Raw genomic sequence first — 428,343 nt, 5'->3', positions numbered from 1 at the left:
TACATTACAGAAAAATAATAATAATAAAAAAAGAAGACAAATAATACAGACATTAAATACACAATGGAGGCGCCCTAAATAAAAAAAAAAAAAATACACACTAGGCGTATTGTCGCAGACACAGATCTATTCTGTTATCTGCAGGGTCTGCATGACAACCGGTTGCCGTGCCGCAACGCGCAAAAGCTGTTCATTACATTTATCCAACGGGCGAGTCGAACTCGACTGTCCGAAATTACTGTTGAATATTTGATTTCTAACCAGCCAACTCGGATTCATGCAAAGTTCAATGTACTATTTTTATAATTATCGGAGAAATTAATATTATATTCGTATCTGTCGCGACTTCAATGAATTGCATTGTGACTTTGGTGTATGTTGTACCAGCAGTACTACAGCCAACAAATGCTTGCAAAACCTTTCTTTCTTTGTCAATAATTTATTTAGTTCTATGGTCAATTCGTAATCTATAAGTATGTGGAATTTTTATTAGAATTGTTTAATTTTATTGTTGAAATAGGCTTCCTGTATTTGACTGTTACTCTTCCAAATGAAAAAATATCTTTTTCGTTGTGGACTGGACATATCTAATGGTACTACTCATCAGCACCAGCAGACAACGTTCAGCTATATTACGTATTTACGTCCTAAAATGCAGATTATACCTTACCAGCCCATTTGTATTTACTAGCAGTTGAGTTACTTACCTACTGTTGGAGTGGTGTAGATTACAGGAAGGTCGGGAGCAGATGGAGACACCACGGCGCGTGGCGTCCTGCGGCTACCAGACTGCGCTCACTGTGCTGCTGGACACAGCCCCTGATGACTACTACAGCGCCTCTGTCGCTTCCCAGGGTGCAGTGGTAAGCAAACACTCTAACGTCAACTGGCTTCCTTTACGATACAGCCCGATAATGAGATTTTAAAGCTTGGAACCTCCTTCCTACATTAAAAAATATAAAACCTCTCAACAGGATCTCATACACGATAATTTTATTGAAATAGGTTCTCACCTATACATTTTGTAATTTTTTTTCACGTGACTTATTGTAGATTTGCCGCAAATGGCATTAAATACTTTTAATGAGTGACATATTCTTTTTGAACTCATCCCAGTGCTACGGGAAAGCCTTCCTTATCTAATATACCCATATATTATATATTATATAAATAATTACAATTATATACTTATATAATTTAATATCCCTAAGCGATCGCCGAGCCTAGAATAGGGGCCTTAATATCTTATAATATTTCCTTTCTAAGATCTATAATGTATCGTGTAGGTATATGACTCGCTTTTATTTCCTTTCGCTGCTTTATTGTTAAATAAACAACATCGTGTTGATGCGTATTAGTTATGATAGATTAAAATTAATATTTTGTTATCTATAAAGTAGGTTATTGTATTTATTGTACCTATATGTATATTGTACCTATTTGATATATTTTCACTACATTACGTAGGTATATATAATAATAAACAGGGGTGTAGTCATCCATAATGATGATGTTGATGATTAAGTATCATCTACCTAGGTAGGTACCTGTGTAGGTACACAGAAAAAAAAATTAGCAAAACTTTGATCATTGTTTACAAAACACAGTGACTACTATATATACTCGTAACTAAGTACCATAACTGTTATGTAAGTTTTTTATCAAACTTTATTATTTGTAAACTAAATAGTTTATTAAGTACCTAAATAAAATGTGTACCTAGTCACATTTTTTTATCAATTATTTTTTCCGTGTACCTACTAAAAATATAATTAATTATTCCTTGAAATGAAATTCGTTTTAGAAACGATTTCGTGGAATTGTTTCTCTACTGAAAATTTTCCTTACGTGTCAAACACTCTTGTACACTCGTGTGTACCCCAATACTCGTGCCATGTACCTACCTACGCTCTATTCACCTAAAACCCTGCTTCACCCTACACAACTGGGTAGTTGGCAACACATACATAAACTCACGCCTATTTCCCACCGGTAAACAGAGACTATGGAATTCGAATTGCTTCGATCTTGACACACTTCTCTTGCTTCCTCCACATTCATCAATCGTTTCATACACGCACGCTGGTTCGGTTTTTCGTTGTTAAATAGACATAAATTGTTAGTCAAATATGAAAACGTAGTCGTTGAATAAATTCGTTGAATAATGAAATAGTTAAGGCCATCCGAAATCAGGAGTTAGAAATGGCCATAGGAAATCAGGAACTCGTGACGTTAGGTATATTTATGTTCCTAGTTCCTAGCGCCATACAACCTGCAATCAGCTAAGTATATACGTAAGTACAAATACCGTTTTGCTAGAACAGGATGGAGCATTTTCCTATCATTGACTTTAACTATTAATATCTCCGGCGGTAAACAAAATATTTAAAAACAGAATTCATATTGATCTTCAACACGTTCATGCGAGTAGGTAAATTGATGAAGAAAAAACAGGCTATTGCCCTATTAAACTGGCCTTCATATTTAATATTCCGGGAGCAAGTAACGGTCTATGGCAGGTATTGTAAGGCGCAGGCCAATTGGTTGCGGGTATATCAAAATTCTATTTATCTGAAGTGTTACTTTGGGTCACGTGTTTTTTGTGCATATTAAAATTAAATTTGTGCACTTATCAACTGTACAAAGATTATGTTCGTTAATCCTACCTTTATCACGCCCGTGTACCTACTCGTAATTGGTAAGCGTATCTATAGGTATTATGTTTATATAACTAACTTCCTATGCAACAGTAGTCTTGCAAACAAACAAATCCTACGCTTTTCGATTAATAATCCAATACTTATATGACTATATATAATCACTTCATATAAGTATCTAATCGTTTTACGGGTAAGCAAACGGATGTGTGAATTTTAAATAAGTACGTCAAGTGGCCGAAGTACATATTGTAGATGGGGTATTTTTATAGATCGCGTGTAGCTGTGAGCTACCTCCACAAAAAGACAATGATTAATCTTACACTTACCGAAATTGCACCACGTTGCCTATTACCTACTCACAAGAGGACATCAACGCTAATGAAAAATGCTGTCCTCTTGGTAAACATACATGCATAAGAAGCTAACCAGCCACCAAGGCTGATGAGATCGGTCATCGATCTGGTAACCCACCCAATTTAATTATGTATGTATTGGAAAGTACTTACCTACATGTACAATTATTAGCTAAGAAGAAATAATTTAGATATAAAATAACAGGTTACGTATCTACTTAATAGCTTTCCGCCTCCGACGAACTTCGGGCATCTCAATAAAACCGTTATATTATGACATCGGAGTATTTTGTTTTTATTGATTTTTTATTTACGGATATTCTTAGGTGTTCATAGACAACGCGTATAACATAGCCGACGTGGACTCGCCGGTGCGGCTGGTGAACCCGGCCACGGAGGTGCTGATCGCGCTGTCTCCGGAGCGCACGTACACCACGCCCGGCATCCGCGCCTTCAAGCCGCAAGACCGCCAGTGCTACTACAACGACGAGGTGAGCTCCTTTCATAGAAATACCTACTTGTCCCTGTCTGTCTGTGTCTGTGGTGTCCGGAAGTAATAAATATTTCATTCTTTCTTTTTTTCTTTCTTTCTTTCATTCATTCATTCTTTATTCTTTCTTTCTTTACATAGCTTCTTCTGACTTTATTGTGTCCGTCATCTGATCAATCCTATAGGGTTATTTTATAGCCTCCATAGGCCCCTGACACACTAATGCAAATAGTAGCCCAGAACCCTTCATTTTATTTATTAATGAAGCTTATAATGTCCTTTTCAAACAAATCAGTTTCACATAGCTATTTCGATAATATTCTGCAATCGAACCCGGTCCGTCCGAAGCGCTAAACCAACGAGGCTATTTATGATGTGTGCCGATCACACCCTTATCAAAGAGACTACACTGCACTCCATATTTGTTCAGACGAGTAGTGAGTGAACATCCTCCGAGACAAAGCTCACGACATGACTCACTCCGCAACCTCCACGATAATATTTCTGCTCTGACGTAGGTCATTGTTATATTAACCAATAAATGAGCATGTTGGACGTCTTGATTACATTATGAACGTCACTCTTTGTTCGGGCGTGCTTACGCCATCTGCCATAAAATATAACTTTTTTACCTTAGTAGATAGGTCATGTTTCCTGAAGTTTTGAGAAATATGCAAGTCAAATTCGCTGTCTGTAAAGATATTTTGTAAAATAGGTCGAGAGTTGATATTTTTTGGATACTTACATAATTACAAAGAATTTCTGTTCAAACTTGTCACTTTCAATTACCGCTGAGGAATTTGGGTCATTGTTGTGCATTTTTCGAACTTTAATATTAGGTAAGTACCTACACTGATAGATTTAAAAAAAGAAAAACAGTATATAGGTAATATAGGTACTTAACGTCCCAAGAGCGTTTCTGTTCCAATGCTGTTTCTAAACTTCAGAATGGATTTCTTCGCGTTTCATCCGCTTGAACAAATTACAATGAATGAAACTTATCTTCTTCGATAGAGCTGTTAGAAGTGCCGGTACAAAAATACTGTAGTCAAAGTGAAAGTGAAATCTTACCCCAGTGTAATAAAGGATAGTAGGACACTTATCTAACAAAAAAATTAAATATCAACTTTATAATAACAACATGAAAGTTGTTGAATATTCGCCTACAATTTAATATTTCTGAAAATAGTGTAAATATTTTCTCAACGAAGCATAGGTATTGGTCAATGGTTCACTTTTGTACACAAATATTGTGTTTAATTCTGTAATGACACAAACATGTAGGTATTGTTCTTTATATAAGGTACTTATTACTTTCTTGATACTTATCTTCAACCATAGAATAAGGAATGATACTACGTACAAGATGACAACTATTTGCTCTCCATTAGTGGCTGAGCTAGTTTTACCTCACCCTTCTCGGTCTTACTTTAGTCTTCAATCGTTTGGGCGTTAGACACACTCAGATGCGTGTGTACGATAATGTCAATGTAAAACGAGATGTTTTGTATGAAGTATCCAGGGTGTGCTCCATCTCCAAGATACAGGGAGAGAATCACATGGATATACCTGGTACCTACTCGTAACTGATTCATTCATTCGTGACATTCTGAGACCCATCTTAATATGAAAACTTGTGGGTACTCCTCAGAGGACAAGTTATATTTAAGATTGTCATTCGTTAGGTACATATAACCATGTACCTGTTAATTGGCAAAGTTTAATTAGAAGTTACCTGGTCGTTGAAAACAACCATAGATGTTAAAGACGACATTATAAACGGTCAAATTTTATCCCATGCATACCTATAAAATATGACGGTTCAAAGTTGTAATAGGTAATAGGGTAGGCAAGTCTTTTCTGGGAACTATTATTTGCTTAAAACAATTTATTAAATGAATCAACCAATCTAAAATCTAAATGCCTACTATAAATTAATTCTATCTCACAGAGCTTAATTTAGTCTGGATAAGTTTACTTAACTAAGTAAGTGAGGTTACCACAAGACCCACAAGTTGGAAATTACCACATAACCCGAACCGCGCGGTTGTGGTTGACTGCGTGTTATTTTTGTGGGCTAAAATAAGTAGAATTTTAGATTAGAAAACGGTACATTTGAAATTAATAACTAAGTTTTAATTAGGATAAAGAGAGTCATTTAATAAAGTTGAAAGCCTATTAATTCTCAAACATATCTCCTTAGAACAAATTAGCTTTTAGGTTTATTACTACTAAATGGTGCATTAATTTCAATTTACTTATCTTCCGCTCCATCCTCTAACTTGACTTAGTTATTTACAAAGTAAGTAAGTAATCAGCACGGAAGTTTTCTAATTTTTCGTCTTCAATTAGACGTAAAATGCGAGACAATTTATAATGGGTTTTACATCAAATTAGACGTTTAAGTGTTCTGAGTGTGACCTGGTCCAAACGAACCGATTACACTAGCGGCATTGTACAGTCACTGATAGGCGTTAGACCAAGTAAGATCCAGACCTAGGGTCACTCCCTCTGATTTTGAGCCCCAATCTTCTCCTATCGTGTGGATTGTGAGGTGAATTACCAACTCCATCAACCCTGTTGTCAGGGCCACAATGACCTGCAGTCTAAAAAGCCACGGGCACAAACACGTATGCGGCTTTCAAATCCGCGTACTTGGCATGCTTATGCTTGTCCGTCGGCTCAGCCGCCGAACCTTCCACTTGCGAGCCGTGCAGGTAGGCAGGGCGGAGTCCCCGCCCCACCGCGTAGACGCAGGTGGCATCCCAGATAAGAAGGCATCGCTCTTGCACCACGGGACCATAGTAAGCCCATCCGGTCTCTGACCATTCGACCTGCTGAGGCCGGGAGGCTCTAAGACGCTGGGGACCTTAGCGGCAGCAAGTGTTCTGCGAATTACATCGTTGAGAGCGTGAGACGTTATTAAACTACTTAAATACTGCGGCCGCAGATTTTTAGCAATGATTACCTGACCTTAAACAGATTTATAACAGGGCAAATCATTGAATTTGAACCTTAAAAAAGTCGTTAATAATTTGATTGTATATTTCCTAAAAATCGTTTCACTTTTGTGTCATTTAAAAGTTGATCCTAATTCTTTATATTTTTAAACCACATTGATTTTTTAATTTTTAAGGTTACGAAGATTCACGTTAGTTATATCAGTGTCCATTTGATTACGTACGTTGCGGGTAAAATTAGTTGCTGACGGCCCCAATTGGGAAATAGTTGTGAGCTTCACTTATTTCATTTGTATATAGTTCGCGTACATTGAAAAAAGAAATCACTAAACGAAACCAAATACCTAATAATAAGGGACTATCCAATCCAGACTGCATTCCCTAAAAAAAATATAGATGGCGCTGAAAAAAAATATATAAATTGCCTTGATTTAACCTTCTAATTTCATGGATAACAGATATATGCATCTTTTATATTTGTGTTTGGGTATAAATGTGACCCTTGTTATTCACCTAGGCACAATACATCTTACACCCTTTATTATTCTGATGAAAATAATCAGAAGCAATATAGCTAGCAACAAAGTATCTGATCCAAATATATGTATACCTGGTTTGGCCAAATATTATAAATTCCAAAGCTGTAAAAAGAAACAAAAAAATATAATGCTCTTAAATCTAGTTAATAGGCAGTGGCTATTCCCATCCCTTTCGCACGTATGTGCGCATCTATTACCTGTCTCGCTCCTTACCCCTTTCTCACCGGAAGGCCGGAAGCGAAGAAAACAAAACCAGTTGCTAATTGACCGCGTCCGCGCACGTTTCGAGTTCCCCAAAAATATCGGGAAAACTACATAATTTCAGTGAATAAAGAGCTACAGTGAAGTGATATTTGGTGTGTGGTGTTAGTGGAATAGGACTTCCACCTTTATTCCACGGGAGGCCTCCCCAATTTGGATTTTGTCGTATACACGAGGTGAGTCCTTTGAATCCTTTCCCCTTTCTGCCACTGCCTAATTATTTAGTAAAAATAAAACCAATTTCTATTAATAATTATACAAAACTCCAGCGCCTTAACATAATTGGTCCATCCGACCCGGATTCTATAAGATTAATTTAGATTTCGGTGATAGTGTTTCCGCCACATTGTTCCAAAATGCCGGACGAGGCGAAAATTTCCGATCTCCGCTTACAAAAAATACAAAATAAATTAAGCGCGATCTATGGCCGAATACAAACCATTCACGATTCAATGGCACATATTGGCCAAGATGAGGTTAAAATAGATAATTTCTTAGCCGATTCCTTCACTGTAGATTTACTTCGGACTGACTTTAATAACGCGATTGAAGAACGTAATCAAATGCAAATATCATTGCCGGACGGTCCTGTACCGAACTATAGTTCATTAATTGCGTTTGAACAGTTATACACGCGGATTAAATACAAAATTCATCAATTATCGCAAATGACTCAAAGTACGAGCCGCGTCGATGAGAGTAAATCCGTAGTGAAAAAACCTTCACGCAGATTACCTACAATAGAATTATGTTCGTTTGACGGGAATAGCGACTCGTGGCCGATTTATTATGAAACTTTTAAAGTGTTAATACACGAAAACCCGGATCTTTCCGATGGGGAGAAAATTCACTATTTAATGGGGACTTTGAAGGGCAAGGCTTTAGGTATTTGTGAAGGTGCTTTGCCTACCGCCGATAATTACCCTATAATATGGAAAGCATTGGTCGCTAAATACAATGACAAGCGCGTACTGGCCGCTTCGTACTTGGATAAGTTATTTAATTTACCTAACTTGAAGGAATACACGCCCGCGCACATTGAGGAGTTCATAGATAAATTCTCATCTATATATTCCGCATTGAAACAATTAAAACTCGATAATTTGGAGGATTTCTTGTTTATTTATATTGCGTGCAAAAAAGTCGGATTGGAAGTGGTAAAGGAATATGAACTTAAATGTCATACTAATAAGACCGCTCCAACGTGTACCGATTTCATTGTTTTTGTTCGGGAACACTCGCGTATCATGCAGCGCGCGCATTCAGTTACATTTTCTTCTTCAAGTACGAAAGCGGGCAGTACTCAGGTACGTAGACCCCCCACACAGTCATCGGCAGGATCCGCTACCCGTTCGAATAGCGTTAAGACATTTGTTAATGTGTCTGAGCAATCTAAGTGCCCGTCATGTGGACGGAGTGATCATTCTGATTTGACAAAATGTCAAAAGTTTCTTTTGATGACTCCTAATGAGCGATACAAAATAGTAAAGGCTAATAAATCATGTGTAAATTGCTTGAGTCACCTTCACACGATTTTAAAATGTGATAATTCATGTCGTTGCTCTGAATGTGGCAAAAGTCACCACAGTTTACTTCATTTTAATAAAACATCTATTATTGCTAACGTAACGGAAACGACCCACACAACTCCGGCTCCCGAGTTCGGCCCTGTGACGATGTGTGCACTCGACGCGTGCGAGCTTGACCGAAGCGATACCCGCCCCCGCGACCGCCCGCACCCCCGGAATAGTGAGAATACATCCTGCGTCCTTCTCGGTACTATTCAATGTTCCGTAAGAAATGACGACGGAAGATTGTTTACGTTACGCGCGCTATTAGATAGTGGTTCGCAACGCGATTTGATTACAACTGAATGTTGTAAGCGTTTGAATTTAAAATTGTATGAACCGCAGACTAAATATATCTCGGGTGTAGGTGACATACCTAATCTTATTGAAGGTGTTACCTGTCTAGATATTCAATCTCGCTTTGATGAGTCGGTCAGGTTAAATATTAAGCCGTTAGTGGTAGATTGTATCACGAGCGAATTACCAACCGCTAAGATAGACGTCGCGCGCTTAAATTACTTAAATAATCTTGATCTCGCGGACAGTGACTATTTCACTCCCGCTAAAATAGACCTGATTCTAGGCTCGGTTGTATTCTCCCGTATTCTGGGGCAAAATAGGGTCTCCCGCGCCGATGATGAGCCCGTCGCGATTGAAACCTCATTAGGTTACGTAATAATTGGTCGGGCCCCCACTGAAGAAATCGTTCAAAATGCCGCTCGCGCGCTTTGTTGTACTGTGGATGAGCCATTCGAAACTCGCATGAATCGTTTTTTCGAATTAGAGGAAGTGCCTAATGCACCTAATATACTCACGATGGAAGAGCAAAAATGCGAAAATTATTATTGCGATACTACACGCCGCGATAGTAACGGGCGTTATATTGTTTCGCTGCCTTTCCGTGAAGACCCGTCTGTCCTTGGTATCTCGATGCCGACAGCTGAGCGTAGGTATTTGGCATTAGAACGGAAGTTATCATTAAATAATACTGTTAAACAGGAATATGATAACGTATTTGTGGAATACTTACAGAAAAATTATATCCAACCGGTTGGTACTGTCGCGGAGGTTAATTCCGGTAATAATCAGTACGTTATACCCCACCACGGCGTAGTGCGCACAGATAAGAGTACTACCAAATTACGAGTAGTGCTAAATGCTAGTAATCCTACTACGTCAGGAAAGTCGTTAAATGACGTTTTATATACGGGCCCTAACCTGCAAAACGATTTATTTCAGATATTACTTAAATTTCGCTTGCACGCCATCGCGTTAAGTGCCGATATCCGTCAAATGTATTTGCGCATTTTAGTCGACAACGACGACAGGCGCTTCCAGCGTTTATTATATCGGTTTGATCCCAATGAGCCCATTACCGTGTTCGAAATGACACGTGTTCCCTTCGGGTTATGCTGTAGTCCTTATTTGGCAATACGCACAGTGCGTCGACTCGCCGAGGATGAACTTGAGCGCTTCCCCGCGGCTGCAGCTGTCGCTAAGGCGGACATTTATATGGACGACTTAGCCACTAGCTGTTCCTCAGTGGCTGAGGGCGTTGAACTCTCGAATCAGCTGATCGACTTGTTTGCGGCTGGAGGGTTCGACTTGGTCAAGTTTTCGAGTAACTCACCCGAGGTACTAGAGAGCATCCCGGTCTCGCATCGCGTCTCGGAGGCGGTCGAGTTCAGTCCGGAGAGTCAGCTCAAAATTCTAGGACTCCATTGGGTACCGGCAGATGACGTCTTCACGTTCAGTGTTAATACGGAGCCGCGCGTGTGCACCAAGCGCAATATTCTATCCACTATTGCTCGATTATGGGACTTGGTAGGATTGGTGGCGCCGGTTATACTGCTCGCTAAATTAATTTTAAAATCACTGTGGCAAGCCAATGTCGATTGGGATGAGACTCCACCCCCGAAGATTATGTCTTTGTGGCAACAGTTTGAAGCCGAATTACCGTTTCTCGAGTCTGTTAGATTACCGCGGCACGTAGGTGTTAATGATGGTGCCATAGTATCCGTGCTAGGTTTTGCTGACGCCTCGGAAAATGCCTACGGAGGCGTAGTGTACTTACATGTCTATTTCCCGGATACGAATCGTACAGCAGTTAATCTAGTGTGCGCGAAATCCAAGGTGGCACCGTCTAAAACTGTCATTACCCTCGCGAGGATGGAGTTGTGTGCGAACGTCATATTGGCAAAATTAATGCGTGTAGTCATTGATACTTACTCTTCACGCTGTAAGATTGATAATATATTTGCGTTTACTGATAGTACCGTGGCGCTCGCTTGGATTCACTCGTCCCCCACGCGTTGGCATACTTTCGTGGCGAATAGAGTAGCACAAATTCACGACAAGTTAGATCCCTGTTGCTTTCATCACATACCGGGGAAAGATAACCCCGCTGATTGCCTGTCGAGTGGTTTAACCCCTGCGCAATTGGTCGTGCATCCATTGTGGGTCGCAGGGCCGCAGTTTTGTTATTCATCACTCACTGAATGGCCGGTTCACCCCTTCGATCCCGCGTCTGTCGATGAAGCACCGGAAATGAAACCTAATGTATTAGTCACTACCGCCCCATTAGACTGTCACACGTCGCCTCGTGTCTTCGGCGAACTCGCAGCACGCGTCTCTTCATGGCCCAAGTTACTGCGGATTGTGGTGTATGTTCTCCGCTTCGTTAAGAAGTTGCCGAATAAGTTTGAAGTATCTCATTTAGAGCAAGCTGAATTGACAGTGTTAAGAGACCTTCAATCGGCACACTTTCGCAATGACATAGTTAGTGCTCAGTCGGGAGACAAAATGACACCTGCGCTTATGAAGCTTAATGCTTTCCTTGAAGATAGAGTATTGCGTGTCGGCGGGAGACTTACTAATGCGGATCTGAACTATAATAGTCAGCATCCAATAATGCTCCCTCGCAAAGATCGCATTGTTGATCTTATCATTGATCATTATCACCGGAAATACTTGCACGCTGGTCCCCAGTTGCTTATGTCTTTATTAAGGCAAAAATACTGGATTCTAGCTGCGCGAAATATAGTGCGTAAACGTGTGCAACAGTGTAATGTCTGTTTCAAAGTGAAACCGCGAAACGATCACCCCTTGATGGCAAGTTTGCCGGCCTGTAGGGTACAGGAAGCGAAAGCATTCTGTCACACCGGAGTGGATTACGCCGGACCATTGCAGGTTTTGCCGTTTCGTCGTCGTGGTGTGCGCAGCCAGAAGGCTTATATTTGCTTATTTATATGCCTTGTTACTAAGGCAGTACATATTGAATTGTCTCCTGACCTGAGCACTGACTGCTTCATGAATGCGTTTAAACGTTTTTTGTCTCGCCGTGGCCCGGTCTCGGTAATGTATTCAGATTGTGGCACCAATTTTATTGGCGCGAAAACACACCTTAATGAAGTTTTTTCATTGCTCGAATCGGAGGAATATAAGGATAAATTTGCCAATGAGTTGCGCGAACATCGCATTGAATGGAAGTTTAATCCAGCGTCGGCACCTCACTTCGGAGGGCTATGGGAGAGTAATGTCAAAAGCGTTAAATCTCACTTAGCCAGAGTAGTTGGCAATCAGTTGCTTACCTTCGAGGAAATGACGACTTTACTCGTCCAAATCGAAGCGATTCTAAACTCTCGTCCTCTAACCGTGTTAAGTAGTGATCCTGCCGAACCGTTGGCTTTAACTCCATCACATTTTTTGGTAATGACTCCATTAAAGTCACTCCCGGTGGAAGACTTGTCAAATCAGAAGGTCACTCTGCTCCAAAGGAAACGTATAGTTGACTGTATGGTTCAATCCTTTTGGAAAAGGTGGAAGATTGAATATCTTAACACCTTACAAGTTCGTAATAAATGGTTGAAACCTGGAAAACCTATTCAAACGGGTACCGTAGTGCTTCTTAAGTCTGACAATAGTGCTCCGTTGGATTGGCCTCTAGGCGTTATTAAACAAACGTTTCCCGGAAAAGATGGCATAGTCAGAGTTGTGGATGTCCAGACTAAATCTGGAATCTATCGTCGACCAACTGTGAAGGTTTTTCCACTCCCTAATCAATAATTTTATACAGTCCGCTTAATTATTCTTAGAAGTAAATAAAATAATATTATCTTCATTAGTATCAATAAACTCTAATTATACATCTTTGATAAAAATAAAATAAATTTAACTAATATAAACTGTAAAGTAAACAATAGTTCAATACCTAACTTAAAACCCGTATTAAAGACAACAAGTTCATTTTATAAATTATGAATAAACAATAAAATAAATAATTGTTAAATTAGGACAAAATATAATTTAAATTAAACTACTTCAAATAGCTTAATAAGTAATAACTCACTAAAAAATAAACTTGCAAATTAGGTAATTTTGGGGGTTTTATTGAAGGACTTTGTCCTGTCAACCCGGGGGGCATGGTTTGGCCAAATATTATAAATTCCAAAGCTGTAAAAAGAAACAAAAAAATATAATGCTCTTAAATCTAGTTAATAGGCAGTGGCTATTCCCATCCCTTTCGCACGTATGTGCGCATCTATTACCTGTCTCGCTCCTTACCCCTTTCTCACCGGAAGGCCGGAAGCGAAGAAAACAAAACCAGTTGCTAATTGACCGCGTCCGCGCACGTTTCGAGTTCCCCAAAAATATCGGGAAAACTACATAATTTCAGTGAATAAAGAGCTACAGTGAAGTGATATTTGGTGTGTGGTGTTAGTGGAATAGGACTTCCACCTTTATTCCACGGGAGGCCTCCCCAATTTGGATTTTGTCGTATACACGAGGTGAGTCCTTTGAATCCTTTCCCCTTTCTGCCACTGCCTAATTATTTAGTAAAAATAAAACCAATTTCTATTAATAATTATACAAAACTCCAGCGCCTTAACAATACCTATTGGTCTGATTTATATTATATTTTTGGATAATTACCTGAATAATGAGAAAATAGGTAATTATAACGTTAAATTTGAACAACGCCATTTATATTGTATTTTGGGGAACGTAGAAAAGGAAAGTCCCTATTGTTTACCAAGTGTGTAAAATATTTTTTCTGACGAACTTAATTATTTTTGTGGGTACCTATACTTATTTAAAATTATGATATAAGTACGTTTGCTTTAAACGAAATCATACCTAATTACTAGAAATACCAAAGGACGTTACTTGCCAGCTTTACGTGCGAAGGAAGTCGAAAAATATTTGAATTCTTGTCAAATAATGGTAGCAATCCAGGTTTTAAATGTTATTCTTTTATATGGTATTTTTTATACAATTATCCTGCACTTTTTATATTGGCTTTAATTTGAGTCTTGTCAGGGGCCTTTGGCGGTTCAATAATAACCATGACAACAGGGTTGATGATGTTGGTCATCTACCTCACAACCCACACGATATAAGAACATCGGATTTAATTTTTTGTTATGCTATGTTGCTCATTTCTGACCAGGGAATTTGATTTAAGATTGACTGAAAATACACTAGGTATGTTAAGGAATTGCATACTTACTCACGATCAATTCACGTGTCCCGATGTTACGCGATAATATGGTAGTGATATACGATAGAGTTGCCATTGACGCCAAGCGAATAAGACGTCAATGTAAATCAAAAATCGACATCTACATCGACTTATTGATGCGTTATCGTCAGCTCTGCGTTCAATATATCACAAGGGCTAATTTCCAATCACATTAAAAAAAAATAAGTTTAAAACTAAACCCGGATTACAGAAAAATCGCGCTCTAAGAAGTAGATATGAAAAATGAACGATTTTTAGGAATGAATGATTGAATAGAATATTTTTACGAAATGAATGATTTTTCTGTCTTACACCCATAAATACATAACAGTCAACCACATAACTCTCCTTTTTGCTTTGCCGTAGTAGGGTAAAAACGAGGGCACTCGTTCATTATGTGAGATATGGTTTGATCCGGGTGACCACATTCACAGTATGGCGACCAATAGATAAAGTAGGTACTTAATTCAAGGGTGAAGACGTTTTTCTCGATTATGCTCCGCACCACCCAAATCCCCTGGTAGTTGCGGCTTCCGAATACATCCCGCTTAGGGACGGAACTGAAAATTATCGGCGCCTGGAGGACGTAATAATATACGATCCTGACGACCCGATTTCTCAAGACATAGAGGCGGCCAATCAGCTAGCGACAATAAACACTTCAGAACCCCGATATTAACCCTACTGGCATGGTCGACGTTTTCCTTCATTCAGCGCTTATCACTATCGACCCACTAGGGTCGATTAATTCTCAGACGACGCTCTGAGCCAAAAACAGTAGATAATTAGGTACCTAATTATCACGTTAAATCTGTATAACGTACAATTGCCTAAAAACAATTAAGGTCACCTAATAACAATAGAAAACAGTCAAGAAAGATCAATAGTCCGTACTAATATTATAAATGTGCAAGTGTGTGTCTGTTTGTTCGTCTGTCTTTCACGGCAAAACGGAGTGGCGATTTGACGTGATTTTTTAAGTTGAGGTATGTGAAGATACGGAGAGTGACACATGCTACATTTTGTCTTTTTCTAACCCCCATTTACCTAAAATGGGGGGTGAAAGTTTGTATGGAGCATTTAAGTTGATCCACATTAATTGTCTGCTTTTGATTTTGGCTATTCGTGATTAGCTTTGCGTTAGTGTTGCCGAATAATCGATTATTTATCGATTATGGACCCCCTAAATTATTTAAATGTCGATATGCCTATCGTATAGAAAATTCTACAATTATATCTCTTATATCGATACTACTATTGGTTAAAATAGTATTTTAGCATAATCTGGGTGAAAAATGCTAAATAATAATAAACAGTCTATATATGTCCATCTGCTGGGCACAGGCTTCCCCTCAATCAACCGGAGGGGGTATGGGGCAAACTCGGTTTCGGATTCGGTTTTTTTTGGATTGGATTAATTCATTTAGTTTAGATTTGTAATATTCCTGGACTTTTCAAGAATAAGACAATCGGTTTGATTTTGGATTTCGATTCTGTTCCGAGTTCCCTTCTGTGTTCTAAATCAGGAAAGGGGAACCGTGTTAATCCGAATTTAACGCGAGTAAAGCCGCGGGCAAAAGCTAGTAGGTTATATTTCACGAAGCGACTTTGTTACTGTAGTCATGCGTATTTTACAAACGATTTTCTGTTTACAATTTATTTACCTATCTTTTTACTTTTTACATTACTTACATTCATATGCCATTTGATGTAAGAGGATCGTTTTAAGATAAACATTTGTTTCAGGTTAAGATCGACAATTTCCGGCAATATTCGTTCCACAATTGCGTGGCTTACCAAAGAGTTGAATATATTAAGATCGCTTGCGACTGTGTTCCGTTCTACTTTCCCTTAAAAGGTTTGTGAATATTACTTTTGGTTATAAGTATTTACGATTGGTTGTTGAATAAATCGTCTATAAAGGATTTTGTCTCGAGTTAACCCACAAGTTTTGAAGTGGAAGGGCCATAGGTTAGAGGCCCGTTCTCAAACGTAAGCACCGGGATTAACCTATTAATTAAAGTCAGCTGCACGATGCTTTGTAAATCGGTATCATTCCTTTAATCCCCTTACAAATAAGGTATAATTAAACATCGTGCAATAAGTTATATTTTATCACCACGGCATTCCGGTTAGCTAGCAGCCGTTTTTAAATCAAATAGCGAAATTAATAGTTGGTATACCTACTCAATTCATGAACAAATATTTCTATGGAGTTTCTTGCGCCACTTCATGTTATGGATGGTGGTAATTTTATATATTTTTAATTTTATAAAATACTTAATATTTTTTTTATTTGAGTTTTTTTTCCACTTATTGCTGTATTTTGTTTTTTTTTTATTATTTTAGTTGTATTTATTTATTTTGTCTGGTATTTGTCAACCTATAGTATAATTATTACCAGCATTTTAAAGATTTGTCGTCTAAACAAAGAACGTTATTAGGTACGTATATAACTTTAAAAAAAAAATACGACTGTAGAGATACTGATGCCAAAAGATATCTTTGGCATCCCTTACGTGGAAATCTAAGAAGCTATTTAGATTATGTTACTTCCTAATTACAAAATCATAAAAAGCAATGAGTAATTATAAACACTCTGTGTTAGTTATTATTTTAATCTTTGCGGCAGATGTATTAATGATTTTTATCAAAAAACGATATTGTTTTAATCTATATTCATATATCTAATTAAAGCCAACCTGCGTAAGCACTTATCTAGTTTACAATTTCAGATTATCATCGAACGTGTAATTTCAATGACTTGGACTGCTTGAAGTATTCTACAAGTGAGTTGGAAGTTTCTGATCTTGTATTGTAAATGATGCGTGTTGGAGTACTTTGGTACGAACACATTAGGTACATTTTGAAGTAATCGCGAGTTCTTAAGGTGCACTGATCATCGCAGCATCGTTTTCTAGTCTATGCCTCTTCACACCTCAGACATTACAGCAGGACAAGACAAAGTAACACATTGAGTTTATCGTAGAGTATGTATAGCTATTAAACTTTTACCAACTAGACATTTTTATGGCAGACGATAGAGGTATTAAAATTATCAATTGAAACAATATTATTTACGTTATTTTATTCTCTCTCTCTCTATTTAAGAGCTGCGCTCTTGTCGGTGGAGTATTTTATTCTAAGACAGTTAAAAATGTTTTGTGAAGGTCGCAAGCGCAACTGGACTACAGACACGAGCGATGGTATGTTTCACTGTCTACCGGAGTGCGAACATTATGACTACCCTCTGGAGGTGGCGCTAGGCAAGCTCGCTAACAACGTGCGCCTTGACGGGCTGCCTTTCTTGTATGTATTTATTTAATTCATCTACTTAATTCCAACGTGTAATGTAATATTTTATTAATGTCCCGAATGCTAATCTCGATGTCCATCAATTATAAGATGAATCGTGCACCTATCAGAATTTTAACTTCAGATCTAAATAGGTATGTTTTGTTCACGCGGAAATCAAAACAAAACAACAATAAAGTAAGAACTTACATGATCACTTGGTACATGCATGACAGGAACGGTTCAAAGAATGTCGAAAGGTCTTGATGTCCAGTTAGATCTCATTTCATTTTATGTTACGAACTTGGCCTTCTTTCTCATTTTGTGTTTTGGGTAAATTATAAGTAAGTAATATTAAATATAAATGTGTAACGTACTATTTTGAACACATTTTGGTTTCTTTGTAGGTTTCCCTTTGAAAGCTGATAACAATAACGAGACGTTCAAGTTCTATATTAACATAATTCATATTTCAACAATATAATTAAAACTAACATATGACCTCATTCTAGCAAAACATAGTACTTATTTAACCTACTTACATAGTACTTACTGTACCTATTAATGATTATTTACTTTCAATTACTTTTAATTTAGTCTTTTTCTATTTGAGTTTTATCATAAAAAAATCCTACATTATTCGTCATACCAAAGTGTATATCTACAACTAATCCAATGCTTGTTTTTGCTTTGAAAGCGTCCAGGATATATAAATTTGAATTTAATTAGACGATAACTTCCTTTTGTTGCTGAGTGTTGGAAATAAGTAATAAAGTAAAAAAGTGTTTGTTTTATTTACAGTAACGACGTAAGTTTAGAGAACCGATCGCTGGTGAACGTGTTCTTTAACGATTTAGTTTCAACCAGATACAGGCGGGATGTTTATTTGAACTGGCAAAATCTCTTAGGTGAGTTTGTACTTTGATAGAACGACAGATTTATGACCCAACTCTTCAACATCACTGCCAATTTTCTAAAAATGAGATATTCCTACCTACATAGATTATATAGGAAACTAATGGTTAAGTAAACTTTGTACAACGCGAAAGAAAAATATTTATTATACTTATCCTTAATATACTCGTCAAAAGGAAGTAAAGTACTTTTAATATTTTATTTCTTAAAACGTTTTAGATTGTGTGTTGTTTGCAAAACAAACTAAATTTTGACTCAACGTTTGTTTGTACTCATAATTCGATTGAGAGTATTTTTCTTCGGGTGTTTCCTGTATAAATGTTGCGTTCTTAGAAATTCTACATATCTTACTCATGAGGAAATTTCAATAGATAAAACGGTTTATTCAAATCTACTTAATATAACCGGCCTATTTTTTTGTTCCAGCTTCATTTGGTGGTCTCCTGAGTTTGATGCTTGGCTTTACTTTAATTTCCGGATTTGATCTTCTACTTTTCTTCACGTTTGGCCTCGCTTACGGTTCTCTTACCTCCAGGTCCAACAACAACGAATTCGACCAAAAGTCTCACATTAAAAAGCTCTATAAAGGCAATAGAGTACATGTGCAGGAGTTCAACAAAAAAATGGATAACTTTTCTAAGAGAAAACCTAGCGGAAAGGAAGTAAGAAAATTGACAGCTGAAATACAATATGGAGCTAATCATTTTAGATATTAAATACCTAGCAGTAAACATAAACTGCCTATATACGTCCCACTGCTGGGCACAGGCCTCCCCTCAATCAACCGGAGGGGGTATAGAGCATACTCCACCACGCTGCTCCACTGCGAAATATAAATACCTAGCAGTACTTCAAGTTTATTGCAAATAATTACATATTTTTTTGACTTTGTTTTATATTGTACTGTACCAACATAACGTAGGTACTTATTTTGCCTAAATACTTACGTAAATACCTGTTTTATATAAAAAAAAAATATGATAAATCAAGTAAAATGTTTGTTATCTAAAGCACGCAATTAGTAATTGTATATCTTAGCTTACTGTAATCTGTGTACTTACCTATCGTAGAATTTAAATTCAGTTTGCGGCTAAAAAGACCAACACACGTGTGTGATTATTAGTCTTTCTACTGAGTCAACAATAGTTCTTCTCCGAACTTGTGGCTTATCTGAGTTTGAAGAATAATATAACGACTGTTATTATTACAATTGTATCGATTTTAACTTAAAACGATCGAGGACCTGTCCCTCGGTAATCGTCCGATCTGCACATCTATCCCGCGAACAACCCAGTACCAACCTAGGTACTCCCACAGCCCCTCTCGCGCCTCTTAGTCAAAAGGTTTTTTTTAATGATGACCGGAATTCTCCAACGCGCGGCCAATACCTTGGTCAAACAAGTGGTTTCGCAAATGAAGAATCGAGTTAAACCCGGAGAAAAGTGCAGCGGTATACTTTTCAAAGGGCTATACACGCCACGGTCACGCCGTCAACTTAAAGTCATCAAGATGTTCAGTATCGACTTACTGGGAGGAGCAAGTCAAATATCTCGACGTAGTCTTAGACAGATGTCTAACTTTCAAGGCCCATATCAAAAGTGTTAGTGATCGCGCCGCGTTTGTAATGGCCCTTCTTCATTATCTCATTAACAAGCATAATAAATCATTAAAGGTGAAAATCTAAACGACCTGCATACGTCCGATCATGACCTATGCAGGGGTAGTTTTCGCTCAGGCGAGTTTGTCTCAAATCCATCGTCTCCAAGTGATATAAAATCGTTTCTTGCATAAAACCACGGGGGCCCCGTGGTTCCGTTGTAATGAAAATCTGCACATTGACCTAGGTCTGCCAACCTTTGCCCAATGGCTCAAATTAGCTTCAAAACGTTTTTTGATTCTGCTCCGCCCCAACCAAATCCCCTGGTCCTTGCGGCTTCCGAATACATCCAGCTCAGGGAGAACACTGAAAAGTATCAGCGCCAAAAGACATTATATGCGATCCTGATGACCTGATTACTCTAGCTATAGAGGCGGCCAATCAGCTCGCGACAACAAACATTTCAGGACCCGATACCGACCCCGCCGGCGCACTATGGATCGAAAAATGGCTTTCATAGACATAGGGATTTAAAATTTTAAGTGGCGGTTTTTTTGCTGGATATAGCTTCTGTTACCTATTACTATATAGGAAAATGATACCCGAGTTGATTCTGTGCAAAAGCGGATGAATTATAATTTTTTTACGAAAAATTTGTATGGAGCTACTATGAAAAATCCGATTATCTCGAAAACGGCAAAAAAAACCGTAATATCCTGACAGATGGTTATCGTACTAATTATTTATGATTTTTTGACATAACTCATATAACGGTTTGAGATGCCGTTTTTTTTTAAAAAATCGTCAAAATAAAAAATATTTATTTTTTGTTTAGAAACGGTTTCTTTCAAGTAAGACAGGTATTTAACAACATTATAAGACATAATGGCATCACGCCTGTATTCCTGATGGAGTAGGCAGCGGTTAAGTATACCCAAGTAAGTATAAAAATGGCTTTCATAGACATAGGGATTTCAAATTTTAAGTGGCGGTTTTTTTTTGCTGGATATAGCTTCTATTACCTATTACTATATAGGAAAATGATACCCGAGTTGACTCTGTGCAAAAGCGGATGAAGCGGATGAAGCTTGGGTATACTTAACCGCTGCCTACTCCATCAGGAATACAGGCGTGATGCCATTATGTCTTATAATATTGTTAAATACCTGTGTTACTTGAAAGAAACCGTTTTTAATCAAAAAAATTAATATTTTTTATGTTGACGATTTAAAAAAAAAATGGCATCTCAAATCGTTTTATGAGTTATGTCAAAAAATCATAAATAATTAGTACGATAACTAGCTGTCAGGATATTACGGTTTCTTTTGCCGTTTTCGAGATAATCGGATTTTTCATAGTAGCTCCATACAAATTTTTCGTAAAAAAATTATAATTCATTCGCTTTTGCACAGAATCAACTCGGGTATCATTTTCCTATATAGTAATAGGTAATAGAAGCTATATCCAGCAACAAAAACCGCCACTTAAAATTTGAAATCCCCATGTCTATGAAAGCCATTTTTATACTTACTTGGGTATACTTAACCCCTGCCTACTCCATCAGGAATACAGGCGTGATGCCATTATGTCTTATAATGTTGTTAAATACCTGTGTTACTTGAAAGAAACCGTTTCTAAACAAAAAATAAATATTTTTTATTTTGACGATTTTTAAAAAAAAAACGGCATCTCAAACCGTTATATGAGTTATGTCAAAAAATCATAAATAATTAGTACAATAACCATCTGTCAGGATATTACGGTTTTGTTTGCCGTTTTCGAGATAATCGGATTTTTCATAGTAGCTCCATACAAATTTTTCATAAAAAAATTATAATTCATCCGCTTTTGCACAGAATCAACTCGGGTATCATTTTCCTATATAGTAATAGGCAATAGAAGCTATATCCAGCAAAAAAACCACCACTTAAAATTTTAAATCCCTATGTCTATGAAAGCCATTTTTCGATCCATAGTGCGGCGTTGTCGACGATTTCCCATATTTGACGCGTACCGCTAGGGTCGATTAATTCTTTCAAATATGATCCACTCAGACGACGTCCTGAGCAGAGGTTTGCGCCCATCTGGGCACTCTCAGGCCTGTCGTCTTAAATTTTGCACCGGGTGAGAGCCCTCAGCACTCCCCATTTGTCTGGCCAAGTAGTTAATGCCATCTGGGCATATCTACAATAAGTCACGTCAAAAAAAGTCTTGCGTATGTTTATGGTAAACATTAGATGATATCTAAATATCTGCATCCAATACAGCCGTGCTACTCAAGTACCTACGTCTTAAACAAGCAATTCTAATGAGGACAATATCGACTTGTTTGGATCAAGATTTTTCCAAGATGTTTCCTTTTTTTATGAAACAGTTTCTATTACGATGTTGGTATGTGTGTACATAAGATTATCACCATTACGATTATGATCTCCGAGTTTCCTTGCACAAATACACAGACTATTGAGCCTTGAATAATGACGATTTTATCCAGTGCTATATCAAGTGATAGAGACGGCACGATTTGTTCATAACCTAGTTTTTAAGATTTGTCATAAATAACACTAGTTTTGAACTAGTTCAAAATAAAAAAATGTAAGTACTTAACATAAATGTTGTTTTTTTTGGAAGTCCGGCAAAGTAGTTACATGCCAAATCAACAATAAGTAACGTCAAAAAGAGAGATTAAGTACCTGTCAGTCAGTCAGAGGTACATAAGTACATACCCACGCTTCACTGGGTATTATTTTATATAATACGGTGTACCTACCTATTTCCACAAACCAAGATTATAAATATAAAGCTTTTCGATCTGGGTATGAAATATTCAAGTAACGTTCTCCAAATTTCTTAAATTGTCTCAAGCGGAGTAGGTAGGTACGTAAAAGGAATCTTATTATTTTAATGGCGCCTTAATGTAATGTTTTGTAGAAAAAGTCTAAGCACTCTGAGCAATATCGTGTACCCACTTGAGAACCCTGTTGCACTATCATATTTGACATTTAATAAGAATTACGGTTTGATTTGTCAAAGTTAATGTGACATGGTTTCATCAGTGTTTACATATTAGTAAGTACTTGTATCCGTACACCAGGTAGATGTGAAAACGGCGAAGATATCGTTAGAATAATGAGTGAACACATGATATAAGAAAACCCAAGAGTGAACAGACAAAATGTTGCCATAGAGTATAAAGTGTTTAAGAGAATTACTAATTACATAATCCGATAATACCTACGTCCCACTGCAGCGCACAGGCCTCGCGTCCATCAGCCGGAGGAGATATGGAACATACTCCACCACGCTGCTCTACTGCGGTTTCGTGGAGGTGTCTTTATGTGGGTACCTAAGTGCATTTTTCATTAAGTGCAATCATTCTTTCTTTATTTCAAATATCTAGATAATCTGTCGTAATTTTTTGATGTCTGTGTTTCTTATATAGTACCGTATAATCCGTCGAGATAATCCTGTAATTGAGTCAAGCTGGCGACCCGAATTTTCCGCCAAAACAACTAAAACTGCTTAATCTATGAATCACATTTGCTTAAGTCTGCTGAGACAGAAATGAATGTACTTAAGTAAGTAGTTTGAGTCTTCTATGATCAGACAGAATTCTGTCTAAAGACAGAACATACCCGCTTAGGTTCTAAAGTATGTGGGTTTCCATGATTGTAACAACTTATTAAAGTAAGTGGGTTGTTAGAATAATTATGAACGCAGTGGGTATTACACTCATAGGTTTCCTAACGGTATTTGTCTAGTTACACCTGCATTTGATTAAGGACAAAATAGTAAGAATCTTTTAGGAAACTTGAGAACGGTAAGTACCGGGCAGGTGTGAATCACAGTCTGTGGTTGCATCTGAAGGACAGCTGGGTTTCTATCGCATTTCCAATTATTATACAATAACTATCAAGAAATATCATTATCTGATTACATTGTGTAGGCATGAGGAAAATCTAAGCGTGCAAGTATATTCATTGCGAATATTTGCGAGACACCAAGGTCGTTGACCGCAGTTGAGTTTTCTGGGAAAACTGTTGTTGTAGGTCAATTTTACATTAGAAGTGATAAATTGATTTTGATTTTTGGTACAATTTATTTTATTTACAAGTTGACAATTATTCTTAAACATGGTATTCAACAATACTTAGAGCTTATTATTATTTATTTTTAGTACACTTTCTATATTACAAAGTAGTTGTACTAGGAGGCGAAGGGTAAGACCGTTTAGTTAGGTGAATTGTATGTCTTGATTAAGTACCATGAATGTGTGTCATTCATAACTCTATGAATACCTACCTACACGAAATTGACAAGCATGTTAGAATACTTACTCAAGTATTCTAACATGCTTGTCAATTTCGTGTAGGTACTGCCTATCAATGTTTTTATTTCAGACATCCACGCATCATATAATATGACAACATTTAAAACGAACAAATGAAGTAAGTATTAGGCTGCTTTTCCACCAGAGTGAGCGAGGTAGCTAAGCGGTGTGCGAAGCAAAAATCCACCAATAGAATCACTTCATTTTCCTAGCCTCGCTCAGCTCAGCTCTGGTGGAAAAGGGTTTAGCGAAGCGAGGTCATTCTACATACAAAACAAGCGAGAAATGTGTGCGAAGGATCGTACATTTGCGCATTTTGACAGCTCCGCTACGAGACATTTACCTCGCACAGCTCTGGTGGAAACCCCTACACATTTCCACAGCACGGCTACACCTGCTCGTACGACACATTTTACTCGCACAGCTCTGGTGGAAAAGCAGTCTAACCATCGTTCGAAGAGAGAATATTGTAAATCCTTCCAGTCAACCTTAGGATGTTGTTATTGTCAAAAACGTAGCTGTTCATTTCCAATATTTACTCGTGTAGATTGCTTTAGGTATTTTTAGATTATTGATAATGCAATTGATAGAGTAACAATGAATCATCGCGTTAAGGAAATACCGGTAGGTATATACATACCATAAATAGATAACTAACTTAGCATATCGTATTAATTGAGACAGAAACTAGTGACAGATACGCCCAAAGTCCAACCCAAAACAAGTCTAGTTATTACTGGTAGGAATGCTCTGTAAAAAAGGTGACATTTTAATAACTAGTACTGACTATATATATATGTATAGAATTCCTCGCCATAGGGGCGGCCAATCAGCTCGCGACAAACACTTCAGCAACACATCAGAATTCCTTCTGTCCATAGATTATATACGACGATCATGATTGTGAAGCATTTACATTGGTAAGCTGTTTAAATCTGTACCGCAAGTTAACTAAATATTGCTCAATGACTACAAAAATAAAATAATTATGATTACTTCATGATTGTTATTAATAGCAGCTTCCATGTTCCAACTGTTGAGGCTTAGTTGGGCTTACGATCCGGTGGATTCGACAACCGGTAGGGACGATTCTAATAAAAAATCACTTTGTGAATGAAATCACACCTGATTGCGCGAAAAATAAGATGATTCCGTCGCTTCGGACGGCACGTGAAGTAGTCGGCCCCGGGTAATATTTACTTAAGTAAGAATGTAGTCGTTACTTGAGCCATGTCAGTGACCTTTGGCGGCTCAATAGTAACACTGAACCAAGGTTGATGGGGTCGGTCGTAGGGGGTCGGTCATTGCTCTCACAACCCGTACGAGAGAAGAGAAGATTATTTTTAATCTAGAATCTCTGATACCTTCAATATGTTTTAGTATCTACCCATATTACACATATATTAATATACATGTTATTATAAGTAGATAATAAAAAGGTATGTAAGTCGTTTTTATCTGTGTAATGAAAGCTGTTCTTAAATAAAGTGATTGATTGCCAATAACACACTAACCGGAACTGGCAATATATTATTGAAACATTAATTATACCTATAAACGTTATAAAATAATAAATTAAGGTTTATTTTTAGAGGTGAGGATAGGAACACGTCGAAGTGCGATACAGACGAGCTATATAATAATTAAATCAAGTAATCGCGCTGAAGAAGTCTTATCAATTAAGATTATCTACTTAAAAGCCCTGACATCCATATGTTTGTTTCAGTGTCGTGAATCAGATCCATGACGACTAGTGTCACAGCTGTACAGATATTATTATATTGTTGCAATTAATCGAAATGAATTAGTTCTGCTCAAATACAAAGTTGTTATAAAGTTGAATATAAAAGTAAGTATTCTAAAACAGTAAACAACGTCTTTTTTCTTTCATTTAACGTCTGTCCGCACTTAATTGGGTCTAAGATCATAACTTATGATACCAAAATAACTGTTATATAAATAATATATAAAAAATATTTCATATTTTTCTATTAATTTTGGGATTTTGGTTATTTAAAAAAAAACATTTACGTATTCCATCATTACGCGTCGTTGAGAAATATTATTAAGTAAAGAATATTAATGCCCTGTATTGCCTTGTAAGTAATATAGTAGGAAATTCCTAATAGAGGATATTTTGTAAGAAAATCCCGTATACGCATCTTCGTCATATAATAATGTTTGCATTTTCCTTTCAAGAGCACGTTATAAGGATTGGAGTAAATAGGTTATCGACATTTCATTGCTGTAATGCGGCGCGCGATTGTGCGACTTATCACATTTCTGTTTGTCTATTGTCTTATAATATTAATTAAGAGTGTATCGCATTAGAAAGTGTAACTTGAATAAGTAGTTTTTATAAGTTCGCACTTACCAAATTCAAAATTGTGTATAATTCTTTGGCCGTGTAATTAATTTCAGTGATTAAGGTGATTAGTTTGATATAATTATTTATGATTCTAGTGTATAAGGCAGTGAAGAACTAAAGATGGTGATATTTATCTTATGTACTTAAAAATAAGTGAATTTCAGTCATGGTTATTTTCGAAGTGTCATAGTAAAGATTCTTCGTAGCCAGTAGGTATCAGTTGTAATGCAAAGTGATAACGTCCAACTCCAGCCAAGCATGAAGGCTGCTGTGATAGTACGTGTTTACTCTCAAAGTGAAAGTGAAGTAAAATCCTAGTGGATAACATCAATTATTGTTATCGGATTACTGTGGAGTTACTTGCTTTATTATAAATTTTATCTTTCTATGTGATACAGTCACTTAAATTCAATCAACATAGATAAACAAATCGAATTATTTCGTAGATAGATTACCTACCTCAGTAAAGACGAAATGGACGAAGATCTTATGACAGTTTATTCGGATCACTGCGTTTTAAACAATTAAGTACTACTTACTTCCCATTTCCGCAGATATCGCATCATCACAAATAAGACCATTTTAACTTTTTTCTGGGAATATTACGTTAATGGCGTCCAGTTTGTAAGGTATCTACTGTTTCGATGACGTGCATTTAATTTCCAGTGCAGATTATATTTATTATTGCTTGTTAATTCGCCATTGCCATTGTATAGAGGTACATTGTTAAGCCATATTGGTAAAGCCAGAATATTATAATTATTTACATCGTGACGTACTGGTACGGAAAATACAGTTAATGTACGCATTTGTTAGTACTTGTGTTTCCTCATGGTGGCTCATTGTGAAGAGATCACGAGGAAACAGATCTCACGAGGGAAGACCATTTGCACAAAGTGTTTTGTGCCTGTTGGTTCTCTTGTCCTGTGAATTTAATTATAATTTAATTCACAATTAGTTTATAAACTATAATTTAAGTACTGATAACATTGTGTTAGTCAACAATTTGTACAGAAAGCACGGGCCGTTCCTTAATTGTAACAAATACTAACTAATTGTTACAGAAACGTGTATCACCAGTGGAAACTGTAATTTGAATCAAAATGACTCGCAAAGGAGAGATCATACTGTTCACCTCGTTGGTTCTGTGTTCATTCGCTTCAGCCTTTGATTTTGACATTTACAGTAAGTAAAAATATTTATTATCAATAAAACTTTATTATAAGCATAAATTGCGCCGCGCAGTAAATCGTTACGAGATCAAACAGCACAAATTAAATGTAAATTATGTTTTGAAAAGGTTAGTGACCACCTAAGTTTGAAATTCGCTTCACATTTCCAATTGGAAGTTTTAAATTGGAGGACATTCAAAGTGTTTATTTCATCTCCAAAGGTTGTTTTTACCGAAGAACTGTTATGTACTTTTTTTGACGTGACTTATTGTAGTTTAGCCTCAGATGGCATTAAATACTTGGCTAGACAAATGGGGAGCGCTGAGGGCTCTTACCTGGTACAAAATTTAAGACAACGTGCCTGAGGGTGCCTTGTTGGGCGCGAACCTCGGCTCAGGACGTCGTCTGAAACGGTTATATTTGAAATATTTTTTTAACCTTAGTGGGTGAATTAGGGAAAACGGTATCGGGGTCCTAAAGTATTCGTTGTCGCCAGCTGATTGGGCGCCTCAATAGCTAGAGTAATCGAGTCGTCAGGGTCGTATATACGACACCTGCAATATGATCGGAGGGAACTGTTAAGTAAGCTATGAAGTGCTTTTTCTATCTTCTTAGCTCTTATTTTTCTACAACATTATTGTATGTATGATTCCTAGAACACATCTAAAAGAATATATACCTACTTACTTAAATGTGTCGTGTAGGTATTGAAATGGTCAATAAGTAAACCGTCAGTATGTTAACACGACGCTGAATTAAGTGGACAAGATCGATTAGGTTTAATATTACAATTGTTATCACTGTGTGTCATTGACCATTGTGTATACAATGATTATTCATTTCAAAATCGATCCCCTATGAAACGGCTGAACTTTTTGTGTCCTTAGCTGAATAAGTATTTTGTTTTAATAAGTACGCACTTTATTCGTACAACTTTCTCTTCCAGAAAAAAGAACATTAGAAAGTATAAAGCAATAAAATAACAATGTATGTTTGGCAAAAAATATGAACTGGTTTCGATTCTCAATGTCATCTCTCTCAAAATCTTTGGCGGTGAATTGTGCACCTTGGTTTAATGTTCAGCTAACACAGCCTAAACTTACTAATGTGTTTTATTTACAGATGTGACAAAAGCAGAGAGACCAGGATACGTAATAGTGACCAACAAAAATGGTGATACAGTATATATGTCTGAGGAGCTGATGAGGAAACTAAACGATGAGTTGGAGACGTGGCACTGGACGCCCTGGCTGAGGACCAGGACTGCGGTGCAGAACAACCAGGTTCAGGAAGAGTGTGCCGCCGAGAACTCTGTCGACAGCTTCCCAGAATCTATATTTACTGGTTAGTACGCCAGTAAATTGTTTCATTTAATTACAACAAAATTATACTAACAAGCAAAAAATAATACCTATTACTTATATTGTATCTATACGGCTGGTGAGACTGCTATTGGAATTTACATTCGAATACGAGTATGAAAGGGTTTTACCGATTCATTGTATAGACTTACTGAGTACACAACGATTTGTACAAATTATTCAGTTGCATGCATACATATTTACTTCTACGAAACTTTTGTTTCACTATGACTTCATTAAGCTAAGCATCTACGTTAATAGCAGGTACCTATAGTAATTATTTATAGTATTTAGAATGACGTGGTCATAAGCTCGCGAATAATATGTATTTACTACATTTAGTTAAATAATAATAAATAAATATAATGATTTATATCATTTCATTACTAAAAAATAACTACTGGTGCATTTTTTAAATTAAATCTTATTTAAACTGTGATTAAGTTCTTTATTTGGTTTCAGATGATCAGTTACGGCAAGGCGCGTTTCTTCTGTACGTACTTTTTGGTATCTACGCTTTCACGTTGCTAGCCATTGTCTGCAACGACTACTTCATCCCTTGCGTGGAATTCATTTGCGAGGATCTGAAAATACCGCAGGTGAGTTCTTTGATTACTACACTGACTCCAACTTCATCACGGGCAACAAATCTCATTTCCTCGATTTCCGCTTGACATAAAAATACAGGATTATTTACAAGGTCGGACAATTAATACATAGAACACACTATTTATGAGTCGATTGTTTTCATAGAACGTGGCTGCAGCCACATTCATGTCGGTGGCGACATCATGTCCCGAGTTCTTCGTGAATGTGATCTCCACCTTTATCACCGAGTCGGACATGGGCATTGGAACGATCGTCGGCTCGGCTATATTCAATGCACTCGGTGTTGCTGCCATCGGGGGGCTCGCTGCTATCGCGGTAAGATTCATATCTAGTGTTTATTCACTAATAAGAAGGATCTTCACCTATGGATACAATAGATAACAAATTCCTCAAGTACTCAGTCCTTTCTATACGATTTGTGTCAATGATATCTCTCTCTTTGAATTATTATAATGAATTAAGATTACGTCATGATTATAAACAAATTCTTTTAGATTAGGTATTGATGCCACTTCATAAATTACCTATTTGTTTTTTTGTAAGATTCTCCAAGAATCTAGAGCTGAAGTAATGGGAAACCACAGTGTGGTAAATGAATACAGAATGAACACGTGTTGAGTATATTGTGTCAGAAGGAAAATATAATGTGTGAAGTACTTTCAGCATTGTGGTTTCCCATTACTTCAACTTTTTCATCGAATCATCACTTAAAAGTATGTTTGTTCTTCCTATTAAGATGTTTTTAATTTATACTTACCTGGCGAAATAGATACTTATTGAGAAATTACTTTAATAGATAACTTATTATTGTTGTAATGTTTCACTGATTAGGACCAGTTTTTCAACATAATATTGTAGATCGTGTAGTGCAAACACTTGCCAGTGAACCTACTTGTAAAATAATTTTTGAAGTGTTTCACAAATAAACTGTAGTCCTTTCTACCTACTACATTGTCCATTAAAGTACCGACGTTCCGGAATTTAGTACACACACAAAATTATATTGAATTGTTTTCGATTAAAATGCCCCTTTCTTGTTTACAGCCAATTAAAATTGATGCTGCCCCTGTAACGAGAGATGTGATCATCTATATGATCAACGTGGGCGTGTTGGTCGCTATCGTGTGGGACGGGCAGGTAGACTGGTACGAGGCTGTGGCGTTGGGTGTCCTCTACATACTATACTTCGTTGTCATGTTCAACAGCATGCGTCTTTTCCGCTTGATGGACAAAATAATTGCGAAATGTTGCAGAAGTAACAGCGCGGACAGTAAGCTATTTCTCATTTTGTTCTTCTTCTTGTCTACTTCTATTAGGTACTTTCCTTATAAAAATAGTAGGAAATCCAACGTGTAAAGAAGAATTCATTATTCATATTCTGAAATTAATTCTTGATTCCATTGTATTTTAAAATAACTGTCGGTTCTTAGTTACGATGTGTAGGTACGTAGCTACCTACTTTTATCTACCGTTGAGTACCTACACGTTTCGCTCTTAAATATGACGTAGTTAGGTATACGATGTTCGTTAATTTATTCATATAATTAATTCTAACAAAATTATATTAGTTTCAGAAACTGCTGTGGTTGCTAATGAAATCAATAAATCCGTAGAAGAAGGCATTGATAACAAGGCATTTGAACACGGAAGCATTGCGAACGGAATCAATTTGGAAAAACCAATGGTCGTTGATGGTAAAGGTAAGAACATATATCTACCTACTTACCTATTAAGCGCTACCGTAGGTAACGTTCAAGGTAAAATTACCTACGATCAAAACGCAAAATTACGCTCGGGTTACTTACTAACAATTACTCACATCACACTAGAACGGAATGTGACGGAATAATTTTATCTTCGTAAAGTGAGTCAGTAATCGATGGGTACCTACTCGGAAAATAACCTATTTAAGTACGTGTCAAGTTCTATAGGTTTTATAATGATCGTATTCAAAACAAGGTAGGTACTCAATATACCACGCAATTATCCTGTTTCTTTACTTTATGTTATTAAGCAATTGTAAAACTTATTCATGTTTATAGTAAGTACTTTAAAACTATTATCTTACTGATTGCAGAGGATTCCGTTATTGAAAAACCGCCGAAATCAGTATGGAGGTTCCCGATGCAAAATTCATTGGTGTATAGGATATGGTGGGTGTATACCTGGCCGTTAAAGTTCTTATTGACAATGACGATCCCGTCTCCGATAACCTGCAGAAGATTTTACCCCCTCGCATTCTTCATGTGCATTGTCTGGATCGGAGTGAACTCGTACTTTGTCTCTTGGAGCATGACTGTTATAGGTCAGTATGAGCTTTTTTGAATATTGACATATAAAAAAACATTCAATTTATCTATAATCTGTATTTCTGATTGGAAATTAATTACTGTTTCCAGGGAATACTTTCTTCATTCCGGAGTCTGTGATGGGAATGACGTTTTTGGCATTTGGAGGCTGCTTACCTGAGGCTTGCTCAATATTCATCATGTCTAGAAGAGGTGTGTTTTATTTAGCTCTATTAAACCTATCTTTGCGTAATATTTGTCGCAATATTGTTTAAGGCAAGGATTTGCGGAAGATATATTTATAATACTATTCATAACATTTTGTATCACCTTTATGTTAATTTATGTACGGACGACCTACATGATTTTTATTCATGCAAATGTAAATACTGCCGAGCGAATTGATTTCCAAGGAGCAATATTGTGTAAATGTTATTTATCTTCACAATTAATTATTTTATTATCAGCTTTGCGCTAATTATGTTGATCCATTCGTTTTTACATATTTTTATCATAATTTGAGATTTTTCAAAGCGATAGTAGTAACTATTCTTATCATTGCTTTTTGAATTGCGTACACATTATCCTTGAAATTAAAGATATTTGTCGATAATAACCCTACAAAACATAATCTCTTAATACTTTAATTCTTACTAAAGGTACGAATATATTGTAGTTGCATAGTTGCATGATAACTGAACGAACCAAGCATCCCTACTTAAATATATCATAATGTCATAGATAGGTAGCTAATAGTACTTAAGTAGCACCCATTCTTTAAGAAATATGAATTAGACGTTTAAGTACTTACATTAAAGTCAAAGTTAAGTACAGTAAATATCTTTGGTTTCCTAAGATCTCACTTGCTAAAATTACCTAGCTACCCGAATGAACATTTTCCGATTGCGGTAAGTTTTATAACCCTCCGTAATGTTTCAGGTGAAGGAGGTATTGGTGTTTCGAACGCCCTGGGGGCGAATTCTTTAGCAATCCTGTTCGCTCTGGGCGTTCCATGGCTGATCAGGACAGTCGCGCTCGAGGTGCAGGGTGCCGAGCAGACGGCAGTGCTCATCAACTCTAGCGGTATCGACTTCGTGGTCGGCTCCCTCCTCGTCGTCGCCTGCTGCTTGTGGATCACGCTGTTCATCGGAAAGTTCACGCTCAGAAAAAGCATTGGTGGCGTCTTCACCTTACTCTACCTCTTCTTCATCACGTTCGCCATCCTCGTCGAGATGGGCATTATACTGGACCGCGAGGACGCCTTCTGTTGAAAATTTATTTAAAAATATTTGAGGCTAGTTCACAAAGTGAGATTATGAAATTTGAGCATTTCTTTTACGCAGTTCCTGTGATGTTTATTATTTATATTTTACAAATCAAGTAATTTGTTCTGTTATTGTTATTTGAGTCAGTACTTACCTGTAGTATTAGTACAGATAACAAGTTAGCTGTGTTGGAGAGGAATGAAAGAATTGTTGGAAATTAGATTAGATCTGATTATTTTACAATCGCTTTGTATAGTCAGGCATAAAGTACCGTGCGTATTGACATTTTTAAGTTTGCGCTCAATGCGCAATGCGCAAACACAAACAAGTATAACTTAATGAGGTGCATTAGACGAAAGATTATTATGACAGGCAAAATGCATTTTGTTAAATAACGACAAGGAAAAGTTGTATATTGTTGTTATAAGTAGTAAGTAATTATAAATGTTAAATAGTTTAGTAAGTACTTACATAACAGATAGTATCCTATTAGTGCGTTGCTAATTATCTTAATTAATTCGATCATAATGTAGCAGATAAACACATTGCTTTTCTTAAACACCAGATTTATCTGTAAATACATCAAATGTCAATTACTACTTAATGTTTGGATACAACACAAGACATTCCGTTATAGTAGTACTAAACAGTCTGTACTAAAAGATAATTAAAATATAAAACTGAGTTCCAAAAATATCATCTACTTACGTATTAATGTTAAGACTAAGACAAGTAGATTAGAAATTAAAAGAAGACCAAATAAAGTACTTAATATTTACGTACGTATATTGTTTTATACAACATTGTCTCTCGTGTTCACTAAACTCTCTCCCCCTGTAATACCTGTAACATACGAGATTGTATATACAACTGGTGCCCCGGAAATCTAACTTGAAAAAAGCAAGTGGCCTCGGAGTTTCCGAGATGAGCAAGCCTAGTTACAACTATCTTACAAACAAAAGTAAAAATAGTCTCAGATATTCTTTACTCTTATTTGATATGACAGTTTTCCACGAAGTTTTCTATTTAATGTATTATATATAGAAGTATTACGGAACATATTACATAAACATTCTACGAATAATCCGTGCATGTGATCTGGTTTATTACACATCTTACATTTATTTTTAAACAAGATCTACTGCTACCCTAACGAATTACACACTTTTACCAAATTATGGCGTCTCCGAAACACAGGGAGTTGACAGGGAGTCTCCGAAAGTCGATTCCCTCTACGGGGAATCTCTCAAGGAACAAAATGTCACTCAAATAAAATTTACTGCTTACATTATACTTTTTATGTCTCACCTACGATATATCGTAAGTATCAGAAGTTATTTTTTTTATACTTAAGTGTTTATTATCAGCAGTTAAATACAATGTGCTATTTTATCTAGTTAGGGAATAGGTGTAATTATTTATGATATATCAACAATTTCGAGTGAAGACGACACGATCACCTTATCTTTACATGCCTATCTAAGCGATTCTTAAAAATATTTATAATAAGTAGTTATACTTTAGAAAAATACTCAGTACAGTTTTAGTCAAGTCGGAAAATCCATAAAAGAGGTTTGTCACATTTTTTTTTTAGATATAAATGTCGATAATATAAATGTTTTAAAAACATCTAAGTACCTACTTAATTGGTCGTAAGGAAAATACGTTACAGTAAAGTTTTATGAACACTGGCATACTAAGGTAAGGTGGTATTGGTTACAGCTACCTACACATACACGTGTAAGTATGTATTTAAAGTGTACTTACAAAAGTGTTTGTGTTTTGTATGGATCGTTAAGGCTTACGTAGTCAAGTAGGAATCCTTACAATTTCAGCAATTCTCATTGTTTTTCGACTCCCCGCCATACAATGAAAAAGGAACTCACATATTTTTAAAAGCTGTGCCTACCTTGAGACCTTTAATGTTCATAGTGTCGACATATACACGGTCAGTCGTTTTAGAGCGCCCGATTCAAACTTTTCATCTTAACTGTTCTGTTAAAAAAATAATCTTTTCCATGAACTGTTGGGCTAAGTAGACATTTTTCTCAAAACTTATTTCCTAGATTTTTCATGGTTCTAACAAATTGTTGACATGCTTACAAATTAAATTCAACCTACAACTTGTTTGATTTTCGTTTTTTATAGATAGAGTAAATTCCCTAAATATGGACTAGGCACATAATATGGACTACTGTAATAATTCGAAAGATGGCGCTATAATCGCGGCAACATAGCTAGTATTCGATGCTCCTGCCCCGCGCCACCCCGCCATTCGAAAACAGCGAAGCTACCAGTGCGCGTGTGTCAGTGGCAGCCATTTTGTGATTTTAGCATCATTCGATGTAATTTTTCGGTGAGTTTTGTAAAAGTTTTACTGTTTTCGATATTGGTATATCACGCTTTTTATCTATATTTTAGATGCGTAATTACGTTTTCTATGATTCTATCTGTAACGCATATTTCCATCTAGTAATAATATTTTCTTAGCAAGTGAAATATTTGACAGGTAGGTAGGATTTGAATATGGACCTATGACAAGGTTCTAAATATGGTCCAGTGGTCCATATTATGATCACGTGGTCCATTTAATAAACCTTAAGAATTTTGTTTCAGAAATGGCATCGACAGAAAAAAAAGGCAAAAGGAAAAATTGGGATAAAGATGCGATGACTATGGCATTGTTAGCAATTCACGAGAAAAGAATGGGGTATTTAAAGGCATCAAAAATCTTCGGTGTGCCAAAAACGACGCTTATACGATTATCAAAAAATGAATCTAAGCCTTTACATGAAGTAACAAATATGAAACTTGGGAGAAAAGCGACACTTCCTGACGAATTAGAGTCTGATCTAGCAGATTATGTATTGCAGATGGAGGAATCTGGGTTTGGTTTAACTCGGCGTGATATTAAATCACTAGCCTACCAATTAGCCGAAAAGAATAACCTGGCGCATAATTTTTCTAAGGAAAAGCAGTCAGCAGGTAAAACATGGCTACGTTTGTTTTTGAAACGCCACCAAAACCTGTCCTTCCGACAACCCACAGGCACATCTATTGCGAGACTAAAGGGATTTAGTAAAGAAAACGTTTACAAATTTTATGATTTATTGGAAGAAGGCATGGATAAGCACCATTATTCTGCAAACAACATTTACAACGTAGATGAAACGGGCATATCAGTCGTACCCGCGAAAATGCCGGAAATATTAGCCAAGAAAGGCAAAAGACAAATAGCGGCTACAACATCAGCTGAAAGGGGTTCAACAGTTACTTGTGTCATGTGTATGAGTGCAAGTGGTTCATTTGTCCCTCCAATGATGATCTTTCCTCGGAAAAGAGACAATCCCCTTTTAATGAAAGGAGCGCCACCTGGAGCAATCCACGCATGCCATCCTTCAGGTTGGATTCAGACAGATCTTTTTACGAAATGGTTTAAGCACTTTTTAAATTACGCAAAGCCTTCTGTTGATTCTCCTGTCCTTCTGATATTAGATGGTCATGCTAGTCACACACGTAATATTGAACTCATTGATTTGGCACGTGCCAACCATGTTCAGCTTTTATCGTTACCCCGTTACCGTTATCGTTACACACGAGTCATAAAATGCAACCACTAGATCGCACATTCATGGGTCCTCTAAAAAAATATTTTATCGAAGAAACTCGCCAGTGGGTTCGTAACAACGCAAAAGCTGCTACTCACTTTGAAATAGCTGAGTTATTTGGCCGTGCCTATATAAAGTCACAACGTGCTGAGCTTGCTATTAATGGTTTTCGTGTAACCGGAATTTGCCCAGTGGATAGAACGGTTTTCCAAGATCATGATTATATTGACCATACGTTAATTGCTAATTCTGACATGCAACAACAAACACAGGACACTGTTCAGTCGTCATCAGTGCTACATAATAATGATGAAGATGAAGATCACGATTCAGATCGCACTTATGTAGATGAATCTGACTCCTTAGTGGATTTATCTAATTTCAGAATGGATAATACTATTGATGAAGGTCGAGAATCATTAATAAATGAATCAGTACCAATTGTAGTTAACCAAGTACAGACTTTAAAGAGTTTAGCACTAGAAGCAGTTTTGCAGTTTAGTGAACAGCTGATGTCCAATAAATCCCCAAAACAACTAAACAGTGGCACTGTTGTTATTCAAGAGATCCATTCACCTAAAACAATTGATTCCATGAACTTACCTGCTCCCTCCACATCTGCGTCTTATTTATCGCCCAAGCAATTGTTTCCTGTACCACGTTTAAATACTAAAACTAGTAGTAGAGGAAGAAAAGCTACTAAATCCACCTTCTTAACTTCATCACCATATAAACTTGATTTGAGCACATCTATTAGAAAAAAACAGGAAGCAGAATCGTTGAAGAAGAAGAGAAATTTTACAGAAGAGTTGGGAAATACAAAGAAAAAACTAGGCACTAAGAAAACATCTGCACCTAAAAGAAAATTAGAAGGGAGAAAAAATAAAAACGACAGAGAGAAGAAATCTAAATTAAAGAAAAAGATAGAACTTAAAAAACAACCAACAAAATATACAACTCAAAAGAAAAGGAAACTGACGAGAACAACAATAACTTCTTCTAGTTCTGATGCTAGCGATTACTCTGTGAACGACGAAACCGACGAAAGTCCAGACAGAAGCCAAAGTAATGCCAAATGTCTATATTGTAATGGTCTCTTTTCTGAAGACATTCGTGGAGAACAGTGGATACAATGTCCTGCTTGTAGCCAATGGGCTCATGATGAATGTGCTGGTGTAGAGGGTGTAGAATTTCTTTGCGAGTTTTGTTCGAGTAAATAATCTTACTCCTACCTACTTAGTCCAAACTAACTTTAAGTTCCTATTTGATTCTTAAGACATTATGTTAAATATTAAAGACAATTTGTTAATCATTGGATAGGTAATATTATCTAGTTTCAGGTGATACTAATAAATCAATAACACCTAAGTGGTAACTTTTCTCAGATACAGGCACATATGATATGGTCCATATTGAATACCCTTGGTCCATATTAAAATCGCTGTGGTCCAAATTGAACACCCATTTTTGAAATGTTAAGTTTTGCATATCTTTATAAAAAATAATAATTGTTAAACAAGTTCGTTTCTTTATATGATTTCATTTAAGTTTATGATAACAAATAAGTTTCTTGACTGATTAAAATTAAAAAGACTGATTTAGCTACAACTCTTTGAGTTTTATTTAAAGAAAACCTTATGGTAGTCCATATTTAGGGAACTTACTCTATACCCACTTAAATTGATTTTATTAGACTTAAGTAGTCAAATTAAAAGACTCCATAAATGATCACTTCCCTTTTTAATTGGCACGAAAAATTAAGAAAAAAGGGCCCTTCATCGTAATAATTCACTTGATAAGTACAGTGCCAACTTTTTCTCATTTTTTAAAATGTGAATTCCATTTAACTGGTTTTGTTATGTTAATTTTATTATGTTAGAGTACATTGGACGAAAATAAGAGTAAGTAAGTAAGTATTATAAATATATCCCGGATCATAGAGCAACACGGACCTCGTGTAATTCATATTGAAAACGTTTGACATTATTTAATACTCTAATAGACAGCTGGGTCAGCGAAGCTTACAAATTCGTAATAAGAAATTTCGTCCAAATCCATAAAGTTGGTTCTTAACACGGAATAGATCTATTCCGTGGTCCTTAAAGTAGATAAGAGCGAGGGAAAATAAATCAACGAACTTTATTTAACCTTTCTTCTCAATCGAAGTGTTTCTATTAGATAGTTAATTTCCTTCCGCTCTCTACTCGTCTTTCAATCACTCTAATATTGGCCCAATTCAAACCTACTCTGCTAATTTAAACTACACAATGGAATGTTTTCAGGGCGGAAACCGGAGTAGCATGATAAGTGGTTCACCAAGATAAATCTTGAATACGACTAACTTGTTTATGTGCAATGGTTTTGTAGACTTTTATACCTAAGGATTATCTTTAATGATTAATAAATCATGTTTGTCACAATGCAAACGTACTAAGGAGACAATGTTAAGCTCAGGTCTGGTTTTTCACACAGGGTCCAGCTGTAAGATGCCAATGTTCTATTTAGTTAGTGACCAGACCAGTAGGTGCGGCACGTTGTCGTCAGAGAAAAATTCCGGACATACCGGTCATGGCAATGGCGTCGTTGGTGCGGAACATCCTCGAGAGCTGTGTCTTCGTCGCCGTCATCACGTCGTGGTTGGTGAAGCAGAACAACACAGCCACGCACAGGCCCTGTGGGGAACACAACATGCATTTTAGACACCAATATAATTGTAATATATTACTTTACAATTACAAATTTTCATGATAGTGTTAATAGGTAAAGTACGATGGTATGGTACGGTTAAGTTTGAATGACCCCTTCACGGATACAAACTTCATGCCATGTTATGTTATTTATAAGATTATCCAAAAAATCAGAAGTCTAGTAGGCAAATAACTTCATCAAACTAAAATAGAAAAATTTACAGGCGACTGATTTGCATCTCTAGGTACTAAATCGTTTCAGCACAAAACTATCTTTAGCCTCGTTACAGCTGGAATTTCTTGGTTTCCTTTCCTGTTCCAGTCCGCGATTTTAATGACATTATAAAAAAAATACTCGGCTATAAAAGTTAAAAAACAAATAAAAATATACTTAAAAAAAATATGATTCGAAGTGTAAGGTATGTTTAGTGTTACCAAATGCATAAAGATGTTTTTGAATTTAAGTTTGTAATTAGAATTTTCCAAGTTTTATCAAAAATTAGGTAGTTTGTGAGAAAATATTTTATTTATTATTAAAAACAGTCTTAGTCAATTTTACATGTAATAAAATTATTTATTAGATAGTTAGTTGTATAATCCTTTTAAAACCTTTGTAGCCCGAGGCTTGATAAAACGCCGTTAATTAACAGGGGTTGGGTTATGCTGATTTGGAACGCGTTGACTCTACCCTCATTTAGCTAACCTAGCAGCTTGGTGTGACGACTTCTACTTATTCTGCGGTTATCCTCATCTAAAGCGAGAAGGCGCGGGATTTTCTATTTCATTTGCATATTACCTTTTTCTGAGTTACCACAAGTTTTCCCATTTGGCCCTTTTGGTTGCCTTTGATTTCATGTTTGCAGAGGTCATGAGAGACAGTTAAATGGACGTGCTATGAATTTTAATATGGAATTATCGCAGACTGGGATTAGTGGTGACTATGTTCTAAACAGATTAATTTACTCAACATATAATTCAATAAGTATTGAAGACGGCATTTTACTAACCCTTATGAGAAAAAATATGAAGATACTTAATAAGTACATCGTAAAAGAAGACGTGTGTTTTATATTTCCAATATAGAACCTCAGTAGAACTACCTTCGAATTTGAGTTCTAATCTATAACTGTATGGATGGTAATTGATGACAATAAAGGTACTTTAACGATACTTAAGGGTGAAATTAAAGCCACTGACAATGCCGTAAGCGTGGCTAATTATTGGTCAGCAAAAACTTAGTATCGATCGCCATCGAGTCGCAAAGAAGAAAGAGTGAAATTGCTAACTACTTACTTATAAAATTCACCATCTACTGTGTGAGCTGTGTAGCCAGTAGTTAATAAAGATAGAGTCTGTTGTCTAAGTACTCACTTGTAAGCTGGTTAGTAGAGCCGAAACAATCTGGTAGAGTTTCTCTACCGGTGAATCTTGGGTGGGACGCAACGGAATCAGAACGAAGTGAAGTCCGAATAATGGAATCTGCAGGAATAACGTGCCTAATGAAACAGCTGGAATACGAAAATGTGTTACGAATAAACATATTACCACATTGTTCGTGTTATCGTCATTATATCGTGATTGTGTTTAGTTAAAGAAATAAATAATTCATGGTGTCAGACGTCAGACAATAGCAATCTGTTCAATCTAACTATGTATGTATTTTATTTGCGCCACATTACTCAAACGGTATAGTAACATAACAATATGGCCGTCTCAGTTATTATCTCCGTCGAAGGAAAACAAAACAGTAAGATACGAAGTTGTTCCAGTGGGAAAGCAGAGAGACCGTTAAGAAAATTGCTTACCCTAATCTAAATGGATGCTTTGTAAGTGTATTAATAGCAGGACGACAGTGAAATCTTAATAACCAGGGCAACGAGATACTAATTACAATAAAGGCTCCATCGTCGCAAAAATATTTAACGTTACCTACCGCATTAATGTACCTACCACAAATGATCTTTGTGACTTAAGTGTCGACACTGCGTTTATAAATAAATGTTGCAGTTCCTACCATAAAAATATGAACATTATATTCCATATTATTATTGTATAGATGCAGACTGGTAGTATTGAAGGACAAAATGTAACCATGAAGGCCGGGGGGCGTAGACCAAGGCACACATTTCGTATGGATAAAGGTGCCCTTTGATCCAACTTCTAAGTAAAAATTAAAGAAATATCGTTATCATATAATTTAAAATAGATTACTGTGTTTACATGTGAATTTGTTCGATTCGCTTTGTGATAAGATAATGTGGGTATCTTTGGCAGTGCGAGAAAAATATAAATGTTATCAGTAAGTAACGAACGTTTGTTGATTACTCCACCGACAAGAGCGCAGCTCTTAAATAGAGAGAGAGAGAGAGAGAGAGAGAGATATCAGTAAGTAAGTACCTACATTTAATATAACATACAACAAGGATTCAAGAGTCTTGCGTACAGAATGGCTGTGGCTTCTAGTTAGTGCGGCGATATTACAAGTACGGCTAAATCGGCTTTACTACTTACCTAAGACTTATTACACCATCGTAAACCTAATGAACCCTTGACTTTTAAAGAATAGCTTTACCAGGATAAGAGCAGCTCTGGCAGCTTTCTTGGCCGCCAACGACGCGTGCTGGTTGGGAGCAGGATGTAGTTTGGTGAGCAGAACCCGTACCACGTTCACCAGGAATACTGCAGGGTAAAACATTGTACAAATGGAGGTTTTAGACAATAAGACACAATTGTGAGGGAATATCAAACGGTCAGTAGAGGGTAGCTCCTATTTCGTAGCTGATTTGATTACACCGCTTTTGCCTAGAAACCCAACCAAATAATATCAGCTTGTCCATAACCTATAACCGTAAAGGATTTGATTTGGCTAGGTTTCAAATGAGCGCAGAGAGAGAATGTCCACTATTAAGTTTCTAACAAACAAAACAGCCTTTGGCTAAACGAATTTGTTCGACGGTCGTTCTGGTGTTTTCATAAACATTGAAAATAGTTTGCCCTACTACTATAAAAACCTTAAAAAATATATGATACCTAGTTAAGGAATTTTTTTTTGGTGGCTACTAAGGACCTAGTAGGTGTAGGAATAATAAGTCTTTCAAAAAATAAACAAACAGACTATGACTTTCAGGACACTCCGCTAACTATAACTTGACACCAATTAAGAAGAGGTCGGGTAAAATACAGGCCTTTCATTAAAAGGCAAATAGTATTCGTAATAGCAGCTACCTAAGCCGGTATTCCGGTATCCGATGTCACGGAGTTTTCTCTACCTACGTCTTAAGGTTTGCGAACGGTGGTGAAATAATTGGGGTCTATTAGGCTGGTGTTACATTTTACAAATTTTATATATCTTTGAGTATGTGTGTGTGTGTGTTTAATTGCAATACTGAACATTGTGAGATGAAAAATGCAACGGGATGTCATAATAACAGAGGCATACACTCGTAAAATTTATAGAATTACGAGAACTGTTAGTTCTGGAAATGTCCTCTCTGGGGAGAATACCTACCGTGATTGTGGACGAAACTGGTCGGGTCGCCCTAATTTTAGTTTCAGGTGTCTCCATAATTTCACCTTCTTATCTTCTCGTCTACAAATTGCGAATACGAGTATTTTCTTTACTAATTCAGTCCGTATGTTAGCAAATTGTTAGTAATTAGATTGTTAGGAATTGTACTTGGATAATTTAGGTTAGGTTAGCTTCTTGACTGTTTCTGTTGCCTGTTATGCGTAGCGTAGGTACTTACTATTGGAATACAATCGGTAGATCCAAATGGGATGTGCTATTTCCATATCTCGTGCATTGATATATTAACTGCAAAGGCTTCACTGAAAATAATTAATACTTACCTAAACTTTCAAGTGAAATTGGTCTAAATTGATTGGTTAATTGAATAAAAAGCTAAATGAGCCACGTCCGCGTCCTTTAGCGGCTCAATAGTAGCCCTGACACCAGGGTTGTTGGTGTTGGTAATCCACCTCACAACCCATACGATAGAAGAAAAGATAAATCGTTAAGCACTTATAAGATTTGGTGTCGTCAAATAGCGATAGGTAGGTAGGTAACCTTACATATTTTAGGTATGTGGGTAAGTACCTAACTCTTTCGTTTTCACGGCGCGATTTGAGTTTTTTATAACCCCCTACTGAATTATTTAAGATAAGTTTCATACTTACTATGACATTTATTTCCATTACTTTTACCAATAATTATTGATATATAAGTATATGCAGTATTACTAGTATGGATTATAATTTATATAATACCTTAAAAAACCTTACCTACCTTTTTTATACCTATAAACCTACCTACCTATACCTTTTTTAAAGTATATATATTCTATGGACTTACCTAGTTCCAGGAATCTAAGATGAACGAAAGACAAATCCGTCTAGACTTTGATTTTGTCTTTCCATGATAACATACCAATAAGCTTTCTAATGATGCAATATCGAAATCCAATTAACAATTTATAACTTTATATTCCTTACAGTATCGATCGCCAATTATAAAGGCATTTCAAGAAGTAACCCGAACATCTCCATAATATAACAGCAGCCTAATGTAACAGCAGAATTTTATATCGTTTATATTTTTTATAGTACCTATTAGTACAGTTTCTTTGTTTTTTGTACCAACTAGTGCAATAAAGGAAAGGCAAAAACACTGGAAAAGCAAAATTACATACGTGTCAAATTATCCTAAAATAGCAGTCCATTTTATAATAAGCATACTTACTGATAGACAAAGAAAATTAAAAACAATGTAATTTTACGTTTACGTCACCTAAATTGAACAAATTGGTAAAAAAATATGATAAAAAGAAACTATGGGCTTTTTATGGCGCTTACGTAATTTTGCCTTTTCAGTGACGATAATAATTACTGTTATACTTACTTAAATAGTGAGATTTTAGCTGCTGAGAAGTTAGTCTCAACAGACTTCTTAGATGTTGTTTTTCTATGATGAATGTTGTGTTCACTTGTAATTAGCTTACACATTAGTACTGTTTAACTTTGTTTAATTATGTCTTAACTAAATGTTATAATGTGCATAGCTGATCCATTAAATAAATAAATAAATATTTTTTAAACCTGTAAGTACCTACTAGGTACTTAGTTATTAAATTATTGACGTCTTATACTTAAGTACTTAATTTCAAACTTACCGAAAGACGCGAACAACGAAAGCACGACGGGCACGATGATTATCCAGAAAGTGTCGCTATGCTCCATCCAGCACCTTGGAAAAATATGAAGTATTATCTATATTACACATAAACTTTATATTTTATTTAATTAATGTGCTGACACACTCAATTAAACAATAAATATGTGCCTTAAATAACGAAATGGTTGCATTGTAACTACCTAAGTATTTAGAAAACTGTGGTTGTACGAAAAGTAATTATGTTAATGTAACCTTTATGGCTAGCCATTTTGTAATGCGGCGGGTCAACAATTAGCCGAATTGTCGTTGCAACACGTCCTATAATATCTCACATTTAGCAGCATTGTACTTATTTAACAATGTAGGGTAATTTAGGTGACCATCCTTTTAAAGAAAAAGGTACTTAAGTACATACTAGAAATATACTATGTTTAGTGATACACTTTCTGTATTCGACGCTATTGTTGTAATTAGTATGCGTATGTCAGACAGCGCCGTAAATGTCAAAAATGGAAACTGAAAACTGCCAAAGAGGCAGCTTGCTATTACGGCTAGCCTTGTTGAAATACGACACATTGTGGCAGACTTTCATTCAATCGTAGAATTCGCCTAATTGTTGAACCACCGCTGGTTTTTGAAAACGGCTAGCCGTAATATAATAAAGCGGATTATACTATCCAGCTGTGGCATATTATAAAAGGCAGGATCTTCAAATAACAAAGGGGCACCCTAGCTCCGCGGGGGTTAACGAAAATGTCATCCAATAAAATACACTATTCATTATAACTTACCTACGGTTTTGAGAATGACAAAACCTTCTACATAACTTTACTCGAGTTGAATTCGTTTTGTACTTTATATACCTATGCACATATTGTATTTATAATTCAGGTTGGTACCTACTTCTACCTAAGTATCTATAAGAAGGCAAACAGTGCGAAATGTCGCTGTGTCTTGTCTCGTACTTGTATTAGAGTGCCTCGAGTGGGTACAAAACAAAAACTAATGCCGACTAATGTAAATACCGTTATAAAACTAAATAAAAACATGAATAAAATAAAAATTACACTCGCGCCCAGGCAGTCAAATATGTGTATTGTATTATAGGCAGGTTATTGAAAGGTATATTACTTCGCTTAGCATAGCAAAGACTCTAACAAATTTAAATAATTACGTTATGCTACTTAGATATATTAATAATAATTTTTATATACTTACGCAAGCAATGTACCTAATTATAATTATTATTTATACTAGCTTTTGCCCGCGGCTTCGCTCGCATTAAATTTGAGTAACACGGTTCCTCTTTTCTGATTTTGAACAGAGAAGAGAATTCGTTTAGCGTGAATGCGTTTAGAATTTGTTTAGTTTCCTGTCTTGAAAACTGAGAAAAGACTAATATAGAAGTTCATCTCTTTGCAGGGGGGTTATATAGGCCACATTGAAGCAATTCATCTAAAAAAACAATATTGCAATTTGAAATTCGCGCTTAAAGTAAACTATGTCAAATAGAGAGGTTGGTGGCAAACCCAGAGGTTAGGAAAATAAAATAAAAAATGATGTACGATTTTTTGTTAGTTCAAATAGTCCGTAAAACAATTTTTAACTTTCTACATAGAAAATTGCGGAATGCTCTATACCAACATTTTCCCCTCATACACCCCCCATTTTAGGGAAGTGGGGCTTAAACAGAGACAGAAAGTAGTCTAAATCTGTCTTCACCTCTTCATCTACCTCCAATTAAAAAAAAAAACACGTCAATTCGTCACTCCGTTTTGCCGTGAAAGTCGGACAAACAAAGACATACATATTCACTTTCCCATTAATCAAATTAGTATGGATTGTTTAAAACGGCACAATATATCTGATCTACTAACACCATAAGGTACTTAACATAGGAATAATAATAAGAAACCCTCGCATTGCTTTATATTATATACATAGATACGTAGGCTCTAGATACAATAAGTAGTACAATTTACATAATGTACTTTATATGTAATATTTTATTACACTATTGAAATATTATGATTATTAAATTGAATAAAAATACTAACTTAAGTATCTTAAAAGCTTTTTGTTTTTAGAAATCAAACGTGAATACAATTCGCCTTAAACTTGAATAGACGAGTAAGTAGATAAAGTTTGCGAATAACTGACTTCGCTCTTGAAATACCCCCTTGGGTACTAAGTACAATAGATTAAACAGAAACATTTTTTTTTAAAGTGACTTATTGTACTTAGATTTGTCGCAGATGGCATTAACTACTTGGCCGGAGAAATGGGGAGCGCTGAGGGCTCTCACCCGGTACAAAATTTATGACAACAGGCCTGAGGGTGCCCAGTTGAACCTCGTCTCAGGGCGTCGTCTGAGAGGAAGAATATTTAAAAGAATTAATCGACTCTAGTGGGTCGATATCGATAAGCGCTGAATGAGGGAAATCGTGGACCACGCCGGCGGGGTCGGAATAGAAACGAGATTGCTCTACCAGTATTATTCCTTATTCTATGACTTTGCAAAGCATTGCAGCAACCTATAATACTTTTTTTTTACCTATTACCCTATAGTACTAACCTGTCTGTGGCGCCAGGGGTGTGGTAGCGGACCACGGAGTAAGCAGTCACGATCAGCAACGACCCGCCCCAGCCGAGCGCCACGAACCATCGCATCGCTACGTCATCCTTCACGAACACCTGTTCAATCAACAACCCTACTAAACATTCACAAAAGAACCATTGTGTGTCCTACATTGATGAATTACTACACAGTGACTCTCTTTTTCACACTTTCTTTGTCGAAAATACTTCAATAGCAACATAATATGACCAGCCTATTAAACGTGCCACCGCACCATTGTATTTTAATCAGTAGAATAATTTAAATTCTCGGCTCAGTTTCACTGGTGGGTTTTTAATTATTTATTTTTCTTTTAGGAACTTACCTATCTACTTATATTGATTTTTCAAATCTGTCGTAGGTACCAGTAGGTACCTATACCTATCTTTACATTTAGTTTTGTAGATTTCAGAAAATAATTTACAACGTGAAATTTTTTTAACAGTTATTTTTTATTGATTATATGAAAAATATACGTAAAACACTACACGTGTATTTTTATTTTCCATAATTTTAAACTAAGTATTTTAATTTTCAAAATGTGTTCATTCTAAGTATACCTCTAGGATGTATGATGTCAATTTCCATAGCCTAGGTACATGGAAAAAAAATCTTGTACTTAATAATAGAATGGACCGGCTTTTTGGCGGGAAACGGGAACGGGACAATTGCTTTCTTCATTGAATAATCTAAATAATTAATACGAAGTGGTGCTTTGTGGTTAATGATAGCATTAAGTTAGTCGGAAGACGTTCGCGAGTGTTATTATATCGGAGTATTCAATACACAAAGTGTATCTGCCTATTTTCGCTTCGTGTCAAGAAGCCGCTTCATAACTCGAAAGTTTATGCGGACTTTTGAGTTAATTCGTTTGGGGTTCGGAGTAGGAGTCTACTCCGAGGGTGGGGGCTTAGGTTTCATCATCATCACCCTTCATCATTTCATCAATCATCAAGAAAAAAAAAATACTTAAGACATGGCTGTATGGGCATAGTTCCCTTTGCCTTACCCTTCGGGGAAAACCAAAACAAAAAAAATAAAAAATAGAATGGACCGTCTACTGGGACTTTTTGGTGGGAACGGGAGCGCAGAACGGGTCGGTTGTTTTCTTCATTGAATAATCTGAATAAAGTGGTGTTTTGTGGGTAATAGTCGCATTAAGTCAGTCGGAAAACGTTCGCGATAGTGTTATTATATCGGAATATTCAATAAACAAAGTGTAGGAAAGCATCTGTATATTCATAACTCGAAAGTTTATGCGGACTTTTGAGTTAATTCGTTTGGGGTTCGGATTAGGAGTCTGCTCTGAGGGTGGGCGCTTATCATTATCATCATCATCTTTCATTAATCATCACCAAGAAAATAATATGGCTTTATGGGTAGTTCCCTTTGCCTAGTCCTTCAGTGAAACTCGACTAAAAAAAGGACCGTCTACTGTCACGGACTTTTTGGCGGGAACGGGAACGGGGCGGTTGCTTTCTTCATTGAATAATCTAAATAATTAATACGAAGTGGTGTTTTGTGGTTAATTATCGCATTAAGTTAGGTGGAAAACATTCGCGATTTTATTATTATATTGGAATATTCAATAAACAAAGTGCACCTATACCTATCTATTTTCGCTTCGTGCCGACAAGTCACTTCATAACTCGAAAGTTTAAAATGCGGACTTTTGAGTTAATTCGTTTGGGGGTCGAAGTACCTAAGTCTGCATCGAGGGTGGCGGCTTCAGTTTCATCATTTCATTAATCATCATCAAGATTTTTTTTTCATAAGACATGGCTGTATAGGCATAATTCTCTTTGCCTTGCCCTTCGGGGAAAACCAAGCCAAAAAAAAAAAAGGCTTTTCGGCGGGAAACGGGAACGGGACAGTTGCTTTCTTCGTTGAGTAATCTAAATAATTAATACGAAGTGGTGTTTTGTGGTTAATGATCGTATTAAGTTAGTCAGAAGACATTCGCGAGTGTTATTATATTGGGGTATTCAATGAACAAAGTGTATCTGCCTATTTTCGCTTCGTGCTGGGAAGCCGCTTCATAACTCAAAAGTTTATGCGGACTTTTGAGTTAATTCGTTTGGGGTTCGGAGTAGGAGTCTACTCCGAGGGTGGGGGCTTAGGTTTCATCATCATCATCTTTCATCATTTCATCAATCATCAAGAAAAAAAATACGAAAGACATGGCTGTATGGGCATAGTTCCCTTTGCCTTACCCTTCGGGGAAAACCAAAACAAAAAAAAAAAAAACCAAGCCAAAAAAAAACGTCTACCTTCTGTCAAATTATTTGGGGTTCGTTGTTCGTTTCGTTAGTTATTATCCTTTTGCTTGTTAGTTCTCGATTTTTCTGGTAAATCATCAAGTTTGATCGAGGATATTTTGTGATGTTATTGCAACTCTTGCGAGAAAATGACAATATGACATTGCACAAAATGAAGAGACGATTATAGAAGCCACACAATTACAATATAATATTAAATGTGACGATAACACAGCGGATGTAAACATACGAGACCTATGTGTTCTGATGTGGTTGATAAAATAAACAGAAGAGCCGCCAATAACTCGCCGTCGTTCATTTTAAATGCTTATGCTTAAATTATAATATATGCCAATTCTCTAAAACAATTAATATGTGGCAGATGGAAAAGGCAACATAAAACAATATTCAATTCGGAGAGAAAAAAACTACCTACTTATGTGGCACTTGAAAATAGCAGTTGTTGATCAAGTAACCAAGCAAAACAAGTCACACTGCCGTGTTCGATAATGACGGACAGTGAAAATTACTATGAGATATCCGATGGATGCAGTGCGCAAGCTCACATACAAATAGTACTTCTGCTCTTCGGATTCGTCATTCTCGGACAAGAATCGGATTCGAATCGGACGCAATGTGAAATTAGCGCCTTAAATTTCAAAACACATTATCTAAAGAAATAAAAATCATATTTTTTTTACTGTTTATTCTTGTATCATTGGTTACTATAATAAACTTTCATTGAGGTTTAATATAAATACTTTCTTAGTTTTATGCAAAATGATGCGGGTAGTCATTGTCATTGTTGTCATGGTTTGTTGACATTTAAAAAAAAACTTTCAGGAATATGTATTGATTTTATCGAAAAAAAAACCTGTAATTATGTAAATAGGTAATGTTTTTCATATTAACTTTAGTTTTAATATTATTTTTAGTTTTTATAAATATTTAAGTATAGTTTTTATTTTTGTAATTATATCGAATATAACAATATACACTTGTCAAGATAGCGTGCAAAAAATTACGTATTACACCCTTTGTTACATTGGTATGGTTTGTTGTGTCGGTATGGTTTGTTACATCGGTATGGTTTGTCGTGTCTGTATGGTTTGTTGCGTCGGTATGGTTTGTTCCGGCGGTACGGTTTCGTGCTTGGGTCTCTCTTTGTCTCGGGGTAGAGTCTTGTTCGAGTTTGTCAAAAAGCCGTAAACCTCAGTTATAGGACCTTGTACAGTTCACCCTAATTTTGTATTTATTGCGGTCAAGTTATTCTCTAGTTGAACCACGTCACCTGTATAAAGTAACTCAGAGAAATCCGCACCAATCAATAAACTTACCTCGCCGCGAGAGTCAGTAGTCGAGTCATTTAATATAATAGGTACCGTTTTGACGCAGTTGTTCAATTACTGCACATGGTCTTATTTTAGGTAAACAGTGAGTTGGTCAAACGCTAGTTAAATCGTATGTTAGTTATCTTTTAACTGTATATCTTTATTTATATAAATGTTGTCAATTGAAAAAAACACGTCGTCTATCATTATTCGTTGTTTTCTATTATTATTTTTTCAAAATGTCTGATTATAATCTTTGGAGCGTGATAAGATGGTGGTGAGCTGGTAAGAACTAGGTATGCTTGTGCCTTTTTATCTTTTTATGACGCGTAGTTTTAGAGTACAGTGTGAACATATTTAATTGTGACATGCGTAGGTACTTGTACTTATGTACTTTAAATTTGCTTGTATGACCCAAATGTTTACCCTGTTTCTAAACCCTTTGAGAATTGGCATACGTGACTATCACGAGCAAAACTTTGAACTTTAGTTTCACTGTTTATTGAAAGTGATATTAAACGACCTCGAGTAAATTTATACCCTCATCCCGATTAGTTATCTCTATATAGGTAATCATACTGTCACAAATACATTTTTGAAAAAAGTATTAATTATAAAGTACCTACTTAGTCTAAACAATTTGTGTTTAATTGTGTTGGTATTCTTATACAACTAAGCTGTACAAGTAGATATATAACATAAAAATATGTGGGAAAAAATATGAATTGAAAAGATGACAATACAAAATAAAAATACTTACGACCACAAGCGCAATGTGTAGGTGTAGTCCTTCGCAGAACATCCAGATGTAGCTTGACACCATGAAATAGTGTGTGATGACGTGCAGCACTTGACACCAATCCTGTCGTTAGTCGATAATATATTTATTTTTGTCTGTGATAACATAATATCATTCACCTTTTTCCATAAGAGCTCTTTTTAACTGGTAAAAGTTAAATACTTAATTTAATTTGTGTCAAGCGCCTACGAGTCTTTTCAGACTTTGAATTGAACATTTGAGTTTGAAAAGAAAAGAAAATGGAAATAACTTTTGGTAATTCCACATAAGTAATGGCTTCGGTAGAAAAGAGAGAGTTTCAGCGACATGTTGATATAAGTTTAGTGAAAGTGTAACTTTACTTCCTTTGTATTAAGTTTGCACAAGTAAAGGGATCATAATATTGACTACGCCATTATGAACGCAAGCAAGTTTACGAGTAGTGAGTAGCAGGTGCGACGTGTATTGTATGGGAATTTCCAATACAGACTCATGGGTCCTGTTTAATATCCATGACAATTGTATTGTTTTTCTTTTTGACGTGACTTATGCTATTGTGACTATGTCTCAGACCGGGCCAACTGGTACTCATTTAATTGTGAAAGCCCTTAGGTTTTTAGCGTATGAGTAGTTTGATCAAACATTTTTCATATCTCCATAAAAGTAATGCAATCAACACCAAATAAATATACATATAATACATACACGATATTAGAATTTCTCATAAAATACAGTCCTGCAGATACAATTTGCATTCATCATAATTACGCAAATAATGCGTCAAAATCTCTGTCAGTGAGTTATTTGTACAAAGCAAAAATAATAATAATATCAAAAGTTTAGAAAGGTAAGAGATCTCTGATAAATATCATATACCTACAGGCAAGTAAATAAGAAATACCATTAAACTTATTTAAGTATATCTTTCGCGTCGAGAATCCAAATTATTCCGCATGCATACCTACAGGTTTGATCACAATATTATGTGGCATGATAAAACATATTTCTTAATCTGAGGAACGGAATATTCTCGTTCTATTTTATTTTACCTGTCAGTCTAATTTAGCCATGCCGTTTATAGATGTGTTTCACTGGCTTCTGGTACCTACCTACACTGATTAGCTATTAGGTGTGAGATTGTCTGGACATATGAAATTACATGATGGTACCTACATTTGTATTTAACCTGCATTTTTCCACTGAAATGGCAATATTAAGACTTAAGCACACAGTTTCTTATTATACTGCTCGTAAGATTATTTAGTTTGTTTGTTTTTTAGATCTATCTGATAGATCTAGCTTTTGATTTTGTAAATTATAATTTATTATGGAATAAATTGGAAAAGTCATCAATCTAAAGTAGTAATAAATATGTTTAGATTTTGTTACTTATAGTAATCAGAAAATACAGTTAGGTGGTCTGATTCTTTTTATGATATTTACAAATTGGAATGTGGGGTTAGGCAAGGCAGAATAAGTGCTCCTAGTCTCTTGTATTCTTATAACATTCCAGTGATCTGTTTTCTTATGGTCATTTACGAAAACTCAGTACTGGGCTCCAAAGACATACTTTGCTAATAGCTCCCATGTCTTCATACTTTGCTAATAAACTGTAAAGGTAAGTAAATACATTTACCCCTTCTTCCACGTGGTCAAACTGGGTAGTCAAACTAATTTGTCCAACAGGAATAATTTCTCCCGATTGGCAAACTTTTTCAGATAATTAAAAATACAGTCCAGCACAAAATTAATTTATATTATAAAACAGAACTTAAAATATTGTAAAAACCGTTATACGTTGAATTTCGAAAATACTTGTCTGAACCATCGTCCAAATCAAATGGCTAAAAATTATTTTTAACTAAAAAATCTGTACCTATTTAAAGTTATATACCAAGTGAAATAATAAAAATGGCGTCTACAACATCTATCAACCATGGTTTAAAACCAAATGCACTATGTGTCTGGCATTTTTAAATTAAATACTAAAAATAAAAGGCTACGTAGGCTACGGAAAGCTATGATAGGCTATGTACCATATACCTATTTACAACTGTATAACGTAATTTTTCAAGAAAATTACCAATACTTATTTCGTTATGAATTAGCAGTAACTGGCAGTTCATTATAAATTGGTCTCTGCTCATATACACGTTTCGGCGTGGAGAAGGTTCTGTGTCATTTACCTCCATTTTCAGTAAATAATGCGCTATGGTTATCGGACGCTGTTTTTTCATGTGTTTGTTCAATTGTGCGTGCCAACTTTCGACTGCATTATTGGTACGATGCCTTTCGCTGTATACCGACATTTTTAAAACGTTTTTCATTTTTTAAACTGTTTCACTTTTTGACTCTCTATGGGGATCTCTGATTTAATGTACTCCCAGCCAGCGTCAATCGTATCTGCGGATAATAAAAGGAGAGCTGAACATAGCCCCATGAAAGTATTCTACCCGTTTTCATTTCATATTCCGCTAAAAGAAAAAAACTGGTATTGATCAGGAATAGTGACATCTGTCACATCAGTGAAGCAAGTTTTGCTTCTTTTGTTGTATAAGTAAAGTAGAATAATGGTGGTATGGTATGACCTTTAGGCCCTTATCTTTCAAAGTTTCCTTTGCTTCTCGATATAAGTCAGGAATAGGAACCTCAGTTGTCATTAAGTACCTTAAGTTTTAGCTCGTGTGCCGCTATGCCTATTTCATTTTTGTGGAAATCGCTAAGACATAAATGATCGGCACATTTAACAATTTGTCCACTCTAAAACAAACAAAACTAATCTATAAATGCGATCGAGATTCTATTGATGTCGTACAGTAGTGATTAGAAGTGCCTACCAGGTGCCTGAGTGAAGGTAATATGTACTTAATGGTATATAATATCTACAGTTATGGAGCCACGATACTTTTCCCTTTTTAAGCGCCTGCATGTCCAAAAGGTTTTTCCATTTTTATATGTTCTTAATTTGTAATACTGCCGCCCTTCGTGAAATAATACTGTACCTCCTTTTGGATTGATATACTATTATATCCATGTTATAATAATTTATAATAAGATTTCAGGAGATGTAAAATAATATTAATAAAATTTCACATTCAATACAATCAAAACAGGAAACTTTGATAATAAAATACAATTGGCAATCAAAATATTTAATCATCACTGTACTTAATTGCAGATGACAACTATAAAAGAGTCCATTATCCGAAAAGTTTGACCATCGGGAGAAATTATTCCTGTTGGACAAATTAGTTTGACCATGTGGAAGAAGGGTTAATACCAATAACAACGAATGATTATTATTTAATTTAATGACTACAGAAAAATATATTCAAGATAATAAGAATCTTAAGCTTATAACTCGGGAAATATATAGGTATGTCAAGTTATTTTTTTGATTAACCAGAGTAGTTTCATTCGGCTATGCATTGCGCTAGTATTAAAGCGGTTGCATTTTGGCTAAACGCCCTCGGTCGCATTACCGCACAGAGTATAGAAAAATATTTATATATCGACGCCTATTAATTTCCATGCTTTGCTTAGAGTTCCTCTTCTAAGCTGTCGACAAGAAACACGCGGGCAATTATTTTCTCACTCAAGAAACGTACCTACGATGTTGCATAATTATATTTGTGAGAACCTTTAATTGGTTCTGATGTTGTTATTCCAGTCTTTAACTTGTTTTTGATAACTGTTGGTTCTCCTAGAATTAAAAAATAAAAAAAATAAAATTATATTATGTAGGGACACTAACTACTAAGCGTACGTACCCAAGCACAGTGTTAGGTATTATAGCGCATTTAGAACGTTTAGTAACGAACCATTAAAAATAAAAACTTGTTCAGTGTTCGTCGTCTCATTACGTGCATACTCGTTACTCGCCGAAAGACAAAGAGTGTTTATTCTATGTACTTATATTTAGACAGTAAACAACGTACCCTGTTTTCCTGCACCACATCCGGCTGATTGACCACGGCGCGGTACCACAATATCCAGAGGACGTTGTTTAGTGCGAACGAAGTGAACAAATGCATGTGGATGCGGATTCGAGTACACTGTAGCGATCTGCGTACAAAAGAAGGATATTTAAGTAAATACTTAGCTATATTTTACGTTAAATATATCTATTTACTTACTCGTAAAAAGAATAATGTGTCTCGGTCGCTGGAACTTACCTACACTTTCCGCGGCACATAGTAAGAATGAGATTTAGGTATATGAAGTGCCCGAGTTGTGCCAGCGTTTAAGACGCCTACTTACGAGTATTCCAAAGTCACTGTCCATTCGTAAATTTTTAACGGGCTATGTAATCGTGTAAACAATGTATTCCATCCAATAAAATTTGAGAGTTTCATTAATTTCCGGATCAAACTTCAGTGAAGCAGTAGAAAACCTAAATAGTTTCGATACGATTCAATAATTAGAATAGGTTTATCTATTGTTTTTTATTAGCATGTTCTGAGGCAATCATTTTAGATATTAATGGTGTTTTTGTTACCATCGCTGTTTTCCTTTTTGGCGAAGAAAATAGAAAAGTTGTTTGTTGGTTTGTTTTGTTGTTTTTTGATGACGATGACGTCGTTCCGAAGGACTAATCTGAATCGAGTTCACAAGTCTAACCTAACCCAATCTCGTTTTTTGCCCATGGTGTTACCACGGTGCTTGGTAGTACTACGGAAAGAAAATTCTACCCGTGGTACTACTGACAAACTTACTTATGTAGTAGAATAAGTGTATATCTAATATATTATTTTTTCAAAACCGTATTTTATCTAATATATAAGTGCTTATTAATACTTTAAAGATTCCGTTCCGCGTCTCTCTATTTTGTAAATAATTTGCAAACTATTTGCGTACTACTCACTTATTTGCGTCTGAGTCAGAGTTAAAATTATCAGTATCAGAGTTATAATCAGTATCTACGTTATTAATCGACTTCCGTCCTTGTAATCTTTTTAATCCAATGTAATCTTACCTACTTATTTTATCTGCCAGTAGACAAATAATAGAATGTAATATAATACCACACTTAAAGAGTTTTGAACAGGAATACTTCACGTTAATTAATATACTTTCTCTAAGTTGTTTGTTTCAGAAGGAACCAGAGCCGCCGCAGGACGTTACAAAATTCGTCTAAATTATGCGCTCGAAGTCGTCTTCGGCTTCGGGTACTTTTTGAATAAAAATCAGTGTCCAAAGATTTAATGATTTCTCTTCGATTCAGCAAAAAAAGCCTTACCATTAGTTTTGGAATTCACGTTACAAGTGCCCGGGCACTTCATACAAACAACCTTGTTTTACACAGACACTACACATTGGCAGACACTACACTACACGTTGCCATACTCGCGCAACTGTGTGTGACGTCTGAGGGCTGCTAATTACAATACTTAGTTTAACCGGCATTACCAAAGAGCAACATGGGAGACATACACTGGCATTCCCCTCTGCGAAACTATATGTACCCAGAGCAGATAGTTTTATAAAACTAGTTGCAGTCGGCCTGCGCGCTGGACTGAATCTAGGTGCGTAGCTGATACGACGTCCTTGAAAATGTCTAATTGTTCGGTATTTTGTAGCTAAGAGGGATCTGGCTAGTCAAATTTATATAAAAGATGGCGTTGGCTACATATTTTAGTAATGTTATATCACATTACTTATTACCATTTAAACGTCGTAAAACTTAAAAATATAAATTATAACCGTCCTGTTGTTTACGGATTAGTTGACCAACATGCTTCATACATTTTTATTTTATTTATTTATTTGGCTCACAAAACAGGTTGGGATTACAACACTAAAAATAGCTACAAAAAAGAATGTTTTGAACTAGATCCCAGCCCAAGACATGTGTGCTCAGCGTAGCCAAATGTTACGAAGCTTGTACGGAATGTTTGTTGCGGCATCTAGTTTTACAAAATACATAAAACGTAAATGTACCAGGTGCATTACCTGTTGCATTACACAAACAATGCATCAATAAAACATATGAACTGAAAACATGAAAAAAATGAAAACAAATGAGGTATATTTCAAAACTTAGGATTCTTAAAGACAAAGCAATAATAACAATAATAATAATAAATTCCAAATACTCACAATATTCAAAAAGCAATAACTGAAAAAGTTACCAAATACACTGAATTAAAGGAAGAAGTTCTCAGAATCTGGAATTTACAAAAAGTATATATTGTACCCCTGGTACTCTCCACCACGGGGGTGATTCCCAAGCACCTACACCACAGTCTGAAAATGCTAGGCCTCCCTACCAACACGTATGTCATCATGCAGAAAGCAGCCATACTTAACACCTGTCGGATAGTACGCAAATTCCTATCCTCCGACATTGACATCATGACTGAACGCACAGATACATAATTACCCTCCTTCCAGTGGCACTTGGTCTGTGACCCGTGTCTCTGGTAAATACCCTCCGAAAGAGGAGATAAACTATAGTTTAAAAGGAAATAATAATAAAAAAAGAAACAAACACAATACTACTGTCTAATGTTAATATTATAAGCGAATAGGATATCCTTAATTGAGTTCGACGACATTATGCGGATTCATCAAACAACTATGAGATATTGCTTTCTAGTTGTCGTGGAAATCATAATAGATAGTTATCGATAGAAATATCACAGACAAAGGAGTCTACACATCGTTGCGTTATAGTTAACTACGAAAGCGCTACTTATTAAAACCATATTCGGATATGATTTTTTTTTTTAATGAAACCTGGCAATAGACAAGTTTGTTTCAATCCAAGTCAATATAATATTTCCTCCACTCCATTTTTGCCAATTTTATAACTATCTATATTATAATATTGTAAACCTGAGCAAATTCCCTGTCCCTAAACAGATTTTTAAATTTATCGGTAGTTCCTTTATCGACATTTTGGTACATGTGACATGTCACGCCTCCCCGTCCCGAAAATCTGCACATTGACCTAGGTCTGCCAACCATTGCCCAATGGCTCAAATTAGCTTCCAAACGTTTTTTCGATTCTGCTCCGCACCACCCAAATCCCCTGGTAGTTGCGGCTTCCGAGTACATTCCGCTTAGGGACGGTACTGAAAAGTATCGGCGTCCGAAGGACGTAATATACGATCCCGACGACCCGATTACTCTAGCCATAGAGGCAGCCAATCAGCTCGCGACACCAAACACTTCAGGTCCCCGATACCGACCCCGCCGGCGTGGTCGACGATTTCCCTCATTCAGCGCTTATCGCTATCGACCCACTAGGGTCGATTAATTCTTTCAAATATTTTTCCTCTCAGACGACGCCCTGAGCCGAGGTTCGCGCCCAACTGGGCACCCTCAGGCCTGTTGTCTTAAACGTTGTACCGGGTGAGAGCCTTCAGCGCTCCCCATTTGTCCGGCCAAGTAGTTAATGCCATCTGCGGCAAATCTACAATAAGTCACGTCAAAAAAAAAAAAAAAAAAAAAAAACCTCCCCGTCCCGCGAAAAGTGGCAGAAAATGTATTGATAACTAACGTCTCCATGTTGCTCTATGGTCCTTACCTACTTAGGTAGGTAGAAGTATTACTTACGAAAGAAGCTTTTATATTTATTTATTGTGGTAAACCACACAAATCACAAACAAAAAAAATTGAACAATTAAGGTTCACGCTATAAATAAATAGGCCTTATGACTTGACTTAAAAATCATTGAACTATCATTCACATTATTTTTACATTAAGCACTTAAAGCCTCAATTTTATTGCAAATTAACAGCATGTTTTGATCAACAATCACCAGTTGAGATAAACCCGGGTCAGGTGAGGAGCGGAGAGTTTCCGTTGTATACGTAGTACTATTCCTTATTAGATGTTCACGTCGTAGGTACGACAAGAGCTGAGTTGGGCGCCTCCCTAGCCTGCTTACGGCGCGGCGGCCCTGAGATAGGACCTTACAACGACCTAAGCCAAAGTAATTCTGTGTAACTGTACGTACACGTGTACCTACATTTTAAACTATGGCTTTTTAGTTAAATTGAACAATGTTGTCATAATACGTGTTAATAGAATGCTATGAGAAGTAAATTGGATTACTTACTTAAGTAGATAGTGCTTACCGAAAGTATATGAAAATGATTAAGGATAGTACCAAAGCAGCCACTGAGATGGAGTATCCGGTTATGTAGATGTTATTTACGGTGTTCCGAAACTGAAACAAAAAAAAACATTTAAGTACTTAGTTTAATTTGTCCAATATATTTCGTCTAATATAGTCAATAATCTTTTTTTAATGTAATGAGTAGGTTATAGACGATGGACAGGGACAGACATAAAGTGTGGACTTCTGGTGAATTTATTGTAAGTATATAGCACTGCCTATCCCGTCTCCCATTACTATATTACAAAACTGTTTATTTTGGCAATGGTTTAGAAACAATAATCTGTTTTGGAGGAAAACACCTGTTTACCGTCAGTAAAATTAGATTTGCCCATCAATCATCAATTTTGGTGAAGAGATTCTATCGATTTCATTTCATGATTTATATTATTGTCGTCTTTCGTTTGAATGGCCGATAAAGTTATGATTCATTGGTCTATTAATGGAGAGCTTCATATATGAAGTCTTTCAGAATATTTCGAGCGGATATACCGAATATTTGCACTCGTTTATACCATCGTTTACTTGGGTTGTCGTCCAGAGTGTATGGGTGATAGTGATAGATGGGTTTCGACGGCGAACAAATACGGGGCGCCTGCAAGTGACACTAACGCGGGCCCTCACGAGTTAACTCGCGTGGGACACAACAATGACATGGTGTATATTCCGTAAACAAACTGTTATGTGACCGAAGCGTCGAATTAAGGTGGTCAACGATCGTCTTTATTTATTGAAAAGAATGCAAATAAGTCCGTGCCCAACGTCGAATACACCTGGAGATATGGCTCACATACTTATAGGTAATTTTATTATAGGCATTTCTTATAAACATATTTAAGAGTGAGTGGTTGATAATTGTACAAGTAGGTATACTTTACCCAAGGTAGGTTAGTTATAACCTACTTACTAACTATTATAGGTACTAAAATATCAATAGAAACCTAGTTACTAGTTATAGTTGGATACCTAACCCAACTTCCGCAGAATCTCGTTAAAATTATAAGACAAACGTGCAGCGGAACCCTGATAATAAAGTTAAGGTTTCATCACAACACATAATTTTCTATAGCTAAGTAAGTACGTTTATTACTAAGGAGCAGTTGAAACCATAAAATGTAATAATAAATCCACTCTGTTATACAAAACACCTACACAAGACAGATCCCGTCATCTGGCCGTCGTTATAAATCTACTAGACGCTACAATAGTCGATCACAGCATAACTGATTCGTTTTAAATTTTGTTTGTACAGGTCTATGTTATTTAAGTTCTATCTTCATCGTTAATTGAAAGACGACGACGCTGTCATAATTTACACTTGATATTAAAATTATGTTTTTATACAAATATTGCCAATGGAAAGTATACGTACCTACCGAGCTTACCTTTGTGTATACTTAGGTACTTACCTACTTATTTATAGAGGGTGGCCAAGAGATTCACGTTCAAAATGAAAAATTAGATCATTGGCTACCAGAAACACCTCCATGTGAGTTCAGCGATTATTTACGGTTTAAGAGATAGGTATGACCAATTTTGTATCATTTTTAAGATTTTCTTATTTACTTCAGAAATCATTATTTTCTCGCTATCTCTTTCTTAATAACTCTTTTATTTTACTTCAAAGCATAGGTACATAATGGGAAAACATTAATAAGCACTACATTCTATCCGAGTTCACAATTATTCAGATAATACACAGATCATTAGCGTGTTTTAAAATTCGAGTTTTAAAGATAACATTTTTATCGTTTTATGTTGTCAAAGTTTTAATAAAAATGAGATGCCATTATCTCAGCGTCATCAAATCTTTCTAATTAGATGTATTAAGCCTGATTAGGTACTTAAGTATCACATTTTATAGATACTAAAACGATTTACTTATATTCTTCTTTCGCATCAATAAAAGAGTAAAGTAAAAATAAAATATACTTGCAACGCATTACACAGTTAAAACTAGCATTTAACAGCGACATTATTGGTACGTCAGTTGAATGAACTCCTCATCCTTTGATTGATTGATTGATCGTTGATAAACTAAAAGTGTAGTAGATCGGTTGAAGCTGAGTACTTGGAACTATTGTTGTAGTTACATTTGCGTGTATTTGATTTGTGTTAATACTGATTTAATAAAATGAAGCCTGAAATGCTTTCTGAAATGTTTCTGTATAGTAGGGCCCGATAGACAATCAAATAAAAAAATATGAACGTGCACACATTTGATTACATACATACATACATAAACTCACGCCTATTTCCCACCGGGGTAAGCAGAGACTATAGAATTCCATTCATTTTTCATTTTTTTTGATTACAAATACAACAAAATCCAAAGTTCATCCATTTAAGACAGGTACAAATAAAATATGTATGTGATCCATTTTGATCCATACCAAGTAACGACGGATCATAGAAACAAGGATCACAAAGTCACAGAACTCTGTGCTTGTCATGAAATACTGTTGGATATTATGCGATAACTGTACTTACATCTAAATCTTCAACGTCGACACAGGTGGTATAATTAGTCCATGGTTTGTTTGCCTCTGGATGCATGAACCAAGTTCCATTGTCAGTGCACCTGAAAATTGCATTCAATTATTACAGGCTCCCTTGTACTGTAATCATGGACTGGAATAACTCGTGCGAATTTACTAGACACTTGCCAATGGGATTGCATACTAACGAGCTGGTGTGTATGCGCCTAGTTAATTCGCAGGAGTTATGGGTTCAACAAGTCAATTTTTTTTATCATTTCGGTGATATTTTTTATTTCAATTACTATTAGACATATTTGATGACAAATAAAAGTTTAACCTACTTTAAAGTACTTATGTGCGTACTCGCGCATCAAATACGAACGAAACTTACTGAAATATTTAAAATTGTTTTTTTATGTATCCACTGAAATGATATAAATGTACACCGAAATGATAATGAGCCCATTGAAATGAATTAAATTCATCGAAATTATATAGTCAAGAAAAAATGTGCTGCTTAGCTAAGGTTCCGTACCGTATGTTATATACATTCTTAGATCTAGTTTTGACTTAGATAAGAGATACAGTTGGTTGTTACTCGTTTCTTTCATAGTGTATGCATACTCTTTTTGTGTCTATTGTCATTGTGTTTTTACTCGAATAAAGTTTGTAAGTCTAAATATTGAATAAGTCTATCGTAAACGCAGACTATAATTAAATATTCTTGTATATTATTATATCATAGAAAGAAAGAAGAGTAGATAGACGAGTTTGATAGAAGGTATTTGACGTTTTCCAATCACCCAATAATGGTTTTGAAAGCTATAAGATCAGCTCAATGTTGACCGAGTTATTTTACTAAAACTTACTGTCCTCTGAAATGATAACTTTTTTCCGGAGAAAATTTGCAAAAGCCTGTCAAATCTATGAGAAGGACGATAAACAAACAGAAATAGCTTCTGTTATCAATTTAAGTCCAAATAATAAAACATAATTGTAGACCATAAATACATTTTATGAGCGAAAATGGGTTACGGACAAGCTACGGAAATGATAAAATAATACTTTAAAAATGTTTTTTCCGTGTTATGAATGTTTTTTGCCAAGGTAGAGGATCCCAGAAAAAATATACAAAATCATTTACTTAGCAGTTTTTTGCACTACTGTTCTCAGTCCCGACGCGATTGTTTTTGGATTTTGCAATTCACCCTTATATTAGAAAACGTAATGTTTTCTCCACTAAGGAAAGTAGGTTAATACCTACTACCTACCACTAAAATTTTGTTTAATTGCATGTATTTGGCGAGAGCAAAATAAAAAGATTCAATCTGATATAAGTATAAGACGAAATTTTAAATAGGTAACTACATCCAAAAGCTGCAAATCACGTACTTCAAGGCATGGCAAGGTGCTAATTTCCGGGCACAGTTTATTACCGGCATGTCGCATCGAGTTCTGTCTGTTTTGGAGCGATTTATTGTGAGTTTCTCGGCCTCGAACAGCAATCAGTAGGTACCTACTTGATGATAAATGGGAAGTGCTGCAGACTCTCACCCGGGCTGAATAATGCCATAAATGAACCAAAAAGTTCTGTGTTTGTGCATATTACATGACTTTAATCAAACTAAGTAAGTAGATTGTATATACACCTACCAACGTAAAAAAATAATGCTGGCTGGCATAGGAAATAAATTGTTCTGAATTCAATGTACTTACATTACTTATTCAGGTTTTAATTCTTAAGGCTATATCTATTTATGTAATCGCCAGGATCAACGAGGTTTAGATAATACTTTGAATTGATCTAAGTGGCCTAAAACAAACGGAACAGACGTAGGGCGAGTACCCGATGGAGACACGGGTACTCGCCCTTCAATATACTTTCATACAAAATGTACAGGAACGTCGCGGCGCAAAGTACCTACCTATATAAGAACTAGCTTTTGCCCGCGACTTCGTCCGCGTGGCGTGTTATGAAATAGAGATATTTGTGTGTGTGGGAGTGCATGTCAAATTTCAAGCATCTAACTTATGCAGTTTTTTTTTTGATACAACATTTTTTCCCGCTGACTCCCAGTTTTCAAAATACAGCCATAACTAAACTTTATATTTACTAAGGTATGCATGCATGCTAGATTGAAAACATCTACTTGTATCTTACGCGGTTTAGATTTTTTCATACAAATGTTTTTTCCCGCTAACTCCCGTTCCCGTGGGGATTTTGTAATATCCTGTTGCAATTAAACTTTAAGTTTACTAAGGTACCTGCATGCCAAATTTCAAGCGTCTAACTTAACTGGTTTAGATTTTTCATACAAAAGGATTTTCCCGCTAATTCCCGTTCCCGTAGGAATTTCGGGAATTCCTTTCTTAGTGCACCTCTACGGTACCTAAGCTACGTCCCTTCCAAATTTCAAGTGCCTACGTTTATCCGTTAAGGCTGTGCGATGATATGCAAGTCAGTAAGTCAGTCTAAGTGTAGAAGTTAAATCACCAAACTACCAACATTTTGCAAGTGAATCTATGCTTGAGATGAAAATTTTATATTAATTAACTGATATTTTAACTTATTCAAGCATTGTACTCCATTATCTCAATTTTATTAGTTTTGAGCAAAACCTTTCTGGCTGGGTCTCAAAGGGCATCCGAGCTCCGCCTCTTCTGGAGGTACCTTTTTTTTGACGTGACTTATTGTAGATTTGCCGCAGATGGCATTAACTACTTGGCCGGACAAATGGGGAGCGCTGAAGGCTCTCACCCGGTACAACGTTTAAGACAACAGGCCTGAGGGTGCCCAGTTGGGCGCGAACCTCGGCTCAGGGCGTCGTCTGAAAGGAAAAATATTTGAAATAATTAATCGACCCTAGTGGGTCGATAGCGATAAGCGCTGAATGAGGGAAATCGTCGACCACGCCGGCGGGGTCGGTATCGGGGACACTGGGGGTACCTGTAACTTATGAAAGGTATTATTTACTTTGTCTTACACCTTTTTAGTAAGTAAGTATATTTTGGGCCTATACCTTTAATGAAAATTATTATCATTCCTTAACTCTTTAGTTTATGTTTAAACTTGCTCAATAGACTTCTGTTTCGATTTTGTATTAAAACGGGACTAAGATGCAACGCAACGAAACTTACAAATTACGAAGACATCAAAAACGCCTTGAGCGATGTCGTTTAAATGGGCCCTTAATGAGGCTACATGATCATTGTTTGAAAATAAATAAATTGAATAGACGTGGAAGTTAAATAAGTACCTACCCTTTATGTCCGCTCGCTTTGCACAACCTACTGACATACCATTGATAAGTTAACTATAGTAGGCACCCTGAAGTCACCAATAATACTTATGCTTACATTACAATAACAAGGAATTTGAAATGAAAATCAATAACCATAAGGTATCGTTTATTCATGTTTACTAAAAAGAAAATATTTTCATGTATTAAAATTGTGTTCTTTAATCTAAATTGAATATTATTTAAATTTCATATTATTAATAGATTTCATTTTACCGAACGGATATGATTCGCCTTTATATAATTTTTTCTTGTTTGTTATTTAATTCATCGCCAGAGTTAACAAATCTACAATATCCTGAGTCATTGAGATTTGCGCTTGTACTTATAAGTTTAATCCATAAAGGCGCTCCGTTGGTTTATGTAATAAAACGCGCATAACTCGGTGATTACGAGTAATTTAAATACATGCAAATCAATTAATAATAGAAGCTTACAGCGAACAAAAATCAGTAAACGGTCAGCTACTTATCTTCCCTGGCATATCGTCAAAAAGGACAGAATAAATTATGCCCTTTTCAATAAGACAGACCATTTTAATAGGCGATGGGTTAATGACCTATCTCTGGCTGATGAGCTATTCTCGGAAATGGAAACTAAGACGTTAACGAGGTTTCCAATTAGGTATTCCAGGAGTCAATGTTTTTAAAATTTAGGAAATAAATCTAAATAAAATAAGTCTGATAGCTGTTCTTCGTAGTAAAATAAAGACCATTATGTTTCCGGCATTATGTTTTACTTATCTGTCCGAGTCAGTTAGAGGTTTTTTTTTAATGCAGTAACATTGTTTTGGGCACTTTTATATCACCCATCTTAAAACTAAAACGAAGACTACCAGGAAGATCATACCACATTGAAAATATATTAATGATTGGTTAGTTAGCGCGGGCGCAGGTGGAAGGAAGAAATTCTTCTAAAAGCAATTGTTGGCATACGCACTTACTTTTATAGGAACTTATGCCCAAATGTGAAATGTTGTCACTAACACCCTGTATAGGTACCATTATAGGTTTACCAATATGCAGCATAATATTATAAAATTTAATTTTCTTATACTGTTAATTAAAATATTTTTATCCAATATTTTGGTAAACCTACAGAATATTTAGATAGGTACTTATCCGGACACAGCTGAGTAAACCTTAAATTGTCTAATTAAACGTCTATTTAGTATGTCATTAAACAAATGTAAAAAAGCAATATTGCTTTTGCTATCCCATACATTTTAGTTGTTTTGCAATTTGGCTAAGATACGCATATCACCCACTGTGCGGTGTCGCACATTATGAGCTTATTTCTTCAAAAAAAAGACCTTATTTATTTGCAATAGTGGCTACAATTCCATACAAAAAAAAGATATGGCGCTGTTAAAAATTGCTTTCGTTTAACCTTCTAATTTCAAGGATATCAGATAGGTATATGCGTCTTTTATCTTTGTATTTGGGTATAAATGATGACCCTTTTTATTACACCTGGGTGTACCACACATCTTCCACCCATTATTGTTCTGATCAAAATAAACAGAACATAACAGGTAACAACATAATTCTTTAGAATACCTATCTGATCCAAATATCAAGCAAGCAACAATTATTTTTATATACTTATGTTTTTACCATTACATTTTTGAGTAATTATGTACCCGAGTACCTAATGCGAAAACAGGTAATTAGTATTACGTTAAATCTGTACAACGCCATCTATAATAGTTTTGGGGAACGTAGCCTGGAAAGTCTCTCAAGGTACAAAAATACACCCCTTGTATTCCTGGCGAGACGTGAGACGTAAACAGAATGCTTAATAAAAAAGCAGACAAGTTACGATCAATTTTAGCGTTTGTTGAGTGGTGAAAAATTTCGAGTAAGTAGGTAAGTAAATAATAAAGTCGGTCTTTATGACGCCTATCGCTGCGAGCGGTAAAAAGGTTTATTACCCGGTAAAATGCGCTCGTAATGCTCTGGTTGTGATTGTGATAAGAGTTTTAGCGCAATTTAGAAGAAAAGTGTGGTACCTATCTAAGTTGCACCGGTTTTTTGAGTATGATTTCCGGAATTGGAAAAAGGCGTAATAAGTACCTACCTTTTAAAAGCGAACCGACGTGGGTCGAAGCCGATGACAAACTCGGGGCAAGGTTGCATGGCGGTTGCCGAGGCTGGTGTCGCGTCCCAACACGCGAACCCGTCGAATGTTCGAGGGCAGAAGGGGCCATCTATCAAAACAAAGAAATAGGTACTTACACATACGGATGAGATAAAAAATATTTTCACACCAAAATCATAGTGAATTTAGACAACAGAAAACAAATAACCGTGGGGGTTAATAAGGTCACATCAAAGCAATCCATCTAAATAAAGTAGGTATTAATTGACATTTGCACATATGAAAGTAGGTGCGCAATGCAAACAAATGTTAAATAGCAATATTGCTTTTTTTAGGTGAATTGCTTGAATGTTGCCTTTTTCCTTGTCCTTTCTCTTATCAATGTATTTTTGTTCACCCGAAGTGAAGTTATCCTAACTTTAAACAGGGATTATATTAATTCAATAATGCATGTATTGTTTTAATTGAATAAGTCAGAAAAAAACGTAGGTACCTATTTTGATGGATGTCTCGTAAGTATTTAATAAAAATAGTTTTGTGATTTAAATATTCATATTTACGTAGGTGATGTAGTTTTGAATCACAAAAACATTCCTGATAAATCACAATAGTTTTATCACAAATCATTTACTTATTTTGGATATGGGACATCAAAAACACACAAAAAATCTTCTGTGGATCGTAGGGAACGGCCAATTTATGTTAGAGCAACAATTTATGTTAACATTATTTGAATCAAAGACAGATTATTTATTTCGATTTTAATTTGTTAATTCTAATAAAAGCAAATAAGTATTTACTTACCATTATTGTATATTTTGTTGGTGGGAAGCACTCTGCTGTGGTTAACATTTTTTAAGTAACACTCTTTTATTAAATTGTCCAACAACTGAAATTTTGGATTGTCAGCTAATTCGATCGTCCGACTTGAATTTTGCATTTCATAGGTAAAATTGATCTCATTTTAATTTGTACGTCGTTGATTGGTTGAGTTGACGCGACAGACGAACATTTCACGTCGGCGCCATCTAAAGCAGACAGATAAAGATATAGCTTGTTATCACGGTGCGTATCTCAAATATCAGTGGGTTTGTAGTGTTACATTTCCGTTGTACAGGCTCCGTGCAAGTTTCAAATTTTCCAATATTTTTCATTTTGACTTCGTTGCTTTTATATTTAAAAAACTAGGTATACATAATGTATTTAAGCAGGTATGTCATATACCTACCTATTATACCTGTATAAACATTAGCAGCTCATTTTTTACTTACATAACTACTACTAAACACTTACTTTGCACTTTCGAAAGTAGGTACGTACCTAAGTCTGATGACAATCATATTAACGTTTCATTTGAATAACCTTGGAGAGATTTGAAGTAGCTTCCAGTATTATACGTAATGATGTCAGCGCTGGTGGCGATGTTAAATAAACATTAGACGCCAAATACGAAACGATAACAAACACTAGAATACTGTTGCCGTTGTACTCGTCAAGTTTGAATTTGAATACTACAGTAGAGTATACACTTATAATAATATATTACCGTCACATCTATGAGGATCAAAATACCTATTATAAAATATGTAAGTCCTTACTACTTACTTATTAGAAACAAAGTGATCCTATAAGGGTTCCGTTTTACTTTTTGAGGTTCAGAACCCTAATAACAGGTTTACTCTTAGCTATTGAGCAAAAAAGACAAACACGCAAAGGAAAACATCAAATTAAGTTATGATTACCTATAAGGTAGGTAAACAAAAAGGGGACAACAGGCGATGTAATAAATAATGTTAATTTCTGTAAGAACTGCAGGTACCTAGTTAGCTACCTTTTCCTAAGGAAGGTGAATGGATGGGCGTGATTTTTCACCTTCTTTCTTGGAATAACACATAAAAAAATATTATTTCATTCTCAAGCATAGGCATTCGACGTAAATAAGAGTATTCATAATTCAAGCAGACGGAGACGTTTGACTCATAGGACTCTCTCTAAAACAGCGCCTTAACTTAAATAACAGGATTTTCCGAACGATTGATTCATCCCAGAGGCAAGAATCTTGGCGAAACAATAAATGAAATCTCTATATATTTTACGTAATCCTCTTGTAACGAAAGTTTTATTAGCCACGAGATTTTATTTAGTCTTCACCGTTTACGTTAAACATTCGTAACAGGTAATTCATTATGGTGAGAAAGGCCACGGCACGGTTAGGTGTTTGGAATAAAGTTATCAAGTGTAAGTGGCTAAGATACGGATAGTAATAATAAAGTATGTATAGTAATAACACCTAATAATAAGTGTGTAGTGTAGAACCTATTCAATTGTAGGTTGGCCACCTCATCACACGGGCCTCCCAGCGTCCATCTGCATTAAAAGATTGAAAATAATATAAGTAAGAACTATTATAGATGTCGTGGGCCGATCGGTAAATTGCCTGGGCAGATCATGATGTGACGGCATTTCATGATATGCCCGCCATATCGTCTAAAGCATAACGTTTGACATATTAGGGCATATCGATTAGGTGCATAATCAGCACCAATATTACGTTGCATAATGGTAAGTATTTGTAAGCCTATACTTATAGTGTTAAATATTTTTTATGAAGAATAAAAAAAAATAATAATAATTAATGGAATATGTAGGTATGTATAGCTTCCGCCCGTGCTATTGCCGTGGCAGCATATTGGGCTGACAAATTATTGTCATCGACACGAAAGAAGAATATGGAATAATGTTATTAAATTATATCGGGTGTATCTTTTTCACTCCACAAAAAAAAAAACCAGAGTAGGAGTATCATTTTCCATTTCCGTAATAGCAAAGTAAATTTTCGATTTTAAGTATTTTGTTCTATGTGATTTTTTCACTTTATTACACTTAAACAGTCATGCTTAGAATATAACATTTGACACGTGAAGACTGGATCGCTGCCGGTTTTGGAGCACCAAAGAAATTTAGTTTTCGTTCCATAGTAAAAAACACATTTGTCATCATATCTCGTTAAATATTAGTTTTTCGGTAAAAGCACAAGTAATTACATGTTGATTGTATTGATTTTTTCTATCGATTGGCATAACAAAATAATGACATTTTGACAAAAAAATCGTAAATTCCTATTTAGGGTTCCGTAGCCAAATAGCAAAAATGGAACCCTTATGGATTCGTCATGTCTGTCTGACCGTCCGTCCATGTGTCCATCCGTATGTCACAGCCACTTTTTTCCGAAACTATAAGAGCTATACTGTTGAAATTTGGTAAGTACTTAGATGTATGCGCAGTAATATTTTCACACAAAAATAGAAAAAAAAAGCTTTTGCGGTTGTCTGTACTTAGAGCTGAAACTCAAAAAAAAATTTTTCATCAATCCCATACGTGTGGGTTATCTTTGGATAGGTCTTCAAATTGATATTGAGGTTTATTTATTTATTTATTTATTTTAGATACACCATCGGTATATACATAAAAATTACATGAATAAAATTCAACGGACAATGACCGTATGTTATACCATTAATACCTATATTTTTTTTCTAAACTTGCGCGAGAGATTCTTCCTAAGTGGTAAATGTGTGTCCTCTCCTTGTAACTTCTAAAAAAAGAGACTAATAAAACTAAAAAAAAATTATGATGTACATTACCATGCCAACTTCCACCGAAAATTGGTTTAAACGAGATTTATTAAGATTTTTTTAATACGTCATATATTGTAGGTAAACCGCAATTTACATTATAGCATCGATCTAAGTTACAACGAACTTTTATGTTAACCCTTCATGGGCGAGACCGACTCGCACTTGGCCGCTTTTTTTTTCAATCCGATCCAGCGAGTAGCGGTTAATGCTATCATTACATTTGCTAATCCATTCTGCCCGATGCCTCAAAGTCACGGGCTCGCGCATCGGGATCAAAAAAAAATCAACGCTATTAGGTACACTGGCGCGACATCGTGGTTACCAAGGTTATGCCCACCAATTTGCTAGTAGACTACACCTATACATGTGATTGATTGGCTAGTATACTTATTAACCGCTTTAAATACGTAAGTAAATACTAGTACCTAGGGTGCCTATTGCACTGGGTCAAAGATAAGTTATAAAATGCTAATCTAGAAATAGAAGCCACTCCAGAAGATGTTCAAAAATCTATCTCATTTTACTTGTCCAATTTTATTTATGAATTAAGTACTTATTGGTGCTAATTCCTGTAAACACCATCTAATTTTATTTTAAGTTATATCTGTCATTTTCTTATCCGCCGAAAAGGAAAGGGACGGGTAATCGACAAGCATAAAATTTATGGAACACACGTCAATTTTAAGCACAAATCTAAAACAACCGTCTAAAAATTCGCCCGGGTTATTCATTTATTTACTCATTCTTCCTAAAATTAAGAGCTGTCAATCATCCGTCCCTTTCCTTTTCGGCGGATAAGAAAATGACAGGTATAACTTAAAGTAAAATTAAGAGATTTCTGCAGGAATCGGGGCCATTATGAGTTAAAATTATGACAGATGACGTTTAACCGCTTTTATTGATGACGGCACAGAACAGAACATTTCCATCGATGTCCATATAAACTAATAAGAAAACTTTCATTTTGACGTTACGTAAAAAGTATCTCATTTGACTAGGTTGAGCTTTTTGGCGGGAACGAGACAGTTGCTTTCTTCATTTAATAATCTAAATAATTAATACGAAGTGGTGTTTTGTGGTTAATGATCGCATTAAGTTAGTCGGAAGAATTCGCGATAGTGTTATTATATCGGAATATTCAATAAACAAAATGTAGGTACCTTACCTATCTATTTTCGCTTTGTGCCAAAAAGCCGCTTTATGACTCGAAAGCTTATGCGGACTATTGAGTTATTTCGTTTGGGGTTCGGAGTAGGAGTCTGCTCCGAGGGTGGGGGCTTAGGTTTCATCATTCATCGTCATCATCTTTCATCATTTCATTAATCATCATCAAGAAAAAAATACTTAAGACATGGCTGTATGGGCATTGTTCTCTTTGCCTTGCTCTTCGGGGAAAACCAAAACAAAAAGAAATGACTGTTGCTCAGGACTGTTGTCAACGCATCATAGATTAGAACAATGATTGGAATTTGGATCTTAAAAAAGAATTTTATAATTTATATTTATTTATCTGTATGTTTTATATGTAATACCAAAAAAAATCTATTCATTTCATAATCTTTTGTATCATGAACATAATTTCTAATTTGTTACATACTTATGAGTATGATTTCTAAATAAATGTAAAAAAAACGTACATCGTTGAACAGCCTAGTTACGCGAGATGTCCGCTAGCGCTAGTGTCTAACGATTGCAAAATGATTGCGAACAACTTAATTTCATTCACTTATTCAATCAATCCCTGCTGCAGGCGTGCGTGCTCGCTCTTTGTCATAATCGGTGATTGATGTTCTACCGTAATTATTATAATTTATTTGTATTTTTTTCTATTTTATCATCAGTTTGGTTTATTATATTTGTGGTTATCGGTAAACTAAAGACGAGCAACGAGACTGGTTTTTAAGAAGAATAATGGAGTATCATCTACCTATCTTCTTTATTATGGTGTGTACAAGAGTTTTCCGTACGTATTTTTATTTTGTTTTCTATGTTCTATCTAATTAATAGGTACTAACTAGGTAGGTACCTATCTATTCTAAATACCTAGTGTAGGTAGTAAAAGTCAAATCTAAGTTTAGAGTTGAAAACCAATTGTGCAGGTTATGCTTTTGTTTTATTTCGCATAACAAACGGCCAGAGAAAAGAATGCTGGTAGCGTAGGACAAAGCATTTTTGAAGCGTTGTTTGTGAGTGACGTTCTTCATTGATCTAGTTAGATAGGCACCTACTATGGGGAACGGATAAAATAAAATGTGAGGCTGACAGCAGACATCACGTAAGCTCACGACGACATTCCATTTGGGGTAGTCAGAGGTAGGTACATCTGTCGCAAGGGAACTAAAGTAATGTCAGCAACTCCTCACCGACACTAGACAACTCGTTTTAGGTACCTAATTACGTTTATTGTAAATGTCTGTCGGTAATTTATAAAGCTTAAAAAGTCTGCATCTAGGTATACCTAATGCAGATTTTTACAGAAGATTTCCTATGCAGAAGGTAATATCTATGTAGGTATTACAGACCTACGTTCTACCTACTTGAGCATAGGTAAACTAAGTGTGTAGGTAGGTAGGTACTTACTTATGTCCACTACTCAGTTCTCAATTGAATGGTCATTCATGATGTAGGTAGGTAGGTAGAATTGCGACGTATAGGTACCTAGGTAGATCTTCGATCATCTAGGTAGGTATTACATTAAATAGTAGCTAATTTATATTATTAAATATTTTTACTTGATGTTAGAATGATTTAGATAGGTAGGTACCTACCTACTTTGACGCCATGCTGATTCGGTGTTCGGTGTGGATTTATATTCTCTGGTGTATCAGGGTGTAGATTCAAAGGTAAAAGACTAAGCCATACAGCCTGGTTTGATTTCCATATTTTCAATGTTTTTGAAAAAGGGGGAAGCCTGCCATTCTCTGCTCTGCAGTCTATTATACCTACCTATGTCTGCCTGTGGTGTCTGTGCGTGAACGCATCGGGCCTGAAGGTTTGCGTAGTGTAATAAGCATTTTACTTCTATACAGATAGGTAACTGACAGTATTACAAATGTAGGTATTCAAAGATGCTTCCAAAGGTAAACTTTGCTTTCAATGCTGCGCGTGCTACCTATCTTCGGGTGTCCCGTAGTTAGTAGGTAATATAATAAATCAGCCGATAATGAAGCGCATTGGATGTTGAAATTGGGTCAGTCAAAGAATAAAATAATTCAGTGTTTGAATACTATTGTCGACGAGGTAAAAAAAAATCAAATTAATAATCGAATTTCGTAATTTTTCATATACATTATTTTCAGAAATCGCAGGTAAGATAATAATCAACAACATGACATAGTTATTTTATCAATTTCGTATCGATATTGTTAGCAATATGAAAGCAAACTTTTTTAGTCCTGTGCAAGGGACTTTAGGTGTCATGTCCGGATATTTTTCAAATACTTTTTTAAATTATTATAATATGTGATTAAATCATACCGATATAGACTGACTTGCTTACGTGATCTTATGATAAAAAAAACTACCGTCTTCATTTTATTTCCTTTTCCTTGTAATGATGATCTAAACTGACACCATGAATTAATTTCTTTCCTGATAATAAAAACCTAATGTACTTCCAGAGGGATTAATCACAAACTACATCATAAAAACTAAAACTCGTTACTTATTTTATATTTAAGTATGTAAGTATATACACATATTTATGACGTACAAATAGGTATGTATGTTAATGAAAAAATACATAACTCTTTATAATAATATTATTTTTCAGATTTTACTTAAAGTAGCGACTTAAACCGGGAGTCCTTCTGGAAGAACTAAAAAGAAACGTATTTTTTTCAAAAATGTCTTCTATTCATCCTTACATAGGTCTCCACTTAATTTGAACCCGATCGGATAACTCTAACACTTTAAAATTTATACTTGAAGTGCTCGGCCTTTACCACTACAAAAATTGGGTCCTTTTCAAGGTACGACCTTCGTTTATTACTTCGAAATCGTAATAATGCTTCGACGTTACGAGGCTATATCTATACGGGAGATGGAATTATAGGTAGACGCACGCATTCGATGAAGGTGGGCGTTAAGCTGAGAATGATCAAATCTGAGCGGCATAGTATTTTGTAGGTACAACTTTCTATACGTACGTCCTACTTTGGGCACAGGCTTCCAGTCAATCGACCGGAGGAATTTAAAAAATAATACCTATAGCGTACCTATATTTACGAGAGCCTTAGCCTTAGGTAGGTATATCGTCGCCTTAATAATGAAAACCACGTAAGTGAAAAATCCCACCCGAATGTGACTTACATTTCTATCGATAAATGAAATACAAACCTAATTTTTGTTGCAGTTTCTTAAACGCATAAGCATAGTTTTCTATCATATATGGTAGATGGACTGTTGCCGCCTAAAAAATGGTACTGTTAAATAGAAGCAAGGTTAAAAAAAAATACCTGCATGTGTTAAGGGCAAAACACAGCCCACCAAAGCTGTCGATCCGCCCACAGAGCACGCTGCGATTTAACGCAGCGGCCTATACATAATAAAAGTAATCTTGTCGGTAATATTATAATATGTATATAAAGTAATAGGTATTTCGGCTACTTGCGTACCGTACATACTCAGTTGCCCAGATACATTCAAGTTTTCCAACTTGCAATGAGAATTGAATCAACTAGCCCATGGACAAAAAGATGGATGGGTTTGATGTGATTGTGCTTTATTTTATGAGTTACCTCTTTATTTTCAAATACCTATTTGAAAAGCGTATAGGTACCTGCTATTATAGTAAGAATAGTTAGGAAAAAACGCAGTAGTAGAGGGGTAAGCAGAGCTTATGGATTTCCATTCGCGTCGGTCTTGATCTTGACACACCTGCCTACGTACTTCTCTTGCTTCCTCTATGTTCAACATGTTAACATAATGTTAACTCATTTCAAAGACTTCTGTTTCCGTTCATGTGGTAGATAATATACCTACCTACCTACTTATTTATATTTTTTTTTATCAATATTTAATTACAAGAATTACTTATTCCTGACAAACGGGTAGTAAAACACGTCGCGTGTCACAATATCACATTGTCATTATCAAAAAGGCATTGTGTCCGTTTTAACATGATGGACATTGGTCCACCCATGTAATAATGGTAAGAGTGGTGCCTTCAAAGTTACTATAACTGCCCTGTGAGTATTTATATTTTCATTACTTCTGTTGCTCTGTTCACCCCTATATGGATTTAAGGCGTGCAACATGCTAATAGCTAGGTTTCAAATTGCACATAAATAAGCATACATATAACCGTAGACCAGATATTGCTGGAAACTGTTTAACTCGCTTCGGGTCGTGTGTGGGTATGAGCAAAATTTTGGTTAAAACATAACAAAAAGCAAGTAAAATCCATGTTGATTGTTTGACTAGTTTAAAAGTAGTATATAGGATTCGTGTTGTATATGATTGCGGTGTTAGGCTTATAATGGTAAATTTTGTATTTTAAAGCATGTCTAACCTCAAAATAAGTAACCTTAAAATTACTCGTGTAGTCTTGATTTGTTTGAATTTTTGGGTGTGGTCATCCATCTCCCCGGGAAGAAAAGGAGAGATGGCCAGCTGCTGTCAATGTATGTGATGGCTAAGAAGTGACGATGTGTGCACTGAATTTGAAGACATGTGCTCTAAATGCAGTCAAGCAAACAAAGACTGATATAGAATAAAAAAACAAAAAGAATAACTATTGGCAAATCTAGAATTAGTAGTAAGTCCCGACGTGTAAACCTTGGAAGAGATGGCTAAATGCGTTATTTTTTAATATTTTTTTGGCATTTCGTGTTAAATATCACAAAGTTAAATAAATATTTTTGCAGTGACGCGTAAGGTTTTTCTTTAATAGGGGCTAAAAAATCTATGGCCAAACCTCCCTGACTTACCCTATACAGATATTTACACTGCGGCAAGGTCGATGACAACGGAGAAGCGGCATGGCGCCGCCGCGGCTTATATTTGTATGTAAACGAAACTGGAAAACGGTGTTTTACAAATCTATGTAGGTATTTGATTTGATTACGCGGCCGTCGCCGCAGCCGCGCCACCCGCCGCTATCGTCGAATGTCGGCCGAACATAAACGCTAGCTAGAGTGTAATGTGTTTGGTGGTCGATGAAAAAAAGTGTAAGTACATTGAATGTTTGAGATTACTTACTGTGAGATGATTGATATGAATTAAATTCATTGAATTATTTTCGTTTCCTATGTAGGTACTATAGGGATACGTACGACACGGCTTCGCCTGTGAATATTTTTTCACTCAAACTAACGTCATTAATAGTCCTAAACATCAAGTTTCCTATTTTTGTTCCTCATGAATTTCTTTCTATACATTTTTCTATTTATAAAATTATTATTTAGATAATTTTCAATATACATAATAATTATAAAAAAAAAACTAGCGACCTCCAAGTATGTCAATGTATAATGCTACAAAATTCAATATCCCTAAGTAAAGCCAGTGGCCCGAGACGTTCATTGTTTGTATTTCATGGATTGAATATTGTTGGAATCACAAGTAACATACTACAGTAATTAAATTATTTATTAAGAACTTAAAAAAGTTCTTATTTCTTATTAATATTAATTTTTAGAAATGACTTTCGTCAACTAGTGGTATAAATGTTATTTACATTTCTTAATAAAGTAGTTAAAAGCAAATATATTTTTAGTCGTTTTAGTTTAAAATGCATTTTCTTATTTTATTCGTACAACGGAATAATTGACCACCTCTACCGCGTGTGTCAATATCTCACAAAATTTATGTGATTTTATAAACAAATAGAGCTCGTCGTAAACCTAAATTTAACCACTTAGATCTATTGAAATCAGTTGCCTCCTATAAAATTCTGCAAGTTTAACGACGAAAGAATATAGCAAATTAAATGCAAGTACTCATACCTACGTATTAATAACCATAAACTTAAAACCAATAAAATAATATTTTTGTAGTAAATTAAAAACACTGCCATGCGTCTATTCGTAATGAGGGCCTTTAATGTTAAAAGTTAATTTATCACGTGTTTATGCGTATCTAGGATATCTTGTTTGTTTTAATCATAATGTATCAAAATTTACATTTCACCCTTTCCGGACCTTTTTCCGGCGTTTTTTGTTTTTACCTTAACACACGTGGCGATGAAGATATGAAAATACCGAAATGTTTTTTTGGATTTTCTTTGCTTATAAAGCGAGTTCTTTCATAAATTTGCGTCCCTTTACAAATCTTAGGCGGATTTGGCACAAAGTTTCCCGTGCGACAGCGAGTAGAGCACTGGCTTTGGTAGGCGGCCGCGTAGCTCGGGCGCTCGAGAACCGACTGACACCCACAAGGGATACACCTACAGCCCTATTCTCGCCGACCTTTCTGAGATCACCAAAATTTCCGGAGTGTACTTCAATAGTTCAGTGGTGTATTTGAGATTCGAAAAATACTAAGTGCAAAGGCAGGTAAATATCGATTTCTATTTAGTTCATAGTTAATAAACTAGTTTTGAAATCGGAGAAAGAAGTTATGATTTTGCCTTCCAAAGTAACTCGACGACAAGGTGGCGTAGCCTAGATAAATTGACTAGATATTGCTTCCAGTCGTTTGAGTTTGTAAAGGAACTTTAATGTGTGTCCCCGGCACAAAATTGGCCTGTTAAACAGTTTCGACACTTTCGTTTTATACGAATTGAATGGTAATGATTCAAGTTTAGTCCTAATTAATGCTATAATTTGCATGGTTCTATAACGCCTAACTACGCAAGTGATTTGTTTTCTTTAGATTCGTTATTGATTTATAGCCCAGTCATATTAGGTAAAAAAAGGGGTCAACCTCGGAATGAGAGATAATAAGCTATAAATTGGTATGGACCTTTGTTTTGTCGTTTTAAATGTTGTCTCAAAAGTCACAAATGATACCCTGTCCGCGTCTTAAGATATTGAAGGTCAAAGGTCATAAAAATTGGTTTTTTGTGAATATCTCGCTTCCTATTGCTTAAATGATATTTTTACCTATAATAAAAGTTGTAGAGTATAAAATTCTCTACAATTTTTGTTTCATGTTTTTTTTGATACGATCAACCGTTTTTGAGGTAGAGCGCGAAGAGTGCGCAGCGCACAGTTATAAATGGTCCAATGCAAGGTCAAGCGTGAGTTACGCTTATCAGTACGTGATATAAAGTCTATTATTTATTAAATTATTATAATTATTAAACAATGGCCATTATTTATATTTTTGTTGATATTTTATTAAAATCAGTTACTTAATTATTTATATTTAACTATTCAACTATAATATATTATTAATTCTGGAATATATATTTTCAGTTAAAAAGGCAATAAGGGGATATATTTTATGTATATCTTTATTTATCATTAAATATGCCATACTATACATTTGTTGAAATGTCAGTTTAAATATCATAAGAATTTTTATTGGTTTTAATTATAATAAAATTGTGAATAGAAGCTAGTTATCTTCATCTTCTTCGTCGTCTTCTTCTTGTTGTCGCTCGAAAACGTTCAAATCATTGTCATCATCCTCATTATCGGTCATATTCATCTCCAAACCCTCCAGAATTTCAGGATCGTATGCGTTTTCTTCATCGGGATTACTTGGATATTGTGCAGCGTTCAGGCAAGCTTGTCCATTGCACTGGCCACAAGCTAAAGAACATAGTAGCCCTGATTTTCGACATCCACAGCGGGAACCACAACCATTTTTGCAAAATTACGAGCAAATCAATATCTTCTCCTATGATGACGGCAGTCTTTTGATGTTCTGATAATGCAATAGCTGTCTCGATGATGAGAAGGTCAATAGAGAAGGTCATAGGGTAGGGACAAGTATATCCAGGTATATAAGCTTTGAAAAATTTACACGTTTTGAAGAAAACGTATGTAATGACGTTTTAACTGAAAATATATATTCCAGAATTAATAATATATTATAGTTGAATAGTTAAATATAAATAATTAAGTTACTGATTTTAATAAAATATCAACAAAAATATAAATAATGGCCATTGTTTAATAATTATAATAATTTAATAAATAATAGACTTTATATCACGTACTGATAAGCGTAACTCACGCTTGACCTTGCATTGGACCATTTATAACTGTGCGCTGCGCACTCTTCGCGCTCTACCTCAAAAACGGTTGATCGTATCAAAAAAAACATGAAACAAAAATTGTAGAGAATTTTATACTCTACAACTTTTATTATAGGTAAAAATATCATTTAAGCAATAGGAAGCGAGATATTCACAAAAAACCAATTTTTATGACCTTTGACCTTCAATATCTTAAGACGCGGACACGGTATCATTTGTGACTTTTGAGATAACATTTAAAACGACAAAACAAAGGTCCATACCAATTTATAGCTTATTATCTCTCATTCCGAGGTGAAACCCCTAAAATGACTGGGCTATTAGCAGTAGGTAACCTTATAAGTGATAATACTGTGCAAGTACTACAGCGATGTAGTAAGTACCTAAGTTACATGAGATGAGTGCATTTATAAAATTCTTGATAATATTCTTGTTGACCAATTTTAAAGCGGTTTTTCACAGATGTTCTTCCAGTGCAGATTACTTAAGCAGTAAATGTTGAACCGATCTTTTAGACATTAGGTCTCTGGATACCGACGTTATTTCATACGGAAAGTCAAAATTTACAATGTCAGTGACATCGTAATGAAAACTTTGATTTTCCCCCTCAGAATTTGTTATTATGACGCTAACACCTTATCTACTTGTACGTACTTGCACAGGGTGTATGTGAAATCGTAACAAATACTGAAGGGGATGATTCAGCTCATTAGTCTGAGTTAATATCAAGCGGAATTTTCCATCGGCAAAGTATAAAATTGAAAACAATGTAAAAAGAACACAAAGATATCACGAATTTTAAGACGGAATATACGACTTGGTATTAATTCATGGTCAGAATTATCCCTCAAAGTTTTCGTTACGATGTCACTAATAAGAAGCTGTATAATAGAAAGCTTTTACTGCGTTATTTAAAAAATAAGAAAGTATTAATATGATAAATACATACCCGTTAAGAATTATGATAATATATTACCTATATACTATGTTGTATGTTATATACTATGTTCGAGGGTAAAATGTGTAGGTATGTGAAAGTTGTACAAAGAATCATCAGCTGTGTAATGTTGCAACGTTAAAATATAATGATAAATTACTATCATGTAAAAACCCACACGACCAACCACCAAGAAAAACGTGAGAATAAAATAATTATGAGATTAAACGAACTTACCTGTAAGTGAAGTTCTATCTCAATTATACGAAAGCTCCTTGTTCGAGAGGTTTTTAACAGTGTAGTCTACGTCTTATGCTCCAGCATCGTCACAATTTTCAAAGCTCATATCCAAAGCTAAAAAAAAAAAGTTAGTTTCCCGCTTCCTGAACGCAGCTGTCAACTAATGTCATTATGTTTAAAGCATGTTTCATGGACAACTCCATCACCTGTGGAAGCTTTAGGGCGGGATATTAAAATTGAAGGGAGGGAGTCCTCTCGAACAAGGAGCTTTCGTATAATTGAGATAGAACTTCACTTACAGGTAAGTTCGTTTAATCTCATAATTATACTCGCTCCTTGTTCGAGAGGTTTTTAACAGTGTAGATGTTCAAAGTTTAGTTGGGAATGAAACATTTAAATTGAAACGAGTACCAATAATATGATTATTCATTAATGAATAAAGTACATACATTGTTATCACAAAAGCTAATTAAGCTGCCCATGACTTTAATCCCAATAAAGGCAGTCAGAGGCACAGCCGTCTCCTGATAAACTCAGCGCGGCGTTCCACCAAACGTTTTGATATTATCATGTAAAAAACAATAAGAATAATAACTGTTCGCTAAACAAGTTTCACCAGTTCTCAAGAATGGAATCGATATTATGTATGTTATATATGGTTATACTATACTGTACTAGAATAGATACATAGTTTAAAAGTATATTAAATACCTATTTCACATTACTATCAATTTCACAACAAAAGAACTACACAAGAACAAATTTCTGATGGAGCTCAACATCAAGATTGGCTATAAGAGCCTCACAGGGACCTCACCATAGAGCACATTTCCGAAGCTCTTGAACAACAACGATAGTTATAGTCGAAAGGACTGTGAGACTTCATCATATAGTATAACACTCATTTTTCATTGGCACACCAAGGGCTACAATAATTATCAAAGTTACACATTATTTGTTTACATACATAAAAGAAGAAGAAATACATAAAGAAGAACGGGTAATGACGAGGGCACCCAGACACAAGATTGATTATAACATCCTGTGCTAAGTTGGCAATTGTTGTCGACATTGAGTAGTTAAATGAATCCTAAGACAACATGTCAAATTGATTAGAGAAAATACAAATATAAGTGCAAGTAAGAATTTCGATACATTTATTCAAATGACCTTTTTCATTAAAATATTCAGAACCACTGAACTAAACTTTCCTCTTTATTATAAGATATTGTTAAATGAGGCTGAAAGTATAAAGAGGGGAAATGCATTTACATTATGTACTTGTGTGATAATTATCTTCGGAATAATTAAGATTTTGTTTTTATTAAAATAGATTACCTGAGCCCACGTTATTGTGTATTACCTAATATCGACCATATGGGCTTGGTAATAACATTTAGTATATTTTTTTATGTGGTAATAATAAATATAACTTGTTGTGGATTTTTTTCCTATTCCTCTATGCAACCTTTCACCCACCAATCAGATGATAGAACAACGTACACACAACACATTAACACACGTAACATTGTTTACGCAGCTATCTCTTTAGTGTAATAATTATTGAATTTGTTTTTAGGACAGTAATAGTAACGTCCTATCATATACTGGAAAAAATAAATAAATGAATAAAACATATTTTACCCTTAGGTATGCAGTTACATAAAATAAATAAATGAATAAAACATATTTTACCCTTAGGTATGCAGTTACATATAAGGATAACATTAATTTATTGATTATCGGTCGTGTAGGTATATTATCATCGTTCGTAAAAATCATCCTTTCCTTTAACCTAACTTAACATGATCCTGTTGTTTGCACAGGGATTCACTTCTCGTACCCATCCTGAAGATTTAATATGTCAGGTTATTTAGTGAAGGGACCTGCCTGATTTACGTTACAACACTAACCGAAAAATAGGATAAACATATATTTATCATGAAAATATTATTGTTACTTCTCCACTGCAGTTTGGTTCCGATTGATTAAGTGGAGGGACATTATTGTTGTAATTTTTATATTAATTGTAAACTGTGTTTTGGGCTGATCAGCAACAACATAATAAATCTACAACAACATAATTTAGAGAAAACGCTAATGGTGATGTAAGTTATATGTTAATAATGAACTATTTTTCCTTCCTTTTCACCTATGAGTTAATAATAAAAAGGGCAACTATTCTATCTAACCGAACTAGGTATCAATATTTTACAATTTCGAATGTAATACTTGAAGGAAATTTTCATTGAAGTTATAATATTATCAGGTAGGTACCTCAATTTATACTGAGATTAGTATTGTTATTCCTGATTAACAAAGACAGGATTTGAATCCCATGTCTTAATGATAATGCTAAAACTTTTAGTGATAGACATTCGGAATTAATTTTACCAAAATTTTGAAAAAGTAAATATCATAAAGGTAGGTATATTTGCTTGTGCAAATTTTCCCATTATAACTTTATAGGGAATTCTTCCTCCTCATGAGGTACTATTCTTAAACGGCCTTGCTGCCTGGGCCACTGTTGATACTAATGGCTGTGAGACTGCTAATACATCTGGTTGTAGCTCTGCTACTACTGCTGGCTGTAGGGCTGCTGGTACTGCTGGTTATGGCACTGCTGATCATGACTGGATGCATCACTGCTTTTATTGCTGGCTGTGGGGCGGCCTGCTGATACTGTTCCTTGTGGGCTTTCTGTTCATGCTATTGGCTGTGGGGCTGCCTGCTGATACTGTTGTCTCTGTTCCACAGATCCTGTTGCTATCTCGTTTACTCACTCTTCGGGCAATGTTATTCATTATTATTTATGTGCTATTTGAATTTTATGATGTTGGTTGACAGAATTTAATAGCAGTATTCTCTAACCATGTCTTGTGTACAGTTATCTCTTTTGAAAGTAATCTCTGACATTACATACTATTAATACTTTGATTTCTAGCACAGTTGAGGTTGATTAATAGAACAGAGGCTTTTAGGTTTTGAATTGTCGGTTATTTCTTCAGAATTTGTACTCTCATTATTTTATAATAATCAATTTGACATAATAGTCTATTGTTTCTCAGCATTAGTCTAATCTTGAGTTTCAACATGGGTAGGTAAGCCCCGACAATTCAATGGTTTATCTTCGATTCCTCAAGTGACAAACCAAACATGGAAATAAAAGTATAAAAAATAGTTGGTCTATGTTCTAGCTATCTACTAGCGTTTAGCAAAAGGCGATACTTGTAGTGGTAGCTTTATGTTATTTGAGTTGATACCATAAAGTCCATTGTCTATCCTCTAAGTGATAGCTCTAAGTATGGAAATGAGAAATAGGTATATAGCGCTTGCCAATGCCGACCATAATCGTGGTAGCTCTTATGTTAATAGGGTTCATACCATCAAGTCCATTGTCTATCCTCTAAGTGATAGCTCTAAGTATGGAAATGAGAAATAGGTATGTTAGCGCTTGTCAATGGCGACTTTCTTAGTGGTAGCTCTTACATTCATTGTGTTGATACCTTCAAGTCCATTGTCTATCCTCTAAGTGATAGCTCTAGGCATGGAAATGATAAATAGGTATATTAGCGCTTGGCAATGGCGACGTTCCTGGTGGTAGATCTTTTGTTAATTAGGTTGATACCATCAAGTCCATTGTCTATCCTCTAAGTGATAGCTCTAAGTATGGAAATGAGAAATAGGTATGTTAGCGCTTGTCAGTGGCGACCTTCCTAGTGGTAGCTCTTATGTTCATTACATTGATACCTTCAAGTATATTGTCTATCCTCTAAGTGATAGCTCTAGGTATGGAAATGACAAATAGGTATATTAGCGCTTATCAATGGCGACCTTTCTAATGGTAGCTCTTATGTGCATTGTGCCTTTAAGTCCATTGTCTATCCTCTAAGTGATAGCTCTAGGTATGGAAATGTAAAATAGGTATATTAGCGCTTAGCAATGGCAAACTTCCTAGTGATAGCTCTTATGTACATTAAGTTGGTACCATCAAGTCCACTGTCCGTCCGCTAAATGATAGCTCTAGGTATTAAAATAAGGCATAGGTATATTTGCGCTTTGCAACAGTCTTAGTGGTTGATTTTTATGTTAATAGGGTTGATACATCAATTCCATTGTCTATCCTCTATTGTGATAGCTCTAAAAGGAAACAAATAGTCTGTCTATTCTCTAGTCAGACAGTTCACTACTAGTGCTTAACTAGGTGACTCTCCAAGTGGTGTTCTCTTGTTGGTTAGGTTGGTACCAATAATCATCACCCATACGTTGGAAGCTTGAATTATAATAAGATTAGAGTAATTTGGAAGAAATTGCTTACTATAATAAGGCTATCTTTGCCTGTACTCTCTTAACACTCTTTCTGTTTTTATTGTTAGGGTACATTATCATCATCTTATATTGTAAGTATCATTCGGAGAAGATAACATTATTAACACCACTTAACAGAGACTGTGAGAAGGGATTATGTACTGTTATAATATATATAATATCATTTTTAAGTATGGTTATCTTGTAGTAAACCAATTATAATTCTCTAAATGTTTTAAGTGTTATCTTGAATAAGTTATGTATCTTGTCTACCAATGGTGTAGATGACCTCTGTGATATCGAGTACTACTGTGTCATGGGTACTTCTTGATGAACAGGGTAAACATGAAGTGCTTGTCATGTAATTATCTGAACTTGTCAAATTATTTCCGAGTTAATTATTTACTTTTCTATGCCATTCTGCGGTTATATTTCACTGGTTCTCTTTGTTTTATAATAAAACTGCTCATTTCATTCGCTGATAGTAAGTTATCAACCGCAACATAAGCCAAGAACACGAATTACAAAAAGAAACAAAAAAAAATATATTTTTTTTTATTTTTTTTTATTTTTTATTTTTTGACAGATGAAAATAAAAACGCGGCAATCAGGGACTGAAGACAAGGCTTAGGCCTATTTTGATCGTGATTTTCGAATATTAAATTACTAAAGTCAAGACTGTATAGTCCTCAGATCTTTGCCTGCCTTATATAAGGCGAATTTAAACAACATCAACATTGGAATAAAGTATAACTTTTAAATCACTGTTATAACACGAACACGATACAATTTTAATATTATTATTATTTCTGTTAATAAAACTAGTTACTTTTATTAGTAATAAATACCAACTTAAGTTACTTCTTCGAATGTTAGGATTATAAAATTATAACCTCAAAAAAAGTAATTTTTTTCGACAATAAAAGGAATTAAATTGAATTGATCATAATTATATATCTTCTCTTGTTTTAGTAAATGGATAATGTTAAGACTTACCAGTTTAATCCACATTTTGTTTTATCAAAAAGAACTTACGCTCGTTGTCATCCACATTTTTTCTTTGGTACTGTTTCTAGCTTTTTTAGAGAAAAAAGCACTTGATTATGTAAGTAACAGATTTTTCGCACTATATCAATCATGTTTTTGTATTAAATATTGGTTTTCAATTAGTTTATTTACGGAGGCGAAGTGACGCGCCGGTGCACAAAAACCGTAATGACATTAGTTGACAGCTGCGTTCAGGAAGCGGGAAACTAACTTTTTTTTTTTAGCTTTGGATATGAGCTTTGAAAATTGTGACGATGCTGGAGCATAAGACGTAGACTACACTGTTAAAAACCTCTCGAACAAGGAGCGAGTATAATATAAAATTTAGAGGACTTCAAAGACACATGATGCCAACATTATTAAATCTTGTACTCGACCGTAATTTTTTAACGTTAACTTAAATACAGAAACAAATATAACATCAATTGTTATGCTCTTGCATTAAGTATGGTTCGTAGGTTTCTCAGGGCATTCGACGTTTTCTTCGTAGAGGGCGAATCCTAGCACGCGTAATGATCCCTCTTACATTGCCATATTTGCCTAAAGTTCTCGTTCCACTTTTTATAAGTGCAGTAATAATCAAAGATGATGACTGTCATTCGTATTCCTCATCAATAGCAATCCATAAATAATATCTAGCTGCATTTCAGACCCTTGAAGTAGCCCTTGTTTTGATAAACTTTGATTCATTGAGGATATAGTTAATTTTGATAATACTTTCATCGACATTTTGCGCTTCTGTGTGACCAATATTTCGCAATATACGTTATTGTCTTGAATGTACCCCTAGAGCAAGCTTAATTTAATATATTCCTAACGGCAATGAATACAAATATTGAGAATTAGCCGTGGAAAGACTGGTTTTTGTTCAGCTGTCATTGATCGATCGTGTTCTCCTTTGTCTCAAATTTTCAGCTTCTACTTGTATTATCCAACTGAACTAAATTTAGCGTCTTGCTTCAAAAATTTGAAGAAAAGCACAATATCAGAATTCAGAAGCTAAATTGTAGAAATCGCATGAAAAGACTGTCATGAGGTGGTGATATTTTTATTTTTTCACTAAATTTCAAATATCCCTGAAAACTTCTTTTTTAACGAAGATCAAGTTTGGTTTTTCTGGTTAGTTACGATAAGTAATGAATCAAATGAAAGAAGGTGATCACAAATGATCTTTTCCTCTTTCTTATGTACTTTAGTGAAGTTTGCCGAGAAATATTTTATTTCTTCATATTTTTCTGGTATCTGCTGCTAAAATGGTGTGATGCTATCCAACACGACCACTGATGATTATCTTAATTCAAATACGGTACATATTCATTAAAAAAGATGTACTTTTATGTAAGCAATTTAAATTATGTACTCTCATACTTTTGCTATTATAACACATATGCCGTGGTCGTGCTAGGTGGAAACTTCCTGGCACGACCACTATAGATTTTAGGTTAATGAAAAATGATGTAGATTTAATTGTACTTTAACGTACTTAACTCCATTCTATTGTAAATTTTAAGCAATATTTAACCCGTTATAAAGCGATTTTGGTTTTATGGAACATCTAGGACAATGTTATCGACGCCATTATTATTTCTACGTAGGTAAAACTGAATAAAATTACATTTTGTGGCTGTACATACGTATGACGATTTATTTTTAAATAAATCCATTTTTAAATTTGCAGCTGCCATTGAACCTGCAATTTGAAAAAAAAGCAAACAAAACATTTGGCTAGAAGCGGGGCCAACGTACCATCCACAATAAAAAAACAATTAAACGGAATTATCGTACTTTTTAAAATTTAAATAAAGGTTACGGCAAGATGGATCATCATCCTATCTGAAAAATTTCCAGTGTCAAAAGATATCTGTATACCTCAGTTTCGGAAAGATAAACATAAGTGAAATGAAATTTCCAGAACTATTTATGGCGCAAGCGAGTGTGGCGGCCGACGATGCGAAGCAAAGTGATGGATTCTAATTGCTTTTGACCACGTGCGGCTATGACTTTTTTCGGTTTTTGTATTCACATCTGTTTCATCTCGTTATATTTTCTGAAAATAAGACTTACGTTGGCCGTGTTAAAAGACGTTGCCCGGTTCAAAAATGTCGCTTCTGGTGTCCTTGGTGAAACTTTTGGATTCCTCTTCATCCTTAACAAAAATTTGCTATAGTGTGTTTTAATTATTAACTGCCAATTTTGGTTATGACTGGTCAGGCAAAAGTCTAATAATACCTCAAATGAGTACAATAATTGGTTGTCTGAGAAATTGTACTTCTCGTATTTAGGCCCTTAATTCCTAGTTAGCTACAACTGTTTCTAAACAATATTCATCTACCCGTTTTTTATCTAATGTATAAGAAATTGATCACCATAATATCATTAATTATATTTTAGCCTATATCGTCCCTAATAATAATAATTAAATGAATTGAAACCTTTTTCCAATGAAGAAAATGCGACGACGGAATTACGAAACATAATTATGACACAGCTTGAGTTTGACATTAGTTGTCTGTCACACGATATTTTACCAATATATAAAATATTATTAAAATATTTTTTTATTTCAAATTGTTTTGTGAATATATAAAAGAAACTACATAATGTCGGCGTCTTTAGATTCATCTTTGGATCCTATGGAAGAGATCCGGTTTCGGAAGAAACATTCTAGAACGTGGATGGAATTGCAGAAAGACACACATTTCACTTTCGATGAACTGGAACGTAGGTACCATTGTTATAATACACTTCTCATCAAAAAAATCGAAACACTTCCGTTTTCATTGTTTCTGTCCGAATTTAACACAAAAAAGAATTCATACGATGAAAAAAAATACATAAATGTATAGCTGGCAGTTTGGCCATTACAGTAATAAGCGAAAATTCTAAATTCAAAATTAGAATTTCATTTGTTTATCTTATAAACGAAATGAATCACTGTTTTGAGACAAATGTGTGTTTAGGGTTGGAGTACATTTAGCGTTTAAAAACTAAAAATTGGCGCCTATCCTTAAACTTTTTGTTTTTTATTTCAATACTGTGACTTTGGGACGTCTGAAAAAAGGTTTTTTTTCTAAAACGTTTGGATACTTCGCCCACAGAAGCCGCCCAAGTTGTGGCATTGCTGGATTCTGGCCTTAGTCAGCGTGTTGTGGCTGCAAGACTGCATCTAAGCCTGTCATCTGTTCATAGAGTCTATAAACGTTATCGGGAGACTGGTTTGTTCACGCGCCGTTCAGGATCTGGCAGGAATCGGGTCACTTCTGAGCGAGATGATCGATTTATTGTAACAACTTCTTTAAGAAATCGACGCCTTAACGCTTTTCAACTGCAGCAGCGGCTTCGTGTTGTACGAAGGGTGGCTGTAAGTGACTCTACAATTAGAAGAAGGTTGAAGGATCGTGGACTGGTACCGCATAAGCCAGCAAATGGGCCGAAATTAACTGCAGACCATCGAAGAGCGCGCCTTAACTTGAGCACCTAAATTGGTCATACCTACAGTGGAGCAAAGTTCTCTTTTCTGATGAGTGTAAAATTATGCTGTATGGTAACGACGGAAGGAACAAGGTCTACAGAAGAGACGGAGAACGCTATGCACAATGCTGCATTGAAGAAAAGGTCAGCTATGGTGGCGGTTCGTGGACGGTTTGGGGAGGAATCAGCGCCGACGGTAAGACAAAGCTTGCTTTCGTGTCTGGGCCACGTCTGCCTGCACTAAACTGTCATCGGTACGTCGAAGAGTGTCTCGAGCCTCATGTGATGCCCTATGCACATTTTATTGGCAACGGCTTCATATTCATGCACGACAATGCTAGGGCTCACACCGCGGACGTCGTACGAGATTATCTTAACGAAGTCGATATCTCTATTATGGAATGGCCAGCAAGAAGCCCGGACATGAATCCCATTGAACATCTGTGGGATGAATTAAAGAGACGAATTCGAGCAAGAGATCCTGCCCCAGAAACACTTAGCCAGCTGCAAGATGCAATCCAAGAGGAATGGGACAATATACCACAGCATGTGATCGTGACTCTCATCCGATCGATGAAGAACCGTATGGAAGCAGTAATTAGAGCTCGGGGAGGGAATACAAGTTATTAAATAAACGTTTTTTAGCTTTTTTTTTCATTTACGTGTGTTGTTTTATCCATTTCCTTTATACTCCATACGGAATAAAAATGACTCATTTAACAAAATACGAAACCTATGAAAAATTCATTTAAATTTAGAACATTAACATTAAGATTTGATAAGCTCATATTACTCACTATTAAACGACATTTAACATTTATTCCTAAATGTACACATTTTTCTGATAATCCTGACAAAACGTAAACTTGCAAGGTGTTTCGATTTTTTTGATGAGAAGTGTAGTAGCTTTATACATTCGTCGTGGGATTATATGGTTTCCAGATTGCACAGTTTCAAATTTGTTTTGATTTTTTTTGGAGAGGTTTCTACTTTTTTGATACTTCCCAAAGTTAAGTCTGATGAAGTATAAATTGGTATTAACTTTTAGATCTGTATTTATTCTGTTCAACAAAACAAAAAACTACTTCTGACGTCCTTACTTCAGCTACAATCAAGCTGCAATGAAACCTCCAGTCAGCGTGATATTTTCCAAAGTTAAGTCTGATGAACTAAAAATTGATATTAACTTTTAGATCTGTATTTATTCTGTTCAACAAAACAAAAAAAAATACTTCTGACGTCCTTACTTCAGCTCAATCAAGCTGCAATGAAACCTCCAGTCAGCGGGATATTTTCCAAAGTTAAGTCTGATGAACTAAAAATTGATATTAACTCTTAGATCTGTATTTATTCTGTTCAACAAAACAAAAAAAATACTTCTGACGTCCTTACTTCAGCTACAATCAAGCTGCAATGAAACCTCCAGTCAGCGGACTTTTTCTCCCAATGACATTCTTTTGTAATAGGTGCCTCCAATATATCTGTCAAAGTGACAGCTATGACGTCATCAACAGAAAAACAGACAAGCGATTGATCAATGAGTGCTCCGTACTGTGATTGTTTTTGTAATTTATAATCTAGACACGCGGTCGCGTGTCAAGCCAAGTTCAAGGAACAGAACTGGCGAGCCGCACCGTGTGTAATATTACACGAACCATTTGGAGCCACTTTTGACCCCCCCATAAATCAAAAACTATTTCACATAAACGTATCAAATTTGGCTTATATATTGAGACTAACGAGATACATCACATCACCAGCCCATTAACGTCCCCACTGCTGGGGCACGGGCCTTCCCTATGGATGGATAGGGAGATCGGGCCTTAAACCACCACGCAGGCCCACTGCGGATTGGTGGTTATTAACGACTGCTAATGCAGCCGGGACCAACGGCTTTACGTGCCTTCCGAAGCACGGAGGAGCTCGAGATGAAAACTTTTTTTTTTGTGGTCACCCATCCTATGACCGACCTTTGCGAAAGTTGCTTAACTTCAACAATCGCAGACCGAGCACGTTTACCGCTGCGCCACCGAGCTCCTCCCTACGAGATACATATGTGTTCTAAATTTCATAAGCTTATCTCAAACGGTTATTTAGATATTAATGTCCAAAAATCCTCATTTTTATCATTGACTGACTGACCTATAGATCAAAATTCTAACCCAGTTCCAGATGACCTAGAGAGTTAAAATTTGGCATGCAGATAGGTAGTTAGATGAATACAAAGGAAAAAATATAAAACTTGACAATTTTTAAATATTTAGATTCTATTATGAACGCTTAACTAAAATACCTAATGAAGAATGTTACTAAGTATGCCAAATCGCTTGAAATGATGTCTCAGTAAAGTCTGTACGTATACAAATACACTGGTTTTTGTTGTAGTCAATAATACTTAGAAATTTTGATTTTATAGGCACTCAAAGTTTCGAAAAATACCGAGTCCCGCTAACAGTCACGTGACCGCTTGTGACGTCACAACGCGCCGCGCGGGCCGCGGCCCGCATAGTAGGTATTAAGTCGGCAGCAGTTATAGTAGTAGCTTGCGCAGTATTTTGTTGTTTTCGTCCTAATAATAGTAAATATTATTCGATTAATAAAATGGATAAAGGATTCGAAAAAGGGCAATCGGATAATCTACCTGAATTACCTATATGGATGAATGGTTGCGCATTATTTGTCAATAAATAGTGATTTTGTTGCCGCCGAAACGCGAGGAATAAAAATGCAATTGTGAGTGAACTTTCCGTGCTACTACTTATGCTTAATAGTTTATTCTAAATTGTTTTACAAAACAAAATAGACACAGACAAGCGCCATCTAGCGCAAACCTATTGTAACAATTTAGTGGCTAGCTGGCTGCGTCCATATATTTTATGATAGGAAATTGTAAAGTAGTAACCAAAAGAACCAACAGATGGCGCTGTTAACCAACGCCAAATAAATAGAGATACAAAATGGAGTAACGACGAAGGACGCATTTTATTTTCCCGCTCCCTAATAATTAGTATATTGAACAAAGTCATACCAAATCTATAATCTATTTCTTCAGTAGGTACCCAACTTATTTCATAATGGAAGAATGTAACTCAAATAGTAGAAGTTAACCTACCATCAATTTTTTACGTTAAAGGCAACAAATATGCACCTATTATAATTTTTTTGCTATTGGTATGTATGTATATATAGGTAGGTACCGCTCTTCTTAGTAAATTTAAGAGCCCTCGCAAACCACAGACTTTCTATCGGCCGATAGTTTGGTCGGGCTTATAATCAGTATGAAGATGTATGCAAGTCTGCATACTACAACGATTTGGTATCGGCCGATAAATAAGTTTGATGGGATACTCAACTGCGTTCAAACTGAACTATCAGCAAACTATCGGCCGACTGCTATATCAGTATGGAGCTTCTTGCAAGCGCGCACACCGACCGATTGTTTAGTCGGCCGATGGTTCACTTCGCTCCGAGTTTTGGAGCCGGAAGGTCGTGCATTCTTTTTATTATGGCACTTTCTAGTAATTTTGAATGCATCGTGTAAAATTTTCCATTTAATAATCTATCACTGTAGATGGGATGCACCCAATACTCTCGGACTCTCTTCTTGATTTTTCTCCTCCGTTGTATGAGAGCAATTATAATATTTCTGGACAATATTTTACTACGAGTAACTTTCATTATGCGACAGCTCTCTTCAACGGTAGCTTAAAAACTGAATATCGTCGGCCGACTGTTGCCTAGCTTAGGCATATCCGTTTTAGTAGGTAGGTAAGTATCTAGGTATACCTACTTACTTATTTACAATTGAGAGTAGGTACTTATACTCGGTTTACATATTATTAACTGGGATTAATTATTATTTTTATATTTAGCGCACATCAAATCAATAGTGTAAAATCATTATCTACTCATAAATAATGATAAAATAATACCTAAAAAAAGTAATGATATCCAATCAAAAACATAAATGTAAAATGACAGCCAAGTTCAATACAATGATAAATGCTTTGGTTGTTGACTTCAACGACAAAAGAAGTGAGATCTAAATGGGTGCCAAGTTCAATGGTCAGTCCTGAATTTATTTATAAGTAACAGTATAACATAAAATATATTCTTATAACATAAGATAATGTATTGTAGCCTAAGCTCTGTCTTGGCTAGTTTTTATAAACCTACCAAAGAATTATTATGTTCGATCGTTAGTTTCTACCAACAATCCGAATTTTCGGAATTATAAAATAAGAACCGACAAATACTTGTAGTTTTAGAACTTGCGAAGGCTATAATTCATATATCAAAACTAGCCAAGACAGACCTTAGGCTACAATACATTATCTTATGTTATAAGAAGATATTTTATGTTATACTGTTACTTATAAATAAATTCAGGACTGACCATTGAACTTGGCACCCATTTAAATCTCACTTCTTTTGTCGTTGAAGTCAACAACCAAAGCATTTATCATTGTATTGAACTTGGCTGTCATTTTACATTTATGTTTTTGATTGGATTAATTATTCGACAACCTCTGTGGTCCAGCGGTTGAGCTCCTCTTTCTAATTTTTCATTTTGAACCTGAACTTCTGGGCCACCCTGTATATTATAATAATAATATAATAATAATAACACATACTACAGATGTAATTCTATGGGTGATGTAAGTGTCATTGAACCCATTTTATTTAAAAAATATATAACTGCATGCAGAAGTGACGATTGACAGAGAATGAATAAATTGGATATGTTAAATAAAATATCAATACCTACCTAGTTCAATTTTTTTTATAATTAAGTACTAAAATATTTCCAAATTATTTATTTATATACATTACAACATAGGGCAAAATTGTATACTATTTGTTGCTTTACCGACTATGTCATCATAACAATGTCAAGAACCTTTTCTTAAACAGTGTGATTTGTAGTGTCCCATTCCGCCAGGGACAGCAGCAGCGGCGGGACAATACTCAATCACCGAAAGTAATCGATATGTTTTGTTTTTCAATAATAAAGTGATGGGTACATCTGTTAATGAAATTTTGCGTATACCTATAATTTCGAAAGTTATAATATCTAATAACTCGTACGAGTTATTTCGCGTGCCTTCACAATCATTCCGACGACAGGCTGTACCTTTTTCAGTTATTCCGTTCAGTGCAGATTCATTCAGAAAAGCAATACCTTTCATTTTTATGATGTTTAAATCAAGTGGTAAAATAGCAATTTTGCGCTCAATAGTTTTGTTACTGCAACTTACTCTGAAATTTTGCACTAGGAAAAGTGTCAATAAGAATTTTTTCGTAAATAAATGTAACATTACATTGACAGTCCATTAAGTTGTCATTAATTGGAAAACTCGTTTCTAGAACAAGTGACCTATTGCCGTAAACGTCAAACATATTAACGCTTTTGACCATAGATTGAATTAATTTCGAAAAATTGTCTTTATTATTTTCAACAGAATTCCTGACAAACACTGATTCGGAATATGCTACGGCAAAACATTATGCAACTGAGTCAAAAGCGCAAGTGTTTACTATTTGAATATTTTGGCTCAAACCACCATTTTGTAAGACAGATATCTTAGTTCTTTTTGTTGAATTACCATCTTTTGACTCCAGTTTTCGCTTTTTTGTTAAACCTCTCCAATTTTCAGTAATTTCGGTGGATTTTAAGAGGTTGTCTGAAAAAACTGACTCTTCGAGAAAATCATCTGTATTCTTTTTTATATTCCTTTTAGGCCGTCGTTTTACCCGGTCGCTATATAAAAAATCTACTTTTTGATTATTTATGGCCATTTTTATTACTCCTTGTAAATAATCATGATGTTTCACTAAGAAATTATCAACTCTCAGATATCTTTCATTGTTTAGTACCAGGGTTTTCAAGGTCTTAAAATTACTTTCTACATTGCTGCTACTTGGAGAGTAGTTTGTGTTATGAAATATAGGGCACATAACATTTGAAAATAATGGTAATCTGGACAAAATTCGTACTACAACATTACACATTTCAGGCAAATATAGTGAATTAATTCGATGACCATTGACGTCAATCAGTGTTAACAAAAGATTTTGTCTGTCAATGAATTTGGTAAGCCAAGCTATTGGTACGTAACCTGTTGCAGAACTAGTGTTGTTAGTTTCAATAAATATGTGTCTGTGATGGATGCCACCAATGGTAAGATTAGTGATATTAGGGATCACAATAGGCTCCTCTGGAAAATTCTTATATCCGTTTAGTAAGTCATATAAACGACTTTTTGACACATTACAGATGGTTTCTGTTATGTTTTAAGTGCATATATCATTTTTATACAGTGATACTACTACCATGTCAACTGTACTAAGAGTGGACGGATAAAAAAGTGGTCATAACAGGAAATGGGCCTCTTACCACCTGGTCACAGCAAAATGTTGTCAAATCCGGAAATAGTCAAATCTAGAAAATGACAAATAAGGAAATGGTCGTTAACTACCTAAAGGGTGCAATCAACTTTATGGTTTCGTAATCTTGACATTGTTTGAAACAGTTGTCTATATACGATTTGGTGGAGTTGAAACCTGTGAATGCTTTTACTGTGGCGCTAATAAGTGCCGCAGAATCGTCTATAATGGCTTCATTTGGCGAAGCCATTGAGTCTTTCCATCGCGATAGCCACTGAGATATAGTGTCAGCTGTTTGCGACTCAGATAACATCTGCGACAGTGGTACACTAGCACCATTCTGCGTATAAGCAACTGCAACATATAATAATATGTGTTTAGAATTACTTGGTCCTAAATAAATATCATCACTTTTGTCACTTCTATCAATATTTTTGCATATTGAGCCGGTTGCATCTATACTGACGCAAATATGTGTTAGCAAACTCTACAATAAAACGTAAATATTAGTAACATACCCAGTTTTAATCAGTAAATGTTAAGTAAGTAGCTCAAATATCACTCTTATTACGGAAACCAAATATTATTACTACAAATTATAATAAGAAATATTAATACAAAAGAATACAACAAAAAGTCTTTCAGTTTTCGCTTCTCTCGACAATAATCGTCTTCACTTGTTTTTCTTTCCTCGAAGTCGCAGACGGAACACCCGCCAAAACGTTTTTCTCTTAAAAAGTGACGTGACGTTCCTTTTTTGAAATTGCCAACACGGCCATTCTGCAAAGCGCATGCCCTCAGGCGCTGCTCAAATAACTGTAACATAAAATCATTCAAAGATTAATTAATTATCATTCCGTTCGGCCAATCGTGACATAATTTTCCGATCATATTTAAGATTCTATCTGATCTACGTCCCTGTAGTTTTAAGCGTCTTTACATTTTCTTCACTCCTTTCTGTTCCTTTTGGCATAGGTAACATTCTGAATGATTGGTTTAGGCAATTTACCTTTAGACTTAGGTAAACCCGTACCAATTATTTTTTGTTTGGTAACCATGAGTGGAGTGTTGGTGTTTGTGTGAGTGTGAGTGTGATATATACAATTCTCTACTCATGCAATACCAAATCAGTCTTGTTCCTTTAGACTTAGGCAACAAACTGATTGATTGGTTTTGGAAATTTACCTTTAGGCTTAGGTAAACCCGTACCAATTTTTGTTTGGTAACCATGAGTGGAGTGTTGGTGTTTGTGTGAGTGTGAGTGTGATATTTACAATTCTCTACTCATGCAATACCAAATCAGTCTTGTTCCTTTAGTCTTAGGCAACATACTGATTGATTGGTTTAGGCAATTTACCTTTAGGCTTAGGTAACCCTGTACCATTCTCCAGTTTGGTAAACATGACTGGAATGTTGGTGTACGTGTGAATGTTAACTCATGCACTACCAAATCAGTCTTGTTCCTTTAGACTTAGGCAACATCCCGATTGATTGGTTTAGGCAATTTACCTTTAGACTTAGGTAACCCTGTACCAATCTCCAGTTTGGTAAACATGAGTGTGTGTGTGTGTGTGTGTGTGTGTGTGAGTGTTAACTCATGCACTACCAAATCAGTTTTGTTCCTTTAGACTTAGGCAACATCCCGATTGATTGGTTTAGGCAATTTACCTTTAGACTTAGGTAACCCTGTACCAATCTCCAGTTTGGTAAACATGAGTGTGTGTGTGTGTGTGTGTGTGTGAGTGTTAACTCATGCACTACCAAATCAGTCTTGTTCCTTTAGACTTAGGCAACATCCCGATTGATTGGTTTAGGCAATTTACCTTTAGACTTAGGTAACCCTGTACCAATCTCCAGTTTGGTAAACATGAGTGTGTGTGTGTGTGTGTGTGTGTGTGTGAGTGTTAACTCATGCACTACCAGATCAGTTTTGTTCCTTTAGACTTAGGCAACATACTGATTGATTGGTTTAGGCAATTTACCTTTAGGCTTAGGTAAACCTGTACCAATCTCGAGTTTGGTAAACATGAGTGTGGATTGCAAACATGTGTATGTGTGTGTGTGTGTGTGTGTGTGTGTGTGTGTGTGTGTGTGTGTGTGCGCGCGCGTGTTTGTGTGTGTGTGTGTGCGCGCGTGTGTTTGTGTGTGTGAGATAGCGAGAGAGAGAGAGAGAGGTGCGTGTGCGTGCGTTAAGGTACATATAAATATATAGATGAATAATAAAATAAATAAATATTATTAGTAAACAATCACCTATAATTATTATTGCCAACATGAGCTTACAATTGACTCCAGTTGTCTAACCAAAACCAGGGCGTCATGTTTTCCACGACAACTGTTCCTGTGTAGCGTTTGTCTGGACGTTCACAAGTATGTGTCATGGCCCAGGACTTGTATACCCTTATAAGGGCCCTTATATGTAGGCAACAAGTTTTACTCCGGCCGTCATTTGATTGATTTATAATTATTACAAGTACCAAATCACCAATTATGTAAAGTAACCGTACTCGTAGACGTACTCACTGGTTCACGTTTCTATTTTCGGCTGCTCTTCAACTTCCTCTTCTTAATGAGTTCATACCTAGCAGGTGAACGCGCTTTCGTTTCGATCGTGATCTGCAATCGATGGTAAACACATCACCATACCTGGTGCTTCCCGCTACCGGCGATTTTCTTCGCGGCAAAGGTAGCGGCGTCCTTGACCTGCTCAGCCCCCTACTTAGAGCGTGAACGGGAAGGCCTCCGCTTCGATCTGGACTTTCGCTCGTCCATTACGGCAATGGATCCGAAACACTTCTGATGTTAGCTAACTCTACAATAAAACGTAAATATTAGTAACATACCCAGTTTTAATCAGTAAATGTTAAGTAAGTAGCTCAAATATCACTCTTATTACGGAAACCAAATATTATTACTACAAATTATAATAAGAAATATTAATACAAAAGAATACAACAAAAAGTCTTTCAGTTTTCGCTTCTCTCGACAATAATCGTCTTCACTTGTTTTTCTTTCCTCGAAGTCGCAGACGGAACACCCGCCAAAACGTTTTTCTCTTAAAAAGTGACGTGACGTTCCTTTTTTGAAATTGCCAACATATGCGTTTGACTTTTTAAACATTTTTTATAATATTCAATTTGTTGTGGCGACCAGTAATATAAATAAAACTAGATGTCGCGTGGTTCGCTCGCAGCAAGCTGCTCGCGTGTCCTGTATTAGTTTGAAGCTTTGTACGGCGGCCATATTGTTTTTATAGAATTTGACCAAGACTTAAATAGGTCTCGTGAAATCAAAAAAGTTCTAGGTGCTATAGTTTTGCGAGGCCGTGGGGTGTCTCCCTGATGCGGAGCAGTTTTCCAAGATGACGTTCCGATCACACCCCTATACATATTTTTTGACCTTGAGGAATTTTCTAGGAAAAAAAATTTGTATGGCGGCCATCTTGTTTTCCCGCCATTTTGTTTTTTTTCACCGGCGATAAAATTTGACCAAGATTTAAATAGGTTTCGTGGAAATAAAAAAGTTCCAGGTGCTATAGTTTCGCCAGGCCGTAGGGTGTCTCCCTGATGCGGAGCAGCTATCGAAAATCCAGACGTATTTCATACTCGACAAAACTTTCCGATCACATTCCTATACATAATTTTTATCCCCGAGGCATTTTCAGGAAAAACGAAAAATTTGTATGGCAGCCATCTTGATTTTCCGCCATTTTGATTTTTTTTCACCGGCGATAAAATTTGACCAAGGTTTAAATATGTCTCGTGAAAACCAAAAAGTTCTAGGTGCTATAGTTTTGCCAGGCCGTAGGTTGTCTCCCTGATGCGGAGCAGTTTTCGAAGATTGAGAACATTTTCCTTACTCGACAAGACACTCCGATTACATTCCCATACACAGTTTTAACCCTAAAAGCATTTTTTGAAAAAACAAAATTTTGTATGGCGGCCATCTTGTTTTTCCGCCATTTTGATTTTTTTTCACCGACGATAAAATTTGACCAAGATTTAAGAAGGTTTTGTAAAAAAAGAATCGTTCCAGGTGTAATAGTTGCGCCACACTGTATGGTGTCTCCCTGATGCGGAGCAGTTTTCCAAGATCTGGAAGTTTTCCCATACTCACCGGAAGATTTGGATCACATCCGCCATACATCATTTTGACCCCCCGATGCTCCTTCTGGGAGAACAACCCTGTCAGTGAGTCAGTGAGTGAGTGAGTCAGTCAGTCAGTGGGTTTGTAGCTATATATAGTATAATGGTCGAGCCGAAATTTGGTGAATGAAAGTAGAAAAAGGTGGCATTGTTGTCATTTTGCTCAAACTTAATAAAGGGTTATTATGAAGCACGTTTTCTTTCTTGCTTTCATCCTTAATGTGGTGCAATTGTTCTAGCTTTGGACGATGTGGAGGCTCGGCAGCTGATAGAATTGAGGTGACATGTGAGATCCTACTGTTCGAATTTTGAACGGGTAAAAGTTCTTTAGCTAATTCATTTCTTACTACAATAGCAGATTTATTTTGAAGTCTTTCTGCAATTTCTCTTCGTTGATATGTTGTCATTCGCAATTTTGCTTTTGAATTGTGTTCTATATTATTATTTTTAAATTTAATAGTGCAGTGGACATCAAGAAAAACATCTGTGTTGGACTTAGGAGTAATATACACTTTTAAATCAGCTTAACACCGATTACAATATCCTATGCATAACACGTCACCGTCTTTGTAACAGAAATGCGATTTCATGCACCACGTGAAGGGTAATTTTGTCTGCTTCCATATTTCTAATGAAAGAATGTAGGTCCATTTGCGCTTAGGTAATTTAAGTTTCTTGGTGAATAATTAAGTTTGGTTTGTTCGACTGATTTCTTTGTGTGTAAAAAAATTGTGGTTCGATATCTTTCCATTTATGGCAGTCAAAAAGTCGTATTGCTTTAACGACGTATCACAATCAGAATCCTCTGTATCCGAAGAACTACTACATTCTGATTCATTATACGATTGTCTGTTCTCATTTGTATCTAAAGGTACATGTTCCGTCAAGAAAAAAAAAAGTATAATTTCGTCTTATTGAGGCATACAATGCTTTTGGAGACATTTTTCTGATCAAGTCTTTTGATATCATAGCATAAACATTATCCTTTGGAGTTGGTAAATGGTCTGTAAGAGAATTAAATTTACATTTACACCAATAAATTAAAGCAAATATAATCTGAACCATAATTGTAATTGGATAGAAACAACAATTAAAAACTGAGGAACAACTGTAAATTGATAAAAAAACCCAAAGTATACGTATATAAGTAGGTAACACATAGTATCTGGGAATCGAACTCGATCAGCGTGCGGGGCATGCATACTCCTTCCATCAAGAAAGTACGTGAGCATTTTTATTACCTACCTGCATCTTCAAAATGGTGGTGGTATTTTTGCAAGACAAATTTTTGTTCATCAATCACATATCACTTTAATTAGTATGGCAAAATTAATTACACATTCCATAAATTTAATAAATGCACATTTATACTATCTATATTATTATCAATCAAGGAAAGCCAAATATTCTTTACGCAAATGTGATTAACACAATATCTGTTAATTTATTTTTTTATTAATTTAGTGTAATTAATGATAGTTGACAGAACATCGTTTTGACAGATTATGAATTTGGCACCTATTTGAATAATGTTATATTTTCAACAACAACTCTTAACCACAGATTACCGCAACCGAACATAATTCCACGTCACCGCCTTTATAAAAAGGCGGGAAAACGTTCCCGTTCGAAAAAGAAGAAATCAAAATAAAAACAAATGAAATAATATGCCAGTTCCAAATCTATACTTATAATTCTGTAGAGAAGTCAATTCTGTACATTAAATATATTTTCAAAATAACTATCAGGGGGTGATTAGTGATCGATACTGATGCCAAAAATGCAATCAGTAAAATTTTTGTCTGTCTGTCTGTCTGTATGTTCCTTATAGAAACAAAAACTACTGGACGGATTTTAATGAAACTTGGTACAATTTTTATTCTTCATACTCCTGGGCAGGTTATAGTATACTTTTCATCACGCTACAATCAATAGGAGCAGAGTAGTGAAGGGAAATTTTGGGAAAACGGGAGAAGTTACTCCATTTTTTAAGCTTCCGTCGCGTGAGCAGCCTTAATGGTTAAAGTTACATAGAAAACATGTATGACGGAAATATCTAAATATATAAAAGGAGAAACTGACTGACTGAATGACTGACATATCAACGCACAGCCTAAACGGCTAAACGTAGGCACTTGAAATTAGGAAGGGACGTAGCTAAGGTACCGTAGAGGTGCACTAAGAAAGGAATTCCCGAAATTCCCACGGGAACAGGAATTAGCGGGAAAACCCTTTTGTATCAAAATTCTAAACCGCTTAAGTTCGACGCTTGAAATTTTGCATGCAGGTACCATAGTTAACTTAAAGCTTAGTTGCAACTGGATATTGCAAAATTCCCACGGGAACGGGAGTTAGCGGGAAAAAATATTTGTATGATAAAATCTAAACCGCGTAAGATAGATGTTTTCAATCTAGCATGCATGCTACGAATAAAAGCATGCATGCATACCTTAGTAAATATAAATTTTAGTTATGTCTGTATTTTGAAAAATGGGAATTGGCGGGTAAAAAAATTGTGTGAAAAAATCTAAACTGCATAAGTTAGCTTGAAATTTGACATGCATATAATGGCCCCGATTCCTGCAGACACCGCCTAATTTTATTTTAGGTTATATCCGTCATTTTCGTATCCGTCGAAAAGGAAAGGGACGGATGATTCACAGCTCTTAATTTTAGGAAGAATGAGTAAATTAATGTGTCGGGTTATTGACTGACGTAAAATTTTTAGACGGTTGGTTTAGATTTGTGCTTAAAATTGACGTGTGTTCCATAAATTTTATGCTTGTCGATTACCCGTCCCTTTTCTTTTCGGCGGATAAGAAAAGGACAGATATAACTTAAAATAAAATTAGATGGTATTTACAGGAATTAGCACCATTATGTACCTTAGTGAATGCAAAGTTAAAAATTTCCCTGGGAACGGGAAGCGAGTTAGAGGCTTGAATAGCTCGCGGTAGTGGCTGTCGTAGCTAGCGAATACCTAAGTATTTCAAACATCTTAATTCCTAAATAAGACATAAACAAAGATTAATTTATTTATTAGTAGATGACTGTTTTATTGATTTAATTTGTTCTATAAATGGGTCTTCTTGTCACGATTTATGTTCCTGCGCCATATTATATTCTATTATTAAATTGGAAAAAGATCAGTGCGAATAGTTGTTGTCTTTGTGGAGAAACTTTTTTACAACCCTCCAATGACCTTATTTGCTGAGTACAGGTACTATCGTCAGCTACAAGTAGATAATCGGGATCGTTACGGTTCTACGTATGGATATGATTTCAGTCAGACATATAACCATAAGCTCTCCACCAATCGGTATGGATGGTACTTGCCCATGCTTGTGAATCAATGGTATTATTATACATCCGACAAACGCATATTGTCTAGTCAAACTTCGCGCTTGAAATTTTCGCTCCCGACTTTCATCATTCCGATAATCTTATATACACTGTTGGGCACAGGTCTAATTTGTATGTAACAAAATATATAAATGAGTAAAAGTAATATTCGTCCACTATTAATTCGTCGGTGCCAACCTTCTAGTGCGTTAGTGGAGCGATGACGTTGACCAGCGCAACTGAACAACGATGGAGACAACTCTGGGAACCATTGCTTCTCAAAATAACGTCGAAAACGATCCTTGTCTTGGCGGGGGCACGGGAGTGCCGTCAGATAATTTTCCGGGGTCCTCCAATTTTCCCTTTATTTTCGGCTTCATGGTCATCTGATCCCACATAAAAATCGTCCCGCGGGCTGAATGACCCCTTTCGATTTTTTGCGTGGGTGAGTGGACTTGACTCAACCCGCGGGCTCAGACGACTACTACATTCAACCAAAGGGTCTACTCGGCCCGCGGGCTCAGACGACTACTACATTCAACCAAAGGGTCTACTCGGCCCACAGATTTATAATAGTTAAAATTGTAAAAATATGAACAATGCCCACTGGGCACTGTTCACTAAACGCAAACTGCCTAAAGGTCAATTACAATGTATGTACGAGGTTATTAAACATTTATTAAAATTAAAAAAATATACATATCTCTTCTTGTAAATTAAATTAGTTTCACTGTGTACACCTACAACGTGTATCAAATAAGTAAAGAAAATAGGAAAGGCTCAAATACCTACATCCTTAACTGTTCAACGCACAACTCTAGATTTATTTTTCGGTTTTCCAAGTTCATTATTATTTCGGTTATTGTATCATTGACTGATACAATAACCGAAATAATAGTTCGGGATTTCGGGATTTCTTTTAGACCACTCATTTGTTCTTATATTGTCAACATCCTTTCTCATCATCTTTTGAAGTACTGCTTTTGGGTTTTGGTTTCAGCAGTTTATTTATTTTAGCATGCCATCCTTCGACGGCATTGTTCGTGCGGTTTAGTTGCTTATAGCAAGTCCATCGGCCAAAATATATAGATTTTGGGTTCATCCACGTCTTGAAAAAATAGTTGTTAAAAACTTTTGTATTTTTTGTTTTCGGTCCTACCTCAAGAGCATACAACCACGCATCTAATAATTCTTCAAACGGTAAATGGGCCAAAGCCGACAACCGCTTGATATGAACTTTGCCCAATTTAGTCTTTTTCAAACCGAATTATTTTGCCTTCCTCCACAAACTTTGCGTGTAGTGGTAAAAACATCCATCTATTTGTGTTCCCGGGCAAGAATTAATTAATGCCGATATCAAAGCTTTCTCAAAGTCCACTTTAATGTGAGCCGGTTTCCAATTAGGAGCTTCATTTTTGATTAGTCGAAATATTGTCTCATAAGTATCTTTTCGCTTGTCAGGTAACAACGCGTACAATAGTGGCACCACTTTGACCTGTTCTCGGTCGCTTCCCAAATCTACATGCAATGTGACTAATTGGTAAAAATTTCGTTGACAAGATTTAAAAGTGCCGTCTATTTAAAAATCTTTATTTTCCGATAGTTTTTTTTTAATTCATGACACGAAAATATCAATATTCGGGTGTTATTTTCAGTGTAGTCGGCAAATAATAAATGCGAAAACTTTTTTGGTATTACAACATCGACGGCTTTTTTAAATGTAATATTTTTTAAACCTAGTGCTCCATAACGTTTCCTGTATAACTTTTTTTTTACGTTTTCAAATTTAAAAATTTTCGACTTTGTCTAAGCCTGCATCTTGAATATTGTTATTTATATGAGAAATAGGTGTCTCTAAGTCATTGACGACTTGTTGCTCTAAGCTGTCCATGTGCTTTTTGATTTCATTCCCAGCAAAGTCTGGGTTGTGGTTATGGGAAGACTCATTAAATAAGACTCTCATCTTCACTCATTTTCACGACTGCATAGCATTTAGCCTGTACACATCTCCACAAAATAGAATTGTCTTTATTTTTCCTTTTAATACGGTAACGGAACCCTGACCGCATCATTACCCGACCGCCGCGTTGCGAGGATACAAATTCTATGGTATCCGAACTGGACGATGCTGCACCCGGTTTGTAGGGGTATGGTTGCATTTTGTTTAAATATCCGTGTAATCCCAAAGAAACTTGAAAGCGAAGAAACCTTCAATGACAAATCAAAGACAGTGACATTACAAGACCGATACGTAGATTAGTGCGAGTCAATAACTAGGAGTTATGCAACCTATTTCTAGATTTATCGGCTATAGGTCGGTCATGTCTAACACAAACGCTAAAACCGCAAACTAACGGCTAATTATGAATTCATAATAATGTATTATTAAAATGACTACCAGTACTGTATCTAAATTTGCAGCATCGAAAGACCTGTACTAACTTTACAGCACTCGAAAAACCGCGTAATTCTCGTACTTTTTGGGTATTCTCAACTTAAGCCCGCGGGCTAAGTAAACCCTTTAGCGGTAGAGAGTGGTCGACTGAACCCGCGGGCTAAGTAAACCCTTTAGCGGTAGAGAGTGGTCAACTGAACCCGCGGGCTAAGTAAACCCTTTAGCGGTAGAGAGTGGTCAACTGAACCCGCGGGCTAAGTAAACCCTTTAGTGGTAGAGAGTGGTCGACTGAACCCGCGGGCTAAGTAAACCCTTTAGCGGTAGAGAGTGGTCAATTGAACCCGCGGGCTCAGTTGTCCAGACAGGTGGAACGACTCACCCACGCAAAAAATCGAAAGGGGTCATTCAGCCTGCGGGACGATTTTTATGTGGGATCAGATGACCATGAAGGGTTATTTTCTTCATTGGCGATCTAGTACAACAGTACTATCCAACTTACTCGACAGTAACTGTATCAGTCGCAAATAGTATTTTTCTTCCGAAAATAATCGCCATGTAGGTTTTGCCCTTTCGTAGGAGAAAAAGGGTGCAAAATAGTAAGTAGTAAAATAAAATACATGTGACAATGTTATAAGTTCTTGAACTACGTGGCTTCACACTTGATAACCGCTATGTCAGGTACTTCTTCAGCATATAAACGTTCTCTTTGTTTTCTTTGTAGTCATCAATGATCGTTAGAACACGATGTACTTTGCAAAGTTCGTTTGCCGCGGTGCTCGCAGTTCGCGAATATTTTAGTAAGATGCCATATTAGGACTTCTTTAAATAAAGATGTTTTGACAAACGGTTCCCTCGTCTCTTTATCTGGAACGCTAGGTTTCGAATTTGAACTCGTCGAAGATTGATCCATCATTAAATACAACTGTAAAAGCATTGTCTAGTTAAAAAATCCAAAGCCGTCGAAAATTTCCAGAAAGAATCCAGAAGTAAGTACGTAGTTTAAGAAACGAGTCAAAAATAAAAGAAGTGGATAATAGTATTTGAGTGCAATGTCCTTCTATGCGTCTTCCTGTTATAAATTCCTAATAAGTCATTTATTTTTGTGATTGTTATACAAAACCAACAACATAAACGGCTTAATATATGGCTTAAGTATACTATCGCTGTAAGTTACCCAAATAAAATAAAATAAAAAATAATATATAAATATATAAAAGGAGAAACTGACTGACTGACATATCAACGCACAGCCTAAACGGCTAAACGTAGGCACTTGAAATTTGGAAGGGACGTAGCTTAGGTACCGTAGAGGTGCACTAAGAAAGGAATTCCCACGGGAACGGGAATTAGCGGGAAAATCCTTTGTATGAAAAATCTAAACCGCTTAAATTAGACGCTTGAAATTTGGCATGCAGGTACCTTAGTTAAATTAAAGCTTAGTTGCAACAGGATATTTCAAAATTCCCACGGAAACGGGAGTTAGCGGGAAGAAACATTTGTATGAAAAAATCGAAACCGCGTAAGAGAAATGTTTCCAATCTAGCATGCATGCATACCTTAGTAAATATAAAGTTTAGTTATGGCTGTATTTTGAAAAATAGGAGTTAGCGGAAAAAAAATGTATGTAGAAATCTAAACTGCATAAGTTAGATGCATGAAATTTGATATGCACTCCCACACACACAAAGATCTCTCTTTTACAACACGCCACGCGGACGAAGTCGCGGGCAAAAGCTAGTATTATATACACTGTTGGGCACAGGCTCAATTTGTTCGTGCTTTGGGGGTCACATTAAGCCGTTGATCTCGGCTAGTAGCCGTAAAAACATCTCCATAATCCGCAGTGGAGCAACGTGGTGGAGTGTGCTCCATACCCCCTCCAGTTGATTGAGTGGAGGCCTGTGCCCAGTAGTGAAACTTATATAGGCAGTTTATATTATGTATGTTAATCGTCATTGGAACACAGTTTATTTTGCAAAGTTTGCTTGCCGCGCTGAGTCCTTGTTTCGCGAATGCGACAGGCTGCTCCCAATTCGCGAATATTATATATTAGAATCTATTCTTAACTGAACGAATGATTATACCTCTCCCTATTTTGTAAATATATCATGTGCTTTGGATGAAAAAAGTGCAACTAGATTAATAATTTCACCAGCAATACAGAACCTATCTTAGATACATTTTTATATTTACAGAAATCATGGTTATATTTTTCAAAATTCAGAAACGTGACGAGAAGCCTGCTCCGTCCGATTTGATTTCCAGGTATGGTATTTATCGTTGTTCTAAGGATTATTTTTTGAGTTAAATGTAATTTTATAACCATTAAATGTGCGATAGGATTCTATAGACCAAATTTAAAAAAAATGTAATGTGGATGTGATTGAAATTTTTTTTCAATAACATCTAATCATTTTCTACATATTCTACTTTACAATAGTTTAGTTTTTGAGATAAAACAAAAAAAAACTAACAACTATTTGCGGTTCTTCATGACTGCTAAACAAGGCTTATATACATTTCAAAATCTATTTAGAATAGGCATATCATACGAAAAATTTAAATATAAAATCGTCCTAAAGCGAATTGTTGATTGGTCAGTGTTAACAGTGTATGGGTACTGGAGCTCTGGTGTTCTTTCGTTATAATATGTTCTACCCATTATTTTGTCGTCATTCCGCTTTTAGTGACGCTTTGAATTAATTTCTTACAGATATCTTCCTCTAAGAATTTCTAGATGTGTGTTTTTATCAGCACAGAACTCTGTTTTTGTCGTCCCGTACTCATTAGCTGTTAGGCAAATTGTTCTTCGTTAGAGCTAATTGCGCACTGACAGCATCTTTCACTTTCAATATTCTTTTTATCAAGTTGAGTCATTAAGTTATAAGCAATTTTATAGGTAGAGTCACATCTGCTGCTGGTGTTAAATTTAATTTGAACGTGTTTCTAGTGCAAATATTTAACGATTTTCTTTATGCGACGGCTTATCTTTTGGTAGAGTTCAAGTCTCTGTATTTTCTGTAAGTACAGTTGTGTGATAAAAGTAATGATAATGTCTTCCCTGTTGCGCGGCTAAATCACCTGCCCTATGTTAAGGTTGTATCATATCCCCCATAGTACCCTATGGGGGATATGATGGTTACGTGTGCTGTTTTATAGATGGCGCTATTTCTGTTGCATGCAATAACCGAAAATTCATCAAAATTACTAATAAGTAGGTACCGTGTTTGAAAATTGTTTTTGAATTCGAAATACGGCGGAAGGGTTTTTCACTTTATTCTCGTACTTTCATAGGTTCTCCAGGCGCACCACAATCCCATGTGACCTTAGAATGACGCCATTCCTCAGTTCTGTGGCGTAGTGACTTAGCAAAAGCAAAACAGTCAATTTTGTAAGGAGTATTTCTACGACTAGCTTTAAAATTGACGATTAACTGGATTGAATGGATTTGAATTTACCTACTCGTCTGTTAAAAAATAGTATTTTCTTCTGAACCTATGCCGATTAAGTCGTTGTTGATATATCAACTTTCAAATTGTTAAAGCGTTTTAGTTAGTGCCATAAATCAAGAATTAAACTCATTTTATCCAGATTTTTGTTTATCGCAATGCCCACTTTTTGTTGTTTCATTTTACGTAAGTCGTCCAAGTTTAACTGGATACTAGATGAACGTATATCTTTTTGAGGGTACGTATTTGAATATCTAAAATTGAAATACTTTACGTAAAAATACCTACATTCAGAATCCCTAAAAGCATTATACCTAATGGTTTTTCTAATTAAATTCAAAATACCGCAAGTTTAAAATGTCAAATGGATTATGCTACCTAAGTTCATAATGCTAAAACTTGAAATATCTACGTTTAAAATCCCTTGAATTGATGTACCTCAAAGTTTATTGACCTAAATTCAAAATACTGTTAGTATGTGAAGATCAAAAGGTATAAGCAAAAAGAAACACGACCTATTACAGTATTAAATTTTAATCAACATAATGGTTATCAAAAATAAAAGTGTAATTTTCTACTTAGTAATACAAAGGTACAGAAATAATACAGTACACTAAAGTACGATAATAACCAACAAAAATTACAACTCCGATGATAATTATACGATAATAAGTCCACCCTCTTTTTTGCTCGCGGCGCCCGAACTACTATTTAAGAAAAACGCTCACGAGTGATGCATCATTTAGGTATTTTGACCACTGGGTATTTTAAACGTTGGTGTTATAACTGTAGATATTTTATTACATTAGACATTTAGTCCATTAGTTTTTTTAAACTTAGGTATTTTATAAGTCGGCGTTATAAGCTAAGGTATTATAAACCATTAGGTATAATGATTTTAGGGATTCTGAACGTAGGTATTTTTACATAAAGTATTTCAATTTTAGATATTCAAATACGTACCCCTTTTTGATTTCGTAATTTCAAATCACCGAAGAAAATGCACATATGTTCGATATCTATAATTTTTTGTTAGTCGATAAAAACATCTTTTGTAGCTAATATTTTTAAAATGGTACTGAGTCAAAATTTTATTTTTCTTGCAGAGCCCATTTTAGAGACGTGCTTCACACAGGTCTGGGTATGACGGATGCTTATATGATGGAACGGGTTATGGTAGCCCTTGACAGAGGCACTTCACCTTACGTTACTATGGCAACTTTCGCCAAAGCTCTGTCCCTCTATTTGCGCGGTGGTCTAGAGGAACGGATTACGTACGCTTTTACGGTACATCCTGGAGTTATTCTTTACTCCTAATTATTTAAGTAAACATAATCTGTTTCATTAATAGAACTGTTCTGTTGCAGTGCTACGACTTATTAAGCGAAGGTTCCTTGAGAAGGGAGACGATGTATCAGCTATTAAAAAAGAGCTTAGCTAAGTCTTCCCGAGATGATGACGTTGAAGAAGCAGTTAAAGTAAAAGCTTTGTATATTAATATGCTCACTTTGTAGAAGGTTTTCTTTCCTTTAATCACAATATGCGAGACATAATATTACGCATGTAATGTGATTACGCATGGCTCTACGAACATAATAATAATACACGTAAGGTATGTTCCTATAATTAAATGGAGGCCTTCCGCCCTAGACGGTTTGGCTTACATTTTTAATAGTCTCACCTAAACTATCTAAACATTTATTTATATCTCTCTTCTTCTTCTTCCTTGCGCTATCCCACTTTAGGTGGGGTCGGCTCTCCTAATTTTGCGGCGCCATGACATTCTGTCTAGGGTTGTCGGGTCGGGTAAATTTTCATTTTTTAATAATCGGGACATGCTGGTCCACCAAGTATAAGGAGGGCGTCCTCTGCCTCTTTTGTTCTCGGGCAGGCAAAGAGCTGTGTGGACTACATGCTGCTGGTCTCTCCGCATTACGTGGCCATACCACCTCAAACGACTTTCTTTCAGCTTATCGGGTATAGGGGCTACTTTGAAGCTTCCGCGAACGTACTCGTTTCTAATTTTGTCTTGCCTAGTCACCCCTCCCGACCATCGAAGCATTTTCATCTCAGTCGTATGAAGTTTTTGTGTGTGCGCCTCTTTAAGCGGCCAGCATTCCGATCCGTACATCAGCGCAGGTCTCACGGCCGTCTTATAAATTTTGCCTTTGATGCGGACTGGCATACGCGGGTCACAAAGCACACCTGTAAGGGTTCGCCATTTTTGCCAACCAACATTGATCCTATGTGCAACATCAGCTTCTACCTCTCCGTTTGCAGCGATAACCGAGCCAAGGCATTTAAATTGTGCTACTCTTGGAACTGGTGTATTGTCGGGGTACAAAATAGTAGATGTGCAGGTACTGTTACTGAATTGACATTCCATGTGCTCAGTTTTGGAGCGACTAACTTTAAGCCCAGCATTCTCCAAAGCGCTAAACCACGAATGTAGTGCTGCTTGTATCTGGGTGGCATCATTAGCAACCAGCGCAATATCATCCGCATACATAAGATTCCAAGGCAATGGAGTTTGGATGTCTTTTGTGATCAGATTCATTACCAAATTAAACAGAAGGGGACTAAGCGCTGAGCCCTGATGAACTCCCACCTTCACTTCAAATTCCTCACTTAATCCCGCCGGACTCTTGACCTTCGTGCGAACATTTCGGTACATATCTTGTATCAGCTGTACGTAAGTTTCCGGTAGATGTTGTGCCCTCAGCGCTTGCCATACAAGTCTTCGCGGCACTCGGTCAAAAGCCTGTTCCAAGTCAATAAATACGTAATGCAGATCCTGCTTATTGAGGCGGTGTTTGTCTGATATTATTCGTACTGCCTGTATTGCATCTGTTGTAGACTTTGAAGGGGTGAATCCAAACTGATTAGGGGTTATTTCGGAGAGAGATTGTATTCGCCTATTTATAATACGTTCCCAGATTTTGAGAGAATGTGATGTCAATTTAATACCTCGATAATTACTGCAATCTGTGATGTCACCTTTGTTTTTGTAAAATGGTACTAAATGACTCAGGCGCCAGGAGTCCGGTAAAGTTGCAGTCTTTAAAATGAGATTAAAAAGTTTCGTGAGCCATTCTGACCCTATGGGTCCTAGGAATTTCCACAACTCTGAGGGTATTTCATCGGGACCAACGGCTTTTCGGTTTTTCATCTTTGAGACCGCAATCCTTACTTCATCTACTCCAATCTCCTGTATCGGTCCTTCGACAGGCTTGATTGCTTCTGAATGTTGACTAGGAAACTCTTCATTCATAAGATCTTTATAGTACTCAAACCATCTGCGGTTTATATCCTCATTGTTGGTTAGAAGTTTTTGATCTGAGCTACGGATAAATTTATTGGTTTTTATGTCTTGAGTTGCTTGGTTTCTAGATTTGGCGAGTTTGAAAATTTCTGCATAGGTCTTTGCGTTATCCAATCTATTGTACAATCCATCCCCTGCTTCAGCTCTAGCTCGCGCTACCATTCTTTTTGTTGTACGCTTTGCTTCCTTGTATTCTGCGTGGTCCTCATCTAGCTCAGACTTTTGCCAGATTTTAAATTTTTCCTTCTTATTCTGCACGGAGACTTTGACATTATCATTCCACCAGGATGGGTCCTTTCCTATGCTTAAGCCACCTTTGGCAATACCCAAAATTTTGCTAGCTCCGTCTCTACATGCTTTTTCAAAATTTGCCCACATAGGTTCTACACATTCATAGATGTTTTTCATATCCTTTGCTAGAAAGTCGCACATATCGGCTAAGAGAGTAGCCCCTTTAGAGCTAGTGAGTTCCTTCCATTTAATTCGCGCGGATCTATCTATTTTTATTTTGATAGGCTTGGGGAGCATGTAAACGCCAACCAAAATGCGATGTTGGGCAGTTAAGGCTTCGCCGGGAATCACTTTGCAATCTTTAAAGTTCCGTTTAAGCTTGCTATCAGCGAGGATGTAATCAATTTGTGATTGTTTACCTCCGCTTTTGTATGTTACAAGGTGTTCAAATTTTTTTTGGAAAGATGTATTAATAATAATTAAGTCATGTCGTGCTGCGAATTCCAATATATCTCTCTAATTTTAAGTAAATAAGAAATTACAAAAATATCAGGCCAGCAAGCAATTGCATTTAAATTACCTACATTTTCATTTTATCAATTTGCCTTCATCTTTCACAGTTGAGCTGCAACAAACTTGTATTATCAGCAGATAAGCTGTAATTCGTATATTATTTTTGTCTGCTGCCGTATGTTCGTTCGTTAACGAGTTTCTCTAAGTATTGCCTTTTTGACAATGAATGAAAGTAATATCCAAAGACCTCTGCTTTGGGGGAAGAATACGGCCTTTGTTATGGGGGTCGTAATGTAATTTCTTATGTGCGTAAATATACTTACGTATCTCAGTATGTGTACGCGTAGACATTTAATGATTCCCATTGCCGGGTCTTTCCTATAAGTAAAATTAAAAATAGGTAGCTATTTTTGGTCATTTTATTGAATCTGCACATTATATCGGATATAATGGTTGATCCCAAAATCTGCGGCGATTCATTCTTCGGCGTATATTAAGATTATAATATAACACAATATAGTTGTCCCCTTCGCTAGATTTACTTGTAATTTTTCAATATGACTTAAAAATCCATACTAATATTATAAATGGGAAAGTGTATGCGTGTCTGTCTATTTGTATGTCCGTCTTTCACAGCAAAACGGAGCGACGAATTGACGTGATTTTTTAAGTGGAGATGGTTGAAGGGTGACATAGGCTACTTTGTATCTCTTTCTAACTCCCACTTCCCTAAAGGGTTTGGGGAGTTTGTATAGAGCATTTCGCAATTTGCAAGGTATACAGCTAAAAATGAGTACCTATGTGGAGTATTTGTGACTAACAAAAAAAAATATTTTTTTTTGAATCTGTCCCCAAACTCTTCAAAGAGGGGTAAAATTTTATATGGGAATTTTTCCAGTTTTCAAAGTAGAAAGCTAGAAACTTTACATTATATCCCCAAATGGAAAGACATGTCGTCTACAGTTTCTTATTAAAATAATATTCTGTTCCGAGTTCTCTTCTGTGTTCTATATCAGGAAAGGAGAACCCCGAATTTAACGTGAGCGAAGCCGCAGGCAAAAGCTAGTGTTAAAATGCATACTTAATACTCTACGCAGATATTTTTATCGATTTCTTTTTAATAAAAACATTATAATCTCTATTCGGTTACTTTTAAATCAGCAAAAAATACCAATTAACCTATTTAATACTTCTCACTAATTATTTCTTACCGCGTTTTTCGATAAAGACTTGGTTAACTGAGCACACAAAGTATTGCTTTTTAAACATAAGTGTTGCGCCCTCTGCTGAAACACAACGAAAGCTAGAAAGTGTTTACGTAGTCACAAAGTAAAGTATTTCAGAAGCTTACGCTCAGAATTCACTGAAATCTCCACCACTGAACCTTGGAGCGAATCATCACAGTACGAAGTTAGAAAGTGCCTGACGAGAGATGGAGCTGTTGATAACATTTCTCTTATGGAATGTCTGTTATGGAATGGTAAATGGAGTTTAAACATTTATGAGAAGTCTATTGTACGTCGTGCTATAGCTGAATACTTCAAGTACTTTCAGCATACAAAAGCGAAGTCATTTCCGTCAATTCCGCTACGTAAGCGGCTAACGATGATTCGACTATGGTTTGTTAACATGAAAGGTACAACGAGTTATTGAACACAATTTAGATTCGAATAAAAAAATGTATATTGTAGATTTGTCTTTGATGGCATTTGAAAAAATTCTATTAGATACTTTTTAAAGCTCCGCAGGAAATCGAATTGAAACAAAATCGTGACAATTTAAAACTTTATTCAAAGTTAATCACATTGCTAAACGTTTTAAACTTTGTAAAATAAATAAAATAAAGCAAACAGTGTATACTTTGTTGCCGAAGAGTTGTGTACAAAATATAGAGAGTTATTTTGGGGAAAATCCGGGCACAAATTGGATTCTGTTCGGCAATCTGCTTCTGCCTTTTTCTCTAACTATCACACGATGTTTTTCGGAGAAGGATAGCAAACTAAGTCAATTATCTACAAACGTAAGAGGAAATTCTTGGGACCTTTTTCTATTTTCCTGACATAATTGGTAATTGATACTTGTTCATCTAGTACCACAACGATACTGACTGTGATTCTTTTCAAGATTTACGAAACGGCGTAGTAAAATTTCCATACGAATTCTACTCTACACGATTAATAACCAAACTAAAAAATTACAAACTGTCAATCTAAAAAGCAAAAAATAAATTTACTTTGCAAAAAGTAATAAGTACGTACATATTTTCAATTAGTTAATACATTTTAAATGAAGTCGGTGCCAAGTAAATGCTACAACAACCCTACTACAATATCAAATTACTATGTACACACAATGTTGTTAAACACCTATATCAAAGCAATTACAAAACAATGTCAAACAAAAATCACAAAACAATCAGTATTTGAAAAATATTATGAATCGGTACCTCGTTGTAGCATTTACTTGGCAACGAGCATAATCAAAACAAAAAGTATAACTCAAGGAGATTCGCCGAATCCGTCAATCTCGTCATATTATGCTTCATGATTGATCCCGAAAAATTAGACGAAATCTCTTGATAATAGCGCTAAAATGAAGTTGTAGGTAAGTACTCCTGTGAAAAGCTGAATAACACGTTGCGACTCTGCTGACACTTGATGACCGGCTTGTACACCACGGACAAGCACTCATTATCTCTTTTGGGAGCTCCTGTCTTTGTGGATAGTGTGCTGAAAGCCTTAGAGGGAAATGCTCATTCTGCCACGCATACAACTGCGCCAGTTTCCGGCCTATGTGGCGTTGATACTTTTTCGCAGCAAAATTCTTTATGAAAACTTCTCCAACGTGGCTTTTTCCTAATGACATTTATTGTCTGATTTAGTTTCACACTAACTCTTGGGGTCGAAAAATGCAGCTTTTCGTCGCGTTTTGCGTGTTTAGGTGATTTTTGTGTGTAAGATTTGATTAGGGTATTAGCGCATTGTGATGATGACGTCGGTCATTGATCTCACAACTCACGCGATAGAAGAGAAAATGTGCTTTTGTGGTCAAGGACTTATTCAGTAAAATCATGGTTAGGTTAGGTTAGGTTCGACAAAAATGAAAGTTCTGGCTGTTGTGCAGAACTTTCATTTTTCTATCTCTGTTATTAGTAGAGATGTATGGACATCCCTACGTTGGCATTGGTCGCCTAGAAAGCTGATTCCCGCTATTCTAGTGAGTGATTTCATCTGTGGTCGGGGCTTTTTATCGTCTATTGCGTTCATCAAAAACCATTAATATCATATGCATAATTACATTTAGGTAATGTGTTATTAGCAAATTGCTCATCATCATTAGTAATTTAAGAGCCACGCTCTTGTCGGAGTAGCGTTCTCCATGCTACTAACAAATTGCAAACTAATAAACTAAAAAACTTAACAAATTGCTAGGTCTTGCAAAATTTGCGAAACAGAAGGGTATCCACACATCCTCAGAAACCTTCATCAATAGGATAGTAAGATTTAATAAGATTAAATTTAAAACATTCCAGGAGCTTGTTGACATTATGTTGAAGCGGATGGATGTAGACTTGGATGGTGTAATAAACTTTAACGATTTCCACGAGTCTGTGACCAAAACTCCTCAGTTGCTGGAGAGTCTTGGCTACTGCCTGCCAGAACGACCTGCTGTATACGCCTTCCTTGCAACTTGGTGTCCAAATTGGGGCAAAATGTAGCTCTGCGCGGTGGCACGGTGGATCTTATTTTGAAATATATTATGAGCCACAATCTATCAACGTCTTATTTCCAAAACAGATTACCGCAATTTATTTTACTTTTTAATGATGTTTAATATAAATACAATTCTGTAAAATCGAAACTAAAAGTGTGTTTTCTTTGTCAATGTCGTGGCTAGTTCTCTAGCAAAGTTAGTAGACGATACCGTGTGCAATTTAGTTCCCAATAAGTTTTAACACATAAAAGTTCTATGTTCTTTACATAGAAATGTCTATGTAAATAAATATCTTTGTAAAAATCAGGTGGAAGGTTTTTGACCAAAGTGGGGTTTAGCGCGTGCGGTAACGTCGCACACGTTAACGTTGCACACGACGTTGCCGTATATATTTTTTTTACGAATTAGGTGGTGTCTACTGGAATCAGCATCAAAGTTACCGTTAGTGAATGACTTATCGAGTGTTGTCTAATCTTTGCAATCTTTGCATTCATTCATTGTTAAATATCGATAAATTTCCGAAATTGCTCCTTGCAGTAGATTTAAGCATAATATGAAATGAAAAATTATAACTTAAAATAAAATTAGATGTCTGCTGGAATCAGCACTATTGTCATTTCGGAGGCTGTACGAAGGATCTTCATAATTGAATTCTCATTTTAACTTTAGGCAGCACTGGCATAATTCAATTTTACATTGTAGATTTTGTATACAGCTACAGAAAGCAATTGCTTGATTCATTATGTATGCAATAACAACTTTGCCGAGTCAATATTAAAATAAGTACGGGACATAGACCTTAAGCATTTTTAGTGATGTGAACCATGAGCGTGATTAGAAGGCGTGCCTCCATTTACAAAGAACTCCGTGTGTACCTCTACACAACCTTTTTAAATTTCTAGGATTAATTTAGAGTTTCCGTTATTTATATACAATTTATTAATCACGATAACAAATTTTCAACACAACTGCTTTCGTAATGTAGATAACCACTCGAACAAAACTGACCAACATAACAAAAAATACCTCTACTTATGATACATGATAATAACTATTAATACTTAACCTGTCTTTTCAATATTGCAATGCAATAATACTCTTTACTTTCTCTCTCTGATATTCAGTTATTAATACTCGTATTTACTTAGGTTCTTCTTTCTTTATTTTTGCTGTACTAACGTTAGTACAGCAAAAACGCACCTCGCTTTTAAATTATGCTTTAAGAGTGGTGTTGGATCGGCAAAGTCACTTTCAAGTCTTCCTAGTACTATGAACTTGCTTCCCTTTGCTCAAATGATAAGCTTTTTAAACCGCTAATAAATAAACATTAATGATATATGCTTGTAAATTATATGATCTGTTACTAAAAGTAGTAATATCGTTTTATAACCTGGATGTAACCGTAGGTAGTAAAATATAATACTGACAATCGACAATATTGACAAAATGTAACTTTGTCGCATTATTGTCGTCCTAACGCTGTTTAATGGAAGTGACAGAACTGACAGATAAGTAAGAAACCGACAGGTAAAATCTTGATATTATATTTTTCCCGTTGTAAATACATTTAATAAAATATTGTCTTGACTTTATCGCGACAATTTTGATGTTGTCGGTTGTGACAATTCGTACTTTACGAAAAAAAAAACATGAGAGTACCAAACAAAAAAGCAATGAATGAATGATCAAATCGAAAATAAACTATTCGCATTCTATTTTCTTTCGCTACAATCAAGAACCTACCTATTAAGAGAAAAGTTAGGATGTTGTCTTTAATAAAGTGAATAAAAATTTTCAAGCAAGTGTGTGTGTGTGTGTGTGTGTGTGTAGAAGCAAAATAAAAATTAAAAACAATTACTTAAGGTAAATAAACAATGATTAACGCGTTACAGTCACAGATTTATAAAGCGATAGTTGACTGATAGTGGCCTGCGAATTTCCGTCAAACATCGGATGCTCTCGGTAATCTTCGGTTTGCCCGTAGAAAGTTATATTAGCAGTCCTCGTGCACTCGCCGAAGCGCACGAGATTTTTTCTTTTACAGAGAAAATGAGTCTTTAATAGTTTAGTAAAGCGCTTAAATCGTTTCGTCATAATTGGAAAGGAGATCATCGGATTTCGGCCCAGAAGTCAAAGTGCCGGCCAAAAAATAATTTTGCTATATTCCGTTAGATCTTATCCGTCTGAGTATTTATTACTATGGCACCAAAGCTGTAGGGTCAATATCTTAGGTTTTATTCGAATTAAAAGAACTGTATTTTTCATACATTTTTGGTGAAAATGTAAAGTGCCGGCTAAGTAACAAAAATGGTATATATCCATCCTTAGAACTTATCCGTCTGAGCATTTATTACTATGGCACCAAAGCTGTAGCGTCAATATTTTCGGTTTTATTCGAATTAAAAAAAAAACTTGTATTTTTCATACATTTTGGTGAAAATGTGAAGTGCCGGCCAAAAAACAATATTGGTATATCCCGTTAAAACTTATCCATTTGACCATTTATTATTATGGCACCAAACGTCTATGACCATTATTTTGGCTTTTATTGGACTTTACGTTTTAGTTTCTATGTGAAAAGTGCCGGTCAGCAACAAACACATGTCAAAACTATCGGGAAGATACCTGTAAACATTATTCACTATGACAATAATCGTGTATGACCATTAGTTTGGCTGTTGTTGGATTTTTTAAATCTCGATTTTTGATTTATTTTGTTATAAAATAAAATATGACAGGCGCGTTATTTAAAGGATCGTCAGAATGTTTATTATTATGACATTAAACGTTTATGCCCACTATTTTGAACTCAATTAGATTTCTCAAAAATCTGGAGTTTTCGTACATACCTACACTTTGGCGAAAAAAGTTTTGTCTGGCGATAATGCAGGTAAAGGCGTAATATCGTGGTCGTCTTTAGACACATTTTTATAAATCAAAAATAGGTTTTTGTTTGACCACTATTTCACCTGATGGTGATACACGCTTTAGAAGCTTATTTTTTTTTTTAAAGAAAAGTGAGGTACTATGCTATATCGGCCGAGTAGCACCAGGACATTGTGATCGGCATACATGCAAAGTACAACTGCCCGACTCCTGTCTTCCCTAACAGCTACTTCAGACGTCATGCCAAAATACGAGTTTCGTCACTAGATGGCAAGCTTATCTTTGGAGGGTGGTCACCATCTACGGTCAAGATGAATCAATACCATAATTCAACCTAAACTTAGGCCGTAACGTTGAGGCGAATGCAAAAACTACAGCCAACGTCGTAACTAAAATCATATAGTATTAATATAGAAGTTCACCTAACAACACACAAAACAAAAACACAAAGTATTTATTTGACTGATAACTAGTCATTGGGAAAGCTCTGCTTATTGTCATTGTTAAAATGTATATAAAAAAAGATTTTTTTAAAAGTCCAATAAACGCCAAAGTCTACATTTGGTAATATAGTAAAAAAATACGTTTCAAGTCGTTTACCAAAAGATTTGACTTATTTTGTTTCGCTGGCTGACATTTTCCCACTTGAACGAAAACGGAAAGAGAGACGAATAAAAGTCATAATAATGGTCAAAAATGTTTCGCGGCAGATTATTAAACGTTCTTAAGGTCCTTTGTAATCCGCTGTACCGCAATTTTTGCCCAAAGCACATTATTTTTAAACAAAATAAATATGAAATCAAGATTTTTAAAATACAATAAGAGGCAAACTAATGGTCATGCACGTTTGGCGCTATATAAAAAAATGTTAACAGGCATCTACTCGATACTCTCAACATGGTATTTTTGCTGGTCGGCACTTTTCACATTTGAACTAAAATTTAAATTCCAGTAAAAGTCAAAATAATGGTCATAGATGTTTGGTGTCATATTAAAAATATTGAGAAGCAACTATTACACAGATTTGACGTATTTTTTTCGATGGCCGGCATTTTAACATATTAACCAAAACGGAAAGTCCAATAAATGTCAAAATAATGGTCATAGAAGTTTGGCGCCATACTAATAAATGTTCTAACGGTTCTTTGTAATACACCTGTATACCTCTTTTTCCCAAGGGACTTAATATTTTTTTTTAGAAAATGTATGAAAAATCGAGATTTTTAAAATCCAATTAAAGTCAAACTAATGGTCATACACGTTTGGTGTCATAGTAAAAAATGTTCAGAGCAATCTACTTGAAAGGTTCGACACATTTTTTTTCTCTGGCCGGCACTTTCAAATTTGGGCCGGCGAAAGTATGGAAAGCCGATGATCTCCTTTCATTTGTTATGTTTCGTATGTTCAATAATAACTAAAAAAGGTATGTTAAATTTTAGAAGTGACATAATTTGACAGCTTATTCAAATATAATGATTTTCTTAAAGGACAAAGAATACAATACTTTATAAATAAGATTTTACAACAGAATTCACCCGTTTTCGAGCTTCATGCTCCGGAAAACCGGAAACAAACAATGAAAATGATAGGAGATCTTAGGTCTACCGTTATGTGTTTTTGAAAGAAAGCAAACCGCTTAGAATAGTCGTGTTTCTAAGGTGATTCAGTCCGGTAGCCACGAAATTTAGTAGATATTTGTGTACCGGTGAGATAAAATATCAGTCATAAAGAGTCCAGTGAAAAGCTTCTTTTTTATGAAAATAACTAAGAGTAACAACAAGAAAAGTAAAGCGTTAAGGCTAGCACTTTGTGGAATACTTAGATACAGCTTAGATAAATCAATAAACAGCAATAAAATAGTAATAATTATAGTAAGCATCTGTTATTTCTCAACTTTTACATTTAATATAGATGCCTAGTTGAAGTGGGTGGGACAGTAGCAGTGTTTTATATCCGAAAAAGTGACATGCTGTGAATTCGGTACCTATTCAATAGTGCATTTAATTACAAACATAAGAGTAAAATTCCCACTAAGCTCACTTTTTTAGTTTCTGAAACACGTTATTAATGAGGAGAAAAGTAAAAAGAGTTCATCCTTTCTGGCGGAGTCCCTCCATCCATGCATCTGGACTGTGTGTGACTGTGCACCGTGGCCCATTCTCTAGATCTCCATCTGGGGTTTGCTTTGGATGGTTGAATCTAACTTAAGAATATCAGAACATTCATCAGGGGGATCAGTTATGAGAAAGAGAACTTCCTATACTCCTAGAAGCCTATCCAACTCTTCCGTAATTGGTGTTACACACTCCAATCTGAAACTGGTACACCCGGTGAAGTCTATTTTTACTTTTATTAATGACATTTGTTCTTTAAAATTAATTTATTGTGTTTCTTCAACATCTTCAACTAAAATCGGAAGTAAAGATGAATTAGGGTCATCGAATATTTCTGAAGTTGAAGAATCCTGATATGCTTTCCTCTTGATACACCATGGATGGGTCGCCGGCGAGAAATTATTCGGAATTCGGTTTTCGACAACAATTTAGTTGCGCAACCTTTGGTAGTGCAACTGTGGTGGCACCGTTGTATCCTAGTTAGTTAGGGTCTTTATGACATCGCCTCCGTCTTAATCGGATGGTATTGCATTTAATCATGTCTTTGAAGAAGAGTTATTAATCATGGGATGGCTTCTCGGTGGATCACTCGTTGCATAAATGTGATGACGTGCTAAGTATCTGTCACTGGTACCTAACTGTATATACTTAAAGATAATAACTGCCTGATATTTGTACTAGCAAGGTTGTCTTAAATTCTATGCAGGATTGACTCACTTATCAAGTTAATTCCCAATCAGTCTTAAGTGTATCGGTTACTTATCCTATGAGTGTGAGTGTGATTCTCTCATTAGCGCCCTCTTACTCTCCTTGGTGGAGGGCCCTCGTCGTCGTCTTCATCTGAGTCGAAGTCCCTTGCTCGTCTTCTAGAGTGAGAACTCACTGGGTAACCCAGTCTCATCAATTTTGTCTTAGCGTCTTCAGATAAATCCCCCAGTTCTGATGTCGCCATTTTTCTTATGTATTTGTCTATCATGACAGTGTGCATGGATGGGTTGAGCACTCGACATCTGGAAATTCTCTCCAATAAGACTTATTTCCTGGTGAAGGGTCCTCTCCGAATCCCATTTCAGAGATAATTCCAAATAAGTACTTTGTTAGGGTATGTTGTTATGAAGACAAATAATTTATCGAAACACATTTTGTATGAGCAAAACGTGAAGCGTGACGGAAAACCTTTATCAGCAATTTAAATGGATTTATTTGGTTATGAACTCTGTTAGGTCCTCGGAATATCATCATCATCATCAGCCGTACGACGCCCACTCGGAACATATCAAGTACAAATTAATTGCTAAAAGTAATACTTTATTGAGAAATAAAACAGTTAGGTACATCAATCATCTGCCTCTCCAGAAAAGCTACTGTTAGAATGCTCAGTGTCCATCATTTCCAGCCTTTGATCATATTTTCCAGCTGTCTTGCGTAAAATAATTATTGATGATTGACGCCCTTCTCCACCTCTGTAAAATGCAATAGAGAAATTATAAAATACCGTTGTTTTCTTTTATCATAAATCATTAACATCATGAGAAATTGAATCAACAATAATTCACATGAGGTAAAAAGTAAACTGATGCCCATTTGGGTGCGGTTTATCTTCTGACCTTCTCCTCTGCACCCCGATGTTAACCACATTTTTTTCTTGAGTGGTTCCATTTTCTCAATGGGAGTTTTCACTGTCTTTGTTTTCTATTTAAAATACACAGGCGGAATCACAAAGAGTCACGACAAGTACTCGAATAATGCGCGCGCCGAGCAATTCATTTCGTTTAACGAACCAAATCAAACATAATTTAACATTTGAAAAAATACATTTAAAAATAGTAATAAAACCATTTTATTAGCTTCGGGAAAGGAAAAGCGTATTGAATCAATGAATGAAATCAATTAATGACGAATTAAACCGCGGACTATCTTCGGACTAAGTTAGTCTTTCGTTGTTCCATGTTTTGTAATAAGAGATTTTTAAAGTTAGTACGGTAACAAACTTGGACTTACTAGTCCGGGTTTAAACCTAGGCCACTTTTTGCACTATCCGTATTATTACAAAAAAATACTTTAGTCTAAGAGTCGTATTAATAAACTAATCTCAGCTGAGACTACCCTCAAAATCATGCTCAAGTCCCTGTTTTTATATAGAAACTGTCACATTGACGTGATCTTGAGAGCAGTCTCGAAGCTGAGATTAATACTACCCTTAGACTTAAGTATTTTTTTGTAATAAGACGGATAGCGCCGAAAGTGGCCGAAAAGAAATTAGAATGTCACTTTTTCGGGTCAAAAATACAAAGTGCTTTCACTTTTTGACTTCTTCTTCTATCGTACCGTACGAACCAATCGTACCGTACCGTATCGTATCGTGTCGTTTTGTATCGTACTTTTTGACTTATTGTAGATTTGCCGCAAATACATTTAGGATGACAGTAAGCATAAGTTTATAAGTTCGTTCCCTCAAAATAAAATGTTATACGGCTGTTAAAAAAAGTGCAATATCGGTTGACAAGAGTCGTTGCATCCCGTCGCTTGTGACAAGATGTGCCACGGACACTTTTTTACAGAAATTGGTTGTCTATTTGTTATACGAGGTCTATTTGCAAATTGCACTACTTTGCTGAAGGCAGTATAGAATTTAAGACATGCCCGAGGATGCCCAGTTGGGCGCGAACCTAGGCTCAGGGCGTCGTGTGAGAGGATTATATTTGAAATAATTATTCAGAAAAATTACGCAATGACGTGGTTCTTGATGAACAATATTGATCAACAGTTACTAAACCATAGCTAACCACGAATCGTGATAACTTATAACTTACCTTTCAAACAAGTAATGGTCGTTAGATGCTTATGTTTCAAAGTTAGTACTTGAAACAGTCATGGGAATGCAAAACTAAATAACTAGCTCTAAACAGTTTGGCGTTCGAAGTTGCAGCTGCAGTTAAAGGGGGATCCGTCTCCAAAGATAATATAGTATATTTGTTAGACCAGCTAAGAATATATCTATAGTAGTGTTTGTTACAATGTTTTAATGAAGGTTAGGTTATATATTTATTAAGTTTAGAATAGGGAAACGCTAATTTACTTAGCGCTAAAGATTCAAGCAAGCATATAAGTAATCCGTGCAGGACTTGGGTAAAAAGATTTTAAACTGTTTAATTCACAGATTTATAACGAGTACCTTTTTTATGGGCTATAAGGTAAGTGAATCCTCTTGAAGACGTTGGAGGCTTTCGGGGGACTTTGAAGATAAAGCTAGGAGGATAAAGGTTGAGTTGCTCGAGGAATAAAAATCAATATTTTTAGAAATGTATTAATGTGGTATATAGGGATAGGAGACGAACTAAGACAATGTGGATTACAGAATGCAAAACTAGCCGAAACCGGGTGTTTTTGGGTTTTACCTAAAACCGGTTTAAAGTCTACTTTTACCTTATCTGATACGCCGTCTTCATCATCACTGTCAAATTCCGGATTAAGATTGTTATTTTCAGAGTTACACGACTGAACTTTATTAAATCAATAGTTTATGTATTATCGGGTATAACGATCGATCAACACAATGTAAAAATCCCTTGAATCACGCGATTTTATTTCTGGCCAACCGTCAGCAAGCGCGGGAGCCATCTTGCTGAAAGCTTTTTCATGCCTAAGATATCGTGCTAAGTATGAAAAAATCGGTCAGTACAATATCATAAACTTTGGTAGCGATAGTGGTCACAATAATCGGCCTTTTTGGGCCATCGATACCTTTAGTGGTGGTACCTTTAGTGCCTTTGTGCGGGACTGGACAAATTCTGGATTGGACAGATTCTGGATTCGGCAGATTCTGAATTCGACAGATTAGTAGATTGGCCAGATTCTTGGATTCACGGCGGCGATTGGCGGCACAACCACATCGTTTAGTGAACTACTTGTTTATTATTCCATAAGATGGAGCAGATTCCCTAAAATGTATTTTTAAATAGTTTTCCGTCATTTTAAATGTTTTACCTTCCCTTTTAAAAATCTGGTTTTATAATTATGAAAAAAAGGTAAGTTATTAAATAAGTGTTGATTTAATCTTAATTTCACTGATCTATAAAACGACTCTAGTAGGTACATTCCTTAAATTCTATAATTCAATTTATATCTAGTAGTGCTCCATACCGTTAATAAAGGTTTTATTCTGGAAACCGCACGATATACCTACAGATAGTATTGGTTCTGATATACCTGCCCGATGTGGTGTCCGGCAATTAATGGTCAAGCCGGAAAGTAATGGTATGGGTTATCACATGCATCCAACACATTTAAAATGTTAAAACCACATATACTGATAATTAAACTGAATCACTGTAGTCAACGCAAGAAGAGGTAGTGATGCGTTTTTACCGACTTCAAAAAAGGAGGAGGTTCTCAATTCGACCGTAATTATTTTTTTTGTTTGTTCGGGGATAACTTCGTCGTGTATAAACCGATTTTGATAATTCTTTTTTTGTTCGAAAGGAGATGTTCCCAAGGTGGTCTCATGTCAAGGAAGTCAGGTCTGATGATGGCAGACCAGAGAAATCGAGCGGAATTTTCAAAAATCGTAGGGGCGACTAGTGCGTTTGTCAAAGTGGCCAAAGTGGTCGGATCGGTGTCTAGGCTCCGGGAAAACTTCCAGACCTTCGAAAACTGGTCAGCATCAGGGAGGCACTCTATGTATGTATTTTCTTTCACGAAACCTGGCAAAACTATGCAACCTGGAGAAATTTTTCTTTTACGAAACGTATTTAAATCTTGATCAAATCTGGGGAAAAAAACAATGGCGCAAAAACAAGATGGCCGCTATACAAAATTTTGTTTTTTTTTTTAGAAGAACCCCTTTGGGTAAAAATAATGTTTGGGCGCTTGCTCAAAACGTCATGTAGAGTACGGAAATACTTTCTGGCCACCAAAAACTGCTCCGAATCAGAGACACCTTACGGCCTGGCAAAATTATCGCACGTGAACCAATTTTCTTTCAGAACACCTATTTAAATCTTGGTCAAATTCCATTGCGGGTGAAAAAAATCAAAATGGCGGAAAAACAAGATGGCCGCCACACAAAATTTTGTTTTTCCAGAAAATGTCTCGGGGGTATAATAAAATATATATCGGGGTTGTGATCAGAACGTCATGTAGAGTAAGGAAATACTTCCCGATTTTCGAAATCTGCTCCGCATCAGGGTGACACCCTACGGCCTGGCGAAACTATCGCACCTGAACCAATTTTTCTTTCACGAAACCTATATAAATCATAAAAATCGTTTTTTTTTTAATCGTGAAAAAACAAAATGACGAAAAAACAAGATTGCCGCCATACAAAAATTTGTTTTTCCAGAAAATGTCTCGGGGGTAAAAATGATGTATAGGGGTGTGATTGGAACGTCATCTTTGAAAACTGTTCCGTATCAGGGAGACATCCTACGGCCTGGCAAACCTATTGCACCTGGAACTTTTTTGTTTCCATGACACCTATTTAAATCTTGGTCAAATTCTATCGCCGGTGAAAAAAAACCAAAATGGCGGAAAAACAAAATGGCCGCCATACGAAGAGGTAGGTGGGGCAGTTTCGAACAAACAGGACACGCGAGCTGCTTAAGCAGCGAGCGAGCCACGCGAACGAAATCTAGTGTATATGTATGTGTGCGTGAGTGTGTATGACAGCAGCTTCCACTGACAACCACACGTGTGTATATACACTGTGTATGTGTGGGTGTGGGTGTGTGTAAACATGTTCATCAATTGTGATCACTACTAATCATATACATATTATTATATATCATTATAAATCTGATAATCTGTCTGATGTCATCAATCTCTGCATCCTTGTTCCGTCTAACCATCACTTAAAATCGTAAAATAAAATATTTATTTTTATACAACGAGGTACCGATTCATATATTTTTCAAATACTGATTGTTTTGTGATTTTTTGTTGGACATTGTTTTGTAATTGCTTTGATATAGGTATTTAACAATATTATGTGTACATAGTAATTTGAAATTGTATGTAGTAGGGTTGGTGTAGCATTTACTTGTCACCGACTTCAGAATTATAAAATTAATTAACTCATTGAAAATACGTACTTATTACTTTGTGCGAAGTAAATTTATTTATTGCTTTTTAGTTTTGCGTTTGAAGTCGGTTTTTTTTCGTTAAAAAAAATATTTTATAATAAAAAAGTAATTTAAAAAACTGACTTAAAAGTCTGCCTAATCAAAAATAATAAATAATATTTTGTTGAATAAAATGTCAAAATCGTAAATTCTGAAGTCGGCGCAACCAGCCTTTCTTATTGCCCTTTCATACATTTAAAGACAAACCACCATAACTAGGCTTTATTTAATTTTGAATTTTGGACATAGTATATAGAGATGACGGTAATGTTTGTATTATGTATTAAAAAAAACTTGTAATAAAAAACTGTGACATCCACTGACAAATTGTTGATGTTAAGTTTGGTGTTTGTTCGTGAAACTGTCCTATTGCTTGTTATTTTTCGACGGATCGCACAAAATGTTCCCCGCGGATCGTATGATTCGATGAGACTAAAAATATGTGATTCCTTTTTCCCATCTGAACAAATGATCCGTTGCAACTGTTTTATCGAATTAAATATTTTCCCAAAGGATCACAGTCGCGTTATACGTTGAGTTCTGCGTTGGGAACCCGAAGGGGGGGCTCAGTAGCTTTTATAGTGAAGTGAAGAGGAACCCGAAAACAAGCTCTTCAGGGTGAGTTTTTTTTCCATTCGAGTGGTGTTGTTCTCCCTGCCCTTGTGGGTGAGGTGGACGCTCTCATGTAACTCTCTAGTGACATAAGTCAATTTTAACTGAAATATAACGAAGGCAAGGAATTTTTATGCTTGAAAGTTTACGTCGACTGGTTTATAACTGTAGGTTTTTTCAAATATCTCTAAAGGAAACTGGTCACGGCCCATACAAAATTAACCCAGGCACGGCGCGAATGAAACTTATCTCATAATTTTCGTAAAATTAGGTAAAGTACTTAAATCTAAAAAGTCCGCATCGCTGAAATATTTGGCGAACATATTGAATTTGCCTGGTGTTTTTGTAAAGGCACAACATTTTATTTTTAGTTTTTTTCGTTTTTTTTGATTTATTTTTTATTGAACAAACATTAAAACCCATTGTTACCAATTAAAACACATACAAATCATTTATTAAGTTATGTTTTAAACGCCAAAGCTCGAAAAAAAGCGAGTGAAATCGCAAAAAGCAGGGGAGGTAAAAATTTAAAAACTTTTTTAGTCTCAATCAATTATAATGACACCAAAGTATCAAAATAATGTAAAAAATATAATTATAAATAAGGTGAATATCATTAAAACAATATTTTCACAAAACAAAAGCATTTTACATTGGATTTTTTTTATTTTGACTTGGCATTTTTTTTAATCATCTGACAGAAAATCCCTCATTGTTTGAAGAGCCAAAGATTATATGTATAAAAGAAAACATTTTGCACTTTTTTCGGACTTTAGCTTTTTTAAACATATCTTTTTTAAATGATTTGTATATTTTTTACTGGTAATAATGGATTTTATTGTTGTCTTACTAAAATAACAAATAAACAAAATAAACATGAAGAAAAAAAAAAGAAATAAGATGTTGCACCGTAACAAGAACATTAAGCAAATTCAGTATGTTCGCCATTTATTTCAGCGATGCACATTATTTACGAACATTATTTTTTCGCGCCGGAACTGGGACTGAAATGACCAGTGGATAATAAAATCTGAAAAAAATCTATATACCATTATTATTATATTACCATAAAAATCTATATACATATTTGTAATGATGTCAATTTAAAGAAAACATAGAAACGTGTGGGTTGTAAGGTGGATGACCAACCTCTGTGACACTGGTTATTGAGAGCCGGCAAAGGCCCCTGACATGTCTCATGTAACGGCTATGTACTGACATCAGTAAGTAGTAACCGGGACCAACGACTTAACGTGCTTTCCGATCAAGGATCACCTTACTTCCGTATAATCGGGTAATAAGCCTTCAAATTATTTACCAAAATAGAGATCTTAAATTAAAATTTAAAATCTGTGTCTACTCGTCATCTTTTTCTTTCTTCTGGATAGTAAATAATCAATCAGTAAGAACAAAAACATTCTAAAGTAAACGTATGCGGCTCCGGCTAATTTCTATAGTACTAAATATTGCTATATAACCAATCTGATGGGATATCAATCATTGATATGTAGTAGCTAAGTTTTGTTTGAGATGAAAACACAGAAATCTTCTTTCATTAAAATTCATCGAATCAAATCATAAAATACTAATAACGAAGAATTCAAATCTGCGTCTATAACACTGTCTATAACAATAAGCAAGTATCAGTCGTTTAAAATTATTATAATAATATTAGCATTGACTGAATTCGATTAGATCGTAAGTCTATGATTGACCAAAATATTTTTTCAACCCTTTTTTGATTTCTTCAGTCACTAACACTCAAATCACTACCGCCGCAGGGCGTCCTGGGCAAGCATCATAGGTATTAGGTGGACGATCTTTCATTTCTAATCACCAAAATGTAATATATTCTAAATGTAAATGTGCCTTGTAAATCTAGAAATATTTGTTCCATATTATATTTTTTCAAGCACTAGTATTTTATTACTAATTTTGGTAGTACGTTTACGACAACGAAATCACAATTTCCCGCCGTGTTAATATTTTCAAGGTAATCTCGAATATCTAGAAAGTATTCGTTGTGATAAATGAAACGAACCCAAACTCTATGGAATTGCAATAAGTAATTTATTTTCCATTTTTTTATTCCCTTTATATTAATGACAGCGGGAAGATGTTTTTTTAATCTGGAATAAATTAATTTATTATTATTTATTTGTTTAATGTAGTATCTAATCATAGAAGTCGAAGTACCTAAGCACAGGTTACAACTTGACTCGAATCTCACCGTCAATTAACTGCATGACTTTAAATGTGCAATATGTTGTCCTCATTTACGTCACTCGCTCGTTCGCGTCATTTTTAATATCGCATGATGTTTTTTTGTTATAAGAAAAGACGGTTAGGTTTTTTACTTTTTGAATTGTTTTGCCGTTGACGCGCGAAATGAAAACTAAATTAACAAAATAGTTACGATACCTTATTCGTAGCTCAACATGCTACGCGACTACGCGTGTAGCAAATAGTTACGAACACCACCCGAAGCTATTTTTAAAAGTGTAATAATTTGTTGCAAATGCCCAGTAACTACCTACGAATTAATTAATTTATTACTTATAGTACTGGCTACATCGCTTTAATTAAGTAAAACATATATATATATAAAAGTCGTTGGGCGGCAATGGTATGCCCAAACTAAAGCTTATCGTGGTGTCATTGGCTAGGCTCATGAAGTGGTGGCAGGCAGGTGGAGCGGCGCGCGGGGGCGGTAAGCAGCGTACAAGTTCACTATCTCTGTGTACGGCCTCAACGGCGGACGGACGCCTTGTCGCCAAAAATCTGCGCTCGCGAACGTACGCGCTCGATGCGCCATGTAGTTTCGCCCAACAGTTAAAAAACAAGCTTCAAACTGATTTCAACTGTCACAAAAGTAGTTAAAAAATATTCGGGTGCTGCGGCTGAAGTTCAACAAGCGGGAACTTCAGGTAAGTAAAGTGTGTAAGATATGTGGCAGTCGTCAGAACCTGCTAGGGGCGCGTAAAAGTTTGAGTACAGCGTGCGAGGAGGGAGCGAGCGGCGCGCGACGCCGCAACAGGTAGGGCGGTTGGTATCGACCGGAGAGTCGCTGAAAGCTTGGCACTTTCTTTTAGTTTTCTATGTCGTAATCTCTGGCCCATCTACCGACCGAAATTTGATGTTGATGTATCCTCTGTTAACCCTATTATCATCGGTAAAGGTCTTCCGCCGCCAAACTCCGAGCGGCGAACGTTCACTCTGCGATCCCAGTAACTGTTGCACGCTCGGCAAGTTTCCTCCCCGTCAGGCGGTCGATAAATCGATTTTTCCTTCCTAAACTTTTATTTACTTTATTTTCATTTGAGATTAATTGTTCTTTTATTACTCCAAATATTTACAATATAAAATTCCAATTCCTTAAAGTTTAAATTTAAAGCGAAATTCGGTTAAATTAAACCCTGATCAAATTATTTACAAAATGTATAATTATGATAATCTTAAGAAATTGTCACAAGAACATCTTTTTAATTTATGATGTAAAATTTTGTAATGATGAGTATGGCATTTATTTTATGTTGGCATTTATAGCAGCATCATTAGTAATTTATATTTTTTATATGTTTTTAGCAGTGCGAATGAATAGTAATATTTTGCTACTTGACATATTTGTGAACCGACTCGAGTTAGCCAGACCTTTAGTCGACTTTTAAATATGTATATAGGTTGTCCTTAAGTAGGGAGACAAACGAAACATGGTGATAGCTGGGGTCATGATTAATCAAAAACGAAACTTGACCTTGTATAAAAAAACATAGTTTCGAGATATTTAGACTTTTGTAAAAAAAAAAAATTAAAAATATCATTTTTTACAAATCGGCCCTAATTTTTGATGTTTCTAGTTAACTAAATGATTGCTCTATCTGCATTGCTTTAATCTAATGCATTAAGCGGATTTTAAAAAAGGTCTTTACATAACTTTAAATTCCTATTAAAACTGACAATCTATGGTGAAAAAAATTATGTACTGTGCTGGATTAGTACACATGCTTAACAAATTGCTTGCGTAATCACATAATAATTCATCATCGGAAAATAATCAGAATCATTCTTTTCAAAATAAAATAAAGGCGTATGTTTCCGTATCAGATTTTTAAGTAAACTGTAAGTAGACCGGTATATATTGACAAAATAAATACTAACAAAATTCAAAATACATAAAAGAATATAAAATAAGTAAAAAGCATCGTAAAAGGGTTACACGGTCGGTGACAGCGTTTAATTTTACATTTCCGTTTTTCCGTCAACTTTAATCAATTTATTGATTTTGCTGTGGTGAATTTAAAAGTTACAATAAAAAATGGAAACTTAGTACTGAACTGAAAGCATAGGTTAACTTGTCCATATGGTAAACTGCTACATTTTTTAAAAGACATACAATTTTCACCTATGAATGCGTTGAAGTCTTTCTCTTTGGTTTCTGAGAGGTCTACTATTGCTGTCGGCATACTTTCAATAGAAAGCAACCATGCTGTAAATCAATTTTGAATATCAAAAATACATTTAAATACGAGGAAGGAAGCATGTTTTGGTAATTTTATTTGTATTTCTAAGGATCAGACCTAATTAGGTCATTGTTCTCGTGTCGTCGCTTTGCGTGTGACCCACTTTTATCTACATGGAAGTCTCCATTTTCATTAGGACATATCAATATGACATTATGTAGGTATGTTAAAAGTAACAGATTGATATTGTCCATGATTTGACCTTAGTCCTGTTATTGTAGAATTTAGTACTCCGCTGTCTTGACAGCTTTTCTATAACGAGAATTGGTTTTGAACTAAGTATACTATCTTACTATTTGGTTACTATTGTCTCCTATCTTTATCTATATAGCTTCGACAGTTTTGAACACACCTTCGTGAAAACGATGCAATAGGTCATGATCGGACGGATATTTTTCTTCAACTATCGATAGTGGACTATCGATCGGCAAGGCTAACATGCACGAATGAGTTATTAATCTTAAATGCAATTTTAACTAACACAGTTGGCTAACTACCATAAAATCGAGACGGTTCAACACGTATCGTGTATTAGGTCTAACAAAAAGCTCAGTGGAGAGTGAGTACTTCGTACGATGTCGGGAGCTTATGTTTTGTGTGTACATGTCAGTTTTTGTAAATTCAACAAAATTAAAGTAAAACGTAGAATTCCTCTACCCAGTAACGCAGACTTACTTACAGGTTGATTGTAATCTGTCTAGTTAGTATTGTACAACTTAAAGTATTCACTTAAAGGTTGACATACTACTGACATTGAGTAAAAAGTATTCTTAGTTTTATAGCTGCTCATATTTCTTTTTATTAAAAATTTTTAGTATTCGGTGTAAGAAAAAGTAACATTGACGTAAGAAATTCAAATTGTTTATACATGTCATCCGGTCGTAGCTGTTGCAGATAGGTAGTACAAGTATAAAGGCGAAAGTGACCTAATAGCAAAGCTTCTTGGTAATTATTGTTCGCTAAATTAGGAGACTGGTTGAATTATTGTTTAATCACAATGCTAAGTGGATCTGAATATGAAGTTAGTGACCGAAGCGACCTACGTAATACCCATACCAAGAGAAAAATAAATGGAAAAAAAAACTGACTCGGACGGGACTTGAACCCACCGGGTCCTTCCCCTGTCCATGTAAAATTCTTACAAATACAAATATACTTTATTGCACCAAAATAAGAAGAAATAATTACAAAAGACTCTTAACCTTATGACTTATTATTTCGTTCTATGTATCGTCATTAAGCCGACTCCGGCGCAATCTGTCTAGAATATTGAGTATTAAAATTACTTAGACCGACAAATCTACAGTAGTCTACGTAACATACTTTTACGATAAATGTTATATTCCGACGCAAGCGGTCGATCGAGGATAATTTATAGGTGTATCGCGGTCGCTAGCGCACGGGCTGTCGCGTCGGAGCCAAGAGAGTTGCAAATATAAACGCTCTTTAAGGTGTAAATAAAACGCAAACTTTCGTCAAAAAATCTTGTTACAAAATATTACTTGTCAGGTCGTCAAGGATTAGAAAATGAACATTGAAATCTTAATGTTCATTCGAAACCTACCTACTTAAGTGTGTTCTTAATGATATTTATTTGTAATATAAAAGCAAGTTTCAAATAAAGCGTTCGGATAGCTAGTGTACCTACTAGAAGTGATACATGCAGGTACAACATTTGTAGGTCGGATAGTAGAACTCCGTGATCAGACGACAGGCGAAAAAATATACATGTTTTAATTTCTATGTTAAGCTCATGCCTTAACTCGTAATGAGGTTGCCAGAAGTCACCAAAAGACAACTTGAAGTTTATGGTGTCCACGCGCCATGTAGTGATAGTTTCATGGGCTATAAAAATAGTCCAACCATGCGGGAAAGGAATCGCCTAGTCGATTTTTACTTGCCGTTACATTCAAAATGATTTTTTTTAAGTCTAACAAAGAAGTTTTGTAAAAAATAAAAGCTTGCATTAGTATTTATTGGTTTCCCTTGTGTACTACGAGGGGAGGTCAAAAAGTTCGCGGAATGGAGGGGTTGGAGGGGGTTGGTTTGCTCGTACAGGTAGCCGCTAGTTGCACACCTCATTAACAGTATATGTACCAAGTTTGAAGCAAATCGGGTCATTAACGTTTGAACTATCGACCAGCAAACAAGTGAATCGGGAAGAACTCAGCGAATATGGAGAAAATTGAACACCGCGCCGTCATTAAGTTCCTCACCAAGCAAGGAAAATCCGCTCAGACGATTTTTCAAGAGCTGTTAGCAGTTTACGCGGACTCTGCCCGTGGTAAAACCATGGTTTACAAGTGGCATAGTCTTTTCAAGCAAGGAAGAGAGTCGATTGAAGATGACCCCCGCTCCGGACGGCCCATTGAGGCCACCACACCGGAAATCATCGAAAAAGTAGAGAAACTTGTATTAGAAGATACCCGCTTGAAGAAGAAGCAGCTTGCAGCAATGGTCGGTGTATCCGAAACAAGTATTTTAAATATCCTACATCAACATCTTGGGATGACTAAGGTCAGCGCAAGATGGGTTCCAAGAATGCTCACGCCACTTCAAAAAAGCGAGCGTGTCGAGTGTTCTCGCCAGTTTTTAGAGCTCTGTGGAGAGAATAAGGAAGAAGTTATGGCCCGGATTGTTACTGGAGATGAAACCTGGGTTCACCACTATGAACCTGAGTCGAAGCAAGAGTCGATGCAGTGGCATAAAAAAGGCACACCTCCTCCAAAGAAGTTTAAGGTGTCACAATCGGCCGGAAAGATCATGGCCACTATTTTTTGGGATACAGAAGGTATTTTGCTGATTGATTATAAAGATCGTGGTGTGACTATAACGGGACATTACTACGCTTCTTTACTGGATAGATTGAAAGAGGCTATCAAGGAAAAAAGAAGAGGAAAGCTGTCAAGAGGTGTGCTCCTTTTGCACGACAACGCACCCGTCCACACGTGCCATGTTGCGACGGCTGCCATTCACCGATGCGGGTTCGAAAAATTAAACCACCCGCCTTACAGTCCAGACTTGGCCCCCAGCGATTATTATTTGTTCCCAAAAATTAAAAAGGAACTGCGTGCACGAAAATTTGGCGATGATGAAGAAGTCAAGTCTGCAATTTCGGCCTATTTTGACAGCAAAGAGGAATCTTTTTTTTATGATGGAATAAACAAATTATTTGATAGATCCGGAAAATGTGTTAAGGTTAAGGGAGAATATATTGAAAAGGAAAAATAGTTTCGTGTTTAATTTCGACCCCCTTCCCCCTCATTCCGCGAACTTTTTGACCTCCCCTCGTAACTCTACATACGTACGAGGAAACGAGGGAATGAAAAGGTTAAAATAACAAACGCGAAACAAAGACTGGCGAGGAAATTCGATACTTAGGAGTTGACTTCAGTTGCAGCAACAAGTAGCTTGTATAATCTTAACGAGTAATTACGGCACCAGAGAGAATGAAATATTTGCTGAAGATTGTCAATTACGTATAATCCACCAACAAAGTGGGCCATGAATCATGAAATACGTCATGACAAAATTAATAAACTGTTTCTCCAAGGAACAGCGGAACCACCTCAAAACCTCTCTCCGTTTTGATGTTGTTTGAAGAGAACGCTCTTAGTTGGCTGCTGATTTAGTTAGTCCTATTTAACTGTCAGCTTTTTAAATTCTTTGATGACCACAAAAAAAAAGTTTTCATCTCGAGCTCCTCCGTGCTTCGGAAGGCACGTTAAGCCGTTGGTCCCGGCTGCATTAGCAGTCGTTAATAACCACCAATCCGCACTGGCCCCCCTGGTGGTTTCAGGCCCGATCTCCCTATCCATCCATAGGGAAGGCCCGTGCCCCAGCAGTGGGGACGTTAATGGGCTGGTGATGATGAGGTATTGTAATAAAATCGCAGATATAAATATGTATATCCGTTAATTGAAATTTAATTTAGTAGTTACAGTTCATTCCAACTGCTTTGTCTGTATTAGGTACCTTATCGGTTTTTATGCCGAAATTAGGTTGGTTATAAAATCACAAGTTTCACTAGTAGTCGTAAATGTGTTAAATAGGGATTGCAACTAAGCGGAAATAATATCTGTTGGTCGCAGTAATATGGTCCACCAAAACGAAGAAACGTGTCGGATAGTAAATAAAATAACTTGCTTTCAAAAGATTACTTTCTTTTGAATTACCCTACCTAATCTATTTTAAGATTTTAAAAATACTACATTTAAGGTTGAAACCTCTTCAGGCTCGTAAGGTCTAAAGTCGCACAATTAGGCATGTATTGATAATGAAAGATCACCTAATATGTGTTCGTCCTAATCAATAGGTACTTAGTGGTGGGATTGAGTTTCTATAGGGCTTAAATCTATATAAATATACAAAACCATAGAATTTTTATGGTTATAAAATTTTTCAAGTACCTAATGTAATCCATATCGCTCGTTTTGTGAAAATTAAATGGGCATCTAGTGTGACATAATGGATTACTATGATTTAATATGTTATTTTTTCTGTTTGTAAATTGCTTCTATGGGAGACTTTAGAAATTTTGCACTTTAAAACAATAATGGGACCTTAAATAGCAAACATATACAATCGATTTCTTCATGATTAATCTTCACCAGAAATAGCAGTATAAGTATTAAAATATGGGCACAATTAATGAAACTTTTTGTGTCAGTGGTGCTGCGATCTATCACCAAAGAATAATGAATATAAAATAAAACTAAGCACGTACTTATGAATAGTATTGTATAAAATAATTATGAAACTATCGAAACCTACGCGCACGCCACAGGTCTGACGATTTAATACTTTCAAAAATCGGTATTCGAGAGAGTAGTTTCGTGGACGGCCACATATCTGTCGCTAATTAAACTCGGAATTTATCCACTGCAAGAAAAGCGAAGAGCGACACAAGGGGTGACAAGAAATTTCGACTTCCTCTATCGTATTGATTTTTGCGATTATCCACAGGATCAACAGGTGGGTAGGCTGGCCCAGCCCGCGGATAATATAACGTAACGTTACCTTTACTCAAACACTTACTAAACGAGACATCTGGTAGTCCCTGGACGCAAATTTTATATTACTCAAGTTTTCCCCGTAGTTCCACCTTGTGTAGGTAGACTTCAGAACTTCCGCTAATATTATAACAGTTCTGTGAGTTATTCAAATGGTTCTTCTAAAAAGTTCAGAAAAAGATTCCCAAAATCTGTCTCGAAAAAGATAATTGTATTGTAATTTTTATTGTTTTTTATAAACTTTTATTATCAACGATTATAAAAATTATAGTTTTTCTCCAAAGCGTATACTTATGAACTTTACAGGATAGCTATAGTTTGGTTTTATGCCCGTAAACTATAAATTACCTTCGCTGTATTTTAAGGTAATGATTTTTCCCTAAAACGTTATATTGGATTTAATGGCCCGAATGAAGCATAGTAGATGCTTACTTACTGTTACTGATTCTAAACAACATTTATGATTTGATGTGTAGAACTTCTACTGCAGTTATTTACTATTTGCATACTAAATCCAAAATATAATAATAAAATACTACCGGGTGAGAGCCTTCAGCGCTCCCCATTTGTCCGGCCAAGTTGTTAATGCCATCTGCGGCAAATCTACAATAAGTCCCGTCAAAAAAATATAAAAGTTAGAAATAATAAGCACTATTAAGCCATCATGCTGTAAACTGTCGATTACGATTGATTACCTATAATATCCTTTGGAGAAAATGAACTGAGTGCGGTAATAAGGTATTTTTCACGCTGATGTCGGAAAGGAAGTGTTGTGGAAATTGTAACCCAATAGCTTAGCCAGCCAATAATATTATTATACCTATTTTATTAGCGACCCACCCCTATTGCATGCTTAACAGAGCACTACTATGCAATTTTATTTTTCTACCCAACTGGAAGTTCTAAAACAACATAACATTGCATCACCCTGTATTCCCGAAGAAGTGGGCAGAGGTGCATAGTATACATCCACTCCTCGTTAAGAAGTTTTAAAAGGGTTTTGATATTCTCCGTCATACATCTCCATTACTTGAAGGGTAATTCTTCGTGCATGGTTCTTTTGAGAGAGATATAAGGTGATTTTGGTGTTGTAGACGGTAGCCAGTGGAGTCTTTGGACCTTTACCATAATTTCATGCATTTCCTAACACTGGTTATACATAAATATAATAAAAGATATAAGTTTAAAAACTAAAATCCGTCTATGGAAAAATTACACTCTTTAAAATTATGAAACAAGAAAATTGGTATATTTTCTGAAATTCTTCCGAAGTGATGTTTAGGAGGTAGCCCTGCTAGATAGAACAGATTGGCATTCGACCACGGCTATCTCCTAAACATCATTTCGGATGAATTTCAAAAATTATACCTATTTTCTTGTTGCATACTTTAGAGAGAGTTATTTTTCCGTAGTCCGGTTTTAGTTTTTAAACTTATATTTATTTATATTATTTTTGGGTCTTATTTATTAAAATAACGTGGCATGTCTGAGTAATTATTAATATTATCATTTCAACATAATTATCGAGTAAATACCGGCAAACCTTTATTTATTTAAAGTTAATAATATGTACACGTATTTGTAATGTGCAAATTAAGTCCTTTCATTTGATAACCAACACAATTCCATTCGAAACAAAAAATATTTTCTTCCTCAGTTTACGTCCTTTAGAGGGCGCCACATTTAATTTGGCGTGACTTCACATAGCCTATAACCACCAATTGGACAATCAAGACGCTTCTAGTGACACTACACTCATTTTTAAATTCTGACAGGTAGATCAGAAGTTAGGTTGGAACAGACGTGCATACGCAGATACATACGTATTACATTCATACACAAACATATATATTTTTTCTCTATTTCAATTTGTCTATTAAAAGTGCATACTTATTTTTAAATGCGAACCATTTTAAATTGTTAGTGTAATCTGCACCACTACTTAATTTTATACACTTCGATTTATGCCTTTCACGCTGGCGGTATGATGCCAGAGGCGAATCCATTTTCACGTTGTTTTTTAGTACTATTTCTGTAATCGATAAAAGTATCTGAATAATAAACACTGTCTGTCTGATCAAAGTTTTTAATGTAAAATGGTACATACAGTTCACTACTAGTTTCATACTTTTATACTAGTCATACATTCGTACAGATTAATGAAGTTCAGATATTCCACTACAAAAAAGAGAATTTTATATTCGAGCTGGTGTTTTGGAGACAAATTAAAACTTTAACAGCAAATAGTGCACGCCGTTGATCACGAACCCTATTCTAGAAAAAATTAACCGATACAAAACATGATATACTTTGTAGCTACAGCATCAAAATAAGAATAGACTAGAAAATATTTTGGCTACCTACCTATATTTCTTTTAATTCTAATCAAAATAGTTTTTGATAATTAGGTGAGTTATCTTCTATTTCCCTTACCAACGGGATACCTTGTATAATAAACGATTCAGTTTCGTGATACATATGACATGTTTTGTTTTAAGCTAAAATTGCGAATTGAACTTAAATCCATGTCAAGGTTGTATAGTATTTCCCCTTGACCTACTTATTCAAATCATGGGGCAACTCGACGTATTTTGCGGTTATAAGGAGAACGGGCATTTTGGTACGCTCACCAATGTCAATCAAAATATGTAAAGTAGCATGCTGCATGCATGTAATAAAGTAATATTACATGCATGCAGCTATCTGACGAAGCCAGTACCTAGTTAATTGTGGCTTCTTGAACATAGGATTCATAACCAGATTCAGTATCGCAAGATATAGATTTGTTTAATTTCTTCCAATACTTATCTATACTTATAATAAATCTGTAGAGAGGTCAATTCTGTTCATTAAATATATTTACAAAATAACTATCAGGGGGTGTCAAAATAACTATTAGTGATCGATACTGATGCCAAAAATGCAATCAGTAAATTTTTTGTCTCTCTGTCTGTCTGTATGTTCCTTATAGAAACAAAAACTACTGGACGGATTTTAATGAAACTTGGTACAATTATTCTTCATACTCCTGGGCAGGTTATAGTATACTTTTCATCACGCTACAATCAATAGGAGCAGAGTAGTGAAGGGAAATTTTGGGAAAACGGGAGAAGTTACTTCATTTTTTAAGCTTCCGTCGCGTGAGCAGCCTTAATGGTTAAAGTTACATAGAAATCATGTATGACGGAAATATCTAAATATATAAAAGGAGAAACTGACTGACTGAATGACTGACATATAAACGCACAGCCTAAACGGCTAAACGTAGGCACTTGAAATTAGGAAGGGACGTAGCTTAGGTACCGTAGAGGTGCACTAAGAAAGGGATTCTCGAAATTCCCACGGGAACAGGAATTAGCGGGAAAACCCTTTTGTATAAAAATTCTAAACCGCTTAAGTTAGACGCTTGAAATTTGGCATGCAGGTACCATAGTTAACTTAAAGCTTAGTTGCAACTGGATATTGCAAAATTCCCACGGGAACGGGAGTTAGCGGGAAAAAACATTTGTATGATAAAATCTAAACCGCGTAAGGCCTCTGCCTCGAATTTTGCGGGCAGCGGGGCGGCGGCGGCGGCGGCGCGGGAGCGGCAGGATCTTATGCGTATCGTGAAATGGACCGGGTCTCGAAAACAGCGGCGCGGGAGCGGCGCGGGGGCGGGCAACGAGCGGTGCACTCCAGTCGAGCGGTGACCGTTGCGCGTCTGCATTGTAGTATAGTGTTGTACTTTTTTTTCGTGACGTAGGTATCAAAAATTCCTCGGACGTGCAAGAGCAAATTATTTCGGCAATCTTTGAGAGGAGACCCATATGGAACAGCAAAGATGTGAACCTCGCCATTTATTTTCCTTGCCCTATAGTAGGGATCCACTTCTTCTTTCGCCCACAATAAATCGAGCGTTAGGAATACATTTGAATCCAAAAGATGTTGTCGCCGATTTTCAGACATTTCGTTTGCGAATGTCGACAACACAACCACGAACACAACACTACACCGCTACAGTGCCGCGCGATCTGCCCGCTGGTTTCGAGAACAGGTATGCGTTGCCCGCCCCTCTCCCGCGCCGCCGCCGCTGCCGCTCCGCTGCCCGCAAAATTCGAGACCGAGGCCTTAGATAGATGTTTTCAATCTAGCATGCATGCTACGAATAAAAGCATGCATGCATACCTTAGTAAATATAAATTTTAGTTATGGCTGTATTTTGAAAAATGGGAATTGGCGGGTAAAAAAAAATTGTATGTAAAATCTAAACTGCATAAGTTAGATGCTTGAAATTTGACATGCATATATTATATACCTTGGTGAATGCAAAGTTAAAAATTTCAGATACCCGAGTGAGCAACCGGAACGTGGCAGACGCGTGAGGGCAGACGTCGTTGATGGTCGTGTCAAATATTGAATTTTGCGGGCGAACTTTTCACTATTCTTGGATGGTTCAAATCTTTCGTAGGTAGTTTTCTGTTGAATTTTCCAGGCGGACGTTTCACGGCGTATTTCTGTTGTAATTTTTAAATTTTGTTTAAATTTTCGAAACTCATCGTATTTTCCTAAAATATCAAACCAAATCATAAACTAATAATCTAGAAATTAATAACAATTCATTATTTAACTGAGCTACTTATACTGTAACCTCATTTAAAAATAATAAAATTAAGCATTTTTTAACTTTTCTCCCACACACACAAAGATCTTTCTTTTATAACACGCCACGCGGGCGGAGTCGCGGGCAAAAGCTAGTTATAAATAAGATTGACCGTAAATGTATTGTATTGTGCATCCTCCAATAGTAATGTAGGGCTATTTCTGGTATTTACCAATTTTACAAAAACCTCGTGTATTTAGGTATAAGCAATTATGGTTATTTATACATATACAAACGCACACGCATACCTGCATATTAGTACACACGCGCCTGCAAATTCGCATAGGTACACACGCAACCACACGATACACAACGCGCGCACACATACATACTTTTTTAGGTTTATTGTTATATTCTTGCCACTTAGTACATAAATCGATGCTGAAAACCATTATTTATAGAGGTGGAAGCCTGGAGTGTTCACATACAGGTCACCCTAATTTATATTCCAACCTCTACAAATTGCATTACCTGTTGATAAACATATATAATAGTGAATAATAGATGAAACAGAAGCGGAAGATAGCTCATTTAATTGACTAAAACTAATTAGATTTTCTCTTTTTAATTTTTAAGATATTTAAATTATATTTTCAGTTTTTTATGCTTTAGTTATAATTGTTGCATAGACGTTTTGAAAATTAGTCTAGAATAGTGTACGCATTTAATACAGTAAATTGTTTACTGTCAAAGTTTTAAATCTGTTTTCAAAACACCAGCTCAAATATAAATTCACTTTTTCCAGTAAAATAGCAGAACTTCAATAAGCTGCATTACGAAAAAAATATGACATAAATTGTAGTTACCAGCATGAAAAAACTGAATAAGCTAGAAACAAAATCATAAGAGGTTTGGCAACCCTAAAGATTTTTAAAGTTATTTATTATCAAATTAGTTTTAGACAATTAGATGTGCTATTTTCTATTTCCATTTAGTCCATTATTTACGGGTCACCCTTGCTATCTACCTAGCACTCAATGGAGGAAATAAAGTTTTTAAATGTATATCAAATTAGATGGTGTTTGCTCGCTGCGTGCCGAAATCAGTAGCAGTACGTAAACCTCCAGAGTAAACTTTCTTATCCACTTAAAGATGACGTATAAACCGACATAAAATAAATTCGTAGCACAAGTTAAGCGGTTTCCATACCAGCGACATGCCTATTTTCTTCATCCGGATACTCGGACTATATTATTCATTCACTCGGTATAAATCATCCGTCCGTTTCCTTTTCGGCAGATAAGAAAATGCCAGGTATAACTCTTAAAATGAATTTAGGAGAAATTTGCTGGTGGAGGTACTTGTAAGACATTATTTTGGTATAATTATTAGTAAGTATCATTAACTGGTCCAGAGTATGAGCCTTGTAATAAGACTCTTGAAAAGGACTCTTAAACGATGTACCCGTGAGGGATTTGTCCAACTGGTTGTACTACGGAGAAGTAAATTACCCATAGTTCAACTCTTTTTTTATATTTATGATTATATGACCCGTGGTACAACGGTGGAATTATGTCCAACTGGTTGAACCACGGGGATAAGATGAACATCTACAAAACAAATGACTATCAAGCGATTGGTGCAATAAAGGTGCAATATACCTAAATACCATGCATAGAATAAGTTTCATTTCATTTATTTACCTTTTGATTTTCTTAATTAACCAAACGCGACTTATTTACTTCAAGAATGTACCCATTTTCAGGAATTCCAATGTTTTTACTTCGTTCTTTATGTATGTCCATGCCTCATTGATTTACCCGGTTGGTATTAAGGGTAATACAGAACACATTCCGACCACTCTTTTCTCAGGTTTGGACTTTATATGTCCCAATATCTTAGCCTTGTTCCAGTAGTTGTTCCATAGATACATTTAAATTTCCCAGTAGTACAACTAGTTGGACCAAGGAAAGAACAACTCACTCCAGTTTAGCCAGTGGTAAAGATGTTTCCCCATAGAACAACCAGTTGAACTATGGGTAACTTTACTTCTCCGTAGTACAACCAGTTGGACATCGCAGTTGTACCACGGGTCGGGAGGGCGTTCAGGGAATAAAAACATCTAAACTCAGTAATGGAATAACGATAAATGGACATACCTAATATAATTAGTATAACATTTTCAGTCGATATTGCGATATTGTCAATAATAAAAAAAGACGTGGAAATCCTACTTAATACAACGAACATAGTTTTTCAAAAATATGACCTTGTACATTTATAAAACCAAAACCCCAAAAACAGGCAGACAAATATTTCAGTTAAATAATATCCCGATTGAAAATGTAAGAACTGTAAATATCTAACAGCAGCATAACAACGAATGACTCAAGATTTACAATTATTGATTACGTCTAAACGTTGAAATTAGAATAGCAATGTTAAAACGAGCATTCCATAACAAGGACTGCATGTTCAAGGCCAAGATAGCCAAAGCAATGAGAAATCAATGCATCAAAACTTTCGTGTGGAGTATAGCCCTCTATGGATGTGAAACTTAGACACTGTCACAGAAAGACAGAGAGAGACTCGAAGCCTTTGAAATGTGGCGTTGGAAGAGGGTGGAAAGAATAAGTTGGACGGAAAGGGTTACTAATGAAGAAGTGCTAGTAAGGGAAAGGATTCTTCCTCTCTACTCTTCCTTTCTAGCAAGAGAGGAAGGGGAAGACCAAGAAGAGCTTACATGGAACAAATTAAAAAAAAGTTACCGACTGTAATTGTTACCGTGAAAATATGTATTTTGCATATACATATAGATACTTATTCCATTCATTAAACCTATAAATACAAACCTATGATAGACGAGCTTTAAGTCTAATGGTGTAGAATTTTTTTGTAAATGTGTGGGATTGACATAAGGTGAAATGTCAATCATTGATGTATTATATCTTACTATAGTAACGTTGCGACTTTTGATTGTCATAGTCATTTGCAACATGGCCGGTTCCAGATCAAATTGCTTTTTCGATTAAATAATGATTATAATTAATCATTATTTTGAGAAACAAGAAACATTTATTGAGAAGCTGTGTAGGTACATACATGCAGGTATCAAACATTATGAAATCATTCATTCAGTCATTTTATCGATTCTGTACCGACATGAAATAGTTCCTAATATAGTGAAAGCCTGTGCAGCACAAATATCAAACGTACAGAGCTTCCTCGTATTACTACTTAAGGAGCCGGAGCCACTGACTGCAAATATTTTGCCTATAAAATTCAAATGCTGCGGAATTACTAGTTTGTTTCTCGGAAAAGAGTCTACTTGTATGTAGCTATCCGATTGCATAATATTTTCCATTCCTGGAACGAAATCTCAGTTACTGCATTTTATATTTATACGGTTCTCTTCTTCTTAATTAGTTACTGCTAAAACTAATCGTTTCTTTCACTAATTTATTATCTGTAGCATGTTTTTTTTTGGTCTCATTCTATTTATTTTAGAAGTACCACTCTCCGGGTTTTTTAAATATTTCTGCAAAGTTGTTTTTTTCATTCACGATACTGAGCAATTCCCTTCTTCAGCGCATCATGATCCGCTGACTGCTTTACTTTTTATTTTTTCCAACTCTTGCGATTGTGGCTATCTCAATGCAATTCATCTGTAATACATTAGGTGACATCGCTTAGCTATCCACAAAAGATTCCAGATCCGATAGAGATTAAAACGAGATATGTATATAATGTTAACAACATTTTTTTGCGCTGTATTGCTGTATTACGTTATCATCAAGCTTTGTTGTAGGTATTTCAATCTAAATGTTCGTTCAGCGATCTAAGCGGCTGATGGTAATTCAGACACAGTAGTTATCGATATCGTAGGTGATTGAATTTTACCTACAGTTTTAGTTTTAGTCGCATTAGCTCTATGTGCAATAATGTTCTTAGCCACACCTCTATCAAATGTTAATTCTTTATTATAACCATGATTTTTATAAATTAGTCTACTCAAGCATATTTTAGGTTATAATCACTGCATAGTTCTAAAGCGAGAAGAGGGAGAAGGCGGTGGAGCGAATACTACACAACAATTGATATGAATAGCTCAACGGTCTGGCAGAATGGCCTCAGGCTTCATACCGGAACACGACGCTGATTGTCGATTAATCTGGTTTACAGCAACCTGGCCAAAAGCGTATATAAGGTTCACGTCGAATAGGGGTGTCCTTAATCTAGAGGATAGTGGACCAAGACTGGTACTCTTTGACCCGAACTTTAGAAAAATAATGTTAAGTAATTTTAAATTAATATATCTAAAATATTATGTAAGTTAGGGGGGTCTTAGTTTATGTACCTATTTAGAAATATCTACTGGTGTGTTTCTTCGATTATTGAAAATGTTTTTCGAAAATTAACAGATCTTAAGTATTTATATATTCCAACAAAGCTCAAAGTGTGGATTTGAGGGATGATGGTTCCAGTGACCTTTCTTTAATATCGGCTCCGACCGTCGAACCATACATATTAGCTCGACAAATTCCTTAAATAACTTAGGAAGTAGGATAACATCGTCATTGTAAAATGGAAGGTAGATTTCTTACTAAATAACTCATAACCATATACTTAGAATGATTCGTAATCGATTCGTGAAATTTAATTTAATGTACGTTAGTCAATCGAATTTACAACTTCTCTTTCATTTCCACGGCTCTTTCAGATGGTATTTCTGGTACAACTATATCCAATCCAAATCATCGCTAATTTTGTTTGGTTTTAGAAAAATAGGAAAGGTAGAATAGATCTTAGTTTTCCTAAATGGATCTTTTTATACCGCGCCCCGGCTGTGTCTAAATTAAGGATGCCTCGAGTCGATCGATTTTGTTCCGCCTACAATAAAATACAATAAAATACCTACGCCATTTTCTACTGGAACAAGTAATCACTCATAATACCCACTGTGAAACGACATTTATAATTAATTCCGATAACTCGTACCTATTTAGTATTTGTTTTGTCTCTAAGTTCTGTATGATTCTTGTGGATTGTCCATACAAAAGAGCCGGTACAAGTCTCATTTTTTGCAGTTTTTGTATTATATCACCCAGATACTATGAATTTAATAGACTGAGAGATCCATCATTTAATCTATGGTGTCAAATGATATATTTCTCGCAGTTGGCAGCCTTAGATGAGTCGAATGCCGCATTGGCATTCTGTGACTTCTCCCAATCGTCGAAAATGTGTCAAAAAAACGTAACACTCGCATCTTTGTGTGATACCGCTCCTAAATAACATTTTCACGAATTTTCGCACCTTTTCGATTCGAATTGAATCCAGTTCCAACTATTGCTTAACAAGATAAATGTTTTAACATAAAATTAAATCAAATCGAGGATATTAAAGCAGTATAAATAGAAATGTCATTAAATGATCAAGTAAAACGAAATAAAATTATGCTAGAGAGATCAAAAAATCTATGCGTATTCGGGACCAGTCAATACGAGAGGTATTATTGTGAAAATAAAAAGGATTTTACTTGTCCGCTCACGTAGGGCGAGCATATTGCTATATGCTGATAGCCTCGCCTCCGGCTGTTGGGGTCTGCCCTGGACCCTGGTGTGCTTAATTAAACACGAGTTACATTGTTTCATTATCTATATAAATACTTTCAGGTGTGTATATGAAAAATGATCATCATTGACCTTAAACGTCTGTTTCAGACGATTTGAAAGAAAGAAAGAAAGAAACGTTTATTATTATTTATGACGTCATTGCCTCGAAGAAATGCACTGCGATGAAAAAATATAATTATGTAATTCAAACATATAGGTTATTAGGTACATAATGTCTTACATATTTTAGGGGCAGTGAGTATATGCACTTTTAACCAAAACTACTCTGATATTCGTACCAAACTAAAGGGGTGAATTCCGTATTGGCGAATGTGCCGCGAATTTGCTCGATTGCGAAAAGCCCCCATTGAAGTGCATTACTTAGTTAGTGCAATCTGTTCGAGAGTCACTCGTGTGCTGCACGCGCGACTTGTAACTTCGAGCGAGAACTGCGCTATTCATTGCGGCCAATTCGATCCACTGACCTAAAGGTATATCCCGGCCGCAGTAAGACCAGGAGTAGATAAGTAGGGACCACGGAATAGAAGAAAGAGGTTGGAAGGGCAGTGGTAGCGCGAAACGCGCGCCATAAGTATGAGCAATTAGTTCATTAGTACTTTAACTTTACACTCCAAACTTTGCCACGCACGGAACTCCGTGAAAATATGTATATTAAAAGGTCGTTTTGTGTATTATAAATTACAAGGCAATAAGTCAAATATCGACTACCATGCAAGGAGATCCCTCCTTATCACAGGAAAGCTAAAAACCTACAATGATCGCCTATTTATCAGAAAAAAAAGTACTTTTGTGTACAGTATCTTACGAGAAGTAATAAAATTGCAGTTTCATCATAACAAGACAGCACCAATTTTCTGCATTCGAATCTCGAAAATGAATAGGCGAAAGTTTTGTTAAGTTAAAGGAAATACTAGTTTATATATGTATTATTTGTTGTTACAAGTAAACTTGGTCCGAAACATGCAATCATTAATTACGTCACGAGTTAAGTCTCTTTTGTTTGTAACTATTTTCTTTTATTTCTATTTTTTCTTTTCTTTTCTTCCACTGTGGGAAATAGGCATGAGTTTATGTACGTATTTTCTTTTATTTTGGTGCAATAAATTATATTTGAATTTTATCATTGGTTCGGTACTGGTATACCCTCGTTCCGTCGTCTACGGTTAGCAAAAGAAAGGTCGAATCGAAGTTCCCTATGGTTAAGCAGGATAGTAAAGTATGGAAAATGAATGGTTGGCGTACCTCCTGTTAAAATGACAGTTTTTGTACAGGTCGGTCGTAGTATGTATGAAGCACATTAATTATAAAAAAAAATCTTGTAAATATATGTTTTGAAAATTATGCGAAGTGAAAGATCACTTGTTCAAAATAACTGTTCTAGCATCACTAATGACATGACTGGGAAATAAGTTGACTGGCGGTTGGGTAGACACATAAGTCGATCTTATTTTTATGTTCTGTGTAATAGCAAAACCTTACAATGATTCTTAGGTATTTTTCTTTTATATAGTAATTTTAGGAAAAAATGGTTCATGTATGAGAAGCTACGCGGTATTGTATGTATTTTTTATTACTTCGCTGTATTATTTACCTCGCTAACATAAGTGCTCTCCATATTAGGTAAGAATTGGTGGTCAAAATAAAATGTTTATAGTCCGTAATCATCTGTATAGACTCTTATAAATATAAATAAGGGGTAAACGACGAGAGGGCGAGTAAAATCGATTGCTTTTGCTTGGGTATTTTATTGGGACCTGCTAATGGTTACGACTTGCGGTAAATTAATACCCATTTGAGATTGATAAAAAAAACGTTCCTTGCACCTAATTTATGGGAGTCTATCAGATTTCAAATACATGTCAAACGTTATAAACAATATTATATTTGATGGCCATAGCAGCACTCCCTCACTAACCCTAGAAAATTCACGTATTGAGAAAGCCTTTCTTTCCTGGTGCTTTTGAAAATCTATTGGCTACTTGTTCTTAAATGGTTCATAGAGAACATGGACCTTTTTCTTGTGTCAAGATGTTTTGTTTTGAAATTAATGTAAACAGTAGGTATTACGGCAAGCCTCGTGCTTTCTTGTCGTCCAAGCCATATGCTAGACACTGTCAGGACAGCAAGACTAACCGCCACAAAATCGATTCGATTTAGATTTCGAAGACCACGCTGCTACTACTCCTGCGACTACGCATACGTAACCACAAGACCATCTTCTCGAGACTTTATCTTCGGCATAGTCCGCATCACTGTATGCTACGAAATAATTTGGTAAATTCTGGCACAACGGCTTGATCTAAAAGCCGTTGTGCCTTTTCGCCGGGTTTACCAGAGAGTCCCATATGTATCATAAGAGGCTTTCTCTCAAATCAAACCTTTCACTACATCGTTAAAGGGATACTACCAACATCGCACCCGATTCATAAAAGGCTTCGGTGTGCGTCAAGCTAGCGGCCTCAAAAAAAAAATGGGCACGAAAAAATAATTTGACCATACCAAAAAATAGTACTCTTATTGAAAAAAATAGTACCTGTTGTAAAAAAATTAGTACCATCACGGTTCTGGAATTATAGCCATGTTTTATTGCACTTGCTAGCTTGACGGTGAGCGAAATTTGGCGAGAGTTAACGACAAGGTCTTTCGCTTTGATTTAAACGCCAAAAAATAGTATCGAAATAGTACTCACCCCCTGCAAAATACCGAAAGTAGTACTTCAACGGTTCCAAAGTTATAAAGGTAGTTCTTTGATCCCGCTAGCTTGACGTTTTGAAAATACCTATTATCTGGGGAATGCTTGCATACTTCAGTTTGTAACTAATGTCAATAAACTCGTATGAAATAGTACTCCCTACCATCATAATTTGGACCTGATTCTCTTTGTAGAAATATGTCAAAAAGTCATTATAACCTATGTCATACATTTATCAAGACGAGTACAGTCGCGAACAAAATTATTACACATGGTCAAGAATGTTGTCAGATTTCAGTATTTTTCCCCATTTTTGGGTAAAAATTGGTGAAGTGCCAGGGTTGTTAGATGAAAGTAATATCATTGTTGAAACTCTTTGAGTTATTCTACAAATACTGCAAATTGTTTATTAACAAACACTTCGATCCGTAACAAATTCAACATGAAGGTATAAATTATAAAATAAAACAGCAGATTAAAAATGTATTATGATGTATTAAAATCACAGATTGTTTTCGATAAGAACTAGACCCATGCAGCCATTTTCTATTAAAATTAGTGCATATGGGTGTATGCAATAGGATTTTTTTGTAATAGCAGCACTGAAGTGCAAAGAAATGGTAGGGTAGACCTCCAAAATGGCAATACTTACGAATAAATTGTGAGGTTATGTAATTGTCTACGTGACTGTATCAACAACAAATGTATGGCATAGGTTATGATGATTTTTTAACATTTCTACAAAGAGAATCGGATCAAAATTAAGATGGTAGGGAGTACTATTTCATACGAGTTTATTGACATTAGTTACATACTGAAGTATGCAAGCGTTCCCCAGATAATAGGTATTTTCAAAACGTCAAGCTAGCGGGATCAAAGAACTGCCTTTATAACTTTGGAACCGTTGAAGTACTACTTTCGGTATTTTGCAGGGGGTGAGTACTATTTCGGTACTATTTTTTGGCATTTAAATCAAAGCGAAAGACCTTGTCGTTAACTCTCGCCAAATTTCGCTCACCGTCAAGCTAGCAAGTGCAATAAAACATGGCTATAAATCCAGAACCGTGATGGTACTAATTTTTTTACAACAGGTACTATTTTTTTTAATAAGAGTACTATTTTTTGGTATGGTCAAATTATTTTTTCGTGCCCATTTTTTTTTGAGGCCGCTAGCTTGACGCACACAGGCTTCGTCCTCTTCCTTTTAATGTTCCGTTTATACTAGTGACATTCCTAAACTGAATTATCGTTGACAATGCCTTGGTCAAGCGGTGTATTTCTTAAAGGGAAATTATAACTCTCCATGAGCACACCGTCAACATGAAGATGTTAGAAGGAGGCGAGTCAAATATCTCGGCGTACTCTTAGATAGACATCTAACGTTTTGTGCCCTTATTTAAACGTGTCCGTGGTCGCACCTCCTTTGTAATGGGCCGTCCTCACTGTCTCTTAAACAAGCGTAGTAAATAATCCTGCAACCGTCCGGCCATGACCTACGCAGGGGCCATCTAAGCAAGTCCCTCTTACAAATCAATTACAGGTAGGTAATACAGTCATAAGCAATATAATGTACCCACTTTAGGACTCTGTCGCACTATCATATTTGACATTTCGTGAGAGTTACAGTTCAATTTGTCAAAAAAGTTAATGTGACATGGTACCAAAGTGTATACGTACATATTATTGCTCGTGACCGTACAAAATGTATAAGAAGGTGGATTACTCATTACACTTAATTTCGACCTACTTGTGTTTAAGACTATCCTCAATCACGCTACGTTCTTCTGCTTAAAATTCGTAATTTATCGAATGTTGGTGGCAGACCATAAACAACCATGATTACAGCATGAGGTAGTTTGCCTCATAAACCGACGACAGCTTATTCCATTTCTATGAATGTTAATCTATCCACACTCGTCGGCTAGGGCGATCAGAATTCATAAATATATTACTTTTCTTCCAATTTTCTCCCCCGCCTGTGTATAGTCATTTATACCTAGAAACACGAAGCATAATATGGCTGAAACGTCTGTTGCACCGAATACATTTAGAAAACGATTAATGAAGATAGCAAATCTACCCACATAATATTTTATTTTGTTGAACCATTTTTACTGCGAAATAGTAAAAGACATATTTGTTCTAATGTGACGTTTTGGAAAACAAGATGCAAGATTTTATTCTTATTCTGAAAATGATTTTAGTTTTACTTGGGGTCTTCTTTTTATCGTGTAGGTTATGAGGTGGAATGAAACTCATCAACCCCAGGGTTGTTAACTCCAGAGTTAGGGTTAATATTGAGCCGCCAAAGGCCCCTGACATGGCTCACGTAACGACTGCTTACTTATCAGTAAGTAGTAACCGGGACCAACGGCTTAACGTGCCTTCCGAAGCACGGATCATCTTACTTTCGGACAATCTGGTAATCAGCCAGTAATGTCCTAACCAAACTAGGGACCACAAAGTAATTTTTGTGATATGTCCCCACCGGGAATCGAAGAACCTCCGGATCGTGAGCCCAACGCGCAATCACTGGACCACGAAAGTCGTTAAGCATAAGTAATGATGATAAATAACAGAAAATATTTTTAATGTTCAAAAGAAAAATGCTCACATTTGAAGCAAACAACTTGCGATAATTGCGCACGCTCGCTCTTACGGTAAAAAAACTTCCCATAGAATTGTACGTACAAAGCGTCCGAATGAAACCTTTTTTAGCTTTTTATTATTTTTTATCGTGCAGATTTTTCCACCCAGTCTGCAGTTATGACTTAGTTATACATGTTTCAAAATGAAGATTTATGAGCTAACTTAGCACCAGATTTTCATCGTTTTATTTTTAATGAAAGATATTTATACAAGTAGCTTTCAGTAATATCACTTTGGGATAATCAGATATGATTTTAAGTATATTCTGCAAGAGTGCAAACACGTGACGGAATTATCTTTTCTTGTTTTTAGCATACTATGCTAATTTATTTTAGACTGGTCATAATTGTGAATGGGAAGGGTGCTCGCTCAAATCCGGGGTACCTTAAGATTAAATTAAATTGAAATAAGTTAAATAGAGAAAATAAAATGTTTTTCGTTACCTAGCTTAAAAATAATAATTAAGTAAGTGACTTCCTTCATACTCGTTTTTTTTTTCAGAAATGTTATTAATTACGTATTTATAAACATTAAAGTTAATGTTTTAATGCCTATAGTTGTTTTCACTCAAATGGACCGATATGAAAACATTACACCGTTTAGTGAAATATTAGGAAAAACGACTTTGCCCAAAGGGAATGCCTAAAGCGGGTGTGCTATTTTACCATAGCTGGTACGTCCGCAGGTAGACAAGATAAAGCTAAAATACACGTATGTGTATTTTCCTGATTCTGAAACAATACAGAAAAATATTTTGTTTTATTTATAAGTACTTATTAGAAAACCAAAATGAACAATATTTTTACCTTTATCATTTGATATGATTCTATGTTAAGTTTTACTTTGATATCCATTTGTGTTATTTAACTGAACGCAGCCTTTATATCTACCCTATCACCTGTTGTTAAAATAATTATTTTTTTAATGTGTTTTATTTACATCGCATTAAGAATAATTATAACTCTTTTTGTAACAAAATCTTAGATCTTGATGTGTTCCATGATCCGCTGAATAGAGAAAAATTCTAGATTATATAAAGCTCGACAGATACGACTTATATTTAGTTATATTTACCTAATAATTTTCTAATTTTTAAGTTTGCTGTGTAATTTTAATTTTACTTTATTTTTAAATTCCCCTTAATTGTATAAGTTATGTACGCCATAATTGTCATATAAATACATATTAGTCACAATGCCGTAACCTTCTAAATGTAAAAATGTTTTAATGTGTGTGATGTGGCTGTACCTACTTTATAAATAAATAAATCGCATTTCAACTTTGATAAGAGAGTAACCCTGGCCTCACCTTCAACTCTGTTGCAATCCTATATGTGCATGTGGCTTTAATCAAGGATTCCAATTTAAACACGCGCACTACTTACCTTTACAAATAACACAACGTGCAATGAAGCTACCACATCATCCGATTTGATTTTGCTTACGTATTAGAACATTTAAACATATATATTTTTAAGTAAATATTTGCAGTAACAAAGAAAGAAAATCTAATAATATTTACATTGTTCATTGAACAAAACCTTTTTCCTAGCTGTATTTTTTCTTTTATAATGTCATCTGTTTTGTTTATAATTGTCGTTCTTTTCTAATGCCAAGATATCAATTACAAAAACTCTACGAATGTTATATTTATTTTCATTATCCTATACGGGATACGATTTCAAGATTTATTTAATCCTACATTAAAAGGAGCGAGCACACATTCGAACATTTTTGGCAAAGGTTTTGTTCAATAAACAAACATCATAGTGCAAAAACTTAGAATGTAGTCCTTCAATTTCTTTAGAAGTAAGTGTTCTGCAAATTACTTGAGTAAAAAGCATTGAAGACCGTTATGTAATATAATCTACCATTGAATTGTACATTGTACCTATATTACGGTATGGGTAAAATGTACGTAGACTGTTTTAATTCCCTAGTTTGCATTGTGTTACGGCAAGTTTTAACTTAATTGGATAGTTTTATATTACGAGGGTTCCGAGGGTGGGAAGGGGGTTGACTTTGCTGTTGTGAAACCAACTGCAAAAAAGTTCGTAAGTAATCGAAAAAAAAAAATAAGTTTTTGTAATTGAAAATCTGTTCGCTCCTTACATGGAAATACTTAGGTCGATTGTTTTACCAGCGTCAAATTAGTTTGTGATTACAAAAACACATGTTTTTTATGACACTACAAATTTACAATTTTTGAATATATATATTCCTTTACTTGAAGAAAGTGAAAATAGTCAGTGTAAATTTTATCTTTTTTATTTTAGCAAATAAAAAGAGTTCTCTCAAGAAGTAATCAATAAAATCCCTCAAAATTTATTCAATTGTATTGATGATTTTGTACATGAATGTTGGTTTTTAGTTATTTTACAGCCCCCAGTCTTCTATTAGAATAATACTGTGGTAAAAAGTCGATAAAAACAAAGTTTTGAATCAGATATTTTTTTAAGTTATAATAGTTTTGCACTTATTTTACAAAATTAAAATAAGTTAGTATTATTATTATAAAGGGTGTTAGTGACATCGTAACGAAAACTTTAAGGCATGATTCAGACCATGATTCTGAGTTGATATCAAGTGGAATTTTCCGTCGCAAAAGTATGAAATTGTAAATAATTAAAAAAAACACTAAATTTTTACATGAATTTTCCGACAGGAAATTCCACTTGATATGAACTCAGAATCATTCGTTACGTACTTATACGACGATTACTGAGAGGATGATTCGGCTCATTATTCTGAATTCATATCAAGTGGTATGCTCCATACAAGCTACCACCCCCCATTTTAGGGAAGTGGAAGGTTAGAAAGAGACTAAAAATAGTCTGTGTCACTTTCCATCCCTTCAAGTAACTTCACTTAAAAAATCACGTCAATTCGTCGCTCCGTTTTGCCGTGAAAGACGGTCAAATAGACAGAGACACACATGTTCTTTCGTATTTATAATATTATAGTATAGTACAGTATGGATATATTAATTTAATTCATATGGTGGCTATTATTTATATCACTATTTGGTTAAACAAATACAGACATTGCGAAGGTCACAGAAAGACATATATTTAATAGGCATTAATTACTTAATTGTAAATTTAAGCAGCATGTAATCCGGATTTTTTGTTACACAGGCGAACCTTCCCGAGCACCTGAACCAGCCCGACCGGAACCTCCCTCCCTGGGTCGGAGGATCGGTCACAGAATGGCTGGAATTATCTCTAAGTTGAAGAGTGGGGTAACGAACAACACCCCTCCACCTCTAGAGAGTAACCCGATCATGCAATATTTCGAAGTTGGCAAGGAAAGCAGTACAGCTGGTCCTGGGCTTGTATGGCGTGTGCATGATGCTTATCGCAAGAGCGATGGAAAGGTATGTGCTATTTAAAATACTCATGAAGTAAAGTTGTTGTCTTTTAAGTTAATATTGTAAGTTCCATGCTAAAGCGAAATTGATTTTATATATTTATTCTTACTATGTACCATAGAATAAGCAATACAAAACCATATTGTAGGTATTTGCTTGAATCTTAGACGAGTATCATGGCAACGTACAGATGCAGATTGAATTGCGAAAGCTACTACTCTCATGATCCTCCGTATCTAATCCTAGCGAAAAATAAATATACTTAGAGACTTACTTGATTTGGCAAGAAATTCTTAAAGTAATTCAAATTAAAGAACTTCTATCTATAATAAATGAAATTCATTCATTTGGGTAGTTTCAAGTGCAGATTTTCGTTCAGCAATTTAATTGCCTTAGTAGGTAACAATGTAATAAACTATTTTGAGTAGTTGTTGTTTAAAGGTTGCACAAGAAGTAGACACGAAAATTGGCGATAAAACTGACCTTATTCAGTAGAGTAGAACATTAAATAAAATCTTATAGTTTGTTCAAATAGAAACTTACTTCTTTGTATGGGTTGTGGGACCAATGTCCTCGACAACCCTGGTATTAGGGTTACTATTGAGCCGCTAAAGGCCTCTCAAATTGTTCATATTCATATAAAATTTGTATGCTCAAGAGAATTGTAGTAATCATATGGTTTATCTTTCATTGGGTTCTTGCAAGGTCTTCCTCTTGCAATTACCCCTGGGGCATATTTCCCTGACACCCTTTGCTGAATAACCATTGGATCACGGAGGCCGTTACGGAGACGAATTGAAATTCAAAAATATCTTTATTCAGTAGGTAACGTAGTTACACTTTGAATCGTCATATTTTACATAACGAATGTCTTACATAATACATAAAAAAAAGTTAAGAGAGGCAATTGTCTCTGCAGCCATTGGAAGCATTTGGAGAATATTTGTTAATGCTGATCTAAGCTTCTCGTAGTATTTGTCTTCCATTACCATCAAAATAGCTCGAGCTAACGCACCTATACTTCTCAATATATCCCTGTTCTGCGTTCCGGAGCCAATGTAATCCCTTAAAGGAGGGTAATGTGTTGATTTGTCAACCCATAATGTGAAAAGCACAAGGCCCTAGACGACGTTCTTAAAAAGAAAAACATAAAATATTGTTATGCAATTTAGTAATTTGGCTGCTTATTATTAGTTCTCAAACAGTTAATCCCATGCATTTCTATCTTCTAGATAATCATTAATCTTATGATAACCTTGAAGTATCTGTTTAATTACTGTCTTAAAACTGTTTAAAGATAAATTCTGAATGTCAGTGAACGTATACTTACATTGTACCTTAAAAGATTTGGTGATCTTATGCAATCGACTGGCGTGTAAAGCAAATTTATTTTTATTCTGGGTATTAATGTGCCGATCACTATTTTTTCCAAACAATCCTATGTTTTTTTTTCATGCCAAAGTGAATACTTAATTTCTTTAAATTTATTTCTACGTGACGTCTTGGGTTCCAATTTGTAAATCGCCCTAATTTTGTGATGAAAAAAAAAACTTTTGCAGAACAAAAATTTAACTGAATCTGTAACATGATCCCTCAGCAAGATACCGTACGAAATTAGGCTGTGAAAGTAGGCAAAATAAAGTAATTCAAATTACTTAAAATATATTTATTTCGGAATAATTACATCCATATTGTGTTAGTAACAATGTGTCTTAGCCTAGTGTTAGTATTAAATTAATCGCGCGGTTCGTACATCAGTTATTAGACGAACTTTTTTGACCGCGAATGATGCTGAACTGAGCCTTTTGGACAACTTATCAATATGAGGACTCCATTGTAGCTTAGCATCCAAAGTAATTCCTAAAAAACAGCAGTATCCGTTAGAACCAGTTCCTTATTTTTTACAATAATAGAATCGAGCGGCCTTCTAACATCAGACAGCATAAAATAAACATATTTTGTTTTATATCCATTCAGTAGCAGATTGTTTACAGTAACCCAATCTACTACCTCTGAAATGGCGCTGTTTACATCTTCAAAGGAATCTTGTCGTATCTTTACTTTAAAGAGTAAGGAGGTATCATCTGCAAATAGCACCACTTCTTATTTTACAAGACTGGGTTTTTAAATAAATGTTTACTTTTGATGGTCTTTAACCGACTTCAAAAAACAGAGGAGGATCTCTATTCGTCGGATCTTTCTTTTTATATTTTTATATATGTTCCCCGATTACTCGAAGATGCCTGGACCGATTTTTTTTTCAAAAGGGTATACGTGGTCCCATTGCCAGCGTGCCATGATCGATGATGGGATCTCAGAGAAATCGCAACCCTCAAGTTTTATAGGCATAGGTGATGTTTTAATGTATTTTTCAAAGCTTTACCAATATTTACGTCTGATCATAAAAAAAAAATATGTAGCTGAGCTGATGATGGAAGGTCAACTCCTAAATTGTTACGAGTTAAAGGTTAATTCTTTCCCTACTGTAGGCATATTCATACTGCTGGTTATATATCAAGTGAGCTGGGAAGGTTGTGACGTGACCCTCAAAAGTCAAGAGTTACGATTTAATTCTTTATTAATTATAGGATAGACCGTGGCGATTTGGTATCGCTAGAGCCTACCTACGTATCTATTTTATATTTATATAAGTAGGAACCACTAAAAAATAAGAAATAAATTAACGATTTTCTTTAACGATTTTTAAAGAAAAAGCGCCTTATAAACATTAACCACAAAACAAACACAAATCAGCGCATAAGAATACACGCAGAAACTAAAAAAGCAAGAAATATTTTACTTTTACATAATATGATACAAAAAAAACACAATTTTTACTTACTTAATTAAATATCTGCAACAATTTTCAGAAGAAAAAAGTCGGTTCCGTAGTAATTGCTGCTGGGCTGGCGCCGAATCCAAAAAATTAGTGAGAAATTAGTTATTAGTGTTTAATTTGGTTCATAAATAAAATACCTTTCTTTTCTGAAAATTGTTGCAGATATTTAATTAAGTTTTTTCTTTTTTTGCTTTTTAGTTTCTTCGTGTTTTAATGCGCTGTTCTGTGTTTGTTTTGTAGGTAGTTAATGATTTTTTGGAAGCCGGTTTCTTATATTTAAAAAGCGTTAATCAATAACAGGAAACTAAATAATAAAAGCTAAACGTGTATGCATTGCATATTGTTAAACGTTAGTAAGTTCATAGACGTTGCAAAGTCCTCTCAAGAATGTGAGTGACTCGATAGATATTTCTTGTACAATATTTGTTTTTGTCGGAAATAACGAACAAAAATATGTACTTCATCGAATGAAATCAAATGGAAATTGAGATGTAAAAATATTGCTTCAAGATTCAGAATATCGGACAGTTCTGTTAACATTCGTGTTCCCATTAGTCCTGTTGATGTAATTTCTATTTGTTTTGTCGAACTTATTCATGGGTGAATGGAAACCGACGTCGACGTGGTTGCGGGCGGAAATAAAAAAGTATCTAAGTATGTAAAAATAATACAAATGGGGTTTCAGGAAGAAGAAAATAAACAGTATACATGGGGAAAACAACCTCTATAAATAGCTAGTAAACTTGCCCTTGAATATCAAAGTCAGGTTAAATATAGGCCGCATCTCCCGGCAAGGCTCGCCGCATCTCGCTGTGGCGCAATTGCGTTATATCTAACAGTGGGTTAGTTTACATGCTTAGGTTAAAAGAGAAATTTAATATTTGGATCATCAAGGCTTCTGCTCAAAATCCTACTTCTTTGGTTAAATAGTGCTTCTCGAAAAATATTAAGCAATGCGCATAGCAATTAGTGTTTCCAGCCCAGTTTTCAATGGCACTTGATATCATTTAATTCACAGCATTCTAATAAATAAAATGGCTCGTTTCTTCATATTTTGATCTATGAAATGTCCTGTGAGAACCAAAAACCCATTTCGTGCGATGTCCACATGTCAGTTGAAAGACAAATTGATAACATTTTTAATCCTAGTAGCTCCTTGACACCAGTCTTGGTAACTTCGTACAGTGACGGTAACATATTGTTTGTAGCTTCTTCTTCTTCTTATCGTGTGGATTGTGAGGTGGAATACCAGCATCAACAACCCTGGTGTCAGGGTTATTATTGAGCCGCCAAAGGCCCCTGACATGGCTTATATTAGTTTTTGTATGTTGTACAAATAAATGAAAACAAGAAGCAATAGTAATGATTTGAATATAAAGAATAATTGCGACTTTAACCGAGAATATCACGAGACGGATACAGTTTAGAATTATTAATTGTTCGTATGAATGCTCTCTATAGCTAGACTAGTTTCGTTCTTGCGCAGCGTTAAAAAGGCATCAAAATCTCTGATCCCAATGCTATTTCATTACGAGTTCATGTTTAGCAACAAAATATTTCTCTCAGTTTTTTCGATATTCACTCCTTAGTATCTTAGCTTTCATGGATAGGGAGATCGGGCCTTAAACCATCACGCGGGCCCAGTGCGGATTGATGATTATTAACGACTGCTAATGCAGCCGGGACCAACGGCTTAACGTGCCTTCCGAAGCACGGAGGAGCTCGAGATGAAAACTTTTTTTTGTGGTCACCCATCCTATGACCGGCCTTTGCGAAAGTTGCTTAACTTCAACAATCGCAGACCGAGCGCGTTTACCGCTGCGCTACCGAGCTCCTCAATCTTAGCTTTACACCGTTCCATTGAATAAATAATAAAACTACTTATAAAACGGTGACTCTCCGCTCCGCACCAATTCGGGCGCCTACCTCAACCTCTCCACGCGGACTGTCTCGCTTGCACTTACGCGTTAGGTGTGTACCCGTAATCCCGACTCCAGATTGGAAATATCAATCCCGCAGATATTACGAAATTTTCAGGATCTCGCCTAGTATATAAAAAAATTAGGATAAAAATAAATTTAGGAAAACTTAGGATGGGTGATAACGACGAAAACTGCTTGTTTGTGATAGTGAGGTTAATTAAAAAAAATATTTTTTGAAAGAAAACAAAAACCTTTATTCTTCAATATTACTAACGAACGAATCAAGTTTTCTTTGGAATCAAAACAAGAAGTATAACTCGCCTCGTCAATTTCCAATGGGATCTCGTCATTATTATGCTTCGGGATTGATCCCGAAACATTTGACGAGATCTCGCGACATCGGGATTGCACTCCCTAGTGTGTACACGTTTTTTAATATCAATGTACAGCCCCAACAGCAAGGTCAAATTAAATGTCTATTTATATCGATGTCAATGATCCGTCCCTTTCCATTTCGACGGATAAGAAAATGACAGGTATAATTTATAATAAAATCAGGACCAATATCAACTTTACTTTCCTTTTCAATAAAAGTAATAATAGTCAGTTTATGGTTCAATCCGGGCTCAGGCTCTAAACTTATTAGAGTTTGAATTTATTTTTGGATCATAGATAATTGATATCACATGGTTTTCAGGACTTTTCCTTGTTAATGACAATAGACTCGTCCCCTATTACATGGGACTTGAATCATAGAGTAAGGAATAATATAGAACGGCAACTCCGCACCCACCAGCTGCTGAGCTAGGTTTACCTCACCACTCTCGATTTTACTTTAGTCTTGAATAATCATAATCATTTATTGCAAGTCACAGTTTTACATAGGTGGTATACAGGATGTGGTAGGTACATTGTGATATATAATAGTGTTGGCTACGCGCGGATCGATGTTTTTAATTTATCGGTATGTTTTACATGTTTGAATTTTGAAATTGGACGACAAAGTTCTTTCGGCTGAATCGAATATTTGATTTGACATTAATTGCCTCCGCCGCCAGGCGCTCGAGCGGCCCCTTTAAATACTTATTTTTTCATGGTCACTTTATCAAAATATTCTAATAATATGCAATAAAATTTAACCTAGGCTGCAATTATAGTTTTCCCTTAAATCCTAGTTTTTACATTGTATTCTTTGAAACCTAGTCAGTATTAAAAAAAGTTGGTGATATTGACTAAGTATAAAAGATTATAATTATCTCTTTCGTAGGTAGTAGTGTAGTACCTACCTAAGTAAGTAATGCCGGTTAAATTAGGTATTTCAGACGGAAACCCTCAAACGTCACTCACACAAATGCGCGTGTACGATAACGTCAATGTGTAGTCTCTGTGTAAAATGAGGTTGCTTATATATGAGGAGTGGGTGTATATTACTATGCACCTCTGCCTACCCTTTTGGGGATACAGGCGTAATGCTATGTTACAAGTCAGATATGAATCGACAAATATTGATTTTTACTTTGCCGGCTGCTGCCGCAACAGTTTAAAGTTCGATTTATTTAGAGGAAGGTTCTTTAAATAATGATGGAATATCTAACATGATTGAGAATTTAATTAACTTTGTCTTCAAATATTTAGATTACATTTCATGAGTAATCACTCTTCTCTCCACATAATCATCAGATAATTTGTGTAAACTAGGTGTATTTAAAATAGGTAAAAGGAAGGTAAACGTTATGGTCTATACCACCAACACCGACGTGCAATATAATATGTAATTTCTTTCGGTCCTTTGATTTAGATTTATTATCTCTATGGTGGCTCTTTTGCACGAGCTGTACTTTATAACCTATTCTGGATTTTGGCTGCCTGGTCTAACCTTGCCTTGGTTTTGGTTTCATACAGACAAGGGACAGAGTCATCTTCTCTGTCTTCCACTGGGGCAATTCCTGTTCGGCGCGTCCTTGCCGTGGGGGTGGGTGCCTCTTACTTGAGTTCTGATAGGAATCCAGACCTGCGGGGTATAACGTAGAACCCTTGCCTAGTGAAGACCTCAACGATTCCAGAGGCGGAGATGTGCCATCGGTAAGGCAATGGAGGACGGAAGGGGCAAGTCACAGGGACTATAACCTGGAACCTGACAGGAGGGCAGCAGTAACAGTCAGTACTATTCAGAAGCGGAGGCCAGGAGTACATAGTACGGCTTAAACTAATCTAGGCGCCATCCCACTCGCGTCAGAGTACTGCGGGGTAAAAGGCAAGAGGGAAACCACTGCTCTATATTTCCCTAAAAAGGAGCATGGAGAGGAATGCTACACCGACAAAAGCGTGGCTTTTAAATTAGTGAGTGAGAGGTCTAGACCACCAACACTGTTGAGCTATATGTCATTTTGAAAGGTCTTTGATTTAAATTAATTGTCTCTATACGGCTCTTTAGGAAGAGCTATACTTTGGAAGACATTCTGACTCATTGTGTTTATTATAAGACTGACTTACGATTCGATTTCAAAAAGACTTGACGTAACGTAAATGAGTATAATATTGGTCATCATGAAATGACATAATCCTAATCTACATAATAATAAATCTTCTTAATTAAGGTTTTCATAACATATTTAACATAACTTTAATTTAATAGATTCTCTTAATATAACATACTTATTTAGAAAATATGTGTAAAAGTAGACGATTTTGGATAAAAATCGGACGTAATCGTATTAGTCAACATTTATTTAATAAAGTCAATATTAACAATCCATATATCAATCTATATAGAATATTTCGTATACTAACAAACAAATGTCTAGCTCGTATTGTTGTTAGTGTCTAAGTAAAAAAAGTATAGTCGAATGTAGGCGAAATATGTATAGGATATAGTCGAGAGCATCAATTCCGGTGAGCTATATTTATGTCATTTGAAAGATATTTTGATGTAAATAAGTACTATCATTTTTAATATGTATGAAAAGTAACCGTTTTATTTGTATAATTATATTTTGTAATTGTTATGACAAGACGCCATACACGACCTTGCCATAGAAACGCTGTAATATAGATCATCTGATGAAGATGCAAAGGCCCATGATGGTAAACTGTTATGAATTAACATCATCTATTCTAATGCGTATTTATTTTATAGTCATTTAAATATTGTTTTGCGTAATTCGATTAATTAATAATCAATTATTTGGAACGTATACTTATATATAAGAAACGTATATTCCTTTTGTTCGTACACGTACAAAATTATGCTTAAAAAATAAATAAAAAGCCAGTCGTTTCATTACACTTTTGTCTTCCATTTGCACATTATTATTCACTTTTTACCGACTTCAAAAAAGGAGGAGGTTCTCAATTCGACCGTATATTTTTTTTTATTTTTTTTTTTTTTTTATGTTTGTTCGGGCATATCTTCGTCGTATATGAACCGATTTTGATAATTCTTTTTTTGTTTGAAAGGAGATATACCCAAGGGGGTCCCATGTCAAGGAAGTCAGGATCTGATGATGGAAGACCAGAGAAATCGAGGGGAATTTTTAAAAATCGTAGGAGCGACTAGTGCGTTTGTAAAGTCATATTGATCGGATCGATCTTTAGGCTTCGGGAAAACTTCCCGGCCTTCGAAAACTGGTCAGCATCAGGGAGATACCCTATGGCCTGGCAAAACTATACAACCTGGAGCAATTTTTCTTTCACGAAACGTATTTAAATCTTGATCAAATCCAATCGCCGGTGCAAAAAAACAAAATGGCGGAAAAAAAAGATGGCCGCCATACAAAATTTTGTCGATTTTGGAAGAAGCCCGTTTGGGTAAAACTAATGTATGGGGCGCTTACTCAAAACGTCATGTAGAGTACGGAAATACTTTCTGATCACCAAAAACTGCTCCGCATCAGAGAGATACTCTACGGCCTGGCAAAACTATCGCACGTGAACCAATATTTCTTTCAGAGCACTTATTTAAATCTTGGTCAAATTCCATAGCGCGTAAAAAAAAACAAAATGGCGGAAAAACAAGATGGCCGCCATACACAATTTTGTTTTTTCAGAAAATGTCTCGGGATATAAAATATATATCGGGGTTGTGGTCGGATCGTCATGTTAAGTATGGAAATACTTCCCGATTTTCGAAAACTGCTCCGCATCAGGGTGACACCCTACGGCCTGGCGAAACTATCACACCTGAACCAATTTTTCTTTCACGAAACCTATTTAAATCTTGGTCGAATTTAATGGCCGGTGAAAAAAATACAAAATGGCGAAAAAACAAGATGGCCGCCATACAAAATTTTGTTTTTCCAGAAAATGTCTTGGGGTAAAAATGATGTATAGGCGTGTGATCGGAACGTCATCTTTGAAAACTGCTCCCAATCAGGGAGACATCCTACGGCCTGGCAAACCTATTGCACCTGGATTTTGTTTGTTTCCACGACACCCATTTTAATCTTGGTCAAATTCTGTCGCCGGTGAAAAAGAACAAAGTGGCGGAAAAACAAGATGGCCGCCATACGAAGAGGGACAGTTTCGAATAAACAGGACACGCGAGCTGCTTTAGCAGCGAGCGAACCACGCGAAATCTACTGTATCTATATGTATGCGTGAGTGTGTATGATAGCAGCTTCCACTGACAACCACATGTGTGTATGTACACATACACATGTGTGTGTGTGTGCGTGTGTGTGCGCGCGTGTGTGTGTGTGTGTGTGTGTGTGTGTGTGTGTGTGTGTGTGTGTGTGTGTGTGCGTGTGTGTGCGCGCGTGTGTGTGTGCGTGTGTGTGCGCGCGTGTGTGTGTGTGTGTGTGCGTGTGTCTGTGTGTGCGTGTGTACGTGCGCGTGTGCTCGTGTGCGTTAGCGCGTGTGTGAGTGTGTGTGTGTGTGTAAACATGTTCATCAATAATAATTGTGATCACTACTAATAATATATTATATTATTATATATGAATATAAATCAGAAAATCTGTCTGTCTGCATCCTTGCTCGGTCTAACCATCACTTAAAATCGTAAAATAAAATAAAATTTTTAACAAAAAAAAACCGACTTCAAACGCAAAACTAAAAAGCAATAAATAAATTTACTTCGCACAAAGTAATTAGTACGTATTTTCAATTAGTTAATTATTTTATAATTCTGAAGTCGGTGCCAAGTAAATGCTACAACAACCCTACTACAATATCAAATTACTATGTACACACAATATTGTTTAATACCTATATCAAAGCAATTACAAAACAATGTCAAACAAAAAATTACAAAACAATCAGTATTGAAAAATATATGAATCGGTACTTCGTTGTAGCATTTCCTTGGCACCGGCTTCAGATTTATAAAATAATTAACTAATTGAAAATACGTACTAATTACTTTGTGCGAAGTAAATTTATTTATTGCTTTTTAGTTTTGCGTTTGAAGTCGGTTTTTTTTTGTTAAAAATTTTATTTTATACAACAGAAAAACAAAAAAAAACAGCGACACCAGCGACACTACCGGTGAATAATGTTACTTGTTTTCGACGTGTTGGCCAACGTTTGGCCATATTATGAAGTAATTGTGCGTTTAGTTGCTCATATCGTCAAACGCTTTGTGTTAATTAATGTGGCTAAATTACGTACATCATGATGAGACTAACGAGTGCTTTTCTACATCATGAAATGATCAATTCATGATGTAGAATCATGAAATGAACGTCATAAAAAAATTTGGCCACGATATATGTTATGATAACTGACTTCCCAAATTACAACGAACGGCCCAATTTTGCTTGGAAATACATGAATTAAAAATAAGCTCTTTCGGTTGGTGGATGTGACAGTATTTTCAGGAATCCCTCCCGTGATCGGATTTGAGAAAGCTTTAAGTAGCTTTCAGATAGGTACGTCACATTAACAGAATTTTGTATAAACAGGTTGATTCACTTGAATTGGAAACGTTAGGAAAAGGGAATAGAAAATTAGGTTGAACATGTTTTTCAGATCGCTTTACCGTTTATAAAGTAACCTTGCGCCAATGAAAACGATCGCACATGTAATATTTTTTTATGGGTTGTTTTATTTTCGCTTATATTGATGGTGATCGTTTTTCTGCCAACAACCTTCCATGGAAGCGGTTATAAAGCCTTTAAAGGAAACGTGAAAAGGGGTGAAACCCCATTTCAATAATTCAGCTACGTACAAAGGCTTGTTCCACTACCGACGTTCAATGGAAATATTCATAATATACACAAAACTGTATTACTGTGCTCCGTCGAACGTGCTACCACCACAAAATATAACTCCGTAACCGTGGCCAACTTTAATAAAATGGAGTGTGAGATGTTTAAAATACTTTTTTTATTAGTTTCAACTTATATAATAGTTCCCTACTGAACTGGGAGCACTTTTGTCATTTAGGTGTTGTTATGTTCTACTAGCTGGTACCCGCGACTTCGCCTGCGTACTTTTAATTCGAATATTAAGGATTATATTAAAGGTGTAGATTTGGGTATAGCATTTGGTTAAAAGAGAGTAGGTATATTTAAAAAAAAAATCTGTTTACAGTAGGTATAAGGTACCTATGTATTAAATCCCATACAAACTTTCAACCTCTTCATCCCTTTTTTTCGCAATAAAAGGTAGCCTATGTCCTTTCTCAGGGTCTAAAGATTTCAAATCAAATCAAATATACTTTATTGCACAGAACTACATTTAAACAATCAGACAACACATGAATGCAGTACAATTTGGGCGGCCTTATTGCTCTAGAGCAATTTCTTCCAGGCAACCACCAAAAGGAAATAAACATTTACAAACTTGAATGCGGGATGGTGCAACAAAAAAATAAATACCTTAAAGTAAAACTAAAGTTAACATAATAAATACTTAATACTATACGTTTGCCAAATTTCATCAAAATCGGTTGAGAGGTTTAAGCGGGAAAGCGTAACAGACAGAGTTACTTTCGCATTTATAATATTAGTAGGGATATACCTCCTTTTGAGGCCTGCGACCTAACCCCAGTAAGTGATTCGGTTATATGAGTTACTTATTTAAATATTCTGCTAAAACTTTACTTTTTAAGCTTGATAACACTAAGGCCTGACGGATGGACCTTTTTATGTTTTGGCTAGTAAAACGCGTAAAAATATTCCGGTTTATTTTTAAGTACCTGCCTATACAATTCTTGATTATATACCGTCGTTAGACCATACACTAACTACTTACTGTTACAAGTAAGCTCGGTGAAGCGTACTTAGTTTATCTAACCATGAATGTACTTCTGACTAGCCCAATTGTTCAACGCTTAAAAATAGTTTTAGAATATGGTTCATTCGAAGTTTTGTATATTTAACGAAAAAATCTATTGAGCTTTGTACTTACTACTTACTCGTACTTTGGATTTCATCAATTTTGTTGCGTAATGTCTCTGTTGAGAGTACACACAGTTAAAAATATCGAGAACGCCAAAACATTGTAAGCTGATTTTATTAGAACCAAAAAACTGACTTTTTAAAAACAACAGAACTTAACGAATATGACAATGTATTTAAAAAAGAACAAAACTTGGGACGACCAAGGAGGCCGTCGTTAACAGTCTCATTGACACTGCAAGCCACACAAGACAACGTCTCAAAGAGATTGTTATGACATTAACATTTATGTTTTATTTTTTTATATCGTGACAGATATAGTTGGTTCGGAAATGGGATTCAATATGAACCATTCACTTGGGTATTGCGATTTCAATTCCCTCACAACGTTTACAGGCTTATTCTCTCCTGACCAGAGGAATGTTTGCAGTGTTCTTAGTATGACTAAATAATGATCTACCAACGTATTGATTATTAGATTATAAGACTAAGGGCCGCAGAGGCGCAGAGATCGTCGTAATGCAAATAAAATATGTGTATACTGATATCAAACGCTCATAGCGATAGGCAATAATCTACAATATAGCTTACTGAAGGCAATAAACCTGTAACATAAATAATTCGTAGTTCAATTGATTGATGTTTCGCTAACACTTTATTGAGGCATGCCGTATGTATGTCTAAAACGCTGTAAAAGGTATAAATGCGGTTTCAGCAAAATTGGTCCTGCAATATTCAGCTTGTACATCAAGTGTTTTCGCCCGACGTCTGCTTACAACAAGCAAAAGGTAACACTTAAGGTTATGTGTTGTTAGCCTTAAGCGTTACGGCCTTACCTATTGGATATGGATATACATATACATATAGGTATCGATATCCTCCAGAGACCGCCATGTCTACGTCATGTTCGCTTTTTAGTAATAATAGTAGCATAGAGTTATACAAAACTATGTTAGATACCCACTGAATAAATATATTTTTGAGTTTGATGATTTATGACATTTAATATTATTGGTAGTAGTATAAATATAGATACGAGTAAATATAATAAATTAGATTTATAAAAAAGTAATGATAATAGAATTATAGAGGAAATCCAGAGAGAATTAAGAATGAAGTCCAACATTGTTATTAGCCACTACGTTAATTTTGTCGATAGGCAAAGGATGTCAATCGCATAGGAAATAAGCGTGATCTTTATTTATGTATGTGTCAATCACATGGACACCTTTACAACCCTAACCTTGGAATATCCTTTTACTTTTATCGAACATCTTGTATTGTTTATAATGTTTGGGTGATGGACAGGTGACGAGTCACCATTACTACACAGAGTCATCATACGGTTTATTATCAGTATCTACCAAGTGTGGCTACAAGTTGACGTCTGATGACTTCTGGTTCCGTCCACTGGCGTGAGTTTTGTCTGCTTGCCTATATTTGGAAATAAGGTATGGCTGTGATACTATGATGTCTATTTGTTATTGTCGGTCATGGTTATTTTCGAGATCGATTGCATATGATTTTATCTGTAATACATTCGCTATTATCTGTAATACATTTTTGATTGGATTGGGGTAACGACTGGAATGTGTGCAAATTGAAATAGGTAGGTACATTTAACCAAATATTCATTAGGAATTTAATGAAGCTCATTTACAATAATGTGCTAGCCATGGCCAGGGTAGGAATGAGCACAAACACTGTAATAATTAAATGGTTCTGCATTTTTGGAGGAATATTACCGGATTTAAGAAAAGTGCAATTACACCAAATATTTATTTTTAAAGGAACTCTAATAACGGAAACGTTTGGCCTTATAAATAAAAACTTACTATTCCATCCTTTTTTCACGGTTATACCAATAGTCAAACCTAGTAAAAGACAAAATACTTTTTTACAAATAAATTCAGCATAACACTGCTGTAACTATGTCAAGGGCACAAGACGGCAACATCGTAATTCATAGACAAAAGGCCCATAAGACTCGATTGCAATGATATAATCAAATCTCTAATATTACCCTTGCCACTCAAAGACATACTGAAGTTACACACCTGCAGCATCATCTTCTCTGGAAGGTGAAGAAGGGTAATGAAAGGTGAGAAACGTTTGGCTTTCAACTAGTAGGTATATAAATATGAAACTGTAGATAAAATTGGTAAATAGGTGGGTATAATATTGGTTCTTACTTGGTTGCAACTCCAATATATCAAAGCTATCAATGTATGGAGAGTAGCAGATAAGCCACCATCACGCGTGTCCATGGCTATACAGCTAGGCTACCAGATAAATGGCCTAAAATCGAACAACTCTTTTAAAAACGCGATATTTGATTCGAAATTCTTTTTCGCAATATAACTCAAATGGACTTTTCCTGTATTTTTTCTTTTGTTACGTTTTCTATAACATGAATGATATTATCCACATGCTGGTCTTCTTCCACTGCTCTTAGAGCCATCGCAAATTATGAAAAAATATCGCCATTTTTGAATAGCGTGATCCAACACATCAAACTTCACATCTGTCAAAGTCAAGTTTTTAGGTTATTCGAAATCTAAACTGGGGTAGGGGTTGGTTTAGCCATAGTGCGAGACATTACACCAAGGTCTAAGTTATTCCGATTTTATTTGTAGAGTATTTTGCCTATTCTTAGTTATTGCCCGGTATAAAAAGTTACACCAGGTTTATTTGTAAGGCTGTAAGTCTTCTTTCTGGTAGTTCCCTCGCTGCTGAGGATCGTAATTATATGTAATCTGGGCTCGGTCCTGTGCCATATGTACAGCTCTTTGTATAGCGCGCCCTGCCACCTGCTTAACCTGGTCCACCCACGTAATCGGTGCTCTTCCTCTAGCCTACTAACCTAACCTCGAAGTCAAGTCATAAAATCGTCTAGAGAATATTATTAATATTTTTTAGGAAACGAACAACTAAAAGGTCTGAGAGAGTGTCAACAACTGTCAGTTACACCCACGATTATTTACGGAGATAATAATATGACCCATTTTCTACTTTAGGTATTTTGTACCTTGCTTTATAAATATTTGCTATGAATGCGATACTATTTCCTACGATGTACTTTACATTGCCTAATGTGTACTATACGGTAAAAGGGCTTATTAGGAAACATCCTTAGTACTTACATACGTGCGTGCCGGTGTCGCCGATGTAGTTTTCTTGATTTGACTTCTATGTATTGTGTATGTTACTCGCACTTATGTAATCAGAACTCTTCGTTCTCAATTCCCTCATTTACTTTCGCATTTGTCTATTTTGATATCAGCACCAACCCACCCCCTCAGAGAGATTTCAGAGCTCAAATGAAGTTTCACCTCATGCATAGACAATACCGATCACTGAATATCCTTCTCGCTTTCTCGTAATTCACAATCCCGCAATAATTTTTAGCTTTATTTATTATTTAGACAAAAATAAGTCCAGCAAAAGTATTTCATTTTCATTTCATCTAAGTAATCCCCGATACATTGTTTTTTATTCTCGATCTTGCGTGTCATTACACCGTGTTAATAAAATAAAAATAGAGGTCTCTTTATAATTATGATTGTAATTTGCAGTGAAATATTTTTACTGGTAGTGAATGGCTACAGTCTCTTTTATTTTGAGGTACGAAAAATATAAAACGAGAGGTATAATAACTAATTTCTTACAAGTAGTTAGAATTGAATTACCTACTGACATACGTTTAATCACTTTGTAACGTATTCTGGATTTTTGCACCACTTAACGCGAAATAAGTTTGTATAATTGATTGATTGTTAACTGTTATTCAATCGATTCTTTCTAATTGCTGTTCATATTACCAATAGGTTGTGAGTGCACGTTCCATAGAGTGCGTGTTGACCAGCCAGATTTTGTTGAAAGTCACCGTTTTTTAAAGTAGATAATTAGAAGTCCAGCTTCTTTAATTGTTGTGCTGATTTTTAAATTTGTATTGCTTATGGTTTTTTAGTTATTTGACAGAAACAGATCTGGCTGGCGTAACGTTACCGCAGCCAGATGTATTATTAATTAAAGGGTTTCTTGAAATACATTTTAGGTAGATAATTAGTATTCTGAACGAGGCAAATGATGCCACAAAATTTGAATTTGTATCGTGTATGGTTTCGGAGATATTCAAAATCCGGCTGGGGTAACGTTTACGTGTTCGCTGTATCTCCGAAATGGCTAAGCGAATATCAATATTTTTTTGTACACACCTTCTGTGAATTTGTTATAATTTGTTTGCTAATAAAGAAAAACAAAATAATGGCCGTTTAGAAGTATTTAATTACAAAAACAAACTCAAAAATGGGTCCTAGCTCTTCAAATAAGAGCTCTAAAGCCTTATTTGAAGAGCTAGGACCCATCAAAAAACATGTCCAGAACCTTGAAAATGAATATTGGGGAAAAAGACATGGGAATGGAAAATGAAATGGAAGATTTTATTATAAAAGTCGGAGATACCAGTGCCGAAGATTCTTTAAGTTTTTGTAGCGATACGTTAGATGATTCAGATGAATAAATATTAACTTAAATGAAAACGTGGTATTATTTTATTCACATTTTGTTACATACATAATAAAAATATATCGATAAGAAAACGTTACGTCACTAGAGAATTGCCATGTCGACCTGTCGTCTACAGTAGATACAATTTAGTTAAATATCTTTTGTTATAGAAACAGATGTAGTGACAGTTGTGCTTTTAATTTTACGTTACACTACCTCCAAGGACGTTTTGTTCCTCTAAGTTCAGGAGGAATACAGTCAGTCAGAATAAGTATTTAAGTTTAAACCTAAGGTTTAAATCACATCAAAACTTAAAAATAGATACAAATAATAATCAGATGTCATCAGATTGCAACGTATAAATAATCGCATGAGGCATTATTTCTGTTTTATTTTTTTGAATTTTGGTGTACATATCGTCATTACATTGAAATGTCCGATTATTTTTCCGAAAGCAATGAGCTTTATATTGACCAATCCCTTCTGAGCTTAGAGGTAGATCAAATTCAATGATAGACAAAATCTCATAGAATCTGTCATTGATCTCAATATTAACAGGAACATCATTGAATAAAATACGGATATCATGAATCTCAAACATTATCAAACTGTTCAAGTTATAGTTAAAACTTACTGTTCCTTTTTTGCAGAAATAACAGAGAGGGGGGGGGGGGGGGGGGGGGTTTATCAATCGTCCTTCATTCCCGATTCCACAGCCTCTTGTAATTTTGTAATACCTTTCCAATTTATTTTATTTAAATTCAGTGGCAAGTATTTACATTTAAAGTGTGTTTTGTTTTCGTGATTAGTACAATTTTCGTTTGAACAAGTTCTTTTGTGTGCAGATTTCTTCCACTATTTTCGTGACGTTACATGCACAGTTTATTACATTGCACCTAGTTTCATCATTGGTTCCAATTTCAGGACAAAAAATACTTGATAAAAGTATATCTCGCTTTTCATAAATTTTTTGATTAAATCTCTTTGCAGTAGCAAGGTCTGCGATGAACTTCATAAAATCATCATCACAATTATTAATCTCTTGCCTGAACACAAGTCTGTCTTTGTAAGCTATGGCAAATGTTTGCGAGACGGCGTCAAGTGCACAAGTATTAGAAAGAATTAGTTTTTTATTTTTAGATATGGCTATGTTTCCATTTTGTAGTATGTATATGGGTCTCAAGTTATAATTTGCTTTGTTGTGAGGAATAGCAAGACCTCTCCAGTTTTCAACTTCTACAGGTTTATCCTGAAATATGGATTCTTATTCGAAATCTATATTGCTCGTTACGTTTTCTATCCGTTTTTGCGACTCCTTCCTTTTAATAAAATCCTTATTACTCTTTTTGTTTTGTACTTTATTTATCTTTTCCTCAGTAGTTTGCGATTCAGTTGTTTGTGAGATACTTAATTTCACAGTTCCATTTATAAAACTGTAGTGATGAATCAAAAATTCATCAAGTCGTATTCGCTCGTCTTTGGTGTTAAAATAAATGGTTTTTAAGTCTTTAAAATGGTTTTCAACATTCGAACTACTAGGAACATCTTTGGCATCGACAAAATAGTTGGTCATGACGTTACCCCACATAGGCAATTTTCGTAACAATCTTTTCAATGTCTCTTTAACATACATACATACATACATAAACTCACGCCCGTAATCCCAAATGGGGTGGGCAGAGCCACAAGTAATCAAAGACAACTTGCAGCCACTGTTGATACGAAGTCCTAAGATGGATATGATGAACCTTATGGTGATAAGGGATCAGCCTATCGCCCATAACATTAGTCCATCATGTTGGAGGACGCAATCCCTCTGTCGGTTTTTACGACATGCCCGGGAAGACAAGCAGCTGAACGTGTTCTATGTTTTTTATTTGCTCCTAGAACAGCATAGAAGCAATGTCTCTTTAACAGCCGGCAAATAATACTCATTTTGTTGTTGATATTTTACAAATAAATAATAATAAATATAACTTTTCAGTCTCTTTAACGTCGTTGTAATATTTGATAAGAGGACAAATATCTCATCATTTTCAGGAAGAATATGATTTTCAGGAAGATTATTTTCTTCTTGAGAATGACTATCTATGTCATCATCAATTTTGATATGGTCGTTTTTAGACATTTTTGCTGACAAACGCTGTAAAGCTTCTTCGTATTTACCAGGGCTAACATATTCGGTTAGTGACACCGTTACAATATCATCAATAATAGTTTTAATTTCTTTGTAACAATGTTGTCCGAAGATTACTTTTATACAATTAATATAAAAATATTTACATTTTTCTGAGCATTTGTCAAAACAACTTTGTTTCGGCAATTTTTTGAAAAAAATGAGATTTGTCTATTCTGACGTAGCAAACTGGTACATGTTCAATCTGCCCTTCCAAAAGTGAAAGACACTGTGCTAAATATTCATTGGTATCTGTTTTAAAGAAAGTACGGCATATTGCTTTTAATAAAGCAGCTGAATCGTCACAGATTATTTCTTTGGGTAAACGTCGATTTACTGCCCATGTACTTAACCAAGTGGCTATACATTCAGTTGTGTGTGACTTAATGCCATATAGCATAAGGGAATGCTAGTACTGGTAGTGTATGCCATAACAACATATAAAAAAGTATGTTTAGCGTCTTTGGTGCATACTCCTGGGGGTGCTATCGTTTGAAAGATCGAACCAGTTGCGTCTAAGGATAAAACAGGATGTGTATTTTTTTAAATCTCATCGTAATACAATTTACTTTGTTCTTTTGTCCAGAAGTAAATAAAAAACGGTACAGAAGTAAATGTATGTATTAAATGGGGAACTCTGAGAATTGTATAAATAGATATGATGGTGTTTTTATCAAATTGTAGTGCCCTTTTAGCCTCATGGCGTATTTTTCTTAAATTATTTAATTTTGGCATAGTTGGGGGTTCCTTTGGATTGTCTTTATCCATGAGTTCGTCTGCCATTAAAGTTCTGACTTTCAACGCCTTGTCATTTATTAACTTCTCAGCAATTTTTCGTTTTCTGTTTAATGTCAGTCTATTTTTAATGTTTTTATCGTGGACATAGTTTTTCTCGAAACGATTTATTTGACAAACCACATTTACAAAATTTTCAGTCAATGGATTTAAGTACATTACAATATTCGCGCCACACTGAGTACATTTTCCCTTACATGCAATGTCGTTCAATTGAAAGTTCGTAGGTACATAAAAATTTTTAAAAGCAAAAGTACAATCAAGTTCTGTTTTTTCCATATTTGGTCTTGAAGCTCATTAGTCCAACTATTCTGTAACAATGTATAGGTTTTGGGGGCGATACGTTTGAATTCATAAATATCCATTTGAAACTTAATTTCCAAATCAGAATAGTTGTCGCAATTATCAGTTTTTTCAAAGTCGATGTTATTATCGAGATCGGTTATGTTGTTTGTCACGTCTGTTGTGTTAATCGTTCGTCCTTCTGAGTTATAATAATCGCGAAGAACAAATTTCTTATTCCGTCTTACTGAAGCTTGTATAGCCATTTTAGACATTTTGTGTTGAAACATTTCGTATAATTCATTCTGTATGCTTTCGTATACATCATGATTAATAGGAGGACAAGTCTTAAAAATAACAAATACGTTACCATATTTCGAAATAACGCGTTTTTGATCTTGTAACGGTATAACGCTTTTTCTACCGGCCATTGTGACAACTGTTATTGTGACATTCACCGGGTAGAGAGAGCCACAGACAAAAAAAGTAAAAAAGGCGCAAATTTACCATAGAGTAATATAACAATTTTAATACTCCTATCAAATTTAAGCCTTCCAGAAATACTTAATTAATTTTTAATAAGTAATTAGTAATTTTTGTTTATTTATTTTAAATATGGGTTCTATGCAGCTTAAAACACAATAGGTATGGGACTGAAATAAATAAAAAAAAATTCTGAAATTTACATGAATTTTGCGACAGGAAATTCCACTTGATATCAACTCAGAATCATGGTCTGAATCATCCCTTAAAGTTTTCGTTACGATGTCACTAACACCCTGTATTATTTTAAAACTGCAACGGGACCGTGTTTGTACCAATTAAATATTTAACGGCAATATTATACATTTAGCGCCTACCTCACAACAGGCAAATTAAAAACATATAATTTAATTCATTTCAAGATATATACTATGCTATAGGCAGAATAGTTTAATTCTGTACGCGACTGTATCGAACATGTAGCATTATTACATTATACATTTTAAAAGGTAAGCATAATGTACTACGCGGCCGCTTTTTTGTAACCATCTATACTTGGTCGGGTTGCCTTGTTCATGCACTTCATAATGTCTTTCTTTTAATTATCTCGGTAATTACAAATCGTATTACGCTGAAATTTTACAGGTAGAAAAAAGAACTAAAATACTAATTAATGATATCATATTCAACTTTTAAATCCACAAGGAACTCAGTAAATCGGAGGCTGAAAATCTCCGGAGCGCATCGTTGCGAGAACTGAATTAAATATCGTTGTAACAAAATAAATACCTACAGGATTCTAATAAAACTTTACAAACATTTGAAGGCAGTTGTAAGCTACAAAATGACGTTTCAAATAAGGCTTTAGAGCTCTTATTTGAAGAGCTAGGACCCATTTTTGAGTTTGTTTTTGTAATTAAATACTTCTAAACGGCCATTATTTTGTTTTTCTTTATTAGCAAACAAATTATAACAAATTCACAGAAGGTGTGTACAAAAAAATATTGATATTCGCTTAGCCATTTCGGAGATACAGCGAACACGTAAACGTTACCCCAGCCGGATTTTGAATATCTCCGAAACCATACACGATACAAATTCAAATTTTGTGGCATCATTTGCCTCGTTCAGAATACTAATTATCTACCTAAAATGTATTTCAAGAAACCCTTTAATTAATAATACATCTGGCTGCGGTAACGTTACGCCAGCCAGATCTGTTTCTGTCAAATAACTAAAAAACCATAAGCAATACAAATTTAAAAATCAACACAACAATTAAAGAAGCTGGACTTCTAATTATCTACTTACTTTGAAAAAACGGTGACTTTCGACAAAATCTGGCTGGCGTAACGCACTCCGTTCCATAATATAATAAAGTACTTAAATAAAACAATAACCTTCCTGAGTTTAATTACTAGTAGTTACTCGTTTGTTTCTACGTTAAAAATCAGTTTAAAAATCCGCCATTAGGTAAAGTTGTTTTATTAAGACATTCATTACACAGTCTAGACGTTTCAAGATTAGGGTTTTATGAAGGCTGGCCACCTGCTAAGTCTTTGTTTTAAGTAAAAGGTTACTACAAAGAGCAAAGAAAAGCATTTTGTGCTGTAAACCGTAGTTGGCGGTTGTATCCAGAGGTTATATTTCACCGCCTCTTTATTTTCACCTAGATGCGGAACATTTATTTTCATTATTCTTCATTACTTGCTACAACACCAAACCCTTGCTCGGCTGAAGAAGCACCAAAAGCAATATTTTATCATCTTTGTTACTTTGCTCACAATATGTTTTACTTTTAAGTTTCTGCTGGGCTGAGAACAAATAAAAAACGAATTCATAAAAACTGACAGGGGTTACATCAGGTAGATGATAAGCTAATTCCAAGTCAGCATACGGTATATCGTATCCAGTGTGTGTATATGTATATACCAAACAATGATTTTTATGAATTTGGTTCTCCACGCTCCTCCAAATCAACTTCTGCGTACAAAGAAGTGTCGCCGGATGTACGCATCCAAACGCTTCTCTCGAGGTCTATTTCCGACGAGGTGTCATTTAACGTTCGGCACGAAAGTACACAACATGATATTCAAAACGTTTCACGGCTTTTACACGTAAATTGAATGTATCTCCAAAATTTCGGACAAGTATGTATGTATGTACTTAGTAGGAAAATCTTCGACGCGACGCGCTGCTGTAACTCTCAATTTTACCGTTACCGTTTACCTAAATACAATTATTTTTGTTTTCACCTACTGCTACTTTTCACATTAAAGTAGTCCTGGAAGAACCCGCGGAAAATGGCGCCAAGGTCTTCATGGTTACCGAATAACGAGATAAAGCTCGCGCAGGCTCTCGAGACTTGTGTAGAAACATGGGGTCCCCATGCTGGGGAAGGCTTTTGCTTAGCAATGGGATCACATGCGCTAATAATAATAATACGCTGTTTTGAAATAGTTTCGGTTAAGTAAAGAATGACCTCCAAGGCAAATTTACTATCTTTTAAAGAACTAGGATCTTATGGGTGTAGCAGTTTTCATCTGACTCTATCCGAAGCCAATTTTTTGTACGAAATGTACTAGCCTAGTAAATCAATTTTATTTAAGAGATAAAAGTCCATCTCACTTTTTTTAAAATCAGTTTTAAAATTTATCGTTCGGAGAATTTTGTGATATTTAAATGGCAGTGAAGAGCTACCTAGGTCCTGAACCTACCTAATGCGATTTACCGGTGCATAGGCAGCGGAATTGAAAATCACAAATATCGAGCAGTTCCAGTTAAAACTAACCTAACGTAATTGCAGAGCGCTGGTCTAACGCCTCATCATATCTCTATTGAAAGGTGTTATTAATATGTGTATTGTGGGCTTTGAAAAGCTTCGTCGGTAAATAAACAAAGAAGTTACAACTAACTTTCAATGGACGTAAACTTTACCTCTAAGCCTGTTAGTGCTCTATCGCTCTGGTGTGTCTGTAAAATAAACTTCTATGTAAGTACAATAAAACGCAATGAATAAATCCGCAAGCGACGGACGAATAAGCAGGTATGAAACTTCGATGTGAATTTATAATTTTTAGAAGCGCACCTATTTTACCGAGGTAATGTACCGACAGTTTGTTGAACTTATAATAACTTTATATTTTATCATTGTTTTAGTGTAACACTTTATTGTCATGTAAATAAAATGTCATCATGGTCAGAATATGAACTGTACATGTAATCAAAACGCAATCACAATAAACGGTGTTATAAAGTGAATGTGGTGTTCCTTACCATCAAAAAGGGTTTTAATTGGCTTTCATGCCACGCAGTGATCATGAGTTCCATTGTGATTAAACAATCAATGTGTGCAATGTGTCAATATGGACTCAACGGAATCAGTCTGCTCACCGACAGAACGGTTTCCGCTCGGAAATAGCCGCCACGGTTGCATACTACCTTAGATAAACTTCTATATTGCACACTACAGGATTTTATATTTAACTATTAGCCTTTTTTGTAACAATTTTATTGTTTCGTGAAGTCTAATAATAATATAATCAATGCCGAATCCGGCCACAGCCACTGCTACATGTTAATTCTTAGGTATTTGTTTTTTTTTAATGGGATTATTATATTATTTACTTACTCTAAAGTTGTAACCGTAAACGTCCGCGAACAATACGCCCACATCAGAGTCCCAGTAACTTCCGATTTGAACTCACTTAACATTCTTGACTGAAACATCGGTTGCACTGGAGCTCTCCTGATTTAATGTTTCTGGTGAAACCATGACTGATAAATAGTTTAGGTGACATTTTCTATCTCCTTTTTTAAATAATAATGTCTTCAAATGAACTGACTGAAACATTTTATTAGTCAGTAGGTGGGGGGTAGGTGGGTTTTAAATAATCAGTAATAGGAAATACATCTTCATTTATGGATGGAAATAATTATTTTTTAAATCTATTAAAACCCTGCTTTTTCATTTTTTTTATGGATCAGTAGCTGCAAATGCCAGTCATAAAGGAGGCGCTAGTTGATGAAACAACAAAAAGTTTTTCAATTATTGAATTAAAGTCTTATTTTCCCAATTCCGAAAACGCCATATTTTTCTCTCATTTGACAAGGATGGACTTTGGGTAATTACCTTATTGTGCGGTGATACCGGGTGCGGCATACCATCGTCCCTCTACGACGGCGCCTTGGTTTTGATACGGCATATCGTGTCAGCAATGTTGGTGAAAAACCTGACGCATTCGAAGGCATCGTAATTTTTATTTTCTACCTTGCGTTGAACGCGAGTAACCTTCGTTCGGTTAAGGACATATTCTAACACGGTTTTCATCGGGACGTGCGATACATTTCGCGTAACGTACATCAAGCAATCATTTGTGGTTCATAATAACTGTACACCTATAAAAATAATAAAACGCTATAAAGATGTGTGGGTAGGCCAGTGGCCAGTGGCACTTTAAGGAGGCCGTACGTCTAATATAATATATTTACTGTGCCGTCGTCTACATTCAGTTTAAACAAAAAAAGCTATCGCGCCACTGATGATTGAAATAATTTAGAATTATTACCAAAGAGGCGGTTAAGGGTTAACACAACCCGACAAAACTTATACCCCGACAGTCTATACAATTTTACGATTATACGACCTTTTGGCAACCTGACAATTTGGAAGTTTTGATTACATTCTTGATAATATTTGTAAGAAAGTTATATTTCAATCTGCTAGTACCTAAGAAATATCTGAAATGAAGTGGCTTACAGTAACCGGTGGCGAATCCAATGCGACAATATAATAGCACACTTAAACCAAATAAATGGAATAATTGTATGTACTACTTTTATCTTTTTATTAATGAGTTCTTTCACCTTTATTCGTTACAACCTCTAGCATCCTTTTTGGGATTTGGTCCATGTTTGTTCAAGTTGCGTTTTTTAATCGATTAACATTTTCGTATTGCTTCCCATTTGCATTACGAATACACTACGGACAGCTCCCCTAACAATTTTCAATAATATTTATGTTGGGCAAACACCGTTTCGGACCCACGATAACCCTGGTGGTATCGTGGGTCTTTTAAAATCAAACGATACCCCCAACTAATAGTGTTGTGACATTAATTAATAATAGCTTTGTCATCTTTATTAAATTTATTGTCATAGTTAAATAGTAAAAGTTTATTTGTCATAATAAAATAACAGAAGTTAAATTAAAATAACGTCAATTGGGCTGTGCTACGTGGCGCTGTCCGCGCAGGTAACCGTTAACGTTAAAAAAAGTGAATTCATTACCAAAAACTACCTACCTTTCCAATTGTTACATTTCCACAACATTTTTTTTTCTTATACGAAGAACACCGCCATAAGAGAGAACCGTCTGCATATGTTTTATGGCGATGATAACGATATTTTCCGTAAAGAAGGGCAGTACCACCATTTATTTTGATAAATTTAATTTCACTGTTGTTCATTGTGGTAGTTTTCAACAATTCAATTGTGCAAATTCAATATTTAGACTTTGAATTGTTTGACGACATTTCGTCATAAATTGTCAAACAATTCATAATAATTTATTTAAAATAAGAGCGCTGTCACTAAAGAGTTTGTATTGCGCAGTATGCCTTTACGGGTTTTTTTATGCGTTATAGTTATAAGTATGTTCGACGTCCACTGAGGTCATGAAACGAGATGTACTTTAGAAATAATAGAACTGCAATATTTGACAAGTGAGTGAGAAAAAAGAGGGAACAAGTGAGTGGGAGGGGAGAAGTGAGTGAGACTTTCCGCATTCCAAACCGCAACACTACAACACTACGGTCATTTTGACAAGGGTGTCGTTTAATTTTAAAAGACCCACGATACCACCAGGGGTATCGTGGGTCCGAAATGGGCAAACAGGACGGCCATTTCAGGGTATTATGTTCGGAAAAGTAACTTTTGACGTATTATCGTGATGAAAAATTTAGTTTTGCCCTCAAATTTGTGTTTCGAATTTAGTCAACTGTTCATCAATCAAATCCATGTACTTTTTACTGTTTAAAGTTGCCGAAATATGTATATTTAATTTCATTTTCTGCCGTTGTATCCGATAGCTGCCCAAGACTTGACACTTTCTCCAGCGTTCTGCCTGCGACTCAAAATCTGTTGGTTTTTTCTTAAATCGTGGTAATAATATTGAAAACCGTCAGAACCTTTCAGATTAAACTTTGATCCTCTGGAAATATTACATGATCCATTTGCATAAAAGTTCGTAAATGAACTTTTACTGCAAAACTACGTTAGCGTATCCTACCTATGTAAAAATCATCGCATCTAAATTACATGTTTCGGTTAGGCGTAACCTGATCTAATTTTCGGGCTTTCGTGTTTGTGATAATAACGTTTGTGTAACTATTCCTCAGTTACGTAATGGGCAAAGGACGGCAACGTCGCAATTCGTAGACTAAATGCTACAAATTAAAAATATTGGAAGGCGATATTTTCTTAGAAATTCTTCACTATATATATCAAGAGATTTTTCCCTTTTTCTGTAACATTTCACTTTTCTCACGTTTTCATCCAAGAGACCTTAAAACTAAATACGAATTAGTCATAACGGCGAAGCGACGTTTTGGAAAAGCGGAGGCGTGCGTACGTACTCAGGGTACTCGACGCTGTAGAAATTAGAATCGAGATTCGATTTGAAAATACAATTGCGTGAAGCACTTGGGACCTCGATGTAATCCTGATGGATATACAGATGATGCATACAGTAGATCACAAGCGATTAAGCGTCAATTGCCTCAGCACTAAGGCTGAGCTATATGTACCTTTCCGATATATGGCCGGCGAGGCGGCGTATTGTTTTAAGCTCAGCATAGAAGCTCTGCTATTAGAGACAAGCTCCCAACACTATGAATACGTAAGGTAAGACCTTGTTTTGTACAATATACCAGATCTAGTTGATTGACGTTGCGTCAGGTATAGGATAAACTCCTTTGTACTACACCCACTCGGAAAGTGTCTTGTCCCTTTTTTTACAGAAAGTATCTACAAAAATTGTATAATAATCCATTCATTTCCTTCCGTTGTTTACTTGTAAGTGCGGACTTTGCCGATTAAAATAAAATGTAAAATGTTTAGTTACAAGTTCAAAACTATTATAAAATAATTATAAAATCTTAAAATCGATGGACCCTCATTTTGTATTTCGATATAACTCAAAGTGGAATGTTAAATTATGAAACATCGACATAACAGGCAGCTGTTGCGAGTAATTTTATATGGCAGGCTGTCATCACGTTTAACGCCGTAATATGGTTAAATAATTCTGCTACGATATTTTAACCAACAAACTCTTAGCAAAGCGCGCTGATTAAAGTAGGTGAGGAAAAACCTTTTTGTCATTTTAGGTCAAAGTATTGTTTGAAATAATGATTATTATTTTAACCGAAGTAACGTTGTTATAGTGTAGGCAATTAGATCTGAGATCGCCCTGGGTGGGCGCTTCTTTTTAACACGTACCATTATGGGAGGTTTTATTTCAAATAATAATTAAAAACATCATCTGTCGTACCTAATATCGGTCCCGCTTCTAATAATGTTCATCTTCTAATGTACTTACTCTTCTTCTTATCGTGTGGGTTGTGAGGTGGAATACCAGCCTCATCACCTCAGCCTGGTGTCAGGGTTATTATTGAGCCGCCAAAGGCCCCTGACATGGCTCATGTAACGACTTCTTATGTACTTTTTCTTTTCTATTTATTTCATTTATTACAAGTATGAAGATTACATGACCCACAGTTTGAATTTAGGTCCGGACTCAATTGAAAGTGCAGGAATACTCTGGTGTATGCCTGGTGCGTTGATTTGTCAAGAGCATTGGATCCCGTTTCTTACGATTAACTACGGGGAAGCTAAAGAGACCAAGCCCGATTGTGCGGAACTCATGAAAGTTATGTAGGGTTCGTGCGAAGTAATGAAAGTTACGCGGATGATATTATGGTGCTGCTGGGGCTATCTGCGGATCCATCAGATACTTGTTCAAAGTAATGTAAGCGATATGCAGATGGACACGGTCTAGTTTATAGTGAAAATAAAAGCGTTTAGTCATTTTCATTGGGCCCCAGGTAAATAGGTATACCTACAACCAGTTTGCCATCGTAATAGTGTGCCGCTTAAAAGATTGACGCAATTGAAATGTCTGGGGCACAATGTTCCTGGGGAAGGTAAAAATCATGTAGATGTTGAGCTGGGGGCGTTGGCTTGTAGGTTTGCCCGTTGCGTTGTAGTAAAGTGATAAATTACGCTTTTCATCGCCTTTTGCCAGACCTTCTGCACGCCTGCGATCCAATTGCTCGCGGAAAGCACTAGACAGCGCTGAGCAGATTTGGGATGCTCTTAAGGTTGCCTCGGTATTGTTGGGTATCTATCATGTTCTCAGAATACTGAATTAACTTTTTTGCTAGAGTGCGGGACAGTCCCAACTGCATCTTAGATGGATGCTGATAGGTATGACTCGCCTACACCGAAATATGTTGTGAGGGTTTTAAATGTGCCGTGCCTGCCTAGGTAATTTTGGAAAAATAAATAATTAAAATTTTACTGGTACCGCCCGCCCCTGCTACTGGTCCTGGTTTTAATGCGCGGTTTATTTTCAGACAAACAGGCTACTGTGACCATTTATGAATCCGGCTTTTATGCTCTGACACGGTGGTGTTGTTTATTAGTTTAGTGTGTTTTCATTACACTTAACTCCCAAGTAACTTCGAGCTACCTAACTCACCTGGCTTGTAAACTAATATTGTTTTAATGTTAATTTACGTGCCAGGAGCAAGAAAATTACCTCTCTCCTTGACTTTCTTATCTATCTTCTGTAATACAACTTTTTCGGGCTGGGCAGTGCCACAATCCATTAATAAGACAACCCGCAGCTATTCATTGTATTCACGGTGATAGGTGATGGCTCAAAAACCCAGACAGTTAATGGTCGTCTTTCAAACAAAGCAGATGAGTTGGATTTAAACTAACTAGAACACGTTTCAACGCGCTACTTCATATAAATTTCTTCTTTATTTAGTCGTGCCCGGAATGGTCTATGATGTGCAACTCATATTTAACTTGAACTTGAACACCATCATTGTATGCAATTAAAGAAAAGATTATCGAAAATATGGTTATAGGGCAATACCTAAGCCAGCCGCAAGAAATCTCGCCGTGTCCACTAGATAAATAATATAATTATATCCGCTATAGCCAACGCGACCTAACCTGTGACTAGAACAATGACAACAAATATAATTATACCTAAACTAAATCTAATTATTGTATACATTTCAGTGCTTCAGTCTCGGCTTGGTTAGAATATTGGCTATTATTATTATCATCATTCTGTTATCGGTATGTACTGAAGTTGAATGCAGTCTTGTGAAAGCGAATCTTGAACATAATGGTGTTTAATATCTATGTGTTTAGTACGTGGGTGATATGTATTCTTGTGTGCCAGTTTTAATGAACTTTGATTGTCTGTTCTGTATGGATGGTGAAGGGACGCAACGTAACTTCATAATTATATGAGAGTTTTGAGGTAAATTGCCTCTTTGCAAGCTTCTGCTAGAGCCATGTACTGGGCCGCTGTAGTAGAAAGCGCAAATGTACGCAGCTTGCGTGCTTCCCATGATACTGGCGCATCACAAATAATAAAGGTAAACGCGATAAATGAACGTTGGTCTATCAGGTTATTACTGAAATCGGACGTAACCGGCTGGGTTTTACTGAGATTTAGACTTATACTGAAGCTTTAGGTCTTTGGTACCCTTTAAATACCGTAAGAATCTTTTAGCAACCCTTCAGTGTAAAACCCTTGTTTGAGCAGAGAAAATAGGCTGTAGTGATAAATACGTATATTAGAAAAGTGTACATTTTTGTTGAATAAAACATAAGTCAATATAAAAAAAGCATTAGTGTTCTTATTGTAAATCCAAGAAAGTTTTAACTTATATCAATTTAAATAGTGTATATTTTGCAATAAATTTATGTTTGGATAGTGCAAAACTGCGTGATAGTGTTACAAAAGTGTTTGTGAACAGATCGGATTCGTGCGAAACGCACAGTGAACCCATTAAAAATTGGGAAGTGATTAGTGTACATTTAAATCTAAATTCATAAAACATCATAATATATTAGTGAACACCATAACTTCATCAGTACTCTCAAGTGATATAGTAACTCCATTATGTTAAAAAACACGTCAAGTTAGATAAAATCATTGAATAATTTTATAACCAGCCGTTACTATATTAAAACGTGATGTAAACAGGACTTGACTGTCAGATTTGATCAGCTGATTCATACCGAAAAGTGCTCACGAACGACACCAGAGGCGCTACATGCCACATATATAAACACGCCATCTATTTTACAAACGTACAATTGTAATTTCCGTCAGAATAATCTAGAGGGCGCTATTTCGCGCCATCTATTGTCAAGAAGTCCAACTATAATTTCTCTAGGAGCAAACTAGAGGGCGCTAAAAAAAAAAAAACGCCATCTATGGACGAGTAGCCGAACCATCGTCGATTATCAATTGGAACTGTGTGACAAATTGTTTGTAAATAAACAGGAATTTTACTACTTATCTCACTATGTCGAATAGATTAAACTGTCATGCTTGCAATAAATACACCCCCATCATGGAACGACTACAATGTCAATCGTGCAAGAAATATTACCACAATGAATGCGTCAACATCACAAATGACATCTTTGTTTCGGAAAGACATAACCTGGATCGCATTTTGGTGTTGTCCAGAATGCACAATAAAAAGTCGTAAACCACGCTGTGATGATACACCTATAAGACAACAGTGTAATGGAACACCAATAAATATTCAGGAATTTGCAGGGGATTTGGACATTGCTGGAGGTACTAATGACGCATCCAACGGAATTTCTACGCCTAAATCGAATTTAGAGACCGCTAAAAGCAAAAGCTCAGACACGTTACATCCCTCAACGCCATTTCCATGTAACTCGACTTCGGATTACGTAATCAAATCAGTTCGTCACAGTCCAAAGACGACTTTACCTAATAATCTCATAGAGAAACCTACTCTTAACAATAGTTCATTAATGAAAAATGTGACGAAAAGGAAGAAACAAGTCAACATTTCCACTTCCAATTCTTTTCAGTCTTTGTCCACATCTGATGAGGAAACTGACTCTAACGGGAAAAATATTGAATCGTCTCCTAAATTTGTACTGACGAACAATAGCTACCGGGAGACAACATTTGATGTTTGCGAAGAACTGGAAAGAACCAAGGAAAAATTATTAGAAGCTGAAGAAAAATTGGTCATATGGGAAAAAGACATTGATATTCTGATATCAGAGAACTATGCTCTGAAAGAAGAAATTAAAAAATATGAAAAGAAAAATGACACTTCTATATCAATCTGCCAATCCCCTTCAGTGGATAAAGTAGAGAATGTGAAGAATGCAAGAGGAAAAAAGAAAAAGACCACAACACCACGCACAACATTTGCTTGTACTTTTGCATATAATAATACCTCGAAAAAACCTGAAATTCAGCAGGTACAACAAAATATCACAAAACTAGAAAATAAAATATATCAACTGAATCAAGACTTGCAGGTTTTAGGAAGATCAATCAGTGCTACTCAGCAAGAAGTTTCATCTTTCATTACGAACTTACAAACAATCAGGAATTCAGAGTCAGACAATTCATCTGTCACACTCTCACCGCAGATTAATAATCATTGCGAAAGTAGTAAAGAATCTTTGTCCATGATAACGAAGAGGAGTACGCGAAAAGATAAAATATACTTCTGTAGTACCAAAAGCGACAATAATATACTATCTGCAATGGAAAGCTCTATGAGGACATTCGAATTTTGTCACTTTTTACTACCAGGCGCTGACATAAAACAACAGCTGCACAACCTTGAAGACAAGCTTAAATACTTCAAGATGAGTGACTATTGCGTTATATTACTAGGTGAAAAAGATTTCAAAAAGTCAAATGATTATAATGAATTAGTTTCATATATGCGGAATGTTTTATCTAAAATAACATTCACAAATGTAATACTATGCTGTCCTACTTTTAACTGTGGTAAATTCTCTAATTTATTTAATGCAAGAATAGAAAAATTTAACGAAATGTTATATAGAGACAACTTTTTATATGAGTATGCATACCTAATTGACTCAAACTTAAATCTTTGTTATGACTCTACAATGTTTAACCCTAGGACAGGCAACATCAATAACTACGGTATAAAAATTATTTTTGATATGATATTAAATTTAGTAAATGATATTCGAATTTGGAATCAAGGAACTTTTCAAGATATTCTAGAAAATAATAGTAAAAATGATAAAACGGTTACACATGAGCCCAATAGTCAAAACAAAGTGCAATCGAAAATAACGTCTTACCTCGTTTCGGGTGACCAAAAAAGTCAGTTTTTTCGCGAATAATTTAAGAATTTTTCACCAAAACATTGCAGGAGCTCTATCAAAACAGGATGAATTGATTTGCGAATTAAATAATTTGTCTACCACAGGCGGACCTGTAGACATTGTTTGCTTGACAGAGACGAATATTAGACAAGGCTGTGAAAATAATCTTAAAATTAAATCATACGTAATGACAGCTTCATTTTTACGTAAAAGAAATAGAGGTGGTGTGGCAATTCTCGTAAAAAATGATTTAGAGTTCAAAGTCATTAATGAATTAAAGTTAATTTCCCAAAACTTCTTGTTCGAATGTTGTGGTATTGAACTGCTTAATCACGGAATCATTGTTGTATGTCTCTATACAAATAAAACTCCAAGTAGCCCAAATTCAGATTTCTTTCACAAACTGCGTGAAACTCTTCAACTAGTATGCAGAAATAAGCGGAAAAAGATAATCTTATGTGGCGATTTTAATATCGATTTATTAGTACAAAATAGAGTCTCTTCAGAATTCATTAGCACTCTCGAAACTTATAACTTAAACCCGCAGATCTATGAACCTACACGTATAAAAAACTCAATTAAAAAAACCTGTATTGACAATATAATAACAAACTTTGATACAGGAACGAGCAAAGTACATGATCTTGGGTTGTCAGACCACACTGCTCAATCACTTGTAATGCCTCTAGACAAGCTAAGAGAACCTCCGATAATCTACTGGTATGAATACCGTAGAAACTACAATCCTGAAAACGTACATAAGTTTCTAAATTTCCTATCTAGCCTTTCATTTCAAGACGTCTACAGTGATGATATCACGCCCCAAGAGTCATTTAATCGATTTTATGATATGTATGCACTTTTGTATACATTGTGTTTCCCTGTGATCAAAATTAAGAAAAGTTCAAAAGACTTCAAAAATTCTTGGATTAGCAAAGGAATAAAAAAAGGAATACACACTAAACGGAAACTTCATATACAGAGCCGTCTTAAGAAAATAACAAAAACTTCATACAAACTTTATTCTAACTTGTTACGCAGATGCATACGTCTCTCACAGAAAATTGACAACACAAATCACATTAAAAATGCTGCCAACAAGTGTAAAGCAGTCTGGGATGTAGTGCAAACACATACAACGGATTATTCGAATACTACGATAACTACTCTTACAAATGAAGGACAAATTACTCATGACCCGCAAAACATTGCCGACATTTTTAATGATTATTTTATGAATAAAAATCAGGACATTAATATCTCTAGTAATAAAAAAAGTGACTTTACAAATGACATTAAAATAAAATCAATTGACGAAACTATATTCTTAGCCGCAGTAGATGTTGATGAGATTGTAAAAACAGTAAAAAGTTTGAAGAACTCGAAAGCAGTAGGATTTGATGAAATTCGTACTGACATTATTAAACAAAGCGTAAACATAATTTCCAGACCTTTGACATATATAATTAACCGGTGTATGCTAGAAGGAGATTTTCCTGATGCCCTTAAACATACTTTAATAAAACCTTTGCATAAAAAAGGCCCTCGTACCTCAAAAGAAAATTATAGACCTGTTTCACTTATCCCAGTTTTTTCTAAAGTATTCGAAAAGGTAATGTACAATCGGATGACTAATTTTCTTGATAAAAAGGGGATAATCGCGGAAGAACAAAATGGTTTTCGAAAAGGTAGAAGTACTTCATTGGCTACATTTAAATTACTAAAAACTATAGGTGAGTGCTTGAACAGTCATATACCCGTTGCCGCATTATTCCTGGACATGAGCAAAGCCTTTGAATTTGTCCACCATGACAGACTTTGCTCAAAACTTTACAGGTATGGTGTTAGAGGGCCAGCTTATGAGTTCTTAAAAAGTTATTTGAGAAATCGAACGCAATGCGTAGAAGTACAAAAATATTGTGTTTTGAATAAAACTGTAGAAAAATACCGATCTTCTACTACGAAAAACGAGCTAGGAGTGCCTCAGGGCAGTGTCTTAGGCCCCCTCCTCTTTCTCTTATATATTAATGAGCTGCCAGATATACTTGAACATGAATGTATATTATTTGCTGATGATACTACAGTAATTGTCAAGGGAGATGTTTCGAAACCAGCAAAATTGCAATCAAATGTTAATGAGGCTCTTAAAAAAGTAATTGAATGGTTATCTAGGAATAATCTCAAAGTGAATATAAATAAAACGAAATGTGTGTCTTTCCACACAAAACAAGGTAGCCAATCCAGGTTGAATGTCAGCTATGAAGGGCGTAAAGTAGAACAAGTCGATAAAATTAAGTTTTTAGGTATGACTATCGACAGTACCTTTGATTGGAACGATCACATCAATGATCTTTGCTCAAAACTAAACAAGTTCACTTATCCGCTCAGGAAAATCAGCCAAACAGTTTCAAAGCAAGCTGCAATCACCGCATATAATGGCTATATAGCATCTGCGCTACGTTATGGTATCATAATATGGGGTAATGCTAAGGACTCTACGCGAACATTCATCATACAAAAGCGATGCATTCGATCCATCTTTAGTTTATGTCAGTCAGATTCTTGCCGACCTTTCTTTAAAAAGTATAAATTATTGACGTTGCCTTGCCTATACATATTGGAAACGTGTTTGTTTGCCCATAAAAATCAATATTTATTTCAAAAAAACTTTGAAATGACCTCAAGAAATCTACGTAGTCAGTACAAACATAAACTTTTTAAATGTGCAAGCAGACTACAATTAGTAGAAAAAAACTCATTCCACATGTGTATCAAAATTTATAACAAATTACCTGATGAATTTAAAATATTGACTCTTTATAAGTTTAGAACCGCATTAATGACGTGGCTAGCCGATAAATGTTTTTATAGTGTAAAGGAATTTATGAATCTTAAAACACACTAAATTTGTTTTTACTGCTGATATTTTGAGTCTATGAATGTTTTGATATTGTCTTGTAATTAATTATTTTTAGTCAAGTTATTTGAAACTAACCTTAGTTTTATTTGATTGACTGCAATAATAATAATAATATTATCTAACATTCTAATCTTGTGTAAAAGCCTGAAAAGGTAGAATTTAGTGAAACTATGATATTGCTACTGTAACTGCAAGTATATTGTACCTAAATTTATACACAATAAAATTATCTTATCTTATCTTATCTTAACAGTATTAGTAGTAATTTCAAATCGTTTTGAAGCATAAGGTCAAAAGAGCGAAATGTCAAGTGGTAGCAAATTGTCAAAAGAGCAGAATGTCAAAAGCGCATATTGTCAAAAGCGCACAATGTCAAAGGCGCAGAATGACAAAAGCGCATAATGTCAAAAATTCTACTTAAACGGATTAACTGCTTAGATATCGATTTTAACTTTTTTTGGTCAGTCTGAGTCATGGCGGGGGAAAAAAATAAAACATGCATATTTTTTGGAATAATATTTATTTTTGTAATCAAAAATAATTATTTTTAAAAATCAACAATAAGTATAATCATCATCAACAACATCACTACTAACGACAATAATACAATTACTGTAATTTTTCAATAACAAAACAAGTCATATTTTTATATCTACTAATTTTTAATTACCATTAAAGTTTCAATAATCAGCAATTGTCATCTATATTTATTGTCGTCATCTATACATACATACGATTGTTTTATTTTTTCAAACGAAGCTGTAGGAAAATAACTTTTTTAAGAAATTGAGGAAGAAATTCACAAACAAGCAGTATCAAATGAATGAATCATTTGTTAGAAAAATCTAGAAGTTTTCTAAAACTACCCTCAAATTTTTTATGTTACTACTATGACATGACGAGATGCGTTTCGTTTCATTTCATGGATTGTACTTATAAATAATTGCAAGTATTTATTTACGACATGAGTATATATATTTTCCTGTTATATCATCATAATAGGAAAATATTGTAAGATTTATGAGGAGTTTAAATCAATATATAGAATCATTTTTTACTAATAGTTTGATATATATGATTGTCGGCATAATATACTAAAATAATCCTACTAATAATTAGAAAAATGTGGGAGGGTGTGTATGTATGTTTGTTACCTTTTTACGCCTAAACGGCTGGAGGGATTTAGTTGAAATCTGGTATGCACGAGGATTTAAATGCGAATTAACAAATAATTTTTGTGAAAATAAAGAGTATTTATTATTTTTTAAAATAATTATTTTTGAACATAAGGTTACTATTCCGATCTGCCTATCTCGAGGTCGTGGGTTCTATTCCATTTTGAACCAAATAAAATTTAAATGTCTCTGTGGCTTATAGTAATAAAAATTAGTAGATATAAAAATATGACTTGTTTTGTTATTGAAAAATTACAGTAATTGTGTTATTGTTGTTAGTAGTGAAGTTGTTGATGATGATTATAGGTAGTTATTGTTGATTTTTAAAAATAATGATAATAATGATATACTTGGACAATTGACACAGAGCCATCTAGCCCCAAACTAAGCTCGAAGCTTGTATTATGGGTACTAGGTAACTGATATACTACTTAAATACTTTTTTTGTAAATAAATACATATTATACATAATATAAACGACCAGACACGAGGCGAATTTTAGTTTTGCTAACATTCGCCCCGGGCGGGATTCGAACCCGCAACCCCCGATTGACGGACCGGTGTTGTTACCATTGCGCCACAGGGGTCGTTTGATTGATTTGATTACAAAAATAAATATTATTCCAAAAAATATGCATGTTTTATTTTTTTCCCCCGCCATGACTCAGTCAGACTGACCAAAAAAAGTTAAAATCGATATCTAAGCAGTTAATCCGTTTAAGTAGAATTTTTGACATTATGCGCTTTTGTCATTCTGCGCCTTTGACATTGTGCGCTTTTGACAATATGCGCATACCCTAAGTAGAAGTGGATAGATTCCTCGACTTGGCACGATCTAAATTAAACATGAGCTTAGTGTGTATCTACGGGATCTAAAGACCCTTTAATTAAATGTTCGCACGTGACGCGTGACTGAGTCTGCGGCATGTCCCGGCTCTGTCGGTGATATTTGCTGGTTCACGAATGGCTTAGGTACTTGCTACTATTTTCATGATAAACCTGTACTTATAATACATAACATAAATAGCCTATATACGTCCCACTGCTGGGCACAGGCCTCCTCTCAATCAACCGGAGAGGGTATGGAGCATACTCCACCACGCTGCTCCACTGCGGGTTGGTGGAGGTGTTTTTACGGCTAATAGCCGGGACCAACGGCTTAACGTGCCCTCCGAAGCACGGAATCAACTTACTTTTTTTGGACAATCAGGTGATTCAAGCCTGAAAAGTCCTTGCCAAACAAAGGACAGTCTCACAAAGTGATTTCGACGATGTCCCCATCGGGAATCGAACCCGGACCTCCAGATCGTGAGCCTAACGCTCTTACCACTAGACTACGGAGGCTGTTACATCCCGATTAATATAATTCAACAAACAAATTCTATTAATTCTGTTACCTTCTTATCTCTTTCTCTTAGAGAAAAAAAATACAAAAGTGACTAAACATATTGTATCTTTGAAGTGACTTGTTGTTTTTAGGAACTCGCCATTAAAATGACTGCTAGATCTGCGAATTTCGGCTTATATAATTTGTTTTGATGAGGATTCTGATTTACAGCAATTTGGCAATTCGGAACCCATAGTGCGCGAGTCGGACTTGCTTTTGACCGGTTTTTTTATATCTAGTAAGTTAGAAAGAAAGAAAGTATTTATTATTAGAGGACACCACAGTAACAATACAAACACACTAGGGAAAAAAAATATTACACAAAATCACAAATATTAACAAAAACGTAAAAGAAACAGAAAAATAATAATAAAATACAAAATATTGGTCGTACAGTCATGTGGCGGTGGTGAACGTCCTCAATAAATGGACCTCGCTCAGCATAAGCCGCGGCGTGAGCCACGACGCTGGTATTCTGCTGGCCCAGACGAGTGAGGCATGGACATCGTGTTCCATACTTATTTATTAATTTTTGTTACATAAGTTCGTACATAAATAACATAAAGAAATAAAAATAATACTTAAATATATTACAAGTGTTCATAAACAAATATACATATCTAGGTACTTAATTATAATTATTTTTGAAAAGTGTCCATAAGTAGGTGGGTGAAATGTTAGTATAATAATGATGATTTTAATAGATATAAATACAATACATTAGTAATATCATACTATACGGCAATACACAGATACGAAATAGGTACTTTAGTTAATGTGTTCAATCCAGTTATGACTCGAAGGATATATATTTCTATAAGTATCTACATCTTTAAAGGATAGACCGCCCCCTTTGAAAACTGCAATAACGGATATCTCGTTTATGGAGCCTTACAAAGAAATCACTAACTACAGATAATCTAAGGTTACAAGAGTTAAGAATATATAAAAGCGACCATAATATCGGTGAAGCAATGAAAGTCGGAATAAATGTTATTAAGTTATTTCATTATTCTTCTCTTTACTTTCAAAGCCACAGGGCAAATGCAATAGTACTATTACACATGACTTATAACCCTGCATTCGCTTTGCATAGATCACTACCTACCTATTTTTATTATTGTACCTACTTATCGGGATGCAGTACAATAAAATGGAACAGCCAATGAAAGGTAATAAAAATTCTCCATTTTGTATTTTTGTAACAAGGGAAAGCGCATAGAATAGGTATTTCTAGGAGTGATCTGAGTTGATTTAGTTCCACTGACACGAAGTTCTCCCAGCAGGGAAGGCGAGGGTTATTTTTGTTGAACTGGCTTCACAGCATATATTAAATTGTCACTTGAGCACAGCTCCTTAAATATACACAGCACACGAATCGTACCGTTGGTATCGTGAACCATAATTAATCATGTAAGGTCACGAATTATCTGAATTCTGAATCACATTCCAAAACTGAAATGTGTCATAGTTATATGAAATACCTATGGGGCAAAATACCCACAAATGGGCAACGTGCCAATAGCTGACTAAATATAGGGTAAAGAACCCACGACGTCAGAATATGGGGTGAAACCCCGAGAATGGCCTCCAACTGCCCCTTACAGCCATCCCTGTCCACCTGATTGCATTGATAAATTCATCTGATTACCTGATAAATCACCACAACGATATTACCTACTGCAATGTTTTACTGTTTGTTTTACTATCCGTTTTACTGTTTACTGTCTGTTGTTCTCTTTATCGATTTGTATCGGATAATACAAATATAGCATAACTGATATCTAAGTAATTAGGAAAATATAGTATAAGTATTATAAGACTTAACTGAATATTCTTCCTGCGCATCGACAGGAAGTCTGATAAAACTGTTGTTGAATGTTATATCTGAAAATACACTGTTGTTTCTCCTCTGATATTAACTGATTTCTGTTCTCTGCTCTAATGCACCTTCTTTTGTTCTCTGAAAATTATTTAGTTTTTTCGTAATGACAGCCCGCCAAAAGCATCAACATTTTTCTGGCCAGTGTTGCTATGACATAAATAACCTACAAATCGATTACTCACTCGAGTAAAAATAAAATCGATATAATGCATTTAAATATTATTATGAATTTGATTATTTAAATTGGAGAACTGATTACTGTTCGAGACAGTTGGTGCTTCTTCGTAGTAAGTAGTATTTCATTGTGGTGAAAGATCTACGTGAGGTATTTTGGCAGATTAGTAGTGGAGTTATTTTTGTACTTCACTCGGAAAGGCTTTTTTCTTGCACCCCATTATATACAAAATATTTATATTATGACTTATTTTGTACACTATATTATATACTAGTGTAATACATTAGTATGTATTACATGAACCTTTGGCGGACCAGAGAAATACAAGACGTGTCAGCAGGAATACGGTGTTTCAAAATAAAATTATATGTCATGTGCGATTTTATGGGTAATTTATTTTCACAAACTTCATAGGTACTTTTAAAAGTCATTATCAAAATCAAAGACAATAAAAAGAATAAACTATATAAAAGTATATAAGGTTATATATTTCATAAAACAATATAATGAAATATATAATACCGCATGTTAAAATATTACATACACCACCCTACATTGACCGTAGGTACACCTCAAACATCCCCGGCTAAACGGCCGAAACCGTCAAGTATCATGTCAGATTCAATTTCAGTATGTAAGTATCAAATAGTTGACTCGAAAGCTGAATTGGCTGGTAAAAATGGAGGTTATTTTCCACAACACTTTATTCACCAGCCTTTTCATTTCTCCAACAAGTAATTTTTTCCCAAATTTGCGCAAAATCCCCAATCTGGTAGGTAACCCTGAAATCGACCAATTTGCTCGGGATTATGATTACCATGGTTACTTGACATCATGTTCTGATCGGCAAACAGACCATGGTAACCACCTGTGACCTTGATCTGCCCGACGGACAGGTAGGTGTAATAACCGCTTTTGACAGAAGAGAACAGGGAAAACTACGAATGGCTACTCCCTTCTGGGTTGCGCGGAAGTCCGTGTTGCTTTAAGAAAAACTATCAACAAAAAGAAGAAGGATTTTCAGTTTAATAGATAACGTAACTTTCTTCTTCTAACCATCTAGGCATTGTCATTGGTGGAATTTTAACTTTGATAAACTTTCTGTAAACTCGCGCATAAAGTTATCACAATTATTACAATACGTTTTATTGCACATAATCACAACATAAAAATATATTTATAGTAATAGTATTTTACCTTTTCCCCTGAGTAAAGTATTTTATACCTACATTTTAGGTAGGTAGTATTATGTTCTTGCTCTTTCAATGTATTGAAAATATTTACCTTTTCCTAGTATTAGAGAGCGTACCTATTCCATCTCATATGCCTGACTCAACTGCATTTTGCGTCGTAGGTTCACCCTACAGCCCATAGTTCAGGGTAAAACCCTCACGTATTTTCTTGTTCTTGCATTGGTAAGCTTGTTAAAATTTAACGCAAAATCACATTTAAATTACTTTATATTTCTACTAGCTACGGTTTGTCGGAGTCAAGCAACAGTTTACAATGTAAATAAAAAGAAATCAAAAATAAATCAAAAAAATCATCTCTCATCGTTTTTGAGGTGCCTAAAACGCTAGCAGCGTTGCCCCGCTGAATAGCCACGGACAGCCAGCCAGCATTGAACTAGCAGCACGGGCGCCAGAAAAGATGTCCAGCGTGGGTCATGCCCTACAGTCGTAAGTGCTTTCCAGGAACCAGAAATCCATTCATGTGGGGTACAGACATTGCAGGCTAGGCGGAGGGCAACATAATCCAGCGCAGCCATAGTGCAGCCACAATCGGAGAAGGATCAGCGCGATATGTGGGGCCGCTAGCAGCGCCCGCTTACCTCTGTCGCCTTCGGGACTCCCAGCTGATAAACAGAAGCTCAACAGCTCGAACTGTATCTTCATCTAGCATTTCAAGGCCCAGTATAATACTCTCGATACGAGGGCGAGGGACATTCGACAGAGCTCTCGCACCGCAAGGGAAGTGTTCATACTTCGCAGTATTCACCTTGAGCCCCATTTTTCACAAACGGGGAAACAACACTAGAATGTCTCTCTCCATAACATCGAGCTTGCCTCCTTTTTGTACCATCATCTAAATACCATATCATATATGGTATTCAGGGTCAGGGGCGACCCGAGCTTTATTGTGACGCTATGGATTACGATGCTGAATGTTCATTCGCGTTCCTAACTCACTTTATTATTCGCCATGGCTCGTTGTAAGCCGATTAACGAATCAAAGCACTCAATCGGATTCCGGGTAATTTCCAAAAGTGCAATGGAACGGCGGAACGGCTAGCTGCGATTAATTTATTGAACTGACATTGAAACTTTGGTAACGAATTTGGCAAATATTTCTAGGAACAACCAACACCTACAGCAGTTGTTGGGTGTATTTCATTTATGTTTTATGATTATTTTCAAAGACTAAAGTAAATATCAACGTATAGTTTGTGAGCTGGTTAAGTTTGTGGGAAACGCCTCACGTTCACGGCCGGGTTGTTCCGACATCATTAGAGAACAAATACTCGGATTTGACGTTCTAATTAAGTTTGGGTCTGTTCCCGAAGTAATCAAGACGGTGCGGTAGCTGTGAACAAAACATATTCGTACCTTTATTTAAACCAACTGCGCTAATGAAATCTGTTATTTGTTAACTCTGCACTGGAACTACTTTCTAAAGTGAAGCAATAATTGGATCTAGGATTATTTGCGCTATTAGTTTACTAATCAATACAACAATGTGGAGTTTAAATATTTGATTCGAAATATCCGAATGACTCATCTTTATTATCATACATAACATAACATAAGCTCATGACTGTAACCCAATTGGGGTAGTCAGAGGTATATCCATCGCAAGATGAACTAAGTACCCACATTTCACCAGGCTTTCTGTTAGACCAACGCGATAGGTAGTGAGTGTCCGTATCGCCTTCTATTGATCGAGCCCACTATGTATTACTCTGCGGAAAAATAGGTAAGTATTATGAATTAACACACAAGAGTACATAATTATTATGAATATCAGTTTCATATTGGAACATTTTAGAAACAGATTAATCAATACCATGTCTAACCTAACCTGCACAAACAAAGTAAAATACCTGTTTTCGGGGTTCATTTAAAATAAAAAAAAAATCCCCTCAGATCTCTCAACTATCCACATCAAAGGATTCCCTGCGCGTCGTAGTTTTATTGTGCAACGAGAATTTTCCTTCCTAACACATTAATTAATTTGGTGGCATAGTCCCTAGGTCCCCACGATAAACAGTTTTAATACTTGCTTTAAGTAATTAAATGTAACAAATGTGTAACAAATATATGTTGAAATGAATCGAACCTACCTACCTAAACGGTGTAAATTTAAGTTTGCACTAGAAGACTGATGACACAGGACCAAATGATACGATAACATTCTTATATTTTGAATTTATCGTTTGATCATGTGGGAAATGTGTAAATGAACCGAGGGACTTTCTAGACTACGTTCCCTAAAACAATATAGATGGCGCTGTTCAGATTTAACGTAATCATTATCTATTTTCTCATTGCTCGGGGTAGATAATTATTCAGAAATATAATGTAATGACATATTGTTGCTTGATATTTGGATCAGATACGTATACAATAATGTTGCTACCTATATTGCATCACTTTATTTTGATCAGAATAATAATGGGTGGAAGATGTGTTGTGCTTGGGTGGAATAACAAGGGTCCTAATTTACACCCAAAAACAAAGATAAAATTTGCTCGTGTCTGTTATCCATGAAATTAGAAGGTTAAACGCAGGAAAATTTAGCAAATCTGTGATAAAATGTATCTTAGAGACTGTGTATTTTGTCTAGTCTTGGTTTGTTTTTCATTTAGCGCAGTAAAAAGTGTCATAATGGTGGTTTTGATATATTATGTATTTGATAATAAAAATTGTCCAAAGAAATGTAAACATGTTTGAACTTTATATCTCAGGAACGGAGTGGCCCAAAAGTTCATTTTGAACGTGAACCTTTGGGCCACTCTGGATAGCAGAGGTGACAGGGGCTCAGTAGCTAAAAACACCCCCTTGTAAATTAAGCGATTATGACCCATTTTGTATCATTTTCAAAGATTTTTCAAACTATTTTGTCGCCATCTCCTTCTTAATAATTCTTTTATTATACTTCATATCTATTCCTTAGGAAGTGAGCCACTAGCTGAAAAAATAAAAACAGCCAAATCAAAGAAAAAAAGTTATTGGAAGTTAAAGTGACAATTTGACCAAGATTGTTACAGTACGAGTCTATACTCTTAGTACCTATACCGTAGGCACTTGAGTGTCATTTTAAACTCTCGTCTTTCGACGTTTTGTCCCGTAACGTCTTTAATTTCTTCGCAAGTATTTCATTCCGTAAGAGGATTTTCTTATTTACCAAGACTTCCTCGAATATAATATCTCATATTTCATGGCTATACAGAGTCTGAATGCGACACAAAATCAATCCGCTCCATTAACTAACAGCGGGTTATCTATTTTCTATCTAGTAGTGTAAGCCGAAGGAAAATCTACCTAGTTACAGTTTTTTCCTTGACGAAGGCTTAGCTATCTCCGGTTTCCCTCATCAAGCGAACGTGTCGAGTGCGCAGTCTACGGAGATCTAACGACACATCCACTTCATTGCTGGCTGATAACTTTCTCACTCAGTGAGCAATTAAATTACATTACATTTGTTCTAATGACCCTTGCTTATTGAAACTAGGACGTGAAACCAAGGTGACCTAATTTTTGAGTACGTAACAATGTTTCATGCTACGCCAGCGTTATTATTTCCAGTATCAACTATGTCGATGCATTATGACCTTATATTATTAAAGAGAGGGTACGTATAATTATTTATTAACTTTAACTTTACTTCTTTTTAAAACATCATAGTTTGATAAGGGAGTGCTGTGGTGTGAAAGAAAACGTAGTGACGGGAATTAATTGAGAAAATAAATGTATGCCATTTAGCCTTAGTCGTTATTGCCTCGAGTATATTGAGATTCTCAAGATATGTACCAAACATTGCATGAAAGACCACCTCAGATGTTTTTAGAGGGTCAGCACTACTCCTCATTTTGAACTTTAGCTTTGTGGTTTTGGAGTATAAAGTTTCAGTGCTACTGACCCAGAAAAGCTCCACTGGTGTGTTCCTATAGACTTCCATATTTGCCGAAACAATATCAAAGGGAAAAACAAAATTTTCCATGGCGGTCATCTTGTTATTCCGCCATTTTGATTTTTTTTCACCCACGATTGAATTTGACTAAGATTTAAATAGGTCTTTTGAAAAAAGAATCGTTCCAGGTGCGATGGTTTTGCCAGACTGTAGGATGTCTCCCTGATGCGGAGCAGTTTTCCAAGATCTGGAAGTTTTTCCATACCCACCGGGAGGTCCCGATCTCATCCCCCATACATTATTTTTACCCCCGACGCTTCTTCTGGGAGAACAACCCTGTCAGTGAGAGAGAGAGAAAATGTTTATTCAACAAGTTGTGACACATTACATACAAAGTGTTACAAACAGAGTAAAAACAACAAAATATCATAAAACAATTTTTAAAACTCAGTACATAATGTAGCACAGCAGTGAATAGGACACGAACTCAGCATTGTGTCTATTTCCGGAGAAACAGACGCTGTTTTTCAGTCGCTCCTTAATTTTCCGTCTGGTGGATCCCGCGAAGCTGACATGACTCATAGCGCAAATAATCAATTTAGGCATCTATCAGATAGAGTTACATATATATAAACCAAATAAATATAAACATATTATACATTACGTATATATAAACATAAATATTAATAGAGAATAGGTAATAACACTGCAACAACACAATTATAACAATAAAGATAATACATAAGGTGAATAATAAAAGTATCAGTACATAATTATAATATTGGGAAACAGGATGTTTTACCACCAGGACACCCGTTGTTTCTCCACAAGCAAACCTTTAAGATGCTTCTTAAAAGTCGATTTACAAACAGAGCGTCTGAGAGGAGGTGGTAAGTCATTCTAACATTTGGACGCCTGATGTCTAAAACGTCCTTCAAAGGCCCTGGTACGATGAAAGGGTGTTTTTAGCAAGAAGCTATCCATTCTCCGCAAAGAGTAACTATAAGTAGCCCACTGTACAAGTACGCGCACAAGTATGAAGGCTTCTTGTATACAACCACAGAATGCACTAGGTTTGAAAAGTTCAGGTCTCTCCTGGATTTCATATTTAAGATGCCCTTCTGATTTAAGCTTGGTGTTATATGCGTTCTAGGGGGAATCTTAAAACAAAACCTAGTGCATGCATTCTGTACTCGTTGTAAACGCTGTTTTCAATCACAGTACTCACATAATATACATACATACATAAACTCACGCCCGTAATCCCTAATGGGGTGGGCAGAGCCACAAGTAATCAAAGACAACTTGCAGCCACTGTTGATACGAAGTCCAAAGATGGATATGATGAACCTTATGGTGATAAGAGATCAGCCTATCGCCCATAACATTAGTCCATCATGTTAGAGGACACAATCCCTCTGTCGGTTTTTACGACATGCCCGGGAAGACAAGCAGCTGAACGTGTTCTATGTTTTTTATATGCTCCCAGAACAGCATAGAAGCACCCACATAATATAGCCTTGATAAAATGAGTGACTCACAAAGCTGCAATCTGACTTCCTCTCTGAGTAAACTTCGAATTTTATAGAGCACTTTTATTCTAAAAAGTCAATTTTGAACAACATCTTCGACATGTTTTTCGAATTTAAGGTTACTGTCGATGAGAATGCCGAGGTTTCTGGCTTCCGTGACACGCTCCACCGATAACCCACGTATGCTAAATCTAGGGTCCAACAATAAAACTTTCGAGACTTTCCGATTACTTCCTATAACCATAAATGTATTTCGGTAGAACAAATACAGAATGAATACTATCTAGTTCATTTGGTATCCTGCAGGAATGGTCATTGGTTAGGTACACCTACATCTAGGTATCTACATAGAGGTTGCAATTATTAGGCATAGTTCAAAAAAACCCTATTAGATGACCATTCGACTTGAGTTGAGAGCATACTATAGTGTAATCTCAAGACATTATCGTGATTTTTAAAATTAACGCTTTTTAAATACTTAACAAAAAGATCCTGACGAATTGAGTACCTCCACCTTTTTTGAAGTCTGTTAAAAACTGTCTCAACTTTACTTGAGTAACCTACCTACTCATTAACGTAACGTTAATAAGTACATACCTTGTAGATAGATAACTTAAAGGAATTTGATTTTTAATGTAAGTAACATTTTGCCCGGTGGGAAATACGCGTGAGTGGACATATGTAACGTAACAACTTGCCATATTACAAAAACAAGGTTATCAATTTTCTGCATCAATAAATAAACCTTTCTATAGATAATAGGCACTTGACGCGATCGTAAGAGTTTTGCTGTCGTGAAAGCTTTGGTGTTATAACGTATTTTTAGGGGCCATTTGACAGATTTAGTAGAATCACTAAGTTGCTCGTTGCGGCTACCAGCCCTCACGGCACGGTAAACGCGACGATAGCGGCGCGAATTATATCGAGGCCGTACGACGTTTATCTACGGTAGATATCACACTCGCTGCGTTGATTGCAAGCCCTCGATATAAATGGTCCCGCGGATGGCATGGTTGCCGTACCTCGAAGGCAGATTGTACAAAGAATAACAGGTCCTACCTACCGGGCGCTTGAAATTGCGTATCCAATTTTGTTCACGTTGTCTTAGGTATAATCTAAGAATGAATTGTGGCTTCGGATAATTTTCAAGGGTTAAACGGCAATAAGTTCTCAGTAACGGCATCGTAATGATAATACTCGACCCGTCCCCTATGCTCTGTTGAGGATAAAATTAAAGGCGCGCGGCGAGCGGCACACATCAATCAGAAGCTACAAGTGTCGTGTCGGCGTGGGGCGCGGCTGAGCCGCGCGCGTCCCTCTCCACCCCGCGCCCTTCTCCGCCAACCTCCGCCGAAATTTAGGGGTCGAGCTTATATACCCCACGTTCAACAGATGTGTTTCGCATAATTTAAAGGTCCCATTCAACTTTTAGCTGCATATTTCCTATATAGGCTTTACGCCGGCATTCTTTTAGTTAACGCCTGGTGTTGTCGCTCGCCTTGATTTATTTACCTATTAGTTTAATATAAGCAAAATTAAAAATTTTGAAAAAAACCCACGACGGTAAAAATATACGGTCGAATTGAGAACCTCCTCCTTTTTTGAAGTCGGTAAAAATAACTCAAAACCCCCGACTTAACCCAATTATTATGTAACGAAATATTATATTAGACTTAAAAATACTTTCTAAAAAAGAGTTCATATCTCGAGACATCGGTAATAGATATACTTAAGTACCTAAACAATGAATATGGATGTTTACAGTTTTTTCCTAACGTATCTGTTTCTCGAAGATATACTTAAATGTAGCGATAATAATTTTACCATAATACATAACCGAGGAATATCCGTCGGGGGCTGCCTTTTCTATATAAAATTTCAACAAAAATTTAATCATACTCATAAGTGTATTTTATGTCGTCGTTAAACATCTACAATTCTTCAATAATTGTATTCACTTCGCTAGAAAAACTTTAGCTGGGTTAATGGCAGCCCCCGACGGATATTCCTCGGTTATGTATTATGGTAAAATTATTATCGCTACATTTAAGTATATCTTCGAGAAACAGACACGTTAGGAAAAAACTGTAAACATCCATATTCATTGTTTAGGTACTTAAGTATATCTATTACCGATGTCTCGAGATATCAACTCTTTTTTAGAAAGTATTTTTAAGTCTAATATAATATTTCGTTACATAATTATTGGGTTAAGTCGGGGGTTTTGAGTTATTTTATTCTTTTTCGATGAGATTCTTACCGTCGTGGATTTTTTTCAAAATTTTTAATTTTGCTTAATTTTATTTCAGACTTTTTAGAGAGCATATACGAATTATAATCTATATAATGTGTAGGTAAGATCTCGCAAAACAATACGTGTGATTCATCCTACCACATAATATTAAGTTCCTTATTAAATATTATACAGTTGCTTTCTGTTTAAAGTTACCTCTACAACACTCATCTGAGAACATGCACCAATCATCCACGAACTCATTCCTGAAATCCGCATTGAAATCAGACAATACGTTTTAATTTTAATATTGCAATGGTGCTAATTCCTGTAAACACCATCTAATTTTATTTTAGGTTATATCTGTCATTTTCTTATCCGCCGAAAAGGAAAGGGACGGGTAATCGACAAGCATAAAATTTATGGAACACACGTCAATTTTAAGCACAAATCTAAATCAACCGTCTAAAAATTCGCCCGGGTTATTCATTTATTTACTCATTCTTCCTAAAATTAAGAGCTGTCAATCATCCGTCCCTTTCCTTTTCGGCGGATAAGAAAATGACAGGTATAACTTAAAGTAAAATTAAGAGATGTCTGCAGGAATCGGGGCCAATATAAACGTTTCACACTAATATAGCAGCGCCCCCTAGTGAGTTAATATCATAAGACTTATCTTAGACCATGCACCATTCAACTACGAACCCATTGCTGAAAACCGCATTGAAATTGGACAATTCGTTTTAATTTTATTGCAATACTATTTTTCACTAATATTGTAGCACCCTCTAGTGAGTTAAAGACGTAATTTTTATTATTTGGGAACATGCATTAAGCTACCACGTACACATTGCTGAAAACAGAATTGTAATCGGACATTTCGTTTTGATTATATTGCAACATTGTTTTGCACTAATATTGTGGCGCCCCCTAGTGAGTTACAGCCATGACACCTGTCTAAGAACATGAACTCATCAAACACAATCCCGTTATTGAAAACCGCCTCAAAATCGGATCATTAGTTTAAAAGATAGGTGGTAACATTACTTTGCACAAACGCACACACAAACATCTCTCACCCTAAACGCATATACCTGCTCCGTTCCGTCGTGGGTAATAAATGTAATTATATAAAATTATACTAACCGTAATTAACAACACTTTACTTTACTTAATACTACCTGATTATTGAGTGATGAGTTCAACTTTATGAATTAAATGAGGATTAATTGGATGAATTTGATTCACTTGACCACACAATCCACGTGCCATTTATAGTCGATCTAGATTTTTCTTCTTTTTAATATTCGCCAATCACTTCGTGTTAATTTATCTACAATTTATTGTTTATGATCTTCTCTGAAATCCGGCTTGAAGGACTATGAATATGCCTGATATGATTTTTTACTGATTTTTAAGGGATTTAGATAGCAAAGAAACAGCACCGTGTTCGACGTAATTACGTGTAATCAATGGAACCGAAAAAAAATCGCCTGTCAAAAACAATTAACTAATAAAAACTATTGCAAATAAATTGCTATTATAAATTGAAGAGGCGTTTCCAATTATATTGATTCTAAACACTAATATTGTGGCGCCCCCTAGTGAGTTACAGACATGACACTTGTCTAATAACATGAACTCATCAAACACAAACCCGTTATTGAAAACCGCATCAAAATCGGATCATTAGTTTAGAAGATAAGTGATAACATTACTTTGCACAAACGCACACACAAACATCTCTCACCCTAAACGCATATACCTGCTCCGTTCCGTCGTGGGTAAAAATATATTGTCAGATCTTATAATAGGTAAGTACATAATTTTCCTTTTAGGATTATCCTGAAATGAATGACTCACATACTACAATAGATTTTGAGTATAGTTGTTTATAAATGCAAGGCTAAATAGAAAGTATGTACGGTCAAGAGAAAACCCACAGACTGATCAAAATATATAGGATTGACATGTTACCCTCTACGATTATCCGACTAACGTCTTTTCTGGATTGTGCTCCTTGCTCCTTCATGACTTATGCTAGGTACTACCTTAGCATTGAATGCTGTTCCACTTATATATTACTCCAATTTCATACTTTGCACTTTTGATCGAAGATTGCCCCTTCGATCTAAAGCCAGCAAAGTTCCTGTGACGTGCACACATGATACCTTGGATTAGCTGTTGTTCAATATGGTAACATTACCACGACAAATAAATAGTTGTGAGTCCCATATCTGATTGCTGTGAAAATCTTTACCAGCTTCCTCCCCAGTTTTTATCATTTGAATATACCTACTAAATGGATTCCTACTTTTGCCGTACTCGAATATATCTAGAAAGTATGAGACTGGTCTCTTCTTCTTCTCATGTGGGTATTGGTGTGAGGGTTATGTAGTAGATAACTAGGACAAACGGCGTAAAGTGCCTTCCGGAACACAGATCATCTTATATCCAGGCAATCGGATGTTCAGCCTGCAATATCCTAACCAAACTAAGGGTCATAAAGTGATTTCTATGATATATCCTCACCGGGATTCAAACCCGGGACCATCGGATCATGAGCCCAACCTCTGGACCACGGAGGCCGTTATGTGACTCTCTCTGGCAAAGACAGTTTCAATCCTGAGGGAGCTATAGCAGGACTTTGGGAATTTATGTAAGTACTAAGAACATGTCTATGCCGGCCACAATCTTCGAATAATTCAGATCATTTTTTTGCCAATCGCTTTGCTGATGTTCCATGTGATTGGCAGATCTGGTTTGGGAAAGTCGTGTGGGAGGGAATGGCCATGTTATAGATTCTCTCGGAAATGTCCGCTAGATACTGCCTCATTGTTCAAGAGTCTTAAAAGTCTTATTATATGGTGAAATAAACTGGTTCGTGTTTCAAAATGATGTTACAGACGACAAAGATAAGACACCAAGGGGCAATTTTCTTCCTCTACTGCAGCAATTTCTACACCATAAGACTGAATTTGTTCTTTGTACTTATGCAAAAAAAAAAAACAGTATCCATATGTCGTTATAAATATCTCCAGTTCGGTCCTATTATCCTCCACATTTATTCAAAAATCAAATTCAAATAAGTATCGATCGTCAAGAATCAGAGTCGACTTTTCTTTTCATTTAATGAAAAAATACTTCAATGAGAATCTCACTTTCATTGATTCCGCGAACATTCATTGTTTCCTTTGAACAAAGTAATGTAATCAAAAGATGAGAAAAAGAGATTAGTCTGAAATTACGTTGAAATGAGCTCGCGAGCAGAACCGAAGCAGTCTTCATAAATGGATTATTGTTCCTCGTCGCAAGTCGCAGCCGGCATTGCACATATTATATTTGCTTTGTACTTACCTGCACATAAAGGCATCACCTAGACTGCATTTTTTTAACTGACCTACTGTATTTTGTCCTCGACGTATACAAGACATCAAGACATTTTGAACACACAAACAACGACAAACGTTAGTACAACAGTTACTTTTGATTCGACGAGAGAGGGCGCGACATAACTTTATAAAAGGCAGGATATTGCAATGCTATTGCATAATCTTAGACATAAAACTATTTAATTAACTTATAATTATTGCCGGCTAATCGAAAACCAAGCGGGATTAAGAGTACCTGTCAGTACATTCCCTTAATCTGAGAACTAGTCTGTAGTCTATCCGACCTAAAGCAGCATTGGTCCAAAAATGGATCCATTCCGCAGACAGTTAACCAATCCAATTACTAGCATTGCTGCAGTTAAAACATCGACAAGAAAAACAATACCTAAAAGAATAACGTATATCCTATCACAATCAAATTTTGTACAAAGAAGACATACGAAAAAGGTTTGTTTGAGGTCATGCCTATAGCTCCTCCTCTATTGTCCGGCCAAGTAGTTAATGCCATCTGCGGCAAATCTACAATAATGCACGTCAAAAAAAAAAAAAAAAAACTCCTCTTTATAAAAATCGTTAAGTACTTGGCTAAAAACTATAACAAATCTATTCTGTGGGACAGCTTAATAGGCTAGTTTCCAACTTGTTAAATCAGTTACTTTTTACTCAAAACGTCAAAACACTTTTTTTGACGTGACTTATTCTAGATTTGCCGCAGATGGCATTTACTACTTGGCCGGACAACGTCCGAAGGACGTAATATACGATCCCGACGACCCGATTACTCTAGCCATAGAGGCAGCCAATCAGCTCGCGACACCAAACACTTCAGGACCCCGATACCGACCCCGCCGGCGTGGTCGACGATTTCCCTCATTCAGCGCTTATCGCTATCGACCCACTAGGGTCGATTAATTCTTTCAAATATTTTTCCTCTCAGACGACGCCCTGAGCCGAGGTTCGCGCCCAACTGGGCACCCTCAGGCCTGTTGTCTTAAACGTTGTACCGGGTGAGAGCCTTCAGCGCTCCCCATTTGTCCGGCCAAGTAGTTATAGCCATCTGCGGCAAATCTACAATAAGTCACGTAAAAAAAAAATTGGCTGGACAAAGGTCAATACACGGAAAAAAATGTGTCGAACCTTTCGAGTACATTGCTCTGAACATTTTTTACTATGATACCAAACGTGTATGACCATTAGTTTGGTTTTAATTGGATTTTAAAAATCACGATTTTTCATACATTTTGTAAAAAAAAATATTATGTCCGTTTGGAAAAAAAGGGATACAGGCGTATTACAAAGGACCGTTAGAACATTTATTAGTATGGCGCCAAACTTCTATGACCATTATTTTGACGTTTATTGGACTTTCCGTTTTGGTTAATATGTTAAAATGCCGGCAATCGAAAAGAATACGTCGAATCTGTCTAATAGTTGCTTCTCAATATTTTTTAATATGACACCAAACAGCTATGACCATTATTTTGACTTTTATTGGAATTTACGTTTTAGTTCAAATGTGAAAAGTGCCGACCAGCAAAAATACCATGTAGAGAGTATAGAATAAATGCCTATTACCATTTTTTTCTATGGCGCCAAACGTGTACGATCATTAGTTTGGCTTTTATTTTATTTTAAAAATCTTCATTTCTTATTTATTTTGTTTAAAAATAAAGTGCTTTGGGCAAAAATTGCGATACAGCGGATTACAAAGGACCTTTAATACAACTTTGAACATTCAATAATCTGGCGCAAAACATTTTTGACCATTATTTTGACTTTGGCTTTTATTGGACTTTTTAAAAATCTTTATTTTTTTTATACATTTTAACAATGAAAACAAGCAGAGCTTTCCCAATGACTAGTTATTAGTCAGATAAATACTTTGTGTTTTTGTTTTGTGTGTTGTTAGGTGAACTTCTATATTAATACTATCTAATCTTAGATATGACGTTGGCTGTAGTTTTTGCATTCCACTCAACGTTACGGCCTAAGTTTAGGTTGAATTATTATGACCGTAGATGGTTACCACCCTCCAAAGATAAGCTAGTGACGAAACTCGTATTTTGGTATGACGTCTGAAGTAGCTGTTAGGGAAGACAGGAGTTGGGCAGTTGTACTTTTCATGTATGCCGATCACAATGTCCTGGTGCTACTCGGCCAATAACGTAGTACCTCTATCACCCCACTGTATTTTCCTTGTATACACACTTTTCTTAAAAAAAGTAGGTTCTAAAGCGTAAACGCAAACCTATTTTTAATTTATAAAAATGTGTCAAAAAGACGACTATATTACGCCTTTAGCAAGATAGTTCCATTATAACCAGATAAAAGTTTTTTTCACCAAAGTGTAGGTATCTACGAAAACACCAGATTTTTGAAAAATTGAATTAAGTTCAAAATAGTGGTCATAGACGTTTAATTCCATTTAAATAACGCGCCTGTTATGTTTTATTTTTTTACAAAATGAATCAAAATTCAAGATTTTTTTAAATCCAACAAAAGCCAAACTAATGGTCATACACGTTTTTGTCATAGTGAATAATGTTTACAGGTATCTTCTCGATAGCTTTGACATGTGTTTTTTGCTGACCGGCACTTTTCACACTGCAATTGCCCTAATAATAAATGGTCAAACGGATAAGTTATAACGGAGCATACCAATATTGTTTCTTGGCCGGCACTTCACATTTTCACCAAAGAAAATTCACGTTTTTGTTAATTCGAATAAAACCGAAGATATTGACCCTACAGCTTTGGTGCCATAGTAATAAATGCTCAGATGGATAAGATCTAACGGAATATAGCAAAATTATTTTTTGGCCGGCACTTTGACTTCTGGGCCGAAATCCGATGATCTCCTTTATCATCTACACTATGGTTGTACCTTATATCATTGTACTTATTAGTCCACTGTCGAGTAGATCAGTATAATCGCTTCCTGGTGCTTCGAGGATAATGATTATAGCGTTATAATTTCATAACAGAAACCAAAGATCATCTTTGGCTTCATCAGTGTTAAGCTTTCTATTTGGTTCTGCTCCATTAACTTCATGACTACTAATATACTATAATAAGTAACTAGTGCCAACTCATATTATTAATTACAAGGGTAACCGACTACGTATAATCGCTTCATATCGCATCAGGAAAACTAATGTTCTTATAACATAATGAATCTTCACGTAGGGTCTAACCGCTTTGACCGGCGGTATGACAAAGCGAAACATTTATAATTAGACAAGTAGATAATAATATACCTCATTTTACTTTATTAAATCGTAGTTAAACAACAACACGTGTGTTAGCATTTTGGTTGTGACATTGGCAGCACTAGTTGCCAATAAAAAAATACTCAAAAAGAAAAAAATAGAGATCGGCGGGATTTTCAACTGTCACGGTGGCTCTTGTATTATTTTCCATCTTGGTTAACATTGTGTAATGCTTTTAGAGCTCTAAATACATGTTTAAAAATAGTAAACAGATACTTCTATTATTTAAAACGCCCCTTCTAGACTTTTAGTTCAGAAGTGGGATTCGAAAAGAAAAACCTACGCCTACTAACTGTACTACCAATAAAGTGTTGTTATCAAATAAAAATAAACTGTGAGTTGTGGTCAACGTGAATTTATAAAATGCCAAGTGAAGGTGGTGGTGATGATTCCGACTATAGCGATGGTAGGAAATCCAGGACAAGAGACAGAAGTTCGACAAGGAGTTCCGTGCGGAAGCGGCGTCGCACTACTAAGTCGCCGGCCGCGCGTCGTTCTCGTGAGTCAATTCGAAAATATTCCGATAAACATTCATCATCTCATCGAAGTTCGAGACGCTCACGATCCTTGTCCGAGCGTTCGCGTTTAATAAAGTTATCACGTCGTCGTCGGAGTTCAAGCGAGTCGGGTGACCTGAGTGGCGAACGTAGACAGAAATCAAGTAGATTTCGATCGCATCGCAGGCGCCGTAGTAGAAGGGAGCATGAAGGTTGGCGTCATAAGGAAGATAGGTCAGCAGCAAGGCAGCGTAGTTCGCGATTGAGAGGAAGTAAGCGACAACAGTCGAGCTCAAGTACCTCGTCTATGGAACATCAAGTAAAACGCAGTCGTAAATTAAGTACGAATAATAGTGATGTGACATTTTCAGCTAATGATATAATTGAAATAATTAAATCATTGCCTACTTCAGTACCACAGAACCAGAATCATTTTTCGATGAATACAAATGCAGTTCCTGATTTCGATCCAGCCAATAAAGAACAAACGGTTGACATATGGATAAAGAAAATAGAGGAATGTTCTGCGTTATATAAATGGACGGAAACTCAACTTTTGCACTATTTTTTACCTAAATTATCGGGTGTAGCAAAGGTTTGGTATCAAGGTTTGCCCTCTGTCAATTTTACATGGCCGGAATGGAAAGAAAAGCTGATAAAAACATTTCCTACTATTCAGAATTACGCTGAGTTACTACATGAAATGTTGGATAGAAAAGTAAAGCCTAACGAGACACTAGAGACGTACTATTATCATAAAATGAATTTACTTAATCGATGTGAGGTATTTGAAAAAAAAGCGGTAGATTGTCTTATTAATGGTCTAGACGATCGTGGGACGCGTCTTGGTGCACAAGCTGCAAACTATTCACAGCCTGAAGATTTATTAACATATTTTAAGACTATAAAATCGGAAGACGTTAAAGATAGGCGACCTATAGGTTTTAAGAGGCGTAACGAGGGGCAAACTGACAATACGCGAACAGGGTCAAGTAATACTACAATAACATATTTTAATTGCAGAGAAGTTGGGCATCCTAGTTTTAAATGCACAAAGCCGTTAGTGTCATGCAATATCTGTAAAAGATTAGGTCACCAGTCAGATAATTGTAGGCGACTACAAAGAAATGCAGAACAAGTCAGTGGCAGATGTTAAGTTGGTAGGATCTTTAGACAGTAAATATGTTTTACCAATTATTGTGAATGGTCAGACAAAGACGTGCTACATTGATCTTGGAAGTCAGTGCACTTTAATGAGATACAGTGACTTTAGGGAACTAGGTATTGAATGTGAGGTAACTCGTACTTCATTGAAAGGATTTGGTAATTCGATGACAGAACCATTAGGCAAGGTAGAAGTTGACATAGAAGTACAAGGTATCTCCGCGAGAGTTGAGGTACTAGTTGTTCCTGACGAATTGTTAAAATACCCTATACTCTTGGGTCATACCTTTACGGAACAAGCCGGAATTATCATTATAAAAACTGATGAACGTGTGATTTTACATAAACATCCTGAGGTTGCGATTGATAATGTAAGCAAAATAAATTTAATAGCGACTGCAGACACGATTGTTGATTCAATGTCAGCAATACCGATTTCAATAGAAAATGAGATAAATTGTAATATCTACGTACGAGGTTCCATAAGGAATTTAAAAGATAGTAAATACTATATACTACCTGGTGTGTACATTATTACAAAAGGGAAAGGTTGTTTGATGATAGTTAATCTAGGATCTGGTGGTGTTAAATTTATGGAAGGACAACTTGTTACTAGGGCACACATATTTGAAGAGGCGGGTTCTCTAGAGGTTAATAAGTTAGAAGTAGAAGAAACTGTACCATGGGTTGATCAGATAAATGTAGAAGACAAATTAAGCGCAGAAAACAAATCAAAATTAGAACACCTTTTAAGCAAGTATCATACTTGCTTCTCGTTTAGTTTGTCGGATTTAGGATTGACAAATTTATCGGAAATGACTATAACCTTAAAAGATAGTATCCCTGTTGTATATACAGGCCTTATCGTTTAGCACACTCAGAAAGAGAGAAAGTTAAGGAGATGATACAAGACATGTTAGATTGTGGCATTATAACAGAGTCAACATCGGCATATGCTAGTCCAATTTTATTAGTTCAAAAGAAAACAGGAGACCAGCGTCTTTGTGTTGATTACAAGGCATTGAATGCAAAAACTGTTAAAGAACATTACCCGCTACCACGAGTAGATGATCAAATTGATGCGTTAAGAGGTCATAAGTACTTCATAACGTTAGATCTGGCATCTGGATATTACCAGATACCAATTGCACCATCTTGCCAGGACAAAACGGCATTTGTTACGCCCGACGGGCAGTATCAGTTTACAAGAATGCCTTTTGGCTTAGCAAATGCTCCTTCCGTATTTCAAAAGACTATTAATACAATGTTGAAAGCCGCTAAAAATAAGGCAATTGCATTTATGGATGACATAATCATTCCTGCAAATTCTATCGAGGAAGGGATGGAGCGATTGGAATCAGTGTTGAAATTAATTCAGGATGCAGGTTTGACATTAAAAGTCTCCAAGTGTAAGTTTTTCTTAACTACTATTGATTATTTAGGATTTGAAGTATCTATAGATGGAGTAAGGCCGGGTGTAAAAAAAAAAACTGAAGCTGTGGAAAAATTCAAAGTTCCTTGTAATCAACATGAAGTACGTCAGTTTATAGGTTTGGCAAGTTTTTTTAGAAAATTTGTGAAAAACTTTGCTATCATAGCTAATCCATTGACTAAATTGCTTAAGAAAGATAAAAAGTGGGAATGGGGAAACGAGCAAATTCAGTCATTTATGAGTTTGAAGACAGAATTAATCAAGAGGCCTATACTGGCCTTATACAGCCCCAAAGCTAAGACTCAAATCCATATTGATGCATGCAAAATGGGTATTGCGGGGATATTGATGCAAGAGGATGAGTTAGGTAGATGGCGAGCCGTAGCTTATTATAGTCGTCAGACTACAGCCGAAGAACAGAAATATCATTCCTTTGAGTTGGAAACTTTGGCGGTAATCGCATCATTGAATAGATTTCGAGTTTATGTGTTGGGTTTGGATTTTACGATTGTTACTGATTGTAACGCGCTCAGGACCACTTTATCAAAACGTGATATGATTCCCAGAATTGGTAGATGGTGGTTACAGCTTCAAGAGTATCACTGCAATATTGAATACAGGCCTGGTTCCCGTATGAATCACGTGGATGCACTTAGCAGAAATGCGATACCAGTGGATAATGAACCTGAGCCTATTTTTGATGTACTTGCTGTGGAATCTGAGGATTGGTTGTCTACAATGCAAAAAGTTGATGACGAAATTTTAAAAATAAAGCAAGTATTGGAAGACCCTGAAACTGCGTCTATCGTCGATATTCATAAAAACTATCGACTGAAAAATGGCAAAGTGTACAGAGTTGTTGATTCTCAATTGAAAAGGTGTTAGATGGCAACTCTTACGGAAAAATCATGATGATCTAGGACACTTCGGAGTAGATAAGACTTTGGATAAATTGAAAACGATGTATTGGTTTCCCAAGATGAGGAAGTTTGTGTCAAAATATGTACAGTCATGTTTGGAGTGTTCTTACCACAAAACTCCTGCTGGTAGAAGACAAGGATTACTTCACCCAATTAATAAAGTAGACCAACCGTTTCACACAGTGCATATGGACCACTTGGGACCATTTGTCAAAAGTAAATCCAAGAACACGTGTATATTGATTTTGATTGATTCTTATTCCAAATATATAAATTTATATGGCGTTAGAAATACTAAAACAAAAACAACGATTAAAGTGCTTAACAATTACTTTAGTCTTTTTGGGGTGCCATGTAGAATTACGGTACTTCTTTTACCAGCAAGAATTTTAAGGATTTTGTTAGTAAATTGGGTATACGCCATGTTTTGAATGCAGTTGCGACTCCTCGGGCTAATGGACAGGTGGAGCGGTACAACCGCACAATACTGGCTTCGTTGGCCGTTAAAAATCACAACTTTCAGGAAAATCAATGGGACAATCATCTTGAAGATATACAGTTAGGCCTGAATACAACGATAAATAAAGGGACTGGAAAATCTCCGTCGGAGATATTCGGCTTGAGAGTTCGTACAAAGGGTGATGGTTTAGTAGCGTCGTTGTTGGACCAAAATGACAACCATGAAAGTAGTCAAACACTTCAAAAAATAAGAGAACAAGTTTCAGAAAAAATGGAAGCGGAGCAGTTACTACAAAAGAAAAGATTTGACAAAACTAGGAAACTGCAAAGAAATTATAAAGTTGGTGACTTAGTTAGGATTGAAAGAGAAATTTCGCATAATAACGGCAAATCAAAAAAATTGTTGCCCAAGGTACAGGGACCTTACAGGATTACAAAAATTCTTGATAAAGATAGATATGTTGTAGAGGATACACCTTTGACGCGGAAACAGAATAGAAAATATGAGGCAGTAATCGCGGTAGATAAGATACATCCCTGGTTGACTTACACATGAGATTATTTGGCTGATTCGAATGAGGAAACGTCTAGTGATGATGAACTTAATATTACCGATACATGTGATTTTGAACATGCGGATTTGGATTGTGATACTGAAGTATGTGATAGAAATGATAATGAAGATGTGGTTTTAGATATAGATACAAAAAAGGAATGAAAAAAAAAATATGATTAGAATAAGGATACTGGTAATTTGAGTTTAGGGTGTTGGATGGAATATAATAATCAACACAAAGGAGGCCGATAAGCCAAATGAGGATGTGTTGATTTTTTCTGTTCTATTTGGTACCTAGATGTCAAGGTTGACACACACAGAAGGCCTATAAGCTAAATGGGGAGTGTGTTACACCTTGAATTGGATTTATGATTGTCAGTTTTTTATGATTTCTTGTAATTTAGATAATAAACACACAGGAGGCCGATAAGCCACATGGAACTGGAGTGTGTTTATGCTTAAAATCAGACTATGTACAGGAGGCCAATAAGCCAAAATGCAGGAGTACATTTGTCTGATCATTATTTGGGAAAATGAAAGGATATGGATTTAGTTAAATTAATGTATTTTCTATTAGATGTGTTTATGTTATTTTCTATCCATTCACAACAATTAGAGGACTAATTTCATGTAGATGGCCGAGGAAGTTTAATAGTTTAAGTAATTAGAAATTTTAATTTTATTTATCGATTAACTGAATACAATTCCGTGTATTCCTTCTAATTTCACATTTTATTTTTTTATATTGATGTCCAAAATGAAATACAGTAATGATTGATAATGTTTTTTTTTACTATTGCACAGTTTCAAGTATTTACTTATATTATTATTTTATTTTTTAAGATTACTGTTTTCTCTTGAGGGAAGTATAAGATATACCTTCTCTAAAATTTTATGTGTAATATTTTATTTTATAATGTTACAGTTCTTTTTTTTATATTCAATACAATAATAATTGTCTGTTGAATTCGTATAGCAATTATATGTTTTAAGCCAAATTTTATGCTAATTAATTATTAATGAGAATAATTGAAATGTGTTAATTATATATAAGTTACTTTTTATTAATGTAAATTTGAGCATTGTATCACTTTGTTATTGACCCACGAGAGGACTCGTGATAGACAGAACGGCCGAGCTGTTAGCATTTTGGTTGTGACATTGGCAGCGTAGTTGCCAATAAAAAAATACTCAAAAAGAAAAAAATAGAGATCGGCGGGATTTTCAACTGTCACGGTGGCTCTTGTATTATTTTCCATCTTGGTTAACATTGTGTAATGCTTTAGAGCTCTAAATACATGTTTAAAAATAGTAAACAGATACTTCTATTATTTAAAACGCCCCTTCTAGACTTTTAGGTGGTTTCTGACCAATAACATAACTAATTCCACATCATCGCACATAAGTATTAAAGGTAAGCTATACGTACTGTTATTTTGTCCGATGAGTTTAAATACATAATAACTAGTTTTATGCACATATATTAATATTGTTAATCTGTAATAAATAATATATCGTCAGTGTTAAGCGCTGCGATTAAGCCTTCGATAGCTAATAATAAAAGAGGGAAAATTTGGGAGAACGAAATGAGCGGCTGACATAGGACATCTAAAAATAAACAAAATACAACACATACATACATACATACATAAACTCACGCCTATTTCCCACCGGGGTAAACAGAGACTATAGAATTCCATTTGCTTCGATCCTGACACACTTCTCTACAAAACACAAAGAACAACAAACAAAATACAAAGAAGTAAAAAAATAATAGACATAAAAAATACATATAAAAAGAGTCTGAAAGAGAAAATACATATAAAAAATATGAGAGAGAAAATACATATAGAAAGAGAGTCATATAACCTGACCAGTTTTTAGGAGGGCCGACAAAAGATGCCACCGTGTGTGGCTACATCCAGCATCCTAACAACACCATCTCCGCCAGGGAATGTCTCCGTGAGGCCATGAGGGCATGTTCCTCGCGGCAGGTTTTCGTCTACTATGAGAACAAGGTCTCCGGTCTTCAAATTATGTTGCCCGTTTTCAGGTCTGACGTGGCTGCATTGTGGGCAGGATCCATCGGCTTTTAGAAGTACGGTATCCAGCACCTCTGGTTTCGGTGCTTTTTTACGCAATGTGGCATTTAACACGATCTTGACCGTCTGGACCAGCCGCTCCCAATAACCGCCAAAGAATGGACCAGCGGGAAGGATGTAACTCCACCTTATTCCTCTGCTAGCAGCGAAGTCAATGACCTCATTTTGGTGAAACTCCCTTAAAATGTGATTAGCGCCGACGAACTGGCCGTTGTCGGAGAATATAGTTTCTATAGTTCCTCTTCTTGCGATAAAACGGCGCAAACTCATTATTGCTGAATCCGCAGAGAGCGAGGGCACCATCTCCAAATGAACCGCTCTGGATGTCATGCAAGTATCTGTCTACGTATTTTTTCTCCTTTCTGCGACCAATCGTGGTGTTTACCCAGTCCAAAATATAATAAAATCCAGTGACAGTAAATGGGCGGCGATGATGCGCAAGCCGCTGTGGAAGAAGGTTTCCAGTCATTGGATTCATTAGTGTTGCGAACTCTTCGCAGATTTTATAATCTTTTTATAATGTTTTTTATATTTCTTCTTTTTTGACGTTTTTGTATCTTGGTTTTGTTTCGTCCTTACGTCTTGTGCTTTTTTGATGAACTTTGGTGAAAATACATTAAAAATCTCTATCAAAGCTAAGTATTTGTTATTCATTTATTTAGTAATACAGTCCACAACACATTCATCATATTCATCAGCTACCACCGTAGCTCACAATCGGCATTTCTTTTCTTATCCGACAAAACAAGCATTTACTAGTGACGCTTCGAACGCTGCTGCATAGGAGAAGCCAGAATTTTATTTTAGCTCATTGACGATCATCTCATTATTCGCGTGCCCAGCCTTGCGATGATAAAACTGTACCAATAGGCGCATCACTGGGTGGCTGGTGGCTGTTTACCATATGGTATGCAATAAATACTTTGACTTTGATGACATCTAATAGAATGGGCGATCTGACTTCGGAACCGCGACGTCCTTCTACCCGGCCTCTATCCGACCGACCATGCGTAGCAGCTTATCTGTTTCTAGCTTGGGTAACAGTTTCGCCAGCCGACTACTCTTAGGCAGCAACTCTCCACATTCAATTCGTTGTATTTCTTCTGCAAATGTTTCTGCTTGCACTATCCGCAGGACGTGCCTTTCCAGTAATTCCGCTGACAGGGGTAACAGAGTGGTGAATGTAGACGCGTTTATACGAAGATGAGCCCGAACACCGAGCGAAATTTGGCCGCAGCCTGCAAAACTCGAGCAGTAGTACGCAATAAACGTAGCCAGTCACTAAAACGACTGAGATCTACCGTAAGTACCAGATGACCAACCACCAGGCCAGGAGTTTGCTTGTGTTCTTCCTGAATCGACGGCTGGCCAGCCGGCTCCGCAGGCCAGTCTTCCGGAGGACTGAGAAGAAATGAGGGGCCAGAGAACCATCGGTGGTTAGGGTTGAGACGAAGTGGCTTAAATCCCGTGGTGACGTTGGCAACATTCGAATCTGTTGGAGCCCACTTCCAGTCTTGAACGTGATAATTTTCGGTAATTTCTCTGACACGATGGGCCACGAAAAGCTTAAACTTCGTAACCATCCCAAAACAGTCCTTGAATCTGTCCAAAAATATGTCCGAACCGAACCGAACACTTTTTGTGTGGGATTATTTTAAACTTTCAGCTAGGCGAGATGCAATCAAAGCACCCTGCAGCTCCAAACGAGGAATTGAAGTGGGCTTCTACGGCGATACCCTCGCCTTGCTGCCAATGAGAGCGAGCTTGACCTTGCTATCTGCGTAAATGAAGCGCCAATATGCGACAGCCGCATAAGCAAGCTCGCTCGCATCTGCAAAAGGATGAGGTTCTCTGTATAATGGTTCACCAATTAGCTTCGCGTATCACCGAGGAATAATATTAACCAGCTCATTAAACCATTCATTCCACCTTAAAAACCTGAAAGGTAAAGTCGCAGTTTGTTCTCCATGCCTCCCGGAGAAGTATACGGCCTTTGACCACTATTGGGTCGTATACTTTCATAAGGTGAGATAAAACTACGCTTAGTAAAGACGCCTTGTAACTGCAGCCCTTCTAAACCGATCCTAAAACAAATAGTGTCAGATGCAGGATCCCAGGACACACCTAAAACAGTTACACTACTAGGCTCACTACCCAGAGACACTTTAGTAGGCTTTGCGGCGCGCAACGCTGCTGGCACAGGACGCAAGTCTTCCTGATCATTAGAAATCCAACCACACATTTCGAAACAGGCGCATCGGGACATCGTCCAGACTATGCATTAAGTCGTCCATATGGGAGTTGTGAATGCTTGCATCAGCTATTATGGGATACACGTTAACAGTAATACGCTCTTCAGGACCTGACAGCCCGATACGAGCAGCCACGTCGGCGCCAATTAGCGTCACCTAGAAAAGTAAAGATCTCGTTACTACCAGTTGGACCACTAACAGTAACTGGAATCTTTTCGAGCATTTCCTGCTCGCGCTTTTTGTGTTGCTCGAACAGTTCCTGCTCGCGCTCCAAATTTCTGCGGCCAACTCGGCCTAAACTTAGCCTCCGAGCTCTTGCGGTCGCTGACGAACACGACGAGCTCGCTTTGTGAGATCTGCAACTAGTGGTATCATCATATTTAACAGCCGCGCCGGTCGTGGATATGGGACACATGCGCGACACGCCTGGTGCTATGGGTGTTTCGGTGGCATCGGTCTTAAAGAGGTCCTGATTTGCGGACCGACCGAGCCCACCCACAGCAGGCGCACATGTCTCCGTGCGTCCCACTAAACTTTTAGCCAGAGAGATGTCAGCCGCTTATTACGCAATCGCGTGTTCATGTTCCCGGTCTGCCGTGTCATACGAATCTCTGCTATCTCAAAAAATGCTGTTTTGAGAAAAACGGCTTTAAAGTTTTTTTCAACTTATCGCCTGTATAGTTCATAATAAGTAAAATATCTGTTTTCAAAAGGTTAGAAAATATTCTATACAGTATTCTGAATAACAGGCACGTTTTTGTTTTATCTTTATTATTATATTTTTTATTTAAATCGCGTTTAAGAGTTGTGCATGAACAGTCTTTCATAGAGATGTGGTCAGGCGTCCTATGCTATTTCAGCTGGTGTGTTATTACAATTTGGATCTAACTATGCTAACTACTAGATGCCAGAGGTGAGCGTGACAAGCTTTCTATGAGGGACTGTTGTTGACGTAGTGGTAAACTATGTGGTATGAGTAGATACAGTTTCAAGGTAAATATTTATAGCTTGGCAAGTAATTAATTGAAATTATGGAATTCCACTCTATTCTTCTATTCTGACATACTTCAGTTGCTTCCTTCACATTCTTTAATCAGCAATCAAGGGCTCAGAATTATGACATTTTATAATTATTAGTAATAATGATAGTAGTAAATAGGTGGATAACAATGAATAGGCTTATTATTAAGACCAAGATGATACAGGTAATAAAACACATGCGTTTAAAATAATGAATGAGTTTTGTTTATTAATTAAAGTTTAAAAAATCAATTCGTGAAACTAGTGAAATTACAATTATGTCAAAATAGGTATTTCTTGATATAAGCACATCTACTTTACTAGACAAAACAAACTTAAAAATATTTCTTTAGACAATCATATTATAATCAAATAAAAATAATTCTTGACATAAACATAAAAAATAATTACGTAAGTTCGTTACGTACTTTCTTCTTCTTCTTCTTCTTCTAGTGCCTGTCCATTACTGGACGTTGGCCGTCAGCTTTGAGAACTCTTCTCTGTCAGAAGCAAGACGAAACAGCTGTTCTACAATTGTAACGCCGGTCCATTCGCGGATGTTCCGCAGCCATGACTTCCTCCTCCTCCCTCGACGTCTTTTCTCTTCAATTTTGCCCATCATAATTAATTGAAGCAGCTGGTATCTTTCATTCCTAAGAATATGCCCCAAATACGCTACTTTCCGTTTTTTGACAGTTTGCATCAATTTCCGGGACATACCGACGCGTTGGAGAACCCTCATATTGGTGACTTTCTGGGTCCAGCTTAGTCGCAGCATGCGACGGTAGCACCACATCTCGAAGGCATCGAGACGCCGTCTGGTGTCTTCCTTAATTGTCCATGCTTCACAACCGTAAAGCACCACGGGCCATATGTAACAGCATAAGATTCGGACACGTAGTTTTATGTTCAGCTGACGACAGCATAGCACCTTTTTCATCTTAGTGAAGGAGGCACGGGCAATTTCAATCCGAGTTTTTATCTCCTGCTCAGAGTCCCATTCTTCATTTACCCAAGCCCCAAGATACTTGTATTGTCGAACACGCTCTATATCCTTTCTGTCCACTGTTATTCTTGGATTCAGATTTGTGTTAGGGGATATTAACATAAACTTTGTCTTCTTAATATTAATGGACAGGCCCGCTTTCGCACTGCTTTCATTGACCCTGTCAACGATCTCTCACGTACTTTGATCCAAACATAAATTATTAATAACATTTTTTATTGAAATAAAAATAAGGAACTCCTTAAAAGCAAAATTAACCTACTACAAATAATTAAAGACTCAAATTCTGTAAAAAAAGAGAATAAGATGATAGAATATCCAGCTAGAAAATTATTTGTTATTAAATTACAAACCCAAATAAAATGAAAATAGCACATCTGCTCCAATTAAAAAAACACAAAATGAATATTAAATAAAAAGAGATCACAATTATGTAGATATACTTAATTATAAACTTTCATGATTAAACAAGAAACAGACAAACATATATTCCAACAATTTTATAAGTAGTCTTAATCATCAATTACAACGTCAAGATCACAAATGTTTTCATTAACACAAAGATCTTGGTAAAAAAACCTGCGAGTATTTGGTATAGAATCGCATAGTTTCAATAGTTCTCGTTTCTTTATTGCACTTATTCCTCGAGGGTGTTCTTCATGGGGAATATTACTGATAAAATCGGTACCGCCTTCAAGAATCAATGAATTTTTTCTCATAATTTTTATCTCCTTAAAATCATTCGCCACATATGAATTTTTGGCAAAAATACTTGTTGAACCTTTCCGAAATTCAACCATCTTCTGGGCTTGTATGTTATATACAGGGTGTTAGTGACATCGTAACGAATACTGAGAGGGATGATTCAGACCATGATTCTGAGTTAATATCAAGTGGAATTTTCCGTCGCAAAATTCATGTTATTTTTTTAGTTTTTTTTAATTATTTTCAATTCTATACTTTTGCGATCGAAAATTCCACTTGATATTAACTCAGAATAATCAGCTGAATCATCCCTCTCAGTATTCGTTACGATGTCACTTACACCCCATACAAGTACATACAGTAGCCATACAAGTAGGTATGGGTGTTAGTGACCCTGTAACGAATACTGAAGGGGATGATTCGGATCATGATTCTGAGTCGATATCAAGTGGAATTTCCTGTCGGAGAAGTCATGAAAATTTTAGAGCTTATTTAAATTATTTTCCGTTCCATACTTTTGCGACGGAAAATTCCACTTGATATCAACTCAGAATTATGGCCTGAATCATCCCTCAAAGTTTTCGTTACGATGTCACTAACACCCTGTATACGCCCTTGGAAACGTTTTTAATATTTCGTCTCGAAACAAAATCATGTTTTGGTGATTAATAGTCTATACTGTCATATTTTTTCTTGACTCATTTATTTTCTCTTTATAATCTGTTAGATCGTACATTTCTTTTACTCTTGAAAATTTGTTCGCTATGCAAGCATGAACTGTGTCAGCCGCCATGTAGGTAAGTGTGCCCTGGTTCAAAATACACGAACCTTATGTTTTCTGTAGCTACAAGTGAAGATGAGTTAATTAATCTGATCATAGCCGAAAAGAGAATTCTATTTTTATTTTGTGCAGTACAGTTGTCACAATATAAAATTAAATTCTTATAGTCGCGAGCATTATTTAACACAAAGTATACATACGCCGACGCTATATTTTCTGCCTGCTTCGCCTTCATGCCACAAAACGCAGTATGCCTGTTCGTCTTTTCCTGGTGAGACAAACGTTTCATTAAATAGAACTAACTTTCTTGAAAAATAATAATCCTTTATGGTTAGTTTAGGCATGCAAATAGCTTTTTGCATATCTACAGTAACAACTTTCGTAGTAGTATTTTCACTTTTTAGGTCGTCTCTAAGCATTTACGGGATTCATTTTTGTTAAGAACATGATTTTGGTATTCCTTGCAACCATCACAATCGCATTCAAGACATATACATATATGACCACCTTGATTGTGATTCTCTTTGTGTTCTTGGCAAACCGTACATTAAATCCCCCGCGGACCCTTGACACTACCCGATGGCACCACCGGTAGTGTCAAGGGTATTATTCCGCGTGCCCATGGCACCACCGGGGTGCAAAAGGTACTATTCTTTTATATCGTGAAACCACCCAAATATAATAGGTTCAATAGAGGGAAAAACAACTGCCAGAAAATATATATTTCAATGAAATAAGAGTGGGCGGAGACTTATCCATATCTTAAAACCTAAGTTTATCTAACGCATGACCTACGCTGATTTCCTTGTTAGTTAACTGTTTGTTTAATCGAGAATGAAAACTTTCGGCAACATTCGTCGTACGATAACGTTCCCCGAAAACGCTGAACACAAGTGGGGAATGCACTTTCATCCAATAATTTTCTATATATTTAATAAATTTTGACAAATTGTCGTCGTCGTTGCCAGCACATTCCGCTTTAATGTATTTTAAACCATGCAGAGTATGCTCTGCCGGAATAAGTGGCAACGCGGCTGTCAAGCCCACAATTCTGTTTCTAGGCTTGGAATTGGTACACTTTAGGGATTTGGCTTTCTTTATAATAGCACGTGTCCAATGATAGTAACAATCTCTCAGCAAGATTTCGGGGAAACACTTCAATACAGCGTTCATCATCCCTGTTTCATAATCGCAATGAAACTTTCTGGGGCTCCATAGTGGTAATTGCGACCTAATTAGATTGAATAGAATGTAATAACTTTCTTCTTTTCGGTTAGACATTAAAGCGTAAATTAATGGCCTCACATTTGCTTTTTCTACTTTTTTTGTGAATAATATACAATTGTGCAAATGGAGCTGGACAACTCATGAATGTACCGTCTCCAAAGTATTCATGAATTGTTGAAATTAAATGCCGTGATTCTTCAAAACTGAAAACTAATATACGTGTGTTTTCGTCTGTAAAATCCGCTAATATAAAATTATGGAATTGTACCGGTACCTCAACTTCATGAATTTCTTTAAAAGTAGTGCGTGATACCCCCGCAGCCTTGTTTCGTGCGCTGTAGAGAAAATGTTTCGATCCATCATATGTCGGCAAATTCATTACTAAATTAAGACCTTTATCTTTTAAAGACTTCATTTGTTTAGAATACAATAGTGGTACAGGATCCGTAGATGTCACGACTTTATCCCGTAAATCACTCATTTCTTTAAGAACATCATTCTTATGTGGGTCTGGTGTACAAATGTGTGTCTTCTCAAGCAAAACTTTTTTGTGCTAAAATAAATTAAAAAAAATTGAAATTAATAGGAATTTGGATAGCGGCCCTACGTGCCCGATGACTGGTCATATCAAGTCGGTGGTGGCGCGAAAAGGTTAAATAGAAGCGCTATAAGCCTATTTTAAGCGCTTACATCCATCTGGCGCGGACTGTAGGTCCCTCTTACGCCACCACAGGCTATTACTAGTGTCAACAATCGTAGATACTTACCTCTGAAATAGTAAAGTTCCAGAACATTTTGTCTTTTTGTAATTTGAACATCGCCATATACTCAAATTGTCTGTATACTTTTTATGTTGGTGGTATCTGTATTTTCTTAAAACCATCACAATTCCTCCATGCCAGGGAATAAATTCCGGTTACTCTTCCGATTGTATCACTTCATCCATTTTACTTACTTAATAAAATTAAAGTAAAAATATTAGTGGTATTTCTATTTGACGCAATACTGACATTGAGAAACAATTTACATAAAAACGAAATTCAAACGACGTACTATTCTAGTACTTACTCTTCGAAGACAAAAGAGATCACAAATGCACTCCGTTATTTACTGCATTTATACGAGGTCATGCTGCCAAAGATCAAGCATTAGATAAACTTGCACAAAGAAGCGAATGCATCACAAGGGATTGCTGATTGAATAAATATCTATATCTATATTTCTCGACATTAAACTTAGGTTTTAAGATATGGATAAGTCTCCGCCCACTCTTATTTCATTAAAATATATATTTTCTGGCAGTTGTTTTTTCCCTCTATTGAACCTATTATATTTGGGTGGTTTCACGATATAAAAGAATAGTACCTTTTGCATCCCGGTGGTGTCATGGGCACGGATAGATTCATTTTCTTAATGAGTGAAAATGGAAATATAATGAATTCAATAATACTAAGTACTTACTTATAAACGTCTATTCCAATTTACCGGTAAATTTATGGATGTAAAACAATTTACTTATTATTATGAATTTATACAATTTGTCACTTAAAATTACGAATAATTAAAACATTTCAAATTATTACACAAACACTAGTCAGTCTAAAAAACCGCCCCCTCTCGTACCCGGTTCAAAGGTGCCCATTATACTGGCCGCGTTACCGCGCACTATTGCCAAGGAAAACTGTTGAACCAAGAACGAGCTGGTGCGGGGGTCACTATCGCGGTCCCTCAAGCACCTCCCCAAAACACGAATAAAATCCTTGGTCGCCGAGCACCACACACCCGAAGTCTCGACGGCAAAAGGGACAAAATCGTGGGTCCGCGTTAAGTCTCCGTATTTCGCCAGCTTTTGGCTAGCGGCCCACTCGGCAGCTGCCCCTGCGGTTCGAGTAGTACGGGGCAAGTGCGTTGCTGCAAACGTGCAAGCACAGGTGGCGTCCCACAATAAAGCGCGCCCCCTCACCCAGGGTATGAGCGTGAGCCCATCGGGTCTCTTACCGTCTGTACGGCTTAGACCCGGCGGTTCCAATTTGCACGGTACGTCGATCGACACCAGTGCACGGTGGATGATATCGATCAGCGCATGATGCCGGGGGTGTTTTCTTAATTACAGCTTGAAAATAACCCCAACTACAAGTTCGAGTATTTTGCTCTTGACAATGGGATAAATAAAGTTTGTACAAATACCTAAATGATATACCACAAAGAAGATATCGTCTGTTGGGCGTATGTTTGAGATTGTAGTGTGATACCGTCGGTTTCACTTTTTCTATAAATTCTTCCACACTTTTTTGATACTCTTCAGGCTTACTATTCCAAGGCTGATGTCTACCTCTTTGTTCAGGAGCTGATTCTTGTGTGTCTACATCCTTGATTCTATATTTAAAGTTTGCTTTTAATACAGTTATTACTGTTTGAGCGTTCAAAAACCCTAATGTATTTAAAAAGAAAGTCTTGTATACCTTAGTATTGCGTAAAGACCACATCAGTGTGTTATGTCGCCGGGAATTTTGTTCCGTAGTTATCCTTTTTGGGTGTTTTCTTACATTTCGGCTTAAAAAGTTTCTTTGACCCTGTTTATTTAGATTTCTGAAATTCAACCATATTTGGTATCTATCTTTTTCAGAAAATCTTTGCTGATATTTTTTATACAACTCTCTTTGCAAGGTGGTCTCATTACGTACTTTTTCTTTTCTATTTCAAGTCGCTTTTTTGCATTTCTTTCTCTTCTCTTTTTACTAGTTTGTGGAGATTTATTTGATTTTTCTGATATATTTTCTTGGCTTAACAACAGACTACTACCACTATTCTCTTTACTTTTTTCTTTAGAATTATATTGATGTGCGGCACTTTCTTGACTTTTTGACAAACTTTTCTTACGAGTACGTTTCTTGTTACACTGGTCTTCTGTTCTTAATTCTTCCCGACTTCTTGATGGCTTAACACTTTTCTTTTGTTTATTATTAGTTTTGCTAGACGATCCAGCTTCTGAAGATTGTTTTTTTGTGAAAAGGAAATTTCATTTGACTCCTTTGTTTTTGAGTTTTCTTTGCTGTTTGACAAGATACCACTATTCTTACGTGTCTTGCTACATTCTTCGACTGTTCTTAACTTTTTCGTGGACTAGCACTCTTTTTTTGTTTCTTGTTATTCTTGCTAGACAATCCAGCTTGTACAGTTTCTTGATTAATTGATAAGCTCTGACTTGAGTTCCCAGTTTTTGAGTTCTCCTTATTGTTTGAATAACTATTACGTTTTTTTTTTCTTTGTATTCTTGTTACTTTCTTCTCCTGTTCTTGAGTTTTCCTTACTTCTTGATAAACTAACATCAATTTCCTCGCCTTCTACACTTTTAGACAAACTTGCGCTATTTTGTTTCCTCTTGCTAGTCCTCGTAGAAGTCATACTTTCATTTCTAGATGACCGCTCATTTGGCTGATCGCTGAGTTGTTGGACTAACTCTTCCAAGCTTTCTTCGAAAGACTTTTCCGTATTAATTGACGATATTTCACCAGCAGTAAGATGACTCCTTAAAGTTGATTTAGGAGTTGATGTATGAGGACCATCATGTCCATGTTCAAAAAATGATATTTTAGTCATTTTTTCAATTTGGTTCGTAATGGCGTTATTTTGAATTGCAGGAATACTGTGAGACATTTGCGCAGCATGCTGACATTCCGGAATGAATGGATTTTGCTTATTAACAGACAAATTCAAAATAATATTGTCGTAAATCGATACCAGACCATTCATATCTATACCTTCACTTAATGGTTCGTCTAAACCGATTAGGTCTCCTTTTTGTAATTCAGGTATTGGCGTCATTACATTTATGGGTACTGGTTGAAGTTCAGCATAAGTTGGTGAAGATAAATCGTGAATAGCAGCAGAACGTACCTCTGATATGTTACGAATGTGGCGGTTTCCGTAATATACTGATGGATTCGGTATTTTGGAGTTCGTAGGTAAAGGTAGAAATTCAGAGTAATTAACTGGTTGATAATAGTTTTCATAATCACACAAGATCACTTCCTCATTTGGAATAGTAATCACACTGTTACATGTTCTTGATTGAGTTTCTTTAACAACATCGGAGTATTTAGTAAGGTTTCCGAGATTTTCAAGCAGTTTGTCTTCACTGGATATTCTCAACATCGGTTTACTTCGTAAAGAACTCATTTTGAAAATACTGAGTCACATTTGAAATCCTTTATCAATAAAATTAGTTTAATTATGCAGAGCGACTAATGAACCGTGTCGAAGATTGCGATCAAATGTCAATATAAACAAACATGGCAGGGCGCCGGGTCGCAAGTACAAAGAATGTCGTGAATCGCTCGTATTACGCTCAACGTGGTCACACCTATCTATTCTAACTTCCAGTTAGATGAGTAAGGCGTGACGGACATACGAAAATTTGAAGTTAACAGACTTTGCCAACCTCATTATCTTAAAAAGTATAAATAATTTTTATAATGTTTTTACTGAACTATGAAGCATAGGATATAAACCCCTTTCGCACTGGTTATTCGTAACTCGACTATTTTAAGATAGCAGACTTGTGCGTGACACGGCAGCGGTGAAAGGACCAAAAATATTAAGTGCTGCGATTAATCGATAGCTAATAATAAAATAGGGAAAATTCGGGAGAACGAAACGAGCGGCTGGCATAGGTAAAAGTATAATGATATTTAAAAATTAAACAAAATACTTACAAAGAAGTAAAAAATAATAAACAAACACTAAATAAGGGCAAGTGCAACGTGCACAGTCAGAAAGTAATATCTAACAATTATGTTGCAAAGATTTAAATATGCTTTCAACCGTTTGTTAAAGTCAAGTAAAATGTTTTGTGATGTTCTTATTGTTCACGACATACAATACTCAGGAATCATTTTTTGATACTTTTATCAACAAATTCTCCACTCTTGTAAGAGTACTTGCTTATGTCAAAAGGTTCTGTAGTAATATTCGACCTAACTCAGTCAAAGTCCAAGAAAATTTCATCACTCATTCAGAATATAGTCATTAAATTTATTAATTAAAAATGAACAACAAAAGTACTTTTCTACTGAAATTTCTCACTTGCAAAACAATAAACAATTAGTAAAATCTAATTTAATGAGTCTTAATCCTTTTATTGATAAGGAAGGCCTCCTAAGAGTGGGTGGGCGACTGCAACATGCTGAGTTGTCATATGCACAAAAACATCAATTAATTTTACCTAATAAATCCATATTAACACGCTTAATTATTGAATTTGAACATGTAAAATTGTTGCATGCAAGTCAAAAGCTCATAATGTATAATTTGAATCAGCGTTACTGGATTGTAAACGGCTTACGTTTAATCAAACATATAATTCACAAATGTACTGTATGTTTCCGTTTCAGGGCTACTACAGCCAAACAATTGATGGGGTCACTACCTGCAGATCGTGTAAATGTCAGCCGACAATTTGCAAAAGTGGGAATGGATTTCGCTGGGCCGATTATGATAAAGCAATCGCGCGCTAGAGGTGTCCTAACTACTAAAGGGTACATAGCTGTATATGTATGCTTTACAACTAAAGCTATACATTTAGAGCTTGTAAGTGATCTTACAACAGACACCTTTTTAGCTAGCTTCAAACGTTTTGTGTCGCGAAGAAATGTCCCTAGCGAGGTCTACTGTGATAATGCTGGCACTTACAGGTCTGCAAGTACCCAATTAACTGAATTGTATAATTTAAATAATTCAAAATGTCATCAGGCTCAAGTGCAGAGTACAGCAGCTCAAATGGGGATCAACTTTCATTTTATTCCTGCATATTCACCGGTGTTCGGCGGTTTATGGGAAACTGCCGTCAAAAGTGTAAAATACCATCTTAAGAGAATACTTGGTAGTCACACATTCACATATGAGCAGCTGTACACTGTCCTGGTGCAAAAAGACCTGGATTTAAACATTCATTCCATTTAGTGGCATCCTCTGTAGCTTGTAAACTGTAACTTTCCATGAAATTTTCCTTGAGGGAGGACATCTGCATTTCATTCATTATCTTTCGCTTTTTCTCTTCACCCCCAATGCTAATTGTACTACCGGGGATCTCTTTAGCTAATCTCAGATGAAATTCTTCAATTATTTTTAAATGCAGCCTGATTGCTACTGAACCAGAAGCTATAGCTCTTCTGTCTTTCTTCCCTCTTTCAGCATGTTTAATGTACGAACAAAAACTTCTAGCATAATCATCAAGCCATCTGTTGCATCTTTCAATTCCTTTTATAGTGGTCTTTGCTATTTTGGTCTTAACTTGTGTTATTCACACTCTCATTGCTAATTTCTTTATAAATCGCTTTTTTGAGACTACTATCCTTTTCTTTGTGTTTACTATAAGGGAAGTTTTGTCATACAACTCATACCAATATATTAATAGTTCTAATAATGTACTTGGTGTTTTCCCTGTATTTTTCTTTATTAGTGTTATGAAGTTCTTAAATGCTTTTACGCAAGTAGTACTTTTTTGAGTTTCTGGATCCCATGTTTGTCTACCCTTGCTTAAGACGTCTGAGTTGCTGATTTTTAAATAGTCAATAATCAATTTTGCATTTTTTGAGATATGATTGAAATTTTCAATAAGGAAGATTTGAGCAGCCATTTTAGCGATGCATGGATTGTAATTCCCAGTAATACCACTTTCAGGAAAATCTTTAATTTCAGGTATACCAGTTTTGACAATATCAAAACCATTAATTGTGTTGTGACTCTCTTCAAATGATAAGTGATTATAACTATTAGCCCTGTTGACAGTAGCAGCCACTAATGGTGCTGGACTCCCATAACCATATGGTGGAGGATTAGTATACATGTATGTTCCACTCATCATTTGTAAACCATTTGTGGACTCCGGATTTATATAAGAATTGTTGATGCATAAATTCCGGATTTCTTTGTCTCCAGGCAGACTTAATGTACATGCAACAAGACTATTTAATTTGTATTTCTCCTCAAAAGCTTTTTTGTATTCTTCCATTGTTTATTATCATTTACTAGTACAGCAGCTCAAATGGGGATCAACTTTCATTTTATTCCTGCATATTCACCGGTGTTCGGCGGTTTATGGGAAACTGCCGTCAAAAGTGTAAAATACCATCTTAAGAGAATACTTGGTAGTCACACATTCACATATGAGCAGCTGTACACTGTCCTGGTGCAAATTGAGGGAGTCTTAAACTCCAGACCACTCATGCCTATGTCTTCTGATGTAAATGACACGTCATATCTTACTCCTGGGCATTTTCTTACCGGAGCATCAATGTCCTCTCTCCCGGAACGAGATATCAGTAATGTACCAGAAAATAGACTTAAATTTTGGTCAAAATGTACTGCTTTAAAGCAGCAATTTTGGAAACAATGGTCAAAACAATATTTAAATGTTTTACAAAATAGACCCAAGTGGAAATCTAGTTATCCTAATGTAAATATAGGTGACCTTGTTATTCTAAAAGAATTAGATCAACCTCCAATGACTTGGCCAATGGCACGAGTAACAAACATATTTCCTGGTGCAGATGGCAAAGTAAGAGCCTTAGAAGTTATAAAAGCCAATGGCAGAAGTCATAGGACGTCGGTCACAAAAATATGTTTATTACCCATACAATAAATTCCTTGTATTAGTTTATACTTTGTTTAAACTATGTCTCAACATAGACATGTTAGTAGGTTAAGCCTATGTTCTTCCTACTCGACACATTGTTTTCGTAGGCCTAGATGCTTCTCAGAATGTGCTGATTCACTTCTGAGAGGATGCCAAGAAACACTTAGATGTTAAGATTCAATTATACTTCGGGTGTCAACCGAAAACGATTACATATTTACTTGCAGCAGTACATGAGCATGTACCATCTTCATCACACATTTAGAGTATAAGCCTAGAAAGAAAACTATGATCTCCCGTCTCGCTCCCGCCTCGCCTAGCGGCCCATGCGTCCCGATCATTACGTGATTTTGTGTCATCAAGTTCACACATAATTCGCTCACCATTATGTTGTTTTTCGCGTTTATCATGCAAAAACGTAAAAGATCTAGGTCAAAAGGTGATGATTATTGTAGTATTCTCAAAGAAATTATTAAATTAAAACGAAAACTTAAGTAAAATCGTCGAAAATGTTTATTATCAGTGCAATCAAAATCAAATAAAATTTATACAGGTAAGAAGTACATTTGTTTACTCGTACTAAATAGAGAAAAATAGAATCGAAACATTCTGACACTAAATATTCTTACTTTGTGATGAATACTTAGAATGCATGAGTGCGGTACGTCACAGTCCCGTGTCTTTGTAAATATTTATATTATAATGTTCTATCGTAATATGTTAGAGTTAATATTTCATAAATTAAGTCGCGTCGTATTTCGTACGAAGTGTATAGTCTTATTTTGGAGTATCAATACGTATCTACCTACAATGAAAATGAAATAAATGAAAATGATTATCTGCACGGGTACCTAGCTTGGACCCCCTATGTACACGGGTAACTATTTTGGACCCTCCTGTGTGTACGAGTACCTACCTTGGACCTCCTATGTGCACGGGTACCTATCTTGGACCCCCCTATGTGCACGGGTACCTATCTTGGACCCCCCTATGTGCATGGGTACCTATCATGGACCCCCCTATATGCACGGGTACCTACCTTGGACCCCCCCTATGTGCATGAGTACCTGCCATGGACCCCCCAACCATAATTGGGTACCTTGCCTGGACCCTTGTACTTATTGGGAATACCGAGTTTGGTATATAAGTAGATATTTCTCGTTTTTTCGGATAATGATATACGTGACCGAGAAATAAACTTGAAGGATGAAATATTATCTGTAACGAGGAGCGCCCCGCGCATCACAAGTCTACGCCTGCCCCGGCTACACCGCCGCCGGCTTCTACCACATCGACGGACGCAGCGGCAGACGAACCAATGTCGCCTAAATTTCAGGAGCCTAATGCAGTGGTCAATCTAGACCCTGGAATTTTAGATACACTAGGACTTCTCCTAGTCTAGGTAGGGGTCTTCACCCATCTAGAAAAAAGAACTATGGGTGTTAATTTACACAAAGATATTGTGCCAAGATGGACATGTATACTCACCAATGGTGCAGCATAAGAGACATCCAGTTGGAACTAGTAAAACAGTATTTGCCGCCTAAGATCTGCACTAATATGTCGGCACCGAAGCTGAATCTATCGGACTTTTATGGTTAGAGAAAGCAAGTCCAAATAGGAAGCACTTGGACAAGTACTAAATTGGGCTTTAACATCTTAACATATTCTTCCGTTAGTCAAAGTCGTTAATCAAAGTTTTAACTACGCAGTGAGGTTTTCCTGTGACAGCTTTCACAGAGAATCCTTATTCCGCAGATATGCGATATTAAACACCCTCAACAAGAACATAAATGATACAATCAAGGACACAAAAATTGTCGAGAACCTTTTTTGGCTCCAATTTGGCCAAGGTAAGTTCGTTTGAGTCCTAATTATAAGTAATATTAATAGTATAAGTCCTGTCATTTTAAAGAAGTTTATTTCTTTGTTTATGCTAAATATAGCATACAATATTTCATTTTTGTTATAAGGCCAACTCTTAAGTACAAATTATAATAATTGTAATTTTATGGCTAAAAATGTATAAAAAGTACCTATAATTAATTCTCTCTTAGACAATACATGTCTAAATGTATGTCATTTGTTTAATACTAAGCAGCTTCACTCACATATTAATTACATAACTACTCAAAAAGAGTCAAAATATTTATCTTAATTTTGTAAAAAATAAATAATCTAAAAATAAGATAGGTGTATCAAAAAGAAACCAAATTCTTAAAAAATAATGTTTTTATTTACAAACTTAATATTAAAATAAATAGTAAGTACCATATACATTAGAATAAATAACAAACAATAGTGAAAGTTAAAAATAATAAAATGTAAAATTTAATTTATAATTTAGTTCAACATTTAACATTGTATATTGTAACAAGTTAATAAGTAACAAATATTTAATTCATACTTACCATACTTACCTATTTCCTTTGTAATATCTGTAACTGTAATATCTGTGCTTTTCAATAGCTAACAAAACAAAATAACAATTGTAAAAAAGAACATAAGAAAAACATAAGTATAAGGTGTGTACATAACTACCATCATGATCAATCCTTTTCAAACACTTTACCAGCATTATTTACCTTAATTATATACAGTCCATTTAATATCTTTGTTTCTTCGTTGTTGGGAGTTATGTTCACGACATACAATTTTATAATCTGTGCAAACTATATACTCTGTACGTTCGTACCATTCATTCTTCCCTTCCAAATAAAGACGCGAACGGAGCTGCAAGTAATTTCAGTTTTTTATTTAATTTCACCGAGAATATAAGTGCTTCCCTGTTCACTTATCCGGCCAAGTAGTTAATGCCATCTGCGGCAAATCTACAATAAGTCACGTCAAAAAAAAAATGTTCACTTATAAATTAAAAACTTTGCATAACAAGTTCCATTGTTACAGAGTTTATAAACCTGGCACTTGTTATAGTTTGCCGAGCAGATTGCGATAAAAATATTTCTTGTTGATGAAACATCTTCATACATGCAGCTTATTTTAAACCAAGAATTAATCGAGATAAATTCTCTTAAGAGAGCTCTTGATATATTAATACTAGCTTTTGCCCGCAGCTTCCCTCGCGTTAAATTCGTGTTAACACGGTTCGCCTTTCCTGATTTAGAACACAAAAGAGAACTCGGAACTAAACTAAACGAATGAATCCAATCCGAAAAACAACAACGTTAAAACCGAATCCAAGAAAATAATACCATATTGCAAAGTAGTGTTGTTGTGTTGCTAATCGATTATTTTCTAAGCCCTTAAATATTCTAAATATCGAGGTATTGGTTAAGATAGCATAATCTGGGTGCACAATGTTATCTCGATATACTCGTTTATTGCCGCTTCGAACGTATATAAAATCGATTTAATCGATGGTATTGCAATTATTTTACTATATACATATATAGCAATGATTGAGCACCATTTCAATTTTAAATTCGCCGTATTACCGGCCATTTTAACGCTCACGTTTAGACGTATTAATTAGTTAATACCATTCACGATATGCCCAACGCAACGTAACTACGACGCCGTGTATTGAACACCATACATTCTATGAAGAGATGTGATGTATGGACAATAAAATCAATTTGATCCGTTTGAGGTGGACGCACAAGGAATAAAGGCTCGGTTTGCTTCCAATCGACGCTTTTCTGCTCAATTCAACGCCAGTCTCGGCATAGAGTGCTTAGATCATCATTGTCTTAATAAATAAACTATCAATTTGAAATAGCATGTTACAGTTTCTTGGAAATAATTGAGAATCGTAATCATTGAAACACAGGCATTTAAATTTATTGCTACGGGTCTGCTTCATTATAAGCCTATGTACCATATTCATTTCAAAATTGCATGATTCATCCTCCATGAAATGTTTCTAACTCTTGAAAATTAACTTACGGTACTAAGCTTTAATTACTTCAACAAAAAACCAGTTTGCGGCCCTTGGCGGCTCAACAACGGAGAAGAGTTTGGGAAATTAAAATTTCCTATCCAAAGTTTTGAATACAAATGCGCTTATTTCCTTTAACTGCGTGACAAAATATGTCATCCATTTTTCAACAACGATAAGATTTTTTTTTAAATTAGTATCCGATATTTATTCAAAAAGTTGCATATGCAGGTAGTATTAGATATTATTGGCAAGTTGTTTATGTGTATTCAGTTGATTATATCGATGCACTTTTCGATCCACATTCATTCGTTCTCATTATTGATAAAATGAGGAATAAGGAATAATACTACGTATAGAACGTCCACTCTCTGCTCCCCACCAGCGTCTGAGCTAGGTTTACCTCACCCCCCTCGAACATAGTCGTGTAGTCGTGAAGGCTGCGCGCGAATCGTTGTTTTTATTTTTTATCAGTTTAGTTTATTTGTTGAATTTTGAAAATGAAGCCGATATTCTTTCATCAGATTCGAATATTTGAACTCGCAATAAAATCCAGCGCTGGCTTGCCTGCGCGGCGCCTATAAATATTGATTTTTAATGTCGATTGTTTATCAAAACATGCTTATAATTTCCAATAAAATTTAACCTAGGCTAAGTGCTTCAAGTAAAAATAATGTGAATGCAATTAATTAGTTCAGTGTATTTTAAGTCAGGTGTTAAAGCCTTTTAGTTACTTACTTTATATTGTGAACCTTCATTGTTCAAAACTTCATGTTTGTGATTTGTGTGGTAAATAAATAATTAACTGATTATTATAAAAGCATCTTTCGTAAGCGTACCTACTTACTACCAACCTAAGTAAGTAATGTCGGTTAAATTAGGTATTGTAATTGGCAGTTCTCAGACGTCACGCACACAGTTACGTGTGTTGATAATGTCAATGTGTAGTGACTGTGTAAAACGAGGTTCTTTGTATGAAGTGGTCGGGGTGTGATAATGAGAAGTTAACATTATGCAAAATTGATATTATAAAACAGATAACATCATGAGCTGAAATGTTATATTTTTAGCAATAATTATGTAAGGAATATTTTAATTAGCGCCCCCTTCGCTCGCTTTTTGTCTACGAACGTTATAAAATATAATACAAAATCAATATTATCTTCTGAAGCTTCAACTCCTGGCTAACATTTCAAAGACGAATCTCGTCCCATAATATTTATGATACTCATGCCTTAATGACTACATAAATCCAAAGCGTTGGGTCAAAGAGTACCCTGAGGTCACTCTGCTACTCATGCTGCTGATGCTACTGAAAGCATCTTTCAATTATTGCACTTCATACAAATAGCACCCATTTGCGGATACAGTTCTGCATTTATTTTAATGTACTGTGTGGAGCCCTGTCTTCTTAGCGTTTACTTACTTGCACCTAGAAATAAATATTATTTTCCTTCTTTCGTACTAAATATTATTTCTCACTATACTATCTGGGTTCCGTTTTGAAGTATTACTTGTGTTTATTGTATCCATTTTGTAAAAGAGGTTGTAAGCTACCCTATGAAATAAAGATAAATAGTTGGAATAGAACAGGGATTTAGTAGTACAAATTTCAATTAATTAAAAATATTAATCTTTTTTCTCAAAATTAGTCTACATTGCCGAGTATAGTAGTAGTGCATTTGCAAATTATGTTTGTATTTCTAGATTCAGTTTTAGTGGATGAAAGATCTCATGCTGTGTTGAAATACGCTTAATACTAGTCTACTGTCGGGTCTAGGATATATTTCTCTGAGTTACTTAACTCAGAAAGTTAACCACCTAAGTTATCTTAAGAACATTGCCCCTTAAGAAATTATTGTTATAGCTGTATCCTTAAGTCATAAAATATAGCTGCGCGATCTATCTTATGTACCCGTAGCACAGCACCAATAAATAACAGGTCTCCAATAAATGAGACAATATTAGACGCAATAAATGAGTCAATAGTAGCTTTTTAGTCTTTAATAGAAATAAATATTATTTCTTTCTTTTTCTAATTAATTTATGGCGTAGACGCGCGCAATATGCAAGTGTATTGCCAAGGCTACCCACTGATCTCCGATTTTGTTTTTGTTGGTACTGCGAATCGTCCACCCTTTGGTGGTATTCATTTTTCGGGCAAAACAGTTTGAAAGTTTAATTAAACCTTTCCTAATTTAATTTTTTCAAATTTTTGTCACTTTTCTCACAGACATTATTGGATGTAAACCCTAAGTGGTTGGTTCATATTCGGCTCGAAGTACCCACAATACAAATGTTAATAAACTTCAAAACGTTACACTTCATTTTTACTTATTAGATTTTCCACCCAACCAAAAAGGAAAGTAATTAAATATTTTACTGGAAAAATGGAAAATTCATTTTAAAGAACACAAATATGAATAAAAACGAAATATTTTTGTTTATATTCTTATAGTAATTTTACTATCAGTACTAATAGTATGTCGAGTAAAAAAGTTATGGGTAAGTTGAGGTGTGTCCGTCATATTAACATATATCTTCTAATCTTCTGATTCCGTACAGCAAAACGACTTTGAAGTAAGTAAACAAGTACAAGATCTGTGAAAAGTAAAATCAATCACTGGAAATATTTGCGCTTGTGTAAATATTGAAAGTAGAAACGAACTTAATTCAATCAAGACCAAGTGCAGCAAGTCGCGTCGTCTCTATTTTAATGGCTCCGCTTCAATAGTCACAGTTAAGTCTCTAAGTATGAACTTGAACATCTTTTCATGCTCGAGTCATTTTTATATTTTTCTTAAGCTTGTTATGAACTACTATTTTTTGTTAACATAATAAAAAAGAAGAATAACATAACGTGATCAAAGAAATGACTGCATATTGATGGTGTTTTTTTTTGAATGGCCGAGTTAACCACGTACTTAAAGGATAAAAGGATATCAGTGTTTGTGGTATATTACAGAAATAACTCGTAATTAGACGGTCTTAAGTTCAACCAGTCTTTTAATCTGTTACTACTTTGCGAGTGTTGAGCGTGCGTACGGTAAAAAATATCACGAAATTAAAAACATTTGTAAACTGATTTATTGCAACCAAAAGAAACACTGACATTGACATTTTAAAAAACAACAGAACGTACAAGTATGACAATATATTATAAGTAATATAAAAGAAATAAAACTAAGGACGACCAAGGAGGCCGTCGTTAACACTCCCCACCCTAGTGCGCTAGCACTCATAAGTAGGGATTTTGGCGATACGTGCCACAGAACACTTTAGCAGCCCAGACCTTGTCGGGTTCTATGACGTTCACTGGCCAGCTACTCTCGTGGGCGTATAAAACGCAGGACCTTTTAACCATTCAGTGAGAAAAGAATCATAATTGAACGAATCTCTTGTAGCAATATCTGCAACGTTCAATCCTGTTGGCACATATCTCCACTCAGAAGCTTTCGTGAGATCATCTATCTCACCCAACCTGTTAGCCTCGAAAGTCTTGTACTGACGCGTATTGTTGTAAATCCAGTGAAGCTCCGTGATTGAATCACACCAAAAGTATCGCCGAGTGACGTGTAACCGATGAGCCTTAACTAAAGTATCGGTGAACCATGCTGCAAGCAGTGCAGCCTGGAGTTGTAACCGTGGTACAGTTTGAGGTTTCACTGTCGATACACGAGACTTGCTGGCAACAAATGCGACACATGTTTTATTGTTACTATCCTTCCAGCGCCAGTATGCGACCGCACACATTGTCTTGAGCGATGCGTCGCTGAACAAATGCAATTCCAAATCCGTATAGCTTTGCTTGGTTACATTGCTGGCGGAAGGGCTACTTGCGTTAGCGAATACCTCATTCACAGACTCATTACGTGATTGGTACCATCTCGGTAAACGAACTTCTCCAACAACTTTTAATAGTTCTAACCAGCTACACCATTTCTTATACAAATCGTCTGGAATAATATCATCCCAATTGATAGGTAGACGCCAAGTGTCCTGAAGCATCATTTTACCTTGCGTGGTGAAAGGTGTCAAGAACCCGAATACGTCAAAAATAGACATTACGACACGCAACATTATTCTTTTCGTTGGTCTCTGTTCGCCTTTAATCACACTCTCAGGCATCCGTTTAAATGACACGTCGAACCCTAATTCATCTTTAGCGGGGTACCAGATTAGACCGAACGTGCGCTCGCCTTCGTCGCGATCATCCAGTCCAAACGTCACAGCCGTAGTACCTAATATATCCTTAGGTATTGTGTCGAGCACAGTAGCGCTATTACAAGTCCAGTTGCGGATTTCGAAACCTCCCGCTAAATGAATATCTCGAATATTCTTTACCATATTGATGGCAGTAGGCTCATCCGGCAGACTATCAATATAATCATCCATGTAGTGTTGGTTTTGAATAGCGGTCACAGCAGCTGGAAACGTCGAAATAAACCTGGTTGCGTTCTTATTTTTAATGTACTGCGCTATAAATGGCGAGCAGTTAGCACCAAAAATTAATGACGTCATCGCGTACGTCTTCACCGGGCCTTTCCTCTCCACAGGAATCTGAGGGCATTCTGATCTTCAGAATTAATTTTAATTCTCAAAAACATATCTTTGATGTCGCCGGTTACTGCTACCCTGTCCTCTCGAAAACGAACCATAATGCCGAACAAAGAAGCGAGCAAATCCGGACCTGGGAGAAGAAAATCGTTTAACGACTTTCCTTCACTCTTAGCAGCTGCGTCATAGACCAAACGTAGCTTCTTCTTGTTGGGATTGTCAACTCTTCTTCTTGTTGTATTCGACGTGGGTGTCGTATCGGCCATTTCTCTAGCGAAATCGTTTTCAAACAAATGATTAACGCGTTCCTCATACCTATCTGCGTAAGCCTTGTTAGCGAGCATCTTCTTTTCTACGCCCTGCAGCCTCTTGTACGCAGTAGGGAAACTGTTGGGCAAGGTATAGTGCGGATCTCTCCACGGCAGCCCCACAGTCCATCTGTCGTTGTCGAGTACAGCAGACGATTCCAACATCTTTAGCGCCTGTACGTCGTTAGCATTCTGTCTAGGCTTACCTGAAATACCTAAAGCGTCGATTTCAAAAGAGCGGCGCACCTCCTCGTGCAGCTTGTGCAGCGCCTGCGCGACATTGTCTTCCTCGGGCACCTCATAAAGGTGGAGCGTTGAATGCGCCGAGCGGGCAGCCTGCGACGTGCGCGCCAACTGGACCGCCCCGTGTACACACCAACCTAGAGGGGTTCGTGTTGCCGACGGCTCATTGGATCGACCTATACATATTTCTAAAGGTACCAACAAGTTATAGTTATCCTGACCTATGAGCAACTCAGGTTTACAATAAGAGTTACTATGGAGCACTGATTTAAGCGCTTTCAAATGATCATATTTATCGCAGTCTACTAATTTTACATTCTGAACTGGTAAATCTATTTTTTTTACACTATGTACAGACAAAGTATGTACGTTACTGTCACTATAACCAGAAATGTTAATAGTCATTACAGTCGAATCACAAATAATCACATTATTGTTCCACGCGCCGCTTACGCGCATGGTTTCACGACGGCCTTGTAGTACGACGCGCGCCGCTAGTCCGTCGCTCAGGAGAGAAACCGACGACCCGTCGTCCAGGAGAGCGGTCGTACTAAACACGCCATTAGGACCGTGAATGTTGACTGGAACCACTTTCAGCAGAACGCGTTTATCATCATGTAAGAAACACGTTGTTCCAGTAGCACTCGCTGTTTGTGCCGACGTCCTCGCTGTTTGTGCCGACGTTGAAGGCTCCGTGACAGGCTCTGGCAGCAGCAGGGCGCTGGCGTTCATGCTATCGTCCGGCCGGCGAGCACTGCCGTCAACCTCATAGTGCAGGAGCTTATGGTGTGCTCCACCACAACCTTCTTTGTCACACGCAGGCGCAGAACAAGACTCACGGTCGTGACGGTGTAACAAACATTTGAAGCAAAGACCGTGCTGTTTAACGTAGCGCCATCTATTCTTGCGCAAGGCGCGTTTAAACTTTTTGCAATCTGGCAGGCCATGATATGGATGTGTATGGCAGAAGAGACACTTTTCCTTTTTATCGTTGTCGCCGCGTTCCTCAGACTGCAATAACACAGGTAGCGCGCGTGTGAAGCTATCATGTTGCTTACTATTTTTGTTCAAGTCAGTGCGAAAACTTTGCAAATGAATATTCGCGGTCGTAGCAATCTTTATGGCTTCATCATTCAGAAAGTCGGACATTATTCGTAGTCTAGACTTTTCTCCAGCTTTGATACGAGGGTAGCTGTAATCCGACCATTTGGATAAGAGAACGGTTGGCAGCTTCGCTATAAGTACAGGCACAATACTTAAGCCCTGTGTAAACTCCTCGCGACCCACAGCTGCTACAGATTCCACAAAATTTCTGGACTTATTAGAAAAGTTGACAATATCTCTCTGATAATCATTCGACATCGGAGGAAGTCTCCTCACGTCCTGGATAAGTCTGCTTATTATGAACTCAGGGTCACCGTGACGTAGTTCCAATGTAGACATGATGCGGTCAGGTGAAGCAGCACTTATAAGTAAGGCAGAGACGATTTCTTTAGCCTGTCCGCGCAGGCACTTGCGTAATCGCCATAGATTTTCTTTAGGACTAAATTTGCACACGTCGGTTGATTCTTCGTACGCCTGCTTGAATTGAAGCCACTCTAGGGGATCGCCCGAGTATTCAGGTAAATCCTTTGGCATACACAAACGATTCAACAAATGAGCATCACAATTGTGGATGGAGGTGACGGGAGCCGCTGACTGGTGCGCCTCGCCCTTTTTTATATCACTCTCGGGGGCGGGCACTTTATCAAACTCGTGCTTGTTGCATTCCATCCAATTGTCGACGATGTCGTGACACGTGGTACTACTATGTATTTTGTACCTTCGAGATCTAATAGGTCAGCTTCTAGCTGCAAGTCGATCAGCATTTTCTGTTTCTTCGCCTCTAGTTCAAGTTTCCTTCTCCGTACCGACGACATGGACGTGCGCGTAGGTGCGGCTGACGGTACGTTACTGTGTGGTGGCAGCGGGTGCGGCACGGCGTCGTCCCTCGACGATGGTGGTGCCACTGTTTTCATATGGCTGCTGCCCGCCACGAACGTCGTGTCGGCTGCGGCATGACGTGTCAATGATGCCGGTGATGACTTGATGGGCGTCGATATGTTCCTCTGCTGCGTCTCGCGTTCAGCGCAAGTCGCGCTACGTGTTTTCACTTTAGTAGGCGTGCGATACATTTCAGTTGTGTACGCGTTGGGGTTCACTTACGATTGTCAACGTCTCGAAGGACCACTTGTTGAGCGTGCGTACGGTAAAAAATATCACGAAAGTAAAAACATTTGTAAACTGATTTATTGCAACCAAAAGAAACACTGACATTGACATTTTAAAAAACAACAGAACGTACAAGTATGACAATATATTATAATATAAAAGAAATAAAACTAAGGACGACCAAGGAGGCCGTCGTTAACAGCGAGAAACTGGATGAACTTTTAAAGCATATTTTCTCGCTCGTCGTATTACAGTTAGTACCTACAAAAATACAACATTTAAATAATTCTACACCATAAAATTCGACGACCTCCGATCGTTTTATCGAACAAATTCGTCATTAACTATGTGGCTTACCGATGGCTGCTCGAAAATATTTCGCCCATAATCCAGCACTGTGTTAAAAATTTTACATTTGCTTTACCACAACACTTTCATCGGTATAGATCACATTCATGGATTCTGACAAGATAGTGTGGAACATGGAGGGCTTCAGTAATTTGCGGGCATAATCATTTAAAAATCTTATTTATTTGGGCAAAGAGGTAAAGTTATTTAATCTTGTTCTTGCACAGACACTACACAGTGTGACGTCTAGGACTACACAAAAACGTACAGGGTGTTAGTGACACCATACCGAAAACTTTGAGAGAATAATAATTTCATTAATTTTGCGACAGAACATTACACATAATATAAGATGAATCATTCCCCTCAGTATCCGGTACGGTGTCACTAACACCCTACATACTCGCGTGAACGAGACTGTAAGTGACTTCGAGTCCCAAACAATAATCGGTACCGCGCGCTCCTTACCAAGCGCCCTTTCTAGAAGTAGTATTATTGTTTATTCTATGGTAATAATATATGTATGTCGTAGCAGTGGTGTGTCAAAAGGGTGGGCGTTAGAAGACAATAATGGCCATCATTAGTATGACAATCATTTTATTTACTTCCACATAGTTTTTTGTATCACGATTAGATAAAGTCACAGCATAAGGTACACACTTACGGCATCGTAACGGTTACACAGTCTCTCGTAATCTAGCGCGTCTAAGGGCGTTAGAGAGACGGGGCCCTCCACCACCTATGGTTCCTATATTCGGACCGAATCATCGGGACACGTGAACGTACTTGCTAGGTGCTCTTTTCCGATCACACTTTCTTGACGTCCCTACAAGTTATAGGTGAGGACTATAGCACTCCACGTTCCGATCGTAATTATTCGACACGTCCGTTCATGACGAAGGTTCACGGTAGACCGCCCGACTAGAACGGCAGTACACGTCCGCTCGACACGACGACTCTGTAGTGACTCCCCGACTTCACCCCGCTCTGCTCGAACGCCACCTGTCGTCGGAGCGTTGCAACTTCATGACGGAAGTGATGTAACTTCCATTTTATTTTCCGATTTGATCAATTTGTCTTCTTAATTCATAACTAACTCCGACATGTACATATAATAATTATACTATGAGCATTTTATTTATATACAATTTTTCTTCAGGAATGCTCCGTGTTCGTGTTCGACAAACGTATTGTGGACAAGTTGTACAAGCCAAAACGTAAGGAGAGCATGCTTGACCGCATCCGCGCCTGCATCACCCAGCTCGAGAAGATGCGCCATCCAAAGATGTTACAGATTATTCATTCACTCGAAGAAGGCCACAATACTATAGCGTTCGCGTCAGAACCTGTGCTCGCTAGCCTTCACAATATCCTTGCTTGGCATGTAAGTACCAAACATCACCAGCAATGACTCAAGTCTAGTGAGATTTTGCTTGTAAAATCGTTTATTTTTAATATAAGTAAGTAGGCTTATTACAGAACTGAATATTGTTTCAATGTTACCTCCCTCAGATTTTTGTAGTCTTCTTTTAGAGTTTTTATTTGTAAAAATATTTTTAAAACTTCATTTGCCTACAGTATACAATCTTCTATGACGACAATAAAAGTTGTATAAACTGGTCGTTTATTTTTTCTGTAGCTTATCCTGTCCCAGGGCTGAGCAAAGGCCTCCCTTCTGTTCTTACACAGTTCTCTTACCACCAACGTGGTGGAAACAAGATATTGAAGAATTAAAACATTTTAACGTCATCGCAGCAGAGGCAAGCCCAAAAGAAGTTGGATGTAGCTACCACATTGTCTTACCACCTTCTTTTGGGCTTGCCTCTGCTGCGACGACGTACGTCTATCTGTAGACACCCATTTCGAGAGCGCTTTGACCTATCAAGCACCCAAATATGTTTTCAACGACCTTTTCTGATGTATATCATTTTCCTGAAAATTCTCTGAAATTTCCTTACCTAGAACTGATACTACCTGCACCTACCTAAGTAAGTAGCAAACTTAGTAGCTAAACTAATTTGTCTATAGCTTTTTTCTCTGGTAGTTTAATCATCTCGAATGACAGAAATCAATACTTCATTTTACGATATATTCAACGCAAATTTTCTAAAAACATACCAATGTTTATTTGTTTTTAGATAAATTGTAATTGATATAGCTTATGAAACGAGACTACTCCTTAGCCATCCAGAGCATTTTCTTCTCTTGATTTCATTCATTGAATTTCCTTCAATAATGTCCACATTAGTTGCGTTATCTAGTGATGTCTCTTTATAATCTCGTTCAACTATCAATGCTAGTTTTCGAACAGCACTACTGGTACGATGGTACGACATCCGCTGCATACTGACCATTGTAATTTGAACGACCATTAGCGATGTGTTCTTGAAATACTTAGTTTATAAGAACTTCTCATTCGTTCTTTAATAATATCCCGTACGATTTTCAATATGTTCCATTATTCTTTGTGAAGCCAAAAAGTTCCACCGATCATGCCAGGTTTCCACTGCAGCTTGGGTGTAAAATTATCCAAACGCTCATTAATTTACCACATCTCGGGAGGATTTTCGTCCTACTGAATTGTTGATTGTACCATTAGTAATATTTTGAAAACCAGTTAATCAATGAAAAGGCTTCTTCCGTAAAATTATTATTTTAGCTACGGGGAATCCCGGCGTTAATTTAAACTTAAAGTCTGTTTGCGCAGGAGTCGTCGCCGATCCCTACCAGCGCTCAGCAGCCAGTGATGCCGCATCCGATCTCGCTGGGACCGCCCAGCTCACAGCAGCAGCAGCTCACCGCACCCACAGCACGCCCGCCCTTTGCCAAGGAATATTTCTTCTTGGATATCGAGCTGCGATACGGTTTGCTGCAGGTTTGTCTTAATACAGGGTATTAGTGACAACGTAACGAAAACTTTGGGGGATGATACGAGTTGATATCAAGTGGAATTTCCCAAAAATTCACCAAAATGCTGGTGTTTTTTTTTTTATTATGTTCAGTCCCATTACCTATATTTTGTTTTAAGCTGCATAGCACTCCAATTTAGGATAAAAAAAGAAAAAATATAAATCATTAAAATCCGCCATCAGCTAATGGCACGGGTCAATGGCCACGCGAACCGCGCGCCGCGCCCATAGCAGGCAATACGAACATATCCTATTTCTTTCTCTGTCTACCACCTATAGCATTAAATGTTTCTCTCTCACTCTGCTCGTCGGCTCAGTAGCGGCGGGTGGCGGCGGCGCCTTCACTTACACTTACACTGCGCTAACGCTGACTAGGTATCAATCAACGTCTTACCAAGCGCGTAGGTAGTGTAGCGATAAAAAAAAGTCGCTAACAAGAAAAGAAATTTAATGCTATGCAAATTTATTGGGAAATACTAAAAAGAATAAAATTGTTATAAATAAAAAAAAATTGTTCTGAATTGAAATTATCATCTACTTCTGTTAATACTTCTGTTGACCAACGAAAGTTTTTGAAATAGAAGGAAAGGTTGCGCCAAAATGAAAACCAAACCAAAACAGTGCCGCGCGGGGCTTTAAGAATTTTGAAGAAGCTATCAATAACGGTGAAATCTAATAACACTAATATAAATTATCTTAGAAAAAACATTCCAAAATATAAAAATCACACGAAACTTGAAGCATAATTATACAGGAACCGCAGAGTCGGAGCGATCGTAGCGATTCGCACATGAAACTTGAACCATAAACAGGATCCGTGGGGACGGAGCGGTTTCGTACACAATGTAGGTCCAGGTTAAAACAAAACCCAGGGTGATTTCCCTTAATCTATAAAGATAAATAATAAAATAGAAAAGTAGAGTGAAAGAAAAAGAAGAAAGAAGGGCAAACCAACATAAACTTACCAAGGAAAATGAAATGCTATAATTGTATCACCAGAAATTACGTTTTATGTTTCACGATTAAATCTACACATTTGAAAACACACACAGATCATTAAATTAGATTTTCCAGCCAAAATTCACAAATATAAACAGTCAGCCACCAAGAATATCTGTCGAATGTCCAGAAACAAACAAACCACAGAGACCAATTCATATTTCAAATTTCAAATATAGCATACGTCCAAATAGCCAGAAAAAAGAATACTTGAAAAGCAAAAATATTGCGCTGCGGAAATATTACGATGCAGAAATTACCTACGTCCCTGGTCTAGCCACTGTTTGCTTTGTTCTCAAAAGCAAAATCTCTAAATCTTAATTCAACATTTGCGACACAAAAATCACCTACTTACCATCGTTTTTAGTACAACCAAGAAGACGTTTTATTATTATTTTTCGTTACGATGTCAGTATTATCCTGTATGTACCTACTTATGCAATAAAAAAGTCTTTCTCCGTCATTTTCATTCAATACAATAGTTATTATCATCTCCACATAACACGCGCTTTTAGCGCGCAAACGGTGAGAAAAACGCAATTTGCTTTCTTGTGAGAAAAAGGTTTTTTTAATTACCTAGGTACTTGTATTTTCCCTTGGAAGAAGGTACTGATAGATAGCTGATCAGCCTAATCTGTGGTGTAAAGCCAGCGGTTACCGAACCACGACGGTTCATTCTAAACCTCGTTTAGGCCTAGCGATTTTGTGTGTCAGCGTGCTTTTTTGACTTGCTACTAAATATAAAAATATATTTTTTCTTTCGCTTGATTTTCATAAGATGAACAATCTCGCATTTCTCTATTTTTTTACTTTCGTCTGCAAAATTTCCCATATTTTACTGATAAAGCCACTTGTTTCAGTATAAAACACGCAACGCTAAGTTTACTGTAAACATAGTCAAGTTGTGCTTCTCGTGTCACACAAAGGCCTTTCCAAATATAATTATGTTAAATGCCAATATAACTGTGTGATGACGCACTGTGGTGTTAAGGAAAGTGACTTAAATTGACAATGACATTCTTAGATGATTTGAACGTCCAGAGAGAGAATAAAAGCAAATCATTTGAAACAGATTTATAATGTGATCCCACTGAGGATAATAATGACAAGTAAGGTCGTAGGACTTTAATAGTAAATGGAGAAAGTGAAAGAGGTGTCAGAGTTGTAACAAGTGAAATCTGTGGTGGTGGTGGTAGAAGTGGTATCTGCCTACCCCCATTATGTACAATGTACGTTTGAAAGCAAACTAGATCTGGGGTGTATTATAGATAGATGATTTGTTTTGATTTTAAAACTACGATCCTTTGAGCGCGCTTCAAAACGCGAGTTCATAATTTTAGGTTTAGATAACAAGAAAAACTATGAATTTATAACAGCTTCCGAGATCTTTTTAATAAAATGCAGTAAATAAACGTTCCGCTGTGAACGAGTTTGTTTGTTGAAGTTGCTAAGGAGGTATGAATCTATCAGCGAATATACTGAAACATAATTGAGCGTGAATTGCTCAAAGTGCAGTAGTATTATTTAATCTTTGAAATATAAATAGTGGCAGAGAAACAGCTAATTTAATAACGCAATTGTTTTAAAATAATCATTTAAGTACACTTCATTCCTAATATCAAGTGCAAATCTCCTTAAGGTTTAATGTTCCCTGAATGATACTACCTATTTGTAACGCGTTACAGGAAATAACATTAAAAAGCTCTTATTACTGTCTACTGCAATTATTATCCAATTAAGAGGCTTGCTTGGGTTTTCTTTGTTCCTCGTACTATTTCATGTACCCTATCATTGGTAAATAATGAATCCGGCCAAATGGTTAATGCCATTAGCGCTAAATCTACTTATAGCCCACCCAATAAAGACCAAATTTGTCTGAGAGGGGAAATCATTCATGTAAAAGCGAATTTGGGAAGAGTTCGAGGGAATGGTGTTTATAACAACATACTAAGAAATGAACTCGTGCAAAGCTTGCAAAGTTGGTAAGGGTCTTCACAATAGATTGGGCCAAGCATGCTGCAACAGGAAAATTAATACGTATACAGGGTGTTAGTGACATCGTAACGAATACTCAGGGGGATGATTCAGACCATGATTCTGAGTTAATATCAAGTGGAATTTTTCGTCGCAAAATTCATGATTTTTTTTAGTTTTTTTTAAATTATTTTCAATTCTATACTTTTACGATGGAAAATTCCACTTGATATGAACTCCGAATAATTAGCTGAATCATCCCCCTCAGTATTCGTTACGATGTCACTTACACCCCACACAAGTACATACGGTAGCCATACAAGTAGGTCCATACCTACTACTAACACCCATGTGTTAGTGACACCGTAACGAATATTGAGGGGGATGGTTCAGACCATGATTCTGAGTTGATATCAAGTGGAATTTTCAGTCTGAATATTCCTGAAAATTTTTGTGTTTTTTTTTAATTATTTTCAATTCCATACTTTTGCGACGGAAAATTCCACTTGTTATCATCTCAGAATCATAGCCTCGATCACCCCTCAAAGTTTTCGTTACGATGTCACTAACACCCTGTATATTTACCAACCTTGCAAGCTTTGCACGAGTTCATTCATATTAATTCCGTGTTGAGTACCTATCCTATGACCATTTATTTGGTCGTCATCAGACGCTGAACACCAACCACCTAGGGCCAGAGTGCTCATCAAGACTCATTAAACTAATCCAAACTCGGAGGACTTGCGTCATTTTACTGTCGAGTTCCTATGACCACCTGATCATCATCACCCTGTATCCTGTAATCATATCTAAGAACCTACATACAATACAGGGTGTTAGTGACATCGTAACGAAAACTTTGAGGGATGTTTGAGCCCATGATTCTGAGTTGATATCAATTGGAATTTTCCGTCGCAAAAGTATGGAACTGAAAATAAATAAAAATAAATCTAAAAAGAAACACGAATTTTGCGACGGAAAATTCCACTTGATATTAACACAGAATCTTGGTCTGAATCATCCCTCTCAATATTCGTTACGATGTCACTGACACCCTGTATAGCAACACAACAAACGCAATACTCATACCGCGTAACATACCTAGCAAGGAGTGGGTGTATAAAACTATACACCTGTGCCTACCCCTTTGGCGATACAGGCATGTTGTTACGTTGTGCATGATGTTATGTTGTTAATAATTTTATAAACGCAAAAATATGTTTTTTGCCATTGGAAAACTGTTGGATTCATATATCGGCTAGGTCCCGTGTAGTTTTCCAACTGCAAACAAGTTTGAAATTGGAAAACATTTTTTTTGCCGTTGTCAAACTGTTAGCTCCATGCATTGACTACATGCGTTTAGTTAACCAACTGCAAATATAAATTTATAAATGCAAAAAACTATCTTTTTGTGATGGAACAATAAATTAACTATTTTCTCCCTTTACTTGTGTTGTAAGACTTTCCTTCTTGCCAAATTTCATGGTTTTAGGTCTATGGAAAGTACCCCGTAGGTTTTTGTTCCACGACAAAATGTATGACGTTTTAAAACTAGTAACTAGATCTCATTCAAACCAATTTTCGGTGGAAGTTTGCAAGCTAATGTACATCATATACAGGATGTTAGCGACATCGTAACGAATACCGAGGGGGATGATTCAGAGCATGATTATGATATTTTTTAGATTTTTTAAATTATTTTTAATTCTATACTTTTGCGATCAAAAAATCGACTTGATATTAACTCAGAATAATGAGCTGAATCATCCCTCTCCCGTCAGCTCGCCAACGTTTTTCATTTAACTTAACTGAAAGCTTCCAAATTGAATAAATTGTACTTGGATTGTAGATCGAATCGGATTTTCGACTTTTTTTCTATTTAAGTACCTCATTAATTAATTAGTACGTATCAGATTCAAAAAATACCTTCTCAAAAAGGAGGAACAATAAAACTAGCTACCTACTTTGTTTAACTTTATCAATATGTTTATACTTTTTTGTATCTTTCTATCACTTGTTTTAGCAGGAAAAATATAGGCTGCGTTGTAAACACATACATTTGGTAGTGACAATCTTTGCTGAGACTAAACAGAAGTACAGACATAAGGCATTATAAAAAACATTGATGTTGTTATTGTAAATTACAACAAAGAGTTTTAACATTATCATCCTTCGGAATCTTGTGGCAACACAACACTGCTTCTTATAATCATATTTCATGATAAACCTCAGTAATAAGTCAATTCTAAACTTTTATCTAAATTTTATATAAAATACCGAACGTATTTCGAAATTATTTTCAAACAAGAGATATTACTTAAAGAAGAGGCAAGTATTGATAGTTATTATTAGAAATGAAAGCATATTTTCCGCTCTTTTAAATCTGCAATATTGGCATCTGATATTTGTAAGGCTTGAAATTGAACTAAAGCTGAAAACTAATTTCAATAAAAATGTTAATACCTATCGCAGCGTACTTATATAAATGAAAAAAATATTGGAGAGAAAAATATTTTCGCTCTAGAGTATCCAATACATTTTGTTTTTTCGAGTTTGATCAAGGCTTAAGGTGATGTGTTTCAGTCAGCTAGGTAACGCTGCGTCAGTAGATGGCGTTACTTCTGCAGTTTTCGTATTTTTTTCCATTTATTCGTTTAGTGTTGAGTTCTGACCCAGTGAAATGTTAGGTGGCGAAATCTTACATACATTATCTTTAAGTTAAGCTACAATTTTGAAGTATTTACTGAAGATATCATATTGAAACATTGCATCAAAAGTTGGTGTCATTTCAATTTGTGTACAAACACGAAGCTGTCACACACACATGCGAACTAGGTTAGCTATTAAAAGAGATGCATAATTTGAAGTCTACTTCTAACTTCTAAATGGCGCATTTGGTAAAGCAGTAGCCGCCATTCTTAAGGTTCACGGTTCAAACCCAACTGCATGTTTTAATTGTTTTTACTTTTTGTATTTTTTTTTACAATTGAATTTGGCGAACCCGTCTATTTGATACGGAATTATCAAAAAGTATCACTTTTACCAATAATATTATAATTAAGTATACAATAATTTACTTTGCACTAAAGTACCTTCCGTAATTTCCGTATTTTTTATTTTGTAAAATTCTAACAGGCATTAATCGCATCAGTGAACATGCGGCTAACTAAAAAACTACTGAACGGATTTTCATACGGTTTTCACCAATGGGTAGAGTGATTCATGGGCGTGCTTTAGGGTTTATAATTTATACAAGTATTTTTTTTGTATAAAATGGTTCAAAAATGATGATGAATGTCAAACATAATTATCGTTACAAATATAGCCGACTTGGAGCTTTCGGCGAAAACGCTGCCTGAGCCCATTGAGATATAACAAAACAACGTATGGTTGAATTGTTCCTTTTTTGTAGGTATACCGAAAAGTCCACAATATGTCATAATAATTATATTGTGTATAAAGAATTGTGTATATGTATTGTATGATTTTACAAATAACGATCACAGTACAGTAATAATAAGGTAGATTTTTCCTAAATTGCGTAGGTTCAAACTTTGTCGCATCGCGTTTGAAAGATGTAATAGCGCTTCAGGACGTCCCGCAAGTACGGCGCTGATGTCGCAGTATCCGCATATAATTATTATGACTTGTCATTTAGTTCCAATAAAATCCGCAGGACTTCATACGTATGTCAGTGACAGCTGGTGATAGCATGCGGGACACTTAGCACCTAATCGAATTCTATGTTGTTTTCGCGCCCAGTCCAGACGACTCACAGCGCATTTCTGGACATATATTTACGCGTGGTGTTTATTGTTAGGTTAGTTAGTTCAGGTTAGGACGTCTTTTTATAACGAGGACGTTAAAAAAAGACGAGGCTGGGACGTATTGAAGTAGTATTTCCATATTATATACGCGGCCTGAAATGGGCTGTTTCGGGGACCTGAACTGGTTGCTGTCGAACTTATTATCACGTTTTCTTGATTAAAATTCATAAATAAGTCAAATAGAAAAAAGAAAAAAGATTTTATTTAGTTTTAGATCTGTCATGATGTCTGTGATGTTTGTTTATTATACATAAGAATTTCAAAATATAATAATATCTTATTTTTTTTCCCAAAGGGCAAGGCAAAGGGAACTATGAACATACAGCCATGTCTTGTGTTTTTTTTTCTTGATGATGATTAATGAAATGATGAAACCTAAGCCCCCACCCTCGGAGCAGACTCCTACTCCGAACCCCAAACGAAGTAAGCGGCTTGTTGGCGCAAAGCGAAAATAGATAGGTACACTTTGTTTATTGAATATTCCGATTTATGTATACTATCGGGAATGTTTTCCGACTAATGTGATCATTAACCACAAAACACCACTTCGTATTGATTATTTAGATTATTCAATGAAGAAAGCAACCTTCCCGTTCCCGGTCCCACCAAAAAGTCCGCGGCAAAGAGAATATAAATAAATCTGTATGTTGGATGGAAAAACAATTAATTATAAATGACTACTATTTAGGCCGGCAAATGCAACAACTTCTTTTTTGATTTGGTTTTCCCCGAAGGGTAAGGCAAAGGGAACTATGCCCATACAGCCATTTCATTTTATGTATTGATTTTTTATTATAATATATGTCCTCTTTTAAAACACGGTATTTACCCATTATTTAAAAAATGTTTAAATAAGATACGTTATTACAAAAATATTTTTCCAATATTCCTTTTCTCAGATTGTAGTATTTTTAGTTTTTTATTTATATTTATTCTCTTCATACAAAATCTCTTTATAAATTGTCACTGACATTCTATTACACTTGTCAAGTAGTCAAAGCCTTTAGAAAAAAAAAAACTATCACGCACACAAACTAACATTGACACCTCTACACGCTCAGCAAATACACTGTAATCTGCACCACTACAAATGTAGAATTGATCAAAATTGAGGGTCTGAAATATGGTACTTCTCGTATTCGGACCCTAAATTTTTGTTAGTTTGCGAAAATAATACACCAAAATATTACTATTTATCGGTTTTATAACAATATTCCTCTATCCGTTTTCCTGTAGCACTGCATCAACTTTTGTATGGAAAACGAATCACCTTAAAGCGGCTTAATAACAAGAGTGACAAATTCATTATTGTTTTCCAGTTTATCAAAATGACATCACATTGATAATCCTCGTTAAAGTTGTAATTTTTTTAAATGCATGCGTAAACAAAGAATAACAATATGGTGCTACTCATATGACTAATAGACTACAGGCAGGTTATTCTCTTGTTCTCAGATAATTGAAGCTCTACACTACCTACACTACACGGCTCGGCAGATTCACCGCAACGTCTGCCCACAAGTGATCATCGTCACCAAGCGCGGGACTTGGAAACTATTCGGGCTTGAATTTATCGGTACGTAACATTTACGTAAATTGGTGACTTACACGTCCAGGACGTTAAAAGGGTGTGCAGTTGAGCAAAATTGCCTGTTGCACGCTCGCATACGCCTTAGGCGTTTAAAGGGCACGCAGTCGACCATTGGCATGCTGACCGCTCGGGTTCTTCATTTAGAGTATTCGGAAAACTGTCTATTTAGCCTATTTTAGCAGTACTTACTAATTTTCTTACTGAGTGGGAAGCGAAAACGTTTGTGAGAGATTCACTTGAAGTAAAGGTAGAGCCACGTGCCCTTATCGTGTCTTCATATGCCTCTTCCATTGTTTGACATTAAGTATTTCGTACGACCGTACGACGTTTAGCGGCGTAGATAGCATACGCTTCGTCTACTGGTCAAAACCTTTGACATGGATTGCGTTGCCGCGCGCGGCGCGGTAGCTGTGCCCTAATCATCTGACAAAAAGAAGTGAAATCCCAACAAAAACATTTTCATGTAAAATGATACCAAGACGAGATCATATCGACCCCAATGTGAAAAAGTTGTCAGATCTCATGTAGAGCCAAGCTTCTAACTCCACACGCCCTAACTATACAAACACTAAATTCACAAACTATGTTAGGCAAAATATGTGACTTACGCTTATAGCGAAACGGTCCGCTATCATCACATGAGCATAAGGTGAAAAAGTGTAAGGCAACAAATTTATTGTGACTTGTTTGTAGTACTCCCCACTTCGATTACGAGATTACGTATATAAGCTGTATTCGTCTGCCTGTTTCCGCTTAGTTGGGTGTGATTGTCTAGCTTCAGGATCTGGCCACGACCCTTTTAATAGCGAAAATAAATTTACGACGACATCACAACAGAATAGCTTGTAAAAGTTTCCTTCTCACAAATTGTCTGAAAGAAAAACTAAATGCGCATTTATACCATGTAGGTACATACTTTGAAGCGAAAATAAGTTGTATTTTGTTAACATTATTTATATGGTAAGAGGATGTCGCAACAGGTTGTATTATAACGTCAGCAAGTTGCGAGTTACCTACACACAGCCGGGCTTGTCGTGACCATGCTACACAATTCTGTCCGACATCAGAACGGATTCAGATCTAGGTTAAATTAAATCTTTTATGCAAGGAACAAAACGGTAAATCAAGAATACCATAATTAAAAAGCTTTATATAATACTAATAACATAAATTATCTATGTCTTATAGATAAATCGAAGACTGACGTCGCGTCATGACATAATAAAAAAAAATTACGGTATGTTTGGCTTAGCCTTATTTATAAAATATTAAATAAATGGGGGCATATTACAGTAATACATTGTTTGAGGTTTACGCAGTTATTATATTAATTAAAACATGTAATACCTCCTCATACCCCTGATTTTAACTCGGGAAGAACCCGGAATTTTAACATAACATTCATATTTTAAAAGTGCTTTAAAAGTTTCACAAACGATCCCACAATCCTCTCACTTTGGAACATGAACGGATCACTAATAGGTTAAAATAAAAGCTGTTAGCAAGTTTGAACTCCCTTACTATTTATTACATGTCTGTTGGATGAAACTTGCGTGAAATATAGCGAAATGCTTTCTGAAAATTGAATGGCATATGAAAAAAATTGTGTGTAAGTAATGGTATTTTGATGTGTTTTGCTAAGAAAGATATTTTAAAATGACTTTGTATTCTGGGCCAAACTGAATATCGCTACTTGTCAAAAATACTATAAGTAATTCATCAATTTTGAGCCGAGGTTCGCACCCAACTGGGCACCCTCAGGTCTGTTGTCTTAAATGTTGTACCGGGTGAGAGCCTACAGACAGCTATTCAAAATACCGTTTTATTTGTCATTCTCGATATAAGCGCGGTACGGTGAACATCTATTTTTTATAGTGCTCCGCCCTTGTATGTTCCTCATGTGATCTAATAAACGTCTACATTAATTCATGTTTCTTGTAATCAAGCCCTGCATGTCCGAACAGATGTTGCTCTTATCAAGGTCGGGGATACAATGCGTCAGCGTAAAATGAAAGTAATTGCGTAATTTAATGAGAATTTCGAAATTTAAAACGATTGACTGTAAAAAGGAAAAACCAGTATGTGCAGAGTTTGTACTGTGCTACACATCCATTATTATTCTGATCAATATAAAGAGAAGCCATAACTAGAAGCCATAAGACTAGCAACATAATTGTATACATACTTAATGTGATCCAAATATCAAGCAACAATTATGTTTACATATGCTTCTGTCATTACATAGTATTTTTGAATAATTATGTGCTCGAGTAAAATATCGTAGGTAATTATCAAGTTAATACTCTCAAGTTTTTTTTTGATGAACGTAGCCGGGTAAGTTCCTCATTATGTATTATAATGTAAATTAATAATGAATTGTTAACAAAAATAAATAATTTCAATGAACGAAATCTTTTAATCATAACAGATTATTTATTCACAAAAATATTTACAATTTCTGCCTTATATTTTCGGATGTAAGTAGTGTACTTTAGCATTACATAAACTGCCTATATACGTCCCACTGCTGGGCACAGGCCTCCCCTCAATCAACCGGAGGGGGTATGGAGCATACTCCACCACGCTGCTCCAGTGCGGGTTGGTGGAGGTGTTTTTACGGCCAATAGCCGGGACCAACGGCTTAACGTGCCCTCCGAAGCACGGAATCATCTTACTTTATCGGACAATCAGGTGACTCAAGCCTGAAAAGTCCTTACCAAACAAAGGACAGTCTCACACAGTGATTTCGACAATGTCCCCATCGGGAATCGAACCCGAACCTCCAGATCGTGAGCGTAACGCTCTAACCACTAGACCACGGAGGCTGTACTTTAGCATTAGTGTGCGATAATGTTATTTCAGCACGTGTGTTCAGTAGTAGTTTATGTACATAAAGTCCGTGTATCGGTGGTACTTTACCAATAAGTGTGTTATAAAATGTATATTTTATAAAACGTTTCACTCAAATATAATGCATAAAATTTATACTTCCTTATCAAAGTAGGTAAATCTTTAATTAGAGTAACATAATATAGCATTACGCTGTTTGTAATAAGAAGCTGTTGGTTATAAATTATTAAATAAACCGAAATAGACCTTTGAAAGAAATATAAACGAAGCGGACATATAACACGTGGCGGTGGATATAACACAAAAAATATGGTTGACAATTGTAGTACAATATCACAACTGGTTCCCCAAGGTTTGTGTTGCTGTTGTGAATTTCAGAGAACACACAGAATCTCAGCAGGTGATAACTAATTTAGCTACAGCAGCACCTTGTATAATTTAACAAGTTAAAGTTGTTATGTTGGCAGCCCTGTCTAGTGTTAGTCATGTCGAAAAGTAACAACCGCCAACTTTAGAACAACGATAGCTAAGTAAAGTTGTTACAGTTGGAAATGTTTACAAAACGTCCCCGAAATAATTTCGCCGCATGTGATGTCGAATATTGCTATCACAGTTGTATTCACAAGTAACATTGTCTGTCAGGGAGCTCGAACACTCTAAACTCAAAGTTATAAAAAGTGTCTCTCATTAACATTTAATTAAAATTTCCAATACAATTATCTTCAGGAAATTCTGAAACGTCTATGGCTTTCAGAACCCGAACACACAAATAAGTAAATAATATTTTCTGCGCATTTCCAATAAGTACTTACTTTTCTCTTGTGACCTCCATTCAAATGTTCACGAACAGCTTTATGGGTTAGATGTTTTTCTATGAAAATATAACTTCGTGCAGGCATTTTTGTGTCGTTTTGCTTTACAACGTAATATTTTGTTTCGTCGTGATGAACATACTAGATAAGTCAAGAAAATTATAGAGCACTAGGTAATTTTATCATACGACGAAACGAAAAAACACAATTTCTCAACAACTTCTAAAGTTGCAATGCGAACTCTACCCGAAACTGGTCTTCTTGCAAGACAGCCTCTTTCCTCCGAAATATCCATTTAACAGTGTCCTTTTGATGACTGAAATAGTGTTCAATCGAGATTACAGTGTATAATGCAAAATATAATCCGATGCCCCATTTGTATATTTCTTATAACAATAGCTTTAATAGTCTCTGCAGATTTATATCGCAAATTGGCCAGGTGATATTCCAAAAATACACTACTTACATCTGTTACATTTTTCTAATTTATGGACAAAATGTGGTTCGTAAAACTAAAGAGCAAACCCGTTAGTGTTGCCCGATAATCGACCCTAAGCCCCCAAATAATCTAAATATCAATATGCCTGTCGACACTATCGATTAAATCGATACTATCGACATTGAAAATTACACAATTATAATCTAATCATTGATATATATTATCGATTATTGCTGTATAATCGATCATATTGAAAAAAGATATAGGCTGTTTATGATATATGATGATGATAAATCGATTATAATCGATATAATTGTAGATTTTCCATTATCGATAGTATCGATTTAATCGATACCCTTATAATGCCCAAAACATATATATAATATGTTTTTATATTAAGGGCCCAGTCTCCGTTTGCAGAATTCAGAATTTGAATATTTTCACCTCTCGGGGAGCACCCCCGCTTACGTCACTATACCTGAATTTGATCTACTTTACTATTCCAAACATTCGGTAAAGAAGCAACTTAATGCTCGCGAAATAGGGTCTGGAATTTAATCTATAGGTAGGTACAATTATCTCTTGCCTTTATGGAATATATTTTGAACAGTATAATTATTTACTATGATAATAAATGAAATGAAACAATGTACCTAAGCAGATTAATATTTTGGAAGTTTGGATATTATCTTTACCTATAAGTTTAGAATACAAGCTCGTATATTATGATTATAATAAAAAAAATGGAAACATTAAAATGCAGGTGACCATTCCTATCAAACATCCGATTACATACTCGAATATTTTTTACTACAATATCAAACTCTATAATCATCTTGGTGTTTGATGGTTGTTTATTGGATTTAAAATATCAATTTATCATACTATAATTATAATTCGTAAATAACAACATGTACAGTTATTCAACGATCTATTGATGACTGCTTGAAAAATAACACTGATGATACTTACTTACTTATAATTAAAACGATTGAAGGGTGGGTATGATAAATCCAGGCTTTTGTCATTCATGGTTATACATGCTGCCACAGCAATAAATGTCCTTTAACACGCATCTAACACTTTTTTGCAAAGTAGCTAATTTTAAATACGACTTATATATTTTGTATATAAAAAAGACGGAAAGTTATGGTCATAAAGTTTTGTTGACATAACAAAAAAATATTCAAAGAGGCAAATTAAGTGAGCGACAGACGGAGAGTGAAGAAGAACTAGAATTACTTAGAATGAAATTATATTTTAAATTTACAGCTAAACCTAACTAACCTAGGTGCGATTGAGTCCGAAGTTAGGACTACACTGAATTTTACTTAAAAACTATTTTACATTATGGCTAAATCGAGGTCACAATTTGGTGGCGTGATTGTCGTCAGTGCATCGCGTTCAGGCGCTGGCTCAGCAGGCTGGCTGTTCCATTAATTATGCGGACTTGAACTCGTGGAACGACGCTGGTCACAGCGTACGGGTGTGAGCAGGCGGGCGAAGGTACCGGTTACGTAACAGGCACCTACTTGGTAGCGTAGGTGTTAGCGTATTTTGCTCACCTGAACGGCACTTTTCTATCCGGGTAAAACGGAGGATATTCATAAAATATTACATGTGGAGTGTGTTGATATGATTGATTTTCTACTTTCACGAAGTCTTTAGACTTCGTACCTAGAGTAGCTGTCACCCACATGTGAGAAATAAGAAGATCACGTGTCTTCGCGTTGTGACTCTGTCCACCCTATTAGAGATTACGAAAGGAAGTCGTCCCTCATTCTGTCTGTCGCTTATCGCTATCGACCCACTATCTATCGATTAATTCTATCAAATAACTGGGCACTCTCAGGCATATTGTCTTAAATTTTGTACCAGGTGCGAGCCCTCATTTGTCCGACCAAGTAGTTAATGCCATCTGCGGGAAAAAAGGAAAGTTCAGGTATCTGTCGCCGACCGATAGAGGTCTGCCTGTGCAGATCATGATGTGCAAGTACATATCAATCATCAAGATTATCAGTCTCAATCTTGATGATAGATACCGATCAAAACAGTTAAGCAAAGTCTGGAGCGGTCTGTAATTTAATGGGTGATAATTTAGTAGCTTTAAAAACACGTAAAATTTTTGGTCTCGGCTTTTCTCATAACGCCAATGGTCGTTTAGCCAAGTTGGAGGCCTGCGGATTAATACCACCCTACATAATCTACAAGTTATTGCATTTGATCATCATCATTCTAAAAATATAGATATATCGTGGCCATATCATAGAATTGGTCATTCCAATTGGTCAAACCATTTCATGAAATGGTCGTATTTCATGAAATAGAACAACATTCGTTGGCCACATCATGATGTGGTTTGGCCAGATCAATGAACACAAAACGTTTAACGATATGACCAACTAAATGCATGATTACTTCATGATATGGCCAAACGTTAGTGATCATATCGTAAAATAGTAACATTATCCACCGGTAGTGGCGCTGGTGTCGCTTTGTTTATGTTTTGCATAATGGCGGCGGACAATAATTATTCTTGTGTGAACTCGAATAATACGAATAATAATGAGCAAATACAAGATAAAAGTGCATTGAAGCAATGTTTTGACACTAAGGTGAAAAGAAAAACTCGTATTAACAGTAGACAGCAACTTTATTTTTAGGTTATATGGCAAATAATGAAGGTCGAGTGACCACGCTACGTAAATCAATGGACTATTATTGGATTTCAAAATATGATATAATTAAAACTGCGAATGAAGAGATATTAATTTTAAAAAAGAAAAATATAGACGATCCTACTGTCCGTAAAGTTTCTTTTTTTGACGTGACTTATTGTAGATATGCCGCAGATGGCATTAACTACTTGAAACAGGATTCTATTAAAACGCATAAATGTTTTTGTCATAATTTAAATTATCATAATCCTTTTTTTATAATTTTTACAAGGCATAACAGTAGGTTAGGGTGCGGCGGGGGTGGCCCTTGGGCCACCCCTACGCCGCCAGTATGTTTATCTTACACACGAAAAGTATACTGAATGATGACCAATGGCATGAAATAGTGTCAAAAAATATGACGACGACTTCAAAGCGAGATGCAGTTACGGCGTATATGTCAACTACATCAACACTCCGTTAATCCAAAATGACTTTTTAATTTTTATTTGACTTTTAAACATTTTTGTACTTTGTACTAGAGACATTATTTCCTACCTTATTTAGCGTTTTTATTACACCACTTATCATGGACACCCTACATTAATGATATGGCCAAACGTGGATGGAAATATCATTAAACGCTGACGTTTAAACGATATGGTCAGTTGAAGTTGGTCATTTCATGAAATACGACCATTTCATGAAATGGTCGATCATTTCATGAAATGGTCAATTCTATGATCTGGCCACGACAGATACACAAAACATAAAAATTTTAACAATTTTTTTTTTACATGTCTTCTGTATGGTTTTGACATATTATTATCAAACAAAAAAATAATTAATGTTTAATGAGTCCGATAAATTAAATAGCTAAATAGCTTTATTATTAAATAGCCCAATATGATAAATATTGAAGTTTAGATAATAATTAATCAGTTTGTCTGATAGGTATAGACATTATTTAATAATACCCGGCATTATTCATAATACCAGTATTAATCGCTTAGTCCATAATGTATAACGCAATTTTTTTCAACGAAAACAGACAATTATAAAATTAAAATCCGTGTTTTCTGTAGAAATTACGTCAAAATAAATATTAAATAAAATCTTTCTATTATTAATTACAAGTATAAATAGTAGTAATAGTATTAATTAGAAGTATATTATATTTGTATATACTTATATATATTATACAAATATATATATATTTATTTGGTTCATCATTATATCTAAGTATATTATATTTGTATATACTTATACTGCGTTATATTTTACAGTATTAAACTATCTTCGTATCGAAGAATTACGAAGAAATGACGAGCAGTAGGTATAGTTCATAAATTAAAAGTGATGTTAATAGTTACAACTAATCTAATTGTCTATGAGTACTTAAACTTCGTAGAATGTTACATGATCCACTCCACTTCATTACACTTGTGATGATTAACAAGACTTACCTACCGTAACATGACCGGCGCATGACAACTATAATGAGATTGAAATTAGAACTATACTTGAGTGCTTGCTACTGACTACTATTAAAGCCTGGAAAAGCAACATAAACATTGGCAATATCCTTACTTGTTATTTTATTTACAGCATTAACGTGTAATAGGTAAATACTAAAGTCATTTTAAAAATAGGTACTCAAGTCAGTTTCAGTGTTCAACTACAGTAAAGCGCTTGTTTATTATTTCAAACGTAGTCTACATTTCTTTGTTCTTATTTCATGCTGAAGCCGGAAATATTGCTAACAATATCCGGCGGGCTTTAATAATTAAAATCTGTTGGGATCCGGGACAAATAAATATTAAATTGCAGTCGCAATATTAAACAACAACCTATAGTGCCACTGAAACATAAATATGCGTATGAAATTGTTACTCGAAATTACGTTATAATAATATCATACTTACTACAACCGTATTTTCATTTTCGAATTCCTTGCTTACTTGCAAACAAGAATACATATTTTAATAGTTTAATACGAATCAGGTTACAAATCATGTTAATATAGCCAATAATATGGTATAATTACCATATTAATCTAGGCCTAAACTACCATATAGCCAGGACGTGCACGACATTAAACGAAATTAATGCCAAATTGCCAGAAATCGCTATGTTTAACCATTCTGTGACGTAAGTTGCTTAGTTACAGATAAACAACTGCTGTTTTTTGAGTGTCATACATACATTTTCTCTCTCCGAATTAAATATTGTTTTACGTTGCACAAACGCCTTTTCATCTGCCATTTTTCTGTGGCGAGCGTTTTAAATTGGACTCATAAACGTACGCAGCGGAAGCGTAAACGTACGCAGTATAGGAGGGAGTTCACTTTCCTCGCGAACAAGACCCTGCGGGCCGTCGAAACAAAGGATAGAGACGCTGGTCAATTGTTTGACCTACTATCAGAGACGACTGCAAATCTGTTTGAAGCTGAAGCAGCAGTAAGGAACTTGTGGTGTAAGGCTGAAGATTTTAATGAAGCTTTATACCAAGCAGACCAAGAAAAGGCCATGGACTACAAAATGAGATGGCATAAGGTAAAATCCATGTTTGCTAAAACAAGTTCGCGCACTAACAGTGCATCCTCACTGCACTCTGCAGAATCCAGCGACAAGCCAAGGTCAGGCATCCACAGGTTTCCTTCTTTACCCAAGCTGAAGCTGATTAAATTCGATGGCAACGTAAAGTCGTGGCTATTATTTTGGGGACAATTCAAGAAGATAGACGAAGATGTTAATATTGACGCAAGCGACAAGTATCAGTACCTTCTACAGTCTATGACACCAAACAGCAGCGTCAAAGCTATAAAACTACAAAAAGGCAGTCGATGCACTAAAGGCAAGATTCGCCAGAGATGACGTTCTCATTGAGACGTAAAGACATTCATCTGGGGTGTATAAGGAACTGTCAATCTTCTCTGGATACTTTCCTTTTGAAGGAAGTCGTCAAATTCACGATTACAATATTCTCCTCCGTTATCCGTTTGTAGATATTTAATCTACTTACTTGTCAAGTTCTCTACGAACCTTTTGTAGATCTTGAAGATAGTAAAAATTTCACTCTTCTTGCTTAACAAGTATACTTCACACCATCTCGTACAGCAGTCAATAAATGTGACAAAGTACTTGGCTCCACCTATCGCTGTATTTTTCATAGGTCCTACCACATCGGAATATACAACCTTGAGTTTTTCATCACACGGTCCGCTAGATTTTGAAAATGGTAAAGCACTCATCTTACCTTTCGCACATATATCAAAGTCATACAATTCAGCAACATCCGATAAGTTTATATTATTACCAGCACTTTTAAGTACTTTGTAAAGATATTGCGCATTCAAATGACCTAACCGCTCATGCCAAGACCAAACTTGCGCGCAGGTCCCCTCGATGCAAAAATAGAATTAAGTTTCAGCCATACCTCTCTGGACGTCTTACAACCTCTGACATGCTTCAGTTCGCTGGGGCTTATCGAGAGAATTAGATCTGCCTTCGTCTTCGCATCAGCAGCTTCCCAATCGTCAGCTTGTTCTGTGGGCTTCAGTTTCTTCCCATTGACATAATCCCATGCATCGTTTTTTATAAGTAAAGCTTCGACTTGAAGACGCCAACTTTCATAGTTTTCATTATTTAGATATTAGGTACGAACGGATCTCATTTTTGTTCACTCTTGTGCCCTCCACGCTCTTTTCTACGTTCACGCACACATTACGTTCCCACTACGTTCGTACACGCTATTCACTTTATTTTCATATCAAAAATATACTCGCATTTCTACTTTTTTTATTTTTATTCGCCCATAACCATTGTTAAGATAGAAACACGATTGATTGACAAGAACTGATTCAAAATTTAAATAAGTACATGACCATAAACTATCTGGCCAGATACAGGTTATAATACACAAAGGTTCAATATTTTCACAGCTTCAAGCTCTGATAAAATAATTTCTGCTACTTTAATTAGTTTACCAATTTCAGCATCTCTACTGTCTGTCTCAGCCATTTCGATTGTAGTTTTTTTAAAATAAAGATATTTTTTTATGACAATATATAGCTTTTTGTGGAATCTAGCAATTCAAAAATTACAGATACTATCAGTTACTGCTGGATTATTATAATTTTTGTAATGGCACTAGTGCTGCTTTGTGCCAATGACAAGTTTTAAAAGATTGGGAAACTAAAAGGAAGGAAAATAAAATTCGGGAACGGAAATTTACACAAAAGTAGAATCAGGTAAATGGGATAAAAAATAAATATGAGAGTGTAATAAAGTATAAATGAATATAATAAATAGGATGTTGTAAGTAGGTAGCTGCTATGGTTTAATATCATTTAACAAAAGAAAGTAGGATTTAAAATTAAGCAGGAAACTGGAGTGGGAAGAGGGACATTGGCGGAACTAAGGGCATTAAGGAATGATGGACGGTCATATTTAGTGCACACAAAGAAGATATGGTCCAAGTCACCAACATCAACACCACACTCACACATGTTACTATCCAGAATGCGCAAGCGTCCAAGGTGTGCAGGCGTGCACACACTCTTAAAACATTTAACCTTAAAAAACCAAGGCTTAGTAGGTATATGAGGTTGTAAACTATGGTAGAGTTTGCCCTTCAGACGGCTACTCTAAACCCAAGACTCATGCCAACTTTCTTTGAGATAGGTTTTAGGTAAACTAAGCAAATCATGGAAGTAGTTCTTATAAGGAAACATGTCACTAAACTGCACAGCTTCTTTAGCCAATTGGTCTACTTTCTCGTTGCCCCAGATACCACAATGACTGGGTATCCAAACAAAGGTTATAGATAGGTCTCTCAACTTACACTGAAGCAACTTTTCTTTAGTTGCAGATATAATTGGAGAATAAGGCTTCATCTTGAATGGGATTTTTTCTAACGTCTGCAGGGCACTTTTAGAATCACAAAAAACAACGACTTTTTCAATTTTGCAATAAGGGTATATTCAAGAGCCCTAAATAAACCAAAACATACTCCAGTAAAGATTGAGATTTCAGGAGGGAGATTATTATTTTGGATAATGTTGTATTAGGGGTGAAAAATGCCTATACCAACACAGCCAGAACTACATTTCGAAGCATCTGTGAAGATATGGTGCCATTCTGGCCAATTCTCACCCACAAATGAATTAAATTTTATGCACGCGCCAACGTCATTTTTATCAAAGTCCAAATAGTATTGAATATCAGGTGATTTCGTATTTGATGCTGTAAAGAGCAAGGTTAGGGGACCGACACAAAGGGAGACTGAAGCGAAAGAAAATTTTATAACTTATTACTAGACATGGAATAGTTTTATGTCGCCAATAAGGAGAATTGTCAACGAGGTGAACTAAATCAAAGAGTTTAGAGTTCAACAAGTGATTTGAAAACTGCATAGATTTAAATAAAAACCGCTCCGATAAGTATTGCCGTCTTAATCGAAGAGGCGCTTCGACACACTCAACCTGCACTGCATTTACAGGGCTAGATCTCATTGCTCCCAATACGATCCTTAAAGCTTTGGATTGAATCTTGTCCAATTTATCCGAACAATCTTTGTTACTTCCCTCTAAAAAAGAAGTCCCATAATCAAGAACACTGCGAATAATTGCATTGTATAATAATTTCAGATTAAAAGGATGTGCACCCCACCAAACACCCGAGAGACATCTCATAACGTTAAGCATTTTTTCACAATTGAGCACGATGTATTTAAAATAAGCAGCTCCGTTAAGATGTCGATCCAGCACTACTCCTAAAAATTTTGCATCCTGCTTAATAGGCAGTGAATTGTGGTTAAATTTTACTATAAGTATTAAGTCCGGTCGAGCGCGAGATCGGGAAAAAACTACTACAGAACTCTTATCAACAGAAAGACTTAGTCCATTGTTGCTTAGCCAGCACTTTAAAAGATTAAGTGAATTAGTCAGCGATTCACAAGCACTATCAATATTTTTATGAACACAGTAAATACGCAAATTGTCAGCATACTGTAACACGTTAGCACTATTAAGCAAGGATGATTCTAGGTCGTACGCATAAATATTATACAGCAATGGACTCAGCCCTGAACCTTGGGGTAGACCCCTGCAAATAGTGCGACTAACATCAAGTCCATTACTGGATATCAAAGTGATGTGCCTGACAGAAAGCATATTAATGATGAAATTTACTAAAATAATAGGCACATTCAGCTTAATCAATTTATCTTTCAAAACAGGAATACGTACGTTATCATATGCTGCCGATATATCTAAAAATGCCTCAAATACAGAATTTATCGTGGAGAAAGCTAACTGAATAATATCAGTAATAAAAACACTAACACTATCAATAGTACATAGACTAACTGACTACGCGTCAATAACTGATTCTTCTCAATATACCATTCCAAACGATTTTTAACAAGATATTCTGCAACCTTTGCCATTACTGATGAGAGCGCTATCGGCCTATAAGAGGTTGCCTCATCAGAAGGCTTGCCTGGCTTTAATATTGGTATAATATCCTGAGAACGCCATGAAGTTGGTACATTTCCAGAAGTCATTACAGAGTTAATAATATTTAGATAATAATTTAGACCAAAATCACTAAGATGAGAGAGAAAGGATTTCCGTCCGGACCAGGTGACGAATCCTTTAAAGTAGAAAGCACTTCCTTTAATTCATATGAAAAGAATGGAGAGTTCTATGAAAAACAATCCTGCAAAGGTCTAGCAGGCGAAGGAGAGGTAGAAAGCAGTTCTTCTTGGGGAACCGTCGGAGGTGCTAGTCTGTCAAGAAAACATTCAGTCAATTGCGGAGATAACATAGAAACTGAAGGGGAATCATTAAACGCTCTCCTGAAATATCTAATGGAGCGCCAAACCTCAGAAGGACATCTTCTTGGAGAAAGAGACGCGCAGAATGCTCTCCAACCTTCCAGATTTTTATCCCTTAAAGTAATCCTTGTTTCCTCAATAGTATTCTTCAAACTGTGCAGATTTTCATCTGACATGTCATCTGCATAAATTCTCTCAGCCTCTTTTCTTCTCCGTACAGTATAAGAGCACTCCGAATCTCACCAAGGGGGCATAGAAATTGAATCACGCACAGTTCTCTTAATCGGAAAAGATTGATCTGCAGCTTCAAGAATGCACAGAGCCAAGGCTCTAGAACATTCATTTTCATTGTCAATTGGGTTCTTTGGTAATTGAGATAATTTGTCATAAATAAGCTGTCCAAATCTATTTCAATCTGCATTACTTAAACGGTACTTCAATCGGGGAATACGCCTCACATTTTTAGCATATCTTACTAAAGTGGAAATTATTAATGGGAAATGGTCACTTCCACAGGTAGACAGAAAAGTAGACCAAGTAAAATTAGATGCTAAGTTAGGCGTACATATGGTTAGATCAACAGCACTTTCTGTCTCGCACAGACGTGGACGTTCGCCAGTGTTTAGAATGCATAAGTTATAAGTGATATAATATCTAGTAATCGCCTACCATTCCACCTGGTCACCGCACAACCCCAAGCTATATGGTGGCAGTTGAAATCACCCATAACTAGAAAATGTCTATGAAGAGAAGAAAAAAGGCTCTCTATCTCCTGAAACGCATGCGCATTTGGATGAGGAACATAAACACACACATAAGTAATATTATCAATATTTATTCCAACTGCATCAATCATAGTAAAATTATTATTAAATGAAACTCGAGAAAACTGTATCCCATCCCTAATTAACATGGCAGCACCGCCATAGCTGTCATCTATGTTATACCTGTCACTGTCATAACGAATACAACAATAACCTGAAATTCTGAAAACATGGTCTGGCTTTAACCTTTTTTCAGTTAAAAATATTGCAGCTAGTTTATATTTATTGATAAGATAAAATAAGTCAGACTTTTTGGGAAGAATGGACCTGCAATTCCATTGAATTATCGTATCCATTGTTGCTTTTTTGGGATAGAGCATTATAAATAACGTCAGCGTTGTACGGTGTTAAGATTTTGTTTTTAAGTCAAGAGCAAACCAATCTTAATTAAAAAAAAAAGTAAAATATTGACAAGATTCATAACCATCTCAATGATTTGTTCTTGGTCTTCCTGATGATGGGTGTCAGAATTTTTTGATTGCAAAGCACACCCATTGCTAGGTGTTGGAAGTTGAAATTCGCGAATTATAGCATTATGAGCCGCACGGTCATATCCCTGAACAGACCGGGGTGGAGCACGAGGCTGTCTGAATACTGTCCTTTTTGTATGAAGACAAAGTGGGAGCATTGTTTGAGTGTGATTGGCTTGACTGGGCATAAGTAAAACGTCGGGGTGAGGTTGCGAGTGCATCTGCATATGATTTCGAGATAGGGGAACGATCTTTGATAGCCTCATTATACAATACGATATACATGAGTGTGCCATAGTATTCTTAATACCTTTTTGCCTTTTCAATTCAGGGCAGGCCTTGCTTGTGGCAAAGTGAAATCCAGGGCAAGCTACACATGAAGCAGCATCCTCCTCAACAGAACGAAATTGACCTTAATGGGTTTGAGCACATTTATAGCACCTAGGTTTGGCTTTAGAGCGGCACTGATCTTGGGAGTGTCCATAGCGGCAACACACGAAATACTGAATTGTTAGGTATTACAACTAACACATAAATATCCTTTTAGAAAGTACCTGCCCTTCGAATGTAATTAATTACAACTGTTTGGGAGGGTTACCAAGATGGAGCTCCATTAACAATCACTTTGAGATTAAGGCGCCTTACCTTTAAGATATTACCGCAGCCAATAGGAGTGGAGATATTCTCTTTAACTTCTTCCAAAGACCAGTCTGATGGGACTCGTCTTACAAAGCCCATGCGTGTGACATTAAACGTTGGGATGAAAGCCTTGAATCTATTTAAAGCGAGCTTTTCACTAGACAAGAATGAGTTAGCGTCAGTATAAGTTGAGAAGCCTACAACGCATTTGTTCCGCCCTATGCGTTTAACGCTCCCAGGTACAATGTTTTGAAAATTATTTTTCTTAAGAAAGTTACCAAATGCAATAGGGTGCAGGATGGTATCACTATCTTCAGCATCAGTTATACGCTGGATATGGAGTATGTATGGAGCAGCATCTGAACGGAGGTACTCTTTTCGACCAATTTGTAAAGAGGGCTGAGAAGGTAGAGGATTTTGTCCTATTGTTGAAGAATGTTGTTCTGAAACATTGTCTATGTTGGGAATACGTGAAGAACTGTTATCAAAGCCTTGGTCATGTTTAAGTGCTTCAGGAGGCGGCATCAAGTGTGATTCGTTGAGATCGTTCCGAGAACAAGAGGAATTATCGCACTCTCCGTGTTGTTTCTTTCGTCATACGCGCTTGTTACACGGACCCTCTTGGGGCTTGGATCTATTAACCCATCCGTTTCCATTCCTGAGCCGTCAAAATCATCATCCACCGAAATAATTACATTGCAGGCAACAGCCGGGGGACTCAAGCCTCCCCTTGAATCCCCCGTCAAAATGGCGTCAGGTTAAAAACTTACCAAGTGCCTGATATAAATATATATACACTAATAATACAACTTATAATACACTAATTACACTATAACACACATATCTGATCCAAAAAATAATTAATAGTTCAAAAAGCAAGAAGAAACACATCCGACATATGCGAAGTTTCTCGCCCCTTTTTCATTAAAAAATCTACTGCTGGATTTGATGACAATGGATTAATAAGGCTGAACACAAAGTTGTCACTAGGAAGTGAAAAATACAATTTCAAGTTCCCTATTGTTCTTCCTGGATCGTCAAGCGTCTAGTATATCGAAGGCATATCGAGCTGAAGCATGCTGGAGCACAGACATTGCTAAATAATTTGCGGCAAAATTATTGGATAATAGGAGCCCGAAAATTAGTACGATACATCGATGCATTATATGCAAAAGATTCAAAGCAAGGCGATGTGAAGCGCCCACTGGAGTTTTGCCAATAGAGCGGATGGAAGCTAGTGTCGCCTACCAGTTTTCAGGTGTTGATCTAACTGGTCCTTTGACATTACGTTCAGGAGACAAGGCTTGGATCGTTCTGTTTACATGCGCCACATACGGTGTTGTACTCCTGGAAGTAGTAGAGACACTACTGCTGTACTCCTGGAAGTAGTGACGAGGACGAGTGGAACAGTTGTTTAGTGACAACGGCACAAACGATAATTAATGCGTTCAGTTCACTAGATTGGGATGAAATACAACGTTTTTCATCAATTACCAGAATAAAATGGACTTTTTTGCCTTCGGCTGCGCCTTGGTGGGGAGGGTTCTATGAGCGGATGATTGGATTTTTAAAACAAATCCTACGAAGAGTTTTAGGAAGAGCTTCTGTCACACTGACAGAACTGCAGACAATACTTTGTGATAGCGAGGCGGTAATTAATAGCAAGCCCCTCACATATTTAAGCGGTCGAAAGGATCTGCAACCGTTGACTCCTTCAATGTTCATCCAGCCTCTTCTGTCCCATCACACAACTGACTTTGATGAAGTTGATAAAAAGGCCTTAAATATCCGGTATCGTTATTGTCAGAATTTACGCGAAGACTTACGGAAAAGGTTTAAGGATGAACATATAAGTGAACTTGTACAAAGACGTGAGCGGGCAAAAGCTGTACCGCTACAAGTTGGCGACATTGTTTCGGTAGAGACTGAAGGCAAGCGCGTGACGTGGCCATTAGCTTTTATAGAGGAATTATATCCTGGTGCTGATGGTGTGATGAGAGTGGTTCGAGTACGGATTTCAACAGGAACTAAGCTAAGACCAATACAACGTGTTTTTCCTCTTGAACTGCATGCGACTGACAGTTCTATATTCAATTCTACCTCCAAAGAAAGAGAGACTGACTCAACAGACCATACCGATGACGACGCAACGAGCCATCCCAAAACTGCTGAGGCCAATAGCACACGGTCAAGGCGAGCCGGGAGGCTGCCGCTGCTCCTGTTCGTTTATACCTTGGATTGAATAGGTGACCTCCCGGTTTTTCCAGCCCTGGCAGTGTGACGTATGTTGCTTAGTTACAGATCAACAACTGCTGCTGTTTTGAGTGTCATACATAAATTTTCTTTCTCCGAATTAAATATTGTTTTACGTTGCACTAATGCCTTTTCATCTGCCATACATTCTCCTGAATGCTACAGTATAAAGTGTAAAATAAAGTACTAAATCATTTTGTAAATCGCTGCTAGTGTCATGAGCACTTTTGGACCAAGTTTGACACGGAGTGGGTTCTAGGTTAAGTAATTTTAAGCTAGCGTTATTTGACGACTTTTTTATAAAAAAGAAAACAAAAATTATTTTGTAAATGTTATATACATTGTGTTTGTATTATTCGTGTTCTTCTTGTATACAGGGTGTTAGTGACATCGTAACGAATACTGAAGGGGGTGATTCAGACCATGATTCCGAGTTAATATCAAATGGATATTTCCGTCGCAAAATTCATGACTTCTTTTTGGTTTTTTTAATTATTTTCACTTCTATACTTTTCCGATTGAAAATTCCACTTGATATTAACTCAGAATAATGAGCTATATCAACCCCCTCAGTATTCGTTACGATGTCACTTACACTCTTACCAGTACATACAGGTAGCCATACAAGTAGGTATGGGTGTTAGTGACACCGTAACGAATACTGAGGGTGATGATTCAGACCATGATTTTGAGTTTATATTAAGTGGAATTTCCTGTCGGAAAATTTATGATTGTTTTATGTTTTTTTTAAATTATTTTCCGTTCCATACTTTTGCGACGGAAAATTCCACTTGATATCAACTCAGAATCATGGCCTGAATCATCCCTCAAAGTTTTCCTTACGATGTCACTAACACCCTGTATAGTTTATTTGTAATTAAAAAGTTTCGTTTATAATTTATATAGTCTACCTTTTATATCATAGTGTATATTGATGTGTGGTAAATGCTGTGTCGCATATAATTGGCAAGCATATAATAAATTCCTATGATAAGAAAAACATACTAATTACTATTTATTTATTTTTTCAAAAAATAATAATTTTTGTGCAGAAAATATCATCGGGCCTGATCCGACGGAAATGATGACCGTGCCGCCGTGGTCCATCAAAATTGCCAAGCTCTCACAACCTAACCTGGACTACTTGGGTAAGTTTGTATCATGAAGTCATTTATTTCATCAGTACCCCGCTGTACGAGTAAATATTCAATCATTGATTACAACTCTGGAGCGACCTCGGATTGATAATTAATTATACACAAATCACAAATAAAAAAGCAAATTTAACACTGTACCTACGACATCATCAGTTTTAATATATAATTATCTTACATAGTAAAGATAATAGTCATAGTTAATAGTAATTGTACAAGAATTGGAATGCTTTTGTTCAATAATTAAAATTTATGCCATAACAAAAGAGCATCATGTATTTTCTGTTTGAAAAAAGTGTTTAAATAAATGTAAATAGACTCGTGCAGCAGCGTTCTCTTATATTTTATTCTTGAAGAAAATAAGTCTACCAGCATGTCAAACAATGAATATTGGTTGAACAGATACGCTCTACCTCGCTATTATCGCGTTAGCCGCCGGCTAAACTAGACAACACTTAGCTACACCAATAATATTAATAAGATCATCTAAGAAATAGGTTGTACCAACATTTAATAAATCATCTTATACAAGGCATAAAATCAAGTCTAACCAACCATTGCTATTTGGGACATTGAAAGCGGATGTTTTTTATGGTGACTGGGCGAAATTGACCAAGAACCGATACCATATATGTTGTATTTTTTACTAACTTTTATTTGGACTCAAAAGTTACTAGTAGCCTGTTACTAGAGCGAGTTGCCCGTAAACCAAAACTATCCATACTAATATTATAAATGCGAAAGTAACTCTGTCTGTCTGTTACTCTTTCATGCCTAAACGGCTCAACGGATTTTGATGAAATTTGGTATGGTGATAGATAATAACCTAGAAATAGTCATAGGCTATAAATAATCACGCCATCGTTCTTACGGGGTAGGCAGTTGGCAGATAACTAAATTGATTTAGTGATTTTTAGTCGTTTTTGTTGGGACTTTTGCTCTTTCACGTCTAAACGGCTGAACGGATTTTAATGAAATTTAGTAAGGTAATAGATGGTTATCTAAAAACGGTTATAAGATCAAAATGATCACGTCATCGTACTTAGGGGGTAGGAAGTAGGCAGAAAACTGAATTGAGTTAGTGATTTTTTTATGGTTTTTGCTGGGAGTTTTGCTCTATCATGCCTAAACGGCTGAACGGATTTTGATGAAATTTAGTTAGGTGATAGACAGTAACCTAGAAAAGGATATGACCTATTAATATTTATGCTATCGTACTTAAGGCGTAGGCAGTAGGCAGAAAACGAATTAAGTTAGTGATTTTTAATCATTTGTTTTAAAAAATTACCTCATTCACGCCTTAACGTCTAAACGGATTTTTATAAGACTATATTATGTGGGCGTCATACGGCTGATGATGATATTAATTAAAAGATAGGATCCTAAGCACGGACACAGGCTACTTTTTACGGCGGGAAAATGCGTCTTTCCCGCGGAAATCTAGCGTGATCGTATCAAGAAGCGCATGACGCCATAGCTACTGGAATGATTTCGATGTTTTTTTTTTAAACTGAGTGTTACTAAGACTTCAAGTTAGTATTTGATCACTTTTCTAACTTAGAGGGTAGGTAGGCGCCATAATTTAGGGAATTTATGATAAAATTTTGATGCAACTGTCTTTATTTAACAGTTATATCTAATTCCTACAGGAACCTACACATAGCTATAGCTACCTATCTACAACATTAAAACTCTTTCTAGAATCACATTACGCCAATTTATTGATCTGATTTGTATACGTTTTTTTATTTAACTGACTGTTACATTACATACAGATAAAATCTAATTACTTACACCTCATAATTAATATAGTACTCCATAACTAGCTACGCTTTAAACTTGAGGAGGTAATTAGATAGACATTTATACGAACTTTAAGCCCAGTAATCAATCATAGTAATAAGTTAATACTCATTTTAGACAAAGAAATATGTATGTAATCAGTTCGTCAACGAAATTATAACACCTACACTTAGTTTGTTTACTATTCAACGAGGGAAAATAATCCTTACTAATATTATAAATGTGAAAGTAACTCTGTCTGTCTGTTTGTTACGCTTTCCCGCTTAAACCTCTCAACCGATTTTGATTAAATTTGGCACAGACAATCTTTGGACCCTGAGAAAGAACATCATAGGCTACCTTTTATTGCGAAAAAAAGGGATGAAGAGATTGAAATAGGGGTTGAAAATTTGTATGGGATAATTCAATTTTAAAATATAAAACCATGAAACTTTATATTTAAGCAGTTGGTAAGAAATAATTAAACATTTATTCTAGCGTTTCTGAAATTTCGACCAGTGAGGGGGTGAAATGAGGGTTGATCGTCATTTTTGGGGATAAAACCACGAAACTTTATATTTAGGAACTTGATAAGAAATAAAAAACAATTTGTTAAAGCTTTTGAAAATTCGATCTGTGAGGGGATGAAATAGAGGTTGAAAGTTTTTATGAAGTTCGTCATTTTTCAAGATAAAAACATTAAATTTTCTATTTAGGCACTAAATAACAAACAAAAAATCGTTTGTTCTAGCATTTTGAAATTTTTACCAGTGTGGGGGTGAAATACGGGTTGAAAGTTTGTATGGGTATTCGTCATTTTTGAAGATAAAACCAGGAAACTTGGTACATAGGTCTCTTAGGATGTGCAGAGTTTTTCAACAAACGGAATTCCCGAAATTCGAACGGAACGGAACGGATTCGGAACGGGAACTACGAAGCCAAACTTTTTGTATACAAAATCTTAACCACTGAACCTAGGCACATGATATTTAGTAGTTTTGGGTGTATCAAGTTAAAAAAAATTGGCTTTTGTAGATAAAGTTCCTTTTAACGAATACTCTGCATCGCCGCCACTGCCGTCGGTCATCGTTCGTCGTCGCGCACATTCGCCGAAGTGTGGTGGCAGTCAACGGCGCTGTCGTGTGGTGGGGGAGCGCACGTGGTGTATACGTGGCCTGCTCGCGAGTGTCGAGTCCAAACAATCACCACATTTTAACAAATAATAACAAAACAGCAAACGTTGTGTACAAAAAAGTTTTAAATTAGGTATATTTTAAAATATTTTTGTACACAACGTGACGCTGACCCCTGTAAGTGTCTATTGGTCATAAGGGACCAATAAATACCAACGGGTACCAGCTAGTATTTTATATACCTATATTATTTGGCCATCCACGTTTCTGCTACTTCACTGAATATATTCATTTCTGTTACTTTTTCAAAGCTAAGAAATAATACTTGTGAAATTTTTATCCATTGCGGATTGCACGTGATGAAAAAAGCTGGTGTGTCGTAATGTTGAACATACGAGTCGCCATCTTAAACGTATTCATGAATACTTATGTCGCGGACTTCCGACATACGTTGCTAAGAGAATCGTCATTCTGACGACATTCTGTGCGCTTCCTTCAGTATCAGTATCCTTCCATCAGTATTGATGGCATCTCAAAGGGTAATATAGAATATAGGCTTCAAGACGCAGTTTTGTCTATTTCAATCTGAAGAACGTGAATCGCTGAGATTTAACATTGACATAGACGAAAGCATTGGACATGCACAGCTATATTTGAAGAAGTATTATTAATAGTCTTCACTATCACAGTTCACTAGTAGAGTCAATGGAGGTTTCACTTCTAACCTGCCAGGGACAGGTCCGACATTGATGATTTTTTTTGCTTTTGTAGGGGTAGTTTATTATATCTTTTAAAATCAGAAACATCTTGAGTGGGGCAAATAAATATTTCAATCACATAAAAAATGTTTGATTTTTTGATGAAAAAATTAAGGGGGCCCCATACATGTAGCTTTTTTTTTCAACGTCTTTTTAGTCTCGCTCTGTAAAAAATACGACAATACATACTCGTACGATTTTTTTATTTGTATTAAGTAATCGGGTGATTACTTCGATTACTCAATACAAATAAAAAATCGCATCAATGCAAGATGCAATCAATGCATCTTTGCCAACGCAGTGGCAGTTTATTGATGCCCTTCTTAAAGAAATCAACTGCACGGGAGGCAACGAATTCTTCAAAGGCATTTGGTACTGCCTCTCGGGTATTGAATGTTTTTCCCGCCAAGAAGTTATCCAAATTCTGGAAAATTCTGTCGCTACAAGGTCTGGTGAGTAGGGCGGATGACGGAGAGCTTCCAACCCCAGTTCTTGCAACTTGGAAACCGTCTGCTGTACAGTATGAGGTCGCGCGTTGTCGTGCAGGAGCAGCCGACACGAGCGATTGACCAATGCTGCTTGGAGATGTGCCAGTTTCTCCATCATTTTGTTCAGTTCTTCACAGTACACATCTGCAGTAACGCTCACCCCATTTGGTAAGAAGCTGTGATATGAATCACACCGGCGCTAGACCACCAAACAGTGACCATCACTTTTCTATTTTTCATCGCAGGTAACAATGCGATTCAAAATTCCTTCATTTATGTGTATGTTGAGCAGTGCAAAGCACGTCTCGACGCGTGCTTCGCGCTGGCGATCGTTGAGTTCGTGGGGCACTCTTTTGTCAAGGTTTTTTACGTTGCCGATTTCACACAAATGGACCAATATTGTTTTGACGCTAACGATGAAAGCTGTTGCTAATTCAGCCGTAGATTGTGTATCTTTAGCTTCCGCAATCGCCTTTAATTCGTCATTATCGACCAAAGTCTTCGAACGACCGCGAGGTTCATTTTTCAGATCGAAATTTCCAGAACAGAAGCGAGCAAATCAATAACAGGTGGTGCGTTGGTTTGTAATGTTAGCACCGTAAATTTCGTTGATACTCATATTCCATAATAAAACCAAAAAAACTACTACTAAACTGGAAATTAAAATAACAACTGGTAAAAAATAAAAAAGTTTAAAAGAGACGGCCCATACAAAATTAACCAAGGCCCGCCGCGAATGAAACTTATCTCATAATTTTCGTAAAATTAGGTAAAGTCCGCATCGCTGAAATATTTGGCGAACATACTGAATTTGCCTAGTGTTTTTGTAAAGGCGCAACATTAATAAAATAAAGGTTTGAAACCTAAAGGTTGCCTGGAAGAGATTGCTACCTTAGCAATAAGGCCGCCTGTTGTACTACCAATTTAATTATAATACTAACGTATTTTTAATGTGATTCAAGTGCAATAAAGAGTTTTTGTATTTGTATTTGTAATATAGCGTAAGGTGGCGATAATAAAATATTTTTATGATTTTACGCTCAAAACTCATAAATAACCGGTCAAATCCACCACTGCTGCCCACAAACACATTTTTTCCACTACACTACGCCCTTAGCCAAAACCACTTTTGGTTCATTTATGCAGTCAAAATCTTACAAATTCAATTATGATCATATTCCCACCGCTAACAAATGAAGGTAAGAGGAGTCATATTAAGACTGGTCATTAGGAATGTTTTGGGCTAGCCTGGCAGCATGGCCTGGAGATAAAGGTGATGTACTTACGTACATTTAAACCAAAATCACACAAACCGGTAAATGTTACTTCTTTCCTGCTGAAACTATTTAAAAGATTGTAACTCATTCCACACTCAAAATCCCTTAAAGTAACATGTATACGAGTATCACGAAGAAAATGAGCAAAACTTGCCCGGCGATCGAAGTGCGCATTTCCACAGAGGTTTTGGTAATTCGAAGTATGGTAGCCCGCAACATTGACAGAACGATAAACGGAGTCGAATCAATGTTGACGATAAGAATAGGTAGTGAAAATGAAGATCATTGGTTCACCTCCAAACTTATAGGTTACACTACACAGGGCTATCCTCAGGGTAGAGTCTTATCATCTTTACCATGGTTTGTAATAGTTGAGCTAAATGAGCTCGTTTCCGCAAAACTCTACACGTAAGCATACGTGGGGGACATTTCGCGTATTCTCGCGTATGGACCACTATTGTGAAGTGGGCAAACGTCCCACTATATGATCATCATCCTCCTGCCCTTATCCCACTCTACGTGGGGTCGGCACAACCTGTATGGGCAAATGTCCCATATGTAATGTTTTTTTAATGGGCTCAGTTTTCCGCATTAACGCAAGTGGTCCATTATGCGTGCTTTTGTTGACTATGTAAGCCAACTAACTCCTTCTAGAAGCTCACAGACTATGTGACCTGGTTTATTTAAGGGGTTGTGCCCGTGGTGCTGCAAATTCTTTCTTCTAATCTAATCGATCATACAAGATCCCACTGCTGGGCAAAGGCCTCCTCTTCCACTTTCCATTTTTTCGCGGTCCTGTGCGTAATTCTCTCTTATGTAATCAAAATACAGAAAAAAATTAAGGGTGGTGCTCAGAGTTCAGAGTAGTAAAGTTCCCTTTATAAAGATGAGGAAGTTCGACAAACTTACACCATTCAACGTGTTTGAGAAACTAGTATTCTTCTCTTGAGAAGATGTGGCAGATCCCGATGCCGCCGATGCCGAGCTGGATCCCAGTGGGACCTTAAACCCAAAAGCATGTACGATCATCTACGGCTGTGTAGGTCCACAAATACCACTTACTTACATCAAAGATCTAACCAGCGTGTATTGAATGGCTTGCATGATAATATTTGGAGCCATTATTTCACGTCTACAACCTCCTTAGCAAAGAAAGCAGCGTTCAATCTGCCACCGCTTAACCAGCATGTAATCAAGAAAACTATGTAGAACAGCTATGCTTCGAGCTAAGGGAAGGAGACCAACGACAGTTATGACAAATCTCAAATACCTCTTGACTAACCCTGCCAATGTGACAACGATGCCATGATCAGGACCCACAACTTTTTGAGATACTATAATTAAGTACTCCAATGTGGTTATAGCAGAAAGAGAAATCACGGTTTGGTCTGGAGTACTAACTTAACCTATACTCATTCGCAATGCGGATCAGATAATGTGTGCTGTGGCTCTAGTCAAAATGGCTTCGCATAGACAAGTTTATGCGGGGGTCACCCTAGGATACATACTGGTGGCGGATGGAATCGAACTTGTAAGTATCATTCATTATACACAACACGTTATTGATATCCAAGATCGTATTTTCTGAAATATTTTGATATACAGGGTGGCCCAGAAGTTCACGTTCAAAATGAAAAATTGGATAGAGAGGCTCATTAGCTACCAGAAACACCCCCATGTATGTTCAGCGATTATTTACGGTTTAGGAGATATGACCCATTTTGCACTTTTTTCTAGATTTTCTACCTTACTTCAAAAATAATAATTTTGTCGCTATCTCTTTCTTAATAATTCTTTTATTTTACTATGCCTAAGGATGTGTACCGCTAGGTAAAAAAAGAAAAAAAGACAAATCAAAGATAAAAATAAAGATATTGGAAGTCAAAGTCCAAAAATGACCAAAAATGTTAAACTTGTTAAAACTTCGCCGAAGAATATAATAAGCACATGAGATTGTCATGGACCCTGAAAGTATTTCTAAAAACTGCTCCATTTAATAGGCTTTTAGTAACATCCAAAAAAAGTAACCTTTTAAAAGTTAAGATGAATTATGTTACATGTGTTATAATAACATCATGAATCCTTCAAAAACTGTACTTATTATCACTAAACACAAAAATTATCTCCGTATTTATAATTACCAGTTAAAACCAGTTAATTAATATTAAGTTATGTTTTAAATGCTAAAGTTCAAAAAAACCGAGTGTAATCGCAAAAAGCAGGGGAAACGTTTCAATTTACGTAAAAAATCTAAAGACTCTCTTTTCTATTCTCAATCATTTATAATGACACGTAACTATCAAAATAATGTAAAAAAATATAATTATGAATAAGGTGAATATCATTAAAACAAAATATTTCACATGTTTTTTATTTTAGAAGTTACAATCTATAATAAGTCTTCAATTATTAAAGTATTATCCATTCCCAGTGCTGGGTGGTGAAACACTAGTTGGTGTCTGGCCCACTCTAAATAATAAATAACTCTGACGACATGAGCGCAACTTCCTAACGTTCTCTTACCTTGAATGCAGGTGCAATAATAGCCCGTTATAGCATTTCTGCCTTCATTAGCAGGTCGGCCGGCCCAATAGTCAAAGTGCCGGCTAGAAAATATTTTTGCGATATTCCGTTAGTCATCTGAACCCTTATTATTAAGTCTCTAATGCTCTACGAATTATACACCGATAAAAGCATGGAAACGCTGAAATAGTCGAACATTCTTCTAAGAGCTAATTGTTGTATACATTTCGCAACAACCGAAAATCTCTTGAATCTGCCGTTGATCACTTCAATCACCCAACGACAGATCGTAATCAATCTAGATTTATGGGCTTGATTCGTTGTCAGTTGAGTCTCATTTAGAAACTTCAATTTCCGGCATTATGATTATTTATTTATTTATCAAAGTAAATGCAACATTACAGTATGGCCCAATGCGCTGTATGACGAGAAAAACAATATACAAACTAATACAATAAAAATAAACATTGAATGAAAAAAGAAACAAAAAGAAAAATAAGACTATAAATAACATGAAAAACACTAAAAGAAATTACAATTTCAAAATTAAAAAGTTAACTATCACACAAAAGTAAAAATAATAATAGAAAAAACAAAACAGTATATCATTAAATCATTTTATCATTAATCAACAGTGGCTGCAAGTTGTCTTTGATTACTTGTGGCTCTGCCCACCCCATTAGGGATTACGGGCGTGAGTTTATGTATGTATGTATGTTTATCATTAATTTATACAATTTGTCACTTAAACTTACGAATAATTAAAACATATCAAATTATTACACAAACACTAGTCAGTCTAAAATACCGCCCCCTCTCGTACCCGGTTCAAAGGTGCCCATTATACTGGCCGCGTTACCGCGCACTATTGCCAAGGAAACCTGTTGAACCAGGAACGAGCTGGCGCGGGGGTCACTACCGCGGTCCCTCAAGCGCCCCCCCAAAACACGAATAAAATCCTCGGCCGCCGAGCACCACACACCCGAAGTCTCGACGGCAAAAGGGACAAAATCGTGGGTCCGCGTTAAGTCTCCGTATTTCGCCAGCTTTAGCGGCCCACTCGGCAGCTGCCCCTGCGGTTCGAGTAGTACGAGGCAGGTGCGTTGCTGCAAACGTGCAAGCACAGGTGGCGTCCCACAATAAAGCGCGCCCCCTCACCCAGGGTATGAGCGTGAGCCCATCGGGCATCTTACCGTCTGTAAGGCTTAGACCCGGCGGCGGTTCCAATTTGCACGGTACGTCGATCGAAACCAGTGCACGGCGGATGACATCATTCAGCGCATGATGCCGGGGGTGTCTTCCCGCGCACTTTAGGCAAGCGAGGCCGTGCCGCCCATCAGAGCCAACCGGCTTACCACAGCGGCATGTATGTGGCTCACACATTCTACACCCCAGCCGAAGGGCAACTCCTATCCTCAAGGTGTTATCGTCCAAGAGCGTGCCCACGTGCGGCGAAGGCAGGGCGTGAAGCCAAGCTCCGGACTCGGGACAGAGGGCCGCACGCAATCTGGCCAAGTCCGCCCCTGACGACAACTCCATAAGGTCCGCAACAGCTGATTTGGCCCAAAGGTCGTCCCAGTTCCTTTGATACTGAGGCTTTTCGGGGGACGTGGTATTAGGACAAAGCGCATTAATCATTAATAAATCACAATCAATCATTAATGATATGTAATCACAAGACTCAAGATTTCTCACTGAAACACGAAAACCGTGGTCTGTAAAACACTCCAGTAAAATGGGCTGTTAACATTATTTAACATACCATTCCTTATATCTGCATCAGATATAACTGCAGCATAAGGTCCAACTACGTCGATGATGTGTCCATCGCAAAAAACCAAAAGAACCGGTTTCAGAAAATTTCTGTATTTGTGATGACTGTAAAAAATGCGTTGAAAAGGTAGTTACCACTTTTTTGCATGTAAACTCACAAATTGTAATTGGGAATGAAAGCTCCTTTCAGGTTCTGGGCTCAATGGGTTCCCAAAGAGATAATCAGGTAGTAAAAGGTTTCTTTGGACCCAAGATTTAAGGGCACAAAGTCTTGTAATAGTGTGTTGCGTCCGACTTCCGGCATCGAATAGAAGATTGATTCGCAACACTTAAAAATTCTAGCTAGGCTCGCGTTTGTCACCTGTTCTTAGCTTTACTACTACAGAAGCCTATATAGTTATTTCTCCTCTTTTAGATGTTAGGCTTGGTAAGCTGTCCAGTAATGCAGTAAACTGGTTTGCAGTGACCCCTGTCCATGTGTGAAATTTATGTAATGGTATATCTTCGTATTGTTCGAAATTTAAGATATTTTCGTGAATACATCTCAAAATCATACCGAATATCGTCAATATCTCAGCACAACTAAATTATTGTAACGTGTTGTTTAGCAGAGGAAGTAAATGTCACATGCTTAGGTCCTTGTGCTTATGGCAGAAACGTGCATTCTCCGGTACAAAATATCTATATCGAGTAAGGGAAATATTATAATTAGGTAAATAAGTGACTATTTCCTATTTATTCAAGTCGCATGTCCGCCTATATTGTTTTATTTGCTAAGACAGATTGACATAGACTCAAGTTCTATTTTTATTTACATTACCGGCCAGTGTATAAATTACTAACAAAAAGTATGCAAGTCGAACACCTCCCCGTAATCTATACACCCTGTATAAAAATTAAAATTATTTGCATCACAACACACTATAAAAACATTACATTACACAGCTCAGATTTGATAAGATTCATCATCATCATCAGCCGTACGACGCCCACTGCTGGGCATAGGCCTCCCCCAAGGAAAGATAAGATTACAATTACCTAAATTCCAAAAATAGAATCCTATCAAAAATAGTAAAATAGATATCCAGAATAAGTATTTAAATTAGTCCTAACTTTGACGTAAATTTACTGTGCCTTAATTTGGTTAACGGTTTAGTCAACACGTCGGCTAATTGATTGTTACTCGGAATATACTTAACATTTATTTCATGATTTGTTAAGGCTTCCCGAATAAAATGATGGCAAATATCTATATGCTTCGTGGGTGCATGATAGGTGCTGTTGAAGTGAACTTGAGTGAGCTTTGGTTGTCCGAATACATGTATATGGGTGATCTATTGCGAAAATTTCCTTGATGAGAGATCTGAGGTAGATGGCTTCTTTACTGGCTTCAGCACGTGCCATATACTCCGCTTCTGTAGACGATAACAGTTCGCTGTTTGCGAGCTTCCTACGATACTGGAGCACCACTAATCAGGAAAGTGTACTCGGTATATGACCTTCGGTCAACTAAATTATTGCCGTAATTGGCGTCGGCATAACTTACAGGTATGAACTGTTCACTCTTTTTCAAGAACGACCTCCGTGGTCCAGTGCCTCTATTCCGGGAGGAAATACCGAGCTTACTGGAGTTATCACCACTGTGCCCGCCGAAATGAGCAACTATCAAGTGTTTAAAGCCTTGGAATCGAGTTCCAAAAAAATTATTTGTGTGAGACGTATACTGAAAAAACAAAAGGATGATGAAGGTTTCAAACTAGAACCAACTCAAACTGTTACCATTACTTTTGCTTCCTCGATTTGCTTGCCTATGTTTTCATCAAAATGTGGAGACTTCCTGTCCTCCCATATATACCACCAGTTAAGCAATGTTTCAATTGCCTCAGATATGGCCAAATTTTGCAAAAATGTTCAACGTTGTTCGATTTGTTCTGACAAACACAGTTTCAGAGAATGCCAAGTTCCTGCAGAAAAGGCAGTGTGTGCTCATTGCCAAGGAAACCACATCTCTATTTCAGGCGAATGTCCTGTCAAAAAACTTAAGATTGCAGAAAACAAAAATAAATATACTAAATCTAAATTCTCAGATCTAATAAATGGTCAAAATTTCCCATCTCTTAATAAGGCTGAACAAACAAAATATTTGCTTGGCTTATTCATGTCTGACAAAACTACACTTCTCATCAAAAAAATCGAAACACTTCCGTTTTCATTGTTTCTGTCCGAATTTAACACAAAAAAGAATTCATACGATGAAAAAAAATACATAAATGTGTAGCTGGCAGTTTGGCCATTACAGTAATAAGCGAAAATTCTAAATTCAAAATTAGAATTTCATTTGTTTATCTTATAAACGAAATGAATCACTGTTTTGAGACAAATGTGTGTTTAGGGTTGGAGTACATTTAGCGTTTAAAAACTAAAAATTGGCGCCTATCCTTAAACTTTTTGTTTTTTATTTCAATACTGTGACTTTGGGACGTCTGAAAAAAGGTTTTTTTTCTAAAACGTATGGATACTTCGCCCACAGAAGCCGCCCAAGTTGTGGCATTGCTGGATTCTGGCCTTAGTCAGCGTGTTGTGGCTGCAAGACTGCATCTAAGCCTGTCATCTGTTCATAGAGTCTATAAACGTTATCGGGAGACTGGTTTGTTCACGCGCCGTTCAGGATCTGGCAGGAATCGGGTCACTTCTGAGCGAGATGATCGATTTATTGTAACAACTTCTTTAAGAAATCGACGCCTTAACGCTTTTCAACTGCAGCAGCGGCTTCGTGTTGTACGAAGGGTGGCTGTAAGTGACTCTACAATTAGAAGAAGGTTGAAGGATCGTGGACTGGTACCGCATAAGCCAGCAAATGGGCCGAAATTAACTGCAGACCATCGAACAGCGCGCCTTAACTTTGCACGTGAGCACCTAAATTGGTCATACCTACAGTGGAGCAAAGTTCTCTTTTCTGATGAGTGTAAAATTATGCTGTATGGTAACGACGGAAGGAACAAGGTCTACAGAAGAGACGGAGAACGCTATGCACAATGCTGCATTGAAGAAAAGGTCAGCTATGGTGGCGGTTCGTGGAGGGTTTGGGGAGGAATCAGCGCCGACGGTAAGACAGAGCTTGCTTTCGTGTCTGGGCCACGTCTGCCTGCACTAAACTGTCATCGGTACGTCGAAGAGTGTCTCAAGCCTCATGTGATGCCCTATGCACATTTTATTGGCAACGGCTTCATATTCATGCACGACAATGCTAGGGCTCACACCGCGGGCGTCGTACGAGATTATCTTAACGAAGTCGATATCTCTATTATGGAATGGCCAGCAAGAAGCCCGGACATGAATCCCATTGAACATCTGTGGGATGAATTAAAGAGACGAATTCGTGCAAGAGATCCTGCCCCAGAAACACTTAGCCAGCTGCAAGATGCAATCCAAGAGGAATGGGACAATATACCACAGCATGTGATCGTGACTCTCATCCGATCGATGAAGAACCGTATGGAAGCAGTAATTAGAGCTCGGGGAGGGAATACAAGTTATTAAATAAACGTTTTTTAGCTTTTTTTTTTCATTTACGTGTGTTGTTTTATCCATTTCCTTTATACTCCATACGGAATAAAAATGACTCATTTAACAAAATACGAAACCTATGAAAAATTCATTTAAATTTAGAACATTAACATTAAGATTTGATAAGCTCATATTACTCACTATTAAACGACATTTAACATTTATTCCTAAATGTACACATTTTTCTGATAATCCTGACAAAACGTAAACTTGCAAGGTGTTTCGATTTTTTTGATGAGAAGTGTATATTGAATCTTATCACAGAAACTATAATTAAAGTTATTCATTTAAATAAAACCCAGAAATGAAATGAAATGAAATTTGTTGTAGTAAATGTGGTCATACATAGTGAAGGAAGTAAATATTATGGTTCAGCACATTCTGAACACCAATATAAATTCAAAAACAATTACAGATACCATAATCACAGATCAAGTCATAAATATTATGCAATGGAATTCACAAAGTTTGCTAAGCAATCAACTAGAGCTGTAAAACTTCCTTTATGAAAATAATATACCTACATACTTATATGTCCAATTTCCGAAACATGCCTTAAGCTACAAATACAATTCTCAATGAGAGGTTATGCTATTGTGAGAAACGATTGTGGTAATGATCACAATGGTGTAGCTATCGTAATTAAAAATACATTGAACTATAAAAAATTTAATCATACATATTTTGATGATTCATTACAAAACATAGTTATTAAAATAAAAATTAATAAAAAGTTCATTTCTTTCGTTAGCTTTTATAGTCCAGGTAGTACACACTTTGACAAAAATAATTTTAACAGTTTGTTAAACAGTATTCCCAAACCTATCTACATTGCTGGTGATTTCAATGCTCATCATTCCATTTGGAGTTGTTCTAGTGTTGATTCTCGGGGCAGAGCTATCGTGGATTCTATAGATGAGAATGATTTGGTTCTTCTGAATGATGGTCAGCCAACTAGTATTGTCGGCAAAGTTTTTCTTGGGGCTTTCCCAATTTTCTACTCCTGTCTGGATTTTCAATACTCTCCCAAAGGTCATTCATGATGAGAATCTTCTCATCTTCATTCAAGAATCTTCTTCATGGTGAAAGTCCATGATGCGTAGTTGAAACTACCTTTGAGCTTCTCGATGTCTGAAATGCCTGTGACTTGGTGGGCAGATGTAGACGACGACGGAGCCCTAGAAACTGGTTCTGTCGCTTCTACGCTCATTTAGTTTTTGAAAACGTGACTAACTCAATTTAAAACAGTTTCCTGGAGAAAGAATAGGCAGGGCACGGGCCCATAACCTATTGTAAACAGGTAGATAAGTGACTATTTCCTATTTATTAAAAGTCGCATGTCCGCCTATATTGTTTTATTTGCTAAGACAGATTGACATAGCATCAAATACTATTTCTATTTACATTACCGACCAGTGTATAAATTACTAACAAAAAGTATGCAAGTCGAACAAATATTCTGTCGAGACGCACTAATTCATTGTTCAAAAAAAAATACAACGACGTTGTCGTGAACTACTTATACATATTCATATACGGTCACGTATTATAATATAATATGAATTTTGAATCTCATTCCAAAACTGAAATGTGTCATAGCTATATGAATACCTAGGGGGTAAAGAAACCCACGATGTAAGAATATAACATGAAACCCGGCGAACATCCTCCAACAGCCCCTCACAGCCATCCCTGTCCACCTGAGTGAATTAATATGTTCATCTGATTGCCTAATAGAATCACCACATCTGTCTATTTTACTGTCTACAGTCTGTTGGTATATTTCGTATATTTCTGCATCGGATCACACAAATACCTATAGCATATCTGATATTTTTTCCTGCGCATGTTGTTGATTGTTATATATCTGAAAACACACTTTTATATTTTCCTAATCTGTTTCTGAATATTGTCTGTATTCTGTTTTCTGATCTGAACACTTTCATTTGTTCTCTGAAACTTTTTTGGTTTTTCGTAATGACAGACCACCATAAGTATCAACTTTTTTCTGACCAGTGTTGTTATTACATAAATAACCTACAAATCGATTACTCACTCGAGTAGAAATAAAATTGATATGATGCATTTTAATATAATTATGAATTGATTATTTAAATTCGAGAACTGATTACAGTTCAAGACAGACATTCCGTGTTTGAAGACCGACGACGCAGACCCGGCAAAGGCATGGAGCGAGGGCACATTTGAGGCTTCGGGCGCTCATCGGCAAACTCTTCTGTGTCATTCACGAAGTCGTCGTTGATACGTTCGCTCGGTTCTATGCCAACATGGTCGGCAAATGTACGCAGTCAGCTCCAATTGGCCATGCTACGATTTTTTTTATGTATTTGTTTTATAATTTGTTTTGAAAATATAGTCCATTTTAAGGAACCAATTTCGATATTTTTGTGTTTTATCAATCCTACTTATCTATTTTTTAGAAACACTTAAAATTTCACCCTTGGTGACGTCACTAAAGCAAGAATTAAAAAATGCCTTTGCCTACAAAAAAAAAGCGTCAATATCAATACTGTCAGTTCAATACTGAACAAAAAAAGGGCGGGAACCTTCGAACAAGTTAGGCGGGATTTTTTAAGCTCTCGATTTTAATTTCAATTTTATTTCCAAATTTTGTAGATATTTGTATAATTTGTACATAATTATTTAGTTTAAGTTATTATATAAATAGTTGTTTCATATCTGAATGTAAATATTTATCGTTTGGTAAGTTTTTATAAAAAACCGTAGCAGAGGCGGTCCGCTAAGGACCCGCGCGGCGGGCAAGATGCCTGGCCAGCCGGCAAAGCGGAAGTATTCGGCAACAAAAGGAGGCAAGCAGCAGCCTCAGTCTCGGGATGAACCAGGTGAGGTTGTTGAGCCCGAGTCTTCTGACTCGGACGTTACCGACCCGCCAAGGATCATGGACACGGAGATTGAAGAAGACAAATATGCTCCATACCGAGTGACTGATTACAGTCGCCGGTATCCAGAAGATAGCGCAGCAGGTTATGAATTTGTTGTATTTATCGAAAGTAGCACTGAACAGCCGATTGGGACACGAGATATGATGAATTTAAGCACTTGTTTCACCAGAGTAGTCAAAGGCATTAAATATCTCAAAAAATAAATAAATTTAAAATTGGCGTAGTCTTTGATCGCCCAAATTTAGCAAATGTTTTTTTGGATAACTCTACATTCTTGAGAGACCAAAATTTAAAAGCGACGATACCTGCTGGTACCACTGAAATGACTGGCGTTATCAACTCAGTGCCTACCAGTATGACAAACAAAAAAATATTTAACGAACTGGGTCTAGGTACAAATTGTAAAAAAGTAATCTGTGTACGACGAATTATGAGAAGGGAGAAAGTTGGTGAGTCGTTCCAACTACAACCCACCCAATCGGTCGCAATTACATTTTCAGCGTCGACTTCTTTGCCAGACTATGTTTTTATTAAAATGTGGAGGTTCCCTGTTTTACCCTACATCCCCCCGGTAAAACAGTGTTTCAGATGTTTAAGATATGGTCATTTGGGAAAATTCTGTAAAAACTCTGAAAGATGTTCAATTTGTGGTGACCAGCACAATTTTAAATCGTGCACCTCTTCATCAGACAAAGCTATCTGTGTCCACTGTCAGGGAAATCACTTGTCTATTTCGGGGCAATGTCCTATAAAGAAACAAAAAATAATTGAAAATAAAAATAAAAAGTTATTACATTAAACAAAGTAAACAACACAAGTATTAGCTCTCAAATGATAACAGACACAATAAAAGAAACTATTCAGCATAAAAATAAAAATCCTTCAAATTCTCAGCCCAAACAATAAATATAATGCAGTGGAACGCACAGAGTTTGTTAAGTAATAGACTTGAATTTGAAAAATTTCTCTTTGATAATAAAATACATATATCTATTATTAGTGAAATTTGGTTTAAATCTTGTACAATTTTTAATATTAAAGGGTACTCCACTGTCCGTAATGATTGCGGCAATGACCACAATGGAGTAGCCATTCTAATTCATAAAAGTCTAGTATTTCGTAAATTAGACACTTTCTTTGATGACTCACTACAAAACGTTGTAGTTCAGGTTCAAATTGATCAAAAATACATATCTATCGCTAGTTTTTACAGTCCAGGTAATTGTAACCCTACCTTTAATAAAGGTAGATTTGACAATTTGATTCGTAGTATTCCAAAACCGTTGATTATAGCAGGCGATTTCAATGCACATCACACCATTTGGGGGTGTGGTAGTATTGATACACGAGGCAGAAGCGTCTTGGACTCCATGGATGAGAATGACTTGGTTCTCTTGAATGACGGACGTGCAACGACAACAGGTACCCTTAGTTGGCGGGCAAATGGCCTTGATTTAACATTGGTTTCCTCATCACTGGCCTTGTCATGTGAATGGCAGGTCATGTCAGATCCCTTAGGTGGTAGCTATCATCTACCCACTTTGACGAAGTATTGTTTTACATCTTCTCCTTCAGTTGCTACAGACTCTTCGGCGAACATCCCGCCTCACGCCAACCTGAAAATGGTAGATTGGGAGCTATATGAGAAACGTGTAAATGAGTTGTTATCCGAATTTCAAATTGATGTTTGTAATTTAATTGAGAGCTATAACAATTTCTGCAATATCATCGTTTCTACTATAAATGAATGTGTAGTATGTTCAGGGTCTGGCAGTACTACCAAAGTTATTTCACCCTCAACTTCTCATAATAATAAACATAGAACTAAAAATCGAATCCCTCTAATCTGGTGGAACGAAAAATGTACTAAAACTGTAAATAATTGTAAACAAGCATATTTAGAATTTAAATTAAATCCTTGTGTCGATACTTTTATCAACTTCAAGCGAGCGCAAGCCCTTAAAAAACGCAAATTAAAGCAGGAACGTAAATCGTCATGGGAAAATTTTTGTATATCTATTTCCAGACTAACACCAATGAAACTAATTTGGTCGAAAACTAGGAAATTTAATAAAACCTTTTCAACACACAGTGAGTTTTCTAGTCAAGCCTGGGTATTTCAGTTTTTGCGCAAGTATACTCCTGACACAGCTGAAAAATTGTCTGACAACAATCACTTTAATATATTATTAAGTTCCACGAATTCTTTTCTGGCAACAGTCTTTTCTATTGAAGAATTAAAATCAGCCTTAAGATCTCGTAAGGATACAGCATGTGGCCTGGATTGGGTGTCATACAAAATGCTTAAATTACTAAATCCATCCAGTATGTTATTATTCTTGAATTTACTAAATTATCTGTGGCAAAACGGCTTAATCCCTGAACAATGGAAGACAGATTGTATAGTGCCTATTTTAAAACCAGGCAAGGATAGTAGCCATGCTGATTCATATCGTCCTATAACACTAAGTTCTTGTGTTGGTAAAATAGCTGAACAACTGATTAAACAGCGTTTGGAATTCTTCATTGAAAGCAATAGTATCTTACCAGCTAATCAATTTGGCTTTCGTCGAGGGCGGTCGGCGCGGGAAAGCCTGAGTCACTTTTGTCTGGACGTCCGTGATGCTCTGTCTCGTGATCAGATTTTGGGTTGTATTTTCTTCGATGTTGTTGGCGCTTTTAATAATGTTAATTTGGATATTTTAACAACTGTTCTGTCTTCATTGCAGCTGCCTGGAAAAATAATTAATTGGATATTTAATTTCTTGCATGGTCGAAAAATCTTTATTAAACATGATAATCAGTTAATTGGTCCTAGAAATTCCTTCAAAGGAGTATCTCAAGGTGGGATTTTAAGCCCATTGTTGTTCATACTGTATATTCATAAATTAAATTTAGTTTTAGGCAGTGAAACTCAAAATTTACAATTTGCTGATGACTTGGCTGTGTATTGTTCTGGTACTGAGTTGCCTGATATTCTAGGGAAACTTAATGCTGCTCTCTTAAACTTGCAGACTTATTTTGAAAGTCTTGGTTTAGAGATCAGCACTGACAAAAGTAAAAAAGTTATCTTTTCTAAAAAAATGGTTTAAACGTCAAGTGTTAAACTTTATTATAATAATAGATTGCTGCCTGTTGATAATACAGTTAAGTTTTTGGGTGTTTTATTTCAGCATAATTTTAAGTTTGAAAAATATGTCGATTGCTTAACAACTCGTGCATCCAAATCCTGTAATATATTAAAATCTTTAACTGGTACCTATTGGGGTGCAGATCCCAAAATTTTATTGATTCTTTATAAATCTATTGTAAGGAGTCATTTTGAATATGCTTTTTTTTGCTTTTCTAGTGTAAATAAATTTGTTGAAAAATTAGAAAAGATTCAGAATCGTTGTTTACGAATTATTCTTGGTGCAATGTGCTCCACCCCCATCATATCGATGCAGGTGGAATGTAATGTACCTCCTTTGTTAAGCAGGTTCAAATATCTCATCTTTAAGTTTCTATTGAAAATTTCTTCTATTAAAAATCATCCTTTGCTTCTGAAGTTGCAGTCTTCTTCCTCAAGAATTAGTAGCTCATATTTTGGTTCCCTTGGGCAGCTTCTGCCTGAAATTATAAATTTACAAAAAGATTTTAATTTGTATTCAAGTTCTTTATGGCCTTGCTATGAGAACTCTTTTGATTCTAAATTCTTTCCAATGAAAATTGATATAAATTCATCTTTGAAATGTAAGGAAGAGGTATATTCTTTTTTGAATGGTTGGTCTGATCATCATCAGGTTTATACTGACGGTGCCAAAAATAGCAAATCTGTTTCTGCTGCAATTTATGATGCCCATGCTAAGGGGGGACATGGGTATAAACTGCCTTCATTTGTCAGTAGCTATACAGCTGAATGTTTGGCTATTCTAATAGCTTTAGATTATATTGAGTCTCAGGATGGCAACAAGTGGCTAATAGTTTCAGATTGTATGAGTGTTCTTCAAGCTCTTAATAATCCCAACCTTACTAGTAATACCAACTACATAATCTATGACATAAGGGAAAAATATAAAAATCTGTCAATAAACAATAAAAATATAATATTGACTTGGACACCGTCACACATTGGTGTGGTTGGTAATGAGCAAGCAGACTTTCTTGCCAGATCCATAACAAATAGTTCCCAGTCTCACCCCATTAAAAATGTTTTAGTTCCTGATTCTGATATCGTAGCTATTGTCAGGACAAAGTTGAAAAATGAATTTAATGAAACATGGCAGGAAATTATTCAAACTAAAGGCAAATGGTATGCCGAAATTAATAATAGTCTATCAACACCATGGTTTACAAAAGGTACTCTGTACCCCGGTAGAAAATTTTATTCAATTATATGTCGTCTTAGACTAGGACATTGCCGTTTTAATGCCCACTTAAATAGAATCAAAATTCTCACATCACCTACTTGTGATTTCTGTAACTCTGCTGATCAGACTTTGCAACATCTTTTCTTTGATTGCAGTAGTTTCACTCTTCCCAGATTGCTTCTCATAGACCGCCTCCTGAACATATATCGTACAGCTGAAGAAATCCCGCTCTCCCTTCAGCAACTTCTCAAAAACAGGGACTGTTATAAGCCCCTCTATGAATTTGTTTTAGCAACTTTTGGAGATATTTGATTGTCTAAACATTCTTTCTTTCTTTTTGATTATTGCTTTGAAATACCTTGAATTTGAATATATTTGTGTTCTTTTTTACGTTTTGACTTTCTTTTCTTTTGTGTATCTTTTGTTTTTGTTTCAATGTTGTGTTGACAGATGTCAACCGACATACGTTTTGTTTTGTTTTAGTGTTTTAGTCTTGGATTTTACCCTTCGCCTTTCTTGATTACTTGTAGTTGTTATTGACTTGTGACTTTGTGACTTGGCTTTGGCCTTAATTTTGATAACAAACTAAGACATGGTTTCGGCCTTAATTTTGAAAACAAACTAAAACTTGGCTTCGGCCTTAATTTTGAAGACAAACTAAGACTTGGCTTCGGCCTTAATTTTGAAAACAATATAAGACTTGGCTTCGGCCTTAATTTTAAAACAATATAAGACTTGGCTTCGGCCTTAATTTTGAAAACAATGAAAGACTTGGCTTCGGCCTTAATTTGAAAACAATATAAGACTTGGCTTCGGTCTTGCTTACATAATTGCTACAAAATGTAAACAATATTACTAGAATAAATAAAAATATAGTTTTTTCAGGTTAAATAATAATAAATAATTAATAATAAAATTAAAATATCCACATAATTTAAAATAAGTAGGTACATATCTAGTTAACATTATCTGTGCCTCCCTGTATATCGGTTCTGAGTACGCGGCGGCTGAGGTGAAGGCGGGAGGGTCCGGCTTAGCAGTGAGCGCAACCATCACCACTGCCGTGTTGCTATGCACATCGGCCAGTAGGCATAAGTTTTATAGGTAAAATTATAACTGTAGTTATCATATCACTTGCTTGCGCTCTGCGATGCGTAGCCGAGACACGAACTGCACAAACTGTTTGTTTACCTTTTGCTTACCCACAAGTTTTTGTTACCTACTTATCTATGTATAATGTAAGACGGACATCGTAGATACCTAGCATCGACACAAACCATGGTTTAACGATGCTAGTTAGTTTAATCACTGTTTGTACTTAATTTTTGAAATAAATAAATAAAAAAAAAAAAAAAAAAATCTTAATTTTGAAAACAAACTAAGACTTGGCTTCGGCCTTAATTTTGTAAACAATATAAGACTTGGCTTCGGCCTTAATTTGAAAATAATATAAGACTTGGCTTCGGCCTTAATTTTTAAAACAAGCTAAGACATGGCTTCGGCCTTAATTCTGAAATCAAACTAAGAATTGGCTTCGGCCTTAATTTTGTAAAAATACGCCAGACTTGGTTTAAACCTTCTATCAATTTTATAACTAAAAATATATAAATAAATATAACACATGACTTGGCTGTATGGGCTATGATCCCTTTGCCTGTCCTACGGACAAAATAACCAAAAAAAAAAAATCAATACTGAACTGTCAGTGAGTGTCAGTCCAATTCAGTCCATCTCGCCAAACTCAGATGAAACTTGTTGAAACGTTACTTTATGTGTACCTAATTACATAATTATTTTTTCAAAATGGGAGGAAGAGAATGCTTTGTTCCATCATGCACGAATAACAGCAGTGATAATCCGAATTTGTTATTCGTACCCATCCTAGAACGTACATAAGAGCTTTCGCTCCTCTGATCTCCGAAATATTGTGCTTGCTGGAATTGGTCATAAACTCTAAAATTATGACGTTGTTCACTCGCGGTAAATTACGAGAGTCGGCTTTTTCGAAATTAGCTGTTCTAGTCGCCATCGCAATAAAGAATACAGACAGAAACAGAATAGCTTGTTGAATAATTTGAATATAACCTCATCAACAACTTGTGTCAACTATCAATACCACTTGTCATAAATGAACTTTTTGTAAGCAGGCAAAGGCATATTTTTATACATCTTGCTACAAAGGTCAAATAAAGGTCAATCGTTTTAATAAAATATCTTCAAAATACTGAAAAATAAAAAAAAGTAAATATAGGGAGTTGTTTCAAATTCATTTATCTCGAAATGGTTTTCAGCTTTCTGTACATTTACAAAAACCGAGCATGGCTAATTTAAAAGTAAATATTGGAGTCGTCAAAAAAGCTGCTACCTTGCCGAAATACTGTACTTTTTCTAACATGAAGTACCATACTAATAGACAAAAGGCTGATTGCCTGTCACCATATCGCGTGGCACAACATTTCGTATTAACAGTGACTTCAAGTTACATTCTGATTATTTGTGTCTCTGCGTACGCCATTAAAGATAAAGATTTAAATATTGTGTATATTTTTTTATAAATAGTTATAAATAAATGTTGCAGTTCTAGTTGCCAATTACGTCTCACTAATTTTTTCCTTTGCAAGCACACATACATTTCACACAGGCAATGAAATAACATTAAATTTACAAGAAACTTAACAATAACTTTTTAATGATCAACAACAATGAAAGTTTTTTTTAAGAATTTATTGTGAGATCATGTTAGTGAAAAAAAAAGAAAACAGAAAACTATTAATTAATATTACGGGCGTGACTTAAATAATGAAAGAAAGCTAAACCCATATAACAATTTAAGGCCGTTGCTAACGTCGTTTTATTTTCAAGCTAAAACTGAACTGTGTCCTTCCCTGTCGAACTATCAATTCCTCTATACAATTTGGGCGATATCGAGACGCTCCATTTTTCGGGAAATCATTCTGTGGATTCTCGACACAAGATATACAGATCGCCCATGGTTCACAGCAATATAATATGAGTTCCGAACAAAAGAAAAATGAAAAATGCTGTATTTGTTTTAAAAATTTTCTTTTATGTTGACATATGTACAGGGATTAGTTAGAAATACTAAGAACATTAAATGCAATTTCCTATGCCATTTATTTTTTTATTATCAGTATTGGTGCCATAGTAATAAATGCTTAGATGAAGAAGTGCTAACGGAATATTGCAATATTATTTCTTGGCCGGCACTTCTTCACATTTTCACCAAAATGTATGAATATACTATTTATTTAACTAAAATATAATGGAAGATATTGATGACAGCTTTGGTTTGTAATAAGTGTTCAGATGGATAAGGTCTAATGGAATTTCACAAAATTATTTTCTTCTTGCACTTTGACTTCTGGGCCGAAATCCTTTGGATTTTACTTCGCGAGCCTACGCATAATAATATCGGGCACTAATAAGGACCACTTGTTGAGAGTGCATACATATGAAATGATCGAGAAAGCAAAAACATTACGTGCTGATTTTTATATTAAACAAAACTGACATTTTAAAACAATAGAACATAATGAAGAAAATGACAAGTATGTATAAAAAAAACTTAGGACGACCAAGGAGGCCGTCGTTAACACTTTTCATCTGGAAGTATTTCAATAATTAATATTGGGCTGGTCACATCAATGAAACAAATAACATTCGTTACTCTTCGTAATTTGTAGCTGCCCCTGAATCTGATAATAATAGTTGAGTTTTTTTAAATTCCTACATGCCATTATTCCGCTTTTCCCTTCTACAATAGATATGATACTGCCTGGACATGCAACCAAAATTTGCTAACCTTTCATTTTTCACCTGGTCCATAGTAAGTACCTGCAGAATGAAATATTTCTAGGTACCGATTTTTTATATGATTTTCACTTTGTCTTGCATATCATACAAATATGGAAGCCGTCAAACAATCTTTTCTATGGAATTTATAGATTTCATTTTCATGCTGTCTTTTCATCTTGGGTCTATCTAACTTTAAATATGGCGCGTCGTTAACATAAAATAAAGAAATATTCTTTTTGGCGTCATGCGATTGTCAGTTATTCCTGTTCTTTTTTTCAACCACCCACACGCTACGAACATATTTGACAACTTGAATATAAAACTATTTGTCTTTTGATATTTTAGTGACGTAAAGTAAAAAAAATAAATGAAAAAAAAAAGAGAAAAGAACCGATTCATGTATTTTTTCTTCTCGCTTGTTTGTATTGTATGACAGTAATTCCTTTATGCCCTTTTCTAGATGCCTGCTTTATTGTACTTTCTGCCCCGTTTTCCAAAAACTGAACTTTCCGACTATATGTAGTAGGTATAATGGTTATTTATATATTAGTGTAAAGTTACTGAACAATGTAGTAATATATTATTATATGAATAGAACAGTAGTAGCGTATACATAAACTCACTCCTGTAATCCCAAATGAGATGGGCAGAGCCGCAAGTAATCATATTACTTAATAAAAGTGACATGAAGTCTTGAGATGCATATGATGGGTTCGATCATAGCAAAACACCATCTCACTTACACAGACTCAAGTTTAGTCCGTCATGTTTTGCCTGTATGGGCACGATCAGGCTGACTTGGAGCATATTGTGATGAGATGTCCTGAACTCATAGATTGATATTGGCAGCAGATTTAGCCCCCTTCTCCGAAGGTGCGCCCATGTGTGGCACCACACGTTGGATGGTTTTTTATAAGACGGTAAATACTTTGTGCCGCTGTACAAATTTATGTTGAACTCTGAATACGAACTGTGATTGTGATGATGGGATTTGTTGTGTGAACTTGGCGTGAAGTGAACGTTACTTTGCCTAATTTTCCATCCATCACGTCACGTAATTTCTTGACAGAGACTACACAATTAACGATATAAAATCCGAATTTGTTTTTGTACAATTGTTTGACCGTACGAGCGTTCCTATACTGATTGCTGTTGCTTCTGATTCTTGTTGCAGCTCCGGAAGTTCAAACCAACGGACAATGTAACATCCTGTCGGACATGTTCTCGCTGGGGCTGGTAATTTGCACTATCTTCAACAACGGCAAGCCACTGCTACAAGCCAACAACAACCCCATGCTGTATATGAAACAAATCGAATTCGTAAGTATAACTTTTTTCTTGCCTCTTGAACTAAATATTGAAGCACATGACCGTGGGGTCAAGATGTCAATTATTGGTCGGTATTTTTAGTACGTTTGGATTTCATATTCATTTAAAAATAGTTTCGTCGGAGATTTTATAAATAAATAAGTAAAAATACTCATTCAATTTGTCGCGGGACTCCCGACACACTCCCGTGTTGTAAACGACATTTTCAACGTTACTACGACTTTATTACCATCAATTTGACCTTTAGAAGTATACTCATTTGTCTAGTTAAAGTCTAAGCAGTCTGAGGATCCAATGTCGTGTAAATGTCAGCCACTAATATTGTCCTCTAGTTTAAGAGTAGCTCGGACAGCAGTAATATTATTGTCATTGGCCGGTTCCGAAGCCAGATCGCGCCTTGCGACGGGTAAAGAAATGGCGTCGTTAAAGCTCACATTCAGGTCATCGTCGTCACTGTCATGATTTATACACGATAACATGAGAAAAAAATTACTGTCCTGGACTTTTGGAAAATAACACAAACATAAATAAGTAAATAGTGAACTAAGAATGCAGAAAACATACGATGACTTATAATATGTCTGGCAGCAAAACATGTTCTAATTGGGCCTTCCGTTTCCTACTTAAAAGCTCCTGGCGAGCTGCAGGAGACAAGATGGCACAGCGTTTTTACGTAAGCTGCCGTTGAGCACTCACCGTCTGAAGCGCCCAGTTTCAATAATATAGTATTTTGTAAACAAACCAATACGCAGAATGTAGGTCTCTATTTTTTTAGTTAAAAATTACCTAATCACGCGCAGAAGTTGAGGCTTCTGGAGCAACATTACCGTCCATCACCTCTTCCCCCTCGTCGTCTTCTTCCTCATCCTCGTCATCTGCATGACTTATTTATTTATAAACGTAAGCAGTCAGAATGAAAGACGGCTAGTATCTGGCGGCTCTTCTGTTCGTTTTATCAACCATATTAAAAAAAACATTTCGTATGTTTAATGATTTACTGCATGATTCATTTGAACAATGGGCGCCTTCTTTATTTCAATTGCACACATTTTATAAACTATAAAGAGTAGACGTGTTATGTATACCAATATAATACCTCTATATTATACATGTCACATCTATTGAACCTCCGTAAGGGGCATATCAGAAAAACATGAGAATAGAATAATGCGTTCGCCAACTGTACTTACATGCCATGAATTGATACGAAGCACTAATTGGATCTAGTGGTTTGCGGTTAAAGTTAGTTATTTACCTATGCAACATAATGAATTTGCTTTCAAAGGTCTTTTTGACATCATACAAAATAAACTTAAAAGGGAATAAAAAATGTAAATACCTACTTAATCCTGGTAAATTGTAACTAATTTATTAACCGCGTTTAAAGATTGGTATCTTAAATATTGTTTCTTATCTGAAAAAAGCATGGATTTAAAAGTTACTTAAAGTTGTACGTTTTTAGTTTTTAGTGAGTACATTTTTTTTTGAATTTCAGAAATAATCCCGGCACTTTTATCGTTTGACATTCAGATGGATCATTCTAGAACGTGATCTCGCATCGCAAACCACGTTTAGTTACAAAACCATTAGACATTCGAACCATTGCAAAGAAAAATGGATAGATATAACCATTAGTAAAACGAGAGACTGTCCTTCACAAAAAAAGCTGCATAAAAAGATGCATGTACATGCATCCAGCGAATGGAGAACAGGTACCTGTTGCGCCTTTATTAAGGGGTGGGCATCAAAACTTCCCTTGAGAATTAACAATACAATAACAATTTTCTGAACGGGTATTTGCTCGGCATGTTTATAAGATGTCTTTGAATGAAAATATCTTTGACATCTTATAAACATGCCGAGCTGTATAAACATGTCTTCGATGTAATTTTTTTATGACTTATTACAATAAGTCTCCTCCCGCCTCAGATGGCAATAATTACTTTGCCGGACAAATGGGGAGCGCTGAGGGCCCTCATCCAGTCTACATCTAACCAAACGTACTTAATTAAAAGAAAACAATTCATGATTTAACTAAAGAACTGCTATTACATATAAAAATAATAAAACGCAACTTATTCCATAAATTTTATCTTATAATCACTTAGATTTTTACTCAAATTCTTCACAATAGTACGTTTAGCGTTTCTGACGCCGTAAGTCAGTTTAAATTACTTACCTTAAAAATAATAAAGAAGATTAAAGAAGTCAAATAGCCCTCCGGCGCAGTGCACTCAGGATACAAGTATACTACATACACTATTGTTTCATATCATTGAAAATGTAACTTTTCTCTCTGTACAATATTTATTATTAATAAGGCTCCTCGCCGCCGCTGCCGTACCTGTTTATATCTCAAGTTAACTGCATGCATAACTCCGTGCGAGACTTGTTAAAGGTGTTCAGCTTCTCGATTCTATTGGTCGTAACATACTAAAAGAAACTTGGAAAATATTTTCCGCGTCCGATGGAACTATTTTATTAAAAAAGTCTCAATCATTTGTGCAGTTTTTTTAGGGAAATAAACAGCAAAATAGCACAAATGTAATAACACTATAAGAAATTAAATGATAACAAAAAGTTTCCACATAATATTCTATGTGTCTACTTAACTAACTACTAAAAACTTTAACCATTTGTTAACCAGTATTTACCAGTTAAAGTTGTACGTTACCTTGTATTGGTGACGTTTTAAAGCTAAGCTACAAGTAACAGCAGGTGAAGACGTAAATAATCTTATTCAAAACGTTACCTGCAGTATCGCAACGTGAGACGTAGCCCGCGGTCACGGTCATGTAACCGCCAGTCCCTGACCGTGAAATGTCAAGCTGAAATGCATTAGGTTGGTACGTACGACCGTGTTTCATTGCACTTGACAAATAACATTCACGTTTCAATGTCACGCGTTTGTGGCTTGGGCATCGGCTTTATCTAGGGGTGACTCTGACATTAAACAATACCTACATTACGAAATCAGGCATGTGCCAAAGTTATAATGTTGATATTAATTAGATAAACGCCATCCTTATCGTACCGCGCGCCGACGCATGACATTATGTACTTTTGAAAGATTCATAGTCTGTAACTCGAAAGTTATAAAATTACAAAAATGATAGATTTGCAGTTTAACAGTAGGAAACTGATCAATCCGCACTGGGCCCGCGTGATTGTTTAAGGCCCGTTCTCCCTATCCATCCATAGGGACGGCACGGGCCTCAGCAGTGGGGACGTTAATGGACTGATGACGATGATGAGTAGAAAACTAATAAAGTTTCCATTTCTAGATAAGCATTTTATAAAATTTGTCGCCAACCCAATCGGCTGCCCCAATGGGTGTGTGAATGGGAGATGAGGTCGATTATTACCTCACAGTCACAATCCACAGGTTAGTTAACGTATATACAAGTCACAAAAAGCTATTAAATTAAGTACGCCCGTAATCCCTAGTGCGGTGGACAGAGCCACACGTAATCAGAAAACAACTTGCAGCGACTTTTGATACGAAGTCCTAATATTACCTATATTTATCATATGATTAATAACAGCGGTCAGACATGTTACGAAAAATACAATTTCTTAGTCGGTTTTACGAATGCCCGCGAAGATAGGCAAGCCGCGTATAGGCCGCTCTTGATCCAGCAGGGTCTGCATGACAGCCGCGCTGCAGATACACGCAGCGCATGCTATCTACATGGATGGACGTCGAACGGGTGTTAGTCGAAGCTATATGTATAATTTGCACCCCGCGCGGCGCGATAACCATGCCACGAGGGCTGCTAAGTAAACATAGATAAATAGTGGAAACCGGTCAAGAGCATCCACTTAACGGCTGTTACGGTTGTCTAACTCAAATAGTGTACGTATTTACGATTAGAGATAACTTAACGTAGTGTTTTTTATTTAAAATCGAGATCTTTAAAGGCATCCGTGCCTTTGAAGATTATTTATTTAATATTGTATTGTCAATGTTACGTTTTTGGAAAAATAAATTATACCCATATAATAGTTTTTAAAATAGTAAGTAACAACCCTACACAAACATACCTGACAGAGAGTGAATGTTCAAGAGCAGACGCGTCGCCTGGAGGTTTATATGCCAACAAACCACCCACGTGTAAATGTCTACTATTTGAACTTACTATAAAATAGAATAGAATAGAAAAAGTTTATTATAAAAGGACGCCACACACAAAAAAAAGTCAACAACATCATATCAAATTTCCACTAAAACAATTACAAAAAAGCAAGACGGATGATCACTGCTTTGACATTTTTTTTGTTTTTGATGAAGTTGCTGCTTCAGCAACAACTCCACCTGTTGTATCTTTATGTGTGATACGTCGTTGTTTTAGTGCTCAATAAAGAGTATTTTGATATTGGATTCAGATTCAGCCTACTGGACGTTTCAAAATATGTTACCGTTATTTGTTGCGTGTAGAGTAACAATAAAAAATCCTATAATAGGTAAGTAATGTAAAGCTCTCGTTGACTTATTTGATAGATCAAGCGCAAAATTAGCTAACGAAAAGACCTAAATTATTCAAATACCTTTTGTTAAACTTCGAAAAATATAGGAACCCACACAATTTCGCTAATTAATTACAAGATTAAAAATGAACAAACTGTGAGTAACTAGGTATTCGGACATGTTTTTGTTTTGTTCTAGAGATACCATTTATAAACGGCCTCGCCGGGTTTCAACTTATTGTAACTCATCAATTAGCAGTAGTACTGCCGTGATCGACGATGAGTTGGGTATAGCGTCCATACAATTCGAGTATATTAATACTTTTCTTTTCTTAAGGACTAGCTATAATTGTTTCGCCGGGCTTTATAGATTCCTTGGCTGTCCCATGTTGTATTTGCGAATTTAATACTAGGACTCCTGTCCTCCATCTCTGAATAGTACTGCCAGTTACTGCTGCCCTCTGTCAGGTTCCAGGTTACAGTCCCTGTGACTTGCCCCTTCCGTCCTGCATTGCCGTACCGATGGCTCCCATCTTCGCCTCTGCAACCGTCGAGGTCTTCACCCGTATCCCTGGGCAAGGGTTCTACGTTATACCCCGTAGGTCTGGGTCCCTATTTGAAATCAGCCACCATCTCACTCCGGCCTACTGAAGTAAGAAACGCCCACCCCCGCGGCAAGGACGCGCCGAACAGGAATTGCCCCAGTGAAGGGCAGAGAAGATGACTCTGTCCCCCCTGGGGCCGGGTTAATGGTCTTGTATGGAACCAAGAGCAAACGCTAATAAAATGGATGCAATACTACCTAATATTAAATAAGCTAAACATGTCCGGTTCCCGAAACAATGCACATGGAGCAACGGGATTGATTTTTAAATCTGTTGCACGTGCCGAATTTTTCGTTTGACTGCGAATAATGATTCGATGTATAACTGACCACAGAACATTTCTATCTAATTGGATGTAATAGATGTACCTACACGAGCAGGTTACCTGTCGATCATCTGTCGACCGCAGGCTGGCCGAGAACTTGATTATTTGGCCGTATGCGAACATGAATAGTATTTCAAACCATTTTCATAATTACTTACTCTAATTTTATGATACTAGAACGAGGTGCTTTTTGAACCACATAAAATTTATATACGTTTTTTGACACAATATTATTATTATAGTTAAAGTGTTGTCGTTAAGCTCTCGATCTGGAGGTTTTGGATTCGATTCCCCATGGGGACATATCACAAAAATAATTTTGTTGTCTAGTTCAGTTAGGACATTGCAGGCTACTTAACCGATTGTCCGAAAGTAAGATGATCGGTGCTTCGAAGGGCACGTTAAGCAGTCGGCCCCGTCTAATATTTACTTAGTATAAATATGAGCCTTGTCAGGGGCATTTGGCAGATCAATAGTATCCACTGACGGTGAGGTCAATTATTAACCTCAAAACCCTCAATAATCTTGGATCTTCTGCATCTAAAATGCATATTCGTGATTTTGACTAAATAGCTCACAGTATTCGATTTCTGGCTCTGTTTCGTATTCGAGCCCTGTTTATTAAACCTCCTCCGAACATTGGAGGTAACTATACCTAGTAGCAGGCATTTCCAGAGCTGAACAACTTTGACATTTCGATATACTTAAGTATTAGCTCTGGAAAATCCCTAAAATTTTGTAAAGTACGCCCCTTGTTAATTCTGTTTTACCAAAAGTGCTAATTATTTTATGACATTTTCATTAAAAATTTACAAATCGTACCTACTTACCTACTTAAACAAGAACTTTGTCTTTTACTTAGATAAAGTTCACAACATAATATTCTGTTATAAAACATAAAAATCTTATTAAAACTCGCCGCTGCGCCGCGCGCCCTTGGTGCCCTATAATTAAATACTTAAGTACCTGGAACGCTGGAAGTGAATAATGCAATATGTCCCAATTGGGGTTAGTCAGAGGTATACCCATCGCAAGATGAACAAACTACCCACGCTTCACCCAGCTTTCTGTTAGATCAACAGGGTCCCTTATAAACATGATCCCAACAAAAACATTTTCATGTAAAATTATTCCAAGCCACATACTTATTTTGCCTAACGTACCTATACAGATTGAGAACTTAAGGTTTGTATAGTTAGAGCGTATAGAATTATAAGCTTGGCTTTAAATGAGATCATTAACTTTTTGACAATGTGATCGATATTATGATTTCTTGGCATAATTTTACATGAAAATGTTTTTGTTGGGATTTCACTTCTTTTTGTTAGATCAATAGATGATAATTATGATATTTACGCAGATAAATGTCGAAGTTTTACTTTATGTCAAAGAATGGAAGAGGCAAGACATCCTCTCGGCATAATATTATGAACCGATTCACAATGTGCAACTATTTCAGTCCATATTCACTCAGTAACATAATTAGTAAGTACTGTTAAAATAGGCTTAATAGACGGTTCCTCGACACCCTAAATCTTAGGAAGAATGCGAGCGGCCCGCACGCTAATTGTCTACTGCGCACCCTCTAATGTGTGTGCGAACGTGCAACAGGCAATTTTTCTAGACTGTGCACCCTCTTAACGTGGGCGTATAAGTCATTAATTTACCAAAAATATGCTCGTTTTGATTATGAAAATGCACGACGACTGCTTCGCTGAACACCCAAAGTGTGCTCCTGGTGGTAGAACGAGTAAATTTTGTATGATCCGTAGTGCTCCTTTGGTGGTTTGGTGGAGCACATCTTATGTCGTTATATTTATGGTTTCACTTTACCCCTACAAAGGATGGAACACATGATGACTATTTTATTTGCACTTGATTCTGAAGAGTACTTCAAATAAGTTATAGTATCTCTACAATAAAATCTACTTAGATAGAACTACTAATTTGCATAGTCTTTGTTATCATCAGTCAATGTCAGTGATATTAATATAATTGTTAATTATCAATTGCTATAAGTATTTCCTTCTTTTATTGAAACATGGATATAAAATACATTAAAAGAAATGGTGGCACAATAAAATGTTCTTTATTCTTTAAATACTTAACATTATACATTTAAAACAAATATTTCAAGTACTTATTTCATTTTAGTAGTCCCTCCAATGTGTTCATAACTTAAAAGGAGCACGACAGGTAACTCAAAAGTTTCCCTTCTGTACCACTAAAGGGGCACAACAGAGCATTAGAATTTACCCGTTCTACCACCAGGAGCACACTTTGGGTGTTCAGCGGAGCAATCGTCAAATGCACCGTCTACTAACGAAGCGCTGTCAACCAAGCCACAGCGCGATATAATGTTATATTTTGTGCAAAATGATAGTAATCTTTTGTGAAACACTTTTTCGAAAACCTTGGATAAAACGGGATTAAGCGTGATAGGCCTATAGTTATCCATATTATGAGGGTCTCCTTTTTTCAACAATGGTTTTACTATAGAAAACTTCAGTGAAGACGGGAAAGTCCCAGTCGCAAATGATAGGTTAGTTCAATATAATTGCTGTACAATATGTTTGAAACTCGACCGCATTATTAAATTTGTATTTGTTTGAGAGGTGAATTTTCCAAGTTTTTGAATTTTCTTGTTGTTTGTGTAGATACTAATACTAGCATAGTAAAAGTTGTTCAGTTTCATGAGTACTTAAGAGGTTTTGCGTTAATTCGTTAACACCTTGTCGATATGATACACAATACATAAAATGCAATAACATAGTCTTATACGTGTGAAATTATTTTTTACTAAAACCCATCGTTTTCCATACAAAATTTTAATTTGGAAAGTTTGTATTTAGTTTCTCTTGAAATGTTGTAATTTGTAACTTAGTTATAACCAGCCAGTACCCCATACCTACATAAAAACTTTATTTTGCATAATTTTGTGAGTGTCCTGGCATAAAACAACGAACTAATTACCAAGACCAATCTATACAGATTATAGTTAGTTGAAATACTCCATTAGTTTTACGATGACCTAATTTAGATAAGCCGGTCCATCGCTTCGGAGTATGTTGGACGCGTACGTATACACCGATGAGTGTATTTTTGAGCCTTCAGCTCGTCCAACTGCCCGGAGAAGTAGTAATAACAAAAGTCAGCGTCAAAAGTCTTAACCGCCAGTATTAATCAAAAGTCGCCAAAAATCTCAATCGTCAGTATTGTCCTGGTTGGTGGTGGAAGTGCGAGGAGGCTTATGATAGACAGATTTACGTCACACTCCTCGCACTTATATGCAGTCCTAGACGGTCGTTTGTTTTTAGTACACAGAAAACAACGTGTGGCAGTGGATCCCGTTTTCATCGGAAAATGGTTCGAGGTCACGTACGGTCGCGTTGTTTGGCGTGCCACCAATTGAGTCGTCTGTCTATGTCGAATTAATTTGGGTTCTGTCGTCAAGTCAATGTTTTTGTGCAACCGTAGCAAGTCTTCAGCCATCGTCCTCCTAAACTGACGGTGAACAAGTTTGTATGTGGGATTACTTTGGTAAATCACAAAGCAGTTAAAGATGCATTGTAAAGGCGCCTAAACAGCTTCTTGTACCACACTTTAGTTTTCTGTCTCTCAAGAGCTTGATTGGTAAGATACTGATCTTTGCGGTCGACACCTCCCATTGATTTGTTGTAGTCAAGGACGACAGCCGGCTTATGTACTTGTGTACGGTTATACATAGTCACTGATCCGATTAGAAGGGGATGGAAAGTGGAGATCATACTAACGAGGTTAGAGTCACGCCACAACATCACCGACAGATCGGAACAGTAAGATGCCACTATTTCACCTTGTCGCATGCCAGTCTTTTTCATAGTCTTTAAACTTTCGGGAACAAATTCTCGCGATAATCTCAGAGTCCCAAATACGTCAGTCTTTTCCTGTTTAAGGCAACGCGCTAATAATGGAGCATTATAAAAATTATCCATTATTAGCGTGTGTCCCCGGTGAAGTAGTGGTCTCATTAAGTCATAAACAATCTGAGAAGTAGCATTTCGCGGACGAAACGTACTGCTCGATTGGTCGTCATGTCGGTCTTGTTGGGTGTCAGGGTCATTAGCTTGGTCCTGCTGGATGACGCAGTCTTCAGGTCGGTGTGGCTGGCTGTCACTGTTGTCAAGTCGCTCTTGCTGTGTGTCCTGGTCCTCAGTCTGTTGCTGGGTGTTGTGGTCGTCAGATTGTTGCATTTCTCTTTTCCTGTTGGGGCCATCTTTTCCAGTATATACCCTGAACTGCCATAGGTAGCCTGATGACGACTCGCATAGCTCATAGGTTTTTACACCTACTTGAGCGGCTTTGGTTGCTATTTTTTGAGAAATACTAAGTCGCCCATGCCATTTTAGCAAGCTCTCGTCAATAGCCACGTTCTGTTTAGGGTAATACAGTGATGAAAATTTGGCATTAAAATAGTCAATGACAGGTCTTATCTTATTAAGTTTCGTCGTGTCCTCAGTCGTGTCGTAACATCGTTTTTAACAGGAAGTATCTGATGTAGGACATTATACGCCCAAAGAAAGGAGTAGTCCCAAAGCCGTCATAAGAGAAGTAAGACTCCTCGGTCACTTTAGAGTATAATCCCTGAAGTATAATCAATGCTAAAAACGCTATCATTTCGTCCCGGTCAGTCGGTGTCCAACGCAAAGTCCGTGTATGTTTTTTCGTTTCTCGGTTTTGTTTTAGTTTTGTCAGTTTTTGTTCACCGTAAAGGTTTGTTTGTCTTATCAGCATGTCAACAAAATCAGTGTCAATCATTTTATAAAAAATATCAGTCGGAGTCATGTCGTTAGTAACCGTGAATGTCGGTCCTGGCGAACCAGTAAAGACTTCTCGCTTACTAGTAAAAGTCCGTCTGTCACACGTCCAATTAAATTCAAAAAAGTCGTTAGTAGGTCACAAGTCTCTCACACATATGTCATCAGCTTCCTCTTGCGCATGAAGTAAAGAAATTTGTTCAGTAGTTAGTCCATCATCGTCTGCTGCGCAGTCAGTGGCTGTACGAGTATTACTTTGTGTCGGGAGTGAGATACCCAAGTCAACGTCATTACTGTCAATATCGAGTAAGTCTTCGTCCTCACTATCAAAAAAAGTCTGTCATCCAGCTAGTCACAGTCTCGGCAAAGTGATGTTCGTTCATAGCTGAAAAAGTATTTATAATATTAGCACAGATTTTTTATCATTTTCAGGGACTAATTGTATAAGGATATAGTCAAATTAAATTAATTAAAAGTGTTTCACCTATTACATTCCTTTTCGACGTACTGGCACTAGTTTGGCGCCGAAAATATAGACGGGCGGAGCTCTGCAAAAGAATATAATTAAATGCGAGTTCAAGTACGCTTACACTCCACAATTTTGTATTAACCTGTAACCAGTGATATCCGAGTCATCGTCGTCAGCGGGTGCTACGACGGGAGCAGGCGCAGCGACAACAGAGGCGGCAGATTCGGGTGCCGCTTCTGTAAACGAAATATGAATAAATGCGGGTTTAATTACGATAACTACACAATTGATTATTAATGAGTTCTTTTACCAATATTAAATTCGTCGGTGGTCTCCACCACTTCTTCGCCAGCGACGTCAATATCTGAGTCGTAGTCACCAGCGGATGCAGCAACGACGGGAGCAGGCGCAGCGACAACAGATGTAGCAGGTTCGGGTGCCGGTACTGTAAACAAAACATTAATAAATGCGGGTTTAAAGACGATAACTACACAATTGATTATTAATGAGTTTTTTACCCATATAAAATTCCCGACCACTTCTCCGCCAGCGACGTCGGTGGCTTCGGGGGCTGGATCACAAACAAAGCAATTAAGTGCGGGTTTAAATCTATTGTGTTTAAACTATACAAGTTAATCTCTTTAAATTACCAATAATAATGAAGTCGTCCGTGGCCACAGGCACGGAGACTACCTGGCCAGCAGGTGCAGAGACATTGGAAGTCGAAATAAATTCTATTGCACCGCGTTCTGGCCGTCTAAAACAAAAGCAAAAATATAGACATGACAATAACATAAATAACAATAACGAAGATTACTTACTGCGTGCGGCGCTTTCGTGGAGGCGCATCAGGCAATAATATGCGATCTAATTGCGCCTGCCGCTTTCTGTCCGTAAACTCCTGTTGGACATCTACTGGCAGTTTAGTCATACGTTTTTTTGTAATTTCTCTCTGTGCCCTGACTTCAGTTATAGCATCTCTGAAAAAAAAACAGTCACTGTTTAGAACAGAAGATAAAAGAACGCTAGTTATAAATTGAATTTGTGTGCAATAATACTTACTCTACATTGTCAACTTCGCTTCCTCTGTGTGCACGCCCACCTCTTCCATGTCCACGTCCTCGACCTCTACCTCTTGGAACACTGAAACGTAAAACAGCATATTATTATGTTATACATACTTTATAATCACAAAACAGAAATAAATAATATTTACCTTTGGCTAGAAGTTGGTGGTTTAGTGGATCTTCCACGGCCACGACTTGCCGACCCGCGACTTGTCGGACTCAAGTCGCGACCTCTTTTGTTTGGTAATCTAAAATAAATACTTAGTAATTAGTATCTATAATTAAAACATTATGCTTGCACAGTATTACAAAAATGTCATACAAGAAAACCGCAAAATTAACCACTATAGATATTTGGATTAGTATGAAAGTTAGTATTGTAGCATTTGATTATTATATTAATTAATAAACCACACAAAAATCATGTCACACAAACACAAAAAAAATGACACCAAAACGTGCTCCAAATAACACCAAACACCAAAGTAACTGTAAGCTCAAACAAAAAATAAGCGCGTTCAAGCAGCCATAGAAAGATAATCGCTCCGTTTGTACGAACCCTTAAACCCAGATAAGTCGATGGTGGGTTTAGTTACCATGATGAAAGTTGACCAAATTTGGTGTACCCTGTAATCTAAATCCTGAGCATCTGCTGAAATAATTGTTTATTTCGGTAAATAATGTGTTTCCACGAGTAACTAATAAGTAACGTGATGTATTTAAAACATTTTAAAATATAATGCGTCGTGTAATAGTATTCTGTAATTTGCCTCCATTTTTGTCTCAGAAGACTTTTTATGATACGATATTTTTCTCTTAATGATTTTGAAACAAAATCATGGCTTAAATGTTCAGGTTTTTGTAGAAAACGGTAGAGGATATATTCAAGATGTATGCTAATCAATAAAAATAATATATTTTATATACTTACGGCATATTTCTTGTCTAAAACACTCACTCGCAAACATAGTAGACTCGACCGCAAAGACCAAGTATAGAATAGACAGATAATATTTTAGAATGACGATGAAACTATCACAGTCTCTTTCTTCCCTATGGCAACATTCTCTGTGAAAAAAAGAAACAAACGTAGACAAACACTACTGTCTAGAACGTCAGTGTTTCCCGTTTTGAGACGTTGTGGTAGCCAGCTGAATACCAAACCTGGTGTTAGTTTTTTGGTGTTTTGGGACGTTATTTTATCTTTTTATATAAAAAAATCTGTGAAATAGTTATTCATTATGAACCAGGGCTTACGTAGCCATTGGTTGTGAGAGTAGAATGGGTATTATAATGGAGAACGATCAAATAATGTCTCACCATGGGTAAGTTATCGACCACATAATACATGTTTGTGTGCAAGAAATACGTTACATGGTCTGATTTTTATAAAGTTTTTTGAGCCCTAAACACGATGCAGATGCATATTTTCAGCAAAGCCGTCACATTTGTACAAATAATTGATTTCACATCTTACGTTAATCAGCTTTGACAGATCATGTACCCAAAGTATTATAAGTAGTGTTGTCCTTTGATGTCGATAACATAATATTATGTTTTAATGTAACATCTACATGTTGTGTTATTCTATTCACGTTTAATTTATTTTTCGACCTGTTTCCGATTTGGATTATCTTTCTTTCTTTCTTTCTAGATATGAGGGTTCAAAAAATCAGCGAAACGTTTCGAGAAAAGGTAGATAGTGCCTGCCCTTGCTCTCCGCTTTACTCGTCTTGGCGGGGGCACTACCTTGCCCCCAGATATCTTTGGGTAGTTCGTAAATTATCTAAAGACGTAATAGATTTCAATATACGACGTTGGCGGCCAATTAGCTCCTAAGAACCCTGCCGGAGGGGTCGAAGTTTTCCCCTTTAGCGATTGTCTGTCAAATTCGGATCGCTTTATCCGTTCCATAAACAGTCAGAGGCGTATCCATAATGCTGCGTTCAACAGTCTCTGTTGCAAAAGTAGCTACATTTACGGTAGTTAATAACATAATAGAAGGAAGTTCGCGTACTAGTCAAACAACATTTCATTGTACTAATGCAGTCGCCGGTAACAAGTTGCGGGTGGGTAATTTAGCTTAATGAGGAGAGCACTGCGTCCGACTGAGTTTAAAATACCCTTTTGATATATATGATAATATTAACAGACTTCTCCGAATACATACTACAACCACTTTAATATTGGCAATATAAGAACAACCGCCTATTATTGTGTATTGTATTATTTAGTAGCTGAATACTTACCGACTTTCTGGAAATTGCTTATTAACTTAATTATCTTGTTTTTTTTTTTATGTGGATCATAAATTGATATCGCGTGCTTTTATGTTAGTAAAGGAAAACTTCGTCTGGAAACCTGCGGCAAAAGCGTATGTAATTAAGCACATGTAAAGTGTATTTCTGCAAAAATATTGATACGTTTGTAAGGAAGAAACGCCAGTCGTCATTTTTAAATATTTCCACAGAAACGAAAAGCTTGCAAGTAATGCAATAAAGGTAATCTGATTGTAGTCATTGCCAGAGTAGATGGCACAGCGATTTTCTTTTATTACTATATCTTAATAAATCAGAATGCCGTTTTACACTAAGTAATATAGTTTCGTGTTTAGACAAAGAAGTTTATGAATCAGTAACCAAGACTCGGTTGTCAAATTAAAATAGTACCTACTATTTTTAATCATGTAATGTTTATTGTCATTTTGACCCCCCCCCCCCCCCCCCCCGAACCCTTGGTGATACATGTTCAAGGGTACCCAAACCCCCCCCCCCCAATCCTATATCACGTGTATTTTTTTAGTACCTACCAAAATAATTGCACGAAACGCCGCTTTTCGGTTCAGTATCGCGCGTTTGCCGAAAAAATAAATACTCGTGATATATTACAAAACCCCTCACCCCCCCTTTTGATATTTCGTGATTTTTTTTCATCGTCCGCTCCCCCCCTCACGAGCCTCGCATGATTAATGGACGGCCCCTAAGTACTTTAATAGCATCCTAAGTCTTGTCCAGTCGTTTGTACATATAGTAGTCTTCTGTTGATCGAAGCCCAAGTATTTGTCGCGTCGTAGAAAAATCATTAATTTTCTTTTCTAAAAATACTTTTGTTTATAGTAAGTAAACATCCATCTGCAAGTGATTTACAGGAAAGATCTTTGCAAATGAATTTCCAAGACCCTTGTTATCTTTTAACAAACAGACATTCGCTCAAGTTTCCATTAGTACCTATACAAAACAATCTTACTACTTATATTTGATATGTATAACTAATAATATTACTAAATCTAATTACTGTGACATAAAACCTCTATCTACCAATACGGGCTACGATTTAGAGTCTAAAAGGAGAAATTAGTAAGTAATTATTTTATCCATGTACCTTTTAATCTGCAAAGATGTCGTCGGAACGAGAACCGAGTGAGATAAACATTTCTTTGCTTACTTTCCATTTTGTGTACAAACGCCACCAACCTGCAACTAATGCAACTATTTACTCGCAGCGCTTATTTATAGTTTGTAATTATTTTTTCCCTAGTTACCACCAGTTTGTAGGTTCTTTGATTCTGCTGACATCGCCAATTACAGCATGGTTAAACAAAGCGTATTGGACACGTTTTGAAGGTCTCCATAACATTCCGATATCTCTGAAAATTAAACTAAAGATCTGAAGTCTGACACCTTCACTATAATAATCAGCCTGTATAAGGTGGCAATACTTTTCAGGCACCTGCAACACTTCAATATTTATCATTTCTATTGCATCTTTACAAAAAGCAACATAGCTGTTGAATTTTAAGCTCCTACAATTAAGGTCAGCCATAAACCGCCTGAATCCTTTAAGATTTGATAACTATGTTAAGATCGCGTTTTAGTGGACCAAGCTACTGAATGATACGAACGTTTTTAAATATTTTTAAATATCTATTTTTAAAGAAATCACTATAATAAAATAATTTTAACAGACAAGACAGGTTACAAACCAACGTGTCTAGGCAACATATTACCAAAAGACAATTCAAAAGAAATATTAAGGTATACTCCTTTACATCCTCCCTTGTTGAATGTTTCATTGGATGCCCAATGTTTGTGTATCGCCTTTGTTAAAATATTGGCACACTGGTGTTCAGTAGGAACATACGTTACACACACTTCATTTTCATTGGTGTGCTTATCATTTTCTTTAACAATCTCTGAGTCGGTTTTAGGTTTTACTGTTATCTTAAATCTCATTTAGAAATCTCTGTTTCTTTGGGATCTGACAAGGCTAAAGACCATCGCCTTTTTTTTTTTGTTTTCCCCGAAGGGTAAGGCAAAGGGAACTATGCCCATACAGCCATGTCTGACGTATTTTTTTTCTTGATGATTAATGAAATGATGAAAGGTGATGATGATGAAACCTAAGCCCCCACCCTCGGAGTAGACTCCTACTACGAATCCCAAACGAATTAACTCAAAAATCCGCATAAACTTTTGAGTTATGAAGCGGCTTCCCGGCACGAAGCGAAAATAGGCAGATACACTTTGTTCATTGAATACTCCAATATAATAACACTCGCGAATGTCTTCCGACTAACTTAATGCGATCATTAACCACAAAACACCACTTCGTATTAATTATTTAGATTACTCAATGATAGAAAGCAACTGTCCCGTTCCCGTTTCCCGCCGAAAAGCCCAGACCATCGTCTACATACACTGCTAGTATTTTTTTTTCTTTTGTCTTTCCCGAACCAGCACCTTTAGGCTGGGATCATTGTCACATTGTTTGAAGCCAATGCATTTAAGGTATTTGACCATGCATCTATTCCAACACCTCGTTGAGTCTTTTTTTGGGTTTTCTTCGCCTAGGGAACCATTAACCTCTCATATGCCGAGATACCAGACACAATAGATTTTACATTGTGTCTGGTCGAGATCCGCGTTCCGGCGTTCGAAAGATTAAGGAAGACGGTTGCGACGTCGAACTGGATCAGATTCGAATCCTCATTCACGGCAATATTTAGAATAAGTCTGGCTGTACCCGTTTTTGCCACCGGGCTGAATGTTTCAAAGTAGTCAATATCTTCTCGTGTGCAACCGCGCGCCACGAGTCTAGCTTTGAATTTGTCAAGGTTACCATCCGCATTCGTTTTAACTTTGTAGACCCATTTAACAGGATATTGGCTTGCGAACCTTTGGTAACTTGCTACCCCACTCTCTTGTAGAGAGCCTTGAAATTTGGTGTTAATATATTCAGTCCCGTTATCAGTTTGTAAGTGCTTGATTTTTTTTCCAGTAAATGTTTCCTTTTAGCGTTTGTAAGTTTTGAAGTGTTTTAGGACTTCGGATTTTTTTTTCATGAAGTATACGCGCCCATATCTGCTGTAATCGTCTATATAGGTGACGAAGTAGCCGTTATTTCCGTTGGAAGGAGTAATAGGGCCGCACACGTCGCTATGAACAATCACTAAACGTTCAGTTGTTCGAGGAGTTGGTCTCTGTGGAGGGCTTGGAATGCGCATCATTTTTTGCTTGGATGCATGCGTCGCAGTCGGACAGTAACTCTGTTTTTTTAAAGTTTAATCCGACCAATGTCTCGTTGTTGAGTGCAAGACGGAGGTCTTTGTCGTTCATATGCCCAAGCTTTTTGTGCCATTCCTGATAGGAGATTTTTTTTCACATTGTTTGAAGTTGTTTCAAACATAGCTGCGTAATTTCGTTCGATGGTTTGCGATTTGACATAGTTGATTCTGCTGTTTTGGCATTTGTCTACAGTCATAACAAAGTCTCTTGTCTTGTTGCATAGGAACGCTTTCTCCTTTTCAAAAGTTACAGAAGCTGTATGTTCTGTCATCTTTGGCACTGAGAGTAGATTTTTGCTAAGTGATGGTACGTACAGAGTGTCTTCGAGATTGATCAAATTCAAATTCAAAAATATCTTTATTCAGTAGGTAACATAGTTACACTTTGAATCGTCAATTTTTACATAACGAACGTCTCATCCGTCCCATCCTAAAACTACTGCAGCATCTCACAACCTGTATAGCCGGGGAAAAGAAGCTGCAAGAAAAACCTCGGAACAAGGCCCTAGACGTTCTTTAAAAAAATAAAAATAAACATAAAATATTGGTATACAATTGAGTAATTTTTTGTAGTTATTCGTTTTGCTTTTAATAAAGGAAAATGCAAGAATAAGGGAGTATTATTTATATTAACAAGAACTATAAGTTAGAACAATTTTTGTAAAAGAATTTGTCAAAGAGTCAAGAAGACGATAGCTATAGCAACCACAAATGTACAGATGGTAATTGGTATGCGATCTCTTCACACCAACTATCGTCTTCATTGCTTGACACAGCATAACTTCATTTGTGTTTTCAGTACACATCAGAAAATTATTCACTTTGCCTTGGACTTTTTGGCGGGAACGGAAACGGGACGGCTGCTTTCTTTATTGAATAATCTATATAATTAATACGAAGTGGTGTTTTGTGGTTAATGATCGCATTAAGTTAGTCGGAAAACATTCGCGATAGTGTTATTATATCGGACTAAACAAAGTGTACCTATCTATATTATTAATTGGTTTGGGGTTCGGAGTAGGAGTCTGCTGTATCGTCATCATCACCTTTCATCATTTCATCAATCATCATTGTGAGCTACGATGGTAGCTGATGTATATGATGTGGACTGTATACTAATAAATAAATAACAAATACTTAGCTTATGAGAGAGTTATTTAATGTATTTTCACCAACAAGAACAAGACGTAAGCAAGAAACAAAATCAAGATACAAAAACATTGTCAAAAAAAAGAAATATAAAAAAACATGTAAAAAGATTATATAATCTGCGAAGAGTTCGCAACAATCATTAAGAAAAAAAATACATAAGGCATGACTGTATGGGCATAATTCCCTTTGCCTTGCCCTTCGAGGAAAACCAAAACAAAAAAAAATCACACTTTGGCTTGAGTGGTTGTGGGCGTGAAAGGTTTTGAGGAGCGAAGCCATTCAAGAAAAAAAAAATGTTTTGGGGGTTTGGCTTCTGATATCCATTTAAGACACTTCTTAACAGTATCGCCTAGTTTACTACAGTAACCACACTTCTTTTTGATAAATTTGTTATTGCTAATTGTTTGTCATTAATGATTGTCACGTGCTCAGCGGTGAAGAAAAACATCTTGAGGAAACCCACATTCCTGAGAAATGCATCTTTGGAGGTATGTGACCTAACTTGTATTGCGCTGGTGTTCCCTTCGCAGGTTGGAAGGTGAGACAGGCAGTCGCTTCTGTAAAAAGGACCGGACCCGTCAAATCTTCAGGTTAGGCAAGCGGACCCTGTGAGAAACGTGATAATGCTAGGGAGATGATGATGATGATGAAATTTGGTGTTGCTATTTTGTGTAGCAAAGTTTAAGTCGACATTGACCCAGTCATATTATTTTGACTTGCAAGAAACTTTTCAAAATTGCATAATTGATTAAGTTGTCAATATTTCAATCTTTTTTCGGAAAAAGTAACCAGCTTGACTTGAAAGGGAAGAATGACTCAGGAAGTGTGTCAAGAATCTTGCAGATGAGTAAAACTTCTGGTAATTCGCACTTTTATTCCTTCATCAAGTCAACAGTCAGGTTGTGCCACATATTATTTATTACAGAAATATGAGAACTCACTTTCCAATTACGTGAGATGGATCTTTGCAATAATAGTAGAAATCCAGGGAGTAGCCGTAGGTTTTGTCATCTGTCGACATATCAAACGGCCGAATCAGTTCATTCCAAACGTTTTTGGAAGCCTGTAGTCAGCCTACCATTCCTACACTCGGCCATCCTGCTCTGAGTCTGTCCTCAGACTGACACATTCTGATATATTTACTTAGTTAATATCAACTTTTATACACAAATACCTACTACTTGACAAACATCTTTTGTTGTAAATAAAATAATAAAATCAATAAATTGTTTGAACAAACTTTACAAATATTATCTGTCAAACTTAACATCACTACTTACACTATCTTTACTTCAAACACACTGTAGAAATAATATGATATCTTAAACTACTCCTTAACATCTTATTATAACACACCTACTAGAAAAATAACAAAATAAGTAACTTAAACACCTGAACATGAAATAAAATTAACTCAATAAAGATACTATCAAATAACACGGTGATGGATCATAGACACTTCGTTTATAGTATATTTCCGAGTACCAACCAGGTCTCCTTCTTCAAACTTCCGTATTTTCTTTCTCTTTCTGTCAAATGCCCTTTAATTTTCTTCTTGTACCTTTCGTAATCCGCTCGTGGATTTTGTCAGACTTTTGTCAGAAATTTCGCAATTTCTTCGGGGGTAGCATTTTTGGTAAGAACGGGCTTATTAAGTTTACCCTCAATAGCATCGAGTTCTCCGACGCTGCTCCAAAGTGAATGCATCACTTTATAACACCAGGTCTTCCAATTCTCTTTACCTTTAAGCGGCCAATGTCAATTTTCAAACCTGTTGACGCTTGCACATTACTTTAAATTCGTTTCGATATTTATTATAAAAAAAAAACTCTCAGTAGTATCGCGCTGCTACCATCTTGAGGTCGCGTTTTTAGTGGACCAATCTTCGGAATGATACGAATGTTTTTAAATATCTATTTATGATGGAATCACAATAATAAAATAATTTTAACAGACAAGGCAGATAAACCTTGTAAATTAACGTATCTAGGCACCATATCACCAATAGACAATTCAAAAGTAATATTAAGGTATATAAACAGAATACTGAAGTAACTGTAACTGTAAAGTGGCTTGGTAATTTAAAAATTTGAATTACTATTCTTTGTGTTAGCCGCTGTTTGGAATTGTTGTCAAACATTTCAATAATTCTAAGGCGTAATATAAATATAAATCATGTAATATTGTTCGTGGGTGTTGCGCAGCTGGACTCGCAAGTGGCGGCAGTGCTACCGCGCGTGCCAGCAGCACTGCAGGAGGCGGTGGGCCGGCTGCTATCCCGCGACCCCCACCCACGACCTACCACGCAGCTTCTGCCTCTCATCAAGTACTTCAAGTAAGGCACTTCATTCTCACTATCAGTTCACTTTTTAATTCATTTAGTTAGCTATAAGGATTTTACCAGTAGGACCAGTGTACCAGCGATGGACAAATTCATAATTATCTCGTAACAGAATATCAAAATAATAACTAATAAAAATAATTAATACTTTATGCTATCATTTAACTTCAGATAATTTGATGAAAGTGAACAAAAATAAGTGGAATTTGTTACAACTATCCCCAGCCTTAGGATTGGTTGTGACAATGTAAATAAGAACAAAGTTACTTTCATAGTCAACATTATTTATGTATAATCATAATCTACCTAGTATCACAATCTTGAATGAAATCGTTCCTCGTCATTCTGTCAATGGCTATTACCAGCGACGGTTCTAAGTCAGTCGAACATTTAAAATTCAAAAATATATTTATCTGTTGATTCTTCTACTTTAGTTAGCTAATCATTTTAATTAGGTTAATCCTAGGTTACCGTATGATTTTACGTTTAATTTCCTCATTAGTGTGAACTGCGAATTATGTTGCGCAAATACACATACTTACGACTTAAAAAATGAAATTACCTCGCTAGTCACTACTTGGTGGATATAACTAGGGATGGTGACGGTGTCATGTTAGAAGAAGAAGTGCGTCGTGCTATGGGAACTTCTTTAATGTCTTTCAGGCATCGAAAAGACTATCTATGTTTTTATGTGCGGAACTAGTTGGTCCGCCACAGAATATGAAAATTCTGAAAGACCGCCTTTCATATAATGGACGAACATTCCGCCCGTGACTCCGCGACGTCTTATCTTAATGTCCCTGGATAGTATCTACCCTGTTTATGTAAAAATGTGAAACATTCAACTTTTATTTCTATTAATTTTACACTCAGACAATGTTTCATTGAAACTTTCATCATCTTTATAGGTGTTAGGCTACGAATTTTCAAAAATCTCTTTATTAATTCTTTTTTGCGTCACTCAAGGAACCATAACTAACTATGCTTTGATCAACCAGTTAGTCAATCATTAGCAGTATGTAATCAATCAACAGTATGTAATAAATCAGCAGTATGTAAGACTAACATTCAGTAGTTTAGTTTTCTTTGTCAACTATCCTTTGCTTTTTTTATTTTTTCTTCAACGTCTTTATTATATTGGTCTACATAACGCTTTCTCTTCGAGGTAGCTTTCCTTTTACTAGAGTCTTTCTTTTTGTGAACCCTGCGTGCCATGGCTGGGGCAGCGTACACAACAGGTGTACCCACGCTCTGTCCACACGGAAAACTCCCCAATGGAGCCGCCGTACCAACTGCGATCGATGCTGCTCCTGCAAAGTCACTACTCGCAACAGTCGCAACCCACTCAGCAGTGTGACTGCTCCTGGCGCTCATCACCTTCTCCGCCTCAAGCGCCACGACTGTCGCCTCGTAGGAGGCTTCCACGGCCTTGCGCTCGTCTACAGCGACTGCGGCTGCGGCGCACATTGGGCTGAAAATGAAGCTTCATAGACTTAAAAAAAAGCCAAGTTCTCTTTCTCAATGCTCGTGATCAAAATCGTCATTAATTTTCAATAATCTTCGTGCGTCCGTTGACGGGATTTTGTATTTCCTGCGAAGTTTATACCTACTTGCTGATATATGAGGGTCAGGAGGACAACATCAAAATGTGTTCATTAGTGGCCTTTCTGTAAAATTTTCGGGCCTGTTGTTGCCGGTAAGTCCTGAAATCTTTATTTCTTGATTCGGAGGCTTCCTCAAATTGGAATTAAACCAAATATATTTATATCTTATCAGAATGTAACAAATGAGGCGTCACTAAAAGGCGTCTTGATTGTCTGGTGCTAGACTATGTGACGTACGCATATTACTTAATATTAGGTATAAGTCAGAAATGTTTATAATGTGAACACACAAAATATTTACAGAATGGGACACAAAATACTATCTAGTGAGATAGGTGGTGTGGTGTTGGTGTCTAGTGGAAGACTAAAATACGCTGTGCTGTGATTAGTTAACAATATCTAGATTGAGGCAAAATCGGCATATGACGGACTTCCCTCTCTTAATGCAGACGGTCTTCCCAATATTATATTTTAAAATTTGAAATTTCATACAGGAATAAATTCAAAATAAAAGCTATATTCCTGAATTATGTTTATCGAATACATAATTTTTTTTTTTTTCTTGGTTTAAACTACAATCAGTCCTCTAGACTATAAGCAGTTTCGTTAAGTGGATAGATGACGTGTCAGGAGCCACAACCAATGTCACAGCCTCCCACTTTATACGACATGGCTTCTCTTCAGTCGTTTCACCACATTTACGAGGTCTATAAGCTCTGATGCGAGGGGATTCGGATGATCGGCTAGCCGCTCTAGATGTTTCTTTTGGTAATTTTTGATCTCTTCAGCGACGGTTGGAATGTTAAGGTATTCGTGTATTTCTTCATTCTTGCTGAACCATGGTGCGTTCGCAATTGAACGTAGGATGGCATTCTGCACTCGTTGCAAACAGAGTAAATTACTTTTACTGGCAACCCCCCAGAGTGGAATGCCGTAGGTCCAGATCGGTTTAAGTATAGCGTTGTAAATTATTAATTTGTTGTCTACTGAAAGCGCAGAGTTTCTCCCTATTAACCAGTTAAGGTTTTTGCACTTGAAGTTGATTTCATCCCTTTTTCGCTTGATATGTGTTTTCCACGTTAAGCGTCTGTCCAAATGGAACCCAAGGTATTTGACACAATCGTTGTGTGGGAGGACATCAGGTCCAAGTGCGACGGGTGGGCAGTCCTCTCGTCTAAGCGTGAATGTAATGTGGTTAGACTTTTGTGCGCTGGCTTTTATATGCCATTTCTGAAGCCACTCTTGAGTTTCATCTAGAACTTGCTGCAGCTTAACACTAGCTTGGGTTGGGTCATCATCACAAGCCAAGTAGGCAATATCATCCGCGTATGTTGCTACCATTACATTTTCAGAGGTAGGGAGATCAGATGTAAATATGTTATAGAGCACCTTGGGGAACCCCAGCCTCTATTTTGTGCAGGGAAGATCTAGCATCGGCCTGCTTCACTTGAAAAACCCTGTCAGATAGGTAAGATGCGACAATAAGGAAGAGACTGTGCGGCAATTTCTCCTTTATTTTGCATAGGAGGCCTTTGTGCCATACGCGGTCGAATGCTTGCTGGACATCCAGAAAGGCTGCAGAACAATACTGCTTCCGTTCAAAGCTCTGTCTGATTGTGTGATATACTCTATGCACTTGTTCAATTGTGGAGTGCGATTTTCGGAAACCAAACTGGTGCGAGGGGATGACATTACATTCCGAAGCGTGTATTTTTAGTCTTGTCAGAAATATTTTTTCCCAAAGTTTAGATAGCAGTGGAGTAAGACTTATGGGTCGATACGATGTAACTTCGTGACCTGGTTTCCCAGGTTTATGTATCATGATGATTTGTGATACCTTCCAGATACGTGGAAAATGAGATGTTCTGTAGGTCGCGTTAATCAAACATGTCAAGAACGTAATGCATTTTCTAGGCAGCTCTTTCAAGAGTTTGGCTGTTATTAGGTCGAATCCTGGGGCCTTACCGGATTTAAAACTGCGAATCTCTCTTACAATCTCTCTGGGTGATGTTGGTCTAAGAGGTAGACATAATTGTAGATCCTGTTCTAGAATAGCGTTGATGTCTTCGTCAGATTGATCGCCACTGTTATCGTTTGGTTTGAACACGTTTGCCAGGTGACTTGCAAAAGCTTCAGCTTTTTCGGCGTCAGATCGAGCCCAGGAAGACAAAGTTGCCTTAATGGCTGGAGAAGTATTTTGCGGCTTGCCGGAAGAATTACAGGCTTTCCAGAGTGAGTATTCGCCATTGCCTGTAGATGATAGGTTTTCCAATTTTCTCCGTAGAGAGTAGTTTTTTGTGTTATCTAGTATAACTTTTAATTCTTTTATAGCTATATTAAGCTTGGTTTTGTCTGCTGGGTGACGAGTTTCGTGCCAGATTCGCCTCAGTCGTCGCTTCTCTAGGATCTTCAACCTAATATCCAGTGGATGAGTCGGAAGAAAAGAAGAATGTTCAAGCTGCGGAGTGTTAAGCCAGGCAGCTACCTGTATAAGATTTGTAATGTATATACAGGCATTCTCCACATCATCTTTAGTCTTCATAGGCATTCTAAGATTAATATTATCACTTATGTGTTCTCTAAAGCCATCCCAATCTGTTTTATGTTTACAGAGTGTTTCTGGTTTCTCAATTTTTATCACACTGGAGCTCAGGTTCAGTATTATTGGTATGTGGTTGGATGACCCATCGAGGCAAGACTCTACGCTTGTATATAGCTGGTTGATTCCCTTGCATATGAAGAAGTCGATCAGATCTGGAAGTTTCTTCGTATCTGTTGGCCAGTGAGTGGCGCTACCTGTAGACAGCGGCTGCAGTCTATTTGCATCCATGCTTTTCTTTAGTTCTCTTCCTCTGGTTAGAGTGATTCTTGAACCCCAGAAGGAGTGTTTTGCGTTCCAATCCCCACCAGCAATAAAGCGCCCACCAAGTGTGACAAAGTAGCTTGTTAATAACGCTTGAGTAAACTTATGTTTAGGAGGGCAGTATACTGCTGATAGCACAATTGGCCCCGCTTGGTCTTCTAGTCTGACCGTAGTGGATTGTATTTGATCTGTGGAGAAAGCATTCATGAGGCAATGTTTCAGGTTAGATTTAATTATCAGAGCGGACCCAGCGTGTGCACCACCATCTGGATGCGGCGTGAAGTAGGTGCAGTAGCCTCTGATATTGAAGGAGCTTCTCGTTGTTGCATGTGATTCGGATATTAGAATAACATCGAATTTGTGTGTTGTTATTAGACTTTCAAGTTCATCTATATGTGTGGAGAGACCATTTATGTTCCAGGCTGCAATACGCAAGCACGTCATTTTGAGTTCGTTTTGGCGATCATTGTAGTCATAAGCCCTATTAAGTTGCTTATTTGTTGAATGAGAATATCAAGTTTGGCGTTTTGTTTTAATAACAAATCTTCCAGAAGTGTAGATTGCTTGTCATTTACAGGCAACACGGTGGGAACTTCCTGTCTACGACCTGCAGCTACATCTGAGTAAAGGTGATTTCTTAGGGGAGGAGCTAAGTAGTCTGACTCATGCTTTGACTTAGCAGTTTCTGGTGGTGGTGCTGGTGCCGTTTGATTGTTTTGCCTTCTGGCAATAGGGTTGGTCTTTGTTCTCCTGGCTAAGATTTCTTTGTAGACTTGACATCCTTTGTAGTTTGCGGGATGGTCACAACTGCAGAGTGCGCATTTAGCAGGCGTGTATCTGTCTTTCTTGGGACAATCAGAGGTTTTATGTCCATCACCACATTTAACGCAGCGGAACGGTCTCATGCAGTTATTCTTGCTATGTCCATATTGTTGGCATCGATGGCATTGAACAATTGTATTTTGTTTGCGAGGGTCTTCTATTTTTACTCTTTGGTGAAATACGTACTCGATCGTTTTCACTTTTTTGTTCATGACCCCAGGTTCGATGTTAACAAAGAAGGTTGAAGTCGGCTTCTTATCTGGACCATAACGAGCATTAATAATTTCTCCCTTCACTTTATTTCCAGTTCGTTCAATTTCTTCTATGATGGCATCATGTGGAGTTGTATGGTGTAGGTTACGAATAACAATACGGTAACATCGTGTTTCTTTTCTGGTGAAGGTATGACCGATGAGTCCCTTTTGCCTAACCAGATCAATCACTTTTTTATAGTTGTCAGCTGAATCAACCATTATCCGAAGTAGATTTTTGTTTACTACTTTGAACTTGTAGTTTGCTGGATCAATCACAGTAATGATGAGTTTATTTAGTTCATCTACATCTTCTATCCCATATAAAATTATAGGAGGCGGTTTGTTAGGTTTGGCGGTGTTTTCGTGATTGCCGTCATCATCCAGTGGTAAGTCTGAGAAGCTATTTCCAGTTTGTATAGTGGGAGAAACGGGGGATGAGTTTTCGCCCATCTTGCGCTTCTTGCCAAGAGGTCGTTGCCACGAAGGAGGCTGTGGTTGTGACGAGGCAGCATTTTCAATTTCATTATCCACTACTTCGTCGTTTGTCACATTTTCTAATGACTGTGTTCTTTTGTCGAGCGAAAAATTCGATTTGTTTTCAAAGAAGCTTTTGTGAAAAACTTGTTGAGTGTACACTTTATCATTCATTTTTTATATTTATATATATTTCGGGAGATTTAAATCTTAAAATGGCAACACTGAGGTAGACTTGTCAAGTGACATCGGTTGTCATCTTGACTGATTGTCAATTCACAAAAAATGCCACAATGATGGGGGTATTTCTAAATTTGTCTGATTTGCACTTTCGTTATTTGGTGTTGTTAAGCGTCTTTCCGCGAGTTTCACTCCGAGATAACACTATCACAGGTGCACTACTATGCGAACTTCACTTTACAAATACATTTACGAAGTATTTTGCAATTCTATCACTAAAATCTGAGTCAAATGCGGAGCGCGATGTTGCGCGGTTGACAGATTTGACAGCTCTCTGATAAAATAATAACCTACGTGATGAGAAAATCTTCTAAAATCCTCCGATTTGCCACTTTTTTTTGATCAAAAATCCGCCACGGGCGAAAAAATGCAGGACCGGTATTGTCCAAACTAATCATACTAGCAGCATCTACGATTTTTAGCTCGGACTATCTCTTTAGGGACTGTTTTATCGACAGAGACGTAAGGCGCTAGTTATTCAAATTTAGAAGGTCTTTTAGCCCAGGTGGTCTTCCCCAGATTGACCTATATTAAAATTTTATGAATGCTTGAAGATCACGAGCCTTACATTGAGAAAGAGAACTTTGCTTTTGTGGATATTAATGTATTTCATGGTTCGGAAAGTGATTCTGACTAAAGCAATTGGTCTCTCTCTCTCACTCTTTTCATCTTTTCTTGCTTATTTTTTCTTTCTTTTGTCTCTTTTTGTCATTTTATCTGACTAAATAATTAGTAAAAAACACTTTACACTACTGACTTAGTTTCACAAAACACTTAGATCATTTGTAATGTTCCAAGTGGGGATACCACTACAAAAAAACGCGCTTAGTTCTCCACCTCATTAGGTGGTGTGGAAGAAAGAACATAAAAAAACAGTTATTAACTATTTTACGAGAATACATGTAAAAAAAAGTATTTATGCTGAAAATGACGATGTTCCAAAGATTTCCGAAGTTCGAGAGTATAGTGATAATTTAGCTTAAATTGTGCACTATACGAATCAGAGTTTTTTTCTTGCTGAAATCTCAAGAACTAGTAATAAAATTCAAAAATCTCTTGGCTCCCATACAAAAAAATTTGAAAACACTAATAACTCATGAAATAATAGCTTTATCAAAAAATGGCAAGTAACAAAATATGCTTCTGTTAGATAAACACGATGACGTGATTCGTTTTTCATAATTTGACACTTGATTTTCATGAGCCGCTAAGTCTATGAAGCTTCATTTTCAGCTCACTGTGCGGCGGTTGCTTCTTTCTTTGCGATGTCCGCGAGCCGTTGCTTGCGAACTGCTTTTTCACCATAATTCGCTTCAGCAGCTTTGACGCGAGCGGCCGTTGAGGCGCTCGACGCGGACGAGTTCGAGTGTGTTTTACTCGCTCTGCTATCCCCCAACACTTTACTAGTTTGCGATGTCGTCATCATTTTTGTAAGAAATTAACGACAAGAAAACATTTTGAAAAGAAACTGGTTTATAATTAAATTGACTCGAAGGACCACGATAATAGTGAGCGAAATCAAAGATGACTCAGTATTAACGTATAATAAAGAGTAATAATTATAATAATGTAAAAAACCTAACTTACACCCCCGTTGCTATGCGCCATACAATCAACAATACCTAGGCAACGGGGGTTGCCAGATCTGACGCCGATTTTGTAAGCGGTAATGTGACATTTAATTTCGACGAATCATGTCTCCCATATAAGACCTTCAGGAGAAGGTTTAGTAGACAAAGGACTTATTCGTAAAACGCCTTACTTACCCCTAAAAGCTCCAAGGAAGTGTGTGTAGGAAATGTTTTCGTCAATGAATAACCCACATGGTTTAATATCAACGTGTGCTTGACTTTTCAGTTGTTCCCAAGCCAGTCCACGCTTAATTGATTGTACATGTGATATAGAACCCTTGTACAATATATCCCTTACAAGATTGGTGTAACTGACATCTTCACGACTCTTAATTACTCTTCCAAAGTTGGAAGCTGTCAAAATAATCCTCGTCAAAATAGTCCTTATCTCCATCCGCTCACTGCACGGAAGTCTGCAGTACAGTTTCCTTTTGAATTTTGTCTTTTTCTTCTTACTCCGATTTAAATTCTGTATAAAAGATTGTTTGTCTTTTTCAAAAATTTCTGGCTGCATGTTCGGGTTTTCACATTTTTCACCATAATTCGCGTCATTTCCTTTCTTTTTGTAAATAGTAATGTTTTTTTTTTTCGAATCTTGTTTCTCACATTTGTTATGATTTGCAAACGTCGTCTTTTCTCTAAAAGTTTTATTTTACCTCTAGCTGTTTTTTTTTTATATTACGAATGGATTTATAGAGAATGGACACAATTTTGTACGAATTAAATGAAATTAAGGTAGCTTGGCATCTGGTTTAGTCTCAGAGGTCTAAATTTTGTTCTTTTTCCACCAACTAGTCGCAGTTGAAGCGCTCTCCTCCTGAGTTACTGTCTACGTCATGAATCAAGCTTGGAGCATGTGAAGCAACAATACACATGATAAAACAAATTCTACTCCAGAGAGTACTTGGAACAAATTTTTGATCAGTAGCTACCGAATGCTGGTCTGATTTAATTTTCATAGTACAAGAACTTGTTTAGCAGTGATTGTGGTCACCAAAAGCGTGTAAATGAGCCAAAAGGAGATCACTGTAAAACGGCTGAATATTGTGCTTTCATTCTGATTCAGAATCAGTTTTGTAGGCCTTTATAATCTTGTGGGTCGTTTTTCTGAGAATAATTATTCTTTTTTTGTGTTACTTGTTTCCGGTATTGCGATGGGTATTTTGTGTCCGTTTATATCTGGACCAATGTGTTGCACAGGTTCCTGAGTACATGATTTCTGCATTCTAGCGATGGTTCGAAACCCTCTAGAAAAGTATCAGATTCCATGCCCGTAGATGGACCATAGTAATTTTTATAACTTACATGTATTTTAGGCTCATTTTCTTTTTTTCAGCTCGTTCACAGATACAACAGTATTTATTTCGAACACCTTAGAACAATAATATTTCGCCGGCCTTTTTACCGTTTATGACAGCTGCCCCAGACAAAGCAGAATAGTTCTTCTTGTATGTTCTTTTACTCCAGCAACCATCCACGATCACGTCCATTATGGGAACCCCATTTTTATCCACTATTCCGTCCGCAATTGCCATATCTCTTTCCTTTTTTGCAGCTTCATTCATCGACTTTGTGGAAAATAAATCCATACGGTTTGAGTTTTTGAGAAAAACTGTAATGTTAAAACGTAAAAACAAAATAAAATCCAAATTCAAATATATAAAAGAATAGAAAAAACAAGTAAAACATATTAAAAATGTTTTCTATCGGCGGTATGCTGGCCACTCGTGTGGTGACACAGTAAATTAGGTAGCCGATAGTATAAAAACAAGTATCAAAAAAACATGCGTCTAAAAATGTAAATATAAAAATAAAATTAAATATAAAAACTATCCTGGGAGAAGCGCCAACTTCCAGATGGGACGGCGCAACGTTATGGATTACACCATCGCGTCCGGGGATGGACGTGATCGTGGATGGCTGCTGGAGTAAAAGAATATACAACCCACCCACGTAGCCAGACTCTACGTGGAAGGTAGCCGTCGGGAACTAAAACCTGGTCTCCTACCTCCAGATTTCTGGTGGGAGCGGAATTGGGCCTAGGAACAAGTGTTGGTAGATATTCTCGAGTCCAGAAATGATCCGCTAATCCGCCTAACACGACGAACAATACATACATAAACTCACGCCTATTTCCCACCGGGGTAAGCAGAGACTATAGAATTCCATTTGCTTCGATCCTGACACACTTCTCTTGCTTCCTCCACATTCATCAATCGCTTCATACACGGACGCCGGTTCAGAGTAGAACGTATTAAACCTTACGACGAACAATCGTCTTCTTAAAAAAGTCTCATTGTCGGGTGTCGGGGAAAAAGTCGGGTGGCCCAATTAACGGCTCAGATAGCCACTCGGAGTGCAGCTAAGATAAAAATAGGGGCCCGGAAAACCATCGGAACGAAATGTTAAAAAGATTTTCAGTCCTAGTGGCATCATCCGCTACGTTAAGGGCGGTTGGAACGTAGTGTTAATTCGGCGATATCGCCGACGCGATGAGCCACAAAAGGCTTAAAAGAGCGAGCATCGCTACGCAGCCACTTAAGCACTGTGACTATCCGACAGGAATACCCTCGAAGGTTGCGAGCCTTTAAAATATACTTTGAAACCCGAGCTGCAGCAAGAGCAACTTGTAGCTCCAACCTTGAAATAGAAAGCGGTGCTACTAACTTTACTGCCAATAAGGCTCAATGATACTGAGCCGACCTCGCATTCATAACGCCAATAAGCTACGCAAGCATACGCTAGCTCACTTGTCATCTGCAAAATCATGTAGCTGAGGATGTGCAGAAGCCATCTTCTGACATAAATAATGTCTAGGGATTGACCCACCCAACATTATTTCAAATTCTTTGAATCAGGTACTCCATTTTGTCAAACAAGACGGAGATTAAATGTCATCCCAATCGATACTTAGTTTCCAGGTTTGCTGAAAAAGAATTCCTCCGATTGACCAGAGGAGTTAACAAGTCTAGAGGATCGTACACTCGCATAAGGTGCAACAAAACAGAGCGCTTTGTGAACTTGGAAGGAGGATCTCCAAAAGTATTCCTAAAAAAGCGCAAAGTGTTTATGTCAACATCCCAACTTACTCCTAGGATCCGGACGTTTACCAACGAAGCGTCAGGAGCTCGACAATCAGCGGGAAGCAAATAAAGAGCCGCCGGACAATTCATAACCCAAAATCTCATTTCTAAACACGTCTAAGCGTGGACGAGCCTTTGCCTCCTCTAATGCATTAACACTTCCCAGGTACACGTAATGGTCTTTAACAATGGCGCCCGTTGCATTAGGAAGCAAGACCCGGTGCTCTTTAGCATTGCGTTCCTTAAGGTACAGTGCGATGAAAGTACCATACAGCGCCGAACATCATGGAAGACATACGGTATTCAAGAAGTAGCTTTGTAGGAGCGTTACGCCAAAAAAACCTCTGAGCATCACGATCTTCTTTCCTAATCTTTGTCTGGAGAAACATTTCTCGTATGTCCCCATTTAACGCGATGTAGCCTTCTCAAAATCGCATAAGAATTGCGAGCAGACGCTGAAGAAGATCCGGACCCGACAAAAGCATAGAGTTTACGCTTGTTCCCTGACACATCGCCGCAGCATCGTGAACCACCCTGAGCTTCCGCTTTGTACCACTCCAAAATGCGGCAAATACCACAAAACTCCGCCCGACGGTTCACCGTCACATAGCTCAGCATAAGACTTGGAAATCATCGCGGACGCCGTAGGAGGCACGGTCGCTAGGCCCGATGAAGCGGGCGCGAGCTTACAGGCGTGCGCATGTTGAGTGGCATGAAGCGACCCTGCATAAGAAGTATATGGCAGGACAGGATCACGCAGAACCTATAAAGGGGTTGCTGCTCGTGGGGTTTCGAGTTTGTATGTCTTGGTTGCTCACACGAGTTGACGCACGGGTACGGCTAGAATGGCGGCTGGAGTGCGACGGGGAACGACTCCGACCTCCGCATCGAACGCTGCTAGGTCTACCCGGAGCTTGGCATCTGTCGGCGCACGCTTTGCGTCGGAGACCGCGCGTGAAGCGTCGGAAGCCGCCCGCTGAGCGCCTACCACGCGCTGCTCATGCCGAGCCTCGGCTGCGAGCTGCGTGGCCCGCAGAGAGGGGGAGCTGGTGCTCGACTTGGTCGACAATGCAGTTACCGAAGCCGCCGCCGTCGACGGGACCGCAATCGCCGCCTGTTCCGTGGCTTTCTTTTTGCCCCGGGTAAACATTATTCACAAACTAAAACAAACAAACTATTACTCATTAAAAATTCTCCTGACACCAAACATATGTGGAAAATAAAACCATATGGTTTGAGTTTTTGACAAAATCGGTAATGTCAAAACGCAAAAACAAAATAAAATCAAAATTCAAATATAAAAGAATAGAAAAACAAGCGGCTGGAAAATCTTGCAGTTGCCAGTGACCGCGCCCGCCCACGTTACAGTAACATTTCTTTCAGATTCTCTAGCCGAAATAGAGTCTAGTAGTATTTCATCACTTTAACTCTGAAACAAATAGTTGAAACATTTTTTTATTAAACCTATAGAAGTTAGGCAGAGATTACAGCCAGTTTGGAGTCTATCAGGTTGACGTCTGTCTCTGATATATTTTCTCTCTAGGGATTCTCTTGCTATTACTTCGTTTGGAGTACTTGGTAAAGTCGGCAGCCCCCATCTATCGTTGTGTTGTTGCTGGGTATGGTCCCGTACCCACGAGCGTAACTGACTGAAAGGTATCGGCAGGATTGGTTCGGGTCCATATACCCTGGTGTCCGATCCTCTCCTTGCCAGTTCGTCGGTGGCATCATTGCCTAGCGATCCACTGTGCCCTTTAATCCACTGCAGGGTAACCTTGTTAGTCAAGGCCATCTTCTGCAGTTCTCTGTGGCACTCGTATATTGTCACTATTTAGGGATTGTAAGACAGCTGCGCTGTCTGAGAGGATTCTGGTGTCATAACCCTTGACCTTTCTTTTCCTCACTGTGCTGGCGGTATGAATTATGGCTACACATTCACATTGAAAAATGGAGCTGTGTTTTCGTAGAGCCACTGATATATTAATGTTTAAGTCGAGTGAGAAAATTCCGGCTCCCGTCCCTGAGGACATTTTGGAATCATCTGTGTAGAAGCGGAGTTCCCTGATGCCGGACTGATCTCGCTCTGTTTCCTGCAGACTTATCTCATAGGTCTTTTCTGTAATCTGCGTTTGTGGGATACTGTCGCATGGGGCGAGTAGAAGTTTTTGATGTTGTATTGCCCTGTCTAGAAATTTGCTATGTGGGCCTATGCCATTAGTATTCCATATCCCGGTGTTACGAAGTCTCATCGCTGCCATCGTGGCGGGATCGAAGGGGTTCAATGACTTCTATTTGATTTGGAGGATCTATTGATTAAATATCTGGTTTTTGAGTTTTAACGTTAGCATATGTTTTTGCGACTCTTTTCTCGGACCATAGTTCTTCTGGAATTTTGTTATTATTGGGTGCGAACACGCTTCTTGACGTAGATTGCCTGGCTTTTTCGATTATAATCCGGTTGGCAAATTAGTCCGATCCTTATTTACATACACGTGACTATTATCTGAATCTTTTCGTCAGTTTAGTTTTAAACTAAGTATTTAAACCCCACATATTTCAAGATTTTTTACGTTGTACGCTATAAACGTGACTATAAATGTTCACTGTTATTGTTTTGTATTTACACACACCTGGACTATAATGGGGGTGGGCAAAGCCACAAGTACCTAATCATACCACTTGCAACTCTTGATACGATGTTTAAGTATAGTTTAAGTTTGGCGTTAGGACGTAATGAGAATAAATATCTACTTACTAAAACGCTTCGAATAGGATAAATCTCAAATCTGTTGGTTATATAAAAAACCACATATCTCTTATCCAAAACATACTTATTTATTTTATTTAATTTCATTTTATTTTATTATTAAGGCCTTAAATAACACTGGTATAGATGCAACATCCAAATTCCGGCTAAACGGGGTATTTGGGGAAAGTCGCCATAGAACAAAAATATCAACTTGCTACGATGGTTCGAATGCGATACTTCTGAAATCTATTTATTGAATTGAAACAATGATGAACCAGAACTTACTTAAAATCATACTTAATAATCCTAACTCAAGCTTAGCCCCGCATATTTCGAGAAAGTCGCCGTAGTATCAACTTGCTAAGACGCTTCGAATGAGGTATGTCTGGAATCTGTTGTTGGAGGGGGACGTTTTGACTTATCATCCTTTGCACTAATGGCTAAATAACAGCGAAACTGTTCCACTATCTAATGCAATATCCACAAACTTTCACATTACTCGGTGTTGTTGGTAAATTTAGGACCTAATTACATTCCGAACTTTGTTAACAAGTTTAATATTCGTTAGTGAAGCGATGTTTGCGCTTCATGTAGTTACAATATACTGACTTAAAGAACTTTACGACCTTACTTCTTAGAAACTTATAATATGCTAGACAGAACTTCAACAACAATTTTTGCAAAGTATTTTTCATTATACAAGCATAGCAACGACCCACACAAGTACCTACAAATACTCTACCGAATACAGAATGGAGATCGATTCAATCGCTCTGATGAATGATGTACGAAATATGTAGGTAATATAAAACATTTTCCTTATAGGTATATTCTTATAATTTTATACAGTCACTGAATTGCCGTATCAATTTTCCCTGAGTAAATGGTGTTTGATTACTTTAGATGCCAAAGCGAGCCGGCAATCCAGGCGATGCAATTCCTAGACGTGATTACAATGAAGGATCCTAACCAGAAGACTAATTTCTACCGTGGCACCCTCATTGACGCTTTGCCGTACATACCGAAGGTAAGAGAATCATTCCACGGCCAAAATGTACCTCGCCAAAGGCTATGAAAGAGAGCGTAGAAGAAATAATCCCACTAATTTGTTAATTTATTTTATTCTTATTTTTAAATAAATAAATTCTTTCATTACGTTTGGTCTTGTACATTTTGGTACAATTTTATAAAGCCACCGCGATTATTTTGTTAAATCCTTATTTTATTGGAGTGTTTTTTAAAAGAAGACTGTATAATATGATAAGTAATTAACGTCATTACGGGCTTAATCGATCCGGCAAGGTTTCAATAGCAAATCACCAAGAATAATTTAACTTAGTGTACAGAACTTTGTGCATGATTAATTTACTTATCATTAATTAGTTCTCTAGGGGCCATTAGTAGCTCAATAATAACTGTCAGACCAGGGTTGATGAGGTTAGTAATCTACCTCAAAAACCACAAGATAGAAGAAGTTCTCTAGAAGTTTTAAAATGAGACGATCAAACTTGTTGATAGTGTTGCCTTACCATTGATAGTTAAACTATGGATGGTCGTCCTTGTAGATTTTCGATGGTATTGATAGGCCCAACCGAATGTATCGATACTAGACAATTGTAACGATACCATAGATAGTTCAGTTTGTTCAATACTATCTTCACACAGCAATACTATCGATAGTATTGCTGCTGACTATTGTAAGAATTATCGATACTGTCGATATCCCATCCAAAGTGGACAATCGATCGGCAACACTACTTGTTAACATAAAACGATGTTGTGACTTTTGAATTGTGACATACTATTTATCAAAAGGACATTTAATACAACTACTAGGCAATTGTTACAAACGAGAGAAATAAAGTAGATGCTCGACTCTTCGTACGAACTAAAGCCCTAATCGACTAGAAAATAAAAATTATTGGACAATTTTTCAACGACAAAGAGCGATTGCGAGAAGCGAGCGAAAGTTGTAGGTATTTAAGTCGACTGCGAGCATTGTAGAAAGAACCTTGCAATAAATAACATTCGTTTATCAAGCTTTTCCCTTATTCTAATGAAAGCTTAAAGATTGGCGCGTAGTTTATATACTAAATATATATATTAATTAATAAAAAATAAGCAGCAATACAATTTTTTTATTTGGCCTCTCTTAAATCAGAACTCCCACGATAGCTCGGATTTTTATTTCTGAAAGTGTTTTCCAGGCTTTATGCTGGCTGGAACATAATTTACATTGTTTGTCTTTGCCTTAAACCAGACTTGACAAAGACTACGTACCATCCGCTTAATGTGTGGCTTGTTTAGCACAACTAAGGGGTCACATTTATGGTATCGGGATACTTAAAAAGCCTTAAGCAATCCAATCAAATTAGTTTCGTGTTAAAAACTTAAAAACAATTTTGTGCGTCACAAACAGTACAATATAGTAAGTATAAATGACAAAACTGAAGCAGAGAATAGAGCATTAGAGCATTATCCAAGTAGATCTCATGCAGAATTTAAATAGTTGTTTAGTTTCTTGTAGTTTATAATAAACATCTTAGCTAAAATATATGCTCACAGAGCTTCAATTAATAGACGTTAATAATAATTAAGGATGCGTACATAAGGAATAGTTGTAACGATCTAACATATTGAATGTGATTAGATAACCGTTCAGATATCGAGAAGTCGAAGAACCAGTACAGCTCACATTAACATAACGTATTTAGGCCTCTTAGGATACAAGCCTTGATTGTAATAATTTTTTTGCTGCTGTGGCGAATATATGTTTAATAAAAATCAATTTGGCGATCAATAGAGTGAAGTGTGTGGTAGTAAAGGGGTGTTGGGGTGTTGGTACAGAAGCTGCGGTGGCAGCACGTGTGGCCGGCGCTTCAGCTGGAGGTGCGTACGGCAGAGGTGCTCGCCGCTGTGCTGCAGCCCATCATCTGGCTCACCAACGAGGCCACCCAGGATGAATTTGCCCACTACGTCTTGCCTACGCTGAAGTAACTACTTACCCTTCTCTATCTTATTATCTTCAATTACATAATCGTATTCGCTGGAATCGGTTTGTATCACTGTGCAAAACGAAACAACTGGAAAATTCTTAACGAATATACCTACAATGTACCTAATCCTTATTTTAATTACATTCATTGGGAATTAGCTTCAAATATTAACCTAAACTCAGGATCATTTTCAGAAACCTGATGAATTCACCCAAGAGCATCCAAGCGTCTGTCACGATTTTGGAGAACTTACACATTATTCTCAAAAAATGTCAGAAAGAGGAAGTCAACGGAGAAATAATGCCCTTGCTCTTCACCGCCCTAGATAACAATACCAATCAAATACAGGTTTGTGTCTAAGAACTTTAAAATAACATTTAACAAATTAACAGCAATAAATTAATAAGTTCCGATTACAAAACACAAAGAGAAAACGTAATCGAAAAAGTTTAATTCGGACGATACTTGAACCCACCGCTCTTGTCTAACCGGGAGCGTATTAACCATTACACCACCGGGTCATCATTCAGTCCATACCAATTTTTCGATTTTTGTGAGTTTCCCTGAGCACAGATGAGTACTATACAAACAGAACCTTTTACATAACACGTAATCATAAACTAAACATTTGTTTTGTTTCCAGACGGCTTCATTGATCGCTATACAGAATGTTTCTGATTACATTGAAGACAAAGCTTTGCACCTTATTGTATTGGCAAAAGTTAAAGTGTTGCTTGAAAAAAATCAAAGCGATGTCAAAATAATCAGCTTGATACTCGGATTTTACGAGAAAGTCCTTTTGAGGCTCGAAAGGACGCACATCCTGGAGCAAGTGATCCCCACGCTGCTGAGCATGCGCCTGAGCGACCCAGACATAATAAACCGGGTTGTCAGTAAGTACTTAACACACAGTTTCAGTTTATTTTTCTTTATGCAGTGCGGTTCATCACCTATTTAAAACCATGGCTGGAAGTTTAAAGTCGTTAGCAACAACGATTTACTGGAAATTCAACCGTATGTATCCGAAATGGTAACTTATTGAAGTAGAACTAACCAAGCGTAACAAGCAGCTGTTGCAACGCGAACTATTTATTTGCCTCGCTCGGCGAACTTTGAAACTAATCGGTTCATAATATATTTGTGTGCGACAGTGAATTGCTAAAGCGAATTTGAAATTGATATAGGTACCTACTCACTACTGATTATAATTTATAATTTATGGAAACAATAATATCTATGTTGAGTTTGTCCTCCTTTCAGAACTTTACAAAGCCATGCTCCTGGAGCGCAAATTTGGTTTAACTACCACTGTGATGGCAACAAAAATGATACCATCTTTGGCACCGCAAACTGTCAACCCAGCTCTGAACGTTGATCAGTTCACTAATCTCATGGAGGTATACACTATTTAATTGCCATAGGTTTAAATATTCTATTAAAGGCTGCTGTATTACTTTTAAAGTAAGGATTTATTGTACGATTATTTTATTTTCTTGAAATATTACTGTTTTTTTACTTTACATTCTCACAACTCGGGATTCCTTTATTCACTAGGTGTCTATAAAATGAAAGTGACAAAATCCTACTCTTAAACGAAATCTTTATCGCAGATACTTTACGACATGCTGGATAATATTGATAAAAATCAGCGGTACAAGCTGAAACTGGACAGTCTGTCGCTGCCAAGCCCCGAGCGGCATCGCCCGCTCCGGCATCAGATGAGTACGGACAATATGAACGTCCCGCCATTCAACATTCCTAACTTACGCGTGGAGCAACGCAAGACGTCTAGTGCTGAAGACATGGCACGTAAAAATTCTATGAGTGGACCTAGTGGAACCGGCAGTGTAGGTGGTTTCAAGAGTAAGTATTTTTACGTAACGCAGTTTTCGGTCATATTCACGTTGAACTACACTACAACACGCACTACATGTTCAGGCACCGGTATCGGGCAATGGTTCTTCGGTTCGAGCAATTCCACAAACAATGATGGCAACTTCCTGCGCGTGGCCAGTGCATTCCCGAACAGGCGCCTCTCTGATAACACTCTGATGACACCCAAGATACGCATCGCGCCTTCGTGCGCCTCGTCCCCAGGCGGCACGCCAGGAGGCACCACGGGCTTGCCCACCCGTCGTCACTCGAGCATCGGCCCTCAAGAGCGTCGCGGATCTGCCGTCAACTTGTCGCCACCAACCGTAAGTCCAGTATCGGTATTTTTTTTATTTTACGCTATACTTACAACACACTTGCTCAAAATATATTATTTATAATGCCGATGGTATTCGTGTTATGAAACACCTGTTAAGTTACTATACACGGACAGTGACCATAGTATTATTTTGGCGGAGAGGAGTATGACCGTGGCAGTCGGAGAAGATGAAGTGACAGTGGTTGTGTTGGCAGGGCTACCAGTTCAGAGGTCGAGGCGGGTCAGGCTCGAGTCTGTCCGTGCCGTCAGCGTCACAATGTGTCGTAAGTTCTGTGCATCGCGTGCGCCTGCCTGGCTACGTCAACTCCTTGAACCCACTTTTGAATGTCGACTTGGAACGGCTTGATAAATGGATGTGGTCTGTCCTCTTCTGCGGTTGCGTCTTCTTCCCACACCGACTGGGAGAGATAGTCTCATTGTCATTATCACTGTACACGTAAACATCTGCACGAACCTGGTTGGCGTATCACTTTGTGAATTTCCTCTGTCCGATCATTAGACCTCTCATCGCATTACATCAAAGCTATTACTTCCAATCCTGCGAGGCGATCGACACAGCAACAACCTTCAAGGGAAAATGAAGTGGTGCATGTTCGTTACCGGCATTGTCTTGTGAGTGACCCGCGATGCATGCGCGCCTTCCCGCGAGCTGACCGTGGCGCACGCGGCGGCGGCGTGGGAGTCTCCCGCCGTCTCCCCGTCTCACGGCAGCTACAATACGAGTGTGCACCTCAGGGTACATCGATACGGTGTTGTCTTCCAAATATTCCATAAAACCTAGTTATAACCAATTGGCTATTAGATTAACCCAACACCACCTATATGAAACCGTAGCATTGGGAATGATTCCTACTATGTCGTAGGTATACTTTAATACTATTAATAATAATTTAAGATTTCATAAAAAAATAGGCTACACGATTTTCATACTCTGGAGGTGGCACAGCCACTGCTTTTAGTACGAAGTCGGTGCTTTCTGGTCCGACTCTGAAATTTGTTTAGTGTTTGATGTCTAAATGTGAGACCATATATTATGATACAAGTAATGAATCATTTCTTCATTGGTCAGGGCTGAAAGCCGAACATGTAACGCTGTCTCATTCAATGTTGCTATTTGTTCTTCAACGCAGCTTGCACGGAGCATGATCGTGAGTATGGATCCTCTCTTACATGTCGCTGCCGGCGCGCAGACTTCACTTACTGTTTTTTTTTCTGTCATCATGAATTTCATCGACTATTGACGGTACACAAAGATGTTGCCAGTTAGACACACATCGCAGTAACCTCCATGTCTGTCGTGTTCATAATTTATTATAAGTAGAACTGAAGAATGTATTCCGGCAACATCTCCGTGATTATCACTGTTCATTGTAGAGTAGTTAAGAATCAGACTCACAAAAATTTCAAAACCCAACACGCTTAAACGCTAAAACATACATGAATATGTTTAAGGCATGCAGTAGTTATCCTACTCATTGCGATGGATACAATATTATACAGTAATCTGTAGTTAGCTAATTTGAGACTGGTGAAATATAATAAACAAATAATTATGATAGTAATAAGTACAACAAGGATACAGAACATAACAAATCTGCGCATACCTACAGCACTTATTTAATATTTTTGTATACTTACATATTTATAAATTACACAAATCATTTTTATACTTAGGTATAACTTACCTACGTGTTTTTAGACTTAAAATAATATAAATACCTAATTAAGTGTAGGCATGAAAGTAGATGACAACAATAACATTATGTGTGTGTGGGGGGTACAGGGTGGCTCGATGCCGAACACGTCGTCGAGCGTGCCATTCCTGCTCTCGTCGTCGATGCAGTCGATCCGGTCGCGGCGCCCGTCCGCGTGCCTCAGCAACTCGCAAGGCTCTGGATTGCTGCAGCAGCTGAGCAGCGGCATGGTAAGGCATCTGCCCGTGGGCTCGTCCGGTAACGTGCACGGACACCCGCCGCCCATGTGGGGTGGATTGCAGGGCGCCACGGCGGCCGGCTACAGTGCTCTGCAGCACACCGCCATGGCCGTTAGGAAATGCCCCTCGCTCAACATTACGCTGACCCGCTGAGCGCGCCGCCGCAGCCGCGCCTGCCGCGGTCAATATGTTTGCCCCCGACTCACGCGCACGCGGGGCGCTTCGCACGGGCGCCCCCGCAGCCCCCGCCACCAGAGCCGCGACATCTTTACTACTAGATTGCTTTCAGAACCTAGCCTTTACGGCGGTCCCCGTCCGACCCTTTCATGTTCAGTAGTTATATTGATGTTGTACTTGTTTAAGTATCACTGTGTTATTTTAGATTTATTTGCGATTACTTTATTAGACACCTAAACCCATTTGGTTCTTAGACCGTTTGTTAAAATATTTTTATATCGAGACTGACGTCGCATATATACCTTATAAAGTATTTCTTTCGAGAGTTACATCAGAAGTGCAAGGAATACTGAAAACTGTAAGCTTTAATTGATATAATGTGGACATATCACTTCTTTGTCGAAAAAAATGTCCAAGGTAATAAAAATAAGAAATTATAAATTCAAAATTATGAATTCAGTAAACAAATGTTGCCAATCATGATAGTCTACAGCAAAATGTTGTAAAATGGTGCTGTGATATGGTATTGTTACATTTATTAGAGACTAAATTTAGAAAATAACTTTTCTGTTATATATATATATATATATATCGGACGTTGAAGTATCACGCTGCTACTGATTGTCAGTGAGCTCATTGATGCAAATGTGCCAAATGTAACTTTCTATAATATCACAACCTAGAAAATCAAACTTCTTGATATAAATATATTATAAATTTAATAGACCATAGTTTTCATACTGTTGTTATAGCTGTCGAAATCAAATGACCAAAAATATTAGAATTAGATTGAAATGATTTCTAATAATTATTAACATATTTCAAACTTTTACGTTTTTCAATAAAGTAGTTTAGTCTATATATTTTTTGGATACTTAGTGTTGTAAATTGAACATATTGAGACAATATTTTCTATTAAACAATAAAACCGTATTCTCTGACAAAGAAAACTAAAACAAGAACTTTATATCGACTTAATTTTATAACAATGTTTAAATCTGTCATTTAAATATAGCCCTATAAAGAGGGTGTATCCCAGGTTCCTTCAAGATAACATACGGATGTTAGTATTCTTCAACAAGGTAGGTTTCATACATTTCATATATTAAAATGTGAAAAAGTTAATGTAGCGAGTGACGATTCGGGCAAGATATGAGTTCATTATTGCTACCGCTCCCTACGTTTATGCCGGCTCCGGAGTCCTCCGGTAGATTCGTTTATTTTTCAATTTGATCTACTTACTTATCAATTAGATTAATTACATCTGTCCTAGCTTACTATCTATATATTTGGTTTGCTTTTTCGGCTTACGAGTAAGTTATCGATTGGATTCCGTAGTATCACGTCTAGCGTCGGTTGTATCAGCTGTAGCAGTAGAGTAGCGCTTGGTTAGAGTATGAAGTAGCGTAGCAGAGCGGGCGGGGGCCGCGCGGCTGCGGCGGCGAGAGTCTCCGCGACCTCCGGCCTCGCACGCGCTTCCATTTTAATCATTTTTGTTATCGTTGCTTGCAGTACCAGCTGTTTTCGGGCCGTACGTAAAGAATTTGATAAACGTTAGAGCCGCGTAGCGTATTCCGAGAGCGGCCGGCAACCGGCGCGCACGCCGCCGGCGTCCGCACCGCCCCCACGCCCCCGCCTCGGCGCCGCCCCCGCTACACGCTGCACGCGATCTCAACTCATCCATGAGCTTCTATTATTTAGTAGAAACCTTAACTTCCCTCACCTCGTCTTAAGTCGTTGTATTACAAGGACTTGTAAATTAATAGTAATCTGGCCAGAAGTTTTATCTCATCAGTGTCAAACATCGGCCTAGCGTTCAAAAATATTTCGTGGTTCCATGCCATTCAAAATGTGATTACATACGTAGTTTATATAATTTTAACATAACTTTCCACATGATCGGTTATACGTTTTGGGTTTACCTAGCACGCATGCTTTATAATTACGTTCAGCTCAGCAGCGGGCCTATTTTATAACTTCAACAGCTTTAGTAGATAAATTAATTCTCACAATATTTAATATCAAATTCGTAACAACGTAGTTATCAAAGATGTTACCTACTTGTCGAAGGTCAAATTTACAATGAAAAATTTACATTCAACCTGCATTCGACAAAGTTTTTCATAATTAATACGTCAAATAAATGAATTGGATTTTTGACAGAACTCCGTTGACCACCGAAATGGGCGAAAGTTATAAAATACGCCTGCAGGTTTTGGTGCCCATGTCGAATACCAGATAACTTGTTATTCACGACATGTAGATATGTAACGGATATCACAATAATTTGTTGGCACTTCTTCGTCAGGAACCGATTGCGCTTGTCTTGCACTAAGTTTTTCATTTATCTAACTTCTTCTAGACACCTTATTTTGACTACGTTTGTATTACTTCAGTGGTGAGATTTATCGGTACAGAACAAAATTATTTTTTGACAGTTTAAACTATTTGTGTGATTCCATAGTGGTTGAGAAATATATCTTATTCAGCAACGGCATCATGGACCTTCTTGATGTAACTATGGGCAGCTTTTTCAGTTTTACCAGGAATATATAGGTATATATAAAAACCTGATATAACACATTTGCATTTTTCATTGCAACACTGATTGTTAGACAACACTTTTATACAAACTCTATGTTATGCCAAAATTGCATAACGCAATTCGGTATGTAAGGGAAAAATAGTTACGCTAATATTAACGAAAACCCATATTAGTTCATACATATTTATATAATAACATAATCATAATTGGTAAATGAGCGGTTGATATTACTAGAGTTAGTCTGATTCATAGCCGTCGTCTCCTTTGCGTGCTATTCTCTTCATAATTCGGTTGGCCCTATCAATCATCTCATTAGGGTTAAAACCTAAAGAGTCACTCATGGCTGCAGTCCCTTGCATAGACATTTTTTTTATTATCTGCCTGATATAGGGAACAGTTATTGTTGCTCCAGTGGTCTTAGCTTTGTAATCTCTAATAGTCGCCTTATCGCCTCCGTGGTCGAGTTTCTCCTTCTCGAGTTTTGCAATTAGGAGATCCGGGTATGAAACAGACTTAAAGCATTGGAAATTGGGATATAACAAGTGGATATATTGAAGGTACTCGTCAGTGTATCCATCGTCCGCCAATTTTTTATAGATGTCTTTCTGCTCTAACATGAAAGCTACCAACTGAGGAGGGATTGGATTGATTGCTAAGATAGGTCCTTTTTTCCCTTTTGTTGATCAGACAATAGGTTGTCATTTATGTGTAAGAGGTTAACATAGAAATCTGAGACTGAATGACGTTCCCAGTGCTCAGTGAAGATGGCAAGGACGCTTTTATTACCTGATAAACGATCTTCCTGAGTTCGGCCCTATTGACACAAAATTGATTTATTTTTGTCAGGCTTTCGTTTGAGGCTAGGTCCACGTTATCGTTAGTCGGGAGTTGAAGAGAGGCAGCTATGGCATTATACCGTTTCTGGTGCCACAGAGCGAAGTTTTGCTTAGACACAACACCTCTACACATAGCATAAGCTCCCAATACCGCATGCAAACAAACCGCAGCAGTATCAAGTTCGAACTGGTGTGAAAATTGTTCAACAGACCGATAAGTAGGGACTAAGAAGACTCTAGTCCAAGAGGTTACATAAGCAACATTCTTCAGTCCTCCAAAAACAACCTTAGGTTCCAAGCCACATAAGTATATCAAACAACTTAGATAATATACAAGATGAACTGACCCCTCAGTTACCCTCCCTAAAAGACCTGTTGGATCTACACCCTGCCAGATAGCCCCATTTGCTCGGTATCCTGCTTGAATAATCTGGATAGTCGCGTATTGATTAATCGGAACAAAAAGCTCACTTCGCTGAGAAGATGGAAAATTTAGATGACTTTTCCCGCGATCAAATGTTGCTCTCTGAATCATTCCTGGAAGTTCTGCAACATTGCTGCAGCTCCATCTCTATGAGTGCTTAAGGACCCGATAATTCGAGTTCAAGATAACCAGCTGTTCGTCAGATAGGATCGAATGGACAAACGTCTTGAGACCGTTTTCATCGGATATCTCTAGTTTGGTTGCCTTGTAGACAGGGTTTTGATTATCCTCACTCCTGAGAATCGATAATTTCTCGAACTCATCAGAGCTGGTTGCGAGCAGTCTGGAGCCATTTCTGAGAAATTGGAAGAGCAAATCGTTTTAGATTGGTAAAAACTGTAATTAATTTTTGACATCCAACATTCATTATACACTTATATCTGTTTCGATTATCTACCAATTACCAGTATTTATTCAATACGACTAATATAATTAAATATCTGCAGTTCAACCATGACCAATCTTTTTCGTGCCCGATCGTCAGTTGTCCTCTTTTCTTGTTTTTCTTCTTAAAAATCTCCGCCATAATGTTTATTTTTAAAGGACTGGATCATAGAGTTTTGGCCAAAGGAGTATTTAGCAATAATAGTGTATTTATTTGACCTCTAAAGGTAGTATGTTTACCCGAATTATCGTTGCCAAATGCCAAAAAAATATTTTCATACCCGAAAAGCCCCTGGCTCAAACGGTATCACGAATCGTACCCTTTAAAACGTAAGTATTTAACGTCGTCTTTCCACAGCAGTGTATACCACATGACATTTTAAGAATGTTACATTTGTAAGTAATTAGTTCTATTACTTTTTATAACTTTTCTGCAAAGTCGCGAAGTTCTTTATATTCCTGGTCAGATTTTAGAAGGAATGTTACAACAGTATTTTAATTTTATCTTACCACTCGCAAATCGGTACGAACTTATTTTTGATTCATATTAAATGTGTACAAAAGGAAAGTAAATAATTTAGTTACTGTTGCATACGATTACGTTATCTTGATGACATTAAAAAGAACGAACTTCACCTGTGCCTGTAGATTTCACCAATATCATTTTCTGCTTTCAATATTTTTAATGCTGACATGCTACTTGGTAGAAAAATACCGGGGAAAACAATTACTGCCACACACACACTTAAAAATATTGATTCACAAATGTACTTAAAAATAACCTGCTTCATGGGATATTTTATCATACCTATGCAAATTACTGTTAAAAATAAAATTTTAAAATAACGATCAAAATGCAATTGGTTTGTGTCTACACAGAGTTCACAAAGTAGAGCCATGAGCTGTAGTAACTACTCTCGTAAGCTCTCCACGTAACCGAACCCGATTTAATAGCTCACCTCGCTCACAGCACGGAAGGGAGAATTTGAATCGGTTGAAGTTTAACGATTAACTTACCCTAAGGGGTTTACCTACTCGAGTAGCATTTCTGTACACGCCCCGCCGGCTGAAACTCCGCAGACGTAGTTGCGTCTTAACAGCTTTCTTTGATATTTTAGTTTGTTATTTTATTAATATTCTGAACATTCTTGAGAAAGTCGTGTCGACAGAATGTTACGTCAAGAGCCGATATTAATATGGAGCTATTTATATCGAATGAAAAACAGATTTGGCACCATTGGTCGATTAAGGTTCGCTGAAAATGTGTAAGTGCATGTTGATATACTTAATGAAACTATATTAATCAACTTATTTTAATAGAATATTAAGAAATAATACGTGAGAAAAAAGATTTTATTTAAATAATAAATTAACTGTTTAATAAGAAATGTGATAGGATCTTGATGTGCATCCATTGCATCGGTCCAGTTCAGTGAAAAGGGTGCCAAATAATATAAATATTAGGGATTCTTATTTACGATCTTTAGCCAGGAGGTACTATTTCAGTCGTACCTGAGGTGTAAGTAATGTTATGGATTATAAGATTTTCTTCTAGCTATCATAATATATATGTGTACCTTTAGGAGAAGATGGCTTAACCCGCGCCTGGGTTGGTGGGTTAGGCCCCCAGTGGTCGACGCCTCCGATTCTAATAAATGTAATATATTTTTTGTGTTTTTGCACAGTACGGTAAAAAACTTTTAAGTTTCTCATTGAAATAAACATAATGATTTATAAATACTTATACAGAAAAAACTTCGAGCACAGGTGCATCGATCGCTGGTGGCTTAAGCCACAAACTCTAGCGCCTGTGGAAAGTGATGTAAATATTAATGCGACTGTACCTATAGCTATCAGTGCCGTGTCAACTGAGCACAAATAATTCTAACTACTTATGTCGAATCGTAACGTGTATGCACTCAAAGTAACTATTAATATTTACCTGCTACCTAGGGTCACAAACTAGGCTCTTGCTCGACACAGCTCGAGACAAATAATGGTCGTAATTATTATATTCTTCTACAAAAGTAATAAGTTAGTACCTATAACTGTGATTTTCTGGTAATATTGCCAAATTACTTTTGTATGACTGAAAAAATCAAGAGATAACAGAAGTGCTGTAGATATAATTAATCAAAATTGATTCACTTAACTTACATGTCACATTGTATTTTTTTAATAGTAAATATGAATAGAGAACAAATAATATAAATAATATGTTGGCAAAATATTATATTTACCTATAATATATTGATATATTTAAAACTTATATTACAGGTTTCTTGTTGGTTGTCGATCAATGTTCACTATTTATTACAATAAATTAGAGTATTTATACTTACTACAATCCACTTTTATATCAATAGTACATATTTAAGTACCTGTCAAAGAGCATAGTTATATTTAAATAATATATACTATATTTTTGTACTCAAAGCTTAACTCCGAGTTGTTAACGTGAGGCGCGCGGCATCGCCGGCGCCGGCGCGGCAGTTAATGGGTAGCATAATGTCGCTAGAGCTACCTTTTAGCCCTCCAGGGGCTATGGTACCAGCTATTTGACTTACTGGAAGGACCATGGTATACCACTATGCACTAGTGATTCTTACGGACTAGGGTGATCATCAATATTTTTTTGTTAGAATACCTTCCCAAAATGTCAAGTCGATAAAATTACCGGGATGTTGATTTAACATAGCGTACAATAGTATCCCATGTTTCGGATATCAGCTAACGATGATGACATATAATTACGTTGCTGAATCTACATAGATAATGGTTGGATTCCATTCGCAAACGATGCATGTAATAATATCGAAAAATTTAAAATATAATTTCTATTGTGGCATACCGTGACCCTAACAGTGAAGATCGATACTGTAGCACAATCTCTGAAGGATTAGACCTGGGATCTGGTCCTGGTACCATAACAGAATCAACTGGTAGTGTGTTTTATAAGGCATTGTTTTCTGTAGAAATCGGGAAGTAGGTCAAGTTTGTTTTACCACCTGCCACGTCAGCAGTCGGCCTCGTCGTTATCCTGACTGGGCGGTTCTTCACGCGTCGTTATGAATATCTGCTATACCTCTAGATACCGCGTGTGAATCGCCTTACTGAGCTCGCAAACTTGGCTCTTTGTGCTAAAATGTACACTTAAGTACTTGTCTACTGAAGCAATACAGCTGCAGTGTACTAAATTAATATCATATCTAACTATACCGTTCCTGGAAGAAAAATAAATATTTATGAATAAATATATTTTGTCAATGCACTATTTTTGTACACGGTAGGTACCCACCTGAGGCAGGTTTGGGAACTTAAATGCACATTACCACGAATGGAAGCATAGTAGGTACCTATTTATTAGCTACATTTTAAGAATGTCCAGAAAGTGAGAAATACCTAGGCATAGGCTTTATCTCGATATAAGATTTTATCTGATAAATATTGCATTATTATATAAATCAATTTATTAGAAATTACATTATATTGATGTTGTGAACCTATCCTGAGATAACCTTTGCCTTCATTGTTAATAATACTTTTGTCTTTGTCTTGTACGTATATATCACTTGTAAGTATATTATTATAATTTGTTAAATACATATATATTGTAACATCTTTATACACATTAAAAGTCCGTTTTAAGTAGAAAATTTTTCATATGATTTCAATTTAAAATTATATGTAATAATATAAAATATATTTCGTGGTACGTATAAGTAAATGTGATCTAGTTCGAAGAATGACGGGTGCAATAACTGTGTAGGAGGGATAGTGCCGTCGGAAAAGTTTTACTTTTTCCTAGTAAGTATATAAATTATTACACCTACTATTAACGTAATAACATAATATGTGTGCCTATTTATCGGTGATGTGATGAGACACAGCTTGGCTGAATTCTCTTGGTGGGTTGATGTATTGAATGACTTGTATCCACCTATCTACTCCTTACTTATACCAACTAGCAGGTTCGGATATTTTAACATCTTACATTTATTCTTCTAAGGGTTGTGGTGTTTGCTCAGTGTTAGGGGTACTGATAAGTTTTATATGTGTGCCCTAAGTATCAAAATTCACTTTTTAAATACTCGATGTGATTCAAAGGTATCGTTATTAATACCTGTCTACATGATTGTACTTAGTATAATTATTACTTAGCGTTTTTATCAAATATTGTGCTATCTTGTGATCTTGTTCTGTGAATAGACTTCTCTTGACTTGACTGCTATCTTTCTAAGGCAAAAACATTCGACAATACATTTGTAAGCTGTTTCATACAACTTGCGGTTCGATAAGAAAATAATTCGCCCTTCATTAACTTTAAGGGAATAAAGATATCGTCGTGATTGAGCTTATTTGGTTGATTTAAATTTTATAGGTAAAATGTAAAATAAATGACTTTTTTACTAATCTATTCCTGTTAACATTTTGTAATTGTTGCCTTAACTTGTTTCTCACCATTTCCTAAATTATCTAATGATAATATGTACTTAATAAGTAAATGAATATAAAAGTTACATTGCAGTCGTGGCTTACACTTTAACTTTCAAATCGTCTCCCCTAATTTTCTACTTTTGTGTAATTTATTACCTAAGTATAGGTAATAATCATCCGTACTTATAGCAACATTATAATCTTAAATAAAATAGAGGGTTTCCCACACAATATGTCTGCATATGAATGTAATTGTAATTGAAACATTCATTAAATAGGTTTAATGACCTTAAAACAAATAGGACATCTAAGTAAAATACATAATAGCTGCGACTTTGTTCGCGTGGAAATTGCGTTCCGATTCAGTTCTAATATCAAACCTCATAGTAGAGCTGCGCGTACACTTGATCGGCATCGGAGTGTAGCTGTGACGCCATCGTCGACAGTTACGAATTGCAGAAGGTGTCCACAAGTTACAATCAGTGGCGCCAAATTATATTTAATGCAGAATTATCGTGATTTATCGTATCCTTAATTTTCAAAATAACCGTGAAAAAAGTTATATTGGCAATATTACCTACTTACTAAAATATTAACTAATGCGCCAATGGCTAAAGAATTGTGCAATATCCAACGTTTACCGTATTTTTTTTCTAGTTATATCCTAGTATAACCTAGGCGTAACCTACCTATATACCTACCCATTTTAAGTAGAAACCTGTGTTTAACAACTCACTCCAAAGTCACTATTAGTGCAGTTATCCTCACGAATGACATATCGATCAGATCATGTTCAAAATTACGTATCGTTTGCGGATTTTCCTCAGTTGTATAATGATTACAAAGAGCAAAGAATATTCACGCTCCGAATGCACTGATGCCGTCCAAGTAAACGTGTTTCGATTGATTATAAGTTATAATCTACAGGTTGGTATCTATATTGAGTTGTACTCAGTTTCCACATCAAAAAACGTAAAAATGTACATGACATACTAAGTCATGTAACATCCCTTTACTGGTCTGTATAATCATAGTTTGATAAAATGAAAGTGTTTCAACAAATATAACGTTTTCAGTAGATTGGGTGTTACTACATGTAAGAATAAATGTTAATTACAATTCAAATGAGATATAAATTAGTGAAGACCTGTTATCGATATTGATTTCTGTAACAATTTCTGATTAAGTACTTGATGTCTCTTATAATGCCTGTATCTTTCATTATGTTATACCTTGGCGTTCAATTTATGTATACGTGGCTAATGTAGAAGATTATTGAAATAAAGTAATAAACACACTATACTGTTTTATTTATCAGACCACTGTTCAATTCACACTCTTCATCAGACTAATGTGCGGTAAGTAGGTACCTATGTACTTACAGTCATGAGCAATATCATGTAACCACTTTAGATCCCTGTCGCACTATCATATTTGACATTTAATGAGACTTACAAATTGTCAAAAAAGTTATTGTGACGTGGTTTCATCTTCACTCTTTGTTATTCTAAAAATGTGCTCAGTGTAGCTCGCAAAGAAGAAGACAATTAAATTCACCTTCTCACATGCCGTCTGGGCCAGCGATCCATCAACCTTCAGTAACTGAGGCAACGACAGAAGATTTGACAGGGGTGAAATGACTGAAAAGCGCTTTGTGGGCGATTTCGAAACGACGCAATTCCGACGATGCCATTTCATACACACGTGTTCAATAGCTCGCTCAGTCCCATACAGAATTTAAATAAATTAATTAATAATTCTCGTAGAATGAGTAATCTTGCAAAATGCAAGATGTGGTGGTAGGTACCACTATCATACAGAAATAACAGAATGATTCTTCTTTGTGGCAAGTTCTGTGTACCTTACTGAAGCAAACTTAAATCTTAGATGTGTGTAAGTATTCTACTTATTTCATATTCATTTTTACCTATTTAAATTACTTGCAGTATGCTGCAAAGCTAGATTTGGGAGTCCAAATCTAGCTTTGGGAGTATTCTTTACTATAATATTCTTGAGGAGGAGAAATCGATATTGATAACGATGTGAAGGTGACTTTCGTTTGTGTTGTTTTGGCTGCTTGATCCGGTAACTTCAGATTAAATAGATACCTAAGTACACTTTTGTATGTTGTTATTTCTTAGTCTTATACTGTGTCATGGGAAAGTCCTTTTTACTGTAAAAGTGTATCTATGTAATTTGGTTAGTGTTACAAAGCTCTTCGAAAATAGTGCATAACATGTATTTTCTTTAAGCGTCTTAAAATAATTTTATTCATATTTTTTTTTTTATGACACAATTAAACAAACCTTATGCACGTCCATGTTTCAAGTGAAAGATTAGAAATACCTTGGAAATTTTTGAAACAATGATGTCACATCTTTCTTCTCTTTTATATGTACTAATATAACAATATTTATTCTTGATACCAACGTAAAGGTATTAGTACGTAGTCAATATTTCGCGTAACTTTATAGCAGCGGTTACCAAAAAAAATCTTTGAACTCGTAAAGTATGTATGAGCCTTCTTCCAGCCTTTAATTAAATTGGTCTTCGTGGATATATCTTGTATCGGCAGTTCATTCTACACTGTCTCCATCGTGAGACATCTGCGACGTTTGTTTAATACTGCCTCTATTTTCTTGATTATTGGTGACAGTTGACTATCATTCAATATAACTGTTTTGAGTGTAGTAAAGTCACAATCCTTAGGTATTATCATAGGCCTACCTACAATATATAATACCTCTTGTATAATGACCAGTTGGAGTACTTAAACCTGCTTTTACATCTATTATGTTGAAATACTTAAGTAATTCAGATGTTAAGCGTGACAGAATTGATCTTAGCTTAGCTCTCACAAATTGTACTTTTTCCAGGTTATGTTTTCTATTCAGTTCGTACAAAGGCAGTGACCCTAATGTGTTATTTTTGTTATTTCGTAGACAAATATGGATAATCTGCTTATTAATATTTCTTCCATTATAAGTTATGAATTTCTGAAAAGAAGTTTAACAATGTACCAATATACAATTACAAACACAAAATAACCAATAGTTCATTACCAAGCAAAAAAAAATAGTCTAAGGTGAGTTGTCTCCATTTTCGTTTAGATAAACAAAAGCTTTCTAGATTAGTGTAGTATTTTAATTCGGGTATTGAAAGCTAAGTGTCTCATTTTACTCTTTGTCTATTCTATTTACTGTGTTAATTAAGGCTGATCTATGTAACTAGTTTATTCTGGATTCTCTTAGTAAAAGTCTAAGATGATGTGAAAATTGGTGTTTGAAATAACAGAAGTAACTGTGTAGTACTTATAAACATGTAATCCGAGCTCCAAAAACATTACGCAATATTAACAAAGATGAAAATAATGCAAGAGTAACCGTGACAGTTGGAAAATCCCGCCGATCTCTATATAAGTTAATAATAATAATAATAAAGGTAATATTTAAGTTTTTTATTGACAACTAGTGCTGATTAGGGAGAAGTGTTGCCTCTAAACATGCATATGCTTGGTCTGATAATGCCGCTCAAGCTGAGCTTCAGTGCAGACTCACTATCGATTAGCAGCTCTATAGTTTCCCCCATCTATGGCCATGTCTTCCACGATTGATGTCTGTCGATATTACTGTCACTTTCGTACGCAAAATTAACGTGTTAAACGGTAACAGAGTGTAAAATAAATTGTGAATCCCGAATTCGTTGCAAAAGTGCGGTAAATAGACCTCTTGATCTTGCAGTCAAGCGTGAAAATCAAGGTAGGTAGACTCGACGGTCTTACTAACTGGCAAACCTGGAGGTACAAAATTACTGCTTAAAAGTAATTGAAGGGCTGCCGAGGCCCAGCAATCCAGGCAGGGCCGCCACAGCGGAGGGGATAGTGAAGTACGAAATTGTGATGACGAATTATCAGAAATTTTACTGTCAAACCTTATTGATTCTAAGGACAAACATGACAGATGAGACATCGCAAAAAGTAGTGTTCAAGACCTTTGTACACTTGTTGTATAATGGATCTCATAGGTACTATGACGACTGCCAATGGTAGAGCTGTGCATGCGATTGGTACCAGACCAAACGATCGGTCGTCGATCGACAGCATCGCTCAACGTCCAGTGAAGTTGATCTACTGGTCTGGTAACTTTAATTGATCTGGTAGATACTATCACTCGACGGCGACAAATACATTTCACCATCGTTCCAGACATCGACCAACGATCGATCATTTTGATCTGGTAACACCTTAAAGGAAGCCTAGAACTTGAGGCCGACGTACTGTAATGACGCGGGCTCACGTACAGAGCGGAGACTGACCGTCGATCAAGATGTGTTTCATAGTGTGGTGTGATGCGGGTTCTCCTATGGGATGAGATTTATCGTCGACCACGACTGATGGGGTGCCGTTCCCGGATTCTTTTGATGCTGTTAAAATGCTTTAGATATATAATAGATTAATCGATAGTGCAGGTCGATTTTTGTGAACACCTATCCAGAGTGTAGAGGTACTAACACCGATCCTGAAGATAAGTACATTAGGTATGAGTGCCTCCTCTTGTGAACCTTTCCTAGGTACACCCGTCATTATCAGAATCCGAATATGGTGTACCTCTATAAGGTCGTAAGGCCCAAAGTCCTTTTAAAATCCAAATCCCATTGTTTAACTATTGTGTCTGGAAATCCGGGCCTTACGAGGATAATTTGTATTCTACTTATACATTATGCTATGTAACATTCGTCATTATGACAATTCCTAAGCAAGCAGAGCTAACTAACGAAGGTACTTTACCTATATTAATAAACTATTTAAGTAGATTACATTAATAAACTATTTATCGCGAGATGCGATAAGTAAGTACTTATAACAATATTGGTGCTAATTCCTGTAAATACCATCTAATTTTATTTTATGTTATATCTGTCATTTTCTTATCAAGGAAAGGGACGGGTAATCGACAAGCATAAAATTTATGGAACACACGTCAATTTTAAACACAAATCTAAACCAACCGTCTAAAAAAATTACATCCGTCAATAACCCGACACAGTTAAGTAGACAGCACGTCAAACGGATTGCATACCAGGGACGTACCTTTTGATTCGGCCGGGTTATTCATTCATTTACTCATTCTTCCTAAAATTAAGAGCTGTGAATCATCCGTCCCTTTCCTTTTCGACGGATATGAAAATGACGGATATAACTTAAAATAAAATTAGGCGGTGTCTGCAGGAATCGGGGCCATTGGCTACACCATAAATAAACCTATTCTATTTAAAAAAGCGGTTAATATGTGATAAAATGTTCAATAAGGAAAAAAACAACGTATCTGTAAACGGCTTTCGTGGTCCAGTGGTTGAGGGTTGGGCTCACGATTCGGAGGTCCCGGGTTCGAATCCCGGTGGGGACACATCACAAAAATCACTTTGTGATCCCTAGTTTAGTTAGGACATTACAGACTGATCACCTGATTGACCAAAAAGCAAGAAGATCCGTACTTCGGAAGGCACGTTTAGCCGTTGGTCCCGGTTATGTGTAAAGTAAGGAGAAGATTTTGGAGTTCATTATCACGAGGAAGACGCTTCGGCTCCAAAATATTTACTGCAAATGACGTCATTTTGCAGTTAATATTTCAAAATTTTGGTTCAATATGCTAAAACTATCAAAACATGTGTGTTACAACATTAATAACTTTTGTTTGGCGGAGTATACCTACTTATACTTATTATTTATTCGTAGCCTATAACGTAGGGAATGGGATCAATCCCGAAGCATAATATGACGAGATCCCATCATGCAGATTTAGAAAAAAATGTAATTATTTAGTTATATTGAGGAATAAATGGTTTTTGTTTTCTTTCAAAAAATATTTTTTTTTTAATTACTATCGTTTTCATTGTTTTCAGCGATCCTAACTTTACATTTTTTTAATGAACTAAGTAGACGAGATCCCGAAAATTTCTCGATCTCGCGGGATAAATGTGCAGTGGCGCCCTCTGTGTGCAGATAGTAGAAAAAACGAGACAACCAGTGTAGTGACAAGGTCTAGTGTCAGGAGTCAGTTTAGTTTCGGCAAATAAAACCGACGAAGCTACGACCAAAACCGATACTACTTAGTTCGTAAGTGTCGTACGGCGTTCAGCCTAGGAGCGATTTGTGAGGTGAAGGGGATAACAGTTCGAGCCAAACTTCCCCCGGATTATTTTAATTTATAATAAATACATAATAGGTACAGACCACGGAATTCTACTTATTAGCTTAATTGTATATAAGTTATGTACCTACGCCGTAATTGTCATATATATTAGTCACAATACCGTAAGCTTATAAATGTAAAATGTTTTAATATATGTGATGTGGTTGTACTTTATAAATAAATAAATAAATAAATAGATCTTGACAGATCACTTTCGCTTCTTCTACACTCATCATATCAAAATCTCACTATGAAACTGCTTCTGTGAATATAAAATAAATATAATATAAACAGATACCTATTGACAAAGATAAAAAAATGCCTTAAAAGGAAGTTTTATTTTCGGTTTCAGCCGAAACAGTAACCATCAGTTAGTGAAAAATACACAGTAAGTAGGTAATTGATTAATTTTTATCGTTAGTATCGGTATAATAATTGAAGATTGCCGTTTCAGTATCGATAGTAAGAATATCTAGTAGGTATTGAGGGTCGACCGCTTCAATGTGACTGTCGATTTTAGGTATGACTGATTTTCAAGATTAGCATAGTACCTGCCTATTACAAATGAGGATAATAAAAAAATAAAACTGAAAGCGGCTTCATCAGCAGCGTTGAATATCCTTATTCGAAGCAACCGAACACCTAAGGAAAAACTGGCCCAAATATCGGTTAGGCCAACCTTCAGCTGAAAATTTCTCGAGTTTCCTCACCGTTAAGTACTTACCTAACATGTTTATGAGCCTTTAAAACCAGCATACCAAATGTTAAAACGAAAGTAGGTAAGTATACTTTTCAGCTTATTTTCCATTTAGGTATTAATGTTACTACGAACATATATACCTAAATAATAATAATAATGTGTGTGTGGGGATACGGGTGAAGACCTCAACGGTTGCAGAGGCGAAGATGGGAGTCATCGGTACGGCAATGCAGGACGGAAGGGGCAAGTCACAGGGACTGTAACCTGGAACCTGACAGAGGGCAGCAGTAACTGTCAGTACTATTCAGAAGCGGAGGACAGGAGTCCTAGTATGGCTTTGTAATAGACTACTCTGGGCGCCATCCCACTTGCGTCAGACAGTACTGCGGGGCGGAAGGCAAGAGGGAAACCACTGCCCTATTTTTCCCAAAAAGTAGCTAAAAAATGCTGCACCGACAAGAGCGTGGCTCTTAAATTGATGATGATGATATATGTTAGTAGTTATAGTAATTTATTTTTTATGTACGCTTACTGGATCATGTCATAACATTTTCAAGCCAACTATAATAACATTATTAAACATCAATGTTTTAAGAAAATGAACTTCGGAAGATATTTTTACCACATTGATTGATTAATATTAATAACAGCCTCCGTGGTCTAGTGGTTAGAGCGTTAGGCTCACGATCTGGAGGTCCGGGTTCGATTCCCGATGGGGACATTGTCGAAATCACTTTGTGAGACTGTCCTTTGTTTGGTAAGGACTTTTCAGGCTTGAATCACCTGATAGTCCGTAAAAGTAAGATGATTCCGTGTTTCGGAGGGCACGTGGCAGCGTGGTGGAGTATGCTCCATACCCCCTCCGGTTGTTTGAGGGGAGGCCTGTGCCCAGCAGTGGGACGTATATAGGCTGTTTAATGAATGTATGTATGATTGATTAAACCTGTAAGTTGTATGTAATCCTGTAATCTGCGTATAATTCAATAAAATCGTTACTGTATTTTAGAGAACCCATTAACACGAGAATTAATAAAAGGGGTAACGAGAAGGGTTGGCGTAACTAGGTTGGGGGGGGGGGGCACGGCCCCTTCCCGGGAGTGCTATGGCCCTTTTGGAAATCGTGTTCTGGTTTGATGCTGGTAACGATAATCTAGAAAAAAACATGCTTTTTATTTAAAAAAATAATAATAATAAACTACGTAAACGGTGCTATGTAGCTATTCTATTCTACTTACATTTAAGAGGAATATGCAATCTTTCAAAATTAACTAATGGTCTAACTAACCTTTTTATTGATCCTTTTATTTTTGAGCTATAAATTTTCAGGGACAGTCCCAGTGTCGGATTTGGGGGCAAGCAGCCTTTCACAGTAGATAAAAAAGGCCGCAAAGTTTCATTCGTTAACGCGGTAGGTAATTAAAATAATTTTAAGTATTTGTTGGCAATAAAAAAGATGTCAGAAAGAAAGTTTTCCTTTTATACTTACGAAAAATAATCAGGGGCCTCCGCTCTTTTGTTGCCCTGGGGCACGCGTCCTAATCCGGTCCCGCGTACATTCCTCAGTGAAATTCGCGGTAAGGTACTTTTCTATCCTCGATCTTATTATTAAGCGTGCAAATAAAGAACTCCCCGAAAAAAGAAGAAAATTTTCAGTCTCCCCGAGGACCGTCTGCCAATCTGCGCACTGCTAAAGCCTACTTGTAAGGTCAAACTTGTCACAGCAATTCACGCAGTGACGTAGTTACGCTGACACGATCATATTATAAGTTTGCGGACAAAACGTAGCCCGAGAACTGTTCATCCTCTGAGCAGGCCTCAAACCTCTGAATCCAATCTTACAACCACTTACCTATGTGGGTACCTACTACCTACATATCTGTCTTATGTGTAGTAGCGTTTTAGTATTTTCTGTTCCATAAAAAATTGACGATTCAATTCGTAAGTATCATCCTAAACGATGCATCTATCGACGCTTATGTACGTTACTCTGCTGGGCATAGGTCTTGTGGCAGTTCAAATCTCCCGCCTACCCTATTGCACGGCCAATAAGGGACCCTTCCCCCGCCCGCGCGGGGTCGGTCGGTCAATTGACAATATGGCGCTCAATAGCTAGACCGGAGTGTTGCTTTTTGTATTTTTATTATTCGTATTTTGTCCTGCTACCTTTGAAATCGTACTTAATTAGTTTAACGTGACTAACATGTGATTGTGATGGTGATTGTTATTATACAGTTGTCGTACTGAACTCGTGTGTGATTTACAACGAACACCCCTGTACCTATTACGGTAGTAATCGTTGACAAAATAAAGTGGGATTAGTGCCAGCCAGTACTCGTCCCCATATTGGTGACCCTCAAAGACGACGGATTTGAAGAAGAGAAGTTTTCAATTCAAGTCTCGAACACGTAAAAACCTGTTCATCTCAGCCGCCGAGTTCAGTAAACTGGTTCAAATTTCTTCAACCAGTGTTCGACAACGATAGTGCGACATCTAGCGCCGTCAATAAAAACGACTACGATCGAAGTGAAGTACTAAGTGATTCAACTGAGTGATTCAAGTTAACTCACTCACGACATTGACAGTTGTTGTCAAACTGTCATTCACCTGTACTGCCATCGCTCCGCGGGAACTCCACGCAAGTAGAAGTTATTGCCAAATCGAACTATTTTACAAACATTTAACTATACTGGTGTTCTGCAGTGATTATTATATTAATTGGACATTTAGATTTATAACATTTCATTTGCTCACTCACGTCTTGTTTACCATAAAACTCATTAATTCATCATAATTAATAAATATTATAACAATAATAATATCATAATATAATACAGGGCATATTAACGGCCAATAATTATTTTTACCTACCTATTTCTAAATTCTTGTTGGTTTTTTTGCTGTCCTCATATTACTGTTTATATCATATTACTGAGCCATATTATTAGTAAGACAAGCACATATGTATGTTTGTTTCTCAAAATATTTTATTATTGTTTTTAGAATAGGGTTGTACTACTGTGTATGTTCTGCAGGTACTGCTTACGTGTGAATTTTGGTACTATATTTCGGATTTCTGTTTAAACATTTTCCTTGTGTTTTAGTGTACATTTACATTTCACTTACTTTAGTTTCTTTGTCTTTTACAACGGTGTTAATTATTATTACTATTATTTTACTACTATAATTAATACTCAGTGTTAAATTGTAATATGGAGGAGGAACTAAAAAGTGAGCTTGAGCAGTTGCGTCAGCAATTAGCGGCATTGCAAGCCGCTACTACAACCAACCCCGAGCCTTGTGTGAATGCAGTAACGGCGAAATTACCTGCCTTTTGGGCTGAAAAGCCAGTTTGTTGGTTTGCTCAAGCAGAGACACAATTTGAAAATTGTGGAATTACTCAGGACGCTACCAAGTATGGTCATGTACTCTCTGTCCTGGACTCAAGGATAGTTGATGAGGTGGAAGATATCATATCCAACCCACCTGCCAAGGACAGGTATGAACATCTGAAGACGGAGTTAATACGTCGACTCTCCACTTCAAAGGAACGCAGAATTCGTCAGCTCCTCAGTGAGGAACAGCTGGGTGATAGAAAACCTTCAGTTTTTCTACGGCACCTACGGTCCTTAGCCGGCTCCATGAAGGATGAAGGAATACTCCGCGAACTGTGGATGCGTCGGTTACCCAGCGAAGTTCAGCGTATACTCATCGCTCAGAAAGACCTGCCGCTGGACAAAGTCGCTGAAATAGCAGATGCTATTGCAGACTCACCTGTGGGACACCCTTCAGTCAACGTCTATGCTGCTACTGCTAATACCAGCACCCTTCCTGACCTCACTACGCTGATAAATAGTATGGAGGCACTTACCAAGAAAGTAGATATCCTTTTTAAAGAGCACCAACGTTCCAGATCCCGATCTCGCTCCAACGCCACATCTCGCACCAACTCCACATCTAGGGAAGGCACCAAATTATGTTGGTACCAAAAGAAATTCGCTTCTAAAGCCACCAAATGTACGAGCCCATGTGGTTGGAGGTCTCAGGAAAACTCCACAAGCAACTAGTAGTGGCGGAAACTGGTTGCTCTCACACTGGCCGCCGATTGTTTGTGTCTGACCCCGGATCGCGTCATCGATTTTTAATCGATACCGGTTCAGACATATGCTGCTTTCCTCGCCATTTCCTCAAAGGCCGCTATAATGCGACCAATTTTGACGTCCGCGCCGCAAATGGAAGCAGTATCAAGACATACGGCAACCTGGCCCTGCGACTCAATTTAGGTCTTCGACGGGAGTTTCCCTGGAATTTCGTCATCGCTGACGTAGCCACTCCTATCATAGGCTCCGATTTTCTAGCCCACTACGGCTTGCTCCCTGACTGTCGCAATCAACGCCTCATTGACGGTAGAACCAATCTTACAGCGCCTGCATCGGTTGCAAATACCAGCCAAACCAGCGTTAAAACTGTCGCCGTCAACGACGTTAATTCGCAGTTCACCAAGATTCTAACGGAATTCCCCAGCATTACGAGACCCCCTGGCCTACCGAAATCTGTTACACACTCCACGGTTCATCACATCCTCACCACCGATGGTCCCCCCATTTCCAGTCGCCCACGTAGGCTCGCACCCCAGAAACTACTCGCTGCTAAGACTGAGTTCGAAGCTATGGTAAAGAATGCGACTGCGAGACCTTCTAAGAGTCCTTGGTCCTCACCGCTTCATCTAGCGGCCAAAAAAGACTCCACATGGCGACCCTGTGGCGATTACCGCGCATTAAACGCGCGAACTGTGCCGGATCGTTACCCAGTACGACACATTGGGGACGTTGGTCACAACATCGCTGGATCACGCGTCTTTAGCACCATCGACCTTGTAAAGGCCTATAATCAGATTCCTGTTGCGGACGAGGATATTGCGAAGACGGCCATCATAACCCCGTTTGGCCTCTTCGAATTTCCTTTTATGACCTTTGGGCTCCGCAATGCAGGCCAAACTTTTCAGAGGTTCATCGATGAGGTCACTCGGGGTATGAACTTCTGTTTCCCATATGTCGACGACATCCTCGTCTACTCCAGGGATACTGCCCAGCATCAGGAGCACCTACGCATCCTATTCAAGCGCCTACAAGACTTCGGTGTTGTGATCAACTCCTCAAAGTGCGTACTGGGTGCTAAAGAGGTAACCTTCCTGGGCTACCGCATTTCCGCGGAAGGTATTTCCCCACCTTCGGAGAGGATCGAAGCTCTGCAGAGTTTCCCCTTACCGAAGACCGTCGAGGGACTTCGCAGATTTTTAGGAATGGTTAATTTCTATCGCCGCTTCCTTCCCAACGCTGCTGAGCTACAGGCTCCCCTCATCAACGTCCTTACGGCAACTCAAGGAAAAGGAAAAAAGCCGATTCCTTGGTCGACTGATTTAGAGGAAGCCTTTCAAAAATGTAAAGACCATCTTGCCAATGCAACGACACTTGTCCATCCTGCCGCCGGCGCTGATCTCGGTCTCTTCACCGACGCATCGTCCACCCACATCGGGGCTTGCCTGCAACAGCATGTCGACGGCCAGTGGCAACCACTTTCATTTTTTAGTAAAAAGCTGAACGAGAAGCAAACCGGTTGGCCAGCTTACTATCGAGAGCTACTGGCAGTATACGAGAGCGTCCAACACTTTCGTTATATCCTGGAAGTAGAACATGTTACCATCTACACGGATCACAAACCTTTGGTCTACGCTTTCCACCAAAAACGCGAAAAGCTCCCGCCAGTTCAGCTAAACCAACTCTCGTTCATCAGCCAGTTTACCACGGACATTCGTCACATCAAGGGAACCGACAACGTTGTTGCAGACGCTATGTCCCGTGTTGAGTCCATACACCTCGAGGACGACTACACGCTGCTCTCGGAGGACCAGGAAAACGATGAGGAACTCCACAAGGCACGAACCGACTCGTCACTTAAACTGGAGAAGGTCAAAGTACCTGGTACCGACATCTCCATCTACTGCGATGTGTCCACCAACAAACCCCGGCCTTACCTCACTCCCTCCTTTCGACGAGCTTATTTTAACAAACTGCATAACCTGCATCATCCTGGCGCGCAAGGTTCTACTAAATTAGTAGCTGATCGCTTTGTCTGGCCCGGCATGAATAAAGATTGCCGAACGTGGGCTCGCAATTGCCTCGCGTGCCAACGCTCCAAAGTCACCAGACATACCCAATCTCCCCTCGGATTTTTTTCTAACCCATCGCAGCGTTTTCGACATGTCCATGTGGATATTATTGGACCGCTGCCTCACAGCAAGGGATTCCAATACTGTTTGACCGCTGTTGACAGATTTACGAGGTGGCCGGAAGCCTGGCCTATGGTTACAATGAACGCAGAAGAAGTCGCTGAAACCTTCCATCGGGAATGGATATCCCGCTATGGCGTACCCGCTCTGGTCACCACAGATCAGGGTCGCCAATTCGAATCGGCCCTCTTCCATGCTCTCCTGCAACTCTGCTCCATCAAGCGCGTCCGTACTACGAGTTATCACCCGTGTGCGAACGGCTTGGTAGAAAGAATGCATCGACAACTAAAAGCTGCCTTAATGTGCCATCAAGAATCCTGGCACAGAGCTCTTCCTGTGGTACTTCTCGGCATGCGTGCGGCTCTGAAAGAGGATCTTAATTGCTCTCCAGCCGAGTTAGTGTACGGCGAACCGTTGTGCCTACCCGGCGAGTTTATATCCCACTCTACTGCCTCCGACAACCGCGTGGAAGATACCACTAATTTGGCAGCCCAATTAAGACGTTTCATGTCCCAGCTACGTCCAACACCTACCTCACGTCACGGTCAACGACCTACCTTTGTATCCAAGGACCTGGACACTGCGTCGCACGTTTTTCTTCGAGACGATACTGTACGCCCGTCGTTGAGACCTCCTTACCTTGGCCCTTATAAGGTCATAGCGCGCAAGGATAAAACACTCACCATAGCTACCGGCAACAAAAATGTTGAGGTTAGCTTGGATCGTGTTAAACCCGCATACACCGATGACGTCCTACCATTTACAACACCAAATAGACTCACCTTACCTCCAGTCTCGCCTGCTCCGCCTGCATCCGCCACAGTTGTTCCGGATCTGCCGCTGCCGAGTCCCGCATCTGCGCCTGCTACTGCAGCAACACCAGCTGCACCGATACCTGTTTCACAGAAGGCTCCCGCACAACTGGCACCGCCTTACACGACGCGTTCAGGTCGCAGAGTACGATTTAAAATCCCGGCTGACATGTAAGCTACTTTTTGGTTCTTCCTTTATACTTACCCTGGGGTTCATTGTCTCCGTAGGGGGGTGGTGTGGCAGTTCAAATCTCCCGCCTACCCTATTGCACGGCCAATAAGGGACCCTTCCCCCGCCCGCGCGGGGTCGGTCGGTCAATTGACAATATGGCGCTCAATAGCTAGACCGGAGTGTTGCTTTTTGTATTTTTATTATTCGTATTTTGTCCTGCTACCTTTGAAATCGTACTTAATTAGTTTAACGTGACTAACATGTGATTGTGATGGTGATTGTTATTATACAGTTGTCGTACTGAACTCGTGTGTGATTTACAACGAACACCCCTGTACCTATTACGGTAGTTGTCAAAATAATCGGTAATCGTTGACAAAATAAAGTGGGATTAGTGCCAGCCAGTACTCGTCCCCATAGTCTCTTCTCATCAACCAACCGAAGGAAAGTGCGCAGCATTCTCTATCACACACGCTTCTTCACTACCAGGTTGTGGCAGGACACCGAAACCCTGATATCTCCTATCTTCTCTCATAAATTCAGACAAATACTGCAGGTAACAAAATAGACGTGAAATCAATTTTGAATTCGAATACTTGTTTCGTAGAACTAGTTATAAGTAAGATGAAAACTTTAGCTACTTTATGCCGCGTACAGATTGATGAAACGTAACTTGAAATGTAACATCCTGCCTTTCCTTGCATGTTTGTTGTAAGCATGGACGTACCGTACCTACACCGCGCTAGAACCGCGCTTTCACTATGAATACGAACCTCTCATGACAACACTGTGACCCGTCTCGCAGCCATTCAAAGGCAAATTCTTGCATTGTATGTTACGTTTCATCCGTCTGTTTTACGGTTATGTGCCGTTTCCGTGAATGTTCCCAAAGTGGGCATGTTTCTTTTGCAAAGTCTAATAATACACTGTTTTTTTTTTTCAAATTGTTCTACTTATACTCAACCGGAAATGTTTCCAAAGAAGAACGATTTCCAGAAACGACACATCACTGTGTACTCAGCATTATACTCTTACGCTGCGTGCAGACTGTTGAACAGTAGAATGATAGGTAAGTATTATCAGGTGCAAATGTCCAATCAGTTTCATGGTAAGTAGTAATAGATTAAAATGCTGGTTGCACTAAAACTTTCTTGATTAGGAGCATGTCGTTTCTGTAATAGACCACAGACACCCACATAAATCTTAATTTTATAATTATGACGATTATGGTTCAAAATTTCATCACTGTTTCCAAATAACTTGCTGGTTTAGTTTCAATCCTCTTTTCTTAAAGAAAACGGATAAGTAGTTAAACATAACCTCTATACTTACCTACTTTATTTATAATACGTGCACTTTCACAATATACTTACATACCCACTACTTACTTGTCTTCTTAGATATTATAATTAGAAAGTAAAAAAGTAGGAATAATAATAGTTAAATTAATTACTCACTTTTTTATACTATTACCATAGAATGACGAAATGCTCCGCAGGCGACTTAATGCTCGCGGCGTGTGCGTCAAATACTAGGTTCGCGCTTGAATGGCATCTAGTCTATGTGTGGACTTTGCTTCAGTATCGATTATTTTCATCATAAAGACTAACCCACGTTATTTTCTGGTTCCCAACCAAATCTTAATCTGTGCAGCGGTTTAAGGCCACTTTTTTTAATTATTTCTCCTAGTTCTACATAAATATATGTTAGTGACATCGTAAGTCGTAACGAACACTGAGGGATGATTGAGACCATACTAAATTCTGAGTTGATATCAAGTGGAATTTTGTTTTTAAATTATTACTTTTGCGATGGAAAATAATATAGATCCAGATCCATCATAGATCTAGTGTGATTTTTTTTTCTTAGTAGATCGTATGGACGTTAGTGACACCGTAACGAATACTGAGGGCTATGATTCAGACAATGATTCCGAGTTGATATCAAGTGGAATTTCATGTCTGAAAATTCATAAAAGTTTTTTAATTATTTTCACACTTTCAGTTTCATACTTATGTGACGGAAAATTCCGCCGATATCAAATCAGAATCAGTCCGAATCACCCCTGTTTTCGTTACGATGTCTCTATTACCCTGTATGCTTCTGCCATTACATTGTATTGAGAAGCTGCAGTAGTTTTAGGCGGATGAGACGTTCGTTATGTAAAATTGACGATTCAAAGTGTAACTATGTTACCTACTGAATAAAGATATTTTTGAATTTGAATTTATTCTTGAATAATTATGTACCCGAGTAATGAGAAAATAGGTAATTATCACGTTAAATCTCGACAGCGGCATCTATATTATTTTTGGGGAACGTAACCTGGAAAGTCCCTCATTAATGTGAAATAGTAACAATATTCTTAAATGGGAAATAATAATAACAAATAATAGTTATTATCACTGAATGTAGTTTATTGATATAATATGACTACAGATAAAAGTCGCCTACACGTGTTACACTGATACGTAGAGTTAATTCATTTCAAATAACTATACAATACACCAAGTTATTATTATTATACATAATAAAATATTAAAAAGCAGAGCAGTGTTAAACCATTCATTAAGAAGTAAAAATATTTGTTTTACATAATACCTAATCAAATTCCGTTATCAACTTTATAAATAAATTTACAAGAATGACATGGACCAAGCGATTTAAAATGCAACATGATAATTACAATTTGGGGTCACATAGAGACTAGTTACACTACATATCTAAAATAAGCCCATTCTCATTACATCACATTAAAGAACAAAGGACTGGACTTCGCATGTTAAAAGGACTTGATTACATTTACTGGGGCTCCTTAGCGCTCTCAGGTTGCTCTGGATTGTGCCTGTGAAAATAAAAAAAGATACATTAACATAGAATCTAAAGTTGCAATACTTCCAATTGGATACTTTCAAAAAGATAAAAGATGTTTTTGCAGCTTGTAGATGAGTTTGAGTACAATGATGATACTTATACGACGAAAATCGTATGGTATGTCAAAAAAGCTGCTAACCGAGCTGCTCCACATTTAACGTGGACCTATGACGAGGCAGCGCAGTTTGAGTCGTCGTTAAGACGCTACTATTATTAACATGGTCATCGCATGATAGCTTTTATGAGGTTAAGTGTATCGCTAGTGAACAGTGGATAGCATACCTAGTCGGGCCAAGGAAACGCTCAGCGGATGCATAGTGTTGTGGATCGTAGTCTTCGGAGGAGACGGCGCGGGTGCGCGCGGCGTTGCGCATGTACTCGCGGAAGGCGCGGCGCAGCGGCATGTTGTCCGGCACCGGCGCGCTGCGCTCCACCGCCTCGCGCACGCTCACTGCCACAATAAACTACCGTCAACATACTATCTAATACAATCACGCCAACTAACGAAAGCGACTTTGGAAGACGGATTCGGAAACAGCAAACAATAGTCACGACAACAAAGTCATAAATAAACATTTATAACAATAACGACTCCTCGGTTACGTACGTACGGAACGGAAAACCTAAACCAACAAAATATGGTAAATCCTTTCAGTATAAGAGGAAAATAATATATCCGTAATAAATGTATTGATTATATTATCTTAATGTCAAAAACCGCAATTAAAAACAGGTGTTTGAGTTAGCTATATTCAATTGTTAATATTGTTCGTGAATTCCCAATACAGGTACACAAATGAACAGTAACATTTACTTGACATCAAAAGCTATATAGATACAAATATTGATAAGCAAAATTAAAGTACACCAGCGTGCATGCGTAAAGAGGAGGAGGGTGGGGGAAGTCTGCACTGAAAGAAATATTCCCACCTGGTGGGGTTTCTTCTTCTTCTGCAAGTTTAGGCATGAACAAAGTAAGAAAATTTATTACATATTCCCACCCTGTCAAAATTTATATACTTCATATCTATTTTGGAGACAATGAGAGATATCAAAAAATAAATACTTCAAACAATGAAATTTTAATCGATAATAACAGTTCATCCCTTTTCGTTTTTTTTCAATCCTCTTTGTCGATATCGAAGAAGATATCGTAATTAGTTCAGTAAATAATAGTTTACATAGCGGTGCTAGCTTCTTCGTCCAACATGATGTGTGCAGCGAAACTGAACTGTTGGTCGTGTAGTTAGGTGGTCTAAAACGGCCACATTAGAGTAACTCATCTCAATTGCAATATTGCCTTGCAATTTGACATTTGCGCATATAAAAAGTAAGTGTGCACTGTCAACAAATATGAAATAGCAATGTTACTTTTTTAGACGAATTGCTTTAAAGTGGCCTTTATAATCACGGAATAAAAGAAACGCGCGCCATAGAAGTATGAGCAAATAGTTCATACTTTAACTTCGCTCCACTCGTCCGCAAACTTTACGACGCACGGAGCTCTGCGATTATATATTAAAAGGTCGTCTTGTGCATTATAACTTGCAGAGCAAAAAATCTATCCACTATCATGCAATTCCTTGCACGACAGGAAAGCTAAAAACCTTAGTATGATAATCAAAAAATTACGTTTGTATGCAGTATCTTACGAAAAATAAAGATAAAATTGCAGCCTATCACATAAAATATGCATAGCTGGTAAAGTTGCTATGGAATTCGAGAAGCAGTAGAGCTATGGTAATTATCTTTTTGCTGGAGTAGTAAAAGAGAGTGGGGTTGAACCGGCGACAGTGGTTTTCATACAAATTGCGCGTTAGGGAATTTCTTTTTCTTTTATTCCGTGTTTTTAACCCCCCAGTACTAAATGAGATAGGTTTCTGCTGCCCTACAATACGAGTAATACAGTGATAAATTATACATAATGCATCTGTACAAACTCGAATTAATAGTGAAGATGGCAAAAGTGATGTTTTTTGCTTACAGCATAGAATAGTAGTATTATTAAATATTTCGTAGACGCGACTCTTTCGGCCATGCATCAATTCGGCAATTCTCATTTATACACTTTTGATTATTTAAGCCGTAAGGGAGCGCGTGCGGACTGTCTATTTCGCTCGCACGCATGGGGTTAGACGGTACACACTGCATCTGTGCAGTGTCTGTGCAAGAACGATATTGTTGTATAGTGTCCCGGATGTTGTTTCTGGATGAATATTTGTCACAAAGTCTCGTTATTATAAGCTAAGATGATTCTTACTTTATACCCCGGAAACTCCATACGAAAATCTCATTCTTACCGTGTACCGCCTAACGCGTAAGTGCGAGCGAGACAGACAGTCCTCGCGATTTCCCTTTACTTTGCCATTTAAGACTAAAGAAAGACCCAGAGGGGATGAAGTCGGTGCCCAATACAAATTGGTGTGGGGCGGTCCTATATGTAGTATTTCTCTTTATTCTATGATTTACACGAAATATGGCAAAGGTACCTACAAAGTTCCAACTGTTAGGCTTAATGGTGCTCCACTTAAACAAATGCAGAGTTTTAAGTACCTGGGACATGGGGTCACCGATACTCTCCAGGATGACATGGATTTAGAGCAGAAGCCCAGGGCGCTGTGCGTTAGGGCTAACATGTTGGCGCGCAGGTTTTCACGTTGTACAAAGCAGATAAAAGTTACGCTCTTTAAGCATATTGTAGCTCACTGTACACGTGCAGCCTGTGGGTGAATTACACCAAAACAGCGTACAGGGCCATGCGCACCCATTATAATAACGCCTTCAGGGCGCTGAAAACACCCGAAATAAATGATTTTTTTAAGAGTTTTGATCAGGCTTTTCTTGTTGACAATGGGAGCAGAGTTGAAGCCCACAAAAGAGGCAGACTGAATGTTTCGGTTACCATTAAGAAGCGGTTCAAGCTGTGTGGGCGGTCTGTTCTGGCGCACGCATCGGCGCTTGCGAGCGGGCATGCCGGACATGTAGGCGTCGCTGTAGGGCTCCGGCGTGGCTGGGCGCTCCTGCTGCCGCTGTTGGTCGCGCGTGAACACCGGCACCCACTCCTCGCCCCAGTGCTGCAGCAGTAGCACTGGTGGTACCTACGAATTAAAACTATTTTTAACAGACTATTTAAGCTGTCAGTGCCGGCTACTATTTACTTAAAGTATGTAGTCAGGTCAGGGATCCTTTGGCTGTTAATAATAACCTGACACCAGGTTATAAATGAGGGCGGTCATTGATCTCCAACCACGGAAGAGAAAAGGACAGACTCCAAGAGAAGGTTCTCAATTCGACGTGAATGTATTTGTTTGTCTCCAGTCAATTTTACAAACCCAATCTTATAAGAGAAAGAACGCTTCATAGTCTTATAGATAATAACAACACCCCTAAAAAAACGTAAATTAACAATTGACACAAAGCAAGCGTCAGCGTCAAAAGGTCGCCACATTACGAAAAATCGAATCTAGCCTGAATGGATCTTTATAAATACTTTACACCACTTTAGTAAGCACACAAAAATAATCAATCTTAAGCTTAAATGTCTGTCCCCAATGAATAAATCAGGTTCATGAAACTGCATACAATTATATAAAATATTTATTACCAAATATTCAATACAAATAAGAACTGAAATCACATACGCGTACCATTTCCAGATAATTATATTTTTTGTAATAAACTAAACGAAAACTTTACAACCACGACAACATTTCACACTTTAATCGATTGATAATGTACACTCGAAGTTTCTAATATCGAGAACAAATTAAATCTTAGCAGCTATAACAAAATCTCTACGCGAGTAAGGCACGTTATGTGCTGTATTAATTAACGGTAATGAATTGGTAATCAAGTTGCGAAGTCAGTTAAAACTACATATAAATGAATAATGTATGATTCGGAAAAAGAGGTTATAGGGGCTTATTATTAAAAAGATTACTAGAAATATCCGGTATTATTAACGCTCTGTAGTTTTCATATATGTATTGCAATAACAACGAAACAAATAATTGACTTTGGGGACAATGAAGAGAATCGTCCATAAATATAACTTACGCCCCTCATCCTTAATGGGGTGCACATAAACCGTCAATAATCAGAAGACAACTCGCATCCACTTTTGATATGAAGTCATAAGATGGATACGGAACTGATATTAGGCCAAGATTTTTTTGTTCTATAATATCACTTTTTAAATTTATCTATACGACTATATATTATACCTACTTTGTGAAAGTTTTGGTTTGAAATAGTGAATTTACTTGAGCTTCCTACAACAATAGTTTGAAGTTCGATACACGAAAAAGGCACTGGATAACAAAGAGAAACATATGAATGTATGAAGAAACTTACAAATCGCACGTTGTCGGGGGTACCATTCCGCTCTGACGTCGCTGTTTCAGTGATCTCAATTTTGGGAATCCTGTAAAACATATATAGGTTTATATCCAGATCATATTGTTATCCATATTATCATATTGTGATCGAAGTTCCGTATATATGTAACTCGGTTGAGAAGTAACTGTTATTTAGCAAATAGGTGGTATATTTTTTTAACCGGTCATGATTTCAAGGGACCCTACGTTAGGGTTAGGGTCGTGTAACAGATCCCTTACCATAACCAGGGGCACGTGCCAACCCTGCAAGCTGGGTCTTTGAAACCGTGTCGTATTATAGATCTTTTAAACATGATTAAATTAACCTCATGTTGGCAGATCGCAGCGGCGACGACTCTGATGTTGACGTAGCTGTATGGTTGGGGGTGGTCTGATGCGAGGCGGCGGGTGAGGCGGGCGTAGTGGGCGACCCTGGCGCGGGCGGTGAGGGCGGCGCAGGGGGCGCGGATGGCACAGCGGGCTCTGCCGGCTCGGGCCCCGTCACCGTCTCGGGGGCGGAGGCGTACGCCGCGGCGCGAGCGCACACCGTGCACAGCTCTTCTTCCATGGGAGGGGCTGCCGGAGATGTCTGCATCGGCTCCCCAATCGCAGGAGTATTAGGCGGCGATGTCTCCATTGCAATGGCCTCGTCTTCTGTTTGGCTTGGCTATAGGAACATCATACAAGATCTAGGTTAAAACAGTCTGTGTTTTGAGTGGGAGGTGTTAGAATGCATGTTAATCTAAAAAAAGATTACAACACTATTAACTTGAAATTACTAATGAACAATCAACAAACTAATGAATTTGAGAAACTGCGCGTCACGCAATTGTTGGGTCAGTTCGTACCTTTCACTTGTTACATTCATACCGTAATTACTATGCATTGTAAACAATCACGCGACTGTAAAATGTTAGGTAAAGATTAATTTTCCACAGTAAGCTGAAAAAGTAACTTACCATGTATGACCGATCACAGATAAAAAAACCGCCTAATAAATAAACGGCCTATTTCAAGTGCCCTGCGTGCAGGATGGGCCCCGCATCTGGCCCTTACTCAGTTTGAACGTGATCGTTGAAAAAGTTGGATTTATTCACTTTACAAAGCCAATTGTCACACTAATGCATAAAAGTTACAAGGCTTTTACGTACCAGTCCTAAATTTCATTGGAAGAGATTACTACTTATTTATTTTTTATTTTTGTATCTTTTTCTTGTGTATGTTAGGTTACATTACGTTAGTTCACGTTACGTTATGTCCTAAAAATAGTTTTAAAGCCTTTAGATCTTAATTAAAACACATAATAAAGGGTTCTTATGTGAGACTATGATAGATATGAGACTCCCGATATTTAGCTCATTTATTTAGTTCCCTTTAGCTCTTTTTTATCCATATAGTACCTACTTCTAGTTCTGAAACCCTACAAGAATAATTATGGAATTATAAAACACGCTTACTTCCTATATATGGGGAAAGTTAAACCGAGTTATACAGGGTGTTAGTGACATCGTAACGAATACTCAGAGGGTAGATTCAGACCATGATTCTGAGTTAATATCAAGTGGAATTTTCCGTCGCAAAATTCATGTTATTTTTTTAGTTTTTTTAAATTATTTTCAATTCTATACTTTTGCGATGGAAAATTCCACTTTATATTAACTCAGAATAATCAGCTGAATCATCCCTCTCAGTATTCGTTACGATGTCACTTACACCCCATACAAGTACATACAGTAGCCATACAAGTAGGTATGGGTGTTAGTGACACTGTAACAAATACTGAAGGGGATGATTCAGACCATGATTCTGAGTCGATATCAAGTGGAATTTCCTGTCGGAGAAGTCATGACAATTTTAGAGCTTATTTAAATTATTTTCCGTTCCATACTTTTGCGACGGAAAATTCCACTTGATATCAACTCAGAATTATGGCCAGAATCATCCCTCAAAGTTTTCGTTACGATGTTACTAACACCCTGTATAAGCCCAAACCCGAGGGGATTCATTGGTCACTGTAGAGTTGCACTATCCACCACTGGCTCTATCATCGAATCAGATTGTGGCCACCGTGGTCTAGAGATTAGCGTGAGCTCACTATTCAGAGGTCCTGTGTTCGATTCCTGGCTGGGGACATGTCATACAAAATTTCACTTTGTGACATTGCCTCTATTATGGACAGAACTTTGCAGGCTGAGATTAGATTGATGAAAAAATTAGAAAAGATGAGGTATACTTACCGAACACAGGAAGGTTCTGCGGCGCACGTAGGGTTGTATGGCGTCCATGTGTGGCGCAAGGCGGTGCAGGATCTGATTGAGGTTCTCCATGCTAAGCGTCGTGATCAGCTGCCGCACGGGCTCCTCGAACCCTGATATGGCTTGTTCCTGTTACCAATAACAATCCGCTAGATTACAACTTAGTCAAGGAGATGCCCTTTACAATACTTTTTTTCAGATGGATCGTGATTGACTTGTCTCTCACTGTAAGGTTGTTACACAGCCGTGGTAGCCCAATTGAAAGAACGCTTGACTCTCTCAAGGTCTTAGGTTCGAATCCAGCACGGGCCAAAACCTAAACGTATGATTTTCGAAATCGTTTTTCCAATTATTTTTTGGATCATAAATGATTATCACGTGCCTAGTGGCGAAAGAAGACATCATGAGGAACCCCACACACCCGAGAAATGCGTTTCGGAGGTATGACCTGACCTGTATTGGGCTGGTGTTCCAGTCGCTTCTGTAAAAGACCGGACCTGTCAAATCTTCAGGTTAGGTAAGCGGATCCTGTGAAAACGGAATAACGCTAAGGAGGTGAAGGAGATGATCGTGATTGTTTTTTCTCACTTAACTACTTGGCCGGACAGATGGGGATTGCTGAGGTCTCTCACCCGTGTTTCGAAACGTCGAAACAGAAGATTTCTATGGAATATGTCGCGAAACACTTAGGTATGCTATCAACTATAAACATCTTGTTCACAGTTACCTAAAATTCTTGCCTCCAAAACGCTCCTAGTTCGGCCTCGATGGGCAAGCCCTTATGAAAGTGTGTATACTTTATTTGTTTAAAAAGAAATAGTCCTGTTCCCGTAATACCCATTTGCTTACATTTTTCTAGGCAGCTTTCTTTTACAAGTTGTCTGGAAGAAATTTCTGTAGAGCATAGCATACATAGAGGGTGTTAGTGAAATCGTAACGAATATTGAGGGAGTGATTCACACCATGATTCCGAGTTAATATCAAATGTAAATGTTCGGTCGGAATGAACAGAATTGGAAAATACCCCCCGGCAGATCTTCTGCCGTGTGGGTTGTGAGGTGATTTGCCAACCTCATCAACCCTGGTAACGATTAATCACGTAACGATTACTCACTTACATTAGTAAATAGTAACCGGGACCAACGGCTTAATGTGCCTTCCGAAGAAGTGGTGGAAGCGTGGTGAAGATCCATTTGATTTGAAGAAGGAATGCGTACCAAATAGGCCCTGTAAATGAGGCGCATGCCATCGATGCCCTCCCGGCAGCAGTAGGTGACAAGCGTGCACACGTCGGTATAGAGCCGCGAGAACATCTGGTAGAAGCGCGCGGCGAACGCCTCGCTCGTGGAGTCAGACATGACGCACGCGATCACGGCCGGCAGCCGGCAGCGGATCAGCGCCTGTAGCGTCATGTACACGTCCACCTCCGGACGAATCGGCGTTATCGAGTTCTGGAAACAAACATTGTAACTATACTTATATACAACCACAATAAAAAAAAATCGGATGGATGTACACCATGAGATGGATGTACCCTGTGGATGTATCATTGACTAGCCCAATCGGGTATATAATCGTGAACTTATGTTACACTAAGCTATCGCCCATATAATCCATAATGTATAAAAGACACAATCTCGCTGTGTCGGTTCCTACGGTAAATTAGCACGAGGTCAATTTGGGCGTATTTCTAATGTACTCGTAAGCCTATTTATAATAGAATAATATACCTTATTTTAAGTGATTTGTAGAAAAGATTCTTCTAAATTACAATGTACCTTATACATTTATAATGTACATTGTGGCGCATACATTTTCTTTTTCATTATAACTTGAAGTACGTTCTGTGTAATATAACTTGTAATCATTATTACTTATTTTTATATTAAGCCAATTAAAATGACTGTATTCATTGTTTATTTCGATTTGCGCACAAAGAACTTCGGCGACCTGCGGCGAGTTTCACTGTACCTGTTCCTGTCATTATACTCGTACTTTTTTATTGTCATTTAATGACTTAATCGTAGTGTTGCAATACCTGGTAATTTTACATAAAAAAGTAAATTACTTTAAAATAGAACTAGCAAAATAATATTTTAGGTAAAGGTTATGTTATGATATTTCTTGAAAATTGACAGTTGTCAAGCATGGCTTGTCAAGGCTGATTCTTTTTACAAAAAAAAATTGAATAGTATTAAGAAGATCCTATTTAAATAATTTCTTTGTCCACCACTGTCTATCATTGTCATGGACTAAGATATTTAAAAGACTATCGCCGGCAAGACACCTGGCAAGATAGCGGGACTACTTGCAGATGGTGGCTGGAAGCGCCTGGATACGTAAGGCTAAAGATAGGGCATTATTCATCACTCGACATCCCACACTACATCGACAATGCTTTTAGAATGAGCCAGTAACTGGTCAGATGGTATTAGGGTAACCTAGAAAAGCTCAATGAATGTAGAATAGATATTCTATATTAGGACATTTCAAGATTATGGATTACAGGTTTAGTCTATTTATGTATACAAATAATATAAACAGCGTCTTAAAATAGCAACACAGTGTTCCTAATGTCGGTCCAAAATTCGAATTGGGGTTGTGACGTTCGATTAGGCACTTTGTCAGACGTGGTGGACGGGTGGTTTCTATCGGGATCGAACCTGTTCGGGGGTAGCTCATATATAAAATATGTATATGTACCGATGCGCGATGAGCAATCTCAGATGGAGAAACGAATATTCTGCCAAACTGAAGTGGGACTGGGCCGGACACGTTTGTCGGATGCATCCGGAGCGATGGGCACGAGTCGTTACTCACTGGATACCTCAGGGCGGGCATAGAAATCGAGGAAGACCGCGTAAAAGATGGTGTGACGACCTCAATGCTTATCGGAAGGATTGGCCGGAGATCGCGCAAAGTCGAGAGGAGTGGAAAAATCAAGGGAGGCCTTTGCCCAGCAGTGGGATCGAATAGGCTAAATAAGATAAGAATTAAAAATCATTAGGACAGTCGATACTTATGACTAAAAACGTTAGGATGATATATTTTTGGCATTGCAATAGTGGACCGTCGAAAGTAATCCTCACCATGTTGTTAATGAAGTCCGCGTGCTGCTCAATGAAGAAGTCAGCGACGGCCTGGAAGGCATTGTCGCCGTCGGTGTTCCCGGAGCGCGCCAGCAGGTCGTCGATGTAGTTGCGCAGTAGAAGGCGCAGATGCTGGAACTCATTGGGCATCAGCGGCGGCTCGCCGGTCGCCGACGGCAGCTGCTCCGACAGGAACAGCTGACGAGCCTGCTCGAACAAACGTATGCTATAACGTAGAATAAACGATAAAACTACATACACAAGACATACTATCTGCTGCGAGCAAGCTTGGAGCGAGCTTGATTTGCCTCTTGTAAGCGAACCTAAGGCTAAGAAGGGTGAGATTGTAGGCTTCGTAAAAGGTAAAAATTCCTATATTATTGGCACTGAACCCTATTAATATGAAATACAATCTTGAGAAATAAGTCATAACGGAATAATACTTACAATGGCGACCATGAGAGCATTAACCCAGGATTCCTGCGATGGAGAACTGTTTAGCAGTTGCACTAAAGTTTGCATGTGATTCTGTAACAAAATCATTATGTTATAGCTAAATCTTAGAGCAACAAGGATCTTCTACGCACTGGGGAGAGTAGCGTTATTTCTCAATATTATATTAAATGTTTAAAAGAGACTAGATACCATACCGCGAGTAAAATTACGCATAATAGACATATAACAGTAACATAGAGCAACACGGACCTCCATTGGAGAGTAAATATAAATACATATTATATGAAGAAACTGATAAACACATTGGCGCACGACCCAAAGCTTTAGGAATAAGAAGCGGAAATTTTGCACAAAGCTTCGTTTCTAATGTAGTATTTTTTGCAATCCAAACTCTCGCACCTCGTACTTTGTATGTGTGACGAATGTGGTATGTTGCGTGTTTATTTTGCGAGTGTGTACTCGTACTCTTACTTTAATGTAAATATACGATAAATGTGTTGCGCTTAACTACATTTGTACTTTTGGTATCTAGAGCACTAACAGGTAAAGGGTTTTCATGTAGAGGATGAACACATTTTTATAGTTCACCTGAGTGATGTTAGTGTTGCGGTCACGCAGCGCCTCAATGTTCTGTGCGGCGGCGCGGTCCGCACGCAAGCGCTCTTGCTGAGCTATCTGGTGCTGATGTTGCTCCCTATAAACACATCATTACAATTATAGATACACGCCACTCGACTACTCTTGGCTTCGACTCTATTCCGAAGAACGACATCGATAGTATAAATTGGCATGAAATAGATTAACGTTAAGAGTTTCCAAATCACATTTAGGAACAATATATTAAATTGACCGTTTTTGTAAATGATTTGCTCTTTTATTTATTATTTTTAATAACTATATAATGAAAGACAGATTACACAATTACTCTACTAAGTAGGTTACTATAATTAAGTAGGTTGATGGTCGCAGACGATTTTACCCCGTAGGAACCAATAGCTTATAATAATGTAATTTCTACGTATGGCATTGCGGTTTGCGAGCATACCTGCGCCTCTGCAAGCGGCGACGGGCGTGAAGACTGTCGCAAGCGAGGAATCTGTCGTATACCAGGTTAGCCAGCGATATGGCGGCGGCGCGCGTGGTGGTGGTAGCGCGGCGCAGGTGCAGGCTCGCTGCGAGAAGCACACGCTATTTTGAATATATTACTTATTTATAGCCAAACTAAACTGATTATTTCCTCCAAATTGATACACACTCCCATGCTAACATTTTTGAAAGTCAACGAAAATCCAGTGTAAAATGATAACTTACGCTGTCGTGCTTGCCCGTTAGCTTGATCTTGACCGGCTTGGGCGCCGGCTTGGCCAGCATGTCCGGTCTGAGCACCTATATTACCCAGGCCTGCCAAACCGCCCAAGCTAGCCAGGCTGCCCAGGGTGCCCACTGCGCCTAGCCCTCCCTGGGCGCCTGCGGTCGCAGCTGAGCCCGCACCCGCCTGCTGGGGCCCTTGAGCGTGGAGCACACCTTCCATTCCCGGCACGAGCCCCTGCCGTATCACTGACGATACGATGTTCTGCAGAAGATCAGCGCTCGGCGGCCCACCCCATGGCATCGCACCCAAATAAACTAAAAAACAATCTTTACTTTATTAACTGCATTACATTGTGTTACCAGCTGGAGAAACTTTTACAAATATTAAGCAAAGCCATCTATTAGGATATTACAACACGTGACAAGCAATAAATAATAACCGGAATACGGAAGTATTCTATGTACCATAACAGCACATGCGACATTAATTGACGTTTCATGCTACTACAATAAAAAAAGCACACCGACATACGAACATTTGTACGCTTATTATCTGTTATTATCTTAAAGCAAACACTAAGAGCAACCAAATAAAATTTAAGACTTAAGTAAAAAAAAGAGAACTAACTGTCAGCTCCGAAATGGGGTTGAGGGTTGTTACCTCCATCGGGCTGTAGTGGCATGGTCGACGGCAGGTGGCCGACGCCGTTGGCGTTGAGCCCGCCGCCGAACCCGGCCATCTGCACTGAGTGGGGTATTTCCTCCATGCTCATCACTACTTCCACACCTTGGCCCAAACCTCTAAACAGATTCTCGAAATCTACAACAAAGTAAATATTATTATTATCCAAAATGATGTTACTGGTAAACTAATTATTATGCTACTTCTAATTAATGAAAAATCTTATTGACAAAGGGCTGATTTTACAATAAACGGATAAATGATTTGTCAATGGATACAAAATTTTGTATAAAAAATCTGAAAGACTTTATTCTACGGAATTTCACGAATGAGAAATCGGCCCTTAGTCACTAAATGCATGTGTGTGTATGCCATCACTTTTGTTACAACATTCGATGATTTTCTTGGAAGATGGGGGACCTTACCAAAGAGCACCTGTCGACGATTGCCTTGTCCAGCTTGATTCTGTTGGCCGGGGGGGTTTGCCGGATCCGCTGCGTTAGCTTGTTGCCCAGATTGATTCTGAGCTCCGGCTTGATTAGGAGCTTGATTCTGCTCTCCTTGTGGCTGTTGGTTGGCAGGTGTGGTCAGCCCATTTAGTAGGGCATTCTCTAAAGCGAAAGCGATAGGCATTCTTGTCTCTATCTCTACTTGATAAGTGATAGGGTCTGGTTGTATGTTGATGTTGACACCTGAAGGCTGGCCGGGGTTCCTGCCAGCCTGGCTGTTGGGCGGGGCGGGCTCGCCGCTCGTGGCGTTGGCGCTGGCGGCGGCTGCTGCGCTGGCGCTAGTCTCTGTGGCTGTAGCGCTGCCGTTACCAGACGGGTTCGCATTGTTCTGTTGTTGCACCCGCCGATTCGGTTGCACTACGTTTATGTGTGCCTGATGGTAGATAATGACAATAAATTAAATTTTATCTTCAAAAATGAATGAATGAAATGAATATTTAAATATAGCAAGACTCACTTGCATAGGTATCGGATGGCGTAAGACAGCTTCTGAAGTGAGCCGTGGGTTACGTTGGCCCACTTGGAAATTGATGTCGCTGACTGCGTGATACGCGTGCGCGAAACTATGTATAATATCAGATATCATGTCCACAGTGCGTTGTTCCCTCTGTCGCTCTTCTTCGGTATATTGCGGAGGCTGTAACAAATATTTTATATAGCTGGGTGAGAAGATGATCAATTAACAAATAAACGAATCAGTTGTGGTGCATACCTCAGGATTGTTGGCTGCGCGCAGCATGGTGATGTAAGTGGCGCGGTATGGCGAGAACTGATCCTGCAGGTTCTCCAACTCTTCAACCAGTTGGCCCAAGTCGCGAGGCCGCGAGTGCCGAGCACGCAGTGCTCGGATGGCCCTGGGATGTCTTTGGTTCAGCATTATTGTAGTACAAGTTTTGTTTCTAACAGTATATACACATTGAAATGGTAAAGCAACTCTACGATGCGAGGTTGGGAAGAATTTAGATTAATGAGCAACATTCCAAGAAGCTTTCCTAAAGGTACTTCTAATAGCAGTGAGAATTCAATAAATATAGTTTACCTGCGGCGAGCATTCTGCGCTCTGGTTGCGGCATCAGAAGCGTCCTCGCCATTTTCATCAAGCATCGGCTCAATCTAAACATAAATATTAAATGCTTAATTCATATCAATCTACCCAAATAAATAATATAACATAAACTTGTAACTACCAACTACATCGCAAATAAGAACAACACTTATGGAATTTAATACTTCACTGTATCTCGAGGGTGCCCTAATGCCCTAATGGGGTGGGCAGAGCCACAAGTAATTAGAAGAACCGGCAGCCACTCTTGATACGAAGTCATAAGATGTATATGACTAATCGTATGGTGATAGTCACCTATCACCAGCAGTGCATGCAGTTAGCATCATTATTACAAACTATTTCTACAAATGCGATTGGATGCTGATATAAAATATTAAGCTTCTATAAATATTAAACATTACAAAGGAGCATAAACATAAACGAAGAATAACCGATGCAATAACAAAATAGGTTTTAGTAATCAAGCAGCCTTTCCTAATTTACAGATACTTTACAGTGAATGAGTACTTCTACTTTTACTTAGCTTTGAAAAAGCATGTTGTAACAGAACAGTTGATTGTTTATTAGTACTTTTCGATTACTAACTTATTACGTGTGGGTTTTTAAACATTACATGCAACATGCACAGCAAGGAAAGCACATCATATATTGGATGTTAGTGATGAGCCAGCGGCCTGTTACCATACACACGACAATGAACGATTTTCAAGATCACTGTCGAAAAAATGTGTTCACGCCACGCTATATCTACAGTTAATCGACAAACCCAACACCTCAAGTGTCACAATGGGCACTGATATACCAATAATATCATTTACAATATTACCTCTTCCTGTGTCGCACCCGAGGCGGGTTCATTGTCCATAGACTCTACGGGGGCGTCACTGCTAGCTGGTGCAGAATTTTCCTACAGTAAGCACATTAAGAACATAAACAACTACTTATAGAACGTATCTAATTCATTCTCCTACAAATGAGCACCTTGCAGCCTGCAGCGTCTTACATAAATAGTAATGCTTAATTCAATACGGTATTTATTGATATTGACGTAAAAGTTATAATTATAATTTCTATGAAAACGGCATTATATATTTTTACTTTTACACATTTGTGGTTCTATGCAAGAGTTATGACTGGGAGGTGCCCAAGAAATCAATTTATCACTACGTAGACGTTGAAACACTTATAACGACATACAGAACTAAGCAAATCCAAACAAGAAAACAAACCATGCATAATATATCAATCATCACTATATCAAATAATATCTCAAATAATCAATTTCTAAGATAAAATAGAGGAGAAAACTTAATTCATAGGAAATTGTAGCTATTTTAAGTATCAATGTTAGCAGTCTAATGTCTTTCAAAACATATAGAGTGCGAACTAGTGTTTTAAGATATTAAATGTTTATGACACATCATTAAACTAACAATTAATTATTGGATTTCTACAAGTTAGATCTGTTTGTTTAATAATTTTAAATGAATCATTTCTCCAGCACACCCCTACTCGTAAAATAATACTTACTGTGATATTTTAAGCAATATTCCCGAGACTATGGAGAAAATTAAGTTGTTGCCTTCCATGATTATTGTTTACACAACTCGACGTGCGCAATCAAACAAATACAAACAACATTTCAATCAAGAGCTGATAATAGTGTAGTATAATTTACAAGTCTGATGCAGCTAAATATAAAATAATTATATTTTTTACAATTAATAGCTGTTTTAAACAGTGAAATATATTTATCTCATTTTTAAGTTTTGTTGCTGTCGGGTATTTTTTGACCTTTCTCCCTAAACAGCGTTAGAGTGTAGCGATTGTTACCTAACTAGCTCTATAGAATAAATTCCTTCTGATTTCAAATATTTGTATTTAAACTGAGGTTAACATGAAGCTTTTGAAACATTAAAAATAGGTACTTCATGAATGCCCATATAATGCGGATTGCAGACCGGGAGCTTAGCTAAGTTAGTTGAGCTTAGTTCGTATAGTTAAAGCAGGAGCCTCAACAGGTGTACAGGAGTACATCATGCCGCCACCGCTTCATTTGAGCTTTATTCTATACGATCGTTGTCGCTCTCGCAAAAACATGTCTAAATTAACGAAAAAAAAAGAAGTTAATGTTAGCTATTCTTTTTTAATTCCTAGCCTGTTTCGTCCCACTGCTGGGCCTCCTCTTTGAGCTAAAACTTGTGTTTTTTTTACGTTTTTTTTATGCCACCCGGGTGCAGGATGTGGTTAAGTGGGACTCCCTGAGCGCGGCGACACCCGGTACACCCATTAAAACCCAACTGTGTCCCTGCCTGCACCAATTGGTGAGACACACGAGCGCACAAACATTCGTCCGTATGACTTATCTCAGTCCTGAGCAATCTCTTTCTATTCCATCTCAAACGCGTTCAGGTCGTCTCTCTATCGCTTTCTGGATCTGCCTCTGCGTCCAAGAGGTATCCACTCCGTAACAGTTTTTGCCCACCTATCATGCTGCATTCTCGAAAAAATGACTGGCCTACTCCCACCTTTAGCTTTGCGAGTTTTTTGGTCACTTCCGCTCTATGCAATATCTTTACTATATGTATTTATATGCCATAATTAATGTCGTAAGTCCATTAAAACGATATATTAGTGTTCCGGACCAAAATAGTAAAAGCCATTCTTATGGTGAGATTCTGTCTGTCTGATGCTAATCTGCTGAATATTTCGGAAACTTCTAATACTTATGTTCATTTTTCTATAGGTTATAATAAGCTAACACTAACTTTCATTTTTTCGTTAAATCTGACATGTTCTTGCGTGCGTTCTTCGTGTAGCTAGCAACGTTAGTACTAAAACTTATAGTAGAATGTGAATGTGGTGGCATGGTGTCCATGAGTCTTTAGCCATGCGAGCTATGCTAAACAAAACTTAACTTAGCTCGCGACCTGCAACTGGCCTAAATCGCATCAATTTTCGTTATTTTTAAGTTTTCATTAAGTTTTAAATGGCTAGTGTTAAATGAGTCCAAAATTTTCTTTAAAGTAAAATTGCATACTTCATCTTCTACGTGTTCACGAAGATTAGCGAGGGAGGTCCTGATCTCGGCAATCATACGTCGAATGAACTCCAAACGCCCGGTGGTTGGAGACATGGTCAGCGCCTGCTGCTCTTCCAGCATAAAACCAGGCTGACCCGCCATTGCCTTGTAAATAATAATATTATGCATAAATATTTATTTAAAAATGAAGCCTTGAGTAAAAACTTAAAAAGAACAGAAACAGAACAGGTTTAACAGAAAAATGTGATGGCCAGCAGTTAAAGGATTTTGTTTACTACCTTGAGCAAGTGGCGCACAACACGTAAAATTTTGTTGGCACAACCTGGTCCAAAGATCTCTGTTCAAATGCACTCTTACATTAGATAGCAAAATAAAACCAATAAAACGATTTATTAAAGAATTGTATAGGTAAGTAGGAATAAAATAAGTATAAAAGATTTGATGCACACAGAGCCGGGAACCCAGTGTAAGCGGCCCGCGGCGGCAAACAGCCAAAACGCCCGGCTTTTGGGACTGTGTGCATGTAGCTTAAGCCAGTTGTGTCATCCTCACCATAAGTCGCCTGATCTGTTGTTGAGCGCCGGTATTAGAGTCGTTCGTGGTGTTGGTGGCGGTGGCTCCCGAATTAGAGCTCTGTCGTGACTCCTGGCTTGGCGGCATGCGCTGAACAAGGTGCACCACCTTTCCGTGGACATCTATTCGACATCACATTTTTAAAAATATTAATAAGTAATAAAAGGAAGTCTTACTTAAAAATAGTCTGCAAATTTCTGACGATTCTGGAATATTAAGCGTTGCTGGTTTCAGTTCTTTAAAGGGGTCGGCAGTCAGTAGCAGTGTAGCTTGAGTATTACAACATGTGCGGCAATAAGCGCTGATATAACACGAGTCCACGTTGAAACTACCGCCTGTGTGCGGTGAGCCGCCTTCCGTACTGCTTTTGACGCGGTTTTGGCGTGCCGAAACCTAGATTATTTTAACGTGATGCTTGGTGTTACCAAAGCTGCCATGCGCATCATCAATAGTATTGTTTTCAGGTTTAGATCGTCTGCCTGTTCTAAAAATGCAGTAATAGATGTGCATATATTTGTACTAGTGTGAATCAAACTCGCTCTATAGAAAAGGAAGGAATGGAATTTTTTTTTTTTAGTATACATAAGATGGTAGTGGTGGGAAATCCGGTACACGATTGCGATTCGCTTTTGATTAATGTTTTCTTTACTAACCATATTCAGCAAGCTTCTTTTCATCTTGCATAACCCTCCCGCAGAATATAAGCCGTTGTTGGTGTGTTCCAATCCCCAAGTTCTCCCTCACTTTTTCTTTCAACTGCAGCACAGTCATCTGTGGAAAGTTCAAATTCAAATTCAAATTCAAAAATATCTTTATTCAGTAGGTAACATAGTTACACTTTGAATCGTCAATTTTACATAACGAACGTCTCATCCGCCTAAAACTACTGCAGCTTCTCACAACCTGTATAGCCGGGGAAAAGAAGCTGCAAGAAAAACCTCGGCACAGGGCCCTAGACGTTCTTTAAAAAAATAAAATTAAACATAAAACATAAAATATTGGTATACAATTGAGTAATTTAGCTGCCTAATATCAGTTCTCAGACAGTTAATCCCATGCATTCATATCTTCTAAATAATCACTAACTTTATAATAACCTTTTTTGCAAAGTTTTTGTTTAACTACTGTCTTAAAACAGTTGAAAGGCAAATTCTGAATGTCAATGGGAATCTTATTGTAAAAACGTATACATTGCCCCTTAAAAGATTTAGTAATCTTATGTAATCGACTGACTTGTAAAGCAAGTTTATTTTTATTCCTGGTATTAACAATGTGCCGATCGCTATTTTTTGCAAATAATCCTATATGTTTTTTTACATATATTAAGTTTTCAAAGATATATTGTGATGCCAAAGTTAAAATATTAATTTCTTTAAATTTATTTCTAAGTGACATCTTGGGTCCCAATTTGTAAATCGCCCGAATGGCTCGCTTTTGCAGAACAAAAATGCTGTTCATATCTGCAGCATGACCCCACAGCAAGATGCCGTACGACATTAGACTGTGGAAGTAGGCAAAATAAACTAATCGCGCGGTTTCTACATCGGTTATTAAACGAATTTTTTTGACCGCGAATGCTGCTAAGCTGAGCCTTTTGGACAACTTATCAATATGAGGACTCCATTGCAACTTAGCGTCCAAAGTAATTCCCAAAAATACAGCAGTATCCGTGAGGTCCAATTCCTTATTTTTTACAATAATAGAATCGAGGGGCCTACTAACATTCGATAACGTAAAATAAACATATTTTGTTTTATTTTCATTAAGTAGCAGGTTGTTTACAGTAAACCAATCCACTACCTCTGAAATGGCGTTGTTTACATCGTCAAAGGAATCTTGTCGTCTCTTTACTTTAAAAAGTAAGGAGGTATCATCTGCAAACAGCACCACCTCATGTTTTACAAGACTAGGTAGGTCGTTTATGTAAACTAGGAATAGAAATGGACCTAGAATTGAGCCCTGCGGGACGCCTATAGTGACGTTAGATCCACACGATCTGCAGCCATGCACATCAACCCTCTGAACGCGGCCACTAAGGTATGACTCCAAAAGAGCGATGGCATTATCAGTTATTCCATAGTGACGAAGTTTCGCGATCAAGATATCATGACAAACGCAATCGAAGGCTTTGGAAAGGTCGCAAAAGACACCAATAGCATCTTTGGACTCCTCCCAAGCCTGAAAAACATGATTTATTAACTCAACACCAGCATCGGTTGTTGAGCGACCCTTTGTGAAACCAAATTGTTTATTAGACATTAAATTGTTTAAATTGAAATGTTGAAGTAATTGCAGTAATAAAATTTTTTCAAATATTTTACTAAGCGTGGGTAGTATAGATATTGGTCTAAAATTAGTAGGGTCAGAAGTACTACCAGCTTTAAACAATGGAATGACTTTACTGTGCTTCATTAAATCTGGAAACACACCATTGTCTACACATTTATTAAATATACATGATAGATAGGGAGCTATGCAATCAATCACGGAGTTAATGACTTTAACAGAGAGACCATGAAGATCTGCAGTCTTTTTGATTTCTAAAGATTTAAAAGCTCTTAAGACGTCCCTAGGACTCACGTGTGTAAATGTTAGTTTATCTACTTTGGACGTATCTATGTGCTCCCTTACAAGTGATTGAGCGAGTGCAGGAGATGACTTCAAGTCCTTGGTAGTCGAAAATGGAATGTCAGTAAAGAATTTTTCAAAAGCTTCAGCAACTTGCTTATCATTTGTGAGTAGTTTACCGTCAATTTGTAATTGATACTCGAGATCGCGTGCTTTGACTTTTCCAGTTTCGCTATTAATAACTTTCCAAGTCATTTTAATAATATCTGAGCTACCTTTAATTTTACTGCTAACAAACATTGCCTTCGCGGTAACGCAAACACGTTTGAAAACTTTTGAATACTGTTTTACATAGTCGTGAAAAGCTACGCTATGATTGTATGTTCTTTCTTCGTAAAGTTCATACAACCTGTTTCTACTCTTATAAATTCCTACCGTCGCCCAGTCACTAAAAATTGGTGTGTCTGCTTTCTTAATTGTTTTTGCCTTAAATACTTTATTAAATTCCGATTTTGTTAGATTAAATAGGGAGTTATATAACAAATTTGGGTCATCACAGTAAGGAAGTTCTGGTAATTTGTTTGACATATTATCTTTGAATTGTTCTAAACGACTACTTGATATGGGATTGCATGTAACATCCTTTTTCAGTGAGCGGTCAGCAAATAAGTTGAAAGATATTTGTTGACCACAGTGATCTGACTTTAATTTATTAATTATTAATTTATCACAAGGTTCTAAGTTACTAAAAATATTATCGATACATTTCGCGGACTGTGACGTGATTCGGGTTGGTTCTGAAAAAAGATTTACAAGATTATAACACAGAAATAAAGATTTGAATGTAGTACTTAATGAGCAATTTTCCAGAATATCAATATTAAAATCACCGCAGACGATAACATGTTTGCTTTTATTACATAATTTGCATAAAGCTTCATCAATAACTTTCTCAAATAGATCATAAGATGAAGCGGGGGGTCTGTATACGCTCAATACAATAAGCCGGCTGAGTTCAATACAGGCTAGCTCAACAGTTCGCTCAACTGAGAGACTTACAATATCCGTTCGTTCCTTATATTTTAAACAATTACGTACTAATATTAATGAACCGCCACGGATAGCCGTCTCCCTGCTGTACGAGCTGGCAACCTGGTGATTATTGAAGCAAACGAACTCATGTTTTTTTAGCCAATGTTCAGTTACGCACATAATATCAACACAATTACTGTTTAAAAAAAGTTCAATTTCAAGTTCCTTGCCCAATATTCCTTGTATGTTTTGGTGTACCAGGTTGATTACATTTGTATTTTTCTTATTGCATTTTATATTTAATATGTCCTCATTTAACTTACTACAGCCAAAGTTTTTCTCTGTTGTCATTAAATTTAATTTAAATTACAAATGTCAGAAATAAAAATAGGCTGCTCAATAGGAGCAGACGCGTTAAAAGCCAACGAATTGGCTGATTCTAATGTAAAAAAAAAGGATAGCGACTTCGCTATTTGTCTTTTGTAAAAGTTAGATAGATAGTAATATCTACCTTTGGTCAAATAAAAATTCCTAACATAGGAATTCGTATCAATGAACTGAAATTTATTATAATAATCGCATACTAAAGTATGCAATGTCAGGTTTAGATCATGCCTAAACTTATTTTCGGAATTAAAAAGACGACGTGAAAAGCCTGAGTATAGGATAAACACACTAATGCCTAATTCCTTTACTATACCAATGACGAAGAAAGGCTGGAGCTTTCAATGTTTATTTTAAAAGCATTTCGCAGTGCAAGCAGTTATATATTACTATTTATAATAATATATTATCGCACAGCAATTATATCGATTCCTGTCCCTCCCACTTGTGCTAAGTCTCTCTCTCTGTCTATCGTGTGGGTTGTGAGGTGAATCTCCAACCTTAACAACTCTAGTGTCAGGGTTATTAATCAGCCGCCAAAGGCCCCTGACATGGCTCATGTAACGACTACACACGATTACTACGATTTCTGTGCTAAGTAAAATAAAAGATTAATTTAACTTCCTAGACCCTAGTGTTTATACCGTCGCTGTAGCATACACTAGCATTAAAACATATTTTCAGAGACGTACATTCGCAAAAACAGGCAACTGCAATTATGCGCATGTGCAAATGAAATATAAACAGTACTAGGATGTATTGATTTCTATCGGAAACTAGACCGTGATATAAATAGAAGGGATTCTAGGTATTATGACATCGCTGCTGATATACCTTTTTAAGTATTCCAAATACCTATCTATGTATAGTTAAATATACATTTAGTACACATATTTAAGCGGTATTTTCCGATGCACTTTTTACTTTTACGCTTTTTTTAATAAACTTGCAAACGAAATGAGTAAATGCCTCTGTAGTTTAGGGATTAGTCATTATCGGTACACCCTGGGTTCGATTACCGGTGGGGACACTATTATATCACAATCGCTTCAGCGGTCCTATTCCTAGTTCAGCTAGGATGTTGCTAATTAAATAACTTGATTTACCAATAAGTACGATGATATCCTATTTCGGCAAACACTTATGGTACCTCGCAATCCACTTGCTATTTCCTAGAAAGTTTATGTTACTAGTTACCATGACAGACGTTCGACAAAACCTCTTCGTTCAATTAACTTCATTCCGAAAAAAATTGGGCCTAGAATTTTTTACCTAGTAATCCAGGTAGTTAAGTAGATTTTTTTACCTGGATTAAAACTAGGGTGTCTTTTGTGATGTGTAATGTGATTTTTCAAAAAGGCGCGTTTTCACTATAAGGCGACTACATTCAACTACTGGCTGTTTGGCTCGCGATCTAGAGGTCCCGGTACGATAACAACAAACTTTGTGACCCCTTGTTTGGTGACGACATTGCAGAGTGAAAGTAAGATGATGATTCAACAGTCGATCCCGTACTGATTGCAGATATAGCAAACATGAGAAAAATGTTTTATTTTTTATTTAGCCTCTCATAATCATCTCTTGTGTGGGTTGTGAGATCAATGACTAACGTCATCAACCTACACAAGAGAAGATTATGAAAAGTTTGTTCTTATCGTACCCGGGACCTCTAGATCGCGAGCCAAACAGCCAGTAGTTGAATGTAGTCAACTTACATCACATTCAGATGTGATTTTTGTTAACAAAATCTGGCAAAAAAAACGCTAGTTTTAATCCAGGTAAAAAATTCTACTCTAAATTTTTTGGCTAAATGAAACTTTTTTCTTATGTTTGCTATATCTGCAATCAGTTTCTTTTTTATTACTACGAATGTGAGCAGATTTTTTATGAGCAAAGTTTCAGAAATAAAACTAGGTATGACTTCTTAGGCCTCTTTTCACCCTTTCTGTAATTTTTTTATTCGCCGAAAAGGAAAGTCAGGCATAAAATTTATGGAACATACATCAATTTTAGCCAGAAATCTAAAACAACCATCTTAAACAATATACATCGGCCAACCAAACAAAATTAAGTTAACAAGCACATGTCAAACAGGTTGCATACTAGCGAGATACCTATTTGATTCAACTGAGTTATTCATTCATTTTAAAATTAACAGTTGAAAATGACAGGTACAACTTAAAATAAAATTAGGAGGTGTCTGCAGGAATCGGGGTCACTGTAGTATAGGTTATATCAATTGAAGTCATAATATTTGCTCATTATTATATAGAAAACTCATAAACTAATACTTCTTTTGTTATTTTTGATATAAGCGTGATCTAAGGCAGATAATTAAAACTTCACTAAATAATATATATCACTGGTGACAGGATCCATATACACTTGAGTGTTGTTCTATAAGAAAATGATTCAATGTCAAGACTCGGACCAGAAGCTATAGGTATTAATATTGATTTTGTACAACAATAGCAGAATATAATATACATTTGCTTCAGCATCTTCACTATTATGAATTGAGAGCTTTGCTTTTTTTACTTAAAATGAGATTCAGTAAACAATACCTGTATATAGATTTTTGCAGTGCAGTATACCTACATCTGGTCCAGTACTGAAGACCAGAGTGCTCCTTAAAGGATGTCTATGTCTATTTCAAGGCATTGCTGTCGATTCCAGCAGATACTTTTTTTCAGTTTTAGATTAGTAAATCTATTTAATGATATTTATTTTAGTCATTTACCCTCAAGGTTACTCTAAATATTAAATTTTATGCTAAATGTTGTTGACAACAATCAATTACATATAAATAATAAGCTCCTGAATACAAAACTAAACAGAATAAGGCACTAATTGTAGGTACACAAAACCAAGACCTAGTGGGATCACCAAACTGTTGGAATAGGACAGAGTGTAGGTATATCAGTTTAGCTGTAGGACAAATGTCAGCAATAGCTCCATAGGTACAAAATTTTATTATACTGCAGGTAAAAATATTTGATTGCCGATTTATTTCCTTCAATAAGTGATTATTAGAAGGAATATGTATTGTATTTGAAAGTACTACAGTTTGCACAATGGTCATTTTAGTTTACTCTGTCACATAAGATTGTAGGTACAACGAAAAATTTTCTATTAAAAATAAGCAACAAAGTTATTGCTATGTTAAAAGGTATAATACTTATATGTAACATATTATCTAATATTAGTGATGTTTAATATAATACAGTACAAATTGGCAGTAAAATAAGAAGATTTACCATTTCTGAGGTAAGAAACTAAATACACCATATACCTACCAATTCAGAATGCTATTATTTTGTAGTATTAGGTAGATACTCAGTATTTCAATAGTGCCAACATAGTGCCGCAAGTACTTAGGTAGGTACCTAGCTAACAGTAGCAGTAGATTACTGTAACATGTATATAATGTAACTACATGCACTCAACCCGTTGCAATGAACATAATTATACATCTTGCAGGTTTGCCATTCCAATATGTTAGTGCAGTAGAAACAGCGTAATAAGTATAATGTTCGTTAAGACTATCTGGATTGCTATCAGTTATCGACGATTGACGATCACTGGCAAGCAGAAAATGGAAAGTCCCACGTACATGCGCATAATATTTCTATATAATAGGTATATCGATAAACTAAAAAAGATGCTTGCTAAAAAATAAGTAGGTACTAACCTCATCGTCTACAGAAAACGGGTGGTTGTTGGAGTCCAGTGTTTTTATCGTAAACTCGATCATTTTTCATACGAAAACATGAACGCCTCCCTGCACAGTAGATACATATTACACAAAGATCAATATCCCCGTTGAAGTTTTATAGCACATAATCGAGGAATCACGATAATACTCACCAATTTAACAACGAATTTTCACTATAATTACTTTTTCATAAAATATTTTTTGTTAAAGCCTGCTACAGTTGCTGATGAAAAAGAACTAGAGTCGGTAATCATTGAAATCATTAGTTCATGCGCAGTATAACTAGTGTCAGGTACTAGGTTCCAAATTAGAATCCATCAAAAACAAATAACACGTAAATATATCAATTAAAGTTAAATTGACACAATAAACTAATACGCAATATTTAAAAAATAAGTATAACTGTCTAAAACCCACAAAATCTCTATAAACACTATTAAATTGACTGAGAAAACAAACTTAAATAGAACTGTGATAGAATATAACTAGTATCGATTAGATATTTTATCGATTACTTGTCTCTAGCCACCCAGAGACAAACAAGGAGAGTAGGAAATATTGCCATATTACAAAATTGTATTCAATTTACACGTAACAAAAATCAAAGTATTCGTTCAATTCGTTGCTTTTTTTAAGGGAAATGAGAATTATGTTATAGTTGTAAAAACGATAACTTTATATTTGAATTACATTTTTCGTAACAAAAGTAATTGTGGCAAGTATTTAGTACCTATTGATTTTTCATTTAAATAGCCGGCGTTTCTCACATGCGCGTTGGTTGTTAAATAACGTTGATTTGTCCGTTTTTCCCGGGTGCTCTATCCTAGCCGAGTAGATAGCTGCTAACTGCAACATAAGCCGGAGCCTTACTAAGCGTAAACCCAAAGAAACAGCTATGGCATCTTATCCGGAAGAATCCCTGCCTGAAGGATGGGAAGCTCGTAAAAGTCGGAGCACTGGTAAGTAACATATTCATACCATCATGCTTGAAATACGGGACCTTTCTCCACTACATAATAACATGGAGGTTAACTCAGAAAACTGCATAATGACATATTCCTAACCTAAGCAAATTTCTAAAAACTGAACTGAAAGATCTTGCATTTGCGTTTTTGCCACTTGGCTTAAACTACATACATCAGGGGGTAGTTTTAAAGGGCTTAGAAAACTTACCTACTGAAAGAGTAGAAACAGTTCATCATACATTCATATAAAAATAACAAAATATATTCTTTCATACATATAATTTTAGAGGTAATTTGAAATTGAATATTATTGAACAATACAGAAAATACCTGATATCTCAGCTATATAGTTTTAAAAAGTAAAAATATTAATTTTTAGAAGCAATACCCATGTAGGAGAACATCCTAGTATCCTAGTTTCTTCCTAACTCCCTGTTGCTTTTTGCAACGCTCCTTATCATGTGGGTTGTGAGGTGGATTACCAATCTCTTTAAACCTGGAGTCAACCTCATTAATCAGGATCCTCCCAACATGCGGCCAATGCCTTGGTTTTGCGGTTATGAAGAATCTGGGTAAACCTGGATTATAACACGGCATAGTCAAACTGACAACTCAGTTAGCAATCATGTTTGGCAAGCCGATCCCTGAGAAGAGCAAATCAAATGTCTCAGCGGTCTTACTTGAATGTCTAATGTGTCGTGTCCATATCAAATGCATGCATTATCACACCACTCTAATCAAGTGAAGTAAAGAACAAGGTGAAAGGGTGACCTGCGTCCATCTAATCATGACCTATGTAAGGGTCTTTTGTCAGACGAGTCCCTCTCAAACTCACCACCAGAACCACGTAATTCTTTCGTAATAAAACTCTGCCCATTGCACTAGGTTTAAACCCCGTCGTAGTTGCGATTACACCCCGCTTAAGGACAGTACGTCCAAATATTGGTGTCCAATAGATGTTATTTTCGATCCTGACAACCCGATTGCTCTACACATAAAGGTAGCCAAGCAGCTCATGACAGCAAACATTTCAGGACATCGATAGCTATCCCGCCGCCGGCATGGTTGACGTTTTCAGTCCTTTAGTGACACTAACATCGTCAGTGATCGCATCTGCTGTAAACTTAATTAACTTAATTGTTACTTGGCAATAGCAACCCCCTTTTAATGCCAAGTAATAAATGCTATATGATTATATTATACAACAATCATGTTGTTATATGTTTACTTTCCAGGCATGACCTACTACTTGAATTGCCACACTAAGAAGTCTCAATGGGAGAAGCCCATGGGGCCAGCTCCATTGGTGGATGAGGAAGATGAAGATAGTGGTTCACCAAACTCCGTCCAGTGCAGCCACTTGCTAGTGAAGCATTGCGATAGCCGTCGTCCATCATCGTGGCGTGAGGAGAATATCACGCGCTCTAAGGGAGAAGCTCTGGAGATTCTTAACGGTAAATACGGCAAACCTAAATAACTTATTAATTTGCTATATTAATAGCATAATGTTACATAACACAAACAGGCTGTACATGTCCCAATGACCATGCTCACACCACATTGCTCCAGTGCAGGTTGGTGGAGGTGTTTGGGCTAGTAGCCCAGTACCAATGGATTAATGTGCCTGCTGAAGCACAGAAACATCTTATTTTTTAATCAGTGAAGTATTTGAGCCTGCAATGTCCTTACTAAACAAAGTGTAGTCTCACAAAGTGATTTCGACAATGTCCCCATCGGGAATCAAATGCAGACCTTCAGATTGGGAACCCATCACTAACCACAAGACTATGGAGACTGTCGTATTAATAACACAAACAATTCCCCTTTCTTCATTAACTTAAGCCAATGCAAGAGTATTGATGTAGCATCAGATTTGTATCAAAAGATATTTTATTTACTTGAAGATGCATTTATAACTCCCTATTTGACAACGTAAATTCTTCTTGATTTACAGAATTTCGTCGCAAGATTACGAACAAAGAGGCCACATTTGAGGAGCTAGCCAAGAAGTTCTCTGATTGCTCATCAGCCAAACGTGATGGTGATCTAGGGCGTTTCAAGAGGGGCCAAATGCAAAAGCCATTTGAGGATGTGGCTTTTACACTGAAGGTTGGCCAACTGAGCCAGCCTGTTGATACTGATTCTGGAGTGCATATTATACTCCGAACAGCCTAAGCATCTACTCAGAAGATGTTTGTTTACCTACTTTAAGTCCTTCTAGCAAATCCAGCTTTTTTACAAAAAATACATGAAATCAGCTAGAATATTTTCGAAAATATATAAAATATTGAATGGAAACAAAATCTACCTTTCTGAAATAAGATCTTTTACAACATTAATTTCATACTCATAGGATTAGATAACTATGTAGGTACGTCTTTTAAGGAATAATTTTTCAAGAAGCTTTCTTTTTATTGTCTTACAAACCTTAACTGGTGAAAGAACATATCGTCACTGGAAAGGCAAAATTACGTAAGCGCCAAAATAGGTATTTTGGGTTTTTTATATATTCGGAATCAGCGTTTCATTCTGCGTCGATCTGTCTGGGTAGCATTGCGATACGAGCACTTTTTTGGCGCTTACGTAAATTTGAAAATAGTTGACTTTTTTCAATTCCAGTTTCTTAAACGACAAGATTTTGGTGTTTTTTTCGTGACTGGTGTATAAGTAATATTGTGGTCCTATATAATAACTACATATTAACTTTAAGTAAATTTGGCATTCTATAGTTTGAAAAGTATCATTTTATTAGTAATTTTGGACTACTGAAAATAAAAAATAGACTATGTATAAGTCATTTTTATTTACAGCTTTTAAAATAAGTAAGGCGTATAAGAAAAAAATGTCTTAGCATGTTTATGCAGTGAATGGCGAATAAGTAATTTTGACTTACAGTATTTAGAATAAGTAAGCCGTGTACGTAAATTTGCCTTCGCATTTTTATGCTGTTATTAAGCAAGTTTGTGGGCTAGCAGTAAGTTTCCCAGGAAGTTATTTTTTAACAATAGATCTAAAAGTAAAACTATTTTAGAATTGATTTTATAATTTATTAGCGACCCGGCTTCGCTCGGATGCAATGCTGAGGAAAAATGAAATTATTTACGACATCACATTAAAATCCTCAAAAATAACAGTATTTCTACACTATTTATTGGATGTTATTATACATACCTATAAACTTTCCTCTTGAATCACTCTACCTACTAAAGAAAATTGCATCAAAATCCGTTGCGCAATTTTAAAGATTTAAGCGTACATAGGGATATAGGGACAGAAAAAGCGACTTTGTTATACTTTTTAAGTTCTGTCGTTTGCATATTTAGCGCCAATTTTGAATTGAGAAATCTAAATTCAAATTTGTTGGAATTTCGAATATCAAAACAATTGAAAGCATTAGGATTAATGCAATTGTTTAGTCACAGCGTTGGTTTGAATCTGTCAGATCATGTCCGAAAATGAATCTTACAAAGAAAAATTTTCTATAACTTTCGAAGAGGCCTACTGCGACTTCAGTGTTTCAAACAGTTAAAATCTCTATTCCACGATGAAGTGCCATGTCTGCGAGCCATCGAACGCTGGTATTTAGAATTCGAGCGTGGATATCCGCCTTCACTGAAGATAATATCGTTGCTGTGAGACAACTAATCCTCAAAAATCGTCATGTGACATACCGAGAATAGAGGCGTTATTAGGCATTTCAGGGACAACCATTTAAACGATATTGAATGAGGCACTTGGTGTGAGAAAACTAGTTTGCCGTTGCATCCCGCATTTTCTGACGATCATAAGGTAGCTCGCGTCAGATGGTGTAAGAAAACTCTTCAGAGGTTCAACCGAGGAGAGTCAAATCACGTGTACGACATCATCAGTGGTGACGAATCTTGGATTTATGCTATTATCCTGATTCCAAACAACAATCCACTGTTTGGGTCTTCTAAAACGAGTCAAAGCCGACTAAAGTTGTTCGCTCTCGAAGCACTTCAAAGAAGATGGTGGCTACCTTCGTGGAGAAAATCGGTCATGTTGCGACAATTGCACTTGAAGATCGTAGGACGGTTAATGCAGATTGGTATACCACAATTTGTTTACCACAAGTCATCGCCGAACTTCGCAGGAGTGCAGGATGCTGCACCATGACAACGCAAGCTCACACACCGCTCGTCAAACGATTATTTGAAGCAGGAAAACGTAGAAATTCTTGACCATCCTCCATACAGTCCTGACCTAAGCTCCAATGATTTCTTTACATTTCCTAAAATTAAAAAAGAAACTCTTCGCGGTCAAAGGTTCCAGTGCGGTGAAGAAGCGGCCAACGCTTTCAAGTCAGCCATTTTGAACACTTCTACTTTGGAGTGGAATAAATGTTAAATAATACCTGGTTCGAGCGAATGGAAAAGTGTATTAAACTTCGTGGTAAATACTCTTAAAAACAATAAGGGGAATTATTGAGGAATTAAAAAGACTTGACCCTTCCAGAGACTTGACTCGACTTAGAGCCACGTATGCTTGTCCTAATTCAAACAATTTTGAGCCCAAATATACTACTGCATGGTCGACTGTGCTGCCCTGCATATGTTATGTTATGTTAGTGGGCTCTGTTTTCCGCATTTAGACTCTAAGGTGGCCCATTATGCGTGTAATTGTTGACTACGTAAGCCAACCTATCTCCTTCCAGAAGCTCAGAAGCCTCCTGGGGATTTCACAGGCTTCGCGGAGCGACCCCACCCAGCGATCCACTGTGCTGCCCTGCATATTATGGACGGTGGATGACAATGACAAAATTAAGGGCAACATCCTTCTTTCAGTCATTTTGTAATATCGTCCATCTTGGATTTGAAATTTTGACATAATGACAGTATTCTACTAGTGTAGTCCTATCTTTGATACCCATATTGAGGGGGTTGTGGAAAAATATGTAATCCCCCATTATGTACCGGCTGCCATCTTAGATTTATAATGTTATTGATTTTATTATATTGTATTGACATCGGAATTAAAGGTGCGTACCAAATTTCAGATCAATCTGACAACAGGAAGGTACTTAAATTGCAATATCTAATTTTGATACAAATATACCGTACGGGTTTAGCTAAATAAAACCGTTTAACCCTTTCACGGACAGAGACCATGGGTCATTGGTGGTTCATAATAGGTAGTATGGCACCTTGGAATCGGAACGTCCGTATACGTTCTGTCTTTGAAAGTGTTAAAAAGAAACTTTTACAAACAAATAACGGGTTGTACGCTATTATTTATATTTTATGAAACTTTATTTCTGGCACTTCAGTATTTTAATAGCCATTTTTATAAATCAATTGAAGTAATAAGTAGTTTAAAGAGGTATTAAGAATAATTATTTGTCTCTTACGTCTTTTTACCCATGTAAGATATTACAAAAACTTACTTTAAAGAATTTTTTGTGAACTGACATAATCAATCGATCACTTTGCAGGCAATTTTTACATAATGAGAGCAGATGTGTAAAAGTCGTTACAGTAACTTTTACTCCGCTAACATTACAGTATTATTATATTTAAAGAAATATTGTCGTTCTCGTATGCATTGTCGTAAGAGCTGTAAGTAATTTTGCTTCCAAATAATATTTTAACCAGATGGCGGTTAAGTAAATTTGCTTTACTGTAAACTGAAGTCATTTTTACGTAAGCGCCACTATATCCTAAAATAGCAATCCAACAGTTATAATATGTATTTCTGGACATAGAAAATTAAAAAACAATGTAACCTTACTTTGACATCATCTAAATTGGATAATTGGGTAAAAAGTTATGATAAAAAAACGAAAAAATGAAACTTTAAACGGCTTTTTCTCGAAATGGCCTTTTGGCGCTTACGTAATTTTGCCTTTCCAGTGACGATATTATTAGGTATATCTACTTTCTGGCAAAAATTATACACGATAAACTTCAAAAATAATCTTGGTAATTAGTAATTATAATTAAAAGTGCTCAAAACCCAGGCTTTGTTAGTAATTACGCTCAGCGAATGTAGTAAGATACTTGTGTAGCCTGCATGCGAGTTGGCAACCTAGTCTGGCGAACAAAGTGCGACCGTCCGTAGTCAAGGCGACGGCACACCAAAAGCAGCAGCAGGTCAGAAGCAGCACGGTGGCAGTTTCTTCTAACGTGGTTCTGCATTACAACCGCATTCAGTTGTTACATTTGATTCCTTATGAAATATTCTCCCACAACGTTGTTTCTGTAATATTTGTCTTTGAAATCATATAAACATTTATTTTTTGGTTCTAACTCGTGTGATGCACGCTGAACTGGGCCTCGCAGGTCCGCAGTGTAACGCACTTCATACAGTTTCTTGTATTACAACGTGCCCTGCCGTCTGCGCTGCTATTGCTCTAAGTGTACCGAAGTCTTCAAAATATGGGCGATATATGCCCGCAGCAGCGGGGATTAAATCGGCAACCGAGGCGATCGGGATTTTACTAAGGGCGCGCGAAGACATCATCAGTCTTTTAGCGCTTCCAAATCGCTCGGCTGGTTTCCCAAGCAGCATGCATGTTGCACAAAAGTTAATGTTATATACCTACCTATTTAATGTTGTAGTAGTTAGTATGACTGTCTACGAATTACAACTATTATTGTTCCATTCTATATAATCAAATCAGGAATTTATAACTTTACGTTTGAATAGGTGTACTGGTGTATGTGCTACTCATTAATATAATATTATCCAAGGCAAGGACTTACTACGCCAGCATTTAGAAAGTAATATTTTAGGTCTACTACAAATATACTTGAGTGGAGATAATAAAGATCCGTATGATGATGGATGACATGACTAAGAAAAGATCCCAAGATGAACAGAGACTTTTTTCTAAATGTCTGCGTGTTTTGTTTGGGCGACCTGTTTAGTTTGTAAGATTCATAAACAATTTGTTAATAAGGTGTCTATGATATGGATTATGTTTTAATGAAATAAATATTACAAAATTAATATTATGTATCCATCTCATCTCCAGACGCTGACCCACTATGAAAAGACGCCATTGCACTGGCCACATTTTCAATATTTAATGGGAGGCGCCAGTCCAAGGTTAAGGAACTTGTGATCTGGGAAGATTGCGAAAGGTTTGTCGCAGCCATCGTTGCCAAATTTGTAATATTTTGGGAAGCATCACTTTTATGCATACGCCCTATATGTACTCGAAGCCCTTGGGGAAACCGTATAGCCGTCCGGAGCCAGGACAATGCGACCAGGGAGCGCGAGCTGAAATACTTAGCACAAGCAAAGTGTAAACAGAACGAAGCAAAAAGTGCATACAAAATATACATTGCAAAGGCCTTGAATATAAACAAATTAATGACAACGCAATAGTGTAGAATAAAAGGAATAGTCTGTAAGTACTTCTGTAGTAGAAAATATATACAAGCGTTAATAGTGTAAACCATTGATTTACCGTAAATTGAAATAAATGAAAGTGGTACCTACTACCTACAAGACACAATTTTTTCTAAGATTTTAATTTTATGCTGTGTTGTAATACTTATAGGTAATCATCAATCATAAGCGTAAACTAGAAAGTATGGTGTGGTTGTAGATTACGAGACATAATGACACTATATTTACTTGGTTATGATCTGAAATCATAACATTTAAGGGTGGTATTACAGAGATGGTACAGAAGAAGTGATACTATATAATATTGTAAGTATGTTTTGAATGAGGATTAAAAATTACAAGCTAGTCTGTGAATGTAGGCGGCAGCTCTGAAGAGTTTCCCTAAATTTTGACAGTACTCCATAGTCCAACTAAAATTCGTGATAAATGAGGGACTTTCAGGCTACGTACCCCAAAAAATGTACAGATGGCGTTGTACAGATTGGCCTTCGTTTAACCTTGTAATTTTTTGGATGGACTTCTCTGTTTTTGGGTATAATAAATGATGACCCTTGTATATACCCGGGCTTAACACACCCTTCAACCATTATTAAGTATTCTGAACAAAAAAAAGAGCAATATAGGTAGCAAATTAATGCTGTAAATTAATTATTTTTAAATAAGCTTATGCCTAATATTTTATTTTTTGAATAATTATGTACCTACCCAACAGATTATGAATTATCACGTTACATCTGTACAACGCCACCTACATCTTTTATCTACATCTAGGGAAAGTAGCCTGGAAAGCCGCTTATTGCTGTAAAATGTGGTGCAACGTGGAGTGTATTCCCCTGAAGGATTAGTTACGAAAAAGAAAAACAGCCATCAGTTGTAAAAGTGTTTTGATTGTTTTTCTAAGTTTTCTTCTTTCCGGATGATTTAAGGGCTATAAGGTAGTGTAAAAATACAACCAAAAGAATATGTTTATTTACTTACTTACTCAAATAGTAAGTACTTATGGGACTCTTTCAAAATTTAAGGAGACTCAGCATTATCGACACTCATTGGATGAATTAGAGGGAATTAGATATCTTTGACAAGAATTTCACGCTCCGTAGCTTGGAAACTACCTATAACTCGTATCAAAATGATTGGAAGTTACCTACCTACTTATTTTGTCCAAATTTGTATGGTTTTCTACCGGTTTGCGCCCGGCTTTAATTAGCTACCTATTACGGTTACAGACTAAAGTGACTTCTGTTGGGGCGTGAGGGAAAAGTAAGAAAAATCTTGTAAATCTAGCTCGGCTCGGTAATCTGGCTTGGGCTTGAGAATGTCCGTTATATAGGTAGTATGTATTATTCGTTATTCTATGACCTGGGATCACGTTCATTATTTATAAAAAGCACCACTAGGTATCACTGCGACGACTTGATGATCGAAGGTCAAAGGCGAAGGTAAGCCGGATGGTTATCCGGGATTGATTTCCCTCCGTTCAATGTGCTCTGTGTACCTAATAATCAAATGACAACACTAAACCCTGAGATGGATATGACTAAATGTATAATATTATTATAAGTATTATGTTACTATCTCTGCTTTAGTCGATTAGTTTAAGTCGTTTTTTTTGGTAGAGATTAGTTGTTTCGGATCGCAAGCGAGTCGGAGCACTGTGTGAATCGACGCTGCTCTTTTTTGAATAGGTCGTTTCATGTGAATCGCCGAAGAACTTTTTTATAAAAGGTCGTACCGACCAGCAGTGGTTTCGCAAGATAGAGTTTATGAATCGAACCATTCTAATAGCTACCTGGGGCAACCGATCCAAGATTTGCTTAACGACCCGCACTACGTTTGATTCGCACTGCGGTTCGATACCACTAAAAACCCCGTAAAACATTTGGATGCATGAAGGAAATAGTAATTATTAGGTTGCGTTATTTTTGTAATTTTAACACTTAATAAGTACATGGGACATATTTCAGTAAAGTAGATGAACGTCCGTGTTAGTAAACAATTAAACACGCAAGGTCGGCGGACATATACCTACACTAGATAATTGAGCAGACAGATGAAAAGTGCTGTAACGAACTGAATGCGTTGTCATTTGACTAAACGACACGCTTTTCTGAACGGTTAGTAAATTAGCATCTGTCGTAACAAAGCAGCCGGCAACATAGCTATTCAAGTACTTATTCGTTTAAAATGGAGCTATTCATGACGTCAATGGAGGGTTATCGCTGAGAGACATCGAGTGTTATAAACTAGATGATTGCGTTGTGGGGAGCCGCCGTCCTCTGGGGTTCAGCCATTACGCAGCTCGACAACAACATCCTCCTCAGCGACCCTCCTGCACCTGCATCAGCCCACTTCAAATCACTTTGTATTGCTGTCAATTTGCTTCTCAAACACGCCACACCAATCTTCCCCTTATATAACAAATGATACCAATGTCAAGCCAATTTTGTTGTTTAACTCGTTGCTATATCTACTTACCTATTATGTAGGTAACTAGAGCAATTACCTTCAAATGTGGCTGATAATTGAAAACCATACAAGAAAATGCGCTATCACTTAGAAGGTACCTACTTAGTACTAAACTTATTCGTGTCGGTAGAACATGTTAGGAGGAAGCTTTCGCATGTTGCCCAGGGTACGCCGGACGTAGCCTAGGTTGTAGTAGGAATACCTATACCTACATAAAGTACGTAAGTACGTCTAAAGGCACTCCATTTTATCGTAACCACAACTACACTACGCCTATGCTTACCCCTGTGGGGATACAGGCGTGATGCAATATTAGTATTACAAGTGTTAATAAGTACTGTATTTATGATCAAATGTAATAAACAGAAACAGTACCTATTTTATTTGTAGGTATATTATAATTTTCGTACCTATATTAACTATGCGATATTCAGTGGATAAAAATCAGTTTCAATACAACATTGATATTGTTATCATAATTTGGCACATACCTAGTTACCTACTTTTTATTTTCTTAAAATGTAAAATATAGTTAGTTATGTATTAAACATTGTGTTATAATTATGTAGCTGCTACCTACTTACGACTACAAACAAACCAATTACCTATTAAACAAAGCACGAACCTAAAGACATTGTAATCCATCATGGTCTGAATCATCCCTCAGGGTTTTCGTTACGATGTCACTAAGCACCCTGTAGGCCTAAAATTAGCCTTTGCCGGTTACATTCCTACTTACTCGATAACATAAAAACTTAAACAGCCTATATTCGTCTCACTGCTGGACACAGACCTCCCCGCAATCAATCAGAGTGGGTGTGGAGCATAGTACTCCACCACACTGCTCCACGCTGTGGGTTGGTAGAGGTGTTTTTTCGGCTAATAGCCGGGTTCAACGGCTTCACGTACCCTCCGAAGCACGGAATCATCTTACTTTTTCGGACATACAGGTGATTCAAGCCTGCAAACTCCTTACCAAACAAAGGACAGTCTCACAAAGTGATTTCGACAATGTCCCAATCGGGAATCGAACCCGGACTTCCAGATCGTGAACCTAACGCTCTAACCACTCGACCACGGAGGCTGTTACTGTTACTTTCTTGATACTAAAAATATGAAAGTTATAACAACATGTTTGTAGACAGATGTAGTGACTAGGTATAATACTTACTTATACATAAGTAGTTTGTGAGCCACAAACTACTTAAGCAATAGCGGAAAATTACGACCTATCTATATGTACTTACTCAAACAACTTATTAAAACAGTGATGCTCGTTAAGTGACGATACAAGCAACACTCAACTAATTGTTATGCATTTGCTAATTATGATAGTAATTATGAAAATTAAGTCGGTAGTTTGAAAATAGTCTGCTAACACTCAGAACAGATTCTCGTCAGTGCTTCATTTAAATAAGTATACTACCTAGGTAGATCATTATTACCCAGCCTGCAACTTGTCTACGTTACTATAGTACATTTGTTTATTATGTACACGAAGTGCTTATTATAACAAAGTATGCGAATAATAAATACTACCTATGTACCTATTTAATAATTTTGATACAACTTTATTTTGCAAATGTGTTAAGTTCCGTAAAACCGGCCTACCTCTGTCTCTCAAGCGTTATCCCGTTTTCACAGGCTCCACTTACAAGTATTGCACTGAAGATTTCACGGGTCCGGTTTTTTACAGACCCGCAAAAGGAAAACCAATCCAATACAGGTTAGGGTTAGGTCACATAACTCCGAAACACATCCTCCCAGAAATGCGAGTTTCCTCACGATATTCTCCTTCACTGCTGAGCACGTGATAATCATTTATGATATGATACAAACATGAATTCGAAATTCATTAATTTAAGCCCGTGCCTACTTATAGGTAGTAAATCTAGTAAGAACAATAATAAGTAGGAAGATACCTATTTAGTTTACGTATAAGAAGAGATAAGTAAATTGACACAATTATAATGTTTTAACTACCTACGTTCTACTTATAAATATATCTATACTTAAGTAATAGTTTAGACTACAATAGGTACCTATAGTGATAGTTTAGACGGGCTTTTTGGAGCGTTCTCGTTGGTATATTATTCGTTTTGATATGACATATTTTTATATATATATTTTTTTCTTGTATTGCCAGGTCTTGTCAATAAATTCAGCACGTACGTTTTAGCTTTGCGATATCGATGTATGCACTCACAACAAGTGGTCCTGAGTAGCATATATTACCCCTAAAAAGATAATACACGTCTGGTCTGATAAGCAATTCGTAAAACCCTATCAATGATCTCTAAATTATAATGTGCTTCCCTATTTATATAGACCCAATTTAGAAGAATATCAAAAGGAACCGATACTTACGCACATGGATGAGGCTATTAGGCTATGAGGCTTAGCAAATTGTATACTACAGTTTTATGTAAGTAGCTACTCTAACTAGAATAATTCCATCTAAGATTTCACTTTAAAGAAACGTTAATGTTGTCTGACTGAAATTGCTGTCATACTTAAAAGTGAGGTCTCCAATAATAGACAACTATATTATCTATGAAGTACCTGCTCCTTTACACAAAACACGTTTATTATTCGTATTCTACTACTTATAAGTACCTATAATTTGTGTTAATTTTTATTTATTTATTTATTTGTACACAATAAAACATAAAAAGAAAACAGATAGTACAGGTAAGTTTATCTCTAAACAAAGAGATTTCTTCCAGCTTTTTAGTTAGTGGCTTATTGTACATTTGCCGTAAATAGCATTAACTACTTGACCAGACGAATGGGGAACGCTGAGGGTACAAAATTTAAGTCAACAGACCTAAGGGCATGCACTTGCTCACCCTAGTGGGCCGATAGCGATAGACACTGAATGAGGGGAAATCGTCCACCACGCCGGCAGGGTTGGTCGGGGTCCTGAAGCATGTGTTGTGGCGAGCCGCCTTGAGTGAGCTGATTGGCCGCGTCTATTAGGTAAGTAAATTATAAGAAAAAGAACCGGCAAATCTTGGTTACACTTGGTTAGGTAGGTACAGTCATGAACAATAATATAATGTACCCACTTTAGGACTCTGTCGCATTAACATATTTGACATTTAGTGAGACTTAAGTTCAATTTGTCAAAAAAGTTAATGTGACATGTTACCAAAGTGTATACATATTAATGCTCGTGACCGCGCATTTAATCTACACTATACTACATAATTAAAAGTATAAGTATAGACTGATATACTGTCATACGGCTGACGACGAAGTAACTTAAATCTATTGCTCAGCGCACTTTCCTGCAAGGTGTCTGGCAAGGCCACAACTCGACAAGGTGCGCACACGCATCTCCTTGTAACATGCTTTTGTTTCAGTTTGTGTAGGTCAGGAGTGTCTGATTAATACTCGTAACTACGTAGATGAATACTCGTAATACTTACTTACTGTCAACTTTAGCTTCAAAATGCTGGAACGAGGTGCCTCCCTTATTTCCTAAAGATGAAACGATATCTAGTCGTTTTGCGTTGCTATATAGACTACCTAAGACCACCCCGTAGGTATACAAATTCTAATTTATAACTTAAGTACTTACATTCAAAAAAGCCGGACCCACTTGTAGATAATACTTAGATTAGCCTATTAGTGAAGACAAATATCAAACTCGCTCATGGTTTTGAAATAAGTACACGTGTTTAAGCTGGATTGTGATGTACCTACGTATCACCTCTTAATGATTTATGTCGCCCATCGCTCTATTTATTTAATAACAATACATATTAAACTTTTACAGACAGCCTTATGTCTATACATTAGACAGACCGTAGCGTTGGCATAGAATAGAGTGAGAATAACACTTTACTTGCATGAGATTCTTTTGTGTCAACCGTGTACTGCCAGTATAAACATGCAGTACGCATTGTATGATTTTTTGTAAGTAGAAAATACTTACTTACTGATATACGCAGGTCAGGTAGATACCTGCGTTAATATTTTTAAACATTGCCAGGCTATTCTAATATCTAATTTAACAGCACAATCGCCATTCAGTGTAAAACAGTTATTTTATAATATTTATAATTGCTTTGAAGCTTGACACACAGACACGGAAAAGCGTGACAAGCAGACCGAGCCACGGGTTCGCACATTCTTTCCCCATTAAAACCCCACGCCAGGTAATAACGCTTTTCTGGCTCTGTGTGTAGCAAGCATGATTGCTAAATGACTCACATTTAAATCATTGCGTTACTCAATTTAATAGGCGCTCGTAAATACATAAACAGGTATTTAGTAATCCATCGCTTATCGATAGATGTGCTCGTAAGTACCTATATAAATAACTTTTGTTTAATGATTGTCAACGCGTCAACATGCACTATAGCGTTGAAGAGAGGTGTGAGGGCTTTCTTAATGCCTGTCCTTTCAAACTAGACAACAACCTACCTTGAAGGTTTTGTGTGGAGATGGGAGCATTACTTAAGGGTGAAAATAGTATTTGAAGTAAAGTAACACCATTGTTTATAGAAAACAGCATGTTTACTTGATATTCTTTTACAAAATATTCTAATACAATAGCCTGATTGGAGTGCTCTCGCCTTTTATTATGTCAGGAGTTTACTTAGCGCGTGTAATGTTGTTTCTTTAAAACATTTTTGCTATAAAATTTTCACATAAATATAAACACTGGAAGGAGTGGAAGAAAAGGAAAGAGGCCTTTGTTCTGCAGTGGGCATACATGGCTTTTAATAATAATACATACATACATGAACTCACGCCTATGTCCCACGGGGGTAAGCAGAGACTATGGAATTCTTGCTTCAATCCTGACATACTTCTCTTGCGTCCTCCACATTCATCAATCGTTTCATACATGCACGTCGGATCAAAATAGAGCTTACTAAACCTTTTCTATGGACAAATACTACGAACTTACTTATTAGCTTTTAATAATAATAATTTTCACATATAAAAAATGCTGTCTTTAATTTTTTTTACGGTTCCATACTTTTGCGACGAAAAATTCCACTTGATATCAACTCAGAATCAGAATCATTTAATGAAAATTTTATGGAATTGATTATAATAGTACGTAGTACAATAATTAAGTACTTAATATCTAAAATATTTTATGTTATTTCAAATAACACTTAGGTGTTCGTAATTATCCCGCTTTCCCTATTTGCTGCAATATTATCACATACTTAATTTTTTTTCTAAAGAACGTACATACTTGCACCTTATTTGCATAACACCATCAAAAGGTGACGTGTTTCTAAATTATGCCAATACCTAGGTAAGTATTTATTCAATGTGCCACATTTAGCAGCGCGAAATTTATTCTGTTCAGTGAATATGTAATTTATGAAAATGTACAGCCCGGGACAGACGTTAGAGTGTATCGCTTGCGACTTAACATGTTAACACTACCCGTCTAGTCGACTTTAACGCTTGCTTGATTTTACTGAGCCACAAGCATTGTTATAATAACTATTTATATATAAGTACTTAAGCAAATCCGTGATAGCCCTGTGCGAGGAACGCGTGACTTACATCATAGTGTCAGACGCTCGAATCCCGGTTTGGGCTCTAAACCACTGAATTCCATAATGAGTTTGAATTCATGTTTGGATCATAGATAATATCGCGTGGTTTCTATCGGACCTAAGTATAGCTGGCGAGGTGTGGGTTTATGTATAGAATGTATACTTACTATACTCACACCTCTGCCTAGCTATACTTACAAGTCTTTTTCTTATATGAAATTGGTTTATGTTTATCGTGTTCTGGTCAATAAGGAATTGTGTGTTTGTATCTATATCTATAGGTACGTAGCAGCTATTATGTTATGACAATAGCTGCTACGTATAAGGTATTTATTACACATGGTGTTAGTGATACCGTAACGAATACCTACTGAGGACGATGATTCAGGCCATGGTTCTGAGTTGATATCAAAAAGAATTTAAGGAATGAAAATTTTAGTGTTTTTTTTATTATTTTCAGTTCCATACTTTTGCGACGAAAAATCTCACTTGATATCGACAAAGAATCATGGTGTCAATGATGCCTCAAAGTTTATGTTACGTTGTCACTAACACCCTGTACTTACAGGTTGTTTATGTATGTTTAAGTATCTGTGTCTTCTAGGGTTTAACTGCCCCAGTGGCTACAACCACTTCTAGCGATATGCCGCGCCTAGACCCACGTCCGTCTTGCGATAGTGTTGACCACCTTACCACGTTTTTAATGTTTGTTTTGTCTTCCAAATCCGTCCCCTTGACTCTTGTCTCGCAATGTTATTCCGATCATTACTCTTTTCCACCAGCGTAAACTAATAATAAAATAACTACTTACTCAAACAATTTGTATTTATCAAAGCTACGATATTATATCTTTATTGAAATATAAAGATTCAGATAAAATACAAAATATATATATATTTCAATAAAACTCTTATTGTAGGTCATAAATTTTATTGTATGAATCACGTGTTCGCACTTTGTCCTTCTTTTTTTAAAACGATTTAATTATTGTATTAAGTAGGTACTTATATTATTAAAATAAACGCACTCACACTTAAGTACAAGGAAAATAATAAGTCATAGGGTAAGTACTTATTCAACTTATTGTCGTTGAAGGCTGTCTTGAGAAAATTGGTAATAGTACGAAGATGATTTCAAGGGGAAAGTATTTGGGCAGTACCTACGCTTTTTATGCTTGTAAACGTTGTCAACCGACAGCCAACTGGTTGTGAGTTTGTGGCAAACATAAAAAGTGACCATACGACTTCATAAGTACTGGTGTAATATAAAGTAAGTAGCACACACAACTGCCATCCAGTACCTACACACATAATTTGCCATAATATCTCGTATCTTTTTAATTGTATAACTTTTTTCATGTTCGGCCTACAAAATTTTATGCAAGCCATGACACAAAAAGTTCGTTTCTTATCTCGAACGTGCCATTTTGACAAGATAAATAGATTCAATACGATATTTCTATTCTAATGTGCTAATTTAACAATCTTGGCGGACTAATTGTAGATTTAACTCAGATAATTATTATTCCCATACTTGGCCTTTTTTGACTTATTCTAGATTTGTCTCATGTGGCATTAACTCTTGCCTGGACAAATGGAGAACGCAGAGGGCTTTCACCCGGTATAAAATTTAAGGCAACAGGCTTAAGGGCACTGTTATATATTAAATTACAGGGTAATCATATAAAATAAAAACTGCATACTCAATTCCTATTGCATTGACGTCAATGCAATAGGACTCCGGAACCATCAAGTTTCATTTCAATGGGAAATCGTTAGTTCGGGTTTGGAATTCGGATAGCAACTACGTTTTGTGTAATTCTAATACATTTTCTTTAAATAAATCTTTTTAGCGTAAATAAAATTGTTTTTTAAAAAGCATCACCTGACCCACCCCGTAATAGTGGTGTCAGAAGTGGGATACCAGTGAATTTTTACCGTTTCTTCGTCGATTCCTGGTATTCCATAACGCGTTCGCGTAAACGAATCTCATAAAAATTGTGTGGAACATTGGTGATGTGTCTGTGAAAATACAAACTTATAAACTAACACGCTATTCCTGTCCGCTCGTCGTCACCAACCTGACTCCGGAGTGACTTCCAAGTTCTCAAGTTATTTTCGTCACTTCGTCAAACTCTTCAAAATCTTCTAACTCACCGTCGAATTAATAAGTACGGTTAAACGGCGACAGTCTACCTTCCCCGCATCAGCTCGCCGATACTCGCCGTCTATCTGGAGGTCTAACCACGACAGTAAGCCTTACTTCGAGAAGCCTGCTGGTGGACCACCGAGACTGCATCCTGGGGTCAACAACAAAACTGTCAGAGTAAGCCTGCCAGTCGATCGCCGTCATATATTTTTCCTGCCGCTGCGCTGCCGCCGCCGTCACCTCGCTGCCGCTTTCCTGCACGTATCCTGATTTCGCTGGAAATGAAGATTTACAACGTGGTGTTCGCGCTGGTGTTAATGTGAGTAAAATATTTGATTCACTGTAATTGCTTCGCCACTCTCTTTTAATTAATCTTAACATTCTAAATATTGTATCACTTAGTCGATTCCTAAATATCTCCTATTATATTACCTGTCTTAATAATCCAAAATCTAAAATAATAATCTAATCCTAATACTTACCTAAATCCTATTTACATACTTACGTACTTACTTACCTCTTATAATGGCGGAAAGCAAACCTCCATCAACTCCTTCAGCTTCGAAGAAGGTTCCTGAAATTCTCATATCTGAACCTTGTCCTCTGCAGGTTCTCTGTAATTTCATTAATCCATATAAGGGTGATCGAGAAACCCTAACCGCATTTCTGACAAATTGTCAAAATGCTCTTGATCTGGCTTCACCTTGCCAGAAAATAATATTATTAAAATATATTATAGCTAAATTAGAAGGCAAAGCACAGGTAGCATGTTCTAACAAAGTGTTTGAAACATTTGACGAATTAAAGTTATTCTTAAATCAAAACTTTGGAGAGAGGAAGCATTATAATCATCTGTTGTTAGATCTTCAATCATGTAAACAACAATTTAACGAAACTGTTGCCCAATTCGCTTTGCGTATCGAAAGCTGCTTAACATCCTTGCAATCGGAGATACACAATTCGGATTCCCTAAAAAAGGAGCTCGTCGGTCGACTCGCTATAACCGAAGACCTTGCCTTGTTTACGTTCAATTTAGGATTATCACCACGATTGAGCACAATCGTTCGATGCCGAGAACCAAGGTCATTGAACGATGCCATCAACATAGCTCTCGAAGAAGAGAAGCTTGAAAACCTCGTGTACAAGGTTAATCGTAACAAGCAAGCTCATTCTCATTCGGAAGGTATCTCCAAACCAAAACGCAACTTTCAAAATTCTATATCATCGCAACAAAATTCGATATCACAAAAAAATTGTAGATATTGTAAAAAACCGGGCCATGATATTTCGGAATGTTTTAAACGAAAACATAATAATTCCAAACGAAATTCTAATTATCAAAACAACAATCCCACGGCTCCTATAAATCATGTTGCGGACGAAGCGCAATCGGAGCCGGAGTCGTATAACAACTCGGATGGCCCGTGCGAACTATGTGATAACGATAATTTAAACTAGTAAACAGAATTACGGACACGTGTCGACGTAATTCTGCTCGTTTAGACACAAAAGCAAATTCTAAATCCTCTCGTGTCACTGCTTCCTTAAGTTATGCTAAAGCCTGTGCTCAAAACTCTCCAAAGAGAGTCACTATATCCAAGAGCCAATCTAATTCAAAATCTCTATCTCAACCCTCTCCTACGAGAGACTCTGTTTCGTTGAGTCGCAATAAAAATATTGCACCCCTTAAAACTCTATCTCAACCCTCTCATACGAGAGACTCTGTATCGTTGAGTCGCAATAAAAATATTGCACCCCTTAAAACTCTATCTCAACCCTCTCCTACGAGAGACTCTGTTTCGTTGAGTCGCAATAAAAATATTGCACCCCTTAAAACTCTATCTCAACCCTCTCATACGAGAGACTCTGTATCGTTGAGTCGCAATAAAAATATTGCACCCCTTAAAACTCTATCTCAACCCTCTCATACGAGAGACTCTGTATCGTTGAGTCGCAATAAAAATATTGCACCCCTTAAAACTCTACCTCAACCCTCTCATACGAGAGACTCTGTATCGTTGAGTCGCAATAAAAATATTGCACCCCTTAAAACTCTACCTCAACCCTCTCATATGAGAGACTCTGTTTCGTTGAGTCGCAATAAAAATGTTGCATCCCTTAAATCTCAACCCTCTCATATTACGAGAGACACTGTTTCGTTGAGTCGCAATAAAAATATTGCATCCCTTAAATCTCAACCCTCTCATATTACGAGAGACACTGTTTCGTTGAGTCAAAATAGTCATCCATTGCTAAATCCTGAAAACTCTCAAAATAGTGAAGGTCCTATGAGTTCTATCTCTACTTCGTCGGAAAACAATACTATATATAAAGTAAACACAATTTCACATAAAATCTCATTACCGCATATATTATTAAAAACAAATTATGCGGAACACCCTTTATGTTTCTTAATCGACACCGGTTCAACCGTCAGCATAGCTAAACTAGCAAACTTTACGAATAAACCTTCACTATCCAACGAAAAAATTAAATTAAAGGGACTTAGCGATGATGACTCATATTGTGAAACCTTAGGGTCATTCCAAATCAATTTCAATTGCATTACGTCATCCGAAAATCCTTCCACTATAACTTTCGATTTCAAGTTTCATGCTATTAGTGACAATGTTCAATTAAATTACGATGGCATATTAGGCAATGACTTTCTTAAAACTTTAGATGTCGATATTAGATATTCTCGCAACTGTTTGTATATGCGAGGTCATTCTCTACCAATCCGCTTCAATCGGCCCACATATGCCATTCCTCCGCGATCAGAAGCCATAATCGAATGCTCAATTTCTAATGATCTAAAGGAGTACGAAAATCTTAAAGAAAGTTTAGTCCTTGACCACTTTATTTCGGACGGCGTATATATTGCAAATTGTATCGTTCTTCTCAAGCCCAATGGTCGAGTTAACTTATCTGTTCTAAATACTACTGAATCAGAGATCATCATTCGAGATTACCGCGTGAATCTCACTCCATATGATAAGCAATCTTCAACACAAATATCATCTCAAGATGATTTTAAAGACATTTACAATGTCCACGTTTTACATTCCGATAGGAATCAACAAGTCCTCGATCTTATACGAGCAAATCATCTTAATAACGAGGAATCCAAATGTCTACTTGAATGTTGTTCTCAGTACACAGATATCTTTCATCTGGAGGGAGAACCATTATCTTTCACTAGTGCACTGGAACATTCAATCAATACAAAGGACTCTGCTCCTGTCCATGTAAAATCCTATCGTTTTCCCGAATGCCATAAGGATGAAGTTGAAGGCCAAATCAAAACAATGTTAGAACAAAATATCATTCGTCCTTCAATGTCACCTTGGAGTGCTCCAGTTTGGGTAGTCCCTAAAAAGAAGGACGCGTCAGGGAAACAAAAGTGAAGGATAGTCATTGACTATCGGAAGCTTAATGACGCAACCGTTACCGAGATCTATCCACTTCCGTTAATAACGGACATCCTCGATCAATTAGGTCACTCCAAGTATTTTACGACACTTGATCTCGTCAGCGGCTTCCATCAAATAAAACTTAAAAAGGAAGACGCTGAGAAAACCGGCTTCACCGTCATCACAAATGGCACTTCAGGACATTATGAATTCACCCGTATGCCCTTCGGGCTGAAAAATGCCCCTTCAACATTTCAAAGATTGATGAACACTGTTCTAACAGGGCTCCAGGGTTTACATTGCTATATTTATCTCGATGACTGCATAATCTATTCTCATGATCTCGATTCACACATTCAAAAACTAAAACTCGTGTTCGACCGACTTCGTCAATTTAATCTAAAACTACAGCCAGATAAATGCGAATTCTTACGTCGCGAGGTCGCTTATCTAGGCCATATAATCACGGATAAAGGTGTGTCACCTAATCCCGATAAAATCAAGGCAGTCACAGACTTCCCTATTCCAAGGAATGCCAAAGACATTAAATCTTTTCTTGGTCTCGTTGGTTACTACCGACGATTTATCGAGAACTTCTCCAAAATCACCAAACCCTTAACTTCCCTTCTTAAAAAGGACGCAGAATTTAAATGGTCATACGACCAACAACAATCTTTCGATATTCTAAAAAATAAACTAACATCTGCGCCCCTCCTCCAATATCCGAATTTTAACGAACCATTTATTCTCACTACCGACGCTTCCAACTACGCTGTCGGAGCCGTGTTATCGCAAGGCGACATAGGTAAGGATAAACCCATTGCCTATGCGTCTCGAACACTCAACAAGGCCGAAGGTAATTACTCCACAATAGAAAAGGAGCTTCTAGCTATCCTTTTCGGCGTGAAGACTTTCCGACCTTACTTATATGGTCGAAAATTTAAAATCGTCACCGATCATAGGCCACTTGTATGGCTTTTTAATGTCAAGGACCCTGGTTCTAGATTAATAAGGTGGCGCCTAAAATTGGAGGAGTACGACTACGAAATAATTTATAAACAAGGGAAACTTAATTGTAATGCAGACGCTTTATCTCGTTGCCCTGTCAACGCTCTAAATGATTTTGGAGATCCCGATTCAACTCGTAATCCTTCTAATTCTACTAATTCATCACCTCGCGTGTCCGATGACCCGAGTCCTTCTATTTCCGAAACTTATGAACAATTCTTACAAATAAACCGTCAGCCAGACGTATCTTATAATACAATCATTGAAGAACACAATCAATCTCTACTTAAAGCTAAGTGTAAACTGATAGCTTATCCAACGTCAATTGACTTAGATGAATCTGTCCCATACTGTACAGAAATCATCAATTCCTCCACAAGCGAACCAAATATCCGAGACATCGATCGTGAACTTAACACTTATTATTCCACAAGTAATGATAAACATGTCTTTACTCATCTATTTATTCGTCTCAATCACTATGACGAAATATCTTATAAGGATATATTCAATGTCTTACGCGAATACAGAGATATGATCAAATACTGGTATTTGGAGGAAAAGGAATTCGCAATCTCAGATTTTTCCGATCCTTTTAACAAAATAGTTTACACTAAAATTTACAACATTCTATCTTTTCTATTCCATGATACGGGAATCAAAGTAAATATCTATCGAAATTCAATACTATATCCTACTCCTAGTGAAGTCAAAAACATTTTAAAAGAAAATCACGATTCTGTCTCAGCCGGACACCCCGGCGTATCTCGCATGTTTGATCGAATCAAATCTCAATACTGGTGGAAAAACATGCGCCAAGATATTGATGATTATGTAAAAAATTGTCGCTCGTGTCAAATAAATAAGCCTTTGCGCCAAGTGAATCGTGCGCCGATGATAATAACATCGACTGCCACAAGGCCTAACGAAAAGGTCTTCCTAGATTTAGTCGGTCCTCTCCCTGAAACTCACGAACATAAGTTCAAATTTATTCTTACACTGCAAGACGACCTGACTAAATATTCACAGGCTTATCCATTGCAAACATGCTCGGCCGAGGAAACGGCCAGATTATTCGTTCGGTATATATCTCACATAGGTATTCCCAAAATGATAGTCACAGATCAGGGAACTAACTTTTGCTCTGATGTATTTAAGCAATTAGAAAAGTTGTTCGGTATAAAGCATATATATGCATCTCCTTATCACCCTCAAACATGTGGTGCTCTAGAGAGGAGCCACTCGACTCTTAAAGAGTATTTAAGATCTTACATTGGAGAAAACCAGCATACGTGGAATCTGTATTTACCTACCGCTATGATTGCGTATAACACAAACGTCCATAGCACCACAGGATTCTCGCCTATGGAACTTTTGCTGGGTTTTAAACCTTATATCCCGAGTAGTATTGACTCGCTAGATAATAATACATATACCGACTACATCAGAGCCCTTAATTATCGCTTATGTTACAGCCGACAAAAAGCTAAAGAAAACATTATATCTTCAAAAGAACGCTCAAAAAACTATTATGATTCACGTACTAAACCTACAACTTATAAAATTGGCGATATGGTATACGTTAAATGCCATCACAAACAAAATAAAGCCTTATCACCGGTGTGGAAAGGTCCTTTTCAAATCATTAAGCTAAATGGACACCACACCGTTACATTACTTATAAATAGAAAACATGTACGTCATCACTATGACGAAATAAAACTCGCAGCTGATCAAACCTTAACACCGTAACATAACGCGCGTCTCTATCTATTCCAGGGCCGCACCACCGGTTATTTGTGAATTCGTTTCACAAATCCGAGATAGTCCTGGACTTTTCTTCGACAAACTTCTAGATGTCAAATTCACTAACGGCGAATGGAATGTCGTTACGTATTTAGATATAAGTCATATTAAACCTAATTTAGATAAAGCGGAGTTCTTATTCGAAAGAGTAAATTTATTTTGCAATTCGTTTTCATCGTCAAAGCTAAAAACAGACTGTACTAACTCTCTGTCTGCTTTACATAATCAACATATAACTAATGTCAATAAATTTTCTTCTATATCATACTTACTTGTCGATGAACAACCCCGACGTCAAAAACGAGGTCTCATTGATTTTGGGGGCTCCATCCTAAAAACCTTTTTCGGCACTTTAGACAATGAAGATGCGATTAAATTCACTGACGCAATTGAACAGGTACAGACAGACGAAAAACAGTTGTCTTACCTGATGAAAGACAATATACATGTAATTAAGTCAACTATTTCAAATTTTAATAATTCTATGTCTAAGGTCAATGAAAACGAACAAAACCTACTTAAGAATATGGACACCGTGAATAATATGTTAAATAAGATTAGTAACTCTAACGATAAGCTAGAAATGAAATCTCAATTAAGTTCTTTATTCAATTCTTTAGAAGCTATAATTTTAACATTATCTTTCGATATAGATGATGTAAATAATGCTATCCTTTTTGCAAAGCTAAATATATTACATCCTACTGTGCTTAGCCCTTATCAATTGTATAACGAGTTAGATAAGCATAGGAATGCTCTTCCTAAAAACCATGAATTGGCAGTATCACTAACTCTGCAAAACATTCATCAGCTATTAGACATTTCTAAACTCGTTTGTTATTATCACCTTAACAGAATAATTATGTTAATCAAGATACCGCTCGTCTTACCTCAAACCTATAATCTATTTAATATAATCCCTTTACCCGTTCCTTACGACGTTTCAAAACCAGATACTTTTGTACTTATTGCACCTACAAGTTCTTATGTAGCAATTACAGCTGATCATATGTTTTATTCACCGATAAAAGATATTGAGAAGTGTAAAGTGATCAGTGGCAAGTGTTACGTGTGCGTGTTAACGAACGTATATTCGACAATTGCGAATCCTACGTGTGAAACAACCTTAATCACCGAAGTAGTACAAAATTTACCCGATTCTTGTGAAGTTAAATTGTTACATGGACATGTAGATATTTTTCATAAGATAAGTAATAATAGGTGGCTCTTTGCCCAATCCGAACCAGGCAAATGCCATATCACTTGTAAGAACAACCCTATCAGTTATGATGAAATTTTGTTTTCTATTGGTATTTTAAAATTGCCAAAAAACTGTAAAGCTTTTTACAAAACTTTACAATTTGATCCTATTACTGAAAACTACATTTCCAATGTAACAAACTCAATTTCTGACTTTAACATAATACTCGATGATTGTTGTGAAAGGACTAAACTGAACAAAACATTGTCAAAATTACCTTATAATAAGCTTACAAATATTGATAACTTAGATTCACTGTTACATGCTAGTGTGCATTTAGATTACCTGGAAAAGGAATTAAATAGTATCGAAAGTCCAACTCATATGCAAAAGTATGGCATTCATTATATATCGTTAAGCTATGTCCTAGGAATAATATTTTTGTTATATTTACTTTATAGATGTAGAAAACGTCTGTGTCGAAATAATCCTTCCACATGCTTAGTCCAGATATTTAACCAATGTCACAATAAAAAGAGTTCTAACAAACCAGTAGCACAGACCGTAGTGATGTCGAATGTGCAGGAATCTTTCTCAGACACGGAAGATGAGATAAGGACACCAGTCACAGTCAAAAGGAATATAATCCTTGCATCTCAAAAACACTCACCTTAACTTCAAATTCATACTTATTATTTTCGTCGATAAGAACTTATTATTAACCCTTAAACAGGCCCCGAAGAACTGCTGTAAGAAATAAAGTGTTATATATGGATTTAGGCTTTGAATAGCGGCCTGTATGATTCCTTATCAACACATTCAGAAAAAAAACACTGAAAGTCCTGAAAAAAAATGTGGGAAAACATAATCCCATTGCCTGGATAGAGACTATCCTTTATGTGATAGCTATATATAAATGTCGAATGTTTGTCTGTTCATAATTCTAGTGTTTGATTACTAGATCATTATTATTTTAAATTGTAATTGCTATTACTTATTTAATTATTTATTTATAAATAATTTAATTTAAAAATAATTGTATTAATTTTTTATATTTATAGAGGTTATTATGTGGTAAGTAAATCAAATACTTTTTATTATAAATCCCATTTATTTCACATTTTATTATAAATCCCGAATTTAGTATAATTTGTGTATAACATAATCATAATAAATTTGTGTGTAATCGAAATGATGCGTAGTTTTTAGTAAAACAAATATGTTTAAAAAAAACACAAGTAACGTCGGGTGCAAAGGCTAGTATAAAAAAATTGGTGATTTGAACAGGCAAAGGATATATAGCTCCCACAAATAAGTTCGACTCAACAGGCTTTGGTCACATGTTCCCCACATTATTATTTGCCTTGTTTTAGACAATTTAGCAAGAAATCAACTAGAAATAATGCAAATCCTGTTAGGAAAATTCAAAATCTCTAACATATCAAAAAATTGCACGACTTATCTTTCTTTGTTTCGCCATAATCTGTATAAAACCACCACAGTCACTCAAAAACACGTCTCTAACGGACAGACGAAACTCGAATGGCTGTCAGTGTCACTTACGTTCGGATACACAAAGTTTGAAAATTCGGAACCATAGAGTATATATTTACGATTAAATTTTGACAGATTGTGGACTCTTTATTGCCAAAACCTGGCTACAGCATCGAAAAATCAATGTGGGACACATATGTCCGCGGCCTGCTTAAGGGTTAATATAGTAATTTTTAATATAATGTAACCGAAATCCAAGTTCGATCTGATTTTAATCTCACATCATTTTAAGGGTGATGTTCGATCTTATTCGGGGGGTTGTTATATATTAAATTACAGGGTAATCATATAAAATAAAAACTGCATACTCAATTCCTATTGCATTGACGTCAATGCAATAGGACTCCGGAACCATCAAGTTTCATTTCAATGGGAAATCGTTAGTTCGGGTTTGGAATTCGGATAGCAACTACGTTTTGTGTAATTCTAATACATTTTCTTTAAATAAATCTTTTTAGCGTAAATAAAATTGTTTTTTAAAAAGCATCACCTGACCCACCCCGTAATAGCACCCAGTTGGGCGCGAACCTTGGCTCAGGCCATCGTCTGAGAAGATTGCATTTGAAATAATTTATCGACCTAGTGGGTCGATAGCTATAAGCGTTGAGTGTGGGATATCATAATTGGCCGGAGAGTACTAGTAACTCTAGTAAGTATAGGTATGAATAATAATAATAATATAGGTTTTATTACCATAACAATACATCGGGATGATGTGTTCACCACTAATAAAGCTTGTAATGATGATGAATATTGTTGAATATTGTTATATCAACAAGGGTCTACGGCACTGAATTCTGGAGGTTTAAAGCCAGTTCTAAGCAGTCTGCAATTTATTAAAATTATACACATTATAGTAACTAGTCTGCGTACTCACAAGCAAGTAAATTTACTTGCTTTATAAGTAAGTACGTAACTTTATACCAGTCATATAGTCATATTAAAGTCGACTTTAAGAATGCAGCTGCATACCTTTATACTTATACTTACACACCTTACCTTACCTTTTGGTTGCGTTATTGGTTGATAGCACAGGTTGATAGGTGCTTGTGATGGTAGGTATATTCATCGTAACGAACCTTTTTACATCAAATATTTTTACAAAGAAACTCGCAAATATACAATAATACGCCTTGAAATATCCATATAAAGTGAAAAGAAATGACTTCGGTAAATTTGTTATAGGAAAACGGGGGAGAATAAATGATGTCCCGAGGCAAAAATTACGTTGTGGATGGTATTTAAACTAATAGTGATAGATGCATTACTCACACGCACCAGTCGCCGCAAGTTGGCCCTGCACGCGATGCATTTGATATGCACAAGAATGCATCTGTTGTTGGTCGGATCATTTAACGTACAATTGTTTTGTTCGTTTATGCCTACTAAGTACAATATACGTGTACTACCCATTCCAAAACGATTGTGGCCCCGCCCAGCTTTTGATCCAGAGAGGGGCCACCTAAGCGACAAATCAGTATTTTTATGCAAAAGATACCGGAAAAGGGTGATTCCCTAGGTACTGAGTCAGTTCACGGGTAAATAATATGTATGAGTCTAATTAGCCAATGAGAATAGTAGTGTCACTGGTATTGCCAGACAGGGAGTTAAAATGGTCACATCGAAGCAATTCATCTAAGAAAGCAATATTGCAATTTGACATTTGTTTGCATTGCGCACTTACTTTTATATGCGCAAATGTCAAATTGCAATATTGCTTTCTTAGATCATTTGCTTCGATGTAGCCATTTTAGTCCTCCAGTAGTGCCTAGGGAAACAAAGAGGGAGAATAATCTGCCAAATGTATGACGCCCTGGTTCTCCCCTTATTATTATATCAGCTCAACTGTTCAATATTATTTAGGATGCTGTACTTTACGCTGTCTATCCAACTGCTCGATGTTCAAAGGGTTGTATCGTTTGAACCATAATAGATACAACAATAGCCGTTGATTTTCACAGATTATATATGTGTTGGATGTGAAGAATGCTTTGCGTTGTTGTTGATTTACATGATGATTTAACCCCATCGCTTTAGTTCAATCTTTGTGTGCTGTTATGGCACCCTCGGTGAGCGAGTTCAACTCACACTTGGCCGAATTCATTTATTATGGTTTAGGTACTTTGTTGTAAAACGAAAGCTGTACTACAGACAGCATGCCGCCATGGTTATTTTGACATTCGAAAACATTATCTTCAGGTCTAATCTAATCTACTTTATTTATTAGATATGTAAGGTTTATTTTCATAATTCCTGTTTTCACTTTATTTTCCTTCAATAATTTCAAGGTTTCTTAATTGTGTAGAATATACTTCTTAAATTAATACAGTTAATTATTTATGAAATATTTATCAGGAAAATACCCGCTCCCTGGAGTTAACAATGAATAGGTAGGTATAATTAGTAGTAACTTGTATCCAGTACCCCGGAACCGAGAGAGTAGTGAAACTTATCTAATTATTTTCCAGCTAAAACTGGTAAATGAGTTGAATGTTTAGACATTCTTATTTAATAGATGGTAATTACTTATGTTTTTGTAGGAATACATTAAATACTAAGAGAATTGAATTCTTCTTTCAAACAAACTGACGATGTACCTACTCACGTACAAAACAGTTCTGGGGGAAAACCCGAGAGGGGCTTTTTGAATAAGTAGGTGGTATATTTACCCTTAATAAGGAGGAGAAGAAGAGGAGTTACTTTTTAATGCTTGTTTGGTAGCTATGTGTAGGTACTACAATAATCTTGTTTTGGTTCAGTACTTTACAGAAAATTACTCACTTTTATCGGATATGTTTTGGTTGCTGACTCTACATCGATACCTACCTACATTATTGGAATATTCCTATCCTATCTCCAACGCTTAAGACGCGTGATAGAATTGCGTCATAAAAATTATCGGATGCGGCATATTGCTTTGACGCTAAAGTCGCTATTGTTGTAAGACAAATAACATTTTAGGAGCACGTGGTCGTGGTGTGCATTGATAACATTTATTATCCTACCATGAGGCTAAGTTTTATGTCACTACAAGTTCCGTTAATGACAAACAACCAGCACAGGTGCGTTAGTAAGTAGGTACTTTTATTATGGAGACAAGACACCGACTCCATTCATATCTCGATTATTTTTCAAGCACGTGTTTAAGATATTTTTATTTTGAATTTTTAACGAAATTATCATAAATTGAGCTAACACAAGGGAAGTATTTTGTTACCTACTGGAGTTACACCTATCTCCCTCCATCAACACTATCTTACTTACATTTAATTGTCATACTCTTGATTCTATTATCACAACAAATACCTACTATAAATAACATAAATAAACAAAATAGACGTTGCTAAGTGAGTATTAAAGCCTGGGCTTGATCAAACTACATTAAGTAGGTACATACTACTTACGTTCTATATAGATACTTATCTAAGTAAATTTGAAAAACTCGTAGGTTAGTACGTAAGTATTAAAATGTGCTGTAAATATTCCGTTATAAGTAGTGGAACATTTCAAGCTAGACAAGACAAAACACGACCAAGTAGGTAAGTGGTTAGAAGTTTTGATAAAGTGCGATACACGCTGAACAGTCAACATACCATACCTGCCTATGCTCCGCATCTTCTCCGAGTAGGTAGGTACCTACCTACTACTACACTAGACAACAACCAGATGCTGCATTTAAAACGGAAACATCGAATAGTGCACATTGCTTTTTTGATATTGTTTAAAAGCGACAATTATGGCCTGTCATCAGCTGATCGGTACTTATTTCGCTGTCCTGATAAGAACTCTGTTCATCCTATAGACTCAGCGATAAACAAACAGATAGCGTCTGTTAGTATCATTATTGCAGCATTGTTCTTTGACCTAATATTTTCTGGAGTGGTTTTCGTTATTATACGTCAAACAATTGTGTTGTTTAAGTACCTACCCGACTGCGTTATATTATCGTAAAGAAAATATAATGTTACCACAAATGACGTAGTTACTTGTATTAGACGGTATAAAATAACATAGGTACTTACCTACACATATTATGTTTTCAAGTGAGGTCAGTACTTCTAATCTTCGCTTCTAATGCGTAAGTATTTTAAAATCGAAGTAATAAAGGCACCATCTAGCTAGAACCTATTTAATTTCTTTTCTTCGTACTTTTTATTTTACCAGGTAAAGCGTTAATTGTCAATCAACCTATAATCCTACATAGAAACTAACAGGTACTACAAGCTATATACAAGTGGGTAGGTACCTACTTTTATAATCATAATGCAGGTAAGGATGTAAGAAGTAAAAAATAGAAGTGTGTTTAGTCTTTAATTATTTACCTATTTAATAATACCTATCAATAATACAATCAATAAAGAAATTGCAATGCTCAATTGAGTAATTGGATAAGAACTTATAGAATTGTTTTGTAAGTGAAAACACCGTAGTAGTTCACCTGCTCACAAAAAACAAGTTCCTAATTATTTTTACCTACGAATACGAAAAGGTGGTTCTGCAAGGTTTACACGAATAATAGGTACGTATGAACTTTGATTCAATCATAATCAACACTCACTTTAGATAACTTTTGTTTCTGAACCCATGTGTTCTGCTCGTGCGTGTGAT

The 428,343-nt window shown here is 36.7% G+C and overlaps 9 protein-coding genes across 23 annotated transcripts; 6 read left to right on the top strand and 3 right to left on the bottom strand.

The window, feature by feature from the left end:
• Positions 1-26,208: 26,208 nt before the first annotated feature.
• On the top strand, positions 26,209-34,329 carry LOC126379801 (sodium/potassium/calcium exchanger 4-like). Of its 3 annotated transcripts, none has more exons than XM_050028698.1 (10): positions 26,209-26,337; positions 27,921-28,041; positions 29,151-29,372; positions 29,852-29,988; positions 30,143-30,313; positions 31,043-31,268; positions 31,567-31,698; positions 32,076-32,303; positions 32,398-32,499; positions 33,226-34,329. In XM_050028698.1, the coding sequence occupies exons 2-10, from the start codon at positions 27,960-27,962 to the stop codon at positions 33,555-33,557; spliced, it is 1,632 nt and encodes a 543-aa protein (XP_049884655.1). In that variant the 5' UTR covers positions 26,209-26,337; positions 27,921-27,959; the 3' UTR covers positions 33,558-34,329. The 3 variants fall into 3 exon arrangements, with proteins under 3 accessions (XP_049884655.1, XP_049884656.1, XP_049884653.1); XM_050028699.1 differs by lacking the exon at positions 26,209-26,337 and adding an exon at positions 26,763-26,917; XM_050028696.1 differs by lacking the exon at positions 26,209-26,337 and having other exon boundaries at positions 27,741-28,041.
• LOC126379805 (calcitonin gene-related peptide type 1 receptor-like) lies at positions 33,413-87,636 on the bottom strand. Of its 8 annotated transcripts, XR_007568382.1 has the most exons (16): positions 87,273-87,636; positions 81,966-82,183; positions 68,810-69,033; positions 67,985-68,114; positions 62,617-62,707; positions 60,086-60,177; positions 55,939-56,065; positions 51,983-52,084; positions 47,592-47,710; positions 45,015-45,088; positions 42,419-42,525; positions 41,218-41,325; positions 39,723-39,831; positions 34,335-34,394; positions 34,023-34,122; positions 33,513-33,550 (listed from the first exon to the last, which is right to left on the bottom strand). XR_007568382.1 is itself a non-coding variant. In XM_050028714.1 (15 exons), the coding sequence occupies exons 3-14, from the start codon at positions 68,943-68,945 to the stop codon at positions 34,345-34,347; spliced, it is 1,245 nt and encodes a 414-aa protein (XP_049884671.1). In that variant the 5' UTR covers positions 68,946-69,033; positions 81,966-82,183; positions 87,273-87,636; the 3' UTR covers positions 33,413-33,550; positions 34,335-34,344. The 8 variants fall into 8 exon arrangements, 7 of the variants coding, with proteins under 7 accessions (XP_049884671.1, XP_049884667.1, XP_049884666.1 ...); XM_050028714.1 differs by lacking the exon at positions 34,023-34,122 and having other exon boundaries at positions 33,413-33,550; XM_050028710.1 differs by lacking the exon at positions 33,513-33,550 and having other exon boundaries at positions 81,966-82,082.
• LOC126379806 (myb-like protein O) lies at positions 35,475-39,501 on the top strand. The gene is made up of 2 exons (XM_050028717.1): positions 35,475-35,907; positions 36,168-39,501. The coding sequence occupies exon 2, from the start codon at positions 37,159-37,161 to the stop codon at positions 38,377-38,379; it is 1,221 nt and encodes a 406-aa protein (XP_049884674.1). The 5' UTR covers positions 35,475-35,907; positions 36,168-37,158; the 3' UTR covers positions 38,380-39,501.
• LOC126379820 (SCY1-like protein 2) lies at positions 73,542-345,508 on the top strand. Its single transcript, XM_050028743.1, has 16 exons — positions 73,542-73,606; positions 158,251-158,489; positions 248,868-249,092; positions 250,416-250,583; positions 258,873-258,993; positions 277,846-277,941; positions 303,512-303,657; positions 324,315-324,445; positions 339,075-339,198; positions 341,019-341,164; positions 341,362-341,515; positions 341,811-342,060; positions 342,428-342,564; positions 342,778-343,030; positions 343,106-343,365; positions 345,163-345,508. Exons 1-16 carry the CDS (start codon positions 73,555-73,557, stop codon positions 345,463-345,465), a joined length of 2,805 nt encoding a protein of 934 aa, XP_049884700.1. The 5' UTR covers positions 73,542-73,554; the 3' UTR covers positions 345,466-345,508.
• LOC126379816 (calaxin-like) lies at positions 89,924-118,296 on the top strand. Its single transcript, XM_050028737.1, has 5 exons — positions 89,924-90,044; positions 109,259-109,328; positions 111,619-111,799; positions 111,880-111,990; positions 118,111-118,296. The coding sequence occupies exons 1-5, from the start codon at positions 89,924-89,926 to the stop codon at positions 118,294-118,296; spliced, it is 669 nt and encodes a 222-aa protein (XP_049884694.1).
• On the bottom strand, positions 225,049-229,562 carry LOC126379814 (uncharacterized). Of its 4 annotated transcripts, XM_050028733.1 has the most exons (4): positions 229,275-229,562; positions 228,782-229,060; positions 227,481-227,548; positions 225,458-227,343 (listed from the first exon to the last, which is right to left on the bottom strand). In XM_050028733.1, exons 1-4 carry the CDS (start codon positions 229,329-229,331, stop codon positions 227,313-227,315), a joined length of 435 nt encoding a protein of 144 aa, XP_049884690.1. In that variant the 5' UTR covers positions 229,332-229,562; the 3' UTR covers positions 225,458-227,312. The 4 variants fall into 4 exon arrangements, 3 of the variants coding, with proteins under 3 accessions (XP_049884688.1, XP_049884690.1, XP_049884689.1); XM_050028732.1 differs by having other exon boundaries at positions 225,458-227,548; XM_050028731.1 differs by lacking the exon at positions 228,782-229,060 and having other exon boundaries at positions 225,049-227,548.
• A 25,221-nt stretch (positions 345,509-370,729) lies between the features above and the next one.
• Positions 370,730-396,637, bottom strand: LOC126379789 (large proline-rich protein BAG6). Of its 3 annotated transcripts, none has more exons than XM_050028669.1 (23): positions 396,422-396,637; positions 396,246-396,335; positions 389,224-389,341; positions 388,550-388,692; positions 387,995-388,141; positions 385,781-385,861; positions 384,928-385,001; positions 384,601-384,751; positions 384,346-384,525; positions 383,805-384,261; positions 383,359-383,517; positions 382,698-383,012; positions 382,432-382,558; positions 381,975-382,080; positions 381,378-381,458; positions 380,931-381,137; positions 379,059-379,292; positions 377,824-377,970; positions 375,913-376,253; positions 375,564-375,633; positions 374,113-374,308; positions 371,493-371,661; positions 370,730-371,181 (listed from the first exon to the last, which is right to left on the bottom strand). In XM_050028669.1, the coding sequence occupies exons 2-23, from the start codon at positions 396,306-396,308 to the stop codon at positions 371,139-371,141; spliced, it is 3,609 nt and encodes a 1,202-aa protein (XP_049884626.1). In that variant the 5' UTR covers positions 396,309-396,335; positions 396,422-396,637; the 3' UTR covers positions 370,730-371,138. The 3 variants fall into 3 exon arrangements, with proteins under 3 accessions (XP_049884626.1, XP_049884624.1, XP_049884625.1); XM_050028667.1 differs by having other exon boundaries at positions 383,326-383,517; positions 396,422-396,636; XM_050028668.1 differs by having other exon boundaries at positions 383,326-383,517; positions 384,601-384,742; positions 396,422-396,636.
• Positions 396,638-396,854: 217 nt separating this feature from the next.
• Positions 396,855-404,203, top strand: LOC126379817 (peptidyl-prolyl cis-trans isomerase NIMA-interacting 1-like). The gene is made up of 3 exons (XM_050028738.1): positions 396,855-397,228; positions 398,470-398,688; positions 399,189-404,203. The coding sequence occupies exons 1-3, from the start codon at positions 397,165-397,167 to the stop codon at positions 399,407-399,409; spliced, it is 504 nt and encodes a 167-aa protein (XP_049884695.1). The 5' UTR covers positions 396,855-397,164; the 3' UTR covers positions 399,410-404,203.
• Positions 404,204-418,147: 13,944 nt separating this feature from the next.
• On the top strand, positions 418,148-423,680 carry LOC126379791 (uncharacterized). The gene has a single exon (XM_050028670.1). The coding sequence runs from the start codon at positions 418,386-418,388 to the stop codon at positions 420,924-420,926; it is 2,541 nt and encodes an 846-aa protein (XP_049884627.1). The 5' UTR covers positions 418,148-418,385; the 3' UTR covers positions 420,927-423,680.
• The last annotated feature ends 4,663 nt before the right edge of the window (positions 423,681-428,343 follow it).

Source organism: Pectinophora gossypiella, chromosome Z (genome assembly GCF_024362695.1).
Source record: "Pectinophora gossypiella chromosome Z, ilPecGoss1.1, whole genome shotgun sequence".
Classification (NCBI taxonomy): Eukaryota; Metazoa; Arthropoda; class Insecta; order Lepidoptera; family Gelechiidae; genus Pectinophora; species Pectinophora gossypiella.
This window is presented reverse-complemented; position numbering and strand designations above follow the sequence as displayed.

Coding starts and splice junctions, on each gene's coding strand:
- LOC126379801 (XM_050028698.1), top strand. CDS start 27,960: ATGACTCGCAAAGGAGAGATCATACTGTTCACCTCGTTGGTTCTGTGT. Junction 29,373..29,851: donor CCCAGAATCTATATTTACTG/GTTAGTACGCCA, acceptor ATTTGGTTTCAG/ATGATCAGTTACGGCAAGGC. Junction 31,269..31,566: donor CAGAAGTAACAGCGCGGACA/GTAAGCTATTTC, acceptor AAATTATATTAG/TTTCAGAAACTGCTGTGGTT.
- LOC126379789 (XM_050028667.1), bottom strand. CDS start 396,308: ATGATCGAGTTTACGATAAAAACACTGGACTCCAACAACCACCCGTTT. Junction 384,752..384,927: donor GCGCAGAATGCTCGCCGCAG/GTAAACTATATT, acceptor GCTGAACCAAAG/ACATCCCAGGGCCATCCGAG. Junction 382,081..382,431: donor CGCCGCTTGCAGAGGCGCAG/GTATGCTCGCAA, acceptor ATGTGTTTATAG/GGAGCAACATCAGCACCAGA.
- LOC126379806 (XM_050028717.1), top strand. CDS start 37,159: ATGCAACCACTAGATCGCACATTCATGGGTCCTCTAAAAAAATATTTT.
- LOC126379814 (XM_050028731.1), bottom strand. CDS start 225,896: ATGTTAATATCCCCTAACACAAATCTGAATCCAAGAATAACAGTGGAC.
- LOC126379820 (XM_050028743.1), top strand. CDS start 73,555: ATGGAGTATCATCTACCTATCTTCTTTATTATGGTGTGTACAAGAGTT. Junction 73,607..158,250: donor GGTGTGTACAAGAGTTTTCC/GTACGTATTTTT, acceptor TTTGTTACACAG/GCGAACCTTCCCGAGCACCT. Junction 342,061..342,427: donor CATAATAAACCGGGTTGTCA/GTAAGTACTTAA, acceptor TCCTCCTTTCAG/AACTTTACAAAGCCATGCTC.
- LOC126379816 (XM_050028737.1), top strand. CDS start 89,924: ATGTCGGCGTCTTTAGATTCATCTTTGGATCCTATGGAAGAGATCCGG. Junction 111,800..111,879: donor GGATTACGTACGCTTTTACG/GTACATCCTGGA, acceptor GTTCTGTTGCAG/TGCTACGACTTATTAAGCGA. Junction 111,991..118,110: donor ACGTTGAAGAAGCAGTTAAA/GTAAAAGCTTTG, acceptor AAAACATTCCAG/GAGCTTGTTGACATTATGTT.
- LOC126379805 (XM_050028714.1), bottom strand. CDS start 68,945: ATGCAAAATTCAAGTCGGACGATCGAATTAGCTGACAATCCAAAATTT. Junction 47,711..51,982: donor TACACATTGCGCTTGTGGTC/GTAAGTATTTTT, acceptor TTGATTGAACAG/GTGTTCGTGAAGGATGACGT. Junction 41,326..42,418: donor CCAGAGCTGCTCTTATCCTG/GTAAAGCTATTC, acceptor TTATTCCTGCAG/ATTCCATTATTCGGACTTCA.
- LOC126379791 (XM_050028670.1), top strand. CDS start 418,386: ATGCCCTTCGGGCTGAAAAATGCCCCTTCAACATTTCAAAGATTGATG.
- LOC126379817 (XM_050028738.1), top strand. CDS start 397,165: ATGGCATCTTATCCGGAAGAATCCCTGCCTGAAGGATGGGAAGCTCGT. Junction 397,229..398,469: donor TCGTAAAAGTCGGAGCACTG/GTAAGTAACATA, acceptor TTTACTTTCCAG/GCATGACCTACTACTTGAAT. Junction 398,689..399,188: donor AGCTCTGGAGATTCTTAACG/GTAAATACGGCA, acceptor CTTGATTTACAG/AATTTCGTCGCAAGATTACG.